General features: G+C 40.9%; 5 protein-coding genes, 1 long non-coding RNA gene, 2 other non-coding genes and 1 pseudogene across 8 annotated transcripts in view; 5 read left to right on the forward strand and 4 right to left on the reverse strand.

Annotated features, from left to right (window-relative positions):
- BTBD9 (BTB domain containing 9) overlaps positions 1-41128 on the reverse strand; it is a 409107-nt gene extending 367979 nt beyond the window's left edge. The window contains exons 1-4 of the mRNA XM_068559438.1: positions 41026-41128; positions 6012-6223; positions 2265-2628; positions 923-1187 (exon numbers count right to left, since the gene is read on the reverse strand). Coding sequence (XP_068415539.1) covers positions 923-1187; positions 2265-2628; positions 6012-6196 — 814 coding nt within the window. The 5' untranslated portion in view covers positions 6197-6223; positions 41026-41128. The remainder of the gene's footprint in view (positions 1-922; positions 1188-2264; positions 2629-6011; positions 6224-41025) is intronic.
- Positions 41129-41241: 113 nt separating this feature from the next.
- Positions 41242-57054, forward strand: LOC137774167 (uncharacterized). Its single transcript, XR_011075781.1, has 3 exons — positions 41242-41368; positions 43440-43595; positions 56860-57054. It is a non-coding gene; the product is annotated as an uncharacterized lncRNA (long non-coding RNA).
- A 15544-nt stretch (positions 57055-72598) lies between these two features.
- On the reverse strand, positions 72599-91697 carry GLO1 (glyoxalase I). The gene is made up of 6 exons (XM_068557662.1): positions 91518-91697; positions 79643-79725; positions 77191-77331; positions 76266-76333; positions 75467-75556; positions 72599-72829 (listed from the first exon to the last, which is right to left on the reverse strand). The coding sequence occupies exons 1-6, from the start codon at positions 91599-91601 to the stop codon at positions 72741-72743; spliced, it is 555 nt and encodes a 184-aa protein (XP_068413763.1). The 5' UTR covers positions 91602-91697; the 3' UTR covers positions 72599-72740.
- A 5490-nt stretch (positions 91698-97187) lies between these two features.
- DNAH8 (dynein axonemal heavy chain 8) lies at positions 97188-424318 on the forward strand. Its single transcript, XM_068557934.1, has 94 exons — positions 97188-97363; positions 101253-101352; positions 102674-103168; positions 103278-103412; positions 108630-108714; positions 114497-114648; positions 115395-115584; positions 116089-116252; positions 122469-122645; positions 124656-124769; positions 128412-128519; positions 130889-130990; positions 137041-137187; positions 141468-141665; positions 143573-143649; positions 144966-145065; positions 146477-146596; positions 148003-148138; positions 151147-151334; positions 156604-156684; positions 157082-157198; positions 158011-158130; positions 170810-170945; positions 172110-172225; positions 174095-174201; positions 182447-182522; positions 183473-183668; positions 185234-185430; positions 186402-186528; positions 187360-187595; positions 189563-189667; positions 193717-193830; positions 195133-195195; positions 198631-198731; positions 201957-202094; positions 202258-202498; positions 217197-217396; positions 220139-220292; positions 222318-222481; positions 223620-223722; positions 224735-224839; positions 225209-225370; positions 235995-236219; positions 239333-239505; positions 241346-241524; positions 246665-246852; positions 249757-249843; positions 249934-250041; positions 251281-251415; positions 253035-253196; positions 255187-255433; positions 255563-255804; positions 255892-256032; positions 257361-257598; positions 261271-261413; positions 262333-262467; positions 263246-263368; positions 269889-270102; positions 274743-274852; positions 279676-279839; positions 281048-281240; positions 284005-284127; positions 285670-285800; positions 287995-288148; positions 289450-289614; positions 291007-291233; positions 293048-293166; positions 295576-295679; positions 296965-297141; positions 298894-299061; positions 299583-299798; positions 302925-303062; positions 304551-304678; positions 305493-305664; positions 307154-307309; positions 311160-311315; positions 312767-312949; positions 317053-317158; positions 318836-319088; positions 319188-319378; positions 323910-324031; positions 327048-327166; positions 328740-328942; positions 362175-362248; positions 364790-364942; positions 365310-365465; positions 375879-375995; positions 377850-377951; positions 383350-383510; positions 404887-405043; positions 408710-408862; positions 408946-409135; positions 421128-421249; positions 424031-424318. Exons 3-94 carry the CDS (start codon positions 102719-102721, stop codon positions 424316-424318), a joined length of 14193 nt encoding a protein of 4730 aa, XP_068414035.1. The 5' UTR covers positions 97188-97363; positions 101253-101352; positions 102674-102718.
- LOC137773266 (dnaJ homolog subfamily C member 2 pseudogene) lies at positions 132085-133820 on the forward strand (annotated as a pseudogene).
- On the reverse strand, positions 314143-314215 carry TRNAW-CCA (transfer RNA tryptophan (anticodon CCA)). The gene has a single exon. It is a non-coding gene; the product is annotated as a tRNA-Trp (tRNA).
- An 18933-nt stretch (positions 424319-443251) lies between the features above and the next one.
- Positions 443252-475560, forward strand: GLP1R (glucagon like peptide 1 receptor). Its single transcript, XM_068558150.1, has 13 exons — positions 443252-443329; positions 451108-451204; positions 452228-452335; positions 459699-459817; positions 460165-460271; positions 463963-464116; positions 464662-464821; positions 469571-469631; positions 470171-470240; positions 470361-470449; positions 470792-470930; positions 471835-471876; positions 475393-475560. The coding sequence occupies exons 1-13, from the start codon at positions 443252-443254 to the stop codon at positions 475558-475560; spliced, it is 1392 nt and encodes a 463-aa protein (XP_068414251.1).
- Positions 475561-498108: 22548 nt separating this feature from the next.
- TRNAG-UCC (transfer RNA glycine (anticodon UCC)) lies at positions 498109-498181 on the forward strand. The gene has a single exon. It is a non-coding gene; the product is annotated as a tRNA-Gly (tRNA).
- Positions 498182-507388: 9207 nt separating this feature from the next.
- On the reverse strand, positions 507389-513916 carry SAYSD1 (SAYSVFN motif domain containing 1). The gene is made up of 2 exons (XM_068558013.1): positions 513641-513916; positions 507389-508360 (listed from the first exon to the last, which is right to left on the reverse strand). Exons 1-2 carry the CDS (start codon positions 513845-513847, stop codon positions 508010-508012), a joined length of 558 nt encoding a protein of 185 aa, XP_068414114.1. The 5' UTR covers positions 513848-513916; the 3' UTR covers positions 507389-508009.
- Positions 513917-565072: the final 51156 nt, after the last annotated feature.

Raw genomic sequence — 565072 nt, forward strand, 5'->3', positions numbered from 1 at the left:
AGACGTGTATGGATCTAGAGACTGTCATATAGAGTGAAGTAAGTCAGAAAGAGAAAAACAAAAATCGTATATTAACGCATATATGTGGAACCTAGAAAAATGGTACAGATGAACCAGTTTGCAGGGCAGAAATAGAGACACAGACGTAGAGAAAAAAACGTTATGGACACCAAGGGGGGAAAGTGACAGGCGGGGGTGTGTGTGTGATGAATTGGGAGATTGGGATTGACATATACGCACTAATACGTATAAAGGATAACTAATAAGAACCTGCTGTATAAAAAAATAAATTAAATAAAATTCAAAAAAAAGAAGTGCATTATCTTCACTTAAAATAAATAAATAAATAGGAAAAAAATAATGGGTTTTTATCTCAAAGGGTTATTGTGAGAATTAAATCATCATGTAGGACTGTTACTGATATATATAAGCACTTCATAAGCGTTCATTGCTATTATTTTTATTAATAAGAAAAATACCATAGAAGTATTGTAAATGCTATGCAAGTGTTACTCATTATTATTGTTATTTAGAATCTCCGTGTTCATGGCACCTAAAATAATAATAAGTATATAGCATGTACTCAGTACTGATTCGATGCAGGAAAAGAGGAAAGGAGGAAAGGTCTTAACATGAGAAAGTATCTAACTTTTGACATTCTAGGGAGCGGCTGGAGAAATTTGTCCAGGAATGGCAAGAAATACGTATTTTGTGGTCTACAGAGGCTAAGCAATCTCAGGAGGAATTAGCAGGAGAAGGAGTGGGAAAGGCATTCCACAGGAAGCAGAGCTCTGTGTTCTCAGACTGACACATACCATGTTTACCTGAACTACAGTTTTGTAGCTAGAGTTTTGTAGCTGAGCCTGTCACAGGATGCAAACAAAACTTCTTGGTGAGATTAGCCTAATAAACAGGTACTTACTGAGCATGCCTCTATAATTGAGGTCCATGTCCCGGCTCTCTGATCGAACTTTAATAGCATCCAGAATGGCATCAGGAGACAACAGTCCCGAAGGCCTCACGACATTCAGAAGTTCAGTGAGGCTCATCAGAGGCAAACGGACAGCCTGCATGATTTCAGCATGATTCTCCTTTGAATTATGCTTACACCAGTTTAACAAGGCTAGGAAAATATCTTTTTCGGGAGCTGCAAATGAATCTCTTAATACGATGTTTAAAAGTGCTGTCTGCAAAGGATAAAAAGGAAAAATTCCAGTTATTATGTAGCTCAACCATGTGCGTGATCAATCAGTAAAACTTTACTGAACTGCAAGTATCACTTATATTTAAGCAATTAACTCTTCTTGACCATCTTCTTTCCTTATTCTTTGTGCCATGTACTCTCTTGCCCATTATGGCTGTGTGAATAGCCGTAGGCATCTTGTACCTAGTCTTTCCAGCACATCTGCACCCATCTTTAATAAAATAAGAAGAAAAACAGCAGTGTGAGACGCTGTCATTCCATACAGGTTCTTCAACAGAGTTAGCATTTATGAGCCGGTAAGATGCATCTAGCGTTTAAAATTCAAGCCTTTTGTTCCACAGTATTACTGCACCACAGCACTTTTGGTTCTCAGATTTCTAAACTGACTGCCAACAACACTGTGCGACCCTACAAGATCCTTGCCTTTGAAAATTAACTAGGACAATAAAAATCACAGTTACACTCAAATCAAGACTTGCAGCTTTTCAAAGAGGTTTTCTCATTTCAAGAAGTCAGGTCCTAGGAGGAACACAGGAAGGGAAAGGAAAGACAATCACCAGGGTTGAGAGGAAGATTTGGGAAAAATAGCTTTATTCTAGCTATTATATGGTATAAAACATTGTACAATAGTGAGTTCTGGGCCAGAAAAAAAAAACGACAATGACTTAAAGACATCCAATGAAACATCAGATCTCCTTTATGAATTTTCCCCCTCATAATAAGGAATTATTAGTAATACTCTGTCAGAGAAATACAAAACCAAAAAACAGTATGCAACACCACAAAGGAGCCTATTTGACGCCATCACATTGAAAACAACCACCAGCAGCACAGTCTCTTTTGCACATAGAACTTACCTGAAGAACCTTAAAAGAAAACAGCAGCAATCTGCCTCTCTCTTATATGATCTAGAGTCTCAGTAGCCAGAGGCAGGTGGCTAGAAACCTCTTCCACACTAATGGTTTTTATTTTTTTATTCTTAGTCCACTGCCATATTTCTAACTTACAGATATAAATAAAACAGTGCATGCCTGTAAATTACTTGTAGACAATGACACACCTTAGAAAGGGAGAGGAAGCCTTCGCTTGAGAGCACCTCCTGAGCATTTCTGTCCATAAACATGCAGCACATAGAAGTTAACTTGGGAAGGGAGTAGAGACTGGCAACATCAAAAGTCATACAGACATTCTGAATGTTAAGTATGGTGCAGAGGTACTCAGAGGTAGAATCCTCCAGCTCTGGAAATCCATATTTATGAGCCAGGCTCAAAAAGTCCAGCAGCACCTCCTCCTTCTCATCTGTCAGCGTCGCCCGCCCAGTATAGATGTATTTAAGTAGCATTGTGAATGCTTCTGCAGTGGTGTCTTGGAGAGGAATTTCAGCTTCAGGCTGAGATTCTCGCATTCCACCATATAGTAATGCTCTGCACATCAGAGAAGAAACGCATGAGAAAAACTTCAAATAGGATCTGCTACAAAATTATGAAATAAAGGTTATCAGCATTATAAAAAACATACATGTGTTTAATGACACAAAGATTCAGGTGAAGAAATGCATAGTAATAACTTAAAATAGTTCTCTAAAGAAAGACAAATAATTTAAAAACTATTTTGAATTAATTCTATAAACAACTGAACTAACGAATAATCCTGAGAGCTCAAGATACATAATAGACATTCATTAATTAGAAAGATGAAAGTGCTCTTTTGAGAGGAACAGTGAAATCAATATAAACCTGTTAAAGGTCAAGAAAGTAGTTTAAAAAGTAAAGCTCCAGAGGAAAAGATAATCAGATGAAAACAATTACACACAATCAGGTGCCATTCTCCCTGTCAGGCTGGCAGAAATTAAAAACCTGTTAATATTCAGCACTGCAAAAACAATGGAAAAACAGGTTTTCTCATGCACTGCTTTGAGAGTATAAATGGGTATCCCTTCTTGGAAAGGAATTTAAGTAATATCTATTCAAATCTAAAATATGCATACCCTTCAACTCAGTAATCTCACTTTTAGGATAAAGATAAATGTATAAGATAATACAGCAAGATAAAGATAAATGTATAAGAAGATATATTGAAACAATGGAAAAAATCTTAAATGTCCATCAAGAGGCACATGGTTGAAAAAACTATGATATACACATTCTATATATATTCTATGATATACACATTCTATGCAGCCATTAGAAAGATCAAGGGAGATCAAAATATACTGTCTTGGAAAGATGTCCAGGATATAGTTGGTAAGTCAGGTTGCAGATCCCTATGTGTCACATGGAAAAGAGTGTATAACACATACTTACATTTGTATGCACACAGGTATATATAGATATATCTATTTATATTGAGGGGAAATACATATTAAACTGTTAACAGTGGTTGTCTCTAGGGAATAGGATTAGATGGCTGGAAGGGAAGGGTCTTCATCTGTCAGCTTATAAATTAAAAATGAAATTCATGATGGGATTATGGATAATTTGACTTTTCTATTTTGTCTTCCAGTATTTTTCAGATTAAAAAAAATCCCCATATTATTGCTTATCTGCTCATCTAAATAATGAAAACTAGACAATCCAGTCAGGTAGTAAATTTACATTTCTACCTCTATTACTCTAGGAGAAATAATATAAACCAACTAAAGTTTCCAATCCATCAGGAAAGAAAGGGTGGCCAGAGGAGGACTAGGGAGGAGTGCAGAAAAGGAAGAGTAATGAGTGAGAAAGAAAACGTGTAAAAGTGACAGCAAGAAAATAAGGGGACAAAAAGAGACTCCCGTGCTCCTAAGATCCTCAAGAGCAGGACTAGCATTTCAAAGTTTCCCTCCATGCTTGCCTAGAACTCCTCCCACCCTCCCCTGGACAAGCAAGACAGGACATTCTTGCTTGTCTCACAGAAACAGTTGCAACTACCCAGCAAAAGATTCATGAATATTCTGAGCATACTTCCTCACTGGGTTATAGTCTGCCTAAAAACATCTGTGAAGGTTTCCATGAATCCAGAGAGCATCCAATCACAACCTTAAAATTACTAGATTAAAGGATACCTTCCTGGGGAGATCTTGCCAAGACCTACTCCCACTCCAGTGTGATCCATGGTACTTACCTGGATTCTCGATGTTTTAAAAGTGGTTTTGATGAGGACCCCTAGGAAGCCTAAATATGAACCCCCAACTTGTGGAAGGTTCCCTCCAGTACAGTTAGCTTGTCCTTATCCGGGAACTGATAGGCTCTATGACCACACTCATAAGGTCTCTCCTGACTGCTGACAGTTAACTTTCCTTCGCACATGAACAGTGTCAGCAATGAGAATCAGTCTAAGATAGCGTTGGTAATGACTGAGTTTAGCCTGGTGAGCCATCAGATATTATAAAGGTTCAATACCCACAAAGAGACAGCAAGAACAAGATCAATAAATGAAGGGAGCATATTCCATTCGTTCAATACGATCTTCAAATTTCTAAAAGTACTTGAGTTTCTTTTAAGAATATACTGATCACCTAAAAGATACCCACCTACAGTTGTCTCAAATTATTTTTGAAAGAGGGAAGATATATAATAGTAACAAATACTAAACATAAGGCTGAAAAGTTCTAAATTAATAAAGAGTGGACTTTTACAAGACACTTTAATATAATGAATGGAAGAATGAAAAGGGAAAGAAGCACAAAAGTGTGCAGAGGACAGAGGTTGGTAACAAATAATGACAAGACCAAGGCCAGCTGCCTTGCCTTGATAGGAGCATGTTAGCTAGAACTCTTAATAGACTCCTCTCTTTTCTAAGCTCCTGGCTGTATTTACAGTGGCATTTTATATTTACAAGATGAAACATTCTAAAAATGTTTATAAAGCACTGTAAGAGTTATAGCTAAACACTAAATATTTCCAAGAAACACACTTTACTACAATATGTGTGACTCTAGGTTGGTTTTGCTGTCTCAGTTAATTCTGATTGTAAAAATCAGAATGCAGTTTTCACTAGAAGATAACTGAAATTTTATCCATGCCTCAGCATCTCAATTTCTCGATATCAAGTTTCACAGGCAAATCCATGATTTTTTGGATATGGACTCTATGGATCTGTCAAGGATACATTATCAGTCAATAATTCAGTGATGATTCCCTTTTAACTAAGATTAGGTAAAATGTAGAGTAATTAGACCTCAGTTTAACATTTATAACCCTGGAAATTAGGGGTCTAAGTAACAAACAATAGCTATGTATACGTACAAGTATGATTTTTACATTAATTAAACACATATTTTGTTTAGTTTTAGCTCTAATATAACTATGAAACTTAGTCTCAGTAAATATCTAAGTTTCCTTTACTTTGGGGTTGTCAAACTGCATGTCTTAGAGATCTGTTGGGTTACCTACAGGTCCTGGACCTCCGTAGTCTGAAACTAAGATGTATACGTGTTCACTGGCGAGTCCAGAGGTCAGTCTACCCGTACAACAAGAGGCCCATCTGCCAATAAATCAGTTTAAGTTCCATTAGCCATCAACTGTGAGGAGAGGGTGAAGGCAACAAAGACTCAGCCTCAGAAATATTGTTGAGACCCTGAAAAATGGTTGATCGGGTACAGTCTAGCCTAAGAAGTCTCCTAACCCTATGATTCTAAGATGACTCCTGAAAGGAAAAGGTGATTTTCAAAACATAACAAAAAGTTGACAAAGATTAAATTCTTATAGATGTTGAATTGAATGACTGCTAGAATTTATTATTGTTTTGTTACATATTTTTCACAGAGTGGAAAATACCAGTGTTTTCTACAAGTGACTTCAATCTTCAAAAAGTAATATACACTTACCGAAAATATTGGCACCTTGCTGCTAAAATTACCCTGTGGGCAGGAAAACGTTTCTTTTCCACAACAAATGTGACGTCGCCATATTCTTCCCCAATCAACAAGGCACCAATATGTTCAGACAAAATGTGCACATGATCAATTTCCCCCACTGCAGTAAAGGGGCGAAGAGGGTGGCTGTTACTCATCTTGTAGAACAGATGATAGTCGTTGATCTATTATATAAAGAAGGGATGACAGTTAGTGAGGAGAGGGGAGTACACTTCGAAAATCACATACCATAAACACAGATAAGTAAAAATGTATATTCTAAAAAAGTCACAAAAGAGAGCAATTTTATCATCATTGGTATCTATATTAACCCATCTATTCTGGGAAGCAATTCAGCCTACTCCCATTAACTCCACTGTTCTCACTGCCTTATCACAATAAAAGTCAGGATCTTCAAACACTAACAGCACTTGGAGCCATCACAATCTAGAAAACTGTGTTCAAACTACAAGTCCCTTATTTCTCAGTATCTCAGGAAAAGGAAAATCAACAACCAGAAGAGCTCCTCTTGTAGCACAGATATATTTACTAAGGTGGGTATAACTAACTAGACCCACTGGAAAACTTGTTCAGGCATAGATTTAGACCTAAATCACAAACAGAATAAACTAAATTGTAAGATTTCAAATGATTACAGAGGTTTTGGTCTGAAACCCTCTTAAATATTTTATAAAAAATTATAATCTTAAGTCACAAAAATAACTTGACATTTATTAATAGAAGCTTATAGTAAGAATCCTAACCTCCCTCAAAAAAAGAATAACTCCAATATTTTTCTGAAGACTGTAACTTCCAGTCCAAACTTACACCCCTGATAATCAGGTAGCCTGTATTTATCAGAACATCATTATATTTAATCTCATTTCCTTGCTTTTGTATGCAATGCCTTTCTACAAACGTAACTGAAAATCAAAGGGCTAAAACTTAATTAACAGCTTTGCATATTAGAAAAGGGAGTTATTTTCTTCAAAAGCTAAAAATGTTTATATTCTTAAATCTCTACTGTATTTGCAGGTAGTACTTTTCCAGGTGTAAGTAATCCAGCAAGTGGATGAGAGCCCTCACTAGCGTGCAGGTGCCTGAAGTGAAGATGTGGCTGACAACTCAGAGGTGAGCCAGCTACCCCTCTGTTGCACCAGAAACTAGAAGAAATGAGCCAGATATGCGCTCTCCACTAGACCTCCACATTTTTTTTGTTTGAATTTTAGAATTTTATTTATTTTCTTATACAGCAGGTTCTTACTAGTTATCCATTTTATACATATTAGTGTATATATGTCAATCCCAATCTCCCAAGACCTCCACACCTTCTTGAACTCTCCACTTGTACCGGGATTAAAGATTAAGCCACTCCTAATCTTTAAACTTCCACATGCAGGTCTGTTATCAACAAGGTATGTGAGAAATTGTCTTTATCCCCCGAGACTGCAGTGGAAGATCCTCACAGTCCAGTTTCCCCAGTTACTTGTTACTCCATGCCCACCCCCAACTGAGGAAGCAACAGCAAGGAATGTGATGTAGAGGAACATGGAGGATGAGTTAGGCAAGGAGACACCCACCCCAGGTAAGTAAACAAGCTCCTGGCTCCCTACAGTAGGAACATCAGGGGCTAGCAGCATATTCCCCTCATTCTCAAGGCAAATCCTTCTCCTTCAACTGCAACCTGCATTCAAAAGCCCTAAAAACTGAATCATCTCCAGTCACTTGTGTGTGAAAGACCAGATTCAGCTTAAGAGGATCCATTTAGGAGTGTCAGCAGATCATGTGAAATTCAATCATCTAACATCTGACACAACAGTCTAACACAGAAGTCGGCAAACTTTCTGCAAAGGGTCAGATAGTAAATATTTTAGGCTTTGCAGGCTATACAGCCTCCGTCACAACCATTCAACTCTGTAATTGGGAGCCTAAAAGCAGCCAGAGACAATAAGTAAGTTAATGAGCATGGCTTTGTTCCAATAAAACTATTTACAGAAAAGGACCGGATTTAACCCTTAGGCTATAGTTGGCCATCCCTGCTCTAACAAATGATCAAGGACTGACTGTACTCTACGCAAAGGATAAGACTGCTTTTGCTTTTTGTTTTGGTTTCTGGCTGGGTTATCCAAACGATGTTCAAAAGAGCATGGTCATTTCTTATATCAGCCATGAAATTCTGAAAGCTACTGGTACCTGATTTCAAAATCCCATTTTCCTTCAACATGAACTCTCATTATCACTATCCAATAGTTCAATGATAGTGCCTGACTCTAAACAAAATAGATGCTTTCCCTAGCTGAAAGGATGCCATGCATACACCCACTGAATATGTTCTCTGGTATCATATTATCTTAAAATTTTATCTAGGTCATGAGTGAGACTCAAATGATTAACTAATAACTCTTAATGGACAATGATAGATTTTTGGTTAACTAGCTCAAAGGTAAATTTATAATTCTTCCACTGATACATAATAAACTTTAATACTATGTATATAAATATCTATCTTAAGTTCTCCAGATATGAACTTCTTAATACATACAATTTCATTTTGCTAAATTTACAGTCTAATTATGCTTTTCCAACTGGAGACATAAAACAAATATTTCCGGGTATAGAAAACAGACACTTAGTATGGAATAAACACAATCTGTACGGGCATATAGAAATAATTTTAATTAGACCAGTGATTCTCAGTGAGCTTGCCACACATTGGAATCACATGGGGAGCTTAAAAAAGTAAAAAAGATGCTTGAGCCCCACCCACCAGAAATTCTGATTTAATTGGTCTGGAATGTGGAATCTCTATTCTGAAGCCATTCTTACGAGCAGCCTACAAAATAGCCACTGATTTAGACTCTGCTGTTCTAGGTTCACATCCCTTCTCAGGTGCATAAATATACAAAATATCTGCTAAGAAAATTTATTTAGGATATGATTCCATTTCTAATCTTACTGCAAAGAGGCAAACGATGCTAACAAAGTTACCAATGCTATAGCTTGTATGCAGAAAATATTTTCGCCCAATGCCCAGCTTATCTATGAAGTGATAGTTTGCATCCATCCACTTGCATTTAAAAAAAGCATGTTTTAGAAACTATACATCAATAAACTTAATTAATTACTTTAATTAATAATAACTTTAATAATAATCAAAGTTAACATTTTAAACCACCAAGTTTAATTTGATAAATAAAATTGAGAAAAAAATTAAAGCTCATGGAGTAAAACTGTTTACTGACATGTTTCTTATGCTTTCATACTTATTATTCTGCTACTAAAGATATATGTGGTCTTTGACAAATGTTCTAACTTCCATGAGATTATTTCCATACCTATAATGACAAAGTTATAGTACATTTTTTTTTTTTTGACATATGTTACATGGAGCTTTTTATTTATTTATTTATTTATTTATGGCTGTGTTGGGTCTTAGTTTCTGTGCGAGGGCTTTCTCTAGTTGCGGCAAGTGGGGGCCACTCTTCATCGCGGTGCGCGGGTCTCTCATTATCGCGGCCTCTCCTGTTGCGAAGCACAGGCTCCAGACGCGCAGGCTCAGTAGTTGTGGCTCACGGGCCCAGTTGCCCCGCCGCATGTGGGATCTTCCCAGACCAGGTCTCGAACCCGTGTCCCCTGCATTGGCAGGCAGATTCTCAACCACTGCGCCACCAGGGAAGCCCATATAGTACATTTTTTAAAGTTATATCTTAAAACTCTGCCACTGCCTTTTAATACCACTGTTTTGTCCTGTCATATGAAATGGACTCTCGTAACTCAGCAAACGTCTGGACTCATGACTGTGATTTATTACACAAAAGCATCAAAGGAAGATCAGCAAAGGTTATGAAAAAGCACATGGGGCTAAGTCTGGGAGAAACCAGACACAAGCTTTCAAGACTCCTCTCCCAATGGAGTTACATCCAACCTGCTAAATTCCCCCAGGAAGCTGTGAAAGCATGTTGCCAACCAGGAAGCTTTTTAGAGACTCAATACCCAGGGTGTTTAATGAGGGCTGTTCATATAGATAAGACTGAAGACATGGAGCCTAAAAACCTATCCAATACACTTATTTAATCTTAGATTTGGATAGGAGAAAGAGATACTAAGAAAATAACCTACCCCACCTGCCTAAATGTATTCCTAACCCCTGACCTCCCAATATGCCAGATCCAAACAGTTTCATGGACAGGTTTCTTCAAAACTTCAAGGATCAGATAATTAGAATGTTATTTAAACTATTCTTGTGCACATGACAAGTTTTTTGCTTCTTCCTATGGAGCCAGTATAAGCCTGACACGAAGATGTGACCACATTCACACACTCAAAAATCAGTATACATGAAAAAAAAAAAGCCTGTGTATAATATTGGAAAAGAGAATTAAGCAGAAGGATTCATGACAAAGTTGGTCAATTCCAAGAAAGAAATCTGAATATTAGGAAGAATAACTATCATCAAATTAAAAGGTTAAAGGAGAAAAAAATCATATAATTAGCTCATAAAAGATAAAATTCCTTTTATTTTAAAAGTTTTAATTGAATAGGAATAAAAGAATACTTCCTAAAATTTATACACACATACACAGCCTAACTACAACAGATATAAGCATCTAGTTAATAATAAAACAGTAGAAACATCCCTAGAAAGTTCAGAAATAAGATAAGGATGTCTATTCATCACTATTAACATTTTTCAGGAACAAAAGACAATACAATTAAGAAAACCAAGTTAAAGGTAAATGGCTTAGGAAACAAACAGGCAAAATAATCACTATTTGCTGATAATCTCATTGCCCACATGAAAAATCCATGAGAATCAACTGAAAAAATATGAGAGAATAAGGAAGGTTCACTAAGGTGACCACATAAAATTATTACAGTTGACCCTTGAACATGGGTTTGAACTGCAGAGTCCACTCATACTCGGATTTTTTCAATAGTAAATGCTACAGTATTACACGATCCACAACTGTGGATCCTCACATGCGGAGGAAATGCAGATACAGAGGAACCTCAGACACGGAAGGCCGACTATTACATTCAACTTTTCAACTGTGCGGAGGGTAGGCCCCCCAACCACTGAGTTGTTCAAGGGTCAACTGTATATGAAAATATATAGTATCCTTTCATGCCCAAAACAACCAGCTAGAAAATATGAGGGAAATGACCTGCAATCTATAATTGCAAAACATAAGCAATACCTAGGAATAAACTCAGAAAACATGTAAAGGAAGTTATAAAACTCTTCTGAGGGACTTAAGAAAAACAAATGAAGAGTCATACACTGTTTGGAGATGTTGTAAAGAGACCAATCATCTCTAAATCACCATGTGAAAAAAACATATTTGGTATTTTATTGTACTTTATATTGTGAACAAAAATAATACTTTAGGAACTTCCGTGGTGGTCCAGTGGCTAAGGCTCTGCACTCCCAATGCAGGGGGACCGGGGTCGATCCCTGGTCAGGGAACTAGATCCCACATGCCACAACTAAAAGTTCCCATGCCACAACTAAGTATCCCGCATGTGGCAACGAAGATCCCGCATGCCACAACTAAGACCCGGTGCAGCCAAATAAATAAATAAATAAACATTAAAAAAACAAAAAAAACCACAATGCTTTAGCAACAGAAAGCAAAATTCAACAAAACATTCTTGGTAGGGATACACAGTTAAAAACAGTAATTTGACAAATGGGCACACATATTAGAACACTGAGAAGGAAAAATGAGGATTTTATATTTACCAAGAAGTTTGTAAAGCTGAGAGACACAGTTCTAATTAACACAGGAATTAAAAGTAATCCTGATGAGAATTACAACAGAGTTTTTAAAGTAAATTGGGGTAAAGAAGTTCATCTGAAAGAATAAATATGTGATTTCATATATATTCTAAAAAAAAAAGAACAATGAGAAGAGGCCAGTTTATTGGATGAGAAAGCAAATCATAAATTAGAACAATTAAAACAATGTCATATTAGAGAGATATATCACTGAAATATATATTAGTCCAGAAATAAACCCAAGTATACACAAGAATTCAGTATAATATATTTAAATGTAGCATTTCAATTCAGTGGGAGAAAATATGAATTTTTTTAATAAAAAATGTTGGCTGGCCATTCTGAAAAAAGTAAGCTGGATATTCATACAAGAGCACAAAAATAAATACACAAGAATGTCAACTTCAGCACTTTCTGTAACAGTAAAATATTGAAAAAACTTAAAGGTCCATTTAATGGGAATTGGATAAACAAATAATGGTAAGCCTCTACAATGGAATATTATACAATGATTTTAAAAGAATAAAGTTGAATACCTTATTGACATTGAAAAAATTTTAAATATATGTATTTACATGCAAAAAGGCAAGCTGCAAAACAATGTTATAATAAAATCTTATTTTGTTAAATACATAGAAAGCAAACACCAAATTGTTAACAAGGGTTAACCCAATGGATTAGGGCTGTGGGAAAAATTTTACATAGTGTACTACATATTTCTGTAATGTTTAAAATTTTTATAACAAGAATGTTTTATTGTAATAAAACTATACACAAATATTTCAATAACTTTGGCCACTAAAATTACAAATTAAATTAGTTTTTGTATGAGACAGCAAGTGTTTTAATTTGCCACATCCAGTAGTACCTGATGTAGTGACTAAGACAGAATGGTAAGCAGAAGGACTATATATTACGTCCATAGTTAAAAATTAATTAACAACTTGAAGTCAAGGACAAAAAGTTCATTACACTAAGACAGGCAAAAAGTAATGAATATCTGATACCTGGGTAGCATGGCCTACTAGGACAGTCTATCTGATACATCCCAACTAAAGATCTTCACCTTACGAGATTTTCAGTATGACTTTTTCTAAATTTATAGGAGATTTTCTCAGATGCAAACAAAGTGCTCTGAGATTTGCTCCTGTTGACAGTCCCAGAGTCTAAACTTGCTGACATTCACAGGATAGGGCAAGGGTAATCTTTTTATTCAAGCTGCTCCTTCAAGGTAAGAGGAAAGAGAAGGGTAGGAAGGCAGGGGGAGCAGGGACTTACTCTGAGAGAGGAAATGGTACCATTCATGATACCATATACAATTATTAGTTGAGGGTTCTGAGACTTCCTATGAATTTATTTACCAGGGATGGTGGTACAGAAACTACACTTTTTTTTGTGGTTGGTTAACTCTCCTGGATTCAAATGCATCTGGAAAGAAAAAAAAAAAAAAGACTAAAGCCACAGTACTAAAATTCTCAGGGTTATTGACTATTTACTATGCTATAAGAAACCCACGTCCATTTGTTCTAACCAAAATAGTAAACAATGTCCATCAATAAAGTGAGAATGCCGTATGCAGTTCACAATGTTGTAATGCTATAATTGCCTTATTCAAAAAACCAAGCTGACCTAAACATCAATTTCTTTACTTAAAGCTCACTTCCAGCAGAACTGTTTACAAACTTTTCTTTAACAAGAGCTTACTGTATTTTTTAGAATTAAAGTTCACTCTCCAGAGCTTAATCAGGAAATAGACAAAAGGCAAAGTTCCATCAGGTGGAGATGCGAAAGAGTCCTTGAATGTTGTATAAGTCTCCCCTGGGAAACCCTCTCCAACCCCCCATATTTCCTGACTGAAAGAACTTTATGGGAAAAAAGACCTTCTGCTCTTTAATTGCAAAATATAAATGATCTTTCTCTTGAGGAAAGAGATGGCATTTATAAGCATATGGTTTAGCAATTTCTTCCTGCTCTTAGTACCCATGTGGTGTGTAACTTGAAGTAGTAATCCTTAAACTTTAAATTAATATCGCTTGGGGAAATAAATGATGTCCTGCCTGCATCTTAAACACTCACAAAAAATCACATTCTACTTTCTCATTGGAAGGATGCCTCACTTCTTTTGATATATACTCTACCCTTGTCATCCAAAAGTCTGAATAAACAGGTGTAGACTGACCATACTAGCAGGTGTAACCTTGATTCTGATATTTTGCAAATCCAATTCTAAACCTTGCAGAAGAGTAGTATCACCAGGCAGTAAAGTGCTACAGTAAGAAGAGTTCATGGGCATTTTCTGGTCTTGGGATTCCTGAAATCCCTTTTCTCTGGGAAAGATTAAATGATTTCTAACATCCAGTCCAGCTCCAAATTCTTGTCGTTCTATGATTTTATATGTTTGTAAACAAATGTTTATAGATATACTCAACTTGGAACACTAAGGAACTGTACCATAAAAATACTTGATGAGATTATTTTATAGAGAGTGTATGTAACTCCATTTACCAATTACCACATTGATTCTCCACTTCTTGGCCAAAGGACAAACTAGTTTCTGAATCTATATATAATTCATTCGATAAGAGATTTATTGAGCTCTCTCTACAATACAGGCCCAGTGCTAGGTGATAGAAACACAAAGATTAGTAAAGGATAAAGTTGCTCACTGTCCACTGAGGAAGGTAGGGCTAGATGACAAATAATGTCAAATCTAGAACTAGCAGGCCATGATTTTATGATTTGTAGAAAGTCAAATACAGTAATCTTCCATAAGTACCATACCAAAACAACTACAAAAAATTATGTTATACTCTTGTATCAGAATAAGAGTTAATATTCAAATAATTAGCAAATTGCTCTCTAAAATGGGGTACTCACATCCTAGGGAGAGTTGAATACAAACCATAGGAATTTGGGAAGAAAATCTTAACACTTATATTGATATATATTTTTAACCTAGAAAAATGAGAAAAAAGGCAGTGTCCTCCTTTGTTCAAGGGAAGTATCAGGTTTACCTGGGCCTGCTTACTTGAATTTACCAAAGGTTATATAGTCTAAATTAAATTATTGCTCACAAAATGACAAGAGAATTTAAAAAGTTTCCTGCAAGGAAACCACTGATTGAAGATAATGTAACATTGCCAACACAAGCAGACAACAAGAAAATGGCCAGTATGACAACTCTACCCCTAGTAATCTGATTTTACAAGAAGGTGACCCCTCCCCCAGTAAGTCCTAGAGATCTAATACACAGTATAGTGACTATAGACAACAGTACTGTATTATAATCAAACTTGCTAAGAGACTAGAACTTGATTATTCCAACTACTAGAAAGAAGTAATTATGTAACATGATAGAGATCCTAATTATTGTACAATGGCAATGACATTATAACATATAAATGTAGCAAATTAACATGTTGTACACCTTGAATTTAGACAGTTATACGTCAAACATATTTCAATAAAAAACTGACCCCCAAATTTGAAATTATCAAGGTCATTTGAAAGATACACTATTATTAACAATGAACCTCCATATTAAAGGCATTAAAATGACTTAAGACTATAGTACAAAGCTACAGTAATCAAAACAGTACAGTACTGGCACAAAAATAGAAATATAGATCAATGATACAGGATAGAAAGCCCAGAAATAAACCCACGCACCTATGGTCAATTAATCTACGACACAGGAAGCAAAACTATACAACAAAGAAAAGACAGTCCCTTCAATAAGTGGTTCTGAGAAAATTGGACAGCTACCTGTAAAAGAATGAAATTAGAACATTCTCTAACAATATACACAAAAATTAACTCAGGATCAAAGACCTAAATGTAAGGCCAGACACTATAAAACTTAGAGGAAAACATAGGCAGAACACTCTATGACATAAATCACAGCAAGATTCTTTTTGACCCACCTCCTAGAGAAATGGAAATAAAAACAAAAATAAACAAATGGGACCTAATGAAACTTCAAAGCTTTTGCACAGCAAAGGAAACCATAAAAAAAAAAAGACAACCTACAGAATAGGAGAAAATATTTGCAAATGAAGCAACCGACAAGGGATTAATCTCCAAAATATACAAACAGCTCATGTAGCTCTATGTCAAAAAAACAGCTCAATCAAAAAATGGGCAGAAGACCTAAGTAGACATTTCTCCAAAGAAGACATACAGATGGCCAAAAAGCACATGAAAAGATGCTCTAAATCACTAATTAACAGAGAAATACAAATCAAAACTACAATCAGAATGGCCATCATCAAAAAGTCTACAAACAATAAATGCTGGAGACTGTGTGGAGAAAAGGGAACCCTCCTACACTGTTGGTAAGAATGTAAATTGGTACAACCACTATGGAGAGCAGTATGGAGGTTCCTTAAAAAACTAAAAATAGAACTACTATATGATCCAGCAATCCCACTCCTGGGCATATATCTGGAGAAAACCATACTTCAAAAAGATACATGCACCCCAATGTTCACTGCAGCACTATTTACAATAACCAAGACATGGAAGAAACCTAAATGTCCATCAACAGAGAAATGGATAAAGAAGATGTGGTACATACATATTGTACAATGGAATATTACTCAGCCTTAAAAAAGAACGAAATAATGCCATTTGCAGCAACATGGATGGACCTAGAGATTATCATACTAAGTGAAGTAAGTCAGACAGTGAAAGACAAATATATGATATCACTCATATGTGGAATCTAATTTTTTTAAAAATGATACAAGTGAGCTTATTTACAAAACAGAAACAGACTCACAGATTTTGAAAACAAACTTATGGTTATCAAAGGGGAAACATGTGGGGGTGGGGATAAATTAGGAGCTTGGGATTAACATACACACACTACTATACATAAAATAGATAACCAACAAGGACCTACTGTATAGCACAGGGAACTCTGCTCAATATTCTGTAATAACCTAGAATCTGAAAGAGAATGAATATATGTATATGTATAACTAAAGCACTTTGCTGTACACCTGAAACTAACACAACATTGTAAATCAACTATACTCCTATAAATTTTTTTTTTTTAAGGCAGAAGCTTAAAACAAAGTAACAATCTAGTAGCATATTAACCATTTTGCAATAGGGACACAGAAAGTACTTCTCACCTAATAATAATGGTTATTATTATTGAGGACTTAATTATAAGCTAGGCAGAGTCCTAAGCATTTTACACACACCACCTTACCTAGAATTCAAACAAGTGGATTAGGTAGGTACTTTTTTTATCCTATTTAACAAATAGGAAATTGAGGGACAGACAAGATTAGGCAACTAGTCCAAGGACACAGACAATAAATAGCAGATTTAAACCAACATCTGGCAAGGTCCTGAACTTATAAGAGCTACGCTGTAGTGATATGGAAGAAGTCAGAAATGAGTCTCACTCTGACTCCTAGACCTGCCAACTAGCTCCTCACACCAGCAGTTCTCAAACTTTTTTTTAAACAACCTATTCAGACCCGGTAAATATGCCATGGGTGATAAAAAAGGAGATGTCACTTTTCAATCCAACTTTTGGAGATTACATATACATCTGCTTTACTAATATGGGGAGAATAATTCACATTTTAACTACAATGTAGTTAAAACTCTAGTTACTGAAAAATTACAGACCAAGAATATTATTAATACAAATACGCATCAACATACACTATAGGGTTAGCTGAACAAGCTGTAACAAATTAAATTGATAATGATAAGGCTAAACAGCAATTTATAATAAAAAAAAAACAAGAACAGAAACAACTGAAAAACACAACCAACTCAACATAACAGTGATATGTATCTTTCCAAAAATATAAAATAATTCTAACTTACACATGTTCATATGTGGAATAGGAGTTTTGCAATGCTGCATCAGACTGCTTAGTAGCCAGACTTCTTAGTAGAACACTAAATCAGAATCCTTTATAAACTCTAGTATTATGCAAACATGGATTTATGAATGCCACATCTTACATATTCTTAATGCTTCACTTCTATGGTTATTAGCAAGTTGCCAAAGGATATATATAAATGAAAGACTATGACATCACCTGACATCTGCCATTATTTTTTGATCAGGGCCTACCAGTGACCTTGGGCCATCTTTTGAGAAGTGTTTTCCTAGACTAGGCAATGCTCCTGGCTTAGTTTGGCAATGACATCTAATTCTGGGGTGGCTGGGAGAAGCTATTCTATTATTCAATCACAAAATATCTGAGACTCCCAAGGCAAAAACAGCCCAATATATAATTTGTAGTATTATTTTTATTTTCTATTCATTACTTCTTCAGTTTCTCTGGATCCAATCTCTAATTAAAACAATCCTTCCCAAACACCGGCAAACAAACAAAACCGTTCAAATCAGGTATGCTAGAACAAAATAAGTATCAAATGACCCAAGAGAGTTTCATTCTATTATATTTTAAAGTTTCCCCAAATATTGAAGCTTGCTTCTTCTTTCTTCCCTACAGAGTAACTTCTTGAGCTTATGCTTCAGAAAGGGATAAGGTACAGAAACCTATCACCAGATTTTATTAACCCATTTCCCAAAGACCTACGTTATCCAGCCACAATCTTCCCTCAGTCTCTCAGCTCTTGTTTGTGCCACTGTGTAACTCCCTATAAGTCAACCCTCTATACGATGGGATCACTTTTGTAAATGACAAGTCACAGACTGCAACTCTAAGAACGGCTATCACTTATAGATCTTAGAGTTTATATAACTATCCTTTTTTGGGTTATCAGCCTTACTGGTCCCAAGTCTATTGAAAATTATATGAACTGTACACTGAGAACAGTAAAATATACACCCCAAGAGCCAAAAAACAATGAAAAAGTCATGATGAGTACAGAGGTTATTAGTTGTAATAATATTTGAAAATACAGGACAGCCATTTCTTTTTAATTTCTTCAGTGGCAACTTATGGGCCTGTAATATTCTTGCCCAGATTTAAATTATATGATATTTTCCTAATTAATAAAGCTTATTATAGCGTGAACTCCCATTAAAGCAGTGGAATCATCAATTGCAACAATTTAATTTCTTTGTAGCAAAGCTACTGTGAACGTTTGCATTATTGTCTGCATAAAGGAAATTGGCTTTTCATTTGTAGATGTTATAAAAATGTTCTACTGTGCATACTTTGATGCAGTTTGTTAAACCCTGCTATCTTGGCTATTTTCTGTGAAATAAAAAAAGATCAGTCCTGAGAAATTAGTCCACCTAAAATCCTGATTTATAAATTTATTTGTTGCCATTCTAGCATATAATCTAAAGGAAACGTTCACAAATTATACTAGTCTTCCTTTTGTTCTTTTTTTTCCCCTATATAATCCCTTCCCTTGGTTTTATGAGCATTGTTTTTATTCCTCCAACATACCATTCTCTACTGCAATGAAAAGAAAGAATAAAACTCAGAGGTAATTATCCTCACGTAGTCTAGCAGTTAGAGTTCAAACTGAGAGCCACTGACCCAAATTTATGGCCAAGGCCAAATCTACAGCCAAATTCAAATCTATAGTGTGTATGTAGAATAAGGGGATGAACAGCATGTGTCAAGCAAATAACTTTCATTTCAGGAACAAAATCTTAGGCAAAAAGTTCAAGAAGTCCACATCTCTTAAGATTAGGAAAATGGACTTTTCCTGTAAAACTGTCATCCTTCATGTTCCAAACTAATCTTACCCCAAATCTTCCATAAACCCCCATGAATATGCAAATATGTGGCCTGCCTATATGTGCACTCTTCCGGTGCACATATAAACTTCACCGACACTGTGGAAGAATAAAATCCATTAAAAAAGAGAATAATGTACATTTTTTTCCTTCTGTTTTAGAACAAAAACTCTAAAGAGTAACGGATGGGCTTTCTGTATTCTGTGCACTAATACCCCCAAGATGCTAATGAATAATTAATGAGCTTATGATTAGACTGCTATCCTCAGTTCCGAACATTCATGGACCAAATTTAATTCACATCTAATACTGAATTCTATCTCTTTTATCATCATGATCAAACTATGCATCAAGGCTGATCTCTTTTCCTTAGAATTTCATACGCTGATTCTTTACCTAAAGTTATCATCTTGATATGTGACCAGCTCAGCTACAGCACCAATTTGGGATGTAACTGACACAAATTCTCATAGCCCATCAAGAAAAGATACCAGGACCATGCCTTTAAAAGAGAAACAAGCCTCCAATGCAGACACCTTAGCAATAAATATATTGACACAAGAGGAGGAGATTCCACTTACACTTTATAAGTAGACTACATTCTTTATGTTATTTTTAAGAGAAAAAAATAAACTGTAATTAATAAAATTTTTAATGTTATTAAGTTGGAGTTCATTTAGTTTAAATGTCATCACATTATTTGACATAAAATGATCAAATGTAGCAGAAATGCTATAATAGACCAATGCCTGCAGTCTATTTCCTTCTCCAAGCTAATAAAAGAAGAAGCTTATGTTTTACTTGGCCAACAGGGTAGGGTCAGCTGCCGATGAGGAAGATTCATAAAATACTTCCTTTGCTGTGCTGTACCTATGGGGAAATCTAAAGTAACGCATACACCCTGTGGATAAGGAGGGCTTTAAATAATGGAAGGAGGTAGCTTCTTAAGGATATTAAATGAAAGATGTTCCATGTAGACATGATGGCAAAGGCAGGAGTCTCAGGGCACTATCAGAAAATGTGAAACTGAAACAGAAGTTTGTTTTGAGTAACAACAGAAAAGAAACAGAAACAAACAGTATGGCAGAACCTTGCACTATAAAATGTGTCTAAACTAAGATGCCTCCAAGAGAACACAGAATCAGAAACTGGGAAGTACTCATAGTTCTGCTGGGTAAGATCTGGACAAATCATTTCAAGTCTCTGAGATTCATTTTCTACCTTAGAAAAGGGGTGGAAGGGGTTGGGCCACATTCTGTGGTCCCTTTAAGTTCTAAATCTCTATAACTAAATCATATATGTAGGAAAACAATGATCTCACACTGCTGTTGGAAATATAAACTGGTTCAGCTTTTTAGAGGTTAGTGTAGCAGAATCTGTCAAATTTTTAAATATACATTTCCTATAATCCAGTAATTCTGCTTTTAGGATTATTAATTCAGCATTGCTTGTAATAGCAGAAAGTGGGGGGGGGGGGGTGGAAAATAAATTACAGTGCATCCATACAATGCAGCAGCCATGAATAAGAAGGGAATAGATCTGAAAGTTCTGACCTAAGCTCCAAAACACAGTTAAGTGCAGAGAGCAGGCCTCAGTTCAATAGGATCCAACTATGTAAATATAAATATATGTAAGTGTGTTTATATATTTAAGAAGGCACTTAAATATCTACTGAACTAATTAAGTAAATACGTACATGGAAAAAAGGACTGCAAGGCCACACACCCACTGTTAACAGTAGTAACCTCCAGGGAGGGGGGTGGGAGTGAGGGGATAGAAGGGAGTGAATGGGAAGGTTTATGTTTAAACTCAATGTACTTCTGAAGTGTTTCCTTCTTTTAAAACAAGAATTGATTTATCTTTTATTTAAATGATATTTAAAAAATTTTTAAGAAGTGGAAACTTTAAAAAGTGCTGAAATATTTATCAAAAGGAGGCTTTTTTTTTTTCCCCCCAAAACAAAAGGATGAATACACTGATATAGATGATCTCTGACTTGCTGTACTTTCCTGAGAAGCACTTTGAGGAGAAATGAGCAACTACTGATGGGAATAGAGTTTTAGTAAAAAACAGATTTTTAATAGTTAAAAATAGCCAAAACAAATTCCTGGAGGATGGTTACTAGGTCTTTCTCCCTGGTGTCCCACAAGGACAGTATTCAATAAACAAATAATACATTGAAATGAAATGATCTAAGTATAGGTTGGAGATACAAACGTGGGACTCCATGTCACTCTCAGGAATTGATTATAAAAATACATGTGCTCAGGGACTTCCCCGGTGGTCCAGTGGTAAAGAAACCGCCTTCCAATGCAGGGGACGTGGGTTCGATCCCTGATCGAGGAACTAAGACCCCACATGCCACGGGGCAACTAACCCTGTGTGCCACAACTACTGAACCTGCACTCCTCAACTAGAGAGCCTGAGTGCTGCAAACTACAGAGCCCACGTGCTCTGGAGCCCACGCCCCAGAACTAGAGAGAGGGGGGAAAAAAAACCCGCATGCCACAACTAGAGAGAAGCCCACGCGCCGCAGTGAAAGATCCCGCATGCCGCAACTAAGACCTGATGCAGCCATAAATTAATCAATTAATTAATTAATTAATTACATGTGCTCATCTTAAAAATATCTCTCAACTGTTTATAACCAAATGTTTTCATCAAGAAGTTCTCCCTCCCCGTAATATTCAGCACGTATTTGGTTTCCAAATTTCCACTTTACTAATCAAGGTTACACCCCTGTATCACACTTTGCATGATGTTTCTCACATTTTCCAAATATTTTTAAACTTACAATACCACTTAATTATTATGCGGCACCTTTCTTGGTGTTCTCTTGCTAAGTGTCTAGTGATTTATTAAGGTTTTTCAACTGTAAATTCTGCAAATACTTCATAAATGTAAACAAACATTAACAACAGTATAATCCCGAGAGTCAACATTCTGGTAAAACTCTTTGATATATCCCTATTCTATTTTTCCATTCACAAAAATATAAAACTCCTGATGTGCTTTTAGACAGTACACAGCTCTGCATTTTCAGAACAGAGGAAGGATAGGGCTGTTCATTCTCTCTACACGCCAATGTTATTTAGCTTGTTAGGATAAGCCTGTGTTACTTTTTCTAAGGGGAAGGACCCAGGGAAAGCAAGTGTCTAAGAATGGAAGTTCATAAAGGAACGATTCAAATAGCTCAGTTCTAGGTATATTTGCTTCTCAGCTAATATTCAACTGAACAAACAATTGGGTGAATGCTTACTATGAGCCTAGCTACAGGGCAAAGAAAGTAACAGGTGATGAGCATTACCCATAAATATAAACTTAAAAAGTTAATTACCCTTCTCCTTGTGCTGAAACAGCTGTAACTTAAAGAGATCACACAGCAAATGATCACTACAGTTTCCTCTCCAATCTCACCCCCTCCCCAATGAACAAAAGATGACATTCCAAAAGCAAGTAATGTATAAGCCTTATCATTCTTACCTCTTTCCCATAGAAACAATGTTGCAATATCTGGTGGCCAGCCACAAAGGCCTCTTTATTTCCAAAAGTGCTTAAGGACTGGACTACTATGAAAACTAACCATGATGAGTAACACTACAGAAAAATGCTGAGTCTCAACGTGGGAAGAAAAAAAAGATCCCTCACTTAGCTTCAGGGCAATGGGAGAGAAAACTCTTCTCCACTCGCCCCTGCTCACTAGATCAGACCCAGGAATTACCACTCTGCCTTCTTCAGTTTGCCTCATCTGTGGATTTTCAGCAGGTTTTTTCTCTCTCTGGCTCCACTAAGCAGAACAGTCAGAATTTTCGTTCACTCTCCTGCCCCTTTGGAGTTGCACAGGCCAAAATGGTAGCCGGTCATCATATGTGGCTATTGAGCCCTTGAAAATGAGGCTAGTCCAAACTGATACATGCTATAAAATACACATTGTATTTCAAAGACTTATGAAAATATCTCATTTATTTTTTCACACTGAGATGTTGAAATGACAATATTTTAGATATATTGGGCTTAATAAAAATATTTCTAAATTAATTTTACCTGTTTTTCTTTCCTTCATCATGGCTACCAGAAAATTTTGAATTACAAACATGGCTTGCATTTGTAGCTCACATTATATTTCTATCGGATAGCACTGCTTATAAATTGTCTTAAGAAAGGCAGTAAAGAGTATCCAAAGTCACACTGCTTGAGTTCAAATCTTGGCACCACCATTTATTACTGTGTAATCCTTGACACATTATTTAACCTTTTTTCTAAGCCTCCATGTTCTCTTCTGTGAAATGTGGTAGTACTAAAATGCTACCTCAGAGGACTGTTGGTAGAATTAAATGAGGTAAAACAATTACTATGGTGCCCGACACAAAATATTCAATAAATATTAACCACTACTATCACTGCACAACTATACTGTTGTTATTATTCGTTGCTAGTACATGATGAAGAAAAGAACAAAGATACAGTGGGTAGAAAAAAAGACAGAAAGAGGGTACAAACACAGTCTAGAGAGAATTCTGAGTTTCTCTTCCAAAGACACAGCCCAGGTGCAGACCTGCAATACTCAATGGCAGCATCTGAGTATTTCCAGTATTTCCAGTATTTCCATATAAATATGTCAGAGGATGTGGAAATACATAGTTAAAGGGCACTGCGCCTCCTGTAGCAGTGTGAAGAATCTTACCTTGGACGCCCGGAGACAGACTTGCTGACAAGGTATCAGCAAGGTATCCTCTTTGGCTACTGGTAACCTCATTTTTAAATAAGAAAGGGCTAAAGTTCTCTGAAGTCCCTGCCAGCTATGAATACTCTTCTCCCCTCTTTCCAAAAGGGCTGCAGAGCAAGAATGGCTACATCAGAGGTCCACCACCATCACCATAAAAACATCCAATTTAAGCACAGACGCTGCCTTACCACCACTTGTCCAGTCTATAGAGAAAGCCAGGGATTTGGAATTGTTGGTTCTTCTGAGATTTCATCGTCTTCTCTAATATGAACAAGCTTTTACTACTGGAACTTCTTATATTCCCCTCGTCTGGCTAAATTTGCCTGTTCTTTCAAGGCTCGGAACAGACCTCACACCCTTCAGCAAGAGCCTTCGCTGACATTGCCAATCTACGTCAGGTGCCCCTTTTATACGATTTGGAATCAGCTTCTGTTTCCCTCTATCACTGCCCCCATCAACAATGCCCTGTGATTTTGTTATTGATTTGTCTTGTTGGTAAGCAAACTTCCAGAAAGCAATAACATAAATTCATTCAACAAGTACTGAATGAATGTCATACTCATCTTTACACTCCCAGAACCTAATACAGTTTCTAGCATATTTAAGCCCTCAAAATTAACCAAAAAAGGCCATATAGATATTAACGGCTCTCTTCTTTGAATTCCAGACCTCTACATCCCACTGCCTACTTTATATCTCTGCTTGGTTACCTCAAAGGTACTTCAAAACTCACTTCGTACTCTCTACGTCCTCTCTGCCACTAAAAAGCCTGCCCTCCTACAATGTTCCCCAGCTCAGTGAATCCAGTTATGGAAACCAGAATGACACCTGCTTCAACCTTACACCCATACCTAATTCATCATCAAGTCTTTTAATGTTACGTCCTAAATGAGCTCTCAAATCAATTTACTTCTTGGCAACTTCTATGCTACCATTCTAGTCCTCACCACCATCTCCCTTTTTTCACCCCAAGCTGTCCTCCACACAGCAGCCAGACTGAATGTCACATTATAAGACTGATTATGAACTCTTTCCCTCAACCCCTCCATGACTCTCACCCCCACTTAAATACCTTCAGTGGCTTGCCAAGCCTCTTAACATAAGAGAACAGGAAAAACATTTAACTAGGCCTTCGAGGCTTGTGGAATCTGGCTCCAATCTGACTCCATTTCCCCTTATGTTCCCTGGCACATGACAAGCTCTCTCATGCCACAGGGTTTTGACATAATTTGTTCCCTTGCTGGGACCCCTTCCTCTTTTCACCTTCCATCCTCCAGGTGCAACTCAGGTGCCATTTCCTCAGACAGCCTTCCCTGACCTCAGGCTCACCAGGATACCTTATCATCTGCACTCATATTACTGTATTCATTTCCTTCACAGAATTCACCTATTTGTATTTATACATCTCCCCCACCCCCAGAGGCCCTTTCTCAATACAAATTTTTTGAAAATGTAAATCAGATCAGTCACTCCATTGCTTAAAACCCTTTAATGCCTTCCTATCTTTGAATAAAAATCATACCCTCTCCAAACCCTCCTACACTGTTGGTGGGAATGTAAGTTGGTGCAGTCACTATGGTGAACAGTGTAGAGGTTCCTCAGAAAACTAAAAATAGAATTACCATTTGAAAAAAAAAAAAGGGACTTCCCTGGCGGTCCAGTGGTTAAGACTGCGCTTCCACTGCAGGGTGCACAGGTTTGATCCCTGGTCAGGGAACTAAGATCCCACATGCCACAGGGTGCAGCCAAAAAAAAAAGAAAAAAAAAGAATTACCATATGATCCAGCAACTCCTGGGCATATACCTGGACAAAACTATAATTCAAAAGAATACATGCACCCCTATGTTCATAGCAGCACTATTCACAATAGCCAACACATGGAAACAACCTAAATGTCCACTGACAGATGAATAAAGATACGGTACATACACACAATGGAATACTACTCAGCCATAAAAAAAGAACAAAATAATGCCATTTGCAGCAACATGGATGCAACTAGAGATTATAATACTAAGTGAAGTAAGTCAGAAAGAGAAAGACAAATACCATACGATATCACTTATATGTGGAATTTAAAATATGACACAAATGAACCTATCTACGAAACAGAAACAGACTCACAGACATAGAGAACAGACTTGTGGTTGCCAAGGGGGAGGGAGATTGGAGGAGGGAAGGACTGGGAGTGTGGGATTAGCAGATGTAAACTATTATATATAGGATGGATAAACAAAAAGGTCCTACTGTATAGCACAGGGAACTATATTCAATATCCTGTGATAAACCATAATGGAAAAGAATATAAAAAAAATGTCTATATGTGCATAACTGAGTCCCTTTGCTGTACAGCAGAGATTGGCACAACATTGTAAATCAACTATACTTCAATAAAAAAATTATATAAAAATATGTAATATAAAAAAAAATCATACCCTTTCCAAAGCCTACAGGGTTCTGTATGAGCTGTCACCCAATCACCTCCCCGAACTCATATCCTACTCCTCTCTTCACATTCTGCTCCAGCCACGCTGGCCTTGCTGTTCCTTAAACACAGACGAGCTTACCTGAACTCGGGCCCTTATAATTACCTTCCCTCTGCCTTTCGGAATATTTTGTTCTCAGAGTCCCCACTACTGGCTACTCATCATTCAGGTCTCTGCTCCCTCACCACCCTACCTAAAAGAATACCACCCCACACACACACTTCTCACCCGCTACTCCATTTTATTATCTTCATCATTAGGTATTTATCATTAGAAGATAAGCTCCATGGGCAGTTCATCTCAGTGCCTAGAAAAGTACCTGGCACACAGTAGGTACTCAATATCTGTATGAATGCTTAAAGTAGCTAGTGTGGTCCTGTTTCAAATAACTGAACTCCACTGACATATACAAGAGATACAGGTATGAAGATGTGATACTAGTAGTTGTGGTAGGCAGAATTCTAAGATGCCCCCACCCCCCATTCTCCTCCCTCTCCCCTGTGTACGTGCCCTGTGTAACCCCCTCCTGAGTATAGGCGGCACATGTGAATATGGGATAGTCAATCATGCGATTAGGCTACCTTACATGAGACACTGTTATAGTCAACTGGAGAGATTCTCCTGCTGCCTTTGAAGAAGTAAGATGCCAGGTTGTGAGTAGGGCCATGTAGTTAGAACCTGAGGTGGCCTCTAGGAGCTGAGAGGGACCCCCAGCTGACAGCCAGCAAGAAAATGAGGATCTCAGTTACATGATCACAAGGAATCGAATTCTGCCAACAACTAATGAGCTTGGTAGAGGACCCCAAGCCTCAGATGAGATCACAGCCCCTGCAAACCCCTTGACTTCAGCCTAGTAAGACCCAGAGCAAAGAATACTGCTATATCATGCTGGACTTCTGACCTACAGAAATGATCATGAAGGGCTGTTGTTTTAAGCTGTAAGTTTGTGGCACATCAACAGATGACTAATGCAGTGGCCATCAACCCTATCAGTCCCAATGCTCACTTTTTATAACAAAAATTTTGTCGTGCTACCTAATGTTCTTTAATAGAATTCATAGATTTAGAACCTACTAATCACTTATAAAAATACATTAGCTATAAGAGAGAAATTTTTAAATAATTTATAATAAAATAATATGCATCTCAACCAAATTAGAAAATAAAACTGCCCCTATAAATTTTCATAATGCCCTCTGAGGAGAGAGTCCATAACCATAACCTCTGCTTGCCAGGATCAGTGTACCTAGAACACACTGGCTTGAAATTGGGAGAATATTTAATTTTAAAATGCTTATTACTTGCTAATCTTGTTTCTTTATACATCAGGTTGTAAAGTATGTCTTTGAAAATCACACTAGCATTATATTTTTGTTCTAACCATTTTCCAAAATGGATTTAAGAAGGTTTGAAAGCCTCATAATTTCATTTTTTCCCTCCTCCTCCTCAATTATTTAGTACTCACTGGGCATGTGATACTGTTACTTGAAATTAATTTTCACAATTAAATAGACTTTTAAAGCTTCTAATTAATTTCCCAACTTTCGTTTTTCAGATGTGAACAGATAATCACCATCATCTAGCGGCTCATTATACACACTATAAAATATTTCACCCCAGCTGTGAAGCTGACCATAGTAAATATGTTTTGTTGCCTTAATCAAGATTTATGATAAGATAATAATGTAATTTTTAAAGGCCACATGCCAGAGTACCTCCTAAATTAATAAAAATACTTAGCACTTAACCTATAACACACTTTAAAATCATCACACAGTCTTGCAGGTAGCTATGTGCCCATGTGCCCGGGGCTAGTAACAACTGATGGAGAGCATGTCACCAAGCCCATTTACTTGATTTATTTTACAGTAGCCTTCTAAGGCCACGTACATAATGGGTACTCACTGTGTGATGGGAAAATAAATTATTTAGTGTGGACAACCTGACAGTGTTACTGTTAAGTTATTAATTCACTGAGAAAGGGAAATTCCCTTAACAGCCTTTTTTCATGCCCAAACAGCAACACTATTAGTAACTATTTACAGATTCCTAGAACCCTAGAGCTGGGAAGGACTTAAGGATAATAACCACGGTTTTTTACAAATGAGGAAACTGAGAAACTTGTCCAAGCTTACAGCCATCAGTGGCCCAACCTAGGATAAGGGGAGATAAGTCTATGGGTTGTCAATCTCCTCATTCAGAAAATGGGGATAGCCACACCCCTGGTAGGGTGGTTATGAACATGCAATGAAATAACAGGACATAGTACATGCTTGACACTTAACGGCTACTCCGTAACTATCATTTTCCTCCCCAGGGTTTCCTCCACCAATTTCTCCCATCACTTTTTTTTTTTTTTTTTAACCAAAATATCGTTCAGGATGATGCGCATTGGTGATGATTTCCTGAGGTATAGTGCGTTGACATACAAATTAGAGCAAACTGAAGGACTCACTGGGAGGCTAGAGGAAGCAGCTGACTCCCACTCTCAGGAGTTAAGTCTACACCCCCCAAAGGTTTCAAAGATTTTCAATTTGTTGTACTGAGGCCACATCAGCTTTGCCAAGGTTGACAGTATGCAGAGTTTAGGGCCAGTTTTTCAACGCTGTGCTTCACACATACTTTCTAATCCCTCTCTAGTATTTATTTAAATTTTTCATAAGATTATCTATACCCCTGGCCTCCTCTTTCTAACCTCCAATTCACTCCTGAATCCACTGAAGTCTCACTATCAGCCCACCACTCTACTGAAACCACTCTTACCAAGGTCATAACCTCTTGACTGGAATACCCAAGATTCACTTTTCCATCCTTACCTTCCTGGATCTCTCTGAAACATGGACACACCCTTCTTGAAACTCTACTCCCTTAGTCTCTGTGACAGTGTACTCTCCTGGTTCTCCTTTTACCTCCATGTGTCTATTCTTTCACTAATGTCTCTTTAAGAGTTGTGTTTCGCAGGGCTGTGACTTCCTGGTGAGTTTATTTATCTATCCTTCCAGTTTCAGCTACCTCCTACTAACTTCCAAATCTCTATCTCTAGCCCAGGCCACTCCTGTGAATCTCAGATTCATTTGAACAGATTCATATGCCTGCAATATGATTCCACTGCATGTCCCTGCTGGCACCTCAAATCAACATACTCAACACCGAACTAATCTCTTAATGCATATCCTCCTCCACTGTCCTTTATCTTAATATGTGGTATTATCAAACAGCAATCCATGCTAAAAACCTGTAAGACTTCCTTGACTCCTTCCTCTCCCTGATCCCACCATATCTAATCAATTGGTTAGATCTCCTAATTTTACCTCCTAAATATTCCTCTAATTCATCCCTCCTATGACTATCTAGTAACTCCTATTCTTGTTCAGGTTTCAATCATCTCTTACCTGAAATACTTCAACAGCTTCTGTCCCCCTCAATTCCATCTCCACTCAGCTTACAGAATAATCAATCTAATAAATATATAATCACACTACTCCCCTGCTTAACACTTTTAAAATAATACTCCAATTAAAAGGCTCTGGAGTCAGATCTCTGCAATTTGGAATCCACTCTCTGCACTCATTAGACATGGCCTTGAACAAGTTACTTAATTTCTCTGCACCTCCATATTTTTATTTGTGAATATCCCAGAGGATTAAATGAGATAATAACTATAAAGCACTTAATACAGTTCCCGGCATATAGTAAGTGCTTAACAAATGGTAGTTATTAGTGATCATATTATTAATAAAATCACACTGATTGTATTATGGTCATTGGGCTGGTATACAAGTTCATGGAGCACACACAGCCCTTCTTGAATTGACCCGTGCTTACACTCTAGCCTCCTCCCTAAGGACGCCCTGCCTCTCACTTTGTGCTTCAGCAACATCGAACTTTGTAACCACTTACTGTGACACATTTAGCCATCTCTCTGCCCAAAATACATTTTCCTTGCATAAGTAAGGTCTTTTTCTTTAGGCCTAATGAGGTGTCACCCTCACCAGGAAGCCTTCTTTGAACATCAGAGCTTATTAAGGTGTCTCCTCAGAAGTATTAGACAGACAGACAGATGAAAGGAAGCTCCCTGGGAATCTCCTCCCCAACTCCACCTGAATTAGGTCAATTCTTACCACAAAGGAGTCACAACATATTCAAATTTAACTTATGAATTCAACTATGTATATAGAAGGAGGAGTGAGAAATAGTGAGAGCTCGCCATCACTCCACTCAATGACTATATGCTCCTTGCTATAATCAAGCCTGAAACAGAAGGTACGAGTGATTTCATACATTGCTCAACCACTGACAGATAAGTGGAGGCAGCAAAGAATTAATTGAAGGCTCTAGAGAAGCACTGGTAACAGAGAGGTAGAGAGGTAGTAGAATAGTTACCCTGCCTGAGGAGAATTAACCATTAACCCTTCCTTTAAAAACTCCCAACAGGTGATTTCCACATGTCAAAAGAGTTTAATAACCACTGAAATAAATAGTACATACTTACTTCAGTAGTTAACAAAGTGTACATTCCTTAAGGTTTAGATGATTAAACCTTTAATGGAGGTATGACAGAACGTAGAGAGAGCAAAGAAATCAATGAAAACAATACAAATGCACACAAGATTATTACTACTACACAATAGCAAAGTAAGTATCTGAGAGAACTTTACCAAACCACCAATTACATAACTGCAAACACAGCTTCATAGTGGAGGCTTGAGACAGGCCAGGAAATACTTAGTAATGGTGGCACTCATGAAGTGAGGTGTTAAGCCAAATTAGGGGTGTCAAATAAAACTTCTAGTAAAATTAAATTCTCCTAATCCAAATTAGCTTATGTTGTTTGGGGTGTGCATGTATTAAGAAAACCATGACATGGCACTTTGTAGGCATTAAAGGATCTCCTAAAGAAAATTTTGACATTACTTGATTTTTGCACTGTTTTGACTTTAGAATATAACCACTAACCCCACTCTGACCCCCAACTATATGACTCCACTATAGTCTCTTGCTAATGCCACTATCTGTAAGAACAAATAACCCATTCTGCTGGTAACTGGAGCCATGGGTTTCCATTTGACTCCCCAACTTAACTAGTTCCACAGCCAGCATTAAAAACAGGAACACTGGCACCCAGCTTCCCAAGGAGAGGGCTGTCTAGTTCTGCTCCAGCTAGCACAGATGAGGGCCCTATGAGAAAACCACATGCAGTGAGGAAAGCAAGCCAATGCAAGTTCCCTTAGGGGAACTTAAACTTAGCTCTCCTTTAGGAAATTACCCAATACCCTGTTACTCTTCATCTGATATCATTTCTACTCCTTCTCCACTAGGCCATAAACTCCTTGAGGACAGGGACCAGGTCATAATGTTTGATGGAAAAATTATCAAAACTGTCTCATCCACTAATCTCATTGGCAAGTAATCACAAAGTACTGCTTCAGGCTAGCACAGACTTTTCTAGAGATTAAAACTATTGAAAACAAGCATGAGCAAATAAAATGTCCATCAAAAAGGGACTTGTTATAGTACATCTGTTAAAAGGGCATTTTTTTAAAAAAGTAAAATCATGCAAATATAAAACATGTCAAAGATTTTATTTATCTCATTAATTAATGAAGCAGCCAGTAAGAAAATATAATCAGTTCCAAGGAGAAGTCAAAGAACACACATACATATATATAGGCTACCTGGAATGCTGAAATTGCTTTACAAATAAATGCTGCAAAACTGCTCGATATCCCCAGGACAACGTTCAGTTGCATTCCACTCAACAAAATCCATTTGCATTTCTATGGATAAGAATCATCTGCATTACTCTGTTTCCTACAATTTACAGAGTTATGAAATAGCTCAAAGACAATGACAGGTTCAGAGAACCTGGAAGAGTGCAGTAGATAGGACAGTCGGTAATCTTTTACGTCCATTTCATAGTCTCTCACAATTTTTCCTGACAACATCCATACAATGGAATATTATGCAGCTGGCTATAGAGAATGAGGCAGCCTTTTCATGTACTGACATGGAATAGCCTCCAGGATATAATGAAAAATAAGCAAGATGAAGTACAGTAATATGGTAGATGACATTTATGTTTAAGAATAAATATAAAAATATGCCATATACATCAAATATTTCTGAAAAGATATACAGGAATGTTAACATTTGGGGGAAGGTGGTGAAGGTTATATGAGAATCATTTTCTGTCTATCTAAAATTAGGTTAAAATTAAGAAGAAAAAAGCAAGCGGGTAATTGATACTTGTTGAGGGTAGGGGTGGTGAAGTCAAGATTTGGTTACCATCTAAAGAAATAAAGTCCCAAAATATAAACCAAACTGTGGCACGTTTTGAAAAGGTTTCCTGACTAAATCCATTATATTCTATATACATACACCTTCTAAAGAATGAGATTTGGAATTTAATGGACCTACTTTAGGACCTATTCACGAAGTTTCTAAAGTACCCAAAGGACTTTAATATAAGTTAATAGACTCATTTGTTGCTCATTATGTAACCCAAAGTCTGTGTTCTATGGAAACTACAATGTGTGCCTTTAGACACTGGTTAGGGAAGTACTCTTCTGGAAGTCTGGAAGGTAGATTAATTTATCTAGAAATGTTTGGTTCTATTTAAGATTAATTATGAAAACTACTAAATAAGTGTAAATGAAATTATATAAGAATAAATGCATCAAATAGGATAAAAATGAAAAGATTCCAGATGTACTGAAAATAAAGCTAATGAGACAGATGCAAAACTTTAAAAAATTACCAACAAATCTTTTTTAAAAAATATTTATTTTATTTATTTATTTTATTTATTTTTTTGGCTACATTGGGTCTTATTTGGGGCACGCGAGATCTTCGTTGAGGCATGCAGGATCTTTCATTGCAGTGTGCAAGCTTCTCTCTAGTTGTGGCGTATAGGCTCTGTAGTTTTGCGGCACGTGGGATCTCTCGTTGAGGCACGCAAGCTCAGTAGTTGTGGCGCACGGGCTTAGCTGCCCCTTAGCATGTGGGATCTTAATTCCCCGACCAGGGATGGAACCCATGTCTCCCTCATTAGAAGACGGATTCTTTACCACTGGACCACCAGGGAAGGCCCCAACAAATCTTAATTTATAAAAACTTGCGGAAATTCCCTGGCAGTCCAGTGGTTAGGACTCTGCACTTTCACTGCCGACGGCCTGTGTTCAATCCCTGGTTGGGGAACTAAGATCCCACAAGCCACGTGGCGTGGCCAGAAAAAAAAATAAAAAAGTAAAACTTGCTTTAGATTTTTTAAAAAACCACTACCTTTTCTCCAAAGTATTCCAGAAAATACTGTGAATACACAAGTTAGAAAGATTACAGCATGTGCTACAACAGAGACAATCAATTTCAGCTGAGGAAATGGCTTCATAGGACAAAGTACTTATGGTTGTTTTAAAATATGTCTACAAATCCTTTGACATCCCTCCCAAAAAGCTGGAGCCTAACTGGTTTCCCTTGAGTGTGGGCTGGACTTAGTGACTCATTTTTAACAAACAGAATATAGCAGAAGTGGCAGTGTGTATCATCAAGATAGGATATACAGGCCTGTGGTTCCCTCCTTGCTCTCTCTTGTATCACTTGCTCTGGGTAAAGCCAGCTGACATGTTGTGGGGATACTCAAGCAGCCCTAGAAAGACCTAAGGCTGCAGCCATCTTGGAGACAGATCCTCCAGCCCCAGTCAAGCCTTCAGATGACTGCTGCAAGGCTGGTCACAGCTCGACTGCAACCGAGTCAGAGTCCACCCAACTAAGCTTCAACTGAATTCCTGACCCAAAGATATCGTTGGATAAGAAATGTCTGTTGTTTTAAGCAGCAAAATTTAGAGATAAGTTGTTAAACAGCAACAGATAACAAATACAGGGTTTAATATTTATCCATTTGTATCACTATAATTTTATTTAAAAATTTATTATGAAATTAGTGGAAATCACCTATGCTTTACAAAGATAATTATAATCGATATTTCCAGGAATGTACAAAATAGGACCCAAAAGGGATAAATCTAATCAGAATAAGAACATTAAACCAGAAGTAGAATATACAGACAAGTATTTAGCTTGTAAATAGATTTTAAAATAAACACTTGGGTGGGTGAAAGGAATAAGTGGTGCGGAGAGAAAGACAATTAGCTGAGAAATCTCAAGTATACGTTGTTTGGGGTGAGCAGCACGATATTTTTCCCTAAGTGTCAAAAAAATAGTTGTGAATTTACTTTAAATGTCATTAGCTTGGAAAAGTACAATTCTTCCTCTAGAAGACTGCACCTATACATAGAGAATGGAAAATCTGAATGTTTATGTAGAATAACCTGTCAGTTGACTAAAAAGTTTTGGGTCAAATATAGCATGTCTTCACTGGAAAATCAGCTTCAGGACCTTTAATTGTCTACCTCCGTTTCCCCTCCATTCCTAACAATATTACCAAATTCTTTTCAATCATTCAGGCAGTTATTAAAATTCTAACTTCTCAAACAACTTTCCCCGAATCAGCAGAAACAAGATTGGATTTCTTCACCTGGAGATTTGCATGCTAGGGCCCCATGCTGACATCCGTGAAGAGCACTGGCTCTGAAGACCAAGCATGGGGCTGAAGCCCTGTCCCATCTCACTGGTCACAAACACAGGCAAACTGTTCTCCCCATTCTGAAACTTGGTTGCCTTACTAGTAAAATGAGGATAATATCCAGTTTACAAGGTTGTTATTATAAGAATTAAATGACTTAGAGAAAAGGCTTAGCATAATACAGCCACTTGATAAACAGTAGCTAGTAGTTAATGATCTTGTTACTTACGTACTATATTTCCCTAACCAAGAAAACAAGGACACAGACTGCCAGAATATTTTTTGTATCATATAAAGACCCAAAAGGCAGCCCAGGAGATTAATGTGGATTTATGACATCTTATAATTTCTGGAACATCATAATAGCTTATGAGTTGAAATCCAAACTGAACACTCAGGTGCTCAACAAGTATTGGAGAACCTAGTCTGTGATCAATACTTATATAGCACTTACCATATTCTATGTAGTACTGTAAATATGTTTTTCTGCTCTACCAAATTATATATTCTTTGATTGCTTTAAAAAATTTCCATGTATCTCTATATTTTCTCGTGGCCCCTTGCATACATACATAAGGCTGAATGAATTTAACTTCAAGTCCTTGATGTCTACTCATATCAATATATTCTCAAGATTATAAAATTCAGGCATCAGATCTTCCCCTGACAAGGTGTGTGCACACTCATTCACACACAGTATCATACCCCCTAACTAAAGCCAGTGTTGGATACCCAGAGCAATGAGCATTTCTCTATGTGCAGCACTCTGTACAGTTTCTGGCATATAGTGAATACTTAATGAATGTTAGCAGAAAGAATAAATGAGAGAGAACAAGAACCCAGGAAGCGTGGTGAGTAGCTCACTGGTCTAGCTACAATTTAACTCCTGAAATCTCTTTTCAATGTGTTTATATCTTTGCACAACTATTGTTTGATTTCCTTATACAACAGAACTCTCTTATAACTTCCAATCATAGATTAGGACTAACATTTGTGCTATATGAGTATATGAGACATGTAAGATCCAAAGTATATTGGCATACAAGAAATAAGTCCTTATATTCTGGTTCCTCTCCTTCCACATTTCTGTGATTATATCTCACCCTGTTTCTTTCCTTTAAGTTTTGCCCATCCTATTGTAAACATCCCAGGTACAGGGAGTATATTATTTGCTTACCCTATAAACCTGCAAAGTGCCTAATACAAGATACAGATTGTAATCTTGACACTTGTTACTGACAATTATTTTGCAAATTGGACTTTCTGACATTTAAAAAAAGTGGGCGGGGAGGGGGGAATCTAATACAAAGTCAAAAGCATCTAGCTATGCATCAGGTATTTGAAAGAAATTTTCTGTAGTTATTGTGTTTGTGTGTGTGTGTGTGTCTAACATTAGAAACAGTAACTTCTCTGACCCAACAGAGATATGAGGATGAATGAAATCTGTGTGTGACTACGTGCAATCATGCACAAGGACAGTATTAAGAAGCTTCAAAGGCTCATTCAAACAATGCTATGTGCCAAGCATTATACCAAATTCTGGAGAAAACAGAAATAAGGAGATGAGGTTCATGGAACTGGAAAGCAGACTGGTGGATCTAGAGAGTCTGCAGGCTGTTATTTCCTTATCCTTCTCTAAACTCTCCGGGTTCTCCAAACTCAATCTCTTTGTTAGTCTCTATGCTAACCCTCTAAATCAGTGGTTCTCAAAGCGTGGTCCTGGGAATAACAACATCAGCATCACCTGAAAACTTGTTCAAAATGCAAATTCAGGAGCCACACCCAGACCTACGGAATCAGAAACTTTGGGGGTGGGACTCAGAAATCTGTGTTTTACCACAGCCTCCAGGTATTTCTGATGCATGCTCAAGTTTGAGAAACCATCTAAGTTTGATTTAAGTGTTGATTTCCAAAAATTCCACTCTTTGCCGTTTCCAGTTCTCGCTCTCAACTTTTCTGCATAGGAATATCTTTTCTTCTACTACCTCTGCAACTGTAACTATCACTACTACTAATAGAAACAGCTGTCATTTATTAAGCATATATCAGCTAGGCATTGTGCTAACTGCTGGGCACATACCATCTTAATCTCCACAATTCTTTAAAATATTATTAACCCCACTTTTCAGAAGAAACTTAGGTTTACAGATGGCTAAATAACTTGCCCAAGGTTACCCATCCCAACCAATAGTGGCATAACAGAGATTTGATTTCAGGTTTTCCTGACTCCAAAGTCCACAGCATTAACTACTATACTAAGTCCCAGAATGGTACTACTTCCATAGCCTTGGAGGCTGTCAGTTACATTACAATTATTCCTAAACTTTCTCATAAACTCTGGAGTAGAGTTTCTAGTTACCTAATGGGCCTCTCTAAACTCCACACATGGGCCTTAAAATTAACATGCCATCATTTCTTCCCTCCACTGTAAATCTGTTCCTCCTCCTGTGTTTTCTATTTTAATGTTCTCAGAATCCCCAGTTACTCAAGCTGGACATGTCACCTTTGACTTCTCACTCTCTCTCACCTCTAGCTGTTCATAACATTTAGAAATTTTTTAACATCTAAAATATCTTTACAAGCCATCCATTCCCACTGTCCCTCTTCAGGCTCCCAGCATCTCTCACCTACATCCTAACTGGTCTCCCGCCCTCTCCGCTCTCATGCAGTTCTGCATATGAACTGCCTGTTAACTTTCTGATCTGATTATTCTACCTTTCAAGGTTCTCTATCACCAGCACGGGGGTAGTGTTGGAAGGAGGGAGACTAGGCTTTTTAGAATGGAAGACTCCCTTGTAATTTGGCTCCAACCATACCTTTCCTGTCTCATCACTTCTGCCATACAAGAAGCCTACAAAAGACAACTCAAGGTTTTCCCATTCAATTTTAATCTTTGGCAATTTTGCTTATACTCTCCTCTCTGGCTGGAATGATTGTTTTCCCTTTTCCATGTAGCAAAATACGACTTAACCTTCAGGGCTAAGTTCCACCGTCTTCTCTTTAAAGTTTTCCCTGACTCTATCAATTTATTTCCCCAGCCAAAGTGATCTATTCCTTCAGCATTTTATTCATTCCAAAAGTGGTGAACTCTTATCACAGCACATCATGGTTAGTGTTTGTCCCCTCTGATGAACACTTGGTATCTCAGGTATACTGTGTTTTATTCTTTGTCTTGCTGGCATCCAACACAGTGCCTAGACATAGCCAGCACCCAATAAATATTTGCTGAGTTGTTAAATAACATTTGGTGTTGCAACATTACACAGGTTAGCAATTCAATTTCAGGTTTATGCAACACTCAAAAGAAAGCTCACATAACAACAAAAGATAAAGACTAAAGGTTCAATATTTAAGAGCCGCATCTTTAATTTTCTCAAATCTTTTTGTCAATATTTTTGAGTATCCTTCTTCAAATAGACTCCTTTCCCAGCTAACATTATTTTTATTTTTTACAGGATCAGCAGTAACTACAAACCTCAGACCACTATAAGAGATAATCCCAAGCAAAACTGTGTCACTGAGAGTAGCTCGATAATTGCTTTGGGTACATCATTTCAGTAAATTTCCAATGGAACGGCCCAAGCACATAGGTAGATTTTAGAAATGAGGACATGCGCTGCTGACTAAATACATAAGATACACGCACATTAGTGAGGCATTTATTCAAATTAGTACTGAAATCAGAGGTATACAACAACCTGATTTTGGTTCAACGATAATATCCTTTCCTTTTAAGTAATGATAACACTTATGATTGTTTTAAGACTCTACTCTGAGTAACACAACTCCCATCCCTCCCAGAAAGTAGGCTCCATCTTGTTATCAGTGGGATGCTGATGAGCCTGCCTTAGTCTTAACACTTTCCCTCCCCAACCTACTAAACCTTATCTCTCCAATTTTCCCCTCTCATGGGACATGTAAGTTGCCGCAATATATCCCCCAATGACCAAATTCACACTATTTTTCTCAACATATGACTTATCTCTTCTCTAACAGAAGTTTTACACTTCTTTCAAAGATGAGATGAAATCTTACCTCTTCCGGAGTTCACTAATTCAGCCCACAAGTCTTATCTTTTCTAAATTTCTACTGCACTTAAAGTATAGCACTTCACATAACACCTGTTTACATACTACCTCATTTGGTTTCATAATTATTTTATATAATATGCTTTATTTTCCTAGCTAGACTGTTTGCCCTTAAAAGAAAAAAGCCAGGTCTTTTATGTCATTTGTAATCCCACAGTCCTCCTCCCATACGCAGCATAATACTAGGCAGAGGGGGCACATGTATTAACTACTTGAAGGACTGAGCTAACTGCGTGTTATGACTTATCCACGGTGTCACATATAATAAATATCTACTGCGTGCCTACTCTGTGGCAGGCACTTTTGTAGGTACTGGAGATATGGCCCTGAAAAACAAACGTGATCCCTGTCCTAAAAGCTATTATAGTCTAGAGCGCAAGAGATACTGAATTCCGAGTACCCTAAGAGCTACAGAGCAAGGTTATCACTGGTTCCGAGACGTAAGAACCTCAAACAACATACTTTACAGATCCTCAGTTATGAAACTGAATCACAGAATTTTAGATCCAAATGAGAAGTTACAAGTTATTTTCTTCAATTTTCTTGCACAAATCATGATTAAATTTCAGTATAGCCTGTCTTTCTACCGTTTCTAGGCACTGCCTTCATCAACGGTCAGAAGACTGACTTCCTTCCTACCTCCAATACTCCTTTCTGCCGAGCATGGTCACTACTGCAGCCACACATCTACCCACGAGGGAGTCCAGCGCACTGAGAAGAAAGCACTGGGCTAACGATCAGCTGCACCCAATCAGGCTTGTCAGACCATCGACATTTTCCAGCTCACACGCTGAACAGAATCTGTATTTTCTGCTTAGTAAATAGCAAGCCTGTGCTACTTTTAAGAAAAAGAAAAACCGGTGCCTCCACACTTCCTCGGCCCTAATAACGACAGAAGCACAACATGGTTTAGGGAAACAAAACAGCTGATGTGAGTCTATGAGGAAGAACTGAGGATGGCTAGCCGCCCCGTGGCCTCAAAACCCGTAGCAACAACGTGATAAAATGCGTAGGGCCGACAAAGTTTGGGGCGTGCATTAAGCACGTGCGCACACACACGAAGTTGGAAACACTAGGCAACAGGTGGGCCGCACCCTCTGTACACTGACAGATCACCTTCTCCAGGTCGTGGGTGTGTCTGACGCCGCACGCAGGCACTGATTCACAACTCCCTCCATAACAACCAGCTCCGCCTCAGAGCCCAGCCAGGGCAGGGGCGCTGAGGGCCCCAGTAGTGCCAAACTTTCCGGACCCCAACCTCGGCGTCCCCGGTTCCGCCTGGTCTCGGTCTCGCGCCAGCTCGTCTCAGGCAGGATGCGAGGCTGCTCTAGGAACCTGGCTTCTCGGGATTCCGAGTCCTCGGCCTGGGAGCCTGGCAGAGCCACCCCGAGGTCCCCAAACACCTCCTTCCTACAACACATTCCAGAACTAGAGACTCTTCGCCGGCCAGCTGCTGCCGCTTCCCACAGCGACCGAGCCCAGGAACTGACCCTCGTCAGCCCCCGTCCCCACTCCTTCCCCGCCCCTGGAAAAAGCAGCTGAGGAGCGTGTAGGGGCGCGCGTCCCCGCGCCCCGGGCCCGCGCAGCAGGTGCGGCCAGGCCCCACCTCCCTGGTGAGGCCGCGGCTACTCACCCCCACGATGCTCCTCTGCGACCTCACCGCCCGCACAGACGCCTCTTCCGCCCGCTCCGCACCCGCCTCGTAGCGACCGCCCCCTCGGCCCCTGCCGTCGCCGCCGTCCTCGCCGCCGCCGCGGCGCGCGTCCGCTGTCACGCACACCGCCGTGGCCGCGCACGCGCCTCTGCGCGCTGGCGTCACGTAGCAACCGATTAGCGGCGGGCAGGCGGGAACCGTGGGTTTAGGGCCGCGAGGCCGGGTCCCGCGGGTTTTGCGGCTTTCCCCCACCCGCCCGACCCGCTGCCCTCCTGAGCAGTGGGCCCCAGGGTGTGGCTGCCCTGCCGGCACCTAGCTCCGGGTAAGTTACGTCACTATACGTCACTGTATGGCCTCACCGATCTCGTCACTGCAAATGGAAAGCTCGCTGCCGTGATCGCCCGGGCGCCTGTGGTGGAGTCAGCAGTGGCCTAGTCCAGACTCGCTGGAACCCCATCGGCTACTTCTGCGAAGTGCAGGAAGGTTCTCCAGGGACTGGGACCAGAAGGGAATGAGTGCGCGGTTAATGTGTAAGGCTGCTGAATGACACTCGTTAACTCAGCAGCAGCGTGTGATGGACCGGGCCTTGAATTCCTCTGTTTCCTCATTATATAAATAAGAATAACAGTACCCATCTTTACTACGTTGAAGAATTGTACCGCTAAAAGAAAATAATGTATGCAAAGGTGCTTTTTAAAGTGTAAAACTCACTAGACTTTAAAATATCTTTATTATAAGAGAAGGCAGTCGAGCAAGAGCAGTTAAGAGCATGGACTTTGGAGTCAGGGAAACCTAGGTTCAAGTCTGATCCTGGATGTTGGACAGTCAATTCTGCTAGGCACTTGGGCGAACTGGAGGTCCACTGGGGTGTGGGGATTTGGAGAGAGTGACTGGGAAGGACGTAATCCCAGCCAAAGGAAGCTTCATGAGTAAAGGTATGGAAGTGAAAATAAACAGGAAGAACAAAGCTTGAGGCAGGGAGATCAGTTATGAGGCCATTGCTGTACCCCAGGTAAGAAGAGATCAGAGCCTTAACCAAAGCTTTGGCAGTGGGAGTGTAGAGGAAGGGATAGATGTGAGCGCTGTTAATGTGGTAGAATTGACAGCGCTGAGTGAGGGATAAATGAGTAAGCCAAGTTTCTAGCACGGGTGCTGGGGTAGGTGGTGGAAACATTTAACAAAATGTGAATAAAAATGAGTCTCGGTTATCCACAAGTTTCTGATCCAGCGTATTAGATAGTGCTGGTGATAGTCCCAGGAGGATGATTGGATTTGTGGAAAATGATGATGTGTTCAAAAATGGATATGTTTGTTGGGGAAACACTTATTCTCCACTCATGATGTTTCCTTCCACACAGAGTGACATCTGTTAATAAAATATATAATATATATAATATGATCTTAGCCTCTCACTGCACCTGCCCCCAGCTCACTCCTCCCTAGAGCAGTGACTTCCTATTTGGTGAATTTAAAAGGAGAAACGGGACAGGTGTAGCCCATCCCATCACTTTCCTCTTAAAGGAAAGCTTCCATCAGGGAACTATCTTTGTGTTCTTTTCTGATTCACCAGGAGCAGGGCCTGGGGGTGGGGTTGAGGGTGCCTGGTCCAGGGCTACAAAGTTAGTAAGCCTATTTAATACCAGAGTTTCGCATTAGGAAGCTCTCTGTCCACAGGTAATATCCAATACTAATTTTGTCATTTGTAGTATACAGAATTATGGCTCCTGAAAGATTTTCATGTCCTAATCTCCAAAACCTGTGAATGTTACCTTACAGGGCAAGAGGGACTTTGCAGGTGTGTTAAATTAAGGATCTTGAGGTGGGGAGATTGTCTTGGATTATCTGGCTGGATTGGAGGCAGGAGGGTCAGAGAATGAGATATGATGGTGGAAGCAGAGGTCAGAGAGAAAGATTTTAAGAATCTGTGCTGCTGGCTTTGAAGATGGAGCCAAGGAATGCAGGCAGCCTTTAGAAGCTGGAAAAGGCAAGGAAACAGATTCTCCTCTAGAACCCCAAGAGAGAACGCAGCCCTGCCAATGCCTTGATTTTAGAATGTCTGACCTCCAGAACTGTAAGATAATAAGTTTGTGTTGTTTTAAGCCACTAATTTTGTGGTAATTTGTTACAACAGCAATAGAAAATGAATACATTCAGTAACAAAGATGATAGTTGGTCCCCTGCTGCATTCTGTTTTATCTAGAAAAAAGGGTGCAATTTATTAGGCTCCCTCAAAGACTACTGCAAGATGACTGTGACTTGATGAAGGGAACCTTCACATCCAGAGGGAAATATCCAATAAACAGTCGAATTACACGAGTCTGCGAATGAGGAGAGAAGTTGAGTTAAAATAGATTTAGAGGACATTAACTTATATCAATAATTGGTAATTTAAGTCCTAGGCATGGATGAGATCAATCAGAAAATATAGAAGAAACAATACAGAGGACCAAAGATAGATCCCCGGGAAGTACTGAGTTTAAAAGGCAGTGGCAGATGAATGGAAGCCCACAAAGTCTGAGGAACAATGGCCAGAGAGATAAAAGAACTAGGTGAGTGTAATGCCCTGAAACCAAGGTGGGAAAGAATTGCAATATGGTCTGAGCAGAGTCAGAGACCACAAATAGGGCAAGTATATCAAGGGCTGAAAAGCACTGACTGGATTTAGCAACACAAAAGTGATTAGTGACCAACAATAGCAACTTTAGTGAGGTAGTAGAGATAGACACGAAATTACTTGGGTCAGAAAGGCAGGTCAGTATAGTGGATTGCCATATGGACTAGTTGATGGCAGTTTGAGATTCTACTCTTAGTTCTGGCCATTAACTAGCTAAGTAACCTTTGGCAAATCACTTAACTATTCCATGCTTTGGTTTCTCATCTAACGAAGGAGAGGATCAGACTGACTGACTTTCACATAAATTCCTAGAGAGTCCCCTTAACTTTATTTTTTTTTAACATCTTTATACAAGTATAATTGCTTTACAATGGTGTGGTAGTTTCTGCTGTATAACAAAGTGAATCAGCCATACACATACAGATATCCCCATATCCCCTCCCTCTTGCATCTCCCTCCCATCCTCCCTATCCCACCCCTCTAGGTGGTCACAAAGCACTGAGCTGATCTCCCTGTGCTATGCAGCTGCTTCCCACTAGCTATCTGTTTTACATTTGGTAGTGTATATATGTCCATGCCACTCTCTCACGTCATCCCAGCTTCCCCTTCCCCCTCCCCATGTCCTCAAGTCCATTCTCTACATCTGCGTCTTTATTCCTGTCCTGCCCCTAGGTTCATCAGAACCTTTTTTTTCTATAGATTCCATATCTGTGTGTTAGCATACGGTATTTGTTTTTCTCTTTCTGACTTACTTCACTCTGTATGACAGACTCTACGTCCATCCACCTCACTACAAATAACTCAATTTCATTTCTTTTTATTGCTGGGTAATATTCCATTGTATATATGTGCCACATCTTCTTTATCCATTCATCTGTCGATGGACACTTAGGTTGCTTCCAGGTCCTGGCTGTGGTAAATAGAGCTGCAATGAACGTTGTGGTACATGACTCTTTTTGAACTATGGTTTTCTCAGGGTATATGCCCAGTAGTGGGATTGCTGGGTCGTACAGTAGTTCTAATTTTAGCTTTTTAAGGAACCTCCATACTGTTCTCCGTAGTGGCTGTATCAATTTACATTCCCACCAACAGTGCAAGAGGGTTCCCTTTTCTTCACACCCTCTCCAGCATTTATTGTTTGTAGATTTTTTGATGATGGTCATTCTGACTGGTGTGAGGTGATACCTCATTGTAGTTTTGACTTGCATTTCTCTAATGATTAGTGATGTTGAGCATCCTTTCATGTGTGTGTTGGCAATCTGTATATCTTCTTTGGCGAAATGTTTGTTTAGGCCTTCTGCCCATTTTTGGATTGGGTTGTTTGTTTTATTAATATTGAGCTGCATGAGCTGCTTGTTAATTTTGGAGATTAATCCTTTGTCAATTGTTTCATTTGCAAATATTTTCTCCCATTCTGAGGGTTGTCTTTTCGTCTTGTTTATGGTTTCCCTTGCTGTGCAAAAGCTTTCAAGTTTCATTAGGTCCCATTTGTTAATTTTTGTTTTTATTTCCATTTCTCTAGAAGGTGGGTCAAAAAGGATCTTGCTGTGATTTATGTCACAGAGTGTTCTGCCTGTGTTTTCCTCTAAGAGTTTTATAGTTTCTGGCCTTACGTTTAGGTCTTTAATCCATTTTGAGTTTATTTTTGTGTATGGTGTTAAGGAGTGTTCTAATTTAATTCTTTTACATGTAGCTGTCCAGTTTTCCCAGCACCACTTACTGAAGAGGCTGTCTTTTCTCCAATGTATATTCTTGCCTCCTTTATCAAAAATAAGGTGACCATATGTGCGTGGGTTTATCTCTGGGCTTTCTATCCTGTTCCATTGATCTATATTTCTCTTTTTGTGCCAGTACCATACTATCTTGATTACTGTAGCTTTGTAGTATAGTCTGAAGTCCGGAAGCCTGATTCCTCCAGCTCCGTTTTTCTTTCTCAAGATTGCTATGGCTTGGGATTGACATGTATACACTGATGTGTATAAAACTGATGCCTAATAAGAACCTGCAGTAAAAAAAAAAAAAAAAAAAAAAGATTGCTATGGCTATTCAGGGTCTTCTGTGTTTCCATACAAATTGTGAAATATTGTGTTCTAGTTCTGTGAAAAATGCCACTGGTAGTTTGATAGGGATTGCATTGAATCTGTAGATTGCTTTGGGTAGTAGAGTCATTTTCATACTGTTCATTCTTCCATTCCAAGAACATGGTATATCTCTCCATATGTTTGTACCATCTTTAATTTCTTTCATCAGTGTCTTATAGTTTTCTGCATACAGGTCTTTTGTCTCCTTAGGTAGGTTTATTCCTAGGTATTTTATTTTTTTGTTTCAATGGTAAATGGGAGTGTTTCCTTAATTTCTCTTTCTCACTGTTCATCATTAATGTATAGGAATGCAAGAGATTTCTGGTGCATTAATTTTGTATCCTGCTACTTTACCAAATTCATTGATTACCTCTAGTAGTTTTCTGGTAGCATCTTTAGGATACTCTATGTATAGTATCATATCATCTGCAAACAATGACAGCTTTACGTCTTCTTTTCTGATTTGGATTCCTTTAATTTCTTTTTCTTCTCTGATTGCTGTGGCTTAAACTTCCAAAACTATGCTGAACAATAGTGGTGAGAGTGGACAACCTTGTCTTGTTCCTGATCTTAGAGGAAATGGTTTCAGTTTGTCACCATTGAGAATGATGTTGGCTGTGGGTTTGTCTTATATGGCCTTTATTATATTGAGGTAAGTTCCCTCTATGCCTACTTTCTGGAGGGTTGTTGTCATAAATGGGGGTTGAATTTTGTCAAAAGCTTTTTCTGCATCGATTGAGATGATCATATGTTTTTTCTCCTTCAATTTATTAATATGTTTTATCACATTGATTGATTTGTGTATATTGAAGAATCCTTGCATTCCTGGGATAAACCCCACTTGATCATGGTGTATGATCCTTTTAATGTGCTGTTGGATTCTGTTTGCTAGTATTTTGTTGAGGATTTTTGCCTCTATGTTCATCAGTGATAATTGGCCTGTAATTTTCTTTCTTTCTGACATCTTTGTCTGGTTTTGGTATCAGGGTGATGGTGGCCTCGTAGAATGAGTTTGGGAGTGTTCCTCCCTGTACTATATTTTGGAAGAGTTTGAGAAGGGTAGGTGTTAGCTCTTCTCTAAATGTTTGATAGAATTTGCCTGTGAAGCCATCTGGTCCAGGGCTTTTGTTTGTTGCAACATTTTTAATCACAGTTTCAATTTCAGTGCTTGTGATTGGTCTGTTTATATTTTCTATTTCTTCCTGGTTCAGTCTCAGAAGGTTGTGCTTTTCTAAGAATTTGTCCATTTCTTCCAGGTTGTCCATTCTATTGGCATATACTTGCTTGTAGTAATCTCTCATGAGCCTTTGTATTTCTGCAGTGTCAGTTGTTACTTCTCCTTTTTCATTTCTGTTGATTTGGGTCTTCTCCCTTTTTTTCTTGATGAGTCTGGCTAATGGTTTATCAATTTTGTTTATCTTCTCAAAGACCCAGCTTTTAGTTTTATTGATCTTTGCTATGTTTCCTTCATTTCTTTTTCATTTGTTTCTGATCTGAGCTTTATGATTTCTTTCCTTCTGCTACCTTTGGGGTTTTTTTGTTCTTCTTTCTCTAATTTCTTTAGGTGTAAGGTTAGGTTGTTTATTTGAGATATTTTTTGTTTCTTAAGGTAGGATTGTATTGCTATAAACTTCCCTCTTAGAACTGCTTTTGCTGCATCCCATAGGTTTGGGTTGTCGGGTTTTCACTGTCATTTGTTTCTAGGTATTTTTAATTCTCCCTTTGATTTCTTCAGTGATCTCTTGGTTATTTAGTAGTGTATTGTTTAGCCTCCTTGTGTTTGTATTTTTTACAGACTTTTTTCCTGTAATGGACAACTAGTTTCATAGCGTTGTAGTCAGAAAAGATATTTGATACAATTTCAATTTTCTTAAATTTACCAATGCTTGATTTGTGACCCAAGAATTTTCCATGAGCACTTGAGAAGAAAGTGTATTCTGTTGTTTTTGGATGGAATGTCCTATAAATATCAATTAAGTCCATCTTGTTTAATGTATCATTTAAAGCTTGTGTTTCCTTATTTATTTTCATTTTGGATGATCTGTCCATTGATGAAAGTGGGGTGTTAAAGTCTCCTACTATGATTGTGTTACTGTCGATTTCCCCTTTTATGGCTGTTAGTATTTGCCTTATGTATTGAGGTGCTCCTATATTGGGTGCATAAATATTTACAATTGTTATACCTTCCTCTTGGATCGATCCCTTGATCATTATATAGTGTCCTTCTTTGTCTCTTGTAATAGTCTTTATTTTAAAGTCTATTTTGTCTGATATGAGAATTGCTACTCCAGCTTTCTTTTGATTTCCATTTGCATGGAATATCTTTTTCCATCCCCTCACTTTCAGTCTGTATGTGTCTCTAGGTCTGAAGTGGGTCTCTTGTAGACAGCATATATATGGGTCTTGTTTTTGTATCCATTCAGCCAGTCTGTGTCTTTTGGTGGGAGCATTTAATCCATTTACATTTAAGGTAATTATTGATATGTATGTTCCTATTACCATTTTCTTAAATGTTTTGGGTTTGTTATTGTAGGTGTTTTCCTTCTCTTGTGTTTCTTGACTAGAGAAGTTCCTTTAGCATTTGTTGTAAAGCTGGTTTGGTGGTGCTGAACTCTCTCAGCTTTTGCTTGTCTGTAAAGGTTTTAATTTCTCCATCAAATCTGAATGAGATCCTTGCTGGGCAGAGTAACCTTGGTTGTAGGTTTTTCTCCTTCATGACTTTAAGTATATCCTGCCACTCCCTTCTGGCTTGCAGAGTTTCTGCTGAAAGATCAGCTGTTAACCTTATGGGGATTCCCTTGTGTGTTATTTGTTGTTTTTCCCTTGCTGCTTTTAATATGTTTTCTTTGTATTGAATTTTTGATAGTTTGATTAATATGTGTCTTGGCGTGTTTCTCCTTGGATTTATCCTGTATGGGACTCTCTGTGCTTCCAGGACTTGATTAACTATTTCCTCTCCCATATTAGGGAAGTTTTCAACTATAATCTCTTCAAATATTTTCTCAGTCCCTTTCTTTTTCTCTTCTTCTTCTGGGACCCCTATAATTCGAATGTTGGTGCGTTTAATGTTGTCCCAGAGGTCTCTTTTTTCTTTATCCTGCTCTGCAGTAGTTATTTCCACTATTTTATCTTCCAGGTCACTTATCCATTCTTCTGCCTCAGTTATTCTGCTATTGATCCCGTCTAGAGTATTTTTAATTTCATTTATTGTGTTTTTCATCGTTGCTTGGTTCCTCTTTAGTTCTTCTACATCCTTGTTAAATGTTTCTTGCATTTTGTCTATTCTATTTCCAAGATTTTGGATCATCTTTACTATAATTATTCTGAATTCTTTTTCAGGTAGACTGCCTATTTCCTCTTCATTTGTTAGGTCTGGGGTGTTTTGACCCTGCTCCTTTATCTGCTGTGTGTTTTTTTGTCTTCTCATTTTGCTTATCTTACTGTGTTTGGGGTCTCCTTTTCACAGGCTGCAGGTTCGTAGTTCCCATTGTTTTGGGTATCTGTCCCCAGTGGCTAAGGTTGGTTCAGTGGGTTGTGTAGGCTTCCTGGTGGAGGGGCCTAGTGCCTGTGTTCTGGTGGATGAGGTTGGATCTTGTCTTTCTGATGGGCACGTCCACATCTGGTGGTGTGTTTTGGGGTGTCTGTGGCCTTATTATTATTTTAGGCAGCCTCTCTGCTAATGGATGGGGCTGTGTTCGTGTCTTGCTAGTTGTTTGGCATAGGGTGTCCAGCACTGTAGCTTGCTGGTCGTTGAGTGAAGCTGGGTCTTGATGTTGAGATGGAGATCTCTGAGAGATTTTCGCTGTTTGGTATTACGTGGAGCTGGGAGGTCTCTTGTGGACCAGTGTCCTGAAGTTGGCTCTCCCACCTCAGAGGCACAGCCCTGATGCCTGGCTGGAGCACCAAGAGCCTTTCATCCACACAGCTCATAATATAAGGGAGAAAAAAATAGAAAGAAAGAGGATAAAATAAAATAAAATAAAGCTATTATAATAAAAAATAAGAAAAAAAATTATTATGAGTAAATGTATTCAAAAAAAATTTTTTTATTTTTAAAAATAGATTTATTAATTTTTTATAATAAAAAATAAGAAAAAAGTTATTAAGAAAAAAATTTATTAAGAAAAAAATTTTTTAATTTTTTAAAATAAAAAATATGAAAAAACTTATTAAAATTTTTTTTAATTTCTAAAAATAGAAAATAAGGAAAAAATTATTAAGAAAACATTTATTAGGAAAAAAATTTTTTAAGTAAAAAAAAAAAACGGACGGACCTAACCCTAGGACTAATGGTGAAAGCAAAGCTATACTCACAAAATCTCACCCAGAAGCATATACATATACACTCACAAAAAAAGGAAAAGGGGAAAAATTAATATATCCTGCTCCCAAAGTCCACCTCTTGAATTTGGGATGATTTGTTGTCTATTCAGGTATTCAACAGATGCAGGCACATCAAGTTGTTTGTGGAGCTTTAATCCGCTGCTTCTGAGGCTGCTGGGAGAGATTTCCCTTTCTCTTCTTTGTTCGTACAGCTTCCAGGGTTCAGCTTTGGATTTGGACCCGCCTCTGCATGTAGGTCGCCTGAGGGCGTCCGTTCCCCGCCCAGACAGAACGGGGTTAAAGGAGCAGCTGCTTCGGGGGCTCTAGCTCACTCAGGCCGGGGGGGGGGAGGGAGGGGCACGGATGTGGGACAAGCCTGCAGCAGCAGAGGCCGCGTGACGTTGCAGCAGCCTGAGGCACGCCGTGCGTTCTCCCGGGGAAGTTGTCCCCAGATCACGGAAGCCTGGCAGTGGCGAGCTGCACTGGCTCCCGGGAGGGGCGGTGTGGAGAGTGACCTGTGCTCGCACACAGGCTTCTTGGTGGTGGCAGAAGCAGCCTTAGCGTCTCATGCCCGTCTCTGGGGTCCGCGCGGATAACCGCAGCTCACGCCTGTCTCTGGGGTCCGCGCTGTTAGCCGCGGCTCACGCCCGTCTCTGGAGTTCGTTTAGGCGGCGCTCTGAATCCCCTCTCCTTGCGCGTCGCGAAACAAAGAGGCAAGAAAAAGTCTCTTGCCTCTTCAGCGGCTGCAGACTTTTTCTCGGGCTCCCTCCCGGCTAGCTGTGGTGCGCCAACCCCTTCAGGCTGTGTTCACGCCGCCAGCCCCAGTCCTCTCCCTGTGATCCGACTGAAGCCAGAGCCTCGGCTCCCAGCCCCCGCCCGCCCCGGCGGGTGAGCAGACAAGCCTCTCGGACTGGTGAGTGCTGCTCGGCGCCGAGCCTCTGTGCGGGAATCTCTCCGTTTTTCCCTCTGCACCCCTGTTGCTGTGGGATCCGCGCTGATAGCCGCGGCTCGCGCCCGTCTCTGGAGCTCGTTTAGGCGGCGCTCTGAATCCCCTCTCCTTGCGTGCAGCGAAACAAAGAGGCAAGAAAAAGTCTCTTGCCTCTTCGGCAGCTGCAGACTTTTTCCTGGACTCCCTCCCGGCTAGCACCGAAGCCGGAGCCTCAGCTCCCAGCCCCCGCCCGCCCCAGCGGCTGAGCAGACAAGCCTCTCGGGCTGGTGAGTGCTGGTCGGCACCGATCCTCCGTGCGGGAATCTCTCCACTTTGCCCTCCGCACCCCTGTGGCTGCACTCTCCTCCGTGGCTCCGAAGCCCCCCCCTCTGCCACCCGCAGTCTCCGCCCGCGAAGGGGCTTCGTAGTGTGTGGAACCCTTTCCTCCTTCACGGCTCCCTCCCACTGGTGCAGGTCCCGTCCCAATTCTTTTGTCTCTGTTATTTCTTTTTTCTTTTATCCTACCCAAATACGTGGGGATTTTCTTGCCTTTTGGGAGGTCTGACGTCTTCTGCCAGCGTTCAGTGGGTGTTCTGTAGGAGCAGTTCCACGTGTAGATATATTTCTACTGTATCTGTGGGAAGGAAGGTGATCTCCACGTCTTACTCTTCCGCCATCTTGCCCCTACCTCCCTGTTTTGGGTTTTTTATCATAGGTCTTTTCCTTCTCTTGTGTTTCCTGCCTAGAGAAGTTCCTTTAGCATTTGTTGTAAAGCTGGTTTGGTGCTGCTGAATTCTCCTAGCTTTTGCTTGTCTGTAAAGGTTTTAATTTCTCCATTGAATGTTAATGAGATCCTTGCTGGGTAGAGAAATCTTGTTTGTAGGTTTTTCCCTTTGATCACTTTAAATATGTCCTGCCACTCCCTTCTGGCTTGCAGAGTTTCTGTTGAAAGATCAGCTGTTAACCTTATGGGGATTACCTTGTATGTCATTTGTTGTTTTTCCCTTGCTGCTTTTAATATTTTTTCTTTGCATTTCATTTTTGATAGTTTGATTAATTTGTGTCTTGGTGTGTTTCTCCTTGGATTTATCCTGTATGGGACTCTCTGGGCTTCCTGGACTTGATTGACTATTTCCTTTCCCATATTGGGGAAGTTTTCAACTCTAATCTCTTCAAATATTTTCTCAGTCCCTTTTTCTCTTCTTCTCCTGGGACCCCTATAATTCAAATTTTGGTGCATTTAATGTTGTCCCAGAAGTCTCTGAGACTGTCCTCAATTCTTTTCATTCTTTTTTCTTTATTCTGCTCTGTGGTAGTTATTTCCACTATTTTATCTTCCAGGTCATTTATCTGTTTTTCTGCCTCAGTTATTCTGCTACTGATTCCTTCTAGAGAATTTTTAATTTCATTTACTGTGTTGTTCATCATTGTTTGTTTGTTCTTTAGTTCTTCTAGGTCCTTGTTAAACATTTGTTGTATTTTCTCCATTCTATTTCCAAGATTTTGGATCATCTTTACTATCCTTACTCTGACTTCTTTTTCAGGTAGACTTCCTATTTCCTCTTCATTTGTTTGGTCTGGTGGGTTTTTACCTTGCTCCTTCATCTGCTGTGTGTTTCTCTGTCTTCTCATTTTGCTTAACTTACTGTGTGTTTGGGGTCTCCTTTTCGCAGGCTGCAGGTTCGTAGTTGCCGTTGTTTTTGGTGTCTGCCTCCAGTGGCTAGGGTTGGTTTAGTGGGTTGTGTAGCCTTCCTGATGGAGCAGACTGGTGCCTGTGTTCTGTTGGATGAGGCTGGATCTTGTCTTTCTGGTGGCCAGGACTGTGTCTGGTGGTGTGTTTTGGGGTGTCTGTGACCTTATTATGATTTTAGGCAGCCTCTCTACTAATGGGTGGGGTTGTGTTCCTGTCTTGCTAGTTGTTTGGCATAGGGTGTCCAGCACTGTAGCTTGCTGGTCATTGAGTGGAGCTGGGTCTTAGCGTTGAGATGGAGATCTCTTGGAGAGCTTTCGCCATTTGATATTACGTGGAGCCAGGAGGTCTCTGGTGGACCAATGTCCTGAAGTTGGCTCTCCCACCTCGGAGGCACAGGCCTGACACTCAGCCAGAGCATGAAGACCTGTCAGCCACATGGCTCAGAAGAAAAGGGAGAAAAAATATAAAGAAAGAAAGAAAAAAATAAAATAAAATAAAGTTATTAAAATAAAAACTAAAAAAATTATTAAAAATTAAAAGAAATTTAAAAGTAATAAAAAGTTGAAAAAAAGGAAGAAAGAAAGAAAGAAGAGAGCAACCAAACCAAAAAACAAATCCACCAGTGATAAAAAATGGTATAAACTATACTAGAACAAACAAACCAAAAACAACGGACAGACAGAACCCTAGGACAAATGGTAAAAGCAAAGCTATACAGACAAAATCACACAAAGAAGCATACACATACACACACACAAAAAGAGTAAAAGGAAAAATATATATATATGTCTATATATATATATAAAAAAAGGAAGAGAGCAATCAAATCAATAAACAAATCTACCAGTGATAATAAACTCTCAATACTAAACTAAGACAAACATAAAACCGAAACAAATTAGATGCAGAAAGCGAACCCCAAGTCTACAGTTGCTCCTAAAGTCCACCGCCTCAATTTTGGGATGATTCGTTATAGGTTCAGATATTCCAGAGATGCAGGGCACTTCACGTTGATTGTGGAGATTTAATCCACTGCTCCTGAAGCTCCTGGGAGAGATTTCCCTTTCTCTTCTTTCTTTGCACAGCTCCCGGGGTTCAGCTTTGCATTTGGCCCCGCCTTTGCGTGTAGGTCGCCTGAGGGCGTCTGTTCTTTACTCAGACAGGACGGGGTTAAAGTAGCAGCTGATTAGGGGTCTCTGGCTCACTCAGGCTGGGAGGAGGGAGAGGTATGGAATGTGGGGTGAGCCTGCCACGGCAGAGGCCGGCGTGATGTTGCAGCAGCCTGAGGCACGCTGTGTGTTCTCCCGGGGAAGTTGTCCCTGGATCACGGGACCCTGGCAGTGGCGAGCTACACAGGCTCCTGGGAGGGGAAGTGTGGATAGTGACCTGTGCTTGCACACAGGCTTATTGGTGGCTGCAGCAGCCGCCTTAGCATTTCATGCCCGTCTCTGGGGTCCACGCTGATAGCCATGGCTCGTGCCCATCTCTGGAGCTCGTTTAGGCAGTGCTCTGAATCCCCTCTCCTCATGCACCCTGAAACAATGGTCTCTTGCCTCTTAGGCAGTTCCAGACTTTTTCCCGGACTCCCTCCTGGCTAGGTGTGGTGCACTAGCCCCCTCAGGCTGTGTTCACACAGCCAACCCCAGTCCTCTCCCTGGGATCCGACCTCCGAAGCCTGAGCCTCAGCTCCCAGCCCCCGCCCACCCCGGCGGGTGAGCAGACAAGCCTCTTGGGCTGGTGAGTGCTGGTTGGCACTGATCCTTTGTGTGGGAATCTCTCCACTTTGCCCTCTGCACCCCTGTTGCTGCACTCTCCTCCGTGGCTCCGAAGCTTCCCCCCTGCCACCCCCCGTGTCCGCCAGTGAAGGGGCTTCCTAGTGTGTGGAAACTTTTCCTCCTTCACAGCTCCCTCCCAGAGGTGTAGGTCCTGTCCCTATTCTTTTGTCTCTGTTTTTTCTTTTTTCTTTTGCCCTACCCAGGTACGTGGGGAGTTTCTTGCCTTTTGGGAAGTCTGAGGTCTTCTGCCAGCGTTCAGTAGGTGTTCTGTAGGAGTTGTTCCAAATGTAGATGTATTTCTGATATATTTGTGGAGAGGAAGGTAATCTCCATGTCTTACTCCTCCGCCATCTTGAAGGTCTCTCTCCCCCTTAACTTTATATTAGACTCATTTGCTTATAACAGCACACTTCAAATCCTACTCATTTCACCAAACAGTGAGAATCAGTATATTATGTTCCAGCTTATGTCCAGATACTATGGATGTGGATATGATACAGTTACTTGAGAAACTCACAGTTTTGGAAGGGAGATAAACATATAAGGATGTAACTAATTGCCATAGTTCTTTTTTAAACAAAGCAAGGTATAAATCGAATGAACCGTGACTATAACACAGTATTCTACATACTATAATAGAATTCTGTATGAAGTGACATGAGGGATATATAAAGTAATGCAGATGAGGGAGTAGTCATTTTTTCCAAATGGAAATCAAGCTGTTATATTTACCTACTCTCTCAGGTGGACACAATGTGCCTCAAAACTGATGTAACCATAAGGCATTTCCATGGTGATAAAAAAAACCAGGAGAGTTGTGCTAATCCACCACTGATCGTTTAATATTACTTTTAGGTAGCTTTGTTGTGATCTGAATGAATATTTATGTACAGCTACTTGTGAACTTAAGTACACCCTTTAATTGGAAAAATGGACACATGTAAAATTTGAATGCAAGAGTAGTTTATTTACTTTTCCACCAGATCCAAGTGGAAACATTTGTTTTACATGCCATGCTCTCTTCCGTTTGCTCATCTAATCCTCATATATTATCTCATTTAATTTCACAAACATCAGTTCATTGTATTAGTAAATGATATTATATCTCTGTTTTAGCAGGTGGGGATACCAAGTTTAAGTAATTGGGCCAAGGTCACATTAACAGCAGTTAAGTAGTAAACCAGGCATCCTCTCTTTAGGAAACCTTCCCTCCAGCCCTTATTTGGTCTAAGTGCCCGTCCTCTGTACTATTACATCATGTGTACACCTTTATTTTAGCGTTTACTGAAATAATGATGATGCTTACTATGTGCCAGGTACTGTTTTAAGTATGTTCTGGGCATTAACTCATTTAAGCTTCATACCCCTTTGAGAGAGGAAATATCATTAATCACAGTACTTTATAATTCAGGAAACTAAGGCCTAGAAAAGTTAAGTAATTTACTCAAGGTCACACAATTAGTAGTCATGGAACCAGGATTCAAACCCAAGTAGTTAGGTTCTAGAGCCCATGCTCTTAACCCCCAGGCTGCTGCCCTTCTTCATACCATACACACTCTGCTAACATTGAGAGATTCTAGATGACATAGTTTACAGAACTCACCAGTGCAGTAATTGTAAGGTTATTGTGTGTGATACCACTTTGTATTCTTTTTTCTTTCTTTTTTTTTTTTTTTAATATATTTATTTTTGGCTGTGTTGGGTCTTCGTTTCTGTGCTAGGGCTTTCTCTAGTTGTGGCAAGCGGGGGCCACTCTTCATTGCAGTGCGCGGACCTCTCACTGTCGTGGCCTCTCTTGTTGCGGAGCACAGGCTCCAGACGTGCAGGCTCAGTAGTTGTGGCTCATGGGCCTAGTTGCTCCGCGGCATGTGGGATCTTCCCAGACCAGGGCTCGAACCCGTGTCCCCTGCATTGGCAGGCAGATTCTCAACCACTGCGCCACCAGGGAAGCCCTCACTTTGTATTCTTTATGAAGTGAACACAAGAGAATTTTTCTCTCATGGGGGGAAGGGGGGGTGGGATCAATTGGGAGATTAAGACTGACATATATACACTATCATGTGTAAAATAGATAGCTAGTGGGAACCTGCTATATAGCACAGGGAGATCAGCTCAGTGCTCTGTGGTGACCTAGATGGGTGGGATTGGGGGGGGTGGGTGGGAGGGAGGTCCAAGAGGGAGGGATATATGTATACATATAGTTGTATACATATAGCTGTACACTTCGTTGTACAGCAGAAACTAACAACACTGTAAAGCAACTATACCCCAATTAAAAAATAAATTAAAATTTTAAAATTAAAAAAAAAATTTTTTTAATAAGAGAATTTTTCTCTCTCAGCCAGATGCCATGAAACACTTGGCTAATCTTGAGTAACTGCTATGTTTTCTCCTTATAGGTGCTGTGAATTACATAACTGGCTGTTTTCTTCTTTCACTCTGACTGCCAAGAAGCTCTGAGAAATTTGTGGCTCAGCATTAGTAACTGGAAGGACCCTTGGCCTGCATATCTGTATTCTGTTGAAATTTATTTTGAAATTTTTCAAAATAAAATTCTGTCAAAATTTATTTTGAAATTTTTCAAAATAAAAACCTGGGGGAAAACAGTCTAAATTCTTCTTTATTTTCTAAGTTATTGATATTGTACATTTATTTTATAATTAGAAAAAGTAAACTTTGCTTTTAAAAGAAAGGTTGCAGCTTTGCATGATTTCTCAGGCTTTGGCTCTGTGGACAAGAACTTGTTTCAGGTTGAGCTCCATGAGTTCAATATAGAACCCTATAAAACCAGGACTTCTGTGGCCTTGAAAGTCCAGATCAATAGAATTGGTGTTCAGACAGATCAGAAAGTATTTCAAGTATCATAAAACAGGCAAGTTGTGGCCCTCCTTATTTTTAAACTAAATAATGTGAAACCACTTTTGTATTATTTGAACATATGCTATCTTGCTTTGGAGATAAGAAAGTCAATCTTCCTTAATGCTGATGATATTTTATTATAATTAACTTTAATGTACGGTTGATTCTGTGGTTTAGCATTTGTCAGAAATGGATGAAGATCACCTGTTCTAAAACTAAAATAATTATTTTGGTACATGTCCTGAAATTTAACTGGTTTAGATCCAGTAACTCAGAATCAGATTCATTTCTTTACTTAAGGTTATGTTTTACAAGGAATTCTTCCAGGTAGATTTACTGAGCAGTCATTTTGCTAAAAGCCATACATTTCATGGGAGCTTTATTCAGATTTTTCTTAGCGAGAGTCAGCAACTGATAATTTCTTCTTTGAAAATTTTTCCATCCAAATCTTCATCCGCCAACAGGACATTCAGATTCCTAAAGGGTGGGCAAATGCTCCACACCCAGCCAGCAGATTGTTGCCAGGTGGTGTGCGAGCATCTGGGCTTGCCAGATTTGAAATCTATTCATCTCTTAACATTGGTAACTAATGCGTACTTTGTTTTAAAAAAAAAAAACATGACTTGTCTGTGAGTTTGCAGACCCTCTGCTCTATTGAATAGAACTTTACAAACTTGAATACTTCGTTCTTCTTATTTTGAAGAATTGGTTTTCTTAAGGAAAAACCTGGATTGCCTGCAGGCTCCCTCTGTCCACCCCCATGAAGAGAGAAATGTTCCTATTTAGGTGAGAATCTCAATGGGATGACTCACTCTTCACAAAAGGCTGTCAACCACCCACCATCTGCTCATCAGATTACTGAGTTCTGAATAATATGTATCTGCTTTTAGTCAGCCAGGGTATTAGCTGGTCCATCAGAAAACTGCATCCCTGACCACATTGTCCTGAGCTCATACACACAGAAACATTTCTCACCCTCTACCAGGAGTGTTTTACTGACTTGTCTTTTGAATATTGTGGCTTCTACATACATTAAGGGATTCTAGAAGAGACAGTTCCACAGAGCCCACTAGTGCATTTGCTGTAGAGCTATTGTGCACTTGGTTATTTTATGTTCCTTATGGAAAATCCCATGAGAGAATTTTCTTTCAGAGCCAAGTGTCAGGAAATGCTTGACTACCTTTGAGTAAGTGATGTGTCTTCCTTACAGACAAGTAGTTTATGTAACCAGTTTATGTGTTTCCCTTTTCACTTTCATTGTCATGAAGCTCCAAGTCAAGTTTTAGCTCAGCTTTAGTGCTTACATAGGAACTGTGGCCTGCGAATCTGCATTCTTATTCCCTGGTCCTGATCGATCGATTGATCTATCTATCTATCTATCTATCTATGTATTTATTATTTTTTCACTATTGTACTTTTTAAACTTTTTATTTTATATTGGAGTACAGTTGATTAACAACATTGTTGCAGTTTCAGGTGTACAGCAAAGTGATTCAGTTATATATATACACGTATCTATTCTTTTTCAAATTCTTTTCCCATTTAGGTTGTTACATAATATTGGGCAGAGTTCCCTGTGCTATACAGTAAGTAGGTCCTTGTTGCTGACCTTCTATTTAAATTTGGGTTTTCTCTTGCTCAGATTTATTTATAATTTTCTACATTATGTGTATTATTGCACTAGCCACCTCAGGTTGATCGTGGAAAAGCTAGGGAAATAAGTGATAATTATGCTTAATGATGACTACCTGATAGTCCCTTACCCTTACTTCAGGCAGGAGTTAAAACTTATTGATCCTTCCATGCTGATAAGAATGTTTTGTTTACAAGTTCTCTAGGGTTTTACATCAACTAAACCAACAGAACAATGAATTATTTTCAAAGAAGTTTTAATATTATTGCAAAGCTAAAGAATGTCACTTTTTTTTATTAATTAATTAATTTATTTTTGGCTGTGTTGGGTCTTCGTTTCTGTGCGAGGGCTTTCTCCAGTTGCGGCGAGCGGGGGCCGCTCTTCATCGCGGTGCGCAGGCCTCTCACTATTGTGGCCTCTCTTGTTGCGGAGCACAGGCTCCAGACGTGCAGGCTCAGTAGTTGTGGCTCACGGGCTTAGTTGCTCCGTGGCATGTGGGATCTTCCCAGACCAGGGCTTGAACCCGTGTCCCCTGCATTAGCAGGCGGATTCTCAACCACTGCGCCACCAGGGAAGCCCAAGAATGTCACTTTTAACTTTGCTTTTGTTCTTCTGAGGAAAGTAGATAAGTAATGGCTGGCAAGCGTAAGTGGGAAACGTCACATCCCAAATTCTCCAAACACTATCCTCACAGCCTCTATTAGTATACTCTTCCAGTAGGCCACAATATGAAGAATTAGCTTTCCTATATCTAATCTATGATTATTTTTTGTTTTAAACCCTTTTATACCTCATGTATTAGTGATCTGATTTGTATTCACTGGTGATATTTGCACATATACACTTTAACTGAAGTTACATGGAAAGATCTTAAGCAAGATTCATTGTCTTAATACATCTTTTATACTTGCTAAATCAAAGGCAGAAAGATAATTGAGTACCCCCATGACTATTAGGTATTGCTCTTAGACACTAATATGTCTATGATTTAATATTTTAATCCTGTATTTATCTTGAGAATAGGACAATAAAGCTGCTTTGTAAATGTAAAGATTTAAAATGTTTGTCCAGAAAACACTTTTTGTAATCCTGTTTTGGCATTTCTTCTTTTCTTAATATACCAGGAACCTCAAAAATGGAAGTAGTGCAGGCCTATTTCCTATTTCAGTTTTTATTTACTGGGCTACTCTGTGTCAGGCACACAGGGGATACAGAGATTGAAGATACAGTTCTTGCTCTCAAGGAGTAACAGTCTAGAACTGTGCTGTCTAATATGGGAGCCTCTAGCCATGTGTGGCTATTCAAATAAGTTAAAAATTCAGTTCCTCAGTCATACTAGTCACACTTCAAGAGCTCAGTATCCACATGTGGCTAGTGTATTGGAGTATACATGGAGAGTACCTTTCTATCAGTGCAGAAAGTTCTATTGGATAATGCTGGTCTAGAAATCATGTGGGAATCACAAGGTAGAGCAAGGTGATTTCAGACTAAGAAAGATCATGTGTGAAGTGAGCATAAGAATGACTTGGGGGCACGTTGAGTCCTGCCAGAGATTCCGATTTGAGGAATACTGTGGGAGTCTGTTTTTAACGAATACCCCAGGTGATTGCGATGCAGAGTGTGTATAAACTACATTGAGAAAAACCAATGTAGGGTAAGTGGGAATAGCTCAATAGAGTGATTCTGAACTTTCTACCTAAATGGCATCTGGGTGCTTGAGCCAATTTAAATTTGATTTAGAGACAAGAGTCATGGGACTAAATTAGTACCTTAAGAGTTATGGAGCATTTTATACCCATTATGTGTCTGAAGACTTTTATTATAAGAGCCTTTAATTTGTCATGTATACTTTAAATACGTGAAAAAAGGTATGTGATAGTTTCAGTCAAGATAGGCTAGGCTATGCAACAGTAAAAAAATAACCCCAAAATATCAGTGGCTTTTTCCAGAAGGAAAAGAGAAAACTCTGGAAGCCTCACACTAACAAATTCTTCTGTCAAAAGTGACAGACACCATTTCTACTCACAATTCATGCCAGAATTAGTCACAGAACCAACCTTAAGGAAGTCTGGAAATGCATCCTACTATGTGACCAGAAGAGAGGAGAACCAGATATCAGTGTGTAGCACTAATGATTACCCCCGTGATGGTAAAGGAAACATGGTGATCAAGCTGCAAGAGAGATGAGACCTCCAGAAACACACAGTAGGGTGGTGAATGGCAAAGACATAAAGGACTAGGATGAACTTTCAGAAAAATTCTTGGCTTGGAGAAAGAAGCCAAGATACAATGACCAAGAACAGAATGCTGAGTTAGTGTTTTCTGAACAAACATCCTTGATTACTTCTCTCTTCTAGAGAGCCTTGATCCTGAAAGGGATTTTATCTGATGCTTCAGGTTCTTTCTTGAGAAGCTAATGTAGAGCATTATGATAGAGGCACAGGGACACGTCTGTGTGCTAATTTACTATGCCAGAGAAAGACTAGGGAGCCAGCAGCCTTGGAGGAGTCCTGCCTCTTTCTGAACCCGGGGTGAAGAATGTTCAGTCCAGTGGTTGCCTGAAAGACCCTTTCTATACCTCAATAAAGGCAGCTCTTGGAGAAGCCATTTATTCCACTGACACCAGGAGTTGCCTGTTCTGCAACTGCATCATTAGCTGTAGCTGAGATAATCAGTGAACATGCAGTGTGAGGGAGAAATAAACCTTTCTTGTAAGCCACTGAAATTTGGGGGATCATTTGTTACTGCAGTATAACCTCACCTACACTAACTGATACTATGCTTATTCTTTCAGTATCTATGCAGATGAAGCCATTGAGATTCATCAGGCAGGCAATGATGAATTAAAAATGGGAGATAGGGAGAAATATCTGTTCAAAAATACTATTGGGTGGGCCAAAAGGTTTGGTTTTTTCCATAGGATGGCTCTAGTAGCACTTAGTTGCCTTTAACTTCATTCGAAACAATTTTGTTAGATTGTATGTGACAGCTGTCATATCAGTGTGCATTTAAAAAAAAGACATCAAAATTGGTGAATTTTGATGTAGCCATTTTAATATTGAATGTGGAAGAAGAAAGCAACATTTTTGGTATATTATGCTTTATTATTTCAAGAAAGGTAAAAACGCAACTGAAACGCAAAAAAAAGATTTGTGCAGTGTATGGAGAAGATGCCGTGATGGATCGAAGGTATCAAAAGTGGTTTGACTTTGAAGTTTCATGCTGGAGATTTCTTGCTGGACGATGCTCCACAGTTGGGTAGACCAGTTGAAGTTGATAGCAATCAAATCGAAACAATAATTGAGAACAATCAACATTATACCACGCGGGAGATAGCAGACGTACTCAAAATATCCAAACCAAGCATTGAAAATCATTTGCACCAGCTTGGTTACATGAATCGCTTTGATGTTTGGGCTCCACATAAGTTAAGCCAAAAAAACCTTCTTGACCATATTTCCACATGCGATTCTCTACTGAAACATAATGAAAACGTTCTGTTTTTAAAACAAATTGTGATGGGCAATGAAAAGTAGATACTGTACAACAGTGTGGAATGGAAGAGATCATGGGGCAAGTGAAACGAACCACCACCAACCACACCAAAGGCCAGTCTTCATCCAAAGAAGATGATGTTGTGTATATGGTGAGATTGGAAGGGAGTCCTCTATTATGAGCTCCTTCCAGAAAACCAAATGATTAATTCCAACAAGTACTGCTCCCAGTTAGACCAACTGAAAGCGGCACTCGACAAAAAGCGTGCAGAATGGTTCAGCAGAAAACGCATAATCTTCCATCAGGATAACGCAAGCCCACATGTTTCTTTGATGACCAGGCAAAAACAGTTACAGCTTGGGGGGGAAGTTCTGATTCATCCACTGTATTCACCAGACATTGCACTTTCGGATTTCCATTTATTTCGGTCTTTACAAAATTCTCTTAATGGAAAAAATTTCAATTCCCTGGAAGACTGTAAAAGGCAGCTCGAACAGTTATTTGCTCAAAAAGATTAAAAGTTTTGGGAAGATGGAATTATGAAGTTGCCTGAAAAATGGCAGAAGGTAGTGGAACAAAAGGGTGGATATGTTGTTCAATAAAGTTCTTGATGAAAATGAAAAATGTGTATTTTTACTTAAAAAACCGAAGGCACTATTTGGCCCACCCAATATATTAGAGGAACTGACAGGTGGGATTTCTTGATTAAGGCATACAGAGGAGAGTATTTTAGGTTCTCAGGTTTCTTTAGGTGTGGGCAAGAATTGGGAGAATTCTCTCCCAATATCATGAAAGGGGAGTAAAACCAAAGACTGATCGAAAGACTAGAGAAATATTTCTAAAACCTGTGACAGAGAGTTAAGGAAAATAATCGAAAGAAAAAATGAGCAAAGGAACTAAACAAGCATTGCATAAACTAGGAAATAAAAATTGCCCAAAAATATGAAAAAATGCTCAGCTTCATTTATACTGAGGGAAATTCAAATCAGATGGGAGTGTGAATTGTTACAACCTTCCTGGAAAGTAACCTGATGGCATCTATTAAAATTTAATACTGACCCATAAATCTTCATAAGTCTGTTGTCCCCTCTCTTCAAAAAATTCCAACATATAAAACACATGCACACACATTTCCTACAGCACTATTTATAATAGGAAACTGGAAACAACTAGAATGTCCATTCATAGAGGAATGTTTAAATGAATTATGAAACATCTATACTATGGAATACTACTTGGTTAGTAAGAAGAATAGGATCTATAGATATAGACCTTTAAAGATGTAATTGATACATTACTAAGAGGAAAAAAGGCTAGTTCCAGAGCACCGTAAGAGCATGATGTCATATTTGTAAAAAAAAATTAACAAGGGGAAATTTTAAACATATATTAGTTTTCTCTTGCTGCTGTAACAAATTACAGCAGCAGAAAGATGGTGGCTTAAAACAACACGTTTATTCTCTTAGACTTCCGGAAGCCAGAAGTCCAAAATCAGTGTTGCTGAGCTGAAATCAAGGTATGCATAGGGCCACACTTTCTCGAGTTGTTAGACGAGAATTTTCTTTATCTTTTCCAGCTTCTGGTGGCAGCCAGCATTCCTTGGCTTATGGCCACATCATGCCAATCTCTACTGTCATTTTCACATCATCTTTTCCATTTCTATGTCAAATCTCCCTCTGTCTCTTTTTTTAGGATTTATTTTATTATTTATTTTATTTATTTTTGGCTGCGTTGGGTCTTAGTTGCGGTACACGGGCTTCTCTCTAGTTGTGGCATGCAGGTTCTCTCTCTAGTTGTGGCGCTCAGGCTCCAGGGCGCGTGGGTTCTGTAATTGTGGCGCAAGGGTTCCAGAGCATGTGGGCTCTGTAGTTTGTGGCACACAAGCTCTCTAGTTGAGGTGCAAGAGCTCAGTAGTTGTGGTGTGCGGACTTAGTTGCCCCGTGGCATGTGGGATCTTAGTTCCCCGAACAGGGATTGAACTCACGGCCCCTGCATTGGAAGGCAGATTCTTTACCACTGGACCACCAGGGAAGTCCCTCCCTCTGTCTCCTTCTTAGAAGGACACTTATGATTACATTTAGGTATATCCAGATAATCCAGGATAACCTCCTCAAATCAAGATCCCTTACTTAATCACAGGTACCATGACCCTTTTCCCATATAAGGTAACATTGACAGGCTCCAGAGATTAGTATCTAGAATCTGGATATTTTGAGGGCCATTATTCAGCCTACCACAACATGTTTATACTGATTTATGAACTTAGAGAATGATGTTGAAGGGTAGATATACACCAACTTTTTAACGTAAGTTTCTTTCAAATGGATGTGGTTGGGGAAGGAGAGGGAAACTATTGAGTTTTTCTATATACTTTGATTGTTTGACTTGCTAAAAATAATAAAATAGAAAAATTTGGAAAAGAGAAGAAGAGCAAAAATTTCAAGTAAATGCAAACAAAAAGAAAGCAGAGGTAGTAATATTAATTTTAGTATAATGGAATTCAGAAGGAGGGGGAGTAGGAGGGGAAGAAGAAGAAGAAGAAGAGGATGAAGAAGGGGGAGAGGAAGGAGGAGGGATTTAATTGCATAGCAGCTGCTATGGAGGATTTTAATTGAACTCTCAGTGACTTTGATCTTAACAGTTTTAAATAGAACTTAGTATCCCATAACAGAAGATACATACTGTTTTTGTCCAAGGAACATTCACAAAAATCAAGCATATGCTTGTTCACAAAGAAAATTATAGTAAATTTCAAAAAGAAACGATACAGTTCACATTCACTGGCCACAATGTGATAAACTACAATTAACATCAAAAGGATAGCAAAGTAAAATTTATCTTTTTGAGTTAGAGGAAATCAAAACTGAAATTACAAAACAAAATTATAAAAGAATAACAATGAGAGCCTACATAGCAAAAACAGTTGGTATGTGGACAAAACAATTCTGGGGAAAAAAATAACATTTTTAAATGCACTTTTGAGATTTAAAAATAGTGTCAATAAGTAAACCAATCATTCCAGTTAAGAAGTTAGAAGAAAGAACAAGATAAACTAAGAAATTTGGGGAGGAAAGATAGAAGTGTGTCAATCAGTTATTGCCACAAAAATGCTGTGTAACAAACATGCAAAAAATCTCAATAGCATACAATAAGCATTTATTTCTTGCTCATGCTGATCAGCTAAGATCACTCTGTTTCAGGCTGTGGGATACTTGGGATGGCTCTCTCTCTGCACCAACTGTCCCATTCTGGAATCCAGGCTGGAAGGGCAATGGCTCCCTGGAGCATGTTCTTCTCATGGTGATGGCAGCCCAAGGGGTCATTTTAGAGCAAAGGAAGTGTAGTGGGCACATGGCCATGGGACCCACTGGACCTATCACATACTGTACCACCCAGAAGCTGCTGCTCTGAGACAGTGATGAAATAGTCTTTTGAAAGTGCAGCTGAGGTGCCAGCTCAGAGATGATACCCTGTAATGATAAGATGCCAACTGCCAGGACACATTATATACCCAAAATCAATTATCATTATTAGTACTATACTCCCAATAGGTATCATATGGGTTCAGGAACTATAGTGGAAAATATAAGCAGCCCCTCTTACCACCATTGCTCCAGTTATCTGCTTGGAGCATTTGTGCTTCCTATTCCCACAACTCCAGGTTCTGCTTGTCTAGAGGTCCTTCTTCTAAAAAGTGAGACACTTTCACCAGGGCACACAATATGAGTCCCATTAATTTCTTTTATTATGGTAAAATATACAAAACAAAGTTTACCATTTTAACCATTTTTAAGTATACAACTCAATGGCATTAAGTACATTTACATTGTTGTGAAACCATCACCATCATCCATCTTCAGAACTTTTTCATCTTCCCAAACTGAAACTCTGTACCTATTCAACAATCACTCCCCATTTCCTTTTCCCTCCAATCCTTGGAAACCACCATTCTTTCAGTCCTATGAATTTGACTATTCTAGGTATCTCATATAAATGGAATCACACAGTATTTATCTTTTTGTGTTTGATTTATTTCAGTTAGCCCAGCATCTTCAAGGTTCATCCATGTTGTAGCATGTTTCAGGATTTCATTCCTTTTTAAGGCTGAATAACATTCCATTGTATGTATATATCACATTTTATTTATCCACTCATCCATCAATGGACATTTAGGTTGTTTCCACCTTCTGGCTATTGTGAATAATGCTGCTAACAAACACTGGTGTACAAATATCAGTTTGAGTCTCTGTTTTCTTTTGGGTATATATCCAGAAGCGGAATTGCTGAACATACGGTTATTCTATGTTTAATTTTTTGAAGAACTGCCATACTGTTTTCTACAGCAGCTGCACGGTTTTACATTACCGCCAGCAGTGAACAAGGGTTCTAATTTCTTCACATCTTTGCCAACACTTGTTATTTTCTGTTTTTGTTTTCATTTTTATATAATAGCTACCTGAATGGGTGCAAATGGTATCTCATTGCGGTTTTGATTTTCAATCCTCTGCTCATTTTTTAACTGGGTTGTCTTTGTGTTGGAGGAGTTCTTTATATATTCTGGATATTAACTCCTTATCAGATATATCATTTTCAAGTATGTTTTCCCATTCTGTGGGTTACCTTTTCACTCTGTTGATAGTGTCCTTTAATTTAAATTTTAAATTTAAATTTGTTTTAAATTTTAGTGAAGTCCAATTTGTCTATTTTTTTCTTTTGTTGCCTGTGTGTTTTGGTATCATATCCAAGAAATTACTCCCAAGTCCAATGTCATGCAGCTTTCCCCCATGTTTTCTTCTAAGAGTTTTATACTGTTAGCTTTTACATTTGTTTGATCCATTTTGAGTTAATTTTTACAGATGGTATAAGATAAAGGTCCAACTTCATTCTTTTGTGTGTGGATATCCAGTTTTTCCAGCACTATTTGTTGAAAACATTGTACTTTCCCCACTGAATGCTCTTGGTATCCTCGTCAAAAATCATTTGACATATGTGTGAGGGTTTGTTTCTGGGCTCTATGCTGTTTTGATTACTGAAGTACCATGCTGTTTTGATTACTGAAGGCTTGTGGTAAGTTTTGAAATCAGAAAGTGTGAATCCTCCAACTTTATTCTTTTTCAAGATTGTTTTGGCTATTTGGGGTCCCTTGAGATGCCATGTGAATTTTAGTTTGAATTTTCCATTTCTGAAAAAGAAGTCATTAAGATTTTGAAAGGTTTTTAATTGAATCTATAGGTTGCTTTGGGATTAATCCCATTACTTTTAAGCTTTGGTTGCTGCCCTGTTACTTTGGACAAGAAAAATCACCATTCTGGCAGTAGTAAGTGACCCTTATCATTAGGAAGAAGTGGGGCTGCTGCTACACAATGGGGACAGCTAGGAGTATGCTTAGCATCCATGTGACCCACTTAGGTGCCTGTTGGTATTCTCATGCCCAGTTTTAAAGGCAAATGGACAAGTGCAGCAACCCTGGCTGGTCTGAAAAGGACATGTTGTCCAGGGGCTCAGACCCCTCAGAGATGACAGTCTGGGTCACTCCACCAGGGTCACCACCTATATACTAGCAGAAGTGCTAGCCAAGAATGGTTTTGTTTGTTCTTTTCCTTTAGGTGTAAGGTTAGATTGAGATTTCTTATTTCCTGAGGTAGGCCTGTATAACCATAAACTTCCCTCTTAGAACTGCTTTTGCTGTAACCCATAGATTTTGGATCATTGTGTTTCCATTTTCATTTGTCACCAGATATTTTTTAATTTCCTCTTTGATTTCTTCAGTGACCCACTGGTTATTGAGTAGCATATTGTTTAGTCTCCATGTTTGTGTATTTTGCAGTTTTTTTCTTGTAGTTGATTTCTAGGCTAAGAGACTAGATCTTAATTATTCCCATCACAATAAAGAATTATTATGTGACATGATAGAGGTGTTACTAACCCTATGGTGGTATCAAATCAACATACCGCACACCTTAAACTTACACAATGTTATGTCAATTAAAAAATTATAACACCTGCTTTTATCTTCTGAGCCTAGAACTTCCATTTTACTTATTTATATGTATAACTTTAATATTCACTAGGGACAAAACTACCCTATAAACAGAAGGAATATTATTCTTTTATTCAAAACCTCCATGAGAATTGATCACCATTTTGGAAAATGATGTTTCCAACAGTAACATCATTCAATTTCTTTGAGTGACCAATAAAACACACCTGTTATCAGTATGCATTTAAAGTTGTAACAATGGTACTTCCCTGCGGTTCAGTGGTTAAGACTCCGAGGGCACTGCAGGGGCCGTGGGTTTGATCCCTGGTTGGGGAACTAAGATTTCCCTATGCCACGTGGTGTGGCCAAAAAAATAAATAAGTAAATAAAGTTGTAACATACTCTTCAGGAATCATGAATTTAGTCTCTATTTTAAAATACCAAATAGAGTTATCAGTATGCTATTGAACAGTTTTACTTCTTCCATATATAAGAGAAAGCACCTGACTACTTCATTGTTTTCTAGTGTAGCAGTATCTGGGCATTTACATATTGAAATGCGTATTTTATTAAAAATTGATTTATTTCTTTTTATTACAATAAAGGCATTGGACTGATCCTTTTTGAAACTGTGTATATAGGTAAGTTATATTATGAATTTTGTTTTACGATAGTGGGTGTGATAGATGTTATAAACGTTCCCATGTTATAGTAAGGAGGGTTTGCTAAGTCTGATATAGTTGAGAACCACAATCTCAGAACAAGTTCTTTGAGGGCAGGAAATGTCTTCTGATTTCTTACAGCACCCTTGCACCCACTAAGTTCTCAATATTTAATTTCACCCTTTTGCAGTTTCTGTTTCGCCTTTTCAGAGGCCCTTATTTGCTCCTCCATTCTGGCAGTTTCAATTTGGATGCAGTGTCTACCCTCATGTAGGTAACTGCAGTAAATATGATCTAAGTCAGAGCGGTCTCAGTCCCTTTGTCAATGACTAGAGGCAGGTGAGTGACCCAATTCTGGTTTGAGACATAAGGAGAATTCTGCTGATGAGCTTTGAGAAAGGTTTACACTCATTAAACACACAAAAGGAACAACAGGTTATTTCCTTTCACTGGACATTGTACAATGACACCTGGAATTATAATAGGCGTTTTCTTTTTTAAAATTAATTAATTAATTAATTTTTGGCTGCGTTGGGTCTTCGTGCTGTACACGGGCTTTCTCTAGTTGCAGTGAGCTTAGTTGCTCCGCGGCATGTGGGATCTTTCCGGACCAGGGCTCGAACCCGTGTCCCCTGCACTGGCAGGCGGATTCTTAACCACTGCGCCACCAGGGAAGTCCTCATAGTAGGCGTTTTTGATCACAGGTATTATTAACCCCCCAAACAACTGCTGAGAATGACAGTTTGGCAAAGATGGAAGGAAACCAGGGTGCCTGATAGTTCTGAACCCTCTATCAACTCATTCCAGAACCTCTGAAGTGCCTGTTACATCTGATAGAGTTAGGTCTTTTCTTATTGTCAGCAGCATGCATCTTTACTGATATAACCCTCTTCACAAGCAGTTGTGTTGCCAAGGAATATTTATATACACTGTACGCAATACTGGTCAGAATGCTATATGGGGAAGCTGTAGCGATTCTCTCACAGTCATCAGCTCCTATTCAGACCATATGTATTATAACTGAGAGTCTCATGTAGGGTTCATGAGCAACTGATTTATTTTACATTGACAGTAAGCTATACAGTCTGGCTGTCCAATAAAAACTTCTTGTGCTCTAATTCACACTTTCATGTCACCACTGCTCAGATAAATTAATTTAGAAGTGAATTGTTCTAATCCCTAGCAAGGCCCAGTGACACAATACATATTTTTTTCAATGCATACAGGGATCAGATTTAAAGAGTAGCAAGGGCTATCTTCTGGCAAGTTTTACTTAGCAAGTAGAGAAGGCTTCTTTCTGAGGAAAAAAGGTTTAAATGACTAAATTTATGAATCTAATAACCCTCCCACTTGGTAATGATAGTACCCAAAATGTACCAGCACTGGTTTCCACAACTCATTTTTGATATTTGTCTTTTCTTCTTCTCTGCACTTTTTCTACCAAAATCCTTTATCCATTTACTTTCCTCTTCTCATCTTCCTGACCCTTCCTTATCCATAGAAACTATGTGCTTTGCCTGATGTATAGAATTACAACTATTCCCCTTCAAAAATCCTTGCAGTACTCCCCAAGGGCAGATTTTTTTTTTTAAAAGAAAGAACATGCTGGATAGAAGTTTACAAATTAAACAAACAGTCTTTTCTAAAATTTTATTTTACTTCAGTCTATAAGTACTGCTATTTGTTTGAACTGCTCACATAAATCCATTCCATCCAAAAAGGAAATGAAAGTGCTTCTAGCAGTGTAAGCACAGTAGGCAAGGCCTATCCAAAGGTCTTCCACTAGAGTCCACAAAAAATCCAAATGTAGTTAAACCACAAACTGGATGTTCTTATTATCTGTGCCATAAGAGATTTTCAAAATCAGTTTGGTTTTTTTTTTTTTTTTTTTTTTTTTCATCCATCCATGGCTGTGTTGGGTCTTCGCCTCTGTGCGAGGGCCCTCTCCAGCCGTGGCAAGCGGGGGCCACTCTTCACCGCGGTGCGCGGGCCCCCCACCATCGCAGGCCTCTCACTATCGCAGCCTCTCCCGCCGCGGAGCACAGGCTCCAGACGCGCAGGCCCAGCAACTGCGGCTCACGGGCCCAGTTGCTCCGCGGCATTGGGATCCTCCCAGACCAGGGCCCGAACCCGTGTCCTCGGCATTGGCAGACAGACTCTCAACCACTGTGCCACCAGGGAAGACCACTGAGCTGATTTCTGATAACTAAGTTATGTTATCACTGAACATAATTTATCCTAAATGATTACTGGCATCCGGAAGACCTTGGGGTAGGGGCTCTTCACAAGTAACACAAGCACCAGTTGCACAGGGACAACCAGGCATCCCCAGAGCAGCCGCACACTCCAGACTTCCTCCACTGCTTCTTCCTCACCGTGGTACTCGGGCTTGAAAGCTGAGAGGACAATGCTCAAACTCTTTGAAGGTTTTTACAAAGAACACTACGGAAGGAGGTATTGTGAGGTCCTAATTTTTTTTTAAATTTATTTATTTTATTTATTTTATTTTTGGCTGCATTGGGTCTCTGTTGCTGCACGCGGGCTTTATCTAGTTGTGGTGAGCGGGGGCTACTCTTTGTTGCAGTGCGCGGGTTTCTCATTGCGGTGGCTTCTCTTGTTGCGAAGCACATACCTCTAGGCACGCAGGCTTCAGTAGTTGTGACTCACGGGTTCTAGAGTGCAGGCTCAGTAGCTGTGGCACACAGGCTTAGTTGCTCTGTGGCATGTAGGATCTTCCCGAACCAGGGCTTGAACCTGTGTCCCCTGCATTGGCAGGCGGATTCTCAACCACTGCGCCACCAGGGAAGCCCCAAGGTACTAATTTTTGAGATATAATCTAAATACTAAAAATGATGATGAGATCTTGAGTCCTTAGCCTATTTATATTGCCTTGGATTCATTAAAGTTATTTTGCATGTCCAGCCTACTTTCTATCTCACAGCAATACTGTGGAGGATTAAGGGAGATAAAGTATGTGACAGCCTAGTCCGTGTCTGCATACCCAGTATGTAATATTCCCATCCTCTTCCCCATCCCAAAATAAAGAGGTTAGTCCTTCAACTTTCAAAGTACTTTGTAAAGAAGAAGAAATTAGTTTTTCTATCCACATCCTTGTCAGCATAATTCTGAATTTCTCCCAAGAGTAACTTATCTTTTGTAAAATAAACTTTATACTATTTGAAATATACATGAAGCTTCATTTTTGTTTGGGGTTCTTTACTTCCCATTCTGAAGTTACTTCTGAGGAACTGAAACCCCAGAAGGTAATCACAACAAAAACATATTAAGTGGTTTTTTTTTTTTGAAAATGATGATTCAAAGGCAGACTTGTAGGCTTGTATCTCTTCACAAGATAGAAGGCAAATGCAGCCTCTGAAGGGAATTGTTCTAATTATTGCCTAAAAAAGTAGTTATACAACTACATTCAAGGACATAAGACAAAGCACTACTTTAAAACTAGAATGACTGAACAGTTAGGTGAAAAACATAGCTGAGATAGGAAAGGGAAATGGACTTAAGAATAATTTTAATTGAGACAATAATCCATCAGTCCTAGATGCTTCTGTTAACTGAATATCTTGAATCACATTGTCTCCTTTTTTACCTTCCACAATGTCTTCACTGAAATCTCAAAGCAGCATTCTCACAGAACTAAATAATAGTTATCATTTTGTTAGGATTCAAAATTTCAATCCAGTAGCCATCAGGATCTTGAATAAATGCCAGGCCTTTCATTTTACCTGTAAAACAAAATGATTTTCATTACTGAAAAGACTTAAAAAAAAAAACCTTAAAAATTTAAAACACATTTTTTATTAATTCAAATTTTAATTTGCATTTTAGTTAATTACATTGTTTTGTTTATAGTTTTAACTTCAAAAAATTCTATTGTCGGTGTTGCCCAGATGCACGATTTTCAGAATGACATTTTATCTTCTCCACATAGCTGTAAACCAACTCTCCTGAAATAAACTGTGGGACTGGCTGCATCTTGTAAGTATCAGGTATTTATTTCACCTGCACAGTATCACTTCGTGCTACTAGCTGAGTAGTCAAAGAAATTGTCTTATTTTAAAGGGGATAAATAGATAGCTGCTCAAGGGAGGAGGCAGCATGGCTTATCTACACAGCCAAAGGACCCAGATGCTTAGGTCATACACTATTCTATGTAACCCAAGCTCTGCCAATCAGATTCTTTCTCCCAGGAATTCAAAACTGGGATTGAGAGGTTAGTAGGTCTAGTAGTAGAGTTCTTTGCTTAAATGGAAAAATGTGACCTCAGAAATTTATTTTGGTACCAAGATGCTGAAGTAGTTTGACTCCTATCTCTGGCTCCTTTCTTCAAGATCAACCCCAGAGGAACACAGATTAAAAAAACAGGAAAAAAAAAAGTACAATGCCCCTGACGTGATAGTTGGGGAGAGGAATGGTGGGGGTGGGGTAGTGACTGTTTTAACCTCCTTTGTGTGGAAGGGGGTACTTTTGGCTGGAGCACAAGGCAGTCCATCATGGCTGTGGGAGAATAAACAGGAGTTTTGTTAGTTTGGCTCTTGCTTCTCCCAGTGCCTTGGGCATTAGCACCTACTCCCACAGGGTGGGGGGTTGAAACTACTGGTTCGAATGTCCTCAGGAGTAGATAAGGGCAGAAAGACAGGTGGGTACCAACTGATCTCCCAGAGATTTCACTTTCCCCACAACCAGGATGAGGGAAAGACAATCCCAGAAGTGTCTCCTACTAATACTACTACTCCATCAGGGACAAAGCGGGGAAAAGGATCTGACTTCAGAATGTGAAGTATTTGTTTAACTCTTATTTTCTCTCTCTGCTCAGCACATCTCCCTGAGATCATGTGGATTTTTAAGGACTGAGGTCTGGCCTTCCCCCATTCACACTGCCTGATGTTTGGAATAGCTAATGGTTTCAGTTTCAAAAAAAAACAAACAAAAAACCTCTGAGACCAAAATAATGAGAATTTGAGGAATATAACTATAAAACAAACAATGGATTATACATTCAAACAGAAGAACAAATATTAGATCAATGGGGACCAAGAACTGTTAAAACATGTAAAAGCAATGAGGAATATTCAATATGACCAATATGAAACAAGAACAAGAAAATATTAAGGGAGCCCAGCAAAAATTCAGTATCAAAATGATAATAGCTGAAATTAATAACATAATAGATGAGAATACAGAAGATAAATATAAGAACAGATACATCTGAGGAAAAATTAGCTAACTGGTACGCCAGTTTGAAGAAATCTCCCAGAAGGAAGGCATGGACAAAGAAATAACAAATATAAAAAGCCTCTAGAACAAAACAGAAGAAACTATACGAAGGAACACAAATCAGATTTTTCAGCAGCAACAGTGGATGGGAAAAATAAGACAATATAGTTGTACTTTCAAGACTGAAGGAAAATAAACCTAAGATTTTATAGTCAACAAAACTGTCATTCATATGTATAAAGGCATGGTTCTGGGACATACAGAGCTTCAAGAGTTTTGCCTCACAAACCCTTTAAAAACAGTTTTGGTTGAGGTACTTAATAAAGGGACAGAAAAATCTGAAAGATGCTGCAAGAGATCTATGGAGAAAAAATATATACCTTGATATATTTATTATCTTAAAAAAAAAAGCCAAAGCCAAAGAAAAAGGAAAAATAAATCAATAATATCCCAGCCTGAGTAATAGTAACATAATGGAGGTAGAGGGGAGCAAGTTCTTTCCTTACTAGGGAGAAGGATATTTGGATATCAAATCTCCTAATTGAAAAAAAAAAGACTGAAATGAAACACTGAAATATTTCAAATGAAAATTAAATAATAAATTATGGTGGCAAAAACAGATCTAAATAAAATAATTATAATACATGTAAATCCAACAAAATCCAGATATATACTATGTCAAGCAATATATCTAAAACTGAAGGACACACAAAGGTTGAAAAAGGATGAAAAAAAAAATCAGGAAATTATTAACTGAAGAGACTTGGTGTAGTTACATTAACAGCAGATGAAACAGACTTTAAGGAACTTACTTTTTTGGGTGGTTAGATATACCCGAGAGAGTGAAAGCTGGTGGTCACTGAGAGAATGGTAGGGTCAAGGGGTGGAGAGAGAGCCTAGGTCCTTGATAGCTCTCTAGATCCTGTGACTAGTCCCATGTGAAGCCACCCTAGGTGCTGCCTTTCAGTTCCCTGAGATAACTAGGTATTCTTCCAATCATTTCCCTTCTTTCCTTAAGCTGGTTGGAGTAGAATTCCAAGTTACTTGCAACCAAAAGGATTTTACTACAACAGTACCCTCTGTGGGTGCTTAGTACATGTTATATAACTAAACAGAGGCCTGAAGAAAACAAGTAGCAGACTCACCATCATCAGGTTTCTTCACAAATTTGACTCCCAGTTCTTCAAATCTTTTACAAGCACCGTGAACATCAGGAACAGCAATTCCAATGTGACCTTAGGTAACCACCCCCAAAACAAGGCAGAGAGAAAGAAGGAAAAATTACAACAGGGTACCCATGTGCCACAAGTGGCTTCCAAAACTAGTTTATTTCAAAACGTAAGGCATCTGAAAACAGACTGAATCAAGTTGGTTCAAAACCTATAATATATTAAAGAACAAGAATCTAACTGGCTGGGTATAATAAATTAATTAGTTGCTCTGAATTATAAATTATTTAACATAGCCCAATACTGGCTCATAAATAGTTTGATCTGTTAAGAATAACCTACAACACAAAAGAGTAACCATTTACTCATGCTTAATAGGCTTATTATTGATACTGACTACATAGCAGCCAATTTAAATTGGTAATACTGTTGTTTTGATTGAGAGATTTTAGATCAAGGCAGAAGTGTATGCTGGCAGAAATCAGGATTATTATTAACCATCATTTTTGGTTTTTTGTTTCTTAAAACATCTACTGGAAATATAATACTGAGACTGAAAAGTAAAATCATTGTGAGAGAGTAAATGTAAAAAGTTTAGACTGAGATGATGAAATTAAACAACTCCTAAATATAATTATTTGTGGAAAATAAAAATAACCATACTCCTAACAAATTGATTATACTTAATGTTTTAGATTGCTTACAATCATAAATAGGTACACAATGGAAAAATCACACAAATCCATGTTTATTACACACAAATAGGCAAACATACCAAATCCCCGAGGGTCTGAATTGCCACTGTGGTAACTCTGGGTCTCATCATCTTCAGTGCCCCAATTGCTACAAAAGGAGGGAAAACATAATTACAAGTGACCTGGAGAACAGATATTCTGAAAAGAAAGCTGCAACAATCTTTGAAATCTTTCCATGTATATATGCTACTTAATATACTTGGTCTAATCTCTGTTACTGTAAATATTAAGTTTTCAACTACAGAAAGAGCAAATGGGCAAAGAATGACTAAGGAGACAATAAAACCAGGCATCTGGATAAGAACAATAATTATAATAATAGCAACGATCATTTCTTGTGCTAAGTACTTTATATTTCCTTAAGTCCTCAGAACAGCTCCAAGGGCTAGATCTGAGTATCTCCATTTTATAAATGAGACTGCCACTTAGGGAGGTGATATAACTTGTTTAGGGTCGCAGAGCCATTGTCAGAGCCAAGACTCATGTCTAGGTCTTTCTGATTCCAGGGCTGTTTTGAATCGGGACACATTAAATCACACACCCTGAAACAAATGCTCTTTTGGTATTTTTTAGCAGGTGCACAGAAACAACATAAAGAATAAAAAAGAAAGAAGGGGAATGCCAATTTCAACAAAAATGCTGAAATTATGAAGACCTTACTTATAGTACCTAAACATTCATTAGCTACCGTTTGACAAATATCTTGCCATTTCAGTCTTATATTCTCTATCTAAAAGGCAAATGATCTTACTTGCCCTACCTATGCCACAAGAACAATACAAAGACCATAAGATCCATATAAAATACTCAAACATATTGTTACAAGTTGAAAGTGATTAGGTAGACCTGGTTTGAATTAAGCTGATAAGAAAAGAAAAAAAGTTTAAAAAAAATAAGCTTCAAAAAAATGTAGAGTATATAAAAAAAATAAAAACTCATACTCACTGTGTCAGTTCAAGTGTAGCTTTTCTGGAGAATGCCCATGCTACTCTTTCATCTTTATCTTTTGGGATGTCATTTTTATCCTCATAAGCCAAGAAATAGAGTGAAAATTTCATAGTGGGAAAATCTAATTTTTGGAGTAGTCTGAAATTAAACAACAAGTCTGAATCAATTAACAATAGGAAAAGCTGATTCATACTAAAATCAACATAACAATATTCAAGTTCTACTAAGAATAAGAGCTGTACATGGTGAGGCTATTTTAATAGAAAAAGCAAGGAAAATCAATAAAAAAAAGTCATTTAAAAAAATTTATTCGTCTGTATATATCAGTGAAATAAAATTTTTTTAAAAACGGAAATTTTGTAATTCATCAATTCTTCAAATATAATGAAATTTAGTTGGATTTATGGTACTTGCTTATAAATGGCAAAAGGTATCTTCAAAAGAAAATTTTATTTATTTTTAGTGAAAAATAGAACACATCACATCTTATTGTTCTTTCAGCTATACGGCATTGAGTTAAAGAAAAATAAATTTATTGAGTTCTTACTATGCCAAAACTCCTAGGAAACTGAGGATAGGTGTTAAGACAGAAGGACAGATTAATATCACAAAAGACATGAATGGCAACAATAAAGTGGTTACAGTATCAAATACTGCAGAAAGGTCAGACAGGATTAAGTCTGAGAAGAGGTGAGCAGATATGGAAAGGTCCTGTGAGGGCAGTTTCAGCAGCATGCGACAGCAGAAGCTGGAGAATGGGAGGTGAGCAAGTGAAAGAGTAAGTGGTGGTCTACCTGTACAGATGGTCATGATGACGGGAAGGACAGCAAGAGAGCGGAGGGCAAGAATTATCCTAGAATAGAGAAGACTTAAGGTTTTTTGCAGGTTGAGGGGAAAGAGCAGTGGAAAAGGAGAGACTGATCATGAGAGTGCGTGATGAATTACTCGTCCTGAGGTTCTGAGGAAGATTCATTGAAGTCGTGGCCTCTAAACTCAGTTTAAAGAGTGTAAGATTATTTTGCAAGGAGTAGGGTAGAATGAGGATACACACAATACAATTTTCTTTAGATTGTGGAGGATTAAATGCTCAAACATGACCTCATTCAAAATCAACAAGAGGGAATCGTTGCAGCGTAGCAAATGGAAAGTTTCTAGAGTTCTGTTCCAAATCTTTTACTTATTACTGTCATGTAATATGCCTTGGCCCACTAAGAGCTAGGCACTGACTCATCACAAATAAGATTTACTCTAACATGTTTATAATGACGTATCAAACACCTCAAATACTCCAATTCTGAAAACTATCTCCGCACCTACCAAAGCAGACGGACCAATCGGATGGGAACTGGAACACTTGAACCTGTTTTAACTTGCTTTTCTCAGCTCAGCAGTTGTACCCTAGTTGGGGGCTCTTTAAAAACAAGGTCAACATTGGAGTCGATCAAACCTGGATTCAAATTCCAGCTCTGCCATATGCCCACTGTGGAATCTGGGGTCATTAAGTTAATGTCTTTAAGCTTTGGTTTCTTCCTTCCATGTAAAATAGGGATATAAGCTATCTCATAAACCTACTGTGAAGACAACGAAATGAGATATAAAGTGCCTGGCAAATAGCACGTGTTCAGTAAATCTGGTTTCATTCTGCCCTTTAAATATGTCATAAATACATGCAAAACTACTTTTTCTGGAAAGAATTATAGGAAACTGTTAACAGCAGTTATCTTTAAAGAGAAGGACTGGGGGAGGGAAGCTGTCACTTTTCACTTTGTATTTCTCAGAATTGGTCAGATTTTCTAACATAGATATATACTGTATTACTTGAAGTTTTCTCTCAATGTCAACGGAGGTTATCTAGGCAGTAAATTAAAGATCGTTTTATTCTTTATGTATCTATATTACCAAAAACAAATTAAAACCCTCATGTTATTTAGGGAAACAAATCAAGAAAAATAAATATGTCTTAAAGATTATAAGATCAGTGAATATTACCTATTCAGCAAAAGAGAACACATCCTATAAAAATGGAATAGATGGGCCAGTTTACCTAAAACTTAGAAAATGAATGAGTTTACCTAAAACTCATTCATTTTCTAAGTATTGTGTCTTAATAGCTATATCTTTTCTGAAGTAAACAAGAAGCTAAAAGTGGCCATAACATCAAAACAGTCTGGACACATTAAGGATTTAACTGGCAGCTCTTAGAAAGAAGGGAGTCAAAGAAAATGCAAGTATTGGTGTCATGTTGCCCAGTGAGCCTGGCTGGGATAGAGGAGAGGAACCTGACAGAAGCCCTGGTCAGTCAAGCCTAGTCCCAGACTCCTGGCCAAAAGGACTTTTGTGACCTTTGAAGCAAACTTGAATCCATTTTTACAATGGATCTGAAAACATTCCCTATATTTGCAAAGCTATGTATTTAAACATTATAGGCACCAATAAACAGTTTACTTACGTCATTCCAAGAATTCTAGTATAAAAATCCAACGACTTCTTAGGATCCTTAATTCGCAGCATGGTCTGCTGCAAGAGAAAATCCTAAAGGGAAACAGTATATATTAAACACCTTTAACTTTTACTACTTGCTACCAACACTAATTTTGCTTACTGTAACAAAATACCAACAGTCCACCATTGTAACACACTGTTTAAGAAGAAAGAAATTTTGTCCCCCTCAGTCCATCATGGCTTTATTATTATTAAATACCTGTGTTCAGTCCATAAAGGCTATGCTCAAATCCAGGTACCTTAGTCACAGAGTTCTTTTGTTTGTTTGTTTGTTTGTTTGTTTTTTCTTTTCTGTGCCAAGTGCTGTAAAACAAGTTCAACAACCCTGTTTATCCTATCCCTATCCTTATCCTATCCTATCCCTATACCTATCCTACAGTCTTTCTAAGAAGCAATTTGGATCTGAAGAGTCTTAAAGAGTTCATACTCATCGATCAAAATGTTGCCCTTCTAAAAATCTATCTAAGGAAATAATTAGAAACTTGGACAAAGATTTATGTATAAAGACATTCACCACAACATTTACACAGTAACTACGGTCCAGACACTGTTCTAAATGATTTACAGAAATTAACTTATATAATCTTCACAACTACTCTATGAGATAAGTATCATACCATCCCCATTTTACTGCTGAGAAAGTAAGTGGCAGAGAAAAAACTTCGGTCCAAACAGTTTGGTTCCAAAGTCCTTGCTTTCAACCACCTTGCTAAACTACCTCTAACAATGAAGAAATAGATAAATTATGACACAGGCATAACAGAATGTATGAAGACATTTAAAATGCTGCTTTAGAAGCACTTGGACATGCCCATGGTATATGACATACACGTTATATGTCAATTTTATCTCAATAAAGCTGGAAAAAATAGTTTAAAAAATGGAAAGATACACCATTTTTCTGACTGAGAAGACTTAACATGATTACTTCTAAGAAAACACAAAAATAATATAAACTCTAAAACCATTTTTAACTTTTAAAAAGGAGTCTATACATGGCAAAAAGATTAAAAGTATATTCAATGTTAGTGGAGTTATTCATAAAAAATAGAGGTGTGTAAATCCTTTGTTGCCAAAGTATTATTTGGACGATATAAAAAAACAAGCAGGGCTTGCTTTTTATAAAATGATCAAGTTATTCTATGCTCAGATAACAGTTTTCTTTTTATCACCAAAATATTCTGCTAACTCCCTGTAACAGAATACCTCTGCTACTTTTGATACACACTTGAATGATCTTGGAAAAAAGTTCCTTTCTTTAAAAGTTTCTAAAAATCACTGTTTATTGCTATGGTTCTAAAATATTGTTTGAAATAAATATATCTTGCATTTAAAAAAGACTTAAGTTGATGTCTTGTCTCATGAGACAGTTCTTAACTTTGTCTTTCACTTATTATGCTCTAAATTCAGAATAATAAAAATGTCTTTTATGCTCAAAGTATCTTTGGGTTTTCTGGGATGATTACAAGGTAACAAAGATTTGCTCCTTTGCCTTATAAAAAGGAAGAATGATAGAAATAATCAGTCATTTGTGAGGGTCGGGGTGGGCAATCTCCAAATCTAATTAATTTAAAACTACTGTGAGAAAATTTTAAAGGTACAATCAGGGATACTTCTAGTACATGTACTATGTGCCTACAATGTAATCCTGACAAAACTATAAAAAGTGGAGCAGGGAGTGAACCAAAGGGTCAAAGTCAAGGTCCCTTTGAGCACCTCTTAAATGGATTTTCTGGTATAAGATGTGAACTCAGGTAAAGCTTCATTTTTTACCTATGGATGGCCAATTGCTCCAGCACCATTTGTTGAAAAATCTGTCCTTTCTCCACTGAATTGCTTTTGCATCTTTGTGAAAAATCTGTTGGGTTTATTAGTGTGAGTCTATTTCTGGGTTCTCTATTCTTTTCCACTGATCTATGTCTATCTCTCTGTCAATACCATGGAGTAATGATTACTGCAGCTATATAGTGAGTCTTAAAATCAGGTAGACTGATTCCTTCCACCCTATTCTTTTCAAGATTTAGTTATTCTACTCTCTTTGCCTTCCACATAAATTTTAGAATAACCTTGACTATATCTAAAAAAAAAGGTTTGATAGGGACTGTGTTAAACATGTATACCAGTTTGTGGAGAATTAACATCTTTGCTATGCTGAGTCTTCCAATCATGAACACAGTATGTCTCTCCATTATTTAGATTTTGATTCCCTTTATCAATGCTGTATGATTTTCAGCATACAAATTCTGTACATGTTTGATAGATTTATACCTAGATATTTAATTTTGTTGAGCAACTGTAAATGGTATTGTATTTTTAATCTTAGTGCTCATGTGTTCTTTGCTAATATATAGAAATCCAATTGATTTTTGTATGTTTATCTTGTATTCTGCAATCTTGCTGAACTCACTAGTTCGAGGTTTTTTAGACTCCTTAAGATTCCTATGTAGACAATCATGTCATCTGCAAATAGGGACAGTTTTATTTCTTTCTTCCAATCTGCCTGACTGTTATTTCCTTTTTTGCTTTACTGTACCAGCTGGAACTTCCAGCACTACGTCAAATAAGAGTGGTGAGAGCAAACTTGCCTTGTTCCCCCAAATTAAGGAGAAAGCATCACCATTTAGTATAATGTTAGCTCTTAAGTTTTTCATAGATGCTCTTTATCAAGTTGAGGAAGTTCCCTCCCATTCCTATTTTTTCTGAAAAAACAAGTGTTTAAATCATGGTGTTGAATTTTGTCATGTGATATTTCTTCTTTAGCCTCCTAATATGGTGAGTTACTGTGATTTTTTAAAATATTGAACCAGCCTTGCATACCTGGAGTAAACCCCACTTGATCATGGTATGTGATTCTTTTTATATACCACTGAATTCTATTTGCTAATATTTTGTTAAGGATTTTTACATCCATACTTATGAAAGATATTGGTCTGTAATATCGCTTTTTTTTTTGTACTGTCTTCACCTGGTTTTGATATCAGGGTAGTATGACAGCTTTATAAAATGAATAAAAGTGTTCCTTCCTCTTCAATTTTCTTGAAGGGATTGTGTAGAATTGATGTTAATTCTTCCTTAATGTTTGGAAGAATGCTCCAGTGAAATCATCTGGAACTGGAGATATTTTTTAAAAAAGATTATTATGAATTCAATTTCCTTATGTTATAGAGCTGTTCAAATTATTTATTTCATATGGGTAAGTTATGGTAGTTGGTGTTTTTCAAGGAATTGGTCCATTTCATGTAAATTGTCAAATTTAGGTATGTAGAATTGTTTTCAGTATTCCCTTATCACCCTTCTCTTGTCTGCAGTCTGTAGTGGTATCCCCTATTTCATTCCTGATATTGGTAATTCGTGTCTTCTCTCTTTTCTTGTCAGTCTTGATACAAGTTTGTTAATTCTGTTGGTTTTTTTCAAAGAACCAGCTGTTTCACTGATTTTTTTCTAATTTGTTTTAAATTTCATTGATTTCTGCTCTTTATTATTTCCTTCCTTCTGCTTGCTTTGGGTTATTCTGCTCTTCTTTTTCTAGGTTCTTGAGGAGGAAACAAATTCTTGATTTAAGACATTTCCTATTTTCTAATATATGCATTTGATACTATACATTTCCCTCTTAGCACTCTTAGCTGAGATGCTTTTTACATTTTCATCCAGTTCAATGTAATTTTTAAAATTTCCCTTGAGACTTCCTCTTGATCCATGGATTATTTAGAAATGTGTTATTTAGTTTCCAAGTTTTTAGAGATTTTCCTGTTATGTTTCTGCTACTGATGTCTAGTTTGATTCTATTGTGGTTGAACATGCTCTATATAATTTCATTTATTTCAAGTTTGTTGAAGTTAGTTTTAGGGCCCATGATATGGTCTACCTTGGTATATCTTCTGTGGGTATTTGAAAAAAAACTGTACAGGCATAGCTCGGTAATATCATGGGTTTGCCACCACTGCAACAAAGCAAAGATCACAATAAAGAGTCACACAGGGACTTCACTTGTGGTCCAGTGGTTAAGACTCCGTGTTCCCAATGCAGGGGGTTCAATCCCTGGTCAGGGAACTAGATTCTGCATGCTGCAACTAAGAGCCCGCATGACGCAACTCAAGGAGCCCGCATGCTGCAACGAAGATCCTATGTGCCGCAATTAAGACCCGGCGCAGCCAAATAAATAAATATGAAAAAAAAAAAAAAGTCACACAAATTTTTTGGTTTCCCAGTGCATGTATGTTTACTCTCTACTGTAGTCTATTAAGTGTGCAATATTACTATGTCTAAAAAAATGTACATACCTCAATTAAAAATACTTTATTGCTAAAAAATGCTAACCATCATGTGAGCCTTCAGTGAGTTGTAAAGGTTACTGATCACAGATCACCATAACAAATATAATAGTGGAAGTTTGAAATATTGCAAGAATTACTAAAATGTGACAGAATCAAGCAAATGCTGTTGGAAAAATAGCACCAACAGACTTGTTTCATGCACGGTTGCAACAAACCTTCAATTTGTAAAAAAACCTAATATCTACAAAGTGCAATAAAAACAAGGTATGCCTGTATTCAGCTGTTACTGGCTGGAATGTTCTATAAATCTTGATCAGATCTTGTTTATTGATGGTGTTGCTGAGTTTGTCTATATCCTTGCTATTTTCTGTCTAGTTCAGTCAATTGTTGAGAGAGGAGCATAGTCTCCAACTAAAACTGTGGATTTGTCTATTTTTCCTTCCATATATCAGTCTTTGGTTCACATATTTTTGCAGTTCTATTGTTTGATGCACACACATTTAGGATTGCTATATCTTCTTAGTCAATGGACCCTTTTATCATTATATAATGTACTTCTCTATGATAACTGTCTTTGCCCTAGAGTCTACTGCATTTGAAACAATATAGCCACTCCTGCTTTCTTTTGATTAATGTTTATATATGTTTTTCCATCCTTTTAGTTGCCTCTGTCATCACATTTGAAGTGAGTTTCGTGTAGACAGCATATAGGTGGGGCATGTTTTTACTTTTCTTTCAGTTTTATTAAGATATAATTGACATACAGTATTATATAAGGTTAAGGTATACAGCACGACTTCAACTTACATATGTTGAGAAATGATTATCACAAATTTAGTTAACACCCATCACCTCACATATAGATAACTTGGGGCATGCTTTTAAATCCACTCCACCAATGTCTGTCTTAATTGGTATATTTACATCTAATGTAATTATTGAAATATTAGGGCTTAAATTGGCCATTTTATTTTTGTTTTGTTTTCTGTTTGTCCTTTCTTTTTATCTTTGCCTTCTTGTGGGTCACTGGAATTTTTTTTTATAATTCCATTTTGATTTATCTATAGTGTTTTTGCATACACTCCTTGCATAGCTTTTTTTTCTGTGTGTGTGTGTGTGTGTGTGTGTGTGTGTGTGTATACCGCCATGTTATTCCTAGGGTCTCAAGGTCCCTAGCCAGTCTGCCATTCTCTCTGCTTTTCAGAGTCCTGTTTTTGTTTTATCTAAGCACAGCTCATTTTATTGCATTTCACTTTGTTGCAGTTCACAGGTATTTTTTTTTGTTTTTTGTTTTTTTTTTTACAAAGTGAAGGTTTGTGGCAATCCTGTGTCCAGCAAGTCTGTCAGTGCCATTTTTCCAAGAGCATTTGCTCACTTTATGTCTCTGTGTCACATTTTGGTAATTCTCACAATATTTCAGACTTTTTCATTGTATTTGTTATGGTGATATGTGATCAGTGATCTTTGATAACAGTATTGTAATCGTTTGGGGGTGCCATGAACCATGCCCACATAAGATGACAAACTTAATTGATAAATGTGGGTGTTCTGACTGCTCCACTGATAGACCATTGCCCCATCTCTCTCCCTCTCCTCGGACCTCTCTATTCCCTGAGACACAATATTGAAATTAGGTCAATTAATAACCCTACAATGGCCTCTAAGTGTTCAGGTGAAAGGAAGAGTTGCATGTCTCTCACTTTAAATCAAATGCTAGAAATGATTAAGCTTAGTGAGTAAGGTGTGTCAAATGCTGAGACAGGCTGAAAGCTAGGCCTCTTGCACCAGTTAGCCAAATTGTGAAAGCAGAGGAAAAGTTCTTGAAGGAAATGAAAAATGCTCTTCCAGTGAACACACAAATGATAAGAAAGCAAAACAGCCTTATTGCTGATATGGAGAAAGTTTTAGTGGTCTGGATAGAAGAGCAAACCAGCCACAACATTCCCTCAAGCCAAAGCCTGATCCAGAGCAAGGCCCTAACTCTCTTCAATTCTAGAAGGCTGTGAGAAGTGAGGAAGCTGCAGAAGAAAATTTTGAAGTTAGCAGTGGTTGGTTCATGAGGTTTAAGGAAAGAAGCCAGCTCCATAACATAAAAATACAAGGTGAAGCAAAATACAAGGTGAAGCTGCAAGTGCTGATGTAGAAGCTGCAGCAAGTTATCCAAATAGCTAAGATAATGAATGAAGGTGGCAACACTAAACAACAGATTTTCAATGTGGATGAAATAGCCTTATATTAGAAGAAGATATCACCTAGGACTTTCATAGTTACAGAGAAGTCAATGCCTTCAAAGCTTCAAAGGACAGGCTGATTCTCTCGTTAGGAGCTAATACGCTGATAACTTGAAGTTGAAGCCAATGCTCATTACCATTCTGAAAATCATAGGGTTTTTAAGAATTATGCTGGGGACTTCCCTGGTGGTGCAGTGGTTAAGAATCCGCCTGCCAATGCAGGGGATACGGGTTTGATCCCTGGTCTGGGAAGATCCCACATGTCGCGGAGCAACTAAGCCCATGCGCCACAAGTACTGAGCCTGCGCTCTAGAGACTGCGAGCCACAACTGCTGAGCCTGCATGCCACAACTACTGAAGCCCACGTGCCTAGAGCCCGTGCTCTGCAACAAGAGAAGCCACCGCAATGAGAAGCCTGTGCACCGCAATGAAGAGTAGCCCCGCTCACCGCAACTAGAGAAAGCCTGCGCACAGCAACGAAGACCCACCACAGCCAAAAATAAATAAATAAATTTATTTATTAAAAAAAAAAAAAAGCTACAACAGTGGCAAAAAAGTTGCTTGACTTTGTGTTCTACCTTTCAAATTCTCTTTCTAGTGATGAAGACACTCATTTCTCTAGAACTGTTACTAAGGAGCTTTACATATTAAATCTTACTCAGAATCAAAATCAAAATCTCCATTGCCTCTATCACCTTCCATCTTCAGAAAAGGGAAGTTTCAATCTTGAAGCCCATACCTCTAACCTCAGCTCTGGTTTTACATCTCCATCCAGTCTACTCAACATTTCCACCTGAGTCAAAATATCAAATTAATCACAGCCCAAATAAATACTCCCTCCTACATCACCAACAGGGAATGCCTCTAGAATCTGACTTGGGTGTCAGCCCAAGTCAGACCCCTGAAGTCTTCTCAGATTCCTTCCTCGCCACTCCCTCTGTAATCCAATCCAAGTGTCCCATCAACCTGACTGCTCAAGTCCCTCTGGAATCTTTCTCCTTGCGTTTCCAAAGATCACTACTACCTTGCTCATGTCCTCACTACTTCCTGCCTAGACAACTGTCAAAGCCTGCCTGGTCTCTCTGCTTCTTGCAGGCTAACCTAAATGCAATCCAGAGTGATCTTCCTATAATGGTACCAGACTGATCTTTCTATAACAAAAACCCAACTGTGTCATTTCTGGGTTAAAAATCAATCCTTCAGGCACTTCTCTGGTGGCTCAGTGGTTAAGAGTACGCCTGCCAATGCAGGGGACACAGGTTCGAGCCCTGGTTCGGGAAGATCCCACATGCCACGGAGCGGCCAGGCCCGTGCGCCACAACTACTGATCCTGCGCTCTGGAGCCCGGGAGCCACAACGGGAGAGGCTGCCGCAGTGAGAGGCCCGTGTGCCACGGCGAAGAGTGGCCCCTGCTCGCCACAGCTGGAGAGGGCCCACGCACAGCAACGAAGACCCAACGCAGCCAAAAATAAATAAATAAATAAATAAATAAAATCTATTTTTTTAAAAAAAAGATGTTAAAAAAAAAAAATCAATCCTTCAGTGGTACCTCACAACTTTTAGAAGAAAGTCCCCAAAGCAAACACATACAGTTGCTACATACTTCTCTAACTTCATCTTTTATTACCACTCCACTAAACTGGTCATCTTAAATGGTTTTGATTTCATACCTTTATCAGTTAAAAAAAAAGAGCATGCCCCACCATAAATGTATATATATTTTAACTGTATACACATAGAAATATGCTAATAAAACATATATTTTAAAAAAACATATTTACCAAACAGAAATCTTCACAGGATGAGAAAAACAAATGAACCAAGTGGGAATGTTCATATTTTCTTTGAGCATCTCAATGACTGTTTTATGTACCTTCCCCTTAACTCCTATTGCCTACAACTTCAGTCTCATTGTATACCTGTAGGTCCCTGCATCAGCTCTCTGATGTCACTGTGCTTTTATATATACTACGGTTCTCTCTGCCGAGAACAGTCATTCATCCATCTGGCCATTGTCCTTCTTCCTTCCTTGCCATTCTTTCTTCCCTCAACCCCTGCCCGCAACTCTACCTAGCTACTTCCTTTGATTTGGTAAAACCCAGCTTAAGTGTCACCAACACTGAAAGTTTTCCCTGACCTCATCATTTACCACTCAGATGGGAAGGGACTCCAAATAATTTTATCAAAGGACACTGATGGAGACAGTAAAAAGAATGTATTTCAGGAGATCACTACTTGGGAAAAGAAGCACTTGGCCTTTGAAGAAAGTTAGCTAAGACAGCCCAGGAGGTGGTGCAGCTGTACATTCTTTGGTCTGCCTTTATGACAAAGATGCAAATAATCAACAAACAAGTTGCCTTTCTATCACTGCTGTTCTCTTCTTTCCAAACCAGGCCCTCATCACTTTTCTCACCTTCTGGAAGAGCCTTTTAGGTATTCTCATCACCTCCAGCCTTGGATCCCTCCAATCTATTCTATAGAATGATTTGAATCCCTCAGTGATTCCCCACTAACTATATAAAATTTGATTTTCTTAGAAGTAACATTCTAAGCTCTCTCCATGATCTGGCTCCAACCTACCATTCTAGTCTTCTCCACCACTGCTCCACCACTTAGATAATTTGAACTTGAACCAAAAACAAGGTAACTCATTTTTCCAGAACATGCTCCACATTGCATCTTTCTGCCTTCTCACCACATTTTTGCTCAGATGTTTTCTCCACCTAGAATGCCCTCCCACGTAACCATCTCCCATGTGATGTTGGGACCCCATCCATCTTTCAAGGCCTAGACTCACCCCCACCTTCTGCTTGACGCATTCCCTGTAATCCACAGTCGAAATACAACCTTGAATTGTATTGCTTTTCATAGTTTAGAGATCATAGATACATTTTATCCTTATAGCAGCTTTGTTTACACCCCGCTAAGATCACTATAGCCAATGACAGAATTGGGGATTCAAACGTAGGTCTTCAGCCTCCAAATACCCTGTGTATACATCATACCACAGATGCCACCTTTGAAAATCTCTACTTTCTGCGCTCCCACAGTGCTTTATAATTTCAAAAGCACATAATCCCAGTTCCATCTTATGTTAGAGTTGGTGTATGTTTGGTGAAGGGAGGAACTTCATCTTGTTCATCTGAATGTCCCCCAAGGTACCTACCATGCTCTTTACATATAGCAGATGATCAGTGATCAGACTGAATTAATTCAGTTAGGTTTTCTATTTTCCTTCATGTCAAGTTCCAAAATTACTGCTGTAGTCAGTACTCCAGAAGCACAATAGGGAGTGTGGGCTCCTCGCTAGGCAAATTACTCAACACCTCTATGCCACTGTCTACTTATATATAAAATGGAGATAATTATGCCTTCTTCACAGGGTTGTTGTGAGGATTAAATTAAGTAATGTACTTAAAATAACAAACCGGGGCCTGGCACACTCAATATATACCAGCTGCTATTACATACTCCATTTTATGTCCCCCATATGGTGCTTCTAGGGTGCAAAACGACTAATCTCAAAAAATAATTACTGGGACTTCCCTGGCGGTCCAGTGGTTAAGACTCCATACTCTCAATGCAGGGGCACAGGTTTGATCCCTGGTCAGGGAACTAAGATCATGCATGCCACATGGCGTGGCAAAAAAAAAAAATACTTCAAATCAAGAGAAATTGACATAAATTAAGAGTGTGTAGGACTTCCATGGTGGCACAGTGGTTAAGAATCCGCCTGCCAATACAGGGAACACGGGTTCGAGCCCTGGTCCGGAAGATCCCACATGCCGCAAAGCAACTAAGCCCGTGAGTCACAACTACTGAGCCTCTGCTCTAGAGCTGGCGAGCCACAACTACTGAGCTTGCGAGCCACAACTACTGAAGCTCGCACGCCTACAGCCCGTGCTCCGCAACAAGAGAAGCCACTGCAATGAGAAGCCCGTGCACCGCAACAAAGAGTAGCCCCCACTCTCGGCAACAAGAGAAAGCCCGCGTGCAACAACGCAGCCAAAAAAAAAAGGTGTAAATTAAGAATGCAAAGAATTGTACTCAATCAATTTTATCAAGCTCTCCTTGAAATCTTTTTTTTTTAATAGTCCAGTACATAAAATGCCCAGTTACCTGGGAAATTAATTTACACTGAATAACTCAATCTATATTATGTGAAATAACGAGGTATTAACATTTAAGAGTATAAAAAATAAGATTAAGTGTGAGAGGAAATGTATATATTTACTTCTTCCCTCTTAATTTTGCAGTGACTAACATTTTTCCTAAGCTAAGTACTACCAGGTGCTAGTCAAAGGATTTAGCAATTAGAAGTGTCTGACTCTTCACCCTGAAGGCAAAGAGCAAGAGGGACTAAAGTCACCGACCGGTCTTAGAGGTCTGTACAAAGCACATACTCAAACTTCAAGGAATTTAGAGCTTCCCCAGTCAAATGAATACATACTAAGGCGTTTTCTGACAGCGATGGGTATACTGGAACACTGGAGTAAACCCCCGGAGCGGCTGCCCTGTCTGATCTTGACAACGCCCGGAGGCACCACACCTGAGTGAGTTACAGTGGCTCTCAGTACAGACATGTTAAGCAAGCTGAGGGATGAGAGCCTTCATATGCAACTGGTCATTCCTCTTACTGGGTCTCAGCTGCAGTGAGAGGGTCAGTGAAGGAATTTCCAAGATTCCCTTCGGATCTAAGCTCCATGATTCTGCCATCTCTCCTGGGGCCACCGAGCACAGGGAGGGCGTAAGTGTGGCCGTGAGCAACCGGAAAGGCCAACCCAAAGGGAAATTCTGGGCGCGGCTAAAGTCAGGAGCTATCAGGTTGGTTTGGAGGAGTTAAACGCGGAGCCAGGACAGTTATAGAAAAATGATCCCGGCTGGGAGGAGCTGGCCCGTAGAGCTTCGAACGTAGACTGGAGTTCAGAAACTTCTTTTCTTACCCGCCACCTCTTTTGACCTGGGGAACACGCACACCCACAGACAAGGGCTCTGACCCTGGGTTAGCCATGGTTTCCTGTTACCGTCCCAAATCAAGCAAGTTAAAGCAACCAGGATCGCAGTCTTTCAAACAACTTGAAGAAACGGACCCTCTCCAGATCCCCCACTGGACACCACTGGCCCTCTTCCCAGCCCACTCCGATCCGCCCAAGGCGGGCGGAGCTGCAGTGGTGGTAGGATGGGGTTCGAATCCAGAGTTCGAAATCATCCAGCCCAAGCGAGGGCTGGTTGAGCCCGAGGGACTGCTCCCTCCTGGGGTCCCAGTCGCGCCACGCAGGGCGGGCCCCGACTCTGGAGAATTAGGTTCTGCGCCCACCTTGGTGCTGGGGTCCGGGTCGGAGCAGCAGCCGAGGGCGGCCTCGTCGGTAAGGCCGCCGGACGCGGGCTGCGGTTCTGCCATGGCCGCACTGCTGTATCGCGAACGAAGGTCCCCAGGAACGCAGCAACCACCCTCACTCTGCCGGCCACGAAGCTCCCTTTACCGGCGCCGGCGAGACGGCACCACGGGGTGGGCGGCCGCTGAATTCCAGCCAATTGCTGCGCGGAGAGCAAGTTGGCTGTCTGCTGATTGGGTCCCAGTGAGTCAGCGCCTCCGGCCACAGCGCTCTACACCCAAGACTACAATTCCCAAGGTGCCTTGCGTATGATGGAGGGCACCTTGAGGTTAAAAAAAAAAAATCCAAACCTGCCAGCTTGAAAGCGCGTTTCTCTCTGTTGCTTGATGACCTAATCTTGTTTCTGTTTAGCTGTTAAAGTTCAGTAACCACCCATACCTCAGGGCTGCAACGTGGTAGGAAATACGAATCTGATGGAAAGAGAATTGGGAGTTATAATTTTTCAATTATAAGGATCCAAAACTATTTTCTCACTTTAAGCAGCACAGGATAATTAAAACAACTCTGACTTAGCCAGAAACCTAGGTTCAAGCTTTGGTTCCACTGTTTATTAGCTCTAGAAGCTTGGAGTAATTAATGAACCTTCTCTGAGCTTCCTTGCAGGATTTTGGTGAGGATCAAACGAGATTTAAGTTATGGTTTCACTGCTTACCTAAATGTCCCTAACTTACAGTGAGTTTTACGTTAATTTTGCTAAGGCACATATTTTAGTTGTGTTCATTGGAAAACTTAGTCATCACTGTGTTCTTTGATGACGGGCACATAGTAGATTCTCAATAAATACTTCCTGTTGTTGAAAGACTAAATGATCATGATCACTGTAAACATAATTTAGGAAAGGACTTTATATTAATAAATGAATGAGGAATGAGATTTGACAGTGTTTTTAAGTGAATAGGATGGTCTATATAAATTAGTAGAAAGATGGATGGATGTCAGGAATTTGGGTTTCAGGGAGTTGGGCAAAATGGGAATTTGTTGGCTCACTCAATCAAACTGAAGCAGGGCAGGGAGGCATCTGGCACCAGGCATCTAGCACCAGGCACCTGGCCACCACCAAGATGTCTCCATCTCTCATCTCAGCTTCTTTCTTCATCTCAGCTTCATTTTGTCAGACATAACTGCTCCACTAGTCTAGAAACCTGGAGCTCTCAGCCTCTCACCAGAGAGAGAGTGAACCTCTTCCCTGAATTCCAATTTTGATAAAATCCAGGGAGGAGCCTCTGTTGGCCTAGACTAGGACCTGTGCTTACTCCTGTGGTCAGGGCACAGTGATTGACAGCCTGGATTAGAACAACCTGCTTGGAATCGGGGGGCAAAGCAGTTCCCCAAAAGAAGAGGGAAGCTGTTCTTATAAGCAGAGAGTTCCTGCGCAAACTGAAGCATAGAGTTTCAACAGAAATTTTGTGCACACCTGGTACTAACTTATTGAGGGATATCTTGTCAAAACTCAATGTACTACAACTACAGAACTTGGACGTGGAGATAGACCTTAAAGCTGCTAAACCAAGGAATTGAGGCAATACACTAACCCTCAACACACTGTGCATTACCACTGAATTTTTGCATAGGAAACCCAGACAAAAGAAATTTGTCTGAAACATTTTATTGAAAAGACGTCGCAAGCTGTGTTTTTCCTCTAACCCCTCTGGTGAACTTCCCAGAATATATGAGATAAACCATGTAAATGGATAGGAAGACTCAATATCATAAAATACTGATTCATTTACAAATTAATACATTAATGTAATGCAATTCCAATAAAAATCCTGATGGGTTTTTCGATGAACTGAATAAGCTGATTGTGGATTCTGATTTTAGAGCCCCAAATAGACAAGACACATTTGAAGAATAAATAAGGGGAGTTCCCTGGTGGTCTAGTGGTTAGAATTTGGCACTTTCACGGCTGTGGCCCCGGTTCAATCCCTGGTTGGGGAGCTGAGATCCCGCAAACTGCAGAGCAAGGCCAAAAAAAAAAAAAAAAGAAAAAAAGTAGGGGAACCTACCCATCCAAGACAGTAAGACAATGTGGCAATGGCACTGGTATAGATCAATAAATGGGAACTGTGGCAAGCAGCTCTAAAATAGCCCCAATGATCCCCACCTCCTGGTATTTATGCTCTTGTGTTATCCTCTCCCCTTGAATATGGATTTAGTGACTCACTTCTAAGGAATAGAATATGGCAGAAGTGATGGGATGTCACTTCTGAGTTAGACTATGTAAAGACTGTGATTCTTGTCTTGGGATCTCTCTCTTACTTTCTTTTTCTCCAATCTCTCAGTCAGAGGGTAAGCAAGCTGCCACGTTGTGAGCAACATATGGAGAGACTCATGTAGCAAGGAACTGATGTCCCCTGTCAACAGCCAGTGAGGATCTGAGGCTTGCCAACAGCCACATGAGTGAGTTTGGAAGTGGGTCCTCTCCTAGGAGAACTTTGAGATAACTGCTGCCCCAGTTGACCCCTTAACAAGTTGATCTTGTGAGAACCTTGAGCCAGAACTACCCGGCTAGACCACTCCCAGATTCCTAACCCACAGAAACTATGAGATAATAAATGTTTGTTGTTTTTAGCTGCTAAGTTTTGGGGTAATTTATTGTGCAGCAATACACAACTATCACACACATGTACACACATGAAAACTTGATCTAGATCAGAGCTAGTACTGCAGATCATTGGGGAAAGGATGACTTTTTCAATGAATGGTGCTAGGACGCCATCATTTATCTATACGGAAAAAAAAAAGCAGATTTCTCCATTTCACACCATAAAGAAAAACAGAAGTGCAAGTGTGTATTAAAGATATAAAAGTGAAAAGGCAAACCTTAAACATGTAAAGAATAAGATATCAGAGAATATCTTTATGAATTCATGGTAGGAATTTCTTACTGAGATGTAAAAGCACAAAATATAAAAGAAAAAATATCTTAATTAAAACACACCATAAAAAAGTAAAAAGACAAACCACAAAGTGGGAGAAGGTATGGGCAACACACATAGCCAACAAAGGATCAGTATCCATAATATGTAAAAACCCTTACAAATCAATGAGGAAAAGGTAACTCAGGAGAAAAAAATGGCAAAAGAGAAAAATAGGCAGTTTACAAAAGAGGAAACACAAGTAACTAATAGGCACATGAAAAAATGCTCTAACTTACTGGAAAACAGGGAAATGCAATTTAACATAAAAATGAGGTTCCTTTCATACCCTTCAGATTGACAAAAATTTTTTAATTCATAGTGTATCAGTGTCAAGTGTTGGTGTGAATGAGGAGCAGTGTTTGCTGGTGGAAACCTAAATTATTATAAACACTTTGGAAAATAATTTGACAGCATTTAAGTAAAGTTAAAGACAGTACATCCTACTAAGTACATATCCAGAGGACTATTACGCCTACACTCTAAGTATAAGAGACAAAGTTTGAATAGAAAAAAAAAATTGATAAAACCTAAATGTCCAACTGTGAGAAAATAAATTGTGTTATTTTCACAGTGGAATAATATACATAAGTGAAAATGAATGAATCTGAGGAACATATTCCAATATTGATAAATCTCACAAATAGAAATGAAATAATTAAAAGTTGCAGAAGAATTCATATGACCAATACAACTTTTTAAAAAGTTTTAAACTCTGCAAGAATATAATGTATTGCTTAGGGCTAAATATACATCCAGTAATGGCATCAGAAAGTACCTGGGAAAAAACAACTCCAAATTCAAGAACATGATTTGCTCTAAACAACAATGGAAAAAGCCAAAGGGGAGGGATATACTGGGGATTTAAATGTTTTGACGTTGTTTCATAACTTAAGCTGGATGTTGGGTAAATGGATAGTTGTATTATTCTTTATACTTCTCTGTATCTCTTAAATATATATAATATATTTTTTAAAAGCTTAAAAGTAATAAGCACCACATACAGAAACAAAAGAAAAGACAGCAATAGTGGGGAAGGAATAGTTTAGAATAGTCACTATTTTAGAAGACACAAATTCCAAATAGAGTTTACAACTGTTTCCTTTTTGGTAGAAGGGATATTAGTTTCCTTGAGCTGATGTAACAAATCATCAAAAACTTGGTGGCTTAAAACAACAAAAATTTATTCTCTCACAATTCTGGAAGCTAGAAGTGTGAAATCAAGTTGTTGGCAGGACTATACTCTCTCTAAAGGCTCTAGGGCAGAATGCTTCCTTGCCTTTTCCATCTTTTGGTGGCTCCATGTGTTCCTTGGTTTGTGGCAGCATAACTCCAATCTCTGCCTGGGTCTTCACATGGCCTCCTTCCCTGTGTCTGAAATCTCTCTCCTCTTTCTCTTCTAAGGACACCAGTCATAGGATTAAGGGCCCACTGTAGACCCAGGGTGATCTCACCTTGAGATCCTTAAGTTTGCCTGCAAAGACACTATTTCCAAATAACGTCACATTCACAGACAGGTAGCAGGAAACAACAGACTTGGACTTATTTTAGGGGGACACAATTCAACCCACTGCAAGGTGCACATACCTGTTTTGTTTTTTGTTTTGTTTTGTATGTTAGTAAAATTAAGATTAGGAAATCTACTCAGAATATGTTTAAAATACTTTTATGGTAGAGTTAATTTTCCTTAACGAACATTGTTTTATTAGTTGCCTAGGTCTCTATTGTCAGTGTTTTTTTTTTTTCAAACTAAATAGGATGGACAACTAAACAGGGTATAGGTGTGCTGTTTCAGCCATAAAGAAAAGCTCAAAGAATGAACTGTGGATAGTTACTCAATATTTATATATATTTATATATATTTTATATATATTTTACTTGAATGGCTGGCTACTTAAATTATTATTTGATAATAAGATCATGTGGCTATGTTAGGACAATTATAACAAGAAATATTGATAATCTGTGTACTTTAATTGTACATTCCCTACAACATTTAGACATTTCCAGTGGGTTGTCTTGATGTTTTTATTTCTGTCCATAGTATCATCTTTCAGTCAATGAGGCTTGAAACATAATGGAGTTATAGATTTTTGGAACAAGAAGGGAACTTAGAGATCATCTTATCTCCTGCATTTTATTTTATAAATGAGGACACCCAGGACTACAGCATGTTCACAATCTGAGTTTCAGAACTAACTGAGTTACTGGGTAGCACAGAATATATATATATTTAACACCTAATTAAAATGGAGACCCATCACGCCTCGTCAGGGGTAAAAGCAGAAATGTACTGGAAAGGGCCGAGGTGGGGTAAACTTTGAAAAGTAGTCAGTTTTCTTCAGTCTTTCTACTCTATATTACCAGTCATAGGTTTCTGAGCAAACAAATTCAAAAGAAAACATTTAATGTTCTCTAGTGAGACACGAAGTAACTTCAGAAAACGTAAAGGTCATAGAAAACGCTGTTTTATATATCAAGGCATTTCCGTACCAATCCCCTCAAAGCCTACCTTGGAATCCTCCCAAGTCCCCACCCCCTGAAATATTCCATCTCTAGGCAGCTGCTCCTGCCGCGGCGGCCCAAGGGCCCCTAAACAGTGTTTCACTTCTCGGGCTCGTGGGGTGATTGTCCTGGCCCGCGAGCGCGCGGGGGCGGCACGGGGTGGGGAAAGCCCGCGCCCCCGCGCCCCGCAGGGAGCAGAGCCCGGCGGACCCCGCGCGGGGCGCCGGGGAGCGAGCGGGCCTCGGACTCCCAACGGCCGAGCCTCGGTGGCCGCGGAGACCGAGCAGGAGCAGCTCCCGGGGCTGCGCGGACGCTCGGGGCCGCCAGGCTGAGCTGAGCGGCGGGTGAGTGCGCCTCGGAGACTCGCGCAGAGTCGGATTCCCCGCCCCGCTGAGGTCCGGCCTACTTGCCTCCCTCTGCCCCCCAGCTCCCCGCTAATGCCCCCAACCTGTCCAGTTCCCACCCCACTACAACCCGCAGCGAGCCCCTGCCCTTGGTGAATCCCAGTCTCTTCGTTGGACGTCTGACAGACTCCACACTCCGCTCCCCCTTTTAAGAATTCAAAAGTAAGACAAACAGAAGGTCTAGCCATTCAGGCTAATCTTCTGCCCTCGCTCCTCCTCACTCCCCTACACCACGAAAATCTCATCACTAAATTTGCCACTTCTCCTAAGCAAGCTAAGCCTTTCCCTGCTTTCTTGCTAGGATAGTCCCCTCTCCCGTCCTCTCCTGACAGCTCTTCAGACCCAAGTCAAATGTCATCATCTCTGTCGTTTTTTTCCAGAAGTTTCTTTCCCTTCTAGTCTCTTTCAGCCCTTTCTTCATTCACCTTTTCTTGACGTTGACCACCCTGTGTGTGTTTAACAGTCTGCCCTCTGCCCCAGCCACCCCCCCCTCCGTTTGTGCGTTTTGCTTTGGAGGGGCTTCTCGGTTGTGTATGTCGTCACAGCGGCCAAGCACGCAGAGACCCCTTAGTCATCATGAAGGGATAGGGGTACAGAGATGGGCACAAGAGAAAGGGGTGTGATTGAAATGGCAACTTGCTCCTGGAAATGACTAGGAATGATTTTGTGGACGTCCAATGAACCTCCAAAATTGAACTTAAAGAGAAGGGGTGGTGGGAATTTAAAATGATTGTATTTGGCAGCAAGTTGTCTGGGGAGGACACGGGGAGGAGGAGGAGGAGGAGAAGACGAAAAGGTGTTTATCCCGCATCCCCTCTGTGCTCTTATGGCCAGCAAAGCGTGAATACTTGGAGTAAAGGCCCGCCCCTTTGTTGCCGAAGTAATCTTGCTAAATTCTAAAATTCAGAGGGAAATTTAGGTTCTAAATTTTAAGTCCTAAGATATATAGGAGAAAAATATAAACACATATTGTGTGTTATTGTATATGATATAAACACATATTATACAAGTAAAATATGCACATGATTATAATTTTTAAAAAACCATAAAGTTATCAAATTGAAAAGTACAGCTCTTCCTCTGCTTCTCTTATCTGGCCTTTTTTACTCAAGGTGATCATTGTTCATAATTCATTGTGTATCTGTCCTGGAAAGCTTCTAATGCATTTTATTAAATCTAAACTGTTACTGATTATAATTTTATGCAATTACATAGATGGAAACTACATATTATATGTAACAGCATAAAGGAAAAAGATGTGAGGAAAGGAAAAAAGGTTTCCAGTTAAACCTTCTTAAAAGTGTGCATCTTAGAATAGATGAAATACCATGTATATGCCTACATACACTTTAAAAAATTTATACAATTGATATACAATGCACAGTACTACCTTGGTTTTTTCTCCATGTAACAATATGTGATTGAGATGTTTCTATATCTGTATATATAGCTTTACCTCATTATTTTTATTGCTAATGTCAAATTAAAACTTTATTGAACAGAGTACTACGGTATAATTAATGCATCCTTTATTAAGGAACATTTTGGTTGTTTCCAGGAAGTGTATTTGTTTTCTTGCTTCTTTTTGCTGTTGCAAACATGTTGCATATATACAAACATGTGAATGTGTATATATAGTAAGCTAATTTATATTTACTAAAAATTTTTCCATTTCAACTATGTAATCTATTAAAATTTTTGCTACAGTTTTTAGGAATTCTTCTATATAAAACAGCTGTGTACATTTTCTAAGTTACAGTTAAATAATTACACCAGTCTTTGGGAGTGGTAAACTGACATTTTATATTTAGAGTTCATTACATGCCAAGTATGATTTGACATTTGAAAACCATGTAGGAAAAGCATCTCAAATGATTTCATCAGAGGAAGAATTCTACAGCTTCCTTAAGCAAAATCTCCGCAAAATGGCAGTAGTAATTTATTTATTTTGAGAGTCTGAGGTATATGATTTACTTTAAAAATGTAAACTGTAACAAATTATTTAGAAATTACTTGTTTCTCAGTCATGATAGCAATTAATACCTTGTTATCATTTTCCGTATTGCCGTTGTGTACAGACTACTGACCATAAAGACTCTTTATGTTCACAAAATAAGAGCTTACCCTGTCCTTAGCTTGAGATATATATGTCAGCACTCAATTCACAGAGTGCAAATTGAACTCTTTACATAAAACATATATTCTGAGAGGAGTATTCTAATAAGTTTTAGAAATTAAATGCTGTCCCCCCCCCCCCTTAAAATAGCTTCACATAAATCCCAAGGAAACTGAGGTAAGGAGACACACACAGAGGTGGAAAGTATATGTATGTTATATTTAAATATGTTTACCTGAATTGAGGCTATAGACTATGTTTATTGGATTACCATAGGAGCAGAGTAACTCACAATGACCTCTTTCAGTGTATTTTATTATAAACTTGGGGAATTCTTGATTAGGAGATTTTCACACATGACCTAGGAGTGCTAGAAAAAAAGATCTGAGTAGAACCGAGCCTGTTCCCTAACATGTTAACATTAAGAATCTGTGCTTGTATGAAAACCACATTTTGTTCTTTATTTTAACTGATTCTGAATCCTTGCTATTTGTGGTCTTTTGGAAGAATAAATATGATATTGCATAATTCTAAGCACTTGTTTTTCCCAGCTAAATTCTCCCTCTTCTGACCTCTTCATAATTTTTCGTAGCTTTACCTCTTTACTTCTTTATCTAGATTTTTTTCTTTCCGCTTCTGATTGAATCCTTCTTATCCTTCAAGGCCAACTTATGTCCAAATCCTGCATGAAATCATCTTTGTCTATTTTGTCCACACTATTTTTTTCCTTTTCTAATTTCCTTTTCTGGTAGAACTCTACAATTTTACACTCTTGGTTGATTTGCAAAGATTACTTTATCTCCTCAATAGGATTGTGAATGCTGGAGGACAAGAATCTTGTCTTGTTTTCTTTCTCCAAGAGTGAGTGTCATGCCCTTGGCCATGTTTCAGTTACTCACACCACTTTGAATGATGGCAACTGTGGCACAGAAACGGAGGGAGAGGATTTCGGGGTTTTTTTTCTTCTCTTTACACTCTATTTGTCTTATTTTCAGCTTTCTTTCCTTCTTTCCCATTCCTTTTTACTTGCTTTCAATTTTCCTTCTCTAAGCCTATCGATTCAGCCTGACCTTAGTCATAGATTTTGTTTAACCTAACTGATGTTATTCAGGACTACCTTAAGCTTTTTTAGCTTTTAATATCCTTTCATTGCAAGATTACAAATAACTAGGTGAACAAGGGGGCAAAACTAAATAGGGCCGTGATATGATATGATCTGAAGTTTAGAAAGATCAATTGGGTGTGTAGTTGGATAAGATCTGTGACTTCTCTGGATCTTAGTTTCATTATCAGTAAAAAGGGAGAGTTAAACTAGGTGATTTCTAAGGTTTATTTTCTAGTTCTGAAATTATGTGCCATGAATCTTAACTATCTTGAATCTCCAGGGAATTAATTGTGTTGGGTAATAACATTTTGTGAAAATTTAATCTGTGAATCTGTGCCAACACTTAAGAAATAGTTGTCATTTTTAGATGGAAAACTCATTAAGATTTATTGTATACTTCCTTGATTTCTTAAACAAAATGTCATGATTCAACTTTAATCTTTCCTTGATGGCTTAAATTATAGTGGCTCTATACTGGCTTAAATAACTGTGTGTCTCTAGAAAGAGCATTTACTGCCTATGGAGAAGCTCTCCGGCCCTACTGAGCTCAATCAGTACATGTGTTTCACCATTTATTGAAATTAAAGTAAATTTTGCTTTCGTTTCAGAAACCAGACAACAATGCCTGTTGATATCCTTTGAGAGAAGGCACGATTCTCTTAATGGAGTAAATTGTTTTGCAGAATTCAAATTTGAGCAGAGTGACAGGTAGTTGATATGACTTCACTAATGTATATCATCATAACTGTTCTTGAGTTATTATAGATGGCACAACCAACTCCTCTAGGCCAGTTTCAAGTGTAAGAACGTAATGCACACACAACTCCTGGGTATTGTAGCAGTTTGAGAACATTGGTCCTTGTTTGACATCTTGGGTGTGGGTAGGTAAACTGGTTAGCTGGCAACTAAAAAGTCAGTTTGGGTCTTTCTGTTCTTGAATAGGCCAACCTAGCATATCAAAGAAGACAATTTCAGCTGTTTATGGGTTCTTTGGAAAACCTGGCGAGGGCAGATGTCAGGTGCAGGTTACAGGCTACCTCAGTGTCTGATGGAGGGCTGCTGGTGTCCCTTCATGCAAAGCACCATCTTACTTAGGCCAGGTCTGCACCAGTGTCCTCAGAATTTCTCACTAGAAAGCCTCTTTATCATCTTCTTTTGAACTATCTGCTTTGGAATTTGTTCTTTTGTTCTTCAGGTATTTACTGTTATACTGGTTTCTGGATCTTAGCCATATCCCAAACTCCTATTTATTTTGATGGAGGCTTGATTATTGTCCTAAATATGATTTTTTTTTCTGTAAGTAACGTTTTGTCCCATTCCGCTGGTGCCCCCTAATTTTCCTTGTTATGTGCTCATGATAACTTACACACTCCTTTATAATTGGAGCTTTTCTGATTGGGTAGGTTGGATTTATACTTTTTATGATATCGTTGCTTCAGTAAATAGTCACAATCGCATTTTAGCATGAATTTTATGTTTGGACTTGGGATATTCATTCTGGCTTCCGAGAATATGTTTTATGCTTTTTGGGTGGTCCTGGTTATGCTCATATAGATGAGATGGCTGGACAGTTGAGTGTCTGATTGGTGAATTGTATAGTAGCAGAGTTCCCCCAAGCAAGGAACATTTCAGTCCATGTAGTTCTTTGCTTGATCTCTTGGATAAGTATCCTGGTGTTGATCACCAGTTGGTCCTTGAGTACAGTTGCTCTCACTCTTTTTTCAGCCCTTTTTCCATACCTGAGGACAGGTGTCCTCCCATCAATTGTAGTGGTTACTTATAGTTTGAAAAAGACCGTAGAGGTGTGTAGGTGTAGGGGTGTGTGTGTGTGTGTGTGTGTGCACGTGTGCACGCGCTGTCCCACTTAAAAAAAAATTCTCTCTCTAGCCCTGTAAACTTAGTTTCTTTAGATAATGCAGTATGGGAGAAACAGATAATTTTGCTACCTGTCTAGCTTCAATGGGAGGGATAAATTAATACATCATACTCAATTTATTGAACAGTTGTAAAAAAAATTTTATAATCCTAGGTTTTGAAGTTTTAAGGTGCTCTGCAGGTGGAAGGAGTGGATAACATGAGCGCTGAAGAAGGTGACCCACCCCCTCCGGAAGAAGAAGCCCCGCCCTCTTCGGGAGAGGCAGCACCTCCTAGCTTAGAAGATGTTGCCCCTCCGGATCCAGGAGATGAGGCTCCCCAGCCTCCGGAAGAAGAGCCTCTTCCTCCTCCCAGTGAAGAGGCCCCGCCCCTCCCAGAAGAGGCATCTGAAGAAGATACTGTCTCTCTTTCCGAAAAAGGTCCTACTTCCTCTTTAAGTGATTATATGAATCTCATTCCTTCTGATGAAAGGATAGTTATGCCAGACGAAGATGACCCGGATCCGAGAAGGGTTCGACCTAGGCCTGCGCCCCGAATGGTTCAATCAATGCCTTCTGATGTGCTCTCTCAGTCTTCCCGCAGATCATCCAAATATCTCCGAAGTATGAGTGGCTTTCCAAATCTACAGGAAACATTAAAAGAGAGACAGGTTTTGCTTATAATACCATTTTTATTAAGTGTCACTTTTATCTGAAATGAAATATTTTGGTGATTTTTCTTCATAATTACAATTTTTACATATGGTTTTCATTCTTTAGGCAAGATTTAGAGATGCAAGAGAAAACCGAAAAATGAAAATTGACCCTTCATACAAATATATATTTGAAATTCTATCAGAAAAGCTTGGCCTGGACATAACAACTGTTGAAGAATTAATTTTGGATTGCCCATCTGTAAGTTTAAGTCTTATTATTATTTTTTAATTACTCTTTGAGAAGTGATTGGTTGAAGAAACTTGAATCGTTGTGAACAACAAAACATTTAGAAACAGACGGTTGGGATTTAACTGAATAGAGAAGAAGCTTTATTTTACATAGTTAATAGCCAATTGGATGATATTTCTAGTTTGGCCTACTATTGTGGAGGAAGGGAAAAAAAGAGTTGGCAACTAGAATTGAGCTAAGATTCTAACTCAAAATGGCGTCAGAAGTTAGAGGGATAGTCAAGCACAGGTAGAGTGATATTTTAAAAATACAGGTTATATAAACTACACGTGCAAATCATTTGGGTCAAAAAACAAACTGCAGAAATAGAGCTAGGGAACAGTGACTACTGCATGAATATAGTCGAAAACAACGAGGTGATTACCATGTGTCTCTGCATGCCAGGGACAGCCCTGGATTATGCCTACTTTTCTAGCATAATTATTAACAGTTCCTCCTTTCTCTCCTAAAAGGGTCCCAGTTTTGAATGATGAATTTATATGGTCACCTTAATTATAGTAATATATGATAAACTGTGACTTTCATAGCAGCTCCTGGAAGCACTGTCATAGCTTCCTTACAGCTCAGGTTCTAAATTTTCAACAAAATTACTCTTAGCTGCTTGAGCTTTTTATCAAGTCTAGGAGTGACCTGGGCTGGAGCTTCTACAAGACCAGTGAGCAGGTACATGCTGGTGGTGAGCCGATTGTCCTACTGAATGCAAGGGTGAGAGAGTTGCATTGGGGGCGGCATTGTGGTGAGGTTGCCGTTATCAGGGTCCATACTCCCTGTTCTTGCCCAGTGAACTTGGGCAAAACTCTTTAGCTTGCTCTAGGAGCGAAGAGTCTGTGGAGTGTTTCCTAAAAGAGCCTCTCCCTTGCTTGATGCAGTATGTTACCAAGTTCTGGAAGTTGTCTGCCCTTCATTTCTTCCAGGACCCTTATAAAGCTTTAGAACTGGCAGGCCCCTGACAGTTGAATGGGATTGGTTATTTTCTTGTTCCCTTAGTGTGTTACAGTGACATGGGCATGTGATTGATGCGGAGAGATCAATAGCTCTGAGCTATTGTAATGGCAAAGGATAGACAAACTTGGAGATGTGTACATAAAACAAGAGGTGCCACAGCAAGCAACTGGAAGTAGGATGGTTTCCCAGGTCACCAAAGTTCCCTGTGGGAATGTGTGTGTGGCTAAGGATGGCTTCACGGGCATGCGGGCTATTAGTTGAGTAGGCCCTTGTGCTGAAGGGCCCTGCCCTTGGATAAATGATCTCCTTTTGCCATCTTAAAATTATTAATAATTTCTAAACAAGTGGTTCTGAATTTTCATTTTTCACTGGGCCTCACAAATTCTGTAACCTGTCCTGGCTATGGATGATACCACCCAATGGCAACAGGATTCTCTTTGCCACTCTCAAGTTGTTTTTGTTTGTTTGTATTGTTTTTTCATTTGTTTTCATCTCTCCTGGCCTCTCTTCTCTACTATTTTGGCTCCTCTGGTACCTCTGGTTATGTGTCTGCCTATTCTCTAGGTAGAAGAAAGTGATGCAAAACAACCTTGCACACATCACTGAGCAGATGACCAAGAGGTGAAGGGAAGGCCAATTTCTAAAAAATGTGATTCTCAGTAGGCCCAGGCTTCAGGCCTGTCCCAAGGACCATTCCTGTGCTTGGTTAGGGAAGAAACCATATAGGTAATCAACGTTGTTGCACCTGAAAATTTCAAGGCCACATATTTGGCTAACTTCACAATTGGAATCCCACTAGCTCTGCAAAAGATTTAGGCATAGACGTGGGGACTGGGCAGTGCCTTCAGAGGAAGACTGCTGCTAGGACTAAGTTGGGGAGATGGGTATCTACAGAGGTGGTATTATCACCCTTAAGTATTTGCCACCTGGTTTTCTGGGCTCTCATTCTCTACTTGGAGGAAGTCTCTCTCACTGGCTAGCATGCTGACCAGGAAGTGGGAGTGCCCAATGCCTGCAAACCCTTCCACTTGTCATTCCTGGGGCGTGTCTTGGACTTTGGGTCTTTGTGGTTAGCTTCTTCCTTTAAGGCTATCATGGACCAGGCCAGACACTGCTTAGGCTGCAAGGAATGGGAAATCTAGGATTAAGGGAAGAATCAAGCCAGGAAAGGTGTTTCCTTAAGAGTTGCTGGTGAATTGCAAAGCCACAGTGGAGGGAAGATAGTAAGTACATCTAGGATGGAAACCAGTGTCAAAATCTGGGAGAGATAAGAGTGCTCATTTGATTACATGGACAAAGCAAGAACATGTAGTAAATTGGCATCACGATTAGTGGATGGGTGAGTAAGAAGTTGGAGCGAGGGGTGGTATGTTTTGTTGTGGTTGTTTAGGTAACTGGGTATATGGAAAAGTTTTTCTTTTATGTGAGGCCTGTTGCACAATCCAGAGTGAAAACAGTTCGTTAAAGGCTCCGCAAAAGGGTAGACAACAGAAGATGTGGTGGTTATTTTGTTTGCCTTCAGATCCATTCCCGACTGTGCTCCACCCTGCTCTGTGGCCTGGAAGGCTGACCTCTCCTGATTCTACCACATGGGCTCCCTCATCCTCTGGTCTCCACGTGGCTCGGCTTCTGGGAGCCACCAGCAGGAGATTGGCGGGCGGAAGAGAAAGAAGCCTGATCCCTCCCCACTTGGCTACGTTTCTGCCAGTGTCCTCCCGAGCAGTCCCTTTCCCCCAGCTCCAGCTCTCAGCCTGCTTCCCGCTACCCCATTCCCCCCAGCGCCCTCCCTTCCAGGCGTTGAGGTGGTACTGGTTTTCCTCTGTTGCTAGTCCTGTGTTGCTGCTAGTGCCACAGCTTCCCTCACCCTGCTCTGGCCTCTGGAAGTAGCCTCTTTATTATAAGGTTTCTTCAGAACCTCTTTGTTATGACTCCTTTGCTTGCCAGGACCCTAACCAATACAGAGGTTTCTGCGGCATTGGCATTCAAGCCTTTGCTACTTCGTGTGTTCCTGCTACTTTCATTCAGCGCTGCTCATGATAGTCACAGACATTACTTTCCTGGCTTAGTGTTTTCCAAAGTCAAGACAGCAGCAGCACAGTTCTGTGGAAAGAGAGCAGATCTGGAGTTCCAGGTTCTGCACTTGTGGTTATGTGTCTTTGGGTCCTTCACTCAAATTCTTTTTATTTTTATTTATTTTTAATTTATTATTATTATTATTATTTTGGCTGGGCTGCACAGCACATGGGATCTTAGTTCCCTGACCAGGGATTGAACCTGTGCCCCCTGCAGTGGAAGCGCAGAGTCTTAACCACTGGACCACCAGGGAAGTCCTCAAATTCTTTTTTATTTATTTATTTATTTATTTATTTATTTATTTATTTATTTATTTTTGGCTGCATTGGGTCTTCGTTGCTGCGTGGGCTTTCTCTAGTTGCGGCGAGCGTGGGTCACTCTTTGTTGTGGTGCGCGGGCTTCTCATTGCAGTGGCTTCTCTTGTTGCGGAACACAGGCTCTAGGCATGCGGACTTCAGTAGTTGTGGCACGTGGGCTCAGTGGTTGTGGCTCGCGGGCTCTAGAGCACAGGCTCAATAGTTGTGGCGCACGGGCTTAGTTGCTCCATGGCATGTGGGGTCTTCCTGGACCAGGGCTCGAACCCGTGTCCCCTGCATTGGCAGGCAGATTCTTAACCACTGTGCCACCAGGGAAGTCCCCTCAAATTCTTTTTAGCTTTAATTTTCTTTTCTGCAAGAGGGGCATAATGATGCCGCCTTACCTAGTGCAAGGTTGTGGTGAAGCTCAGATGAAGTATTTGTAAAATATTACATATTATAAGTGAATTTTTAACCGCAGTCATGATTACGGCCCATGACGGTTTTCACTCTGCTGGCCTCAGGAGTACAACATGTCTAATAAACAAGAATTCATTACACTTGATATTGAGATTTTTTTTTATCACAGTCATGTGGTCTACTTTTGAGAGTTTGGATGCATTCAAAGCTGATGGGTCATAGCAGTCACATACAGCATGAAAGTGTGGAACTGGGCAAGAATAGCTATGCTGACAGCTTCTGTACCTTTTAGGTGGTAATTATGCAAGAGAGCCAAGTTTACGTGTGAGATGGAGAGTAGAAGATGAAGGGCTAGAATTTTGCGCATCTCCGTGGCTCCATTTCATCTCCCAGGGTGGTGGTTCCCAAACGTGGTCCCAGGACCACCAGCAGCATCGCCTGGAACCTTTTAGAAATGCAAATCCTCAGGCCCAGCATTCTGTATTCTTAAGACGTCCCCTAGTTGCTTCTCTGATGCACACAAAAGTTTGAGAACCATTGTCCAAGGGTGAGAGGCTTTGCCAGACCTGAGATACTTCCTACAGGAATTGGTCAGTAAGTGAAGAGAAACCCACTGCCCAAGAGAGACACTTATGTATGAAATCAGTGGGACTAGGTGAAGGGAGGTCAGTAAACTTGTGTTTCCCTAATGATGTGTGAGAGTTTTTGTTTACGTGACCTAGATATCTACTTACTAAGATAATTATACTGACTCATAAGTAATTAAATTCATGCTCATAAAAGTGGAAGACATTATATTAATTTGTTTTTATATTAGTTTGGCTACAATATAGGTCAAATTATAATTGCTGAAAATATAATTACTCAAATAACTGGTCAAACAAAACAGTTAATAAGGCAAGTTTCACTGTTCCACAAACCAACTTTTAAGAATAGTTTCTCTTGGGAATTCCCTGGCGGTCCAGTGGTTAGGACTCCGTGCTTTCACTGCCAAGGGCGCAGGTTCAATCCCTGGTCAGGGAACTAAGATCCTGCAAGACACCCAGTGCAACCAAAAAAAAAAGAGTAGTTTCTCTTAATAATTCTTTATGTTTACCTCCAGCTGGACTCACCTATTTACCCCTATAAGATGCTGTGAGGCAGGGTTAGGTAAGTGGAGGCCCACTTATATATGTAGATCAGTAATGTAGGTTTGGAAATAGAATTCACCCTATATTCCATGATAATTTTGGAGTTAAATTAGTTCGGATTCTAATCCTGCCTCTGATGTACCTGCTTCTGTGTACCTTGAATAAACTCTTTTAGCCTCATTTTCTTTATTTACAAAACTATGAGGACTAAGATATGTAAAATGCCTAGCACAGGGCTTGGTTCATTTGATTATAGTTTCTTACTCATTTTATTGATTATCATTTTCTCTTTTGTTTAACAGCTGGAAGCATTTACTCTTTTTTTTATGAAAGATGGTTGTAAGACATTGAAGTTTTTGTACCAGGAAGGAGATGTACCTGGTCTTGGTAAGGATGTTTTGCAATGGTAACATGCCAGCTATTCATGAATGAATGTTAAAGTGCAGCATATCTTTTCTCTTATACATAGATGATCCTATATTTATAAAGAAAATTTACCAGGAGCTTACAAGATTGCTATAATGATTGAAGAAGAAAGCATCCTTATAGAAGTCATTGACCTCTCCTGCGAATACACATTTTCACTAGAATTTAATTGCCTTTTCCTTGAAACAGGCAGAGCCATTTTGTACACGTGTTGTCAGATGACTAGAAATAGTCATGAAACCACCCGAAAGCACAGCAGTCACTCCCTGTGGTCCTGGGTCAGCATCTTGTGTTTGCTGCAGCTGGCAGTGGAATATCTGGCTTTCCCTACTTTTCACGTTATTCCAAAAAGAACTGATACTTTACCAGGTCATTAAACTTTTGTCTTAATAACTAGGTACACGGATCATCCTTTGGTTTTAGACTACTTATCTTATAAATCTTGTTGATTTTACCGTGTCCCCTCTGTTGGTTCTTTCTTGCTTTCCTCCTCTGCTGCCTTTAAGCTAGGCTCCTATCTCATGCCTGCCCCAGTATTCCAGATTGAAAACCAGTATCTCTGTTACCAGATTTCCTCTCTGAAATCCATACTACTTATTCCTGCCAAGTAAATCTTTCATTGTCCTGCTGTTGGATTGAGTCCAAACTCTTCATTTATTCCACTAAGGCCTGTCATAACCTGGACACACAGTACTTATTTAGTCTGATCTCCTATTCTGCCAAACATGAACTTGCTGCTCTCTCTAAGCCAGTCTTCATGGTTGTCTGTCCACACCAGTCATTTCCGTGCCCTTTTCTCCACCCCCTAAGTGTCTCCACCCAGCCAAATCCTACCCCTCTTCCGGATCGCCTCAGGCATTCTCTTTACTTCAGAGCCTTCCCAGAGTGTTCCAAACCACATCCATCACTATCCTCCAAACGCCTGTCTCTTGAAGTTTGCATTGTAAAATACACCACTTGATCATGTTCTTCTGTTTTCATCTAATTGTTTAATATATATAAGTCTTTCTTCACCAACAAAATATGTAGATTCATGATTAGTGACTATGTCTGCTCTATTGATCTTCTGTCTCTCACAATTCTTATGCTGGGACATTACTGTAAGGTCCAAATTTTCATAATTCATTACAAATTAAAACAATAGCTGAAAATATAGAAAGGTGAGAAAATAACTACAATTAGAAGAAAAATTAAAACTACCACCCAGATTCCCACTCACTTGGAATAATCAAGTTAACTCCTTGATGAGTATCCTTCTGTAACTTCTTTGGTATATATGTGTGTGTGTGTGTGTGTGTGTGTGTGTATTTCCCTCTCTCTATGTATTTTGATATGTATATGTACAGTATGTATGAGGTATGTACATATATATATACACACAGTATATATACCACTATGTATATAGTTTTATCTTCTGCTAGTTTTATCTTCTGATCACTAATTTAGATGTTTTTAACAACCCAAATTATAAGTATTGCTGCAAGTCTAAGACATATTCACAGTTCATTGACTCCTTGACATCCAGAGTTGCATATATAATATGTAGAGTTGGATCCTATTTTGCAGTATATATATATATATATATTGCTATACATATATATATTTGGGGGGACACATTCAGTCCATAGCATTTATTGTTATTGTATATTGCCTCAAACCTTCTTTGGAAGAGTATAGTATAAATAATAATAATGAAACTCTCAAGCTTTCAGCAGAAAAAAAAAAAAAGTGTCATTTTCAAACATATTGGGCCAAAACAAGAATGTAGAGCTAGTGAGAATATTCCTTTTGTGCCAAGATTACAACACCAGACAGACAGAGCTCCCCAAGATGCTTCTGGATGACAAGGTAAGTTTGAGATGGGCTCTCTGTGCCTCCACCTTTCCACAGCCTACGGCATTCTTGCTGCCTTTAACCAGGAAAGTAATCACCTCTTTTATGGCTCACAAGCAGCATCTCACTTATTCCAAATGTGCTGGAGGCTGGGAATGCTTTGTGGTTTGCTGACCTTGTACCCACTCTGGTGCTTTGGGTCATTCTTTGTCAAAATTTATGAAAGTACAAGACAGATGAGAAGGGGGACGTGCATTCTTCAGCTGGAAGAGTGACCAAGTAACTACAAACTGCTGCCCCTCCTGGGATCGTGCTGGTCACTGCAAACTTCAGCAGCCCAATGACTTGTTCCTCCAGACAGCGCCTATGCCTATGCCTTGTTACTCAGACCACCAGCCCTGTGGGTCCTGAGGAGGCAAAGCTTGATGGGGAGTAGGCGGGTACTGGATGAGAGTGTAAGGGGCCAAGGTGGGACTGAGAAGGAAGCCACTTTCCCCATACTCAGTGCCCTGCTGGATTCTAAGACCCCTCTGCCCTAACAATTATCTTTCTAAATAGCCTTGGTCCAAACTTTGGAGCTCAGGGTGGATTTCAAGTCAGTGTCAACAGTGTGAAACTTTCCATTTCTTCTACACAGGTTATCCTGTGTGTCCTGGTATATGGGTGAGAGTATCCCAGACCAGATGTTGTTTTCTTAAAATGCAGAGCTTATCACACCCTCCATTGATGGTGTGCAGACCCCTGGGCCTGCAGGGAGGAGGGAATCACAGATAGACACTGTTTGACACACTGGTTTAAAGGTCGGTTCTGGAGAGGGTCAGAAGTGAGGTGGTGAAGACAAGTTCCACTCTTTACTCGCTGGGTCACACTGGGAAAGTTATTTCACCTCTCCAGGCCTTGGTTTTCTCATCTGTAAAATGGGAACAGTGATGGAACTCACTTCATGGGATTGGGAGGACCGTGGTGTATGCTGGGCTCAGGGCAAGTGCCATGTAAACTTTGCCTCACTCCCTAAAAAAAGTCTTGTCCTCCAAGATTATAGTCCAGTCTCAGAAAGAAAAAGGAACTCAGTATCCATGAGAGTTAGTTCAGCCTTCTCTTAATTATTTTCAAAAAGATTGCATTTCCTGTTTGGGGACCATGTCACCCAAGATATGCTTCCTTTTTTTTTTTTTCAGTTTAATTGAACTAAAACCAATTTATAGATGCTTTATAAAAATGGGATCCAACTCTATATATTATTCTATGGTAGCTTTTAAAAATTGATAATATTGTCTTCTCCATGCCACTGATACATTTCCACAATTAAATTTTAAACAGTTGCATTGTACTTCATTAGGCTGATACAACTATCAGGTTCAAAACTTATTATTAGAATTTAGGTTGCTCACAACTTTTTTCTCCTTTAAACAATGCCTCAATGAATATCATTGAAGCTAATTTTACGTGGATTAGGAAGACTTTTTAGGAAGAATTCTCAGGAGAACTGCCAGAAGAAAGGGTAGACACACTTTTAATTATTATTTTTGCTATTTCCAAAAATAATACATTTATCAGCTTGGTAAGTATTCCTCTACATGTCTTTCTTATATGCATGTGCTAACATGTAGACACTTATTATCATTTTAAAAATATGATCATATAACATGTTTTATTCTTGACTTACTTTTTGGACTTGACAGTATAACCTAGACATTTTTTATGTTATTAAATGTAGATTTATCTAATTTAAAAGATGCTGTATAGTATTCTATAGTGTAGCTGCATTTGGATTTTTAGAAGCCAGGAATATGTTCAGTTGTGAGAAATGGAAATCCTAATAGTAGCTTAAAGAAATAAGGAGTCTATTTTTCTCTCATAACTGGGTAGGCAGTGGCTAGCAGTGGTTCAAGTGCTCAGTAACGCCATCAGAAACCCAGATTCTTATTTTATTTCTGTTCTGCCATTCTTTTTTTTTTTAATTCAATTAATTTATTTATTTGGCTGCATTGGGTCTTTGTTGCTGTGTGCGGGCTTTTCTCTAGTTGCCGCGAGCATGAGCTACTTTTTGTTGTGGTGCACGGGCTTCTCACTGCGGTGGCTTCTCTTGCTTTAGAGCACCGGCTCTAGAGCGCAGGCTCAGATGTGGCACATGGCTTATTTGCTCCACGGCATGTGGGATCTTCCCAGACCAGGGATCGAACCGGTGTCCCCTGCATTGGCAGATGGATTCTTAACCACTGTGCCACCAGGCAAGTCCCCTATTCTGCCATTCTTAACACATTGCTTTGTGTTCATATTTGTTCCACATGGTTGCAAGATGAAGCTCTAGACATTATGTACAGGTTTTCATCATGTAGGAAAGGGACCTACTAGTCACACCTCTCCCCTTTATCAGGAAAGCCCAAGCTTCTTATGTCACGTGACTACCCGAGGGGCTAGGGAGGCTGAGAAAGCAGTTGTCTCCCTAAGAATGTACAGATTGCTAAATGGAACAAATTCAGGTTCACTTTTCAAGGAAAAAAGGGAGAATATTAAGGGTAAAGGTAATTCTGCCAACCTCCATGAATGAGCATTTGAGCTCTACATTGCTGCATATCATGTCTCAGGGTTCTTTGGCTGCAAGCAAGATGCAGACTCTGGCTTAGGTAAGCAAAAAAATTAAAACATTGGGGTAGTTCACAAAATTTAGAACTAACTGAACAATCAGGCCTTGGGAAAAATAGGAATAGAGCATTTCCATGGATTTCAGGGCAGTTTCTTTGGATTCATCAGTAGATTGACCTTGCTCAGATCCCTTTTTATCTTTGTGTCTCTGCATTCAAGATTTACAGTCTTGCAGAGAGTCTAATTACTATAGTTTTCACATGTGTACCCCTGCAGGGCTCTGAGACTGGTGTCCTCCAGAATCACAGGATGGGAGAAATTCCCCAAACCCAAAGGAAGGAGGGCTGGGCAGACAAAAGGTGTTTATGGTTTTGTGATAGGGATGTAAAATTTTCTTAGATCATATTTCAAATTGGTTATGGTTGTGAACAGGAAGACTGTTGATTTTTTGCTTATTAATATTGCAACCAGGGACTTCCCTGGTGGTACCAGTGGTAAAGAGCCCACCTTCCAATGCAGGGAATGCGGGTTTGATCCCTGGTGGGGGAACTAAGATCCCACAACAAAGCCCACATGCCACAATCACTGAGCTCACATGCCTCAGTGAGAGAGCCTGCGTGCTGCAAACTACAGAGCCCACGTGCTCTGGAGCCCGCATGCCACAACTAGAGAGAGAAAACCCTCAGACCACAACTAGAGAGAAGCCCACACGCCGCAAAGAAAAGATCCCACGTGCCTCAACGAAGATCCTGTGTGCCGCAACTAAGACCCGACGCAGCCAAAAAAAATTTTTTTTAAAATAAAGAAAAAAAATATTGCAGCCAGCTATCTAACAGAATTCGCATGTTTTTAATAGTTTTTAAACATCGAAGAAAGATTTCTAATGATACATTTTCATTGAAATTAATTCAAGGAAGGATTTAATATAAGTTGGGTGCTATGAGTGTATTTAGTGGGGGACAGGATCTTCTTGGGGGAGTCAGTGAAAGTTTACCTGAGAGGTGGCATTTTGGCTGAGATACGAAAGATTAGCAAGGATTAAGGAGGCAAAGGGTTGAGAATGGGATAAGAGAAGGGTTTGCATGAAAGTCCTGCCTGAGGCCAGGCCAAAAGGAGCAAAGTGCAGAACTCAGTGAAAGGCACCCAAGGAGGCTGCAATTTAAGATTTGCAATTACATCTTTTTGTAGACAAAAAATTTTATTCCATAATGATATTGAAAACTTCTTAAAGTAAAGCAAGGAACAAGGGTGTAAGATCCACAGTAATTTATCACATTTGATCGGTCGTGTGATCGTATGCTAAGTTCTTGACTTTTGTTTTCAGAATGTGGTCGAACTATTGCTGGAGCAAGCAAGGGGGCAAAAATGATGAGATTGTATATAGACAACGCAGCCCCAGAGAAACTAAAAGGAGTGTGTGTAGTTTTTGTTCGCTGTCGCAATGATGTCCCTATAAATACTAAAAATATTCATGAAGTATGTTTACATTTTTTTCAAATATATGCTTAAGCATTTTTGCCAGCTTTATTGAGATATAATTGACATATAACATTATGTAAGTTTAAGGTATACAAAGAATTGATTTAACACATTGTGCAATGATTACCACCATAGCATTAGCTAACACCTCCATTGCCTCACATAATTACCTTTTTTTTTTCTTTTTTGGTAATGACATTTAAGATCTACTCCTTTGGCAACTTTTAAGTATACAATACAGTATCGTTAACTACAGTCACCATGCTGTACGTTAGATCCCCAGAACTTATTCATCTTATAACTGGAAGTTTGTACCCTTTGACCAATGTTTTTTCCATCCAAATTTCTGGGCAGAGGGCTAGTTTCATTGCTTTTTACCTCAACTGACAGAGTTTTTCTCGTCCCTTTTCATGGACAGGGCAACTGTCCACCTAGAACTTTCTTTATGTAGGAGGCTCAGTTTCTTTTCCCTCACAGTGTATGGACTCCAGGCCATATCTCCTTCCCTATGCAGAAATTAAAGCACCAGGGAAAGTGTTTACTTGATGAGCAAGTATGTGAATGGTTAAATGCGGGCAGAATAAAAGTTTGTTGATTTTAGAACCTTAATATTCACCACTTAAGTTTTCCTAATAGTTTATAAGATATATTGTCTATACTTATTGTAATGTAAAATAGGTTATGATTTTCAGTTCTTTAATGGGATCAGCATGTAAAATAACATTTGAACACTACCCTTTTAGGAAGTGCTATTTACTTTTCTGGATGTATCAGAAGGACTCCTAGTTGGGATTAGGAATATGCTGGCAAATATATTTCTACCAGCTATTCTTGCGACAAATAATTGGGGTGCTTTAAACCAGTCCCAGCAAGGAGAATCTGAAAAACACATTTTCACTGAAACCATCAACAGATACCTTTCATTTTTAGATGGTAAGTATAATATTTAATGTTTAATCAGTTACTACAAATGAGCAAATTAACTATAAGATATGTTATTAAAAATAAGCATTAGAGAAAACATTTCCATCTTAAAAGAAGATGTTAATCAAAGTAATTATGAGACCTAGAGATAAGATATCAAATCATTAGAACTTCTCTTTCCATGGATCTCTGAAGGCGTAAGATACATTTTCTTTTATATCTCCCATTGTAGAAGGAGGATTCTCTTCCTATATTATTTGAGAAAATTTTTACCATATTTAAAAATATATACATTATTATGAACTTTTAAAAATATAAATTATATTATTTCATATTGTTAAAATATGCAATTTTATTAATAAATCATAGTCACAATCTAATGATCAACTAGAATTATATTTCTATAAAGTGTTAGATCTCTAACATTTTAGTAATTACAGCTTGAAACCACACATTGGCATTTAACACATTGACATTAAACACCTCTTGTCAATATTATTTTTTCCCTTTTAGGTGCTAGAATAAGTATTGAGGGAACAGTTAAGTTAAAGAAGATAGGCAATGTTGATTTTTCCAAACTGCATACCTTTGAAGAAGTGACACTCGCAGCGAGCAATTCAGAAACTGTTCGTCAGCTAGAGGACGTGCTGATGATATGGTACAGACAGATTGAACAGGTGAGCTGACCTGAGTGATTTCACCAGATATGAGTCATAGTTCTTATCTGTGTCCTAGTCACTGCATTTTGTCCCTAAAAGTAAAGGGAAGAGGAGCCTTCCAGATTCTACTATGAAATTCAGCCTATTTTTGATTCTAGTGCAAAATCATTGTTCTCTTTGGACCACTTAATATCAACTTTAAGATATTTCCCACTTTAAGGGGGAAACCATAACATTATGGCTTAAGAATGGAACAATGAAGAAACAGAAATAGCCAGCATTTATCTCCAATATCTTATGTATTGTTTATGCTCTTCATTAGAGAGAGAGGAAAAGTACACAGTGAAGAGACTATAGCCACAATGCTAGACACTTAATAAATGCCTCTTGGTTGATCAATGGAATTGTCTGTGTTGACAGAGAGGTTCAAACTAGGCTCATTCCTATCAGTACTGCAGTGGCAAGTCTGCAGCTCTCTGGCCAAATACATTTTCTCTGACAGTAAGAAAAGCAGTGATAGGAACAGGGTATATGTCAACATTCTGAGAGGTGCCAACTTACACTACAAACGTTGCCCACAACCAAATATTAGGTAATTGCTCTAAACAGAAAGAGGACTCTAGAAGCCAACTCACAGATCTCTAGTTCATGAGCACAGGACAGTGAAACTGGAGAAGAAAATCTTCAGTTGAATGAGGACTAGGGGAGAAAAATCTTGAGCAAGCAAGAGTTAGAGAAAAGCATTTCCGATTTTACCTCTCTTAGAACTGTTAGAAGGAGGGAGGTGTAGTTGGAGTGGAAAAATTGGAGGACTTGGTGGTGATTGTCCACCAAGGACTCCTGCAGCTGCCTACTATGCCAGTAGGCATAGGAAGAGGGAGTTGTAAGCCATTGTGGAATTCAAGCTGTGTCCTACACAGTGGCTGAGGAGATCTCCTCCAATTATCATGATCAATCAAAATAGATCTTCTTTTATAAAAATGAGCAAGCAAAAGAAATAGCTTAACATAAGAAGATTAGGCAACTTGAAATAAGAAAAGTTGGGGGGAATTCCCTGGTGGTCCAGTGATTAGGACTCTGCGCTTTCACTCCTGAGGGCACGGGTTCAATCCTTGGTTGGGGAACTAGGAACTAAGATCCCACAATCCTGTAAGCCGCGCAGCTAAAAAAAAAAAAAAAAAAAAAAGGAAAATCATGTTGGGCAATTGTAGCAAATGGTCTCCAGTTAAGCAGAATCAGTGCAAGAAATGGGAGACTTCTTTAAAAAAATTACATCTAAAATAAACCTTGACCTCTTGTCATACACAAAAATTAATTCAAGATGGATCATAGACATAAATATGAAAGCTAAAACTAAAAAAAGAGATACATGCAACAACATGGATGAATCTCAAAAACATGTTGAGTGAACGAATCCAGCCTTAAAAAAGTAATGTGAAAAATAGAACAAAAAATATACTTGAATCAGAACATAATGTAGAACTATATTAATATCTTATTAAGATACAAAACCCAGAAGCCATGAAAGAAAAACCTGACATATGTGACTATATAAAAAAATTAAAGTAAGATCCATATGGCAGAAATCACTGTAAGCAACATTAGAAGATAACTGACCTTCTGGGAGAAAATATTATCAGCATATGTAACAGAGTTAGTATCCATAATATGTAAAGAACGTCTATAAATCATTAAGAAACGGGCATTTCAGAGAAAACTTGGCCAAGGATATGAACAATGTCATTCAAAGGAAGTACATGGACATGTTTGACCTGGGAAAAGAAGGGGACCTAGGAGTGACGTGATGTCTTCAAATATTTGATGGTATTTCATGTGGACTTAAACTTGTACTGTAATGGCCCTAACAGGCAGAATTAAGAGCAGAGTGTGATGGTTATAAGGAGGGAGATTTTATTAGGATCACTTTCTCACAGAATTCCCCCCCCCCCGCCAAAAATGGAATGTTTTGTATCCCTGAAAGTATCCTATTTGAGCTTGGATTATCATCTATGAATAATGTTATAGCAGGAATTAAACATCAAAAGTATTGCTTGATTTAGTTAATTTTAAGGTCCATTTTCATTCTTTAATTCAGTGATTCAAATTATATAGACTTTCAGCCACTAAGAAAAGTTTAAATTATGTCTAGTATCCTCTATTTAAGGAGGTGGAGAAACTTATAATAAGATTAGGAAAGAGTTCCATAAACCATGGTTAAAATTAAAAGCATACCCTAAAAAAAAAAAAAAAAAAAAAAAAATTAAAAGCATTTCATGGATTAAAGAGAGAGGCTTCATAGGTTTGAAAAATCAACTGTGTATTTTGCCTCGTTTGTATTCTTAATTCCATCACGATTGTAGTTATGAAAAGTTATAAGCATAAAAAAGGTACAGAAAATAAGAAACACCCCTGTAAGTACCACTGAGGTTAAAAAGATACTAACCATTTGCTATTTTTGCTTCAGATCTCTTATTTTCAATAAATCCTCCAACCCTTTCCTCTCCCTCCCTGTATATTACCACCATTCTGATGTTATTGTCTCCTCCATTCCCCTGAAAGTTTTATACTTTTATTGCATTTGCATATTTATAAGCTTTATATTATATATAAATAAATTATATATATGAAAATACAGAATATATATTTGTGTTTAAAATCTTTACATAAATGGTATCCTTTTACAGTTTTTTTTTTCTTATTTAACATTCTCTTTCATCCATGTTGGTACAAGTAAATTTAATTCATTCACTTAACTATTGTCTGGTATTCCTCTATGAAAGAATCCGTTTATTCTGTTGATTTCCAGACATTTAGGAGACATTCAAATTATGTCTAGTATCCTCTGTTTAAGGAGGTAGAGAACTCACCTATTCCCTCAGAAAGCAGTTGTTTCTACTTTTTTTCCTGTTACAAACAATAATAATACATCTTCAGTGAATATCTTTATTCCGGTCTCGTTTGCACATGTTCAAGAGTTTCCCAGGGAATGGCTGAGAGAAGTAGTATGGATTTTTTATTGGGTACTACAAAGCCCTCCAAATAGTGGTTATCTTAACTTATATTTTTTTACAGAAGTAAATGGGAGTTCCCATGTCTTCATATCTTTCGTTACACTTGGGACTGTTGGATTTTTAATGGATGCCAGTATGTTGGATGTGAAATGGTATCTTGATTTATTTTGCATTACCCTGAACACTGTTGAGGCTGTGCACGTTTAATGGCTATTTAGATTTCCTCCTTGTTGAATTGCCTGTTCATATCCTTTACCTAGTTTTCTTTCAGATTGCTTGATGATATCTTAACTGAATTGTTGGAGTTTGAATAATATTTTCCGGCTGTTAATCTTTTGTTGGTCCCCATTCTGTCCTGAATTTTCATTTGGTATGGGTGTCTTTAGTCATGTGGAAGTTTTACATTTTACTGTAAATATATTAGTTAAAAATGGCAATCCAGCCTCAATTCAGCTACCTCCAGTGACTAGAAGCTTTGTGCTTTTTGTATTTTGGAAACACTTTCCTACTCCAGTGTTGTGAAGATATTCTCCTAAATTATTTATTTATTTTAAATACTGAAATATACAGAAATGAACAACAAATGAATAAAAATAAAATAAACAAATTATTGTAAAATTAACACCTGTGTAACTTTTGCACAAGAAATAGAACATTACCAGCACCTTGCAATCTCCATGCATTTTTCTTCCCAATTTTAACTCCCTTTTCTTCTCCCTAGTGGTAACCATTTTCTTGGCAATTATGATGTTCAGTTCCATGCTTTTCTTTATAGTTTTACCCCCATCTCCTATATTTTCTTTAAATGTTTTACCATTTTGTTCTTAACATTTAGGTTTTTAATCTATCTGGAATTATTTTTGTGTGTGTATAATGTGAGGTAGGAATCTAATTTTGTCTTTTTCGATATGGTTAGCCAATTGTCTCAGAAGTGTATTTAGTAGTCCATTCTTTACCAGCAAATTTGTAATATCTATCAAGTTTCTAGACCCCTTTATCTATCCCACCTGTCTACTTATTTGTTTTTTGCACTCATACCATACTGCTTTAATTTATGTTGCTTTTTACTAAATTAACGTTTGGTATGGCAAGTCCCTTTCATTATTTTTCTTCAAAATTGCATTGATTATTTCTGGTTGATTGTTCTTCCAAATTAATTTTAAGACTAGTTTGTTAAGTATCATGAAAAGAAAACCTTGTTGAGATTTTGATTGGAAATTTCATTGAATGAAATAAATTTCATTTCATTAATTTAGAGAAAATTTCCATCTTTATATTGTTGAATTTTTCCATCCATGAACGTGGTATATTTCTCCACTTATTTAGGTCTTCTTTTGTGTGCTGAAAGTAAGTTTTCTAATTTTCTCCAAAAAGGTCTTGCACATTTTTTGTTAATCTCTAGATATCTTAATTGTTATTATTTGTTATAGCAAATACTATCATTTTAGAAATTACATTTTCAGATTGCTAGATGGCTTGTAAAGAAATGCTACTGATATTTACATATACAGCCCAAAACCTTACTGAATTATTCACTTTTATTAATTGTAAAAGTTTGTTGTTAGATATTCTTGAATTTTTAAAATGTGGCCAACCATTCCCTCCGTGATAATGCCATTGTTTTTTTATTTCCAATTCTTATACCTTTTGTTTACTTTCCTTATCTTGTTCTATGATCTCCATGACCAGGTTGAATAGAAGTGGGTGGTGATAGTGGCAAAATTGTATTGTCTTTGGTTTTAAAGTGGTATTTTCTAAAATTTCATTTTTAAGTATGATGTTTTAAATCACAGCAAAATCCTTTTTGACCCATCTCCTAGAGAAATGGAAATAAAAACAAAAATAAGCAAATGGGACGTAATGAAACTTAAAAGCTTTTGCACAGCAAAGGAAACCATAAACAAGATGAAAAGACAATCCTCAGAATGGGAGAAAATATTTGCAAATGCAGCAACTGACAAAGGATTAATCTCCAAAATTTACAAGCAGCTCATGCAGCTCAATATCAAAAAAACAAACAACCCAATCCAAAAATGGGCAGAAGACCTAAATAGACATTTCTCCCAAGAAGATATACAGATTGCCAACAAACACATGAAAGGATGCTCAACATCACTAATCATTAGAGAAATGCAAATCAAAACTACAATGAGGTATCACCTCACACCAGTCAGAATGGCCATCATCAAAAAATCTACAAACAATAAATGCTGGAGAGGGTGTGGAGAAAAGGGTACCCTCTTGCACTGTTGGTGGGAATGTAAATTGATACAGCCACTGTGGAGAACAGTATGGAGGTTCCTTAAAAAAACTAAAAATAGAACTACCATACGACCCAGCAATCCCACTACTGGGCATATACCCTGAGAAAACCATAATTCAAAAATAGTCATGTACCACAATGTTCATTGTAGCTCTGTTTACAATAGCCAGGACATGGAAGCAACCTAAGTGTCCATCGACAGATGAATGGATAAAGAAGATGTGATACATATATACAATGGAATATTACCCAGCCATAAAAAGAAACGAAACTGAGTTATTTATAGTGAGGTGGATGGACCTAGAGTCTGTCATACAGAGTGAAGTAAGTCAGAAAGAGAAAAACAAATACCGTATGCTAACACATATATGTGGAATCTAAAAAAGAAAAAAGGTTCTGAAGAACCTAAGGTCAGGACAGGAATAAAGACGCCGACATAGAGAATGGACTTGAGGACACGGGAAGGGGGCAGGGTAAGCTGGGACGAAGTGAGAGAGTGGCATGTATATATACACTACCAAATGTAAAATAGCTAGTGGGAAGCAGCCACATAGCACAGGGAGCTCAGCTCGGTGCTTTGTGACCACCTAGAGGGGTGGGATAGGGAGGGTGGGAGGGAGACACAAGAGGGAGGAGATATAGGGATATATGTATATGTATAGCTGATTCACTTTGTTATACAGCAGAAACTAACACACCATTGTAAAGCATTTATACTCCCATAAAGATGTTTAAAAAATTATAATATACCTATAAAAAAAAGTATGATGTTTGCTGCAGACCTTTGGCAGGTATAATTATCATGGTAAAGAAATTCTCTTCTAGTCTTAGTTTGCTGAGAGTTCTTAATACTATTCAGTGTTGAATGTTACTTTTAACTTTCTTTGAAAAGGTGCAAATAATGAGGTTCTAAAAGAAGAAAGTAACGTTTCTATACTCTGTGAACTTTTCTGATTGCAGGTACTTATTGAGAGTGAGCAGATGAGAAAAGAAGCTGATGACTCAGGTCCTCTCACTGAATTGGAACACTGGAAACGCATGTCAGCCAAATTCAATTATATCATTGAACAGATTAAAGGGCCAAGTTGTAAAGCTGTTATAAATGTGCTTAATGTTGCACATTCCAAACTCTTAAAGGTAAAAGACCTTGTATTTTAAAGTTTACTTCAGAACAACGAACTGGAAAATTACCCTTCTTGAACTGCTTCTTTGCATCATATACTTCGCATCATGTATTTAGAAGTGTTAAAACTTTGAGTAAGGCTTTCTCATGTACCATCGTTACTTCCAGAAGAGGAAAAGGGAGTATAGAAATGAAAATTTATTTCTCAATATTTCACACACCAATTTTGACAGTACTACTATAGGGTGATTGCTATTTATTTTTAAATTGTTTTTGAAATTGTAAATCAATAGAGGCTTATTGAATTAGAGAACTATATAGAAAGTCAAAAGCAAAAATGTCCTCTATCTTACATCTCATCCCCACTATTCCATCTCCTTTCCTAGAGGTCATATTTATTAACAGTTGAGCTTGATTCTCTCCAGGTCCTTTTCTGTTTCTTCCTTAAAAAAAAAAAAAAAATATATATATATATATATATATATTTGTTTTGTGTTTCTAAATTTTTAAAATTACATGGCATCATACTCTATTTTTCTTTAACTCCCTGGTCCCCCCAACAGCATATCTTGGAGAGTTATACCTATCAGATCAGGCTCTTTCGTTTTCCATAATGTTAATGCATCAGGTTTTATTTAATCATTTTCTTGTTTTTAGACAAATTGTTCCCTTTCTTTTTTTCAACAATCTTGAGATATAATTCACATATTACTCATTTCTGCCATTTAAGGAGCAAAATTCAGTGGTTTTTAGTACATTCACAGAGTTGTGCAACCATCACCACAATCAATTTTAGAACATTTTATCACCTCAAAAAGAAACCCTGTACTCTTTAGCTATCACCTCGCATCTCCATCTGTCTCCTTCCCCTCATTCTAGCCCTAAGTAACCACCAATCCACTTTTTATCTCTATAGAGTTGCTTGTTTTGGACATTTCATATAAATGGAATCATATAATATGTGGTCTTTTGTTACTGGTTTCTTTCACTTGGCATAATGTTTTCAAGGTTTATCCATGTTGTAGTATGTATCAGTAATTATTCCTTTTCGCAGCTGAATAATATTCCATTTTATAGATAACACCACATTTTGTTTATCAGTTTATGGATATTTGCATTATCTCTACTTTTTGGCTATTATGAATAATGCTGCTGTGAACATTCTTGTACAAGTTCTTGTGTGGACATATGTTGTCATTTTTCTTGTATATACCTGGGAGTGGAATTTCTGGCTCAAATGGTAACTCTGTGTTTAACTTTTTGAGGAAAATTGTTCCTTTTCTATGTGTTCACAAACATTACTACAGTTAAAGCCTCTGCGTGCCTACAAGCAAGTATTTCCCTAGGGTGTATACTCCACAACTTTGTTAATACTTATTATCAGTTAAAAATTTTTGTTTGCCTGTCCAACATGTGGAAAGTGGCTTGTTGTATTTTGCCTTTTCCTTATTAATAATGAAGTTGAGCATCTTTTAAAGTTTATTTGCTATTTGCATTTATTCTCCTGTGAATTGTTTGTTTATATCTTTCCCTCATTCAGAAAGTTTCAGATATTGTTTTGTTCTGATTCTAGTAGTCCTTTATTACTATGGCTATTAATCAATTGTTATATATGGTGGATGAGGCAAACCGCCATGGTCCCTGAGCATCTCTGTGCATTATTGCTGGATATGAAAAGTACACTTTGCTGATGGGAATATTTTCTTTCCTGAAGACCCAGAATAATGTAATGTCACTTTTCTAACCTAGAAAAGTCACTCCAGGTAGAAGCAGGTCTGGTTTAAGCCAACAGACAGAATGTTAATTACAAACAGAATGAGTCTTCAGCTTTAGTAAGTCACTTAAGGTTTTTATAATAACTTTAAGTCTTAAATAATCTAAGAAAAAGATATATCAATCACATTTAAGTATCTACTCTTTTAGTATATGTATGATTAGGGAAGACAGCTTGAATTTCATGATGAAACCTTAGCACAGTGATATATTTGGATGTTTCATATGACTCTTATACTTTCTTTTCTTAGAATTGGCGTGATTTGGATGCAAGAATCACAGATACAGCAAATGAGTCAAAAGATAATGTCAGATATTTGTACACTCTAGAAAAAGTATGTCAGCCTCTCTATAACTATGACCTAGTAAGTATTCTTTTTAAAGTGTAGTTTAAAAGATTAACGCATACACTTTGTTATAAAGCAGAAACTAACACACCATTGTAAAGCAATTATACTCCAATAAAGATGTTAAAAAAATAAAATAAAATAAAAATTAGCGCATAAAATCAATTTAATATGTGTGTATTGGGAAAAACATATTGCAGAAAAGTTATTTAAAAGATATCTTTTCCTATTATATATCTGTAATGAATTATAAACTATATTTATTATTTTAACCTACATTTAAATATATAGCATTATCATAACTATGACCTCATTTGTGAATTGAGCAAGACAGATATATTAGTTATTCATTGCTTCATAACAAATTACCCCAGAACCGAGTGGCTTAAAACAATAAGCATTTATTATATCACAGTTTTTGTAGGTCAGGAATTCAGGGACGGCATAGCTGAGTACCTCTGCTTCAGGGTCTCTCATGAGGCTGCAGTCAAGCTGCTGTCTTGGGATGTGGTCTCTTCTGAAGGGGAGGCTGACTGGAGAGGGTCCACTTCTATTGCACACCACATGGACCTTTGCACAGGACAACTCGCTTCCCCTAGAGTGAGTGACCCAAGAGTGAGCAAGAGAAAGTGCCCAACTAGCATTACGCTGATACCAAAGCCAGATAAAAACACCTCAAGAAAATAAAATTACAGGTCAATATTCCTGATGAATGTAGATGCAGAAATTCTCAACAAAACAGTGGCAGACCAAATTCCACGGCACATTAAAAGGATCACACACTAAGATCAAGGGGGATTTATTCCTGGGATGCAAAGATGGTTCAACATATGCAAATGGATAAATGTGATACACCACATTAATAGAATGAAAGATAAAAATCATATGATTATTTCAATAGATGCAGAAAAAGCATTTGACAAAATACAACATCCTTTCATGATAAAAGCTCTCAATAAATTGAGTATAGAAGGAATGTACCTCAACATAATAAAGAATACATATCCTTTAAAAATTGTATAAATAAACATGCAAAAAAGAGAATGTATATGAATATTATAACATCTCTGTACTTTTTAAATATATTTAAAGCTTTTCACTATAAAAAGTAAACTTGGAAGAAAGATATAATGCTTTTTGCTGTTACCAAGAGCTATAAATTTTAAGGTATACTGATTTCAACTTCTTGATTCAAAAGACTTATTTAAATTCATATAATTTTCAAATCTTTTAGTTTTGGTTTTAGTTCTTTTCATCCTAGTAATTTTAAAAACTTTGTTCAATTCCTCTAGCGATGCATGTACTTTATTATTATTGTTATCATTGAGCTTTTTACATTCTCTGATGTAGGAATGTTTCTAACATTATCTTTTGAAATTAGAGAAGTACTGTTAGTATTAAGTCTTATAATTTCTTCCCCCTCATATACCAACTATTTCTGTAGTTTCAAAAATTCTTTTTTTCTCATTTTCTTTATTCTCCTTAAAATAAACCAGAAGTTGCTGTTTAGTTTGTAACTGTCAGTTGAGCAGGAAAAGTGTAGAGGACTCATGCTTCCATTTCTTGTTGATAAAATTTTATGACTTTTGTGTTTCATGTTTCATTTTATCATCTTGGTATTGTGCTGTAGGCATATCAACTAATATATTTTATGCATAAAATGTCCAAACACTATGTATAGATAAGAACTGTGCACTCAAGGAGCTACTATTATAAATAATGATGTTTAAAATTCAGATGAAGGGCATTTCCCCGGTGGGCCCATTTGATACTGTCCCCAAGCCTTTTTCATTCTTTGTAGAGTTGCCTTATTGAGGGTGGAAGGGACTCCTTCTAGACATATTTTTATTAGAATCTTTTTGGTCTACAGATAACACATACAATATGAATTCTGACATACAGGGTTAACTACAGAGTGACGATACTAATTTCCATAAGCCACATAAAATTGATTTCATTATGTCATGGTTACACCTCATACCTAGGACATATAGTACACTCATCAGTAGTTGTTCTTCCTGGCTTATTTATTCCACCACTATTTAAAAATCTTTTTATATATTTTAAATTGTCCTAGCAATTAAAAGGCTAGCTCCTTGAGGGTGGGAATGCCATTGACCTTCTGTTGTTCTTCCATAGTGATTTATGATTTACATCAAGGTTAAAAGCAGGATCTCAAAATCTCAGGCACATAGCTGTGGTTATGCTACAGCTCTAGGACCTTGGACAAGGTACTTAACTTCTCTGCATCTGTATTTTCTCATTTGCAAAATGGGAATAATCTTAACCCTTTATTTTATAGATTCTAAGACTCTTTTTTTTTCACATTTTAACATCTCTGTATTCAGAGCACAACTTACAGTCAGTCAGTTTTTATGAATCATTGTGAACGTGACTTGACACCATCTGAGATTATTAGTTCTTTCCTTGTGGGGGAAGGAAAGAACTAATGTTTGTTTTGTTTTTGGTACCATGGGTGTGAATTCAGACTACAGTGAGTGAGCACCAGCTTGTGGAACAGATTCTCAAGATATTTTATTTTCTATCCCTCCCCAAGGAGCAGGATTGGGACAGGTAGACTTTGTTCCTGTCTTTTTCTCCATGGCTTGTTAATTTCATGCATAGTTTGGTGGCTTAGTTTTTTTGTAGGAGTTAGACTCCCCATCTTGAGCATTTTTTTCCCTTCCTCAGTAGAATCAGTGATGTTTTAGATCTGATGAAATCAAACCTACCTTAAATGGTCATTGTTGGGACTTCCCTGGTAGTGCAGTGGATAAGACTCCACGCTCCCAATGCAGGGGGCTGGGGTTCGATGCCTGGTCAGGGAACTAGATCCCACATGCATGCTGCAACTAAGAGTTCACATGCTGCAACTAAGACCCAGTGCAACCAAATAAATAAGTAAATATTTAAAAAAATGGTCATTGTCAACATAAATTAAGATAATATGTGAAACTCTTACCTTGTGCCTGGCGCATAGTAATCATTCAATATACATTAGCAATAGTTTGATATCTCGGATGCACTTGCTCTGCTTGCTCTATGCTGTTCTACTTGATGGCTCTAGGCTGTTCTACTTGTTTCACTTCTTTGTGTGTGTCATTTCCACCCTGCCTTGACCTCCTCCAGGATAGTTTCCTTATATTTGGAATTCTCCCAATATTCTCAGAACTTCGTGGTACTTAGTAGGTTTGCTGAAAGGTGAATTGAGTTGAATAATGAGGAAGTGAGTTCTAGTCTGGTCTCTGTTTCTAATTAGCTTTCTGGCCATACATTAGTCACTTTACCCTTTAAGATATCAGTTTCTTCATCCTTAAAAAGAGCAAGTTAAGCTATTAATACTTAAAATCACCTTCACCTCCAAAATTTTATCTTTAAATAAAATTTTAAGTTTACATGTACAGAAAAGTTGCAGTGATAGTACAGAATTCTTTTCATCTAATTTCTCTTGTTAACATCTTGCATTACCTTGGTACATTTGTCAAAACTCATGTCCTTTCTCTGTTTCAGTATCCAGTCAAGGATACCACATTGCTTTTAGTAAAATTTGACTTTTAAGATTAAAATGTTACACTGTTTTATGTATGTTTAGAGTTTTGAATATTATAGGATATGGATTATTAAAAATATAAATGGATGCTTAATATATTTCAATTTTAGGTTTCCATGGCACATGGAATACAAAATTTGATAAATGCCATCAAAATGATTCACAGTGTGTCGAGGTATTATAATACTTCGGAGAGAATGACCTCACTGTTTATCAAGGTAAGTTTCCAAGGGAAGAAATCACATTGTAACCCTGTGAAAAAGTTAACAATGCTTTCCGTCTGAGCCAGGGAAGGGAATTGGGAACTTTGGGTGCCTCTCAGAGTTCTGGATTTTCATACTTCGTGGAAAAGAAAAGAAAGGCATGCCTGGAATCAGTTGTACTTAATTGAAGGGGGGCATTTTGTTTGTCAGAGGTAAACCCCCAGGTTTTTGTTTAAAAGTAACTGATGATTTTCTAATTTATTTGTTCCAAATAGTTTTGCATAAGAGCTAAGAATTGTGCCTAGACTGTTACAAGAAACAAAGAAGGACGCTACATAACGATCAAGGGAAAAATAATGCTTCTTTAGCTACTCCCACCCACATGGTGGTTTATGTAAAATCTTCCCATTTAGTGCCATATGATTAATTATTTTAAATAATTGGAAAAATCATCCAAGAAACACAGGAGTAGAATTTACTTATAAATGATTCAAGCAGAACATAACAGTCACATTTCAACTTTCTTTTAGGTCAAAGAATAGATTTAATCATTGTCTATGCCCAAGCAAGGCAAGAACCTTAGGATTCTTCCCTGTCACTTGTCTTCCTCCTTGCTACATGTTCCACATTGAGATTTCTAGTTCAGTATTATTGTTACTGTGTTTTCAATGTTATGAATCAACAAGTGATCAGACTAAAATCTAAGTATTGCTAGCTTTTTTGATCAACTCTGTTTTCTGATTTCCACATCTTCCTCTGCCTTGGATTTATTATTTCTTTTGCTGAAAAAAATTCTTCAGTAGTTCTGTGGTGAACCCGCTGAATTCCTGCATGTCTGAAAATCACTTCATTTTGTCTTAGCACTCCAACGTTAGTGTGAGATTCTTAAGTTCAATTTAATTTTTTCCTGGAACTGTGAACATACTGTTGTATACTATATACAATTGTTGATAAGAAATTTGATGCTAATCTGATTGTTTTTCCTTTGTGGGAAACCTATTTTATTCTCCCAGGAAGTTTTAGGATTTTTTCTTCATTCTTGAACTCCTAAAATTTCAAAGTGATGTGGTTCTTTTTACATTTATCTTGTTCTATACTTGCTGGGTTGTTTCATTCCCAAGACGTTCCTCTCTCTTCATTCCTGGGAAGTTTTTCTGTTTACCTCTGATTATTTCTTATCCACCTATTCAATTTATTCTCTCCCCTTGAATCTAAAATCCATGTTCCTTAACTTTTTTTTTTTTTTTTTTTGGTCCATCTTTGTCCTTTGACCTTTCAGCTCACTCATTGACTGTTCATTTATGTCTCAATTGCTGGTCGGTGCATCAAAAAAAATTTTAATTTCCGAGTTCTTTAGTTGTTTTCTTTCATGATGTAAAAATCCTCTCATATCTTTCTTATAAACTTAGTTAATAAAAGATATTTTAAAAGATTTTACATATATCTTTTCTGTACTTTCTCTCTTTGTTGAATTTAATGCTTCTGTTACCATGTTTGTTTTCTTCAATTGCTTGGTGATTCTTGGTTGTCTGCCCATCTTTGTGTTTGAGACTCCTGATTTGCCTCCCTGTTCTGTTTATTTTGTCTGTCTCTTGTGCGTAAGGAGCATAACTTACTGTTGGGAGGGGAGTGGGAATAGTTTTTTCTCTGATATGTCCTCCTGGGGGTGCAGTAGCTACCTAGGCCACACTTCTCGAAGACTGTGGTCCACACTCATACCTTTTTCCTTTCAGCATATGTCACTGTTGCCTGCTGTACAAGTTACTCTAAATTCGGTGTTCAGGGTTACAACTGAAGGTTACCTCACATTGTCTCCCATCTTGAAAAATTTCCATAACTGTTCTACCTTCAAGTAACCTTCTCCAGAACCGGGTTCTGGCTTTCTCTAGTCTTTTTTTTTTCTCTGTAGATTTGGTACTGTGTGCTTTCCATATTTTAGGAATTCTCCAAAATTTCTGTGTGTCAGCCTGCCATCTTGGTTTAACTTCCAGACCATTTAAATGGCTGTCTTGCTTTTTTTTTCCTTCTTTATTTTGGGGGATGTGAGAGGTGGTTAACTTAATATTTAGTTTGCATGTTGAAGGATGGAGAAGAATCACAGTTGGACTGGATCAAGACCTAATTAGAGGAGAACTAGACAAAGAGAAAATATAGTTGACTTTGAAATTGATGGCCTCAGTGACGTAGACTTAAATACAGTAGGTAAATGTGACTTTGGGTTTTCTTTGTTTTACCTGGAATGTATATTTCTTTGTTTTTTATATTCTGTAATTAATTCATTCCATAAGGTTTCTATTTATCATATTTTTATGCTTGTGATTTAAAAAACTTAAATTTTATTTCTTTCTCTACCTATAGTTATTTTGGACTTATATTTATTTTAGGTAACAAATCAAATGGTGACAGCATGTAAAGCATATATTACTGATGGGGGAACTAACCATGTATGGGATCAGGAAATACCAGTCGTACTAAAGAAAATTCAGGTTTGTATAAGTATTTTTATTTTCATAAAGTAAAGCTTTTACCATCTGGCCCAATTTTGCTTACTTTTTTCATTGACAAAGCATGTTAGCTTTGAAAAAACATTGTACAGAGTAGCATGAGCACATAAAAAGAACTTCATTAAAATTATCTACTTCCCTTTATGCTTAGTGCTCCTGTTAGGGCATAATTTAATCCTCATCTTGTCCATGGCTGCCTGTATCAGACACCTCTCATGTGCCATTTCATATGCTCTGGCCCCCATCTTTTACTCCAGCCCCTGTTAATTTCATTTTCTTGCCTTTTTGCATTTGTTAGTATTGCCATGTATCCTTAAATAGACCTGGTGATAGTTGGCATCTGATTCTGATAGTCTTTTGGAAGAAAATGCTTGTAACATTTCCCCATTTAGTTTGATGCTTTAATACATCATTGATTAGATTCAAGGAAGTTTTATTCCTAGTTTTAGTACTAGGAGATATTATTAAAAGTTATGAATGGGTTTTGAAAAAATTTTTCAGCACATATTTTTTGAGGAGCTTACAAGATTTTTCTCCTCAATCTATTAATGTTATAGATGACATTTTTAGGTTTTCTAAAATGAAACTATTCTAATATCCCTAGGATAAACTCAACTTAGTCATGGTGTAATTATCTTTCTAAAAAATTCTTAAATTCACTTTGCTACAATTTTCTTTAGGGTTTTTTGCAACTATATTCATGAGAGAGATAGCCTGTAATTTTTCCTTTCGCATAGTGTCCTTGTCAGTGTTTCTGGCACTAAGGTCTCAGAATGAGTACGACTGGAGGAGGGGAAGGAAGTACTCCCCTCTTTTCTGGCCTCTAGAAGAGTTTGTAGAAAATCAAAGCGATCTGTTATTTTGAAAGTCTGAAAGAAATGGCCATACCAGCAAGTCTCCATCTGGAAGTGGTTATTGGCTTTCTTCATGTGCTGGTTCCTGGGCTTTGTAGAGCCTAGGTGGGAGGCTGGGACTGTTGAGGTAGAGCAAGAAAGGATGCTCAGTGCCCTCCACCTAGGACGTGAACTGCTGTGCTCGCAGGGTTGGCCCTGAGCACTCTCATCACCACTCTCTGACCTCTGGAACTGGAGGATAAGAAAGAGTTGTCAGAGGAAACAGAAGATGAGGAATTGCAGTTAGGATAGTTTCTCTTCCTGAAAACACTTGATCTCAACGACTGGAAGAACCAGAATCATTATGCAGTTCTTGGATTTGTTCATGTAAAATACAAAGTTATGCAGAGAGAGACCAAAGCAGCACATAAAGCAGTGGTTCTAAACAATACCAAAAGCAGCTGGTGAATCAGTTAAAGGAGATAATGACAACTTCACTTGCATAACTAAAACTTATGAAATGTCTGAGTCAGTGAAAAGAGGAGAAATTAACAGTGTAGATCTTGCTTTTGATAACTCAGTTCCTTTGAAAAGTGAAGCAAAGGAGAATTTCTTCTAAGTGTTTTCCCAAGTGTTTGAAATGCGTTACAGGTGGTAAAAAAGAAAAAGTTCCTAAACTTGGTGATATGAATTCACCATTTGACGATGCAGAAGCATTTTATTCCTGCTGGCATAATTTTTATTATTGGAGAGAATTTTCTTATTTAAATGAAGGAAAAAAAGCAGAATGTCATGATGAAAGGAGAGAGATTGAAAAGCAGAACAGAGCAACACGGGCACAAAGAAAAAAGAAGAAATGAACTGAATGTTAGTTGATAATGCATATAACTGTGATGCAAGAATTTTAAAAATTCAAAGAAAAAGAAAAAGCCAAGAAAGAAGCAGAGAAAAAAGCAAAAGCAGAAGGAAAATTGAAGAAGAAAGAAACTAAAGAAAAACAGAGATGAGGTGAATTAGGAGCTGCTTGGATAGCTAAGGAGAAAGAGGAAGTTAGACAAAAGGCATTACTTGGCAAAGAAGAAAAAGGATAACCAGGAAAAAAAGCCATTAAGAGGGAAAGGCAATATCAAATCATTATGTTGTACACCTGAAACTAATGTAATGTTATATGTCAATTATATAAGAAAAGAGAAAGGTAGCAAAAACTTCAAAGTTCATGGAAGACCTGGAATTACTTTCCTGATTATGAGATAAAGCTGGTTAAAATGATGGAAGAAGTAGAAAAACTTTGCGATAGGCTTGAACTTGCAAGCTTACTGTACTTAAGTGAAACATTCACATCACCTACAAAAGAAATAGGAATTGCTGCTCTGCCAAAACAGAAGAAATTAATGAGTAAATTAGAAAAGAGAAAGAGGAAATTGATGCTTGTATGTGCCAAGTTTCTAAGAATGCAGAGACATCAACTGTTGAAGGTGGAAATGGCAGTAAAAATTGGTCAGAAGAGAATTGATCTGCAATTGCTAATTAAAACTGTGAGCCTCTCTCTTGCTGGGGCAAATTCAAGATGGGAAATTATTGCCAAGTACATGAACACACATTCTACTTCTGGAAGTCAAAAGAACTGCCAAAGATTTTATTGGCAAAGAACCATCTCCTAAAACTTGGCCCTTATCAAAAAGATGACGTACTGTGTGGAGTAGAGCCTCAAACTGTCAATATAACACCTCAGAACAATTTGAAAATCCATGTGCAGATTTCACCTCTTGACAACAGAAGAACAGAAGCTTTTGGAATGAGCTTTGAAAATGTATCCAGTAAATATACCTGAAAGATGTAGCATGTATCAGAATTTCATTTTGTTATGGCTGAGTAATATTCCATTGTATGGATATACCACATTGTGTTTATCCATTCATCTTTTGATAGACATTTGGATTGTTACCACCTTCCAACTATTGCGAATAATGCTGCTATGAACATTGCTGTTTAATGATCTCTTTGAGTCTCTGCTTTCAATTATTATTATTATTATTTTTTTATTAATTAATTAATTTATTTATTTTTGGCTGTGTTGGGTCTTCGCTTCTGTGCCAGGGCTTTCTCCAGTTGCGGCGAGCGGGGGCCACTCCTCATCGCGGTGCGCGGGCCTCTCACTATCGCGGCCTCTCTTGTTGCGGAGCACAGGCTCCAGACACGCAGGCTCAGTAATTGTGGCTCACGGGCCCAGTTGCTCTGCGGCATGTGGGATCTTCCCAGACCAGGGCTCGAACCCGTGTCCCCTGCATTGGCAGGCGGATTCTCAACCACTGCGCCACCAGGGAAGCCCTGCTTTCAATTATTTTGGGTATATACCTAGAAGTGAAATTGCTGGATCATATGGCAGTTCTGTTTTTAACTTTTTGTGGAACCACCAAACTGTTTTCCCTAGCAGCTCTTCCATTTCACATTCTCACCAGCAATGCACAAGAGTTCCAGTTTCTCCACACTGTGCCAATACTTGTTATTTTCTCTTTTTTTGGTAATAGGTATCCTAATGCATATGAAATGGTATCTTATTGTGTTTTTTTTTTTAAATTTTTATTTATTTTTAATTTATGGCTATGTTGGGTCTTCGTTTCTGTGCGAGGGCTTTCTCTAGTTGTGGCAATTGGGGGCCACTCCTCATCGCTGTGCGCGGGCCTCTCACTATCGCGGCCTCTCTTGTTGCGGAGCACAGGCTCCAGACACGCAGGCTCAGTAATTGTGGCTCACGGGCCCAGCTGCTCCGTGGCATGTGGGATCTTCGGGGACCAGGGCTCGAACCCGCGTCCCCTGCATTAGCAGGCAGATTCTTAACCACTGCGCCACCAGGGAAGTCCTCTTATTGTGTTTTGATTTGCATGTCCCTAATGGCTAGTGATGGTTGAGCATCTTTTCATGTGCTTATTGGCCATTTGTATACCTTCTTTGGAGACATGTCTATTCAAATCCTTTACTCATTTTTGAACTGGGTTCTGTTTTTGTTGAGTTGGAGGAGTTCTTTATATATTCTAGATGTGAATCCCTTATATATATGTTTTATAAATACATATTGCTTCATTTAAAAAAACTAGTTATTTGACTGTTCTTTCTATTTCTTCTTGAGACAGTTTTTGTAAGTTTATATTTTTGATGAATTTCTTCAATTTTTCTAAAATTTGTAATTTATTGGCATAATGTTGATAATATTCTCTTACTAATCTTTGCCTTGTTATGTAATATGTCCCCTTATTCATTAACAATATTACTTATCTTCTCTGTTTTCTTAATCATTCTTGCTCACTCAATCCTCAGATTCAGAACAACCCATCCTCCTCCCAGGAGTTTATCACTTCTGTTTTTGTTGTTAATTGTTATTTGCTGGATTCCATGTTTCCCTCTATAGTTTCTCCAGGGTTAATTTTGGGAGTGGGAGTGAGAAATCATTCCCCCCAAACTGACCAATTGGCAGAAACCAGAACTCTTTTTTTTTTTTTTTCTATTTATAAATTCTTTTTTTTCAATGGAGAAACCAGAACTCTTGACATAGAACTTAGCAATTTATTCTCATAATTGTTTTAATATGCTTCAAGTCACTAGCCATTTACTTACTGAATTAGAAATGAAAGCTTGGTTTTCTGCATTCTAGTTTAACCCGCTTTCTACTACATCTGAAATTTTTCCCGGAAACTTTTACTGTATAGTTTTGGGGAATAATTTTCAGATGAGTTGGAGGAAGCAATGAGAAGAATTGTTATTCAGGATGTTATCTGTCCAACAGGAAGGAATTGGTTGGTGAAGAAGAAGTAATAGAAAGTAATTCCTATTAGATGGCATATTCCAGGAGGGTAGGGATCTTATCTGTACTCCTAGCATCTCAAGGAGTTCCTAACATATGGTAGGCACCAATAAACTTTCTTTTTAAAAAAATATTTATTTATTTATTTATTTGACTGTGCTGTCATCTTTGTTGGTACATGCGAGATATTCTTCGTGGCATGTGGGATCTTTTTAGTCACGGCATGCAGGATCTAGTTCCTTGACCAGGGATCAAACCCGGCCCCCCTGCATTGGGAGTCTGGAGTCTTAACCACCGGGGAAGTCCTTAAACTTTTGTTTAATAAGTGAAAAATAATCAGTGACCTCAAAGAGAGTAATGATTTTGTTTTAGAGATTGAGAGTTGGGGAGGTGTATCATAGCTAGAAGTAGGTATGAGACTAGTTATATAAGCCTGAATGTTCATAGGAATCACCTGGGAAACTGGTTGAAAATATGGATTCCTGAGTCTTACTCACAGAAATTCTAATTTAGTGGCTGAGGTGGGCAGAATAAAGATGTCCACATCCTAATCCCTGGAATTTGTGAATATGTTATATTAAATGTCAAGGGGGAATTAAGGTTACAGGAGGAATTAAGGATGGGGAGATTATCCTGGATTATCTAAGTGCGACCAATGTAATCACAAAGGTCCTTACAGAGTGAAGAGGGAGATGGAAGAGTCAGAACCAGGGAGCTGGCATTATGTTAAAGATTTGACTGGCCACTGGTGGCTTTGAAAAAGTTTAACATTATTTTTTTTTAAGATGGTTTGGTTAGCTGGACATGACAGTGAGTTCCTACTGGACCCTAGTGACAATGTCCTCTTTTTTTAGCCTGGTTGAACTGACCTGGTATAGCTGTAGTCAAATACTAGGATTTCAGCAATGCACCCATCAAAGACTTTATGATCTCCTCATGGAGAAATGACAGTTGGATGATAAATTAGTATTGCACAGTCTTAATGTTTTTTATACCTGTATGTAAATAATGCTGATTAAAAGATGCCAACTGACTAGATAGATAATTGAAAATAGACAGAATTGATACATAATTTTTGGCCTCCTGGGAGCTCTAATTAGCCATGAAAACATGACAACAAATAGTGTATGTGGTAACTTTGATAAGGATAAGAGTTAAGGGGAAATGATAATGAGAAGAAAGAAGATGAGACTATATTGTAAAATAGAAAAAAAAACTGTATTGATTTTCACAGGCCTTTCAATGTGTGGGCAGAGAACTTGAATTTTTAATGTTAACAGCAGCAGCCCCTATTGAGGGGTTGATGTGATCAGTTTTGTGTGAGGATAGAATTTTTGAATTTTTCACTCATAAACAAGTATCTCACTATGTATTATATACCCCTTTTAAATCTCTCGTAGGACTGCATTTTTCTATTCAAGGAATATCAGACATCTTTTCACAAAACAAGGAAACAGATTTTAGAATCCTCAGGGGAAAAATCTTTTGAGGTTTCAGAAATGTATATATTTGGAAAATTTGAAGCTTTCTGCAAAAGACTGGAGAAGGTAAGCGCCGTGCAGCCACAGTTGCCACTACCAACCATACCTTTCCAGTTATTTCATACTTTATGTAGCATCATTGAGAATTATTTTTCCAGATCTCTTGTCTTACTATTGATCTGACTCATCCAATATTACTCATAGATTACTGCATTTTATTATAACTTATTTTTTCATTCCTAATTACTATCTTCTGCCAGTCGCACAAAAGCTATTGCAGACTTTCACTTCTCTTGAGACCTCAATTCTATCTTTACCTATAGAACTTGAACTTAAAGCCTCTGCTCTTAACCATTGTATCAGGCTGAGTAAAGGTGTGAGGTGACATATCTGCAACATCTGGCAGAACCCAGTAGTAGTGTCATATCTGGATGTGTGACCACCTTCTCTTTCTAGGCCAGTATATATGGTCTAAACATAGACATTGTATGGGCGATGTCTTTGCTGGGCGGATATGGGTTAGAAACTTCAGCACCTTTGATTCATTCATTGATTAGGACTGGCTGGAGAGGAGTGATGTTTTTCCAGGGGATACAAGGCAGCCCATATCAGAGACTTCTTCTAGTCAACCTTTGCAAAGCCTACAAAGATATCATCTAGGTACCACCCTCCCTACGGCCCCACCATTCTGCCAACTCCCTAGGTCCTGATAACAGTTAGGAGTCTGCTCACCATTTGTTGGAAATTGGTGGGGGGCATTTCACAAGTTGAAGGGCATTTCCTATACATGCCAGGATAGGAAAATATGGGTGATGAACAAAACCAAGTTACTGAGTGGGGCTGTTTTTTGTTTGTTTCTTTAACAGCTTTACTGAGATATAATTCACATACCATATAATGTATTCATTTAAAGTGTACAAGTCAATATTTTCCAATATATTCACAGGATTGTGCAACCATACCACCATCTAATTTGAGAACATTTTTATTCCCACTAAAAGAAACACTGTGCCCGTTAGCAGTGATACCCCATTCTCCCCTCTACCCAGCCCTAAGCAACTGCTAATCTACTTTCTGTTCTATAGATTTGCCTATTCTCGACATTTCATATAAACGGAATCACATAATGTGTGGTCTTTTGTGACTGGCTTCTTTCACTTAGTATAATATTTTCAGGGTTCATCTATGTTGTAGTATTCCTTTTTATTGCTGAATAATATTCCATCATTTGGATATACCATATTTTCCTTATCCATTCATTAGTTGGTGGACATTTGGGTTTTTCTTCTTTTGGCTATTACGACTAATGCTGCTATGAATATATCTGTATGTGTTTTTGTGTGAACATATATTGTCATTTCTTTTGCGTATATGCGTAGGAGTGGAATTGCTGGGTCAGATAATAACTCCATGTTTACCTTTTTTTTTTTAATTTTTATTTATTTATGGCTGTGTTGGGTCTTCGTCTCTGTGCGAGGGCTTTCTCCAGTTGTGGCAAGTGGAGGCCACTCTTCATCACAGTGTGCAGGCCTCTCACCATCGTGGCCTCTCCTGTTGCAGAGCACAGGCTCCAGACGCGCAGGCTCAGTAATTGTGGCTCATGGGCCCAGCTGCTCCACGGCATGTGGGATCCTCCCAGACCAGGGCTCGAACCCGTGTCCCCTGCATTAGCAGGCAGATTCTCAACCACTGCGCCACCAGGGAAGCCCCCATGTTTACCTTTATTGAGGAAGTGCCAAACTGTTTTTCAAAGTAGTTGCATCATTTTATAGTCTCATAAGCAATGTATGAGGGTACCAATTTCCCTGCATCCTTGTAACACTTATTACCTGTCTTTTTGAATTTAGCCATCCTAGTGGGTGTGAAGCGACATCTCATTGTAGTTTTGATTTGCATTTCTCTGATGACTAATGGTGTTGAGCATCTTTTTAAATGCTTATTGTCCATTCGTATTTCTTCTTTGGAGAAATTTCTATTTAAATTCTTTGCACATTTTAAATTTAGTTATTTGTATTTTCTTAGTTCAGTTTATAAGAGTTCTTTATACATTCTGGGTCTTAAGTCCCTTATCAGATATGATTTTCAAATATTTCTCTCTTTCTACAGGTTATCTTTTCACTTTCTTGATTGTGTTCTTTGAAGCAGGAAGTTTTGTTTTGTTTTGTTTTAATATTTATTTATTTATTTAGGCTGCACTGAGTCTTAGTTGCAGCCCGTGGGATCTTTGTTGCAGCATGCTGGCTCTTAGTTGCAGCATACGGACTTCTTATTTGCGGCATACATGCAGGATCTAGTTCCCCAACCAGGGATCGAACCTGGGCCCCCCGCATTGGGAGGGAGGAGTCTTGCCCACTGGACCGCCAGGGAATTCCCTGAAGCAGGAAGTTTTACATTTTGATGACGTCCAATTTATCAAGTATTTCTTTTGTTGCTTGTGCTTTTGGTGACGCGTCTGGGAAGATGTTGTGTGAGGCTGTTTTGTGAACAGTGAGGATTTCTTGGGGACAAATGTCCAATTAGAATGATATTGGCATAGGTCAAATGAATAATAAGCCCCATTGGTCAGGACCTGTTCCACAGAAATGTTTAACATTTCTGAAACCATTAGAATGTAAACCTGGAGGTGAGTCCTGGTTACTGTTAATTTTTCCAGGAGTGAGGGCCCTTGCTAACTTGGGTGCAGTTTTACATTTGGTAGAGTTTCCAGGCTGGGCCTTAATTATTAGCCTGTGTGCAGTAAAGATCTTTGGTGGCAGGTCTAATGCTGGGCATAATGAACATCCATCTGTAAAGCCGCAGCCCAAGCATTCCTGATGCTAGAGGGAGTGGGTAATAATGGCCAGCTACATTAGCTACTCCCCCTGCCTTACCTCTGGAGAAGCCCTGCCTGTAGTCTTAAGGATACAACTTCATGCCACAAAGGCTCAGCAATCAGAGCCAACGCAGCACTCCCTAGGGGCCTTACTTGAAGTGCATCCTGGTTACTAGGTTATTCCAACTCCCCTGTGCTAAGAATTCCTTGGCTGACTGGTATCTCTCCCAGGTGTAATTGGTGGATGTTGGTGTCCAGATTCTTAAAGATGGGGCATAATAATTACCCTGAAATGTGGCCAGAATTTTTATAATCCTCTAGAGATAGTTACTGAACTGCCTTGGTGGGCTTCCCCTGCTGAGTGGGCACAGCAGGGACCACTGTTGGACCACCCCTATGAGCTCTTAAATAGTTGAAGAGGAGAGACAGAAGGGCAGGCTAAGCCAGAGCCTGTTAGGGAAAGCTCAGATTCAGATGTCAGGATGACCAAGTGCAAAAGTCAAAGGACAGATAGGATTGAGCTTGGGGATGGAGAACCAAGACCTCAGAGTTGGGCAGAGATGTTGGGGATCTTTAAGGAACAAGTGAGGAGGAAAGTGCTAGTGTGTCAGCTTAGGGTGCCTGAAATGCATCTTTTTTGGTAGGTGGAGACTTGATGGTGCATTGAGTGTTAGTCTGCCCTAAAGAACCAGGATTAAGTGTGTATAATATCCCTTGTTTCTTCTTCCTATTCCTGCCATGTAAATTTTGGTGAATATTGGTTTCCCAATATTGGTGAATTTGGTTTCCCAGAGCTCTGTCTTTAGTTTTCTTCTCACCCTGAACACTTGTGGGAGAGAAGTGAAGGAGTGGGAAGCTTTGAGCATTGTTTTCCAGAGCAGGAATCAAAATGGGGAATCACTGATGAATATTAAGGAACTGAGTAGCCTGTGGACATGAAAGACTTTTTTTTTTTGGTGAAGTAGGTGGTGTTGGTACGTTGAGATGGAGCAAGCTGTTTCTGAAATAAAGTTCATTGTGAAGATTTTCCAGGGTTCTTTAGGGGTCAGAAGTGACTACGGTCATCTTTCAGGATTGTGGGACCTTTCCTTTACCTGAATGTGGAATTATGCTAGTGTTACATATCAGAACTATGGTGAGGGCCAGAAAAATGGTAACACTTTTGAATGCAGTGATCCAGTGAAACGATTTTCAGAACATTCTCAAGGACAAAAAGCTGAAACTATTTAGACATCTGCAAGGGCTTTTACTCACTGTCCCTCACCACCCCACCTCCTCTTGGAAGACAAGGTGATCAGATTCTGAGAAAGGCTCTAAACTTTCTCTACTTATGGTCTTAAATAGTCTAAGAGTAGTAATGACTGGAACAGAGATTTGTCTTCTGTTTTATCTCCTCTGGTTGGTTTTACCTTAAATGATTCTAAAGCCTGTTTATTGGCTTGTTTTTTAAAAATCATTGATTCATTAAGAGTTAATTCTAGGGAAGGGTGCTAATTTCTAACTTTTAAACTAAAGTAACACTTTTCTTTTTAAGATTACGGAAATGATAACTATTGTGCAAACATACTCAGCCTTGAGCAATTCTCCCATAGAGGGAATAGACATTATGGCAATAAAATTCAAAAATATATATCAAGGGGTTAAGAAAAAGCAGTATGATATTTTGGATCCAAGAAGGACAGAATTTGACATGGATTTCTTAGATTTCATGGCAAAAATCAAGGCTTTAGAGGTAAGTAATTATACATACTTTTGATTTAGTAAAGCTGAAATGTAATCAATAGTACTGAAATTCACATATTTACTATTTAATACAAATTACTCTTGCAAATTGATCAAAAATATTTGCCAGCGTGAATAATTTTCTAACCAGTCCACAAAATATTTTCTATCTTTTTTTTTTTTTAATGAAAAATGAGCTTATTCAATAAAAGATATCAGTAACTAACCAGAAGCCCAAAGGGCTTATTGTAGCTGGGTTTATTTTTAATGTGCATTAAAAAATATATTCTATTTTTGTTGTGCCAAGGACTAGTGTCACTTTTCCAGTGTAAGAGAGAATTCGTAGGCCTTGTTCTTTGTTCAGTGTGAGAAGATTTGAGAGCAGATTAGGACGATGGAACACTCTTCCCTTGGCACTGCGCTTTATGGCCACATTCTCTCTGCAGCTTAGAGGACGACTCTGAAGAGACCCTCCTCCTGTCTGTCGTAGCTGAAGGGACACCAGAGGGATGAGACTGTAACAGGTTTCTTTCTCACCTTTTGGGTTAATATGACCTCAGTTACTCTCTTACTGAAAACTGTTAACCCAGGTGTAGCCCCAGGGAATGGTCTCCTCTTTGCTGCAGAATGTCTTGGAGACACAGAGAGGGACAAGAATATACCCTGTCCACTTCCTGAGTCTTAAATCCTTGCCAAGAAGGTGAGGAAAATGATGTATTTTTTCTCATTTATTTTTTTTAAAGACTCTCTAAAAACTATATTACATGTAATTTCTGCAATATAAATTAAAAAGATCCTAAAATTCTAGCAACAACACTTTTTCTTTTTGACACAGATTTCCTTTCAGTTTTTGAAAGTTAGACTCTGATAAGAAGATATATTTTACTTTTTACTTTTAGTGTTTGGTTTTGGGAGTTATATCTTGATAGCAGTGGGAATTTGTGTTTTTTAAAAAACGTATTGCTTAAATTATTTTTATGATTCATTAATAAGATTATATGTTATAAAGCCTTTACTGTGGTCTTAGATACAAGTTTAGCTTTCAGTAAATTTAGAGGCCATATTAAGTTTTTAGTATTTAAAAAGATATGTCAGTGTTTTAACTTTTCTTCCTTTTCCAATGTTTGATTAATGGGTGTAGTATGTATTTGTAGGCAGTACCAATATAATCTATAAGTGAAAGTAATTTGCGGAGTGCTTCAGTTCCATCAGTTGGGCACCAGGAGTTTGGAGTTCACTGCTCGGGTTGGTGGGAGTCTTGGAAGAACATTTTCGGCTTCTTATTCTTCCTTAGCGTGACAAAGAGGTTTCTGAGAGCAGCAGTGTTAGAAAATGACACCTGTTCACCCTGGGTGTCTCTAGTGTCATTACACTGCTCTACCGACATGCTAAGAAATCCTAAATCTCCCAAAAAAATGTACTTCGTAAGGGACTTTCACTCCTTTCATAAATTCTCTAGGTCAACATCCAATAAATAATGAGCGGCAAATGCAAACCACATATATAATTTTAATTTTTTAGTAGCCACGTACATAAAAGTAAAAAGAAATAGGTGATGTTAATTTTAATGATATACTTTATTCAACCCAACATATTCAAAAATATTATCATTTTAACACGTCACTAATAAAAACCATTATGAGATATTTTATATTCTTTTTTCATACTGTCTTTGAAGTTTTGTGTGTATTTTACATTTATAGCACACCTCACTTAGAAGTAGTGACGTTTTAAGTGCTCAGTAGAAACATGTGGCCAGTGGCCACCATACCAGACAGTGCAGTTCTAGACGCTTAGATGGTAGATGTATTTAAGGCTCGTATTTTAATTCTGTAGGAGAATCATTCATTGCTGTTAAACAAAACTAATCTTCTCCTTAACTCAAAAAATCATTCAAACATTACTATTGCATTTCAGGTACAAATACAGGCATTTATGAGCAGTACTTTTGGAAAAATTTTGTCTTCTCAGCAGGCTCTTCAGCTGCTTCAAAGGTATTTATAATGCATTAAGCAATATAGTTTCTAGGTGGGATAACTTTATATCTGAAAATAACAATTTCAATAAAATTTTGGAAATCTCTCCTATGTAAACTTTAAAACTTATAAACAGTAATCTTCCAATTACCATTAAATAGACTGGTGAAAATTGAAATATAGTATGATACTTTTCATTTTCATTTTCATTTTTCATTGCATTTTTCTGTAGGGTAAAGTCTTTCAATAAGGAAATGATTTCACATTTTCCCCCAGCTATGTAATATGTTAAGGTTAATTTCGTAAGTGTTATTGGAAAGGGAACAAATAATGTTTAATTCTGCATACTGAAAGGATTTCTAACAGTGAAATTATCTAAGAACAGTAGGTCCTCAAACTTTCTGTTTTCCCTCCTGAGTGCTTCTGCAGCTTCCTTTCCTTCTAGTCCTGACAGCGGTGCTCCCCTAAAGGGCAGGAAAGCCTGGATTAGAAGGATGGGCTGGACCAGAAGCTTTCTTGCAGCTCAGGGAGGGTTCACTATCCGTGTTAGGGACCGTTTTGAAATTCTCCCCTGAGAGCCAGTGGATCTGGGTTTGGGTCTGACTTTGGGTTTGGGTCTGACTTTCCCACCTCTCTAGTGCTGGATCATACCTGTGAAACCTTACCTCATGAGACCATCGTAAGAGTCGAAACAGACATAAAATGATTTTGATGAGTGACAGTACTGTACAAACAGATGGCAGTACCATTTTCTTGGCGATTTATCTGTCTCTGTCTCTCTCTTTTTACCTATGGTATGCTGGTGTCAACTCATTTTATTATCAGAAAGTTATGGTTCTAGTACTTCCTATTCATAACTTAGTCTCTTAGTGGAAGTGACATTTGGCTGACAAAATCATTATATCATTATGCCTATTTGGGATGACGTGAGCAGTAATATTTGCAGGGGGACAGTCAATGAGCTCCCCTCCATCTTTGCTAAGCCAGCTCCCCACTCATCTTTTTAATCTCAGTTCAGATGTCAGTTTTTCAGGGAAGTCTTTCTTGACTTCCCAGACTTGGCTGGGTTCCCCTGTTACATGCATTTCTGGCACCCTTGTAATTTAAATAATTATTTATGTCACTCCGGACCGATCTCTACCTTTTCCGTAAGGTAATCATTGGCTCCAAGAAGGCTGGAACCACACCTGTCTTGTCCATCACTGTAACCTAGGGCAACGCATGAGGCCTGGTGTGAATATTTGTCAAATGAGTGAATGGATTTTTAGGATTGCAGCAATTCTTAAGTGTGTTTCTCATTTATTTTTAAATTATTCACCCTCAATTGCTTTTAGATTCCAAAAACTGAACATTCCCTGTCTTCAATTAGAAATAAACCACACCATTGAGCTTATTCTTCAGTATTATGTGGCTGAACTTGAAGCTACTAAGAAGGCAAGTATCATGTTTATAAATAGAATGGTACTTCAGTACAAAAAGAAAAAATATTCTGGAAGTATTTGCCATCATTATCTTGTGCCAAGCTTATCAGACAAATCCTCTCACTGCTGAGTATCTTTGTTGCTCCTTTCTCTATGGGAGAAGGTGCTGACAGTGTGTGTCCCTGGACAGCCAGATCACACCCCTTTGCTCTTAAGAACTGTCTTTTTATGACAGCATTCATGTATGCATGGGAAAGCCCGTTTAAGTTAATATTTTTGGGTATCAAAATATGGGCTCTGGAGAATATTATGACAGATATAATGTAGCTGTGTGCTCCTGCTTTATTTTTTAATTTTTCTTTAAGATAAAAAGTGATTTATTAGAGCATCCCTCGTGGCGCGGTGGTTAAGAATCCGCCTGCCAGTGCAGGGGACACGGGTTCGAGCCCTGGTCCGGGGAGATCCCACATGCCGCGGATCACGCATGCAACTAAGCCTGTGTGCCACAACTACTGAGCCTGTGCTCTAGGGCCCGTGAGCCACAACTACTGCGCCCACGTGCCACAACTACTGAAGCCCGCGCGCCTAGAGCCTGTGCTCCACAGCAAGAGAAGCCACTGCAATGAGAAGCCCGCGCACCACAACGAAGAGTAGCCCCCACTCACCGCCACTAGAGAAAGCCCGCGCGCAGCGACGAAGACCCAACACAGCCAAAAATAAAATAAATAAATTTATAAAAAAGAAAAGAAGTGATTTATTAGAATAGGACGCTTGTGAGGCTTACAGGTGGGCGGGCCAGAGGGTGCCGCGCACAGAGAACTTAGTGGGCAACAGTTTTATAATTAAAGGAAAAGTTGGGAGGGGGAGAAGACCACCTTCTTCCTCATTTTTTTTTAAATTTTACTTAAAAAAAAATTTTTTTTATTGGGGTATAGTTGATTTACAATGTTGTATTAGTTTCAGGTGTACAGCAAAGTGAAACAGTTATACATATACATATATCCACTCTTTTTTTTTCTTGATTCTCTTCCCATATAGGCCACTACAGAGTACTGAGTAGAGTTCCCTGTGCTATACAGCAGGTTCTTATTAGTTATCTATTTTATGTATAGTAGTGTGTATATGTCAACCCCAAACTCCAGCTTTTGAATACATCCTTAAAATTGGGGATAAAAGGCAGAAAAAAAGTATGCATGTAATGGGAAGTAAGGGTTAAGAGAGAATTAAGTGTCATATATTGTAATCATCATAGTTTTTGAGCCTCAGGTTGATATCTCTGGAGTGCATTTACGTATTTATTGACTACGTCTTGTGTATAAAACATGTGAATAATAGTAAAACATCAATACAAATATAGCTGTATATATTTTTGCCTTTTCCATTGTACTGAATTTCAAACGTTAATGCCAGACCTTTAATTACAGCTTTATCATTCTCAAAAAGATGACCCACCTCTTGCTCGCAACATGCCTCCTATAGCAGGAAAGATCCTTTGGGTGAGGCAGCTCTATCGCCGGATAAGTGAGCCCATCAACTATTTTTTTGTAAGCCAATAGTTAAATTTACAGTATGTGGATCATGGTGGTTTTTAATACAAGAAATATATTTTATCCTGTAACATTTGTGTCCAGTAAAGTAGCTAGAGCTAATTCTTTTACTGGGCAAAGGAAATTTAGTTTACAAATATGCTTGAGAGAGACTAAGCCAATTCTTTCATGCTTTGTAGATAATCCCATTTAATTATAGTTAATCTCTAAGGGGACGAATCTTAAAACTTTATGACGCTTAATAAACAGGACACTCTCTTTTGTAAAATAATTGTTTTGAAAATAATAGAACACAGGCCTAGTACTGAAACTTACTTCTATGTGTGGACGGATAGGTCACTGATATATATTAGTGAAGGTTAGGATGCACTCAGAGTATATTCCTGTGTATTGGACCGAGACCAAGAGCAGAGTATAATAGAGTACATTCATCCTCTGTGTCCTTAAGACTATTAGATTTCTGAAAAACACCAGGATAGTCTTAAGCCTTGTTGGCATTCTGAAATTGCCAGTTTGTCTTCTCTTTGTTTTTTGTTGTTGTTGTTGTTTTCTGTTTGTTTTGCTTTTTTTGCTTTGTTTTTTAAAAAGACAGAGTAGCAAAGCAGAGTTGGTTTGCCTGGTGTTATGTCTTAGGCCTAAACATGGAACAAAATAGCTACAAAACAGTAGTCCTGCAAATAATTTTATTATTTAAGCATTATCAAATATTAAGTTTTTGTTGTTTCCGTTTGGCTGCTATCATTTATTTTATTGTTCTCAATATTAAAAAAAAATTAAAACGGTGACCTTAAGACAAGAGGCCAGGATGGGGACTCAATTGTTTATTGACTTTATAGTGACAGAGCAGAGATTGTCCTGTTTTTGATAATGTGTGAATCAAAACAAAAAAATGTTCAATTTCTTCATAAAGAAATTTGGTTTCTGTTCTTTGATATACATTTACTTTTTTTTTTTTTTTTTTAATTTGGCGGGGAGGGAGGGAGAGGGAGGGAGGGAGGGAATCTATACTTACTTTTTTTTTTGGTACTGGAATTTAGGAATTTGCCCTGATATTCACAGTTCAAGGAAAATCAGTTCATTGTATCTTGCCCAGAAAAGTGGGGAGGGAACAGAGAATTGGAGGTGGAGACTTTCAGTGCCTGGGACCGGCTGTAGGCCTAGAGACCTGTCTTTTTAAATCCTTTATTTCCTTTTCCAGTTTCCCCTTTCTACTGATCAGGTTTCCCTACTTCCATCTCTAGCTTGTCTGGCCTTCCTCATCTCTGATTTTTGTCTGAGGTAAAATCTAAATGGGTAGTGTCATTATTTGATGTCATTTAAAATGTAAATAGCTTTACGGTTTGGGTAAGAAAACGATCAGCAGACTTTTAAAAATAAATCTTTGTTTTTTCCTTAAAAAACAGAAAAACTCAGAAATTTTGTCAAGTGCGGAAGGCAAAGCTGTCATTCGTCAGTATAATAAAATTTCCTACGTTCTGGTGGAATTTGAAGTGGTCTATCATACAGCCTGGATCAAAGAGATCTCGCAGTTACAGTATGGTGTGTGTAAGACTGCCGTGACACTACAGAGCGGGTGTTAGGAGATTTTGAATGAGTTTGTGGTTCTGGAGAATTTTTACATCCTTTTTATATAACTGTATGATGGTTAAACTTAGATTTGGGGAGGATACAATTATTTATTTCTTTACAGTTAATAATATTCTGATTTTATAAGCAGAAATTGTCATGAGCTTAAAGTTGATATACTAAGATTATGACTTTCTCCTGAAAAACAGTATTTAAAAGTAAATAACAAGACTCCTTATTGATATTTCTCCATATATTTGGGAAGGTTTTTATATCCAGTTTTATCATGCTATAGATTCAAATCACAGTCCTAATCAGAGGAGAAGGAATTGCAGCTTGCTTGTCTTCCTTCCTTTCTCCCTCTCTCCTCCTTTCCTCCCTTCCTCCCTTCCTTTTTTCCCCTCCTCTCTTCCTCCCTCCCTCCCTTTCTTTCTCTTCCTGTAACTGAATTTAACTTCAATTCTGATCTCCATTAAATTAAGAGTATTAGGGCTGTGTTCAAGGACCTCTGAGGGGTGCCAAGGTGTTGGGAAGAGTTAAGTGTGAGGCGGGGGATGGATGGTTTTAAGCCATCATCCGTCTATGCTGGCATCACCTGGGATGTTGTTGTTATTGTGTGGGCTCAGTTGTTGGTCAGTTCAAGTTCCTGCTTTGTCTCATGTTTACCTTAATCTCTTATTCGTAACCTTGGTGGAACCCTGACTGTGTCCCCTGGTAGGAAAGTTTCTCCCTCCCACACCAGGATCTCCACTTCAGCAGAACACAGAATTGCAGGCATAGGAAGCACAAATTCGGAGGTCGGGTCACTGGGAGTGATGGTGAGAGGGGCCACTCCTAGTTCTGACTCTTGGTTCCAGACCCATGTACTTTAGCTGTTGGGGACACAGCACTATATACGGGCCATTGATCCACTGCATGACTGTATCCTGGAGGACAGGGCTTCAACCCTGCAGGATGTCTTCCCAACTGGCACCTTAGTTAAGCCTTAAATACATCACTTCTATCAGGCGAGCTGTTTCTGGGTAATGCACATAGTAGGTCCCTATGGAGCCTAATGAAAACCTGCTAATGGAGCAACGGTCTCAAAGGAGCATTAAAAGAAGGTTAAAATTCACATTATAGAAGAGAACAAAGAACATTTTTAGCAATTGAAATATGGAGCATGTACTGTTTTGCTTCTACAATACTATGCACTTTTCTAAATTGTTTTTGTCCTGCTGATTTTTCCTCTTATCTGCACACATTCCATAAAAAGTTCAACAATCCCCTGATCTATAAAGCCCTTCTTTATTCTTCCTGGCTGATAATAATGTCTTCCTCCTCCAGAGGCCCCCCCACACTTTATCATGACATTTGTTGCTTTATAGATCTGTCTTATCTCCCCTACACATTCCAGGAATACTCTCTGTGTCTGTTGCATCTTTGTGTCCTTTCAATAACAGTCATAGTTAACATTTATATAATATTTATCATATGCCAGGCTGTGTCTAAGCACTTTACATATACAACCTCCTTTGATTCTCATGACAACCCTCTGAGGAATTATTATTATCCTCATTTTACAGATGAGGAAACTGAGGTACTGAGAAGTTAAGTAACTTGCTCAAGATCACAGAGCTAGGAAGTGGCAGGGCCAGGATTCAAACATGCCTTTCATGTGAACACAGGCTAGTGGAAATGAATTGCTCCGGAAGGCTTCTTGTTGTTATATTGATGTAACTATACTTAACCATATAGAAACTTGGAATAATAATTGGAGAACTAGTATTGGCCTCCTTTTGATTTGCTGTATAAAGTTTCTCTAATCATGATTCACATAGAATGTTCACTCAGTCCCGGAGCAGACTTCCTGGCTGTCATTATTATTAGTGGTCTTGTTGACCGTTTTGTCCTGTCAAGAAAGCTCAGTACTGCCTTGAGGAACACAAGTTTCATTACTGGAATGTCCCAACATTATTTTGGAATTTACTTGGGAGGATAAATGATTTCTAGCCAAATTTTTAAAAGATTCCAAATGAATTGGGTAAAGTTTTTAGTTGAAATCTTCATGAAACCAGCATTGTTAAGAATCATATCAAGACTAATTTTATTTGTTGAGTAAAAGTCAACTAACTTCAAAGGGATATACAGTCTATTTTGTTTTACTAGAAATTTGATGCAGCCATAGTCTGTGAAGTAATGTGAGGCTTGGAAGATACATGTCAAATTCTCATGTTAGCAGTGTTTGTTAATATAAAATGCAACTCAAGCTGGCACATTCTAGTCTATAAGTATGTTATTATTATGCCTCTAGAAGTAATTCATGTTAGGATAACAAATGATCTAAGGCTATTCAGCATGAACCATTTGGGATTATGTATTTCAATTCTCAGTAAAAAACATATCTGAAAGTGCCTATTTGTATGAATGATGTTCATGTAGTAACTCAGATGTAGGCTAAAAAATATCTTCCTCTACATTCTAGGAGTTCACAACTCAATGGTGTTTAATAAATATTTCTTACTGATATTGAGCCTAGTTATCGATTTAAGTAAGATAAACCTCCTTAAAGAAGCCACTTTGGAGTTAGGTGTAGAAAAGAGTTTGAAATCTATGAAGTGTGTCATATTTTGTAGTTGGGCACATCTTCCAGATCTCTCTCCCAGAGGTTAAATCACAATCCATAAAAATAAACTGACATTGTATTACAGCCCTTTTAGACCCACTCAGAAAAGTATCGCAGTTCATAGCACAAAGGCTAACCATTCTTGGTCCATTTTTACCTCTCTGGATCTGATTTTATAGTTTGCAGATACTCTGCATTCATTTATCTAAGTTTTGAGGACTGACTGTGTATCAGATACTGTGCCTTAGCACCTGGGATATCCAAAACTATTGTTCTATTCTTAAGAAGTCAGTAGTTCAATGGTGAAGACAGGCATGTAAACAGGGCTGGAAGCAGAAATCTAGAATAAGTTATGTCAATAATTGTTTATTTGTAGCTTTGCAAGCCACACTTTTTGTGCGACATCCAGAAACAGGGAAGTTGCTGGTTAATTTTGATCCCAAAATTTTGGAAGTTGTTCGGGAAACTAAATGCATGATAAAAATGAAGCTGGATGTACCAGAACAGGCAAAGAGATTGCTAAAATTGGAAAGTAAATTGAAAGGAGATAAATTGTACTTGCAGGTAAGATGGATTCTATTTTCTAGTTATTTTGAAAGAGGTTTTTTTTTTTTTTTTGTATTTTGTATTTTTTTTTTAAAGAAAAAGATACCTTTGCAGTTGTGCTAATGCAGCATTGGGGAGAAATTTGTTATTATGTTGATTCTTTTAATTTTTTCAGCTTTATTGAGGGTTAATTGACAAATAAAACTGTAAGATAATTAAAGTGTACATCGTGATGATTTGATATACATATATGTTGTGAAAGGATTCCTTCCATCTAGTCAGTTAACTAACACATCCATCACTATATATATATTGGTGAGAACATTTAAGTTCTACTCTCTTAGCAGATTTCAATTTTACGATAACGGTGTTATCAACTAGTCACCATGTTATACATTAGATTCTCATACCTTATTTGTCTTATAGCTGAAAGTTTGTACCTTTTTACTAATACCTCCCTATTTCCCCTACCCTTGACAACTACTTTTCTACTCTGTGTTGGATTTTTTAGATTCCACATATAAGTGATAATATACAGTTTGTCTTCCTCTGTCTGACTTATTTCACTTAGCGCAATGCCCTCAAGGTCCATCCATGTTGTCACAAATGGCAGGATGTCCTTCTTTCTCATGGTTGAATAATATTCCGTTGTGTATATATCACCTCTTTATCCCTTCATCCATTGATGGATGGTTGTTTCCATATTTTGGCTATTGTGAATAATGCTGCAATGAACATTGGAGTGCATATATATTTTCAATTTAGTATTTTTATATTCTTTGGATAAAATCCCAGAGGTGGAATTGCTGGATCATATGGTAGTTCTACTTTAGTTTTTTGAGGAACCTCCATACTATTTTCCATAATGGTTGCACCAATTTACATTCCTACCAACAGTGCCTGAGGGTTCCTTACTCTCCACATCCTCACCAGCATTTGTTTTTTTGTTATCTTTTTTTGATAATAGCTATTCTGATAGTTGTGAGGTGGTATCTCACTATGGTTTTGATTTGCATTTCCCTGGGGATTAGTGAAGGTGAACAATTTTTAATGTTCCTATTGGCCATTTTTATGTCTTCTTCAGAAAAATGTCTATTCAGTTCCTTTACCCATGTTTTAACTGGATTGTTTGCTATTGAGTTTTGTGAGTTCTTTATGTATTTTGGATATTAACCCCTTATCACATATATGATTTGTAAGTATTTTACCATAGGTTGTCTTTTCATTTAGTTGATGAAAACAAAATGAGGAAGTTTTTTAGTTTGATGTAGTCTCACTTATTTGATTTTGCTTTTGCTGCTTGTGCTTTTGGTGTTAAATCCAAAAAAATCATGGCCAAGACTGATGTCAAGAAGTTTACCCCCTATGTTTACTTCTAGGAGTTTTATGGTTTCGGGTCTTAAATTTAAGGCTTTAATCCATTTTGAGTTTATTTTTCTGTACAGTATAAGATAGTGGTCCAGTTTCATTCTTTTGCATGTGGCTGTCCAGTTTTCCCAATATCATTTACTGAAGAGATTGTCCTTTCACCATTGAATATTTTTGACTTCTTAGTATACTCTTGGTTGTAAATGAATTGACCATATATGCATGGGTTTATTTCTGGGCTCTATTCTGTTTCATTGTCAATTCTTGATAGCATTAAAATACTGACATGCAAACAAAAGGGAAGGAAGTGAAAGGATTATCAGAAATCAGATTTAGACTTCTGGATAACAACAATGATGAATACTGAGTTTAAAAAATTCTTAATATTATAATTTTATAGATTAAGTGCATTATATTTTATAATATGTTTAATGATACTAGTAAGATATAAATTAATGAAGTAGGATGACTGTAAAATGACATGAGTGGAAAATGATTTTCAACATTGTGGAGTAAAATGGAGCAACGACAAAAAAGATCAGAGTATTAGAATAGAGATTCTCAAAACCATTTTTTTAAAATAACAAGCTCATTGAGATATAATTCACATACCATACAATTTATCCATTTTAAGTGTACAATTTAATGGTGTTAGTATATTCACACACTTGCACAATCGTCATCAATCTTAGAACATTTTCATCGTTCCCAAAAGAAACCCCATATCTATTAGCAGTCACTCCCCATGTTCCCCCAACTCTTTCTACATCTTCCCCTGGCAACCACTAATCTACTTACTGTCTCTATGGATTTGCCTATTCTGGGCATTTCATACAAATGGAATCATTCAATATGTGGTGTTTTGTGATTCGCTTCTTTAACCTAGCACAATATTTTCAGAGTTCATTCATATTGTTCCATGGATCAGTACCTCCTTCTTTTTTTTTTTTTTTAAAGAAATTCACGTTCTTTTATTTATTTATTTATTTATTTATGACTGTGTTGAGTCTTCGTTTCTGTGCGAGGGCTTTCTCTAGTTGCGGCAAGTGGGGACCACTCTTCATCGCGGTGCGCGGGCCTCTCACCATCGCGGCCTCTCTTGTTGCGGAGCACAGGCTCCAGACGCGCAGGCTCAGTAATTGTGGCTCACGGGCCCAGTTGCTCCGTGGCATGTGGGATCTTCCCAGACCAGGGCTCGAACCCATGTCCCCTGCATTGGCAGGCAGATTCTCAACCACTGCACCACCAGGGAAGCCCAGTACCTCATTCTTTTTTATGGCTAAATAATATTCCATTGTGTGGTTATACCACATTTTAGACATCCGTTCATCAGTTGATGGACATCTGGATTGTTTCCACTCTTTTGCATTATGAGTTATGCTGCTGTGAACATTTGTATACAAGCTTTTGGGTGGACATATGTTTTCATTCTCTTAGGAATATAAACTAGGAGTGAAATTGCTGGGTTTCATTAACTTTGTAACTCTATGTTTAACCTTTGGAATAACTGACACACTCTGTTTTCCAAAAAGGCTTCATGCATTATTTTATATATGCACCAGCAGTGGTGATGGTTCCACTTTCTCCACATCCTTGCCAACACTTGTTACTATCTGTCTTTTTCACTTAAACATCATTTGGATGTGAAGTGGTATTTCCATGTGGTTTTGATTTGCAATTCTTCATGGCTGTTGATGTTGAGGATGGTTTCATGTGCATATTGACCATTTGTAGATCTTTGGAGGAGTGTCTATTCGAATCGCTACCCATTTAAAAATTGAGTTATTTGTCTTTTTTATTATTGAGTTGTGAGAATTCATTATACATTCAAATCCTTTATCAGATATATGTTTTGCAGATATTTTCTTCTGTTCTGTGGGTTTTTTCATTTCTTTTTTTTTTTATAAGCCAAGCAAATTAAGAATGGAGGGTTTTTAAAAAAAATATTTATTTATTTATTTGGTTACACTGGGTCTTAGTTGCAGCAGGCGGAGTCCTTAGTTGCGGCTCCAGGACTCCTTAGTTGCGGCTCACTGGCTCCTTAGTTGCAGCTTGCCAGCTTCTTAGTTGTGGTACGCAGACTCCTTAGTTGTGGCATGTGAACTCTTAGTTGCAGCCTACATGCGGGATCTAGTTCTCTGACCAGGGATCAAACCCAGACCCCCTGCATTGGGAGTGCAGAGTCTTATCCACTGCGCTACCAGGGAAATCCCCTCTTTTCATTTTCTTGATAGTATCCTTTGAAGCACAAACATTTTAAAATTTTGATGAAGTCCAATTTATCTACTTTATCTTTTGTCCCTTGTGATTTTAGTGTCATTTCTAAGAAATCATTGCCAAATCCAAGGTCACAAAGATGTATGCATATGCTTTGTTCTAGGAGTTTAATAATTTTAGCTCTTACCAGAATATTATATACATATATATACACACACATATATATATATTTAAAAACCTGGGCTTCCCTGTTGGCGTAGTGGTTAAGAATCTGCCTGCCAATGCAGGGGACACGGGTTCGATCCCTGGTCCAGGAAGATCCCACATGCTGCGGATCAGCTAAGCCCATGCACCACAACTACTGAGCCTGTGCTGTAGAGCCCGTGAGCCACAACTACTGAAACCTGCACGCCTAGAGCCCATGCTCTGCAACAAGAGAAGCCACCGCAATGAGAAGCCGATGCACCGTAACGAAGAGTAGCCCCTGCTCACCACAACTAGAGAAAGCCCACGTGCAGCAAGGAAGACCCAATGCAGTCAGTAAATAAATAAATAAATGTTCCTTTAAAAAACCTCAGGGGAGCGTTGGCTTTGTGAAAACTTGGCTTCAGCGTCAAAAGCCCTAGGTTTTCGTACTGGTTAGTTGCAACTTTACATGACTGAATGTCAAAGTACTGTTTATAAATTAAGGTTAATATCACGTGCATTGAATCTTACAGGATTTTACTTAGTATTGAATAATATTATGAAAGTCAAAGTCCTTTGCCAAGTGTCAAGTGTAAATAAAAGTTCAACTACAGGGCTTCCCTGGTGGCACAGTGGTTGAGAGTCTGCCTGCCAACGCGGGGTACACGGGTTCGAGCCCTGGTCTGGGAAGATCCCACATGCTGCGGAGCAACTGGGCCCGTGAGCCACAGCTGCTGAGCCTGCGCGTCTGGAGCCTGTGCTCCGCAACAAGAGAGGCCGCGATAGTGAGAGGCCCGCGCATCGCGATGAAGAGTGGCCACCGCTTGCCGCAACTAGAGAAAGCCCTCGCACAGAAACGAAGACCCAACACAGCCATAAATAAATAAATAAATAAATATTAAAAAAAAAAAAAAAGTTCAACTACAAGTAAGAGAAAAGGAGGAAAGGAATTAATAACTTTGAAACTATTAAGTAATCATTGCTACAGTTTAATATTATTAATTTGGGGAAGAATTAACTTGAGCCCGCATCTCCCATCACAGTGCAATAAGTTACAAAATGGTAAAAAATTGATCATCATGGTTCATCTGTAAAAAATATCTAAAAGAAAATAGAATAGCTTTGTGTGTACATTTATTCTGATTCAAGAAAACAAGTGTGGCATCAGTGATAACGCTGTAATATGTCAGAAGACGGGCAACAGAAAGGGTGAAAATGTGTAATGACAGACATAATGAAAAAATAATTGTCCAAACCATTTAAAACGGCATAAATCTAGAAAGACAAATAATAATTAAGAAAAATGTAAATCTAGGAATCTCCAAAGACTTACTGTTTAAAGGGGATGCTCAGGTAATTTACAGGTGAGGAAAAAGTATAGCAAATTAGTACAAATAGTCAGCCTCCATCTTTCAGGGCTATGAGGAAACAGGTAAAATGAAACCTTCCGGGTATGAATCAAAATATGACTGTTGTTTTAAAATAAAGTAAAACATGCCATTTTGACTTTTAACAGGGTCTTCTGCAGTATTATGATGAGTTATGTCAGGAAGTGCCTCCTGTATTTGTCAATCTGATGACCCCTAAAGTGAAAAAGGTTGGTAATATTGAAGGTTTATATTGACTTCCCTGTCGTTTAAAATTAGATTCCAGTTCTACAGATTATGGATTTTAGAACATCGATTCTTGCCAAAACCCTCTTTCTAGTTCAACTTTATAGCTCTATTTTCCCTACAGGATGATTTCTTGTCTAAGTTTTGTTGCCTTTGAAAAACAAATAAATCTAAATAATGAGCACTTTCTAAGAATCCATGATTGCTTTATGGATAGCCAAAGATGATTAAAAACAAAAAGTCACCTTTACTAGGTATAATGGAGGGGAAATGGAATTAAGGAAATACAGCCTATAATATTTCCAAGTAATAAAAGGCAGCCTGTTTTATAAATGCAGATGCTCCTTTTTAATAATGGAAACTGTTTTTCTCTTTTTCTAGGTGGAATCTGTGTTGAGACAAGGGCTCACAATATTGACGTGGTCATCTTTAACACTAGAAAGCTTTTTTCAAGAAGTTGACTCAGTTTTAGATATGTTCAATCAACTCTTAAAGAAGGTATGATGGATACATTTTTAAAAACTACATACATTAATACTCAGGCTGTAAGTAATGGTTTGATTATCTATGAAAGCTCTTTAAAGGGTGTGACTTTTAACTAACAGGACATCCATTACGTTAAAAAAAAAAGCTTTATGTTTCTTTAACTGATTTGGGGCCTTTTCATTTAGGGTTGCCTTGTTCTTGTCCCCAAATTACCTTGCCTTTAATATGTTAAAATGATGGTTCATCTCCACAGTGTAGTTTAGAAAATGGAATAGTTGTAGACTGTGGAAGATGGCAGGATAGAGTGCTTACATTTTAAGGCATCTAATGTTAATTAGATGAGGTAGTCATCCAGTTGGAGACTGTCTATTGATTTCTGATATGTTTGCTACATGAAACATGCATATATTTTTAGATGTGCTTCTCTGTCTGTGGTGGCAGCATGATGTTATAGACAAAACCCAGAGGCTTGGGAGTCAGATAAACCGAAGTAGGATTCTTTGATTTTCACCAGCTGTGTGTTCCTCCCTGGGTTACTTGACTTCTCTGAGCCTTGGTTTCTCTAGCTGTAAAACTGGGATAGTAATGATTCATGGGCTGGAATGAGGACTGAAGGAGATAACGCATATGAGGTTATGGCACATGTTGCTACTCAATTAAACTTCAGTTCCATGTCAAGCACAGATGTACTCCTAAAATTTCCACCGAATTATGCTTGGCTCAGGATGCAAGTTTCCAGATATAGCCCTCTAAATCAATTTATAACTCAAGGACATTTTGGATGAAAGAGGAGTTTTCTTCTATGTGTGTTTTCTCATTGGTAGATCAATGACTTGTGTGAAATGCATATTGATACAGTTCTAAAGGAGATAGCCAAAACGGTGTTAATTTCCCTGCCAGAAAGCGGTGCTACCAAAGTAGAAGATATGTTGACACTCAATGAGGTATGCATTTATGTATTATATTTTATTCATAGAAATATTGGCTCATAAACCTAAAATGTGAATTTGCAATCTAAAAGTAGAAATCTCTGTCCATGGCATTTAGACGTTCTGGGGGCTTTTTGGACATCCTCAGCTCCAAAGACTTATAAGGTATCAACAGCTCAAGCCCAGGGTCACACCTTAGACATTATCTTAAAAATGTCCTCAGCCTCATGCTGGAGTCCCCTTGGGTCCTGTCTGTGCTCACTGCTCTTCTTCCTCTGTGCGTGCTCCCAGGGCAATATCATCTACACTCATGGTTTTAACTACCACATCCTTTCCCCTTAAGTCACCCGTACACCTAGGCGTCATCCGGCCTCCTTTCCTCACTTCCATCGCCAAACCCAGTCAGTCTTTTAGGGCTTAGCCAGATTTTGCCTCTTACTAAGATTCTGCTTGAATTGCCTCTTCTTTTCCATACCTACTAGCCTTTTCTTAGGTCATGCTTTTATTTATTTATTTTTTGAGCAGAGAAAGGTTTATCGCAAGGGCCATGCAAGGAGAACGTGTAGCTCATGCTCAAAAAGCCTGAACTCCAGGTCAGGCTTTTAATGCTCATTTGAGTTTAGCATGTGATGTTGTGATCTAACTGGTTTCTCTGCCCCCATATTTGGCCCCGTCATATCCATCATCCTCCACCTTGCCACCAAAGCTGATTGTGGAAACTCCCCAGCTTAAATCCTTCAATGGCAGTGGCACCCACCTAACCTCCTCAGCATCACATTATAGTGATCTTATTTGATTACCTATTTATCCTCCATTGGCTCAAAAGCACAAAGACAGGAACCCTGTCTAATCATTTTTGAGGCCTGGCACATAACACAGTCTTTCTCAAAAGCACTCACTTTATGTTTTGTTCAAAACATAAAGCGAAGGCATTTTTCTTTCTTGCCTGCCTTGTGCTTCAGCTACACCCACCTTGCTGGTTTGGGTCACCTTGCTAATGTCCTTTTCAAGACAACCAAGGATGGCTCCATCTCAAGGGATCTAACCTGACCCATGGGAAACAGGTGCCTTTGCCTCTCTTTCTATGGAAATGCAGCTTCTTCTTCCCAGGACACCTTTCTGTGCCTTTTGGGCAGCCAGCCAGCCTCTTGTTTCAGGACTACTTAGGCATGGGGAAGCCCCTCTATTCCCCGATTGTAGAGGTCATGGATCAAGGTCTCTGAGTAGCTCTTTTGAAGTTCCCTTCACTTATTTCTACCAAATCTCTATCAATGATCAAACTTCCCTTCTATAACCTCAAGGTGGGCAATGTGCTGAGGGATACCTCCCCCGCTACCTTTGGATAAACTGCCTTTTCATAATGTGTAGGATCTTAAAAACATTTGTTCTCAGCATTGGGGCCTTGGCTGTAACGGAGACAGCACTAAATGACCAGTTTTAACATCCTGTGTTCAGAGTATGCAAGTTTAAAATGACTATATATTCCTGGCCATTTTTCTCTTTTATCATTGTTAAGCTTTTTATCCTTAAAGTCTATTTTGTTTGCTATCAGTGTAGTTACACCAGCTCTTTTTGGTTATTATTATCCAGATATATCTTTCTGTATTCTGTTACTTTCAACCTTTCTGGGTTCTCCTATTTTAGGTTTTCTCTTGTAAAGAACATTTAGCTGGATTTTGTTTTTAATCTACTCTGAAAAATCTCTGCTTTTTAAAAATTGGTAATTTTAGTCTATTCACATTTATCCTATCAATATATTTGGGTATACTTCTACTCTCTACCCTCTTACTTTGAATTTTCTATTTACCCAAATTTACTTATCTGTTTCTTGAAGTTAGTTTTTATTCTTTTTCAAATATATGTGGCCTTTTATATATATAATCTTCTTCTTTTCTCTTTTTTTTCTTTTCTTTTTTTAAGAATCACCTGAAAAGGTTTTTTTTTTTTTATTAAGGTTTCTCTTTTTTTTTTAAATTAATTAATTAATTTATTTATGGCTGTGTTGGGTCTTCGTTTCTGTGCGAGGGCCCTCTCTAGTTGCGGCAAGCAGGGGCCACTCTTCATCGCGGTGCGCGGACCTCTCACCATCGCGGCCTCTCTTGTTGCAGAGCACAGGCTCCAGACGCACAGGCTCAGTAATTGTGGCTCACGGGCCCAGTTGCTCTGCGGCATGTGGGATCCTCCCAGACCAGGGCTCGAACCCGTGTCGCCTGCATTGGCAGGCAGATTCTCAACCACTGCGCCACCAGGGAAGCCCCCCTTTCTCTTTTTTAAATTCTACTTCTTCATTTAGATATTTAAAATATATTTTATAACAGTCCCATTATCTGAAGAAATTGGAGGTCTAATTCTGCTCTTTTCTGTCTCTGTCAAATCTTGCTCAGGATGGCTTGTGTCTTCATGTTTTTAATATTTTGGATTGTGAGCTAATTTGCATATGTCTGTTTAGTTGAGAACCTGTCTCTTTTTATTTGCTCCTGTGTGGTACCTAGGAGTTTTACCAACTCAGTCGATAGTTTGAGTTAGTTTCTCAGACGATAGAATTTCCAAAACTCCAAGGTAGTATAGATATAATCTCAAGTCCTAAACCTGTGTGAGGTGAGCTAGTGGTTGTAAATTTCCAAGGGAGACATTGTCCGTCTACCCCAGATTCTCAACCAAGATCGCTAACTGTGCTTGAGACCGCACCCCTTGATTTGCCTGATGACATGTGGGGGGAGGGGAAGGGTTCCAACCTCCTACCCTTGTGAAGGGATCCAAGGCCTCATGTGGTTTTTTGGTTATGGGAAAAAAACCTACAAAAGTTATAGCTTCAGCTTACTTTTCATTTTAGGCCTATGTCTTTTTTCTTTTTTTTTTGAGATGTGTATACAGCAGATTGCACAAATCTTAAGTGCACTATTCAGTGAATGTTTACATATGACACACCCTTGTAACCTTCTCCAAGAGCAAGATTTTTTTTTTAAAGATTTATTTATTATTAATTTATTTACTTTTGGCCGCGTCAGGTCTTAGTTGTGGCACACAGATCTTCGTTGAGGCATGCGGCGCGCAGGCTTCTCTCTAGTTGTGGCATGTGGGTTTTCTCTTCTCTAGTTGAGGCGCACGAGCTCAGTAGTTGTGGTGCGTGGGCTTAGTTGCCCCATGGCATGTCGGATCCTAGTTCCCTGACCAGGGTTCGAACCCGCATCCCCTGCATTGTAAGGCGGATTCTTTACCACTGGGCCACCAGGGAAGTCCCAATCCAAGAGCAAGATATTGAACATTTCCTTCACTGCAAATGATTCCCTCCTGCTCCATTCCAGACAACAAACATCCTCCACCCCAGAGTAATCACCATTTTGGCTTCTGTCACTGTATATTAGCTTTACCTGTTTTTGAACTTCACATAAATGGAATCATGCAACATATATTCTTTTTTTTCAAAGTTTTATTTTCTTTTTTTTGATGTGGACCATTTTTAAAGCCTTTATTGAATTTGTTGTAATATTGCTTCTATTTTATGTTTTGGGTTTTTGCCCATGAGGCATGTGGGATCTTAGCTTCCCCGACCAGGGATCGAACCTGCACCCGCTGCACTGGAAGGCAAGTCGTTACTACGGGACTGCCAGGGAAGTCCCACACATATTCTTTATGTCTGGCTTATTTTGCTCAGGGTCTGTGAGATTCATCTGTGTAGTTGTGTGCAATAGTGGGTTCTTTCATTCTCATTCATTGCTGACTAGTATTTAAATTTCTGAGTTTATTACAATTTATGTATCTGTTCTACTGTTGGAGGCATTTGGATAGTTCATAGCTTTTGATTATACACTGAGCATTCTTGTACATGGTTTTTTTTTGTGAACCTAAACACCTATTTTGGTGGGTATATTCCCATAAGTGAAATTGCTGGGTCATAGTCATAGATCATGAATATATTTAACTTTCGTAGAAACTTTCTTTTTAGAGTTGATGTCTTTGAATTGGGAACCAAACAGGTTCACACATTGCATTTGATTCATATACCTCTTAAGTTTCTTTTTATCATCTCCCCTTTCTTTGCTTGTACCTTTTTTATTGCAGTAAAATATACATAACACAAAATTTATAATTTTAACCATTTTTTTAGTGCACAGTTCAGTGGCATTAAGTACATTCACAGTGTTCTGTAACCATTACCACCATCTGCTTCCAGAACTTTTTATTATCATCTACACAGGAACTCTGTACCTATTAAACAATAATTTCCCATTTCCCTCCCCTCCACCCCAAACCGTGGTAACCTCTATTCTACTTGCTATCTTGATGAATTTGCCTATTCTATGTATGTCATGTAAGTGAAATCATACAACATTGTCCTTCTGTGTCTGCCTTATTTCACTTAGCACAAGGTTAATCCATATTGTAGCATGTATCAGAATTTGATTCCTTTTTAGAGCTGGATAATATTCCATTGTATAGATATGCCACATTGTGTTTATCCATTCATCTGTTGGTAGACGTTTGGGTTAGCTATTGTGAATTAAGCTATTATGAGCACTAGTGTATAATTATCTGAGTCCCTACTTTCAATTCTTTTGGGTATATACTCAGAGTGGAAGTACTGGATCACATGGTAATTCTATGTTTAGCTTTTGAGAAATCACCAGATATTTTTCCATGGTGGCCATACCATTTTACCTTCCCACCAGCAATGCACAACAAGGGTTCCAATTTCTCCACCTGCTTGCTGACAGTTGTTATTTTCCATTTTAAAAAATTAAAGCATTTTTCATAATAATCTGAATGGGTATGAAGTCTCATTGTGGTTTTGATTCGCCTTTTCCTAATGACTACTGATGCTGAGCATCTTTTCATGTGTTTATTGGCCATTTGTATATTTCTTTGGGGAAATGTCTATTCAAGTTTTGTTTTGTTTTGTTTTGTTTTTGCCATCTTCCTTCTTTCAATGCTCTTCATTTGTTGAATAAATGGGGTCATTTGTCCTATAGAATTTTCCATGTTCTAAATTTTGCTGATCATATCCTAGTAGTATGATTTAACATATTAACATATTCTTCTATCCCCTGAGTTTCCTGTATATTTTAATTAGCTCTGGAGGATTGATTCAGTACAGGTTCAATTACTTTTTCTTTTCCTGACTGAAGAGTTCACAGGTGACACTGTGTACTTCCTATTGCATCACATCAGGAGGCACATTTTATCAGGCTGTTTCCCTTTTCGTGATATTAAGATTAATTAGTGGGCTGAGGTGCAGTCAGCTTTATCCATTATTATAAAGTTTCCCACCAACCTTTCACCTGAAGAGTTTAGCAGCCTTTGATTATTATTGCCTAGAGCCATTATTGTTGCCTAGAGATTGCAAAATGTTGATTTTCTAATTTTAGCATTTATGGATAAAATATTTCTATAAAGAAGAAATTTCCCTCATTATCTGGTTGATTACTGTGAAATAATGTTTGTACAGAAAAGTGAAGTTCAGTGCTTCAGTTCTTATTTTATATACCAGTTTTCAAAATAATGAGTTGGCTCACTAGCAACTTCTAAAATACCCATTGTGGTTTAAATTATTTAAAGATCTTTATGAATATATGGATTATTATATATTTGAGGGATTCAGTCCATTGCAGTCATTATTCTTTTTTAGGTTTAAATTTTCTCATCTTTGTCCAGTGGAATTCTAAAGGCTGGCTTCTATGTTTTTCATATGACTCCAGTAGTCTTTGAAAGCTTTCTTGCTTCCTGGAACCGTAGGAAATCTTAGGCTTATCTTGCACATTTCCTGCCCCAGATCTGGGATTACTCATTTTTCCAGTCAGCCCTCATTCCTTTCAGTGTTAACTTGTGGAAAACGATATTTGGAGATCACAACCTAGGTGCTAGGAAAAGCACTCATTGTTAACTTTTAGCTATTCTTATAGTATTATTTCTGCATCTCTAACTAATATACTTGGGGTACTATTTCTTGAGTTGGCAAATAGAGTCTGCCCTATTTCCTGGGCTCTGTGTTATTCTAGGCGGGAGAGCCCTTCAAATGCTGCGTGGGTCTTTTTTCACCAATTGAAATTTTCCAAAAAGTCTCCTGTTTCCTGCCTGGGGATGAACGGTAATTTCCTCCTTGTCATTTTCTTCTCACTCATTCTAGAATCTGACTGTATATACTTCATACCAGGTCTTACTTATAAACGAACAGCGTATGAAGGAGTAGGGAAATTTCTACATTGGTTTCCTTCATTTTGTCCCCTTTACAATGAAAATCATTTCTATTGGTATGTGCACATAACTTCTGACACTATCCACTGCTCAGTGGGGTGAAATTCACACTACCAAAGAAAATTTACTTTGAACATACGAACAAAAAACGTTCACGTGCATAGAAAAAGAAATAAATCACACAAACAAGGCAAATTAGGATAGATTAAAGGTGACTGAGTGTGAATGTGGTGGTTACATTGATGGCACAAGTCAAAATACAGGAAGTGGACCTTTGAAGAGCACCTTTGTCAATCAGTATGCCCCAGTCACTTGCCCTAGAGGGATCTAAGATCTAGTAACACATGGGCTGCCTTCCCACAAGCCTATCACTAGGTGGACCATTACAGTGAAGACAGAAAAACATTTGTAATGACAAAGCAAGTTGGATAACACTTTGGGCAGAAATCAGTTTTGGAAACATGCTATATATAACGCTAATTTTGGGAGACAAGTTTAGTTTGCACTAACCAGTGGTTTCAGACAATACTGGGAACCAGGGCTATTTGCAGTAATGGCAAGTCCTCCTTATCTTGGAGCACCTAACTGTGGTTGTAGGACAGATTATGTTAATTATTAAAAAGCTACCTTGTGTTAGCTTCAAATCTGTCCTTCTACTCTATGATGCTGGGGATGGGACTCTGCAAATTACATTTATCCTTGGCCAGCTGGCTCCCTTTTATGCTTTGCAGTGGGGGCGATAGGAGGCTGGACAAGAGAGAACGGGCTTGCTCTTTCCTGTTTTGCCTCTTGTTGCTGACACTTTTACATGAGCTATAGCTCTTCACCCTGGCAGTGGCCATTAGTTCCAGGCCCTAGCTTTTTCCAGCCTTTCCGGAATCCACCTTGTGTGCCTCTCAGATGTACCAGCTTCAGGAGGTCCCTCTCTGAGCTTCTGGGCCAGCAGCGCTAGGCAGGCACCTCCATCACTTCCCAGTTCCACGTTCCAATAACTGCACCCTCCTCCGTGGGCTCCCCCGCAACCCGGAACGGGCACTGCTTCCTGCGGTTACTGTCTCTCTGTGACCTCTGTGTCCCTTTTTGCCTTTTTGGTCCTTTAATAGTTGTTTAACCAATTTTTTTATATTAAATTCTCTCATTCTGTCTGTTAAAATAGCTGGTGTGGCATCTGTTTTCCTTATTGGACCCTGATTAACATACCTGTATATTGGTAGATATACAAATGGAATAGAAAACTCAGGGAAATATTATGATCCAAGTTATGAGAGGAAAACACCAGGAAATACATGAAAAGGTATTAAAAATTCTATCAGCAAAATCACCCTGGCTCCATGGAGACAGAAAGTAGATTAGTGGTTGCCAGGGCGGTGGAGATGGGGGAGTGGGGAGTGACTAATGGGTATGGGGATTCTCTTGGGGTGATGAAAATGTTCTGGAATTAGATAGCAGTGATGGTTGCCCAGCTCTGTGAAGATACTAAAAACCAATGAATTGTGCACTTTACAAGGGTAAATCTGTGTTATATGAATTATATCTCAATTTTTAAAAATAGGAGCACCCCTCTCCCCACCCATAAAATCAGTTTGGCTGCCTTCCAGTCCATCCCCGGCCTGCTCCTCGGCGTTGCAGTCTGTTCTTCACTGACTTGTAAGAATGGTCTTATTAATCTTCAATGACTAGTTAGTCTTCCCAAGAAGAGATGGGGTCTTCCCAAGAAGAGATGCTTTACTTTGTGTGGCCCCAGCTGGTAGTGGCACCATATAGAGGCAGTTTTTGCAGTCTGTTGTGCCATGGCATTATTTTGCCACTTGTTAAACGAAAGAGGATGGCTGGGCCACTGGGTCACCAACTGAGACAGGAAATTTCTTTGCAGTGGAATGTGTACATCTAAGTTTCTTACTCCTGGCTTTTATGGCAGTGTGAGTTGTCCTGGTTATCTGAGATGGTCTAATTCACCAAGGACCAAATGTGAGTTCTTTGATCAGGGTTCAGGTACTAGGATGGAGCTGGGAATGTTGTGTATGGAACAGTGCCAGTGAAGATCCCAGCAAGGTGAGACGCCTCAGGAGTTGCAAGGGAGAAAGTCATCAGCACTGCTGGGGCTGAAGGTACCAAAGAAGGAAACAGTGCTTTCAGAAGCCAGTAAAAGTGGGAACCATATGGAAGGGCTCATCCCGTAGGAGCTGAGTTTGTGAAGAGACACAGCCTCTACCAGAGATGCAGCCCTACCGTCCTCTACCAAGGAGGGAGTGAGAGTTACCCGCCCTACAGCTCTCCTATCTTCTGCTAGTGCTTCCCGTTGGGTCAAGCCCAACTGGAAGTCAGAGAATAAGGGAGCCCCAGGAGGCAGCTTCCCTCTGCACAGAGCAGGGCAGAGAAGAGCTGAGAATGGGTTGCAGGGGGCAAACGGAGAACAACCAGCACCTGGAGTGCCTGGCAAGATGGGCTTGACAGAGTTGCAGGGATTATTTATAGTTTTCTGAATTAAAGTAATGTAAATAGCTTGCACAGCCAGAGCTCTTGGTACATTGCTGACTGCTTCTGCATCCAACTCTTCTTTCCTTCTGGTTCCATGGAGAAAGTTCCCACCTCTTTTCAAAATTGAGGTCCTCCACACACAGGCTCTAGATTCCATGCCTTTTTGCCTTCTTGGAAACCTTACTCCACCAGTCTTTCTTCCTCTTCTAGGTCTTCAGCTTTGTCCTCTCTACGGGACCCCTCCCACCAGTAGCCTAATATACTGTCCCCTTTTCCTCGCCAACAAGCAAAAACCTTTGCATATCTTCTTCATTTCTCATTCACAACTAAACTTCTCCAAATGCTCACACATGCTGCTTTCACTTTCCCATCTCTCATTTCCCTGCTCCATTTCCCCCCCAGTTCCTGCTTCAAATTATTTCTGGTACTAGCTATTATTTTTGACAACTTTATTGAGATGTAATTCACATACCATATAATTCACCTATTTAAAGTGTACAATTCAATGGTTTTAGTATACTCACAGAGTTGTGCAGCTATCACCACAGTCAATTTTAGAACTGTTCATCACCCGCAAAGAAATACCATACTCATTAGCAGTCATTACCAATTTCCTCTCAACCCTTCTAGCCCTGGGCAGCCACTAATCTACTTTCTGCCTCGACAGATTTGCTTATTGTAGGCATTTCATACAAAGGGAATCATATAGTATGTGGTATTTTGTGACTGGTGCTTTTTTCACTTAGCACAGTGTCTTCAAAGTTCATTCATATTGTCCCATGTATCAGTACTACATTTCTTTTTACTGCTGAATAATAGTGCATCGTATGGATGGACCACGTTTTAGTTATCCATTCATCAGTTGATAGACATATAGGTTGTTTCCACTTTTTGGCCATTATGAATAATGCTGCTGTGAACATAAATGTACAAGTTTTTGCAAGGACATTTCTCTTGGGTGTATATTTAGGAGTGGAATTGTTGGGTCATATGTTAACTCCAAGTTTTACCCTTTGAAGAACTGGCAGACTTCTCCGAAGTGGCTGCATTATTTTACATTCCCACCAGCAGTGTATGAGGGTTCCAAGTTCTCTGCATCCTTGCCAACACTTATTATTTGTCTTTTTGATTATAGCCTTCCTAGTGGAGTAAAGTGGTATCTCATTGTGGCTTAAGTTTGTATTTCCCTAATGGCTAGTGATGTCGAACACTTTTTCATGTGCTTATTAACCTTTTATGTACCTTCTTTCAGAAATGTCTATTCAAATCCTTTGCTCATTTTAAAATTGGATGATCTGTCTTTTTATGTTTTAGTTGTGATAGTTCTTTATATGTTCTAGATACTAGTCCCGTATCAGATTGCAAAATTTTTCTCCCAGTCTGTGGGTTGTCTTTTTACTTTCTCGATGGTGTCCTTTGAAGCCCCAAAATTTTAAATTTTGATGATGTCCAATTCATCTATATTTTTTTTTGCTGTTGCTTTGCTTTGGTGTCATATCTAAGACAAATTTGCCTAATCCAAGATCATGAAGATCCATGCTTATGTTTTTTTGAAGAGTTTTATAGTTTTCGCCCTTACATTTATTTATTTTTAAAAAATATTTATTTATTTTTGGCTGCTTTGGGTCTTCGTTGCTGCGCGCGGGCTTTCTCTAGTTGTGGCGAGTGGGGGCTACTCTTTGTGGTGCGCGGGCTTCTTATTGCGGTGGCTTCTCTTGTTGTGGAGCTCGGGCTCTAGGTGCACGGGCTTCAGTAGCTGCGGCTCGCAGACTCTAGAGCACAGGCTCAGTAGCTGTGGCGCAAGGGCTTAGTTGCTCTGCGGCATGTGGGATCTTCCTGGACCAGGGATCGAACCCGTGTCCCCTGCATTGGCAGGCGGATTCTTAACCACTGCACCACCAGGGAAGTCCCTCGCCCTTACATTTAGATCTATGCTTCATTTTAAGTTAGTTTTTGTGTACGGTCTAAGGATCTAGTTTCATTATTTTGCAAGTGGATATTCAGTGGTCCTGGCACCAATTATCAAATTCCATTAACTTTATTATTATATAGTATTGAAAACATACAGAAGAATTTGTGTGGCATCTTCCCACTTATTCCTGTGACCCTGTTCTTTTAACATAAAAGCTGACTTTATGTTATTTTGTCAAGGTTTCCAGAGATATCATGGGAGTACCAAGATAAACATATGTGTTTAATCTGTCATGTTTGACTAGTAGTCTGGTTTCTTTCTTAGGGGATTTCAAAGCAAGTGGAGGGGGTGTGTAAATAAACACGTGTGTCCAATCTTCCATGATCAGCTGTGAGTGTCCACTTGCTTAACACTTGTTTTCCTTGCTAGACTGAAGTGGCTCTCAACCACCATTGTCATTCCAAAGTTTAACACTGTGTTGAATAAATTAGAAAGGGTGGAATGAGCGAATGATGGAGCAAAATCTGAAGAGTTCGTGGGGGTGGGGAGGATCAGAGAGTGTCTTCAGGTGGGAGGAGGAACACCGTTTCCCCTGAGACTGAGAAAAGATGAAGATGGGTTCAGATACAGATGAGGTTGTGTAAATCGGGGGGACCAACTTGCAAGTCTCTCTCTCTCAATCTAGTAGCCAAGAAAGGAACACGTGAAGGCAGTACAGAGGGAATATGGGATCTCCCAAGACTTATCTGGGGAGAGGTTGCATAGATAGGCTCGGGTTCCTTTGCAGAGGTGATTTTGAAGGCCCAAGTTGGCTGCTACCATTTACTTTTCTCTTTCCTAAGACGCATGGACATTGTATGTCAAAGGGCCTATTCAATTTTATAATCCAGTTTTCCTTTCTGAATTTAGTTCTCCACTTCTTCCTAAAGCCTTTGCTGACTATTAGAAAAGTTCAAAAGGCAAAAAGCACAGGCTTTTAGAATCACACAAAGCTGGTTTCAAACCCCTATTCTTACCACCTACTGTGTGACCTTGGGCAAATTTTTAATTCTTTCTGAGAGTCAGTTTTCTCATCTGTGAAATGGGTACAATAATATTACCTATCCCAAGAGGTTGTCGTTTAGCTAAATGAGTTCATACACATAAAGCTCTTAAATTGATGCCTGGCATACAACATCATGCTCATTTAAAAACCTCATCACATTTGAATCTCAAAACGACACTTTGGATTGTCCTTTTCATTCTTTTTCTTCTTCTTTTTTTTTTTAATAAGTTTATTTATTTATTTATTTGGCTGCATTGGGTCTTTTATTGCTGCATTGGGGCTTTCTCTAGTTGCAGTGAGCAGGGGCTACTCTTCGTTGTGGTGCACAGGTTTCTCATTGTGGTGGCTTCTCTTGTGTCAGAGCACGGGCTCTAGGTGCGCAGGCTTCGGTAGTTTTGGCACGCAGGCTCAGTAGTTGTGACTCATGGGCTCTAGAGCGCAGGCTCAGTAGTTGTGGCGCACGGGCTTCGTTACTCCATGGCATGTGGGATCTTCCCGGACCAGGGCTCGAACCCGTGTCCCCTGCATTGGCAGGCTGATTCTTAACCACTGCGCCACCAGGGAAGTCCCTGGATTGTCCTTTTTAAAAACCATTTCTCATTTTCAACTTTGACATCTTCATCTCCTAGGCCTTCAGGCTTCTTTCTTTTTGCCCATATGAATGGGAGTGTAGATCTCTGTGTGTGAATGAGTCAGGTAAGGTCAAAAACTTTGAATTTGGGACTTCCCTGGCAGTCCAGTGGTTAAAACTCCACGCTTCCACTACAGGGCCACAGGTTCAATCCCTGGTCGGGGAACTAAGATCCTGCATGCCACGTGGTGCGGCAAAAAAAAAAAAAAAAAAACTTTAAATTTTTCTTCTTTCTCCTTTTCTTTGCTTGAGACTTAGCAGCTGTCTCAAGCTGCTTTTAGCCATTGACACTTTGGGGTCTGAAAGATTATGCTGTTGGTCACTATATCTAGGTATTTTCAAATGGCATTAGAGTTTGATAAGTTGAAGTCATATTAATAAATTTCACAGTAGTTTTAAGTATCTGGAAATTAATAGTCATTTCTTTATTTAATAGACATACACAAAAGAATGGGCTGAGGTTCTAAACCACAAAAGTAAGCATGTGGAAGAAGCTGTCAAAGAACTTTTATCAATATTTGAGACTATTTATGAAGTTAAATACAGTGGGAAAACAGCAAAACAGTTACCAGGTAACGTGGCTGGTTACAATGTTTGAATCAAAGTTGTTACAGATACGTTCTCAAGTAGGCACCTTGTGCTTGGCAGGCACCAAAATTCCAGACTCCCAGAAGGAGAGCAGATGTTCAGCATAAACCACACCGTTTGCAGTTTAGGCACAGTGAGCCCTTTTTATGAATTAAGGAATGGTGGGCACCCCTCTGAAATCCAAGTTCATAGATACTTACTGGGGACCAACCTTGCAAGCAGGGCTTTCCATGGATAGCAGTCTCTGGCCTGCTATGTTAACTTTTTTTTGGTACAGCATTCTACCATGCTGGCTGTCACACTGTGTGGGGATGGCATCTTAGTGAGTAGAGGCCAGGGATGCTTCTGAATATCCTCCATGGCATAGGACAGCCGCAACAACAAAGCACGTCAGTAGTGCTGAGGTTGAGAAACCCCAAGCTTAAACAAGTATTCGCTGCATCTCTTCTTTCTCTGAGAGGTTTTCCACTTAGTTTAAGTAGTTTTCATCAGAAGTATCAAAAACACGAACATGTCAGCTTAAGATGGCAAACCCAAAAGGTAAACAGGTATTTTAGAAAGAGAGCCTGTAAAAAAACCCCTCTTTAAATGTTTCTTAATTCTAGGTACTAATACACAGTACCGTATATTTAAAGAGTGTATTTCTTAATAGAATGTCAATTCTGTTGAGATGGGTGATTTAAATTGAATTCAAGGGTGATTTCCCCCAGCAACAAATTTTTAATTTTTTTTTTTTAATAAATTTATTTATTTATTTATTTTTGGCTGTGTTGGGTCTTCGTTTCTGTGCGAGGGCTTTCTCCACTTGCGGCGAGCGGGGGCCACTCTTCATCGTGGTGCGCAGGCCTCTCACTATCGCGGCCTCTCCTGTTGCGGAGCACAGGCTCCAGATGCGCAGGCTCAGTAATTGTGGCTCACAGGCTTAGTTGCTCTGCAGCATGTGGGATCTTCCCAGACCAGGGCTCGAACCCGTGTCCCCTGCCTGCATTGGCAGGCGGATTCTTAACCACTGCGCCACCAGGGAAGCCCCTTACTTTTTAAATTAAGAATTTTTTTAAGAAGGAGCTTCCTAAGAAGGTTTGGTTATATAGAATAAACCAAATGCCAAGTATTAACTGTTATATTTTTGTTTTATCTTTTATCTATAGAACAGAGAAAACATGTTATTTTTGGAAGTGAAACAGAAGAGGGTGAAAGTGCTGATTATGAGACTAATATTGTGCCTGAGGTTGATGTTAATGATAAAGAAGATGAATTTAAAAAGGTATTTATTGTAAAACAACCTTATGCAATTTCACAGAATTATGACTCATAGGATTGTAGATAATCCCAAATGGTGAGTTTTTTTTTCCAGGCAGTTCTGCAAGCAGTCTGTGTGGATTTATTACCAATTGGATTTATAACAAAATCCAGAAAATAAAATTTTCAATTCTATACTGTAGCATCTGACAAGATACAGCAATCCTTACAGTTTTCCCCAACACTGTCAACTTTTAATGCTATTCTGTCAATTACAGTTTCTATAGTTATCTCCCCCTATTGTGACTGACCGTGTTTTCTTATGTAGTAAATGTCACACCTGGGATTGTAGTGCCAATCCATTTGACTCAAAGTGGAGAACTTTGTTCTCAGTTATTGTTTTTAATAGAATTACCTGTATTGCAAGACCGGATTTTGATTCACTTGGGGTCCAGGGATCTGCATTTTTTATTAACACTGTGGACTCTCCCGCAGGAGAAACCCCAGGCGGGCAGATTCTCACATTATGCTGAGCTGTGTTGAGAATGAAAGTTGAGGAGGAGACATGGGGATTCTTCATCCTTCTTAGGCCTTCTTGGGCCTTCTGGTTGTGCATCAACTCTAAATGCCACTCCCACATTTGTACTACTTCCTGCTTTCTCCTGCTCCCGTCAGTTTTCTTTTAATCCTCCCTACTCATCTTTTCATTCTTTCTCCATTTTACATTCTTTTACACTCTCTAACCCACACCCTAACACAGTCTTGGAAATAAACAGCACACATTTGTTTCACTTTCACCTTCTGGCTCAAGGATGCTATCACTAATTGATCAGGAAACACTTTCCCGCTGAGTCTAGATTTTAGCTGTAGATTGCTTCTCAGTACCATGCACCAGGCAGCCACTATCAGTTGGTGGGGGTCAGCAGGAGAGTTCTTTGCTTCCAACTGCATTCCCTTTGACACTGGCTGGGGTCCTTAGAGCAAGACTGAGTACCATCGGAGCCTCTCAAAATGGGGGATCACTTAGAGCTGCATCAGTGCAGACATCTCCTAAACAGCCTCTGCCTCTCAAATCCATCTTCCACATCGCTTCCACAGTGGTCTAACGTAAACATCTGATTATGTCATGCCTGCACTTTAGCCTGGTAGTTGACCAACCCGATCATATTCCTCTTTGTTCACACCCGATAAGCCTCCCTTCTGACCCAACTCAACCTGACTGGCCCACCCAGACTCAGAGGGTCAGGGTGTAGGGTGGAGAGGAACAGTGTGGCCAGAGCCTGGCTCCGGATGTGTGAATCACTGTGCAAGCAAGACGTAGTGCCCAGATTCCTGCCCAGGCTCAATATTTATTCTGTGCTCTGACCAATAAATGTGGCTACTTCTTCTCTGGTGGGAAAGAAGGGTTTGCAGAGAGGGACAAACCATGATGCCAGGACGGTGGAAGTTTCATCCCATATATTTTGGTATCATACATATTAAAATATGTTTATCCACCAAGCTGAGATTTTTGAGGTTGGAGACTACATATCCTCTTGTGCCCACACCTCTAAGCATTGAAAAGTGTACCACACTTAAGTGCTTCAGTTTTGTTGATTGAATTATTGAATATTGAGCAAACCAGGATTATTTTCAATTAGCTGTTTTTGAATTTTGGCTTTTGAGTAAGGCCTTATAATTTGCTAGGGTGTTTATGAAAGCACACTTTTCATATATTCTTATTTGTTTTAAAAAACAAGTAATTTAGGATTGAATTTATTTCTACAATATAATTGAAATTGTATAGTTTATTATTTTTCTTCTTTCGCATGTCACTTCTAATATTGTATTATTGCTTTGGGGGTGTTAGAGTTTTTATTTTTTGTACCAAATTTAATATGATTTCTCATTACAGGAATGTAAAGAGGTCTACGCTTTTTTCTCTCATCAATTACTAGACAGTCTTCAAAAAGCTACACGGTTATCTTTGGACACAATGAAAAGAAGAATATTTGTTGGCAGGCAAGTTGAAAATATGCTAAATATGTCTGGTAATACTATCACAACATAATGCTAAAGCACTTTTTATTTTTATTAATTAATTTTAATAATTGTAAAATTTAAAACATGGCATTTATGAAAAGACTGTATGAAAACAAGCGTGTAATACTGCAAGAACAGTGATAAATGAACAACCATGTTCCTAGCACCCAGGCCAAGACAAAGAACACTGAACACTACCAGTACCCTTACTGGTCCTTCCTCTGCTCACCCAAAGGTAACCACTATCCTGAACTTGATGTTTGTCATTGTCTTGGTTTGCCTGACAGTTTACCCCATGTTTGTATCATTTAATTTTGCCTGTATTTGAACTGTATTCAGTATTGTTTTTGAGATACATCTATGCTGATATATTTTATTTTCACTTCTGTACAGCTCGAGTGTACACATTCTGTTTTATCACTTCTACTGGTGGTGGTTGTTTGGGTTGTTTCCAGTTTGGGCTATTGTGAACGTTCTTGTGCATGTCTCCTGCTGCACCTGCTAAGAGTGGAATGGCTGGGCCCTGGGGTGTGTGCATGCCTCAATTTACCAGGCAGTGCCTAGCATGAGAGTGCCCATAGATCCTCATCCTTGCACACAGTTAGTGTCGTTCAATTAAAAAACTTTTGCCAGCATATAGGGTGTGAAATGGCGTCTCACTGGGATTTAAATCATTTAAATCATTTTCCTGGTTACTGATGAGGTTAAACATATTTTCATGTTTATGAGCCATTTGTGCTTTCTCTTTTTAAAAAATTTGCCTTCCCTTCCCTTCCCTTCCCTTCCTTCCCCTCCCTTTCTTTCCCCCTCTCTTCCTCCCTCCCTCCTCCTCTTTCGCTCCCTTGTTTCTTCCTTCCTTCTGCCTGTTTTTCTATTGGATTGGATTTATTCATGGATGGTCTCAATATATTATTTTGTTGATGATAGTTTTAAACTTCTATTTATGATATTCTTTGCTGTGTTTAAAAATATTCAAATCTATCAATCTTTTCCTTAGTAGTTTGTGATTTTTATGTCTTTTAAAAGAAATCTATCTGTACTTCATAGTATCTTCTAAAAGTTTTAAAGTTTTATCTTTTACAGTTAGGGGTTTAATCCACATGGTATTTATTTTGTGTTTAGTGTGAGGTAGGAGACCAGTATATTTTTTTCCATATGGTTAATTAGTTAAAAGAAAATTAATTTTTCTTTTGGAATGGTTATTTAAATTACACTGAATCTATAGGTAAATTTGGAGAGAATTAGCATCCTTACAATATTGAGTCTTCCATTCAGAGTCATGGATTACCTCTCCATTTATTTGTCTTTTTTATTATTTCTCAATGAAGTTTTGCAATTCCCTGTGTAAAAGTCTTGTACATTTTTGTTAGGTTTATTCCTTGGTTATTCATTGCTGAATTTTAATTTAATTGCACTATTAAAATCTCCCAATGTGATAGTGAAGTTGTCAAATTTTCCTTCTGTTTCAGTTGTTGTTTTATATCTTTTAAGGCTATGTTGTTAGGTGCATGCGATGTTGTATAGTTAAGTCTGCCTAGAACACTGTTTATTTTATTTTTATTTGATGAGCCTCTTTATCCATATTAATCTTGATTTCTCAAATTCTTTTTAGTCTGTCATTAATTATACTTTCCCAGATTTTTTGGTATACCTTTTCTATCCCTTCATTTAATTTTTTCCATGAAGCTTTTTTGTTTTACCTTTTAAAAGCATAATATACCTGATATATTTTATTATTGACATACAGTTGATTTACAACGTTGTGCCAGTCTCTGCTGTACAGCAAAGTGACTCAGTTATACACATATATATAGATACATTCTTCTTTTATGTTCTTTTCTATTATGGTTTATCACAGGATGCTGAGTATAGTTCTCTGTGCTATGCATTAGGACCTGTTGTTTATCCATTCTAAATGTAGTAGTTTGCATCTACCAACCCCAAACTCCCAGTCCATCCCTCTCCCTCCCTCCCTCACCCTTGGCAACCACAAGTCTGTTCTCTATGTCTATGAGTCTTATACCTGATATTTTTATTTAATCTGATTATTTCTGCCTTTTAAAGAGTTTAATCTGCTTACATTTTTGTGATTTTTTAATATAGTTACACTTAATTTATGACATTTTATTTTGTGGTTTCTTACTATCCTTTTTCTTTAGTTCATTTATTATCTGTTATCTTTGGAATGGATAATTTTCCGCTTTTATTCTCTTTCCTATACTTAAGTTCTTTCAGTAGTTACCTTCAAATATAGAATACATATATTTAGCTCTATTTAAAAAAAAATACTGTGTATAGTTTTTTCAGTTTTCTCATTTCTAACTACAAGGGCCTTGGCATGAAGTCTATCTACTTTCTCATTCTTTTATTTATTTATTTTTTTAACATCTTTATTGGAGTATAATTGCTTTACAATGTTGTGTTACTTTCTGCTGTATCACAAAGTGAATCAGTTATATGTATACATATATCCCCATATCCCCTCCCTCTTGCGTCTCCCTCCCACCCTCCCTATCCCACCCTTCTAGGTGGTCACAAAGCACTGAGCTGATTACCCTGTGCTATGCAGCTGCTTCCCACTAGCTATCTATTTTACATTTGGCAGTGTATATATGTCAATGCCACTCTCTCACTTCATCCCAGCTTACTCTTCCCCCTCCCTGTGTCCTCAAATCCATTCTCTATGTCTGCATCTTTAATCCTATCCTGCCCCTAGGTTCATCAGAAGCATTTTTTTTTTTTTTTTTAGATTCCATATATATGTGTCGTTAGCATACGGCATTTGTTTTTCTCTTTCTGACTTACTTCACCCTGTAACAGACTCTAGGTCCATCCACCTCACTACAAATAACTCAGTTTCGTTTCTTTTTATGGCTGAGTAATATTCCATTGTATATATGTGCCACATCTCCTTTATCCATTCATCTGTTGATGGACACTTAGGTTGCTTCCATGTCCTGGCTATTGTAAACAGTGCTGCAATGAACATTGTGGTACATGACTCTTTTTGAATTATGGTTTTCTCAGGGTATATGCCCAGTAGTGGGGTTGCTGGGTCATATGGTAGTTCTATTTTTAGTTTTGTAAGGAACCTCCATACTGTTCTCTGTAGTGGCTGTATCAGTTTACATTCCCACCAACAGTGCAAGAGGGTTCCCTTTTCTCCACACCCTCTCCAGCATTTATTGTTTGTAGATTTTTTGATGATGGCCATTCTGACTGGTGTGAGGTGATACCTCATTGTCATTTTGATTTGCATTTCTCTAATGATTAGTGATGTTGAGCATTCTTTCATGTGTTTGTTGGCAATCTGTATGTCTTCTTTGGAGAAATGTCTATTTAGGTCTTCTGCCCATTGGGTTGTTTGTTTTTTTGATATTGGGCTGCATGAGCTGCTTGTATATTTTGGAGATTAATCCTTTGTCAGTTGCTTCATTTGCAAATATTTTCTCCCATTCTGAGGGTTGTCTTTTGGTCCTGTTTATGGTTTCCTTTGCTGTGCAGAAGCTTGTAAGTTTCATTAGGTCCCATTTGTTTATTTTTGTTTTTATTTCCATTTCTCTAGGAGATGGGTCAAAAAGGATCTTGCTGTGATTTATGTCAAAGAGTGTTCTTCCTATGTTTTCCTCTAAGAGCTTTATAGTGTCTGCCCTTACATTTAGGTCTTTAATCCATTTTGAGTTTATTTTTGTGTATGGTGTTAGGAAGTGTTCTAATTTAATTCTTTTACATGTAGCTGCCCAGTTTTCCCAGCACCACTTATTGAAGAGGCTGTCTTTTCTTCACTGTATATTCTTGCCTCCTTTATCAAAGATAAGGTGACCATATGTGCGTGGGTTTCTCTCTGGGCCATTTATCCTGTTCCATTGATCTATATTTCTGTTTTTGTGCCAGCACCATACAGTCTTGATTACTATAGCTTTGTAGTATAGTCTGAAGTCAGGGAGCCTGATTCCTCCAGCTCCGTTTTTCTTTCTCAAGATTAATGTGTCATTTAAAGCTTGTGTTTCCTTATTTATTTTCATTTTGGATGATCTGTCCTTTGGTGAAAGTGGGGTGTTAAAGTCCCCTACTATGATTGTGTTACTGTCGATTTCCCCTTTTATGGCTGTTAGTATCTGCCTTATGTATTGAGGTGCTCCTCTCTTGGGTGCGTAAATATTTACAATTGTTATATCTTCTTCTTGGATCGATCCCTTGATCATTATGTAGTGTCCTTCTTTGTGTCTTGTAATAGTCTTTATTTTAAAGTCTATTTTGTCTAATATGAGAATTGCTACTCCAGCTTTCTTTTGATTTCCATTTGCATGGAATATCATTTTCCATCCCCTCACTTTCAGTCTGTATGTGTCCCTAGGTCTGAAGTGGGTCTCTTGTAGACAGCATATATATGGGTCTTGTTTTTGTATCCATTCAACTAGTCTATGTCTTTTGGTTGGATCATTGAATCCATTTACATTTAAGGTAAATATCGATATGTATGTTCGTATTACCATTTTCTTAATTGTTTTGGGTTTGTTATTGTAGGTGTTTCCCTTCTCTTGTGTTTCCTGCCTAGAGAAGTTCCTTTAGCATTTGTTGTAAAGCTGGTTTGGTGGTGCTGAACTCTCTCAGCTTTTGCTTGTCTGTAAAGGTTTTAATTTCTCCATCAAATATGAATGAGATCCTTGCTGGGTAGAGTAATCTTGGTTGTAGGTTTTTCTCCTTCATCACTTTAAATATGTCCTGCCACTCCCTTCTGGCTTGCAGAGTTTCTGCTGAAAGATCAGCTGTTAACCTTATGGGGATTCCCTTGTGTGTTATTTGTTGTTTTTCCCTTGCTGCTTTTAATATGTTTTCTTTGTATTTAATTTTTGATAGTTCGATTAATATGTGTCTTGGCGTGTTTCTCCTTGGATTTATCCTGTATAGGACTCTCTGTGCTTCCTGGATTTGATTAACTATTTCCTTTCCCATATTAGGGAAGTTTTCAACTATAATCTCTTCAAATATTTTCTCAGTCCCTTTCTTTCTCTCTTCTTCTTCTGGGACCCCTATAATTCGAATGTTGGTGCATGTAATGTTGTCCCAGAGGTCTCTGAGACTGTCCTCAGTTCTTTTCATTCTTTTTTCTTTATTCTGCTCTGCACTAGTTATTTCCACTATTTTATCTTCCAGGTCACTTATCCGCTCTTCTGCCTCAGTTATTCTGCTATTGATCCCTTCTAGAGAATTTTTAATTTCATTTATTGTGTTGTTCATCATTGTTTGTTTGCTCTTTAGTTCTTCTAGGTCCTTGTTAAACGTTTCTTGTATTTTCTCTCTTCTATTTCCAAGATTTGGGATCATCTTTACTATCATTATTCTGAATTCTTTTTCAGGTAGACTGCCTATTTCCTCTTCATTTGTTAGGTCTGGTGGGTTTTTACCCTGCTCCTTCATCTGCTGTGTGTTTCTCTGTCTTCTCATTTTGCTTAACTTACTGTGTTTGGAGTCTCCTTTTCACAGGCTGCAGGTTCGTAGTTCCCGTTGTTTTTGGTATCTGTTCCCAGTGTCTAAGGTTGGTTCAGTAGGTTGTGTAGGCTTCCTGGTGGAGGGGACTAGTGACTGTGTTCTGGTGGATGAGGCTGGATCTTGTCTTTCTGGTGGGCAGGTCCACGTCTGGTGGTTTGTTTTGGGGTGTCTGTGGCTTTATTATGATTTTAGGCAGCCTCTCTGCTAACGGATGGGGTTGTGTTCCTGTCTTGCTAGTTGTGTGGCATAGGGTGTCCAGCACTGTAGCTTGCTGCTCATTGAGTGGAGCTGGGTCTTAGCATTGAGATGGAGATCTCTGGGAGATTTTCACTGTTTGATATTACGTGGAGCTGGGAGGTCTCTTGTGGACCAGTGTCCTGAAGTTGGCTCTCCCACCTCAGAGGCACAGCACTGACTCTTAGCTGGAGCACCAAGATCCTTTCATCCACACGGCTCAGAATAAAAGGGAGAAAAAATAGAAAGAAAGAAAGAAAGAGGATAAAATAAAATAAAGTAAAGTAAAATAATATAAAGTTATTAAAATAAAAAATAAAAAATAATTAAGAAAATAATATTAAAATGTAAAAAACCAAAAAAACAACAAAAAAAATGGACGGACCGAACCCTAGGACAGATGGTAAAAGCAAAGCTATACAGGCAAAATCACACACAGAAGCATACACATACACACTAAGAAAAAGAGAAAAAGGGGGAAAAAAATATATCTTTGCTCCCAAAGTCCACTCCCTCAATTTGGGATGATTCGTTGTCTATTCAGGTATTCCACAGATGGAGGGTGCATCAAGTTGATTGTGGAGCTTTAATCTGCTGCTCCTGAGGATGCTGGGAGAGATTTCCCTTTCTCTTCTTTGTTCCCACAGCTCCCGGGGTTCAGCTTTGGATTTGGCCCCGCCTCTGCGTGTAGGTCGCCTGAGGGCGTCTGTTCTTCGCTCAGACAGAACGGGGTTAAAGGAGCAGCTGCTTTGGGGGCTCTGGCTCACTCAGGCCGGGGGGAGGGAGGGGTATGTACACGGGGCGAGCCTGCGGTGGCAGAGGCCGGCGTGACGTTGCACCAGCCTGAGGCGCGCCGTGCGTTCTCCTGGGGAAGTTGTCCCTGGATCATGGGACCCTGGCAGTGGCGGGCTGCACAGGTTCCCGGGAGGGGCGGTGTGGATAGTGACCTGTGCTTGCTCACAGGCTTCTTGGTGGCGGCAGCAGCAGCCTGAGCGTGTCATGCCCGTCTCTGGGGTCCACGCTGATAGCCGCGGCTCGCGCCCGTCTCTGGAGCTCCTTTAAGCGGCGCTCTTAATCCCCTCTCCTCGCGCACCAGGAAACAAAGAGGGAAGAAAAAGTCTCTTGCCTCTTCGGCAGCTCCAGACTTTTTCGCGGCCTCCCTCCCGGCTAGCTGTGGCGCACTAGGCCCCTTCAGGCTGTGTTCACGCCGCCAACCCCAGTCCTCTCCCTGGGATCCGACCGAAGCCCGAGCCTCAGCTCCCAGCCCCCGCCCGCCCCAGCGGCTGAGCAGACAAGCCTCTCGGGCTGGTGAGTGCTGCTCAGCGCCGAGCCTCTGTGCGGGAGTCTCTCCGCTTTACCCTCCGCATCCCTGTTGCTGCGCTCTCCTCCGCGGCCCCGAAGCTCCCCCCTCCGCCACCCGCAGTCTCCACCCGTGAAGGGGCTTCCTAGTGTGTGGAAACCTTTCCTCCTTCACAGCTCCCTCCCACTGGTGCAGGTCCTGTCCCTATTCTTTGTCTCTGTTTTTTCTTTTTTCTTTTGCCCTACCCAGGTACGTGGGGAGTTTCTTGCCTTTTGGGAAGTCTGAGGTCTTCTGCCAGCGTTCAGTAGGTGTTCTATAGGAGCAGTTCCACATGTAGATGTATTTCTGGTGTATTTGTGGGGGGGAAGGTGATCTCCACGTCTTACTCTTCCGCCATCTTTAAGCTCTCCTCCGCTTGCTTGCTTTTAGTTCAAAGAGTTCCTTGCAATAATATGTTTATCTGGGAACCATTGACCCTGAATGCTAAAGTTGGGTCTCCACTGTGATGTGGCGGCTTTATGTTTCTTGTGATTATTTTTCCCCCCAGTCTGCTTGTAGTTATGAATGGAGGTGTAGCTTTTCAGTAATGATAACATTTCTTGCTATGGAAAGTTTACATTTATTATAATTTTGTCTGGGATGGGGACAGAGATCAGGCAGAGGGAGATAACCAAACTAATTTGCAGCGCTGGTATGTGTCATTCATTAATTGCGCTCATGTGTCTGTCTGTGTATCTGTACTTCTGTCTGAGCGTAACTGATATTGTTTAAAAAGGCAGTTTTTAGAAGGTTTTGACTAGAAACCTCCTGTTTAATCTTGTACACACAAAAAAATAAAGTATATGAAGTCATATGCTTTTTGTTGGTGATTTTCAGCATCCGTTGTGGGGCTGGGAAAAAGGAGTGCTTTTAGTAAACATTTTTAGGTGGTACTTTACTGAGAGAAAGCAACGTTAAAATACTAGAAAATGGGTAGGAGACTAGTATTTCACTTCAGAGAATATTAAATCATTCAGTGTTCTTAATTTACAAACTAGTTTATGAAATTTATGGTTCCATTGTAAATAACATTCTCTTCATTAATTCAGTATTTTGAAAATTGTCTTTATTTTTTTAGAATTGAAACTTGTAGCACAACCAAGCTATTTATGAAATTTTAGGTTAAGGTTTATAAGTTAAATGTCCATCTTATTACAGCCCTTATGGACGAAAGTGGTCAGAAGATGTTATTTCCTTTCTAAAATCTGAAGTACATCTTGTGATTCCTAATGTCGTAAGTATTATTAAATATTCAAGTTACTACAGTGATATATTGCTAATGTATTTAAGAAGTATAGCATTTATTTAATCTCTTGGTCCTCTGTGCTTTTTGACTTCACCTCTGTATTTAACAAAAATCAAAGTGTATCATTTATATCCATTATAAAAATTACTTCTGCAGAGCTCATGGTGTATTGAAGGTTGGTGTAAGAGTTAAGTATCTGTTGGGCTATCAGTTAGCAAGTACCCTACAAATCATCTTGATTTTTCTTACTTCAGACATTAAATTATCTAAATAAGGCCATCTCAGAAGTCCAAGTCCCTATACTGAACACCCAACTGTAAGACAACCCATGGCAGAATAGAAACAAAGAAAGAAAGAGAGAGCCTGTGCCCTGAGTTCATGGGTCCCTTGTGCCTTCTTAGGGCACTTTTCTCTACCACCCCTCTGGCTGCTTATTGGCATCTGGAACACCAAGCCATACAGGATGACTGAGGTGCATTCTGTGACGAGCCAAGGGTTAAGGCCAGGCAGGAACAATCTATGGCTCACCTGACACCACATCTACACAGTCCGGCCTCCTGGAGGACAGCTTCTTGGCTTATTTGGTGCATTTCAAAGAACTGAGGTCAAAATCTTGGCAGTATAGTTTCTTCAGTTACTCTGCTTCATGGACATCCAACACCTGCCCACAATATTTGGCTGCATCCAGCCACCCTCACAGGGAAAGGATGGCAAGTACTATGTTTGACCTTTCTGCCTGCAGGAATTGGTAGAATAGGAAAGCTTGAAGATCGGTAAAGTCTGCAGCCTACCTTCCTCTGCCATCCCTCTCCTCGAAGCAGCCTTCCACTGGGCCAGCAGAGGCTTTCCCCGCTCAGTGGGGAACAGGTGTGGTGAGAATCAGAGGGATGCATTTGTATGTGTTGGCAGCACCAGGAACTTGTTTCTTCTTTCCACAGGTAATGGTTCCTAGTTTGGATGACATTCAACAAGCCATTAACCGTATGATCCAGTTAACCCTGGAGGTCAGCAGAGGAGTGGCTCACTGGGGGCAACAGCAGACCCGTCACGTCAAGACTGTCATTAGCAGCCCCTCCCATACCACTACTGATGGGACCCATCCGAGCACAGGAAAGCAGTTGAAGAAGGAAGACAGTAAGAATGTTAAAACAAATCTCAGATGAATAGAGTCTTAGAACTATAACAGTTAGTAAATGCTCTTTCTGATTCTTCCTGGGTATGACAGCCTATAGGTATTTTTAAACTCATTTTTATATGTGGATTGGTTAAATTTTACATTAAAAAAAACTAGTGTTCTCCATCTTCCGTCTTAAACATAGCATGCAGACATTTCAGATTTTGATCATGGGTGAACAAGGATATTTATCACTGTTCTACTACCATAGTCTCAGATTCAAAGTTAAAAATGAAAATAAACCTTAGAACTAATTCTATTTTCAGCATTGTATTTGATCTGATAAACTTAGTTTGCTAGAACTTGGTGCTTAGAAAATCTGGGTCATGTGTTCTTTGTACATGAAATATATATAAGCTATTCCCTTAAATAATTATGAGTGTGATATGACACTGACCCAAAATTCCATGGACATTTTTGGATACTTTCTTGTATAGAAAGCCAAATTCTTTTTTTCTTTTTTGCTGTTCTGCCACATTAACATTTTTATTTATTTATTTTTGACAAAAGTTATACATATTTGAGGTGTACTGCATGATGTTCTGATGTACGTATACCTTTGTGAAGTGGTTACCATAATCAAAGTAAATAACATATTCATCACCTCCCATAGTTAACCATTTTTTGTGTGTGTGGTGAGAACACTTGAGGTCAACTCTCTTAGCAAATTTCAAGTATACATTATTATTAACTATAGTCACCATACTACACATTATGTTTCTAGAATTTAGTCATCATATTAGTGAAAGTTTGTACCCTTTGATCAACATCTCCACTTTTCTTCCACCCCACCCCAAGTAAGTATCATTTATTGATACTTCAGCTAACTGTTGCCATGCAAGAATACCAGATTAAACCATTTTAAAAGAGAAGGTGGCAATCTGGAATTTTTCATGAAATCTCATGATTTTTTAATTGTTAACAACTGCTTTAAAAAAGTAAGGAATTGTTTGGGCCAAACAAAAGTATCCATATGGTCTCTGCTTGATGGAGAATACTTGAGAGTTTCAGTCAAGGCTGTGACATGACTAGGTTTCGGCAAGAGATGTTTATGGTGGTTGTGTGATCTTTATATACCAGATGCTGAGTTGAAGACAAGCATATGTTGTCTCATTTAATCCTCACAAGTATTTCCATGAAGATTAAATAATTGGCTTAAGGTCATTTGGGTAGTAAACGTAGTGGCTCTCCTGTAACCACAAGCCTGTTCTGTAGGGTAGCAATTTCAACTCTTCTGATCTTTCCTTGGAGGACGTTTTGTTTTGGGGGAGTGGTTAATCAGTGTCTTTCAGTTCTCTCCTCTGAATAACAGTTTCCCCATTTTAAAGAAACCTAGACTTCAAAATCTGACACAGTAGTTTAATAAGAGTAAGTGAAGCTAGCGAGAGAATAGCTCTTAATTACTTGGAACGGGGTGGGGGGGTCTTTAAGAAAATAAAGTTTAAAAAGTCTATAAATATTACAATTGATAGTATTTAAAGTTGAATATAGGAGTTATCTATAGGATAAAAATGTCTGTTTTCAGAATCTTTTGAAGAAATTATCCCCACACGGAAGCTGAAGAATTTTTATCCAGGTGTGGCAGAGCACAAAGATATTTCCAAGCTGGTCCTCCTCCTTTCTTCCTCTGTGAATTCTCTCAGAAAGGTGGCTCATGAGGCCCTGCAGGACTTTCAAAAGTACAAGACGCTCTGGACAGAGGACCGAGACGTGAAAGTGAAGGCATGTTTCCGCTACTTGTGATGCAGTTTGGTGTTTTTTTTAACACCTTTATTAGAGTATAATTGCACTACAATGTTGTGTTAGTTTCTGCTGCATAACAAAGTGAATCAGCTATATGTATACATATATCCCCATATCCCCTCCCTCTTGTGTCTCCCTCCCACCCCTCTAGGTGGTCACAAAGCACGGAGCTGATCTCCCTGTGCTATGCAGCTGCTTCCCACTAGCTATCTATTTTACATTTGGTAGTGTATATATGTCCATGCCACTCTCTCACGTCGTCCCAGCTTACCCTTCCCCCTCCCCGTGTCCTCAAGTCCGTTCTCTATGTCTGCGTCTTTATTCCTGTCCTGCCCCTAGGTTCTTCAGAACCATTTTTTTTTTTTTTTAGATTCCATATATATGTGTTAGCATACAATATTTGTTTTTCTCTTTCTGACTTACTTCACTCTGTATTGTTTATCTCTAACTCCTGTGGGAGGACCAAGAAAACATCAGTGATAATGATGAGAACTCAAGAACAGAGGCCGAGAACCTGTAAATGCCACACACCTAACACATCATGTCTTGCATAATTCTCACATTGACACTGGGGCAGTTGATAATAATGAGGTTCAGGCAGATTTTGTTTAATTTGCTTAAACATTTGAGTACTAATTATGTTCCAGACATGCCCAGAGGCCGGGTATTCAAGGGTGTGTCCAGCTTACATAGGCTCAGCTGTATATTTGGTTAGAGATTCAAGGAAAGTTTAGAACTCTGAATAACCATTCAGAAATGTGAAATTCCCTCACATAGCTTCCTCTTTCAGTGCTAACTGTTCATCCCTTTCTCTACCGAGCCACTGGCCTGATAGCACATACAAGAGGAAAAATATATAAGCAGATGCAGTTTTCTAATTCAACTATTAGAGGCGTAAGATTTACATTGTCAAAAAGCCGAAGAAAATGTTGATTCTTTCCTTGCTACAGGAGTTTTTGGCTAACAACCCCTCTCTGACTGAAATCAGATCCGAAATTCTACACTATGCTACTTTTGAGCAGGAGATTGATGAGTTGAAGCCTATTATAGTTGTAGGAGCACTTGAATTGCATACAGGTATTTTATAAATATTATGTAAAGTGTCTGTATTTTCACATGAAATGTTACTTCATTTAGAAAGCAGTTATTAAGCTACCTTGGTACAATATTATAAATATTAAGTATTTCTGGACCACCAATATTGTTCATATATATGCTATATATATTATATATTGTCATATATTACATATATATAATATTATACCAAAGTGACTTAATGTACTTGATACTAAATTGGCACTCAAACAACTAAAACTACAGGGGGAACTACAGGTTACTGCGAGGAGGGGATTGTGTACATGGGATAAGAGTCAAAACAGTTTGAGGTCTCCTGAGAAGTTAGTCCAGTTGGGGTTAGAGTATCAGAGGATTATGAGACAACCACTTAATGTCTGAAATCAAAAGCCCAAGCTGACTCTACTGCTAACTGTAGTGAGGGAGAGCTGTATTAGACAGGCACAGTGTTCTCAACAGTGTAGGCTGCTGGTCTCATATAGGGGTTACCTAGAGGAAATTGGGGAAATGAGTGAAGGCTTCTAATGGGATGGCCAGAAACAGAGCAAGGTTCACATTGGATAGTGCTAGAACTAATTTCCAAAATTCTCCATCGACTTCAGTGTCTTTCTCATGAATGGCTTAATATACTCCACCAGGATAGGAATTAAGTCTTCAAAATCCTTACAGAACATTTAATTCAGACGAACTACAGACTAACTACATTTCAAGTGCTCAGTGTGGCTAGTGGCCATCAAATGGACAGTGCAGTTATAGATGCTCAGATTACACATAAAGTGAATTGTTTCAGAATGTCAGTTGTATTTTATTTTGACCTTTTCTTGTCTTCACCAGAGCCAATGAAATTGGCCTTATCAGTTGAGGCTAAGGCGTGGAAGATGCTACTCTGTCGATATTTGAATGAAGAATACAAAAAGAAAATGTCAGACATGATAGCATTTATCAATGAATACTTGAAAAAGTTATCTAGACCTATTCGTGATTTAGATGACGTCAGGTTTGCAATGGAAGCCTTGTCTTGTATCCGTGATAATGAAATTCAAATGGACATGACTTTGGGACCAATTGAAGTAAGAAATGATTGCATTTTTCTTTCTTGAAATGGTATTTTTTTTAAAAAATAGAGAAACACTAAAAAGTTGATTTCTTCATCTATTTTATGGCACAGTCTGCCTATTTTTCCTCTCTGATGTTGATGTCCTTGGAGGGATTTTGACAATTATCAACAGTGAACAATATATGAAGGAATATTAATATATTCATAATGATGTACTGGTCTAGACAGTGTTCATTTTTTTTATGCTGGCACTTACATTTTACAGAAAAGAATGGTGGTATTCTCTCACTTCAGTCCTGACATGTTAGGCAAGTTCCCCAAATATCTTTGGCTTTCCTTAGAAACCAGTTATGTGTCTCACCTATGACCAGCGGCATACCATGGGCAGGTGGTGGGAGTGGTCCACTTAGGCTCAATAGTAAATTGTTGGAATTTATATCAACAAGAGATGTTTTTAGGGAAGAGTACTGTTTTAGTTCCTGTTGCTCCTATAACAAATTACCGTAAACTTAATGGCTTAAAACAAATTGTTTTATAGTTGTAGAGGTCAGAAGTATGAAAATGGGTCTTACGGGGCTAAAATCAACATGTCAGCAGGGGCTGTAGGGAAGAATCCGTTCCTTGCTTTGTCCAGCTTCTAGAGGCTGCTTGCATTCTTTGGCTCCTGGCTCCCTTCCAGCAGTGCCATCACTCCTACCCCTGCTTCTGTCACCACATCTCTGACTCTGAATCTCCTGCCTCCCTCTTTCCCTTAAATGGACCTCTGTGATTACATTGGGCCCACATGGCTAATACAGGATAATCTCCCCATGTCAAATTCTTTTACTAATCATATCTGCAAAGTCCATTTTGCCACATAAGGTGACATATCCACAGATTCTGGAGATCAGGGTGTGGGTAACATTGGGGAGGCTGTTATTCTGTCTCTCACAAGTACTTATGACTAATATTTAGAATTTCTGGCTCATGGTGATAATAAAAATCAGACTCAGTTCATTTTATTACTGTTTTTTAAATTCTCTGTGGACAACGCACTCCCTTATTGCCTGCAAACCTGGGGAATTGGCACTCCCCCTGCCTCCTTTTGGTACCCAGTGTTCATGACTGTGCATTGCTTTCTTGAACCCATTTAGAGTTTATACACTTTGGGAGCTAATGAAATTCATACCTTTACTACTTCTTTAAATCTTAGTATTTGGGTATTTTGAATGCTGACCACTCGCTTCTCAAGATTTAACAAATTATCATATCATTTTTTCCTGACTGCCGAAGCTCAGTTTTTCAGCATAAATTCTTTTGGTAAAGCCAATTGCCAACTCATCACTTTAAAAAATTTAGGCAAAATTGGTATATAAAATTATACAAATTTCAGGTGTACAACATTATAATTCAATATTTGTATGCACTATAAAGCGATCACCACTGTAAGTCTTGTTACCATCTATCACCATACAGTTGATCCCCTTCACCCATTTCACCGTCCTCCAATCCCCTTCCTCTCTAGTTACCCACCAATCTATTCTCTGTATCTATGAATTTGTTTTTGTTTTGTTTTGTTTGTTCATTAGTTTCTGTTCTTCAGAATATCTCCCACATCGTCATTTCATTCCATTCCTTATATAGCCAACCCATATTTCAATAGAGTATGAGAAAACATTTTGCATGGTGTTGTCACAAGATCAAGGAGGAGAGAGGCAGAAAATTATTCCAGGGAGTTTTTCCTAGGATAGTATCTCAAAGCGATTTGCCTACTCTCCACCAGAATCACCTTGGTGCTTATTAAGTTCAGATTTCAGGGCCTGGGATCTAGAGTCAATATCTGATGTAAGTGATAATCTAAAGGACCTTTTTATACACGTTTAATTTTGGGACCCATTCTTCTAGTCTTTGAAGACATGGGAATGTGTCTTTAGAAGGCATTTAAGTCATTTGGCAATTATATTCCTTGTGATGTTTCTGAACTCTGCCCCCACCCCACAGGAAGCCTATGCTATTTTAAACAGATTTGAAGTTGAAGTAACCAAAGAAGAATCAGAAGCAGTTGATACCTTGAGATATTCTTTCAACAAATTGCAGAGTAAAGCTGTAAGTACAAATTTAATTCTTACTTTTTTTTTTTATTGCTGTGTTGGGTCTTAGTTACGGTATGCTGTCTCTTCACTGTGACACATGGGCTTCTCTCTAGTTGTGGCGTGCGTGCGGGTTTTCTCTTCTCTAGTTGCGGTGTGTGGGCTCCAGAGCACGTGAGCTCTGTAGTTTGCGGCATGCAGGCTCTCTCGCTGAGGCGGGCGAGCTGAGTAGTTGTGGTGCGTGGCATTGGTTGCCCCGCATGTGGGATCTTAGTTCCCTGACCAGGGATCGAACCCGCATCCCCTGCGTTGGAAGGCGATTCTTTACCACTGGACCACCAGGGAAGTCCCAATTCTTACTTTTTTATTAAGTCACTATCTCCAGAAAAAAATACATTTCAAACCTTTAAAAAGCTCAATATATATTACCTTAAAAGCTTTATTGAGATATAATCCACGTACTATAACATTTACCATTTCAAAGTATACAATACTGTGATTGTTAATATATGCACAGAGTTGCATGACAATCATCATTATCTAATTTTAGAATATTTTCTTCACCCCAAAAGCAACCCCATACCCATTAGTAATCACTCCTCATTTTCCTCCTTACCCTAGCCCCTGGCAGCCACTACTTTTTGTCTCTATGGATTTGCCTTTTCTGGACACTTAATATAGATAGAATCATATAATATGTAGTCTTTTGTGACTGGCTTCTTTCACTTACAATAATGTCATCAAGGTTTATCCATATTGTCTCACGTACCAGTACTTCATTTTCCTAATGTCTAATAATTCTTAGCATCTTTACATGTACTTATCAGCCATTTGTATATCTTCTTTGAAGAAAGGTGAATTTAAATCCTTTCCTTATTTTTTAAATTGGGTTGTCTCTTTGAGTTGTAAGAGTTCTTTATATATTCTGGGTGTAAGTCCCTTAATCAAAGGATTTGCAAACATTTTCTCTCATTTGTTGGGTTTTTTCACTTTCTTGATGGTGTCCTTTGAAGTACAAAAATTTTAAATTTTGATAAAGTCCAATTTGTCTATTTTTTCTTCCATTGCTTGTGTTTTGGTACTGTATGTAGGAAACCATTGCCTAATCCAGGGTCATGAAGGGTCACTACTGTGTTTTCTTATGAGAGTTTTATAATTTCACCCTTACATTTAGGTCTTTGATACATTTTGAGTTAATTTTTGTATGTGGTGTGAGTTAGGGGTCCAACGTCATGTAAAAGCATGTGGATATCCTGTTGTCTCAGTGCCATTTGTTGTAAAGACTATCCTTTCACCAATGAATTGTCTTGGCACCCTGGAGAAAATCAATTAACCATAAATGTAAGGGTTTATTTCTGGACTGTCAATTCTATTCTGTTGATCCATATGTCTACCCCTATGCCAGTCTTGATTATAGTAGCTTTGTACTAAGGTTAAAAAAATTGTGGTAAAATACACATAACCTAAAATTTACCATCTTAATCATTTTTAAGTGTAGAGTTCAGTAGCGTTAAGTGTGTTCACATTGTTGTGCAACCAATCTCCAGAACTTTTTCATATTGCAAAACTGAAACTACCCATTAAACAACAATTCCCCATTTCACCCTTTCCCCAGTTCCTGGAAACTACCATTCTACTTTGTCTTTATGAATTTGACTACTTCAGTTTCCTCATATAAGTGAAATCATACAATATTTTTCTTTTTGTAACTGACTTATTTCAGTTAGCATAATGTCCTCAAGATTCATCCGTGTTGTAGCGTATGTCAGAATTTCCTTCCTTTACAATGCTGAAGAATATTCCCTCATATGCAGCATATACCACATTTTGTTTATTCATTCATGCATCAATGGGCACTTGTGTTTCTCCCACCTTTTGGCTGTTGTGAATAATGCTACTATGGACATGGGTGTACAGAAATCTCTTTGAGACCTGCTTTCAGTTCTTTTGGATACACCCAGGAATAGAATTCCTGGATCATATAGTAATTCTATTTTCACTTTTTTATAACTGCCGTACTGTGTTCCATAGCAGCTGCACCATTTTACATTCCCAGCAACAGTGCACAAGGGTTCCAATTTCTCCACATGCTCACCAACACTTGTTATTTTCTGTGTCCTTGATAGTAGGCATCCTAATGGGTGAGGTGGTATCTCATTGTGGTTTTGATTTGCATTTCCCTAATGAAAAGTGATGTTGAGCATCTTTTCATATGCTTGTTGGCCATTTGCATATCTTGCCTAGTTTTAAGTTGGGTTGTTTGTTTTTTGTTGCTGTTGGGTGGTGGAAGTTCTTTATATATTCTGGATATTAACTTCTTATCAGACATATGATTAGCAAATATTTTCTCCCATTCTATAGGGTGACTGTTCACTCTGTTGATTGTATCTTTATAATCCTTTTTATTTCTATAAAGTAAGTAGTGATGTCCCTTCTTTCTTTCCTAATTTTAGTAATTTGAGTCCTTTCTCCTTTATTCTAGGTTAGACTAGGTAAAGTTTTGTCACTTCTGTTGCTCTTTTCAAAGAAGAAACTTTTAGTTTGTTGATTTTCTCATTCTCTGTATCATTTATTTGTGCTCTTTTTAAATTATTTTCTTCCTTTTGCTTGCTTTGGGTTTAGTTTGTTCTTCTTTGCCTAGTTTGTTAAGGTGGATGGTTAGCTTACTGATTTGAGGTCTTTTTTCTTTTAATGTTGGCGTTTATAGCTATAAATCTCTCTCTAAGCATTTTTGAAGTTGGTAAATATTTAGCCATTAAAAGTGAACCCCAAGGGAGGGTCCAGATTCTTTAATTATACTAAAAAATTTTATTGAATATTAATTAATTAATGTTGGCTTAAAATTTCCTGTTTATGGAAAGATTTGTCACTGAGATTGAAGCAAGGCACAGTAGCAAGGACACAGAGCTGAATTTGGGGTCATGACTTGTGATTCTGGCTCTGCCACCAGCCCGTTGGGTGATCTTATGCAAGTTAATAACCTTTGTTTCTCAGTTTCTTCATGTGGTCCTTTAGGAATATTTTAGAAGCTTTTAAAAATGCAGTTATGAGGCTTGAGATGATGTACATAAAATACTTTTTCAATACTTATTTCTATTTAAGTTCATTATTGACTAATCACTTATTTTGAAAAGTGCTTGCTGGTTAGTCTAGACAGTGAGTCTTAGGAAGGAAATGGGGAGCCCTCTGTTGAGATTTAGTGAAGCCCAGTTTTCTATTATTGTTCAATTTAACAGATTCATTTGGGTTTTTCTGCCATCTCTCTGTTAGTGTTAAACCTACTGACCCAGTCTTTACTACAGTCACCATTAAGCTTAAAGCAGTATATGTTCCAACCCAGAAAGACGCTATTGTTGAGAGCAGTTAAGAGCAAGAGCCCTGGAACCACACTGCCAGGTTTTGAATCTTGACCTTGTCTCATACTGGTGCTAGGACGTTGAGGAAGTTAGTCTCTGTGGGCCTTGGTTTTCTCACTTGTAAAATGGGTATAATATTAGTATTTACCACGCAGGATGGTTGTGAGCATTAAATGAGTTAACATATGTAAAGAGCCTGGCAGAGAGAAAACATGAATTAAGTGCTAACTATTATGATTGCAGGTTTAAGCAGAAACTTTGAAGACCATTGTGGAAGACATTTTTTTTTTAAACCTAGAGTAATATCATTTTCTTAGAGGGAACTGCTCCAATTACTGGAACCATGTGAACCTACTAGAAATTGTTAATCCCAGACTGTGGCCTGGTCCCAGAGACAGCATGTGACTCAGACTGGGCCCATAGTAGTAACTGTTTCCTTGGCCTGAACTGGGTCAGCCAGAAAATGTTTTCCTAACTGCAGTTAGATAGCTTTGCCTCTTGGGTCATGAACTAGAATGATTTGAGTCTCTTGATGGTGCATTTGGATTGTTTATTTCTGTGTTTTTCTTTTTTTTAACAAATAACATTGCAGAGACATCCTTGTTCGTACAGTACATCTGTGAGATAACAAACTTGCTGGAGTAAAATTGTAGTTTTCATTTAAATACATTACTTTCACTCTCACATTGAATATTCTTTTTTATTCCAGGTTTCTGTACAAGATGAACTAGTTCAAGTGCAGCCAAAGTTTAAACGTAGTCTACTAGAATCCATGGAAGTTTTTCGTGAGGATGTAATGAATTTTGCAGAAGCATATGAGATGGTAATTGAAGTGTTGCATGCTGTGTGTTAAGTTGTTTGGTGGTGTGTTTATATGAGATGAAAGTAATGAACCCTGAGAAATACAATGTGATTTGTACATTGTATGTAAGAGGCTATCTTTGCATATTTGCAGCTATTAAAAAGGGGGGACAGCTCTTCCTTTAAGCATGTTTCATGTAGAAAGAGAGAAGATTTAACTGCTAAAAGGAGCAACAACTTTGGAAATTGTGGAAGGAACAAAGTCTGCTTTTGTCCTTTCTCAAGACCAGAATACTCATAACTAAAAATGTAATACAGCTGTTGGAAGGCTGTAAGAAACTATAAATGCCCTAATGCCAGGGTTATGCAACTGATTTTTTTCCCACTAACTCTTAGAGAACCAAAAGGGTCACTGAACATAAATAATAAATGTCATCCTTGGTCAGTCCCACAGACTATTCAACCTGGTATAATGACTGATTAATGGTCGACCTCTTTGAAGTTAAACTCAGAAGTTGGATATAGTCCCCTAAAATATTCTACTTTCTTTTAGTGGTCACAATAGATCTGAAATCATAAGATAATTTAAGCCCTTGGCACTACTTTTATAACACTTTTTTTTAACGTGTACTAAACATCTCTTTTAGGTTTGATTAGTCAACATTTTATTGCTCTATTATTCTATTACACTGGCAATCTGGCATATTATTTAGCATATCCATAATATTCATGATTGTACAGACCCTTTGGGATCTTTTTTGCGACTGTTTTCTGGCTCATGACCACCAGAGACCGCCTTCTGCTTCTTCCAAGTATTCAACCTTATGTGTGTCTCTGTTTCCATATTGGGCTGGACTCTTCGTGAAAGGAGGTTGTTCTCAGAGCCCTATCTCAGTTATTCTAATGCACAACCACAGCATCATCATTTATAATCATAAATGAAATGAAACAGAGCTCTTGTGTTACGAACTTCATATAGGATGTAATTTAATCACATTTTTTATTAGCTGTGTCAAGGTCCTTTAAAAAATGAATGGAAGTTACAGTGATGCAAATATACTAAAACTGAGTGTTATCATAGTCTGTGAATATAATAAAAACCATTGAATTGTACATTTTAAATGAGTTGATTGTATAATATGTGAATTATATCTCAATAAAACTGTTGCAAAAAATAAATGAAAACTTCATGTACAGGACAAAATTAGATCATGTAAATTAAAAATCATGTTTATTTGTTTAAAAGGAAATAATAGATAAACCTAATAAATAGATAAATACATGTGATTAGAAATTAAAATGCAGATTATGTTATTCATTACAGGAAGGACCCATGGTTCCAAATATACCACCCCAAGAAGCTAGCAACAGGTTACAGATATTTCAGGTAAAACTACATTTTTTTGGTTACATTTACATTCCCTGCATTTATACTTAGGTGGCTTCCACGGTCATCCCACCAGGAAATATAGAGCTGTTGTCCAAAAACCAGTGTTTTCTTTACTAGGATTACGCAAGTTTTGCAGCAAATCTAGCCATATGAAGGCTTTCTGTAATTTATGCTTTAGTTTTGCCACATACTGGGTAGGTATTTCTAAATATTCCTTTACCTATGTCGGAGGTTACTTCATATCACTTGATGATTGGGTTTTTCACCCCAAACCAAACAAATGGAGTAGTCAGTAATCTTGTTTTTGTTGCTTTATATGTAGGTTCCATGGATGGTTCAGGTTGGTTCCATGCACACTTTTGCCAGAAAGGTTCAGTCAGTTTGGATGAAACCTCTTAAATTGCAGGTTCTCCTGAGATTGGTAGGGGTAGTTCAGGCTTTTTCCATAATAACCAACTGGAATTTTTCATATGATATCTAATTTTCAAGTATCTCCCTTGATTTGAGTGTTTTAAAACAGAAAAGCCATACCCTGATAAGAAAAGTGTTTCTTCAGGATCATTGGAACAAGCGGGAATTGCAGCTGGTCCCTAGTGGAATAAACTTATGCAAAGTAGACAAGATCATCTGTCCTGAGCCCATCTGTCTGCTGCCTGGTTGCAGGAGGGTAGGTCTGGCCCAGTAGATTTCTGTAAGATAACCCTTGTGCCAGCAAGGGTTTTCGTGGGATGCAGCAGGCACAAGCCTTTCACCTAAATATGTTCTCCTCAGATAAAAAGGCTAGTCCCATGTGATTGTTGGGGTTCTCCAGAACTATGGCCGTCACTCTTCGACTAAAACCAGCTCCTCCCATCACCCTTGCCAGCTCTTTATGCTGGACCCTGGAGGAAACTCTGATCCTTTACTACCTGAAGTCCTCAGATTTGGAGCCAGGGTCCCAGGGAGAGGCCTTCCTCTCTGGAGGAGCCAGGACTAAGACTGATGTGGTGGCTGCCTGCTGAGCCAAGAGGAACCTCTCAGCAGTAAAAGCAATAGGTAGTAATGTTGGATGGTGATAAGTGCCAAGGGAAAAGGGAAAAGGCAGGGAAGGGGCATAAAGTGCTAGGCTGTGTGTATGTAAAGTAGAGGTGAAATTTAAAATAGGGTCTCCAGGGAAGGCCTCCCTGAGAGGTGACATTTGAGTAGAGACCTGGGGAAGTGAGAGAATGAGCCAGGCAGATGATCTGGAGGAGCAGCTTTCCAGGCAGGGGAAGAGCATTACAAAAGGCCTGAGTAAGAGCATGTAAGAGAAGCAACGGGAGATTAGTATGGCTGGAACAGAATGAGCAAGGAGGTAGTTGTAGCACTAAGTCCAGAGAGCTAAGGAGAGGACAGACTGTTAGAAGCCTTGCCAGCCCCTGAGGGGCACTGGCTTTGACTCTGAGTGAGATGAGTGACATGATCTTATGTTTTCATGGGCCAGCCTGTCTACTGCGTTGAGAATAGATTATTGGAAGTCAAGGCTAAAAGCAGGGAGACTAATTAGGAGGCTATTGCAATATTCCAGGGAGGGGTGATAGTAACTTGGAGCAGAGTGGTGACATTGGAGTTGATGAAAAGTGGTTGGAGCCTGGGTATATTCTGAAGATAGACGCCCCACTTCCTTGTCTCTCCCTCGGGAGTTATCAATGTATCAGTCAACAACTGGGACTTTAATGAGCCACCCTTTTACTAGGGGTGTGTTCACTTCGTTGAAAAGGCAATGTAGGGCCCATCTTTTGCCTCCTTGTACCTTCTTTCTGCCTGTGCCTGGGCTTGTAAGCTGAGCAGCCTGTTTGCTGAGGATCTGGCTGGATATATGGCTGGGGGTCAGATTTGCAGACCTAACGCTTCTCAAAAACAGGTGTTCTCCCTCCCCCCCTCCAAAGCAGCTACCCAAGATCTAGATCTGGGGAAGAAGCAGGAGCCTCATCTCAGGTCCCAGTGGTGTTTTCTGATGCAACTTTACTCTGATTTGGGGAGTTACTGGGTACTTGGCTGCTGACAAAGCTGACATTTTGTTTCCTGTTTGGCTGGTGCTTTTTATATTATTTTGGACCTGAGTGGAAAAAGGAGTGAGGGATTGGCATTCATCAGTAGTCTTCATCACATTAACAAGATTTTAGGGACTTCCCTGGTGGCGCGGTGGTTAGGAATCTGCCTGCCAGTGCGGGGGACATGGGTTCAAGTCCTGGTCCAGGAAGATCCCACATGCCGCGGAGCAACTAAGCCCGTGCGCCACGACTACTGGGCCCACGTGCCACAACTACTGAAGTCCATGCGACTAGAACATGTGCTCCACAACAAGAGAAGCCACCGCAATGAGAAGCCTGCACACCGCAACGAAGACTAGCCCCAGCTCACTGCAAACAGAGAAAGCCCGCACGCAGCAACAAAGACCCAATGCAGCCAAAAATAAATAAATAAATATTTTAAAAAACACGAAGAAAACCCCAATATTTTAAATGTCGTCCTTTAAGTGTATGGTAACTTTGAAGTTTTCGTTTCTCCTTTCCTAATGTCCACATAGTCCCGTGGACTTTTCGTTCAGTACATTTATTGAGTAACCACCATACTAACTACCAAGGAATATAAAAAGTGCAAAATGGCTCTTCCTCTCTAGGAACGAAGAATTCGTTGGAGTTCCTCCTGCATCTTCACACCTTCCTGATTTGGCTCCTGTAAGATGTGCTAATGTATCTGTCAGATCTGTATCATTATCTGAGCACTGTGAGGTCTGATGCCAGACAGTTTCCAGGACTGGGAATTTAGGATCCTTATTGATATGTTATACCATTTATGTAGAGCACACATATCTTGTCACAAGTGAATTATTTCTGTTTGCTTTTGTGCTTTTAACACTGTTAATACTTAGCATTCTAAGTATAGGAGATTCAAATTCCAGTTCAAAAGACCTGAACATTAACTTTGCTGATTTAAATTTAGAGTTATTTCAAATGGTGTTAAAATGGAATCCTTTATTTTATAGACTTGCTTGTAGAGAAAGCAAGGTTGAATGGATTATACCAATGCTTCACTCGTTTGAACCGTGTAGGAGAGATGACCAGGCTAAAATAATAGAAAAGTCTGAATTATAGAATTTTTAAAATGCAGTTTCATTACTTTCAGATGTATTTATGGGAACTTGAAATGTAAGTCTGGGGATCACTTAATTTATTAAGGAAATAATTTTACATAAAATGATTACTTTCAGAATGCTTGAAAGTTAATTTTCCTAAGTGCTTAACTTTTCCTCTGATAGCTTGTTATCAGCATAAATTTGCTTCACAAATCCTTGTTTCATAGATAATATTCAATAAACTTCAATGTAGCTTTTATTCCGATTATAATGAATTCTACTTTAATGGGCTCTGAATTTATTACATCTTACTATAATTTTAAAACCTTTTATAGGCCAATTTTGATGATCTGTGGAGGAAATTCGTTACATATTCATCTGGTGAACAACTTTTTGGGTTGCCTGTGACTGACTATGAGGTTTTACACAAAATTAGGTAAGTTTAGAAATTGGACAAGTTTATTATAAATAATTAACTGTCCATTAGAAGAATCATGTCATCATTAAATCCTTCATCATGCAGAGAAGAGTCTGGCTTGGCAAACTCCTAAATAGTCCCCTCATTCCTGGCTATTCCTGACCCATTGGATGCACAGTCTCCATATACAAGATAAATGTTCTAGGGGAGTAGAAAATACATTGCAAAAATTCTGGGCGTTAATGGCCTATATTTAGCCTGTGCTTTATTTTTTTTCTTTTCGTGATTTTGAATAGTGTCAATAATTGTGCAGAAGCATTGCAACTTTGGATAACTTTTGTTTGCTTAGAGAAATAGCCGTCCTCGGCTCTTGCTTCCTGCTTACTGCATTTATGCTAAGTGCTTTTCCCCGTTGGGTAGGCATAGAATTCATTGAGATTGAAGGCCAAGGAACTTAATTGATTTTGAAGAGTAACAGTTGCTTTTAAACAGTGGATCTAGGATTTAACCAAGTATATTTTGGTAGAATGTTAAATATAACTTTCTTCAAAGGCAAAATTAAAACAGTGGTATTAGCTTATTAGGATCTTGGCTTTAGAACTTTATGCTGACTTGTTTCAAAGTCCCAGCATGAAAATGTCATGGCACAAGGTACCTAAGATTGTCTGAAGATAAATGAATTCCTCAGCCATTTAGGGAAGATGGTTTGTATTTTTTTTTTCTAAAAATAGGCTTTTGCTAAGCTTAACCCAATTACTAATTGTGTTAGAATTGCCGATGTCTGGTCCTTTCCCCTGACATTAAATCAGAATCTCCGGGATGGGGTCCTAGCAATTCTGCATTTTTCTAAACTCTCTAGTTAATTCTTTTGCACACCCAGTCTGAGAATCAGTGTTTTATTTTGACCTGCAGTATTCTAGGAAAACTAATCATTCTCATTTACCTTCTGGACCAATGGACCTTTTTAATTTTTTATGTTTTTAAGTAATTATGAATACTTTTCAGAAGTAAGAATAAAGGAATGGTGAAAAGTAGTTTTATTAGAAAATTTAATAAGAATTTAAGCAGAGAAAACCCAAACTTTTACTCCATAATGTCCTGGTTTAAAGACGTATGTACACGAAATGGAGACCAACTTTTGAATGCAGCTCATTAGCTGTCATGCATGAACCTGGAGCATATCCATCCTGTAAACAGTGATTCCAGGTTTCAAATCCATCTTCAATAACTTCTAGCTTCTCATTACTTATGTTTTTTCTTGCACTTGCATGGTTAAAACTCAAAACTGTTGAAAACTCATACAGTCATAATTTTGTTCAACATCTTTTTTGCACTATAAATACAAAAATCTTTACTTTTAAATTTGAATGATCAATTAACTTTTTCATTTCTGCATCATCTATTTCCTTTGAATACATATCTCCTTTCAACATTTTTCTTCTTGTGGAATATATCAAATAAAATTTATGTAAACATATAAATAATGAAAGAACACTGTCACTTATCTTTTTCACAAAATGGGATGCTCTAGGTTCTTGTTGCAAAATACTGCGTGATACAGCCCTTGCCCCTATTGAAATATATCTTTCACTCATACATTATTGAATTTTAAAAAATCCATCTAGGTTATCATCTAAAGACGCAAAAGTCTGAGATTTCACTTACACAATCAGTTTCACTGTCAAAATTAGAGTCTAGAGCATTGCTTTCTGTCTCTTTTCTGTTCAATACTCGGGAAGCACCTTCCTTTGTCGATTTTATTCTTTTGCTGTTTTAGGTAGAAAATGAAAAGTACTGAATTCTTAACTGTATTAAGTGAAAGCTAAATAAACAAAAATCAAAAGACTACAAAAATGGTGTCTCCAGAGTTCCTTTTTATACTTTCTTGAAAGATGATGCAATGTTTTAGCAACACAATAAGACATTTGAAGGACGATGCAGTAGTGATTATTTTTTCACTGTTGCATCATCTCTTTATAAGAGATTTCATCATACATTTTTCTTATTATTTTAGTCATTTTTAGTTTAATTGGGAATAATCAGTGATTAATAATGAAATAATTTCTAGGATGATGAATTAGAAAAATGAAACAAGAACTGAAAAAAAAAAAAAACTAAGATTCCAGAATGTATCTTAGATTTGTAAAAAGGTCCTGTGCACCTTGGTAATTGCAAGAATAAAAAATTAATAAACAGAAACCTCAATTAAATAGAGTCAGGAGACAAGAAGGGGGAGCTTTCATGCTCTGCAACATTAGCAGAGCCCAACAAGAGGAAAGACTCTTCTCTCCTGGCAACAACTCAGCCAGTGAAAACCCATGGACTCTGTTTACTCTAGCCCTCCAACTTCCTATTCCCCTCTATAAAAGAATTCTCCTTCCCTTGCCATTTGGGGACTTGCACATGGCTCACCATGGTTGCAGACCCAGAATTGCAATTTTCTACTGATCCTGAGTAAACACATTTTTTCTGGAGAAATAACTGGCAGTCTATTTGTTTTAGGTCAACACAAGATAGAATGAGTTTTACTCCATCAAAAACATAAGCAAATTTATCTTTGGTTGCTGATTGTCTATAATAAATAATAAATGTTGTAACTCTCAATCCTTACAAAAAATTAGAACTACTCAAGAAATAAAAAAACTAAAATTGGATTCAATGGACCCTCATGGTATGCTAAGGGTTGAGGAATTCCTGGGAGAATCCACAAACTCTGTTGAGTGGTCAATTTTTGGTGTTTTACACACTGAAGAAATTTTCCTTTACTTGGACCCAGAATCCCTCCTTTTATTCTTGTTTTGGATATAACTCCATCTGGGCACATGAGGGAAAGCTTTTGATAGGAAAGTGATGTTTAAAGTCAGACTTAAAAGGCAGACATAATCATAAAAATCTAGCTTGCGTTTGAAAGAAAAATGTCAAATAAAACCTTAGCCTTAGCTTTGATCACGTTAACAAATTTTGGTCAGATTGTTTGCAATGATTGGTATGGTTGTAATAATCAAACCATTTGTTAATGTCATGTCATAGTATAATTTGGAATATTTGAAAGCTATAAACTTTAATTGACGGAGCTTTTAATAAAGTGTTTGGAAACTGACAGGAGTGTATGCGTGTTGGTGTATATAAGATATGATACACATAATATGTGAAATAATTTGACTAGGTGAATTCTGCCTATCCAATAATGGAATTTATTCTTTACATATATGTTATGTAATGAATTAATTATTTGGTTTCCAGAAAGGAACTCAACTTGCTGCAGAAGCTGTATGGACTATACGATACTGTAATGGGAAATATTAGTGGTTATTATGAAATACTTTGGGGAGATGTAGACATTGAAAAAATTAATGCAGAACTGCAGGAGTTTCAAAACAGGTGAGTTTCAATTGAATTAAACTTAACTGTTTATAGTGCCTATCTTAGGATCCCATAGGTATTTCACAAATGAATTTATCCTCTGATATATTGCTGTATATTCATAACACCTTCTTCAAAGAAATGTGTAGATGAAATAATTTTTTCTTTTTTTTTCTGAAAGATGTCGTAAACTGCCAAAAGGACTTAAAGATTGGCAAGCTTTTTTGGATCTGAAAAAAAGAATTGATGATTTCAGTGAGTCATGTCCTCTACTAGAAATGATGACCAATAAGGCAATGAAACAGAGACACTGGGATCGAATCTCTGAGTTAACTGGAACCCCATTTGATGTGGAATCGGATTCTTTTTGTCTTAGAAATATTATGGAAGCACCACTCCTTAAAAATAAGGATGACATTGAGGTACATAAGATTATAAGGTCTTACAAATGATCTATTAAAGAATCTTTCCTTAAAACTGTACAAATAAACATGTTATTCGAGGGTGTATTGATTGCCCTATATAATGCACCCTCAAAATTTGAAATGATCCTGAACATTCCTTGATTTTGCAAAATAATGCTGTAACTCAAGAAGATAATATGATTATTTGAAATATTTTAGTTTTGGAGCTCCTCAGTCTATCCTTCTTGTCCCTTAACTAAACCGCCATTTAAAAAATTCTGTTTATTTCTGTATTGTGTTCTTGGTGAATTCGTCAGAACATTTTTCAAACTTCTAATTCTATGCTTTTTTACTATTAGTCTATTAAATATTTTAAATTATTATATTTTTCCTTTTCAAGATTTTTAATTGGTTCTTTTCCTTTTTCTATGCTTAGTGTTTGCATCAAATCCTTTTTTTAAAATGAGGTATAATCTATACCATATTAGTTTCAGGTGTACAACATAATGACTCAGTATATGTATATATTGTGAAATGATCACAAAAATATGTCTAGTTAACATCCATCACCACATATAGTTACAATTTTTTTCCTATGATGAGAAATTTTAGGATCTACTCTCTTAGCAGCTTTTAAATACAATACAGTATTATTAACTATAGTCACTATGCTATACATTACATCCCCAGAACTTATTCATTTTATAACTGGATGTTTGTACTCTTTAATCACCTTCACCCATTTTACCCACTCTGTTTGGCAATGACCAGTCTGTTCTATATATCTATGTTTCTGGTTTTTTGTTTTTGTTTAGATTCTGCATATCAATGAGATCACATGGTATTTGTCTTCTTCTGTCTGACTCATTTCACTTAGCATAATGCCCTCAAAGTCCGTTCATCCATGTTGTCACAAATGGCAGGATTTCCTTCTTTTTACTTCTAAATAATATTCCTTTTATATAAATATACCACATTTTCTTTATCCATTCACCCATTGATGGATACTTAGGTTGTTTTCACATCTTAGCTCTTGCAAATAATACTACAATGAACATGGGTATGTATATATCTTTTCAAGTTAGTGTTTTTGTTTTCTTCAGATAAATATCCAGAAGTGGAATTACTGGATCCCATGGTAGTTTTATTTTTAATTTTTTGAGGATCCTCCATACTGTCTTCCATAGTGGCTGCACCAGTTTACATTTCCATGCAAGGGTTCCTTTTTCTCCACATCCTCACCAACACTAAGTTTTGTCTTTGTGATGATAGGTATTCCAACAGATGTGAGGTGATATTTAATTGTGGTTTTGATTCGCATTTCCCTGGTGATAAGTGATGTTGAGCACCTTTTCATGTACCTGTTGGCTCTTTGTATGTCTTTTTTTTGGAAAAATGCCTATTCAGATCCTCTGCTCATTTTAAAATCAAATTGGTTGTTTTTGCTATTGAGTTGTAAGAGTTTTTTACATATATTAGATATTAACCCCTTATCAGAGTTATGATTTGCAAATATTTTCTCCTGTTTAGTAGGTTACCTTTTCATTTTGTATATGGTTTCCTTTGCTGTAAGAAGCTTTTCAGTTTGATGCTGTCCCACTTGTTTATTTTTGCTTTTGTTACCTTGGCTTTTGGTGTTAAGTCCAAAAAAATCATTGCCAAAACTGATTTCAAGGAACTTACCAACTCTGTTGTCTTCCAGGAGTTTTATGGTTTCAGGTCTTATGTTCAAGTCTTTAGTCCATTTTGAGTTAAATTTTTGTATGGTATAAGAAGATAGTGGTCCAGTTTCATTCTTTTGCATGTGGTTATCCAGTTTTCCCAGCATCATATGTTGAAGAGACTGTCCTTCCCTCATTGTATATTCCCAGCTCCTTTCTCATAAATTAATTAAATATATATGTGGGTTTATTCTGTTTCATTGTCTCTGTTTTTATGCCAATACCATACATTTTTGATTACTATAACTTTGATATAGTTTGAAATCAGGAAGCATTATGCCTCCAGCTTTGTTCCTTTTTCTCAAGATTTCTTTGGCTCTATGGGGTCTTTTGTGGTTTCATAAAAATTTTAGGAGTTTTTGTTCTATTTCTTGAAAAATGCCGTTAGAATTTTGATAGGTATTGCTTTGAAACTGTAGATTGCTTTGAGTAATGTAGACATTTTAATGATATTAATTCTTCCAACCCATGAACATGGACTGTCTTTCCATTTACTTGTGCCTTCTTCAATTTCTTTCATCAATGTATCATAGTTTTCAGTGTACAGGTCTTTTACCTTTTTGTTAAATTTATTCCTAGGTATTTTATTCTTTTTGACGCAATTGTAAATGGGATAGTTTTCTCAATTTCTCTTTCTGGTAGTTCATTATTAGTGCATAAAAATGCAACTGATTTTTGTATATTGATTTTATATCCTGAAACTTTACTGAATTATAAGTTCTAACAGTTTTTGGTGGCATCTTTAGGGTTTTCTATATGTAATATCATGTCATCTGCAAATAGGGACAGTTTTACTTCTTCCTTTCCAATTTGGATGCCTTTTATTTCTTTCTTGCCTAATTGCTCTGGTTAGGTCTTTAGATACCATGTTGAATAAAGGTGGTGAGAGTGGGCATCCTTGTCTTGTTCCTGATCTTAGAGGAAAAGCTTTCATCTTTTCACCATTGAGTACGATGTTAGCCGTAGGTTTGTCATATATGACCTTTACTATGTTGAGGTATGTTTCTTCTACAACTGCTTTGTTGAGAGGTTTTATCATGAGTGGATGTTGAATTTTGTCAAAAGCTTTTTCTGCATCTATTGAGATGATCATATGATTTTTATGCTTCATTGTGTTAATGTGGTACATCACATTGATTAGTTTGTGGATATTGAACCATTCTTGCATTCATGGAATAAATCCCACTTGATCATGGTGTATGATTTTAATGTATTGTTGAATTCAGCTTGCTAATATTTTGTTGAGAATCTTTGCATCTATGTTCATCAGGGATACTGACCTGTAATTTTCTTTTCTTGTGGTGTCCTTGTCTGGTTTTGGTATGAGGGTAATGCTGGCCTCATAAAATAAGAAGTGCTCTCTCTTTTTTTTGGAAGAGTTTGAGAAGACTGGTAGTAATTCTTCTTTAAATGTTTGGTAGAATTCACCAGTGAAGCCATCTGATCCTGGTCTTTTGTTTTTGGGGCAGGTTTTTGGTTACTGATTCAATCTCCTTACTACTAATCAGTCTGTTGAGATTTTCTATTTTTTCATAATTCAGTCTTGGTGGGTGGCATGTTTCTAGGAACTTATTCATTTCTTCTAGATTGTCAAATTCGTGTGTGTATAATTGTTCATAGTAGTCTTTTATGATCCTTTGTATTTGTATGGTATCAATTGTAATGCCTCCTCTTTGGTTTCTGATTTTATTTGAGTTCTCCCTCACTTTTTCTTGGTGAGTCTGGCTAAAGTTTTGTCTATTTTGTTTATCCTTTAAAATACCAGCTCTTAGTTTCCTTGATTTTTTCTATTGTCTTTTTAGTCTGTACTTCATTTATTTCCACTCTGGTCTTTGTTATTTCCTTCCATCTACTAACTTTGGGCTTTGTTTGTTCTTCTTTTTCTAATTCTTTGAAGTATAAAGTTAGGTTGTTTATTTGAGATCCCTCTTATTTCTTAATGTAAGGTTTATCTTTATGAACTTCCTTTTTAGAACTGCTCTTGCTGCATCCCTTTAAGTTTTGGTATGCTGTATTTCCATTTTTATCTGTCCCAAGGTATTTTTTGATTTCTCTTTTGATTTCTTCTTTGAACCATTGGCTGCTTCAATATGAACAACTCTTTGGTTGTTTATAACCAAATATGTGGTTAATCTTTACATATTTGTGAATATGTCAGTTTTCTTCTTATAATTGATTTCTAGTTTCATACCACTGTGGTCAGAAAAGATACTTGATGTGATTTCAGTTTTCTTAAATTTATTAGCACTTGTTTTGTGGCCTAACATGCTCTGTCTGGAGAATGCTTAATGTGCACTTGAGAAGAATGTGTATTCTGTTGCATTTCGACAGACTGTTTTGTATATGTCTGTTAAGCTCATCAGATCTAACTTGTTTAAGGCCAATGTTTCCATATTGATTTTCTGTCTGGGTGATCTATCGATTGATGAAAGTGGGGCATTAAAGTCCCCTACTGTTATTTCATTGCTATCTATTTCTTCCTTTAGGTCTGTTAATATTTGTTTTATATATTTGAGTTCTCCTATGTTGGGTGCATAAATGTTTACAAATGTTACAGCCTCTTCTTGGATTGACCCTTTTATTGTTACATAATGATCTTCTTTGTCTCTTATTATAGTTTTTGTCTTAAAGTCTGTTTTGTCTGATATAAGTGTAGTTACTCCAGCTTTCTTTTGGTTTCCATTTGCGTGGTATATCTCTTGCCATCCCTTCACTTTCAGTCTATGTGTGTCCTACATCTGAAGTGAGTCTCCTGAAGGCAGCAGATAGATGGGTCTTGTTTTTTTTATCCATTTAGCCACTCTCTGTCTTTTGATTGGAGAATTTAGTCAATTTACATTTACAATAATTATTATAGTTATGTACTTGTCATTTTGCTAATTATTTTCTGGCTGTTTGTAATTCCTTTCTTTCTTTCTTCTTCTCTTGCGCTCTTCCTTTGTTATTTGATGATTTTTCCGTAGTGGTATGCTTAGATCCCTTTCTCTTCATCTTTTGGGTATCTACTATCTATTATAGGGGTTTGCTTTGTGGTTACCATAAGGCTTACATATAAAAACTTAAAACAGTCTATTTTTTAAAAATTTTTATTTATTTATTTATTTGGCTGCATTGGGTCTTCGTTGTTGTGCATGGGCTTTCTCTAGTTGCGGCGAGCGGGGGCTACTCTTCATTGCGGCGTGTGAGCTTCTCATTGTGGTGGCTTCTCTTGTTGTGGAGCACGGGCTCTAGAGCACAGGCTCAGTAGTTGTGGCGCACGGGCTTAGTTGCTCTGCGGCAGGTGGGGTCTTCCCGGACCAGGAATCGAACCCATGTCCCCTGCATTGGCAGGCGGATTCTTAACCACTGTGCCACCAGGGAAGTTCCTATAACAGTCTATTTTAAGTTGCTAACTACTGAAGTTGGAATGCATCCTAAAGCTCTACATTTTTACTCCCCCCACCACAGTTTGTTTTTGGTGTCACAGTTTACATCTTTTTATCTGAGGTATCCATTAACAAATTACTATAGCTTTAGTTATGTTTACTAATTTGGTCTTTTAACCTTCATACTAGATTTATAAGTGATTAACCCACCACTTTTTACAACATTAGACTATTCTTTTTTTTTTTCACATCTTTATTGGAGTATAATTGCTTTACAATGGTGTGTTAGTTTCTGCTGTATAACAAAGTGAATCAGCTATACGTATACATATATCCCCATATCTACTCCCTCTTGCGTCTCCCTCCCACCCTCCCTATCTCACCACTCTAGGTGGTCACAAAGCACTGAGCTGATCTCCCTGTGCTATGCGGCTGCTTCCCACTAGCTATCTATTTTACATTTGGTAGTGTATATCTAAGTCCATGCCACTCTCTCACTTCTTCCCAGCTTACCCTTCCCCCCACCCCGTGTCCTCAAGTCCATTCTCTACGTCTGCGTCATTATTCCTGTCCTGCCCCTAGGTTCTTCAGAACCATTTATTTTTTAGATTCTATATGTATGTGTTAGCATACGGCATTTGTTTTTCTCTTTCTGACTTACTTCCCTCTGTATGACAGACTCTAGGTCCATAGTTCACTACAAATAGTTCAATTTCATTTCTTTTTATGGCTGAGTAATATTCCATTGTATATATATGCCACATCTTCTTTATCCATTCATCTGTTGATGGACACTAGGGTTGCCTCCATGTCCTGGCTATTGTAAATAGAGCTGCAATGAACATTGTGGTACATGACTCTTTTTGAATTATGGTTTTCTCAGGGTATATGCCCAGTAGTGGGATGGCTGGGTCGTATGGTAGTTCTATTTTTAGTTTGGTAAGGAACCTCCATACTGTTCTCCATAGTGGCTGTATCAATTTACATTCCCACCAACAGTGCAAGAGGGTTCCCTTTTCTCCACACCCTCCCCAGCATTTATTGTTTGTAGATTTTTTGATGATGGCCATTCTGACTGGTGTGAGGTGATACCTCATTGGAGTTTTGATTTGCATTTCTCTAATGATTAGTGATGTTGAGCATTCTTTCATGTGTTTGTTGGCAATCTGTATATCTTCTTTAGAGAAATGTCTATTTAGGTCCTCTGCCCATTTTTGGTTTGGGTTGTTTTTTTGATATTGAGCTGTATGAGCTGCTTATATATTTTGGAGATTAATCCTTTGTCAGTTACTTCATTTGCAAATATTTTCTCCCATTCTGAGGGTTGTCTTTTCGTCTCGTTTATGGTTTCCTTTGCTGTGCAAAAGCTTTTATGTTTCATTAGGTCCCATTTATTTATTTTTGTTTTTATGTCCATTTCTCTAGGAGGTGGGCAAAAAGGATCTTGCTGTGATTTATGTCATAGAGTGTTCTGCCTATGTTTTCCTCTAGGAGTTTTAGGGTGTCTGGCCTTACATTTAGGTCTTTAATCCATTTTAGTTTATGTTTGTGTGTGGTGTTAGGGAGTGTTCTAATTTAATTCTTTTACATGTAGCTGTCCAGTTTTCCAAGCACCACTTATTGAAGAGGCTGTCTTTTCTCCATCGTATATTCTTGCCTCCTTTGTGAAAGATAAGGTGACCATAGGTGCGTGGGTTTATCTCTGGGCTTTCTATCCTGTTCCATTGATCTATATTTCTATTTTTGTGCCAGTGCCATACTGTCTTGATTACTGTAGCTTTGTAGTATAGTCTGAAGTCAGGGAACCTGATTCCTCCAGCTCCGTTTTTCTTTCTCAAGATTGCTTTGGCTATTCGGGGTCTTCTGTGTTTCCATAAATATTGTGCAATTTTTTTGCTCTAGTTCTGTGAAAAATGCCATTGGCAGTTTGATAGAGATTGCATTGAATCTGTAGATTGCTTTGGGTAGTATAGTCGTTTTCACAATGTTGTTTCTTCCAATCCAAGTACATGGTATATCTCTCCATCTGTTTGTATTGTCTTTAATTTCTTTCATCAGTGTCTTACAGTTTTCTGCATACACATCTTTTGTCTCCTTAGGTAGGTTTATTCCTAGGTATTTTATTCTTGTGTTTGCAGTGGTAAATGGGAATGTTTCCTTAATTTCTCTTTCAGGTTTTACATCATTAGTGTATAGGAATGCAAGAGAATTCTGTGCATTAATTTTGTATACTGCTACTTTACCAACTTTATTGGTTAGTTCTAGTAGTTTTCTGGTAGCGTCGTTAGGATTCTCTATGTATAGTATCACGTCATCTGCAAACAGTGACAGCTTTACTTCTTTTCCGATTTGGATTCCTTTTATTTCTTTTTCTTCTCTGATTGCTATGGCTAAAACTTCCAAAACTATGTTGAATAATAGTGGTGAGCGTGGGCAACGTCGTCTTGTTCCTGATCTTAGTGGAAATGGTTTCAGTTTTTCACCATTGAGAACTATGTTGGCTGTGGGTTTGTCATATATGGCCTTTATTATGTTGAGGTAAGTTCCCTCTATGCCTACTTACTGGAGGGTTTTCATCATAAATAGGTGTTGAATTTTGTCGCAAGCTTTTTCTGCATCTATTGAAATGATCATGTGGTTTTTATCCTTCAATTTGTTAATATGGTGTATCACATTGATTGATTTGTGTATATTGAAGAATCCTTGCATTCCTGGGATAAACCCCACTTGATCATGGTGTATGATCCTTTTAATGTGCTGTTGGATTCTGTTTGCTATTATTTTGTTGAGTATTTTTGTTTTTTTGTTTTTTGTTTTTTTTTAATTTTTTTTAATTTTTTTTAAATGCTATTCTTGTCTGCTTACATTCTTTTTATGTATGTATGTATGTATGTATGTGTGTATATATGGCTGTGTTGGGTCTTCGTTTCTGTGTGAGGGCTTTCTCTAGTTGTGGCAAGCGGGGGCCACCCTTCATCGTGGTGCGCGGGCCTCTCACTATCGCGGCCTCTCGTTGCCGAGCACAGGCTCCAGACACTGTTGAGTATTTTTGCATCTATGTTCATCAGTGATATTGGCCTGTAGTTTTCTTTTTTGTGACATCTTTGTCTGGTTTTGGTATCAGGGTGATGGTGGTCTTGTAGAATGAGTTTGCGAGTGTTCCTCCCCTCCCTCTGCTATATTTTGGAAGAGTTTGAGAAGGATAGGTGTTAGCTCTTCTCTAAATGTTTGATAGAATTTGCCTGTGAAGCCGTCTGGTCCTGGGCTTTTGTTGTTGGAAGATTTTTAATCACAGTCTCAATTTCACTGCTTGTGATTGGTCTGTTGATATTTTCTATTTCTTCCTGGTTCAGGCTCGGAAGGTTGTGCTTTTCTAAGAATTTGTCCATTTCTTCCAGGTTGTCCATTTTATTGGCATATAGTTGCTTGTAGTAATCTCTCATAATCCTTTGTATTTCTGCAGTGTCAGTTGTTACTTCTTGTTTTTCATTTCTAATTCTACTGATTTGAGTCTTCTCCCTTTTTTTCTTGATGAGTCTGGCTAATGGTTTATCAATTTTGTTTATCTTCTCAAAGAACCACCTCTTGGTTTTATTGATCTATGCTATTGCTTCCTTCATTTCTTTTTTGTTTATTTCTGATCTGATCCTTATGATTTCTTTCGTTCTGCTAACTTTGGGGGGTTTTTTGTTCTTCTTTCTCTAATTGCTTTAGGTGTAAGGTTAGGCTGTTTATTTGAGATGTTTCTTGTTTCTTGAGGTAGGATTGTATTGCTATAAACTTCTCTCTTAGAACTGCTTTTGCTGCATCCCATAGGTTTTGGGTCATCGTGTTTTCATTGTCATTTGTTTCTAGGTATTTTTTAATTTCCTCTTTGATGTCTTCAATGATCTCTTGGTTATTAAGTAGTGTATTGTTTAGCCTCCAGGTGTTTGTAGTTTTTACAGGTATTTTTCCTGTAATTGATATCTAGTCTCATAGCATTGTGGCCAGAAAAGATACTTGATACGATTTCAATTTTCTTAAATTTATCGAGGCTTGATTTGTGACCCAAGATGTGATCTATCCTAGAGAATGTTCCATTAGCACTTGAGAAGAAAGTGTATTCTGTTGTTTTTGGATGGAATGTCCTATAAAAAATATCAATTAAGTCCATCTTGTTTAATGTATCATTTAAAGCTTGTGTTTCCTGATTTATTTTCATTTTGGATGATCTGCCCATTGGTGAAAGTGGGGTGTTAAAGTCCCCTACTATGACTGTGTTGCTGTCGATTTCCCCTTTTATGGCTGTTAGCATTTGCCTCATGTATTGAGGTGCTCCTGTGTCGGGTGCATCAGTATTTACAATTGTTATATCATCTTCTTGGATTGATCCCTTGATCATTAGGTAGTGTCCTTCTTTGTGTCTTGTAATAGTCTTTATTTTAAAGTCTATTTTGTCTGATATGAGAATTTCTACTCCAGGTTTCTTTTGATTTCCATTTACATGGAATATCTTTTTCCATCCCCTCACTTTCAGTCTGTATGTGTCCCTAGGTCTGAAGTGGGTCTCTTGTAGAACAGCATATATATGGGTCTTGTTTTTGTATCCATTCAACCAGTCTATGTCTTTTGGTTGGATCACTGAATCCATTTACATTTAAGGTAATTATCGATATGTATGTTCCTATTACCATTTTCTTAATTGTTTTGGGTTCTTTATTGTAGGTCTTTTCCTTCTCTGTGTTTCCTGCCTAGAGTAGTTCCTTTAGCATTTGTTCTAAAGCTGGTTTGGTGGTGCTGAATTCTCTTAGCTTTTGCTTTTTTGTAAAGGCTTTAATTTCTTCGTCGAATCTGAATGAGATCCTTGCTGGGTAGAGTAATCTTGGTTGTAGGTTTTTCCCTTTCATCACTTTAAATATGTCCTGCCATTCCTTTCTGGCTTGCAGAGTTTCTTCTGAAAGATCAGCTGTTAACCTTATGGGGATTCCCTTGTATGTTATTTGTTGCTTTTCTCTTGCTGCTTTTAATATTTTTTCTTTGTGTTTAATTTTTGATAGTTTGATTAATATGTGTCTTGGTGTGTTTCTCCTTGGATTTATCCTGTATGGGACTCTCTGTGGTTCCTGGATTTGATTGAGTATTTCCTTTCCCATATTAGGGAAGTTTTCAAGTATAATCTCTTCAAATATTTTCTCAGTCCCTTTCTTTTTCTCTTCTTCTTCTGGGACTCTTATAATTCAAATATTGGTACATTTAATGTTGTCCCAGAGATCTCTGAGACCGTCCTCAATTGTTTTTCATTCTTTTTTCTTTATTCTCCTCTGCACTAGTTATTTCCACTATTTTATCTTCCAGGTCACTTATCCGTTCTTCTGCCTCAGTTATTCTGCTATTGATTCCTTCTAGAGAATTTTTAGTTTCAGCAATTGTGTTGTTCATCATTGTTTGTTGCTCTTTAGTTCTTCTAGGTCCTTGTTGAAAGTTTTTTGTATTTTCTCCATTCTATTTCCAAGATTTTGGATCATCTTTACTATCATTACTCTGAATTCTTTTTCAGGTAGACTGCCTATTTCCTCTTCATTTGTTTGGTCTGGTGGGTTTTTACCTTGCTTCTTCATCTGCTGTGTGCTTCTCTGTCTTCTCATTTTGCTTAACTTACTGTGTTTGTGGTCTCCTTTTCGCAGGCTGCAGGTTTGTAGTTCCCATTGTTTTTGGTGTCTGCCCCCAGTGGCTAAGGTTGGTTCAGTGGCTTGTGTAAGCTTCCTGGTGGAGGGGACTAGTGCTTGTGTTCTGGTGGATGAGGCTGGGTCTTGTCTTTCTGGTGGCCAGGACCGCATCCGGTGGTGTGTTTTGGGGTGTCTGTGACCTTATTATGATTTTAGGCAGCCTCTCTGCTAATGGGTGGGGTTGTGTTCCTGTCTTGCTAGTTGTTTGGCATAGGGTGTCCAGCACTGTAGCTTGCTGGTCGTTGAGTGGAGCTGGGTCTTAGCATTGAGATGGAGATGTCTGGGAGAGCTTTCACCGTTTGATATTACGTGGAGCTGGGAAGTCTCTGGTGGACCAATGTCCTGAACTCGGCTCTCCCACCTCAGAGGCTCAGGCCTGACACCCAGCCGGAGCACCAAGACCCTGTCAGCCACATGGCTTTTGTAGAATTTCTTCAGGGACTTCTGGTTGAGGCTTGTCTCCCAATTGTAATAGTGCAGCTTGGAGGGTGCAGGCTTGCTTTTTCTGCCAATCAGCTTGGCAAACTCGCAGATTCACTCCTACACACACTGGCTGCCCGTTCCTGGAGACTTCCAACCTGCCGGCCTGAGGCTAGACTATTCTGAACTTTACTATTTATTTCCCTTTACCAGTGAGAGTTATACTTTCATATATTTTCCTGTTACCAATTAGCATCCTTTCATTTTAGCCTAAAGAAGTCCCTTTAACATTTCTTGTAAGACTCATGTAGTGGTGATGAACTCCTTTAGGCTTTTGCTTGTCTGAAAAACTCTTGATCTCTCCTTCAGTTCTGAAAGACAGCTTCACCATGTACAGTATTCTTGGTGGCATTTTTTTTCTTTTAGCACTTTGAGTATATTGTGCCACTCCCTTTTGTCCTGCAAAGTTTCTGCTGAAAAATCTGCTGATAGTCTCATGGGGTGCCCTTGTATGTAACAAGTTGTCTTTCGCTTGCTGTTTTTAAGATCTCTCCTTGTCTTTAACTTTTGACACTTTAATTACGTGTTTTGTTGTGAGTCTCTTTGGGTATATCTGCGTATTAAACAAATAGGCCTTTTTTTTCACAGAAAGACTAGGTGCTTTTTAGTCAGCTGTCTCTGTGCTGGGCCCCGGGTTGGGTGAGTACAAACAAGCCATTTAAGAACTATTTCTCAGTTTACTATGGCCTTGTGGGTCTCATGGACATAAGCCCTGAATTTTGGGGTGCTCACCTCTCAGGTACAGGTGTTAAAAGTTGGGGTGCCTGATGTGGAGTTCACATCGTTTGCTCCTCAGGGAGAACCTCTGGTCTGTGGGTTCCTTCCCGATTGTGGGTCCCTGTGCCAGGAGTGGGGCTGAACATGAGATTCTGTCTCAGCTTCCCCTACCAGTTTTGATGTGAGTTTTTCCTTGTTCACCTAATGTGTAAGAGTTGCTCAACTAGTTTTTGGGTTTCTTTCAGTTCCATATGTAGCTGTAGGTTTGGTGTGTCCATGGGAGGAGGTGAGTTCAGTATCCTCCTATGTCACCATCTTGAACTAGAACTTAGTTCTTTTTCTTTTGTGACCACCTGTTCTTTTTTCATTTCTACATTTTTTTCTGTCCTTTTTATAGATTCTTAGATCTATAGATTATTAAATCTACATATATTCTCAAATATTTTATATATTCTCAAGCCTATAAATCTCAAATCTTTAGAGTTCTTCATTTATCTCTTTGAGCATCCTAAACATAGTTATTTAAAAATTTTTTTTTATGGAAAATTTCAAAGAAAAGTAGAGATCCTCTTGCTTCCAAAATTATCACCTCATGGCCAATATAAGTTCATCTCTACCTCCCATACTCCAAGGCCCCCAGATAAACCATAATTGAAGATTATTTTTCAGATTGTTCTATAAAATTAATTTCACCTGGACTGAGTTTTTACTCTGATTGTTTTTTATGTTGGCTATCTCTCTGAGTATTGGATTTCTTTTCATGGGTTTTGCAATTGTTTTTTTCACTTTTTATTTTTCGGCTGCACCACGCGGCTTGCAAGATCTTAGTTCCCCAACCAGGGATTGAACCTGGGCCCTTGGCAGTGAAAGCATGGAGTCCTAACCACAGGACTGCCAGGGAATTCCCAACGGTTTTGCAATTTTTATTTTTTAGAGGACTCATTTTGAGTGACGAGCTTTACAAAATGTGGCTTTTATAATTTGTTAAAATTGTTTTTCTCCTTCTGCATTTTAGCCTTCCTTAGGAGTCAAGTGGTTTTGTGGCTTCTTCCTGCATCCCCCATCTCCTCAAGTCCAGAGCCAGCTGTTACAATAGTGGTTTACAACCCCTATTCTGCTGTGGTGGGGCAGATCCAGGCAGAGCTGACCTGTCTCAGGTCCTGGTTGTGGACCTGGATCTGTCACCCCATCTGCCACATCCCTAGGTTCATTTAATCTAGATGACCAGATGGCAGCTACAGGCAGCCTCCTTCCACAGTGGAGGGATCTAGACCATAGTCCTGATGGTCCCTTTCATACAGGCCACTTTTAGTCTCCTCTGTCCCACAGGAGCCAAGGGGTTGGCACCCGCTGACCAGAGCCCTCAGGCCTGGGCTTCAGCTCCACCTCCTGGCTTGCATGTCTTTTTCACTTCTAGTTCATGGAGATGTTTACCTTGTTTTTAAGTCTTACTGTGTTTGTTTTTTACCTTCTCTTTTTGTGTTTTGTACATTATTCTATGTTTTTGGAGGCGAAAACTGCACCCCATGACCAGAAATATCCCCTAAATGTATGGTTTTGAGTTTTCTGCTGCCTCCTTGCCTCTTTCTAGCAACATGCACGCCACAAGTTTTGTTTTCAAAGCATTTTTGTCCTATTTATAAATGCCATTCAGATACTACTGAGGGAAATAAAGAGTTTTAAAAAAATTTGGTGACCACCTCATTCTTATATAAGTAGGTTTTTACACTTAAGAGTATAGCTTTTCACAGGCTGTGCTTTGAAAACTTGATTTTGCAAGTCCAAGGGATTCTGGGATTCAGTTATTAACTATTCTTACCCCAAAACAGACTCTCAGTGTTGTCTACACTGGTATATTCTGTTTTCTTTACCCCATATGCCCTGCTATTAGCCAAGCTGGATTCTTACTGTTACTTCATTCACGGCCTCTAAAGGAAGCCTTTTCCCTTCCTGTAAAATGTCTTCTCCCTCCCCCTGTTGGAATCCCACTTATTCTCAGATGCTCCCTCCTCAATGAAGCCTTTCCTCCTTGCTGCAGGCAAAAGTCATTTCTCCTCCTCAGAACTCACAGCAGTTCACACCACTCTTATTACACTTACTACACATTAATTTGTAATATAATCATTTGTGGAAATTCCTTGCACCTTTATATTCCTTCCCATCTCTGAGATTCTGTGATTCTAAGTATGAAAATTAATTGAGGCACGTTGCAGAAAATACCTTACTTTTATTTTCCCTTGTGAAACTTTCATATCAAAGATTCTCAGAAAAACAGAAAAACCCATTAAAAATAGAATTAACTTTTAATCAAGTGAGATATTCATATTAGGGCCAGAACAGGCAGGAATATAGCAATGTTTATATGTTACTTTAAAGAGTTCAAAAGAGTCTCACATGTATTCTCATTTGCTTCTCATAGCAAGCTGCTGAGATAGAGCAGCTGTGATTATATCCATTTTGGCTGAAAAACACCAACTAAAAATATAAATAAGAACATGATGATTTAAATTCCATTATCTCATGTAGGTGGTACAATAAAATAATTAGTAGTCAGAGTGTCAGAAGGTTCTGGTTTGAACTTGCAACACAATCATCTTGAGCCTTGGTTTTCTTGGCTGTAAAATGACCCAATGACTTCTAGGGCCAAGCTAAAAAATTCTGATTTTAAATGCACTTAATTTGCAATTGAAAATGTCATGACATATTCTTTGATTTCCTTCTGAAGGATGTTTGCATATCTGCCATTAAGGAGAAGGATATTGAAGCCAAGCTGACTCAGGTGATTGAGAATTGGACCAACCAGAACCTGAGTTTTGCAGCATTTAAGGGAAAGGGAGAGCTGCTGCTCAAAGGAACTGAATCGGGAGAGATTATCACCTTGATGGAGGATAGTTTAATGGTCTTAGGTTCCTTACTAAGCAACAGGTAATTTTATAATTTTCAGGGGAAGGTTTTGATTTGGTATTTAGGGTTATATAATTTTAGATAAAAGCCCAGTTTTGTAGCTATGGCACAACACAAGATTCTGACCTAAAGTGTTGACTCTTGTCTGTCCTTACATGAACTATCTATTTTGCCTACTAATCATGGCCTCCATCTCTTCTATGGTACTCACCTCCCCTTCCTGTGTTTCCTGATGGGCCCCATCATAATTATTCTCCCTCAAATTGACAGCTTATCTCCTGAACATCTGGACTCCCCACCAAGATGACATCTTCATTTTATCTCCTTTCTCTTTTCATTCTCTGATTTTTCATCATTGCCCTCCTTGGCTAAACCTGCTCAAGTGTTCAACCAATGGCCCAGGAAAAGTATGCTGTCAACACATGAAGGAATATAGTGAAGGGCTTGACACTTACACACTTGGATTTTTTATGGTGAAAAGTGGCCATATCTGTGCTGGGTCCACTGCAGCCTAAACGAGGCAACATGTCCATCACTGGACTACTGAACCGCTTGAAAGTGACTGTTATCTCAAAAGCAGCTTTAGGAAATGGTACCCAGATTAAGTACACTGTCTTGGCATTAGCAACCTCTAATCCCCTAGCTGACTATCCAGTAATTCTTAACTGGTCTTCACCCTAACACACCTAAGAAATATGTCACATTATCTTAGAGGTCATTAACAGAGGTCAGTGTCCATGGGGATTCTAATACCCTACCTCCAGGTTGGGACTGCTGTTTAATGAATGACATCCTGCATGACCTCTGGCTCAGAGGCAGGCTTGTATTTGGATAATGTACTAACTCACAAAGCTCCTAATTCTGGGTTGAAGTTGCTGGGGTTAAACTCCTAGGGTATGTCCTCTGCTTTCAGGGAATCTGAATAACCTGGCAAAGGTGACCATAGGCAATTCAGTGGTTCCTAGACTTCACAGGCTGCTACTTCCCCATGGTTCATTGCAAATTTTGCCATCTTGATTTCCTGAATGATGACCTCTTGAAGAAGGGCTGTAGATTCACCTGAACCTGGTGTGTAGCCCAAGAATTCAGGACTTGAAGCCTTTCTTAATTTCATTCTTAACTTGCATATAACCTGAATATTATGGTACTTATTTATGGTACTAGTAAACTCAATGTTGAGGCCCTGCTAGAAGGAGTATAAGGATATCTAAGAAGTCACAACACTTTAGTAGATTGTCCTCCTAGAGAACTTTGCAGCGTCAAGTGGATCCAGAAAACCTCTTCTAGAGCCAACCACAGACTGATCTCATAGAAGGCAGTACCAGCTGGATCTCTAGGGCTACCCGGATGTGAGAAGGAAATTGTGTATCTTCATGGGTGAGGCTTCACTCACCTGGATTCCCTGGATTGTGACACTTTCCTGGTGGGTCCCTGATTCCCTGGCATTCCAAGGGCCTTCCTACCTGTTGTGAACAGGTTCCACCACACAAAGCTGTGCAATGCAGGTACCTGGCCAAATGACAAAAACTGGTCATTAGTGATTTTATTTGAAATCTCCCTTTTTCTTGTTGGGAAGTTACATACCATCAAAGATAATTTTTTTTTTATTCTGTGCAAAATTATTTTTGGCTCCAAATATCTAAGTGCTTCAACTCCCTGAAATGCCCTTCCATACCATCTTGGTCTGTGTGTATTGATCTTGAAGGGTTTTTTTGGCATATTGACTGCCTTTCAGCTCTAGACTGGCCAGATGGACACTATAAATGGGAGTTGAGAAAAATGCCTCTTACTGCCAGATCAACTCATCTACCTCCTTGGGGCAGTTTTTGTACAACCCCTTTATACCTCCATGTATAACATAGTCTTCCATAGAAGTGAAGGGTTACACTTAGGCATCAGACTATTCCCAGAAGAACCCCATTCTTCATGTGAGCCCCTTCAAGTCATCCTGTCCTGGATCAAGAAAAGTTTTAAGACTGTACTCAACAAATGCCACTCACGGCGAAATTCCACTACCAACTTCAAAGCTACTTGCCATTGCCACAAACTGAAGTCAGCTTCTTAATTCAACTGTAGTTAATTAGGTCTTTCCCCAGTATCTTCCCATCACTTCCTCATGGCATCCACTCTATTTCTTGTCTTCCTTTGTTGTGCCCAGCTTTCTGGACACCTTGTATTCTGATGAACACTTCTGCTAGCCCTGATGGTGAAAAAACAGGAACCAGGCTTTTGGGGGACAGCAATTCTGGATCGTTAACGCTGCAGAATCTAGGCGTAGTGCCTGGTGGAATTAGCAGTCTGTGGGTGGGACGAGCACATCTGTAGTAGACACCAGACCTCAAGCTTGACCCTGGCCCTGTGGTAGTAGTTCCATAGACCAGTAACAACAGTACCCTCTGTGTGATTTTCCACTTGCATTTGGTTCACAAAAGACTTGGAAAGCCATCTTATTCCTTGTTTTCCCTTTACTCAGAGGAGCAACCAGCACAATTCCTTTACTGGACCTCTGTGGCTTAAAACTTGGTGAACTTCTTAGTTTATCACTGATACATGGGAACATGAAGTGAAATCACTATAATTATATGTTTCTTTCATAAAAATGCAAACATCTCATTAACTGTATGAAATTTAATAGGAGCTGCCTTTTTTTTTTAGGAAAAAATGTTCAGTGTCAAAGGACTGTTTCTCCTATTATTTGCTATAAGCCATACTATTTTCTGAATCTTCCTTAAAATGTAATATCTTTCCATTCTTACTTTTTAGATATAATGCTCCATTTAAAAAAAATATCCAGAATTGGGTGTATAAATTGTCCACTTCCTCAGATATAATTGAAGAGTGGCTAGCAGTCCAGAACCTTTGGGTTTATCTTGAAGCTGTCTTTGTAGGTGGGGATATTGCCAAACAGCTACCTCAGGTAAATATGGTTTTTGTAACTGCTGATAGAATAATTTAGTGTATGTTGTTTATATGTCTCTGTAAAAGTCTTCAGAAAGACGTATAGTCATGTCTTGATTATTTGCACCAGGGGTTTGCAAACTATGGCCAACTCACCTGTTTTGTTTTGTTTTTTTAATTTTATTTTTGGCTGCGTTGGATCTTCGTTGCTGCGTGCGGTCTTTCTCTAGTTGCGGCAAGCTGGGGCTACTCTTTGTTGAGGTGCACGGGCTTCTCATTGCTGTGGCTTCTCTTGTTGTGGAGCATGGGCTCTCGGGCACAGGCTCAGTAGTTGTGGCGCACGGGCTTAGTTGCTCCGCGGCATGTGGGATCTTCCCGGACCACGGATCAAACCCGTGTCTCCTGCATTGGCAGGCGGATTCTTAACCACTGTGCCACCAGGGAAATCCCACCTGTTTTTGTAAATACAGTTTTATTGGAATACAGCCATGTCCATTCATTTATGTTCTGTCTATGGCTGCTTTAGCATTACAATGGCAGAGTTGAGTAGTTGTAACAGAGACCATATGGCCTACAAAGCCTAAAATATTTAGTATCTTGCCCTTTACAAAGAAGTTTTTAAAAAAAAGTGCTGACCTTTGATTTACATTAGTAGAAACAGGAAACTCATATAATTTTCAAATCTCCAGGTTGTCTGAAGAGGTGAGGTACATTTGAATATGATACTATTAAATTATAATAGTTCATCTCTTCTTAGAATTAGACTTATTCCTCTGAGAGTAGAAGTTAAAATAATCTGTATTCTGTAAACACAAATTAACTGTCAGTAAGTTAACTAATAGTAGATCAGAAACATGAGGCAAGGAAACTGAGCCTTAGAAGCCTGTAACAAATTCTTTAAAACAGCTTTATGGGGACCTTTTAAATGAATGCTAGTAACTTACTAATAATTATTCTATGAAGGTAATTTTCCTCTTATAAAATTAGGCCTACTCTTTTTTTTTTTTAACATTTATTTATTTTGGTTGCATCGGGTCTTAAGTTGCAGCACGCGGGGTCTTTGTTGAGGCGTGCGGGATCTTTCGTTGCCGGCGCGGGGCCTCTTTGTTGTGGCGCGGGGCTTCTCTTTAGTTGTGGCATAGGGGCTCCAGGGTGTGTGGGCTCTGTAGTTTGCGGCACGCGGGCTCGCTCGTTGAGGTGTGTGAGCGCAGTAGTTGTGGCGCGTGGGCTTAGTTGCCCCGTGGCATGTGGGATCTTAGTTCCCCGACCAGGGATCGAACCCGCGTCCCCTGCATTAGAAGGTAGATTCTTTATCACTGGACCACCAGGGAAGTCCCCTAAGCCTACTCTTTTGAATTTCCATACCTATGGCATCACTATAGATTAAAAATCAAGGATAAAGCATTTTGAAAATAGCTGGTTTCCCTTTGTAACACATTTTTAAAATCTAAATCTTTCATTTTTAATCAGAAAGTTTTATTTTTTAAAAGTGCACTTAAAAGTTTTAATAGAGGCAAGATTATGCCAATTTCTAAAAGCATTTTAAAAAATTGAATGCAAAGCTTAATATCATCTGTGGTAAACAGAAAGTTTTCATTTGCAAAAATGTAAATGAAGCTTTGTTTTGGATTTTTACTGTTTTCTTTTTCTTTTTCCTGGGGTACTATTAAGCTTTAATTATTCCAAAATACTGAGATCAAATTATTTTCATGCTTCTTCAGTTTGCTCATCAAACCAAAACACCTGGAGTACTGAAAGACTAGATTTGCGATTTAAGTTGATAGCTCTGTAAATTAATCATGTGGCACTTTGAAAAATGTATTAAATGTAAGGAAAAAAATCAGTGATAAACCTCATTGTGATAGAACAGCATTTCAATAAGCAGTTCTCTTGTTCCAGAGTTAATTCAGATGAAAAAAAAATTGCCCCTTTAAATTATGTAGCTGGAGACTAATAGGCTGGTTTGAGGAACTATAGGAGATGCCAAAGTGAAGACTTGGCTTCATTCGATTATCCACATGCCAACTTTTACTTTTGTTTTTAGGAAGCAAAACGTTTTCAGAATATTGACAAGTCATGGATAAAGATAATGCAGCGAGCTCGTGAGAATCCCAATGTGATTAGTTGCTGTGTTGGAGATGAAACTATGGGGCAGCTTTTACCTCATTTACATGAACAATTAGAAGTATGTCAGAAGTCACTTACAGGGTAAGAGTTTAATTTTTAAATTACCTATCATTTTATATGTGATGGTGTTTTATCCCAAACAAGTTAATAGAATTGACTGCATTTTTGGTTTGGTAGTGATGGTTGAGGTGGTGTTAGGAATTTAACATTTCACATAAATTTAATTTCTCTGCAAAAAAAGACACCTTCAAGTTGAGGGTGGGTGACTTACAGCATTGTATTAGTTTTGTAGGGCTGCTGTAACAAATTACCATAAACTGGGTGGCTTAAGACAACTGAAATTTATTTTCTTACAGTTCTGGAGGCCAGAAGTCTGAAATCAAGTTAGCAGCACCTTCTGAGGGCTCTAGGGAGAATCTTTCCTTGCCTCTTCCAGGTTCTGGTGGCTCTTGGCTTGTGGCTATATAACTCCAATCTCTGTCTCTGTCTTTATATGTCCTTCTCTTCTTCTTCCTGTGTGTCTCTTATGAGGACACTTGTCATTGGATTTAGGGCTCATCTGGATAATCCAAGATTCTCTCTTCTCGAGATCCTTAACTTCAGTACATTTGCAAAGACCCTTTTTGCAAATGAGGCCACATTCACAGATTCCGGGGAATAGGACGTGGACATATCTTTTTGGGGCTACCAGTCAACACACTACAGGCATGGAGTAGAGATGTGCACTCAGAGAACAATTAACCAGACAAACTCACAGATAGTTTTCTTAAAAGGCAGTTCATTCTCAATTTCTATTTGAAATAGGGTAACGATATATCTTGGTTTGTCCAAATTTATGCCTCTGTCCTGGCTGAATGGCTATTTGTCCCCCCGTTCACTCTCAAAATATCTTGGCTTGGAGATAAATTATGTGTTCACCCTGGGTTTAAGCTGCGAGGTTCACAGTACTCTTAGAAAGGTTGCAGGAGGGCTCTTGATGAGAAAGAAGATAGGATGGGGCAGGCTTGCTCTGAATCACTTTCTTATTTCCACTTGTTTTCCCAAGTGCCATCCATGGTGCAGCAGGACTTTCTTTCTAACCAAACATTTCAGAGGCAAATGGGAAATGACTGTAGGTGTTTGCTACTATCTTATTGATGTTAGTGATTGCGTCTTGGCTAAAAAACCCCAAAATTAATAATTCAGAAAAAATTATTTGGTAATGTGACTTTATTTAAAGGTATTTGGAGAAGAAGCGATTACTATTTCCAAGATTCTTCTTTGTATCTGATCCAGTTCTCCTGGAAATTCTTGGACAAGCCAGTGATTCCCATACCATACAAGTATGTAATCTAAATATCTGTTACCTAAATCCTTTTTTTCCACAGCCTATGTATTAAAAAATAAAAATGAAGTTAATGTCTTAAAAGTGCAGTCAGGAAAGAAGAGTATTAAAAATTATGTTGGTTATAAAATGTCTTGTTTTCTTTGTATTCGGAGCCCATCAGCCTGAGGCAAGGGTCACCGATTATGCAACTCACCAGCTGGGTGACCTTGGCCAGCTTCTTAATTTTCCTGTGCCTCAGTTTCCTTGTCTGTAAAATCAGGATATTAATCATTTCCACCTCATGGGATTGTCATAAGGATTACATGAGATAATTCATTGAAAAGTTCTGGACACACAGTATGTGCTCACTAAATGTAATTCATTGTTACAAGTATTTTAATCTAAATATTCTTAGATCAAATAGGGATTGTGGTTTGGATTTGTCCTTTTTTTGTCCCAAGTGCTTCTCAAATGCTTTTATTGCCATTTCCAAGGGCAATACTTCCAGGAGGAAGAGAAAAACTACAGAGAACTGGGTGTGAGAGGCACTGGAACACCCATCCCAGGGCCATTTCTGGTTTGGGAATCTGGGAAACAGCTAGTAATACCTTCCTTGTTGGTTTCCAGGGAGTTGCAGGGATAAGAAAGGAAAGGAGGGAAGTAGAAGCTGTGTAAGGCAGACATAGAGCCAAGAGAGAAGGACTGAGCTGTCCCTGGGAGGGAAGAGGGCAGGGACCATGTGGTTCAGTGTCCATCAGGAGGAAGATGACAGTTACTAGTCGAATCTCCATAACGTAAGAGGGGCATTTGTAGGTCTTGGAGGAAACATTCTGTAGGGCTGGATTTTAAAAAGTGGGCTTCCAAGTCAGTCAAGGGTCAAAGAAGAGTCTTTTTTTTTTGGAGACAATGAAGTACATTCTTAATCTCTTACAAATATAAAAAATAGTAAAGCTTTTAAAAACATCTCAGTGACTTTTGTGTTTAACCTCATGTATGATGTGTTTGCTCTGTCTTGTGCTTTCTTATAGCCACATCTCCCTGCAGTGTCTGACAACATAAATGAGGTGACCTTTCACGCAAAAGACTATGATCGTATCATGGCTGTCATATCAAGAGAAGGAGAAAAAATTATTGTAATTTAACTTGGTTAAAATTTTATTAGAATTTCTTTAGAAATTTAGATTTGAGGAGAATGCAATTCTCTTATGAAAGAAAGGGAGGGGAGTGGAGTCGGGTTTTAGTTCTGTAGCCCTGGCTTTGTAACAGCCTAGTTTGGATAACTCATTTAACTTCTCTGAGGCTCATTTTATCATCTACACAATGAAAGTTTTAGACCAGGTGATCTTTATAGTTCTTTCCACATACAGTATTAGTTGATTTTACTCATGTTTTAAATATTTTGTGTGAAATTGTTTGCTTTGCCTGAGGTACTTTGATTTATGACATTTGTAAAAATACCAAATTATTATCAACTTGTAATATATTTGTAATATATCTTTTAGTTGGATAATCCTGTTATGGCCAAAGGTCCCGTGGAGATTTGGCTTCTGGACCTGTTAAAAATGCAGATGTCGTCCTTACATAATATAATTAGATCTGCATTCTATCAAATCAGTGATTCAGGATTTCAGCTCTTACCTTTCCTCAATCACTTTCCAGCACAGGTGAGAATACATGACATTTAAATAGCGAAATAAGGGGGAAAGATATTCAGGAGGCAGTTAGCCTGATGATGTGGAGGCTGTTCTAGCTTAGAACCAGTTAGAGAGGCCCACCCACCCTCAGCCCCCAACCACCTGCCTGACCACTTGCTTGTCCACCTGCACCATTCTAGGCCAACCCATCCCATCCCCGAGAAGAGGATTTGCCACTGTTCTTCCATCATTGAGGATATACACTGAGACTAAAGCACTAACGAGAAATTTCATCTTATGTATAAACGACACCTATCTATGAATAAAAACCATCTATCTATATCTATTCATACATAAATATAGACACAGATATAGATATGGATATGGACATATATAAAAGGAAGGAGCATATCTTTTCCTGAAATGAAATCCACCTTGCCTTTTGTTTATTTTGCCTTCAAATAATTAAAAATTGGCATAATTTGTTAAATACGACTAAGGTTTTTAAAAATATTTAATTTAATTAATTAATTTATTTGGCTGTGTCGGGTCTAATTTGCGGCACGTGGGATCTTCGTTGCGGCAGGTGGGATTTTTCATTGTGGCGTGCTGGCTTCTCTCTAGTTGTGGCGCACAGGCTCCAGAGTGCACGGGCTCAGTAGTTGTGCTGCACGGGCTTAGTTGCCCCATGGCATGTGGGATCTTAGCTCCCCGACCAGGGGTCAAACCTGCGTCCCCTGCTTTGGAAGGCAGATTCTTAACCAATGGACCACCAGGGAAGTCCCACGTTAAATGTGACCAAGTTTTTAAAGAGAGAAGACCTTGAAGAGGCTGGAGTAGGTGTTCTCTTGAACAACTCTCCTGCCCTTTGGCTCTTAGAAGTGCATTGTCAGGTGCCAGGTATTATTAAAACGGGACACAGAAAATGAAGAGCTAACAGTTCCATTACATTTTCAGCCGAGATAAATGAAAAGTGATGATTTGTGATCTGGGTCAGAGATAGTGTGGGATAGAAGGCAAGAGCTCTCCAAGGAAAATATAGGCAGGTTTTGCTTCCCCAGCTGCTCCTCCCAACCTGAACTCCAAATCCTGTGTTACTGCACACAGTGCAGTGGAGGCAGCTGAAATGATATGAAATTATTCAAATGACAGAAGTACAGACATAAAATCAACCTTCACTGGAGAGAATATTTTAATATTGTTTTTGTATTGTATAATATCCTTGGTAAACTTTAATATTCTTATTAGCATTTGTGATAAAGCTTTATAAAATACTTTATTTGATAAGCTGAGAAAAATAGCTCCTTAGACTAAATCAACATACTTTCCCTCTCTCAGGAAAGCTTGATCACCCTTTATACTCTGAAGGAGATATAGGATTAAAGTTGGAAAAGTTGAAAAGCAAATTTAAAGTAGCGGTGAAGTTGAACAGGATATAGTAGGAAAGTTGACTAACTTTTAGGACTTTATTTAATGTGTGTATATATACATATATATATACACACACAAACAACGATTTTTAGATAAAAATCTTAACATTGTAGTGGGCAAATTTCAGTTTTCTGGAAAAATTGCTTTAAAGAGTAATGAATGTATAAATATATTCATTCTTTCTATATTCATTCAATATATAGTCATTCAATATATTCATTCAATATATATATTACTCTTTAAATTGCATTTAATTTAATTTATTTATTTTTAAAATAAATAAATTTATTTATTTATTTACTTGTTTATTTTTGGCTGTGTTGTGTCTTCGTTGCTGCGTGCAGGCTTTCTCTAGTTGCAGCAAGCAGGGGCTATTCTTCCTTGCTGTGCGTGGGCTTCTCATTGTGGTGGCTTCTTTTGTTGCGGAGCACAGGCTCTAGGCGCGCGGGCTTCAGTAACTGTGGCACACGGGCTCAGTAGTTGTGGGTCACGGGCTCTAGAGCTCAGGCTCAGCAGTTGTGGCACATGAGCTTCGTTGCTCCGTGGCATGTGGGATCTTCCTGGACCAGGGATCAAACCTGTGTCCTGTGCATTGGCAGGCGGATTCTTAACCACTGTGCCACCAGGAAAGTCCCTAAATTGCATTTTAAAAAGCAGATTTCCCAAATAAATTTGCCTATTACAATGTTAATTTTTTATCTAAAATTTCACCTCTGTTTTCTTCTCAAACACGTTTTTAAGATTATGAACACAATGGATCCTTGTTGCAAAAACTGGGGAAAATTTGAAGAATATGAAAGTGAAAATAAAAATTTCCCATTTTTCCACCACTTGGAAATGATGACTTAATATTTTCATGTGTTCCCTTTCAGTATGTTTTAATATGCTTATTATAGGCATCAAATAATATTGATGAGAATGAGCATTCTTATTTTGTTTTTTATTGTAATGAAACATCCTTCAGTTTTCACCGTGAAGTCTGCTGCCTTCTTAACCTAGTGAAAAGCATAACTTAAACTTTTCTTGGTGACTTAGGATAGTCATTTTATTTTATTTTTTCATCATTATTAGATTATAATTGCTATACAATGTTGTGTTAGTTTATGCTGTACAACAAAGTGAATCAGTTATATGTATACATATATCTGCGTATCCCCTCCTTCTTGGGCCTCCCTCCCACCCTCCCCATCCCACCCCTCTAGGTCGTCACGAAGCACTGAGCTGATCTTCCTGTGCTATACAGCAGCTTCCCACTAGCTATCTATTTTACACATGGTAATGTATATATGTCAGTGCTACTTTCTCAATTCGTCCCACCCTCCCCTTCCTCCTCTGTGTCCACAAGTCTGTCCTCTACGTCTGCGTCTCTATTCCTGCCCTGCCACTAGGATCGTCAGTACCATTTTTCTAGATTCCATATATATGTGTTAATATACGGTATTTGGTTTTTCTTTCTGACTTACTTCACTCTGCATGACGGACTCTGGGTCCATCCACATAACTAACAATGACTCAATTTCGTTCCTTATTATGGCTGATATTTCATTGTATATATGTACCACATCATCTTTATCCATTCATCTGTTGATGGACATTTAGGTTGCTTCCATGTCCTGGCCATTGTAAATAGTGCTGCAATGAACATTGTGGTACATGACTCTTTTTGAATTATGGTTTTCTCAGGGTATATGCCCAGTAGTGGGATTGCTGGGTCATATGGTAGTTCTATTTTTAGTTTTGTAAGGAACCTCCATACTGTTCTCCATAGTGGCTGTATCAATTTACATTCCCACCAACAGTGCAAGAGGGTTCCCTTTTCTCCACACCCTCTCCAGCATTTATTGTTTGTAGATTTTTTGATGATGGCCATTCTGACTGGTGTGAGGTGATACCTCACTGGAGTTTTCATTTGCATTTCTCTAATGATTAGTGATGTTGAGCATCCTTTCATGTGTCTATTGGCCATCTGTATGTCTTCTCTGGAGAAATGTCTATTTAGGTCTTCTGCCCATTTTTGGATTGGGTTGTTTGCTTTTTCTGTTATTGAGCTGTATGAGCTGTTTGTATATTTGGAAATTAAGCCCTGTTGGTTGCATCATTTGCAAATATTTTCTCCCAGTCTGTACGTAGGCTTTTTGTTTTGTTTATGGTTTCCCTTGCTGTGCAAAAGCTTTTAAGTTTCATTAGGTCCCATTTATTTATTTTTGTTTTTATTTCTGTTTCTTTAGGAGGTGGGCCAAAAAGGATCTTGCTGTGATTTATGTCAAGGAGTGTTCCACCTCTGTTTTCCTTTAACAGTTTTATAGACTCTGTCCTTAGATTTAGGTCTTTAAATCCATTTTGAGTTTATTTTTGTGTATGGTGTTAGGAAGTGTTCTAATTTCATTCTTTTACATGTAGCTGTCCAGTTTTCCCAGCACCACTACTGAAGAGGCTGTCTTTTCTCCATTGTATATTCTTGCCTCCTTTGTCAAAGATAAGGTGACCGTAGGTGTGTGGGTTTATTGCTGGGCTTTCTATCCTGTTCCATTGATCTATATTTCTGTTTTTCTGTCTGTACCATACTGTCTTGATTACTGTAGCTTTGAGGTATAGTCTGAAGTCAGGGAGCCTGATTCCTCCAGCTCCGTTTTTCTTTCTCAAGATTGCTTTAGCTATTCGGGGTTCTTTGTGTTTCCATACATATTGTAAAATCTTTTGTTCTAGTTCTGTGAAAAATACCATTGGTGATTTGACAGGGATTGCACTGAATTTGTAGAGTGCTTTGGGTAGTATAGTCACTTCCACAGTGTTGATTCTTCCAATCCAAGAATATGGTATATCTCTCCATCTGTTTATATCTTTGATTTCTTTCATCAGTGTCTTATAGTTTTCTGTATACAGGTCTTTTGTCTCCCTAGGTAGGTTTATTCCTAGGTATTGTATCCTTTTTGTTGCAGTGGTAAATGGGATTGTTTCCTTAATATCTCTTTCTGAAATTTCATTGTTAGTGTACAGGAATGCAAGAGATTTCTGTGCATTAATTTTGTATCTTACGACTTTACTAAATTTGTTGATTAGCTCTAGTAGTTTTCTGGTGGCACCTTTGGATTTTCTATGTATAGTATCATGTCATCTGCAAACAGTGCCAATTTTACTTATTCTTTTGACATTTGGATTCCTTTTACATCTTTTTCTTCTCTGATTGCCATGGCTACGACTTCCAAAACTATGCTGAAAAATAGTGGTGAGAGTGGGCACCCTTGTCTTGTTCCTGACCTTAGAGGAAATGGTTTCAGTTTTTCACCACTGAGAATGTTGTTTGCTGTCGGTTTGTCATATATGGCCTTTGTTATGTTGAGGTAGGTTGCTTCTGTGCCCACTTTCTGGAAAGTTTTTGTCATAAATGGGTGTTGAATTTTGTCAGAAACTTTTTCTGCATCTATTGAGATTATTCTATGGTTTTTATCTGTTAGTTTGTTAATATGGTGTATCACATTGATTGATTTGCATATATTGAAGCATCCTTGCATTCCTGGGATAAACCCCACTTGATCCTGGTGTATGATCTGTTTAATGTGTTGGATTCTGTTTGCTAGTATTTTGTTGAGGATTTTTGCATCTATGTTCAACAGTGATATTGGCCTGCAATTTTCTTTTTTTGTGTTATCTTTGTCTGGTTTTGGTATTAGGGTGATGGTGGCCTCGTTGAATGAGTTTGGGAGTGTTCCTCCCTCTGCTATATTTTGGAAGAGTTTGAGAAGGATAGGTGTTAGCTCTTCTCTAAATGTTTGATAGAATTCGCCTGTGCGAAGCCATCTGGGCCTGGGGTTTTGTTTGTTGGAAGATTTTTAATTACAGTTTCAATTTCAGTGCTTGTGATTGGTCTGTTCATAGTTTCTATCTCTTCTTGGTTCAGGCTTGGAAGATTGTACTTTTCTCAGAATTTGTCCATTTCTTCCAGGTTGTCCATTTTATTGGCATATAGTTGCTTGTAGTAATCTCTCATGATCCTTTGTATTTCTGCAGTGTCAGTTGTTACTTCTCCTTGTTCATTTCTAATTCTGTTGGTTTGAGTCTTCTCCCTTTTTTTCTTGATGAGTCTGGCTAATGGTTTATCAACTTTGTTTATCTTCTCAAAGAACCAGCTTTTAGTTTTATTGATCTTTGCTATTGTTTCCTTCATCTCTTTTTCATTACTTTCTGATCTGATTTTTATGATTTCTTTCCTTCTACTAATTTTGGGGGGTTTTTTTGTTCTTCTTTCTCTAATTGCTTTAGGTGTAAGGTTAGGTTGTTTATTTGAGATTTTTCTTGTTTCTTGATGTAGGATTGTATTGCTGTAAACTTCCCTCTTAGAACTGCTTTTCTACATCCCATAGGTTTTGGGTCGTCGTGTTTTCATTGTCATTTGCTTTTAGGTATTCTTTGATTTCCTCAGTGATCTCTTGGTTGTTTAGTAGCGTATTGTTTAGCCTCCATGGTTTTTTTTTTTTCTTTTACAGTTTTTTTCCTGTATTTGATATCTAGTTTCATAGTGTTGTGGTCGGAAAAGATGCTTGATACGATTTCAACTTTCTTAAATTTACCAAGCCTTGATTTGTGACCCAAGATGTGATCTATCCTGGAGAATGTTCCATGAGCACTTGAGAAGAAAGTGTATTCTGTTTTTGGATGGAATGTCCTATAAGTATCAATTAAGTCCATCTGGTCTAATGTGTCATTTAAGGCTTGTTTTTCCTTATTAATTTTCTGTCTGGATGATCTGTCCATTGGTGTAAGTGAGGCATTAAAGTCTCCCCCTATTATTGTGTTAGCGTTGATTTCCCCTTTTGTGGCTGTTAGCCTTTGCCTTATGTATTGAGGTGCTCCTATGTTGGGTGCATAAATATTTACAATTGTTATATCTTGCTCTTGGGTTGATCCCTTGATCATTATGTAGTGTCCTTCCTTGTCTCTTGTAATAGTCTATTTTAAAGTCTATTTTGTCTGATATGAGTATTGCTTACTCCTGCTTTCTTTTGATTTCCATTTGCATGGAATATCTTTTTGCATCCCCTCACTTTCAGTCTGTATGTGTCCCTAGGTCTGAAGTGGGTCTCTTGTAGACAGCATATATATGGGTCTTGTTTTTGTATCCATTCAGCCAGTCTGTGTCCTTTGGTTGGAGCATTTAATCCATTTACATTTTTAAAAAATTATTTATTTATTTATTTATTTTTGGCCGCATTGGGTCTTCATTGTGGTGCGCGGGCTTCTCATTGCAGTACCTTCTCTTGTTGTGGAGCACGGGCTTCAGGCACACGGGCTTCAGTAGTTGTTGCATGTGGGCTCAGTAGTTGTGGCTCATGGGCTCTAGAGCGCAGGCTCAGTAGTTGTGGCACACGGGCTTTGTTGCTCCGTGGCATGTGGGATCTTCCCGGACCAGGGATCAAACCCGTGTCCCCTGCATTGGCAGGCGGATTCTTAACCACTGTGCCACCAGGGAAGTACCTAATCCATTTACATTCAAGGTGATTATTGATATGTATGTTCCTATAACCATTTTCTTGATTGTTTTGGATTTGTTTTTGTAGGTCTTTTCCTTCTCTTCTGTTTCATGCCTAGAGAAGTTCTTTAGCATTTGTTATAAAGCTGGTTTGGTGGTGCTGAAGTCTCTTAACTTTTGCTTGTCTGTAAATCTTTTGATTTCTTTGTCGAATCTGAATGAGATCCTTGCTGGGTAGAGTAATCTTGGTTGTAGGTTTTTCCCTTTCATCGCTTTAAATATGTCCTGCCACTCCCTCTGGCTTGCAGTTTCTGCTGAAAGATCACCTGCTAACCTTATGGGGATTAACTTGTATGTTGTTTGTTGTTTTCCCCTTACTGCTTTTAATATTTTTTCTTTTTGTTTAATTTTTGATAGTTTGATTAATTTGTGTCTTGGCGTGTTTCTCCTTGGATTTATCCTGTATTGGACTCTCTGGGCTTCCTGGACTTGACTGACAATTTCTTTTCCCATGTTATGGAAGTTTTCAACCGTAATCTCTTCAAATATTTTCTCAGTCCCTTTCTTTTTCTCTTCTTCTTCTGGGAGCCCTATAATTCAAATGTTGGTGTGCTTAATGTCCCAGAGGTCTCTGAGACTGTCCTCATTTCTTTTCATTCTTTTTTCTTTATTCTGCTCTGCTGCAGTTATTTCCACCATTCTATCTTCCGGCTCCCTTATCCCTTCTTCTGCCTCTGTTATTCTGTTATTGATTCCTTCTAGTGTATTTTTCATTTCACCATTGATTGTCTGTTCTTTAGTTCTTTTAGGTCCCTGTTAAACATTTCTTGTATCTTCTTGATCCATGCCTTTAATCTGTTTCCGAGATTTTGGGTCATCTTTACTATAATTATTCTGAATTATTTTTCAGGTAGTTTGCCTATTTCCTCTTCATGTTTTTGGTCTTGTGGGTTTTTATCTTGCTCCTTTGTCTGCAAGATAATTATCTGTCTTCTCATTTTGTCTAATTTACTGTGTTTGAGGTCTCCTTTCCCTAGGCTGCAGGATCGTAGTTCCTCTTACTTCTGTTCTCTGCCCCTGATGCTGAGGTTGGTCCAGTAGCTTTTGTAGGCTTCCTGATGGGAGGGACTGGTGCCTGCATTCTGGTGGGTGGAGCTGAGTCTTTTCCCTCTGATGGGAAGGGCCATGTCAGGTGGTGTGTTTTGGGGTGTCTGTGAACTTAGTATGACTTTAGGTAGCCTGTCTGCTGATGGGTGGGTTTGTGTCCCTGTCTTGTTTCTTGTTTGGTCTGAGGTGACCAGCACTGGGAGCTGCAGGCAGTTGAATGGAGTCTTGTATTCAGATAGAGGCCTCCTGGAGAGCTCTCACTGCTTAACATTCCCTGGGACTGGGAATTCTTTGGTGGTCCAGCATCCTAGACTCAGCGCTCCCTCCCCAGAGGCTCAGGCCGACTTCCAGTCAGGGAACTAAGAACCTGGAAGTTGCTCATTATGGCAATAAAGGGGATTTAAAAATATATATATATATAAAAAAGACAAATGAAACCCCAGACAAATGGTAGAAGCAAATTCAAACAAACAGAAACAGGGAAACACACACATACAAAAGAAACAAAAACAGAACAAAATAAAACAAAAAGGAAGAGAACAACCAGAGAAACAAGAGAACCTGAAAACGAAATCAAACAATTAAAAACAAAACTAACAGAAACAAAAAGCCCAAAAACAAAACCAGAGCAGAGTGCCAACTGAAGAATAAAGCAAAGAAACAAAAACTGACAAAAATGATTAAAAAAGAAAAAAGGGAAAAAACACAGAACAAAAGAAAAGCAAAGTAGAAATAGAAAAATAAAAAAATAAAAAATACATTAAAGAAAAAGAAGAATAAAAGGGAAAAGAACACAGAACAACTGAAAAGCATAGTAAAAATAGAAATATATTAAAAAATTAATAAAAGATAAAAGATATGTTAAAAAACAAGAAAATCCCAAAAGACTAAATAAGACTAATAACAACAAAACAAGAACAACAACCAAAAAAAGAACCAACAACAGAACAAATCAAAACATAATAAAAATAATAGCAATAATAACGTTATCTAAGCTGTCAGTGTCCTTCCTCCCGCTGTGAGCCACAGCCCACCTCCGCCTCCCCAAGAGGCCCTCCACTGCCTCTGGGCTGTTCTCTGCACCTGTTGTGTGCCCTGTGGGGACCACTCAGGCTCTGATCTGGCCCAGTTCCTGCGTGTGCTGCCCCCAAAGTCCACAGCTGCCAGAGCTAGACTGTTTTCATATGTGGGAACTCTCATTGTCTACTCAAATATTCCATGGGCGCAGGTTCTACCTAGCTGATTGTGGGGATTTAATCTGCAGCTTGTGCAGCTAATGGGAAGATTTTCGATCCTCTTCCTTGGTCGCCCCACCCCGGGGTTCACCTTTGGTTTTATCCCACCTCTGTGTGTGGGCCATCCACAGGAGTCTGCTCCTGGGGCTGCCCTAAAGCACTTGGGTCTGCCCCAGTGAGGACAGGGTGTAGAAGTGGTACGGCTGCTTGGGTTGTGGGAGCCCCAGCAGTACCAAATGCGCAGGGAAGCCAGTGACCACGGGTCCAAGAGATATCAGGATAGTTATCATTTTAAAGATCAGTTTTTAGAATATACCTCTATGTAGTGATTTTGCAGGGTCTGCAGGTCTGTTTGGTCTTTAAATCAAGAAAGCCTTACACTACTGTTTCTGTATTGTTTCTTTTTGCTTTGTGCAAAGAGAATCTGCTTGCTCTTGGGAGCTTCCTGACAGCAGCTATTTCCTCTGCATCCCATTACTCCTCTCAGCCAGGTGCTTCATTTATCTTTACCTACAGACCCCAGGATTGGCCACTACTCTAGCAGGAAAATTATTGAAGTTCCAGAGGAAGCAGGGATAAGGAAAGGGTTTTATTCCTGCTTTACCTACATTGAATGCCATGCCTGCAGTACCCACATGCCCTCACACACTTTCCTTCCCCTACCAGATGTGGAATTCCTTTTTGGTCCAAATGATCTTGGATCTGTTGCTTGACTCTGGGGATGAACAAAAGCTCCCAAAGGGACAATTGTTGCAGTGAGGGAGTGAGGGTACAGCATGTTCTGACCACTTTTATTTCCTTTTCTGCAGCAGAAATTGTATGTAAGGTGACAGTCCACTCACAGTTTCCTTATGCCTTCATCAGGAGACAAAGGACAAGCTTTTCCCCTTCTCACTTTCTGTCTCTCTCTCTCGTAGATAAATATATAGACAGAGAAGTAGATGTAGATAAAGATATGGATATTAGAGAGAGTGTAAGATTAAGAAAAGAGATAGGCAGCATATCCTTTTTAGAAGATGCAAAGAAACCTTTGCAAAACCCTGCTGAAGAAAAATACACAGTAGTCTATTAATTCCATTTCTTTTCTTGAGAAAGAAAAATCACTGTATGAAGGTATATGGGTCTCAGGCCCTCTGTAGAAAAATTTCCCAAGCATCTTCCATTAATGCACATATAATTCCATAAATCATAGCAATTGTTCAAATTATTATTTATCTATTGACATTGAAATAATTAAATAATCAATAGTTTGAACTTTAAATGTTTTTACCCTTTGGGAGTAGAGAAATGCATGTCCCATTTTTAGTTTAAAATCAGTAAGACTGTTCACCTTTATGTGACTAAGTGACCACTAAATTTTATTGCAGATGTGCTTTAAATATTTGGTAAATTTATTTGTCTTCTGGATTTGTAGGTTGGGCTTCTGGGACTTCAGATGTTGTGGACACATGATTCAGAAGAGGCTTTAAATAATGCAAAAGATGACAGGAAAATCATGCAAGTGACCAATCAGAAATTTTTGGATATTCTGAATACTCTAATTGGTCAGACAACACATGACCTGAGCAAGTTTGACAGAGTGAAATTTGAAACTCTAATTACCATCCATGTGCATCAGAGAGATATTTTTGATGACTTGGTAAAGTATCATTTTTTTCTTAATTTAAAATAATTTAGTATACTAATTAATAAGTTAGTGCTTCTAATAATGAACAGTTAAGTATTATACGTATTTCTTAACTTATATGAACCTTCCATCTGCTTGGTCCTTTTTCACAACTATCCAGTATAGTTGTATAGTTGTAGACAACTATACAATGTCTACAAATATCTATGTTTGGAAGTTTTAACAATCATATGTGTATATTCACCTTTGGCATTCTGAAAGTCTGGAATCAACTGATGTGATTTGAACTAATTGTTTCATTAAACCAATAACCAGGGATGTGATATAATTTAGGTGGGCTTGAGTTATGATGATGTTAGTTCATAACTTGACCCCTGTACAGAGAGGGCAAGGAGAGCCTGAAGAGAGAGGCATGTTACTCCAGGTTGGTAGGTGGAAGTTTTAATAAGCAAGGAAGTTTACTCATGAGGCTTGTCTTGGGCAGCCACAGAGGAGTAGATCTCTGCATTTGTCTGCCAAAATTTTCTAAGTTTATATAGAGGCCTTAACTGTCACATATACCATCCAGATGATCTCAACAACACATTGCTCTCTCAAGGCTGCGTCCTTGAAAACAGCCCCACTGTGGGAACAGTGGGCAGAATGCCCATTCTAAGGACAGGGAAGGGGATGAGGAGCCTCCAATTGCCTGTCCATCCAGCTCGTGGGTCAACCTGCAGTCATGTCTTCTAGATTACCTCTTCCAACAGATGAGCCAACTGTGAAAGAAGTCCAGATTGAATAGAACCAAGCTTCAGGGAACTCTCATGGCTGTTCAATTGATAGTGTCCAACAGGGCATCATGGGCTTGCTTTGGGCAAAGTTCTGCAGGGTGGGAGTAAGAGGGATGATATTTGAATTCCCTTTGGAAATAGAACCCTAACCAGTGGTCTTGAGCAGTAGTTATCTATTATGGGGTAGGGGCCCCAGGTGGCTTTGATATTGCACCATTTGACTAGTTTTGTCTTTAACTACCACTGCTTTATTCTATTTGATTTTATCTATCTTTTAGGCATCTTTTTCCTTCATCAGAGACACATAATTCATGCAACTTGGGGTGCTTTTTTAGAGACTATGATCCCAGGCTACCTGTTTCAAATTTGTATCAAAAGTTCTGATCAGATAACTTGTATTTATTGAAGATTGAAAGACATGTAGTCTGCCTATTCCCCTGTAATCTAGATCCTTCTTTCTCAAAGTGTTGTATGACAATCATTTGCATTGGGCCTCACCTAGGAGCTTGTTAGAAAAGCAGAATCTTCAGTCTCCCCACCAGACCTACTGAACCATAATCTGCATTTCAATACGATTTCCAGGTGATTCATATGTGTATTAAAGTTCAGGAAACACTGTTCTTGGATTTCTCTGGTTCAAGCTAACCATCAAAAAGCCGCATACTTAGACCATATTGCTTTGGCCTTCTACAGATTTGCTTTCACTGAATTGCAATTACCATTATACTTTGGCTTGCCTTGAAGTCCACTTCAAGAAACGTTCATATGGAATCCATTACTATACCTGCTGTGAATGTACTATTGAGGATATCTATACATCTCTCACTGACTCTTAACGCTGAAGTCTCATGGAAGAAATTTCTTTTTAAAATCAAAATGCTCAACACATCTTTACTTTCTGTACAGAATGGATTTTTTAAAAGAAAATATGCACACAATTAAGACTATGAAACTGTTTGCTTTTTGTCTTAATTGCTACTGAACTCATGGTCAGTTTGCATTCCAAGTAAATTGAGATCTCATGGCCAACATATATGCATTTTATTTTTCCATGTATAATGCTTAGAATAGACTGATGTACAGTAACAACTCAGTAAACATTAGCTATTCTTCTTTACTTTTTCCTCCTCCACCCCCTCTTTCCCACCTTATTGGATTGTTGAAAGTAGCTAGCTGACCGCATCTCCATGGCTGAGGGTCCTGTGTTAGAGAACAGAGCCCTTGGGGGTGGTACTGGAGTATGTTACCTGAAAGCAGCTCTTTTAAGATGATGAATACAAACTGCATTTTAAGAGGGAAGATAGGAATTCTTAACTGGAGGGGGAAGCAAGATCATAAACAATGAGACAACAACAAAATGCAAGATGGTAAATAGCATGAAGACTTGATTAGATGGAGAACTGAGCATTGTACCATTGCCAGAGTCCGTTTTTTAGTGTCGAATGACCTGGAAGTGGGCCCTGGGTTGCGGAGCAGTGAAGAGGACCACTTGCCACTTCCTATGTTGGTTCCCCTGAGTGGGCAGGACTGGGGTTTCTACAGGTTTGCTAATGCAAAGTCATGAAGCACTGTGGTGGCGGTGGGATGTTGTTCCTAAACGTGCTCACCCGGTTTCTATCTCTTGCATCCATGGTGGTGGGAGCCCGGTACCTCTTGCCCCATGGGTATAAGCTGATGACTGGGCAGATTGATTGGTTTGGCCACAATGCTGGTGCAAGAAGTCATGTGTGCATATATGACCATGCATTTCTCTGCTTAATCCCTTCCCATTTCTCATGGCTTCCCATTGCCATGAGAACAATGCCCAACCTCTATCCTCTGCCCTGTGAAACCTCAGCTCTCACTCTTTCTCCAGAGTCCTGGATGCCTCAGCTGTACTGAACTTCTTTCAGTTTCTTGAACATGCCAGTCAGATCTTCTGGGTCTTCATCTAGAATGTTTTGCCCTCCCACACCTCCATCACCCCTGCTGTTTTATTTCCCTGGCTAATTCCTACTATTTTTTGCAGGGTTTAGTTTAGATGTTTCATTCTCCAAGTATCCCCCTCAGACCTTCTAGACTAGGTGAGGTCTTCTTGCTACATAATTTCATTACCCTGAGTTTCTTTTCCTAGTTTATTGCAACTACTTGTTTATCTGATTGTCTTTTGTCCTCTTCTGTCAGCTCCAGAAGGCAGGAACCATGTCTGTCTTTGTTCACCCAGCACAGTGTCAGGCCCAAGGAGGGACTCAGTAAATATATATTAAATGAATGAGAATCAATTCGTGAATGAGTGAATAAAAACTGCCCATATGCTTGTGTTTTATGCTACTGCAATTCAGTACTAATCTCTTTGTATTTCATGTTTTTAAGGTAAAAATGCATATCAAATCAGTTACTGATTTTGAATGGCTAAAACAGAGTAGATTTTACTTTAAGGAAGATTTGGATCAAACAGTGGTGTCTATTACAGATGTCGATTTTATTTACCAGAATGAATTTCTGGGATGCACTGATCGTCTTGTTATCACTCCATTAACAGATAGGTAGGAAACTCCATTTTTATTTTTCCATTTTTGTAATTAAGTCATGTGCTTAAAATTGTTTTAAAATTGCATTTGAGGGACTTCCCTGGTGGCGCAGTGGTTAAGAATCTGCCTGCCAATGCAGGGGACACGGGTTTGAGCCTTGGTCCGGGAAGATCCCACATGCCACGGAGCAGTTAAGCCTGTGCACCACAATTACTGAGCCTGCACTCTAGAGCCCGCGAGCCACAACTACTGAGGCCCGCTCACCTAGAGCCCGTGCTGTGCAACAAGAGAAGCCACCGCAATAAGAAGCCCGCGCACTAGGCAGGCTCTACGAAGAGTAGCCCCTGCTCGCTGCAACTAGAGAAAGCCTGCGCACAGCAATGAAGAGCCAAGGCAACCATAAATAAATAAATTAATTAATTAAAAAAATTGCATTTGAAATGTTAACAAAAGCATTGCTGTTGTGTGGGGTCCGTGCTAGCTCATCAAAGTCTAACAATGAAACAACCATCATTGTTAGTTAAATGCACATATACATTACATTTTTATGAAATAGAAAAAGATAAAAGAATAAAAGGACGCTTGAATGTTGACTATGAGTAATTTAGTAATGAAGTTTAGATTGCAAGATGGACAAATGTCTCTAGAACCATAAAGGGGGTCATTAGAATTGCAAAGAAGTAAAGGACCTTGGAGGTGGTCTAGTTTAGTCTCCTGGTTTTTCAAATGTGGAAATTAATACCTAAAGTGATGTTTTTTGGCCAGGTCTGAATAATCAGTCAACGGCAGATCCCCTCACCATTCTTTCCAATATAGGACATTAGACAAGAGCTGGGTTTTTTTCATCTTTATATGTCCCGCAATTACCTGGTCCCATATGCTGTGCATAGAAGACAATACACGTTTGTAGAACTGACTTAAATTGGGCCATAGAACAATGAATTCTGCTGTTACTTTAAATAGGACTGCCTCCAGGTAAAATTATGATACAGCCAAATTATATCTTCAACCTCCTCTAGACTCATCCAACCTCCCTTTATATGCCCAGTCCCATCGCAATGTAAATTTTTCAGGGTGTTTTCCCTTCAATCGATGTTTACATGTAAAGCTTCATGTCTTACGAAGCTTTACTAAGTTTGCTTATATCTGAAGTAAATATAACTGAAGCTGGATTAGGGATACAAGGAGATTCATTATATTGTTCTTTACAAGTGGCTAAATGAGTGAAACATTTCATAGTAAAACGATTTACTTGCAGTGGTGTGCTGGAGCTGGCTTGTACCAGCTTGCAAGAGCCAACGTCATGCATCTCTTCCCAGTTTTGTGCTATCACACTGGTAGCTTGTTATCAGCCATGGTGGAAGTATTTATGCCACAGAAATCAGCGGACATAAAAATCAGATTTAAGGAATTCCCTGGCGGTCCTGTGGTAGGACTCCATGCTTCCACTGCAGAGGGCACGGGTTCGATCCCTAGTCAGGGAACTAAAATCCCACATGCCATGTGGCATGGCCAAAAAAAAAATTAGATTTTTTTTTGTTCCTGGAGAGCACATTGTTAAACATGTGCCAGTACACTGCTGCTTATTTGGCTCTCTGACTTGGGATTTATCGTGACCACAATGGAAGGAAGGCCTGCAGGTTTTTTATGTCAGAGTTGAGTGTTTTTGCAAACACTGTATTTCTTCTAATGAATATCAGATACTCCAGCCTTGTTTGGTTGCCTGTCTCTTATGTGGGCTGCTCAAATTCTAAAACAAACAGGCTCATTCCAATCACACTGGACTTTTGCTCATGCTTTACTGTAACATGTGTTATCCCATATTCACAATGCTTTATCTCATTCACTTTCGCAGATGCTATATCACTTTGGCACAGGCTTTGGGAATGAACATGGGAGGGGCTCCAGCAGGACCTGCGGGCACTGGCAAAACAGAAACTACGAAAGACATGGGAAGATGCTTGGGAAAATATGTGGTCGTGTTTAACTGCTCAGATCAAATGGATTTCAGGGGGCTAGGAAGGATTTTTAAAGGCAAGTGTCAAACACTTATTTTTGGTGAATTTATTTTTATTGCAATTAAATGTTATTTTCTGATAGAAGTCTAAAATGATAGTGTCCCACATAACCAAAATTAATATAGGTTGATGCATATGATATTGCCATTTTTCTGGGTCAGAATGGCTGGATATCATCAATTTAATATTGTTCAGTACTATTGCTGGCATTACAGTCCATGAGTTGAATGTGTATTGGATTATGAAAATGGAATCAATTTATTACTGCCTGAAACAATGGTGGAGGAGATAAGATCAGGATAGCAAACTGATTACACATGTGACTTCCATTCCTGCATTAAATCCCATTGAAATGAAAGATTTTTATTATTTATTTATCTACTTATTTTGGGCCATGCTGTGTGGCTTATGGGATTTTAGTTCCCCTACCAGGGATCGAACCCGGGCCCTCTGCAGTGAGAGCATGGAATCTTAACCACTGGGCCACCAGGGAATTCTTGAAAGATTTTTAAAAAGGATGGTAATACTAGAAAACAAGAAGAGGGGGGGCACCAGCATATGGGAAATTTTGAGAATATCTGGAAAGATAGGTAGCAGGTGGTTTCAGATGGACAAAGAAAAAAGATTAGAGAGCACTTCAGTCTTAGAACTCAGTGCTCTGTGGTCTTCTTTTGGTGATCGCATGCAGACCCAAACTTTAAATACTATCTAAATGATCAAATTTACATCTTTAGCTCAGACTTACCCTTGAAACTGTGGATTCACATAATACAACTAATATCTACTCCTTGACATCACCACTTAAATATCTAACAGGTCCAGATTCACTGTATCCAAAACCAAACTCCTGGTCTTCCCTCCCTGTATCTACTTCTTCCTCAGCCTTTCCTGACACACTAAACACCCACTCCATTCTTCCAGATACTTACACACAAATCTTTGACTTATCCTTTACAGCTCTCTTTCTCTCATACTCACATCCAACTGTCAGCAAACACTATTAGCTCTACCTTCAAAATACATCCAACACCAGCCACCTTCCATTATCCCCACTGCTGTCATCCTAGTTCATGCCAATCATCATCTCTCACCAGTGCTACTCCAATAAGCCTCCTAATTGGTCTCCCTGAGTTTACCCTTGTGCTCTCCAGTCTAATCTCAAAACTGGTTCCTTCCAATTGTAAGTCAGATCATGACACTCTTCTGCTGAAAGCTGGGCACTGGCCTCACTGAGAATAAGAGCCGAAATCCTTACGATGGTCCTGTATTGTTTTATACAGTCATACCTGCTCCTTCCCCATTGCATGGCTGTGACCTTCTGACCTCATCTCCCGATACTGTCCCCTCACTCTCTCTACTACAACCACTTTGACCTTTGTGATGTTTCCCAAACATCCTGAAGTACACTCCCTCCTCCATATGATTGCTATTCCTTAGATTCTTCCCCCAGATATCCATCCACATAGCTCACTTGATAAAGGGCATCCCCAGCAAACATCATACTATTGAAAATTTGAAAGCATTTTCTTTGAGATGATATAAGATGAGGATTTCCATTACTATTCTACTTATCACTGTATTCTGTATCCTGCCCAGTTGCAGTAAGGAACAACAACAATAGAGACAACAAAAATACAAAGACTGGAAAGAAAGAAATATAAAATACAGTTATTTACAAATGATATGGTAGACAGTAAAGACAATTCAACAAAACTATAGAAAGTTGAATTTAGCAAGTTTACTTGAATATGAAGTCAACACACAAAATAAATTTTATTTTAATTAACCATGCACAAAAAAAAAAGAAAATGAAAATTTCAGAAAGATATCATTTAGCACATAATTAAGAGAGTGTGGTATTTGTGTAGGGGTTGATAAATAGACCAGTGGAATATAGTAGAGAATGCAGAAATAGGCCAGGGACACTTGACATATGGAAAAGGTGGTATTGAAAACCAGTGATGAAGAGATAGACTTTGCAATAAGTCATTCTGGTACAATAGATGATTAATATTTAACAAGGGAAATTGGATCCCTACATATGTAAAAATTGGATCCCTATAACATGTATAAAAATCAGTTCTGGGGATTAAATGCTTAAATGTGGTAGGCAAAACATATATGGCTTTTAGAAGGTAATAAAGGCAAATATCTTTGTTCTCAGAGTAGAAAGGGACTTTTTATACAAAAATTACAAACTATAGAGAAAAGATTGATACATTTAAACAGGGTAAGAGAATATCCCTGTAATAGATACCATGGGATTGCTCATCCAGCTCTTATCTTTAATTACCTGCCTGTTGGATATATATACATTGTACAGTTCAGATTTGAACTGAGCAGGTCCACTTATACACAGATTTTTTTTTAAATTAATTAACTAATTTACTTTTTGGCTGCACTGAGTCTTTGTTGCTGTGTGCGGGCTTTTCTCTAGTTGCAGCGAGCGGAGGCTACTTTTCCTTGTGGTGTGCGGGCTTCTCATTGGGTGGCTTCTCTTGCAGAGCATGGGCTCTAGGTGTGCAGGCTTCAGTAGTTGTGGCCCTCGGGGTCAGTAGTTGTGGCCCTCGGGGTCAGTAGGTGAGGCACATGGGCTTAGTCTGCGGCATGTGGGATCTTCCTGGACCAGGGCTCGAACCTGCGTGCCCTGCATTGGCAGGCGGATTCTTAACCACTGCGCCACCAAGGAAGCCCTACACAGATTTGTTTAAACTAAATACATACTACAGTACTACGCGATCTCAGGTTGGTTGAATACCTAGATGTGGAACTGTGGATATGGGAGGGCTGACTGCAAAGTCATATATCGATTTTTGACTGTGTGGAATGTCCATGCCCCTAACCCCTGCATTGTTCAAGGGTCAGTTGTGCGTGTGTGTGTGTGTATATACATATATATATATAATTTTACAGTCATTTGTGATACATCTCTAAGAAGGAGAAAAAAATAAGCTACAGACTGAGGGAAGATATTTTAACCTGTATAGCTGACAAAAGATTAATATCCAGCATTAAGAAAGATTTTCTTCGAACTTCCCTGGCGGTCCAGCGGTTAAGGCTCTGCGCTTGCACTGCAGGGGGCAGGGGTTCAATTCAATCCCTGGTCGGGGAACTAAGATCCCTCATGCCGCATGGTGTGACCAAAAAACAAAAAAACAAAAAAAAAAGAAAGAAAAAGAAAGAAAGATTTTCTTCAAATCATTAAGAAATGCAAAACAATAATGGGATAGCATTCTCACTCTTGCCAATTGGTAAGAATCGACAAGTCTGACAAACCACTGTTGGTAAGGGTGTGTAGAAACTAACCCTTGGTACTTCTTCTGTGTGTGTAAGTTGGTAGCACTGCTTCAGAGAACAGCAAATAAATCAAATTTATTAATTCGATTATATACTGTATGTATCTATACTGTATATGTATAGTATTTTATAGATATATAGAAAAATAGATACACACACAACAAATTTTGAACGAGCAAAGTACGTAGCGTTTGTGAATACATGCATAAGAGCAGTAGTTTAAAAACATGCATAGGAACCATTGACATCAAATTCAGGATAGAAGTTACCTCTGGAGAAGGAGGGAGTGTGGATCCAAGAGAGACATACATGGACTTGAACCGTAGTTCTAATATTTTATTCTTTAGGATGAAATCTGAAGCAAAATTGTTAAGATTTGATAGGTGGGTACATGGGTATTCATTATATTATTCATTATAATTGCCTGTCCTTTAAAAAAAATTAAACCCAAAGAATCACTTTTTAATCAAAGAGAAAGTTCTTCTGTGGATCACTCCTGGCTTAAGGGTTGAAGATGGTTGAGAGAAGCAGACTAGAGCACAAGGTAAATCCTAGAATGCCAAAACTATAGCAGAAAGCAGAGAAAAAGAAAAGGAAGTGGCTGTCTCCAGTATTTTTCCTCCATGTAAAAGGTCTGAAGTGAGAGTCCTGACAAAGATCAGTGCCAGGTGGAGGCTTGTGCCAGAGAGGCAAGCCCTGCACCAGGTCAGACCTCATGCTCCAGACCCAGAGGGGAAGCTCTCCTGCCTCTCTCATCCCTTCCCCCAAATCACCAGAGGCAGCCATGCATCCTGCAAACAGGAATTTGCATTTGGAATGAGGAAATACACACATATGAAGAGATAACCAAGTATCATAAAATATTTGAAGGCATTAAGGAGGCACTCACAAACAGCAAAGAGACCTACTGACCACTTAACTGATTAATAGAGGAAACCAAAGAAAATGCAAAAGTAACTAAAATTAATGGCTTCAGAGAGATTCAAGAATTTACCACATACAACCAATTAAAGAAAAAATAAGCTGCTATGAAAAGAATAACAATTGGACTAATCAGAATTTGAAAATAAAAATTGAGAAAAAACAAAAACAAAAAACCTCTCTTGAGTTGGAATATCTAGCCAAGAGAGTACATTGCAAAAAGAAATGGAAAGTTTGAAAGAAAAATTTAAGGGCCATAGGGATAGATATATAAGTTCCAATATCCACGTAATGGAAATTCCCAAAGGAGAGAGAAGAAAAAGTGTGTGTTTTGGGAGGGGGGTAGGTGGGGGGAAGCAATAATAAAAGAAAGAAGAGCATTTCATGCAGTTGAAGATAATGAAGGTTTTCATCCTTAGAGAATAGACAGGAGCAATGTTCCCAATATCCAGGTCTTCCTTCATGCTGGGTTTTGTAAGAAATAAATAAACATCCTTTTGACCATTCTCTGTCTCACCTAGCTTCCTGGCATTTCTCTCATTGCAACAAGAAAGGAACAGAGTGGTCTGACCCAGACCGGGCATCCGTTATTTTGTTAGTTTCCCCAAATATTATGGCTGCTTCACCCCCATCCCCACTGGAGGTGGCACATCCAGACTGAATCAAATTTTGTCACCCTTCAGCATCCCTGGTGTAATGATGTGTCTATACTTTCATTTTGGCAGTGTACTATTTTCATGGTTTTGGTGATGATGTACAAATAATTAAACCTTTGTATATCACTGGAATTAACTAAGTCTTTGTAAACAGCCAGGTATGAAATTTACATAAATTGTATTTCAATATAAAATTGTTTGAGAGTGCTTTGGAGAAATGATTGCCATCAAGAAGGTATATTACAAAGTAAAACTTATCAGATTAACTGTTTTTCATACCAGGTCTTGCACAGTCTGGTTCTTGGGGCTGTTTTGATGAGTTTAACAGAATTGAATTGCCTGTATTATCAGTGGCAGCCCAACAAATTTACATTGTTTTGACAGCAAGAAAAGAGAGAAAAAAACAGTTCATTTTTTCTGATGGTGATTGCGTTGATTTAAATCCAGAATTTGGAATCTTCTTAACAATGGTGAGAACATAGGTTTTATATATTTTTAAATTTTTTATTGAAGTAGTATAGTTGATTTACAATGTTGTATTACTTTCTGGTGTACAGCAAAGTGATTCAGTTTTATATATGTATATATTCTTTTTCATATTCTTTTCCATTATAGCTTATTATAAGATATTGAATATAGTTCCCTGTGATATACTAGGACCTTGTTTTTATCTATTTTATACACAGTAGTTTGTATCTCTACTCCCAAACTCCTAATTTATCCCTCCCCAACCCCCTTTCCCCTTTGGTAACCATAAATTTATTTTCTGTGTCTGTGTGAGTATGTTTTTGTTTTGTAAATAAGTTCATTTGTATCATATTTTAGATTCCACATATAAGTGATAGCATATGATATTTGTCTGATTTACTTCACTTAGTATGATAATCTCTAGGCCCATCCATGTTGCTGCAAACAGCATTATTTCATTCTTTTCACCCCTTGGTCAGGTTTATTCCTAAGTATTTTATACTTTTTGATGCGATTTTAAAAGGGATTGAAGAACATAGGTTTTAAATGCAATTTATTGGTTTAATTGTTATAGACTCAAATAAAAGTAAGCATATATTAGTGGGTAAATGACTGACAATCCAGGGGTCAGAGTATAGTCCCTGTTATATGATTTTTTTTTTGAGTGGTAAAAATAGTCCAGACAGAAGATAAAATAGTGATATGTTAAAGATAAAAATAGCTACTGTTTATTGAGCACTAATTTTGTGTAAGGGGATGGGCTAAATATTTTGTATATTGTATCAGACAGGGGAAAGCTACAATAACAATCCCCCAAATTTTAGTGGTTTAAAACCTCAAGGATTTATTATTCTCTCATGCCCCATGTCCACTTTGGGTTGATGGTGTCAGGGTGGGGAGGGCAGGGGATGCTTTACATGTCCTTACTCTGGTACTGTCTCAATCGTTACTGGTTGCTGTAGCAAAGGAAAAAGAGAACAAGAAGAATTATGCTCTGGTTCTTAGGGTTTCTGTCCAGAAGTGACACAGGTCACAACCATTGGTTAAAACAATTTACTTGGCCACACCTAACTTTGAAGGGTCAGTGAGGTATAGTCCCGTAGTATTTTGTATGGCGGATATTTTATAACCAAGACACCCGAGGCTCAGGGAAATTTAAAAAACTTGCTCAAGTCACACAGCTAGTTAGAGAAAGATGTTATTGTTTGTCTAACATCAAAACCTGACTACTTAACCTCTACACTTGGCTTTTCTCTGACACTTAATAAAGGATGATGGAAATGATTTAAAATTTCCAAAATAATTCAACAAGGTCCTATACCAAAGAATTGTAACAAATTCAGTTACCGTGTGATTGAGGGCAGAGCTCTGTGATACAATGTTGTAAAGACAGAAGACCAAAGGCATGAATAAATAGAGGTGTTTATAAATTGGAGAAGTGAAGTTAATGTTGAACTGGTTTTACTTAATGCTTTTAAATGATCTCTATTCTGTTAAGTCTCTAAGTTGCAAGATAATACAAGGACTCTGAGTTTTAAGTGTCCTGAGTGGATAAAGATAAATTATAGGAAGAAAAATCAAAAAATTTTCTAATTTCTGCCAGTTAAGCAGTTGGGGGTAAATATTAATAATCCTGACGTGATCAGTTATAATTCAGGAAATTAGATGAAGAAGTTTACTCAGTGTGATGCTGTGGCTCAGAAGAATTTAAAAGAATCTTAATGTTCCCTTTGGATTAAGAATAATATTGGAAATATCAATTAGATAATTGCATTAGGCTGTGAATAACTGAGACATGAAAAAGAGTGGCTTAACATCTAAGGATGTATTCTCTTAAGATCCTTCAGTGTTTCTACACCATCATGGTTTCCATCTTCAAGGCCACCTTATAACCCAAGATGCTACAGAAGCATCTCTGTTGCAGCCAATTGATTGAATCAACTGCCTTCAAACAGACATCAAGGATATTTCATACACTGTGTCCCTTTGTGACTCACAGTGTAGAATTTAATCACACCAGCTGCAAGGCAGGCTGGGAAATGTGGTTTTAAACCTGGGTGGTGATGCACCCAGCTTGCAACTGGGGTTCTGTGCCTAAGGATGAAAAAAAGGAGTATTGAGAGGCAGCCAGTAATCTTTGTATTCCCAGCACCTAGCAAGTTATCTGGCCTATTGACAGTGTCCAGTAAATGCTCAGGGACTGAAGGTTTCTTCTTGCACTTTCCTAAAATAACTGCCTCCTCTTTGCCTTACTTGCCTTTGAACCCTCTAACCTTTCCCTTGGGACTTTTGGTTCTGACCTGTCCTCAGACTTTTGCTACTTATTAGCTTCCTTTCCACCTCTACTTTTGTCCTTTTCAATGTTTTTCTCAACATTCCTGTCTTTATTTCCCTTCCTCCCCATGTTTTTTTTTTTTTTTTTAAACGGTACTTTGTCAGCCACAGAACTCTATAATTCTGACTGCAAAGGATAATTGAAGAGATGAAATAAAAATTACCTAAGTAAACTGATTAGTATGAAATCCTGAATTTTCCTTCTCTTTCGATAACATATTTTAGATCATAATTACCCCAGTATTTATTCAGTTTTCTTTTCTATTTCCTTTTCTATTTTCTTAATAAATAGATACACAGATACTTAATTTTTGCTACACAGAGTGGTGTGTGTGTGTTGTGCATGTGTGTGACTTTATTAGTATAACGAAAATGGAAATATGTAAGAGGGAGTGATGTGACATTAATAAATATGGATGATCCAGTACACATTTTTGTGAAAATAGGGACATTTTATGAATCTAATGTTTTTCAATACCCTCTTAGAATCTGACTTAGGGATTTGAAATGTATTTGTATTCATGAAATGAAAATTATATCAACAATTAAAATTAAATAATTTTAATTTTTAGAACCCTGGATATGCTGGGCGCCAGGAACTACCAGAGAACTTAAAAATTCAATTTAGAACTGTTGCTATGATGGTTCCTGATAGACAGGTATGCATCAGGATTTAAAAGCATAATACAGTTTATGTTCTTTACCTGTTTTTCACTGAAGTTGAAAAATCTCACTGTATTAATTTTCAGATCATTATGCGAGTTAAACTTGCAAGCTGTGGTTTTCTTGAAAATGTTATCTTGGCTCAAAAGTTTTATGTACTTTACAAACTCTGTGAAGAGCAACTTACTAAACAGGTAACTTTGTATATCTATTTTCCCCCTAGCTGAAAACTTGTTTTTTAACTTTGCAATTTTACCTTGATACATGCTAATTAGGGAGTTAAAAAATTCCTTGACTCTTTTCTAAAGTATATTTATAATTAATTTGACCTATTAATTACGTATTTTTATTTTATTTTTTTTTAAAAAATATTTATTTATTTAGTTTATTTTTGGCTGCATTGGGCCTTCTTTGCTGTGCACCGGCTTTCTCTAGTTGTGGCGAGCAGGGGCTACTCTTCGTTGCAGTGCACAGGCTTCTCATTGCGGTGGCTTCTCTTGTTGTGGAGCATGGGCTCTAGGGTGCGCGTGCTTCAATAGTTGTGGCTCGCAGGCTCTAGAGCGCAGGCTCAGTAGTTGTGGCGCACGGGCTTAGTTGCTTCGCGATGTGTGGGATCTTCCCGGACCAGGGCTCGAACCCGTGTCCCCTGCGTTGGCAGGTGGATTCTCAGCCACTGCGCCACCAGGGAAGCCCCCTAATTATGTATTTTTAAAACTTTCTTAATTTGAAATAATTATAGATTCACAGGAAGTTGCAAAGAAGTGTACAAGAGGTCCTGTGCACTCTTCACCCTGCTTCTCACAGTGTTGACATCTTATAACTATAGTACAATAACCAAACCAGAAGATCGACATTGGTACAATAAACAGAAATTACTAAGACTTCACCAATTTTTCATGCGCTCGTGTGTGTGTGTGTTTGTGTGTGTGTAGTCCTATGCAAACGTGTAGATTCATGTAACCACCATCACAGTTAACATACACAACTGTTTATCACCACAAGGTTCCCTCCTGCTACCCCTTTATAGCCACACTCACCTCTCTCCCAAATCCCTATAGCCCCTTGTAGCCCTAATCTTTTCTACATCTCTATAATTTTGTTATTTCAAGAATATTACATAAAGGGAATCACATAGTATGTAACCTGTTGGTCATGCATTTTAAATGGTTGCCACTCAGACTATCAGACTGTATTGTTCTCAAAAGATATTTAAGGTGTGAACACTGTATCATACAGCTTGATCTTTCCAGTGGAGTGATCATTTTTCAGTCAAAGGAAAGGCGGGAGAATTGAGCTAATAAAACTTTGCCACTCAGCCACTCCAAAACTATAGTATATAAGTATCAGAATATCTACCTATATGTAATACATAGTGAGTCTACATTTAGAATTTTTCAATTGAATAATCTTTTTTCTTTCTTTTCTCACCTTAGGTTCATTATGACTTTGGGTTGAGAAATATTCTATCTGTACTGAGGACACTTGGATCTCAAAAAAGAGCCAGACCAGAAGATAGTGAATTAAGCACCGTCATGAGAGGACTAAGAGATATGAACCTTTCTAAATTGGTATCTTTCTTCTCTGAATTAATTTCTCTTTCAGGATTTTGACCTGGCTGACAAGTGGGGGTTGGCTCATGTGAAGCTGTTAACATTAAAAATTGCAGGGAAGTGGGACTTTCCTGGCAGTCCAGTGGTTAGGACTCCACGCTTCCACTGCAGGGGGCACAGGTTCAGTCCCTGGTTGGGGACTAAGATGCCACATGCCGTGTGGGCGTGGAAAGAAAAAAAAAAACTGCAGGGAAGTTACCACTGAGCTGAGCTTTCAGAGGAAGGCAACCCCCCTCCCCCACAAAAAAACCCCATGGCTTTGTATGACCCACATGGGCTGGAAATGCATCCTTTTATCAGTTGTGTGCCATGAAACAGGCTTCATCAGTGGGCTCCAGCCCCCAAATGTCAGTCCATTATTCATAACGTAACACAGATTCTAAATATGAAAATCTGGATTCATAGGGAACCATGAAAGCTTTTTTTGCTTTCTCTGTATGTGACTAGCTTAGCTAGCTATGTCTGTCCCAAAACACCAACACCATTTCTGTTTTCCAAATATGCATTAAAAGTTTGCTGTAGAGAGTATAATAATTATTTCACCGATTTCATGCTTGTCACAATTACAGCCAGGTTGTTTTAAACTGGTTGACGGACAGGTTCATGTGGCTTTTATTCAGGGGCTTCTATATGCTACGTATCATGTCCATGCCCTGGGAGTACAAGGTTGAGAAAGAAATGGATCTTAGGAGCTCGCATTCTAGTTACAAAACTAACAACTAACATCCGTGTAGTTCATGACTATTACAAAACCTATTCAGGGGTATTGTCTTGTTTGAGTCTTACAGCCACTCTGGGGGATATGGGCGGCTATCGTGCTCATTGCCATTTTCCTTATGGGAGAGGCACGTGTGTAGGACTCACCCATAATCACAGTCAGTTGATAAGCTGGAACAAAAGTCCACGAGACTTTCTGATGGCTAAATCCTCTGCTCCCTCCAGAGTATAGCTCACTGCCTCCATTAATAATGGTACTCCTGAAACTTCTAGACGAGAGTTCCAGAAAGCATCCGGAGACCCTCCCCCACCAGAGAATAAGGAAAAATGCAGAGGGGGTCAGCAGCTGGGCATGGGGTGACCTCGGTATTAAAGATGTGGTAAATAAGGATTGGAGTCCATTTACTCCAACCTGCTGCTTTCAAGAGAGACAGAACGCTGCTCTGATGCAGTTTTCCAGCCAGTGTTGGATGAGCCAGACATGCAGGGTTACAGATCTTTTCCTAATTTAAGCGAAGTATTAATACTCTCTTCTCATGGGATTGGGACTATTACTTGCATGTTTTTAAGGTTAGTGCATATATCTGTCTGTGGGAAGCAGAACATTCATAGGATAAAGAAATGAGATCAGACCTTGGAGCAGTAGACTGGAGAAGACCTTGAATGCCAGGGAACTTTGGGTGCAATGCCGTAGGTAATGTGGATTCCGTGGTGGTGGTTGGGAGAAAGTACTAGAGCATACACATGTGGCTAGGAGAGTAATAAAATGGTTCTTTGGGCATGAAGTGATAAGTGCTGTGAGCTTCTGCTACAAGCTTCGTTGTTGACTGAATGAGTAAATTTGTTCTCTGCCACCTTAGATTGATGAAGATGAACCCCTGTTCCTCAGCTTAATCAATGACCTGTTTCCAGGATTACAACTAGATAGTAATACTTACGTGGAACTGCAAGCTGCAGTAGCCAACCAGGTTCAAGTGGAAGGTTTGATTAACCACCCACCCTGGAATCTCAAACTTGTGCAGGTAAAACATTTTTAATCTGTTATCAGTATGATGCTCAGTGGGAGTTGTTAAAGATTGTCATTTGAAGAGAAGAACTTGTGAAATTAGTCTTACTTAATGTAAACGTTGAAACTAAATTAAAACACATCATTGCAAGAAGAGTCCTCAGTGAGAGGTGTTGGTCCCAGGGATGTTAGTGTAGATTTACACTAATCAAGCAGTTACTGAAGTTACTTACACCTGATGAGGTTAGGTTAGGTGGTAACCAGAATCTCGAGAACAGTTGGGAGGGGATAGTAGGTTATAAAAACGCAGGGAGATGGAATGACCCAGCTGGCTCTTGTGCCAGTCGGGCAGCGTCTCCCATAGCTGGGGGCCTTCATAGGGCACGGAGCCTGAGGAATCTGGGGGTGGTACTTTGCTCCTGCTTTGTGTGTGGGCATGTTCACACCTAAACTCAATCCTTTGCCTGTGTCTCTTGGTGTGTTTCTGTCCCTAACATTTCATCCTTGTGACAACCTACCAATGATTTTACCAAGCAGAGCCAAGAAGCTGTAGCAGAGACGCTGAATTAAATCCCCATGAGCTTGATGCATTGGGGGTATTTTCCAGGGCTTTTGGAAAATGAAGGTGCCGAAATTGTGGAGAGTGTTAAAAACTGCATTTGAAAAAGAGCGATTCTTTTTTTAACTTACGCTTCTTGCCACATCGTAAGCAGTTCAAGTGTATGAGACAGATCCAAATCTTACAAGGAAATATATAGGGAAAAAAAATCAAAGTATTTTTCATCATCTATGTTTTGGAAACCATTAAACATTTTTAAAAAATTTCTGGGAAAACATAATTTTACATGTGATATGTATACAGTATATTGAGTACTGAAATCTTAGTCACCTTAGTTGGTGGGGCACTAGAATATTGTGTTTTTGTTTAATGTCAAACACATTACTGTTGAGTATAATATGGCCAGTGCCTCTGCTGCTTTTAAACTATGGATTACAGAGGTAATACATTTCTACCTAAAATGTTAGGAGAATAACTCAAATTTTACCTCTGATCAGCTGTGAGACCTTTGAATTGTTATTTTTATTAAAAGAAAAGATAGACAGGATATTGTAATAGACACTGTCCATGTTCTTGCTATGTCTCCTTGAATCTCTTTTACCATATCCATGCGCCCCTTCCACCGCTTCTAGAACTGTGATTCCAATCCCACATATATATACCACTCTCTGCAGGAGGGTTCACCAACCCCACATTTTTTGGCAGGCACAAAGCGCAGGCAGTGCACGGGAGTTTATTTTCCCCTGCTCCCAAAACAACCTTCTTTAGTTAAGGACTTGTGGTTGATGCAGTAGGAAAGTCAAGCTCTCCTGCTTCCAGATGGAACAAACACAGAGGTGTAACTTACGTTCCAGAGTGCCCTGCAGGGCCAGTCTTAAGTCTCTCTGCTACAGGATTTTGTCCTCAATCACACCTTGATTGACCTCTCCCCATTTTTTCCTGCTTCCCTTACTCCATTAAAAGTTTCCCTGGTGAACACTCACTTGCACAGGAACCCTCACCTCGAGCTGTGCTTCTGGGGAACCAGAAGGCTGGTGCGTGTTTAACTTGGGTCTTGGTTGAGTTGGTTTGTATTGCTGCTTTCCACCACCGGGGGGCAATATCACCACACAAACTGCTCCTTATGCATCAGCAAACTAAAATCACAAGGAACAGTAGTTTGAGACCCCAAAACTAGATCTTGAATTAATTATTTCCAAAATGTAATTAAAGTTCCACATTGTCATTACTTTATCACTTATATCGTTTTATAACGTGCCGCTCATTTGCTATCCACCTCTAGTAAAACAAAAAAAACATTTTTGGGGGGCATATTCTCTTCTTTTAAATAGTGAACAAGTTAATGAAAAACCTATTTAAAGCTTTTAAAATTTCTGCACACAACTTCTATGAATGCCCGCAAGAGACTCATAAGTTACATCTTTCAATTGATTATCTCATTGTGTAGTTATATGAGACGTCTCTGGTACGCCATGGTTTGATGACTCTTGGGCCCAGTGGTTCTGGGAAGACAACCGTTATAACAATCCTGATGAAGGCACTAACAGAATGCGGAAGGCCTCATAGAGAAATGCGAATGAATCCAAAAGCTATTACGGCTCCTCAGATGTTTGGCAGACTGGACACGGCGACCAATGACTGGACAGATGGGATTTTTTCTACTCTGTGGAGAAAAACATTAAAAGCTAAAAAAGGTACACATAAACTCTTTTCTGGTGATCATTCTTTTCCCCTGCCAGTTTATCAATAACACAGTATTGGTTTAATTTTCTGTTTTGATTATCTGCAGGTGAAAAGTGATTTCCTGTTTTCATTATTGGCAGGTGAAAACATTTTCCTCATTTTAGACGGCCCTGTTGATGCCATTTGGATCGAGAACTTAAATTCCGTGTTGGATGACAACAAAACCCTCACACTGGCCAATGGCGATCGCATCCCCATGGCCCCTAACTGTAAGCTTTTGTTTGAAGTCCACAATATTGAGAACGCCTCTCCGGCCACGGTTTCTAGGATGGGCATGGTCTACATCAGCAGCTCTGCTCTCAGCTGGAGGCCAATACTGCAGGTGGGGACGACAGACCCGCAGAAGCGCGTTCAGTGTATTTCCACGTCTCACTCTCTTATAAACAGAGACTCTGTTTCTTTGCTGCAGGCGTGGTTGAAGAAACGTACTATACAGGAAGCTTCTGTATTCCTAAGTCTGTATGATAAAATGTTTGAGGATATATATACATTTATGAAACTGAACCTCAATCCGAAAATGCAACTCTTAGAGTGCAACTATATTGTGCAAGTAAGTATTTTTCTTTGTACATTCACTACTTAGATGTGAGATTCCCCCACCACCACCACCACTCAGTTGCAGTTTATAGGTATCTGAAATGGAAAAGTCACACAGTCCCATCAAAATCTTTTTGTGATGTGGAGGTGAAGGCTCTGAGAAATTTGATTCCTATTAAAGATCTTATTGACGCTCTTACTGCCATCTCTTCATGAGTTTCACTTCCCAGGGCGGTATTGTCAGGGGAAGAGGAATGAACTGTCTTTCCCACCGTCAAGCTTAGTATAACCTTCCCAGAAAGAGTGTCCAAAAATGAGAGTAGACTAAATAAATAAAGCTGGAAGTTCTACAGAAAAGCACAACAATGAGCTGGTGGCAGGCAGGAAAATTTGGGTGGCAGTCTTGGCTTTGCAAATTTACTATATATATTAGATAGGGAAAACCTTTGAACAATTCTCCAAGTAGTTTGTAGAATTATGTTTTTCCCCCTCTTCTCAGTTTTTCTTATTAGTCTTTGGAAGAAACAGAACTAGTCATAGATTTTTCAGAGGCTCTCCTGATTCTAGTCCATAGGTGATCTCTCATTATCCCATTCTAGTGCTTTGATTCTCTCTTAGTGTGAGGGACGTCAGTCAGGGAGGGTGGGTAGCTTAGAACTGATACATGAGGCCCAAATGTAAGTGCAAATCTTATCTTGAAATAATTTTGTTATGAAAGACAAAGGATGTCTTACTGTAGATACATTTCTTTCTGATGCCATATGGGGTTTGGCACACTTTTTATTAAAGGGGCAAATAAGTGTTTTAGACTTTGCACAACTTTCTGTCTCAGCCCCTCAGCTCTGCTGTTGCATTGCAAAAGCAGCCAGACACAATGAACGAGTGTGACTGGTTTCAGTAAAACTTTATTTGCCAAACAGGTGGCTGGCCCCTGGGGCACAATTTGCTGAGCCTTACAACATGTTAAAATAAATAAAATCTTTGATCTATAAAATTTGGAATAACCAAACTTTAGAACCAGAAACTACCTTAGGAAACATCTAGTCTAGGCCTTTTGCTTTTGAGATCAGGAAACTGAGACTCAGAGATGTTAGTGGCGTGAGCTGGGGCACCTCCAGATTCCCAGTTTGGTGTCCTTTCTGCTAGATCATGCAGTCTGCCTAAAGCAAAATGGACTTTCTTCTAAATGCTGCTAGCTGTAGGACACTGATCAAGCAATATCTGGAGATATATTTGTTTTCTTCTCTCTTTCTCTCCTTTTAAATTTATTATCATTTTTAAATGTTTATTTAAAATATCTAAATATAAAACTTTATTTTATTGTATTTTAAATATTTTCAGTCTCTCAATCTTCTGGAAGGTTTAATTCCCTCCAAAGAAGAAGGTGGCATTTCATGTGTCGAACATCTTCATAAATTATTTGTGTTCGCTCTAATGTGGAGTTTAGGAGCCCTTCTGGAATTGGAAAGCAGAGACAAGCTTGAAGCCTTTTTACGAAATCATGAAAGCAAGTTAGACTTACCAGAAATACCTAAGGGCACAAATCAAACCATGTATGAGTTTTATGTTACTGATTATGGTAAGCACAGTGACTTATACCTGAAATAAAATGACATTTTTTTTTAATGGGAAAAAGATAAACTCCGTAAACTCTTCTGTGGGGAAATATTAAACCAATCATGAATAACATAATTGCTAATACCATTTTTAAAGGGCATATATGCAAGGAACAGTAGGATTTTGCATATGGGCCAGGCTGGGAACAGTTATAGAGACTCTTGACCTCTCCTTCTTTTGCAGTGGTCTCAGTGAAATCTAACATAAATAAGTTAGCAACACTTCTTACAGTATCTATTTTCTCTTGCTTGAAGAGGAAGGGTAGCCGTATAGAGAACACAGATTCTTCATGTTGCAAAGCATAGTAATGCTCATGACAGATCAGTCTTAGAACTTCTCTGTTGGAAATGTCAGAATAAACAGAGAATGAACCAAGCAGATGGGATCCTACTTACACGTAGCAGACTCGGCAAAGTCCAGTGCTGTCACCTCAGCCCCCTAGCCTCCTGTGTGTGGTAGGGCCCAGCTCACCTCTCCCTAAAAGAAACTAACAATTAAATGCACCCTTAAATCTAGCTGTGAATTCTCTTAGAATCTAGAGCCAATCCAAAGATGGTTCTTTGAAAAGATCGATAAAATTCGTAAATCTCTTACCAGAGATATCAGGGAAAAAAAAGAGAAGACATAAATCACCATGATTCAGAATGAAAGAGGGAACATTAGTACAAACCCTAAAGACATTAAAAAATAAGAAGTGAATATTAGAAACAATGTTATGAAAATACATTTGACAATGTAGATGAAATGGATAAATTCTCTGAAAGACACAAATGACCAAACCTCATCAAGAAGAAATAGATATCCTAAATATCCCTATATCTACTAAAAATTTTTGATTTATAGTTAAAAACCTTCCCACAGAGAAAACTGCAGGCCCAGATGACTTCACTGGTGAAGTACATCAAATTCTTGAGGAAGAAATAATACAAATTCATTCTACATAAACTCTTCCAAAATATAGAAAATGTAAGGAAGAAACACTTCCCATCCCACTTTATAAGGGTTTGTAAGTGCTGTCCTGATACCAAAAACAGAGAAAGACATTACAAGAAAAGAAAACTATAGACCATTATCCCTCAGGAATATTGACACACCTTTCTTAATACAATTTTAAGAAATGAAATCCAATAGTATATAAAAGGATAACATACTGAGTTCCAGTGGATATTTATTCTAGGGTTGGAAGGTTGGATTAGCATTTAAAAACCAGTCAATGTAATTCACTATATTAATAGACTAAAAACCAGACAAATTATATAGTCCTCTAAATCAATGCAGAAAGAGCACTTGGGGACTTCCCTGGTGGTCCAGTGGTAAGACTCTGCGCTCCCAATGCAGGGGGCCTGGGTTCAATCCCTGGTTGGGGAACTAGATCCCACATGCCTGTCATAACTAAGAGTCCACATGCCACAACTAAGAGTCTGCATGTCGCAACTAAGAAGCTCACATGCCACAACGAAGATCCCACATGCTGCAACTAAGACCTGGCATGGCCAAAATAAATAAATAAATAAATAATTTTTAAAAAAGCATTTGATGAAATTTAACATCCTTCCATGATAAAACAGTACACTAGGAATAGAAACTTTATCATTCTGATAAAGAACATCTGCAAAAAAGCTAACATTATACTTAATGGTGAAAGACTGAATACTTTCTTCCCAAGATCAGGAACAAGACAAGAATATTCCTTTCTCACCAATTCTATTAGACATTATACTAAAGGTTCTAGCCAGTGCAATAAGGCAGTAAATAAATAAACATGAACAAACAAATGAAATACCTATAGGTTGGAAAAGAACAAGTAAATCTCTCATTATTTGCAGATAATATAACTATCCTCGAAAAAATTAGAACTAGTAAACGAGTTTATCAAGGTCACAGAATGAAAGAACAATATATAATAATAATTTGTATTTCTACATGCTCACAACAAATTGGAAATTGAAATTTTAATATACCATTTAAAATAGCATTAAAAAATGAAATATATAGGGATAAATTTAACAAAATATGTGTAAGGTTTGTATACTGAAAACCACAAAATTGCTGAGAGAAATTAAAGAAGTCCTAAATAAATGGAAAGATAAATCACGTTTACAAATCAGAAAACTCAGTATTGTTAAGATGTTATTTCTCTCCAAATTGATCTATAGATTCTGTGCAATCATAGTGAAAATCCCAATAGACTTTTTTTGGTTGAAATTTATAACTGAATTATAAAATTTTATGGAAATGCAAAGGATTTAGGATAACCAAATCAATTTTTAAAAAACAAAGTTGGAGCACTCATACATCCTGATTTCATTAAAATTAAAATTAAAATCTATTTTAAAGTCACTATGAAAATAAAATTCCCATTCCAGCCACAGAATGGGAAGAAATGTTTGAAAAATATATATCTGATAAAAGAATTTTATCCAGAATACATAAAGAACTCTTGCAATTCAATAATAAGTAGACAGCCAATCCAAATTTCTTAAATAGGCAATAATTTTAAATAGATGCTACACCAAAGAAGATTTATGAATGGTGAAAAAAGCACATGAAAAGATATTCAACATGATTGGTCATCAGGGAAATGCAAATCATTACACAGCCACTAGAATGACTAAAGTCTAATTAATTTAATGGCTAAAATTAAAAGGTTAATAATACCAAATATTGGAGAGAATGTGGAACAAGTGGAGCTCTCACATCCAGTAGTATATCCACTTTGCTAACTACACAATGGTACACAATATACAGCCACTTTGAAAAACACTTTGGCAGTTTCTTAGAAGTTAAACATGCACTTAACCATAGAACTCCATAATTTGCAAGGAAAGTTGAAATTGAGGTTATTCCCCCAATGATGAATGTTTGCTTTGCTACTATCAAATGTGTGCTCCTCTGCTCTCTTTCCATGCATTCTGTATACACAGTAACTTTTTTGGTACAATTCTGAATCATGGTATCTTTTGGAAGATCTTTAAAATGGCAGTTAAATTCGAGAATGCAATACCAACAATGCAAGTCATTCAATTTAAATGGCAACAGTATGAACATCTCTCATCAAGTTTGCATGGCCAGCAGCGATTCTGACATAATAGATTGAAAGGAGGTTCCAGAGATGAGAAAATGTAAATAAAATATTTTTCTTAGAATTGATGAAATGCACTTACAATAATTATTATAACAATAATATCAGTCAGTAAATTAGCAGTGACTATAAGTCAGGAATTTGGGCACATTATTAACACTAGTTTTAGGGCCAGGTTTATTTTTTCCCATTTCTCATGGCAAACATCCTATGTCCAGTAATCTACAATCCCTTTTTTGGTCTTTCCCATCCTTTTAGTTAATGTGGTTTTCCTACTAGATACTAAACATATCATTGGTTGTAATTCCATTTCAGACCAAGAGCTCTCTAGATAAATAATTAGCAATTTAAAGCTGACTTTGTAAAGAGGCAAAAACAAATTTAAATTATCAAATGCCACATACATTAGATAAGCAGATATGTTAACGTGTTTTACAAAAATGTTTTAAATGTTTATATATTTCTGTTAATTGGTTATAGCACTTGTGTTTTGTATTGAGATAACTTCTGAAGAATACAGTTTTATTAAGATCAGTTTTAATTATTGTATAGGTGATTGGGAGCATTGGAGTAAGAAACTTCAGCCATATTATTATCCAACTGACAGTGTTCCGGAATATTCATCAATTTTGGTTCCAAATGTTGACAATGTTAGAACAAATTTTTTGGTAGACACCATTGCAAAACAGCATAAAGTAAGTCTGATAGTTTTGTCGACTGAAAAAAAAATGCACAACCTAAAAGTTGAGAGTTATGTTTTATTTGGTGGACATTCTTAGGACTTCAAGCCTGGGACACAGCATCTCAGATAGCACTGAGAAAAATGTTCCAAAGAGACAAGGCGGGTGGGGGGAAGCCAGAATATACAGAAGTTTTTGCAACAGAAGACCAGGTAGATGGAACATCAAAGAATTACTGTTAATGAAAAAAAGCCCAGATATCTCAAGTTATGGAATTTAGCGCTTTTCTGGGTATGGGAAGATGCAAGAGTCTGGGCTCACTGAAATCATCCCTTTGGTACGCACTTCAGCTATCTGGGGCCAGTATCCTGTGTTTTCTCTTCCTGAGTCTCCTCAGGGTGCACTGTCTGGGTGGCTGTAATGTAATGGCTTGATGGCTGCAACATCCTCGTTTACTGATATGGCAGGCAATATTTTAGTTTTCAGTTTCTTAGATGATTGCAAACCATGTAAGAAACACATCCCTTTTTACAACTATTGGTGGAAAAATTAAAGTACAAGGGGCCAGAGTTGGTGTCATTTCAGGGAAACCTGTTTGGTAAATGAACTCCAGGTCCCAAGATTCACTCCAACTCAATCTTCCCTGAAATGCTGACTTCCAGCGTGCTAAGGAAAGTGGGTATCTGCTTACAAAGTCCTTCCCATGGTTAAGTGACTGCTCACCCACACTTTCTTCCAGCACTTTTATAGCATATATTTTACATTTAAATCTTTAATTCCACTAGGATTTACTTTGATGTAGGTCTAATTCTTAAAAGTAATCAAAAATTAGTTGTATTAGTTTATAGAATGAAAGAATGGCTACTAGAACCTTAATATATTTAAAACTAAACATCTTATAACACCTTTCAACATGATTATCCTACGATTGCAGGCTGTTTTACTCACGGGGGAGCAGGGAACTGCAAAAACTGTAATGATTAAGGCCTATTTGAAAAAATATGACCCTGAAATACAGTTATCTAAAAGTCTAAACTTTTCATCTGCCACAGAACCAATGATGTTTCAGGTAAAACCCATCACTTGCTGTAGTCATTATCGTATTAAATATATTAAGTGGTTATACAATAAAATCTGTATGCAAATAAAACATTGATATATATATATAGTTGTCCCTCAGTATCCATGGGGGATTAGTGCCAGGATCCCTGCTGGTATCAAAATCTGTGGATGCTCTAGTCCCTTACATAAAATGGGTAGTGTCTGCATATAACCTGTGCACATCCTTCCGTATACTCCAAAATAATCTCTAGATTCCTTACAATACCTAGTACAATGTAAATTCTATGTAAATAGTTGTAAATGCAATGTAAGTGCTATGTAAATAGTTTCCAGTGTGAGACAAATTCAAGTTTTGCTTTTTGGAACTTGCTGGGATTTTTTTTTCCAAATACTTTTGATGGAAGTTGGTTGAATCCAAGGATGTGGAAGCCATGGATATGAAGGGCTGACTGTATGTATATATATATATATATATATCAAAAGAATTGGTGTTGAAGTTGGCATTCAGCTGTTTAACCTTCCTAAGGCTGACACGGAGGCCAAATCCAAATAGCATGTTTTGGCCTAATACTGAAGCTGAAGCTGAACATTGGAGTGTCTTTTAATATAAATTAATGATTAATATTCCAACTTATTTTTTAAAGTTTGCAATATTTATTTTAATAACAATATTTACACATATTAAACAAATAAGTCAATTATATTCTACTCTGAAAAGCATGTTCATCACTTTTAGAAATAGATTGAAATGTAATGCATAAGACAGACCATTTCCTCTTCTCTAGAGAACAATTGAAAGCTATGTGGATAAGAGGATGGGAAGCACATATGGGCCGCCCGGAGGCAGAAAAATGACTATATTTATTGATGATATTAATATGCCCGTGATTAATGAATGGGGAGATCAGGTAGGACTAAAATACCTCATGTAGATTATATTTAATCAGTATTCTTAGTTATATATGAAAAGATCAATAACTGTCACTTTATTAAGCCTAGTAACAATTCTCAGTCTTTTTTGGCTTCTTGGTTATAGATGACATTCTTCCTTCTTGAAATCCCTATATGCTTTCCCCCAACACTCCCTTCTGCCTCTCTGGCTGCTTGATTTCAATGTGCTTTCTGGCTTCTTTCTTCCTTTCCCCAGGGTTTTATCTTTGTTCTCTGATTTCCCACTCTATATACTCTCTCCCAGGAGTACCTGAAGTTTAGAAAACACTTTTTTTTTTTTTTTTTTTTTTAGCTGCGCTGCGTGGTAGGCGGGATCTTAGTTCCCTCACCAGGGATTGAACCCGTGCCCCTGCAGTAGAAGCACAGAGTCCTCACCACTGGACCACCAGGGAATTCCCAGAAAACAATAAAAAAAAAAAACCCCAAAACTCTGCCATGCACCACTGTCCTACTTGTGATCGTCTGTCATCCCCAGACTCACTCCCCTTAGAGGACCTCACAGTTGCTGCCAGGGTTCTGCCTGTTCCTGGTGGGATCCCCAACACGTCCTCCCACCACCGTCTACTGCCTCATCAACACCATCCATCTAGAGCCCACCAGGACCTGTCACATCCCTTCCACCCTTTATCCTGGTTCACCTCAGCCATCACCAGGATGTCAGGACTCCCAGGTCTGTCCGTGCTCATCCTGACACTAATCCCCATCAGTTCTGCTTGGCCCTTGTCTGGCCTCATCTCCTACTTTCCCCACTCCTGAAAACTTTCTGTGTGCCCTTGGCAGCCATGGTTCATCCACAAAATCCCCTGTAAATTCAGCTTCTTCTCTGAGCTTTTCCCTCACCTCCTTGCTCTAATGGAAACCCAGGATGCTGCTTTCCCTGCAGACTTCTCACCTGGAGGTGAGGGAGATGTCCTTCTCCGTTCTCATTGCCCTCTTCCCTGAAAACCTATCACTCTGACCTCACACCCACATGTTGTTGCAGTCATCTTGGACCCTTGGGTCACACCCATCCCTCCCCGAAGATTTCAGTCCCCGGATGACTGTTACTCTCTCCAGGGCTGTCCCAGTCTGCAGGGCCAGCTTCATGGTGTGCACAGGGTGCCAGTGTGCCATTGCAGAGGGATTCGCACTTCAGAGGAACTTGCACGTGGTTTAATGCTCTGCTGTCACTGTCTTGAAATTCCTAATAATGATTTTTGAATAAAGACGCTTGAATTTTCATTTTGTCCTGAGCCTCACAAATTATGCAGCCAGTCCTGCCTGTCATAATTCTCAGTGATGCCAAACAATATCTACATACATGATCTTGACCTCTTAGTTCCTTGACCTCAACTCCTCCAATGATCATGTCTTCCACTCCTTCTGAACTTACTCATTCATGCAGTCCTACCCTACACCTTGTCATTATCAGTAACTGTGATCCCTTCATTATCTCAGTTTCAAGCGTTTTATTCTCTGATCACCATGTCCACACCCTGTAGCTCATTCCCTCTACTACCCAGACTACAGATGGAGCTACCAGCCATTGTTCCTACCATCATTAAATTCTCCTTCATTTCTTCTCATTTCCTCGCTTCCTTCCTTTCCAGCTAAAATTCCATAATCCATCATTATAATCACGGTAGCATGCACCCTCTACTCATCTGTGAAAGCCTTAACCACATTAAATCCTTGTTAAGCCTCTTTGCTCACCAGCCACCTGCACCTATGCAGCCAAACTTGGCTGGAGAAAAACACACAATACTGCTTAAAATCACTTTAAAATCATGATTATGGACCTCAACTGAGCTCATAATACTACCCAGCAATTATACTGCATGTTTTGTGTTATTTATCTTTATCCTGTCTATTCCTGTCCTACATTTACATTCAGGTTCCTTTCACACCATCTTTTTCTCAGACCTTGGACACCTTCATTTCCTTGCCCCCAGCTGAGCATGAAGTGCTACAGCCTTCTTCCTATTCCACTGAGGACATTGATTGATTTTTTTTTCCTCTTTCCTTTTCTTACTATCCATTTACTGCAGTCAATTTCTGTGTTCTAGTGGTTACCCTAGACAGTACATCCTACATACATAATCAAAAATAAAGATAATCTAACACTTCTTTCCCATTTTGTATATCCAGTGACCTTTGAACACTTTAGTTTCCTTTATCTTTCTCCTGATTTATAATTTTATTGTTGACTTGTATTTTAAGTCTATGTCTCTATTTTTATTTTTTATTAGCATAAATTATATTATTCACCTTTATATTGTGTTATGCCAGTTTTATTTATTTTTAAAAGATTTTTTATTGGACTATAGTTGATTTACAATGTTGTGTTAGTTTCAGGTGTACAGCAAAGTGAATCAGTTATACATGTACATATATCCACTCTTTTTTAGATTCTTATCCCATAGAGGTTGTTACAGAGTATTGAGTAGAGTTCCCTGTGCTATACAGTAGGTCCTTATTAGTTACCTATTTTATATATAGTAGTATGTATATGTCAATCCCAATCTCCCAATTTATCCCTCCCCCCATTTCCCCTCTGGTAGCCATAAGTTTTTTTTCTACGTCTGTGACTCTATTTCTGTTTTGTAAATAAGTTCATTTGTATCATTTTTTTAGCTTCTGCATATAAGCGATATCATGATATTTGTCTTTCTCTGTCTGACTTACTTCACTCAGTATGATACCTCTCGGTCCATCCGTGTAACTGCAAATGGCATCATTTTGTTCTCTTTTATGGCTGAGTAATATTCCATTGTATATATGTACCACATCTTCTTTATCCCTTCCTCTGCTGATGGACAATTAGGTTGCTTCCATGTCCTAGTTATTGTAAATAGTGCTGCAATAAACACTGGGGTGCATGTGTCTTTTCAAATTATGGTTTTCTTCAGATATATGCCCAGGAGTGGGATTGCAGGATCATATGGTAGCTCTATTTTTAGTTTTTTAAGGAACCTCCATACTGTTCTCCATAGTGGCTGTACCAATTTACGTTCCCACCAACAGTGTAGGAGGGTTCCCCTTTTCTCCACACCCTCTCCAGCATTTATTGTTTGTAGATTTTTTTTGAGGATGGCCATTCTGACCAGTGTGAGGTGATACCTCATTGTAGTTTTGATTTGCATTTCTCTAATAATCAGTGATGTTGAGCATCTTTTCATGTGCTTTTTGGTCATCTATATCTCTACTTTTAAAGTGAACTCCCATGAGGCATTATTTTTACTGTTTTATATATTCACTCTTTGTTTGCATTACATACTTCTTTACCACTTTTTTTACTCTTTATTCATTCTTAGAACTTCCTTAGGAGAAAATCTATTAGTGACAAACTCTTAGTTTTTTTGTTTGTTTGTTTGGTCTGCAGAAGTCTTTATTTCATCCTCTTTATTTGAAAGACATTGCTGGGTAGAAAAATGTAGGTTGGCAGTTATTTTCTTTCATCACTTTAAATATCTGATTCCTGTCTTCTGTTTTCCTTGTTGCTGTTGAGAAGTCAACTACCACTTAGTCATTGCACCTCTGAAATTAATCTGCATTTTCTCACTTGTTGCCTTAATTTCCTGTGATTTTTTCTTTTTTGAATTATGTTCCTTGGTGTAGATTTATTTGTATTTATTTGCTTGGGATTCACTGGGACTTATGAATCTGTGGTTTGGTCTCATGTCAGTTCTAGAAAATTCCCAGTTCTTATCTCTACAAATATTGTCTCTGCCTCACTTTCTTTCCCTTCTTATCAAACTCCAAATGTATATTAGACTTTCTTCTTTGCCCTCTATGTTTCTGTCCTCCTTTTCTATACTTCCCAACTTTTTCTGTCTCCAATACTTAGTCTAGATAATTTCTCCTCTCCTGTCATCCATCTCACTAAATTTTTTCTCTGCTTTGTCCAATCTGCTGTCAAATTCATCCATTGAGTTTTAATTTCAGTTGCTATTTGATTCTTATTTTCTTTCAAGTGCGTTGTCATTTTTATTCCTTGCATATATTTTCAAATCATTGTCTATTTCTTTAAACATGTTGAGCATAGTTGTTTTAAAGTCTATGTCTGTTAATTTCAGCATCTGAAGTCTATATGGGTCTGCTTCTGCTCTCTGTTGTTTTAATAGTTCTTGTTCACGTTCAAACTGTCTTGTTTTCTGTAAGTACTTTGACTGCTTGCCAGGTCATTGCCCTTAAAAAATTACCTATGGCTGTTTCTTAAAGCCTAGGATGAATGTGTCCTCAACCAGACAGGTTTGAGTTTTCTTCTGTCAGATCCTTAAGCGCTTATTCAGTCAGGATCATCTCAAAGCAAGGTTAATATTTGAAAGTCTCTGGCCCACTTAGGCTATGCATACCCATGGTGCAAGTCTGTGCAAGTGTCATTCTGAGGCTACAACCTCCCAGGGAAGGCTTCTTTTTCTTTTTTCTTTCCCTTTTCCTCTCCCATTCATCAGGGATCCAGGGCAGATAGACCTCTCAGCAGTTCCTGTAAGGTGAGGAGAGAGGAGGCATATTTGATATCATCTATAAGATGAAAAGCTCCTGAATTCAGACTTTTTTAATCCAATTAAGGATGTCTTGTTGGATCTCAAACTTAACATGTCCAAAACTAAATTCCTGTTACTCCCTAAACCTGCTCCTCCCAACAGTCTTCTCCATCTCAAGAAATAGCAACTCCACATTCAGCCTGTTAGGAAATCATGTCGGCTCCATCTTCAAACTATATCCAAGATTTGACTGCTGCTCATCACTCCATTGCTAACACCTGGTGTGAGCCGCCATCTGTCTTCTTGATCATTACACATGCCTCCTCATTGTCTCCCCATTTCCCTTGCCCCTCTCAATCTATCCTCATATCAGCAACCAGTTAAAACATGTGTCGGGGGACTTCCCTCGTGACACAGTGGTTTATCCACCTGCCAATGCAGGGGATGCGGGTTTGATCTCTGGTCCGGGAAGATCCCACATGCCGCAGAGCAACTAATCCCGTGTGCCACAGCTACTGAGCCTGTGCTCTAGAGCCCACGAGCCACAACTACTGAGCCTGCATGCCGCAACTACTGAAGCCCGCGCGCCTAGAGCCCATGCTCCGCAACAAGAGAAGCCACCACAATGAGAAGCCTGCGCACTGCAACAAAGAGTAGCCCCTGCTCGCCGCAACTAGAGAAAGCCCATGCGCAGCAACAAAGACCCAACACAGCCAAAACAAACAAACAAACAATAAATGTGTCAAATGGTGTGTCACACTCCTCTGCTCAAAATCCCCCCGTGAGACATGTAGCATATAAATGCCAAAATCCTTCCTGAGGTCTAAAGACCCTACACTGTTTGATCTTATCTCCCCATGATTCTCCAACCACATTTACTGATCCTTGTACACACTGGGTATAACGTTCACTAAGAGCCTCTTCATTTGCTGTTTCCTCTGCCTGGAATGCTTTTCTCCTAGATATCTGAGTGGTTTGCTTTCTCACTTCCTTCAAGTCTTTGGTTATATGTCATGTGAGGTGAAGCCTTTCCTGCTTCCATATTCAGTTGCATCCCTGAGCACTGCCTATTTCCTTTCTCTGCTTTATTTTCTCCAAAGGACTTACACCATTTTATTTACACACATACATACATACAGGCATGCACGTGTACATTTTGTCTCCCACCGCAAGAACGTATGCTCCATGAAGACAGGGATTTTTGTCTATGTTACAACAGAGCCAGACACAGAGTAGTGATTCATTAAATGTTTCTTGAATGAAAGAGTGTCATATTACAGGGGCTTGTGTGTCTTCCACTCAAAGATGCCCAATAGGAATTTGGATATACAGGTGTGGAGTTTAGAAGAGAATCTGAAGCTAGAGTTACAGAGTTGAGATTCTTTAAGATATAGGGTTGAGATGGCATTCCCTGAAATAGAAAAGAGCCAAGGATGGAACCCTGTAGAAGAGTTACATTTGAGGGATGAATGGAGAAAGAATGGCTTGGGAAGCGATCCAAGGTCTCAAGATGAGCCTGGAAAGAACTGAGCCTCTAAAAACAAGAGAGGAAAAAATTTCAATACGGAGGGAATTTTAGCAGTGGTAGAGGCTACAGAGAAGAAAGATAAGGATGTAAAATCCAATACCAAAACATTCAGGAGTAAAACTATCCCATTTTCTGATTTAAGGTATTTTAAACAGTTGAATGTGGAGTGTGAAAGATATAAAACTATAGTAAAACTTGTAACTCTGAGAACTCTTGTAATTGTACCAAATATTCTGTAACTCTCCTATCTAGATTTATCAGCGTGGTAAAGAGTACATTGCATTTGCACCAGGCATATTCAACTTACAGTTTAGGGTTTATGGGTGGTATCATTTAAGTCAAATTGCCTTGAAGGCAACATTCAGAAACACTTCATTGATAAAAGTTGAGCGTTTTCTTCTGATCTCATCTGTACTATTTTCTAGGAGCTTTGGAGGAAATGATAGCGATGTGTTACTAAAATGTTACTATATAAAATTCCAGATAACTAACGAGATTGTGCGACAAATGATGGAAATGCAAGGAATGTACAGCTTGGATAAGCCTGGAGATTTCACTACTATTGTTGACGTACAGCTCATAGCGGCAATGATCCACCCTGGAGGCGGTCGCAATGATATTCCACAACGTTTGAAAAGACAGTTTACTGTGTTTAATTGCACATTGCCTTCAAATGCTTCAATAGACAAAATTTTTGGTACGACTATTCTTGGTGTTTAATTTTTTATTGCATTACATAATGGACATAAACCATGCAAAACCTTATTTAAGAGATAAAAAGGCCCTGTCTGAAGTAGGGATTAAGTATCCGAAATGGAGAGCTAAATACCAGGGACTAAATACTAAGAAGACTCATGTTTATAGCTTATTGTAAGACTCAGGGATATTTAGAAATAGCCTTGTTGAAAGTTGGCTTTAGAGGTAAGCAAACCTTTGTGTTTTGGTTTTCCTGACACGATTAATCAGAGAAATTCGGGCTAATGAATGATAGCCCATTGATCAGAGGTTGACAACATAATATACTAAGTCAAATGTAGCACTTTGCTATGTTAGTGAAAATGATATTTTGACACCAAATTTAGGCTCACATAAACCATTCCATCAAAATTATGTACATGAAGACATATAAGAGAAACTGACCCATACATATGTGGTCATTAATTATTTGACATAGCAAGTACTGTAGATCAGAAGAGAAAGGCAGACTTTCAAGAAATGGTACTGGGATATTTAGTAATTCTTATGTGAAAATAATTGAAATTGGACCCCTACCTCACACCAAGCATAAAATCAATACAGAAGGATTAAAGATTTAAATATGGAAGGCAAAGCTGTAAAACAATGGAAGAAAATATAGGAGAATATCGGAATGATCTCTGGGTAGGAAAGAACCTCTCAAATCAGACAAAGAAAGCATAGACCATAAAGGAAGAAAATGATAAATTTGACTAGATTAAAATTAAGAGCTTTTGTTCAGTTAAAAAGCAACATTAGGGCTTCCCTGGTGGTGCAGTAGTTGGGGACTCTGCCTGCCAATGCAGGGGACATGGGTTCGAGCCCTGGTCCGGGAAGATCCCACATGCTGCAGAGCAACTAAGCCCGTGTGCCACAACTACTGAGCCTGCACTCTAGAGCCTGCAAGCCACAACTACTGAGCCCACGTGCCATGACTGCTGAGGCCCGCGTGCCTGGAGCCTGTGCTCCGCAACAAGAGAGGCCACCGTGATGAGAGGCCCACACACCATGGCAAAGTGTGGCCCCTGCTCGCCACAACTAGAGAAGGCCTGCACGCAGCAATGAGGACCCAACGCAGACAAAAATAAATAAAATAAATAAATTTATATTTTAAAAAAGCAACATTAAAAGAGTAGAAAAAAGACAAGTTGCAAAGTGGAAGAAAAAAAATTTCAACACATGTAACAAAGCAAAAAACTCAGTAATCTGAATACTTCAAGAAATCCAAAGAATCAATCAGATAAAAAGCAAACATCCTAATATAAACATGGACCAAAAGCCAGGAACTTTAAGAAGAGGAAACCATATGACTGATAAACGAAGGTAAAGATGATAAACATTAGAATTCAGGAATATGGAAATTTAAAACACCAGGAAAAAACCATTTTATAACCACTAGATTTGCAAAAATGAAAAATTCTGACAAAAAATCAGGCATTGGTGAAAATGTAAAGCAACTGAGACTCTCTCCCCTGCTGGTGGGAGTATAAATTGCTATGAGCCCTTGATAATGACTGGACATTATTACTGGTAGTAGAACATGTGCACACCCTCCGCCATTCCACTTCCAAGTATATACCAGTTCACCATTTTCTTCCTTTATGGTTGTGCTTTATGAGTCTCATTTAAGAAGTCCTTTCCTACCCAGAGGTCATACAGGTATTTGCCTATGTTTCCTTCTAAACGTTATATAGTTTTGCCTTCAGTATTTGAGTCCTTAACCCATCTGTAGTTGATTTTTCACATGTGCACCAAAAGACTTACATAAGAAGGTTCATAGAACAGTGTTCCTGACAGCAAAAACCTTGAAGTAACCCAATTATGTATTGACAGTAAAGTCGGATAAATACATTGTGGCGTGGGTGCACCGTGTAATGCTCTAGAGCAGTGAATGTGAACAAACACAGCTACGTGCTTCAACATGGGTGAAGCCCAGAAATACAATGTTAAGGGAAAAAAAGCATCACAGAGGAGCATATAACATGATTCCATTAAATTAAATTTCAAAAATTAAAAGGAAAAGGTTAAAGTTCAAGAACATAAGTGCCAAAGCTTTTCTTTGGAAAAGTGAGTTACTGATTCTCACCAAGTCAGAGCCCTGTCTACCTCTGGAGGGAGGAGGGATTGGACACAAGAGGCTTCTAATGTACTAGGACAATGTTGTATTCCTCAGTCTAGTGGCTGTACGTGAGTGTTTGATTATTTGTTAAACTTTTATACACTCTTTGATATGATTAATATTGAAAATGAGATATGGAAACAAACCAGAAACTGAGGCTCAGAGAAGTAAAATAACTGCCCAATTAAGGCCATATAGCTAGTGCATGGCAAACGTGTGATGCTGATTCTGTTTTCTGATTCCACATCCCATGCTTAATATATAACACATTTGTGCCACAGGAAGCTGGAGGTCTAGAATCATAGGATTTCAGGAAGCAAAAAGGCCTTACAGGCATCTAGCACAACCAACCATGACTTTGGACAATTTCACGTTCCCTCAAGGCTGCTCTTCTTTGGTCTATGTGAATGAAGCCCAGTTTCTTTAGCTGACCCACCCTTCATAAACCTGCTATGCGTCTCTGAGCAGATATTCCATGCTCAGAACTGAAAATACCATGCTCAGAACTGAACATACTGCTCAACATATAGTCTCACAGGGACGAAGTAGAGTTAAATCTGTTTTTGCAGTCTAACACCAAACACATTTTGGGACTTCAGGAACAGTCTATAACGGTAGTTCCTGAGGGTGATTATGTCAGATTGTCACTGTGTTGGGTGTTTACTAGGAACCATTATATCACCACCCAGGCCAGGGTGTTGGCTGACTGCAGGTCAGGAGATATGGGGGTCCTGATTTCACTTCTGTCAACAACCAATCTGTGTGAACTTGAACAGTTTGCTTTACTTGTCTGTGCCTGGTCTCCTTATCTGTAAGATGAGGAAGTAGTCTCTAAGTTCTTTTCCAGCTCTTCTACTCTTCAGACTGAGGGCTGTTTTACAGGTTCCAGAGCCAGGTTTCCTGGGTTCAAACCTCAGATTCACCCACACACAAGGTGGGTGACCTTGGGCAAGTTACTAAACTCATATTAAAATGGGAATAATAATAACCTCTAGGTCCATCTGTGTTGTCACAAATGGCAAGTCATGTCAGACAGAGAAAGACAAATACCTATGGTCTCACTTATACGTGGAATCTGGAAAACAAAACAAATGAACAAACAAAACAAAACAGAAACAGACTCGTAGACACAGAGAACAAACTGGTGGTTGCCAGAGGGGAGGAGAATGGGAAAATTGAGTGAAATAGGTGAAGGGGATTCAGAGGTATAAACTTCCAGTTATAAAATAAATAAGTCACAGGGATATAATATACAGAATTAGGAATATAGTCAATAATATAGTAATAATTTTGTACAGTGACAGATGGCTACTAGACTTACTGTGGTGATCATTTCTTTAATTGAGGTATAGTTGATTTGCAATGTTGTGTTAGTTTCAGGTGTACAGCAAAGTGATTCAGTTATACATACATATGTATCTATTTTTTTCTATTTCTTTTCAAAATGTTGAGTATAGTTATTACAAAATGTTGAGTATAGTTCCCTATGCTATACAGTAGGTCCTTATTAGTTATCTATTTTATATATAATAGTGTGTATATGTCAATCCAAGTCTCCCAATTTATCCCTCCCCCCCATTTCCCCCCTGGTAACCTTAAGTTTGTTTTCTGTGTGTGTGGGTCTATTTCTGTTTTGCATATAAGTTCATTTGTATCATGTTTTTTAGATTCCAATATAAGCAATATCATATGTTATTTGTCTTTGCCTGGCTTGCTTCACTGAGTATGGTGATCTCTAGTTCCATCCATGTTGCTGCAAATGGCATTATTTCATTCTTTTTGATGGCTGAGTAATATTCCATTGTATATACGTACCACATCTTCTTTATCCATTCATCTGTCAGTAGACACTTAGATTGCTTCCATGTCTTGGCTATTATAAATAGTGCTGCTATGAACATTGGGGTACATGTATCTTTTCGAATTGTGGTTTTCCCTGGATAAATGCACAGGAGTGGGATTGATGGATCATATGGTAACTCTATTTTTAGTTTTTTAAGGAACCTCCATACTGTTCACTATAGTGGGATTTACATTCCCACCAACAGTGTAGGAGCATTCCTTTTCCTCCACACCCTCTCCAGCATTTATTATTTGTAGACTTTTTGATGATGGCCATTCTGACCAGTGTGATGTTTTAAATTTGAATCACTATGTTGTACACCTGAAAATACCAAAATATTATATGTCAACTCTACTTCAATAAAAATATAAAAAAATGGGAATAATAGTAATATCTACCTCAGATTCTTTCTCATAGGATGTTGGGAGGATTAAAGGAGTTAATACATATAAAATGCTTATCAATGCATACTAAGCTTTGCTAGCCCCACTGCTGACTGCCAGTCTTAGCGGATTCCTTGAGAGAAGAAATTCTTCACATCACCTAGCTTAGTCATCTTGTAATGATTTATTCACTGGGATAAACATGTACCTTGTGATCTTATAGTAAGCTCGTACCTTCAATCTTGTTTATTTTTCAGGAGTTATTGGCTGTGGGTATTTTGATCCTTGCAGAAAGTTCAAACCCGAAATATGTGAGATGATTGTGAATTTGGTTTCAGCGAGCAGGGTGCTGTGGCAGTGGACTAAGGTACAGAATCATCCATTGTCAATAATCAGAAGAAAAAAGTCAACAGTTATTCAGCCTAGTTCTGACCTCCTGGCTCATGAAGTTACCATCACATCATGCGTAGTAGTGTTTTTCTGGAAAAGACAAATTAGGTGCTGAAGTAGATTTATGACACCTTTTCCTTCCAGGGAGCAAGTATTCTGACTGAATGATGCTTTCCATATGTATGAGATATTACTGTAAACCAGACACGGCATCCAGGATAAAGTAGAGTTTTGCTGAAATGAGAACACTGCTTTTCCACTTGTTACTCTGATTTGTAACTCTCTGTATGTCTGTCTTCCCTACCTGCTGCCAACAACCAAACTGTGTCAGATACTCAGATGTTCACTGACTGAGGGAATACATGGATTTCCAGATATTCTTAGCTAACCAAGACTTAAAGTCCAACTTGTGGATTTCTCTGAGGTGGAGCATGAATTAGTAAATGGATGGAATGTACTCAACAAAATAGTCTAGATTTTAATACAGAGGTCAATGCCCTAAGTAAAACTCAGTAAGCATTGAGGCTGTCACCAGACGTCTGAAGGCAGACTCATGAAAAAGCAATTAAGGGTAGGTCTGAGATTTGAAAAAAAAACAAACAAACAAGGTTGATATATTTGGTAAAAAAAGTTGGTGAAGGAGATGAGGATTAATTGTCATAGTTCACTATACATTCATTTGGCCACTTACACACCATCTGGGCAGAAGCTTATGTCCTGGGGAAGCTCCAGCATGGAGTTTCAGAAGGTCTGAGTGTCTGAGATAATTTTCTGTGGTAAGGTCCATCTATTTTCCAGTGGGGCTATTGTTCAATTTAATGTGCCCATATACATATTTTTCTGGAAAGCTTTGGCCTTCCTGGTATCTTTCCATCAAATCTTCTTTTGTTTTATGAATGTTTATCAGCTTCACTTCCTCACATTTCTTTACCTCTTTAACCCGTTTTGTACGAGTTTTCATTTCCACTGCTCTCATCAAGGTCACCAAATTCCTCAGTCTTGCCAAATCCAAGGGTTGGTTTCTTCTTCCTCTGACCTGACTCTTTAGCAGCATTTGACGTGAAGGATCCCTCTAAACACTTTCTTCACTTGGCTTCAGAAGGGCCTCTTGCTCTTGGTTTTCTTCCTACCTCACTGGCTACCTTTTCTAAGTCCCCACTCTTTCCCCTCCTCTAAATACTGGAGTGCACCTGATCTCCATGTTGGGACCTCATCTCTACCTCCATTTGTACTCAGGTAACCTCATCCAGCTTCATGGCTTTAAACACCATCTCTGTGCTGATGACTTCAAAATCAGCACTTCCATCCCAGGCCTCTTTGCCCGGCTCCAGACTTGTTTCTTTCTTTTTAAAAAAATTTTTTAGCCTCGCTGCGCAGTATGTGGGATCTTAGTTCCCTGACCAGGGATCGAACCTGCGCCCCCTGCATTGGAAGCGCAGAGTCTTAACCACTGGACCCAAGTCTGGGAAGTCCCCCGACTTGTTTCTAACAGCTTAGTAGACACCACCGCTTCGATGTCTAATAACCATCTCAAAGTTAACATGTTCTTAAGTATGATCCTCCCTCAGAATTTTGTATCTTAATTATCCTGCTTCTCAGGCTGAAATACAGGATTCCATCCTTGATTTGTCTCTCTTCTTCCCTACATCCAATCCATCAGCAAGTCTAAGTAACCAGGCTTTCAAAATATATACGGAAGCTGAGCACTTATTGCCATCTCACTGTGATCACCCTGCATGGTCCATCGCCTGCCCTCTGGACCATGCCGCGACTTCCTAACCAGTCTCCTTGCATTCTTCTTGCCCTCCTAGAATCTGTTCTTTACACAGTCCTAAAATGTTTTTTAAAAAGCACATCAGAGATCATCATTCCTTCTTAAAACCACCAGTAGATTCCCAGTTACACTTGCAGTGAAACACAGTGCCTAGCTCTGGCCTGTGAAACTCACCCTGAGTTGGCCCCTGCTTACTCCTCTTCCCGTCCATCGTTTTGCTCCAGCCATGCTGCCCTTCTCACTGTTCCTTGAACACCCCAAGTTTTTCATGCCTCTGGGCCATTATACTTCGTTTGAATCTTTCTCATCATTTTTACCTTCAGAGGGGGTTTCTCGGATCATTCTCTCTAAAATAACTGTCCACGACCCCATCACAGGCATTATCTGTCTCCTGACTCTACTTCATTTCTTCTAACCATGACTTTTATCATTATTATTTGCCTATCTGTTTATCAATATATTTGTTTCTTATTTATTGTCAGGCTCTCCCACTCGAATAGAAGGTTCCTGATGGCAGCAGATTTAGCTGTGCTATTTACCATGGTATCTTTGTAAGGGTAGTGGGAAGTGCTCAAAAACAGTCATTCACTCAAAAAATGAATGAATCTTCCTCCTCTCCCCAACCCCAAATAAGCAGCCTTCTTTGTATCTTTCCTTCAAATTTCTCATTTTCACAAAGCACTCCTTTAATCCACTCATGCCTTGTATATCACTTTATATTACTTTACATAGTTTTAAAGCAGAAGCAGGTGAGAAAAGAAAGAAGCTGACAAAAGTTAAAAGGAAATGTTGGAAGATAAGGAAAGAAGCAGGTTAATAAATGAGAAGAAAAGGGAAGGAAAGGACTTTATTTAATTCTCCTGAATAATTGCTTCAGTTGCCAACGGCTGCCATCTTAGCTGCAGTCTTTTACAGGAAAGAAAAAAAAGCAATATTCACATAGCCTTATCCCTTTATTTTTGCATAGTTGTAATATAAGTGCACGCTTTACATTTTGGTGAGTAGAATGAACTTTTTGGCTCGGAATGGAACTGAGAGCAAAGAGGGAAATTGAAAGGTGATTGCCAACATAACACTTCTCTTTATTCTATATCTCCTCTTGCTACCTGCTGTTTTAACTTGCACTGTGAATTAGCCTGTAGAAATTATTCTACAAACTCAGTAGGGTACTTTTTCCATATAGAAAGGACATATTCCATGAATAGGTACTAAAGAAAGCATTTGCTTTCCTGAATTAGTCATGTAGGGAGTCTGCTTTGTATCTCCAGAGTTATCATTGTTTCACTTTCAAAAATGATGCTGATGGTATCAATTACAATCTTTACACTTGGCCAGCAATACTTCCCACATCTAACACCTCAAATTTATCCCTTAACTGGTACCTCTCTTTTTAAGAATGTGGACTGTGTCATGTTATAGCTTTGCCTATTTGGATTCTAGAAGTGGGTAGAAATAATAAGTAAATTAGTGTTCAAACAAACAAGCAAAACTCACAAAAACCACCAAGTAATTATAGCAGTATGTCAGAATTGCCTGCCCATTTCTTGCAGATATACAGATATATGAAAGCATGTTGACTGAGTTTGGATCCATAAGTGAAATCTAGATTATGATAAATGAATGTATTTGTGGAAATCCAGATGCACTCAGGACCTTAATCAAAGCCATCTATAGAAGATGATCATTATTGACTTTAGATGTGAACATTCATTATTCTTAACTGAATGACAGCCAGCTCACACTCAGTTTTTTGTTATTACGTATTTCTGTATACACACTAATAAGGTTAATAATGATTAGGAATGCTTATTCCTACAATTCACATCATTTTTAAGAACTCAGGGGACAGTGGCTTGTTCAAAGCCTACTCATGGTGGTAGAACAAAAGAGTTGGAATCTGCATCCAGTGCATTATTCTTCAGTCCATCCTATTCAAGGTCTTAGGGTCTTTTAAATTCTGTGCTGGTTTATTTATGATGTGTTTTTTTTCCCCCCATCAATGCTGTGACAAAAATATAAACTTAATTTTAGTTTATTTACTCAGCCTATTTTATTTAAAATAGGAACTGTGAAATAAAATCATTCTAAAAGCAGTTGTGCTTTTAGGTTTTTTTAAAAATTAATTAATTAATTAATTAACTATTTATACATCTTTATTGGAATATAATTGCTTTACAATGGTGTGTTAGTTTCTGCTTTATAACAAAGTGAATCAGCTATACATATACATATATCCCCATATCTCCTCCCTCTTGCGTCTCCCTCCCACCCTCCCTATCCCACCCCTCTAGGTGGTCACAAAGCACCGAGCTGATCTCCCTGTGCTATGCAGCTGCTTCCCACTAGCTATCTATTTTACAACTGGTGGTGTATATATGTCCATGTCACTCTCTCACTTCATCCCAGCTTACCCTTCCCGCTCCCCGTGTCCTCAAGTCCATTCTCTATGTCTGCATCTTTATTCCTGTCCTGCCCCTAGGTTCTTCAGAACCATTTTTTTTTTTTTTTTAGATTCCATATATATGTGTTAGCATACGGTATTTGTTTTCCTCTTTCTGACTTACTTCACTCTGTATGACAGACTCTAGGTCCAATAACTCAGTTTCGTTTCTTTTTATGGCTGAGTAATATTCCATTGTATATATGTGCCACATCTTCTTTATCCATTCATCTGTCGATGGACAACTTAGGTTGCTTCCATGTCCTGGCTATTGCAAATAGTGCTGCAATGAACATTGTGGTACATGACTCTTTTTGAATTATGGTTTTGTCAGGGTATATGCCCAGTAGTGGGATTTCTGGGTCATATGGTAGTTCTATTTTTAGTTTTTTAAGGAACCTCCATACTATTCTCCATAGTGGCTGTATCAATTTACATTCCCACCAATAGTGCAAGAGGGTTCCCTTTTCTCCACACCCTCTCCAGCATTTATTGTTTGTAGATTTTTTGATGGTGGCCATTCTTGTGCTTTTAATTTTATCTGAAAAGTAAATTGAGAGTATTACATTTTTTTTCCCAACTCTAGGTGAAGATGCTGCCTACTCCTTCTAAATTTCATTACATTTTCAATCTGCGAGATCTTTCCAGAATTTGGCAAGGAATGTTAACCATAAAAGCCGAGGAGTGTGATTCAATTCCTGTTCTCCTGTCACTTTTCAAACACGAGTGCAACAGAGTAATTGCAGACAGGTGTGTATTACAGCACTTGAGTTTAAATGTACTATATAAGTATATACTAATAAAAAAATTCCTGCATTATCTGCTCAAATAAGTAGAATAAAGGAGTATTATCTTAAATTGCTCTGGGGCTTGTGAAACATGGATGTCATTTCCCACCTGCTGGTGGGAAAACGCTCTGCTAAGTTCCTTGAGTATTATTTCAACAGGACATTTTAAAAAATAACCGCATTATCAGAACGTTGATAACATTCAAAGGAAAATTTTGTTATGTATAGTTTCTAAAAAGTTTGAGGTCTGTCTAGTGAGAGCTCTGCTGCGTGGTGACATCTAGTACATAAGCTTAGTCATCTTTCTGAGCCTCTGTTCCCTCCTCTATAAAATACGGATGACAATGCTGGCCTTACAAAGCTGTAAAGGGCCTACCACAATGTCCCACGTAGGTGGTATCTGTCAGATGTTAGTCCCACTCCTTCCTGCCTTACCCCTCTGAAGTTATAAGTCTGAAAAGGACCTTCATACACTGTGTGCCCACAAACCTAGAAAGAGGATGCTCACACACTACTGACTGTCAATTCTATGCTTCTATTGCAAGTTTTAGGGACCCTGAACCTCACCCACAGGACTCATCTATATTGTTAAAGAAAAAAGTTATTTGTGACACTTGTTGAAACAGTAAGACTCTCATAATTTATTCAAGACTATCGTGATAGGTATAGGGCCTACACAGTGAGGTTTTGCAGTAGGGGTGAGAAATTGGGCCCAACTCCAAATACAACAAGGAAAAAGTGGGAATTTATAACTGAGGAACAGGATGGAGGAGTTTGGTGGATGCGAAAGTTCTAAGAGGAAATAAGGGGGGTCTGGGAGGATTCTGGCTAAACAGATTTCACAGGATTCTTGCTAAAATTAGATGGTGCAAAGAAGGACAGGGAAGTCCAAAATTGGGGCTTAATAGGGAAGAGGATTCAGAGGAGCCTAAGTTTGGCCAAGGGGAGACTCTGTCAGTATTTTCTATAAGTGATACTATCAATGTTATAGCTCTCTTGGCTGGGGTTACATCTGCCTCTGGTCAGAAGGCAGAACATATTGTTTCCCTGTTCTGAGGTAATGGAGATACAGGATGGGGGCTGAGAGGAGGTGGAGAGGGGTTGAAACAATGTTCAGTTAGAAAAGACGCCTTCCTATTTTGCATTTTTACTCCTGTATTTTTGTTTCAGATTTATAACTCCTGATGATGAGCAGTGGTTTAATGCACATCTTATTCGTGCAGTTGAAGAAAATGTTAGCCCAGATGTGGGATCATATATTCTTCCTGAACCATACTTCGTAGATTTTCTCTGTGAGATTCCTGAACCAACTGGAGATGAACCTGAAGACACTGTGTTTGAAGTGCCCAAAATCTATGAATTGGTATTTATTTTCAGCTTTTTGGATCACTCACCTAACCAGATATTTGCCATAACTTGTACGATAGTTATATGTTATGATTCGTGTTATCATACACCAAGTAAAATATTAATTTCAATGAAATTTAACAACAATCCCATTAAAGTCAGATATAAGACAAGTACGCATACAATTATCACAGTTATTTAATATTGCTTTGAAAGTTCTAGGCAGTGCAACAAAAATGACAAAAAAGAAAATAGATGTAATTATCATATAGGAAAAACCAAAAATATCCTTATTTGCAGATGATATGATTATCTCTTAATATAATCCAAGAGAATTTAAAATCTGTTTCAACTACTAAGAGTTCAGCTAGATGACCAAGTATGATATAAGTATAAAACTGCGTCACTATTGTCTATATCAGAGGTTGGCAAATCACAGCCAGTGGTCCAAATCCAGCCTACCGCTGGTTTTTTGTTAGATTCATGAGCTAAGAAGGGTTTTTATATTTTTAAATGGGTAGAAAAAAATCAAAAGAATAATAATATTGTGTAACATGAAAAGAATAATAATAATTAAAAAGATAAAAGAATAAAATAAAAAAAGAATAAAGAGAAGAATAAAAGAATAATAATATTGTGTGACATGAAAATTATATATAATATAAATTATATTATAATTAGCCCTTTACAGAAAAAGGCTGCCATCTCTTGCCAAACAATCTCAAGACAGGAGATACAACATAAAAGTATTTCATTCAACAGCAACAAATATATAAAATATCTAGGAATAAACGTGATAAAACTTTACTTGGTTAAATGGCAACACATTGTTTTCCCTAAATTAACGTATAGGTTTAATGAAGCTTGAAACAAGACTCCAAAGAGATTTTTTTAAACAGGGTCACATAACACAGTAATTCTGAAGTGCATGTAGGTCAAAGAATTAAATGGAGAGAAACAATTTACAAAACAAATACGTGAATATTGACTTCAGAATAATTTGACTACATAAACAATGTAAAAGTTCTATCCATTTTTAAAGCTCCATAAGCAATATTAAGAAGCAAATAAAAACTGAGAAATATATTTGTTATATTACAACCTTAATTACCACAGATAGGAGTTAGTGCTAGGGTTCTTTTTTAATTTTTATTTTTAAAAATTAATTAATTAATTTATAACATTTTTATTGGAGTATAATTGCTTTGCAATGTTGCGTTAGTTTCTGCTGTATAATAAGGCGGATCAGCTATATGTATACATATATCCCTATATCCCTCCCTCTTGCGCCTCCCTCCACCCTCCCTATTCCACCCCTCCAGGTGGTCACAAAGCACCAGCTGATCTGCCTGTGCTATGCAGCTGCTTCCCACTAGCTATCTACTTTACATTTGGTAGTGTGTATATGTCAATGCTACTCTCTCACTTTGTCTCAGCTTACCCTTCCCCCTCCACGTGTCCTCAAGTCCATTCTCTACGTCTGCATATTTATTCCTGTCCTGCCCCTAGGTTCATCAGAACCATTTTTTTTTTTTTAGATTCCATATATATGTGTTAACATACTACTGTTTTTCTCTTTCTGATTTACTTCACTCTGTATGACAGACTCTAGGTCCATCCACCTCACTACAAATAACTCAGTTTCGTTTCTTTTCATGGTTGAGTAATATTCCATTGTAAATAAGTGCCACATCTTCTTTATCCATTCATCTGTCGATGGACACTTAGGTTGCTTCCATGTCCTGGCTATTGTAAATAGTGCTGCAATGAACATTGTGGTACATGACTCTTTTTGAATTATGGTTTTGTCAGGGTATATGCCCAGTAGTGGGATTGCTGGGTCGTATGGTAGTTCTATTTTTAGTTTTGTAAGGAACCTCCATACTGTTCTCCATAGTGGCTGTATCAATTTACATTCCTACCAACAGTGCAAGAGGGTTCCCTTTTTTCCACACCCTCTCAAGCATTTATTGTTTGTAGATTTTTTGATGATGGCCATTCTGACTGGTGTGAGGTGATACCTCATTGTAGTTTTGATTTGCATTTCTCTAATGATTAGTGATGTTGAGCATCCTTTCATGTGTTTGTTGGCAATCTGTATATCTTCTTTGGAGAAATGTCTATTTAGGTCTTCTGCCCATTTTTGGATTGGGTTGTTTGTTTTTTTGATATTGAGCTACATGAGCTGCTTGTATATTTTGGAGATTGATCCTTTGTCAGTTGCTTCATTTGCAAATATTTTCTCCCATTCTGAGGGTTGTCTTTTCATCTTGTTTATGGTTTCCTTTGCTGTGCAAAAGAGTTTCATTAGGTCCCATTTGTTTATTTTTGTTTTTATTTCCATTTCTCTAGGAGGTGGGTCAAAAAGAATCTTGCTGTGATTTATGTCATAGAGTGTTCTGCCTATGTTTTCCTCTAAGAGTTTTATAGTGTCTGGCCTTACATTTAGGTCTTTAACCCATTTTGAGTTTATTTTTGTGTATGGTGTTAGGAAGTGTTCTAATTTCATTCTTTCACATGTAGCTGTCCAGTTTTCCCAAGTGCTAGGGTTCTTGAAGGAAGAGGTCAGGAATGACTTCATACTGGAAACCAACCAGTTAGGTTTCAGATCTCTGAAAATGGAAATAACTAAAAGTCGACTAATCCATGACAAATTTTTGGAAATCTGTAAGGTTTAAAACATTTTTTTTTAGAATTACTTTTGAATGTCTTTACAATTGCTGCTTTCCTAAATTTTGCATCTTAAATATTATTTTTTTCTCTCTCCCCCCCACCCATAGGTACCATCCTTTGAATTTCTGTCTGAAAAACTCCAGTTTTACCAGAGACAGTTCAATGATATCATTAGAGGAACATCTCTTGATCTGGTGTTTTTTAAAGATGCAATGACTCATCTTATTAAGGTTCTAACTATTGACTGTTTACTGATATAAATAGATCATATAAAAGCTTGGTAAATTTCACAGATAAACTGTTTCAGAGAATAAATATATAGTATCGGGTAGTGTATAGAAGAGAGTCTATAGGTTGAGTCAGTTCACTGTCTCACAAAGCAAAGGCTTAATCAGAAACCGCTTATTTGAATCCGCCTACATGAAAGCAAATGTTTTTCAAGGGCAAACTGATGGGTTTTGTGTTCAGAGCTTTTGACTCGCTGAGTCAAAGAGTTTTACTTTCCTAGACAGTAACCTGGAGAACCCTATGAAAAAAATATTCCCTCCTCAAATTACATTTTGATGTGATGAGAATCCTGTTCCCCATGGAGGAAAAGTTGATGCTTTAAAAAATGTCAATTTCATGATTGGCTTACAGATTATGGGCAAACTGATGGGGAAAGGGGAAAGGTGGATGGGTGTATAGGACTGATAAAAAATAGAAACCAACTAGAGGCAGCACCAGAAAAGGAGCATGGCTTGATCCAAGTCTGAAGGGCTGCAGAAAGGAGTTGTTTATTTGTATAATTTGTAGATCAAAAAAGGAGTTTCTCCAACAAAGTAGGATAGGGAGTTTTCATGAAGAGGAGGCAGTTAACTCTGTGTTTATTACAAAATCATCTTCTACAAAACTAGTGAATTTCCAGGTGCTCTAGGATTGTTTCACATTCATCTATTCAGCAAGTAATTACCGAGTACCCACTGTGGCTATATCTTGGGGTCCTGGAACCCTGTTCTAGGTGTAAAACCACATAAGTGATTAACATATTTAAAATATAATAGAATTGATACATACCAAGGTGTCTGCCATCTGTAAAACTTGAATTTAAAAAAATTCTGTGTACTAGTGATAATGAATTTAGTGATCTGTCTAGACTTTCTTCCTAATCAGTGACATTAATGTAAAAGGCAGCTTTTTAGCAATGTCTCCAATTGGCCTGCATAAGATTCGAGCCACAATTTGAGCCTTATCCTCCCTGAAGGAATCAACCATAGAAAAGCAACACAAGGCTAAAGTCTGTTTCCCTAAGTTTTTTTTCTACAAATGTCTTCCTGCCCCATTTTAAGTAGAATTTTGGTACTTTAAAAATTTTTTCATTGGCAGAGATATGATAGAGGTAGTATTTGTTGTAGAGCTAGGTGTCTACATAAGTCAGTGTGTTAGACTGATGATAATAAGCAAACAATTCTAAACTTCTTTCTACAGATTGGGAAGAGCAGTTCCATTATCCACTGAGTCTGAAAATAATAAAATTACACACACACACACACAGGGAAAATAGTTTTGAAATAGGGGACGGAAAAGCCAATTTGTTCTCTTTTTCATGATGTAAATATAGATGGGCAAGGAAAGAACTGGAATTGAATAAATCAATATGAAACCTTTTGCATTAAAGGAAAAAGTCTAATGTAGTCTAGAAGCATGTGGTCAAACCTTGGACCCATTTAGTGCAAGCAAATGTAAACAGTTGAGTTCTATTTTCAAATATATACTATTTTGTTTCAAAACAGATTTCACGAATAATCCGAACATCATGTGGAAATGCATTGCTGGTGGGCGTTGGTGGTTCCGGAAAACAAAGTCTTTCAAGATTGGCTTCTTTTATAGCTGGGTATCAAATATTCCAGATAACATTAACCAGGTAAGATAAAATGAAACACGCCGGTATGTTTTTTTCTATGGTTAATTTCACTGGAGTAAAATGTTTACTTAAAAATTTACAATTCGGTGTATTTCTTTTTCAAGTAAACTTTGTATTTGAGTGTAACATACATAAAGAAATGTACACAAATCATGGGTGTCAAAAAGTAAGTACACCTATGTAGTTAGCTCACAGATAAAGAAATAAAACATCACTAGCACCCAGAAGTACCCCTCAGGGTCCTGTCCCAGTCACTACCCTCCCAACGGGAACAATATTCTGATTTCTAAGCCCATTGATCGATTTTGCCTATTTTTTAGCTTTATGTCAGTCAAATCATATGGGATTTACTCTTTTGTGTCCAGTTTCTGTTGCTTGCACTGTTTGTGAGATTCATCCATGATGCTGCATGTAGCACTAGTTTGTTCATTTTTATTGCTGTGGAACCTTCCATTTTACCACATATTACCACAATTTGTTTATCCATTATACTGTTGATAAACATTTGTGGGGTTTTCTTTTTGCAAATATAGCTGTTATGAATATTTTTGTACATATCTGAGTATACTCCTAGAGATAGAAGTGCTGGGTATAATAATGCAAGGGGGAGTGAGTGAGGAGACAAGACAGAGGAGGAAACCTGGAGTGGTTTCCAGAAACCCAGGAAGTAGAGAATTAGCCTGAAACTGTGGATTCAATTAAAGCATGAAAAGTGGCAACTAATGTTTCAAAACTTTCAGTGCATTGGATGGGGGCAGAAGCCACGTTGCATTAAGGAGGTGAAGAAGCAGAGATAATAAGTTTAGAAACTCCTCAAGAAGCTTAGCTATGAAAGAAAGAAGCGAGAGAGGTCAGGACCTAGAGAGGGGTGTGCTGTGACTGTGTCTATATATTGCAAAAGCAATTACCTAACAGTCAGTTTAATTTTTAAAAATGAGCAAAATGGCTGTGACTTAACTGACTGGTCAGTGAGAGGGTAACCCTAACAGCACCAGACCACACCACCTCTGAGGAAGGATGTGGGCTGTGTTGCTCTCGTAGGTGCAGCTACTTCTCAGCAAATAAACTTACCAGTTTCCCATTTCAATGAATTCTCCCCCTTGGGAATTATTTGACAGGACATATGGTCTCTTTTTGATGGCATTCCTTTTGCCAAGGTCTACAAGATTTTTAACTAAAGTGCCACCCAGAAGGACTTCTAAGGCACTCCTAGTTTAAAAATAGGCTATTTATTCATTTAAATGTACGTATGCTACATCATGTCTAATGCCCACAAAAACCTTTACAAATAGGTAATTATCTTCATTTTGCAGATGAGGAAACAAGCTGACAAACGTGAAGGAACTTTTCTAAAGCTGCAGATCAGGGATTTGAACCCTGGTCTTTCTGGTTTCAATGCCCATAATCTTTCCACTAGACCCTATGGCTTACACAAAACTCCCTATTACCTGCACTGTGAAACCTCCTTCAAATAAGGGTGTCTTTATAATCCCTTTCATCGATCTACCCACACGGCTTTATATGCAACACTTAAGAAAATGTCTGCTTTATTTTTACACATCACATCGTTTCTGGTAACACGTTCCTTTTGCAGGAAACAGAGTAAACAAAAAAAACAAAAGACCAAGATCTTCTCTTTTCATAATCTGTAACCACATAATTGTAACACTTCTATTATTTATATCACATTGCATAATGCATCTTTTTCTGAAGGCTTTCTCTGAATCTAGCCATTTAGTAAGATGTGCAAATTACCACTTTATGTAATTCATCATTAATTTTATTTGTAATTTATCTTGATTTTCTCACCAGTCTAAGCTCACCGAAATTTCAGATTAGTTTTAAATATTATACATATATTCACTTGGGCAAAAAAGTCTGTTACTGAGGACTGTCCAATTGTAGAGAATAAAAGTTCATTTCCCTGTTCCCAGTTATTGTTCCTGAGCCACTTCTGGTAAATTCCCCATTTCTCACTTCTCAAACTAAATAAAACCTGTTTATGTAGAGTGGTAACATATAGCTATTTAGCTCTGTGTTTTCTAGCAGGCACTGTTACTTAGTATCTATTGGAGCAGGTGCAGATTATGCTCTAATTATCATGGATTATATTGTGTTTTGAAATAAATTATGATTTTATATATATATATATATATATTTTTAATTTAAAACTTCCTGCCACTTCTCTTTTTAGGTCTTATAATGTGAGTAACCTAACAGAGGATTTAAAAACTTTGTACAAAGTTGCTGGTGCTGATGGCAAAGGCATCACTTTTATCTTTACTGACAATGAAATAAAAGATGAGGCATTTCTAGAATATCTCAACAACCTGCTATCTTCAGGGGAGGTATGTCTCAAAAGTAGAGAAACAGCTTGTATTTTAAAAATGTAAATCCGAATAGAAAAAGCAGCAACCCTTCAGAAGTGAGGCCATTTAGCACACATTTTTCATTTTAGAAATGATTAACGTATAAGGTTCAATAGATTTTTTGAAGTTTCTCTGAAATTAATGCTGTTCATCTCCAGATATTTTATATGCTTTCTTCCATTTTAAGTATGGTTCCTTATTTGTCTCTTCAATCTTCAGTTTGATCCTATAATTTATTTTAGGAGAAGCAAAGTTATCTATCTATCTATCTAATAATCAGGAGTATAGAATGGTTGAAAGAGTTCCACTAACTGTAAGTAAGTAGATGTTTGTGTCACCACTGCTGACACCACTTGTATCAGCACTTCTGTGACCACCCACATGCTGGTACTTCATTAGTAGTATGCACAGGACTCAGCATAGTTGGACTTATGGCTAAGATTTATTACAGCAACACAGTAAGGATTCACAGCTGGATCAGTAAAGAAAAAGACACATCGGGGGAGTCCGGGGAAATCCATGTGCATGCTTACTATGTTCTCACTAAAGGGTCCATACAGAATGTGTTTTCTGTCCACATGAAGTGAAGTGCAGAAACACATGTGCTGTTTCTGTTTTGGGAAGCCCATATGAGACTCTGAAGTCAAGGTCTTCTCAGGAGGTGGTTGTGTAGTCATTCTCTGCCTAGCCACAACTGCCAAAATTCCAGACTCCCAGAAGGAAAGCAGATGTTCACCATCTATCCCAATGTTTGTATAAATAGTCTAGGTACAGTGGAACAACCTTATCAATTAGTAATGGAGGAGACATTCCAAAAACCCAGTTCCCAGATGCCACGCAAGGGCCAGCCCTGCAAGCACACCCTTCTCAAGATCAGACCTGCCGTGTGAACTCTCTTCCTTTCACAGTGGTGTGTATTGATGCTTACTGGTGCATGATCTAGTTAACTACTTTGGAACCAGAGTTGAGACTGACTGTGAGTCAGAACAGAGGGCGTCACTGGACATTTAAAGAGATGATTGGAATGGTAGAGGAGATGGCTTTTTGGTAATAGCTGTTTGAGCCAAAGGAAACATAATTTGCTCCTGATTGAGCTGCTGAATAAAAAGTTGCACTCTTGTAATCGCTGACAAACTAGGGATTTGATTGTGGAGATGCAGGAAAAAATATGAAAAGAGGTGACATGTGAGGGTAGGGGAGCAGAAGGACCAGACTTCGGCAGTGCATTGGCTGTTGGGGACTCTTAAAATACTGAACACTCTCTTATCTATTCCTCAAAGATCTCCAGTCTGTTTGCACGAGATGAAATGGATGAAATCACCCAAGGGCTGATATCAGTGATGAAGAGGGAGCTACCTCGCCATCCTCCCACCTTTGATAATCTGTATGAATACTTCATTTCAAGATCAAGGAAGAACTTGCATGTTGTTCTCTGCTTTTCTCCAGTGAGTTTTTATTTTATTTATTTCTATGTAGGAGGAGTTACTTCTTTGAATGTACTTAGTTCTTTGAATGTACTTTCTCTGATGAGATTTGTCAGAACTGAACACTTGTTACATTGAATTAAAATCAACTCTTCACTAACACCAGTCTTCACTGACCAAAATCTCATGCCAAAGTGTGAAAATTTAAAATATTCATCTTATCAGTGATTATTGCCTAGCCTAGAACTTTCATTACCTAGAGACAGAGATTATTTGATTTGTAAGGGATTTGGTGATGTAGTCTTGCTCAGCTCTACCTCCAATATAGACATACCGTCTAGAATGTCCCTGACGTAGGATTGAATGTGCTGTCCAGTATAGTAACCATTAGCCATGTCTATCCATTTAAATTGTGCTCAGTTAAAATAAATTAAAAATAAAAATCCAATTTCTCAGTCCCACTAGCTGCATTTCAAGTGCTCAATAGCTACCTGTGGCTAGTGGCTACCATACTGGAAAGCACACATATAGAACATTTCCATCATCACAGAAAGTTCTATTGGGCAGCTCTGCTCTTGGGGGGAAGGGAAGGTATCTCACTAACTTATAGGGCAACTTGCTTAATTCTTAGATAGTCTGATAGCCAGAAAGTTCTTCTTTACAAACAGTGGAATTTTGTCTTTGTCTTTTCCCCTGTGATTCTTCTTCTTCTTTTTTTTTTTTTTTTTTATTCATTTATTTATTTATTTTTGGCTGCATTGGGTCTTTATTGCTACTGTGCCTGGGCTTTCTCTAGTTGTGGCGAGCGGGGGCTACTCTTCGTTGCGGTGCGCGGGCTTCTCATTGCGGTGGCTTCTCTTGTTGTGCAGTGCGGGCTCTAGGCGCCCGGGCTTCGGTAGCTGTGGCATGTGGGCTCAGTTGTGGCTCGCGGGCTCTAGAGCGCAGGCCCAGTAGTTGTGGCGCATGGGCTTAGTTGCTCCGTGGCATGTGGATCTTCCCGGACCAGGGCTCAAACCCATGTCCCCTGCGTTGGCAGGTGGATTCTTAACCAAGGAAGTCCCTTCCCTGTGATTCTATTTGTCCTGTAAAATGAACCCGATCCCTCTCCCACATACAGCTCTTCAGATATTTGGAGAAAGTTTTTGCAGACTCCCTAAGTCGTTTCCTTTTTAGACCAAACACCTCCCGTTCCTTCTGCTGTTCTCATGTGCCCAAGTGTCCAGGCCTTTCATGGTCTGGAAATATTACTTCCTTTCATCTGGACACTTAATTTACATATTAATGCAGCCCAAGAAGGTTAGTGGAAAAAAATTTGTGGTGTCATATACTGTTGGCTCAGCATATATAAATGTCCCTCTGGCTGACTTACAATCCTTTCGTGTTTCTAATGCTTTTTGACTTTTCTGTCGATAGGTTGGTGAGAAGTTCCGTGCCCGCTCTTTGAAATTTCCTGGCTTGATATCAGGCTGCACCATGGACTGGTTCAGTCGCTGGCCGAAGGAGGCTCTGGTTGCGGTGTCCTCCTATTTCATTTCAGGCTATAGTATCGTCTGCTCTAGTGACACCAAAAGACAAGTTGTAGAAACAATGGGCCTCTTTCACGACATGGTTTCAGAGAGCTGTGAAAGTTACTTCCAAAGGTAAGTGACATTACATAAGCACGATAACTACAGAAACACAAAGTTCACTCCAAAGAGGAATTAAATGTAAGAGACTCGTCATAGTGATTGAGCACAAAATCCCAGCTGCACTTAGATATTTTTCCTTGCTTTGATGGTCTAGTGATTATGTATAGAAACGATGATAAGTAAGTGAGATTTAAAAATTAACTAGTATCTCTTTCCCTCCAGACCGCAAAGTAACAGACGCTTAATGAATCATTTTATTTCATTTGCTTAATTTAATTTTTTTTGGAAATGACTGAAAATAATTCATTATAAACTGTTTAAAATTAGTTTCTTATTCAAGTGCATTATTTATTTTGATTAAAGAAGTCCACTCTTCTAAAGTTTCATTATTGCCTTATGCTAAGGGAACATTTAGGTTTTGTGTTTGCATCATTTAATCTTATCCATGTTTTCATGCGAAATAATTATGAAGCTAAATTTTAATTGACTGCAGAAGAGTCCAGTCCCTAAAAGCAGAAATGGTGTTCATGATGTGAAAGCTGGTGTTGGCAGTTTAAGAATATAGCATTTTTTCCCAAAGTGTGATAGTCACTGCGTACTATTGCTCTGAATAAAGATGGGCCACCCTGGGTCTCTAGAACAGTGGGCTTCTTCCTTAGGGTTAATGCAGAGGCTTTAGGGAGTGCAGAACCTCCCAGAAAGACTAGGTCTATTTTTCTGCATAGAGAGTCTGGGTAACACTTTAATTGATCTTCCAGGGGGGCGGGGGTTCCTATCTCACAAGTTTGTTTATCCTGTATCGTTTTCTTTATTTAAATCCATACTTGGACCATCCTCTTAAATAATTCTAGATAATCTCCCAGATTCTCTTGGTAAATCCGTGTGTATTAATCCTCTCTGCTGGGAAGATTTTCTTTCTACTTAACTTGAACTCCACCCCTACTACCATCAACTGTGGAGCTACAAAAACCTACATCTTTATTTTTTTAAATCTTGGTGTATTTTCCAAAGTTTTCATATCCTCTTAGGTTGTAGAAGTTTATTCTGAAAGCAATATTTATACAATGCTTTAAAAATAGTTGTATATATGCCAAAGTCCTTAAAAATTTTTTTAATGTTAAAAATCCTCAGAACTCTAAAAGTGAAATTTTAATATAAAATAAATTTAATTTAATATAAAAATATAATTTTATAGTATGTGAAGATCTCTTCTTTGACTTGAGTTTCTCCTGTATAAAATTATTCCTTTTATTTATTTCTATTGTTAAATGTAATTATTATACTAAAGCCCATAGTGAGTTGAATGTTTGAATCGAGTGTGCCTGATTTCAAGGACTATCCAGCGATTTAGGGGAGAGATTGGTTTTCACCTTTGTAAGCCTACTCAGCTGGGTTTCTAGCAGAGAAGAGGTGTGTAGCAAATACCAGGTGAATGAAAACGGATCTCAGCACAAGTTCATTTCAACCACTTATCCCTAATATTTGTACAGAATTTTAAAGTTTACAAAGTGTGTTTACATAAGCTGTTTTATTTTTTGATTTTCACAAAATTCTGGGAGGTGTAGGGCAGTGATTCTTTTCTCAGTTTTCCAGATGAGGAAACAGAAGCCCAGAATGGGCATAGGGTCAAGTCAAAACATCAGTTAGAGATTTAGTATTCTTTCCGCCTCACCTCTAGGTTTCCATTCACAATTCCTGCCCTCTTGCTAGTGAATCACTCTCCAGAATTACACTGATTTCACAGTGAGAAGAGCGTCTCTATTGACATTTTAGGAGAGTATGTCAGAATGATAGAGGTGAAGATCTTTTTTCTTTTCTACTGTCAGATATCGCCGAAGAGCACACGTGACTCCCAAGTCTTACCTCTCATTTATAAATGGTTATAAAAACATTTATGCTGAAAAGGTGAAATATATTAATGAACAAGCTGAACGTATGAATATTGGTAAGTGGAACAGAATCTTATCTTTTAGGGCTTGTCTGATAGGGATCCCAATATTTTGTTTGGTGGATATTGTTGTATTTGAAAACTAAATATTGATTTTCTTGTTAGTAATAGATTATTTTGAGGGATACCCTTATGGGTCTTTTGACCTGTCAAGAAACTCTGGGCAGAAAAGATCTAAACAGAGGTGGGATTTTTTTTTTTTAATGGATGTTAACTAAATTTATTGAGGTGATCATTTTGCAATACATACATATATCAAATCATTATGATGTCCACCTTAAACTAATATAATGTTACATGATAATTTTAAAAAAAAGAATCTATATTCAGCCATAAAAAAGAACGAAATAATGCCTTTTGCAGCAACATGGATGGACCTAGAGACTATCATACAAAGCGAAGCAAGTCAGACAGAGAAAGAAAAATATCATATAATATCACTTACATGTGGACTCTAAAAAATGATACAAATGAACCTATTTACAAAACAGAAACAGACTCACAGATTTTGAAAACAAACCTACGGTCACCAAAGGGGAAAGAGATGGAGGGGAGGGATAAATTAGGAGGTTGGGATTAACATATACACACTACTAGATACAAAATGATCAACAAGGACCTACTGTATATAGCACAGGGAACTCTACTCAATACTCTGTAATAACCTTTATGGGAAAAGAATCTGCAAAAGAATAGATATATGTATATGTATAACTAAATCACTTTGCTGTACTACTGAAACTAGCACAACATTGTAAATCAACTATACTCCAATATAAAATAAAAATTAAAAAAAAAAGAATCTGTTCTGTTCGTATATACCATGTATGTGACCACTGTGTACACACAAATACAAATGACACTGACTGTAAAGTAGTAAAACTAATTTCACCAGCTATAAGGGAAGACAGTTCTCTATATTATAGTTAACACATTTTATTTATGGCTGCTGTGATAGAGGTGGGCTGTTTTTCTTCCAGAACCATTTTATTCAACTCCTTCAACTTTGGGTCCACCCTGTTGGTCAGCGAGTCACCACAGTCGCTGAGTTGCTGCTTGCAGATGGGGAAAAGCCAGCTCTTGGGAATACCACAATTTCAGTTTTTGGTTTCATTACAATTTCTCTCAATTTGTGTAAACTTTGCAGTGTTAATGCTTCTCAAATTTCTAACAAAGAAAAAGACAAAACAGAAACAAAAATGAATAAATAAAAACAAAAAGAGAGTTTACGTGAGCAATGATTTTATGAGTGTCTAGTGTATGTAGCATAAGCAGGAAAAGTGTAAATGGGGACCGATTTGATGTCCAGAAAGCATTTGGCCCAAATAATCCAAAACACCTTAGTGCTATCTTTTCACGTCTACACAGAACGTGGTCACAAAGCATAAAGGTCTGTGAAGTTATGGTGTTAAGAACCCTATGAGAGAAACTTTCTGCTGTTGTCTTTCTAATGGCTCACCTTCTTGAAGCTTGTCTATATGATGCTCTAGACTCAGGGGTGTGCTGAAGCTACTTGGCACTGGCTCATGAGAACTGATGATTAAATTAGGAATTTTATGATCTGGTTGCTAACGCAGGCTTTATTAAAAATTAATTAACTTACAATTAAATTAATTATGTTAAAAGTGAGGGCAATAAATACTCAAAACTCATTACTTCTTAGTTATTTTTACTTTATTTTAGTCTTATTAATGTTCTTGAGGAACATTATTATTTCTATTCTATCTGTGTGGTAGAAATATTATATAATGGTGTGTTACTGAGAACCTCTTGGTAGCTTGAAATCAGACATGGTGGGAGTATTTACACCACAGAAACTGGAAACCATACAAATAAGTGCCCTAACCCCAGACCCTGATGCTAAATGTTTACCAACACACCTCCATCTAGAGCCCAGTCGGAATGTGAGAATTTAGTTAACCAGTTATTTTTCACTAGAGCACTGAGATTCTCAGAGCCAGTTGCAGAAGTTTTAGCAGTTATTTTCATTTTTATAGCAGAGAACCACAAAAAACGTTAATATATTATCTGTCTCATTTGTCATGTCAGCTGCAATATGATTCAAAGGCAAAACAATGATAGTTACAAAGCCAAGGAAAGCATAAGTTTGTCAAATAAGTTCCCTGGCTAAATTCAGCTTACTCATTATAGCAATGTGACTTTCCCTTAAATGTAACTAGATGATATTCTTCAGTCAGAGCTATTTTCTTCATTTCCTGATGAAACTCTCAGAAATATGGTCAGTATTGTTGCTCCTAAAATATGTATATTTTTAAAGCATTTTGTCCATGATTATTCTGTGTTTGTTATAGTACAAATTATGGTGCCTTATAAGTAGTAAATATTGAATAAATGTTTGATGAGGGGATAGTCATATACTCAGTGTATATGTGTGTGTTTGTAAAGGTCTTGATAAGCTGATGGAGGCAAGTGAATCTGTTGCAAAACTCTCTCAGGATCTTGCAGTCAAGGAGAAGGAATTGGCAGTGGCATCTGTAAAAGCAGATGAAGTGAGTTGGCACTTATTTTATCACTACTGTGAGGAATATTTTTCCATATTAAAAAAAAACATTGTTTAAAAACGTTATTAAAAAGTAAACAGGGTATAAGCCTACAGACTATTTCTGGTAAGATAATGTTTATAAAGACCATTAGATTTTTTTTTTTTTTTAATTTTTTAATTTTTGGCTGTGTTAGGTCTTTGTTTCTGTGCGAGGGCTTTCTCTAGTTGCGGCAAGCGGGGGCCACTCTTCATCGCGGTGCGCGGGCCTCTTCACTATCGCGGCCTCTCTTGTTGCGGAGCACACGCTCCAGACGCGTAGGCTCAGTAGTTGTGGCTCACGGGCCTAGTTGCTCCGCGGCATGTGGGATCTTCCCAGACCAGGGCTCGAACCCGTGTCCCCTGCATTAGCAGGCAGATTCTCAACCACTGAGCCACCAGGGAAGCCCATATATTTTTGTTTAACTTATACCAAGACATACCTAAACTATTATATCCTCTACTTGGTCTAAGACAATTTTTTTCTTCCCTGGTTCTGTCTGTCTCTCTTGCTTTCTGTCATCTGTTTAGGAAATTTCTGCTTGACTGCAAGTTATATTTGGTCTTCTCTTTAAGTTCCCTGCATGCTCTAGGTTTCTGGGATAACCCAAGTCCCATCTGAAGTTTGTGTCGAGGAAGGAAAAGGATAAAAAGAAGAGTTGGTTGAGTTTGTTTGTTTTTTTAAAGATACTCCTCCCAAGGTGATAGGGATATATGTGCGCTGCTCCTTTATCTACAACTCCTCCCCCCAGTCTCAGACCGCTTTCAGCTTTCACTGAGAGTCAGTTAAGAATGGATACTTAGGTCTTGACCCTTAGCCAGTTACTGAAATGAGAGAGATAGCATAGGAGAGACATTTAGCATATGACATATGGTAGGCACTCAATAAATATTAGCTATTTTTTTGTTATTAAACGAGGCTTAATATGACTTCTGACCTTATTCTATTGCACTGACGTTAAATAGTTTTAAATTTCTAGAAATTACATAGAGTAGAAATATCATTTTTCTGAAAGCTTAAAATATTTATTTATATAGTTCATGCCTGAGAGAAGCTTAGGAAATAGAAGACTGCAAGGCTGCTCAAAGGAGTTACTTTAATACACCTTAAAATATAGACAACTTAGATGGGGAATAAATTTGCTCTTATTCTTGTTTTACATTATATTGAATAAATATTCTCTCACTACTCAAATCTGTAAATTGTGCTGGAAAGGTTTCTATTTACCCTCATATATGTTTTCTCAATTTAACAGGTATTAGCAGAAGTCACAGTAAGTGCTCAGGCTTCAGCCAAAGTGAAAAATGAAGTGCAGGAAGTAAAAGACAAAGCCCAAAAAATAGTGGATGAAATTGATAGTGAAAAAGTAATAGCTGAGACCAAGCTCGAGGCGGCTAGACCTGCGCTGGAAGAAGCAGAAGCAGCCCTGAATGTGAGCAGTGCATTGTTACCTCTCCCAACACAAGTCCTAGCAGGCACCATGTTTTGTTACATGAAATTAACTGTGGAATTTTTGTAATCAGAAAACTGAATTGAATTCTTCATGTGATTTATAATTTCTGAGTCTTGAAACAAATGTTTCTGTTGATTACATATCCTAAGTTCTACCTTTTTTAAATCTTTACTTCCCATAACTTATTTTCATTCTCAAATCGGCTTTCCAAGAGAACCGAGGAATAGTGCTAGTGATTATTGGCTTAAACTGTAGCCTAAGGGATTCAGATTATTTAGAGAGCCTTCTCAGTTCCTTCAGCATCCCAACTAGCCTATGTCTTGCAGCCTTTAACCTTTAAAAAAATCCCCTTGTGGTTCCCATTGCTCTTAGGATTAAAGTCCCGAGCTAGATAGCCACAGCTGTGAGGCAAGAAGATCTCCATTTGCCTCTCATGACCACATGATAGATCATCTGGCTTAAAATTTACTTAACTCTCTTGGGTCTCAATCAGGATTCTAATTCTGCATTGATCCTTGAAGGATCAATGTAAGCATTAAAAGTAATGAATAGTTTGCTGGGCACATAGGAAGTACTCAATAAATATTAGTGCTACTGCTGTGATAACCTGGCTCCTTGTCTACCCCTTCAATTTTATCTCTTGTCGTTTTGTCCCTGCACACAGTATGATCCAGCCATACAGAAACAGCTACAGGCTTCTGCAGTAATCATGGTCTGTTACCTTTAAATGGGTCTCTCCCTCTGCCAGGAATGCTTTCTACTTTTCCTAACTTTCACTAACTAGTAAGAGTCAGTCTTCAAGACCAAACTCAGATCTCACCCCTTCCAGAAAGTTTTCAATTCTTCTGGACCTCCTTTGTTTTCCTGTCACTCCTATACTTCTATCATGGCAAATAATCATAGTTTAGGGTAATTGTGTTTTCTCTCTCTTTTCCTTGGAGGATTCTGAGGACAGGGCTGTTTTTGGTTTGCTTTTGTTTTATACGGGAGAATGCTTGTAGTTGTTAAATAAATGAATAGATTTAGGATCATCATTTAATAAAATCATGACAATGACCAGGACACATTCTCCACCCTCACTCCTTTTGTGGGTCCTATGATAACACACAAGAGACTAATCACTGGATCAAACAAGTCTTACGAGTTTTTTATTGATCATATGATGTCCCAGTCCTTCTTGACTTGAATGTCAGGTAATATCTTATTTCAAACCCAGCTCACAGATAGAACTTCCAAAAATATTTTTATGAACCATGTGTTACAATAACTTTTCTTGTCTCCTTCGAATTCCTCTCCCTTCCATGGACAGGGCAGCCCTCAAAATGAAAGCTGAAGGTGAGGTTTCTGATATTCAGGACCTTGCCCCTCTTCTGATATCCATATAATATAGATTCTGTGCTTTGAAGATGCAAATTATCTAAATGTTACACATTAATGATAGTTGTTGCTAACAGAGGTCTGGGGTTGTGGGCAATGAACGGTAGTGATATTCTAAAGCAATTCATTGAGGGCTACAGGGGAAAAAAATGAAAACAAAGAAACAGAAACCCCAATTTAAACAATGAAAGGGCCATTATCTTGGAATGCAAACCCTTGAGGAGATAATGTCAGGGATTGGGGAGAAAATATGTTTTAAAGTTTTCCACTTTAATTATTTAAAAATATGAGATTTCCACATGACTAGGAATACTACTTAACAAAAAATATTCTGATCCCTCACCCCAAATACAGACTATCAAGCCAAATGATATTGCCACAGTCAGGAAACTTGCAAAGCCCCCTCATCTTATTATGAGAATCATGGACTGTGTTCTGTTACTATTTCAAAAGAAAATTGACCCTGTCACTATGGATCCAGAAAAACCTTGCTGCAAGCCATCATGGGGAGAGTCATTAAAAGTAAGTAAAATCTATCTCTGTAAGTCCTATGAGGTGTACCAGGTGTCCACATCCCAGGACACTCAATATAGACCAGACACACTGGCAGACAATAATCAATCATTGTGTACTGAAGAGTTTATCTTAAACTGCATCTCCAAAAATGTAAGTGGGGAAAGATTTTAAAGCTGAATGCCCTCTTTTTATAAAATCTGTCCAGAACCTGTAGGTAGTATTGGCACAGTCTTGATGTCATCCCAACCCAGTCTCCAAAGGGGGGTTTGTGTGGTTGGTGGCATTTAGATGCACTCACTAGATGGGAAACTTACATTGTTTTTCTTCTTTACTCTTCACTATAGAAACGGGAAGACAACCTGCAATTTACAGCTTTAGGTTGACTACTGCCATAGTCTTAATTTGTATGTTTAGAGCAAATCAATTATTACTTCTTTGAAAAAAATTCAATTTAGAAGTACATACTAACTCAGGAAGAAAGTATACATTTTCTTCCAGAGCTTACAGGCTGTAATACTATTTTTCAGTTGATGAGTGCGACGGGATTCCTGTGGAGCCTTCAGCAGTTCCCCAAGGATACAATAAATGAAGAGACTGTTGAGTTACTACAGCCATATTTTAACATGGATGATTACACTTTTGAAAGTGCCAAAAAAGTCTGTGGGAATGTGGCTGGTCTGCTGTCTTGGACACTTGCTATGGCAACATTTTATGGTGTCAACAGAGAAGTGTTGCCTCTGAAGGTAAAAGTTTCCCTTCTTCTCCCAGTAAATTAATTCTTAATAAAATCATTCATCGTTATTGCTGCCATTAATAGACAAAGCATAATGTAGTCTAATAAAGGTAGGTTTCTCCGTTACCAAATTTTTCTTTTTCTCTGTATGTCCTCTCACAAGTTCTCATTCTTTTTATATCTGTTACATGTTTCTTGGCCTTGCAGACAAGAAACCAAACTCAACTTGTTAACTTAAACTAGAAGTGAACTTATTGGGAATAATAATTGAGCTATCATGAAAGAAAACTGGCCATATCTTTAAAGTTTGGAGATTAGGTTTGGAGACTGAATTTGATTACGATATTCCAAACAAAATTTATGAAAATTAAGATCAACACCTAGAAATGTTTTAAATTTGGAAGACAGGAAGAGAACCTTATAGGCATCTAAGAAACAAAATTTAAAAGGTTGCTTACAAAAGAGGAGAGATCAGGATGTGCACAGACTTGCCACAACACTAAATCCTAGAAAATAATGGAAAACACATGCAGAGTACTGAGGAGGAAATTACTGGGGTCCAAGAATTCAGTCGCTGGCCAAGCTGCCCTTAATGGGAACAAAAGACAAAAAGACATTCTTAAGGATGCAATTTAAGTGTTGAGGGATAAACACACACTCTCTCTGTCTCTTTCACACACACACACACAAACACACACCCCATCTATACTGGGCCAGATTGTCCTTTATGTCTGAGAGAACAGAAATACATTCTCAGGAGTACAAAGGATTCATAAAATATATCACCCAGACACACACTACCCCCAATCCCTGCCCCCTAGCCTGTAACCCATAAAGCTAAAAGGGTTGAAAGTGGTTGCTCTTTCCACTTTGTTGAAAGTGGCATGGAAAGTGGTGAGCGGGCGGGCGGCAGAGGGTTACTGTTTTCTAACAAGCCTTATAGAAATGGCTGCCTCTTTAAATTCTGCACATAGGTAGCTTTGAGAAAATAAATTAAAGTTTTAACAAAGGGAAATGATGAGCAAATATAGCAAACACACCCAAACAAAAAGATACCAAGAGAGAAATGTTACTATAAATGTAGAATTCAAGAAAAAAAAGCACTTAGAAGAACAGCTATTTTTATTGATAAAAATTATGATCCACAGTGAGACTTAATTGTAGTAATGCTTTATGCGATAAATAAAATAGCATCAAGTTACATAAGGCAAAACCCATGAATAGTTTAAGTGGAGTTTTTTAACAAAAAAGAAAATCCTGTAATTTGATATTGTGGCATATGCTATCAATGCACAACAGGTCTGGTAGGCAGAGGGCCAGCTTTAGAAGGGCCCGTGCTTGGCTTAATGCTCTGCTATCACCCTCTTAATTTTTAAACAAGGGGGCCTGCATTTTCATTTTGCACTTTTATGTAGCCAGTCCTGAGTAGGCATAAATTAATAATTATATAGAGATTTTACACTATATTATTTTTAAGGTTGAATAGCTACATTGAACTTTCTTCATATGAACAAAGAATATCAAATTATTTCCAGTGTCCAAGAAACATTTACAAAAATTGATGATATTCAATTCTAGAAGAAGACTTTGATTCAATTCCCAAAAGCATATATTTCTGAGACCTCATTCTCTGACCATAACAATAAAAATAAAATGCTTGTTTTTTTAAAAAAAGCTAGTCACTTCTATTTAGAAAATGATTACAAAAAGCTAGTTACCAAAGCTTTTGCGATGCAGCCAAAATGCTACCTTCTTAGCCTTTAAGTGAATCAAAGAAACTAAACACTCCAGTATATATATGTATATAATCACTTAAAAGCATAGACACACACACAGACAATTTAAGGAAAGTAGAAAGAGCTAATAAAAAAAACATTAAAAATTAGAAAAAAGTAGTAAAATTAAAGAATTGGTGCTTTGCAAAACATATATATATATGAGATATGTAATGAATATAAAAGATAAATCCATATAATTACAGATTATAGATTTAAATAATTAAAAAGCAGAATTTAAAGTTATTTGTAAATATATTAGAAAATCTAAATGAACTTAAAATTTCCTGAGAAAAAGAGCTAATTTCAAAAAACCAAATATTGAGAAAGAAAATAAGAAAGTTACAAAGGAACTTCAATCCCAGAAGGCTCTAGGGCTATATTACTTTACTGATTAATTACTTTAAATTTATAAGAAACATAATTATCATGCTATAGGACTTAGAGAAAGAGGAAAAACTACTATTATAGTAATTTCACTTCAAAAAATCTTTACCAAGAAAACAATCCTAAATTTTACATACCCAATAGTATTCATCACAGCATTATTTATAATAGTTTAAAATGGGCAGAAGACATCCCAGGTGGCGCAGTGGTTAAGAATCCGTCTGCCAATGCAGGGGACCGGGATTCGAGCCCTGGTCCGGGAAGATCCCACATACCGTGGAGCAACTAAGCCCATGTGCCACAACTACTGAGCCTGTGTGCTGTAACTACTGAAGCCCGCGTGCCTAGAGCCTGTGCTCTGCAACAAGAGAAGCCACCACAGTGAGAAGTCCACGCACCGCAACGAGGAGTAACCCCTGCTCGCCGCAACTAGAGAAAGCCCGCATGCAGCAACGAAGACCCAATGCAACCAAAAATAAATTAAAAATAATAATAATAAAAAAATGGGGAGGAGGGGAGAAAGACATGTCTAAAAGTAAGGCAAAAGTTAAGTAAATTATGATATATCCAAATTGTGGGATATTATGTAGTCATATAACTAATGTTCATGAAAAAGTGTTTAAGGATGTGAGGAAATTATATTACTCTAAGTGAAAAAAAAAAAAATCAAAATGCTAGTTATCCACTTCTTGACACAATACTCACAGACTCTTTCTGGGTAAAATCATGAGTAATTTTTTTTTTCTCCTTCCCATACATTTCTGCGATTTCCATATTGAACATTAATAATTAAAAGGAAAAAAATGAACTTTAATGCAATTTCTCTGCTTCCCCAGCTGAAGACAATGAAACAGATGACTTCCAAATAGGGCAAAAATTATGTAGTAACTTATGCTATTATTTACCAATTAAAAGCACGAATGTTTTGTAGCACTAATACACCTCTACACTAATCACATCTTCTTCCTTTTAAGGCTAACTTGGCCAAGCAGGAGGGCCGTTTAGCAGTTGCCAACGCTGAACTGGGGAAGGCCCAGGCACTGTTGGATGAGAAACAAGCTGAGCTGGATAAAGTGCAAGCCAAATTTGATGCTGCAGTGAATGAGAAAATGGTGAGATTAAATACACAGAAATTACTAATATGACGTACTGAAATGTTACACAAGTATGTGTTGTGTTTAGAAATCAGGCACATGTTTGCACTGAAAAAATATTTACCTGAATGCCCTCACTCACTGGCTATGTCTACTTATTTTGGATCTTCAACACTCCACATTCTTTTTTCTGTTTTTAGTAATTATTTTCTATAAGAAGAAGCTGTGATATCATACCTAAGAGTATTGACTTTGGAGTCAGAAAACTAGGTTTGATATCCAGTTCAGTCACTGATGAATTGTGCAGTTGGGGGTGATTGACTAACTTTATCTGTTAAATACAGATAAAGCTACAACCTCATGGTATAGGTTGTAAGCAGTGGTGGTCTGGTAAACGTTCAACAATCAGCTTGTCGGGGTGGAGGCTAGGGGGAGAAGAAAGCCTTGATTTGCAGTGTTTGCTGATTTCTGTGGTCTAGGTACCCCCTGCCACTGTCCATTTTAAGCCGTCAATGTGACAAGACGACGCAGGTATGGGAAAAGATGCAGCATGCCATTATATACTATTTCCACCATGCAGATTCAATGAACTTAACCTCAAGAGTATAGATAAGGGCTTCCCTGGTGGCGCAGTGGTTGAGAATCTGCCTGCCAATGCAGGGGACACGGGTTCAAGCCTTGGTCTGGGAAGATCCCACATGCCGCGGAGCAACTGGGCCCGTGAGCCACAATTACTGAGCCTGCGCGTCTGGAGCCTGTGCTCCGCAAGAAGAGAGGCCGCGATAGTGAGAGGCCCACGCACCGTGATGAAGAGTGGCCCCCGCTTGCCGCAACTAGAGAAAGCCCTCGCACAGAAACGAAGACCCAACACAGCCATTAATTAATTAATTAATTAAAAAAAAAAAAAAAGAGTATAGATAATATGAAAATGTAGTAAATAACTAGGAATTGATGAATTTTGATTATTTATTACCTTTAACATAAGTTTATGTAATTTAGTTGTGAGCTATGTAATTTAATTTAATACTGTAATTTAATTTTTAATAATGGCTGTGTTTAACACCAGCTCACAAATTTTCTGAAAAATGTGACAACTGACTCTTTTGAGCTGTTGCAAGCTGGCTTCAGCATACTACTGTCGTGTAGGATTTTTCTGGGGAAAAAAATCCTTTGTAAAAACTGCAAAGAACTCAGAATTATTATTAAATCCAAGAAAAAGGTATATTTATTGTTTTGAGAATATTTAATAGAAATACTGTTTAAGTTATGTGATTTGGATTCTCTCTTACAAAATGGCTCTTCTTGAAATTTCATAAGGTAAAATAACTATATTATGAATGAATTACAAGAACTTAATATGTAAAATTTTGCTGACACTATATTTTTAGATTATATTTATTTTACAAATTAAGAAATTCCTCCATGTATTTTTATGTGTGAATATAATGGATGTTTGATTAAGCAATTTAAGAAGCTCTTTGAGACATTCTCCCTTTATGAATGTAGGATTTGCTTAACGATGCTGACATGTGCCGGAAAAAGATGCAGGCAGCTTCCACCCTCATCGATGGATTGAGTGGAGAAAAAGTCCGATGGACTCAGCAAAGCAAAGAGTTCAAAGCTCAGATTAATAGGTATAAATTTTGGTCTTTGATATAATTGCTTTCCTTCTTAGTCATCACCCCAAAGGCCACCTCTTTGTGGCATGGGGGAACATAAAGTCTCATTCCTTGAAGTGCTTTTCTCCTCTGTTTCCATATCCCCATCTCAGAATCGCATCATCTAAGAAAGTGCTTAGAGCTTGAGTCCCACACTCTCAGTAAAATGGAGAAGGACGAAAACTTGGTGAAATATTTTTAACCTCAATTTTGGTTCAACAATGTGGGCTTTCGGTGTGAGAATGCTTCTAATATTGTCTGGATTTGCCAGAACAATCTAGTTACTGGTTCCAGTTCTATACTGTTCACCTCAAGGATTTTGAAAGTGTGGATCAACAGTTTGTTCTAAATGGAAAGGTATCTTGGGCTGGTGTCTTCTGAAGACTGAAAGAGAGGGAATGAGAGGGGAGTAGGAGAATGGCAAAAAAAAAAAAAAAAAAAAGAGGATGAAGAAGAAGTAGTGGTTAAATCAAGATTGAATCTGAACAAGACCAGGGCATGGGATGGGAAAAGGATGCTTTCCTCATCTGGAAGTCAAGCTTCAGGACCTGTAGGCTTCAGAAAGGAGCCTTCTTTCTTGCTCCCTGACTTACTCCGAATGAGGCCACCCCTACCCTGTTTTGCGCTTTTAGGCTCCTTTTTGCATGGCCTCTCCATGTCTGGCTGCCAAGTGTTAAGCTGGGAGCAAAGAAGGACTTCACCTAGTAACAAAACTGCCTGGTGGCCTTTCAGACTCCTTACTGGGAGAACTTAAAATGTGTTAGTGATTCACTTTGTTTTTTCTTAACAGACTTGTAGGTGATATTCTGCTGTGCACTGGATTCCTTTCCTATCTTGGTCCTTTCAATCAGATATTTAGGAACTATTTGCTTAAAGATCAATGGGAGGCAGAGTTGAAAGCACGGAAGATCCCTTTCACTGAAAATCTGAATCTTATTTCAATGTTGGTGGATCCTCCAACAGTAAGTGTACTTTCCTTACAGCATTATTTGAATTTCATTTTATTTCCTACTCACTAAGAAAGTAAGGTACACCTAATTTTTTCTTTTTGCATTTAATTGAAAAGATTGTTTTGAAAATGCTAAAGTGTTACAAAAATTTTTTTTCTTTGTGATACAAAAGTTCCTTTGCATTTTAAGAAATCTTGCTTTCAAATTAATACCAATTGCACTGCTATGAGTGAAAAGATCATTTGTGAGTTATAGGCTTGCTAATACTGAGCTCTTCTAATAACCCTCCATTATTTACACCAGCCCTATTAAATCACATTTTCTTACAAACATTCTAGGAAAATGTAGGTGTTAGCTGGCCGTCAGTACTGGTATTAACTTTCTTTTGGTCATTAACCATCTTTTTATAATGTCCAACAGTATAATACAATAGCATGATCTGCCATCACTGAGTAATAGCATGCACTGCTGTACTAACCTTCCTTGCTGGGAATTTGATGCCACTGTCAATTTTTAGTATACCTTTCGGAGCTCCTGTGGTATGAAATGCTTTCCAGGCAATCTGTATTCCTGAGCTGCTTTTTGATTTGTAAATATGTTCCCCAGTTGCAGTTTCCCTAGGAAAGCCAAACTATTAATTTCAAGTTACCACTATTTAAAAGTCAAAAAATAATCTTTTTCAATTCAAACAATGTTCAACTGGTCCTTACAGGGAAGAGTAATGTATTGGAGACGCACTGGGCACAGGTGAGGTGAAGTGGGCCAGGATATTCTTTGTCGATTGTGGCCTTTGGTGGAGCTGGGATAATTTAACGAAGGTGGAGGCTGGTTGGCTCATTGGATCTTGGATGATTTTGTTGACCACGTGGAGCCAGACTGGCAATTCCCTCTTGATTTTGAAAGGAAATATTAAGAAAAACATCATTAATGAGTTCCTACCAATATAATATTTCATCTCCCCTAATTTCTCTGCCTCCAGCTATGCAATGTCCCTTCCCCCATGTAAGCAGCACCAGAGGGCAGGAAGGGGAAGTTTCAGAGACTTAACCCTTAGGGCTTACCTACTGTGAGGTCTCAGAATATTCATTATCTCCGCCACCTCCAGCCCATCTGGATCCCACCACCCGCCCAGTCTCACCATATTTCAAGTCCCTGCTGTTCTCTGAATGTTCAGCAACCATGCTTCAGAATCCCCAAATCAGGTTTAATATGCAATCAATTTACAATATTTCCTCATAAGTATGAAAACACAATATAAAGGACTAAACCTAGTCTTGGGTTACTAGAGAAAGGATTTATTAGATGATAAATCTGTTTGTTTTAATTTGATGTTGTTTGGTTCACATTTACGAGTTTGGTTTATTTCTAGGTACTTGTTGCATAGTCTCAATGCGAAAAATATGTCCAAATATTAAATTCTTTTATATCGTGTCACTGTTAATCACTAACGAAAGCCTTCCTGTGTTCCTTTGAATGGCCACATCCATTTCCTGCTATTCAGATTGGTGAGTGGGGGCTGCAGGGATTACCAGGAGATGACCTCTCCATTCAGAACGGCATCATTGTGACAAAGGCCACCAGATACCCACTCCTCATAGACCCACAAACTCAAGGCAAAACTTGGATTAAATCAAAGGAAAAAGAAAATGACTTGCAGGTATGTACCATTTGGTGCATGGGAAAGTAATCTTGAAATCATGGTGTTTTCCCACAATTTCAGTTGAACCTGTCAGTCATAAAGTTGTCATCTCTATGATGATAACTGTTTGCTACTTTACACCCTTGAGTTTTGTAACAGTGATTTGGGACAGATGCTCTGACTGTTTTCTCTTTTGTGCTCTCTCTTGATCTCACTCTCCTTCTCTCTGTCCATTTCTCTGGCTCAATTGCTTTTGCCAATGTTGGATGTGGCCTTTATTCTGGGCCTTGAATTTGGGCTTATAAGAAAATGACAAAAATAAGACTTGTGATTCCTCAGTTTAAGGCCATTTGCTCCAACCTAGCTCAGGCACTTGGTAATACCACATAGCATGCTAGGGTCCATTATTGGAGTTGGATTCTACCAAGGTGTTAATCCTAAGGTAGAGGTAGACAAGGGCAGGATTCCAACATTCCTGGCTCCTTTGGAGATCTTGTTACATTGATGTTTCAATTCAGTATTACAATATGGACTATTCATTGTTTCCTCGACACTGTTCCCAGTTCCAAGCCTTCTGGATGCATAGTTTTGCTTGTACTATGTCTGCTAACCAGAATGTCTTCTCCACCCAACTGCCCACTTTACTTACATCCCAGATAAAAATCTTAAACACTATTCAAAGTCCACATCCAATGCTACTTTTACCCAAACTTGCCTGAGTCCCCAGCTTAATATAGCCTGTCCTGACTCCTCACGCATCTTGTATTTCTGTTATGGACTAGGAGCCTGCCTTAAATTATTGTTCTTTGCATGTTTGTCTTTTATCTCTAACGTACCATAAACTTTTTGCTAGCAAGGCTTATGGTTTTACATCATCTTTATATTTTCTGCACAGCTCTTTATATAGGGTGGTAATTCTGATATTTATTGAATTAAATGAATTAATCAAAGTATGTCATCATTACAGGAAAACAAACAAACAAACCCAGAAAAATCATGTGGTCATCTTGATAAATGCAGACGAAGCAGTTGGTAAAACTTAACAGCTATTCATGATAAAACTTCCAGCAAACTAAGATTAGGAGAGATCTTCCTTAATCAGATAAAGAGTATTTACAAAAAGCCTACAAGAAACACCATATTTAATGGTGAAATATTGAAAGATTTCCTTCTGAGATCAGGGCTTTGCAGGCACGTGGATCACCTCAAGATACTCCCACCTCATTAAGACTCCAGTCTATGTTTACTTAGAAAACCCAGAAAAATCCTGGGAAGTAAGCATAAGTGGAAGGGAAGAGTTAAGGGAAATGGGGTTGATGAGAATGCAGTTCCTGAGGAGCTATATACACAGAAGTGCATGAGTGGCGTGTACTGGAGCCCTCCTGCTCCTGAACTTAGCTCCCTGGATCCAGCTCAGCTATAACTTGTCCCTTGCTCCCTTCCTCACTCCTCTTGTCTCCCTTGGCTGTTGATCTCCCTGCTCATCTTATTCTTATTTTTCCTGATTGTGTCTTTATCTCTCCATTTCGGCATTAAACTCATTGATAGCCTTCAGTCATGTCCTTCCTGATGCAACCCTGTCCCAAGAAGCTTCTTGAGGAAGTAACAGAAATATGCCAGAGACACTTCCTTATTTTAAAAACCATCAACTGCTAGGATGTAAGCAAATTGAACTGCATCCTTTTTACTCAGAAAACATTATTTTTCTGAATATGTGGATAAGCACATGCACAAACACAAATAAAAGAAAACAAAATGAAACAAAACTATTATTTCTGTGCTTGGGAAGGAAGGCAAAATGAAAAATGAAACACTTTATAAATGAAAAACAAAACATATTTTATATGTCCAGGGCTGCATCAAGGCCATCTTCAATGCCATCTCCAGCACCTACAGCTCTGACCTCTGGAAAGAGAATGTATTCACTTAATTCCCCTATAAAGAATTCACTGACTACTTTGTAAAGCCCGAATGCCAGAGTATGCGTGCAGGAGATACAGGCTCTTGTCGTGGCTACCACAAGCATTCCTCCATGAGAAAAATCAAGTGAATTAAACCTGAAATTATGACTCTAAGATATTATTTCAAGTTTACAAAAGATATTGAAGGTGGTTAAAGGTAATCTTTAATAAATTGACAATTTGAAAATTATTTTTTTACTTGGTATATTAGTCAGGGTTTTCCAGAGAAACAGAACTGAAAGGATATCTAGGTATAGATATATAGAAAGAGTTTTATTATGAGGGATTGGCTTATGGGATTATGGAGGCTGAGAAGTCCTAGATCTGCTATCTACAAGCTAGAGCCCCAGGAAGGCCAGTGGTGTCGTTCCAGTGCAAGCCCTAGAAGGCCTGAGAACCATGGGAGTCAATGGTGTAAGCCTCAGTCCGGGTCTGAAGTCCCAAGGGCAGGAGAAGATGGATGTCCCAGCCTAAGCAGAGAGCAAATTGGCCCTTCCTCCACCTTTTTGTTCTATTCAGGCCCTTAATGGGTTGGATGATGCCCACCTACATGGATGAGGGCCATCTTCTTTTCTTAGTCTACCAACTCAAATGCTAATCTCTTCCAGAAACAACCTCACAAACACACCTTGAAAAGATGTTTGCCAGCTATTTGGGCATCCCTTAGCCCAGTCAAGTTGACACATAAAATTAACCATCACACTTGGGAAGGACATCACAAAAATAGAGTTTGCGTCTTGGGGAATAGAGTAGGACAATTACGTTTAGTCTTCCTGGGACCTTGTTTCATCTTGTTTAAGTAAACTAGTTAAAGCTCTTTGTTTAGATTCATTTACCTTATCAACTCATAGTAAGGTCTTTCACAGCACATCATTTATATAAATAAAGCTATCCATCTGGGGGAAAAGATTCCTTCGTGTGCAGGATACTTTGTTTTAGTTACTTCCTTGTTAACCAAAACAGGACAAAGATAGACTTATTTAATTTTTCAATACCACACCTTTCTTCGTTGCAAGTGGGAGATAATATTTTTTAATTTCACTCTCCTAATCACCTGCTGTCCCAGTGGATCTTCCTTGCGTCTTAGGATCAGCACTCACAGTAGCATAAAGGCAATAGTTGAATTCAGAGGATAGCGTATAAGAAGGTAGAGAGATGAGGACTGAACCTTTGGGAATCCTCACACTTAGGCAGGGGGAGGGATCACTGGAGAAGTAAAGAGTTCAAAGCCAATTGGCTAATGCAAGGATCAACCAGCCCAGTGTGTCTATTTTAACTAATAACAAACATTGATCCAAAATTGGGGGACCCCACCAGGCATTCAGAATTCTAATTTCTTTTAATGTAAAAATATAAAAAGTGAATGTATAAGTCTTTCAGGTTGATTTTATGCAAAGTATCATATTCTTATGTTATGTCACTCTTAGAGACAGAATACATGGATGGACCCTTAGTTTGACTCAGTGTATTATTTTTGACATTTCCATGCTTATTTTTTAATCACTTATTCATCTCATAGGTGTCCTGAGAAGATAAGTGAATATCACAAAAATGCAAGTTAGTTTGCTTTCTCTGAATGATTGTAGCTATGTAAGTTTAAAGGATTAATCCTTGATCACTTCTCTTCCATCTGCTGGAACAGAGCTCTGACCTTCCGTCTAAGGAATGCCACTTGATTCTCCTCTTTTGATCTGAGAGACCCCCATTACACACCCAGGGCTTCCACAAAGTCATGACCCATCAAGTTTTGAAAATTAATTTTTGTTTGTTCCTTTTATTTTTATAAGTAAGGCTTCCTATACAGTCCTTAGAATTCTTAGTCACTTATCCAACATATCTCTGGTTTCCACTCAGGAACAGGCACATTCTTTGTAACATTTATATAGCAATGAACTCTTTATTTGTAGGTAACCTCTCTGAACCATAAGTATTTCCGCACGCATTTGGAGGACAGTCTTTCCTTGGGCCGACCCCTTCTCATTGAGGACATTCGTGAAGAGCTGGATCCGGCCCTGGATAATGTATTAGAAAAGAATTTCATTAAATCAGGCACCACTTTCAAGGTGAGCTTCGAAAAAAGGAAAAAAAAAAAAGAAAAAAAAAAGAAAAGGAAAAGAAGAAAAGAACAATGGTGACATCTACTTATCTTTTTGAGCATAGCAGTGAAGACAATTTCCTTCAGGTGGTACTATTTGACACGCTGGAAAAAATTATTTCCAAACTCATATTCAGTGTTCCTTTTTTAAAAAATAGTATATAAAAAATACAGGGGGAGAACAATATCTTGGTAACAATAGCCATTTATCCGAAACTAACATATTAAGGAAAGGCATCTTGTCATAATAATAATATATTAGTGTTACACACTAAAATATGTACATTTTAGCAGCTCTGAGAAAGTTGGTTTTCAAGCCATGTATACATCTATACAATAAAGCCTGTGTTTCCTCACTGGATAAAATGGCATTTTTAGTTAAGTCTATGGACAATGATTTTATTTCTCTCTTTATTAACTTTCAATCCAAACTCACAGACTTTGCTGGAAGCAGTGGAATACGGTTCCCGATCATTGGTGATAACATGAATTGTTTTCAATACAAGTGTTTCTTTTTTAATTGGTTTCATTCTTTACTTTTAGGCTTCTGTGGTTTTATTGAATGACAGCATTTCTGACTGAGATTTTTTGCTTTGGACAACTTAATTTCATGAATATCAGTGAATAAGAATGCCAATTTTCTCATTAAACAAAGACAGATTTATTCAGAAAAATTTTCTTCATAATTCTTTTATATGCCATATTTAATATGCCAAAAGAGGTTGTAGTATGTCCATTCCTGAAGGCCTTTTAAAAGACCCAGATTCTTATCTGCAATGTGAAGGTCATGATGCCTAAGAATTAGTGCCTTAGCTATGTGGTTTTCAATCACATGAAGGATTAAGATTAATTAAAAATTTAAGTCATTTTAAAATGTTATAATTTCCACCTGAGTTTTAGGTAGCAAACCCAGTTGTTTTTAATACACTGAAAATTGTGGTGTTTAAAATAAGTGTTATCTTTCTGGGAAAAAAAAGTTGGCATATTTTTCCTCTGAGAATTTCATTAACCCTTTCTCTTGTCAAATATGCTTCAGATATGACTGTGAAATGCAAAAAGAAATAACACTTCTTATAAACACAACAAATTTCCATAGCAGGAAACAATTTCCTCATGTGGGAAAAAACAGTCAAATATGAGGCATGTCTGAGTTTTCCTTTATTCAACATTTGTTTTGGATAAATTTTTCATTTAATTTGCTTGGTGTCATGGCTAAAAACATTTTCAGGCAGGACCACAAGTCTAAATTATTCTAAAGGAATAGGCTTTATTATTTAAGATCATTGATTAAAATTTTACAACTGATTTTTGTAATTCATTCGTTTCACTGCACTGACTTTTGATAAACTCCTAAATTGAACCCAAATTTCTTGTCTTGTCCTTTAAGCTGTTTGTAATTTAATATTTGAATTGATGTAGGTGAAAGTCGGAGATAAGGAATGTGATATCATGGATACATTTAAACTTTATATTACAACAAAGTTACCAAACCCTGCCTTTACCCCTGAGATCAATGCTAAAACGTCAGTCATTGATTTTACTGTTACCATGAAAGGACTTGAGAACCAGTTACTAAGGAGGGTAATTCTAACAGAGAAACAGGTAATAATTTCTCAAGGTAAAGAACTTCTACTTATAATAAATTATAATAAACATTTTAAATGTATTGGGAAATTGTTGAGTATATGGAAAAGAAAAAATTGAGCAAATCATAGTTACCTTTGTTAGCATAAATATTTGTTTTGTAGTCTCAAGTCCTGTTGAGAAATCATGTAACTCACCTCTCCTCCAACACCAAAAGCACACGTGCACACACGCACCACTCTTTCTACTTCTGACTTTAAAGCTTTGGTTATGTTGATTTTCATATCTATCGCCCTATGGATGAATAGTCTTGGATACACCTGGAAAATTCAATAAAATAATGATCCTGTAAAAGAAGAACTTGCTCTGAATGAGTATTGTTACCACTATAGTAGTTTCAACTACTACACTGCAATAGTAATTGATAGTACTTGATTGTAATTGATAACACCACAATCTAATAATCTAATGATCTAGAGAGCCATACTTTTATCTTAATTAAATGAAACTTGCACTGAAGCAGAGAAATTAAGTATAATTGAGGGTTCTGATAAAACAAAGAGAAAGTTAAGGCTGGAAGATTTTAAGAGACTGATAGATTAAACTAAGTTTTAAGATAAAGCTCAGAAAACATTAAATGTTATGTATAAAATATAATTTTATAAATTTGCATTGTATAAAATATATTTCCATAAAATCTGAGAAAGTTTATATTTGCTAAAATATAATTAACGTTAGTATTAAGGTTTCAAGGAAAAGGAAAGGTTAGAAATAATAAGACCAGAGATGCATAAAATGGGAGGGTGAGAGAAAGAATGGCAGAAGAAGACTTAAGGAAAGGAAGAAAGGAAGTGATATGAACAGAAGGCTACAAATACAGAGGAAGATTCAAAAAGGAAAAGAGAAATGATACTGACACCAAAGAAACGGAGGGCTCAGTAAAAAGAGAAGTAAAATGCTACCTGGTTAATAAGAAATGGCTAACTTGGGGCAGGCCCTTGAAAGGCGGCCAGTCTGGTGGAGTAAAAGGAGCCCAGTTCCAGCTTCCACTCTCATTAGCTGTCTTTTTTCTTTTAATATTTATGTATTTATTTATTTATCTTGGCTGCACCAGGTCTTAGTTGCGGGCATGCAGGATCTTCGTTGCGGCACACGGGATCTTTAGTTGCGGCATGCAGACTTCTTAGTTGTGGCATGCATGCGGGACCTAGTTCCCTGACCAGGGATCGAACCTGGGCCCCCTGCATTGGGAGCATGGAGTCTTACCCACTGGACCACCAGGGAAGTCCCCCCTCATTAGCTGTTTGATCTTAGTTTCCAAGAAACTGCCCAGGGCTTATGCAATCTAGAAAGGGAATCGTCTCACTTTCACAGTCTGGCAGAGAGCATGGACCCCTCAGTTCACTGCCTCGATCACCTCTTAGGGCCACGTGGTATCAACTGTTGAAAATTAGTCCTTCCTTCTTGGTCTACCTGGTGCTGTTATCTGTTCTGAGATGGTGCCTCATTGGTCCAGATCCCCCATGCAGGCTACACTAACTTCTGTAAAGCAGCCCACACCACCATCTAAGGTACACTCCACGTCCCCAGAACGCCCCATGCCCACTCTTCTAGGCCTTAGCTTCCTCTTCAAGAGATGCGCTAGGATGCTAACGCCAGCCTTGCTGGAAAAAACAAAGTGCACACTTAATCTGCAGGAGAACATCCTGACTGTGATGTTTAACCCTCCTAACAATCCTGCTCTTACACCCCCATTTTACAGATGAACAAATGGAGACCAAGGAGAATAAGGTCTTCACCCGTAAGAGCACGTAGACTTTCCACCCTGCTAAGCCTCGTAGTTAAGCTATACAGGTCATGCTGTAAAACTCACAAGTTGTCCACTGTACCGTGATGCTTGTTTTTCCATATCACACTGAAAAGGACACTAACATGATTTCATTTTGTCCACATATTTCTATACTGCCACTGTTAGGATGACTGCTTTAATGAAGACAATTCATTAGCTATTCTCTGCAAATACAGCCATGATCTTCGTCACCACCCCGTCAAATACCGCAAGCCACTAGTACAATGGCAGTATACTAGTCTTGGACTTGGGGGACAAGGATATTAGGCTCATCCCTGCTAGTAACTAGCTGTGTGTATTGTATTGCCATGTTATTTGGAGTTAATATTTCTGGGTCCTCAGTTTCCCCAGATGTAAAATAAAGTTGTTGAACTAAATTCAGTTCACTTCAATTTAATGAATATTTATTAGGTTGAGTCGCTTCTCTGCAAAGCGTCAAGATAAGTGCTGTCAAGAATACAAAAATGAATAGGGGATAAACACCAAGGTCCTACTGTATAGCACAGAGAACTATATTCAATACCCTATGATAAACCATAATGGAAAAGAATATAAAAAAAGAATATATATATATATATATATATATACATATATATATATATATATACATATATATATATATATAACTGAATCACTTTGCTGTACAGCAGTAATTAACACAACATTGTAAATCAACTATACTTCAATTTTTAAAAATGAATAGGACAAGTTCCTGCCCTCTAGATGCACAGAATCTAGTTGGAGGGATATAGCCGACACATAGATTGTGATGCAAGCCATAGTAGATGTACAGAGGAATGCCGTGCTGTGGGTTTTAACTGACAAACTGGTTTAGGAAGACTTTCTGAAAGTGGTGGCATTTCTGTAGCAGTTTTTCAAGAAACTTTCTCAAATAAGTAGTTTAAAAACACATTTTTAATGCAATTCTAAGTACAGTGTGTGATTCTGTATAAGATCAAAAAAGAATGCTACAGGGCTTCCCTGGTGGTGCAGTGGTTGAGAATCCGCCTGCTAGTGCAGGGGACACGGGTTCAAGCCCTGGTCCGGGAGGATCCCACATGCCACGGAGCAACTAAGTCCGTGCACCACAACAATTGAGCCTGTGCTTTAGAGCCCGTGAGCCACAACTACTGAGCCCACGTGCCACAACCACTGAAGCCCACGTGCCTATAGCCTGTGCTCTGCAACAAGAGAAGACACCACAATGAGAGGCCTGCGTACCGCAACGAAGAGTAGCCCCCGCTCGCCGCAACTAGAGAAAGCCTGTGTGCAGCAATGAAGACCCAATGCAGCCAAAAATAAATAAATAAAATAAATAAATAAATTTTTAAAAAGTAGTATTAAAGAAAATGCTATAAAGAATGCTTTTGAGACAATTTAATTTACTCTATATTTAGCAAGAGTATTATATCCATGTTAAATATTCTGAATTTGAAAATTGCACTATGGTTGTATAAGAGAATGTCCTGTTGCCTAGGAGATGTGTTAAAGTTTTTACAGATAAAGTATCATGACACATGCAAACAGTTCAGCAATCATAATAACAGTAATGATAAAAAGTATTATATAGAAATAGTGATAAAGCAAAATGTTATTTGAGGAATCTAGGTGAAGGGTGTATGAGAGTTCATTGTACCAGTCTTGTAACTTTTCTGAAAGTTTGAAATTTTTTTCAAAGTATAATTTTAAGAGTATATTATTTATGTAGGAAAGAATATACCTTCCAGACATCCAATTTAGCCCCTCTGGTAGAAGATGCAAAAAAATGGAAAATGGATTTGTATTGGCAGCTGGCTATGTCAAAGCAGGTACCTGGTGGTCCTATAGTCAGGTCCCAGCTCAGGAGCTCCATTTGGCTTGAGTAGCCTCTTGGTTACTTGCTTTAATGCTTCTTTGTTTCTACCCCTTCTAACTGCAAATGAAGTTAGCATTTCTCACTGAGGCGGTATGTGGGAACAGGGCCAAGAGAATGGGACACTCTTAATTTAAAAAAACTTAAAGCTGGGAAGAGAGCTGAACAAAATTATTTTAGCAGTTTTATCTCATGCATGCCAGTGTTAAGTGCTATGGAAACTTAATGCTAGTGGGCATAATCTTTAAAAAACTTTCCAGAGAAACAAAAACACAAATAAATAGATCTGAGTAACGATAGTGTCATTTGAATGGCACTTTGGTTTAAACTTTTAAAAATGAATAATAAACACTAGTAGTTTGCATTTGCCATAATAACTGGTAATTACAGTTCTGATTTTTTTTTTTTTTTTAATAACAGGAGTTAGAGTCTGAGAGGGTTAAACTTTTGGAGGATGTGACTTTTAATAAGCGGAAGATGAAAGAACTTGAAGATAACCTTCTCTACAAATTAAGTGCTACAAAAGGTATTGTGTTATTAAGAAATAATCACATAATGGATTGTGAATAAGAATTTCTTGTACCCTCTTTTCAATGCTCTCATGATTACAGATGTTAGGAAACACTGAGTTATCCACGCAAAAACAAGCGAGGCAATTTCCATATAGACATTACAGAGGGACTGCAGAGAATCTGATATCTGAATTAGCAACCGGTGTCTGAGCATTTGATAATAACACAGTTTTCTTGATATAATTGCTCTCTCCTGAGAAAAATAAGGGCTCCCAATAGAGCTAGGTAACTCACAATAGGCTAATTTGCTTGCCGAAAGGAAACTAATGTGCTCAATCTATTTTGTGTTTTTTAGATTGACTCTTTCATTTGGAGTTGAAATGCAATTGCCACAGTGGGTTATGATGTGTGCAATGTTGTCAGAGACATTTGAGCAGCCCAGGCTCAGTCACTCTGGACTTGACCTCCCACTTAGAAGTCAGGGATAGGTTCTCCTCTGGGCAGTCAGATCATCGTACCACCCCCTGGGATATATTGTTCTGTAGTAGGCAAATTACAGCAACCTAAATTCTACCATTCATTAGCAATCTAATGATGAATACTTCCCAAAAGCACTTTAACCCTTGGATTTAAAAACAAAAAAACAAAATAACTTAGCCTTCCAGAAGTACATTAAGTGTTACTCTCACAGCAGTCTCGAGCACTTTAAGGTGACCTCGTGGAAAAGGCCTTTTATCTGCCTTCATTGCACTGCTTGTGCTGACGAAGTTGTCTGTCTCTTGGTCCGTGACATCTCCCAGCCATTTGATGCCTCTGGGCATTGTAAATATTACCAAGGAGGACTGACTGAGGATCCAGCCAAGAGTGTGAGGTTAGTCACAATTTGGACTTCCCTAGCAGACCTAGCGTGCCCATCAGAACAACTAACTCAGCACCTTCCAGAAGCACCCACCTGCTTCTAGGTAGGCCAGAGCACTGCTCTCTGCAGATATCGTGACCGTTATCTCAGCACCTCCAGAGCACCTTTCTGTGTCCTAAAATTGAGATATTTTTATTTTTATGTTTATCGTCATAGACATGTTATGTCTGTTAAAAACAATAATGAAGAGTAAAACTAAAAATAAAATCAGGATTTTTCTTCCTGGTTAGACACTTCCACTATCTCCTAACTCGTTAGAGACATGGAAGGACCAGAGTTCTCAATGTCAAGGACTGTTGAACTAAAGCAGGAGTAGAGAAAGTACGATTCACCTGCAAGCTGGTGTGTAACTCACACTGTGAGACAAGTGGGAAGGAAAAGCCTGTGATACTGTGAGGGGAACCATCAAGATGATAATGGAGGTGAAAGCCACGTCATAGGAACAGCTGAAACCACTGGGACTGGAGGGAGATGTGAATTTTCTTCAGACATTTGAAGACCAGATTTGTGGGCTGCCTTGAGAATTGCCTGTTGCAGATTTTCAGGCAGAGTGGGGGACAAACCCTAGGCAGGAATGTTTAGAATGGATTCAGGCATCGGATGCCTGGTTAGACTGGCTGGAAGCCTTTCACTGTCTTAAGATTCTGCCCTTCCATCCTGTGGGCTTTGAAGAAGTCAAGTTGAAAATTAACACGGTGATTTCAGAAGTGATGCATCTCGTTTCCGTGGCTTTCCCATCTTGTGTTCCACAGATTTCCTGTTTGGTTTTTAGGTTCCTTGGTAGATGACGAATCTCTCATCGGTGTCCTCCACACCACCAAGCAGACAGCAGCTGAAGTAAGTGAAAAACTACACGTGGCCGCGGAAACAGAGATCAAGATTAACACGGCCCAGGAGGAGTTCCGGCCCGCGGCCACCCGAGGCAGCATCCTCTACTTTCTCATCACAGAGATGAGCATGGTCAACATCATGTACCAGACCTCGCTGGCCCAGTTCTTGAAGTTATTTGACCAGTCCATGGCCAGGTGGGGCCTCACTACCTTGCCCCCCAAATTTTGTGTGTATTCCTACCTACTCTCTTAGAAATGGATTTTTACCTCTTTGATTTTTGAAACATATTGCAGGTCTGAGAAGTCTCCACTGCCTCAAAAGAGAATTGCAAATATTATTGAGTATCTGACCTATGAAGTTTTTACGTATTCTGTCAGAGGCTTGTACGAGAACCACAAGTTCCTCTTTGTACTCCTCATGACCTTAAAAATCGATCTTCAGAGAGGAACAGTGAAGCACAGAGAGTTTCAGGCTCTCATTAAAGGTGAAGGGTTTGGGATATGGATGTGCTATGTAAAGGAGATTGCTTTAGGCATGCTCTTTGATGTCCTGTAGACCCATTCTTGTAATACCCGGAGGAATTAAGTTCTAATGGAAGTGAAGTTCTTTATGTATACCTCTTCCCCCTCCCCCGCACCCCCCCCCCCCCCCGCCGATTTCCATTCATTTTACTCTGGTTACTCAAGATGATTGATTTCAGGTCTGTGTTAACTCTGCAGTTTTTAGTTATGTAATTACGTTTGAGCATTGTTGCTTATGATTAGGAGACCCACATGCCAAAGGGGAGAATAGTGAGCTTTCTACTGCAAGAGATCAATTCCTTAAGCAAGGGGTTATAATGATGTTTAAGACTGTAACAAAAAGCACACTTGTATTTTATATTTGAAGAGGACCCTGCTCATTGCTTATCTCCATGTTAAAAGTATAATTAAGGAGACAAAAGAGTGGTATTTTCACTCAATTCAGTTAAACAAGTATTTATTGAGCATATGCTATGCAAACCTGCCATACTGGTGTTTGGGATACAAGGAAAAACCAGACATTGCTTTAAAAGAAATAAAGTCTCATAATTCAAATAAAGATAATTGAAAAAAACCCCTGCAAAATAAGGCAGAATAACCTGTGTTATAAGAGAGCTAAAAACAAAGTGTTATATCTAAAAGGAGGGAGAGATTACATGTGGTTGGTGAGATCAAGAGAAGCTCCTTGGAAAATATGCCTTTGCAGGTTAAGCCATGAATTTTTCAGGTTATTTGATACCTGGGGAAAATGGTCCAATCTTTTTCTTATTTTTTTTTAATCTTTATAAGTAGTTTAATAAATCATTTTCTGGCAGCCCTTCTCCCCCAAAAGAAGAAAGTGACATTTGAAATGGACCATGGATGATAGGTAGAAATGAAGAAAACTTCCATGCTAAGACAGAACAGCATGGAAAAAGAAATGAGTGGAGTATGTACATTGGTGAGCCTTGGTTCCTAGAGGAAAGATTTCTTGATCTGATAAGAAATAAGGAGTTGTGTAAGGTAGTGATGTGATCCTTTTATTGTTCTTTAGGAAGGTTACTCTGGCAGACATGTGTAGATTAGAGAAAAGTGGTTTAAGGGAGTCTGTTATAAGCTTCCCAACCACAGGAAATGCATTCCCATCCTAGGGTGAAGACAATGGGAATATAAAGGAAGACACAAATATGAGAGATCGTGAAAGTAAAATGACAAAGGACTGGGTGTAAGAGCCAAGAGAGGGTCAGAAATGAGCCTAAGATTTCTGCTCTGTGCAAAGATTTCTGGTCTGGATGGTTGAAAGAAGAGCTACTTTGAGAAATGTCAGAGTGGGGGCATAATGAATGTGATTTTGGGACCTAGTTTTAGTCAGGATAGGCCAGGTTTTGTGGCCATAAAAACAATCCTCAAATTTCAACACAACAAAAGTATACTTCTCCTTTACTCTCTCTCTGACATGCTTGTCCTGGTCGCCCAGGAATCCAAATTGCTTCCATAATTACTATGGAAGAGGGACAGGATGTGGCAAATTGTGTGCTGGCTCTTAAAGGTTACCCCACAAGTGACACACGTCACGCTCATATTTCATTAGCCCAAGTAAGATGCATGGCCACATGTAAATTCAAAGAGAGCAGGGAAGTGCCCCAGAGCCACATCCAACATGGAAGCTGCATCACAGCATCGGTGGAGGGTAGTGGATAGATGGATAAGCCTAAGGTTTGGCAGGCGGGAGTGTGGACGTGGAAATGCGGAGAGGGCTGGTGCACAGCGAGGGTCTGGGGCTCAAACCAAGAAGTTGCAGGACAGGGGGACTTTATAACTAGCGACAAAGTACCAGCCTCTGTGGACTGCAGCCTAATGCCCCCATAGGTCAGACAGGATTTGTCGTGGCTCAGAGGATCCCAGCCTGTGACTGGGACAAGTGAAGCCTAGGGGGCAGCATGTAAATCTGAGGCATCCTCCCCATCAAGACACAAACCCACCCCACCTCACCTCTCCCTACCCAGCACACCCAGCCAAGCCAGAGCTATTCCTTGAAAGAGACTGGATTCTTGGGAAGTCTTTAAATCCGAGGAGACCGAGAAACGCAGCAACACAGTGGGGAGGGAACTTGTGAGGAGGATTTGATTTGTCACAGAAAAATAAAGAAGGCTGCACATCTCAGCTGTGGTTAGAGCACATCTGTGACCCCATTTCATGAAACTGGAGAGTCAGGGAGAACCGGGTTGTATAGGATCAGGAGAGTCAGTGAGGGGAGTTTGGATTTATTTGAGTTGGCGATAGGGAGCCATCGAATGTTTTATGAGCAGGGGAGTAGCATGAGCAATGCTTTAGAAGATTAATTTGGGATTTTATGATGGGTGGATTATCAGTACAGTCAGCACAGCACAGTAAAAGAGTTCAAAAAAAAATCAAAACTGGTTTATTGTACAGTTTGTATTAGTTTTGAACTGGCTTACAGTTTGACCAAATTATTTTTTAAAAGATGGTAGGACTTTGTTTTTAATGTTTTTTTACAAAGTTAACAAATATGGCCCTTAGATCATTGATATTTTTTTTATCATTTTGAACTCAGTACTTAAGGGGGAAAGAAGAAAGACTTATTTGTCATAGCAGAAATGTTTGATTTCCCTTTGTATTAATTCCTACTAGTTTTCTGCAATATTTGGAAGGTGCCTTTGACTTTTCTTCTTCAACCGAGAATGTCAGAACACTTTGAAAAATGAAATAGATACCAGGGGCAATCCTGCACTGTAGAGTAATTGATATACCTGTTTCCGCTGCCTGGTTATTTTAGAAAGATATCATCTTTCTTTTGTTGTAAACCATGGACAGAAAGACACATTAGAGGGTCTTCTCTTGCCTTCCAGGTTGGATTGGACCTGAGCCTTCCAGAACAGAGAGTTAATGTCAAAATAACAGCTAATGATTACATAGCTCTTACTCTGGGCCATGACTGTTGTTGGCTTTCTGCATACATTCATTTATTTAATCTTCACGGCAATCCATCTGATGGATTCTATTATTACACTCATTTGGCAGAAGAGAGAACTGAGGGAAACTGAGTTTTTGTCCAAGTTTATGCAGCTAGCAAGTGGCAGAGCCAGGATATTTGGGGGAATAGGATGGGCTGTGATGGTTCTGGGTTAGTTTAGGTGCATGGTATGTTGGAAACACTGATGTAGCTTAAATATCTTCTCCTGATGTCTTTGAGGTATATGTTTACATGAAATCACTGTGAGGGGGAAACAACCAAGAAGAAAAGGTACACGTCTACCTCCGTGTTAGAGGAGAGAATCCCTTAAATCTGCAGGTGACTTTCTCTAGGGCTTGCTTCTCCTATGGTAAACTCAGTGTTAGCAGAAATGGTGCCAGAATAAGGTCTCCTCTTTCACCTGGTCGCTGCGGGGGGTGGGGGCGTGTGGGAGGAAGGTTTACAGGTTCTAAAGGTGTTGTGGCACTCAGAGCCCCTGACTCCACGGTGGAGCAAAGGGATTTACACGAAAGGAGTACTTCAGCTCATTCACCTTCTCAGGAAGATGCTGGAGGGGAGAACAGAGACCTGTAGTCCCCTCCACCCGCCACCTCCCCTGTTTTTGTCCCCGGGTTGATAAGTGAAGTGGAGGGATTTGATGAGTTCTTCAGGAGGGTTATAGAATTTAAAAGTTCAAGAACCACTGTTTGGCATACATCTGAATTAAACAACAGAGCTGGAATTATTATGATAAAACATTGCTAAAGACATGCAATAGAGGAATTTTGAAAGTGCAGATATAATCACACATCTTGGTGGAGATTGTCACACTGAATGTGCTCATTTGACATGTGATTTGCTTCAAAATACAATCCAGTGCTATCACTCACATTCTCCACTCGACTCGGTGAGAGCAGGAGCCCTGTTGGGTTTCCTCTGCTTTATCCCCAGTGCCTGGAATATGCCAGATACATAGAGGTGGCTCAGTGAATGTTTGTTGAATAAATGAATGAATAAATGATTTGAACATTAATTACCCCCTTAAAAACCTTAAAAACCCACAGATGTATTATACTCCTCTCTTCCTCTTTCCCTCCATCCCTTCATCTATCCATTTATCCATCTTTTTGACCTGATAAAAAATATTTCAATAGTATTGAATATCAAACTTCTGGAGGAGTGATGACTAAGAAATGACTTTTAAAATCACACATGAAAAGATCAACCGATTCATTGATATCAAAATTATAAATTTCAGATAGTTAAAAAACAATAAAAAGGCAAACATCTGCTACCACCTGAGAAAAATTCTTTGCAGGGAAAAATGACAGGGAGTTGCTATCTGTATAAGATGGTATAAATCACTAACACTTGAAGGAACTGTACCAAAAAAAGGTAACCACATTTTCTATAACGTGATTATTTTCCAATTTTCCCATTTTTGTGTGTGATATGGTTATCTCATTTTTTATTATTTGGAAAATAAATTTCTTAAAAATAGAGCACAAGCTGACCTGATTCCCACTGACACCTTTCCCCAGGGGGAGCAGCTCTAGACCTGAAAGCCTGCCCTCCCAAACCGTTTCGCTGGATCCTTGATATGACCTGGCTGAATCTTGTGGAACTGAGTAAACTTCCGCAATTTGCAGAAATTATGAACCAGGTAATAAAGGGTTGGAAAAAAGTACAGATCTGTAAACCCAAACACACCTGGGCCATTTAAACTGGGGCCTCCTGGTGACAAACGCTTCACCCAGAGGAGTCAACACACTTGTGTAGCTTTAAGGCGCTGTGGCTCTCCTGGGGGGTTGGGGGCGGTGGACAGAAGGATATCCCAAGGAACCTTTTCACAGGTGCAGGCAACTGCCTTTACTTCTGGGTGGTGGGCATGGATCATTTATAACCTGCTTGAGTTGCTGTCAGAATCAGAACCCTTTTATTCTGGGTGGGTGGACCCTTTTATTGTAGACTCGATGTTTTCACTGCCTATGATTAAATAATTTGTGCAAATTTGAATTTGAGGCAAGTGAAGAGGTTGAGGTCCTTTTTAAAAAAATCAGTCATTTCAATGGTGAAAGTATTTATAAAATGGTGAAGTTATAATCGTGAAAATGGTGAAACAGACCCCGATTTACCCGTTTTTCTTATCTGAAAATGTAAATTGGTTGTTGTGGATTAGTTGTTGATTCAGCTCTCACCGGAAAACAATTATGCAACTCAGAATAAAGACAGTTGTTTATTACTGAGGTCTGTTGGTTACAACTGTGTGTCACCAGTGGAGGGCCTGCAGTTTCCCAGTGTCAAATGCTGATAATCATCTTTTTTTGCGGTTGCTGGTGATGGACAAAGTGAGTGATTGGTAGCCTTACCCCTAGGCTGAGGATGGCAGAAGCCTCACACTGTTACCATGTGATTCCCTCCCCTCCACAGACATCCTATTCCCCCACCCAAGAGTACACTAGGTGTGTCTGTTTAGGGGTACTTCTGGAACATATTGTATTCTTTACCCATTCACCATGGTTGGGTCAGAGTCAACTGGATAAAGTCCCTGGACTATATCTGTGGTGGACAGTAAGCTTTGTTTTTTTACTACAGCCACAGTTGAGTCTTCCAAGCCCAAACAAATACTTTGAAAAAAAAAAAAAGTGGTCTGGGTCTGGTCCGAGACTGGGTAAAGGCAGCCTTCAAGTACCACTGGAAAAAATCACCCCTCTGCTGACGGGTTATATTAATATAAGAATATACAGTATCATTTGCCTCGGTCAGTTAGATTTTAAGTACCCTTGGTGTAGAATCTGGTGGCTACTACTGCTTACTATGGGTAGGTACTTTGCAACAATAATAACTGTGCAAGGGAAGTATTATTGACACGATTTATAGATGAGATAACTGAGATCCAAAGAGGTTAAGCACTTGCCCAAGGCCACATAGCCCATAAATGGTAAAGCTGTAATTTGACCCCATGCTCATGACACCATGAGTTATTTCTGTCCAACTTCTTTTACACCATTGGATGGGCCAGAAGGGAAGAGGAAGAGTTGTTCTCCGGAAACTTGCAGAAGTTTGCCGTCAGGGGGACCTGCCATCAGATGGCCAAGAGTTTGGCCTGTCTGTGGGAGGAAGGGAGGAAACAGGAGATCAATCTCCCAGCTGAGTGGGTGTCAGAAATTGAAACAAAAATAGCCTCAAACAGCAGCTGCCCTGCCTTGGCATCCCAGGCCAAACTGTTTAACACCTGGAGGTGGTTTTGCTAGCAGCGAGGGCCAGGAATGGGAACTGCAGGAGCAAGGGGCTGGGAGTTATCCCATCACAGATGCAGCTCGCCCTGAAAGCTTTATATGGTAGAGTCAAAATTAGCAGATGGAAGGCCAGTAGGTTGAGAATACGCACCCTGTTTCTTCTTGGAACTCCTTCTCTTTAGCAGCCAGTGTGGAGGAGACCTGCAGGGGGCGCTCTGGGTAGCAGAGCACAGGTACCAGTGCAGTAGGGTGGGGCTGCAGCAGCACCCAGGCCCTCCAAGCCCTCTGCCAGGCAGATTCTTTTGGCAGCAGCCAACGAGGGAGAGCCGCTGCAATCTTCAGAGAAAGATGGCAGCTGTGAAACATTTCAGAAATTCTCCTCCATCTTTTAGTGTCCCAGGGACAAAGTTGGAGCAACTGATTTACAGAGCAATTGTTTTGTTATTAACTTGCACCCTGTCTGTATCCTAGATGATGAATTGCTTGTATGGTGTGGACTTTGGGCGGTTATTTAACCTCTCTGTGCCTCAGTAAAAAGTGGGGATAAGAGAAGTAAAAGTACAGTCCTTGGGTCTGGCACATGGTATCTGCTATATAAATATTTGCTGTTAGTGCTTGCCGTGGCTTTTAAAACATGCTTCAGACACTGTCTAAATAATCCAGCCTGATTGTTGCTGAGGAGCAGCGTCAGGCTCACTGATCTATAGTTTCTGTAATTGGTTTTGACAGCACTTGGACTTCAGGGAGCATCCTTTAATACCTCTGAAAACCTGTGGTTCTCTCCATGCTTCTGAAAGAACAGGTGTTTGAGACCAGCTCTTGGAGAGACTTCATCCATTCTTAGGTTTAAGGTCTCAAGGTGGGGGGATGACTAGGAAAATAAAAGTTTTGATTTTGTCATCTATCACTAGTTTAAGTAGAGGTCCACATGTAGAGGTTTGGGTATCAAAGTAGTCTATGTCAGTGGTTCTCATCCAAGGGCAACCTGGTGCCACACCCCAGAGTGCATTGACAATTCTGGAGACCTTTTTTATTGCCACACATCAGGGGCAGAGGTGCTCCTGGTGACTAGTGGATAGAGCCAGGGATGCAGCTAAACAACGTAAAATGCACAGGACAGCCTCTCTCAACACTAAATTAATCTGGCCCTAAATGCCCATAGTGCGGAGGCTGAGAAGCCCTGGTCTATGTTTCTTCCTGCCCAGTCGTTTAGTGTAATTGATACATAGTCCTAATTTTAGCAAATAATGTAGAAGAGCAATGGAAAAACTGAAAGGGAATCATAATATCCAATCTATCTGAGTCATTGGTTCTGAAGAAAAATGTAAACAGTGTGGTTATGTTTCAAAACTTAGCTGCCTATAAAGAATGACCTTCTCAGGTTATTCAATTTTAATTGCGTATATTCCTGGGGCTTGCTAATCAGCTTATTTATTTTAGATATCTCGTAATGAGAAGGGATGGAAAATCTGGTTTGATAAAGATGCTCCAGAGGAGGAAATCATCCCTGATGGATATAATGACTCACTAGATACCTGCCACAAGCTTTTACTTATCAGGTGAGAATAGGTATTATCAGACCTAGAGCATCACTTTATAGTGTCAAATTACAGATCCCACCTCAGTGAGCTTACTTCACTATGTCCCACTAGTTACTGTAAGAGATGTATGTGCTTCCAAACTGAAGTTTGGGATGGCAGATAAAATGGTGAAAGGTATATTTTGATAACGTGTTAATGATAGTGCTTTTAGCAAAACACGTATGAAAAATACGTTCTTACTATTCACTTTGGTCATCATTTACCACTGAGTAAATCATTTATTGTTGAATTTACTTCTGTAAAAGAATAGATCTCACAGAGTTACAAGGCAATTAGATTTTAAGCTAAAACCAAGAATATTGTGCTATTGAAACATATAAATGCTGTTTTGGCTATTAAAATGGAAGCAAAAGTTTGAAAGTGATGTTGAGGAAGAATATTGTTCCTTTTCTTTCTCACTTTTCATGTTTTCTCAACATGCGGTAGCTCAAAGGAGGCTTCTGTATTGGAAGATGTGTGTGTGTGTGTGTGTGTGTGTGTGTGGTGGGGTGTGTGTGTGTGGTGGGCAAGACAGAAGGGTTGAGTTGGGGGAGATGAAACCACCAAAAGAATAACAAAAAGATGTCGGATTATGTTGGAGTCGTTTTTGTCTTTCCTAATGTAATATCCCTGAGTTTTCTTAGAAAAGTTGTTTCCTGGTTGTTGTCACTCTTTGAGAGTGATTAGAGCTGTCAGCAGTGATGACCTCAGGACCTGCAGACTGCAAAAGGGCTCTTTGTTTTTATTAGAATAGATGTGTCTTATATCCATCATTTTAAAATTGAATCTATGTCAGATGAATAATGCAATCTACTAACAAATAAGAATCCATAGAGCTTGTCTGTGATCTAAAAATATCAAATGATATTTATTTAATGTGTCATTGTGTGTAGAACCTGCTACAGTGTAGGCTACACAGATGGTATTAAATAAATGCTTGCTGATCAAGCTACTTCTAACACCACTGACACATTATCTCCCTCTGAAGACTGCAGAACCTCGAGTATGCAGCAGGCCAGCCCCCATCATGCACTGGACCTGGCAGAGAACACCTCCCCTTGCATCCCTGCTGAGTCCCTGGCACCAAGAGCAGGGCCTGATGTATAGTATTCACTCCATAAATATTTGTCAAAGAATGAATGTGCTCCTGTGTATTAGTTTGAATGAGGAATTGCTTACCTGAAGCTGATAGCTTAGTTACTAGGGATAATCACTGATGTGTTTTAAAAAGAAAATAACTAAAGCTTCAGAGTAGTTGCTGCTTCCTCTGAAAATGAGACGTTTGGATCAGTTGACTTTTAAGTTCCCTTCTAGATTGGCAACAGAACTGGCTCTGACCTACTCCTTGCCAATGCCTAGCATCAAAACTACATGAATAAACTTGCATTCATCCAAGGATAGAAAACCTTGCCATCCATCTTACACATATCTGCATAAAGGAAGATTAGCTCATTATCCTTTTGCTAACTAACTACGTGTTCTTTATGTGCTTAGCATTAGATAGAATTTTAAAAACCTGAATTTATTTCCTCTAACATGTGTGCATTTCTAGGTCTTGGTGCCCAGACCGTACTGTTTTTCAAGCAAGAAAGTATATTGCAGATTCTTTGGAGGAAAAGTACACAGAACCAGTTATCTTAAATCTGGAGAAAACTTGGGAAGAAAGTGATACACGAACACCTCTGATATGTTTTCTGTCCATGGGATCTGATCCCACAGTTCAAGTTGACGCATTGGCCAAGAAACTGAAGCTGGGTATGATCAGCAACCTATGAAATTTAGCAAAACCTCCATATTGTTGCCTCCAATTTTGCCTTTCATAATTTTGTAGTGTATTCTTATAAATACATTGATAAAATTCATAAATATTAGAAAACTATTAAACTCCTTCTTTCCTCCCCTTTCAGATCTCCTGGAGTGAGTGTGTGATACAGATACCTTTGTGCAGAGAGGAACACACTCATCTACCATATACTGATTTTTTTTTTAACATCTTTATTGGAGTATAATTGCTTTACAATGGTGTGTTAGTTTCTGCTGTATAACAAAGTGAATCAGCTATACATATACATACATCCCCATATATCCTCCCTCTTGCGTCTCCCTCCCACCCTCCCTATCCCACGCCTCTAGGTGGACACAAAGCACCAAGCTGATCTCCCTGTGCTATGTGGCTGCTTCCCACTAGCTATCTATTTTACATTTGGTAGTGCATGTATGTCCATGCCACTCTCTCACTTTGTCCCAGCTTACCCTTCCCCCTCCCCATGTCCTCAAGTCCATTCTCTACGTCTGCATGGTATATCTCTCCATCTGTTTGTATCATCTTTAATTTCTTTCATCAGTGTCTTATAGTTCTCTGCATACAGGTCTTTTGTCTCCTTAGGTAGGTTATTCCTAGGTATTTTATTCTTTTTGTTGCAATGGTAAATGGGAGTGTTTTCTTCATTTCTCTTCCAGATTTTTCATCATTAGCGTATAGGCATGCAAGAGATTTCTGTGCATTAATTTTGTATCCTGCTACTTTACCAAACTCAATGATAAGCTCTAGTAGTTTTCTGGTAGCATCTTTAGGATTCTCTATGTATAGTATCCTGTCATCTGCAAACAGTGACAGCTTTACTTCTTCTTTTCCGATTTGGATTCCTTTTATTTCTTTTTCTTCTCTGATTGCTATGGCTAAAACTTCCAAAACTATGTTGAATAATAGTGGTGAGAGTGGGCAACTTTGTCTTGTTCCTGATCTTAGAGGAAATGGTTTCAGTTTTTCACCATTGAGAACGATGTTGGCTGTGGGTTTGTCATATATGGCCTTTGTTATGTTGAGTTGAGTTCCCTCTATGCCTACTTTCTGGAGGGTTTTTATCATAAATGGGTGTTGAATTTTGTCAAAAGCTTTTTCTGCATCTATTGAGATGATCATATGGTTTTTATTCTTCACTTTGTTAATATGATGTATCACATTGATTGATTTGCATATATTGAAGAATCCTTGCATCCCTGGGATAAATCCCACTTGATCATGGCGTATGATCCTTTTAATGTGTTGTTGGATTCTGTTTGCTAGTATTTTGTTGAGGATTTCTGCATCTATGTTCATCAGTGATATTGGCCTGTAGTTTTCTTTCTTTGTGACATCTTTGTCTGGTTTTGGTATCAGGGTGATGGTGGCCTTGTAGAATGAGTTTGGGAATGTTCCTCCCTCTGCTATATTTTGGAAGAGTTTGAGAAGGATAGGTGTTAGCTCGTCTCTGAATGTTTGATAGAATTCACCTGTGAAGCCATCTGGTCCTGGGCTTTTGTTTATTGGAAGATTTTTATTATTTATTTATTTATTTTTATTTTTGGCTGTGTTGGGTCTTTGTTTCTGTGCGAGGGCTTTCTCTAGTTGGGGCAAGCGGGGGCCACTCTTCATCGTGGTGCGCAGGCCTCTCACTATCGCGGCCTCTCTTGTTGCGGAGCACAGGCTCCAGATGCGCAGGCTCAGTAGTTGTGGCTCACGGGTCCAGTTGCTCCGTGGCATGTGGGATCTTCCCAGACCAGGACTCGAACCCGTGTCCCCTGCATTGGCAGGTGGACTCTCAACCACTGCACCACCAGGGAAGCCTTATTGGAAGATTTTTAATCACAGTTTCAATTTCAGTGCTTGTGATTGGTCTGTTGATAATTTCTATTTCTTCCTGGTTCAGTCTCAGAAGGTTGTGCTTTTCTAAGAATTTGTCCATTTCTTCCAGGTTGTCCATTTTATTGGCATATAGTTGCTTGTAGTAATCTCTCATGATCCTTTTAATTTCTGCAGTGTCAGTTGTTGCTTCTCCGTTTTCATTTCTAATTCTATTGATTTGAGTCTTCTCCCTTTGTTTCTTGATGAGTCTGGCTAATGGTTTATCAATTTTGTTTATCTTCTCAAGGAACCAGCTTTTAGTTTTATTGATCTTTGCTATCGTTTCCTTCATTTCTTCTTCATTTATTTCTGATCTGATCTTTATGATTTCTTTCCTTCTGCTAACTTTGGGGTTTTTTGTTGTTCTTCTTTCTCTAATTGCTTTAGGTGTAGGTTAGGTTATTTATTTGAGATTTTTCTTGTTTCTTGAGGTAGGGGATTGTATTGCTATAAACTTCCCTCTTAGAACTGCTTTTGCAGCATCCCATAGGTTTTGGGTCATCGTGTTTTCATTGTCATTTGTTTCTAGGTATTTTTTGATTTCTTCAGTGATCTCTTGGTTATTTAGTAGTGTATTGTTTAGCCTCCATGTGTTTGTATTTTTTACAGATTTTTTCCTGTAATTGATATCTAGTCTCAGAGCATTGTGGTCGGAAAAGATACTTGATACGATTTCAATTTTCTTAAATTTACCAGGGCTTGATTTGTGACCCAAGATATGATCTGTCCTAGAGAATGTTACATGAGCACTTGAGAAGAAATTGTAATCTTCTATTTTTGGATGGAATGTGCTATAAATATCAATTAAGTCCATCTTGTTTAATGTATCATTTAAAGCTTGTGTTTCTTTATTTATTTTCATTTTGGATAATCTGTCCATTGGTGAAAGTGAGGTGTTAAAGTCCCCTACTATTATTGTGTTACTGTCAATTTCCCCTTTTATGGCTCTTAGCATTTGCCTTATGTATTGAGGTGCTCCTATGTTGGGTGCATAAATATTTACAATTGTTATATCTTCTCCTTGGATTGATCCCTTGATCATTATGTAGTGTCCTCCTTTTTCTCTTGTAATAGTCTTTATTTTAAAGTCTAATATGAGACTTTTGGTCTGATATGAGAATTGCTACTCCAGCTTTCTTTTGATTCCAATTTGCATGGAATATCTTTTTCCATCCCCTTACTTTCAGTCTGTATGTGTCCCTAGGTCTGAAGTGGGTCTCTTTTAGACAGCATATGTACGGGTCTTGTTTTTGTATCCATTCAGCCAGTCTATGTCTTTTGGTTGGATCATTGAATCCATTTACATTTAAGGTAATTATCGATATGTATGTTCCTGTTACCATTTTCTTAATTGTTTCGTGTTTGTTATTGTAGGTCTTTTCCTTCTCTTGTGTTTCCTGCCTAGAGAAGTTCCTTTAGCATTTGTTGTAGAGCTGGTTTGGTGGTGCTGAATTCTCTTAGCTTTTGCTTACCTGTAAAGGTTTTAACTTCTCCATCGAATCTGAATGAGATCCTTGCTGGGTAGAATAATCGTGGTTGTAGGTTTTCCCTTTCATCACTTTAAATATGTCCTGCCACTCCCTTCTGGCTTGCAGAGTTTCTGCTGAAAGATCAGCTGTTAACATTATGGGGATTCTATTGTATGCTATTTGTTGCTTTTCCCTTGCTGCTTTTAATATTTTTTCTTTGTATTTAATTTTTGATAGTTTGATTAATATGTGTCTTGGCATGTTTCTCCTTGGATTTATCCTGTATGGGACTCTCTGTGCTTTCTGGACTTGATTGAATATTTCCTTTCCCATATTAGGGAAGTTTTCAACTATAATCTCTTCAAATATTTTCTCAGCCCCCCTTTTTTTCCCTTCTTCTTCTTGGACCCCTATAGTTCAAATGTTGGTGCGTTTCATGTTGTCCCAGAGGTCTCTGAGACTGTCCTCAATTCTTTTCATTCTTTTTTCTTTATTCTGCTCTGCAGTAGTTATTTCCACTGTGTTATCTTCTAGGTCACTTATCCGTTCTTTTGCCTCAGTTATTCTGCTATTGATTCCTTCTGGAGAATTTTTAATTTCATTTATTGTGTTGTTCATCATTGTTTGTTTGCTCTTTAGTTTTTCTTGGTCCTTGTTAGACGTTTCTTGTATTTTCTCCATTCTATTTCTAAGATTTTGGATCATCTTTACTATCATTACTCTGAATTCTTTTTCAGGTAGACTGTCTATTTCCTCTTCATTTGTTTGGTCTGGTGGGTTTTTACCCTGCTCCTTCATCTGCTGTGTATTTCTCTGTCTTCTCATTTTGCTTAACTTACTTTGTTTGGCGTCTCCATTTCGCAGGCTGCAGGTTCGTAGTTCCTGTTGTTTTTGGTGTCTGCCCCCAGTGGGTAAGGTTGGTTCAGTGGGTTGTGTAGGTTTCCTGGTGGAGGGGACTGGTGCCTTTGTTCTGGTGGATGAGGCTGGATCTCGTCTTTCTGGTGGGCAGGACCACATCCAGTGGTGTGTTTTGGGGTGTCTGTGAACTTATTATGATTTTAGGCAGCCTCTCTGCTCATGGGTGGGCTTGTGTTCCTGTCTTGCTAGTTGTTTGGCATAGGGTGTCCAGCACTGTGGCTTGCTGGTCGTTGAGTGGAGCTAGGTCTTAGCGTTGAGATGGAGATCTCTGGGAGAGCTTTCGCCATTTGATATTACCTGGGGCCAGGAGGTCTCTGGTGGACCAGTGTCCTGAACTCGGCTCGCCCACCTCAGAGGCTCAGGCCTGACACCCGGCCAGAGCACCAAGACCCTTCTGGGAAGTCTGAGGTCTTCCGCCAGCATTCAGTAGGTGTTCTGTAAGAGTTGTTCCACATGTGGATGTAGTTTTGATGTATTTGTGGGAGGAAGGTGATCTCCATGTCTTACTTCTCTGCCATCTTGAAGGCGGCCCTCTGATTTTCTTTTAAGTTGTAAGCAGATATCCATACTACATGGATAACTGAGTAGCAAGAATGAACATTCAAGAGCAAGTTTTACTGCCATGTCTATATGTATTTATAACAACGCCTGTTTTATCACAAATTGAAAAACTGTAACCATTTTATTGAAATTCATAGTAATTTAGGGATTCATTCATTCATGCTTTCATTCAGTAACCCCTTAGTAGGGGCAGTGTGCTAGATTCAGGGAGTACAGAGATGAATACAACATAGCTGGGAAAGACAGATGTGTAAAAAGGTAATAGAAGACAATTTGACAAACTGTTGTAACAGAGTTATATAGACATGCCTGATTATAAGATCCAGACCCAGCCAGACTGCATGCGGTATAGAGGAAAGCATCATATTGATGATATTTTGAGTAGTATCTAAAAAATAGATAAAAATTGGGAGGTGGTGGTGGAGAGAAGGAAAGTTATTCCAGGGGGAGGAGGTAGGGCAAGGAGTTATAAACACATAAGTTGTGAGTCAGCAGGACTAAGGAACAAGGACCTGAGTGATGCAGAGCACGTCTTATCAAGAATGAACCATCTTCGTCTGGGATGGCTGTATATAGGCGGGAGGTTTATTTTTAAATTTTTTTTAAACATCTTGATTGGAGTATAATTGCTTTAAAATGGTGTGTTACTTTCTGCTGTATAACAAAGTGAATCAGCTATATGTATACATATATCCCCCAAACCCTCCCTCTTGGGTCTCCCTCCCATACTCCCTATCCCATCCCTCTAGGTGGTCACAAAGCACCGAGCTGATCTTCCTGTGCGATGCAGCTCTTCCCACTAGCTATCTACTTTACATTTGGTAGTGTATATATGTCAGTGGTTTTTCTCCTTCAATTTGTTAATGTGGCATATCACATTGACTGATTTGCGTATATTGAAGAATCCTTGCATTCCTGGGATAAATCCCACTTGGTCATGGTGTATGATCCTTTTAATGTGCTGTTGGATTCTGTTTGCTAGTATTTTGTTGAGGATTTTTGCATCATTGTTCATCAGTGACATTGGGCTGTAGTTTTCCTTTTTGTGACATCTTTGTCTGGTTTTGGTATCAGGGTGATGGTGGCCTTGTAGAATGAGTTTGGGAGTGTTCCTCCCTTTGCTATATTTTGAAAGAATTGGAGAAGGATAGGTGTTAGCTCTTTTCTCAGTGTTTGATAGAATTGGGCAGTTTCTTCTTAATGTGCTGAAAATCTGAATGTTGTTGGAATTGCCATTTGGGATTGTCCAGGTTCAGCTTGCTATAACTATACCTTGTAGGGTTAATTCATTTATGTCTTTATAAAGATTATCAAAGTGATTGATTATGAATCCCTAAATCTACTCTATGAAATAAAACCTTGAACTTATTATCTAGTTAATGTAAACATGATACAAATTTAATTTAGTCATCTTTAAGTAGTTGCCACATGTCCCTCTTCACTAAGAAGTTACTGTAAACTGTCAGCTTATGGTAGCATGGTCTGTGTTCACCCCTTCTTTACTCATCTGACTTTGCTCTGTTCATTGGCACCACACTGTTCTATGTCCTATATGGATCCATATTTGAATGGCCGCTTTCTTCTGTCTGAACACTGACACCCAATGCAGAGAGCTCCCATGTTCTGTTGGCAAGTACTCATGGTTAAGCCTCATTAACCACCTTTAAAGTAGGCTGTTTTGCTCTGATATTCACTGCAGCCTGCCAGTCATCTGCATTAGTCTAAGAGTGGTGTTTCTCTCGTAGCCTTGGAGTTTGCAAATCTCTCTGAGATCGACCCCTCCATGGATCTTTGTCCAGTTGCTTCTATGCCCCACTTCTCTCTGCATATAGATTCCTTTTTTCTGTCTTGCCACAACCCATCTCCATGTGACAGAACTCATGGCTTCTGTTGGCTCATGAGCTTCACTACCTACATGTTCAGTACGTTCAGCACTCCCAGTGTTACCGAACCAAACTTGGGTCCACTCACCCACCACACAGCAAGGCCAATTTACTGACCCAGGTTGTGGTGAAGGAAAGTACAATGTTTATTGCAGGTTCCAAACAAGGAGAATAGGCAGTTCATGCTCAAAGGCTTTCAGGGAAGGGTTTTTTAAAGGTGACATTTGGAGTGAGAGCTGCAGGATGCATGACTTTCTTCTGATTGGTTGATAGTGAGGTAACAGGGTGGTGTTTTGGAAATCTTAATCATCAACCTCTGGTTCCAACCAGTCTGGGGTCTCCATGCTTGTGGTCTTCATGTAGTCACCATCCTCCATCTGGATGGCGGTCTTAGTTTCTTCCTAATAACTCAAAGATATGCATCAGATTGTTATGCATATTCCTTGAGGAGGACCTAGGACCTAGGACTTTGTTTCATCACTGACTGTTGTTTAAGCTGTCATTATTTTTCTTGCTTAACTGCTTTTCCTTTGTTTCTGTATCCCTCACTTCCCTAATTAGTAACTGCTTGAGTCTGTGTTTTGGAACTCAGGGAAGGCCTACGAGACTAAAGCATTTTTCAAAAAACAGGGAATGCAGAGGGGCTTTTGTACCTGGGATGGCCCCATGGGGTCCTGCTTGGTTTCACCAGGGAAAGTCCCCTTACTCTTGGTCCCAGGTCCATATATCCAAGGAAGAAGTTCATTGGTTTTGCTTTGGTCATGTCTCCTTTCTGGGCCAATCAGTGAACTGCTGCTGTGTAAATGAGTTCATAGCAAGAACCACATATATGGAGCTAGTGTGGAGGGCATTTCTTAAAATGGGATACTGTTCATAGAAGAAGGGCAGTTCCCACTAGGGTTACCCTTTCAAGTTTACCTCAAAATAATGCTGTAGTCTAGGACAAGGGTTTAAGAACAGAATTAAGAAATTAACTCAAGGTGTCCTTTGGGAGAAATTATAACTATAACTTTAAATAAGTACATAAGGCCAGAATGGTGCTATCAATCACCTAGTATTATTATATGTTATCATACTGCTTTGCTTGGCAATTTGGTGATTCCATTTCTTGGTACTACTTTAGTTTTTCCAGAAATTGTTCAAGCTTCTATTGGTTGCTTTGTTAGGAAGCACAGTAGATTTAATTTTGACACTGAAGGATCTAGTGAATTTTATAAAGAACTCTTCACTCATTTTTAAGGAATGTTAGGAAGCATCATGCTGTTCACTGCTTTGGGTTAAAAAATCCCCCAAATAGCTGTGAAAATGAAAGTATTATGTTGACAGAATAACATATTAATCTCATCTCAACTAGAGATATTTTATTTGGATAACTGGATAATAGATAATCATAGAATTTTCAAGGTGAATAGGATTCTGGAAATCCTGAAATCGAAGTACCTTATTTTACAGCTGGGGAAAGTAAGGTCTGGAGATAAGGCCAGAGAGCTAGTTGGTGGCATATCCGGTTCAGGACTTAATCTCTGGGCTTCCAAATCCCACTTCAGTGGTCTTTCTCTTTTATTCCCTCTCACTGCCTTTAGTGGATGAATTAAACAGTTACCCGACAGCAATTTGAGGGATGGGACCAAATCAAATAGGTTTCTGTAGAAAAGAGAAGAAGGAAAACTTCTCACTGTGGAACCTGTCAGGCTCTATGGTGAGCGATTCAGAGAAGATAAAGTCTGCACAAAAGCACTGGGTGCCTGGGAAAGAGGGAGAAAACAGATGGATTTAGCATTAGAAAATCCTACTAGGAGCTTGGGTGAAGGAGAAAGGGGTCCCAAGGAAGGATGGATTTGAAAATAGAATCCAAACATGAATGAAAAAGAACAAACAAATAAAATATAAACCCACAAATATATAAAAGTAGGAATGAGAAAATGGGTATAACAAAGTATACAGATGAAAAAAGTTAAATAATAAGATAATGGTATATAATTATGGTAATAAATTTTAAAATCTCATTAAAATGGACATTTGTAGAAAAATATAAATTTACAAAATTTTCTCAGAAAAGGTTGAAAAACCTGAATAGACGAATAATCAAGATGAAAAATATTAGAAGTTTTAAAATTATTACCTCAGCAAAGACACTGGGCTTGGATGATTTTTTTGCTAAGTCCTTTAAAACTTTGACTGCTATATTCCATTCCATAACACAGAAAAAGAGGATACATTTTCCTCTTTATTTTAAGGGAATATCATTATCCTGATATCAAAAACAGACCAAGATAGTCACTGTATAAAAAAAAGAAAACCACAGATTTATCCTACTTATCCATATAAATGTAAGGACCTTAACCAAAATGCAAGCAGTAAGAATTCTGTGTAACATTAAAATAACATGCAGAAATTAATAATGTGCTTTGACCAAGTAGGATGCATAGACAAATCTGAGAAAGATACAGTATTAAGAAATCTCATCACAGGAATGAGTGAATGACTTTTCCTTAAGTTATCATATTATTACCTTGATAAATGCTAAAAAGGCATTTTATAAAAATTCAACATTCGTATTTGGTTTTTAAAAAATGGGAATAGGGACTTCCCTGGTGGTGCAGTGGTTAAGAATCTGCCTGCCTATGCAGGGGACATGGGTTCAAGCCCTGCTCCGGGAAGATCCCACATGCAGCAGAGCAACTAGGCCTGTGCGCCACAACTACTGAGCCTGTGCTCTAGAGCCCACGAGCCGCAACTACTGAAGCCCACACGCCTATAGCCTGTGCTCTGCAACAAGAGAAGCCACTGCAATGAGAAGCCCACACACCACAATGAAGAGTAGCCCCTGCTCGCCACAACTAGAGAAAGCCTGTGTGCAGCAACGAGGACCCAGTGGAACCAAAAATAAATAAATAAATAAATAAATGGGAATAGAAGAATATTGTAATAATATGACAATGAATATGAACTTCAAACAACTTCATGCTTTTTGGTGAACAACTAGAGACATGCCCATTAAAGTCAGGAACAAGATAAAGATGTCTGATATCACCACTTTCATTTAGTATTGCTATGGAGGATATAGCTAATGTATTGTAAGAATCATAAATAAAAGATATAACTACTGGAAAAGAGGGACAAAAATCATCATTATTCTCAGATAGTATAATTGTCTAACTAAGGAACACAAATGAATCAACGGGAAAACTATTAGATTTAACAGGATAGTTCAGTAAGGTGGCTGGTCACAAAATAAATATATTTTAAAAATCAATGGAGCATTCTTGTAAAATAAAATGTAAAAATCCCATTCAGTCTCTCAATAAAAATAAAACTGAGAAATGATCTTTAAAATACCTATTAGAAGAAAACTATAAAACTTTCTTAGAGACATGAAAGTAGACTAGAATAAATGGAGAGTTAAACCACATTCCCAGTATAAAGATTCAATATTGTAAAGATGTCAGTAGTCTCTAAATTAATCTATAAATTGAATGCAAGTCTAATTGAAATTCCAATAGCATTTTTCCCCCTAATTGGATAGTAGAGGGATCGTAGATCATCCAGAGCAATAAATGGACAAAAATAGCCAAGAAAGCTTGAAAAGGAAAAAGAATAATGTGGAACAAGCCCAATCAGATTTTTAAAAATATATCAGATGACAATAACTTAATCAGTGTAGAACTGGCTCAGAGGAGATAAACAGATCAATAGAGCAAAATGAAAGGCCCCAAACTAGACTCTAGTATATACAATGGCTTGTGATAAGACTGTGATAAGATTCACATTTTAAATCAGTGGAAAGAAAATGAGTTAGTCAATAAACAGTGTTGGCATTGCAGGTTAACTTCAGAAGAAAGAAAGAATTTTACCTCACATAAAACTAAAGTACATTCTAGGTTGATTAAGGTTTTAAATGGTTTAAACTATAAAAGAATAAAAAGAATATATTGATACTATTGGGGTGGCTAAGATTTTCTTAATCATAATACCAGAATCCCAAACCAGAGGAAAAGATAGTCTGACTGGATGAAGTTTTAAAACTTCTGTATGTCATAAATAAAATTAAAACACAAATTGCTGTCAAATCCAAGCTTGTGTGCCCAATGCACAGTGAGGCCAAACAAACTGAAATGTTGGAGTTTGGAGCAGAGAAAGGTTTATTGCAAGGACCAAACAAGGAGTATGGGGAGGCTCATGCTCAAACGACCCAAACATCCTGATAATTTTTGAAGAAGAGTTTTTAAAGGCAAAATTTGGGGTGAGGGCTTCGGGGTGTGGGATTTTCTTCCGATTGGTTAGTGGTGAGGTAACAGGGTGGTGTTCCAAGAATCATGTACTTAGCCTGAAGTTACCATCCTCCACTTAGGTGGGGGCATTAGTTCCTGTAAGAAGAACTCAAAGATATATTGTTATGTATATCCCTTTAGGAGGAACTAGGACACTTTATCACTGCACTATTGTTTCTTTTCTTTTTTAACATCTTTATTGGAGTATAATTTCTTTACAATGTTGTGTTAGTTTCTGCTGTATAACAAAGTGAATCAGATATATGCATACGTATATCCCCATGTCCCCTGCCTTTTGTGTCTCCCTCCCACCCTCCTTATCCCACCCCTCTAGGTGGTCGCAAAGCACCGAGCTGATCTCCCTGTGCTATGCAGCTGCTTCCCAGTAGCTGTCTGTTTTACATTTGGTAGTGTATATATGTCAGTGTTACTCTCTCACTTGGTCCCAGCTTACCCTTCCCCCTCCCCGGGTCTTCAAGTCCATTCTCAACATCTGCATCTTTATTCCTGTCCTGCCCCTAGGTTCTTCAGAACCTTTTTTTTTTTTACATTCCATATATATGTGTTAGCATACGGTTCTGTTTATCTCTTTCTGACTTACTTCACTCTGTATGACAGACTCTAACTCCATCCACCTCACTACAAATACCTCCATTTCATTTCTTTTTATGGCTGAATAATATTCCATTGTATATATGTGCCACATCTTCTTTACCCATTCATCTGTCGATGGACACTTAGGTTGCTTCCATGTCCTGGCTATTGTAAATAGTGCTGCAATGAACATAGTGGTACATGTCTCTTTTTGAATTACATTTTTCTCAGGGTAAATCCCCAGTAGTGGGATTGCTGGGTCGTATGGTAGTTCTATTTTTAGTTCTTTAAGGAACCTCCATACTGTTCTCCATAGTGACTGTATCAATTTACATTCCCACCAACAGTGCAAGAGGGTTCCCTTTTCTCCACACCCTCTCCAGCATTTATTGTTTGTAGATTTTTTTGATGATGGCCATTCTGACTGGTGTGAGGTGATATTTCACTGCAGTTTTGATTTGCATTTCTCTAGTGATCAGTGATGTTGAGCATCCTTTCACGTGTTTGTTGGCAATCTATATATCTTCTTTGGAGAAACGTCTATTTAGGTCTTCTGCCCATTTTTGGATTTGGTTGTTTGTTTTTTTGATATTAGCTGCATGAGTTGCTTGTATATTTTGCAGATTAATCCTTTCTCAGCTGCTTCGTTTGCAAATATTTTCTCCCATTCTGAGGGTTGTCTTTTCTTCTTGTTTATGGTTTCCTTTGCTGTGCGAAAGCTTGTAAGTTTCATTAGGTCCCATTTGTTTATTTTTGTCTTTATTTCCATTTCTCTAGGAGGTGAGTCAAAAAAGATCTTGCTGTGATTCATGTCATAGAGTGTTCTGCCTATGTTTTCCTCTAAGAATTGTATAGTGTCTGGCCTTACATTAGGTCTTTAATCAATTTTGAGTTTATTTTTGTGTATGGTGTTAGGAAGTGTTCTAATTTAATTCTTTTACCTGTAGCTGTCCAGTTTTCCCAGCATCACTTATTGAAGAGACTGTCTTTTCTCCATTGTATACTCTTGCCTCCTTTATCAAAGATAAGGTGACCATAGGTGCGTGGGTTTATCTCTGGGCTTTCTATCCTGTTCCATGGATCTATATTTCTGTTTTTGTGCCAGTGCCATACTATCTTGGTTACTGTAGCTTTGTAGTATAGTCTGAAGTCAGGGAGCCTGATTCCTCCAGCTCCGTTTTTCTTTCTTAAGATTGCTTTAGCTATTCGGGGTCTTTTGTGTTTCCATACAAATTGTGAAATTTTTTTGTGTCAGTTTTATGAAAAATGCCATTGGTTGTTTGATAGGGATTGCACTGAATCTGTAGATTGCTTTGAGTAGTATAGTCATTTTCACAATATTGATTCTTCCATTCCAGGAACATGGTATATCTCTCCATCTGTTTGTATCATCTTTAATTTCTTTCATCAGTGTCTTATAGTTTTCTGCATACAGGTCTTTTGTCTCCTTAGGTAGGTTTATTCCTAAGTATTTTATTCCTTTTGTTGCAATGGTAAATGGGAGTGTTTCCAGAATTTCTCTTTCAGATTTTTCATCATTAGTGTATAGGAATGCAAGAGATTTCTGTGCATTAATTTTGTTTCCTGCTACTCTACCCAATTCATTGATTAGCTCTAGTAGTTTTCTGGTAGCATCTTTAGGATTCTCTATGTATAGTATCATGTCATCTGCAAACAGTGACAGTTTTACTTCTTTTCCGATTTGGATTCCTTTTATTTCTTTTTCTTCTCTGCTTGCTGTGACTAAAACTTCCAAAAGTATGTTGAATAATAGCAGTGAGAGTGGGAAACCTTGCCTTGTTCCTGATCTCAGTGGAAATGGTTTCAGCTTTTCACCATTGAGAATGATGTTGGCTGTGGGTTTGTCATAAATGGCCTTTATTATGTTGAGGTAAGTTCCCTCTATGCCTATATTCTAGAGGGTTTTTATCATAAATGGGTGTTGCATTCTGTCAAAAGCCTTTTCTGCATCTATTGAGATTATCATATGGTTTTTATCCTTCAGTTTGTTAATATGGTGTATCATGTTGATTGATCTGCGTATATCGAAGAATCCATCCCTTCCTGGGATAAACCCCACATGATCATGGTGTATGACCCTTTTAACGTGCTGTTGGATTCTATTTGCTAGTATTTTGTTGAGGATTTTTGCATCTATGTTCATCAGAGATATTGGCCTGTAGTTTTCTTTTTTTGTGACATCTTTGTCTGGTTTTGGCACCAGGGTGATGGTGGCCTCGTAGAATGAGTTTGGGAATGTTCCTCCCTCTGCTATATTTTGGAAGAGTTTGAGAAGGATAGGTGTTAGCTCTTCTCTAAATGTTTGATAGAATTTGCCTGTGAAACCATCTGGTCCTGGGCTTTTGCTTGTTGGAAGATTTTTAATCACAGTTTCAATTTCAGTGCTTGTGATTGGTCTGTTGTTATTTTCTATTTCTTCCTGGTTCAGTCTCAGAAGTTTGTGCTTTTCTAAGAATTTGTCCATTTCTTCCAGGTTGTCCATTTTATTGGCATATAGTTGCCTGAAGTAATCTCTCATGATCCTTTTAATTTCTGCAGTGTCAGTTGTTACTTCTCCATTTTCATTTCTAATTCTATTGATTTGAGTCTTCTCCCTTTGTTTCTTGATGAGTCTGGCTAATGGTTTATCAATTTTGTTTATCTTCTCAAGGAACCAGCTTTTAGTTTTATTGATCTTTGCTATCGTTTCCTTCATCTCTTTTTCATTTATTTCTGATCTGATCTTTATGATTTCTTTCCTTCTTCTAGCTTTGGGGTTTTTTTTGTTTTTCTTTCTCTAATTGCTTTAGGTGTAGGTTAGGTTGTTTATTTGAGATTTTTCTTGTTTCTTGAGGTAGGCTTGTATTGCTATAAACTTCCCTCTTAGAACTGCTTTTGCAGCATCCCATAGGTTTTGGGTCATCGTGTTTTCATTGTCATTTGTTTCTAGGTAATTTTGATTTCCTCTTTGATTTCTTCAGTGTTCTCTTGGTTATTTCATAGTGTATTGTTTAGCCTCCATGTGTTTGTATTTTTTACAGTTTTTTTCCTGTATTTGATATCTAGTCTCATAGTGTTGTGGTCAGAAAAGATACTCGATACGATTTCAATTTTCTTAAGTTTACCAAGGCTTCATTTGTGATACAAGATATGATCTATCGTGGAGAATGTTCCATGAGCACTTGAGAAGAAAGTGTATTCGGTTGTTTTTGGATGGAATGTCGTATAAATATCAATCAAGTCCATGTTGTTTAATATGTCACTTAAAGCTTGTGTTTACTTATTTATTTTCATTTTGTATGATCTCTCCATTGGTGAAAGTGGGGTGTTAAAGTTGTCTACTATGATTGTGTTACTGTCGATTTCCCCTTTTATGGATCTTAGCATTTGCCTTATGTATTGAGGTGCTCCTATGTTGGGTGCATAAATATTTACAATTGTTATATCTTCTTCCTGGATTGAACCCTTGATCATTATGTAGTGTCCTTCTTTGTCTCTTGTAATAGTCTTTATTTTAAAGTCTATTTTGTCTGATATAATAATTGCTACTCCAGCTTTCTTTGGATTCCCATTTGCATGGAATACCTTTTTCCATCCCCTTACTTTCAGTCTGTATGTTTCCCTAGGTCTGAAGTGGGTCTCTTGTAGACAGCATATATATGGGTCTTGTTTTTGTATCCATTCAGCCAGTCTGTGTCTTTTGGTTGGAGCATTTAATCCATTTAAATTTAATGTTATTATCGATATGTATGTTCCTATTACCATTTTCTTAATTGTTTTGGGTTTTTTATTGTAGGTCTTTTCCTTCTCTTGTGTTTCCTGCCTAGAGAAGTTCCTTTAGCATTTGTTGTAGAGCTGGTTCGGTGGTGCTGAATTCTCTTAGCTTTTGCTTATCTGTAAAGGTTTTGATTTCTCCATCGAATCTGAATGAGATCCTTGCTGGGTAGAGTAATCTTGGTTGTAGGTTTTTCCCTTTCATCACTTTAAATCTGTCCTGCCACTCCCTTCTGGCTTGCAGAGTTTCTGCTGAAAGATCAGCTGTTAACATTATGGGGATTCTATTGTATGTTATTTGTTGCTTTTCCCTTGTTGCTTTTAATATTTTTTCTTTGTATTTAATTTTTGATAGTTTGATTAATGTGTCTCAGCATGTTTCCCCTTGAATTTATCCTGTATGGGACTCTCTGTGCTTCCTGGACTTGATTGACTATTTCCTGTCCCATATTAGGGAAGTTTTTGGCCAGAATCTCTTCAAGTATTTTCTCATTCCCTTTCTTTTTCTCTTCTTCTTCTTGGACCCCTATAATTCAAATGTTGGTGCGTTTCATGTTGTCCCAGAGGTCTCTGAGACTGTCCTCAATTCTTTTCATTCTTTTTTCTTTATTCTGCTCTGTGGTAGTTATTTCCACTATTTTATCTTCCAGGTCACTTATTCGTTCTTCTGCCTCAGTTATTCTGCTATTGATTCCTTCTAGACAGTTGTAAATTTCATTTATTGTGTTGTTCATCATTGTTTGTTTGCTCTTTAGTTCTTCTAGGTCCGTGTTGAAAGTTTTTTTTATTTTCTCCATTCTATTTCCAAGATTTTAGATCATCTTTACTATCATTACTTTGAATTCTTTTTCAGGTAGACTGTCTATTTCCTCTTCATTTGTTTGGTCTGGTGGGTTTTTACCTTGCTCCTTCATCTGCTGTGTATTTCTCTTTCTTCTCATTTTGCTTAACTTACTTTGTTTGGGGTCTCCTTTTCCCAAGCTTCAGGTTTGTTGTTCCCATTGTTTTTGGTGTCTGTGCCAGTGCGTAAGGTTGGTTCAGTGGGTTGTGTAGGTTTCCTGGTGGAGGGGACTGGTGCCTTTGTTCTGGTGGATGAGGCTGGATCTTGTCTTTCTGGTGGGCAGGACCACGTCTGGTGGTGTGTTTTGGGGTGTCTGTGAACTTATTATGATTTTAGGCAGCCTCTCTGCTCATGGGTGGGCTTGTGTTCCTGTCTTGCTAGTTGTTTGGCATGGGGTGTTCAGCACTGTAGCTTGCTAATCATTGAATGGAGCTGGGTCTTAGCGTTGAGATGGAGATCTCTGGGAGAGCTTTTGTCGTTTGATATTATGTGGGGCCAGGAGGTCTCTGGTGGACTAATGTCCTGAACTCGGGTCTCCCACCTCAGAGGTTCAGATATGACACCCAGCCAGAGCATGAAGACCCTGTCAGCCACATGGCTCAGAAGGAACGGGAGAGAAAGAAAGAAAGGAAGGAAGAAAGAAAAGAAAGAAAAGAAGGAAAGGAAGAAAGGGAAAAGAAGAAAGAAAGAAAAAAATAAAATTATTAAAATTAAAAAATATTATTAATAATAAAAGAATTAAAAGTAATTTTAAAAAAAGAAAGAAGAGAGCAACCAAACCACAAAAGAAATCCTCCAATAATAACAAGCGCTAAAAACTATCCTAAAAAAAGAAAAAGGACAGACAGAACCCTAGGACAAATGGTAAAAGCAAAGCTATACAGACAAAATCACACAAAAAAGCATACACATACACATTCACAAAAAGAGGAAAAGGAAAAATATATACATATACCTATATAACAAAAAAAGAAGAGAGCAACCCAATCAATAAACAAATCTACCAAGGGTAATAAGCTCTAAATACTAAGCTAAGATAAATATAAAACCAGAAACAAGTTAGATGCAGAAAGCAAACCCCAAGTTTACAGTTGCTCCCAAAGTCCACCACCTCAATTTTGGGATGATTTGTTTTCTATTTAGGTATTCCACAGATTCAGGGTACATCACGTTGATTGTGGAGATTTCATTTGCTACTCCTGAGGCTGCTGGGAGAAATTTCCCTTTCTCTTCTTTCTTCTCACAGCTCGTGGGGTTCAGCTTTGGATTTGGCCCTGCCTCTGCGTGTAGGTCACCTGAGGGCATGTGTTCCCTGCCCAGAAAGGACGGGGTTAAAGTAACAGCAGATTAGGGAGCTCTGGCTCACTCGGGCTGGGGTGAGGGAGAGGTAGAAAATGTGGGGTGAACCTGTGGTGGCAGAGGCCGGCATAACATTGCAACAGCCTGAGGTGCTCCGTGCGTTCTCCCAGGGAAGTTGTCCATGGATCACGGGACCCTGGCAGTGGCGGGCTGCACAGGCTCCTGGGAGGGGAGGTGTCGATACTGATGTGTGCTTGCACACAGGCTTCTTGATGGCTGCAGCAGCAGCCTTAGCGTTTCATGCCCATCTCTGGTGTCCACACTGATAGCCGCGGCTCGCTCCTGTCTCTGGAGCTCGTTTAGGCAGTGCTCTGAGTCCCCTCTCCTCGTGCACCCTGAAACAATGTTCTCTTGCCTGTTAGGCAGTTCCAGACTTTTCCCCGGACTCCCTCTGGCTAACTGTGGTGCACTATCCCCCTTCAGGCTGTGTTCATGTATCCAACCCCAGTCCTCTCCCCGGTTCTGAACTTGGAAGCCCGAGCCTCAGCTCCCAGCCCACACCTGCCCAGGTGGGTGAGCAGACAAGCCTCTCAGGCTGGTGAGTGCTGGTTGGTACTGATCCTCTGTGCAGGAATCTCTCCGCTTTGCCCTCTGCACCCTTGTTGCTGCACTCTCCTCTGTGGCTCCGAAGCTTCCCCCCGCCCATCCCCTGTCTCCGCCAGTGAAGGGTCTTCCTAGTATGTGGAAACATTTCCTCCTTCACATCTCCCTCCCAGAGGTACAGGTCCCATCCCTATTCTTTTGTCTCTGTTTTTTCTTTTTTCTTTTGCCCAACCCAGGTATGTGGGGAGTTTCTTGCCTTTTGGGAAGTCTGAGGTCTTCTGCCAGCGTTCGGTATGTGTTCTGTAGGAGTTATTCCACAAATAGATGTATTTTTCATGTATTTGTGGAGAGAAAGGTGGTCTCCACGTCTTACTCCCCCACCATCTTGAAGGTCCCCTGTATTTAATTTTTGATAGTTTGGTTAATATGTGTCTTGGCGTTTTTCTCTTTGGGTTTATCCTTTATGGTACTCTCTGTGCTTCCTGGACTTGATTAACTATTTGCTTTCCCATGTTAGGGAAGTTTTTGACTATAATCTCTTCAAATATTTTCTCAGTCCCTTTCTTTTTCTCTTCTTCTTCTGGGACCCCTGTAATTCGAATGTTGGTGTGTTTAATGTTGTCCCAGAGGTCTCTGAGACTGTCCTCTTTTCATTCTTTTTTCTTTATTTTGCTCCCTGGCAGTTATTTCCACCATTTTTTCTTCCAGCTCATTTATCCGTTCTTCTGCCTCAGTTATTCTGCTATTGATTCCTTCTAGAGTATTTTTAATTTCAGTAATTGTGTTGTTCATCACTGTTTGTTTGCTCTTTAGTTCTTCTAGATCCTTGTTAAATGTTTCTTGTATTTTCTCCATTCTGTTTCCAAGATTTTGGATCGTGTTTACTGTTATTACTCTGAATTGTTTTCAGGTAGGTTGTCTATTTCATCTTCATTTATTTGGTCTTGTAGGTTTTTACCTTGCTTCTTCATCTGTAACATATTTTTTTGTCGTTTCATTTTTTTTTTTTTTTTGATGGGTAGTGCTGTATTCCTGTCTTACTGGTTGTTTGGCCTAAGACGTCCAGCACTGGAGTTTGCAGGCAGTTGGATAGAGCTTGGTCTTGGTGCTGAGATGAGGACCTCAGGGAGGCCTCACTCTGATTGGTATTCCCTGGGGTCTGAGGTTCTCTGTTAGTCCAGCGGTTTGGACTTGGAGGTCCCACCACAGGAGCTCAGTCCTGACATCTGGCCTGGGAACCAAAATCCCACAAGCTTTGTGGTGCAGTTAAAAAAAAAGAAAAGAAAGAGAAAAAGGAGCAGTACAATATCAAAGAATAAGAAACAAAATAAAATTAGAAAGATAAAAAATATATTAGGAAAAATAAAACTATAATTGAAACAACTGCAACAAGGTAAAATAAAACTACAACAGAAAAAAGAAAAAAAATGGGGTGGGTGGGCAGAACAAGCCAAAAGGAGAGAACAATAACAAAGTATAAAGAATAAAATAAAATTGAAAAATAAAAGATTTATTAGGAAAAATAAAAATATAAAGGAATCAACAACAATGAATCAACAAGGTAAAACAGAACCCCAATCTAAAAGGGGAAAAAAGAAAAAAAAATAAATAAATAAAAATATAAAAGCCTTGGCTATAGGGGCAGAGTTTAGGTGGGGGTGGAACTTAGGCAGGGGTGGGGTTTCGGGTGGGGTTGGACCTAGGCGGGTGGAGGGGGTAACGTTTGTGCGTGTGGCATGGCCTAGGCTCAGGATCCATGTAGCCAGAAAAGGTCTTGGGGTGGGGCCTAGGTGGGCGATATTCAAGAGTGGGGTGGGGCCTCTGCTTAGGACCTGCGGGGAAAGGGAGAGGCAGCACGTGGAAAGGAGGGCCTCTGGAGTATGGAGTTCTGGAGTTTGGAGGTAGGGCCCTGAGTGAGAGTGTGTGGGTGGCGTTTAGGCCCAGCATGTTGGAGGGAGTCTCCGAGTGTAGAGGTAGGGCCCTGGTTGGGGGTATAGGGGCGGGGCTTGGGTTCTGCATGGCAGGAGGGAGACTCCAAGGGCAGAGGATTAGGCCCAGGAGCCCAACAGGCTCCCTGGTGCCTAAGTGGACAGGGAAAGCACTGGCTGCGTTCCCTTCTGTTCCTTTGCACCCTTCCCCACTGTCCCCCCTAGGGTCTCCCTTGTCGCCGCTGGACCCCTAACCGTGGGTTGGTCCCTCTGGGTGTAGGAACTCCTCCCCTCCCCCAGCCACCCCTCAGGGGTGCTGCTTCTGTAGGTCCGGCCTTTACTTTTGCTCCCCCTTTCCTCCCTCCCACTCCCTCAGGATCCACATGGCTAGAGGGGGCCTCAGTGGGCAGAGGATCAGGCCCAGGATCTCAGCAGGTTCCTGGGGGCCCAAGCGGGCAGGGGAAACCTGGCCATGCTCCCTTTTGATCCTTTGCCCTCCCAGTGGTTCCCCAATTTCCCCCTTCGGGCGTGGGATCCCTTCCCCTTCCCCAGCCGCCCCTCAGGGGTGCCAGTCCTGCCCCACCTCCACTTCTCCTCCCCCTTCACTCCCCCCAAGCCCTGCATCCTACCAGTCACTGGGGGTTCCTCCCATCTCCTTAGGTGTCCGTGGTCCCCCACCGGTGCCTGGTAGGTGCCCTAGTTGTGAGGAGACGCGAATTCCGCATCCTCCTAGTACGCCATGTTGACTCTGCCCCCTCTGCACTACTGTTTCCTGACTGCTTTTCTTTTGTTTCTGCATTCCCTCACTTCCTTAATTAACTGTTGGAATCTGCCCTTTGGAACTCAGGGAAGGTCTAGAAGACTGAAGCATTTTTCCTACAGACAAGAAATGGGGGACACAGAAAGGCTTTTGTTATCTGTTTGGTTTCAAAAAAAAGAAGTGTGGGTTGGGAATCACAGCATTCTTATTTCAGCTGGAGACACTGGCAGTCCTTTTTAAATATATATCATAAATCTTTAAAATGTTTGTATGCTTTGTCCCAACTAGTCTACATGTACTAATTTATCATAAAAACAAACTGAAAGATACACATCAAGATTCATATACAAAGATGTTTAATCTAGTGCTATTTATAGTATTGAAAAATTGGAAGTGTCTTAAATACACAAAAGGATAGTGGCTGAATTGACAAGAATGCATCAACATGATGGAACATTGTGCCGCCATTAAAAACTGTTTCCCAATAATATTTAATGATAATAAAATACAATGTACTGTTAAAAAGTAGAGATATAAAATGACATATATATGTATTATAATACATATATATAATTTTTAATATAGATAGGTCTACAATCTCTTATTCAAATCCCTTCGGGTCAGATACATTGCAGAAATCAGAATTTTCCACCTTTTAGAAAGGTAGTATTTCATATATTATATAATACATTGCAGATGAAAGTATTAATATTCATAAAGATAGTGATAAATAAAGACTATAAATAGGCTCATATCCATTCAGGTCAGCTTTTGCCACCAAAGTGATTTTGTGGCAAAACTGTCAGTTTTCAGATTGTTTTGAATTGTGAAATGAGGGTAAGTGGTTGTGGACTGTGCATACTAAAAAGATTAGAATGAAGGTCTCTATGGAAGGAAATTGGTGATTTTTGGTTTCTTCTTTATAGTCTCCTATATTTTACAAAGCTTTCACTATAAGCCTATATTATTTAATTGGATTTTTTAAAGTTTTAAAAAGAAAGAGGAAAAGTGAAAGACACTCAAGCCTAATTTTGAGAAGATATAGAAAAGCAGTTGAAATCTTACTAAAGTCTCTGAAATATAACCAAGCCAAACAAACAAACAAAAAACCCAAAACCACACACACACACACACAAAAACCCCCAAAATCCCATACCACCAAAGAATAATCATGCTGCATTACCTGCAAAATAATTCCTACAACACCCTCTGCATCCTTCCTTCTCTTGGTAGTCCCCATCATGATGTTCTGGCAGCTTTTCCCACCCCCTTTGGAAATTCAGCCTGCACTGCCTCTTATCTCACTGGCCTCTGTCCTTTGGGATTCTTTCCTTCCTCAAGTGCAAAGCTTCCTCACTTTTCCAATGTCAGTCAATCTAGTGTTTCCAGACTATTCAGAAATTTATCAAATATTTATCAACCTATGTTAAAAATGAAGAAAGATTGCAGATTAATAGCTTAACCTTCCACCTTAAGCAACTAGGAAAAGAAGAGCAAACCCAAAGCAATCAAAAGGAAGGAAATAATAAATATTTGAGTGGAAAAAAAATGCAAGAGGGAATTAAAAGACAATAGAGAGTCATCCAACCAAAAGTATCTTCTTTGAAAAGATCAACAAAATTGGCAAACTTTTGTTTTGACTGACCGAGAATAAAGGAGAGAAGACTAAGATAACTAAAATCAGGAATGAAAGAGGGGTATCAATGAAAATAATCAATAAACAATCTATAATAAGAATAGAAAAGAGTTTTATTTGAGTCAAACTGAGGACTAAAGCCAGAATAGCCTCTCAGATAACTCAGAGGACCCGCTCTGGTGAAGCATGGTTTTCAGCACAGTTTTGTGTCTTGTCAGAACGAAGAACACCAAACAAGTCAGAGATACATTCCTTCAAGGTTTCAAGAAAAACAGATCAGCAAGTACATAGTGAGTCAGTATGGCCTTGGCACCTGGGAAGGGAGTCTTATCATCAAAGGAGTACAAACATTGGCATCCCAGGAAGGGGGGCATTTATAAAATCTTTATTTTTAACATGGACATTCTTTAATTCTGGTCAATGTGTCCTTCTCTCTGATAATTAGAGCAGGTGTACAATGTATGTTTGATAGGCCAAAAACAGGCTGTTTTAGTTAGCATAAAATTCAAGTAAACTCATGTATAAGCCAGAATGACATTGCCATATCTCAATATGTGAAATTTTCTTTTATCAAGGGACATCTCTATTGACCTGACAAAAATAAAAAAGATCATAACGTAATATTATGAACACTTATGCAACAAATTAGATAACCTAGATGAAATGGACAAATTATTAGAGACAACTACTGAAACTGACTCAAGAAGAAATAGAAAACCCGAATACATCTATAAGAAGTAAAAAGAAAGAAAAAAGAATGAAAAGAAATGAAGACAGCCTAGGAGACCTCTGGGACAACATTAAACGCAACAACATTCATATTATAGGGGTCCCAGAAGGAGAAGAGTGAGAGAAAGGACCCGAGTAATATTTGAAGAGATTATAGTCAAAACCTTCCCTAACATGGAAAAGGAAATAGCCACCCAAGTCCAGGAAGTGCAGAGAGTCCCAAGAAGAAACACGCCGAGACACATAGTAATCAAATTGACCAAAATTAAAGACAAAGAAAAATTATTGAAAGCAACAAGGGAAAAACAGCAAATAACATAAAAGGGAACTCCCATAAGGTTAACAGCTGATCTCTCAGCAGAAAATCTACAAGCCAGAAGGGAGTGGCATGATATATTTAAAGTGATGAAAGGGAAGAACCTACAACCCAGATCACTCTACGCGGCAAGGATCTCATTCACATTTGACAGAGAAATCAAAACCTTTACAGACAAGCAAAAGCTAAGAGAATTCAGCACCACCAAACCAGGTCTACAACAAATGCTAAAGGAACTTCTCTAAGTGGGAAAAACAAGAGAAGAAAAGGACCTACAAAAACAAACCCATAACAATTAAGAAAATGGTAATAGGAACATACATATTGATAATTACCTTAAACGTGAATGGATTAAATGCTCCAACCAAAAGACACAGGCTCGCTGAATGGATACAAAAACAAGACCCATATATATGCTGTCTACAAGAGACCCACTTCAGACCTAGGGACACATATAGACTGGAAGTGAGGTGATGGAAAAATATATTCCATGCAAATGGAAATCAAAAGAAAGCTGGAGTAGCAACACTTATATCAGATAAAATAGACTTTAAAACAAAGAATGTTGCAAGAGACAAGGAGGGACACTACATAATGATCAAGGGATCAATCCAAGAAGAAGATATAAAAATTATAAATATATATGCACCCAGCATAGGAGCACCTCAATACATAAGGCCACTGCTAACAGATATAAAAGAGGAAATCAACAGTAACACAATAATAGTGGGGGACTTTAACACCTCACTTACACCAATGGACAGATCATCCAAAATGAAAATAAATAAGGAAACAGAAGCTTTAAATGATAAAATAGACCAGATAGATTTAATTGATATTTATAGGACATTCCATCCAAAAACAGCAGATTACACTTTCATCTCATGTGCACACGGAACATTCTCCAGGATAGATCACTTCTTGGGTCACAAATCAAGCCTCAGTAAATTTAAGAAAATTGAAATCACATCAAGCATCTTTTCTGACCACAACGTTATGAGATTAGAAATCAATTATAGGGAAAAAACCATAAAAAACACAAACACAAGGAGGCTACACAATATGTTACTAAGTAACCAAGAGATCACTGAAGAAATCAAAGAGGAAATAAAAAATTACCTAGACACAATTGACAATGAAAACACAACGATCCAAAACCTATGGGATGCAGGAAAAGCAGTTCTAAGAGGGAAGTTTATAGCAATACAAGCCTACTTCAAGAAACAAGAAAAATGTCAAATAAACAATCTAACCTTACACCTAAAGGAAGCAGAGAAAGAAAAACAACACCCAAAGTTAGTAGAAGGAAAGAAATCGTAAAGATCAGAGCAGAAATAAATGAAATAGAAACAAAGAAAACAAGAGCAAAGATAATAAAACTAAAAGGTTGTTCTTTGAAAAGATAAACAAAATTGATAAACCATTAGCCAGACTCATCAAGAAAAAGAGGGAGAGGACTCAAATCAATAAAATTAGAAATGAAAAAGGAGAAGTTACAACAGACACTGCAGAAATACAAAGCATCCTAACAGACTACTACAAGCAAATCTATGCCAATAAAATGGACAACCTGGAAGAAATGGACAAATTCTTAGAAAGGTACAACCTTTCAAGACTGAACCAGGAAGAAATAGAAAATATGAACAGACCAATCACAAGTAATAAAATTGAAACTGTGATTAAAAATCTTCCAACAAACAAAAAACCAGGACCAGATGGCTTCACAGGTGAATTCTATCAAACATTTAGAGAAGAGCTAACACCCATCCTTCTCAAACTCTTCCAAAAAATTGCAGAGGAAGGAACATTCCCAAACTCATTCTACGAGGCCACCATCACCCTGATACCAAAACCAGACAAAGATACTACAAAAAAAGAAAATTACAGACCAATATCACTGATGAATATAGATGCAAAAATCCTCAACAAAATACTAGCAAGCAGAATCCAACAACACATTAAAAGGATCATACACCATGATCAAGTGGGATTTATCCCAGGGATGCAAGGATTCTTCAATATATGCAAATCAATCCATGTGACACACCATATTAACAAACTGAAGAATAAAAACCATATGATCATCTCAGTAGATGCAGAAAAAGATTTCAACAAAATTCAACACCCATTTATGATAAAAGCTCTCCAGAAAGTGGGCATAGAGGGAAGCTACCTCAGCATAATAAAGGCCATATATGACAAACCCACAGCAGACATCATTCTCAATGGTGAAAAGCTGAAAGCATTTCCTCTAAGATCAGGAACAAGACAAGGATGTCCACTGTTGTCACTATTATACAACATTGTTTTGGAAGTCCTAGCCATGGCAATCAGAGAAAGAAAAGAAATAAAAGGAATACATATTGGAAAAGAAATTTACCTCTTCTTACTGTCACTGTTTGCAGATGACATGATACTATGCATAGAGAATCCTAAAGATGCCACCAGAAAACTACTAGAGCTAATCAATGAATTTGGTAAAGTTGCAGTATACAAAATTAATGCACAGATATCTCTTGCATTCCTATACACTAATGATGAAAAATCTGAAAGAGAAATTAAGGAAAGAGTCCTATTTACCACTGCAAGAAAAAGAATAAAATACCTAGGAATAAACCTACCTAGGAGACAAAAGACCTGTATGCAGAAAACTATAAGACACTGATGAAAGAAATTAAAGACGATACAAAGAGATGGAGAGATATACCATGTTCTTGGATTGGAAGAATCAACATTGTGAAAATGACTATACTACCCAAAGCAATCTACAGATTCAATGCAATCCCTATCAAATTACCAATGGCATTTTTTACAGAACTAGAACAAAACATCTTAAAATTTGTATGGAGACACAAAGACCCTGAATAGCCAACACAGTCTTGAGGGAAACAAACGGAGCTGGAGGAATCAGACTCCCTGACTTCAGACTATGCTACAAAGCTACAGTAATCAAGACAATATGGTACTGGCACAAAAACAGAAATATAGATCAATGGAAAAGGATAGAAAGCCCAGAGATAAACCCATGCACCTATGGTCGACTAATCTATGACAAAGGAGGCAAGGATAGACAATGGAGAAAAGACAGACTCTTCAATAAGTGGTGCTGGGAAAACTGGACAGCTACATGTAAAAGAATTAAATTAGAACACTCCCTAACACCATACACAAAAGTAAACTCAAAATGGATTCGAGACCTAAATGTAAGACTGGGCACTATAAAACTCTTAGAGGAAAACATAGAAAGCACACTCTCTGACATAAATCACAGCAAGATCTTTTTTGATCCACCTCCTAGAGTAATAGAAATAAAAACAAAAACAAACAAATGGGACCTAATGAAACTTAAAAGCTTTTACAAAACAAAGGAAACTACAAACAAGACGAAAAGACAACCCTCAGAATCAGAGAAAATATTTGCAAATGAATCAACGGACAAAGGATTAATCTCCAAAATATATAAACAGCTCATGCAGCTCAATATTAAAAAAACAAACAACCCAATCAAAAAATGGGCAGAAGACCTAAATGGACATTTCTCCAAAGAAGACATACAGATGGCCAAGAGGCACATGAAAAGCTGCTCAGCATCACTAATTATAAGAGAAATGCAAATCAAAACTACAATGAGGTATCACCTTACACCAGTTAGAATGGGCATCATCAGAAAATCTACAAACAACAAATGCTGGAGAGGGTGTGGAGAAAAGGGAACCCTCTTGCACTGTTGGTGGGAATGTAAATTGATACAGCCACTATGGAGAACAGTATGGAGGTTCCTTAAAAAACTAAAAATAGAACTACCATATGACCCGGCAATCCCACTACTGGGCATATACCCAGAGAAAACCATAATTCAAAAAGACATATGCACCCAATGTTCATTGCAGCACTATTTACAATAGAATAGGTCATGGAAGCAACCTAAATGCCCATCGACAGACGAATGGATAAAGAAGATGTGGTACATATATACAATGGAATATTACTCAGCCATAAAAAGGAAAGAAATTGGGTTATTTGTAGAGACATAGATGGATCTAGAGACTGTCATACAGAGTGAAGTAAGTCAGAAAGAGAAAAACAAATATCGTATATTAACGCATATATGTGGAACCTAGAAAAATGGTACAGATGAACTGGTTTGCAGGGCAGAAATAGAGAGACAGATGTAGAGAACAAACGTATGGACACCAAGGGAGGAAAGTGGTGCAGGGGTGGTGGTGGTGGTGGTGTGATGAATTGGGAGATTGTGATTGACATATATACACTAATATGTACAAAATGGATAACTAATAAGAACCTGCTGTATAAAAAAAATGAAATAAAAATCAAAAATTCAAAAAAAAAAAAGTAAAAAGATTGATTTAGTAATCAAAATCTTCCCAACAAAAGAAATACCAGGACTAGATGCCTTCATGGGTGAATTCTACTGAATGTTTAATGAATAACACCAATTCTTCACAAATCTTTCCAAAAAATAAAAGAGAATACTTCCCGACTCATTCTATGAGACCGTATTACTCTGATACCAATTCTAGACAAAGACATTAGAAGGAAACCAATATCCTTTTTGAATATAGAACCAAAAATTCTCAACAAAATCTATCAAACCAAATCCAGCACCATATAAAAAGGATTATACACCATGACCAAGGGGATTTATCCCAAGAATGCAAGGTTGGTTAAACATATGGAAATTAATCAATGTAATACACCATGTTAATAGAATACAGAACAAAAACCACATGGTTATCTTAATAGTTGCAGAAAAAGCATTGAAAAAATCCAACACTCTTTCATGATGAAAGTGCTCAACAAACTAGGAATAAAAGGGAACTTCTTCAACCTGATGAGGGCACCTACAAAACCCCACAGCTAACATCCTACTTAATGTTGAAAGACTGAATATTTTTCCCCAAACATCAGGAGCAAGAGAAGAATGTCTACTTGTACTTCTACTCAGCACTGTATTGGAGGTTTTAGTCAGACCAGAAGAAGAAATAAATGGCATTCATACTGGAAAAGAAGAAGTAAAACCATCTCAATTTGAAGATGACATGATTTTGTATATAGAAAATCCTAAGTAGTCCACCAAAAGACTACTAGGGCTAATAAACAAGTTCAACAAGATTGCAGAACACAAGATCCTATTCGAAAATCCATTGTTTTTCTACACACTAAGAAGAACAAACCAAAAATTTATAAACAAACCAAAACTTTATGTAATTATAAATGCAATTTCATTTACAATATCATAAAAGATACATAGGAATAAATTTAACAAAGAAGTGCAAAGCTTGTGTGTTGAAAACTACAAAACATAGCTGAAAAATTAAAGAAGATATAATAATGATAATAATGATGATGATGATAAAAATAGAAAGACATCCCATGTTCATGGATAGATAGACTTAATTTTTTTATTGTTATTATTATTATTATTATTTTGGCCCTGCTGCCCAACTTGTGGGATTTTACTTCCCTGACCAGGGATTGAACCTGGGACACGGCAGTGAAAGTGTTGAGTCCTAACCACTGGACTGCCAGGGAATTCCTGGAAGACTTTAAATTGATAAGATGACAGCACTCTCCAAATTGATCTAACAGCTTTAAAGCAACTCCCATCAAAATCCCAGCTGCCTTTTTTTGGTGGAAATTGACAAGCTGATCCTAAAATTCATATGGAAATACATGGAACCCAGAATAGCCAAAACAACCTTGTAAAAGAAGAACAAAGGTGTAGGACTCACACTTCCTGATTTTTAAAACCTACTACGAAGCTACAGTAATCAGACAGAATGGTACTGGCATAAGGATAGACATATATATCAATGGAATAGAATTGGGGGTCCAGAAATAACCCTCATTTATGGTCAGTTGTTTCTCAACAAGGGTGCCAGACCATTCAATGGAGAAAGGACAGCCTCTTCAACAAACCATGCTGGAAAAACTAATATCTATCAATACTTTCAAAAGAATAAAGTTTAACCTTTATTTCACACCATGTACAAAAATTAACTCAAAATTATCAGAGACATTAATGTAAGAGCTAAAACTATCAAACTCTTAGAAGAAAATGTAGGAATAAATCTTTGTGACTGGATTAGGCAGTAATTTTCTAGATATGACACTTAAAACATGGGAAACAAAAGAGAAAATAGATAAATTGGACTTAAACAAAATTGAAAACTTTTGTCCTTCAACGAATACCATCAAGAAAGTGAAAAAGACAACCTATTAATACAATATGAGAGAAAATATTTGCAAGTAATATATCTGATAAGGATCTGGTATACAGAATGTAAAAAGAACTTCTTACAATGCAAAAATAAAGAGTCAAATAACCCAGTTAAAAAACGAGCCATGGATTTGAATAGACATTTCTCCAAAGAAGATATACATATGGCCAATAAGCACATGAAAAGTTACTCAACACCATTAATCATTAGGGAAATGGATATCAAAACTACAGTGTGATACCACTTCATTTCAAGATGGCTATAATCAAAAAGATGGACAATAGCAAGTGTTGACAAGGATGTGGAAAAATTAGAACTTTTATACATTGCTGATGGAACTGTAAAGTGGTGCAGCTGCTTTGGAAAACAGCCTGGCAGTTCCTCAAAAAGTTAAGCATAGAATTGCAGTGACCCAACAATTCTACTCCTAAGTCTATACCTAAGAGAATTGACAACATGTCCACACAAAGGCTTATACATGAATGTTCATAGCAGCATTATTCATACTAGCCAAAAATTGGAAACAACCCAAATGTCCATCAGCTGATGAATGGATAAACAAAATAGAGTACATCTGTACAATGGACTACTACTCAGCCATAAAAAGGAATGAAGTTGTGATGCATGCTACAATATGGATGAACCTTGAAAATATTATGCTAAGTAAAAGAAGACAGACACAAAAGGTCACATATTGCATAATTCCATTTATATGAAATGTCTAGAATAGAGATAGAAAGTAGATTAGTGGTTGCTAGAGTGGGAGAGGGTGATGGGGACTGCTAATGGATGTGGAGTTTCTTTTTGGGTTGATGAAAATGATCTGAAATTGGACAGTAGTAATGGTTCCACAACTCTATGAATATACTAAAAAAACATTGAATTGTAGACTTTAAAGGGGTAAGTTTTATGATATGTGAATTATATCTGTTTTTAAAGTTTGAGAAAATATCTATTGAGTATCTACTGAGTGCTATGCACTGTCTAGGTGCTGGATAAGCCACTGTGGTATAAGTCCCTTGTGGAGCTGATGTTCTAGTGTCAGGGGAAAACAGACAGTAATTAATTAACAAGTGAGTAAATAATATGCCAAAAAGTATATAATATGCTAAGAAAAAGTAGGTTAAGGGGCAGAGTGACGGGGATAGGTATGCTGTACTAGATCAGATGGTCAGGGAAGGCCTTGTTGAGAAGGTGAGGAAGACCTTGTTGAGAAGGTGAGGAAGACCTGAGATGTAAGGAATTAAGTCAGTGGAGTGTTTGAGGAGACACATTGCAGGCAGAGGGAATAGAGGTGAGGCTGGAGTGTGCCTGGGGAGGAGGGAGGAAGCCAGTGTGGCTGGAGAAGTGTGAATGAGTGGTGGTGAGATCCTGAAAAGTGTGTGTGTGTGTGTGTGTGTGTGTGTAGAGTGCGGCAGCAATGGGAGCCAATTGTGTAGGGTCTTAGAGGTAAGAATTTGAACTGGATTCTGGATTTTGTGCAGGATGAAATGAGAAGCCATCGGATGTTTCTGAGCAGAGGATGGACGTAATCTGATTTAGGATTCGACAGAATTCCTCTGTCTGCCATGGGAAGACTAACTAGTAGAGAAAAAGAGTGGGAGAGAGGTAACCAGTTAGTAGGCTACTGCAAGAATACAGGCAAGAGGTGATGGACCGGGGAATAAAAGTGTAGATGTCCAGAAGTGGTCAGATTCTGGGTTTGTTTTGAAGGAATGCCTCTAAGTCTCCTCTTGACCACTTACCCAGGTCAAGATAAGAAACTCAGGCCACCTCAACAAAAACCAGTTCTTCCTTTTAAAAGGTGTATTTCAGAAGAGTTGGAAGGACAGGGGAGATAGATTGTGGCTCATGCTCACATGTTAATACTTTTTGTCCCTATCAAACTTTCCTCCATTGACCTACCTAACATTTGTGGGTTCTTCTGAAACAAGAGGGGCTCTATCTCTTTGTACAGTTTGGAGGCTCCTCCCTTTCAAGTTCCACCTCTCCTTCCTTCTCCTATTATAGGGTGTGTGGATTCTTCTCAGATGCCCTGGGAGCAGTGCCTGGTTCCCCTTGAGCAGGAGACATTCATGAGGGCTTTTGTGGGAAAATCCAGCTTTGTTCAGTGACCTTTGGACAATTGCAGTTCCCAGTTTTTCAAACAGTGCTCTGCCATCCTCTCTCAGGCACCCACTGCAGAGTTTCACCCTGTGACCCTGAGTCCACAAATAATCCTAATGCTGCACCCTGCGAACCCTCACAGAATCTCTGGTCATTAACCCCATGGTGCTATATTTTAAATGGTGTGCCCTGGCAACTTCTTCTCTGGTTCCTGACATACTTCTAACTCCACCCTGTGAATTTCTCTCATCCTCTGTACCTTCTACCAGCAGTTTCCAAATCAGCCTCATTGTTCGCCCAGCTACAGCAGCCCTTTTTGCTGAGGATTCAGGCTCCTCCAGTAGAGTAGGGCAAAAGCATACACTGCTTCACAATGTCTCCATTGACCTCCTTTCCCTGTGCCTCTAGAGATCTAGAGATCATGCCTCTAAAATTCAAGAAGACCTGGGTCCACAAAGACTTGCTTAAAAGTTAATTTCCAATTCTAGTTTCACAAGCATGATTTAGAGACTTCTGCAATTTAGTGAATTCATGTGACAGGCACAAGTGTGGTTCTCTGCCTGGGACATCAAATTCACTAATGAGCCTAAATACTGTATATTCTGCTGAATTATAATCACACCTCTAATCTTGGAGCGGTCTCCACTTTTTCTTCATGCTCAGTTACAAGATGGTGATTTAATCCTGAGGAACAGTTATCCCTGAATGTAGCCCTCATGGGGCTGAGCTGCCACGAGTTCCATCTTGGAAAATGGACAAATATGCAAACAAAACCCAAACAGACAGACAGACAAAACACTGCATACTTGACATTGTAAAAGAATAAAAAGCCAACTAAATCTTTACTGAAGCATCTGATAAAACACCAAAAAAATATTCTAATCAAAACATAGAACAGGGAACTCTACTCAGTGCTCTGTGGTGACCTAAATGGGAAGGAAATCTAAAAAAGAGTGGGTATATGTATATGTATAACTGATTCACTTTGCTGTACAGCAGAAACAAATACAACATTGTAAAGCAACTATACTCCAATAAAATTTAATTTAAAAATTTAGCAAAACTCAAAAATCCTCTTTCCCTCTTAATGCCTATGATAGCATTATAGCTGCCTCTCCCCCATCAATCTATCTCCTCGTTATCTCCAAAGACCCCAGAACTCTCTAAAAGACCTGCCTTGTGCCTTTTGTCTCTCTTTCCTTGTCCTTCCCTTTCCAGTTTCTGCTCCACTCATTTCTCTCATCAACACAACTGAAAGCCAGATTTGTTTGAATAACAAAGTCTCCTTAGAAGCCACGGAGGGAGGGAGGCTATGACCATTCAGAAATTAATGTTTTGTCCCAATCCTGTTATAAAATTTATGTTTTATCATAGTGATCCTTCTGTGTTACAGAATGCAGAACTATCTCAATGGGGCAAGGACAAGAAGTACATGCTCGAAAGCTGATTCAGATGTCAATGCAGCAGGTACGTAGCAATGGACAACTACTCTTCATGCAACATTCTTGATATTATTCCTCTGGCCATCTGGTCTACTTAGGACCACCACAGTGACAGGTAAAGCGTTCTGCCTGCGATGCTCAATCATTATTTTTCATTTTTATTTATGTATATAGAGTCAACCTTTGATTTCATACAAATTTTAAACCTCCAGCTAGTTTGCTCCTGACATCCCCACAAAATACTTGTTCCATTTTCTATAGTATATGCTCCATTTTATTTTCACAAAATATTTTTTGATAATTTGGCAGCCACACTTTCTGGTTCCTAAAGGATGCAGCTCTAGCAGTCTTGGAATGTTGTGTTCAATATTAATAGATAGTGCTTAAGAATTGACAGATTGAGACAGTCAAATTTCAATTTTCAGTTAAAGTGAGACTTTCATTTTTCATTAATGGATAGTTTCAGGCAAATAAGAAATATTTGAGGGTGTTATGTTTAAATATTGATAATGGTTTTTACTGAAAATTGCAAGCTGGATGGAATGTTGAGAACTATTTTTCCTCACACCTAATAAATACACAGGTCATTAATTTTCTAGAAATGGTAGATAGCAATTTCAGCAGCAATAAGAAATTGCACCATTTATAAAAATAAAATAAGATCTCGGTTTATTTTTAAGCTTTTGACCTCATAACGTCTGTAGCAACTTTGGTGCAGCTTTTCCCTGGGAGTTAATGACTGGAGAGGGTTAATGGGCTAAAACTCTGCTTGGTTCATCAAAGTTTCAGGCTAGTCATTAATTCTCAAGCGCGCCAAGCCTTAATCTTTACCGCTTAATTAAACTCAATAATATATTGTATTTAATTTATATATATCGAAGAAATTTTATAGAATTATTTTTAGTCAGATCAAATGATTCACTCTATTGAGTGATTTGACAGTTTGACTTTGGGACTTAAATAATTTCTTTAGTTTCCATGAGTGAGAAACTTCTAAATTCGGTACAGCATTCACATTAACCTTCTCTGGAATATTAGCTTTTATAACTTCCATGTTCTGTGTCTTAAGGTAGGATAAATATTGATAATAATGGCATTATCAAACAAACAAACAAACAGCAACAGTAACCCATGAATAGGTACAGCCACGCTGCCACTTGAAAGGTTTAGGACAAAGCTGACACTGTGGAATGCAGAGCAGGGAATCAGAGAGTAACTGGATCCACGATGACACAAACCACCCATGAAGTCCATCTTGGTCTAGACACCCCAGTTGTCTAGACCAACAAGTCCCCTTTGCTGCTTAAGCCAGTCTGAGTTCTGTTTTCTCTTGCAGTAGAAGGCGTATACACGGGCCTTACTATACATGCACTAAGCTCAATAATTTGTAGCTGTGTTTATCTGATCTCATTATATAAGTATATCAAGATATTGTCTGGCTAATAAACTGTGTCCTTATAGAACTGTGACGGTCATGTGACTTACATTGTTAAAGAAGGTTTTAACAAGTATTTAGATAGTGCTTAGAAAGTTTTGTGGTTTCAGGAATATCTGGGAGGAGTGATGACAAAGAATAATACCATTAATATTATGGTAGCAAATGTCACCAAATGTATTTTACTGCCTCTGGTGAAATAAAATTTGTATTTTAAGTCAGGAGAAGAAAACTTAAGCATAAAATTCTCTCTCTCTGCTCATTTGGGCCTCCTCCCTCCCCTTTTAGTGTACAGTGTGCATCTGCATCACGCATTAACCAGACCTCCTCAAAGGTGGGAATGCCTGCTCAAATGCAAAGATCAATTTTTTTTCCCTTTCTTCTGACGCTAGCCAGGTAACTTCTTAAAAGATTAGCATGCTTTTCCAACTCTGCAGGGAGTCATGGTGACTTGTTGCTGGCTTTGTATGTGTACCTGGACTGTGTATCTTTGGTGAACCCCATGTGAAATGTCAGCATGTCATTTTGATGTATGATCCCTTGTCTCGAAAATGTATATGGCTCTGCCTTTGACTTCTAACAGGCAAGACAGTTCTCAGAGCTTCTGTCTCCCAGGCTATAATCCTCAGTTGTCTCAAATAAAATTCTCTCTTTTCTTCCTAACTTGATTGTTAATGAATTTTCATCAACACCTCCAACTTTCATGAGGTAATGTGTATCTCTCTTTGTGACAGTGGACGACTTGGTTTCGGGGTGAGTCCCTTCTGATTTACCTTAGGCAGGACAATTTAAGTTACAAATTCCAAAATACCCATTCCCACCATTAGATGGTGCACACACTGTACTTAAACAAGTCTGACTTCAAATTTTAACTTTTGTTCCCTTCTAAACCAGGGGTGGCAGGATACAATCATTTTGAACCCACTTGATTCCAAGTAACCAGCTTTACAACTAACAGAAAAAAGAAGATTGTACTGACATATAACAATTTCATTAAAATATATGTGCTCAAAACAGAGTATTCTTATGCCCTGAGCAAAAGTTTTAAAAAATTTGCTTGTACGTTTTGGTTTATTAAAATGATAGCAAAAAAGTTATAAGGAATTAATATGAAATCATTTTTGAATACAGGGTGGCTGGGTATTACTGCAGAATTGTCACCTTGGCCTAGAATTCATGGAAGAACTGCTAGAGACATTAACTACCGCTGAAGCCGGCGATGATACTTTCCGAGTGTGGATAACTACCGAGCCCCACAATCGGTTTCCCATTACATTGCTTCAGGTTTGTTACTGTGAGATAAGTGTCTTTTCCTTGAGAGCTATCCAAATAAAGATGGCACAGTTATGGTTATGGAAAGATGGCAAACATAACAGGGCTTTCTGGTCCAGTAGAGGCTGCGTTGCAAAATCTTATGCCATTATCGTCAAAATCTTGACTATAATTATCAAGATTATATGGTAAAGATTCCCACAGAAGAGTTATAAGACTCAGTATTAATTTATTGGGTTTTAGCTCTGATCAGTGTAAGTAGCTTACACGGTGCTCATTTATGTACCATAAGCATATTGTTGGCTGATGTGTTGTAATTTCTATTTTATTCTTCACAGTAATTTATAGAAACAAAACTACTATTTGCTTTTTACGACAGACTTCTCTCAAATTCACTAATGAGCCACCCCAAGGTGTTCGCGCAGGTTTGAAAAGAACATTTGCTGGAATTAATCAAGACCTTCTGGATATCAGTAATTTACCCATGTGGAAGCCAATGCTTTACACTGTAGCATTTTTACACTCCACTGTGCAGGTAACTTCTGAGAGCAGTTTGCACATTTAGAGGATGCTAATGATGTCATGTTTGCCTCTCTGCTGCACTGTCTGCTCTCCTCACCTTGCTTTCTTTTTCCTTCATGGCACTTTTCCCCACCTGGCACAGGACATGCATATTTGTTTATGTATTTATGTGTCCTCCGGACGCACCCCCACCCCCCCACCTTGGCCCCTAGAGTATAAGATTCTCCAGGGCAATGACTTTGTTCTTTTGTAACTGCTGGGTCTCCCCCTGTGACAGCAGCAGCTGGGACATTGACAGAGCTCAATAAATATTTGTGGGATGAACAAACGGATTACTGTGATAGGAGCTTGGTCTTGAAAGTGCCTGTGCTGGCCAGGAATGTTATGTACACCATCTCATGTAATACTAACAGCCACCTTTCAATGTAGGATTTATCACCATCTTACAAGTGAGGAAATTGAGACTCAGAGAGGTTAAGTTCCTTCCTAAACAGTAGATCTAGGAGTCAAGCCCCATGCTGCCTGCCCTGGATACAAGTATGTTTCAACCCTCCTCCCACCGGTGACAGTAGTGGTGGTGTTGGGAAGAGGAGTCACAAGGGTCACCTGCCTTCTTCAGGTTGTTTGCTCTTTGCTTTTACTGTGTACTTATATAGTCATTTAATAATTTTATGGCTGCCCAGCAACATCTCTATGGGATTATCTTCATTTTGTTGTTGCTTTGTTCTATATTTGAATTTTGTATTTTGTTCTGTATTCGAAAGCTGTATAATTTTAATGTACTTGATTCACTCCTTGATTTCACAGAGAGATAAAGGGACTCCTTTAACTCTTTCTTACATTTCTTCTTTCCCTGAGGTTGGAATGAGGACAAAATGAATCAACTGGCTTAAACCAGGAGTCATGGTTCAGCTGTGCACAGCGGCCGGCAGAGCTTGGCCTCATCTCTCCCAACCCTGCCCAAAGGTGGAGGGGAATTTGGTGCCCACCCCAGAAAATACTGGGCTTGTTTACCCGTAGGTTCCTTGTCCCCACTACTTTACCAGGTTTCATGCTGCCCAACAGAGAGGGCTGTTTAGAGGGGACAGCTGGTGTTTATCTGTCCCCCAACTCTGAGAGACTTAAAATCAGGTTAAACGCTTTGCCGGTGGTTATTTTTGCTAAGTTCCATTGTGGCCTTTGGATTGATTGTAAATTACAGCTTTAAAGTCACTGAAGCCGATTTCATATATTCTTATCTGGGAATTGTTGGGTTTGCTAGACCTTATCACACTCTAATACAAATATTGCTTTAAACTCTGTTATTTAAAGCCCAATTCACAAATAATAAATTTTATGATTCTTTTCCTAGTAGTGATGATTCAACTCTTCCACTGTGCTTATCACAGACAGATGACTGGGGGGTATTTTCCATATGGTCAACATGGCAACCCGTGTTTTTAGTGGCCATCATCCAAGGGCTAAAAAGAAGAACAGGACCACGGGCCGGTCATGGGGCCGAAGTGTGCTTACACTTAACGTGGCTTGTATTTGGGTTAAAACAGAAAAAATTCTCAGCTGCTAAGGCCGTGAAGCTAACAGTGGCATGTCTATGAAAAAGAAGGTTGTGAAGATCTCTTAAAATCCAATCATAGTGTGTTAGAAAGAGCACTTCATGGACAGTCAGGAAGCCTGGACTTTAGACTTGTTGTGACATCAATAAGCTACGTAAGGTTGGTCAAGTTACGTCCCTCTTGAGGCTTCTGTTTCCCCATCTGTGTGTTTAGAGGCAGAAGGAGGTGATCTTTCAAGATTTTTCCCATTTCTAACATTCTGTTGTCCAGTTCTATGACTATACAAGGAGTGCAGATAATTCAAGCATTTTCCCCTTGGTTCTACTTTTATCAATTTCAGAAATGTTTACTGTGATATTGCCTAAACATATTCTTTTCTTGGTTAAGATAAAGCCAGCTTGATAGAAAAATCCGGAATTCTTTAGGGGCTTGTGGTCCTGGGTCAGCACCATCTGCATCACCTGGGGACTTGTAAGAGATGAATTTCAGGCCCCACGCAGACCTACTGAATCAGAATCTGCATTGTAATAAGATGCCCAAGTGATTCATGTGCACATTAGAGTTTAACACACAACTGTTACAGGAAGGACTGTTCTGAATAGACAGATTGTGGCTTATATGTTTCTAGTGTTGGATATAATAGTCAAGTACCTGATTTTTTTTTTAACATCTTTATTGGAGTATAATTGCTTTACAATGGTGTGTTAGTTTCTTCTGTATAACAAAGTGAATCAGCTATACCTATACATATATCGCCATATCCCCTCCCTCTTGCATCTCCCTCCCACTCTCCCTATCCCACCCCTCTAGGTGGACACAAAGCACCGAGCTAATCTCCCTGTGCTATGCGGCTGCTTCCCACTAGCTATCTATTTTACATTTGGTAGTGTATATATGTCCATGCCACTCTCTCACTTCGTCCCAGCTTACCCTTCCCGCTCCCCGTGTCCTCAAGTCCATTCTCTATGTCTGCGTCTTTATTCCTGTCCTGCCCCTAGGTTCTTCAGAACTTTCCTTTTGTTCTTTTTTTAGATTCCATATATATGTGTTAGTGTACGGTATTTGTTTTTCTCTTTCTGACTTACTTCACTCTGTATGACAGTCTCTAGGTCCATCCACCTCACTATAAATAACTCAGTTTTGTTTCTTTTTATGGCTGAGTAATATTCCATTGTATATATGTGCCACATCTTCTTTATCCATTCATCTGTTGTTGGACATTTAGGTTACTTCCATGTCCTGGCTATTGTAAATAGTGCTGCAATGAACATTGTGGTACATGACTCTTTGAATTATGGTTTTCTCAGGGTATATGCCCAGTAGTGGGATTGCTGGGTCATATGGTAGTTCTATTTTTAGTTTTTTAAGGAACCTCCATACTGTTCTCCATAGTGGCTGTATCAATTTACATTCCCACCAACAGTGCAAGAGGGTTCCCTTTTCTCCACACCCTCTCCAGCATTTATTGTCTGTAGATTTTTTGATGATGGCCATTCTGACCGTTGTGAGGTGATATCTCATTGTAGTTTTGATTTGCATTTCTCTAATGATTAGTGATGTTGAGCATCCTTTCATGTGTTTGTTGGCAATCTGTATATCTTCTTTGGAGAAATGTCTATTTAGGTCTTCTGCCCATTTTTGGATTGGGTTGTTTGTTTTTTTGATATTGAGCTGCCTGAGCTGCTTGTATATTTTAGAGATTAATCCTTTGTCAGTTGCTTCATTTGCAAATATTTTCTCCCATTCTGAGGGTTGTCTTTTCTTCTTGCTTATGGTTTCCTTTGCTGTGCAAAAGCTTTTACGTTTCATTAGGTCCCATTTGTTTATTTTGGTTTTTATTTTCATTTCTCTAGGAGATGGGTCAAAAAGGATCTTGCTGTGACTTATGTCATAGAGTGTTCTGCCCATGTTCTCCTCTAAGAGTTTTATAGCGTCTGACCTTACATTTAGGTCTTTAATCCATTTTGAGTTTATTTTTGTGTATGGTGTTAGGGAGTGTTCTAATTTAATTCTTTTACATGTAGCTGTCCAGTTTTCCCAGCACCACTTATTGAAGAGGCTGTCTTTTCTCCACTGTATATTCTTGCCTCCTTTATCAAAGATAAGGTGGGTTTATCTCTGGGCTTTCTATCCTGTTCCATTGATCTATATTTCTATTTTTGTGCTAGTACCATACTGTCTTGATTACTGTAGCTTTGTAGTATAGTCCGAAGTCAGGGAGCCTGATTCCTCCAGCTCTGTTTTTCTTTCTCAAGATTGCTTTGGCTATTCGGGGTCTTTTGTGTTTCCATTACAAATTGTGAAATTCTTTGTTCTAGTTCTGTGAAAAATGCCATTTGTAGTTTGATAGGGATTGCATTGAATCTGTAGATTGCTTTGGGTAGTATAGTCGTTTTCACAATGTTGATTCTTCCAATCCAAGAACATGGTATATCTCTCCATCTGTTTGTATCATCTTTAATTTCTTTCATCAGTGTCTTATAGTTTTCTGCATACAAGTCTTTTCCTGATTTGTCAATCGATGAATTGATTCCTCCAAATTTACCTGGATATCCCTTGATTTATACAAACACGATGTATATACTTTTTTCCTTGCAGAGATTGAAAAAAAGAAGAGGGAATTGGTTCATGTCACATAATATGAAGCTTCTGGGCTGGGGAGAGTGTTGCTGAAACTCAGCCTCTGTTCACTCTTGCTGAGTAGAAATGTGGAGACAGAGTTTTGAAGTAGAAAAGAATAGCTTTATTGCTTTGTCAGGCAGAGGGGATCACAGCAGGCTAATGCCCTCAGAACTGTGTGTACCACCCTGGAGGGGGTAGTGAGGAGTCTTATAGTGTTCAAGGAACAGGGCGTGGTCAGCTCATGGGCATTCTTCTGATTGGTTGGTGGTGAGGTAATTGGGAGTCAGCATCATCAATCGTTTGGTTCCAGCTGGTCTGGGGTCTATGTGCTTGTGGGCAGAATACAGTTAACCTATTCCACCTGGTGGGGGTTTCAGTATCTATAAGACAGCTCAAAGGACATGGCTCAGAATATTATCTATAGTCCTTGAGGAAGAACTAAAGGTCCTTGACTTTGTTTAATGACTAAAGCATTATTATTTTGTCTTGTTTTTTCTTTTCTTTTTGTATTTTCTCACCTCTCTGATTAAATTTATTCTTTGACTGAAGTTTTTCTACAGACAATAGGCAGGCGGAGGACATGGGTGGGGTGTTCTATCCTGGGAAGGCCTCAGAGGTTCCTGCTCGGTTACAAGGGGTTCATGCTGGAATCCATAACACATGAGAATGCAGGACCTAGTGGTAAAATAGCCAACCCCTGCCTGCCCTCCAATGTGTTTCTCTTACTGAATCAAAGTTTGGCATCATGCCATCAACTCACCCTAGCTCAAGAGCATCACGTGTTATGCGGACCCTACTCTTGTTGCAGAGGACAAAGTGAGCATCCCTCCTCTCCTATAAGAAGGGGAAATAGATTTGGCTGGTCAAGGACAACTTTCTTGGGTAGGAGAGTGGTGGAGGGTGTCTTGGGATGGGAGCAGGATTACCCAGTAGGAGGGGGTGCGCTGGGTGCTGCCATGGGAACCTGCATAGTTGCACCAGCCACTTCTGCACTAAGCTCTGCTTGCTTCCTACTCCCCCTGGCTTTCCTCCCCTCTCCTCCAGGAACTTGACATCCCCGTTGGCCAGGAGGTTACTGCGGCAGCGGCTGCTCTTGCTGCAGTCGGCTGATGTCTCTGTCTCGGCCAGCCAGCCCTCCTGCCCTCCCCATGGGAGCCTTTCACCCCCAGCACCATGGGGGCATGCCTCCGCTTATTTGGCCACTACTTCCTGAGAACGTTTCCCGCATCCTCTTTTATTTATTTATTTATTTATTTATTTATTTATTTATTTATTTATTTATTTATTTATTTATGGCTGTGTTGGGTCTTCGCTGCTGCGTGCGGGCCCTCTCTAGTTGCAGCGAGCAGGGCCCACTCTTCTCTGCAGTGTGCGGGCCTCTCACCGCGGCAGCTTCTCTTGTTGTGGAGCACGGGCTCTAGGTGCGTGGGCTTCAGCAGCTGTGGCACATGGGCTCAGTAGTTGTGGCTCACGGGCTCTAGAGCGCAGGCTCAGTAACTGTGGCTCACAGGCCCAGTTGCTCTGCGGCATGCGGGATCCTCCCAGACCAGGGCTCAAACCCATGTCCCCTGCATTGGCAGGTGGATTCTCAACCGCTGCACCACCAGGGAAGTCCTCCTGCATCCTCTTGAAGATGACTCTAGGGGGAAACTTCCCTCTGGCCTCAATATTCTCTCTCTACATTTTGCCAGAAACTCCAGTGTAGCACTGTTCTGGCCTTCAGAGCAAGCCCACACTCACCCTTCAGGATTTTAATTTTAAATATACCTTCCTCCAAAGTCTTGGTCTTCTGAAATTCAACAATTCTTCTTCAACAATTCCATTTGTAGTCTCCTCCCAACACCTCCTGCAGGTCACGATAACATTTCCTGTTTTGTTCCTATTGATAGTCAATATACTGTCCCTTGTAGTGCAGCACATTGGACCCGTGAGGATCTTAAGCAGTGGTCCTCAGCCATTGCCTGGGCCCCAGAATCCCCTGGAGGAGGCATCGGGGTGAAGAGCTCAGACCATTTAAAAACTTCCCAAGTGATGCTAATAATATGCAATGAGAGTGGAGATTAACTCCCAGAGAGCCACTGCCCTTCAGGGAGGAGTCTTTAGTCATTTTTATGACCTTTTCATGGTTTGGCTATTTCTCCCCCGCACCTTGGCTCACCCACATTGAAGCCCACATTTGGGACTTTTCTTATGGCTTATACACAACTTTGTGAGGTTTACTGCAAGAATCTTTGATTAGGAGCTCTAAGGGCCTGCAGTGGCAGTTGCAAACTTGGAAATTTTCCCATGGCTCTTAAAATATTTGTTTAATATTTAATAAAAATGGCCATATCTATGGGGCTCAGAGAGTACCACTGTTAACAGTTCCTCATTCAGAAAAGTGTTCACTTCTCTGACATATTTTTTAGGTTTAAGCCTTGACAAACACTCCCTTCAAATTTAATACTGTGTATACCAGTTCTCCCTTTGGGGAGGCGTGATTATAAAGTTCTTAGTGCAGATCTCTTCAAAATAATTACAGTAACATGATACAGATTTTTGAAAAGGTCTTTTACACGTACCTCTGTAGTGTTTCCCAGTGGTTCTGACCATTTCTGTTAATTATTTTTACCTATTCAAGTTTCCCTTATATTGTCTAGTATAGATTGCATTTTTCATCTTATGTTAACTCCAGTTATTAAATAAATAGGTTGTGATGCTCCAAAGAGAGCTTTGTTTTGAAGATGGGACTGAAGTGAATCTTCACTGGACTGTGGGAGGGGGGGATCATTGGACTGAGGTAGATTCTAACATAAAACTGGAAATAGCTTTGACATCATTAAAATGATGACTCCATTGAACAGCTTCTCTTCGGTGTTCTAAGGAGGATTCCAAGTTTTCTATATTTCACTAGTAGTTGTGTTTTATATATTCTTTGGAATGAAAAGAAGGAACCTTATTGGTTCAATGTAGTAGGGAGTAGACTAGTCTTCCTAAAATCATCACTCTCCAACTTAATAATAGATAATAACACCCTTCTGTTGAGTCAGGTTTTAGCTCTTTCTCCTGACATCAAATCTGTCTACGTTTCATCCCTGAATCATCACGTGGGGATGTAGTTGCAGCTACTCACCAGAGGTTGTCCTCTGCTGCAGTGGCACAGTCCTGCAGCCTCCTTCTGGACGAATCGTGAACTTTGCATTCCTGTCTTTGCTCCCGACATTTGCCAAACCCGGGATTCTTTTCTCCCTTCTTTTCAAAGACCAGCTTCAGTTTCATTCTTCCCAGGAGCCCTTGATTGAATGTCTTCTTCAAGCTTATCACCTGTGAAAATTTGACAGTTAATTATATTTACTACTGTGTTGTCCTTTCCTGTTTTGTCTTATTTTCTCAACTAGATTAAAACTTCTTGAAAATACACTGATTCTAATATTTTTCTATTATTGGACTCATCCTAATATTTTTCTAAACATAAGGCTCATCCTATAGTTTCAAAAATACTAATTGGATTGGAGAGATTCAATATGCCAAATATTCCAAATTCTAGCAAAGTCCTCTGTTTTTGAGCTTCCAAATGAGTTCTTAGGTCCCAGTGGTTTGAGTCTACCCTGATATTATTCCAAGATCATACTTAGGAGTCGTTTTTTTCTTTATTGTCACTTATAGGGGTCAGTGAGTAAAAAAAAAAAAAAATAGCAAGAAAGTGAAATGACCTCATTTGTGAAAGAAAAGACACCATATTTTGTCTTTTTTTCTAAAAGGAGTTAAACAGTTTATGACTTTAGTGAACCAACGTAAAAACTGAACATTTTAAATAAAAATTGATAGTAAGTAACATAAAATGAAGCAAACCTCAGATTAGGGCAATTTTCAAAGATCACATTTTAAGGAGCAACTGAATTGTAATTGCTCAGTGCATGTAAAGGAGAGTGTTTCCACAGAGCCAACTTAAGCAGCTTCAGTAATTGGAAAGAAAGAATTGTTTTTCATTCAGTATCCTACCTAATTGAACAGTAAATTTTAAAAACTAAGTCAAAACAGGTATAACTGTTTTAGAGTTGTTTCTCTTTTTTTAAACAATGGGAAAACATTTGTGTTTGGTTCGTAAGTGGTTAGCATTCTTCTCTTTGAAGCCCTCAAGGTGGAAGAAATCCCAGAGCCTCAAGTGTTAGCTGAATGCATTTTCATGTTAGCACCCCATAGACCCTCCAGGCCCCCCTTGCTCCTAGAGCAACCTGGAGGAGGCTCACCTCAGTGCTTTTTGGGACCCACGCAAGAAATTCAAAACCACATGTCAGCTTCCTAATTGACCCTCCGGAGAGTGAGAAAGAGTGCCTTTCATTCTGATAATAATCAACTCACGTGTTTGTTTATTAGACAACCATGATCCTTCTCCCGAGGCGCAGGTACAAAAGGGGAGACAAAAATGGGAGATATGTCTCCTCCTGTCAAGGCCTCCTCCCGACCCCGTGGCTCCTCCTCATCTTCTCTGTGTTCAAGGTGGAAGATGGTGCTTCACAACTCCTGAGTTTACAAACCTCTCTAGTTTAAGCTCTGACTAGGACAAACTCTGAATACCTGTTCTGAACTCTAAGTCCAAATTCCTGGGAGAAGGGATAGTGCTGGCTCTTCTTAGGCTGGTTGTTCACCTTTGGTCTAATTAGCTAAGGAGTAGGGAGTCACGCCATGCAAATGTCTAACACCTGACAGCCTCACCTAAAGAAGAACAGCTCTAGAAATAACGCTAGTAGTTGACATTTTTAAGGGTTGTTTGCCCTCAGTCTGACCTCCCGGGGTGGACAGCTGGACCCAGATTAATTTTGATGTTTTATTTAATATCTTAAAAGAGGACTTCCTGGTGGCACAGTGGTTAAGAATCCTCCTGTGAATGCAGGGGACATGGGTTCGAGCCCTGGTCCAGGAAGATCCCACATGCCGTGGAGCAACGAAGCCCGTGCACCACAACTACTGAGCCTGTGCTCTAGAGCCCAAGCTCCACAACAAGAGAAGCCACCACAAGGAAGAGGAGTAGTCCCTGCTCACCGCAACTAGAGGAAGACCGCGTGCAACAATGAAGACCCAATGCAGCCAAAAATAAATAAATAAATAAAATAAATTTATATAAAAAAATCTTAAAAGCATATCCTAAAAAATCAGTAATTAAAGCTTTGCACATTCTCAATTTCTTTTCTGACTTGTCCATGAATATGTCCAAACTGCAATTCATTTAGATTCCTTTAAACGGTAGTGTTATTCAAGATCTAAAGCATGGAACAGCTGCAAGAAGAAGTATTGGACTGGCTTGTGAAAACAATGTGTGTGTGTGTGTGTGTGTGTGTGTGTGTGTGTTGGGTTAGGGAAGGCAAAAGAGAGAAAAGTTAGTATACATTTAGAGGTAGAGAAGTAGAATTACATCTTCCCGTAGATGTATTAGAATTCTACTCTCCATATGGAGAGGCACTAGGGTCAAACGTCTAGGAGCTAACCTGAATAAATAATTGGACCTTTCTTAGAGAGACTGATTGTGTGCTGAGGCAGGGAAAGCTGATAGTATGGTAATGTTTGAGTTAATCCGTGTTGTTTGCTAGGTGATGAGGGCCTGGAAATATCAGTTCTAACACTCACATACCTTTAAAATGGTCTCCAGAATATCAAAGCAATTGAGTCATTTGGCCTGAGCCCCATTTGATTATTTATGAGTAATTTGGCGATTTGAAACAGCCGCTGTTTCACAGGAGAGAACAAATGAAGGCAATATGAATGTTTTAAGAGAGAGATGTCATGTTTTACCATAGAAAATGTTTAGTTTTCAAAATCTGAAACTGCAAGATTACAAAGTGAAACTAGCAGGGAGTCTAAATGCCCTTGAGTGCTTAAGTCATTCACCTTAAAAAACTAAAATTCAAACCCTTGCATTTAACATTTGAAACTTTCAACAGTCCAGTTTAGAATAAATTAATTCATTCAACAGATATTTATTGAGCACCTGCTGCACTTTTTGAGTTGACAATGGAGACCTACACTTTTTAAACCCAAGAACTCCAATTTGGCAAATATTTGGAGATTTGCTCTTGTAAGCTTTCTAGAGCCAAGGAGTAATATCTCTGATTGTTACTATATCCAAAATCATATACTGTTCTTTTATGATGTCAACTTATTTCAATATCATGCCTTACTTTTACTGTACTTTATGTTTTAATAATAAAAACAGGTATCAGCTGCAATACAATTTAAAACTCTCTCAATACTTACTTTTCTCTGTTGTTTTTAAGGAGCGACGCAAATTTGGTCCCTTAGGATGGAATATTCCTTATGAATTCAATTCCGCTGACTTTTCAGCCAGCGTTCAGTTTATTCAGAATCACCTTGATGAATGCGATATTAAGAAAGTGAGTGAAATTGTTTCTTTTTTCTGTCTTCATTGCCATCCTTAAATCAAAGTTCTACAGACATTCCCGGTCTGGGATATGCAGTGGCCCTGCTGAGGTTCCCCCCAGCTCTCCCAAAGGGGACCAATCATTCCAATCACCTGTTTACTGGTCCAGCCATTTCGACTCACACCCCTACTGCCCATAGGAGCGCACTGGGACTCTCCATCTCACACTTGTGTCCCCCTCCACCCCATCTCTCTCTCTCTTGAGCTCATGCACAACAGAGGCAGAGCCCTGACAAAGGAACTCATTGTGTTGAGAAACACCACAGCCTTCTTCATGTCACATCCAAGTGCCACAGTGCACTTCAAGAGAATGTATACCTTAAATCAGACTTTTCTTCCTTTATCTCACTCATGCTTCCTCAGAATCCTCAGAAATGAGAATATCTCCCAGCCCATGTAAAAGTTATTTTGTACCTTAAGTCACATCTTAACAGATGCTTAAGCTTATGCAGATAAATAGCAATGATTTGAATAATGGTCACTGGTCCTTGTGTAACACTTCACAGTTTTCAAAGTGCTCGCATGTGCAGGGTCTCGTTTTTATTTTCACAACTCAGTGAGGTAGATACCCAAGGTGTTACTATGATTCCCATTTTACTGATGAGGTACTAGACAAGAGAAGACAATGGACGTCCTCCAGGTCACCGAGCTAAGAACACAAACCCCGTTGTCCTTTCACATAAGTGTTGCAAGGCGTTGGAAATCTGTTTTTTCCATGATCTTGAGGAATTTTATGAGCCTCTCAGAGCCTGTTTCCTCATCTATAAAACGGCCATGGTTTCCGTGAGGAATAAATGAGTTAGCATTTGTGAAAGCACAGTGTATGGTACATAATCAGGGCTCAATAAATACAAGTTTCCTATCGTCTCTCCCTCTCTTCCTTCTCATAGTAGATCTCGAAGATAATCATACATTCTGCAGTATCAGTATGATGATAGTGAGCCATGATGAATTATTACACGGGTAGGGGGGAAATCTAGAATCAAACCATAATTTTTCTTAGAAATTACAAAGGGATATTAAATTGAGTAGGACATTTTGATGAAAAATTATGTCATATGGGTCAGTATTCTGGTACTGTTTATCATTTTGATATATACAAATGACAGTTACCTTGAAATAGTTGCTTTGAAAGGCAATGAAGCTGAAAAATAAAATTTTAACCAAGAGAAAGTAAATAAAAATTAAGCATCCTTACTTCTCCTACCCCAAATGTATTGAAGCATTTTTTAAAATAAAAAAAAACTATTAATATCTGAAATGTATTGCTAGTGTAAGAGTGCTATGGAAATTAATAAATACTTTGATGTAGTCATAGCTCACATAATGAAACAGGAAAGGATTGCATTGTAGAAAAATCTTGTGAATAATGTTCTAGTTGTTCTTATACTGTTTCAGAAAATATATTACTAAGAAAGCATATTAAAGCATTGATTACTTGATTTTTCTCCTTTCTTCACTAAACGTGACTTTTTTCTTCTCTAACAGCTTGGCATTACTATAATGAGTATTACAGGTAATTACATCCACAGATTGAAAAACAGTCTTCTTTTCCCCCTATTTTAAATAATCAATGAGCAATATATTCACCAACGTTTAGTACTGTAGATTTTTCTTTGGTGAACAAACCATAGAAGTTCCAGTCATGTAAGAGCAAAAGAGTTATTAATATAAGATAATGAGTAATTTAAAATGCAGTCTAGCTAGTGCTTCCTTTTCCAGACCTTTCCTTTAGAGGAAGATCCAAAATGTTTAGAACTATTTGTTTGGGTTGACAATGAATAATTCTTTTCTGTTTTTAATAAAGGGCGTGTCGTGGAGTACTGTTCGGTACATGATCGGAGAAGTACAATATGGGGGCAGAGTCACGGACGACTTTGATAAACGTCTGCTTAATTGCTTTGCTAGAGTAAGTCAGTTTAGAAAAAAAAAGCATGGTTGTACATCTCATTGCATCTTCCTATTAAACAGAATATTTTTTGTTTGTAGCAGGTAAGCCAAACTTAAAGGGAAAAAAATATATAGAGCAGAGCTGCTGAAAAGAATCAGCCAACCAAACCAAACCAAAACCAAACCAACTAACAATCTACTTGTGGTCCAGGATAGAACAAAGGTCAACTCTCAATGGTCTATGAATCTTCTCCTGTATAGATTAGCTGCTCATGTCCACGGTCTCTCCCCACTTCCCCTCCTATAAAAATACTGGACATGATATCTCTGCCTTTTCCTCTGATTGCAAGTCTTCAGGGCAATTTGAAGCCCCAAGGTAAGTGATTGGAGAATGAGCCAAAATTTGAGTTTTCTCATCTCTTTCCATTAGGACAGACAATTGAAAATTCATGAAGTGTTCATTTTTTCCTCTGTGCCCAGTAAAATCTGCATATATCATGTGGGTAAACATTTTCTAGAGAATATTATTCTTAGCAATTCTGGCTTTCACATCAAGGGTGAATAGTATAAGTACATCTACCAGATTCAAGTTATTCCTAAAACTTTTACACGTTAAAGAAGCAAAATACATTACCTGAGCAGAAAAAAATCAGATATAGGAGTACTTTACGGTTATCTGATTTCTTTATATTAGGATCTAAGTTGTTAATTCTTTGATTTTTTTTTTCCCTTTTAACAAAATTAAGACCTCAACAACAAGTCATAAGCTTTGAGGGTATTTTGGTAAACTGGAGGTTGACCAGAAATCTGAATTTTTTTTCAACCCTTACTAATATTTGCAAGTTTTTCTTAAAGCTGAATGTGGAGAAAGGTGGATGATAAGCATTGGTAAGGATGTGTGGAGGCAGATCTGGTACAGATCTCTGGGGAAGCAATTGGGCAAAACTTACTGAAACTAAGTATCCTAGGTAAATATACCAGAACATTTCTAGAAAAAGTCCATGAATGGGTATGTATAAAAATGTCATGGCAATATTGTGTGTGGAGCTGCAGGCGACCATCATAGGTTGGGTTCTCCAGAAAAAGACTCTGAGATGGAGATCTGCTTGTGGGTCATCCCTTCCCCCAGGGCATGATCTTGGTTGAGGCAGCTCCCTTCTGCCAGGGCAATTCCTGGGAGGGACAATGTTGTGAGCCCTCAGTAGCCAGTACTCCAGACAGCTGGGGGAGCGAGTGCCTAGGTCCTGGAGAAGGATCTGGTAGAGCATTACAGCATCCACTGTGAGGCTGAATAAGCCTAAAAGAATAGATAAGAAGCCTAAGAGAATAGATAAGCAGTAGTGGGTGAGCACATGTAATACTATTGCACACCCTTCAAGGGTGCAATCTGGTGGCACTTAGTCATATCAAGCATGTATGGGGACTTCCCTGGCAGTCCAGTGGCTAAAATTCCACGCTTCTACTGTAGGGTGGGAGCAGATTCGATCCCTGATCGGGGAACTAAGATCCCACATGCCGTGTGGCGTGGCCAAACTAAGATTAAAAAAAAAAAAAAAAGAAGCGTGTATGATATGACTACCCTCTGAACCAGAATCCCACTCTTGAGTGTATGTCCCAGAGGAATTCTCAGACAAGTCTGTGGACATGTACAAAGATATTATTCATAGTATTGTTTGGGATAGTGGGAAGTTGAAAGCAACCTGGGAGTCTGTCACAGAGGAATAGATGAGTTAAATGTTATAGATGCCTATCATGGAATACAATGCAGCACTTGGAAGAAATGATCCATATGACATCATGCATAGATCTTAGGAACATAGTGTTGAGCGCAGAGCTTTAAAAAATAAAATGAGATCTATAAAGTGGTACATGTGTATTTCTCAAGGATAAATACACGAATTCAAGGACGTACATCAATATCTTTAAACAGAAGCCCTCAAAGGGAAGGAGACTGGGAGTGGATATCAGGGCTGAAGAGGGGAAAACTAAAATAAAAAGGGTCTAGAGTCATGAGAATAATAAAATGCAGGAGTATGATAAACTCACCTCTGTATCTGAGGTTCAAAAGAGGAAAAAAAAAAAAGATGTCTTAGTAAGCATACTTTGTGTTAGAATAACTGTACAAGTACCTAAAATTGGAGTTTTGGCACTGGAGACTGTGAGAGGCGGTTAGATTCTGGATATATTGTACAGATACTACCAGCAGAATGCTGATGGGGAAGGAAGGGGGAAGGAAGTGGGGGTGGTCAAGGATCACTCCTAGTTTTGACCTAAGCAGCTAGATGGAGAATGGGACTATTTACAGAGAAGGGAAAGAACTGCAGGGAAAGAATGAGTTTTATTGGCTGGCGGTAGAAATTAGGAATTCTGTTTTGATCATGTAAACTTTGAGATGCCTACTGGACACCCAAGTGCAGTTGTCTAAGACTGTAAGCTCCATAAGGGCAGGCACTTTGCTTGTTTACATCACTGCCAAATTCCCAGCACCTGGAATGGAATCTTTCACATAGTAGGCGCTCAGTAAATATTTGTTGAATAAGAGAATGAATGAAGATAAACAACGCAGTTGGATTTACAGGTGTGGAGCTCAGGAGAAAGCTCAGGGCTGGAGAAAAAGATTTGGAATTTGTCTTATACAGGTGGCATTTAAAGTCAAGATATTAGATGAGATCATCATCTAAGAAGAAAGTGTAGAGAAAGGGAAGGAAAAAAAAAAGAAGCTAAGGACAAGGCCCTGAGTATTTTAATGTATTGAGAAAGAAGAAATGTCAACTGAGAGAGGTCAAGGAAGATGAGGAAAGGGAATTGACCTTTACTTAGTATTTGCTTAATAAATAAAAAAAAAATTTTTAACCTACTTTAAAAAAAATATGTAAGATAGCCCAGTATAGAAAAGCATAAACATTCAGCTTAATAAATTTCTTCAAATAGGCGTAGAATGTGAATGACTAGGGAGGCAAAGGCCTGTCCTCTGCTGCCACTTTACCCCGACCATGTTATCCAGAATTGCCTGAGTGAAAATCACTTCAATTGTAAACCAGTGCCTTCAGATGGGATCCTCTGTCCCTATGACTTTCAATTTGGGGCTTATCTTTGAACCCTTATTTGTTTTCTCTGTTCTCAGCATCTTATGGTATGTCTCCCTTAAAACCAATAATTGTAGAACCTCATTCATTGTCCTTGGAGGATGACTGCTTATTTTTGTAGGGTACCTTCAAGAGTCTCCCAAAGTAATTCCATGTAGACTTCATACTCTGTATTTTGATTATACCAAAAACGTCCTCCAAATTTGGTGAAACTCAACTACTTTTGTGTTTTTGAGTCTAGCTATTTGTGGATTTACAATTTATACTTTTGTACTTTATAAATAAAGTAGTGGAAAAACAAGAGGAAACTTCATTTTCCTTTTATACACATATGTCATCTGGCAACACAAAACTCAGTGTGGTCATTTGTTGTCTGTGTGCTGAAGACCCCAGGGCCTTTGCCCCCCTAGTCATCCACATCACTAAAATCCTAATCTTTATAAATAATGACCATAATCATAGCACTGTTTTTCTTTAATGACTTTTCAACTGCTCCCCGTTTTTTAAGTTAAGCACTAGTCCTCACCCTGATATCCATAGTCATCCACTATGTGACCTCACTTCACTTTTTCTGTCTGATCTCTTACCACTGCATTATATTTACCTTAGGGTAAATACAGTGATTTCATCATTTACCCAACCTGCCTCACATTTTTGCATCAGTTTTTGTGTGTGTGTGTTCTCCCCAATCACAAGTTCCTTTGTCAAAATTCTATCCTTCAAGGCTTATCTCCAAAATCACCTCCTAGATAAAGCTTTACCTGACATCCATCTGGCTATTCTCTTTTTTTTTAAAGGAATTCCTTTATTTTTATTATTTGTTTATTTATTTATTTAATAATTTATTTATTTTTGGCTGTGTTTGGTCTTTGTTTCTGTGCGAGGGCTTTCTCTAGTTGCGGCAAGCAGGGACCACTCTTCATCGCGGTGTGCGGTCCTCTCACTATCGCGACCTCTCTTGTTGCGGAGCACAAGCTCCAGACGCGCAGGCTCAGTAGTTATGGCTCACGGGCCTAGCTGCTCCGCGGCATGTGGGATTTTCCCAGACCAGGGCTCGAACCCGTGTCCCCTGCATTGGCAGGCAGATTCTCAACCACTGCGCCACCAGGGAAGCCCCCATCTGGCTATTCTTTCTTCTTGGCTTTAAGCCTCCTTAGTACTTTGCTTATTTTTATTTCCTCTGTCTCTTACCTTAGTGCACTTTATCTTGTGGTTATTATGTAACTGGCTTATCTCTCTACTATGTCACAAGCTCCTTGAAGGAAAGGACTGTGTGTGTCTCATCTTTGCATTCCGTTCCTTTTCTAAGCTCAAGGCCTTGTGGACAGGAGTTGAATAGGATAGAACTGTGATGAGTAAAAAATGAAGAAAACCAGTACACAGGGTATTTCAGAGCAATCTCTGGACCTAAAAAGAGCTGGAAGAAGAAGGATATGGAGGAAGATACTAGAGAAAGTGTGAGCAACCGAAGGAAGGCACAATCCCCCTCTCTTTTCACGTGGAGTCCTCTGAGTGATTCAGACATCCTGCCTGCATTTCTGCTCCTCCCATCATCCCATTATTTCCCTCCCTACTGGGAAAATCACTCCGTTAGACACAGAAGTTATTGCCTCAAATGAGGCTCACAGGCATTCAGCATTTTTTTTTTCCTCTTCAGAATAAGTCTATTCACACCAAGTATATATCTGTTCTCTCACTGTTACCTTACAGATAATCAGTTCATATGGAATGAGAAAAGGATGTCTAAAGGAAAACAGTAAGATGGTTGGATATATTTGGTTCTTGTGTCCAGGGACATAACTTAATTAACAGAGGGAGCTCTCCAGCTCAGGGTGGGAGGGGAGACGTTTGTAAGAAGTTTTCCCGCTCGTGTGCAGTGCTCAGCGCCACTGTGAGCCACGCTGAGCACAAGCATGAGCCCTGTCTGGGGGGAGAAAGGAGGCGGTGAAAATGCCCAGATAATGCTCTCGTGTGTGTGGTTATTGCTTCTGCAATACATTCCCACGTCTCTTTAAAGTAAGCTCAAGGGTCATCAAATTACTTCAGCAGAGGGTGGGCTTGCAAGGCTGGCTCTCTCCTCCTCACCCTTAGAAAGTATCTTCTTTGGTGTTATACAGAGACCGGGTTTCATTGTTTTTGTGTTGTGGCCTCTCTCTTTTCTCAATCTATGTCTAATTATACTATCAGTGGTTTTGTTAAGGTACTTTCAAACCCAATATAAAAAATGATTAAGATGGAAATAAGGTGACCCTATCTCCTTGATAGTGGCAGTTTTGGGTTTTCATTTAGATGTTCATCAATTTTATTTCTCCTGTTTTCTCTCGCATATAGGTCTGGTTCAGTGAGAAGATGTTTGAACCGTCATTCTGTTTTTATACCGGATATAAAATCCCCGTGTGCAAAACCTTGGACCAGTATTTTGAATACATCCAGTCATTGCCATCCCTAGATAACCCCGAAGTCTTTGGGCTTCATCCTAATGCCGATATCACGTAAGTTCCTGGCATTTTTTAATTTGAAAGGATTGTTTGTAACCCAGCCTGTCAAAGACTGTGCATTTCATTTTCTCCTTTCCCTTCTTTTTATTTTATTGTGAAAAATAGTGTCACTTCCTATCTCCCAATTACAATTTTGTCATATCTTGGCCTGTTCCTGGTCACTAAATCCTGCTACTCCAGAGTTTATGACAATGTTAAAACCTCTAATTTATGCATTGATTATTTCTCCTCTGTCGTGTCATAAAACCAGTTGGTGTTATTGGTCTTGATGCCATTGGTCTGATAAGACAGTAGCGTCCCAGTTCTTTGCCCTTTACATCAAAAAATCTATTAAAAATAATGGTCATAAACAGAACTGTAAAGGGCCAGGAGGGTAGAGAGAGGAGGAGGAGGACTTGTATTTCTGCTTTGATGGTCCCTCTCCCCTTACTTGCTCACCTGCATCCTTCTGTAAGTACCTGCCCATGGAGGGCACAATGCAGCGAGCACAGAAGCACAGGACACAGACGCAGAGCCCAGGAGGGAAGGCTCAGAGTGATGTCCCTGCTCCAGTCACTGTGGTAAGAGGCGGTGAGGGAAGAGATAAGACATGCCTCCAAGTCCCAGGCCCCTTCTCAGACCCGTCCTTTGGATGAGATCTCACCCCTCATCTCTCCAGCGACCCCTACCTGAACACAAGACCAGCCAGCTCCACAGAGAGGGCTCCAAGAAACCCCAGCTGAGAGTCTCCCTGGATGGTCATGCCTTGGGCTCACTGGCCAAAGACCACAAAGTTTATGTCCAGCAGAGTGGCTGGTTTCAGGAAATGGAAGAAACCAAGACTCCTGTGGTAGATTCTAAGCTGTGACAACTGAGAGGAGTGCACTGTGCCTCTCTCCTGGCCACTCACCTGCTGTGGCCATTTCAGCAGCGCTGCAATGGGGCACGGACATCTCCACCCTCTAGTTCTCTGCCCTCGCCCAACATCACAGAGTCCTGTTTGCTTCCATTGCATTGTGTCTCCACCCCGAGCATGCTCCCTGCCCCAGCACGAGGCTTGGCCTCCTGGCCTCTTTGTCCCCCACATTCATTCTCACTTCTTCATAGCCTCTAATCTCTCCCACGCCTCTTTTCATCTTCAAAGATGTGTGCGTGACCCCCAAAGACCCATGAATGGCCATCGCTCGTTTCAGACCCCATGACAGAACCGTGATGGCACTTTGGTGGCGGCTCTAGCTATTATTTGAAGAGGCTGTCATCAGTTAGCAGGAGACTTTTGAAATGAAGAAATAAAAAGGCGTCCTCAGAGATCCGTTCGTGAATCAACATTATCTGAAACAGAACACACAGAGAAGGAGTTTTACTTTAGCTAAGACTTTAGAAATGTGAGTCAGACCACATCAGTTCTCTGCCCAGAACCCTCCTGAGGCTCCTGTCTTCAAGTCAAGGGCAAAAGCTGACAGTGACCTACAGGTGACCTACAAGGCCCGGTAATACCATCTGCCTCGCCCCTCATGGCCTGGTCTCCTTCTGCCCTCTCCGTCACTCTCGCCACTCAGCTCCAACTTCCACTAGCTTCCTGTTACTCAGGCCAGACGGCTCCCACCACAGGATACTTGTACTTCCTGGAACATCCTTCCCCCAGGTATCACTGTGGCTCACCTTTTCACCTCTTCCAGTCTTTGCTTAAATGTCACCTTTTCAATGACGCCTTCCCGGGCTACCTTATTTAAAACTTGCAAACCACTCCCTAACCCCCACCCCAGACTCCGTCCTCCTTGCCTGCTTTGTTCCTATCGATTGTATCACCAACTCTTTACTTATTTATTTGCTATCATCTATCTACCATCATTAACATAAACTCCATTATGTCTGAAACTTTTGTCTTTTTTCACTACTGTACCTCCAGTGCTAAATGTTGCCTGATACTCAGGGAATATTTGTTGAATGCATCAGCAATACTAAATTCTCCTAGGCTGCGGAGAATCTAATAAATGGGGATAGTCCGTGGAAAGATCTCATGAGTTCATGCGAGTGGGCAGAAAAATGGCTAATAAGTTTTAATGCACTTGTAAATTAACAATTGGAGTGGTTCACATATGAGGGCTCTAAACTTTGATTCCATCCTTGGCAAGAGCCCAAGGAGTCACCATAGCTGGTACCTGGAGAATCTGATCCTGTCTGGTACTACAGGATCCTACCAAGGCGTATATGAAACAAGGTTGGAAGCACCTCACCCTGACTTACAGGGCTGGCATTCCTGTGCCTGGATTACTGTAGGCAGTTCTGGTCACCAGCTCTCAAGAGAGATAAACCAGAGCTAGAAAAAGTCCAGAGAAGGGCAACCAAATTGTAATCCAGATGGGAAGCAATGATAAAGACAAACTATGTTTTTCCCTTGATTTTTATCTTCAACTATTATAAACCCTCAGAAAAGTTGCAAGTACAGTGAACACCAATATACCCTTCACCTTGGTTCACCAATTGTTAACATTTTGTTCCATTAGCTTTTTCTTGTTCTATATTTACATCTCTGTATATTTATATATCTACAGCTATATCCATACATAACCACATCTATTTCTCTGTGTGTGTGTGTGTGCTTATAGACCCTCTGAGTGGACAGAGCTAGGAAATACGTATTTTTTAAAACATTATGAGCTTATACTGTAACTCCAATACCAAGTGTACACCTCAGGGTTCTTCCTTGTCCTCCCTCATTTCATATTGTGATCTCCTTTCTCCCTCTGGGAGAACTCTGGTTCCCAGCAGCTTCAATATGTTTACTCATTTGCTCCAAATTACACTGCTGTTACTGAAAGTGGGGTCCAGCTTCTCGCCACTCAAAAGCCAATAAAGAGGCAAGTGGGTGGAAAGGAAAGTTTGCTTTATTTCGGATGCTGGCAGCCAGTGGGGAGGGCGGACTCCTATCCAAAGGCCGACTCCCCCCACTGACAATCAGTGGGCAAGAGCTTTTATAGACAGAGGGAGGGGGCTACATGCAGAAACAGCACAGTCAGCTCTGATAGTCATCTTGAAATTGGTCATGCAGTGGTCTGACCAGCGTCATCTTGATTAAGTACGGTTAATCTTCAGTTCCAGGGTCGTTTTGTTTTCATTTCTCGGAATTGTGGCAGCTTATATCATGGCTACAGTTTCATCATCATGTAGTTAACTTCTTTCACCTGGTAGGGGTTTCAGTATCTATAAGACAGCTCACAGGATATGGCTCAGAATATTATCTACAGCCCCTGAGGAGGAGCTAAAGGTCCTTGACTACGCTTAATGACTACACTATTATTATTTAGTCTAGTTGGACAGTTTTGCTTTGTTTCTGCATTCTCTCACTTCTCTGATTAAACTTATTCTTTGGCTAAAGTTTTTCCACAGACAAAAGGCAAGCTGAGGACATGGGGGGCAAGGACCCTAGGGTCCTGCTCCGTTTCACCACCAATACCATGACCAACAACAAATGTACTAAGTGGAGGTCAAGATTTCTTTGCAATTCTTTTTGTCCCTAGAATATATCCCACTGAGGGTGTACAGAGCACTATGTTCAAAAGTTACTCAGATTGTTTTAAATCTGGGAGGTTATGCTATCCGTTGGTGTATAGGTACATTCATTTGTTTCTATTTGTATTACATTTTAGGTTTTTTAAAAAAAAAATTGTCGATTGTTTTAAGTATGTGAAACATGATCATGGCTCAAAAGCCACAACTAGATAATAAGGTTCTTAGAGAAGTCTCACGCCCTCCCAACCCATTTCCCCTTCCTTTACAGGCAACCAAATGCATTAGTTTCTGGTTTATCTCCCCTGTGTTTCTTTTTGCTCATACATAAGTACCATGTATATTCTTATTATCCTTTCTCTCTGATACAAAATTACCATACCATATATATATATGTGTGTATATATATATATATATATATGTACATTATTTTGTGTCTCACTTTTTTCACTTAGTGCATCCTATAATCATCTATATGTTCATAGGTATCTTCCTCATTAAAGGCACACCTCGGAGATATCACTGGTTTGGTTGCAGACTACCACTATAAAGAGAATATTGCAATAAAACGAGCCACATGATTTTTTTAGTTTCCCAGTGCATATAAAAGTTATGTTTACACTATGCTGAAGCCTATTAAGTGTGCAATAGCATTATGTCTAAAAAACAATGTACATATCTTAATTTAAAATACTTTGTTGCTAAAAAATGCTATCATCTGAGCCTTCAGCAGGTCATAGTAGTAACATCAAAGGTCACTGATCACAGATCACCATAACAAATATAATAATAATAATAAATAAAAGTTAGAAATATTGTGAGAATTACCAAAATGTGACACAGAGATATGAAATGAGCAAATGCTTTTGGAAAAAATGGCGCTAATAGACTTGATTGACACAGGGTTGCCACAAACCTTCAATTTGTAAAAACTGCAGTATCTTTGAAGTGCAGTAAACCGCAGCACAATAAAACAGGTATGCCTGGATGTTTTTTTTTTTTTTTACAGCTGCATGCTCTTCCATTGTTCATATGCATCATAGTTTATTCATCCATTCTCCCATGGGTGGGCATGTAGGTTGTTCCCAATATTTTGCTATCTCCAGTAATTCCTCAATTAATAATCTCATGCTTGTGGTTTCTCATATTATTGGAGATGTATTTTTCAGGGTAAATTGCTATGGGTGGGATTGCTAGATCAAGGATTAATGAATATTTTCAATTTCCCTTACAGAAGGCTATGCTGTTTTGCACTCTCACCAACAATATGGCACGCACAGTGTCACACAATCAACAATATGATTCACGGTCTTATCAACAGAGTGTTGGTGAAGCTTATTTTTCACCAATATGACAAGTGAGAAATGGCATCTCAGCATAGTCTTAACTTATTTCCTCTTATTTTAAGTGAAATTGAGCACATTTTCCTACACTTAAGGACTATTTGGACTAAGATACCATCTTGGAGACCCTGTGAATAAACCCAGGTGTGCAATGATACCGGTAGAGACTAAGGAAGATGATGGGGTGGAGAGGCTAGAGTGAAACTGCAGGACCAGTCCCACAAGGGGACTGATAGGCTTTAGTGAATATAGAGCAATGGCTGAGAATCTTCTGTGGTTTTCATCTATTTGTTGTTGCTGCCTGCTGGATAGAGAGGGCACAGCGAGCCTTCTTTGTCCTTTGGCAAGTCTCTCTTCACAGCTCTGTCCAAAGACTTACATGCTATCACTGGCAGGCATGCTACAGATGCCATAAGCTGTCTTTTCCCAAAGTAGAGTGTTGGGATCTTGCAATCTCTCATCACACCAAGTGAGGTCAAGTAAAAAGTGCTGTACCTCTGCTTCAAATGAGGATTATTTCTGCTAGAAATAACTAGCTGGCCTGTAAGACCTGTGACCTTCCTCTGATCTCTCTTCATTCTTAACTTCCCGCTTGGTCTGTCCTAGGGTCTTCCTGAGGGTTCCCCTCTTTCCAGGGACCTTGCCCTGTTTCTGGTTCCTGCTCAGGTAGTAGCCTTTGTTCGGAAGCTCCATGTTTGGTCATTTTCTTGGCCTCTGAATGAGTTTTGTCCTAGGTTTGATTCTTCTTTCCTCTGGTCTCTCAAGTACGTGGTGACTGTAATCCTAGCCTCCCTCTTCCTGGCAGTTGAGCCCGCCTTCTCGGAGGGCTGTGCTCCAGCGCCTCGCTGTTCCCCCACCAGCCACCAGGAGGCAGTAAGCAATAACGGACGAAGCTTCCCAGCTAAAACCTACCCCTGCTCTCCTCCCAGCTACACCCTTCCCACTCCGGGGAGAAGTGACTCTCCAACTTCTATGTGAAATGAAAGAACTAAAGGATTCCTTGTTATTTCTGGTCTGGAAGCTGGGATGGTGGAGGAGTTGGGAACAGGAGTGCATTTGAGGGGGAATTACAGAGTCCCGTTTGGGTTGTTGAGTTGGGAAAGACAGTGGGATGTATCTGAGTGGGGATAGAGTGTATCATCACGTGGACTGGAGCCCAGGTGAGAGGTCTGAGCACATTTGTGCAGAGATAACAGTTGAAGCCAGAGAGGGGGGTGACCTCTCTAAGATTCACAGGCTAAATCTGTGTGAATGAATGTCCTCAGCTAGAAGAATCCTTAATTTCCCTGACTGTCCACCCCATTCAACAATGGGGCTTCCAATCAGGCCCACCAGCTATAATTGGGCCGTGGTGGAGAACCCTCTGTTCCTGCTGATCGGAATCTGCACTCTGAAGTTAGCATCCATAAATTTGAGAGAAGAGGGGAATCTGGGGAAGGGGACCACAAGTCCTTCTCCTCGATCCTTGCTTAAGAATGCAGAATCCATGAAGTAGAGGGGGGAAATCCATCTGAATAAATGCTTTAAAATAAGTAAAATCTCTCCCAAGAGCTTAGATGCCTTGGTGACAGGACCATAAAAATGCATAGTTTATTCACATTTTATTATCTAGATTTATAAGGTACCAAGGGCTCTGCACATTCAACTACCTCAGTGTCGAAAATGTTATTTATTTTCACTTTTAGTCATTAGCAGTTATGCATATTTTTCTACCTTCTGAAATTTAGCAAGTGTCCTATTAAACTTTTATATTCATTTCTATGCAGGATGAATTTAATTGTATTCCTTTTAGTATTAGCTGACTTTTGAGCTTCAGATTTTTATTTAAAAATTTATGCTCATTGATATTTCATGTGTGAAGAGGTATATAAATCTAGGCTGGTTTGGATATGATAGTGCACTAATATCTCATTAGATGGTTAATTGTTTATTTTATACACCGTTCTGTTTTTTAGTTAGTTTGCATTTTATTATTCTTGACCCCGACTATCCCACCCAACAGAGATGACTTAGACATCTCCCCCAAACCATAAAGCTGCAAGTCCAATATGAGCTGCTTCCCATATTTACTCCAAAGAGAGATTTTCTTCTAGAAGTATCTCGGGACCAAAGCTCATGGAGTATTATAGTTCCTGTTCTTCATCTCAGAGTGTCTATGGGGACTGTTTTCTTGAAAGCCCTTGGGCTTTGAGGCACATAGAGATATTCACAATTTTCCGTTATAGCTAGCTAACTAGGCTTCTGCCTTTCCTATCTTTGCAAACAGAAAACCACCTTGTGGAAAAAAGAAAGGTAAGCTGTACAGCCCTGGCATTCTGTGCCTAATAAAATATGTGGTGGAGACACGATCTGGAGAGCTTGTCCAGTTCTTATGCAAAATGGGTCAGCTTTTCAGTGCTTCGTGCCCCCATCCATAGCTTGAGGACTGTTTTCAGATCACCTCATAAAAAATAAAATCACCCTCATGAAAGTGATTTCTTAGGTGAAATCTAGCAGCAGCATACCCATCAACCCCTCCGTGAAGCGCTGGTGAACGTGATCAGTGCCAGCCAAGAACAAGCGGGCCGTTTCCATGCTGGTGTGCGCTGTTGGCACCCAGTCACTGGTGTAGAGCATGTTTCCAGAAAGGATTCAAGATGGAGGTGAGCCGAGAGAGCTCCTGAGAATCCCAGATATGGGGTCTTTCCCCTTTTTTATTTGTAGCTAGAACAGATAGGAAGAATGAGCTAGGACTTTCTTAGTATGAATGGAAATTTACTGTCGTTTTCTTCTCTTTAAACTTTAAAGATCTGTGTTTAAATATAATCATATTTAAATTATATCTATCCAATTCGCCTGTGTTTTGAGGAGTATATGTATATATTTCCCTTTGTATGTGGAAAGGTGCCAGGAAACGGATAGTAATGATAACATACTATACTTTTACCATAAGAAGGACAAATAATTAAAATTTCATGCCCTTTAAATATTGGAGAATTGCTCTCCTTTATATTTGAGGTTTAATAAAATCCAAGCCAGTTGGCCTCAATTCAATAAACAAATATTTATTGAGAACATACTCTCTAGCCAGCTTGGGGATACAAATATCAGTAAGAGGCAGTCCTTGCCCTTGGAGCTCATTGTCTATTAGGGAAGATAGATGAGTGACAGATAGTTGTGCAATTTGATACGGTAAACTCTAAAATCAGGAGAGATTATACACTCTGCTGTGAGAGCAAAGGCAAAGGAGTAATAAATTCCAGCTTAGGGATCAAAGTAAGCTAGTGAGACAGTCCACATCTGAGTGGTACCTTAAAGGATGTGCAGGAGTTCTCAGGCTAGAGAAGGGGTGGGGAGGAAGTGACTGCAGTATGGGGTGGGGGGAACAGCAGCAAGAAGGATAGAGGAAGATAATGAGCAGGAAGGATGTGTACGTATATCAAATCATCAAGTTGTACACCTGCAATATGTACAATTAAAAATAAATAAATAAAACCATTAAGCTCAGTGAGAAAAAAAGACATGGATTAGGGTACCTACACAAAGGGCCAATCCAAGGAAGGGTATGAGGATGTAAACGTGTATGATGTGTGTGGGGAACCGAGTCCAATGTGCCTAGAGCATGGTGGGGGAGGGGCTTGAAGAGAGGTGTCACCTGACCTCGAGGCTGATGCAAATGCAGGGATTGGCTTTTGAAGATTTTGGGTGTCATGGGAAAGAGTTTGGGGCAGTTCTGAAGGCAGTGGGATGAAGATGCTGAAATTTTCTAGATGGATGCTACAAATGGTTTGGAAGTAGGACTTGGAAACCAAGAAGCGCTGGGGAATATGACATCAGGAGGAGGCTATCTCCGAATTTGTAAGCTGGGTAACTGGGCGAAGACATTGTTAAAGGAGACGGGGCAAGAAACAGTTCAGGTGAAGGGAAAGAGAGAATTAAAACAATGAGTTAGACTTGGGGTTTGTTTGACTTAGGAAACAGAGAGCCCTAGGAGTCAATGGAAATGTGGGTACGTGGAGTTCATGATAAAGTCAGAGATTTAATGTTGTATTTCATGATACTCAGTAAGATGTCAGTGACGGTGACACCTACATCTTGTCTAATACAGCAATTCACCCATATATTCTATCTTCACTGTATCTAAAGCTACAATGAGATCATGGAATATTATGAATCACATAGAAATTAGATTTCTGAAAATTGCATATAATAGCATGTGGATCCTTCATCTTTGATAACTTCATTTTGTTGTCCCATCAGCTATTTTCATAGGATTTTCCCCGCTTAGAGTTATTTGCATTTTTCTTATACTTTGTATGACTTTTAAAAACTGGGATAACAGGAATGGGTTAGGAATGGGTTGCAAGTGCCTTTGGTGCCATTTTACCAGAATGTTTTGCTTTCTATTCATATGTTCAACTGTGTGTGTGCTTGACATGTTCATCTTTCAACTTTTAAAATAAATGTCTTTTGGGATACTCTAAAACCGCAACATCTGAATAGAGGCTACTCACCAAAAATTAATTTAAAAATTAAAATTATATGTAAAATTACACAAAATCTATTTTCATTTGTTAAAAATCACCTTTTATCTTGTTGCCCTTATTGTGTAATTCATATGTTTAAAGGTCATGTGGAGTTAATACCCCAACTCTGGTTGGGTTACAGACATTTACTGGTCTGACACAGGACCCTCATAATCACCATATCCGACCCAAAATCCAGCATGTAAAGCCTGGTGGCAGTTGCAGTTACCTTAGCTATGACTTTTGGAAAGGATGCGGTTGTCTGGACATGCAGGTTTGAGTCCCGATGCCAATCAATCAATAAAAATGATTCTACCTGCCAATCAGTCGACAAAAATGCTGAAGACAGAAGCATCTCAGGTTGGGAACTCAGCCGGCTTGAGAATGGAGAAGAGCTAGTGTTTCAGTTCCACGACGAAGCAAACAAGGACGGCTGCAGGCTTTGCCCTGTGAGGTGCCAGGCATCCTGACTGCAGAGGAGAAGGTGGGACATGAGCTGCTGACTGCAGCGGTGAGCAGCCTTGCTGAGCGTCAGAAGAGTGACCTAATAGAGCCAGTCTGCAAGGACTGGAAAGGAAGGGCCAGATACAGCAACTTACTCATGGCTATAAAAGGGAGAGCTTGACATGCCCACACCACTGGATATCTAGAAACTTTCCTGAATGAATTACAACAGGAGAAAATCAGACTTCTATGCAGTGGGTGCTTGATGCATTTTTAGAAGGCCAAACTGTGTGGCTGACAGGGTCTTGGTGCTCCGGCCGGGTGTCAGGCCTGAACCTCTGTGGTGGGAGACCCGAGTTCAGGACATTGGTCCACCAGAGACCTCCCAGCCCCTCATAATATCAATCAGCGAGAGCTCTCCCAGAGATCTCCATCTCAACGCTAAGACCCAGCTCCACTCAATGACCAGCAAGCTCCAGTGCTGGACACCCCAAGCCAAACAACTAGCAAAACAGGAACACACCCCACCCATTAGCAGAGAGGCTGCCTAAAATCATATTAAGTTCACAGACATCCCAAAACACACCGCCAGACGCGGTCCTGCCCACCAGAAAGAAAGATCCAGCCTCATCCACCAGAACACAGGCACTGGTCCCCTCCACCAGGAAACCTACACAACCCACTGAACCAAACTTACCCACTGGGGGCAGACACCAAAAACAACAGGAACTACGAACCTGCAGCCTGGGAAAAGGAGACCCCAAACAAAGTAAGTTAAGCAAAATGAGAAGACAGAGAAATACACAGCAGATGAAGGAGCAAGATAAAAGCCCACCAGACCAAACAAATGAAGAGGAAATAGGCAGTCTACCTGAAAAAGAATTCAGAGTAATGATACTAAAGATGATCCAAAATCTTGGAAATAGAATGGAGGAAATACAAGAAACGTTTAACAAGGACCAAGAAGAACTAAAGAGCAAACAAACAATGATGAACAACAGAATAAATGAAATTAAAAATTCTCTAGAAGAAATCAATAGCAGAATAACTGAGGAAGAAGAAAGGATAAGTGACCTGGAAGATAAAACAGTGGGAATAACTAACGCAGAGCAGAATAAAGAAAAAAGAATGAAAAGAATTGAGGACAGTCTCAGAGACCACTGGGACAACATTAAACACACCAACATTCGAATTATAGGGATCCCAGAAGAAGAAGAGAAAAAGAAAGGGACTGAGAAAATATTTGAAGAGATTATAGTTGAAAATTCCATAATATGGGAAAGGAAATAGTCAATCAAGTCCAGGAAGCACAGAGAGTCCCATACAGGATAAATCCAAGGAGAAACACACCAAGACACATATTAATCAAACTATCAAAAATTAAATAAAAAGAAAAAAATATTAAAAGCAGCAAGGGAAAAACAACAAATAACATACAAGGGAATCCCCATAAGGTTAACAGCTGATCTTTCAGCAGAAACTCTGCAAGCCAGAAGGGAGTGGCAGGACAGATTTAAAGTGATGAAAGGGAAAAACCTACAACCAAGATTACCCAGCAAGGATCTCATTCAGATTCGACAGAGAAATTGAAATCTTTACAGACAAGCAAAAGCTAAGAGAATTCAGCACCAGCAAACCAGCTTTACAGCAAATGCTAAAGGAACTTCTCTAGGCAGGAAACACAAGAGAAGGCAAAGACCTACAATAACAAACACAAAACAATTAAGAAAATGGTAATAAGACCATACATATCGATAATTACCTTAAATGTACATGGATTAAAAGCTCCCACCAAAAGACACAGACTGGCTGAATGAATACAAAAACAAGACCCATATATATGCTGTCTACAAGAGACCCACTTCAGACCTAGGGACACATACAGACTGAAAGTGAGGGGATGGAAAAAGATATTCCATGCAAATGGAAATCAAAAGAAAGCTGGAGTAGCAATTCTCATATCAGACAAAACAGATTTTAAAATAAAGACTATTACAAGAGACAAAGGAGGACACTACATGATGATCAATGGATCAATCCAAGAAGATATAACAATTGTAAATATTTATGCACGCAACATAGGAGCACCTCAATACATAAGGCAAATGCTAACAGCCATAAAAAGGGAAATTGACAGTAACACAATCATAGTCGGGGACTTTAACACCCCACTCTCACCAATGGACAGATCATCCAAAATGAAAATAAATAAGGAAACACAAGCTTTAAATGACACATTAAACAAGATGGACTTGATTGATATTTATACGACATTCCATCCAAAAACAACAGAATACACTTTCTTCTCAAGTGCTCATAGAACATTCTCCAGGATAGGTCATATCTTGTGTCACAAATCAAGCCTTGGTAAACTTAAGAAAATTGAAATCGTATCAAGTAACTTTTCTGACCACAACGTTATGAGACTAGATATCAAATACAGGAAAAAGACTGTAAAAAATACAAACACATGGAGGCTAAACAATACACTATGAAATAACCAAGAGAACACTGAAGAAATCAAAGAGGAAATCAAAAATACCTAGAAACAAATGACAATGAAATCACGATGACCCAAAACCTATGGGATGCAGCAAAAGCATTTCTAAGAGGGAAGTTTATAGCAACACAATCCTACCTCAAGAAACAAGAAAAATCTCAAATAAACAACCTAACCTTACACCTAAAGCAATTAGAGAGGAAGAAGAAGAAGAACAACAAAAAAACCAGAGCTAGCAGAAGGAAAGAAATCATAAAGATCAGATCAGAAATAAATGAAAAAGAAATGAAGGAAATGATAGCAAAGATCAATAAATCTAAAAGCTGGTTCGTTAAGAAGATAAACAAAATTGATAAACCATTAGCCAGGCTCATCACGAAAAAAAGGGAGAAGACTCAAATCAATATATTTAGAAATGAAAAAGGTGAAGTAACAACTGACACTGCAGAAATAAAAAGGATCATGAGAGATTACCACAAGCAACTATATGCCAAAAAAATGGACAACCTGGAAGAAATGGACAAATTCTTAGAAAAGCACAACCTTCTGAGACTGAACCAGGAAGAAATCACAATCACAAGCACTGAAATTGAAACTGTGATTAAAAATCTTCCAACAAGCAAAAGCCCAGGACCAGATGGCTTCACAGGCGAATCCTATCAAGCATTTAGAGAAGAGCTAACACCTATCCTTCTCAAACTCTTCCAAAATATAGCAAAGGGAGGAACACGCCCAAACTCATTCTACGAGGCCACCATCACCCTGATACCAAAACCAGACAAATGTGTCACAAAAAAAGAAAACTACAGGCCAATATCACTGGTGAACACAGATGCAAAAATCCTCAACAAAATACTAGCAAACAGAATCCAACACATTAAAAGGATCGTACACCATGATCAAGTGGGGTTTATCCCAGGAAGGCAAGGATTCTTCAATATATGCAAATCAATCAATGTGATACACCATATTAACAAACTGAAGGATAAAAACCATATGATAATATCTATAGATGCAGAAAAAGTTTTCAACAAAATTCAACACCGATTTATGATAAAAACCCTCCAGAAAGTAGGCATAGAGGGAACTTACCTCAACATAATAAAGACCATATATGACAAACCCACAGGCAACATCATTCTCAATGGTGAAAAACTGAAACCATTTCCACTGAGATCAGGAACAAGACAAGGTTGCCCACTCTCACCACTATTATTCAACATACTTTTGGAAGTTTTAGCCACAGCGATCAGAGAAGTAAAAGAAATAAAAGGAATCCATATCAGAAAACGAGAAGTAAAACTGTCACTGTTTGCAGATGACATGATACTATACATAGAGAATCCTAAAGATGCTACCAGAAAACTACTAGAGCTAATCAATGAATTTGGTAAAGTAGCAGGATACAAAATTAATGGACAGAAATCTCTTGCATTCCTATACACTAATGATGAAAAATCTGAAAGAGAAATGAAGGAAACACTCCCATTTACCATGGCAACAAAAAGAATAAAATACCTAGGAATAAACCTACCTAGGGAGAAAAAAGAACTGTATGCAGAAAACTATAAGACATTGATGAAAGAAATTAAATATGATACAAACAGATGGAGAGATATACCATGTTCTTGGATTGGAAGAATCAACATTGTAAAAATGACCATACTACCCAAAGCAATCTACAGATTCAATGCAATCCCTATCAAACTACCAATGGCATTTTTCACAGAACTAGAACAAAGAATTTCACGATTTGTATGGAAACACAAAAGACCCCAAATAGCCAAATAACCTTGAGAAAGAAAAACGGAGCTGGAGGAATCAAGCTCCTGGACTTCAGACTATACTACAAAGCTACAGTAATCAAGACATAGGTACTGGCACAAAAACAGAAATATAGATCAATGGAACAGGATAGAAAGCCCAGAGGTAAACCCACACACATATGGTCACCTTATCTTTGATAAAGGAGGCAAGAATATACAATGGAGAAAAGACAGCCTCTTCAATGAATGGTGCTGGGAAAACTGGACAGCTACGTGTAAAAGAATGAAATCAGAACACTCCCTAACACCATACACAAACATAAACTCAAAATGAATTAAAGACCTAAATCTAAGGCCAGACACTATAAATCTCTTAGAGGAAAACAGAGGCAGAACACTGTATGACATAAATCACAGCAAGATCCTTTTTGACCCACCTCCTAGAGAAAGGGAAATAAAAACAAAAATAAACAAATGGGACCTAATAAAACTTAAAAGCTTTGGCACAGCAAAGGAAACCATATACAAGAAGAAAAGACAACCCTCAGAATGGGAGAAAATATTTGCAAACGAAGCAACTGACAAAGGATTAATCTCCAGAATACACAAGCAGCTCATGCAGCCCAATATCAAAAAAAAAAAAAAAACAAACAACCTAATCCAAAAATGGGCAGAAGACCTAAACAGACATTTCTCCAAAAAAGATGTATAGATTGCCAACAAACACATGAAAAGATGCTCAACATCACTAATCATTAGAGAAATGCAAATCAAAACTACAATGAGGTATCACCTCACACCAGTCAGAATGACCATCATCAAAAAATCTACAAACAATAAATGCTGGAGAGGGTGTGGAGAAAAGGGAACCCTCTTGCACTGTTGGTGGGAATGTAAATTGATACAGCCACTATGAAGAACAGTATGGAGGTTCCTTAAAAAACTAAAAATAGAACTACCATATGACTCGGCAATCCCACTACTGGGCATATACCCTGAGAAAACCATAATTCAAAAAGAGTCATGTACCACAATGTTCATTGCAGCACTACTTACAATGACCAGGACATGGAAGCAACCTAAGTGTCCATTGACAGATGAATGGATAAAGAAGATGTGGCACCTATATACAATGGAATATTACTCAGCCATAAAAAGAAACGAAATTGAGTTATTTGTAGTGAGGTGGATGGACCTAGAGTCTGTCATACAGAGTGAAGTAAGTCAGAAAGAGAAAAACAAATACCGTATGCTAACGCATATATATGGAATCTAAAAAAAAAAAAATGGTTCTGAAGAACCTAGGGGCAGGACAGGAGAAAGATGCAGATGTAGAGAATGGACTTTAGGACATGGGAAGGAGGAAGGGTAAGCTGAGAGAGTGGCATGGATATATATACACTACCAAATGTAAAATATACACTACCAAATGTAAAATGTAAAATAGATAGCTAGTGGGAAGCAGCCACATAGCACAGGGAGATCAGCTCGGTGATTTGTGACCATCTAGAGATCTGGGATTTGGAGGGTGGGAGGGAGGGGATATGGGGATATATGTATACGTATAGCTGATTAACTTTGTTATACAGCAGAAACTAACACACCATTGTAAAGCAATTATACTCCAATAAGGATGTTAAAAAAAAAAGCAAATATATTCAAAAAAAAAAAAAAAGCATCTACGACATTCTTCAGCTGGTTTCCTAAATGAACTAATTAAAGGCCAGTTGAATAGATTTCCCTCTGTTCTCAAAATGCAGTTTTTTCATAAACAAAAAAGCCTGAATAATTTTAGCAGTAACTCCTTAAGATTCTGCCTGTTAGTAAGGCGATTTGCACAAAAGTTTGTTTAATTCACACCTAGAAATGAAGAAAGAGAAAGAGAGAGGTGTAATACTCTCATTACATATGCTATAAGAAAAGGCAGAAGGGGGCCTTTTTATGGGGCATAAATGTTACTAGGAGTTTGTTAAGATGTGTTTCAAGGAACGTAAAACATTTCTCGCTGATTCATCTCTGTTGAGTTCTTGACACTTGTGGTGGTCTTTGCATCTGGGGGCTTCTTTTTTTTTCTATTTTTCAGAATGAAAATGGTTTTAATACTCTTTATTATAAAAATTATACTTTTTCATTGAGAAAAATTAACAATACAGAAAATAGAAAGGCAAAAAGTAATAATTACAGCAAAATCTCATACCAAATTCCCACAATCAAAATACTCTTCTAGACTTTTTTCTATGACTATACGTACAATATTATCAACAAAAAATTAGATTATACCATATGGATTTGTACCATGCTATTTCGTTGAATAATCTTAATTCAATAACTCCACCTTATCAATTAATATAGAGCTACATCACCATTTTTACTGGATGTATAGATTTTTATAGAGCTTTTTCAGGATTTATTATTACAAATACTGTTATAAACAGTCTTGTACATACATCTTTGTATATTTGTCTGATTATTTTTAAATTTTTTTAAGTTTTCAAGTCTTCCATCAGAATATTTAACCTCCTTTCTGAAATATACACTTTAGAATTTCCTTCACTGAGGGCCTGTTAACTGTAAACTCTTTTGTTTTTATCTGAAAATAACTTATTTTGCCCTCCTTTTTTGAAAAACAGCTTTATTGAGATATAGTTTGCCTATCATAAATTCATTCATATTAAGTAGACAGTTCTCTAATTTCCAAATATTTCCATTACTCCCAAAGAATTCCTGAGCCCATTTGTAATAAACTCACACTCCCACCCCCAGCCTCAGGCCACCACTTATCTACTTTCTGTTTCTATAGATTTGCCTTTTCTGGACATTTCCTATAACTTGAATCATACAGCATGTGGTCTTTTGTGTATGGATTCTTTAACTTAGCATAATGTTTTTGAAGTTCATCCACATAGTAGCATGTATCTGTACTTCATTGCTTTTGATTGTTGAATAATATTCCAATATATGAATATAACACATTTTGTTTATCCATTCACCAGTTAATGGACATTTGGGTAGTTTCCACTTTTGGCTATCATGAATAATGCTGTTGGAATATTCACAGACAAGTCTTTGTGTGGGCATGTCTTTTCATTTCTCTTGAATAGATAACTAGGAATGTAATTATTGGGTCATATGATTAATCTATCCCCAACATTTTAGGAAAGTGCTAAATTGTTTTCCAAAGAGTCTGCACCATTTTACAGTACCCTCCAGCAATGTATGAGGGCTTAAATTTCTCCACATTCTTGCCAACACTTGTTATTATCTGTTTTTTTATTATAACCATTCTTGTAAATGTGAAGTAGTATCTCATTGTGGTTTTAGTTTACATTTTCCTAGTAAATAATGAGGTTGAGCATCTTTTCATGTACAATTGGCCATAAGTATAGCTACCTTGTTTGGTGAAATGTATGTTCAAATCTTTAGCCTTGCCCTAATTCATGAAAGATAATTTTGCTTGGTATACAATTCTAGATTTACAATGATCTTATCCTAGCACACAGAATATACTATTCTGTTTTCTTCTGGCTTTCATTGCTGCTGCTGAGGAATTGGCTGTCAGTCTAATTGTCATTTCCCTCTAGATAATTTGTTTTTCTCTCTGACTGTTTTTAAGATACTGTCTTTGTTTTTGATGTTCAACATTTTCATGGTGATATGTCTACATATGGATTTCTATTTACTTATTTGTTTGTTTTTCCTGTTTAAGATGCATTGAGTTTCCTGAACTTGAGGATTCAAATCTTTCATCAATTCTCAGCCATTATTTCATCAGTTATTATCTCTTTTTTATTCTCCCTTTTCTATCTTTCTGAAACTTTTTTGAGATGTATGTTAGAGCTTACTACTTTAGCCTACATGCCTCTTAACCTCTTCTTTATAGTTCCCATTTATTTCCCCTTCTGCAGCATTCTAGATAAGGTCTTCAGATCTATTTTTCAGTTTTCTAATTATTTCCTTGGCTATATCTAATCTGCTGTTTAAGCCATCACTAACTGTTATTAGGTAGACACCTCCCCCAAAGATGTCCACATCCTAACCTCAGAACCTGTAAATATGTTACCTTATGTGACAAATAGGACTTTGTAGATATTATTAAGGTTAAGGACCTTGAGATGGGGATGTTATCCTAGATTATCCAAGTGGGCCCAATTTAATCACATGAGCTCTTAGTGGAAGAAGGAGGCAGAAGAGTGGGTCAGAGAGATGAAATGGTACAAGGAGGAAAGATTCAAAGAGAGGGACTTGACCTGCCATTGCTGGCTTTTAAAATATAGGAAGGGGACCATGAACCAAGGAATGCAGATGGACCCTAGAATCTAGGAAGGGTCCTTACCTGACAGCCAGCACCCTCCAGCAATGGTCTCTCATTGGGGACATGGTCCCAACTACCGCAAGAAAGTGAATTCTGTCAACAACTCAAATGAGCAAGGAAATGGGTCTTTCGCAACAGCCTACAGAAAGGAACCCAGCCTGCTCACCTTAATTTTAGCCCAGTGAGACCTATATCAGACTTATTAACTACAGAACTGTGAAATAATACATTTATGTGGGGTTGTTTTTGTTGTTTTTTGGCTGCATTGGGTCTTCGTTGCTGCGCGCGGGCTTTCTCTAGTTGCGCCAAGCGGGGGCTACTCTTTGTTCCAGTGCGCGGGCTTCTCATTGTGTTGGCTTCTCTTGTACGGAGCACCAGGTCTAGGTGCACAGACTTCAGTAGTTGCAGCACGTGGGCTCTAGAGCATGTGGGCTTCAGTAGTTGTGGTGCAGGGGCTTAGTTGCTCCACGGCTTGTGGGATCCTTCCTGGATCAGGGATCAAACCCGCATCCCCTGCATTGGCAGGCAGATTCTTAACTGCTGCGCCACCAGGGAAGTCCCACATTTATGTTGTTTTAAGCCACTTATTTTGTGGTAATTTGTTACAGCATCAATAAAAAAACTAATGCAGGTTTTAATTTTTTAAATTTTCATAAGTTCTATCTGGCTCTTTTTCAAATATGCTATTCATGTTTATAGTTTCCTGTTTCATACTTATATCTTCAATCACCTTTTTATTCTTCAGTATAGTAAAAACATAATGTGCATCTGAAAATTCACTATCTGAGATCTTTGCAGGTCTGGTTCTGCTTCTTTTTGTTTAGTTGGCTCTTGCTCACAGTGCCTGTTTCTCTATGCGTTTTTTAACTCCTGACTGTGAGCTCATGTTTATTGGAAATTAACTGTTGGATTCTCTGAGACTTGGGTCGAAGGCATATTGTTCCAGGAAAGATTTATGTTCGCATCCGCCAGATGCCACTTGTGTCTTCCTGGGACCATCTGAAAATAAATCTTTGGCTTGAGGTTTTCAAATCACACAAGTAAATGAATGAATGTTAACTAATATCACAAATTAAGAATTCTTAGGAAAGATTTTTTTTTCCCACCAAGCTAGGTAGAACAGTTTACCTACCATCCCCTTCTGACAGATGGGTTATCTCTAGTTGACTTTTATACTAAGTGATTAGCCCTATGAAGTCCCAGATTTATGTAGGAGTTTCCTATTAGACTTTCTTCCTTCAGCATATGGCTTACCTATTCTCTCATTGTACCATCCCAGCAGACACGCAAGAACACCAGGGCTTAGTTGATGCCCCCTTGGTAAAATCTGGCTTATGTTTCTGGATTCCAGTTTTCATTCTATATTTTGTTTGACCCTCTGGATTTCTTAGTTTCTTGCCAGTTCGGTAATGTTTTTCATATCTTATCCAGCATTTTTAGCTATTTTCAGGAGAGTTGTTCAGGGTAACAATTGCACTGTACTGTCGGAAATTAAAATGTCTGATTCTCTCTTTAGAATGAATTCTTAGGTGTAGAATCGCTAGATTAAAAGGTAAGCACATTAAAATTTTTATACATATAGCCATATTACCAAGGTTTATTTTATGTCCAAGGAAATAAAACAGAAAAACAAATCACTAATCTCAAGCATTTGTTGGATTCCTTTTAAATTTGCCTCTAACATCTACAAAAGGAAATGTAAATGTGGTTTACATCTGAACAAGAGACAAAATTTACAAACAAAACAAAACAGTAACTCAAAACAGTTTAACTGTGAAATGTTTATAGATGGTAAATTAGGAGTTCAAGAAAGACAGAAAAATTTAAATCTGGTCATGCTGAACCTCTGCTTGGAAAGTCTTCTGTGGTTGCCTAAAGCAGCCCACATGACCCTGCATGGTCTGGCCCTGACCTTAATCTCCATCCTCATCTCTGCTTCTAACTCACTGGCTCCAGCCTCGCTGGCCTTGTCTCTGTTACTCAAATGCAGTGAAGTCTTTCTCGCCTCCAAGACTTACCTCTTATCTGAATGTCCTCTCTTGCCTCCCACTTCCATTCTGTTTTGCCTGGCTGACCTGCTTATTCTTCAGGTCTCAGCTCACATATGACATTTTAAGAGAGAACCTCCCTGATCTTCTAGAGTAAACCGCCACATGCGCACACACACACCCCATATCTGTGTGTTCAGACTGCTGGTCGACCCAGCAACTTTGGGACCAAAACTAAGTTCGTGCTCCTCAGAGCATCTGGTCAATTCAAAAAAAGAGCTAGAGAGTGAGAATGAGAGAGAGAGAGACTGTACTATCTTAAAGCATCCTGTTCTTCTTTTCCATAGCAATTATTACAGTGGTATTGACCAATGTCCTCCTCCTCCACTAAAGAAAGGGACAAAGTCAGGGACCTATTCACTACCATATCCTAACACCAAGCTCAGTGGCTGGTGCACTGTAAATCTTTATTGAATATGTGAATTTTAAAGATGGGTAGCTGCATTTAGATAAGTGGTGCCAATAGAACACTTTGGAAATAATAAAACAAGTGGGAAAGTAAGAAAACAAAACAGAAAAGACCAAGGAAATTTTAATAATTTATAATTCAGTGAAGAAATATGAGCAGTGCTCTTCAAGCTAACAAATTGTCATATAATGGCAGATTCTTAGGACCAGTCCATAAGCAGGGGAGAATAAAAGGAGGTGGGCTCCTTGTCCAGCGTGAGGTTAGCTACAAGCAAGATTGGCTAGCACTGCTTTGGATTATTACGGACTTTCATGGAATCTTTCCCTGAAGACGGAGAGCTTTCATTGCTGTGATGTTCTTGATGTCCTAATAGGAGGAAGTAGAATGGACCTCTAGTTTTTTCCTTCCTGTATGTTGATGGTAAAGTTTTCCTTTTTCCCCCTTTTTTGGCTGGATTTGATTTAAGTTATTCATAATTTAATTTTCACGTTGATAATTATCTCTGAAGATATGTTTCCATGCCACATTCTGAACAGTTCAGTTCTTTTTGTCAGGTATCAGAGTAACACTGCTTCTGCTGTTCTTGAAACAATTACCAACATTCAACCCAAAGAGAGTGGAGGTGGCATGGGAGAGACCCGGGAAGCCATTGTTTATAGGTTATCCGAAGATATGCTGAGCAAGCTGCCTCCTGATTACATTCCACATGAGGTGAGGTACCCTTTCCGCCTGGCGCACAGGGCTGTCTTTGGGTTCCACAAAGCTGAGCACAGTATGTTTCAGTCAGTCCCTTCCTCTCTCTGCTCAATCCTTCTTTTTTACCTTTTGGTCTTCTCTTTCTTACCCTTGCTCAAGCATCTTGCAAAATTACAATCTGCGCTTTTCTTTTCTACTCCACTTTCTCTCTCAATTGCCTTTTCTGTACCCTTTCCCCATCTTTGGGTTCCTCTGTCTTTGGGTCTCCAGATATCTTAATCCTCTGGACTGGGAATCTCTCCCCACCTCTCTTACCCAAGCCTGCTTTGTCCATTATTTAAATTTAGCCCTTTTTTCTGTCTCTTGCCCTCCATACTTTTCATTCTCTCAATCCACTCAGCCAGGTAATAGGAAAGCAAGCCATTTACATGAATTCACTACACAGTTTGGATGGCAATAATTTTCTACTTCGTGAACCTCCCAGATGTTTGCTTGTTAATCAACATCAGTTTTTCTCAAAAAAATTTTTTTATCTCAAGACCCCTTTACGAAATGATTGAGGACCCCAAATAGCTCTTGTTTATATGGATTATAACTACTGATATTTAACATATTAGAAATGTAAACTAAAAATTTTCAAAAATATTTATTAATTTATTGTGAAATAACATTAATAAACCCATCACATGTTAGCATAACATTTATATTTTAAAAATAAGTATATTTTCCAAAACAAAACCATTCAAAGAGAAAAGTGGCATTGTTTTACATTTTTGCAAATCTCTTTAATGTCTGGTTTAATAGAAGACAGCTGGATCCTCATATCTGCTTCTCCATCCAGTCTGTTGTGGTATCACAGGTCATGTAGCCTCTGGAAAACTCCACTGTACACTCCCCAGAGAAGGAGAGTAAAAAGTCAAATAATGTCGTAGTATTACTATGAAAAATATTCAACTTTGTGGACCTGCCTAAAAGGAACTTGGGGGCCTTCAGGGGTCCCAGACCGCACTTTGAGAACTCATCTAAATAAATCTTTAATTGTGGTAAAATTTCTGGACGGTCTGAAAGTTCTGTAATACACCATCCTTCTTCACGCAAGAAAAACAGGGTTGTGCCCTCTGGCCATCCAGGGCCCCCTCTCTCCTGTTCTCAGCCTCCACCCCTCACTGCTGAGGGTCAGAGCTTCACCTGAGCCTTACGCTGGGCTGAGGCAAGTTTAGCTTTTCAACCAAAAAGTGAGAGGCTGATGTCCTAATGCAGGTATGACTATGGTCCTGTGTCTACCCTGTCCTGCATCCCCAAGTCTGGGAGAAATGCACTTATCAGCTGGGAGCCCCAAGGCTACCTGGGCTACAGCCCTCCCACCTGCAGTGAGTGCCCCCAACAATAAAAAACATTTTCTTGCTTCTTAAAACAATTTTTGCGTCCGTTGTGTAGATGGGTACCAAGGACGTGGCTAAGATACTGAAATCAGTGACTTCACATAGAGATGTTTATAGTCAGGGGAGAAAATATTTTTTAAATGGATAGGTATTGTAAGCACATACTTTCTGTGGTTCATTGTAAATGATCTTCAGAAGACAGATGAGGCATAATACCTGTCTTCACAGATTTTAAAAACCGGCATGTGAAAGTGAGATAAAATTTACTCTGTATGACTAGACCGCAGGTTGGTATTACCAGAAGAGGATTTCAAGACCTTGGGGTAATTTGAGCTGTTCAGGGTTAGTCGGGGCCACTTCACCAAGATCTCTGTTCTGGCAACATCCCAGCAGGAACTGAGTGTGACGGGTGTCCTTAAGCGAATTGCTAGATGGGAGGGAGTTTGTACCAAGAGACATCTAAAACAGCTTCCTCTTCCAGGATCACTTACTTTTTAGTGTCCTTTATTTTACAGAAGAGATGTGTTTTTAAAAATGTGGCTGTAAAGTGAATTTAGTTAATTGAAATGTAATTATACTATTGACTTAAAAACATTAGTGTAGAAAAGACTACCTGGTTTCAGAAACATAACAAAAATTCTAAATAAGACTACAGCAAATCTTTCACTTATTAATAGAAAGACAATTTTAGGCTGGAACAATAAGCATACTCAAAGTAAAATCAGTACTAAAATTAGATTTTCTAGCGTCTAAGTTTTAAGACACATTAAGCATGTGTCTATTGCAAGGGAAGCCTCTCTTTTAAAACCCTAAGTAGGGCAAGGAGATTTGTTTGGGGCTGTTAGCATACTAAAAGCTACCCGGGCTATTGATTTGATAGTGTAGCCAACACCTGGGCTTAATTTCTAATGCCGGTTGCAAAAGTGTTTCCATAATTTCCCTTTTCCTTAAAGTGTGAATTTCCACAAAGCAGTCCTATTTAAAGAGAATGATATATAGGCTCTTTAGCCACTGGAGGGCTCAAGATGAGAACAGGGCAGCGGAGCCTGCAAAAATGTAAGTTCTAGAATCAGGAATTTAGGTGAATACCTGAAGGTTGGTGTGGCAGACTGAGTCAGGGCCCTCCACTGGCACGTTTGACTGGGATTTCAAGGTCATTTGCTCTACCTGTGCAGGTAGTCCCGTCCAGGTGTTCAGTGTTACATCACTGCTTCCCTCTCATCCCTCACACACTAGAAGTTGCTCAGCTGCAGTTAAGCAGAGGGGTCCATTGCTGAGTAGGAAACATCAGCACCATGCCAGAAAACCTGTTCTGTAAAATGAGGAGGATGGTCCAGATGAGCCTGAAGCCCATCTGTCTCTAATACTCCATGACTCAAGAAGAGGCAGTGGGCATCTCTAGCAGAGAACGCTACAGTTTACTGGCTTTCTGGTGATTGTGTGGACTGGTACCTCACTCCAAATTTTCTCCCACTCCATGTGTCTATCCTTACGCCTCCTATTCTGGCATCTCTTCGACTGTGGCCAGCAGAAAGTTCAGATCTCTTTATGAGTTCTTGCCAGTATTCGTAGTCAATCTTTCCTTGGGCATATGTCACTAAATTGAAATGTGTATATATATTGGCTTATTTCCAAATAATTGTTATATTTTATTGTTCCCACAACCAGATGCTTTTATATTGATCTCTTCAAAATGGCCAATAAATTATATACAAGAAGGAACAGGTGCTTAATGACCCTCCCACAAAGTCAAATATTTTCATTGATTAGATTAGGAAAGACTCCATTTAGTCACCCTAGCCAGGGCAACAGTGATCTTAGGAAACTGCAGCCAATCATATTTATTGGTACCTGTTCTGTAAAGATTTTGGCTATATTAACTGTCTGTGACATTTCTGATAATAATTCTGCAGGCACTATGAAAAAAAAGTATTCCAAACTGTGCTCTTATAAAGGTTAGATTGCAAAAGGATATTTAATTGACACTTAGTACTTAATCATTTGAAAGGGAAAAAAGGTACAATTTTATTTCAGCTTTTCATAGTACATTTCCAATTATCAACTAAGTACAATCAGTAGGAAATAAAAATCATTTTAGTTGAACAGCAGTTTTTGAAGCCCAGAAAATAGGGAACTTAATGGCAAATTTGGTGCTGCAAGAGATATTTTAGAGTTCATTTGGGCTTGTAGAGATACATCCAGAGGAAGAAAAAGAATAGAGAAAGGAGAGGTCATTGGAAAAGAAGTGGCAGATGGTGTTTTAAAAATCTCTGTCATTGTGTTGTATGCTTTGTGTTAGGTGAAAGCTCGTTTGATGAAGATGGGACATCTTAATTCAATGAACATATTTCTCAGACAAGAAATTGACAGAATGCAAAAAGTCATCTCAATACTTCGCAGTAGCCTGAGTGATCTAAAATTGGCCATTGAAGGAACAATCATTATGAGTGAAGTGAGCTATTATTGTCTCAGTAGTTGTTTCCCTCTTTTGTTGATTTTTCTTTTTCTCAGATTTTAACTTTACCTTTTTTCCAGAACTTGAGAGATGCTCTGGACAATATGTATGATGCTCGTATACCTCAGATCTGGAAAAGAGTGTCCTGGGATTCATCCACACTGGGCTTCTGGTTTACTGAACTTTTGGAAAGAAATGCTCAGTTTTCCACCTGGATATTTGAAGGGAGGCCCAATGTGTTTTGGATGACTGGTTTCTTTAATCCCCAAGGTAAGTGCTCATAGGAGAGTAGGCAAACTTGGAAGTTGTGGATAGTTGTATAGTAGCACTGTGTGATAAGTGTATGTTATACCAAACAACATAGAGGTACAGCTTGCTGCATGCTGGACCTGTGCTTTCAGAGTTGGAGACCAACAGATGATTCTGCTATATTTGTTTTACAAATTCAGTCTGAAATTCTTTCTGCCATATTGCTTCTACAATATGGGGGCAAAACTCCATTTTTTTTTCTCACCCACTTCAGCAAGCAATTCTGTGGTTAGGACAATGTGAAATAGTGGAAAAGTTTTGTTCAAACCTGTTTTTAAATGTTTATGAAAATGACAAAAATGAAGCACCAAAATATGCAAAAAAATGTGCCTAGAGTTCAGAAAATTGACTGATTTAAAAAATGATCAGGTGGCAAAAGTTTTATTCAGTGAACTTCTGGAGTCTGTCCCTGCTCAGCATTTTTTTTTCTCCCCTGAAAAAGTGCTTTGTGATTCCACTGCATGTATTCCTTCATTCCATTCTAGAAATATTTACTGACTAAGTTTCTGACTAGATCTCATAGAGTTCATAAAAGTTTAGAAACATGATAAATTTTGGTCTTACTACAACATGGATAGTTTTTTTAAGTAGTTCTTGGCTAGAATGAAGAGATGCTGGGTTCCTTACAGTTCAGCACCTTATAGCTCCATTAGTTATACAATTTAAGAAGCATTCACACTTACAGATTTAGGGTGTATTATTGTTACTCACAGCAGTATGGTTGAATCTCATAAAATAATATTAAGTGAAGGAAGTCAGATAGAACACATTGTAAGCATGTATACAGTGTACACATAGGTATACATTGTAATGTATGCATATTGTATGATTCCATTTACACAAGGAATCGAAACAGGCAAAACAGATCTTAAAAGTAAGAATAATGGTTCCCCTTGTGGGAGAGGGCAGTGATTGCAAAAGAGCACTAGGGGGCTTTTGGGTGTTTGGAAATGTTCTGCTTCTTGATCTGGATCTTGGTTACAGGGCTGTATTCCCTTGGTGAAAATTCATGGAGCTGTATACTTATGATTTGTGCACTTTTCTTTGTATAAATAATACTTTAATAAATAGACATTTATTTGTCCTCTGTGTACATACATTCATTCACTTCATGCATTTTCAAATGCCTTAACATTTTCTAAATTTAAAACACTAACCATGGTGGTTTTTATGAACTTAAATTATACATGGTATATTATTATGTCGAAAGACTTTAGATTTGTGAAGGACAGCCCCCGGATTTCACTTATCTCTTTTTCTCCCAGGATTTCCATTGAATTTTGGGAGGAAATTTTTTTATTATGGTTCTCAGATTTTGTGTGTCTACTTATGAGTCTCTTTCCTCCTTACCAGCCCTCAGTTTGAGTAAGTTGTCACCAGGGAATTCCTGGCTTGGGAGTCTGAAGAAATAGCATTTAACTTAATTAGGATTGTTCAACCACCTTTCATTTGCCAGCCCCTCTGCTAGGTGCTTTCAATAGAGAGAGATTTGAGACCTAATTCCTGCCCTAAAGGAGTCCATAATCTTGTTGGTAGGACAGAAATATTAGCAACTTCAACATAATTTTATTTATTTATTTATTTATTTATTTATTTATTTATTTATTTACTTATGGCTGTGTTGAGTTTTCGTTTCTGTGCGAGGGCAACATAATTTGATAAATGCTCCACCCAGTGAGGACGAAGCACCACACTAGCACAGAGGGGAGAGAGATCAATTCTGCCGAGACAAGGCTTGAGAAGAGCTTCACACGGGAGGCAGTGAGCAGAGTCTGCAGAGGCAGGGACTGGAGACAAGAGCATCCCAGGCAGAGGCCCGAGCAGAGATAAGGCATGTCCAGGGAGAGAAGCCCAGTGTGGCCCAAGCTCGGGAAGCAGGAGCAGGGGTGTTGGGGAGTGAGGCTGGGGTGTGAAGTCTTCCAGGGTAGTTTGGGCTGCATCATAAAGGTAACAGCAAGTCACCAAAGATCACAAGATAACCCCAGGTGGAGGCAGAGTGTAGACTGAAAGAAGGATGTCCACAGCACTGAGACTTTTACTGGATCCAGGGGAGAGAGCCTGAGACCTTAACCAGGTGCAGAGAAGGAGGCAGATTTGCTGGAGTGATTAAATGGGGACCTTTGAGAGAGCAGGGAGTGGCAATGGCTGAGGCTGAAGGCCAGGCACAAGACAGGGAGCATTGGTAGAGGGGCCAGCTGGGAGGAAAGGCAGGGAGCTCTGGATTTGTCAGCTTGTGCTGGTGGGACATCCAGGTGGGGAGGTGTGTTGGCAGACTTGGGGTTTGGCAAAGGGGTGAGGATCGGTGATTTATAAAAAAAGTGAGATCATTAAGTGTATTTTTGATATTTAGAAGCCAAGGGAGTGGGGTTGGTTCATCCCTGGCTTTCCATAGACATAGCTAAGTCGTATATCACAGCACACAATCTCTCTGAGTGATTGCTTTTTTCCATTAGAAATGTGACTCTCAATAGCAAAGTATTAATATGAACTAATCTTTGTTACTATTTCTTAAGAAATACTACAAACCAGAGCAACATTTAAAGAAATATAAATACAAATCAGTTTTCTTATTTGTCTTTACTTGTTAATAATACTAATCCTTTCTCTTTTTTTTTTTTTTCTTCATTTCTGTTTTTAAACTGAGCTCTGATTCTTTCTCTCATGGCTCTCCATGTCTCGGAAAGTCTTGGACTTATTCAAGCATCCTACCTTTACACACGAGCATCCAGACACATACCCTTATCTGTGACTGCTTTCTGTTTGTAGCACAGAAGAGTGGAGGTGAAATTTCCCTACATACTAACCACTTCTCTGCTTCCTTTTCCTTCTCTTGACATGAGAGACAAATCATTTTCTGTTCCATATCACCTGGCCAAATCTGGAAAGCGTAGAGATTACAGCAAGCCTCTCTGATCACCTTTTGACACCCGTGATTGATTTCTCAATATGATGTATCTCCTGGGTTTTATATCTTCTAATCCAGTCCCCTTCAATGAAATAATTTTTTTTTTGGGCTCAAAACATTTAAGTAAATTATTTAATTAAAAAAAACCATATTTAAGTAAAACGCAATGCAGTTTCCAAAGAGGTCATAGTTTCATCACAAATATGTATAGTCAAAATTACCTAGACTTTAAAAAACTTGAAAATGTTTTTTTCACTTATGACCATTTGTTTTGTGTTCTTATAATGTTATGTGGCATCCAATACAATCTGATGTGTGTTTCCCATCATGCCTCCAGTGAGTGGCCCCCAGGCCTAAGTCACTTTGAGGCCCACACCACCTCAGGGACAGGTGGCAGGCCTTGTTTGCCCCCTAGTCTGTGTCTGAGCTCACGCTGTTTGTAGCCCTGCTCTGTCGCCTTGTGGTAGTCTGATATTTTGTCATACTGAAGAGGCTGAGTCAGCCAGCCACCCTGGAACTAATCTGGTATGCTCATCCCCCTTCACAATCATTTCTGTAGCAAATGATGAGCTCAATCAGGTGGCAATTCGATTTGATTATTAAAGTGGTCAAGCTCTCTGTACCCATGACCCTGTAACATCTGTTCAATGGCACAGCTTTGGGCAGTGCATGGATTTGCCTCCCAGCGGATTACTCAGGCCCAGGAGAACCTCTGTGCTCCACTGGGGTTTCCCAGCAGTCACTGGCACACACATTCACATATTGTTTAAGGCTGTGCTGCTCAGGGTTCTCAAAGGATTTCTGTGGTCGCTTGTTCCCACAGGTGTACCTTTTCAGAGCATCATGCACACATGATTTAGATTCTGATTTGTGTGTGTGTGTGTGTGTCTGTGTCATAGGTAGGGATGTGTTTAAACTTAAAGATTATGAGTGGTCATGAGCCTGACTTCAAACCAGGGGATTGCCTGCGTTCCACTTCCAGAACCCCCTTTTTTATTTTTTGACATCTTTATTGGAGTATAATTGCTTTACAATGGTGTGTTAGTTTCTGCTGTATAACAAAGTGAATCAGTTATACATATACATATATCCCCATATCTCTTCCCTCTTGTGTCTCCCTCCCTCCCACTCCTCTAGGTGGTCACAAAGCACCGAGCTGATCTCCCTGTGCTATGCGGCTGCTTCCCACTAGCTATCTATTTTACGTTTGGTAGTGTATATATGTCCATGCTGCTCTCTCACTTTGTCCCAGCTTACCCTTCCCCCTCCCCGTGTCCTCGCTTTGCCGTTAGATGTTCCGCATGACTCACAGGCGCTGCTAAGGAAAGGGCGGCAGAGGCTGGACGTGCTCTCGAGGCCTCACACCTCAATGTTAGGTTGAACGGTGCAATATCATTATTTTCCAAATGTTTAACTCAATCTGGAGCTTGATGCCATTTGGATACCAGACTGTGCTAGTTTTTCTTGTTTTGTTCCTCAGTGTCTTGACCAGCCACGCCAGTCTGTTGCAGCAGAAATCAGTGACAACTTAGTACTCACTACTACAAATCAAGATTTTCAGTTAGAGGAGATTTTACTGAAGCAAGGAGATGGATAATTTTTGTCCTGTTATCTTTTGTTCCTGTAAAAATCACCTACAACCTCTTGCCTGTGTATTTGTTTTCGGGGCAACATCGGCAGCTACCAGCAATTTCTGAATGCTTGCCTTGAGGATAGTTATAAAAGCCTGATGTTTGTTGGACAGAAGAGTGCACCAGGGTTATTAATAGAACTTTAGGATTGGAAGGGTCTGGGGATTTCTTCTAATCTTGTAACAATCCTAAGCGTGTACCCGAGCTGCCGTTTGCCAAACCAGAGCTGCCCCTAATGTCTGAAGGGACCTCTCAGGCCTCCAAACCTCAATTTGGGTGATAGCACTCATTACCCTGACCCCGAATCCCAGAACCAGAGAAGGACTGTGGACACCTTAGAAATGCCTCCAAGTGAATAACAACCCATCCTTCTTGCCTTTGTGGGGGAGACACTTAGATGCACTGGCTTCAGTCTCAACCACATCCCTTGTAATTCTAGTTTCTGCCCACGGTTACTTTCCTTACCAATCCTCTAGGCCCTTGTAATCTGGCCAGCTTCATCACTATACTGAAACTGCTCTCCCCAAGGCCACCAAATCTAGTGACCTTCCTGCTAACTTCACGTCATACCTTGGCTTCCATCCATCACCTTCCTCGGTTCTCCTCCTACCTCTCAGGGGGTTGCTTCTCAGCCCACTTTGTGGACTTTTCTCAGGCAAGTTCTGCCCTTGGCCCTGGTCCCTTCACTGATGACCTCAGCCATTCGCATAGATGCAACTATTTGTCTCTACTTATGGACCGATTCATCGAAAGTCCCAGTGTTAGCTTCTGATTCTTACTTCCAACTGCCATCGTAGAATATTCCATCCTCCTGTGAACTTCACCAGTACTACCATCTGTTCATCTTCCTCCCAAACCATCCTCACCAGGATTCTGCTATATGTGCTTGTGCATCACCACCCTCCAGATCACCCTGACTCTTGTAGCAAGTCCCCTAACATCCTAACAGCTTGAAAGAGGGAAACCAGGAGTGCATAGTGTGGTGCAAGATGAGAGGGGAGGGGAGGAAGGAAGGACAGATGCTGCCAGAGGTCAAGTAAGATAGGGCCAAAAGTGGTCAGATGGCTTTATCAGCAAGGAGACTACTGGCAAGAGAAGTCTCAGTGGAGTGGGTGGGGTGGTGGAGGAATGAGGTTGCAGGGTGAGTGAGAGACCAGGAAATGCAGAGACAGAGAATGAGGATGGACAACATGGGTAATTCTCTCAAGAAATTTGGCTTGGCGGGGGGCTTCCCTGGTGGCGCAGCGGTTGAGAAGCCGCCTGCCAATGCAGGGGACACGGGTTCGAGCCCTGGTCTGGGAGGATCCCACATGCCGTGCAGCAACTGGGCCCGTGAACCACAATTACTGAGCCTGCGCGTCTGGAGCCTGTGCTCTGCAACAAGAGAGGCCGCGATAGTGAAGAGGCCCGCGCACCGCGATGAAGAGTGGCCCCCGCTTGCCGCAACTAGAGAAAGCCCTTGCACAGAAACGAAGACCCAACACAGCCATAAATAAATAAATAAATAAATAAATAAATAAATAAATAAATAAATAAATAAATAAAAAGAAATTTGGCTTGGAAGAGGAGAAGCAAGTTGGAGGAGCAGCTGTAAGAAGAAAACATTTTCTTCCGTCTTCTTTTAATGATAGGACAGGCTTGAGCCCATTCAAATACTGGTGGGAAGGAGCCAGGAGAGAGAGAGAGAACAAGGATACAAGAGAGGGGTAAAAGAGGCAGGAGGGGATGGCTCCCAAGTGGAGAGATGCACTCCAAGCAGGAGGAGGGACACCTCACCCATTGTGATAAGGATAACAAGGAAAGAATGCAAGTGAGTTTGTTGGTTTGGTGGCAAGAAGTTGAGGGAATTCCCATCTGATGCTTTCTATTTTCTCTTTGACTAAGGAGGCAAAGTGACCTCAGGAGCAAGAGGGTGTTAGAGGAGAGATTTAAGCAGAGTGGCAGAAACTTGAGAAAGAGGGCTAAGGAATGGATTGCTCAGTGACTTTGACAATCCCGTCGAGGCTGGTGATGGCTAAACCATGGTGGCAACTGTGTGATGGTCTCAGTATTGTTCAGCAGCCTGGAATAGGTATAAGAAGGAGGACATTTGGATTCATTTGGCACTGGGGGTTTGCTGAGCAAGTGATGAAAGGGATGGGTCTAGACTAAACAGGGAAGGAAGTGAAGAAAAGGGGGTGGAGTTGAGGAGAAGGTCTTCAGAAATGATGAGGTCAAGGAACTGAGAGGTCAGGATGCTGAGTGGGATACTGAAGAGACCCAGAAGGTGGCAGGAGGCTCAGTGAGTGGGGGCAGATGGGCACTTGGCAGGGACAGTGAGGGGAGGAGCATGGGGCCAGAGGGTGTGGTTGTTAAAGCTGCAAAGATTTTCATCAAAGGTGGAGGGACAACTGGGGAGGACAGTGTCTTCAGAGTTGACAGGTTCCAGTAAGGGCAAGAAGATGGAGAGAATGTTCTGTGAAGAGGTGGAAAATATGGGAGAGTCTGTTAACCACAGAACCACTCCAGAGGGAACAGTGGAAAGGTTGGGAGGGAGGGGAGAGGTTTGAGGTTGGGTAGAGGGGGAGGAAGCATAAAGTAGCAGAGAAGGGATGGAGAAGGTAAAGCAGTGCAGGGAAGTACATTTTGGCACATGAGACATGGCGGGGTTAGCTGATCCCAACCTGGCCAAGAGAATTAGCCCCAGCTCTCTGGCTTGTACTCAGGTTTTGCCGGAGCCAACTGTGTCCTGGATTAACGACATTTCAGAGAACACATGCATCTCAGGGGACTCTGGAAAGAGTCAGCTCGTATTACTGACAGCCTTCCTAATATTTTGCTTGTACCATGGGGCATTCCTCCTCCCACTTGTCAAATTTGTTCTGAAAACAAATACGGGTCCGTGATCTCTCATTGTCCTGTCATGCAGATCTTTTTACAGAGCAGAGGTTCTCAGCCCTGCCTGCACAGCAGAATCAACTGGGGAGCTTTGAATACATGCTAATCCCTGGGGCCCCAGACCAACAACATCAGAACCTCTGGGGATAAGACCTCTAGACTCTTTACAGTTAATTTTAAAAGCTCCTTTGGCCATTTTAATGTGTGAGGAACCTGGGCCTTAGACCACTGCCACCCAATATGTGGTCCACCAGCCAGCAGGAGCGACATCACCTGGGAGCTTGATAGAAATGCAGAACCTCAGGACCTACCCTCGACCTACCTACCAAATCAGAACTAGTGTTTCAGTAAGTGTTCCTTCCCCTGGTGATAAGTATGAACATTAAAGTTTGAGAAGCCCTGCCTTAAAACAGTAGTGAAGCCTGGTCCCAGCTCCAGAGATTCTGATTTTATTGATCCGGGCTATGGCTTGGGAAGCGGGAGTTTTAAAGACTTCCCAGGTATTTCTCATTTTCAGCCAAGTTTAAGATTCCTGCCTTACAGCATCGAGCAAAGCGTCAGGAAGGGTCCCTGGGGCATTTTTATTCAACTGGGTGGATCATCCCCATCTTTGTTTAATGATTTCTGACCTTTTATTTAACTTACCAATGAACCACATTTGCCTCTTATTTAGGGGGAAAAAATGCCTGTCATAATGTTATGACAGGAACAACGTTTGTCCTCATCTTCCAAGATGCTAATGGGAGGCTTAGTAACTGATAAGACAGGAAATACTGAGCAACCATAAGCCCATTACATAAGGACTGGTTCATTTATTAAAGAAAAAAAAGCGATGCCTGTAGGACCATCATTACAGAATACCAACCAACTCCTTGTAAAATTGAGAAGAGGAAACTTCCCGATTAGTTATTTCTTTTGTCTCTTCCAAGACGTCGTTTGAGTTGATACCGAAAGCCTTCTACGGCTTTCTTCAAGCCAACTGATTGCACATGTCAAACAACAGTAATGTGTTTGCTGAAATGTTGGGTCAGGACTCCTGTAGGAATTAAGACATAACAAGTGTTATTTTAGACCTGAGTTTCCAAAGTATGATCCAAGATTTACAGTGCGTTTTTTATATATATATAAATTTTTAATGTTTTTTATTGATTGCTGGGAAGATGTTTTATTTATTTATTCATTTATTTATTTATTTGGTTGTGCCGGGTCTTAGTTGCAGCAGGCAGGCTCCTTAGTTGTGGCAGGCGGCCTCCTTAGGTGTGGCGTGCGAACTCTTAGTCGCGGCATGCATGTGGGCTCTAGTTCCCTGGTCAGGGATCGAACCCGGGCCCCCTGCATTGGGAGTGCGGAGTCTTAACCACTGCGCCACCGGGGAAGTCCCTAAAGTGTATTTTTTAAAAGAACAAGCTTGACAAGAATTCATTACGCTGTGTGAGTTGGAAGGCAAAAAAAATTTTAAAGCACCTCAGTTAGCCCACATGTCACTCAGATGTTTGAATAGTTAAATCACCCATTTTCGTGTGGGTGGTTAAATCTCATAAAGAATATGTTGTTTTTGTTAAGGACTTTCCCCAACTTTTTGTTTCTCTCTTCTGAGTCAAACACATGAACATCTGAATCACTTTTCCACCACTGACGATTGAAGTTTGTTTTAAGAATTATTAAAATTAAATTAATGCCAAGACAATAGTACCACTTTTCAAGCTTTTATAAAGAAAAATATATCAATAGTCTTTTAAAATTATATAGGCTTCAGAAAACAAGAGATTTTGATTCCATTAGACTTGATATCAGTCTACAAGAAAGATGGTCATTCATTTTTTAAATTCAATAAAGAGCAATTCAGTGGATTCACTACGGTTTGAATTCTGCAAGATCATGTTCTTCTTTTTAGGAGGCCAAAAATAGCTATCAAGACTTGAGAAAAAAATACATATCTTCTCCATGTTCTGAGTGGGAATGACCCATGGAACAGTTTCCTACCCTCCACTCTCAGGCCTCAAATTATTTATTTAATATTTTCCTTTCTTAATAGCTCAAGGTAATATGTATTCTAGATTTCATCTACTGACATGGCAAGAGTGCTTCCTAAACATTAAGAGGCTTATTGTTGAAGTCAGCTAGGCAACATCATGCATATTCCCCAGGAGGGAGAAGAGAGAAGATGGTCTCTCCTTAATCACACTAGAGTTTTTCAGAGCTCTCCGTCAATGACTGAAATCTTGGTCTCGGCTGTGTTACATAAGAGAGAACCCCTCTCATCCCTCCCCTGGCACCTATGGCATTGTCCTGAGTGCCATGTGGAGTGAGGTCAAATTTGCAATTTATTTGGAACTTAAAATATAGTAGAAAAATCCAGTTATTCAACTAGTGCAGATGGATGGTTGAGACCAGGTTTCATGCCTTGTGCATTATGACCTTGTATTGATAGATTCATAGATCAGTGATGAATTTTAAAATATCATAAAATAGGGTCAATTTAATTCCAGGTACTCTACATGGATACACAGTGTCTGATACTCCACATGAATGCAAGCTTAATGTTGAGTGATGAAAATGACATTTTCATAGAGTCACTTAGAAGGGAGAATTGGATTTTATTATTGTGGTCATATATACCTGACTACCAAACACACAACATGTTAACTACTAAAAAAATGGGATCCCCAGTATTTAAAATGGAAGTCAACATAATCACACTGATCAGATCACCTCAGCTGACTCCACACGTAGAGTACGGATAGGCCTTGACCAGCAGTTGCTGCCAGACAAGCTTCCACCATGTTTCCTATTCCCTGTAGTTAACATTTTGTGTCGTAAAATCATCCTTTCCTACTAGGCACTCTTGGTTTTATGAAACTACGACCTTATAAGAATCACTTATAAAAGTCCTTCAATCAGCTACTCTGGTTGATTGACCAACTTTTCTTTTGGATTAATGCAAGGGTTCTTCTTGAGCACCCAAATCCTGTTTTAGTGAGGGGTCTGAGTAAACTTTATAAGATGCAAATACAACCAAATTATTTGCCTGCTTCAAATATTCAGTGGCTTCCCACCATCCACAAAGTCACCAAGTTCAAACTCTGACCCTGAAAAATCCTGCCTCTACCTTTGTTCTAACCTCATCTGCCATCATTTCCTCACCTTTAGCCTAGACCTGCATGCCTTTGCATGTGCTGTTCCTCTAACTGGAATCGTCCCATCTGGAAAACTCCTACGTATCCTTTCAAGACTCATCTTCAACTTCATCTTCTCAATTCAGCCTTCCCTGAGCTGTCTTCCCGAGTGGTCCACGTTGTTCTCACCTCTTTACTCATAACGACATCGTGTTGTATGTCTACATTCCCTCTAGACTGAGCTCCTTGAATGCAGGGTTCATGGATGGCCTCTTCATCATTGTGGGCATCTCACCTAGAGCAGTACCTGGTACATGGTGGCCACGCCTAAGAGATTGAACAAATGAATGAATGAATGAATGAGTACCTCCCCAAGTGTCTAATTTAATAATGAGGGAGGGGCTTGAGAATGGAGAGAACTTGACTTTCTCACTAAGCAGGCTAGGGTCCTATTCTTTCTTTCTAATTCCAAGGGATATTAACTCACCGCCTGCCATTATGCCTTGTAACTTCCCCTCTTCTTTCCACTCCACTCAAACCTGATAAAATATTATCACTTATGTGGTGGTTTGTGCATTAAAGTTCTCAGAGTTCACAAATCTAGGAGTAGTAGGGACACACAGGTTCCAAAATTTACTCGTGATTATGAGTAAAGGGCCTCATGATTTCCAGTATTAACATGGAGGCCAAAATATAATATATAGGTCACAGATAAATTTTCCTAGGATTTTGAAGTCCATGTTGAAGTTTAAGGTATACTTTTTAAACATCAAATGCTGCTCTACAAGATAGACTTCTCTTATTGAATTGACTGGCATGATTTGCAAATACTAAGTTTAAAGAAAGGCCACAATATACAGAACCATGTATTGTCTTAAAATAACTGTATTATGCACATTAAAACATGGAGCTTTCCTTTCCATTGTGATTGCTTTGTTTGATCAAACTGAAAGTCGGGCTTTCTATTTTGGCATTATGCCTTATTTCCTTAGACTAAATGAAATTGTTCCATGATAGCAAATAGACGCTGATAATGGTTTGATTCAAGTTTTAATTGGAATGCTGTTCTCAGAATATTTGACCATTTCAGTCTTATTCCTAGATACTGGATCTTCAAACAGAGACTATAAGCTAGCACTGGGTTACAACCCTTAGCAGACCTGAGTGGTTGAAATCCCAGGAGAATTTTAAACCAAGACCTTGTCTGAGGCAGAGAGGGTGCTGCTTTCCTGCTGTCAGCTGGCAGGGCATATTTAGCTCATTGAAACAAAACACTGAAAGAAATATCCCCCCTGAGGCTTGATCTCAACTCCTCTTGGGTGGGCACGCATCTGGAGATGGATAAGCAACTAACATGACCCCCTTCTTGTTTCTAGAGTGGACTGCACCAAGGCACCAAAATCATTTCTTTCTCTTTTTTTAAGGCTTCCTCACGGCAATGAGACAAGAAGTGACCCGCGCCCACAAAGGCTGGGCCCTGGACTCCGTGACCATCCACAACGAAGTTCTGCGGCAGACCAAGGAGGAGATCACGTCACCCCCTGCGGTAGGTGCCAATGGGCAACAGCAGGGACAGTCCTGGAGCTGGGGCTCAAAGTTCAAGTTCTGCTGAACACTGACCTATAAGTGTCTCCGTTAAGTCCTTTGGCTTTGCAGCGAGGGTTTCCTCGGTTGTAACCTGGAGACCTCCATGCCAACACCTCCAGCATTTGCCAGAGTGGGAATGAACGACAAGCACTGGGAACTCCCCAGACTGCATTTCTTTGTAATTACAAGTTACACTTGTGTTTACTGAAAAGGATTTTCCACCCGTCTCCATCCACTGCTGTGGGGTACTCACAGAACTGACAAGAGCTGCAGGATCCCGTGTGGAAGGACGCCTGGGTGGGGGAAGGGCAGAGGCTCTTAAGGTAAGCAGACACCCCTGGGAGCCACTGCTGGGACACTTACCTGCCCTTTGAACTCGGGCTAGTTCTTTAAGTCTTTTGAGCCTCAACTTCGTCATCTGTAAAATGAGGATGATAATTCAACCTCAGTAAAGATAGCTGTGAGACTTCAATGGGATCATTTAGGCTTGGTTCCAGACCCCACATAGATATTCAGTAAATCTTAGTTCCTTTTTCCCTTTCTATGATTCTTATTCCCTCGGTTGTCAAATCAGGGGGCTGGACCAGATGATTTCCAAGTTCTGGCCGTTTTTGCCACTTTATAACAAGGCTCACCGTTCTTCCAGTTTCCAATAACATGGTCCTTATTTTTGTCTGAGATCCCACCAGAAGAAGCACCTTTAACCTCCATATTTCCGCCAACAATCTCTAGATTCAAGGAAACATAGGCTTTTTCAACTATGCCTTCAAAATTCTTCCAGCTTTTTCAGGTATTTGTTACAGCAGCATCCTGTTTCCTGGTACCAAGATCTGTATGAGTTTCCCAAGGCTGTTGTAACGAAGTACCACAAAGTGGGTGACTTAAAACAACAGGAGTTTATTTTCTCAGAGTTCAGGAGGCCAGAAGTCCAAAGTCAAGGCATCGGCAAGGTTGGTTTCTTCTAAAGGCTCTGAGGGAGAATCTGCTCCTTGGCCCTCGCCTGGCTTCTGGTGGCTGCTGGCACACCTTGGTGCTCCTTGACTTTGTAGCTGCATCACTCCAACCCCTGCCTACCTCATCACGTGGCCTCCTTCCCTGTGTGTCTCTCTGTGTATCTTCTCCTCTCCTTATAAGAACTCCAGTCATATACTCATCCACTATGACCTTAACTAATTACATCTGCAAAGGTTCTGTTTCCAAATAGTCACATGCTGAGCTTCTAGGTGGACGTGAGTTTCTGCAAGAGACTATTCAATCCACAACACCTTCTAACTATGACTTCGCAAAGTTCTTAGAGTGAAAGGAGCCTAAAAGGGTACAGTTTACTACTGGATGATGCCTAAGTGGTTGTATTTTCATGTGGTAATTGTCACCTACTGACTTAACGATGGTATCATATGTCCTGATTTTCTGGGGTTGCCCATGGTTTTACTGTCAAATCATGTACTTCAGGTTTTGGTTCAAAAATTATGGTTCTTATACTGTTAGCTCACATGAGGGATTCCAGAAAACACTTTGCAGCTAACCTCCCTCTCTTTTATTATAATCTACCTTTACTTCCCCTTACCCTATCCTCACTGGAAATGGAAAAATGGTCACCATCTTCCACATAAGTATATCTTATGATCTTACGTGATTATTGGAGTCTCCACCGTAATTCCCTTTAGACTTTTTTTCTTACTGAGTACACGTTCTATGGCTCCCCGCTGCCTACAGAATAAAGTTCAAGCTCTTCAGTCTGGCATCTACACTTTTCCACAGTTAAGCCCTAACTTATTTTTCATAACCATTGAACCTGCCGCTAAATATTATAAAATGCTTGGGCTTTGCTGCCCATCCTTTCTTTGTAGTATTGCTCCTCCCTGGGATGCCCACCTTTTCTCCTCTATCTTTCCAAATGCAGCCCACCCTTCGAGGCCACCTCCTCCACAAGGGTCCCCGAGCATTCCAGCCCTTACTGACCTTTCACCTCAAGTCACTGCACTTAGCCTCAGTCAGTGCTGTTCATCAGGCAGCCCCCTCTAACAAGCGTGTGCTGGTATTCAAGTCATGTCTTTTACATTTTGTTCTCTGTGTGTGTGTGTGTGTGTCTTGTCTCCTGATTTAATGATGAGGCCCTTGAGGGCAGGTCCTACTGTGTGAATGACAGAGACACAAGGATGAGGTCAGCCACCCTTGGACCAATTCTCACCGCCCTCACCACCACCCCCCTCCGCCCATCACACCTGCTCTCTCCATCACACCTGCTCGAACCCCTGCTGGCCAGACCTGGCTGCTTGTCAGACCTGGCTGCTCGTCTCACTAGATCCGACAACCGAGATGAAATTAGAGCCACATGTTGGCTTGGCCAGCGTAGGCTGAGATCCCGAGTGGCATCCAGCTCTGAATCCTGTTCTGTGCTCCCACCACCCCTGTCAGAGACTTTCATCTCCCTGCAGAGGCGATGTGGTGCTGCTGGCTAAGTTCGCAGTCCCAGGCAGGCCACCCCCAGGCTCAAATCTCCAGTAATAGGAACATTTCAACAGCGCTCATAGCCTCAGGCTATGCCACAGGGGAACACTGGGCTCAGTATTTCGCTAACGGAATGCGTCCAGTGGTGTTTTCTTCTTCTGGTAGTGTTTTAAGATTGGTGTACATTTTCTTTCCAAACTGACAACCTTTATTACAGCATTGGATGCCCATCTCACAGCACCTAATTTTTTAAAAAAAATTCATGTTACCTTACGCTTGGTTCTTCCAGGAAGGTGTGTATATTTATGGGCTGTACTTGGATGGAGCAGCCTGGGACAGACGGAACGGGAAGCTCACGGAATCCACCCCCAAGGTGCTCTTCACGCAGCTGCCCGTGCTGCACATCTTCGCCATGAATTCCACAGCGCCCAAGGACCCCAAGCTGTATGTGTGCCCTATTTACAAGAAACCGAGGCGAACTGACTTGACCTTCATCACCGTGGTGTATTTGCGAACAGTCCTGTCCCCAGATCACTGGATCTTGAGAGGTGTGGCCCTTTTGTGTGACATCAAGTAAGTTCATTTCCACTTGCTGAGGGCAGAGGAGCCACGTGGGTGGCCAGTGCTATTGAGAGACTTGGTGAGGCGTATCTTTTCTCCCTGATAATTGCTTGATTACTCTTTCTAAATTAAAAAGTTGATATCCTACAATCGCTTGTGTGTATGTGTTTTCCCTCATATCAATATTTATTTATTATTATTTTTATTGGAGTATAATTGCTTTATAATGTTGTGTTCATTTCTGCTGTACAACGAAGTGAATCAGCTATATGTATACATATATCCCCTCCCTCTTGGACTTCCCCCCCACCCACCCACCCCCCATCCCACCCATCTAGGTCATCACAGAGAACCAAGCTGAGCTCCCTGTGCTTTATAGCAGATTCCCACTAGCTATCTATTTTACACATGGTAGTTAGTGTATATACATCAATCCTAATCTCCCAGTTCATCCCACCCCCCCCTTCCCCCTCTGCGTCCACCCATCCATTCTCTTCGTCTGCGTCTCTACCCCTGCCCTGCAAATAGGTTCATCTGTACCATTTTTCTAGATTCCACATATATGCATTGATATATGATATCTGTTTTTCTCTTTCTGACTTATTTCATTCTGTATGACAGGCTCTAGGCCCATCCACATGTCTACAAATGACCCAATTTTGTTCCTGTTTATGGCTGAGTAATATTCCATTGTATATATGTACCACATCTTCTTTATCCATTCATCTGTCGATGGACATTTAGCCTCATATCAATATTTTAAAAGACAATTCTAAAGTAAGGTTTTTTATTCCAGGCAATCATATTCCATTATAATTATTATTATTTTTAGGTAAACTCCTATCTTCATGTTAGAACACTTCGGAATGTTTGAGTTTTTAAAAACTATAAGTATTAATTTGTTGCATCCTAAAAGGAGTCTAGCAGATGCAATCGTCTCTCTCAAATAAAACCCACTTTTCCCTTGAATAAAATGGACCCATGTGTGAGTTTATGCTAATGTGTTATCCTTTGCTCGTTTGAGTTTGGTCTTCTCTCTGTGTTCGTGAAATGGAAACTGGAGGGGTCCAGTCGGTACCGCCTTAGGAGTTATAGCTGGTGGTGTGAAGTATTTGAAACAGAAAATCCACTGGGATGGCTGCTCTTGCAATTTATTATAATTTTATTTAATATTATCTTTTTAAGTGCTTTTGAGCCCCAGAGAACTCTGAGTCTCCAGCTCTCCCTTCCCAACCTCAACTCCGCAGGAGATAACGAAGCACACATTTCTAGGCAGCGAATGGAGAAAGAGAAACAAACTCCATCAAATAAAATTAGGTTACATGCTGACTCCCTTAAAAAGCCAAGTCTTTAAAAAGTGAAGCCATTTCTTACTCTGTAGCTAGTCTGAAACTCGATATGAACCTTTATTTCCTGCTGAAGGAAATTGTCAATTTAACAAAACAGATGGGGTCTCATATTGAATGTTCATGCAGCTTCTGGATAGTGAAGAATTGTCTCTACTGGTTTTCCCATCCAGAATCCTCTTGCCTGTCCCCAGCTAAATCCACAAGCTTCGTTCCCTCTGTCTGTTCTGAAGGAAGGGGGTGTTTCAAGTTGCCTTGCTCCCCTCTCATCCTTGTGTCACCCTGATCAGAGACGGCCAAGCAATAGCCCAGAGAGGTGTCCAGGGAAGAACCCAGAAGAAATTCCACCATAGTCTAGTGTATTTTCAAACAGTGGAAAATATATTATAGGATGCAAATTGTAGCCGTGGCCTCTGGTGTGCTCCTGATACTGATTCATGTCAAAGCCATAGAACCCTCCAGGGCTGTTTAAAAAATCAAGTAAATGAGGAATTCCCTGGTGGCCCAGTGGTTAGGACTCGGTGCTTTCACTGTGGTGGCCCAGGTTCAATCCCTGGGTGGGAAACTAAGATCCCGCAAGCTGCTCTGTGCAGCCAAAAAAAAAAAGGAAAAGGGAAAAGAAAATCAAGTAACTGAGGCCCTGGCCCAAGTGTTTTGGCACTTCCCTCAGCCTGTAGTCACACTAAAGGAAAAGATGGCATCCTCTGGAAACAATGTCCTGAACGGAAGCTAGAATCTGGAAGCAACTGCCTGTCTGGGTGAGCAGAGTGGAAGTAAAACACACTATAGCAAACCAAACTACAGGTTCCCAAATAAAACATATTTTATTCCTATTCCTATCCAGTTGCCAAAATTATTGAAGGTAAATTGCATAGTCTAAACCCCTGGATGTCGTGGTAGGTTTTCAGAGAATAACAATCAGGTTTGATGTTTTCTAACGACTTGAATGTCCTATGGAAAATTTGGGAAAGAGACGGGAAGGATGTGAATCTAGCAAAGATCATGGATCAGACTGTTTAAGGCTACACACGTCGCATTTCCTGGGAACTCTCCGCGGTTGCTGATTATTTTGTTGTGTGTCAGCACAGAGGCGAGAGAGATGAATGCTGAGTCTTCCTCAGGGATGGGCACCTGGCTTCCAAGCGGTGCCTCAGAAAATGATCTTCCTCACGGTGGGTACCTCTCAGCTCTCCCTAGTTCTGCAGAGCTGGCTGGGGTCCAGATCTGCTTGCTTTCTCCAGGCTTGCTTAATGGTTTCCTTAGATGTTTTGAGCCATTGAACTTGCATAAGCACATAACCGTTTTCTCAGAAAAATTGTTAACTCTTTTACTAATTACATAATTTCCACACTTGAGTGAGGGAGACCTAGTGAGCATAAAAGAGCAAAGGAGATCAGAGACTAAGTGGTTAAACCGACTGAAGCTGGGAGAGAGAAAAAAGTAATTTTTGGTCCTCCTTGGAGTCAGTCCACATATTCTTATTTTGGTCTCGGCAAAATGAGCAATGAGATTTATACCTTTGCTGATTTAAAATGTTATTTTAGTTTGGATTTTGCATAAAAATAAGACCAAAAAGGAAGTGTCTCAAGATACATCTTGTGAAAGGGACCAGTCTTGAGGATGACGTTGCATGAACAAGCCCCACTCTCTCCTGTCAAAGAAACCTCAGGTGAATAGGGGACTCACCTGTGATATGGGTGTGACTCAGGGCCATGGGTGAAGTACAAAGGAATAGTTAAACTCAGGGATGAGGGATGAACTTGAAGACAAGTTAGCACTTCAGTTGGGTCTTTGTCTTTCCATAGATGGTACCAAGATGGTACCAAGACAGTAGATGGATATATTCTAAGGAAGGGAACAGTGTGAGGGGAAAAAAAACAGTATAAAGATGGGAAACTACATGGAACGTCCAGAGACAGAGACCAGACCATGTAAAGTCCTCCTCAAGAGCCTTCAAAAAATTTCCGTCTCCTGGAATGTATACTCCAAATACCAAAGCCCTCCGTGAGCTAGAAATAAAATAAAATTTCTGCCCGTTGCCCACCCCATCACTCAACTTGCTCAATCGCCATTAGGACAATTTGATGCTCCCTGAACATCACACATATTTTCATCCTTATGTCGTTCCCTTATCAAGAAATACTTTCCCATACAGAACAACCGGAACTTTCATATACTGCTAGAGGAAATGTAAGATGGTACAACCATTTTGGAAAACAGTTGGACAGTTTCTTAAAAGTTGAACACATGACCCAGGCGTTCCACTCCTAGACATTTACCCAAGAGAAATAATAGCATTGTGCCTACAAACACTTACCCATGAACGTTCATAGAAACTTTATTTGTAATAGCCAACAACCGGAAACAACTCAAATGTCCATCCACAGCTGTATGGATAAACAGACTATGTACACCCATTCTATAGAATACTGCTGATCAGTAACGCAGAACAAACTGTTGATGAACAGACGTGGGTGAACATAGACAAATCTCAAGATAATTGTGTTGAGTGAAAAAAGCCAGACAAAAGAAGAGTGCATAATGTATAGTTCCATTTTCATACAAAATTCTAGAGAATGCAAACGGATCTATAGTGACAACAGATCTGTGGTTGCCTGGGGTAGGGAGTGGGGCGAAGGCAGGAGAAAGAGATTGCAAAGGAGCAGGAGGAAACTTTGGGGGGTGAGAGATGTGTTCATTCTCTTGATGGTGGTGATGATTTCACATGCGTCAAAATGTGCCAAACTGTACACTTTGAACGTGTGTAGTTTATTGTACCTCAATTATACCTCAATAAAGCTGTGAATAAAAGTTCTCCCTACACCACTTGATCCTTTCTTCATCCTCCGTGAGGACTTCGTGACCCCTCTCCACTCCCCCAGGTAGGATTTACTGCTCCTTCTGCACTTTGATTGCAACTGAATTTAGGCATTTTCACCCTGGGATTTAATAACATGTGTCTCTGGCTCCTCATTCGATGGAAAGCTTATTGAAAGCAGAGTCTGGCTTTTGGCACCCCAGCAAGTGTTGACTGAATGCAAGAAGGAATGAACAGCAAATGACCCCATTTGACTGGTAAGTGTAGGCAAATGATGGGAAAGGAGGGCATGTCGAGGGAGGGGGGCATGTTGGGAATATGATGGAACGACAGTGGGGAACCACTGGTGGTTCTGGACTGATACAGGAACGGAAGTGGGGAGGCTGTTGCCCTACACCCAACAAGGTGAAGTGGGCATTGAACAAGAGAGACCATTAGAATGGAAGTAAAACAAGTCATGTGAAAGATGGTATGGAGGCCAAATTGGGGCATTCAGAAACTAAGTTGATGAGATGAACAGTAAGCAGGGATGGTTGAAATATATAGCAGTTTAAACCTAAAAGTCCATTGGCAGATGAATGGATAAAGAAGATGTGGTACATATATACAATGGAATATTACTCAGCCATAAAAAAGAATGAAATGATGCCATTTGCAGCTACATGGATGGACCTAGACATGACCATACTAAGTGAAGCAAGTCAGAAAGAGAAAGACAAATACCATACGATATCACTTATATGTGGAATCTAAAATATGACACAAGTGAACTTATCTACGAAGCAGAAACAGACTCACAGACATAGAGAACAGACTTGTGATTGCCAGTGGGGAGGGGGGGCAGGGGAGGGTTGGAGTGGGAGTTTGGGATTATCAGATGCAAACTATTACGTACAGACTGGATAAACAACAAGGTCCTAGTGTATAGCACAGTGAACTATATCCAATATCCTGTAATAAACCATAATGGAAAAAAAAAAGAAAGACATAGCAGGTTATAGCCTGGAGAGTCTAGTTGGATGTTTCTTCTGTCATTACAATTTGGGGAGAAGAGCTGTTTTCCTAGCCAAGTCCTTATGAATAACCGCCAGGGTCTCTGAAGAAAGACTCAAAGATCCGGGTGCTCATCGTTGCTTACGATGAGGTCTGTGACTTAATAACACCGTGTTACTGTGTCCCAGGCACTGGTCTGAGCGCTTGACATGAATTAACTTATGTAACCTTTATATCAACCCTATGAGGTCTGATATTATCATCTCCATTTCACAGATGAGGAAACTGAGGCCCAGAGAAGCTAAATAATTTGCCCGAATTCTCCCAGCTAGTAAGTGACAGAGCTGGGATTTGAATCCAGGCTGGATGGTTCCAGTCTATGCTCTGATGAACTTTGCAAGGCAGTATTGGATTTTTTTTTTTTTTTTTGAAGCCAGAGTCTAATGGCATAAACCTCTAAAATTCATAATTGTGCATAGAAAATAGAACATCTATGTTTCTCTGACTTGTTAATTTGAGCAGCTTTCATTGTCTGGCTGGAAAGGATAACGGGCACAGGAGACAGACTATTAGGCAAATAACAGCATTTGTATGGTGTGCAAACAAAGGTACATTTAAAATTCAGGAATTTTGAAGGCAATTAGTAGGTTCATTTAACATGCTCTTTCTGGGCTTTCTTGAACATTCTAGACCGGCAGATGCATTGTCAACAGGAAGGAGCTGGAGGAATTAGCTCTAGATTCCAAGTGAGAAGACTCGAGGTCCGGTCCTGGGACACAGGCCCCCTGTAGGGCAGCTTCCTTGTCCGCATGCAAAAGAAGAAAAAGTAAGACGTTATTTTATTTTTATTGAAGTATAGAAATAGATGATTTACAATGTTGTGTTAATTTCTGCTGTACAGCAAAGTGATTCAGATATGTTTGTATGTGTGTGTGTATACACACACACACACACACACACACACACACACAGACACAGGCACATACACATTCTTCTTTATATTTGTTTCCTTTATGGTTTATCCCAGTACATTGAATATAGTTCCCTATGCTGTACAGTAGTGCCTTGTTGTTTATCCATCCTATATGTAATAGTTTGCATCTACTAACTCCAAACTCCCAGTCCATCCCTCCCCCATTCCCCTCTTCCTTGGCAACCACAAGTCTGATCTTTATGTCTGTGAGTCTGTTTCTGCTTCATAGATAAGTTCATTTATGTCATATTTTAGATTCCACATATAAGTGACATCATATGGTATTTGTCTTTCTCTTGCTGACTTACTTCACTTAGTATGATAATCTCTAGTTGCATCCATGTTGCTGCAAAAGGCATTACTTCGTTCTTTTTTATGGCTGAGTAGTATTTCTCTACATATATAAGTACCACATCTTCTTTATCCATTCATCTGTCGATGGACATTTAGGTTGTTTCCATGTCCTGGCTATTGTGAATAGTGTTGCTGTGAACATAGAGGTGCATGTATCCTTGTGAATTAGAGTTTTGTCTGGATATATGCCCAGGAGTGGGATTGCTGGATCATATGGTAAATCTGTTTTTAGTTTTCTGAGGAACCTCCATACTGTTCTCCATAGTGGCTGCACCAACTTACCTTCCCACCAACAGTGTAGGAGGGTTCCCTCTTCTCCACACCCTCTCCAGCATTTGTTATTTGTAAACTTTTTAATGATGGCCATTCAGACTGTTGTGAGATTAGTTTTGATTTGCTTTTCTCTAATAGTTAACAATGTTGAGCATAAGATGTTATTTTAAAGAACACCGTTCAGCAAAGTGTAAAAGAGAGCAAAAGTATGAAAAATAATTCACCATCCTAAATGAAAAACATTAGGGAACTATGGAGGTCCTTTCCATTTTAGCCAAGAAGCCACTCACGGTTAAAGTAACTCAATGACTTAATCCTAGGTGCCTAATGGAATCTCTAACGTTTTTAAAGGTTTTAAAAAATGATCCTGCTTTAGATATAAAAAGATGTCACAGGACAGCATTCTGGGAAAAGTTAGGACCTGTAGCATACATCCAAAAACATGCCTCATATTGAATGGAGAAGGAATCCACCAAGGGTTATCCAGGGCTGTATAGACATTGGCTTATGAACCTTTTCTACATTTGATAAAAAAACATGTCCACCCGTTAGAAACACTAAACATTTTGCTCCCTCCCTGTCTTAGGTCAGGTTCTCTGGAAACAGACTCTGAGCTAGAGATCTGAGTGCAGCTTTCCTGGGAAGAGCTCTTGGGAACAGCATCTGTCGGGGAGGGAAGGAGGCAGGATTGGGCAGAGGGAGAAACTGGGCTGCGATGCGGTCACAGCAAAGGCCCCAGCCACCCCACGGGGACTGTGGAGCAGGGATGGCCCTGCAGGCAGCCCCACAGGAGCCAGGGGGGTCAAGGAGACTGGGCAGATTAAGTATTTGCAGCCTACGCTCCCGGCACCTGGGGGAGGAGAGCCTGGGACTTGGGTGGGACCTGGGAGGCGTGGGGTATCCGTGGACTCCCTTTCTTCCTCCACACTCTTGCTTTTCTCCTCTCATCCTCTTTCTTCACCTCCTTTGATTAGAAAGCAAATCATGAACATGTTTTCTCTGGCTTCCTCTTTATGTTCTCCTCTGAGGATCTTAACAACTTCAGTGAGAGTATTTCTGACATCTGCATGCCAACTCCACATCCCTGAAATGCAGGGAGCTTTCCGAGTGCCTGGAGTGGTGAGAAGGAGACCTGAGGGGGTGTGATTCCCGTCCCTTCTGAGTGGCTGGGGAAGAGGGGCGTCCCTGCCTGAGGGAGCCCCCGGGGCCGAGTGGAGCCACCGGACAGATATTGAAAAACCCTCAAAACACAAAAAGCAACCGAAATCTGAAAGCATCAATTCTTCTTGACTATTTTGCTCACAGCCTTAAATTTCTAAGAATTTTTTTTTTTTTTTTGGCTGCATTGGGTCTTCGTTGTTGCGCGTGGGCTTTCTCTAGTCGCGGCGAGCGGGGGCTACTCTTCGTCGCGGTGCGCGGGCTTCTCAATTGCAGTGGCTTCTCTTGTTTCGGGGCACGGGCTCTAGGTGCACAGGCTTCAGTAATTGTGGCACGCGGGCTCAGTAGTTGTGGCTCGCGGGCTCTAGAGCACAGGCTCAGTAGTTATGGCACACGGGCTTAGTTGCTCCGTAGCATGTGGGATCTTCCTGGACCAGGGCTCGAACCCGTGTCCCTTGCATTGGCAGGTGGATTCTTAACCACTGCGCCACCAGGGAAGTCCCTCTAAGAATTTTTGAAAGAGAGAACTGTGTTCAGTCTTAGAAAAAAATGACTTTTGTACCTTAAGCACATGGATAAAAGTCCACTCCATTGCTTCTATCTTCTGGCATCTGGCTTTGACTGCAAAAAGGAACTGTATTCTTTGAACGCTCAAGTCTTGGTTTACACACAATATTCTGAGATGAATATAAACACTTTGGAGTCATGCTCAAGAATGAAAATGTTTTTCGTCTACCCTGAATCAATACCAGTTCCTTAGAAGCTGTTGGTTTATAGCAGATTCTCCCAACCTGTTCCTTTTCCCCCCAGAGGAGCCAGGGAACAGTGGGACTCGTACTGCACCATCCCCTGGTGCTTGTATAACCACCCTTCCTGGGAGTGTGGGATGTGGCAGTCTGACAGGGTTACAGTTGTTTCTTTATAAACAGTTTTAATTGAACAGGTGTCCTCAGGGAGCAGGGAAATTCCTCTTCACTTCACACGTGTGGTGCTGGCAGCTCCCTGCCTTTCAAGACAGAAGCTGCCTCTCCTCTCATTTTCACTCAGGCTGGGGCTGATTAATTAAAGCACCTCCTCTCCATTTCCAGGCAAAATCCTCACTTGACCCAGTGCAGAATATTCAATGCTTAAGCCTCTAATTTCCTGGCACCTTCGCAGCCTCTTCAAGATGGTGTTTATGAAAGGGCGGCTCTCTTCCTGTCTCCCAAATGACAGATTCACAGGTGTTTCTGTCACTGAGGCCCCAGCCCCCCACCCAGACATGTGATCAGGGACTTCAGCCCGGGTCTGAGGGGTCAGGATATCCGTCTGTCATTCGTGGTTTCCACATATTCCTTCCTGATTATGCAAATGCTCCCTCTATTGTTCCTCTCCTATTGTCCCCGCAAAGGACATCCGGTGTCCATCATGATGAGAACCTGAATGAGAGGCTGCCAGACAAATAGAAGATACTCCTAATAGTCCTCCTCTCCCTCCCTCTTTTTCTCTTTCTCTCTCTCCCGCTTTCTCTCCGGAGCTAAGAACCAACTGTTAGGCATTTAGCTAGACCACGTCAGAAGCTTTGCCTGTTATGTGTCACCCCCTCTCTTGGGGAAAGCAGTCACTTTTAGTTTTTCTCCATGTTTATGGAATTTTTTTAGAGGATAGACTTGCCCTTTCTGCCTAGTCTGCTTTCTCCAGAAGCCCAAGCCCGTCCTTGGCTGCCGGCAGTCAGCTGGCACAACCAGTGGTATCCCCTGGCGGATTCCGGATCCGACAGCACCCCCAGGTCCCTGCCCTGCTCACGGAACCCTGTGGGACAGCTGGCCCCGGGGGATGAGCAGATGCATTTCCTCATCTGGCCTTGTCCTTGCCTCTCACGTGCCTGCTCTGCCTTCCAGGCTCCTTGGCGGGCGGGGACTGACACCTTAGAAGGAAGGTGGTGCTCGCACTGCTTTGCTCACATTACCTGCTCTGGGGGTCATGCCAGGGGAGGGCACCGCTCGCGGGTCTGTCTCTTCCTCTCACCCTGGAGGAGGGCATGGGTGGGAAGGAGCCAGAGTGCTGCCCGGCTCTTCTCCTGACATCTTCTAAGAGCCCCAGAAAGGCTCCGGAGCCAATGGCAAGGTGGCAGCGGCCTTCCATACCACGTGCCCCCGAAGCAAATGTTGTGAGCGTTTCCCCTCTTCTGGGGAAAAGTCTGGACTCTTTTAAAGTTGCCTTGATTAGAGCAGTCTTTTCCTCCAGCATCTTTTTGGGAAACTCCAACTTGACCGACACATGATGTGCAGGTATCCGCTACGTCCAGCCATGAGGAGGTCCTGCAGGTCCTCACGCCATGCTCGTCCAAGGGAGTGAGAGTGTGTGTCTCTAGGTCAATTTATGTATTAATTTGTCACTTGGTGCATAATATTTAGCACTGCGATAAAAAAAACAAGTAAGCCAATCCTATGAGGAACTGATTTTCCCTTCCACATCTGTTCGCGGAGACATACATCTAAAGTTTTGCTATTTTAAAAGCCTTCCATGCAAACATAATCTAAAGTTGCTAGGCTTTGAAGTTTTGGGCTTTTCTGTCAAATGATGTTTATGGACCTGCTCCCTGGAGCCGGGCCACTCATCTTCTGCCTCCAGGCCCCAAAGACATTGATTACCTCTTGAGGCCCTTTTCAACTCATTGCAAATTAATATGATGATTTTGAGCACCTTTTGCGCACAAGCTCCACGCTAACCCTCAGCTAAGATGCAAGAGGGACCCTGTCCCCAGGCATGTGCCGCAGCAGAGAACACAAACTCTGCACAGGAACAGTCACGATGCCAGCCAGAGAGTGATCATGGTTAAAGGTGGAGTGGGTGTGGGAGCGCAGAGGAGGGAGACTGGACTTTTCAAGTCAAGGGTTGGGCAAGGCCCTTGGAGGAAGTAGAATTTAGGCTGAGCCATGAAGGATGGATGGGATTTGGCCAAAGGAAATAAAATAGAAGAGCATTTTAGGGGAAGGGCACAGCAGGAGCGAAGGCCAGATGTGGATAAAGGCAGGCTGACAACGTGACAGCAGCCATGACAACAAATCCGGGTTGGCTGCAGCACAGGACACTTGAGGACAGCTGGGGGGACCAGGGAGGGTCAAGAACGTTGTGGGAATGACCGTGAATCTTCCTCGTGTCTAGGCTTTGCAGTTTGCGACGCTCTTAACACACGTATCCTCTCATCTGATCTTCGCAACAGTCCTGTAGGTGGGCAATGGCAGGGATGATTATACAGATGAGGAAACTGAGACGCAGAAAGTTGAGACCATCTGCTTTAGGGCACAAAGGAAAATAGCAGAAGAACCAGGGTGAGAGCCCAGGACTTCCCACACCTGACCGGGGCTTTTCCCCTAAACCAGGCAGTAATAGGGAGCCTGCAAGAGAACTTGCTCCTTAGTACCTGACGGTCCTGTACGTTCGTGGAACTTTTGTTTGTTGGTTTGCTTTCAGGTTTAATTCACTGATTTTTCTTGCGTAAAAGCACCATGAGGTGGCCACCCCCGGATACTCTGGTGTGGGTAAGTGAGTTCCTGACTGGGAGACGTAGGGAACAGTCTCTTTCCAGAGGTCACAGCTATGGCTCTTGGATGTGATATTGAAGTGGCCTCGACAAAGCTGACAGAGCTGGCAAAGACCTGCCATCAAAAAGCAGCTTCCTGGACACAGGGGCCGAGACAATGCCCAGGGCAGGGCGGAGCAGGGCGGGCGGGGATGAGGCTCATTAGCACACAGCCACAGTGTCGTGGCACCGTGTGGGGCTTGCTGATCTCGTTCCCCCAGCAGTCCCACCGCACCAGGATTACGAAAACCGTGGTCAGAATGAAGGCCCTGTGGATGGCAGTGGGTACCTCTTGGGCCACTTGACATCCAGACTGACAGGACTGCTGTAGTCCCTGATGGTTACAGTCACCTTGAACATGGTCTCCTGGCCAGCCTAGGTCTGCTTTTGAACAAGCATGATCTTTAGAACCTTGTTCTTGAGGGGCATCCCCAGAAAAGTGTCAAAGATCTCAAATTCCTCCAAGGACAGAGAGAAGAGACTTGATGTTCGTGTCCTGGACACAGGCAACCTGGCTTGATGATGCGGACACACTCCTTGTCTTCGATTTGCCTTCACAGGCTCAGGGGCCTTAACCCTGGTGCTGACCACACTGAGACCGCAGCCCAGCTGCTGCCAAAGCCCCCATAGCCTCCCGTTCCAGGACCCCTGGGCCCTCCAGCCCCTCCTGCAGCACCGGCATCAGCTTTTGTCTCGGAGAAGTGTTTGTGCCTTTTTATATGGCAAAACTGCCATGCTTGAAATTAATTCTGTGAGCCCATCTCCCCAGCCCGAGGAGCTCCCCCTGAGAGCACCTGGGTGGTGGAGGATTGGACATCTGAGCCATTAGGTGCCAGATCGTCTCATCAGCTTTGTTTGCCATCCCGTTTAGCAAATGAGCCAGAAACCAGAGCGTGATTGAGTGCGTGGAGAGTGAGAGCTTTTGGAACAGGGAAGGAAGTGACTCTTGGCCTTGGGAGGGAAAAAATGCAATAGACTGGGTCCTCAGAAAATGTCACCTGCCTGGCCAAGTCACAGGTCTGCTTGAGGCCGGGTCTAGAGATCAGGCCACAACAACAGAGGGAGACTGTGAGCTTCCTCCAACCATAGGCCAGTCTCGAATCCTGAAGTGTTATCCTGTCACTCGTCAGACAGAGCTAAGAGGAATGACCAGTAACGGGAGCAGAAATTTCTGGGCTATGATCCTGCGGAGGTGCAGGAGACATTGGCAGGGTCAGAGGTCCTACAGTCCTGCAGGCCTAGGGGGCTGCAGCCACTTCAAGCTGGACCCCAGGTGTGACCTGTGAGGTCCAAGGAGGCAGCAGAGGTGCTCACCGAGTCGGCACTCAGAGACTCAAGGCGTGGTGGTGCGGGTTGCTGGGAGGAGCTGGCCCGGAGACTTTTGGGTTTTCCCTTTTGCATTTGTTTTCTATTATTCAGGAGAAGGGCGTGAGTGGGTACCACATTCCTATCATGCAAAACTGAGGGCGATGAGTGTGTCAGAGAGCGTGCGATCCAGAAGGCTCCGGGTAAGAGTCGGGCCATTGCCCGTCCTTCCCTGCTTTGGGGGACTCTGCCAGGATTTACGGTGACCTTGACTCAGCCCTGGAGGTGATCCTGGCTCCTGAAAGCCAGTGGCAGCTTCCCCACGCCAGCTCGGAGCCATTCTTTTCAGAGAGAACTTCTGGGGCCTGCAGGTCCCTCCACGGAGCATTTCCTGCCCCGGTCTTTGAGACCCGTGACTGGCTGGTTTGAAGGATGCTATGGGAGGGGACCAGCTGGGGAGAGTTTCTAAGAAAGAGGCTGTTGCCCGTGGGCCAGGTAGCCTGTCAGCTGGGGACACCTCTTATTTTAGACCTGGGTTGACAGTTTCATTTCTCATTTTGGTCACAGCGGGTTTCTCCACCATGACGCCATGACGAGGCGCTGAAAGGCTACGGTGAGAAGGCCTGTGTGATGCTTCCTTTTCACTTGATTTCCAAACGTGTGAAATTTGGCACGTTTCCTCTTTTCCTGCAGAGCTTTAATTCTGTGAAGGGGCAGTGTGGGCTCTGTCATAACCTAACCCCCCCCCCCACCCCACCCCACCTTCTCTCAGGAGAAAAGGCAAACAGGTGGGAACAGCCGTGGGCGAAGGCTAGAGAGAGGAGCCAGATGGATAAGACAAATAGGAGCCACGGCCACACCATCCAGAATCCCCTTTGCGATGCTGCCGTCCACTGACGAAGGGGAGGAGGAGATGGGCCCAGAGTGAGGGGTCTCATTCACCTACTCACAGCCACAAAGAGGGGACCTCCGCAAGGCCTCTGCCTGGACTAACCAGCCCTGCCCCCAGGGGCACACACGCCGGCTGTGTCTGTCGGGGTAGATTAACTGCGGTGACAGTCAGCTCCCCAATCTCAGTGGCTTAACACCATGCAATCCAGGGCAGGGCAGCAGGAAACTCTGCTCCATGCAGTCATCCAGGGACCCAGGCTCCTTCTGTCTTGTGGGCCTTGGGATTCTCCACTGGATCATCTGTGTCCAGCTGGTTGATGGGGGAGGAGAGGGCGTGGAGGACTGTGTGGGAGATTTTATGGGCCAAGCCTGGAGAGAACCCATACCACTTTCCTCCACAATCCCCTGGCCGCACTAAACACCAAGGGAGACTGGGAAATGTGGTCTCCGTGTGTTATAGCTGGAACTGTGTCCCCCCGCAAAAGGTACCTCGAAGTCCTAATGCTCAGTACCTTCGAATGTGACCTTGTTTGGAAATAGGGTCTTTACAGAGGTAATCAAGTTAAAATGAGGTCATTAAGGTGGACCCTAATCCAATATGACCGGCATCCTTATACAAAAGGGAAATTTGGACGCAGAGAGATGTACACAGAGGGAAGACAATGTGAAGACACGGGGAGAATGCCATCTACAAGCCAAGGATGCCTGAGGCTACCAGAAGCTGGGAGAGGGCCTGGAACAGATTCTCCCTCTGAACTCTCAGAAGGAACCAACCCCGACGACACCTTGATTTCAGACTTCCAGCCTCCAGAACTGTGAGACAATACATTTCTATTGTTTAAGCCACCTAGTTTGTGGTGCTTTGTTATAGCAGCCCCCGGAAACAAACACACACCAGATTTGGGGAGCATCCAGCCAGCTCTGCTACTCAATCTTCTTGTTAAAAGGAAGGGGACAGATGGCTCCTAGGGCAACACCTGCCCCCTCACTGGTTCTACCACTCTCACTAAGCCCCTCTCCCCATGACCCTCTCCCTCCCCTGGGTTTTTTCTCACCTGCTCCCCACTGCTGACACTAATCCCTCCCAGGGGAGACAGAAGGAGCCCCAGTCATTTCTGGCCGGAGTCCCCAAGTGGAGAAGAGAGAGGAATTTTGCTGTTCTCACCTCAATTGCTTTCTCTTCCTTGCTCCACTAACCCTGCCCGCACCTTGCTAAGTGACCTCAAGCAAATCCCCTGACTCTTGTGGGACTCAGTTTCCCTCCCTGTAAAGTGGGAGCAATCACACTTTCTCCCTCAACAGAAGAGTCAGTTAGGAAACCGATGCTGTGATACTTTGTGCTGCATCCGCCCAAGAGAGCAATAATCACCGTAGCTCAAGAGGCTATAAATCCTCCCCAGCTGACTGCCCAGAGCTGAACAGGACCCAGCACCTGGGAGGCTCGGCTGGGCTGGAGGATGGGGGGCAGCGATAGAGGCACAGCACAGGGGGAAGGGCCTCTTGGGTCCAGCTAGCCTCCTCCCTCCCCCAGACCTGGGGGACTGGGCTGTAGCCACCTGGACCGGGAAGGGATGGACTGAGCTGGAGCCCTGGGCATTAGCAGCCATACCTGCTGCCTTGCTGAGACCTGGCTCAGCTGGTGCAGTGACAGCTGGGAAGATGGAGGGCCATGGGGAATAACAGTGGTGGCAGTGTTAACACTGCCATTTACTGAGGACTTAGGAGTGCCAGATTCTGGGCAAGTGCTGCTTCTGATCGTCCAACAATCCTGCGAGGTGTGACTGTGGTTGTGCAATCAGTGTGGGAGGTCTGGGTGGGTCGCATCCAGGCTCTCTCGGGCTATCTTGACCTATCTTGCGTTAGTTTCTCCACTGCTTTGCACTTTGGGGTCCTCCGTTGTAAAATGGGGACAAAAGTGATCCCACTTCACAACCCAGGGTTGCTCCGAGAAGCACCGGATCAGGGAGCAGAGGACAGGGTTGCAAGAAGAGAAGCAGGAAGTGGAGGAGTGGAGCCCTTGCCTCGGGGCATCCCTTGGTGACATTCTCCTTCACTCCGGGAGCTGCCGACAGCCACGTTCCCCTGGCTCCTGGCAGAACAGATTCCTGGGCCTGCTCCTGTGGTCTCTGTCTCCTCCTAGCAAACCTTCAGACTCTCCAGGCAATGACTAGGTTGAGGGCGATGGTGAGCGTTAAATGGAATAACACTCACGAGGCTCCTGGAACGCTGCCCGGCTCAAGGCAAGTACTCAGTAAACATTGGCCTTTATTATTCTCCCCATTTTACAGACTGTGAGACCAAGGCTCAGAGATGTTCGGTGAGTGATTGAGCTGGATTTGAACCCAGGACTGACAGAGCCTAAGATCTGTGTGTAGGTGTGTGTGTGCGTGTGCGTGTGTGTGTGTGTGTGTGTGCGCGCATGTGTATTTATACTAGGCTAGAAGATTTGGGCTCTTTCCTCATCTGGTCCACCAGAATGGGGATATGGTCTTGAAGTTTGGAAAATAAACAAGCTTCTTAGGAACCTGGAGCTTGGAAAGGAACCTGAACTATATGGACAAGAGACACCTGTCCTTCTTAGCAGTTCTTTCTTTTCTCCCCACCCCCCCCCCCCTCTTTTTTCCCTCTGCTTAGCCCCTCCCTCCCTCCTCACCTTCCCCCAAGTGAAAGACTCCTTTCTGCCCACTGGCCAGGTCTTCCCACTGAGGAGAGGGTCCCCTCATCCAGGAGCAAAGGAGGTGGGGGGCCTGCTCTGGGGTCTGTCTCCACAGGTCCAGGGCCTTACAGCATCTTTTCTTCAGGTGCACACATCAGTTGCTCCCATTCCCATTTCTGAAAATAATCTGAAAACCAAGTTCTCTTAATGGAAGCTGAGGGTACCCCACTTTAGCGTCATGGGAGAAGCTTTGGGCGTAGGGGTTAGGAGCCAGACCCAGAGGTCTGGGCTGAGGAGGAAGGATCCACAGGGGAGGTGCTCCCAAGACGGGCTGGCAGAGCTGGACCCTGTCCCCTCTCCTGCACCAGCCTTGGGGGCAGGTGGACCTGGGGTGAACGCCGGCATTGCTCTCTGGGAAGCTCCTTTATTATCCCTGAGCCTCAGTCTCCTCATCCATAAAACAGGTATAATAGTACTTGGTCATCAGACTTGAGGAGATCAGGGCACACTAAGCATTCGGCAGCACCTGGCCCAGAGAGGGAACTCAGTACGCGGTATTGATAGCTATTGTTTTTGTTCATGGTTAGTGTTAGTCTAGAAAGCGGTATTCCAGCCCTTCCATTCCTATCCCTCTGAGGATACAGACTGCATCACCACTTTATTCCCAGGACCTAGTTCAGTGTGTGGCTCATGGCAGGTGTTCAACTGATATTTATTAAGTGTAATTTGGAGGTTGATAATTTCATGGTAAAGACTCAGTTCTAGCTCCTAATTTTCTTCTCTCCTCTCCTCTTCTCCCCAACCCCCAGCCCTCATATAGCAGAGCCTGCAAGTCGTTTGCCTATCTGTCTGTCTGTCTGTCTATCTATCTATCTATCTATCTATCTATCTATCTATCATCTATCTTGCCTTCTTCTAGAATAATAAAAGCCCTAATATTTAACCTTGCCAGTGACTGTTTGGAATTAAGGGTACTCTCCCAGCCTCCTTCAAAGCTACGTGTGCCCATGTGTCTGAGTGGGGACCATGGGGTGTGGAGTTGATGGCTGCCTCTTTCAGGATGTGTCCTTACTGGTGGAGGTGCACCCATCTTCCCTTTACTCCTTCCTGCTGGCTGGAATTTGAATATCATGGCCAGAGTTGGAGCAGCCACCTTGGATCATTAGGCTGAAGCCCTGAACCATGAGAATGGTGGAAACTGAAAGAGCTGGAGACCCTAATGGTCAGGGAGCCTTTGCTCCAGCCCTGGGCTGAACCTCTGGCCTTGCTTTACATAACAGAGCCCTTGGTTATGCCACTGTTACTAGGGGTTTTCTGTCACTCGCAGCCTAAGTGGCACATAAGGTGACTGTTAGACTGACTTCTGGGTAGAGGAGGGAACGAATGACTCTCAGGTAGTGAGAGGGAGCTTGCAGGACAGGAAGACGTCTCTTGGCGAATGGGAGCCCCTGGTTCCTCCCACTGGAGGCCTCCTCCCCCCCTCCCCCCTCCCCCTTCCCCCCCTCCCCCTTCCCCCCCTTCCCCCCCCTCCCCCTTCCCCCCCCCCTCCCCTTCTCGTGCTCTGGGATTTGAGAAGTCCTGTTCTCTCCCTGAGGAGCAGCTACTCCAACAGCTGCTCCCTTTCCCTTTGGAATGGTCCAGACATGCCCCATGGTAGGTCAAAGCTGAGTGCTGCTGCCGCCCCCCTTCCTAATAGTGACATCAAATTTCTTTTGGGGGAGGGGTGTAATTCCCTTTTCCCACTGGCACTCCACACTGGCTTTAGGGAACAGAAAGTCAGTGCCTTCTTAGCACTGTCTTCCACAGCCTGGGTGAGGGTGAACCTGTGTCCCACCCTACTCCCTGGCCTGCACTGCGCTGGGGGATGAGGGGGGTGTTACAAAGGCAGGTATAATACAGAGCCTCCACGAAGCAGGGACACAGAGACGCAGGAGGCACAGAGGACAGCCTTGGGCACACGTTATCCCGGGGATACAGGGGTTGTAAGAGCCCAGTGATTCAGAGCAGGGGCCATGGGGGCTGCGGGAGTCGGGGGACCTTCTAGACCCTCCCCACCGGCAGGGTTCCATTGATCCATTTGTCATTGTCCCCCCAACCTTGGTTGTCCCAGGGCTGCCTTCGGGACAGAACCCGGGAATGAGGAGAGGACTTGGGGACCGGGTAACCCCGCTGGGTGGATCTGTCTTACTAGCCACTCGCAGCTCTGGGGGTTACACTTTTCGGAAGGGGTTTGACTGGCGGTGTGACCTTGGCCAAGTCCCGTGCACTTCTCCGCCTCAGTTCCCTACGGGGTATCCTGGACAGCTGGGGGTGGTTTGGCTTTCTTTAGCGGGGGAATCCGGGAGGAAGGCCGGCTGTGGGGTGGGGGCGGCCCCGCTCCTGCACTGCCCGAACCCGAGCGGCGCCAGCCCGGAGCGCAGGGCCGGGGACCTCCGGTCCGGAGGTGGCCGGGCCCAGGGGCCTCCGCGGGCGGGGGCGGAAAGCCGGAACCCACCCGGCCCCTCCTGCGGGCGGGGCGGCCCCGCGCCGGCTCCTCCCCCGCGCCCGCGCCGCCCGGGCTCAGTGGCGCGCGCGGTGCCGCAGGTGGCAGCGATGGCCCAGTCCTGAGAGCCCCGCCATGGCCGGCGCCCCCGGGCCGCTCCGCCTGGCGCTGCTGCTGCTCGGGGCGGTGGGCAGGGCCGGCCCCCGCCCCCAGGTGAGACCCGCGGGTCCCGGGGCGGGGGAGGCGGCGGCGTGGGCTGCTGCGGGCGCGGCGTCCGGGCAGCGGCGGCCGCGACTTGAGCGAAACTCCGCGACCGCGGGCGGCGGGAACCCAAGCCTCGGGGAGTGGGACCTGGAGAGTTGGGTGGCGGAGGTGGGGGCTCGGACGGCGGACGCCTCCCTCAGCCCCGGCCAGGCGCCCCCTTCCTGGCCGCCCGGGCCCCTCTGCCGGGCCACCGGCTGTCCCGCGGCAGCCCTGCGCCGACTTCTGTGCCGCATCTCCCCCCGACCACTTTCCCAACTCCGTCTCCCGCAAACCCGTGCCAGCGGCCCGGCCACAGCCCGAGCTCCCCGACCTCCCCTTTTCCACTGTGCCCGAGACCCCTCCCCGCCGTGCCCGCGCCCTCACCCGTCCCCCGCTCACTATCAGAGACCCCCTGGGAAGGCGGAGAGGCCTGGGTGTGGACCCCCAGCTCTATCCGCCCCCCGACCAGCCCCCCAGCACAGCCTTTGACTCATAGCCCCAGGGACCCTGCGGTGGCAGCTTTCTGTCCTTCCCCCTGACCTCCCAGCTGGAACTCGAGAGCCACCCCCGTCCCCAGCCCCGCGCCAAGGCAAACACTAGAAGACTCCCTGCTCCTCTAGAAGCAGGCAGGCCTCCCCTCATACACTCGTCTTGACACACCCCCATTTTGATCCCCTTGGTGGTCAACATGCACCAGAGCTCATACTGGGACACGTGGAGACACCTTGGCCTCCTGGATGCCCGTGGAGGGCTGACCACAGGTGGACCCCTGCAGCCCCTCTCTGCCTTTCCTGCCTCCAGGCTCCTAGGCTGGGGGCTGTGGCCCGCCTGCTTTAGGAGAGAGGAGTTGTCCAGAGATGCTGTGAGATGCGTGAGCAGAGAGGAGGTGCAGGCTTTCCTGTGCCAGAGAGCCGTGTCTTCCCGTGACCTCCCGCTCTTACCCCCAGACCTGAAGAGCTCTGGGGAGGGGGCTTTCACAGGCCTTGAAATTTGTCCCAGCGCAGGTGGGAGGTGGGAGGAGGGGTCTTTGATGAGGGCCGACTCCACCCCTGGCTGAGAATCCAGATGTGGACAGATGTGCCTCCCAGCTAAGGTGCCAGCCCTTCTTCAGCCCCCACGTTTTTTTCCAGACTCATTCCCCCCCTCTCCGTGTCCCCAGCCCAACTACTGCCCCTAGCTGCAGGAGACATCTCCTTCCACAGCAGTGTCCCCCGGACGCTCAACCAGACTTTGGCTTCCCTGGCGTGCGTGGGATCTTTTGGGAGCCAGAACTGCAGACCCACTACCTGCTTCTCGCTCACTTTTACCTCCTCCTCTGGCTGGGACAGGGTTGGGGTGGAAGGCTCTGCTGCCTGGTCCCATCCTGCTCCAGGCCATTTGCAGACCGACTTTGGATTAAGGGAAGAGGAGAGGTTCTGGATGCTGCCTGTCTTCTCCCCAGAGTTCCTTTGCCCAGAGGAGTCAGGCTCCTTGAACCTGCCCTTTCTTCCCACCCCTCATTCCTCAGCCCTGGGCCAAAAGCCCAATATCCTGGGGCCATAACAGTCCTGGGGTGACAGAGGAGGGCAGGATGAGCCAGGCTCTGAGCAGAGAGAGGGAGCTTCGGGGGGTGCCCTGCTGTGAGCACCCCTGACCCGTGGAGATCTGAGTGACAGGCTTTGAGGTCAGACTGCAGTAATTGCGACACAACCTCATGCCCGCGTGTGACTCTCAACAATGGTGAATTCTGTTTTCTATTTTCTGTTCATGAGATCAGCAAGACTAGGTTGCTCCCTTCCTGTCACTGCCGGGGGGGACAAACCTCAGAAAAGGAGGGTTCCCTGTGTAAGGTGAACCCAGCAGTCCAGGAACAGAGAGGACAAAGGGGTGCGGGGCTGGCCTGGTGCCTAATACCTGCTCACCCAGGTGGGACTGAAGGGAAAATGGAGTGAGCTGCCCACAGTCAGGCTGGCCAGGCTGGAAGGGGGTGCAGGCAGGAGGGTGGCAGAACTGACCTCTGAAGAAGGGGACCTAGGCTACTCCTTCATTGCTGCCGGGAAGGACCACCCCCTCGCCTATAATTTTCCTCCGCAAGACCCCTGTGAGGGAGCTGGTCTACTTACTGAGGAGACGGGCAAGACTTTGACACTCCAAATTAGAACCAGACAAAACCGGGTTCAAATATCAGGTCTGCCGTTAGCTGGTGATCTTGGGCAGGACATCTGACCATCCGGAACCTCTGTTTCCTCATCTGTAAATAGGGATCACGAGCCCTGCCCCATGGGGTAACAGAGAGGATTGGGACACTGGCGCCCTGAAATGGCAGCTTTAGTCACTTGGGGGATCTGACCCACTTGTCCTCGGGAATCTGGAAGCCTTCTCCAGGGCAGTGGAAGAGGGCTGGGAGGGGGGCTGTCGGAGGCCCCGTGCCTCTGCACTCTAGTGAAGGGTGGATGGAGTCCAGGGTGCGCGGCGGTCACCGTGGACTTTGTCCTGAGCTGGGCTCCCTCACAGATATGGAGTCTGGTGGGTGCCAGGGCAGGAGCAACCAAGAAACCACATCCTGCCCTTGGATGCCTTGCTCTGAGGAAAAGCAGGCTGCTCCTTAGCTGCGCCTGCCCCTGAACAGATGCTTCTGTGTGCGTGTGAGATAGAGAGGTACAGTGATACAGAGGTACAAAGATGCAGGACAGAGACAGGTAGAGAGAGAGACAGAGAGAGAAGGACCAGGGGGAGAGGGGTGTGGGCTGTATGAACCCCTGTTTCTCCTCTGTACTTGTATGTGACCCTCTGTGTGACAGCCTGCCTGTGAGTCCCCGTGTATGAAACATCTCAGCATGTCATTGTGTGTCTGACAGTGTGTATGTGTTTGTGACTCCAAGTGTGATACTGCATCTATGGGAAGGTCTGTGTGTGTATGAGAGAGAGACATCTTAGTGTGTGAATGAGTGTCTGCCAGTGTGTGTCTGTGTGTGGGTGAGAAAAGTGTGCTTGTGACAGAATGTGTGTCTGTTTCTCTGTATCTATGCATGTGACAGTGTGACTTGAGTATATGTCAGTCAAGGGGGGTGGGGGTGTGTGTGTGTGTGTGTGTGTGTGTGTGTACCTGACAGTCTATGTGTTCATGTGTGGGAGAGAGACTCCGTGTCATGTCTTAGTATGTAAGCATGTGCTCCACACAAGTGTGATAATGTGTGTGACAGTGTATCCATGTGAGGGGTCTGGTGCACGTGAGAATGTGTGTGTGGTCTTCCTTTCCCTGCCCTTCTGCTCACGTATCTGGAGTCTATAGGGAAAAAAAATGGGGCCAAGAGCCCAGGGTCCAGCAGCACCATCCCTCCAGGTCTCAGAGGGCCTCGGGGATGGTTGGGCTCTGGAAGTTGGGCAGAGAAGAAGGAGGCAGGGGTCCTGGGAGGAGCTGCAGGGAAGATGCAGGGCTGCATCTGTTGGGTGGCGCCAGAGTTGTCATTGGAGCCCTCTTTTTCCTTTGGGGAGGCCCTCTCCCATTTTTCCCACCTTAGTGGCCTCTCTTTCCTCCTTCCCCTCAATCAAAAAGGTTCCCAGAAAAGGAAAGAATCTGATGCACTGAGAAATGAAACTGCCGGAGGAATTCTTCACATTAGCAGCCAGTGTTTGGAGAAGGCGTGCCGTCCTAGGGTGTTGGAAAGCCCCTCACCCTCTCCACATCCTTCTCTTCCTGCTCTTCTTCCTTAGAACACTGCTCGCTCGTACAGGACTGGATAATTCCTAAAGCTTTTCACTACTTTATCTTGCTGGATCTGTACAGGAAGTCTTTGAAAAGAGCGATATGCCCATTTTACAGATAAGGAAACTGAGGTCCCAGAACATTGAAATTTGTCCCATCAGTCCCACGTTAACAGACAGAGCTGGAATTTAAACCAAGGACGTGTCTCTCTGTCCAGTGCTCTCTCCTGCCCACCACTCCTTCCTGGCATCTTCTTTGTCACCTCCTGCTTCCTCCCCAAACACCTGAATCTGAGAGACGCCCTCTCCTAACTGTAAACTCCGCCCCAGGCATTGTCCCCATTTGCCTTCACCCCCCCATCGGAGAACTCCCATGAAGCCTGGTGAGTCCTGATTCTAAAAACTGCCAAGCTGCCCTCACCCTGGTCCGCTGGGCCCCCCACTGTTGCCCTGGTCTCCCGGCCAGCTCTCCTGCCTCTGAGGGGCAGGGGCCTCCACCACTGCATCCTCCCCGCCACTTACCACCCCAGCCCCTCCTCACCAGGCCTGGAGCGGGGACTCACATCACAGGAGGATGAAATGGGGTGGAGGCTGGTGGGCAGGGCCTTGCCCCTCCTCACAGTTCCTTGCCCTCGGGCATGGAGGCTTTGCTAATGGCTATGTTGCAGCTGGAAGATGCCACAAATTAAGCAGAATGATAGGTCCTTGGCAGGAAAATATGTTCCTTTCCTCCTGCTGGGAGTTTGTTGATCCCAGAAATGAGGGAGGGGTGGGACCCGGACTCCCCAGGAAGTCTGGCTGCCCGGTCTGCTCTGTCCTCTCCTGTCAAGAGCAGAAATCGAAGATAGCTGCCGTTGGCTGTGGATTTCCCACGTGCCAGGCGCCCTTCTAAGCATTAACTCACTTAATGCTCACGGGGAGGTAGGGACTATTGTTATTCCCAATTTGTGCAGGTGTGAGCTCAGACTGGAAGTTAAAACTCTTGCACAAGGTCACAAACTTAATTTATGGGAGAGCCAGGATCAGGCCTGGCTCTGAGCCCAAAGCCAGGGCTATTCAAACTTCTCTGTGTAACTGTGTTCCCCTGAGCCCCTGGGCCCTGCTGCACCGGGTGACCCCAGCCTTGTTCCAGACCGGAGCCTCAAATCTGTCCCAGGTCCTGCCTACCGCTCTCTCCCTGGCCCAGAAAATTCTCCTGAACGTTAGTGCAAGGCTGTCTTCTGCTTGCTCACCAGAGCACCGACGTCCCCACTTCTGCCCCTTCGTTCCTGCTGGGTCCTCCTGCTGAAATGCCCACCCTCTGCCCTTGCTGGGCCCAGTCTCTCCCTACCCCCCTTCCCTCTGCCAACCCCAGCTCCCAGTCCCCGGCGTCCCCCAGGGCTCTCAAGCCCGAGCACCGAGCCCTGCCCCAGCCATTCCCTGAGCACTTTCACCGCCGCCTTCTCTGCTGTGTCCTGAAGGGCATTTGCTCCCACCCCACCCCCGAGTAGCCTGGGGACTCTCTCAGGCCAGGGCTCTGGCCTTCATCTTTGCGCTCCCCATGTCCCCCGAGTCCGTCCCCCCACCCAGAGCCTGGCACAGTATTAATTCCGTAAACGCCGGGTGGGGAGAGGCCAGAGGGCTGGTAGTTTGTGTCTTTGGGCAGGCGGGTGCGGTGAGCAGTATTTGGAGAACTTCAGCTGGGGCAGGAGGCAGACGGTGGACCCCTATTGTCAGGAGGCTATCTGAGGGGGGAACACAACCCCTGTTCTTAAGGAGCCCCAGCCTGAGGGTGACACAGCCCTGCCCTCAGGGAGCCCCCGTCTGAAGATAGTTTCTTTTCTTTTCTTTTTTTTCTGGATTTGGAGACAGATTATACCTAATCTAGGGAGCCAGGTGCAAGGGCATGAAACCAATCAGGCCCTGACCTTTTTTTAAAAAAAATTATTAGCACCTTTAATTATTATTTATTTATTTATTTGGCTGTGTTGGGTCTTCGTTTCTGTGCGAGGGCTTTCTCCAATTGTGGCAAGCAGGGGCCACTCTTCATCGCGGTGCGCGGGCCTCTCACTATCGCGGCCTCTCTTGTTGCGGAGCACAGGCTCCAGACGCGCAGGCTCAGTAGTTGTGGCTCACGGGCCCAGTTGCTCCGCGGCATGTGGGATCCTCCCAGACCAGGGCTCAAACCCGTGTTCCCTGCATTAGCAGGCAGATTCTCAACCACTGCGCCACCAGGGGAGCCCTGAAGATAGTTTCTTGTCCGGGGCTCTGCTCCGAGCAGGTGACAGGGCTGCCTCTGTCTCGAACCTCTCTGGGGTGCTGCTGGCCAGGCTGGCCCTCCTGGTGCTGTCCTTTGCCTTTATCCCCACCCTGAGACTTCTGGTTCCCATGGGCTTCCCAGTCCCCGCTCCCTGCCCCAGACACACCTTCTGCCCCAGTTCCCAGCAGCGACCTTGCTTGCTGCCTGCTTTCCTCCTAGAGAGATCAGGTGGGATTTCTCCCTGGTCTCCCTGCCCTGACCACCAGCAGCTGCTGCATTCCGTGGAGGAGAAGGAAAGTGGGTAGCGGTCGGGGGGGGTGGATCCACCAGGACTGGCGCTAGTGAAAACTGCGCTGACCCCTCAGTTGTAGCTAAAACTGACACTGCCTTCGCTGTTGGGTTTGATTCCTTATTTATTTGTTTAACAAATACACTTGACCTTTGCGCTCAGAAGAGCACTGTCTTTTAAGTAGCTCTGCCTGTGGCCTCAGCACACTCACTCCAAGACTGTCCCCTTGCTTGTCAAGCAAGCTTTGTCCCCTCCCTAGGGCTTCCTGTGCCACCAGGGATGAGCCCAAGACAGCCTGTGTCTTTATGGGAAGTGTCTTATAAGCCCCCAACGCAGCTTAGATCTGGGCAGGATTACCCGGAAACCAGATCCAGTTTGCTTAGGGCACCACCCGTCAAGGGTGGTGCAAGCTCCCAAACTGAAGCTGTTTTAATTTCAGCACGCATGTATATTTTTGTGATTTCAAAAAGTGAAATTTTGTTTTAAATTATGTATAGGTCCTAAATTTTATACAAGGGGCTCCCTGGTCATTTGTGTGTCTGCAGGCTCTAAAGGAGGAATATTTATCATCTTAAGCCTGTTCAGGAAAAAATACAAATAAAAAGGAAACATAGTGCCCAGACATATCTAAAGAAGTACACTAAAATGTCTGGACATGGATAATTCTCACTTGGGTGTATCTGCTTGGGTCTCTGCTAAAAAGCCAGTTCTGTTACCTTATCTACTCACAGAGAGGGGGACCCCTCCCATTGCAGACCCAATCTCTGTGTTCTGGAACTTTTCTGACCCCTTCACCCCATGTCCTCAGGACTTCTCCTGCAGTTGATAGAGCTGAATATTTGATCTGTGTTGTTATGCTACAAGGAGATGGTGGGGGTCATGTTGACCTCCCAGGTAACATGACTGCATTTTGCAGGAGGGATGCTAGTGGGCGGCATTACCAGCACTGAATCCCACCTCAGCCCACACCTGCCACTGCTCCGTCACAGTCACTGATCTGGGAGACTCCAGGTCCTAGCCTTAGCTCTGCTCCCTTGGGGTGCTGTGTGACCTTGACTGAGCCCCTCTCCCACTCTGGGCCTGCGTGTTGCCTTCAAGACTGGTGGACGAAAGTGTGAGAACCTTGCAGGAAGGCTGACTGGGTGCTGGAAAGGAGCCCGTGGCAGTCACAAAGCCCAGGGCCCTCAGGAACTCTCTCTGCTGGGTGAGGGCAGATGAAACCATGAATGAGACACACGCCCAGCCGGTGGCCCTTCCCCCACTCACCCCCAACAGTGTCCTTTCAGTAGCCACTGGCTGGACATTTACTACACCCCAGGCTATGCCCTGGGAGGGATAAAGATATAAAAACATCCACCTGGAGCCCCTCTTTGTGTTGTCACCCCCTTTCAGAGATGGCCAAAGCCTGTGGAGTTTGGGGCTCTAAGGTCCCCCGGAGATCAAGAAACCAAGTGTGTGTGTGTGTGGGGGGGGGGATTGGGCATAAAAGAGAGGTCGGTTGGACCTAAGGGGCCCCCTTTTCTTTCTTCTCTCCAGGGTGCCACCGTGTCCCTCTCGGAGACAGTGGAGAAATGGCGAGAATACCGACGCCAGTGCCAGCGCTTCCTGACCGAGGCTCCGCCCCCAGCCACAGGTGAGTGCACCCAACCAGCTCCCCACGGCGCTGGGAGGCCCCACGCCTGGCTGGGCGTCATTTGCCTCTCTAGGACCCCTCATCCACCCTATGCCTTGGGGTGCGGCCTCGTTGCTGCTGTGTCCCCCCTCGCCCCTGACTGGGGCCCCTCAGGAGCAGACACCTGGCCTTTCTATTCTGCCTCCTCCTCAGCACTTCCCGGCCTGTGCCAGGGCAGGAGGCCCAACCCACGTACTTAGAGTAATGAACGTTTAGGGGGAGTGACATAGAGAATGGACTTGAGGACACGGGGAGCGGGAAGGGTAAGCTGGGACGAAGTGAGAGAGTGGCATGGACATACGTGCACTACCAAATGTAAAATAGCTAGTGGGAAGCAGCCGCGTAGCACAGGGAGATCAGCTCGGTGCTTTGTGTCCACCTAGAGGGGTGGGATAGGGAGGGTGGGAGGGAGACGCAAGAGGGAGGGGATATGGGGATATATGTATACGTATAGCTGATTCACTTTGTTATACAGCAGAAACTAACACGACATTGTAAAGCAATTATACTCCAATAAAGATGTTAAAAAAAAGAAAAAAAAAGAGCAGAGGATTGATAGGCCTGTGTTCCAGTCCTGAGCTGCAGTCATGACCCAGTCACCTGAGGAGGGTTATCTTAGCCTGGAGAGCTACCGTCCCCTTCATCCGTGGTGTGTAATTTAATAACAGGCCCACGAGGATCGTTTATTGAGCACTTACTATGCTCAGTTATCTATGCTAGCTGTGCTGTTTGTCCCCACAAAGCCCTGTGGGCTGGGGATCAACCCCATTTTCCAGGTGAGAAAGCAGAGACCTTAAGTACTTTGCTCCAAGTCCCACTGCTGATAAGTGGCACCTGCTGGGTGGGAATGTGCTGGGTGGGTAGGAAGCCTCAGTGGAGGTGAGCCGAGCACAGGTTTCTGCCGGGCACCCTCTCTGGTGGGGAACTTGGGGGGAAGTGCCCCGGCCAGCCTGGGACTCAGATGCCATCGTCCCGCTGCACCAGGCCTGTTCTGCAACCGGACCTTCGATGACTACGCCTGCTGGCCGGATGGGCCGCCGGGCTCCTTCGTGAACGTCAGCTGCCCCTGGTACCTGCCCTGGGCCAGCAGCGGTGAGTCCCTTGCCCCGCCCGGGGTGGGAGTGGAGTTGGCGCGGGGTTCGTGCTGCCTCCTTTCCCCTGAGACACAGCCTCCCGGCTCCAGGAGGTCTTTGGGCCTCCTCGTGGTGGTCTGCCTTTCTTTCCTTGGGGGTGGGGAGCAGTAGGGGGTGGCATCAGGTGTAACCTGGGCCTGAGGCCCGTCCTGGCAGGTGGGGTCTGCGGGGAAATCATGGCGTCTGACTTAAGAAAGAAATGAGCGCACCCTCCTGCATCAGGAAAGGAGTCAGGTAGGAACAGTTCCTGGGGGTTCAGTGTGGGGTGGGGTTACTCAGAGGTGTCATTGCTCTGATGCGTGCGTGCGTGTGTGTGTGTGTGTGTGTGTGTGTAATGTGTGTGTTTGTAGGTGCCGCCCACCTGGTAGTGGCCTGTAGCCACCTCCTGACTCTTCAGGGGTTCACTGCTCAGATGAACCCAGACGGGAGTAGTGATCGGGGCCTTGGTGAAGTTGCCCCCCAGGCCCTCCCCGGCTCACTCCTGTCTGCAGGGGACAGCCTGCACTGGGAAAGGTGTGACTCTTTGGAGTACAGAGATCTACAGAGGCTGCAGGGGGAGCTCTGACTGGAGGGGGAGTTAATGTGCCCCCCAACACCCACCCACCTGTCCCAGGCACCAGGGAGGCTAACAGGAGACAAGCGCCCTCGCCTCAAAGAGCCCACAGTCTCAGGAAGGGAGAAAGGGTACTGCTTTATAATAATGATGTTAAGTACCTGCTGTGTGCCCAGTCCTGCCCTAAAAGCCGAGTATTCATTTAATCTTTACAACTACCCCGTGGGTATGCTTGTTTTGTACAGATAGGGAAACTGAGGCCCCAGAAAGTTTAAGTCACTCGCTCCAGATGACGTGGTAAATGGCAGGGCCAGGATTTGAAGCCAGCCAGTGCTCTTAATTACAGTGCACTGAAGGGGCCTGAGACCAAGCAGAAACTGGCCCAGAAGCAAGTGTGAGATTGAGGTCATACTCTGGGAAGCTAGAGGGCTTCCTGGGAGAGGCAGCCCCTTAGTGGACTATCAGGGCACCTGGCAGGGCCCGGTGTGAGCTTCACCTCAGAACACAGGACTGGAGTCAGGTGAAGCCCAGGCAGGAGTCCTGAGGAGACTCTCTCCTGCTGTTCCCTCCCAGTATACCCACCCCACCCTGAGGTGCACGGGGAGAGCCTGGGCCTGGAAAGAGGCAGGCGCCCGCCTAAGACACAGAGCGGATCAGTGCCCTTCACGCAGCATTTCCGCGGCCAGCTGTAAGCACTTTACACACCTACGCTCATTTAATCCTCACAACAACCCTGCGAGGCAAGCACTCTGGTGACCCTCCCCTTTTACAGAGGAGGAAACTGAAGCATAGAGATGCTAAGTGACTTTTCCAAGCTCACACAGCGGGTGAGTAGCAGACCCAGGAATAAGCCGAGGAGTCTGGTTTAGAGTAAGCATGTTTCCCTGCTACACCAGGCTTCCTCCAGCGTGCGGGCACGTATGTGTGCATGTGTGTGTGTTCCTGTGCACGTGGCTCTGGGCATGGGGACAGGCGAGTGGCCTGGGCCTCTGCTGGCTGGGCACACCCCGAGGGAGGGCAGTGAGCTGCCTGCCCTCTCCCTGGAGATGAAAAAGTCGAGTTGTACAATCTTATGGTTCTGCCTGAGGCTGCTCTGAGTGGCTGTGTGAGCTTGAGTGAATTTCTAGACCTCTCTGTGCCTCAGCTTGCCATGTGGGAGATGGGATAAAGCCAGGTGATGGGGGTGTTGGGAGGATTGTAGGTTCTTGAAAAATGGTTGCTGTTAATTTCTTCCACCTGCCTGACTTAACCTCGCCCACTTCCCGCAATACGCACACTTTCCTTGCTCCCCAGTGGTTTGGGACTGGCTGCCTGTCCAGCTGGGGCCGGGCCTCTAGACCCCAGGGAGCCAGGCGCAGGACAGGGCCCATCACTCAGCACTAAGCTGCCCCCAGCTCTGCCTGCCGCTCGCGGCTCCATCCATCACCTTTAATTTTATTTGAGCAGGAAATAGGTCCTGGTGGTGCCCGTTTATGAGCGAACACGGTTTTATTGCTTTCTCCGTGAAGATAACGGCCACTGTGCAGGCCCCTTGCCAGCCCCCGCCCCCCTCCCCTGACTCACCAAGCTAATTCACTCCCTTTGCTGACACATGGGATCACAGACTCTGCCTCCCTCTCCCCTCTCTCTGAGTTAGGGACCTGCAGAGACACCCACCGTGGGCTCCTGCAGCATAATTGCTGTCTCTGGCCTGTCCTGGCTGTTCCCCTTGGCAGAAGCTGGCACTAGGGGCTTCCCTCACCCCCTCCCAGAGCATGGGGGAGCAGGAAGGGGACAGTTCTGGAACTTTCTTGGGCTGATCAAGGGGGTAGACTGTGGAAAAACGTCATAGTGGGAGTTTGAAGTGGGGAGAAGCAAGGGGGACAGGTCTCAGGCAGGGTCCTGGCAGAAAACACACTCAGCTGGGAATCTGAAAAGAATTTAATGGAGGGGCCGCTTCAGAGGCTGGGCAGGGTTAAGGGGCCAAAAAGGTACATAAAGCACCAAGGACCACAACAGTGGGAAGCTTTAGCATCCCTAGACCCAAGTGGGGCAGGAACAGCTGGAGGTCGTGGTGATGGAGAGGCCACCAGCAGGGCAGGGCCTTGGCCACAGAGGGGCAAAGCCACTGCCAGAACCTCAGAATCAAGGCAAGAAGGGAGCAAGGGAGAAATACCCCAGCCTCTCTCTCCTTCCGCCCTCCTACCTTCTGCTGGTGCCTCCCAGTGGCCAAACCCAGCAGAGGGCAAAGCGCCCAAGCGATACTGTCCACAGGGGTCAGCCTTCTGGGGTGCAGAGCAGGGCAGAGGAATGAGTGACTAGAGAAAGAATTAAATTCAGAACAATTCCCCGGGGCAGGTCTGTGTCAGGAGCTGGGGATGTCAGTGAGACCTTAGGGGTGTGTGAGTATGTGGGCGTTGGGGAGAAGGGGTGACCTTCCCCATGGGGCTGAAGAGGTCAGCTCAGGGGCCCGGGAAGTGGTGCTGAGGGAGGCCAGAGCCACCTCTTCTGCCTGGGGTGTGGCACCAGGAAGGCTTCCAGAGGGAGGTGATATCGGGGCCAGGCCTGGAAGAACAGGCAGATGGAGAAAGGGGAAAGAGTGCCCTCCAGGGAGGGAGGGTGTCAGACTCAGAGATGGGGCCAGGCCAGGCCTCAGAACTATACAGTGTCCCAGGGAAGCCAGCCAAGTCCTTGAATTCTGACCCCTCTAATTCAGAATTGGGGATTGCACAGAGAGGGTGGGAACAGGTGAGTCAAGGAAGGAAGGTGTTCAAAGGAGATGCCTTGCGTCCACAAGATTTTCTCTGTAAACCAGAAGGCTGGAGTGGCTTCAGAGAGCCTGTTGCCACCCGAGGGCCCTCCAGCAGCCTTGTTTAACCACAAACAGCTGATCTGCTCATTACAAATCATTCCAGTCTCATTAGCTGCACCCTCTCCTGATCCCTACATGTTAGCTTGGTTCTAATTATAGGAGAGTCATAAAATGTTTTAAAAATTGTCTATAACTCACAATTCTTGGAAACTCTATGACAGGTGCCTCCCTTGAGCTTTTACAGCAGGCTGGGGTTGCTAGAGGGAAACCGAGGCCCCAGCTTGGCCCTGGAGGAGCTCCGGCTGAGGCGGTGTCCTAAGCTCCAGCCCGCCCCCAGTGAAGGGGTACTCTTTTGAGGAATTGGTGGGGGCGGGGGGGGGGGGGGGGGCGGGTGGCAGCAGGTCTTTCACTGTGACTCTGTTTTGAAGACCAACCAGGTACCAGGCACTTCACATGCTTTATCTCCTAATCCTCACACCACAGACCTGGGAAGTTATCATGGTTCCCATTTTACAGATGAGGAAGCTGAGACATGGGGAGGTCTGCCCAAGGTCCCATAGGTGGTTGAGGGCAGAACCAGGATTGACCTTGAGTCTGTCGTTCAGAACCCGAGCTCCTTCTCCTAGGCCGTGATGTGATGCGTTGCCCCTCACCCCCACCCCAAGTGGGCACCTTCAATTCGAGCCCTGCCTTTGACCCTCATTCCAGCACTCTGGGGAGGGCCTATGACTGCCCGCTTTGAATCTTGGCTTCCCGGCCCAGGAGATGGGGCCCAGGAGTCCGTGCTGGCCATTGCTGTTGCCAGGATGCAGGAGCTAATGGATTCATGAGTGGCTCTCCACAGCCCTGTGTGCCCGCGTCCACGTGGAAGGGCGGCTGTTAGCTTGATTACAGACGCCGCTGCGGTTTCCGGGAGGGGAAGCGTTTAATTGGGGGTTTTAGTTCCAGCACCAGGGTCTGACTTAATGAAATATCCCTAGGCCTCCTGGCATGCGGCCGGCTGCTTCCTGGTGTTGACAAGACCAGAACCAAGCCTCTGGCTATGATTTATCAGCAGCACCTGGGCCAGATAAAGCTGGGCTGATAAGCCGGGCTGTGCCCAGACCCACCCCATCTCCAGCCAAGATGGGCACCTGGGACCACAACCCGGCCAGGAACCAGCCCTGGCTTTTAATATTTGCTGCTAATGAGGGATAATTGACAGGCGCACTCACATAGGCTCACTGAGCTTCGTAGGGACGCAGTGATCTCTTGACACTGTGCCAGTAACACATACATCTGTGCACACATTGCCTCCTTACCCTCCCAGCTTGCCCTGAGCAGAGGGCCCAGGAATGGCAGGGTGCCGGGGGCCCAAACTGGCAAGAGGACCTGCTGGGAGGATGCTGAATGTTGGCAAATCCAAGCCTGGAGGAAGGGCAGATAAATGGCACATGGCCATTGTGGACTGTTAGCAGTGAATTTGGCTGCTGACTTTTGGCCTCTGGAGGCCAAGAGCTGAGGGCTGCAATCTTGATTCTGCCGCTTCCTGGCTGGATGACCTTGGGCAAGTCACTTGGCCTCTCAGAGGCTCAGTTGCTTCATCTGTAAAATGGGATTTGCTGTGCCTACCTTGTAAGGTGGTCGTGATGTTCAAAGGTGTCAGGCATACAGCAGGTGTTCATAAACCTGATATCTATGAGTGAGCAGCCTGCAGAGAGGGTTCGAAAGGAGCGTGTAGGAAGGAAAACATCAATTCGAGTGCCTCCTGAATGCCAGACCCTGTGCCAGCTGTGGCAAGTGGCTGTTATTAGGGTCACACTGCTGTGGCCTGCGTCCTGGGTACATGGCGCTTCGACAGTTTGGGCCCCTTTGCGATGTCCTCTCCCTTCCCCTGGCCCCTCTGCCTCCTCTTTTCTCCCCATTTCCTGCCATCTGAACGGGTTTCCAGAGAAGGTTCTGATATCAGTCTCACTCTCCATGGAGTCAGGCCAGATCCCCATCACTGCTCTGGGGTCATCGACTCCTGAAGTCTGGTTTTGCTCTTACGTCAGAAGACTCAGCCCCTGGTGAAGAATTCCAGGCATCCACGCAGCAGATCAGAGAGACATTTGGGGGCCCTTCTAGTTGCTTAAATCAGACCTGGTACCTCCCCTTCTCTGCCTTTGGCCTTTCCCGATTTTGTTCATAAATGCGTCAGGGGGCTATTGGGACACTGCTCCTCCCGCTGCCCGAAGTCCCATCATTGGATTTTCAGGCTTTTGTTTCTCTTCCTGGGGAAGTCTCTTAAAATGCAGTTTCTTCTAGAAGCAGTGATGCCGCAAGCTGACTCACCCCACAGTATTACCAGATAACTTCTGTCTCCTGAAGCGGGTCAGGGTCTCTGAAAGGGAGTGGAGAAAGGGGAGAGTGAGCCGGGAGCCAGGGACCGGCTCAGGGAGGACAAGGGTCCCACTGGCAGGCCCTGCAGGTGCCTGACCGTGCGGGCAGAGAGCTGTCCCTGGCCCCTAGAGTGAAGGTGTCCTGGCACATGGCAGCAGTGGGCGGGCTGATGGTTTGTGAACTGTGAAATGCAGCCCCGTCCTAGATGGTGCGTCCGTTCCCGGCCCTGGTGCTGTGGGCGCTGGGGTTGATGCTGCTGCCGTCAGTCACTCATGCTGATGATTCTCTGCCACAGACCTGTCCTTAACTGCTGCCTCTCCACCTGGAAACTTCTGAGCAGCCACTGCCAGCCAGGGCCTCGCGGCTTCTCCGTGCTCCCTCCTTCACGCTGAGCCTTCTTCCCACAGCTGGGAGGCTGGTCTTTAAAATCTTTTGCCCTTTGGAATTTTTAAATCTTTTAAAATTCGTCCTGGCTCCAGCTCCCCTCCTTGATCCCCCTGTGCTAAATCTCTCCCCACTTTTGTCCCCAGTTTCCTGGCCCTGGGGTCAGACTTACATTTCCTCTCAGACACAGGTAATGCCCTGTCCCCTCTTGTGATCTCCCTGCAAACTTGGGGCCACAAGCCACCCCCCTCCCTGGGTGGGTGGAGAGTGAGGCACGGCAGGGTGGTCGCCTCAGCGCCAGGTGCCCAGGCGGGGTGTGAGTGGACACAGGGACATCCCACCCCCAGCTCTGCTGGGCCTGTGTTTGATCTCTCTCGGTTTGCATTTATGTTATTCCTTTCTGCACTTTTTGGTTTTTGTTTTCTGTGAGAGTCTTGATTCTCTGAAGCCAGGGACTGTGCTTCCTTCCTCCTTCCGCCTGGGAGCTCCTTGAGGCCAGGGGCTGGATGTCTCCCCACTCTCAGACTGAGAGGTCTCCAAGGACAGTCTCCATCTCCAGCTACTTGGAGCTACTTGAAGGGAAGAGCTGGTCTTCCCTCCCCCCACCACTACCCCTTTGAACAGAGGGTCTCTAAGGGCTGTGTCTCTGCCATTGACTATGTATTCCTTTTAAATCAGGTGATCTTTGAGAATAGGACTGGGTCTCCTCCATCAGGTTAGAACTTCTTAAGGGCAGGGCTGTGTCTCCCCTCAGACCGAGGCTCCCTGAGGATGGGGCTGGGTCTCCTTCTTTCTCTCAAGAGCTCTATGCCCACTTTGTTCCTGGGGTCTGCTCTGCCCAAGAAGGTGGGGCCTGAGTTCTGTGAATCAGCAGTCTCAGAGGGTGGCTGTGGGTCTGTTGGGGCCACTGCTCGTCAGCACCAAACCTTGTCCGTACCACGATTTGAGGCAGGGGTGTGGAAATGGGCTAGCGTGGTCTCATCTCTATAGTGTGAATTCATCAAGCTGCATTCCAGGGTGGCTGAGAGGAAAGGCTGAGGGTGGGCCAAACAGGCACATGGCAGGAGAGGAAGGCCCGAGTGTGTGTGTGTGTGTGTGTGTGTGTGTGTGTGTGTGTGTGTGTGTGTGTAGAGGGGTCAGTTCTGGGGCAGCTGGGGTGGCCCCCAGGGTGGAGAGGGGTGAGGGGCAGGTGGCCTTGGGCCGAGGCTCAGCTCCTGCGTGTCTCCGCCCCAGTGCTGCAGGGTCACGTGTACCGGTTCTGCACCACCGATGGCCTGTGGCTGCACAAGGACAACTCGAGCCTGCCCTGGAGGGACCTGTCTGAGTGCGAGGAGTCCAAGCGAGGGGACCGAGTGAGTTGAGCCGGTGAACTAGTGGGCAGCAGGGTGCCAGCTTCATGGGAGCAGGGACCTGGGCATCTGGCGAGTTGGTCTGTGGCCGTCTGCCCATCCCCCTGCCTCTCGGGCTTTGCACACCATGCTTTCTGGACAGAGGTGGTGTGCATTCACCTCTCCGGCCTTGGAACAGGGCCCTAGAAATCCGAGGGCCATCACCATAGGTTATTCTCTTTCTTAGTTCCAGGATCCCAGTGGGGCTGAGTTGGGGCCCCACCGCTGCCCCTGTCCTGTGGGAAAGAAGAATGTGGGAGAGGAGGGTTGTGGGCCACCCCTTGTACACTGTGTCCCCCGTGTGCACACAGAACTCCCCGGAGCAGCAGCTCCTGTCCCTTTACATCATCTACACGGTGGGCTACGCACTCTCCTTCTCTGCATTGGTCATCGCCTCAGCCATCCTCCTGGGCTTCAGGTAAGGGGGCTGCTTCAGCCTTACCTGCTGTTCTGTCCCCAAATGGAAGAGGGGGCACCAAGCCGAAGCAGCAATGCAGCAGGTTCCTCTCCTAAGAGATGTCCAGAGAACCCACACCATCTATGTGGCAGACTATGAGGCTGAAAACACAGGCTGCGACACTGTGTACTTAGGCTAATCTGTACTGTGTGAATGTGTGCGTATAATACTGCAAAAAAGGAAAAACAAACACTACACATGCACACCCAAAGCACATGCCCCACACCTTAACAGTGGGTGATAGGAGTAGGGGAGGTCCTCTCTGGTGAGCATATGTAACAAATCATCGGGAATTCAGTATGATTTTAGACAAGACCTCAGGGGGTTAGAGATTCTGCTCTCTTTGGAGCTTGTCAGCTCCCATGGAAAATTTCTTTCCTAGGTCTAGCCTAGATGAGCCATTCCCTCCAGAGTACCAGGCTCTTCCCATGCCCTCTGCACTGATGGCGGTGGGCCAGGAGGGCTGGGTTCAAGGGCAGGAGGGATTCCGAGGGTAGGGAGCTCAGGACACCAGCCAGCAGGAACAGGAGAGGTGACATTCCTCCTGTGGTCCCCATGGCTTCCGGCACAGTCACGGCTGGGCACACAGTCAGTGCTTAATAAATGCACTCACTGAGAATGTTCTCCCCTTTGATTATGAAATGTTCAGAGATCTGAAAGTACAGTGGCTGATACTATGATCACCTGTGCACACACACCATCCAGCCCAAGAACTAAAGCCCACCGCGTGGTTAAGCTTCCCTGAGTAATGCTCCCTCCTCACCAGAGGGAACTCCTGAGGGGCCACTTATAATTCCCACGCGCCTCTCTATACTTTTACCACATTTCTAAGTATCTATACAGATATATAGTGTGCGGTTTGCATATTTTAATGGCATGTTGGACATATTCTTCAGCAGTTACTTTTGGCCTGACGTTATGTTTTTGTGAGGTTCATTCACATTGATACAGGCAGTTCTGTTTCATTCATTTTAAGTGTCACTCCATTGTATGATATATTACAGTTTATTTATTTGTTATCCTTTTAATGGACATTTGAGGTTTTTTTCTTCTCTGAATTATAAACCTTGCTACAATGAACATTCTTACTCATGACCCCTTGTGCATTTCTCCAGGGGCACATGCCTCTGAGTAGAATTGCCTGGTCTGAATACAGCGTGCTGTTGCAAGTTTATTAGGCGTTGTGAAGTTGTTCTCCAAAGTGGTCATGCCAGTTTGCCCTCCTACTGGTAATACATGAGAGTTCCCTTGGCTTCACATCCTCACCAATATTTCCTATTTTCAGACCTAATTGTTGGTAATCTGAAGTGTGTGAAATATCTCACTATGATTTTAATTTTCATATCACTGATTCCTAGAGAGATCTAGCATACTTTTTAATGTTTCATTCTGTGAATTGCTTGTTCATATCCTTTGCTCACTTTTTTATTGGCTTATTTGGCTTTTTTTTTTTATTTTAGGCATTCCTTGTATATTCTGGATAGTAATCCAGGATATATCCTCTCGGGCTGTGGTTTATTTTTTCACTCGCTTTATGGTGCCTTTTATGCACAGAAGTCCTTAATTATTTATTTATTTATTTATTTATTTATTTTTGGCTGTGTTGGGTCTTCGTTTCTGTGCAAGGGCTTTCTCTAGTTGTGGCAAGCGGGGGCCACTCTTCATCGCGGTGCGCGGGCCTCTCACTATCGCGGCCTCTCTTGTTGCGGAGCACGGGCTCCAGACGCGCAGGCTCAGTAGTTGTGGCTCACGGGCCTAGTTGCTCCGCGGCATGTGGGATCTTCCCAGACCAGGGCTCGAACCTGTGTCCCCTGCATTGGCAGGCAGATTCTCAACCACTGCGCCACCAGGGAAGCCCACAAGTCCTTAATTTTAATGGAATGAAATATATCAATGTATCTGATTTTATTGATAAACAAAATTTATCAGTAAGTGTTATCAATTGATAAAAATTCATTTTTCCCATTGATAAAAAAACTTTATTAATTTTTTTTCCCAAAGGCCAAATTTCTCTATGGTCTTGTTTAAGAAACCTTTCCTTATCCCAGGGTCATAAGTTTTGCACATCCCTTATGGCTGTTTGGTGAACCTGGAATTTATTTTTGTCTGTAGTGAAAACAAGAGATTTAATTTCATTTTTCCATGTATACATATAGTTAATTGCATCAGGACCACTTATTGATGGCAATGCCTGCTCTGCCATGCAGCAAGCATCATGTGTGCCTGAGTGGGTCTCTGTCATGTGGATTGTTTTCCATTGGTCTAGTTATCTGTGCCTTTGCCTGTGCTATGGTGCCTTAACCACTATAGATTCATCAAAAACCTTGGTTTTCTTGGGACTTCCCTGGCGGTCCAGTGGTTAAGACTGCACGCCTCCACTGCAGGGGGCATGGGTTCAAACCCTGGTTGGGGAACTAAGATCCTGCATGTCGTGTGGTGTGGCCAAAAAATAAAAACAACTTGGTTTTCTTATAGCAAGGGCCCCTACATTGTGGTTCTTTAGGAGTGTCTGGAATATTCTTGGCCCTTGGCTCTTTATAAGTTTTTAAAATTTCCATCAAAAAACTGTTGGAATTTTTATTACAGCTATATTGAATTTATTGGTTATTGTGAAGAGAATAGACATTTTCAAGATAGTCTTTCTATCCATGAATCTGGTGAATCTTCCATTAATTTGCATCTTCTTTAATAATTTTAAGCAAGTTTTACTGTATTCTCCATAGAAATCGTGCCTTCTTCTGTTAGACTTATTTCTAGGTAGCCAATTAAAAATAGTGCAAATGAATTTTTTAAATTTACTTTTTAACTGTTTATTGCTGATGTACATAAACATACATATCAGCAACCTTACTGAATGAACTCTGATTAGTTCTAATAAGTTGTGTGTTGATTCTCTTGGATTTCCTATGAAGATCATCTGTCATCTACAAATGATGACAGTTTTGTGTCTTTATTTCCAATTCTTATGCATTTTTCTCCTTGCCTTCTTACAGTAGCTAGGATCTGTAGTACAAAGTTGAGTAGATGGGATGTAAGTAGATCTTACAGCTAGATAATCCTAATTTTGTCCCTGATTTTAAGGGGAATCTTTCTAAAAATTTTCAGGTAAGAATGATGTTTGCTCCTTGTTTGGCTAGGTAGCCCTTATTGGGTTAAGAAATGCCCTCATATTTCCAGTTTGCTATGTGTTTTTACCTGAAAGGATGTTGAAGTTGTATCCAGTACTTTTAGAATTCCTGCCATATGCTTAGCCCCACTCTGCCTCTGTAAGGCAGCCTGGAGGCATATTAGACATGGGCTGTCATCAAGAAGCCAAGCAAGTCCCCGGTGGGGAAAGTGGTCCTCACACAAATCACGTGGGTTACACGTGACTTTGTAGAAGAGAAGATGCAGCAGAGAAAAGATAGGGTGTGGACGGGGTTGGGGGTGGCAGTAGCCACACAGCTGAAGACTTCATGGCCAGGCAGGATTTGAGTTGGACCCAAAGGATTTTCAAGGTTATGGGGAAGAAGGGCATCCAGAGGAAGAAAGACAGGAGCATGGTCCCAGAGCTGGACACATGCCTGAGGTGTGCTTTGGCCTGAGGACCGGGGGTTGTGGAGCAGAACTGTTGGCCGTTGTGCCAGGGGGGGGGCCCTGCTTTCTCCTGCAGACACCTGCACTGTACCCGGAACTACATCCACCTGAACCTGTTTGCATCCTTCATCCTCCGAGCCCTGTCCGTCTTCGTCAAGGATGCAGCCCTCAAGTGGATGTACAGCACGGCCGCCCAGCAGCACCAGTGGGATGGGCTCCTTTCCTACCAGGTGTGTGGTGTGTCCATGGAGGGCCTGGGGAGGGGGTGGACAGTCCCTGAAAGTCGGTCTCCCCCACCCCACCCAGGCCTGGTACAAAGAAAGGCAAGAGCTTCCCAGGCCTGGTCCTCAGGGAGCCCCCAGTCTGATGGGAGAGGCTGTCCACCCTGGGGAGCCCCCAGCCTAAGAAGGGAGTCACTGCCCTGCCCTTAGGGAGTTCTGTTTGACTCAGGCGAGTGGTTTTTTGGAGACAGACCTGGGTTTGAATTCCAGGTCTGCCACTTAACTAGCTAATTTTTAGGCAAGTGATTTAACTTCTCTGGACTCCAGTTTTTCTCACCTGTATGGGGATAATATTAGTTTCCTCCATCCAGGATAGTGAGGATCCGATGGGCTAAAGCAGGTCAAGTTCTTAACACCGGCTCCGGCTGGAAGTTGTCAGCTCTGTCATCCTGCCTTCACCACGGCAGAACTGCAGCTGGGGCAGGACTGGGAGCGGGGCCAAGAGAGGCAGGGGCAGAGCTGTTGTCCCCTGGGGACCCTTCCTCTGCCCCCAGGACTCTCTGAGCTGCCGCCTGGTGTTCCTGCTCATGCAGTACTGCGTGGCGGCCAACTACTACTGGCTCCTGGTGGAGGGCATGTACCTGTACACGCTGCTGGCCCTCTCCGTCTTCTCCGAGCAGCGCATCTTCAGGCTCTACCTGAGCATAGGCTGGGGTAAGGCCAGCTGTCATTCATTTCACTCCCCCGCCCCGACTGAGCATGGGGGGGGGTGGGAGACCCTGAGCCCTCTTGGAATTGCTGCCTTCAGGCTACCCCAGGAGGCCACCTTGGTACTCAGCACACACTGCTGGGCCAAGGTATGGGGCCCACTGGAGAACCCCCTCCTGGGCACAGGACTCGCTGCCCATGGCGCTGTCAAGCCATTGTCCCCCATCCCCACGCCTTTGCCTGACTCTCCTCCCTTAAAGGAAGCAGAGGCCTTCACCCGATTTTCCCCCCCACCCCAAGATTCTTTGGGGATAGAGCCCCACATCCAGTCCCGGGCAACCCAGCCCCTGAGGGAAATGGAGGGTCCTGAGCCTCACGGCGGGGGGGTCCCTGGGGGTGCGGGCTGAGGGGCTGTGGCTCTGTCACATGATGATGAAGAGGATGGCTCAGAGGAGAGCCGAGTGAAGGCAGGGGGGTCGGCCGGAAGCCAGCTGAGGAAAGGGTGGACCCCGGATGTGCCTGGAGCCCAGCTGGAAGTGTTCTAGCCGAAAAAGTCTGCCAAGAACCATTGTGTCTTTTTTTTTGCTGGAACATTTCTGGTTGTGCTTCTGCCTCTCGCCATGTGGGATTCCGACGAGAACGGGTAGGATGGGGCAAGAGCTGAGACACCCACCCTAGCAGCCCCTCACCTCCACCCTCTACCCCGGAAACAGATGTAACAGCGCTTCCTCTTGAGGGGCCCACGGGTGCCCACCCAGGATGGAGCCAGGAGCGGGCCCGTCTCTGGGCCTCCCACACCACAGGACCTGCCTTCCTCCTCCCGCTTGCCACACGTTCACTCACTCCTCTTGCCTGCCTCGGGCTGCCCCCTGACCTCTGGGGACTTCCATGCTCCTCCCTTGATGTCGCCTCCTGCCCCTGAGCCTCTGCAAGGCTGTGCCCGGTCCAGCCCGCCCCCTTGGGAAGCTGCCTCGGGTTGCCTGGCCCCTGGCTCTGTGCTCTGTCTGGCCCTCTCGGCCTCCCCGTCCCTGTCCTCACACTTCATCCCTTGTTGCTGATGCTCTTAGGCCACTTCATTCTGTACGGTCCCATTGAGAGTACCTTGAAAGGGGCTTTAACGTGATCAGTGTCCTGACGGCAGGGCCTTACAGACAGAGCAGGCATTGGAACCAGGCCTCCTGACTCCCAGGCCCTGGGCCCCATTGCCTGCCTGTCACACAAGGTTCTCTGGGCTGCACTGCATCTCTTTAGCCCCTGAGGGCCTGGCCGAGCAATCTCAGGCCTCTGCACAGGTGGGCAGGTGGGCCTGGCCTCTGCACACAGCTTTCTGCTCCTACCCTTTCCTCCCTCCTCCACCAGGGCCCAGCCCTTCCCTGCTTGGCCTTCCTCCCCTCCCAGGCCTCTTCATCCTGCTAGGGCCGTCAAACAGGCAGTGGGCAGCTGGAGAGCCCTGCAGCTAGCTAGGGGTGGGGGCGGAGTTAGGCCACTGAAGGGAGCCCTGGGTAGGCTGTCCTCGGGGTGGGGGCATGTCTGTCCATTCCGGGAAACAGCATCAGCACTGTAGTGCTGTCACCATGGTGACCTGAGGGCAGGAACAATCAAAGGGATGGTGTGATGTGTGCAGAGGCATGTGGGTGGTTGGTGGAGGGTTTGGGGTGGGGGACGCAGTGTCCTGGAGGTCTCTGAGTAGGAAATGGGAAAGGGGGTGCCAGTCCTTTCCCACCACTTCACGCCCCAGCTGGGGGCTCAAGAGTCTGAGGAGGCAAAAGGGCAGGACCCAGGGGACACCCCACTTCCCAATCATAACGTCCTTTTCTTGAGGAATTGGGAGATACAGAGAGAGACACAGGGACAAAGACAGAAGGACAGAGAGAGAGACTCACAGAGAGCCCAGAACTCTGTTGTGATGTCAAGAGGCTTGGCCCAAGTTGGGATGCTCAGGAAACAACTTTTAGCTTCATATGCAAATGTAAGAATTAAAATTAGGACTCTGACACATTGGGGGAACCCCCAAAAGGCATGTCAGCTTCTGCTGCCGTCCACGGGCGGCCGGGTGCCCCCATAACCCACCACAAGGAGGCTGCACAGGAGGGAGGCAAGTGATGGACGAGGGAATCATTACTTCTCAGAGCCAGTTCTGTGTGTCTTAGTTCAAGCTTTTTTCTCCAGCCTGTCTTGTTGATTTTCTAAACAGGAGAAGGATGAAGCCAGCAAGGAGTGTGTCATTTTTGCAGGCGGCAGAGCTGTGCCTGCATTTTTTTTTATTATTATTTTATTTTTGGCTGTGTTGGGTCCTCGTTGCTGCACGCAGGCTTTCTCTAGTTGTGGAGAGCGGGGACTACTCTTCGTTGCGGTGTGCGGGCTTCTCGTTGCGGTGGCTTCTCTTGTTGTGGAGCACGGACTCTAGGCGCGCAGGCTTCAGTAGTTGTGGCGTGTGGGCTCAGTAGCTGTGGCTCGTGGGCTCTAGAGCGCAGGCTCAGTAGTTGTGGCACACGGGCTTAGTTGCTCCGCAGCATGTGGGATCTGCCCGGACCAGGGCTTGAATCCATGTCCCCTGCGTTGGCAGGCGGATTCTTAACCACTGCGCCACCAGGGAAGCCCTGTACCTGCATTTTTAAAGACTGTTAAGGAGATGCTGATGAATGAATGAAGTTCACCAGGTCTGGCTGATAACATGAGTGTGCTCCCCAGTCCTGGAGTGGGGTCTCAGAGAAAGGCCAGCAGGTGCCTGGGGATGTCTAAGATGGAGGTTTCCGGACATGTGGGTGGCTCAGGGTGTTGGCATGTTCTTGCCTGGACAGCTTCCCTCCTCTCATTGATACACTGACCCACTCAGGGTCATGCATTCCGTTCTCACTGGGCATCTTCTATGTGGCAGGCTCTGCGCTACGTGCTAGAGCCTTTGGAGGCCATCTGCCTCTTGTCCAGTCTCATGAAGGCCTGTTACTAAAGCATCATGGATGCTGAGAGGTCAGGATTATACAGAAATAAATGGCCAAGGAGAGAGCTATCTGATGACAGCGCTGGTCAGCCGTGAGCCGCTCTGCTTCCCCCAGCTGTCTGCACCGTCAAGCACAGTAGCTCCAGGCGAACGAGCTGCTCCGTAGCTGATGTTGAGTGGACATCCATGTGCTGAGGATGTGGGTGATGGTGATGGGAAAGGCAATTAACTGGGTTCTGCCCTGGAAATGTGCTCCTGGGGGAGATCCCTGAAGCCACACATGTATACACATGGACCCCCTACCACCACACACACATCGTGTCCACACACCTTAATATGCACGCTCTTCCTAGTCTCAGACACCCACATCTCCATCCCTGAGAGGCACCGATAGAGGCAGGCATGGAGAGAGTTGGTGCGGAATGCCATCGAGGGTGGTGGCATTGCAGTCCTGTGTTCTAGTCCCACCTGTGTCCTCCTAAGCTGCCTATCCATCTTCTCATCTGTCACACGAGGATGGACAATCCAATTTTAAGTCAACAAACACATACTGAACTCCCAGATGAGATGAGCACTGAGGCTCTGGAGATGAATGAGGCCTTGTCCTCAAGGAACTGGAAACCAGTGTATTAGTTACCTATGCTGCGTAACAAATGACCCCACATTTAGCTGCTTCAGACAACAATTATGTCTCCCAGTTTCTATGGTCAGAATTCTGGGTTCAACTGAGATGTGTGCCTCGGGCTCAGGATCTCTAAGAGAGGTGCAGTTCAGCTGTCAGCCAGGGTAGCTGTCATCTCAAGGCTTAACGGTTTGGAGAATCCACTTCCAAGCTCACTGTCGAGGTTGTTGGCAGGAAGCTCAGGTCCAGGCTGGCTTTTGGCTGGAGGCCTCCATCCCTTGCCACAGGGGGATCTCTGAGTGCCCTCATGACACAGCAACTGGTGTCCCCCAGGGCAAGTGATCAAATTAAGAGAGAAAGAGCCCAAGACATGCCTTTTATAACCTTTGAAGACCGTCTTTTATAGCCTAATCTCAGAAGTGACATGCCATCACTTCTGCTGTACGTTATTGGTCACACCGACCGATCTGGATACAGTGTGGACCGCACCTGGGTGGGAATACCAGGGGTGGGGTGGTTGGAGGCCATCCTAGAGGGTGCCCACCACACCATGCAGCCTCAGCCATGCGGGCAGTATTGTGGTAGCTGTTGTTACTGTGCCCACTGTGCAGTCAGTTGGGCTGTCAGCGTCAAGGACAGGGCTCCTGTCCAGGCTTCCGCCCAGCCACGTGCAGGGGCGTGGGGGTAGGGGCAGGAGCCTGGAGGGGCTTCAGTGCCTAGAGGAGTTGACTGAGATGGGCAGGTGTGCTGATGCAGGGGTGGGTGGCATCAGAGAGTTGGCCTGTTCCCACCTCGTCCAGCATGTCCTCCCTACCCCACTCTTTGGCCCCGTCTCTCGCTACTTGGGTGTCTTTGTCCTTGTGTCCCAGGCAGGACCCTGGGGGCCAGCCCCGACAGTGTGCCTGGCCCACGGCAGGGGGAGGGCTGTGAGGACTGTGACGTAGCCCCAGTGTGGTGGGGACCTGTAAGGAAGAGTCTGGGGAGTTGGGGTGGGTGGTTCCTGCCGCCTCTTCTCCGAAGCACCCAGACCAGCCTAGTTCCATACCTGCCAGAAAGCGTGGCTTGGGGCCAGGCAAGGAGAGGGGCTGGAGGCGGGAGAGGCCCTGGTAGGAGAGGCCTCTGGGTGTGCCTAGCGGTGGCTCTGGCCTGCCAGCCTCTCTCCCCCCTTCTCTCTTTCCCTCTCTCCTCTTAGGTGTTCCCCTGCTGTTTGTTATCCCCTGGGGCATTGTCAAGTACCTCTATGAGGACGAGGGGTGAGTGTCCTTCCTGCTCTACGGGGGTGAGGGGTATGCTGAGGTCCCTGTCCTCAAACCCCATGGGTTTCCTTGGCCCCCGGCGTGTGCAGCTGCTGCCTGTTGGGAGGGTAAACTGAGGGACCAGGAGCTAAATTTATGAATTTAGTTCTCTAGTCCCCCTCCCTCCCCCTCCCCGGATTGTATGATGACGAGAGTGCTGGGTCTGTGGGGTACATGGTACCCCCCTGCAGGTTCTTCTGTAATAATAACTGAGTGAAACGTTTCTGCTATTTTGTGTTTGGTGCTGAGTACACACACGAGTGTGACTGTAGGTTAATGAAGGGGCTGTGCGTATCTCTGTGTGTGAATGTATATTCAGGACTCTGAGTGTGTGTTGAGTCCTGGGACTGGTTGCTGGGTAGCTCCTGATGGCAGTGTTTGTGTGGGTCTGTGTGTGTCACTTTGCATGCCCACGTGTCTTTGTGTGCCCTGTGCCTGCACTGGGAGCTGGGGGCTCTGTGTGTCCCACCGTGTGCCCGTGTGTCTCTCCTCTCCAGCTGCTGGACCAGGAACTCCAACATGAATTACTGGCTCATCATCCGGCTGCCCATTCTCTTTGCCATCGGGGTGAGTGACGCTGTGGGGTGGGAGTGGGAGCTGCTGTGGGCCCGGGTGGCACTGGGAGGAGGAGGGGGGAGAGAGAGTGTCTTGAGAGGGCCTCCAGCCGCCCTTCCCTCTGCCCTGCAGGTGAACTTCCTCATCTTTGTCCGGGTTATCTGCATTGTGGTGTCCAAACTGAAGGCCAATCTCATGTGCAAGACAGACACCAAGTGCAGGTGACGTAACTGAGCTGCCTTCGCTGGGCACCCTCAGCCCTTCCTTGCGGCAGAGTCAGAGATCCTGGGGTGCTGAGCTTGGATCCCTACGTGATCTTTCTTCCTCCCCCCAGGCCTGGCCTGGGACCCCAAGCCTTGCCCTCACCCCTGTACCTGGGCAGCTCCTGGGCTTCTGGGGGTCTCCACCTGTACTTCCTCTCCTCCAGGCAGCCTGTCCCAGGGTATTCGGTGGGGGAGGATGTCTGTGACCGAGATACCAGGGCTTGGCGGGGGTTAGGGGCACAGAACAGGGAGGAGAGTCCACGGGAGAGGTCCAGAATGCCACCTCCACCCTGCCCCCAGGCTGGCCAAGTCCACGCTGACCCTCATCCCCCTGCTGGGGACCCACGAGGTCATCTTTGCCTTCGTGATGGACGAGCACGCCCGGGGGATGCTGCGTTTCATCAAGCTGTTCACAGAGCTCTCCTTCACCTCCTTCCAGGTGACCGCCTCCCTCGAGCAGTCCCAGGGTGGGGATGGGGCGGGGACCAGCCTGTATCATGCAGATAGGCAGCCTGAGGCCTGGGGGGAAAGTGGCCCTCACCCAGGTTATGTGGTTGGAGCAGAGCCAGAGTCCCCAGGTATGCTGACACCCGGGACAGTCTTCTGTATGAGCACATTGGACAGGAAGTCTTCCCGGATGTCGCCGAGGGCACCCAGCCTGGCATGGCAACTGCTGTCCACTGGGCTGCTAGCTGGCGGCGGGTACCCTGCCAGGTGCTTTACATACATTGTGCAGCTAATCCTCACAGAATCCCAGGTGTGCAGGATTATCCCATTTTCCAAAGGAGGAAACTGAGGCTCAGAGATGTTAAAATGAGATTTTCCAGGTCACATAGTTTCCAAAGCCAAGAATTGAGCCTCTCCACTAGTATTAGATGATGCTGAGGGGGTGTGAATGTCAGTGGGGGTGTAGGAATGTAAGAAACTGGCCCCAGCCCCTCAAATGTCTTATGGGATGGCCACGAGCACGTGGGTCCATGCGTGTGCACTTACACACATGTGCACACACACAAATAGATCACAGGCCTGGAGCACTGGGGCTCCTGAGTGAACAAATAGGGCCAGGCAGGGAAAATTCCGTGTGGTCAGAGATGTACTTTCTCAGCCCAGGCCTCCTCCAGGAGCGGGTGGTTGAAGAACTTCCGCAGTTTCTGAGCAAGGGGTCTTCTCATTCCTCCAGAAAGGAGAGGAGAAGGAACCCACCGCCCCCATTTCTCGGCCTGGCTGGGCTGCCCAGTCTAAGGAGGGGGATGTTGGGGCAGAGCCCCAAGGAGCTTCAGACTAGGCCTGCCTGCCGGGCGCCTCCCTCCCCTTCCTCCTGCTGACACGACTCTTGCTTCCAGGGGCTGATGGTGGCCATCTTGTACTGCTTTGTCAACAATGAGGTAAGGCCTGTGGAGGGACGTGGAGCCCTGGTGGGCTGCTACCATTGGCCGTCCTGTGGTTGTGCAGTAGGGTTGTTCAGTCTTTTCAGCTGAAATCCCTACTCACCCCACTGAGGCACTGGAGTGGAGGAGGCACCTTGTCCCTGTATGGTTTCCTGTGCCTGGGTCTCTCCATCTCTCTCTCTCTCTCTCTCTCTCTCTCTCTCTCACACACACACACACACACACACACACACATACATGTGCAGGATGCCCTAACCATATATGAACTTGGGGAAGACCCAGCTTCTTGTTAAGGGGGTCTTGAGTGAACCAGTGGTGGTGACTGTTACAAGTCACATGCTTGGGGCTTTAAACATCACCATCTCATTTACTTGTCCCTGCCTCCCCGCAAAAAATACCCCTGCTAAAATTCTGGTGTCGATATTCTCATTTCTCACACATGAGAACGTTGAAGATCAGGGAGTCAGAGATACGCCCCAGCTTTGGCCTGGAAACAGTGCAGAGTCAGGATTGAAATGAATTCTGACTGGAAGGAGAAAGCTCCCTTCTGTGCGTGCAGGCAAGGACCCTGTCCACCACGGGAAAGGGATGCGTGCCTCCCGTGGCTTCCTGGTGGCTGGGGTCGGGGTCGGGGGTTCTTGCTGAGCAGATCCCCAGCTGGCCTCTCCCCTTGGGCTCTCCCAGGAGACCCCGCTCGGAGCGCCCAGAGAGCCTGCCTTGTTCAGGCGCATTGCCCGGTTCCTTTCAACCCTCCGCAGACGCCCTGGCTCCTCCAGGCCCACGGACAGACGTGTCACCATCACTGGGTCACAAAAACACACGTGGCTCCTGGGCTGAGACCTCTGTCCATAAGAGCTGTTCTCCAGACCCAGGGTTGCCTTGGCAATGCCGGGTACTTGTGACTCAAGGAGAAAAGATGGCCCTGGCATTGGTCCTGCGTGGCTGCCAAGGCCTGCGCCAGCTGCCAGTGGGCGGGGAGTGGGCACAGGGGAGGGGAGGCCTGGGGGTGGCTTTGCTGTGGCTCTTGTGACTCAAGAGCCTAAGTGCTGGTCCTGAGTTCTGCTCCTACCCGGCTGTGTGACCGGGGCAGTCACTGCTTCTCTCCCCAAGTATAAATGCAGGTGAATGAGCTTTACCAGCTCAGCCCAAATCCCAGAGCCTGGCGTGGTGCCCGGCCCGAGGACATCAGAGGCAGAAATGAGGGTAAACTGAGGGTGAGGAGGCATGCTGACGGGAGTGCTAGGACAGGGGTCCAGGATTCATGTTGTCGTCTTTGTTGTTTCACTGTGAGAGCTCAGTAATAGAAGAAACCCAATGTCAGGTGCTCATTTAGTTAGTCATTTATTCATTTGGCTCATTTAAAAAAACACGTATCGGGAGTACCTGATGTATGCTGGGCACTGTGCGAGGTCCAGGAAGGAAGGTGGGGTCCCGGCCCTCGCGGTGCACCTTCCAAGTTGCGGGGGGGGGGGGCGGGAGACACGGCCAGAAACAAGCGTGGCCTAGAGTCATGGGCGGGGACTTCCCTGGCGGTCCAGTGGTTAAGACTCTGTGCTTCCAGTGCAAGGTGTGTGGGTTCGATCCCTGTTCAGGGAGCTAAGATCCCACCCGCCGCAGGGCGTGGCCAAAAAAAAAGAGTCATGAACGGCAGGAGACCAAGGGTTAGGACACCGGCTTTGGAGTCAGCCCAGATCTAGGTTCAGGTCCTGGCTGAGATTGGGAGAAATACTTAAATCTCTGCACCTCAGCTTCCTTACCTTTAAGCAGGGACTAACAGGAGCTGCCTCACAGTGTTGCTGTGAAAGTTAATAATCTATGGAGAGTGCTGGGCATATAGTAAGCGTCCCGTGAATGATGGTTTCTAATGACAATTGTCATTACGGGGGCCACAGCAGAGGTTCAGGAAAAGTGCTGAGGGAGAGGGAGGCGGAAGGGGACACAGTCCTGGTCCTGTCCGACTTCTTGCTGGTATCCGTGAGACCTCTCCTGTCCCCGAGGTGGCTTCCCATGGGTGTGCCTCAGTTTACCGTCTCTCTCCCCGCCTCCCCAGTTAAGGGCTGTGCCACAAGACTGGCCTGCCTGCTGCTGCACAGGCAGAGGCCGCCACTGGCCTCGGGTATCCTCACCCCAGCTGGCAACACACGCGTCACACACTCAGCCGGGTATCGAACTGGCACCGAGCAGGGGGGGCCATGGGTGGTGTCTGCTCAGCCTCCCTCCCTCACCCAAGCCTGGGCTCGGTGACGCTGGCCGGGATACTGGGGCCATCCTGGCAGGCAGGCTCTGGGCCATCTCAGCTTCACTCAGTTCAGAGAAAGTTCTTTTAAGGAATGGCATGCGGCCAAACCAGGCACCCTGCTGGGCTTAGCTAGATGGATGGCATCCCTGCAGGAAGAGAAGCGGGGTGTTTGCACAGGGACTGATGGGGCGTTGGCAGTGAGCCTCTTACCCACAGCTGCTGACAGCTGGCCGTCCTGGTGGCTGGGGCCTGAGAGGGAGAGCCCAGGCCCCAGATATCCTGATGTGGAGAGGCCTGGTGGCAAGGCGGCGGGGGTCGGGGGCGGGGGGGCATCAGAGAAGCTCTGGAAAGCAAACATAAGGGCACATCCCCTCGCAGGGCACTCCAGATGCCCTGGGCTGGCTGTGCAGGTTCCAGCAGCCTGTCTGGGGGACCAAAATCATGGGCCGTCACAAGGAACCACGGCATTGCCACAAGCCCTCAAGTGACTTGGGCTCTGCAGCGTTACTTGGATTTGTATCCTTCTCCTCCCACAACCTGGTCCCCAAGCATCAGCTCTCTTGAGAAGGCTTTTCCTGATGGGGAGGCTGAGCCCAGCACAGCAGGGATTCTGGTTGGTTGAACTCACCTGGGCTGCACCCACCATGGGTTGGGACCGGTTCCTGGATGGTATTAGTTCAGATCCAGGCTGAGAAGCCCTTGTCCACAGCCCCCTCTTCACTGCCGCTACTAGTCCCAGCCTCATTCTCCCCGTCTCCTCTTCCTCCCCCACGAGGCACTGGGGCCTGGATACAAGCCCTCGGGGAGTTTAGAAGGGTCTGGTGTGGACACCATGAGGGGCAGGGAGGGCTGTCCCTATTCTCAGTCATCCAAGCTGAAATCGGCAGAGTGCCTGCTCTTAAGTCAGATTCTCTCTTTTCCTTTTCTTCTCTCTCCCATCTTCTGTCTCCCCGCATCTCTCTGTCACTCCTTCTTTTCCGTTAAATAATACTGTGATGGATTGTAAAAGGTACTTAGCTGAGTCACAGAGTAGAGATGGAAGAGACCAATTAGATCATCAAGCCTGGCTCTTTCCCGAGAAGAAGCAGAAAATAGGAGACAACAATAAACAATTTTATTGGGATATTAATTTAGGCGCCCGGAGGCCTTGACTTGTGTCTCTTAATATAATGCGGTGGATTTTTTTTCCCTTCCCTACTAATGTAATAATGGGGCTGTATTGTGGGCAGTTGGTTTGCATGATGGCTTTTGCTTCCCTCCTTCTCCCACGGAAGGTCCAGATGGAGTTTCGGAAGAGCTGGGAGCGCTGGCGGCTCGAGCACCTGCACATCCAGAGGGACAGCAGCATGAAGCCCTTCAAGTGTCCCACCAGCAGCCTGAGCTGTGAGGGCACAGTGGGCAGCAGTGTGTACGCAGCCTCCTGCCAGGCCTCCTGCAGCTAAGACTCCAGCACCTGCCCTCCCTGTGGTCTCGCCGCCGGCTGGGCAGCCATCCCAGGTGGGAGAGACCCTCCCGGGGAACGGGGGAAGGGGGTGCAGGGGGAGCTACACATGCACACACACATACTTCCCTGCTTTCCCTCCCTAAGCCCATCAGACAGGGAAATGGGCATTGCCTCCTGGGACCTGTGGATACATTTTCTCCGAGGAGAAGCGGCCTGTTAATTTGATCACTGTGGCAGGCGGAGAAGAAAAAGTGATTGCTGCTGAAACGAGGAGGATTTCTTCCTGTTAAGTCACAAGGCCCCTGGGGTTCCCCCGGACTCAAACTCAAGGTCAATGGCTTATTAGCGGGACTGGGGCTTGTAAGAGGACGCGGCTCTGAAGGAGGCAGATGCAACCTCAGCCAAGCACGGAACTTGGGTAACGCCAGCCACCCCCGACCTGCCTCCTCGTTAAGGGAGCCTGGGCACGTGTCCAGGTTGCTCGTTTCCCTCATCTGGGCCCTCATCTCACCATCCACTGCCCCACCGGGTGGTGTTGAGAATGAACATTGAGAAGGTGCCTGAAAGTTTTCCTTTCTGGTCCTTCCTTCTTCCCTGGATATTTGAGTTGCCTTGGTGCCTGCGCCCACCACGCCCAGGGAACCAAGGCAGGCCCGCCGCCCAGGAGTCCAGCCCTGGGTATGAGCTCTGAATTCTATTCTAGAGACGCTCAGGAATCCTGTGGGGCTCATCTAGGGGACTTCAGGAATGTCCATGCTGGGGGTGTAGACTACTTGCTACTGTTGGGAACCCAGAAGGCAGAGAGAGAGATTGCCTCCACCTCTCCATGGATGTGCTTTTTACTTGTGAACAGATTATGTATCTTGCATGGGTGTTTGGGTGCGCCCTCTTAACTTTAGGGGATGTGACCAAGAAGAGACTCTTCTGGGGACTCTACCAGTCCCCACTGTGACCGTGGAGGCGGGCTTCCCCTGCCCTTTGAAATTCCCCCACTTGGGAGCTTGTATGTACTTTGCTCATTTTTCTCTATTGCTGTGAATAGTCTGTATGTGCAAATGTGCAACTCTGATTTCTCCCACTACATACTAAATCACTAAGTACTAAGTCACTGTGGTGGCTTTGATGTTGCTTGGGGTTGTGGGGTAGATACTGATTTGACTCATCCATGCTTTGAGCAACTGAATGTTTGCCCTGCCTCCAGCCTCATCCCATAAATAATGAGCATCAGAGAGGCTAGAGGGGGAGAACCTAGCAATCCTGCCCCAGCCACAGGGGAAAAGCAGACATGTAGCACCACTGCAGAGACCGAGACAAAAGGGGAACAGCCATACCGCAGAGGCTGGCAATTGAGTTCATGGATGTGGAACTCGGAGCAGAAGAGAACTCTTGGGAGTCCAGACCTTCTGGGAGGGCAGAGGGAGACTCTCTGGATGAATTCCTTTATGAACTGATCTTTCCCTCCTCCTTTTTGAGTGGCGGGGACCCTCCCCCAAAGCCTTGTGCCAGACACATTCTCCTCTGCCCCTCAGAGAGGCATGTGATGTGCAGGGAAAATAATAATGGGACGTAAAACACATCAAGCAGAAAAATTTCTTATACTCCAGCTTCAGTGAAGTGCTGTGTCTATGTTAATAGGGAAGTGGAACCTCAGGCTAAAGAAAGGATTTGTGCAGACTGCCTCCTTGACTGAGAAAATGTAGACAGGTGGGGGCAGGGACAGTCCTGCTTCCCCAGAATAAGGGCAAACTCCCTGATAGGCATCTCGCATTTGCTTTTCTCTTCCGAGTGGCGAGTGGCGGGGGGTGGGGAGAAAAGTGCTGGTGGGTTGGTTGATTGGGGGGACTACAGCTCTGGTGCAAGTGTTTCCATTTTGGATAAACTGAAGACATTTGAGAATCATTAATACGCTACACAGCAACAAAGAAAGAGACCGATTGATATCATCTTCAAGAAATAAATTTTTGAGGGCAAGAATTGTGGGGAGAAAGTACTTAGTTAGGCGCTTGGGACGCTCAGACCATTTGGTCTACACTGTAAGTTCTTTTTCCAATTGGTACTGATTCCTGGTTTCAGAATGCTCATCGCACCCCCCTGCCGCAAGCCTTTTAACACCAAGGAACGGTTTCCTTATCAGATACGTACCAGATGCTGAATTGAAGAAATATTTTCTTTGCTCCAAGACCTGCACTATTAATATTCATTTGAGTGGCAGCGCACTCCCTCCAAGGCTATTCCCAAACTCTCCTAAGCTAAATACAGCACTCTAACAGATCTGGGAACTATCGAATGCAATGTACTCAGAAATTCCACTAGCTGTTTCCATGCCTGGTGCCATAAGTCTGGAGCTTGCTGAGAACACTCTTGCTTGCCTCTGTCCTGGGGGTACTATCACTGACCAGCAGGATTAGGTGTTTTGTGAGTTGTGCAGTCAGGTCGCATTACTGTCATGAAGAGAGGCTGAGTTCAGCACTCTGGCCAGCTCCCCCCTGAACTTGCAAGGGGCTTAAATCATGTCAACTCATCTTTTCATATGAATCTTTGGAGCCAGCCACCAAATCACAGAACTGAGACAAACCACTTACAATGCAAAGTTGCCTTCCCTTTAAAACAACTTTCCTGATTTGCAGGCCTGATTTGCAATTGCCTCAATGCAATTTATGCTGAAGACTATAGCAGTGGAATTCTCAGAGACTCAGAGCAGGGAAAGATCTTGGAGATCTCTCTGCTCTGGTCTAGAGAATTGAGGAGGGTAGCTGGCAGAGGTGATCTGCCCAAGGTCACAGTGCTAGATGGTGGCTGAGCTGGGCTAGGACCCAGGCCAACTTCCACCTCCCAGTCCAGTGAAGCCTCTGGAAAGGATAGGTGAAAAATATAAATGGCCATTCAAGACACTCTAAGTGAAAGTTGGCAGTGTTATCTGGAGTTTCAGTTAAAGAGAAAACACAGCAGCAGAAATAGACAAATCAGATGGCACAGGTGCCATCTCCTCAATGATTTATACAGCTGAGAACAGGGGAGGGTGTGCTTTACTACCTACTCTAGTACCTCATTCATCCTTGTCTTAAAATTAAGAAATGAAATGCATCAGAGCACATGTATACATAGAAACAGCAAGTGAGCTTTTTTTTTTTTTTTAACATCTTTATTGAGGTATAATTGCTTTACGATGTTGTGTTAGTTGCTGCTGTATAACGAAGTGAATCAGCTATACGTATATATATATATATATATATCCCCATATCCCTCCCTCTTGCATCTCCCTCCCACCCTCCCTATCCCACCCCTCTAGGTGGTCACAAAGCACCGAGCGGATCTCCCTGTGCTACGCAATATAAATGAACATTGTGGTACATGAGGTTTTTGTTTTTTTTTTTTACATGACTATTTTTGAATTACGGTTTTCTCAGGGTGTATGCCCAGCAGTGGGATTGCTGGGTCATGTGGTAGTTCTGTTTTTAGTTTTTTAAGGAACCTCCATACTGTTCTCCATAGTGGCTGTATCAATTTACATTCCCACCAACAGTGCAAGAGGGTTCCCTTTTCTCCACACCCTCTCCAGCATTTATTGTTTGTAGATTTTTTTTGAGGATGGCCATTCTGACCAGTGTGAGGTGATACCTCATTGTAGTTTTGATTTGCCTTTCTCTAATGATTAGTGATGTTGAGCATCCTTTCATGTGTTTGATGGCAATCTGTATATCTTCTTGGCAGAAATGTCTATTTAGGTCTTCTGCCCATTTTTGGATTGGGTTGTTTGTTTTTTTGATATTGAGCTGCCTGAGCTGCTTGTATATTTTGGAGATTAATCCAGGTGAGCCATTTTTGATAGCAAATCCAGCACTCTTTTAATGGGTTGGCTTAATGTTTTTCTGATGCATCTGTGCTTGTTTGAGAAGTTGTACTGATAGCCACACATAGTGGACAAAAAGAACCTAAAAACCTGACCCTCTTCTTTGCCTCTCTAGTACTCCCTGAAGTTGAAGAAGACTAGCAAACTGGGCAACTTTAGCCTAGCAAAGATGGCACAGCTGCCACGGAGGGCAAACACAGTCAGTTCACACCCACGTCCCAAAAGGCTTGGTCCCCTCATGGGCCATGTTTCAGCAGCTGCTGTCCCCATTCCCTCCTGTTTCTTCCAGAAGCAAAGAACACTCTGTGTGTGTGTGTGTGTGTGTGTGTGTGTGTGTGTGTGTTGTCCTGCGCATAGCAGCATAAAGTTAGGAGATGATGAATCCAGAATCATCCCACCCACTGTGAAGGTCAGGGGACCGCACAGCCTGGGGCAAGGATGGGTGGGAGCCTGAACGATAGATGCTTCCTCTCCATGCGCAGGCAGGGCTCCCATTATTGCTAATGCCTGCGACGTGCTCAGGGAAGGCAAGATATACTCCAAAGGGTTATTTTCCCTCCACTGAATTGATTATAATCTACAGTGCTGACCCTGCTTTTGGCTCCAAAGAGCCAAACTCTGTAAAAAATATGTCAGCTTACTCTGCTAAGACAGCTATGTGAATGACATGCTAAAACTCAACAGAAACCAAATTAGTATCAACTCTTTTTTTTCCTTTTCACGGCTGCAGCGAATTTTCTTGGGGGGAAAAAAAAATGACCCAGTGTGAGAAACTCCTGCAAACAACGTCACCTTGTCCCTACAGTGTTACCTGCTGGCTCAAACCAGCTCTCCTGCCCCACGCCGAGGGCCATATCAAGGAAGCGTTGTTAAGCAGTATAATTGCAAACACTTAAAGCCACAGTGTGTCCACAGTATCTATAATTATTTCTGCTCTGTGGATACAGATTGGCAGGAAGCAGATAAGCATAATCATTTTCCAATTAACTCCCCAAAGTCTTTTGGACTTGGCCTATATCTGAATCTGTCAGAGGAGAGAGTTTTCTCTCTTCCCCTTCTCCCATTCCAACCAGTTTTTCCCCTGAGGCATCCGACCTCCTCCCCAGCCCCACATTTACCTCCTCTCACCTCCCATCCCTGAGGTGAGCTTCCCACACTTCTCCCCCGGCTGCCTCAGTAAGAGGTGACCCTGCCAGCTGTGCTGGGAATGCCGTACTCTCGGCTGTGACCAATTTCGGGGTGCAGCTGAGAGTGAGGAGTTGCCAGGGCTGAAGTGATGCCCCACATCCCACACTCCGGCACAGTGAGGAGCATTGCAGCCAGCAGCGTGGATCCTAACTTACGTTGGGGTTATGCAACCTTTCGGATGGGGCCTGTCAAAACTATCAGTCGTCAGTCAGCCCCGACAATCTAGCGTGACTAATTATCTCTGTGTCAGAGCAACCCAGGAGAAGAAAAACATATATAAATGAGAGTGTTTGGATTTGGTGGGAAAAAAAGAGCTCCCAGCAAAGTTTGGAACATATAACAAGTTAGGGTCTAGGCTTTTCTGCAAGGGGAACCAGTGGGGGTGGTCAGGAAGGGGCAAGATTCGCAGCAGACAGACAGACAGACAGCGCTGGATCTTGCCAAATGGTTCACGCTTTACTTCCAAATCTGCAGTTCCTCTAAGCTCCTCCCACTAAAAATAATCACACCCTCAGAGCAGATAAACTGGAACATTAGTTTTGGAGGGGGGTTGATGCAGAGCTTAGATGCACCGAGAGAGATGTGAGCCAAGCTCTCAGGAGGGACAAAGCTGAATTTTATCTTCAGTGCTCTCGGGGGATGTCTGCGCTTCATGAATGTTTAAACAAGATAATCTTCATGTGATTTCTTAATGTATAAATTCATGTAAAATATGACCTGCGTCTATAGGTAGCAAATGTGTATGGTGTATAATTCCTTGTACAGATGTGAATGGATTCAGGCTCTCTCCTAATTTGCCTTGTAAGTCAAATAAAAGCCTGTCGTTACTGTGTCTCTCCTGCCCTTCCTTGGGAGGAGGAGGTTTTCCGCAGTGTTGGCCCAGGTGACTCATGGTGCGGCGGGAAAACACAAAAGATGCCGTTTCCAGCCCAAGGTGGGGAAGAATCCTTGCTCATTACTCATATCGTCATTTTCATCTTCAAAGCACTTACCAAGTACTAATTTATCCATCGCAGCCTTTGTGCAGGGACCGCACTGTCATTTAACTAGGGAAGTCGGGTGGTCGAGTGGCTTACGCAATGACTGGAAGCCATATGGATGGGTATTTAATTCCACTCATTCATTTGATCTCCTGTCTAAATGAACTCAGTCCATTAAGTCCATCTTTTAAAAAATGCTATAAAAGGACGAACCCTGTGTGCAAAGCAGCCACAGAATTTGAATGGAGCTGCCACTAAGAGATTCATCTTCAGAAAAATGAACTTTTCTCCAGTTTTAATAATCGCACGCTCTCCGGATTTGCAACTCACTCTCACGGAAGAGCAGAGGAACTGCAGATTCTCCCTAGTCCCCCCACCATTTCAGTCACCCCTGTTTGAAGATCACTGTACTGTACTTACCTGAATGTCTCCTTAAACACACCTTTTTTTTTTTTTTTTATAAATTTATTTATTTATTTTTGGCTGTGTTGGGTCTTCGTTTCTGTGCGAGGGCCTTCTCCAGCTGTGGAGAGTGGGGGCCACTCTTCATCGCGGTGCGCGGGCCTCTCACTGTCGCAGCCTCTCCCGTTGCGGAGCACAGGCTCCAGATGCGCAGGCTCAGTAGTTGTGGCTCATGGGCCTAGTTGCTCCGCGGCATGTGGGATCTTCCCAGACCAGGGCTCGAACCCGTGTCCCCTGCACTGGCAGGCAGATTCTTAACCACTGTGCCACCAGGGAAGCCCACACCTCTTTTTTAGACAAGCTGTGGGAATTGTTCCTTTCAGACATAAGAATCGTAATTCTTACTCTGAGAGCAAACTACAAATACAGCCGATTCCTGAGACGTGCAGACGGAACATCTGCATTTTGGTTTGTCGGTACCCATCCTGCTTTCAGCTTCATTCACTCCCCTGTCCACAGTCTCGCCTTTCTGGGTCCTCATTCTGCCACTCAGCAGGAGCAGGACGGAGCCAGGAGGTTTCTTCTCCCTTCCCCACCTCCAGGAAAACACCTGCCCAAACCCGTAACGACCGCCACGTTTGTACGACGGATGAGTCAGATAGAGGCGACCTCAGGGAAAAAGGTGCACTGCGGCTTAATGGGGCTTAGCCCCAGCCTGAAGAAACGGCAAGCGGAGCTGCCTGCTCTGCTGAGGGCCAGCCACGGAGGAAATAACTGAGAATTGCTGGCCTCCAGACCCACCCATGTTCACACGCGTTGTAAAGCCACATTCCAGGGACTGATGCCCCACCGGTGTGAAGGATCTCACTCATATGCCATGTGTGTTGACATTCCCAAGGGGTCGGAATCTCCCCCCAACCCAAAATCTTCAGTCACTCTCCTCTCAAAAGCCTAAGCCATGAACATGTGCTATTCAGTATCTTTCAATCTCTCTCCACCCTCCTTCCTTCCCTCCCTCTCTCTCTCTCTCTCTTACACACACATTTCTCTACAGAGAAATACTGAAAACAGGTCTCCCTTACCAGAAATAGTGGGGGGGAAAACCCCAGCAGTACAAACTGGAATAGATGACAAATGTAGCCGGAGAGTTGGAGAACATGGGAAAATAGATTCAATATGGGGACAAGGAAGGAGTAGAAACTGAGTGTCCTCAAAGGTGGGAAGGATAGGTGGGAAAGAGACGATGAAGAGGCCAGAACATAAGCAAAGTGAATAATGAAAAACAGCAGGCTGTTTAAATGTGGAAAAGAGCTGTAGTAAAAGAGGGGAGGAAATTGCAGAGGTAGAAAAAAGAATGAGAATTACAAGTGGCGAGCCATAGCGGGCCAAGATGGGAGCCTGTCTCTAGTCAATGTTATTAACGCCTTCTTCCATAAATCTGAGCTCTTCCCCTGGAGAGTTCTCTAATCCCAAGCTGTGATAGATTATTTTCTTTGGTACAAAGGCTCATTTTAACTAACATAATGATTTTAGAAAGAGAATAAGACTCACAGCCTAGAGCAAATCCAATAAAAAAAATTTTTCCCCACTGATACAGGGCTCCAGGGTTAGAATGAATTACTGTGGCTCTTCCTCATGTAGGACCAATAGACCTCAGAATTTATCGGTGTTACAACCTCCAAGAATAAAATCAATAGCTGAGAATTATAAACGCTGAGCAGTCCCATGCCAAGGGATGGGAAGCTCTTTGGGGCTGAAGCAGGCTGGTAACACCTGGAGGGGATTGGTAAGCAGTTTTTTTTTTTTTGTTTTTTGTTTTTTTTTTTAACTTTCCGTATCTCTAGGGTGAAAGAACAAGGACTTGAAACAATGTTTACAGAAGCCTTTTCAGTGCCAATGACCTAAGGTGCAATTAGAAACACAGTTCAGGACTTGGAAACATAACTACACAAGTTTAATAGCTACAACAAAAAGACCATGGCTACTCCGCCTTTTAGGTCCAATCTTCAACAATCTATAACCATTTACGTACATTTCTGGCTTAAAAAGACAAGTGTTTTAATGCCATATATTTTGCCCTCCAGAAAGTTTCAGAACCTTCAAAACTCCTAGTAGCTTGAATTTACATTTTTATTGAACCCCACTGGTACCCACCAATTAGATGTCACTTTACAATGAAATTACCCTCAAGGTCTTTCATCTTTCAAATCCTGGTATATGAGGCAGAGAGTAGAGAACCAAAACGCAGGAGACACACACCCAAGTAAAGGCATCTCACTCTGGTTATGCTAAATCAATGTCCTTCCAACAACATCCTTTGGAAAGATAGTTAAAAGTACAGTTGAAAAGATATGTGCATTCATATTATATAAACGAATCATGTTACATTAAGAACACAGTATAATTCTTCAGTATAATTTCTTAGCAATCAAGAAAAACATCCTTAACGCCACACTTTACATAAGGTATTTACAAAAACACCTTCTTTTAGAAACTGGTAAAGATCATGAAACCTGCCAACCACAGCATGATGGAGCCACAAGTCCAGAAAAGATGCCACATCATAGAGTCTTAGCATCAGCTGCAACCGCAATTCTTTCACATTCTCCCGGCCTTGAACTCCGTCTGCTTCTCACATACAGCCCCTCTTCTAGCAGGAGGGGTCCCTTGCCTTTCAGGCACCTTCACTGGGTTAGTTTTGGTGTCACTCTTTACATCAGAAATGCAACAGCTCTTGAGATACTTTGCATCCATGGTGTAGACCCCTTGAGAACACGCCACGCCACCCAAATTCCAGTACTGGAGTCATCTCCATGACATGTGGCACACACTCTCTGCATCAGCCACCCACATAGAGAGACCTTGTTCAGCTGCACTCAAAGTGGTGCACTAATGTAGATTTCCTAAGGTTACAGCAGGGAGGTCACGGACACTTGGTGTGACCTCTTCAGGATCTGACCTCTCTCTCCTCCCTGGGGCTGCATCCTCCAAAGCCATCAGATCCTATCATGAATTTCCTATCTGGTCATCTCCCAATTCCCAGCCTTGCATTGACCAGCCTTGTGGCTTCCTCTGCTTCTGGGAAACAGCACTGACCAGCCTTGTGGCTTCCTCTGCTTCTGGGAAACAGGCAAATCATCTAGGAAATTCTCTTTCCATAAATAGTTCTTTGAAAATTACATATGGAGCAGAACTTATAATCTATATGAAGAGCCAAAAGAGCCAAATACATTATTTTTTTCACGGATGGGGATCTAGAACAAAGCAATTCTTTCATATTGCCCTGTGCCAATTCACCATATGATACATTTGGCACTGCCAAACTCAGTCTAAATCTCAGGGGAAGAGTCATGAGAGAAATACAATAAAAACAAACTCTGCATAATAAAGCTATTTCTGTCCATAGAGATTGTCCACTGTAAATGGACTGCTACATGTATAAAAAAATATTCTGCCTATAAACACATATGCTTTTCTCTAGGAGTTACCAAAATGTGATCAATATTATTAGTAAAGCAACTAAATGAAGTACTTACCATAGGAGAGAGGAGGGGAAAAAATGGAGATATGGGAGCAGAGTTCTGTTTTAGATTGGGTTGTTAGGGAAGGCCTTTCTGATGACATAATATCTGAGACACCTGAACGGAGTGGGGGAACAAGTCCTAGGATCATCTGGGGAAGTGAGTTCTAAGCAAAGACCCTAAAGCAGAAGCCTATTTGGTGTGTTAGAGCAGGAGTCAGTAAACTATGGCCCACTACCTGGTTTTATAAATAAAGTTTTATTGGCACACTCATTTGTTCACATCATTCTATGGCTGCTTTTGCTCCACAATGGCGAAGCTGAGTAGTCATGACAGGGACAGTACGCCAACAAAGACTATTTACTGTCTGGCCCTTTACAGAAAAAGTATGCCAAACCCCACGTAGAACGAACATGAAGGAGGTGAATGTGACTGGGAGAGGCAGGCAGGGGCCCAGATCACTTAGGGTCTGGTAGGATAAACCCACCTAAACAACCACCCACCAAACAAAAGACATGTCTCCAAGGGTTAGGAGTGCAGATATCATTGACAAATTGGGGTTCAAAGGCTTCTCTTCACCAATTCATCCCAGGGTAGGATCTGACTTCTGCTTAATTGCTGGTCCCCAGGTACTCAAAATTTTTTTCCCCATGTGAAAGCAATGTGCATATCTGAGAGGCTCCTGTGGACACATCCACAATAGGCCCAAGCAAGTGAGGAGATTTACAGCATAAGGGTAACCTTGCAGTTGCACTAATAAAATTGCAAATGAACATTCACAGATAATGATGATTTGCTACAAATTACTCTGATATGAACCTAGTATTTTACAGTGTGTGAACAATGAGAATCTCTGCTACAGAGTACGTTTCCTAGCACTTTTTTCATTCAAGCAAAATTCCACAGATATAAAATGTATTCAAAGATCTTGCTACTCAAAGTGTGGTCGGAAGACCTACAGCATCAGCATCACCTGGGAGCTTGCTTGAAATGCAGAATCTCAGGCTCTGGCCTGAGAATCAGAATCTGAATCTGCATTTAACAAGATCCCCAGGAGACGTGGATGGTCACTAAGGTCTGAGACCACTGTCCTGATAGGAACTGGCCTCTAATTACCCTTTTCCAAGAGTTGGAAATACAGAGTTTTCGTTTTGTTTTGTTTTTTGTTTGTTTATTTGTTTATTTATTTTTATTTTTGGCTGTGTTGGGTCTTCGTTTCTGGGCAAGGGCTTTCTCTAGTTGCGGCGAGCAGGGGCCACTCTTCATCGCGGTGCGTGGGCCTCTCACTATCGTGGCCTCTCTTGTTGCGGAGCACAGGCTCCAGACGCGCAGGCTCAGTAGTTGTGGCTCACGGGCCTAGTTGCTCCGCGGCATGTGGGATCTTCCCAGACCAGGGCTCGAACCTGTGTCCCCTGAATTTGCAGGCAGACTCTCAACCACTGTGCCACCAGGGAAGCCCGGAAATACAGAGTTTTAAACTGCAAAGAGGTTAGCCTGGTTTATACTATTCATACTAGTGAAAACTGAATACAACTTACATGTTCAATAATAGGGGATTGGCTAAATAAATGATGATACATTTATCCATACAAAACTATTACGCAGCTGTCAAAATCAATACTATAGAAGAACAACATGAGACTATATTCATAGTTCATCACTAAGAGAAAAAAAATTATAGGTAGGACTAATACTAAATCAAATGTAGAAATTTTAACTAAAGAAAGGAAAAGGGACAGGAGGAGTAAAGAGGTGTTGGTTTGATGATTTCCTCATCTTTCATAACCACAGGTAAAAAGTGTCATTTAAGGGTAATAAATCAAGTAATAAGTTATAAATATATTTAAAGATGTAAAATCAACCAACCAATCTGTCAATGTAATTGATTATTGAGGGATGAAGAGAAGTAGGGAGAGGTGGAAATATAAACTTATTACATTCGCTCTCCCTCCATGAACTAGGAAGTGGGTACCAGACACCACATCTGCTGGTGCCTTGATCTTGGACTTCCCAGTCACCAGAACTAAGCAAGTCCAGACCAGAGGGCAGACAGCAGCAGCAAGAAGAACTAGAATCCTGCAGCCTGTGGAACAAAAACCACATTCACAGAAAGATAGACAAGATGAAAAGGCAGAGGGCTATGTACCAGATGAAGGAACAAGATAAAACCCCAAAACAACAACTAAATGAAGTGGAGATAGGCAACCTTCCTGAAAAAGAATTCAGAATAATGATAGTGAAGATGATCCAGGACCTCGGAAAAAGAATGGAGGCAAAGATCGAGAAGATGCAAGAAATGTTTAACAAAGATCTAGAAGAATTAAAGAACAAACAAACAGAGATGAACCACACAATAACTGAAATGCAAAATACACTAGAAGGAATCAATAGCAGAATAACTGAGGCAGAAGAACAGATAAGTGACCTGGAAGACAGAATGGTGGAATTCACTGCTGCCGAACAGAATAAAGAAAAAACAATGAAAAGAAATGAAGACAGACTAAGAGACCTCTGGGACAACATTAAACACAAAAACATTCGCATTATAGGGGTCCCAGAAGGAGAAGAGAGAGAGAAAGGACCCGAGAAAATATTCGAAGAGATTATAATCGAAAACTTCCCTAACATGGGAAAGGAAATAGCCACCCAAGTCCAGGAAGCGCAGAGAGTCCCAGGCAGGGTAAACCCAAGGAGAAACACGCTGAGACACACAGTAAACAAATTGGCAAAAATTAAAGACAAAGAAAAATTATTGAAAGCAGCAAGGGAAGAATGACAAATAACATACAAGGGAACTCCCATAAGGTTAACAGCTGATTTCTCAGCAGAAACTCTACAAGCCAGAAGGGAGTGGCATGATATACTTAAAGTGATGAAAGGGAAGAACCTACAACCAAGATTACTCTACCTGACAAGGATCTCATTCAAATTCGATGGAGAAATCAAAAGCTTTACAGACAAGCAAAAGCTAAGAGAATTCAGCACCACCAAACCAGCTCTACAGCAAATGCTAAAAGAACTTCTCTAAGTGGGAAACACAAGAGAAGAAAAGGACCTACAAAAACAAACCCAAAACAATTAAGAAAATGGTCATAGGAACATACATATCGATAATTACCTTAAATGTGAATGGATTAAATGCTCCAACCAAAAGACACAAAATGGATACAAAAGCAAGGCTTGCTGAATGGATACAAAAACAAGACCCATATATATGCTGAATGGATACAAAAACAAGACCCATATATATGCTGTCTACAAGAGACCCACTTCAGACCTACAGACACATTCAGACTGAAAGTGAAGAGATGGAAAAAGATATTCCATGCAAATGGAAATCAAAAGAAACCTGGAGTAGCAATATTCATATCAGATAAAACAGACTTTAAAATAAAGAATGTTACAAGTGACAAGGAAGGACACTACATAATGATCAAGGGATCAATCCAAGAAGAAGATATAACAGTTATAAATATATATGCACCCAACATAGGAGCACTTCAATACATAAGGCAACTGCTAACAGCTATAAAAGAGGAAATCGACAGTAACACAATAATAGTGGGGGACTTCTAACACCTCACTTACACCAATGGACAGATCATCCAAACAGAAAATTAACAAGGAAACACAAGCTGTAAATGACACAATAGACCAGATAGATTTAATTGATATTGATAGGACATTCCATCCAAAAACAGCAGATTACACTTTCTTCTCAAGTGCGCACGGAACATTCTCCAGGATAGATCACATCTTGGGTCACAAATCAAGCCTCAGTACATTTAAGAAAATTGAAATCACATCAAGCATCTTTTCTGACCACAATGCTATGAGATTAGAAATCAATTACAGGGAAAAAAATGTAAAAACACAAAACACAGGGAGGCTAAACAATATGTTACTAAATAACCAAGAGATCACTGAAGAAATCAAAGAGGAAATCAAAAAATACCTAGAGACAAATGACAATGAAAACACGACGATCCAAAACCTATGGGATGCAGCAAAAGCAGTTCTAAGAGGGAAGTTTATAGCTATACAAGCCTACCTCAAGAAACAAGAAAAATCTCAAATAAACAATCTAACCTTACACCTAAAGGAACTACAGAAAGAAGAACAAACAAAACCAAAGTTAGCAGAAGGAAAGAACTCATAAAGATCAGAGCAGAAATAAATGAAATAGAAACAAAGAAAACAATAGCAAAGATCAATAAAACTAAAAGCTGGTTCCTTGAGAAGATAAACAAAATTGATAAACCATTAGCCAGACTCATCAAGAAAAAGAGGGAGAGGACTCAAATCAATAAAATTAGAAATGAAAAAGGAGAAGTTACAACAGACACTGCAGAAATACAAAGCATCCTAGGAGACTACTACAAGCAACTCTATGACAATAAAATGGACAACCTGGAAGAAATGGACAAATTCTTAGAAAGGTACAACCTTCCAAGACTAAACCAGGAAGAAATAGAAAATACGAACAGACCAATCACAAGTAATGAAATTGAAACTGTGATTAAAAATCTTCCAACAAACAAAAAACCAGGACCGGATGGCTTCACAGGTGAATTCTACCAAACATTTAGAGAAGAGCTAAAACCTATCCTTCTCAAACTCTTCCAAAAAATTGCACAGGAAGGAACACTCCCAAACTCATTCTATGAGGCTACCATCACCCTGATACCAAAACCAGACAAAGACACGACAAAAAAGGAAAATTACAGACCAATATCACTGATGAATATAGATGCAAAAATCCTCAACAAAATCCTAGCAAACAGAATCCAACAACACATTAAAAGGATCATACACCACGATCAAGTGGGATTTATCGCAGGGATGCAAGGATTCCTCAATATACGCAAATCAATCAATGTGATACACCATATTAACAAACTGAAGAATAAAAACCATATGATCATCTCAATAGATGCAGAAAAAGCTTTTGACAAAATTCAACACCCATTTATGATAAAAACTCTCCAGAAAGTGGGCACAGAGGGAAACTACCTCAACATAATAAAGGCCATATACGACAAACCCACAGCAAACATCATTCTCAATGGTGAAAAACTGAAAGCATTTCCTCTAAGATCAGCAACAAGACAAGGATGTCCACTCTTGCCACTATTATTCAACATCGTTTTGGAAGTCCTAGCCACGGCAATCAGAGAAGAAAAGGAAATAAAAGGAATACAAATTGGAAAAGAAGAAGTAAAACTGTCACTGTTTGCAGATGACATGATACTATACATAGAGAATCCTAAAGATGCCACCAGAAAACTACTAGAGCTAATCAATGAATTTGGTAAAGTTGCAGGATACAAAATTAATGCACAGAAATCTCTTGCATTCCTATACACTAACGATGAAAAATCTGAAAGAGAAATTATGGAAACACTCCCATTTACCACTGCAACAAAAAGAATAAAATACCCAGGAATAAACCTACCTAGGGATACAAAAGACCTGTATGCAGAAAACTATAAGACACTGATGAAAGAAATTAAAGATGATACCAACAGACGGAGAGATATACCATGTTCTTGGATTGGAAGAATCAATATTGTGAAAATGACTATACTACCCAAAGCAATCTACAGATTCAACGCAATCCCTATGAAGTTACCAATGGCATTTTTTACAGAACTAGGACAAAAAATTTTAAAATTTGTATGGAGACACAAAAGACCCCAAATAGCCAAAGCAGTCTTGAGGGGAAAAAACGGAGCTGGAGGAATCAGACTCCCTGACTTCAGACTATACTACAAAGCTACAATAATCAAGACAATATGGTACTGGCACACAAACAGAAATATAGATCAATGGAACAAGACAGAAAGCCCACAGATAAACCCACACACCTATGGTCAACTAATCTATGACAAAGGAGGCAAGGATATACAATGGAGAAAAGACAGTCATATGTGGTGCTGGGAAAAGTGGACAGCTACATGTAAAAGAATGAAATTAGAACACTCCCTAACACCATACACAAAAATAAACTCAAAATGGATTCCAGACCTAAATGTAAGACCGGACACTATAAAACTCTTAGAGGAAAACATAAGAAGAATACTCTTTGACATAAATCACAGCAAGATCTTTTTTGACCCACCTCCTAGAGTCATGGAAATAAAAACAAAAATAAACAAATGGGACCTAATGAAACTTAAAAGCTTTTGCACAGCAAAGGAAACCATAAACAAGAAGAAAAGACAACCCTCAGAATGGGAGAAAATATTTGCAAATGAATCAATGGACAAAGGATTAATCTCTAAAATATATAAACAGCTCATGCAATATTAAAAAAACAAACAACCCAATCAATAAACGGGCAGAAGACCTAAATAGACATTTCTCCAAAGAAGACATACAGATGGCCAAGAGGCACATGAAAAGCTGCTCAACATCACTAATTATTAGAGAAATGCAAGTCAAAAGTACAATGAGGTATCACCTCACACCGGTTAGAATGGGCATCATCAGAAAATCTACAAACAACAAATGCTGGAGAGGGTGTGGAGAAAAGGGAACCCTCTTGCACTGTTGGTGGGAATGTAAACTGATACAGCCACTATGGAGAACAGTATGGAGGTTCCTTAAAAAACTAAAAATAGAATTACCATATGACCCAGCAATCCCACTACTGGGTATATACCCTGAGAAAACCATAATTCAAAAAGAAACATGCACCCCAATGTTCACTGCTGTGCTACTTACAATAGCCAGGTCATGGAAGCAACCTAAATGCCCATCGACAGACGAATGGATAAAGAAGATGTGGTACATATATACAATGGAATATTACTCAGCCATAAAAAGGAACGAAATTGGGTCATTTGTAGAGACGTGGATGAATCTAGAGACTGTCATACAGAGTGAAGTAAGCCAGAAAGAGAAAAACAAATATCGTATAATAACACATATATATGGAACCTAGAAAAATGGTACAGATGAACCAGTTTGCAGGGCAGAAATAGAGACACAGATGTAGAGAACAAACGTATCGACACCAAGGGGGGGAAGCAGCAGGGGGTGGGGGTGGTGGTGTGATGAATTGGGAGATTGGGATTTACATGTATACACTGATGTGTATAAAATGGATACCTAATAGAAACCTGCTGTATAAAAATAAAATAAAATTCAAAATAAAAAGAAAAAAACAAACAAAAACTTATTACATTCAATTTTTATAGGATATTAATAAATACTGCCCCCAAATATGAAGGATTAAGTAATTAATTTAAAGTTAAAAGACAACTTTGGAACAGATATTTAAACTCTCCAAATTATCCAAAGAAACACACACAAAAAAGAGAAGCCATATGGTAAAAGAAGCAATATAAACAGGAAGTGTAACAAAACATGTGAGAAGATAAATAAGATTTCAATAAATATGAATGAGCTAAACTCACCTATTAAAAGAAAAATATTCTCATAGTGGATGATAAAGCAAAACCCAATTATTCTCTATATACAAGCAATACACCTACTAAAAATAACTCAGGCTGAAAACCAACGTATGGACAGAGGCATACTTAGCAAATGCAAACAAAAAAGCAGGTGAGCCAGTCTTAATATCAGATAAGGGTGAATTCAAGGCAAAAATCAATAAAGAAAACAAAGATGGCTTTTTATAATGGTAAAAGGGGACAATCTGTACTAAAGACCTAAAAAGTATGCTTTTATGTGTTCCAAAATCTGAATTTTAGAAAATTGCTCAAAAATCTCAAAACTTGGTCAAAAATACTGTAATCTCATGAAAATTATTGAAAATTTCACAAAAATATAAATTAAAATATTAGCAACAGACCCTATCAGCACATTATTCTAGGAATAAAGGGATGGTTCAATATGAGCAAATCTATAACATAATTGATTACATTAATTGACCAAAGAGAAAAATCACATAATCAAATGTCTACTATACTGGATTTCTTAAAATCCAACATCCATTCTTATTTTAAGGGGAAAAAAAATTAACAACCTAAGTACAGATGAATAATTCCTCAAGATATATGTTTGTCTATCCATGCATCCACTTACCCCGAAGCCAGCAGTATGTTTAACGGGAAACTACTAAAGCATACTCATTAAAGTCGAGAAGAAGATATCACTGACTCTCATTCTGATTTAACATTTTTCTGGACGTTCTAGCCAATGTCATTAGACAAAGAGAAAAAACAAGTATAAAAATTGGGAAAAGAGCTAAATTTTACATTATCTGAAAAGAAAATAATTATCTAGCTATTTATGTGGAAAGTCCAGGAGAATCAACTGAAAAACTATTATAATTAGTAAGAAAATTCAGTAAAGGGCAAGAGCTGGTACAAAATTAATAGACCAAAATCAATAGCTTTCATACTTATGTAACAACTAGTTGGAAGAAATAATGGAAGTCTTCAGGATGCATCACTTTTTCCCACGCATGCTATTCTCCTTTATGAGTATCACCTTTTTCCCAGGTGGTTTCCTGTGACTGAAATGCTACCTCTTTCCCCTCCCTTTTTCCCTTCAGAGTACCTGATGCTCCTTCAAATTCAGCATCAAATTCAGCTTCCAGGAAGCCCTCCCTGCTCCATAAGTGTTTTGATATCCCTTTTCTATGCTTTGGCCCTTCTTTAGATAGCACACTCTCAAAGGGCTCGCCACGCATTACTGTAACTGTCTGATTATTGGCTGCCTCCCCCCTTCGACTGTGAGCTCCTTGAGAAAAGGAACTTTGTCTGCATTATCTCTCTGTGTGCTGAGAGCCCAGCACCAGGCCTGCAAAGATAAGGTATTCCATCAAAGTCCACAGCAGATACTGTGTTAGGCTTTTGATTCTCTTCATAAGAAATCATGACCCCCACAACTACAGAGCCCACGCACGCTGGAGCCTGCACACCACAACCAGAGAGAAGCCTGCACGCCACAGTGAAATATCCTGCATGCCACAACGAAAGATCCCGTACGCATGCTGCAACTAAGACCTGGCACAGCCAAAAATAAATAAATATTAAAAAAAAAAAAGAAATCATGACCCGAAGACAGATAGACAGCTAAATGGAAGGTAGACAGATGGACAGATGGATAAACAGATTAGCAGAGATATGATAGATTCATATAAGTTGAAAAAGCAGGTGCTGGTTAGTAGGTTGTTAGGCTGGATTTGGTCACATTTATGAACTGTAATTCTTTCACTGATGAAAGAATGAATTTGGTAAAAAAAAAAAAAAAAAATTTTATTCAGTAAAATGTTGTCCAAAACTGTTAAATCGATGAATGCATAAGTGTATCTGTTCTAGACACAAATGGTTACTGATAGTATTTGGTTCCCTTTCTAAAATATTTGTAATTTTTGTTGTGTTGACTTTTAGGATATTATGCTTTAGTTTTTAATTATCATGATCATTAATATTATTGGTTTCCCCCAATTAAATCTTCCACTTAAAAAAAAATAATGAAATGAAATTTTAAAAATGTATCTCAATAAAATAAAATGTATCTCAAAAAGAATCTTCCACTTAACCATAAAAAGTAGAATGTATGAACATATTTCATAAGCCAATAATTTTGCCATAACATCAATATTTGTTAAGAAAATCTTAAAAGATGGCTGAATAAAACATTATGTAAATGTTTTCACCAATAGGAAAAAAAAAAAGATAAGGTGCTCCGTAAATGAATGGGTGGATGGACGAGTAGGTGGACAGATGGATGAATGAATGAATGACACAGAAAATCCCGTCTCCACATGATAGCCCAAGTGACCTTTTAAAAATGGATATTGCGGGATTTCCCTGGTGGCGCAGTGGTTGAGAGTCTGCCTGCCGATGCAGGGGACACGGGTTCGAGCCCTGGTCTGGGAGGATCCCACATGCCGTGGAGCAGCTAGGCCCGTGAGCCACAACTACTGAGCCTGTGCGTCTGGAGCCTGTGCTCCGCAACAAGAGAGGCCGCGATAGTGAGAGGCCCGCGCACCGCGATGAAGAGTGGCCCCCGCTTGCCACAACTAGAGAAAGCCCTCGCACAGAAACGAAGACCCAACACAGCCAAAAATAAATAAATAAGTTAATTAATTAAAAAAAAAAAAAAAAAAAAGAATGCGCCTGCCGATGCAGGGGACACAGGTTCAAGCCCTGGTCCTGGAAGATCCCACAGGCCGCGGGTCAAACAAGCCCGAAAAAAAAAAATGGATATTGGATTATGCCATTCTCTTACATAAAACTTCAAATGCATGTAAATAAAACGCAAACTCCTAAAAAGGAAAGCAAAGGGCAGAATCGTTTGTAGAGTGTGCTATCAAGTGTGGGCTTGAGAAAGAACAAACATGATGGAGGGAGGGAGGCTTTCTCATTGTATATCCTATAGACCTCTTGAATTCTGGAATACATGCATATAAGTACAAAAATTAAATACTTTGTTCCTTTTTATATTTCGAAAGTGTTCTAAAATAAGCATGTGCTTCATTCTGTAATAACTGTTTTTAAAACTTCAAAAAATAAAGCACCTTTAATTATTATATAGTCTTGAGAGTTAATTCCTAATCGTTTAAAAGCCGTATGTGTGTTTTTCTCTAGTTTTGCTTTCCAATGAACAGTTCGAAAAAATGGCAAGCCTGTTGCCCCCTTTTAAAATACACACCCATCTGTCTTTGCTTGGTTCTAATAATCACTAAGTTTTCTTCCTATTTTAACATTTATGATTTATATCATTGGCTCTTGATCTTTAGTAAGCTGGAGATAACCCCAAGGAGGCTGTTGAAATGAAAATTCTTGGGGTCCTACCCCCAAATATTGAGTCATGAGTCTGGTTGGGGCCCTAGAATCTGCATTTTAACATTACCACAGGAGATTCCAATATAGGTGGTCCACAGACCACACTTTCCAAAACATTCATTCATGACTTGAGGAAACGTAGTATTTTTCATAAAAAGTGACAATCCTACGTAGTGTAGAAGTCAGATTTGAAAGTGGTCTCTCCTTTTGATGACTATTCCCCCAACACACACATGCACATACTTATACCTTTATAAACATCTGTATTATGTTATACGCCTTATAATGTGGTTCTCTGTGTACTCACCTTGTCTTCTCTCTAGCTTTTTGAGAGTGAGATCCAAGTCTTTATCCACCCAATGCTCCAATGCTGTGAAATAAAAGTATGTGTGACAGAAACCAAAGCATACAGTTCAAATCTGACTTCCTTTGGCTCAGGGATCAAGTTTCTCTGCCAGCTGTATAAGTTCCTAGTCTTTTTCCCCCTACAAAGCTTAGATGTGGACAAGCCCAGCGCTGACCCCCTCAACTGCAATGCTGCCTGCCGCGTGTAGAGAGGGGATGTTTTATTTTAAAGTATGCATATAAATCACTCTGATAGCTTTCTCTGCCTTTCCCAGGACCTCTGATGAGCCCCTTCCTCTGTGAATCTTAAAGTGAAAAGAAAGTCTGAAAAAGCAGTGCAAATGGTTCAGATAAATATCCCAGTGGGCTTTCTACATTACATAAATTGTGAGGTAAAGGGACCGACTTAGAGCAGCAGCTCTATGCTACCCCCTGGTGGCAAGATGCTCCATGGCACCCCAGCTCCACCCTGCATCCTGGCTCTTACAGTGGACACAGATTGGAGAGGCTCATCTATGTGTCCCCAGCAGCACCAGGCTCAGGGTGCCTACAAATATTTGCTGATAAATAGGTTAATAGTGTGAGTAGCAGGAAACAAAAACACAGTTAGAATTTTACTTTCTTGTGCCCAACTGAGGATCACTGATTCTGCCAATTGTGTAACTTCCTAGTTTTTTTGTTTTTTTAGCACAGAGCCTGTGAGCCTAATCTTAATGCACAGATCAGTCAAAAGGAAAATGTGGAAAACACTAGACTCACAGCACAATCCCAATAGCACAAAATATACATGCATAAATCATCACTGGTAAAAAGCCAGAGATGGGCTTCCCTGGTGGCGCAGTGGTTGAGAGTCTGCCTGCCAATGCAGGGGACGTGGGTTCGAGCCCTGGTCTGGGAGGATCCCACATGCCGCGGAGCGGCTGGGCCCGTGAGCCACAACTACTGAGCCTGCGCATCTGGAGCTTGTGCTCCGCAACAAGAGAGGCCGCGATAGTGAGAGGCCCGCGCACCGCGATGAAGAGTGGCCCCCGCTTGCCGCAACGAGAGAAAGCCCTCGCACAGAAACGAAGACCCAACACAGCCAAAAATAAATAAATAAATAATTTTAAAAAAATAAAGGAATTCCTTTAAAAAAAAAAAAAAAAGCCAGAGATTTTGAGAAAAGTCACTGCACCCACCAACTGGGACACTTACTGCCACCCAGACCTTGCACCTGCAGAATGGGTCAGGGCTAGCTTGAAAGTGATTGTCTCAGAGGTACAATTGGATGATTTAGCCCGAAGAACAGAGAGGACTAAGTGAGAACTGAGTTAACGGTTTACCAGTCCAGAGGATGCTCTGTGTCCACTGAGATTAGAATAAGAAAAAATAACCTGGGGTGGCTTGAGTTCTTTCAGTAAAGAACTTCCTAAGAAGTGCCTGAACCTTGTACCTGGATTCTTCTTTAGGGATCACTAGGGAAAAAAATTTTAGTCAGCAATAAATGCAGGGACTTCCCTGGTGGTCCAGTGGTTAAGATAATGCACTTCCAATGCAGGGGGTGCAGGTTCGATCCCTGCTCAGGGAACTATGATCCCACATGCCACATGGTGTGGCAAAAACAAAACAAAAACAAAAAAAATAAATGCAGACCTGCCTAAGGTGGGGGGGTGCATTTGATGGCATTTTGGGGGCTCTTCTAGGCCTATAAGTAGTTAGAGGCTCATTTAACAGTCCCTGTGATTAGGCAAGATGGGATAATGTAAATAAAAGCAAAAACCAGTTTACTTGCAAGACTCAGACAGAGATGACCTCATCCGTGCACACAGCTGTCATAGAGACTGAATGCATCTCTGGGGTCTCTGTTCCCTGATGACAGAAGCAGCCTTTAATGGAAGCTGCTTGCTGGGCTAATGGTCAGGCCCTGAGTGGAAATTCTGAGATCAACAGGCCTTTCTAAATTCAGGAAATCAAGACTGCACCTAAAGCTTAATGGGCTGATGAGAACAGCAAATACATACCATCCTTTCCTTTCTTCCCTGTCAGGCATTTAAGTGGTTCACACCCCACTTTTCCTAGAAGTTAATGCTGTCCTTACATGCAACCTCTGGGAAGAGGTGAGCAAGGAGAGTTGACAAATCACTCACAGAAAATCCCATGAAAGGTGGGCTTAAGGCAATCCAGGCTCCACCTTGTTATAAATGGCTAAATTTTCAAAGAATGCGAGAGAGGGCTGCTCCTAAATTGAGTCTCTTCTGTCCTTAAGAGAAGTCTCTACTTTGCTGGGATTAATAATTGGACCAAATGTTCCTAATTCAGAGTTACAGGCACTTCGTTTTAGGTAAAAGTTTGAATTATACATTTTTTAAAATACAAATTAATTCTTTTCTAGAACGGTATTTATTGCCCTGGGCTTTGCAGTGAACCTTTGATCAGGGAAGGATATTTCTTCTTGGTATCTGGCTTTTATGAAATGGAAAAGTCCAAGTGAAATATCAAGGAGATGGAGAAAGCCTTGAGAAAATAAATCAGGAGACAAAATCATGTATTGCAAATAAAATAGAAACTTGCATGTTTAATAGGGATTCATCTGTTTCCCATACTTTCTACAGGTCCAGTTCACACAGGAGTCACAGAAGAAAAGACTTCTTTATGAGCTAAAGGAAACTTCAGCTCAAGGGATGACTCTGAAAGACAGTCAAACTCCCAATCAGCAAGGGGCTAGAGAGGAGCAATGCATGTAAGTTTTCAACATGGGCTGAAACACATGGGGTTAGTTGTCTACAAAGTGTGATTCATGAGAACATCTGCTCTGCAGGCCTTCTATTGATACAACTAAAACATCTCACTCAATTACTGGCATTGCTTGTTTTATTTTGTCCACCACCCCATTCCCAGTTAGACTATATGCTCCAAGAACTGGGAAAATGCCTGCTTTTTTTAATTATTATATCTCAAGCACCTAGCAGAGTGTTGGCATTCAATGAATAAAAGTTAAATTTAAATTAAGATTTTACTATAAGTAAATCAGGCAAGAACAAAAAAAGAAAATAGACCACCATTATTTAGTAACATCTCCTAGACAATAAAGTTACTTTCACAATATAAGAATTAATAACTGAATTCTGAAGCTGAAAACCTACTGAGGAGACATTAAAATCTGAAATTTGGAAAAAAACTATTGCTTTAAAGCTTGAGTCCTCTTACTAATCAGTATGACTAGTAAAAAAAAAAAAAAAAGTATTCAATGGTTTGCTTTGCCCAATTTTAATGAGCCCAAACTCTAACTTCACACTGGAAGAGGCAGGAACACAAAGCATGGCTGATTACCACTATTTACATAATTTCCCACCAGAGGCCCACAGTCAAAGGCACTGCTCACTCTAAAGTCTTTAGAATATAAGAAACAACCCAAGCAGCCAAAAATCAGGAGTTCCACTTCCAGAGCTCCCCTTTGTACATACTCAAGAATTTCTTCTTGCTGAATTCATCATTAATAGCCACTTACCATATCTACAAATATTGACTTTGTGAAATTACTCCCCACACTTGTCACTTAGAACCCTGCCTTCTCTAATCTTCCTTCACTGTGTAGCAGCAGAATAACTGAGGAGCACGGAAAAATGGTGATGGGCGATGGGGGCCTGTTTCTGAAAAGCAGATGTTTCAATAGCACTGATGACCAAAAAAGCAAGACTTACGGCAGAAAGAAAAAAAAACCCAAAAACCAAAAATCCCAGACACTTCCAACTTAAACTTTTCAGGAAAAATGAATATGATATGAAAAGACTTAAAGAGGGACAAGATGGCAGAGGAGGACTTTGAGCTTACCTCCTCTCACAAGCATACCAAAATCACAACTAACTGCTGAACAACTATCGATAAAAAAGACTGGATTCTACCAAAAAAAGATGTTCTACATCCAAAACATAAAGAAGAAACCACGAGATGGTAGGAGGGGCGCCCTCACAATGTAATCAAATCCCATACCACCCGGGAAGGTGACCCAGAGACTGGAGAATAATTATATCACAGAAGTTCTCCAGTGGGAGTGAGAGCTCTGAGCACCATGCCAGGCTCCACAGCCTAAAGGTCAAGCATTGGGAGGAGGAGCCCCCAGAGCATTTGGCTTTGAAGGCCAGCGGGGCTTGATTGCGGGAGCTCCACAGGACTGGGAGAAACAGAAACTCCATTCTTGGAGGGTGCATAAAAGGTCTCGTCGTACCGGGACTCAGGGCAAAGGCAGTGACTTCATAGGAGCCTGGGCCAGACCTACCTGCTGGTCTTGGAGGTCTCCTGAAGAAGTGGGGTAGGAGGGTGTGGCTGTGGCTCACTGTGAGAACAAGGACACTGGTGGTGGAGGCACCAGGGACTATTCATCAGTGTGAGCTCTCCTGGAAGCCACCATTTTGGCACCAAGACCTGACCCCACCCAACAGCCTGTAGGCTCCAGTGCTGAGACACCTCAGGCCAAACAACCAACAGGGCAGGAACACAGCTCCACCCATCAGCAGACAGGCTGCCTAAAGACTTCTTGAACCCACAGCAACCTCTAGACATGCCCCTTGACACAGCCCTGCCCACCAGAGGGCCAAGACCCAGCTCTACCCACCATTGGGCAGGCACCGGCCCCTTCCACCAGGAAGCTTACACAAGCCTCTAGACCAGCCTCACCCACCAGGGGGCAGACACCAGAAGAAAGAATACTACAATCTGGCAGCCTGTTGAACTGAGTCCACAAACACAGAAATTCAGACAAAATAAGATGGCAGAGGAATATGTTCCAGATGAGGGAAGAAGATAAAACCCCAGAAGAACAACTAAGTGAAGTGGAGATAGGCAATCTACCAGAGAAAGACTTCACAGTAATTATCATAAAGATGATCCAAGACCCTGGAAAAGGAATGGATGCATGGTGTGAGAAGTTACAAGAAAATTTTAACAAAGAATTAGATAATATAAAGAACCAAAGAGAGTTGAAGAATACAATAACTGAAATGAAAAATACACTAGAAGGAGTCAACAGCAGAATAAATGAGGCAGAAGAACAGATAAGTGAGCTGGAAGACAAAATGGGGGAAATCACTGCCGCAGAACAAAAGAAAGAAAAAAGAATGAAAAGAAATGAGCACAGTTTAAGAGACCTCTGGGACAACATTAAACATACCAACATTCACATTATAGGGATCCCAGAAGAAGAAAAGAGAGAGAAAGGGCCTGAGAAAATACTTGACGAGATAATAGCTGAAAACTTCCCTAACATGGGAAAGGCAACAGTCAATCAAGTCCAGGAAGTGCAGAGAGTCCCAGGCAGGATTAACCCAAGGAGGAACATGCTGAGACACATAGTAATCAAACTGACAAAAATTAAAGACAAAGAGAAAATAATAAAAGCAATAAGGGAGAGGCAACAAATAACATACAAAGGAATCCCCATGAGGTTATCAGCTGATTTTTCAGCAGAATCTCTGCAGGTCAGAAAGAAGTGGCACGATATATTTAAAGTGATAAAAAGAAAAAACCTACAACCAAGAATACTCTACCCAGCAAGGCTCTCATTTGGATTGATGGAGAAATCAAAAGCTTTACAGATAAGCAAAAGCTAAAAGAATTCAGCACCACCAAACCAGCTTTAAAACAAATGCTAAAGGAACTTCTCTAGGTAGAAAAGAAAAGGCCACAACTGGAAACAAGAAAATTACGAAATGGGAAAGCTCACTGGTAAAGGCAAACATACAGTAAAGGCAGGAAATCATCCACATACAAACATGATATCAAAGCCAGTAATCATGAGAGGAACAGAGTACAAATGCAGGATATTTGAAATGCATTTGAAATTAAGAGATCAGCAACTTAAAACATCATGTATTTATATAGACTTCTATATCAAAACCTCATGGTAACTGCAAACCAAAAATCTGTAATATACACACAAAAAAGAAAAAGGAATCCAAACACAACACTGAAAATAATTATCAAATCACAAGAGAACAAAAGAGGAAAGGGAGAAAAAAGACCTACAAAAACAAGTCCAAAGCAATTAACAAAATGGCAATAAGAACATACATATCGATAATTACCTTAAATGTACACAGATTAAATGCTCCTACCAAAAGACATAGACTGGCTGAATGGATACAGAAACAAGACCCATATATATGCTGTTTACAAGAGACCCACTTCAGATCTAGAAACACATACAGACTGAAAGTGAGGGGATGGAAAAAGGTATTCCACGCAAATGGAAACCAAAAGAGTAGCAATACTCATATCAGACAAAAGAGCCTTCAAAATAAAGACTGTTACAAGAGACAAAGAAGGACTCTCCATAATAATAAAGGGATCAATCCAAGAAGAAGATATAACAATTGTAAATATACATGCACCCAACATAGGAGCACCTCAACATATAAAGCATATATTATATAAGGCACCTCAATATATAAGGTGTAAATTATATATGGCAATATATAAGACAAATGTTAACATATATAAGAAATTCTGGGAGACTTTAACACCCCACTTACATCAATGGACAGATCATCGAGATATAAAGTCAATAAGGAAACCCAGGCCTTAAATGACACATTAGAGCAAATGGACTTAATTGATATGTATAGAGAGTTCCATCCAAAAGCAGCAGAATACACATTCTTTTCAAGTGCACATGGAACGTTCTCCAGGACAGATCATATGCTGGGCACAAAGCAAGCCTCGGTAAATTTAAGAAAACTGAAATCATATCAAGCATCTTTTCCGACCACAATGCTATGAGATTAGAAATCAACTACAAGAAAAAAACTGCAATAAACACGAACATGTGGAGGCTAAAAAATATGCTACTAAATAACCAATGGGTCACTGAAGAAATTAAAGAGGAAATCAAAAAATACCTAGAGACAAACGAAAATGAAAACACAACAATCCAAAACCTACGGGACGTGGCAAAAGCAGTTCTAAGAGGGAAGTTTATAGCAATACAAGCTTACCTCAGGAAACAAGTCTCAAATAAACAACCTAACCTTACACCTAAAGCAAAGATGGAAAGAAGAACAAACAAAACCCAAAGTTAGTAGAAGGGAATAAATCATAAAGATCAGAGCAGAAATAAATGAAGTAGAGACTAAAAAAACAATAGAAAAGATCAATAAAACTAAAAGCTGGTTCTTTGAAAAGATAAACAAAATTGATAAACCTTTAGCAAGACTCATCAAGAAAAAACGGGAGAGGGCCCAAATTAATAAAATTAGAAATGAAAAAGGAGAAGTTACAACCAACACCATAGAAATACAAAGGACCATAAGAGATCACTATGGGCAACTATATTCCAATAAAACGGACAACCTAGAAGAAATGGACAAATTCTTAGAAAGGAACAATCTCTCAAGACTGAACCAGGAAGTAACAGAAAATATGAACAGACCAATTACAAGCACTGAAATTGAATCTGTGATTTTAAAACTCCCAACAAACAAAAGTCCAGGACCAGATGGCTTCACAGGAGAATTCTACCACACACTTCGAGAAGAGTTAACACCTATCCTTCTGGAACTATTCCAAAAAATTGCAGAGAAAGGAACACTTCCAAACTCATTCTATGAGGCCACCATCACCCTGATACCAAAACCAGACAAAGATACCACAAAAAAAGAAAATTACAGGCTAATATCACTGATGAACACAGATGCAAAAATCCTCAACAAAATAATAGCAAACTGAGTCCAACAATACATTAGAAGGATCATACACCATGATCAAGTAGGATTTATCCTAGGGATGCAAGGATTTTTCAATATCCACAAATCAATCAGTGTGATATACCACATTAACAAGTTGAAGAATAAAAACCATATGATCATCTCAACAGATGCAGAAAAAGCTTTTGGTAAAATTTAACATCTATTTATGATTTAAAAAAACCAAAAAAACCTCTCCAGAAAGTGGGCATAGAGGGAAACTACCTCAACATAATAAAGGTCATATATGACAAACCCACAGCTAAGATCATACGCAAGGGTGAAAAGCTGAAAGCATTTCCTCTAAGATCAGGAACAAGACAAGGATGCCCACTCTCACCACTTATGTTCAACATAGTATTGGAAGTCCTAGACACAGCAATCAAAGAAGAAAAAGAAATAAAAGGAATCCAAAGTGGAAAAGAAGAAGTAAAACTGTCAGTGTTTGCAAATAACATGATACTATACACAGAAAATCCTAAAGACGCTACCAGAAAACTACTAGAGCTCATCAATGAATTCAGTAAAGTTGTAAGATACAAAAGTAATACACAGAAATCTGTTGTGTTTCTATCCCTAACAACAAAAGATCAGAAAGAGAAATTAAGGAAACAATCCCATTTACCACTGCATCAAAAAGAATAAAATACCTAGGAATAAACCTACCTAAGGAGACAAAAGACCTGTACTCCAAAAACTATAAGACACTGAAGAAAGAAATCAAAGATGACACAAACAAATGGAAAGATATACCATGTTCTTGGATTGGAAGAATCAATACTGTCAAAATGACTATACTACCCATGGCAATCTACAGATTCAATGCAATCCCTATCAAATTACCAATGGCATTTTTCACAGAACTAGAACAAAAATAAAATAAAATTTGTATGGAAACACAAAAGACCCCGAAAAACCAAAGCAATCTTGAGAAAGAAAAAGAAAGCTGGAGGAATCAGTCTCCCTGACTTCAGACTATACTACACAGCTACAGTAATCAAAAGAGCATGGTACTGGCACAAAAACAGAAATATAGCTCAATGGAATAGGACAGAAAGCCCAGAAATAAATCCATACACCTATGGTCAATTAATCTATGACAAAGGAGGCAAGAATGTACAACAGAGAAGACAGTCTCTTCAATAAGTGGTGCTGGGAAAAGTGGACAGCTACCTGTAAAAGAATGAAATTAAAACATTCTCTAACACCATACACAAAAATAAACTCAAAATGGATTAAACACCTAAAGGTAAAACCAGATACTATTAATCTCCTAAAATAAAACATAGGCAGGACACTCTCTGACATAAATCGCAGCAATATCTTTTTAGGTCCATCTCCTACAATAATGGAAATGAAAACAAAAATAAACAGGACCTAATTAAACTTAAAATCTTTTGCACAGCAAAGGAAACCATAAACAAAACAAAAAGACAACCTCCAGAAGGGGAGAAAATATTTGCAAACGATGCAACTGACAAGGGATTAATCTGCAAAATATACAAACAGCTCATGCAGCTCAATATCAAAAAAACCCAATCAAAAAATGGGCACAAGATCTAAAAAGACATTTCTCCAAAGAAGACATACAGATGGCCAAGAAGCACATGAAAAACTGCTCAACATCACTAATTATTAGAGAAATGCAAGTCAAAACTACAATGAGGTATCACCTCACACCAGTTAGAATGGGCATCATCAGAAAATCTACATACAACAAATGCTGGAGAGAGTGTGGAGAAAAGGGAACCCTCTTGCACTGTTGGTGGGAATGTAAATTGATACAGCTACTATGGAGAACAGTATGGAGGTTCCTTAAAAAACTAAAGATAGAATTACCATATGACCCAATAATCCCACTACTGGGCATATACCCAGAGAAAACCATAATTCAAAAAGGCACATGCACCCCAATGTTCATGGCAGCACTATTTACAATAGCCAGGTCATGGAAGCAACCTAAATGCCCGTCGACAGATGAACGGATAAAGAAGATGTGGTACATATATACAATGGAATATTACTCAGCCATAAAAAGGAACAAAATTGGGGCTTCCCTGGTGGCACAGTGGTTAAGAATCCGCCTGTCAATGCAGGGAACACGGGTTCGAGCCCTGGTCTGGGAAGATCCCACATGCCGCGGAGCGACTGGGCCCGTGAGCCACAATTACTGAGCCTGTGCGCCTGGAGCCTGTGCTCCGCAACAAGAGAGGCTGCGATAGTGAGAGGCCCACGCACCACGATGAAGAGTGGCCCCGACTTGCCAAAACTAGAGAAAGCCCTCGCACAGAAACGAAGACACAACACAGCCATAAATAAATAAATAAATAAGTTTAAAAAAAAAAAAAAAAGGAATGAAATTGGGTCATTTGTAGAGATGTGGATGAATCTAGAGACTGTCATACAGAGTGAAGTTAAGTCAGAAAGAGAAAAACAAATATCATATATTAATGCATACATGTGGAACCTAGAAAAATGGTACAGATGAACTGGTTTGCAGGGCAGAAACTGAGACACAGATGTAGAGAACAAACGTATGGACACCAAGGGGGGAAAGCAGTGGGGAGCGGTGGTGGTGCTGTGATGAATTGGGAGATTGGGATTGACATATATACACTAACATGTATAAAACGGATAACTAATAAGAACCTGCTGTATAAAAAAATAAAATAAAATTCAAAAAAACAAAACAAAAACAACAAAAAAAAGATACACGCACAACACCCTTCTTCACTGCAGCACTATTTACGATAGCCAAGACATGGAAGCAACCTAATTGTCCATCAACAGAGGAATGGATAAAGAAGATGTGATATATATACACACAATGGAATACTACTCAGCCATAAAAAAGAATGAAATAATGCCATTTGCAGCAACATGGATGGATGGACCTAGAGATTATCATACTAAGTGAAGTAAGTCAGAAAGAGAAACACAAATACCATATGCTACCACTTATATGTGGAATCTAAAAAATGATACAAATGGAACTTATTTACAAAACAGAAACAGACTCACAGACATAGAAAACAAATTTATGGTTACCAAAGGGGAAAGGTCGGGGGGGAGGGATAAATTAGGAATTTGGAATTAGCAGATACATACTACTATATATAAAATAGATAAACAACAAGGACCTACTGTGTAGTACAGGGAACTATACTCAATATTTTATAATAACCTATATGGGAAACGAATCTGAAAAAGAATATATATCTGAAACATTCTGCTGAACACCTGAAACTAACACATTATAAATCAACTATACTTCAATGAAAAATAAATTAATTAAAAAAAGATTTAAAGAGAATATTTACTTTATACAGTCTTGATGTACCAAACGATTACTACAAACAGCTGGATATTTTAAACAGTTATCTCCCCAATGCCCTCTTAGTGCTCTAAAAATCACCTCTCTCAAATAAAGAGACAAACAGGTCTCCTTTCTTAAGCGTGTAATTTTTATAAATTGCATCAGACCCACAGTGAGCGTCTTCCTGGGAGTTTCACCAAAACCAAAAAGAAGTTCTGAAAGAAAACTGCAGCAGGAGATCGGGGAAAGCGTGTGGAATTGCGGAGTCACAGAACTGACCCGCAAGCTGTCCTTAGTCAAACCCACAAGTCAGTGCCCCAGGGGTGAAAGGACCTTGGGAGGCCAGCTGACAGCAGGGCTGGTCCTATCTCCCCTGCAGGGGTCGCAAGTGCAGCTCGCGTTCCAGCTGCTCGGCAGTCAGGGTACCCTGGATGGCCTCGCAGCCGGGGTTGAACACGGAGTACGCGCTCTTCTCCCCCTCCGTCTTCTCCTCGGGGCCTCGTGTCCCCACATACATCCAGTAGAAGAGCGACAGGACAAAATAAGCCAGGCCAAATTCCAGTTGCACAAACAGTCCCAGCAGGACCAGCCAGAGGAGCACCTTCAAGAAGGTGATGTTGGTCAGGAGAGACTGGTCCTGCGGGGGCGGGGCCGGCGGAGGCTCGGCTGGATTCCCCGGTGGCTGTGACGCGCGGCCCCCAAGCCAAACCGCTCTCTAGGACACACACAAACAAACCAAAGTAAGAATAATAGGCAGTGGGGCCGGGAGGATCAAAACCGATCTGGAGAGACAGCTGTCCTTGCTCGGGAAAGGCTTCCGGCTCATCTGTGTCTATTTTCTTGCCCTGCTCTCTAGGACAACCATCTCCAAAGAGCTCCTATGCATTCTGCTCCAACAGAATCAAAACTGATCAGTGAGACGTGACCCGATGAAATCCTTACAGCGTTCAGAGGGATATCCATCTGAGGCAGACATTTCCTTAGATTAATCTGTTGCTAACAGGAGCTAATTTGTGCCTGGTACAGAAACTCCCCCGTAATTGATAAGGCAGTGACCACATGCTTCCCACACAGAATCAATATATGTTTGCTGATTTTTCTAGAGGAGCTAAAATTTTGTTGAGTGACATGATTCTAAAATGAAGACTACACCAGAAACGGGAAACAAAAATCCCTTCCACACATTAAAAAGAAAGTCACTGTTATAGCCACAACCTTTCCATCCCCTGTGACCATCCTACACACCCCCAGGATCTCCTAACTGGACTCCCCACCTCCTAACTCTTCCCTCCCCAAACCATCCTATGTACAGTTGCTAAATGGATCTGCTACAACACCCATCAACCCCCTGCTCACAAACCTTTGACAAATTTTTATTGCCTACGGGTTAAAATTTAAACTCCTTGGGCTGGAATCCAAGGCCTTGCATTCACTCAACAGACAGAAATGCCAGTACACAGGCCCCTGCGCTGTGTGCTAATGGGAGACACAGGTACTTAAGGAGCTTTAGGGTGCTTGATCTCCAGTCCAGTATTTTCCAAACTTTTTTGGGTATGACCCACAATAAAAAATACATTTTGTACTGCAACCCCGCAAACATATATCAGGGGGAAAAAAAGGTCACAAATCAACAAATACCTTCCTTACATATGAAGCTTTGATTTTCTATTCTATTTGTTTAAATTTAGTTTTAACAGAGGACTAGATCCTCTAAATTGATTTCACCACCCACTAATGAGTCATGACTTGCAGTCTGTAAAACAGTGGTCTAAAAAGTTTCTGAACAACATGATCCACCATCTACTGCTCTATAAATGAACCCTCTACTCCAGTTCAACTGGTCTTACGACCCAAAGACATTGTCCCTCTGTGGCCAGAAATAGCCTCTGCTTCCTCTCCATTCTTCAGCAACTTGCTTCCTCCAGGCAAGCATGGTGAACTGTATATGCCCCGACCTCCTGGGCCATCAAGGAGGGTGTCCCCTCTGCCACCTAGAGCTCTGACTGGCTGTTTCTCACTGAGCACCAAACTATTCCTCATTCAAGTGTCTCTCTTTTAATATAGGTCACATGTGTCCCTAGATTGTTGCACGAGGCCCCAAGCTACCATTTATTATCTTCTGGTGTCTCCAGAGCCAAACACAGTACCCCACACATAAGTTCTCAATACATAGTAGACTTTTAGTTCATTTATTCAATTATATCTCTTATTCTTCACGTGGCAATTTAAAAGGGACCACAAATATTATTTGGTCCTGATTAAAAATACAGGTCATCTGATTTATGTTGCTTCAGAAATTCTATATTGTTAAACCCTTGATTTTTAGTATCAATATTGTAATTATTACCTTTTCAATTAGATTGGAAAGGTTCTTAACATAAAATCAACAAACCCCCACCCACAAACACACACATTTATTAAACAAATAAATGTCCCTTTCAGATTTAACCAGTGTGCACAATAGGGAAATCACTGAAGCAGGGAACTAATACAATCTGATTAATATTTAAGACTATTCTGGCTGCCAGGCAGAAAATGGGCTGCAAAAGTAGAAGAAAGGAAATTGTTAGTAGCTCATGCAGGAGGCCCAGCAAGACAGGACCAGGCAGAGATTAGGGTGGAGACATGGAAGACGGAGAGAAATGATGGCTACAGAATACATCTTAAATGTGTACGACCTGAAACTCACAGTAGACTGAATTTATTTTATTATTGAAGGAGTATAACAAGAATAATGCTATGGCCACCATTTATTGAGTGCCTTCAAGATGCCTGATCTCCTGTAATCCAGCAAGCAGGTATTATTATTCCCGATTTACTGATAAGAAAACACTGAGGTGTAAGCAACTGCCCTAAAGTCACACAGCTGGTGACAGGCAGAGATGAGTTTGGTCTAGCATCCTAGGATGATCTCCCTCCAAAGCCCTTTTTACTTAATTAGGGCCTTTATGGGGGGTGGTAAGGGGAAGGGTTAGAGAGCTAGAAGGAGATGAGGTGGGGTAGGGGGTTAAATGAACTGGCAAAGGGAACAAAGAGGGGGGAATAAGGAAATTCCTCTGCCTCGTTTGGCATTTGTTTTAGAACCAGTGTGCCTTCTGCTGTAAAAGCTGTGTGTGGAAGCGTTTGTGGTCACCACAGTCACCACAGCACATACGGCGCAGTTTAGGGACAGGAATTCCGTTCCTTGTATACCAAGCTGCTTCCCACCCCAGGGCCTTTGCACTTGTGGTTCCCTCTGAGAGGAAAGCCCCTTCCCCTCACACCACCTGGCTGGCTCCCTCTTCTACAAACCTCAGTAAAAATGTCACCACATGGACCCTTGGCCTCTCCCAGGTTTCTGCAAAAGTGGCTCCTTCTTATGAAAATGGTGAGGTCACCTCCTCAGTGAGTCCTCCCTGCCCACCCAATTTAAAGTGGCACTCTGCATCCCTCACCCCCGATTCACTATCACAGCACCCTGGGTCCCCCCCACCTTTTTGTAGCATTCATCATTCTGTTCTTTCAACTCAAAGGCGAGTTCTGTGAGAGCAGGGCTTTGTCTTTATCACACTGTCTCCTGGGATACAGGAAAGCAGCTGGAACACAGTGGGCACATGATAGGATTATACTGAATCAATGAATGCTGATGGGGGAAAGGGAAAAGTTAAAAGATGACTCCTGGAATTGAGGGGGTGATGCAAAGGCTGTGCTTGGCCAGGTGACGCCAAAGAAGGAGAGCATTTGAGAAGTGGGCCAACCTGAGCCAAGGCTTGGAGGGGAGGAATTTCAGGATGAGTGTGGGCGATGGACCTTGGGGCTAGATGGTGCACTGGGGGCCTGGGAGGGAGACGGGGGTGGGGTGGGGGACTTGGCAGGAGTTTTTAAAAGTTATAGGCATTTCTGTCCTAATGTGGTAGACGCTTGTCACAGAAAGAAATATTTTATTTTAGTGGACTGCTTTTCTGCAAGCTAAATTCGAGAGTGAGGTAAGGAGGAGGTGGATGCTTCCTTGTCAATGGCCAGCAAAAAGGAGCAATTAGAAACAGAAGGTTAAAGAAATCTCTGACAAGCCACTGTGTGCCACCTAAATTATTAGGTAGAGACAGATTATAAATTAGGGGAGAAAAAAAGCAGTTTAATGAGAATTTCACACCAGAACAAACCCAGGAATGGTAGCTGAGCCAATGAAAATGAGCTTCAAAGTTCCTTATGAAAAACAGAGTAATTAGTAAGAAGCACTGGAGGTCCGGCATTTCCTCTCATCCCTTTGTCAGGCCATCGGCTTTTGGGTTTTTAATAATGAAAACTTTCTCCAAGTTCAGCTTCTCTAGATCCAACTCAATGATCTCATATTCCTTTGGAAATGAGACATACAGTCAAAAACTCATTGTGTGGACTAGATACTATTTTGTAACTGGGAGAGGAAAAGAGGTAGAGGAAATGGATTCTAAAATCCTAACCAGGGACTTCCCTGGTGGCGCAGTGGTTAAGAATCCGCCTGCCAATTCAGGGGACACGGGTTCGAGCCCTGGTCCGGGAAGATCCCACATACCACGGAGCAACTAATCCCATGCGTCACAGCTGCTGAGCCTGTGCTCGAGAGCCCGCAAGCCACAACTACTGAGTCCACGTGCCTAGAGCCCGTGCTCCACAACAGGAGAAGCCACCGCAAGGAGAAGCCACGAAGAGTAGCCCCTGCTCGCCCCAACAGGGGAAAGCCTGTGCGCAGCAACGAAGACCCAACACAGCCAAAAATAAAATAAATAAAATAAAATAAATAAATTTATTTAAAAATAAATAAATAAATAAAATCCTAAGCAATTGTGCTCAGTGAGTTCTAATCAACAATAAAGTCATCCTGAGACAAACTGCATGCAAGGAAATGGACTGTTCGAAACCTGCTGCACTCTCTTTCTACAAGTCAGTTGGAACCCTGCGTGTCATGGAGAATAATATCTAATCCAAACTGAGTAACAGTATGCTCTCCTAAAAATTCCTTAAAACCAGATGTGGTGCAATGATAGATGAACTGAAGTAATCTTAAGAGGAGTAAGGTACATTTTAATTTTCAAAAGGAAGTTTTGGCTGTTACTGCACTTAGGAGGGACAAAGGCCATGTCACAGATTGCCTCACAGCACAGATATCCCCTTGATGTTTTGTCCTGTATTCCCACATAGATGCTCCAATCTCACACTCAAGTCATCACCTTGCCACCTTACTCATGAGTGAAAACGAAGATACTGAGACGTGAATAGGAAATTACCAAAGACTCACAGGGTGAAAAGGATATCATACTAATCTATATATTGTCTTCGCCTTGAACATTCATTGTTAAACTTGAATAGGGCTTGCTAGTTCAATAGTGAGACAAAGGTACATGCCACCACGGGCAGTTACAGTTACCACACTTTTGCGAATTTTGTATTCAAATGCCATTTCTAAAGCGCAGGCTATTTGGGCGACTGGCTGCATGTGGCCCAGGTGCGAAATCAAATGAAGCTTTAATTACTGCCACTTTTTATCAGAATCCAATTAGACCTTTTACCCTCCATTAGCAGAGGGCTGTGACTCAACACCATTGTGGAGAGGTTTCCCAAAGCCACCGGGGGCACAACGATAACTCAACTCGCTGTGAATAACACAAGGGCAGAGGTCCTTTCTTCCAGGATCCTAGACCCTCGCTTCAAGCCTGGAGTCGGAGCTGCGTGGGTCGCGGGCTGGAAGGAAAATGTGGAAGCCACTCATCAGGGCCCATGCGAGAGGCTGGAGACGCGAGGGCCCGCCCCCGAGCTGGCGGAGGCGCCAGCAGCCCCGCCCCGCCACCGAAGGCCCGGCTGGAAAGCTGGGGAGGGAGCCTGGCTGGCGGGCCGGGCCGCTCCTTGACGCGGCGAGGTGGGGGGCTGGGGGGGGTTGCCACCACGTGGTGGCGGGGCGGGGCCTCGGCGGAGCTGGCCGAGAGGCCAAGTCCGCGGCTCAGAAGCCAGGGACCCGGGGGTGAGGCCTCGTTCTTCTCACCTGAGCGAGGTTGGGCTGGGCCTGGGCACTCGCGGGCCTCAGTTTCCACACCAGGAACCGTTTTAGCCAGCCTGGCGCTGCCTTTGGAGTCGCAGCTGCTTCCGCCTTCTCTCCCGAGGTTTGTGCACGCTGGCTCGAAGTGCTGGGTTCGGCCGCCAGCCCGGCTCGCTTCCGGACCTCCCGGAACTCAGCTAACCGCTGCTCCATAGCGCGCACCCCGTTTCCCGCGCGCCCGACAACGCGCGCGCGCCCGCTCGCAGGGGCACCTGTCCCCGCTTTGCCCGGCACAAGGCTGCAGTGCGCCTGCGTAGCGGTGGCTGTATGCTGCGCGTGCGCGTTGGGGGCCTGGGGCCCAGGCTGGGCGTTCGCTGGGTTTGTGACGTTCGGTGAGCCGAGTGTACAGCTAGTTGTTCCCTCCAAACGCGTGGACGCGGTGTTCACGTCCTCAAACTATGTGGTTAAAAATCTAAAGCATAAAGGCTGCCATACTGTTCCTCTCTCTTGCCCCGGTCTAAGCTCTGCCGTGCTCCATCTCACTTCAGGGATCTGCTCCTTAACAGGTGGCGTATCTTCTAGCAGTTGAGCATCAGATTGAGAAAGTGGACCTGGGGCACTGAAGAAGGCCCGTGATCTGTGGGATGTTCTGGTGTCAGAAGGAAGGCAGGATACAGCCTACCTTTTCCTTTTAGCCGGTTTGCCAATCTTAGCACTTTGGAGGGTGGCTTTCTCACTGATCATATGGCAGGCAGTCTGTGCAGACCTCTCATTGGTCTGCCGCGCTGGAAACTACCTGTTGATGTGTCTAGATAGGCCAGAAACTTAAAACAAAACAAAACAAATCTTTTATTGGGGTGCAACTTAAAATACACAAATGTGAAGTGTTTGGCTCAGTAGATCTGTAATTAGGTGTACACCTATATAACTGTTACCCAGATAAAGAATGTTTCTAGTACCCTGAGGACTCCCTTGTGTCCTCTCCCAATCACTACTCACCCAGAAGGTCACAGTTCGGGTCAGGAACTGTTAGATTTTTTAAAGCTCTAAGCATCTAGCTAAGTGCCACTCACTTAATTGAGGCTCAAATATTTCTTTGATCTTTCTGAGTGTGAGTCAAGAAATCAGATGACCTAGAATGGAGTCTTTCATTCACTTAGCAAATATTTATTGAGAGCCCTCTACGTGTCAAGTATCATACCAGGGATGCTGGGGTGAAGGAAACAAACCCTTGTTTTCGTAGCATTTAGCATTCTAAATGGGAAGACTAATGCATAATTACATATTTATATTTAATGTAATGTCAGGTACTGATTAGTGCTGTGAAGAAAAGTAAAGTAAGGAATAAGGATGGTGGGGCTGTTTTGAGCCAATGAGCAGGGAAGGCTTCTCTGAGGAGTTGTCATTTGAGCAGAGACCTAAGTGAAATGAGTGGTGGAGGCATGTAGATATCTGGAGAAGAGTGTTTCAATCAGAGGAAACAGCAAGTGCAAAGGTCCCAAGACCTCAAGTACTATGCTTCACCTGCTCACAGAACATCAAGGGTCAGTTCGGCCTTACAGGCCATGGTGGAGACTTTATACTACATTCTGAGTGTGATGGTAAGCAACTGGAGGATTTTGAGTAGATGACATGATCTGATGTATTTTTAAAGGATCACACTGGCTGCTGGAGGTGGGACCCTGGAAGAGGGCAAGTATAGAAGGAGGGAAACAAGTTAGGAGCAAGTACAGTGGTATAAGAGAGTCTGGGAAGTTGGAGCTAGAGTGGGAAGTGATGCAGGTGGTGAAAATTGGTCAGATTCTGAATATATTTTTGAATATCTGAGCCAACATAATGTGCAGCTGGATTGGATGTGGAGTGTGAGAAAAAGGAATCAAGGATGATGGATTTCCGCCAGGCCCCCTCCCCACCAGTCCACACACCTGAGCACCCAAGTGAAGGATGCCAAGGCCCTCTACTGAGATGGAGGAAGACTAGGAAGAGAGGATTATTCGATAAACTTGGCGAGTTTTGTTTTGGACATGCCAAGAGTTTGAGATGCCTATTGGACAAACAGCGTAGGCAATTGGATAGTGAAAACTGGAGTTCAGGGAAAAGTGAGAACTGGAGCTACATATTGGGAGTCATCAGCATGTGTGTGATATTTAAAGCCATGAGATCAACTAAGGAGTGAGTGTGGATAAAAAGAGGATATATGAGGACTGGGCCCTGAATAATTAGAGATGGTCTGTGAGACAGAAAAGACATGGGGGTGTTATACCACAATGACCTGTCATTGAGAAGGCACAAAAAATTTCTTGCCCATCATGGCATCCAGAGTAGATCTGCTTCTCTGGAGGGACTGGTGACTCTTTTATCAATTGTCTTTCCCACTTGATAATCACACTGAGACCTTAGAGCTGTATTTATCATCTACTTCTAGTAGGCGTTTAGACTTAAGGCATACGATTTGTGTGGGCTATTGCAATCAGGGTCTCTGGCAGGAAATATGGCACCTTCAAAAATGTTAAGTAAGGAGAGCTTCGTGTTACAAAGATGTGGCAAAATTAAGGGAGCCAGCAAGGAAGTTCACAGGAAATGTTACCAGCCTCTGGGCCTCAAGCAGAAGAGGAGAGAGTGGTCATCAGAACTCAGTGAGACCTGTAGCTATAGGAGAAGCCCGAGACGAAGGAACCCTTAAACAGGTAGAGAAAGGTGGGAAGAGGATAAGAGGAGCAAACAGAATATCCAGCCAAGTGCTAATGGCATTTCTAGCTCCATTTTGTTTCAGTAACCTTATTTTCCCTTTGCTTTGTTTTCTGATGATAAATTTATTTTGTCTCAGTGCTTTGTAAACCTCTTTAAGTTCTTTTTGGAAGAGGCTGAAAGAATGGGAAAAAGTAAAGATGAAAGAGATGATCATGAAGAACACCTCATGCCAAACTAACTCCTTTTCCTTTTTGGATAAGATTATGAAACTAGTAAGTAAGAAGGGTCCCAAAGTGTACTTAATGTGTGAATTTAAGCTTTATTATGAAATACTTTGTGTATACCAAATTTCATATATATAAATTGGACACATAATAAACATATATATAATGTGTATACATGTATATCATATTTGTAAATTATAAGTAATAAAATATCCACATGCCCTCCTAGTATCCATGCCATGGAGAATATACTTCCCCATTCTTTGACTTTGAACTCAGCCATGCAAGTTGTTTTTGCCAGATGGGTGATGGCAGGTATTATACAAGTAGGGGGGCTTGAAGTGTGTTTGTCCTGTTGAGTTCACCCTCTTAATACTCTGCCCTGCCATGAGATGAACTTGCAACAACTAGCCAGCTGGTCCAAGAATAATGAGAGTTTTGTGGATGTGGTCACCCAGCTGACTCACTGACCAGTTGAGCCCAGCCCAAAATAGTTGCCCCTGGCTTACCCAAGATGTATGAAAAATAAATGTTTATTTTATATCACAGAAATTTTGTGGGTTTTATAACACAGAAAAAGCTACTTAAAAAAAAATAAAGAAAAGAGTGTTCCTCTGTGTGCCTGTGGTCCACTCCTGACTCCTACCCACCACTTTAATCTATTAATGTAGTAAGTTACATTAATAGACTTTCTGTTAAATCATCCTACATTCCCGGAATAAACAAAACTGAGCCACTTTGTGAAATATAAAATTCAAAGCTAGATCCAGTTTGGTAATCTTTAAGGAAGTTTATATCTATGTGCATTAATGAGATTTTCCTATAAATTTTTTTCATGCACTGTTCTTGAAAGGTTTTGGCTTTAGGATTATGCTAGCTTTCTGAAATAAGCTGAAGTCTCCATCTCCCTCCCACCCACCCCCCCATTTTCTAGAACAGTTGGAATAAAATAAGAATTAACTGGTTCTTGAATGTTTGATAAGACTTAGTAGTAAAACCATCTAGACCTGGTGTTTTCTTAGATCAGATAAATAAATGTAAGCTACAGTTAAGTGACTTCATAGCTGGTCAACACAACCTTACCCAAAAAGAGTTAAGAAGTGGATCCACATCAGTCTGTCTTGTCTGATGTTTTTAGGAGTGGCATGGATGAAAATACAAAAGACAATTTATCATGTTTTCAGGTAACAAAAATTTTACAGAGAAATCTACAATTATATCTTTCGGGTAAAAAAAAAAAAACTAAAACGAATCTGATTCAATCTGTCATGATTAAAGTGTTGTGTAGATGCTCAGAGGGAACGCTACTTCCTAGAGTTGCATTTATGTTTTTATATCTTTGTTTTTATTTCCTAATTGTTGGCTTGAGAGCAGTTTGTTTCAATAGGACTTGGAGCTTTTTCCTGACCCCAGACCGGGGAGGAGGGGAGTATATGGTGGATGCTTCAGCTGCTCTAGTCAGTCCCATTGTCAGAGTGAGAGAGGACGCCCATACTCATGCTTTCTTTGGTCCTGTCCCTGCAGGCGCCACGTGTCAAGTTCTGAGCCCTGTGCTTTATATGACAAGCCATAGGAATGTCCAAAGGAGAGTGGCCTGGATAATGATGTTTCTAGAAAAGGGTTTCTTGGCCTTGGTATTTTAGACATTTGGGGCCAGATAATTCTTTGTCTTGGGGGCTGTCCTGTGTCTTGTAGGATTCTTAGCAACATCCCTGACCCCAAGCCATACTTGCCAGTAGTGCTTCCTGGTAGTTATAACAGCCAGAAATGTCTCCAGACGGTGCCAGATGTCCCCTCGGAGGCAAATTTGCCCCTGGTTGAGAATGACTGGTCTAAATACCATATCTTAGTAAGAGTAATAAAGGCAGTGGATGATTTGGGCTGGAGAAGAAGAGTCATGGTGAAAACATACCAGTTAGTTTTAGAAACTAACTAAAAGGGCTATTGTGAATGGAGGAGCAGAATCATTTTGTGTGGCTCCAAAAGGCAGAACTAAGGCCAACAGTTGGAAATTACAAGGTGACTAATGTGGACTCTTTAAAAAAGAAAAAAAGGGGGGGGGCGGATTTTTCAGCAACTCCGTTATTCCAGAAATAGCAAGTTGCTGGAATAATTTCAGTGCAGTGAGTTCCCTGACACTAGCAGTATTCAAGCAGAGGCTGACAACCACTTGTCAGGAATGTTGTAGAGGGGATTCTGGACTGAAGAGGGATTTGGTTAACGTAGATGATTACCAAGTCTCTTCCAACTGGAGAACTTTATGTTTTACTCCATAGTAGAGCAAACTGGGATGAGAAGATGGAAGACTTTGGGGCATCAGTCTAGAATGTGTCGCATAAGGTGTTGGTGCCCCTGCCCAGATCCCCTCAGATCTCACTATTGCTGTACATGCTGATGGCTTGTTTCTACAAGCCCCTGGGTGCTTTCTCTGACTGCAGGAGTGTGTTTAACTAGTGCATGAGGCAGACTAGCAGTGGTGGGGGATTATTCCCCCTAACCCTCTAACAGCCTTCAACCAATTTTGGATGGAAGTTGGTGGATACATACCCCAGCTCCCTCACTCCTCATCGGGATGACTCTGAGGTGCATTCCACAGAATCTCCCAGGGGTCTTCAGGAGGAGTGAACCTCAGTTGCCCACAGCAATACCTGCTCATTAAAACATCCTATATTACCTTTCTTCCCTTTCCTGTCTCACTTCCTTCCCTGCTCCACTATCAGTGCTCCCTGGAATCACTTCCCCAGTTAAGCCTCTTTCATTCAAATTATCTCAGGATCTTCTTCCAAGAGACTCTAAGGTCAGACCTAGGTAAGACCTTAGGAAGGTCTATGGACTTGGTTGCAGAAGGGGAAGTAAATGAGAGGGCTGGTTGGTATTTCACATTTAAGAGACCCCCCAGTCTTGAAGTTTGAAGCAAGCACAATGGCTTTAGAGTGGTACAGTCCAAGGAGAATGATATTTGAAGATGGGAATAAAGAAGTTAAGAAAAGAGAAAGGAAGGGGAGGAGAGGCCACGGTACTTCAACTGAAGCAGCCGGATCAGGACAGCTCCTGGGGAGGCTATTTGGCCCACACTTTATGCTGAGCTCTGTAGAGGACAGAATCAGAACAACCAATCCAGTCATTCTATGATTCTGTCCTCCAAGGACTTTAGAGACCATTCAGTCGGTAAAAGTTGATTGAACACCTGCTATAAGCCAGGCCCTGTGCCAGGCTTTGAGGACGCAGAGAGGAATAAAATACAGTCCCAGCCCTTAGGAATTTAAGGCTTAGTTGGGGAGGCAGACTCACTAATGGACAATTATACATGGAGGTCTGAGGGAGCAGAGGAGGGTCACTAACTCAGACTGGGGAGTAGTACGACTTCTTTGGATTTACATATGGGGAAACCGAGGCCAGTGGAGGAAAGCTGATGAGGTTATGTAATTCCTGGGCATTGCTGTAGACAATGAATATTTCTGGTGATAGTTCATTCCTTTATAGCACTATCTTTTGCATTTGCTCTGGAAAGTATCGCCACCTGACCCCCTTGCACCCACACACTCTTGGCTTGATCACAAGTCACAGTGTGATCACAAGATCACACCTGTGATCACAGGTCACAACTTGCTTTGGCCTGACAACTACTGCTTGTTTGAGTTTTGCCTTTTTGTGCCCCCTACCCCCCACCCAACGACAGGGATCTTGTGGTCCAAAAGAGCCCAGCAGTCTCTGCTGTTTTTTGAGTCAGTCCTGCCTGATCCCATTATCTGAAGCTTCCTCATTACCCTCCTCTGCATCTCCTTAACTCCATTTAGCTTCCAAAATCTCAGGCTATCACAGTTTCCCACCCACCTGACGTGCCTTACATTGTTTCGTTTTGAGTTCTATTGTGTTAGAACTGATGCTCAGAGAAATGCCTCCTACGACTTGCAGGACAGATGATCAGACAAAGCCCACAGAATTACAGAAAAGATAATCTGTATGTAAATCCCACCCCAAAACTCTCCTTAATATTTTCAGAAAGTATTTGGAGAAGAATCTCTTTGCAAGTTGAGAATGGGCATAAAGAAAGCAATAGGTGCTGTGTTTCAGATCAGCTGTCTCCTGCGTGGTTATGTATGGGAGTAAAGTTGGAAGGAAGGCAAGCTTTTGCCCTTTAAAGTCCTTTGAAGAAATGGACTGTTTGGTTAAAGTATGCATACTTTGCATGCGCCCAGAGTAGTATATTTCCTGATTCTTGACAGCGGCTCAGCCTCTTCGCTGGAAACTCCTGCTTCAGCCCTTGTATTTTCTCTCCAGCCATTGACCTTCTAGAGTGCCTGAACACCAAAGTGTAGGGCCCAAATGGACCCATCTTTCATCCTAACAGCATTAGCTGCTGCTGAGGCTCGGAGGTAAAGCTGGCCTCTTCTGCATGACTTAGCAGCAGGAACACGGCCAGGGCCCCTGACTCTGCTTGGCTGTCACCCGCTCAGCTGTTAGTCATTTCAATGCTCTGCACACTGGGGAGCCATTATTGCTTCTGTAGTAAGTGAACGCGATGGAGGGGAAGTGAGGCTATTCCTACCCAATATCCGGCCTCCTTCCAACTTGTGTGTTGCTTTTCTAGACTTGTATCCTATGGAAAAGAGATTTTCTATCTTAGTTCTTTCTTTAAAAAAATTTTTTTAACCTTGAGGACCAGTTGAGTAATTATCAACAATGAATACTTGTTGGGTTCCATAATAGTTTACCTTTGCAGAATGACTAATGTGTGCCAGGCACTATGCTACACCCTGAAAATCATTATGTACTTTAATTTTCTCAACAACCCTTCAGGAAGGCATTTGGACAGAGATTAAGTAATTCAGTGTTACACAGCAAGCCATTAGCTGGACCAGGATTTGAACCCGAGTCTGACTCCAAAGCCCAGGAATCCACTTATTCTGCTTCCTCCTCCGTGCAGACCACTTTCAAGGTTCTATGAATACAAATAGGTGTAAACCACTCAGAATGGCCATCATCAAAAAATCTACAAACAATAAATGCTGGAGAGGGTGTGGAGAAAAGGGAACCCTCTTGCACTGTTGGTGGGGAGTGTAAATTGATACAACCACTATGGAGAACAGTATGGAGGTTCCTTAAAAAACTAAAAATAGAACTACCATACGACCCAGCAATCCCACTACTGGGCATATACCCAGAGAAAACCACAATTCAAAAAGAGACATGTACCACAATGTTCATTGCAACTCTATTTACAATAGCCAGGACATGGAAGCAACCTAAGTGTCCATTGACAGATGAATGGATAAAGAAGATGTGGCACATATATATAATGGAATATTACTCAGCCATAAAAAGAAATGAAATTGAGTTATTTGTAGTGGGGTGGATGGACCTAGAGACTGTCATACAGAGTGAAGTAAGTCAGAAAGAGAAAAACAAATACCGTAAGCTAACACATATATATGGAATCTAAAAAAAAAAAAGAAATGGTTCTGTTGAACCTAGGGGCAGGACAGGAATAAAGACGCAGACGTAGAGAATGGACTTGAGGACACAGGGAGGAGGAAGGGCAAGCTGGGACGAAGTGAGAGAGTGGCATGGACTTATATATACTACAAAATGTAAAATAGATAGCTAGTGGGAAGCAGCCGCATAACACAGGGAGATCAGCTCGGTGCTTTTTGACTACCTAGAGGGGTGGGATAGGAAGGGTGGGAGGGAGACACAAGAGGGAGGACATATGGGGATATATGTTTATGTATAGCTGATTCACTTTGTTCTAAAGCAGAAACTAACACACCATTGTAAAGCAATTATACTCCAATAAAGATGATAAAAAAAAAAACAACTTAGCACATTGCCTGCAAAAAAACCAAAAAAACAAAAAGCAGGTGTAAGTTGTGATCCCTAGTCTCCAAAAAAGCTTACAGACTCATAGGGAAGATGAAACAAGAATGTGAAATGCTAAGTAATGCCAGACACTATCTGCTAAGTGTCCTATCAGTGGAACAGACAGTCAGGAACTCACCAGGTAGAGGAAAAGACCAGAGAGGAAAGGAGTGTTCTAAAAGGCTCCATGGAGGAGCATGGCATTTGATCGGCCTTGAAAGGTGGAAAGGACTTATGTAAGCTGAGAGGAGGAAATCAACCAAGCTATAGCGGACTTCAAACACATGGGTTCAAGTCCCAGGTCTGACATCTGTGCAATCATAGGAAAGTCCCTCATTTTCTTTATTGCTCCAGAAGGCTAAGGGAAGGGGTATGGAGTCAGGGAGAAAGCAGAAGTTTGGAACCAGAAAAGGCTTCAGAGAAGTAGGGAAGGAGTAGGTAGTGATTTGAGGGGGAAAGGATGTTGACAAGGATCCCTCTTGACTTTAGTGGTGGTTCCATGAGTAATTACTGTGATAATCCATTGAGCTGTAGAAGTAAAACAAACAAAACCCCCTAGCTCCTAATTTTTATTTTGCCTTGGGCAAGGCACTTGTCCCTCTGCTTCATCATCTGTAAATGGGGATAATATCTCACAGGCAGATATCAAGATGAGGTGAGCTGACAGGAAGTGCCCACCAGTACCTGGCTTATTGTAGACCCTTAGACAACATGGGCAAATAAGAATATGAAACCAGCATGGTCCATACTCGGTGGGTAACCAAAGACCTGGGAAGAAACAGAGGAAGGAAAGAAGATCTTCCTAACCCAGACATATTGGAATGCATGTGGAGAATTGATACCTTGGTAGGTTTTTAGACTAAGGAAGATAATATTCATCTGAGATGGTTGAATTGAAATTGTCTCCATATCCAAACACTGACGCACAAGTTTTGCTCCTGCCTTCTTCCTGGTTCCCGTCACTGTCCAGAGCTTGTTTGAACCAAAATAAATCTCTTTCTCCCATTACCTTGATAGGCTTGGGTTAAATTTACTCAGCCATTGACCTCACTTTGAGGTCGCTTTGAGGTGGTGTTGGCAGGCCTATCAATCAGCCAGCCTCCCACAGTCTGTTTGTAGGAGCCATTGGGGATTCCTGTCTGCCTCACAAGAAATCCAGCTGTTAGGAACAATGGACTGAGCCCCTCTGTGAATCTGGGCTCTCCATTAGGAAGTTAATAATAGGGGAAACCATATAGTACTTATCTTTAGCTTTCAGTCTCCTTTCTCACCAGCAGCTGCTAAATACAGAGAGAGATTCCATGGTGAGGAATTCTCTGATTGGGATTTTCATCATGTCACCACACCATCTTCTTTTCCCATACAAAATCCACTCCCAAGCCCCAGCGCATTTCTTCCCACTGCCCATTCAAACCCTACTCTTTGCTATGCTAAACTACAACTTTCCAAACATCCCGAATTGTTTCCTGCCTCTGTAACTTTGCTCACACTTTTTCTTTTTATCTGGGGCTTCCTTTTCTCCCTTCCTCACCTACCTAAGTGCCACTCATCTTACATACTTCCCTTAAATATCTCCTTTGCTAGGAAGCCTCTTAGGCTTTGCCTCCCAGGTAGGGTTTGGTTCCCTCAGGTATGCTCTCGCAGCACCAAGTGCATCCCCTATAGCAACCCTTATCACCTGTATTACAGTAGCTGGTTTACTGGTTGGTAGGATGTAGTTTCAGATTTTTGAATAATGACCAAAAGTAATAGTGGCTTGAACAAGATAGAAGTTTGTGTTTTCCTTTCAGGCATCACTTGAGAGTGCCATTGGGCAATGACCCAGGCCCCTTCTATCTTATTGCTCTGCATCCCTAGGGTGTTGACCAGCATAGTGCAAGTTGGCTCACAAACACACTAGAATTCCAACCTGCCTTATTCCAAAGCCAGCCTCTTAAACACCAGGTCATACTGCCTCTATTAGTGGAGCTGAGCTCATTGCTGATTGGGGAGGAAGATATGAAAAAGTTAGAAAAGTTCAAGGTATATTGGGAGATACTTTGAGTGCCTGGTGGGGATTGATGGGAGTTGATATCTTTTTTTAAATATTTGTTTATTCAATTTATTTATTTAATTTATTTATTTGGCTGCATCGGGTCTTAGTTGCAGCACGTGGGATCTTCATTGAGGCATGAGGGATTTTTTTTGTTGCAGTGCCTGGGCTCTTCATTGCCACGCTCTGGCTTCTCTCTAGTTGTGGCGTGTGGGATTTCTCTCTCTAGTTGTGGCACATGGACTCCAGGGTGCATGGGCTCTGTAGTTTGTGGCACGCAGGCTGTCTCGTTGAGGTGCGGGGGCTCAGTAGTTGTGGTGCGCGGGCTTAGTTGCCCCATGGCATGTGGGATCTTAGTTCCCCGACCAAGGATTGAACCCGCATTCACTGCATTGGAAGGTGGATTCTTTACCACTGGACCACCAGGGAAGTCCCGGGAGTTGATATCTTGAAGGTTGGGTCTTATGGTGCAAGACTTGAATGTCAAAAATACATTTGATGATTGTTGTCAGATAGTGTCATTTCTCAGGCACATAGTCCACAACCACAGCATCTGAAATGGGAGTCAGCTCTAAGTGCCTCTTACGACTCTCCTAAACCTTTCTTACATCATTTTGAAGAGACATGGGTCAGATCTTTGCAAAGGTAAATGGAGTAGGGATGCTAATACTCAGTGAATCACTTCTAAAACAGGAGCCCACAACCTGAGCCATCCACCTTCAGAGCTGTTTCCAAAGCTGACTGATCATCACAATCACCTTGGCAGGGCTTCCCTGGTGGCACAGTGGTTGAGAATCTGCCTGCCAGTGTAGGGGACATAGATTCGTTCCCTGGTCCGGGAAGATCCCACATGCCGCTGAGCAACTAAGCCCGTGCGCCACAACTACTGAGCCCGCATGCTGCAACTACTGAAGCCTGTGTGCCTAGAGCCCATGCTCCACAACAAGAGAAGCCACCGCAATGAGAAGCCTGTGCACTGCAACGAAGAGTAGCCTCCACTCACCGCAGCTAGAGGAAGCCCACGCGCAGCAACGAAGATCCAACACAGCCAAAAATAAATAAATAAATAAAATAATAAATTTATGAAAAAAAAAAAAGAATCACCTTGGCACTTTAATTAAAAAGAAACAGGATCCTGAGCCCCTCCTTGGCCCTTGACTCTCCAAGGTGGGCTCAGGAATCTCTGTATTCTCCCAGTTATTCTGTTGACGAGGTGCTTGTGGGCACCTTTGCACTTAAGAGACCCGTTACCACCCTATATTTATGCTAACTGCAGATTCACCAATGGAACCCCTTTTTCTTTCATGGCAGAAGCATTGATCTCTCTTTGGACCCGTGGCAGGGTGATTCTCATTTGACATTCTCTCTAAACTCTGAACTCTACGTTATTGCAATGTCCAAAAGGTTTTGGACTCTCCAAGCCTGCTCAGTGCCAAACCTATTCTATAGAAACTTAAACACAGAGCTGAGCAATTCAAAAGTCTGAGTAGTTGAAATTAATGATAAGCTAGAAATAAAATAATTAGTATTAAAAAAAAAATCAAAAGTTTGGTTAACCACAAACCCAACCATTTTACATCTTGTAAAGAGGTTTGGAAAATCATTAGACCACAAAACTTCCAGTGGCCCCCTGATAGAGATTTGTTTTCTTACATTTGACCATCCATATCCCATTATTCTCTTCTCTCTAATCCCCTGGACCAAACTTTCTGTTTTTAGAAAATTACCCGGGCAGAGACTGAGCCCAGTGATGATAATAGAACACTTCTTTAGTGCCTTCATGAGCCATATGCTTTATATACATCATCTCATGTAAACCCCCTTGACAAACTGGGTATATTAGCATTATTAGTTCCAATTTATAGGTGAAGAATCTAAGGCTCAGGAAAGAAGTAGAACTGGAATTCAAACCTAGATCTGAGTACAAATTCTGAGTTACTGAACTCCTCCTCCCCATGGTGTTCACTGTATGGCGGGGGGCAGGACAGAGGAAGAGGACAAGTAATAGAGGTGGAGAGACAGCTTTTTCTTGTTGGGACCTGCTGCCGAGTGTCCTTTTCTGTCCCCGTGCCCCCCCCCTTCACATTCTCATGCCAGTAGCAGCCAACACAGGAACAGCCTTTGATGCTCCAAGGCAAACTTTAGCAAACAAAATTGAGCTATTTCTGCAGAAAAAAGCTACCCCTCTGCATCATTTCAGAGCCTCAGTGGACCCACAAATATCATTTCCAGCTAATCACACATTTTCAGCTGATTCCCTTGAAGACAATTCACCAAATTTATTGGAAGGCACATTTATTCAAGATGACACACAGATTGGGTTTTTTTTTCTGCATTTCCTTTCTTTGTTGATTCACTGTGTATTGTGTCTGAATCACCTGGCTTTTCTAAGTCAGCTGAGCTGAATGGGAGAAATCCAGGCATTGTGATTACTGCTGGGAAAATGGCGGATTTGCCTCATGAGAGGTACGATTGGGGCACTCTGGGATCAAGAGCCTTCTAAATCTGAGGCACTTGAAGAGGGAGATAACCTCACATTTGGTTCAAAGCTTCCCTTGGAGATTGAGTTCATCTCCCCAAATGCTATTATTTGTTGATGGGAGGAAAATTATACTGGATCCCCTCGGTTTGTAGCAATTAAGAGTGAATTCTCCTGTGGCAGGCTGGAATCTCCAGAGCTTTATTTGGTTCTAATGTAGAGTGGCTTAAAGTGGATTCACTCTTCCCACAGGCTAATCTCTCATTTCCCGGAGCAGATTGAACTGTTCAGAAATGAACCATTGAGAGAACGCTTCTCATTCAGCCCTAGATTTGTGGCACATCTTTCTAGAAAAAAGAGGCTGATGTGGGGATGGGGTGGGAAGAGGCTGGCTGGACCTGTTCTGTGATGCCAAAAACTTTTCTCCAGTCTGAACAATCTCATCCTTGTCCCCCAGACCTAATTGATGAGCCCCAGATAAGGTACATTAATAAAACCATTCTATCCCTTTACCACTTAGAGTACTGAATAGCTAAAAAATAATGTTAGCCAGGTGCAACCATATGGAAAGGGTGCCATGGTACAAGGTCTTGCCCTACCCTACAACCAACTAGTTTTTCATCTGTAAAGTGAGCCAGTTGGACTCACTGCTCCCTGAAGAGTCTTAAATTGATTAAAGAAGAGTTTGATTAAATCCATTTCATTATTCTAAAACAGGGTTTCCCAACCTCAGCACGAATAACATTTGGGGCCAGATTATTCTTTGTTGTGGTGGCTGTCCTGTGCATACTAGGATGTGGGAAGCATCCATGGTCTCTACCTATTATATGCCAGTAGCACCCGTCCCCCGAGTTTCAACAACAAAAATTATTTCCAGACATTGCCAAATGTCCTTCGTGGGGGGGTGGGGGTGGGCAAAGTTGTTGAGAAACACCTTCAACAGCTCCCTATGGCCAACAGGAAATTTATTCACTTATTAAGTGTTTCATATTATTTATTGAGTATTTACTAAGACCAAAGATAACTGAGACACAGTCTCTGTCCTCAGGGAGCTCATAGTCTAGTTAGGAGGACAGACAGTTATAATCTAGTGTGGCATATGTAATGACCAAGAGAGATTCAGAGGAAGAAATGGGGGAAATTTTTTGAGGGGGAAGGCAGAGGGAGCTCAGTAAACTTTTTGGAGAAACTAATGATTAAATGGAACATTAAAGGATGAGTAGAAATTAGCAAGGCATTCCCAGCTGGGGAGACAGCCTGAGAAAAGGCATAGTGATGAGAACAATGACCTACTCTCACAAAACTCATTGGACTGGGGAGATGTGAGGATGAATCAGACAAACCTCCATCCCTCACCTCCATCCCAGCTGTGTATGGTCTCTTTTAACATTCCTGTCTTGGAAAGGAGTTCAAAACCCTAAAGAACTCCTAGTCATTGTTCTGCTGAGTCTCCAACGGATGTCCCTGCTGTGGAGCTCTCCAGGGTACTGAACCATATCAATCTGAACAGCAGCTCTCTACCTAGGGACATGCTTAGAACCTTGCTCCTTTCAGACTCTGACTCCTACCCATTCCTGCTGCCCTTGGCTGATGCCATGTAGTGTAAAAAGAATAGGTTTATCAACCCAAATGATTCAAATTAAGAAACAAACAAATAAATGATAAATTATTATAAAGTATAAATTATGGTGAGTCCCTATGAATAGTACACAGAGTTCTGGTGACCTTATTTTTTTTTATTTATTGGAATTTTATATGTTTTCTAAGATATCTATGACAGCATGTATTTCTTTACTCTGAAAAATATCATTTAAAATAAAATAATAAAGAGCTTTGGAATCAGAGGACTGGGGTGTGAATCCTAACACTGCCACTTAATAGCTGTCTGACCTCAGGTCAGGTAATTTAATCTTCAGTGGTCATTGTTTACTCAGCTGCAAAATGAAGGAAAAAAAGGGCAAACCTTCAACAATTTGCCTTACATGCCAAGGATCTGGAGTCAGAATGGCTTTAGATTTCTTACTAGCAATATGTGAAGCAAAACGACAATGAAGAAATGCCCTCAAAATACTGAAGGAAAAATTATCCCCCACCTGGAATTCTATACCCAGCCCAACTATAAATCAAGGACTATAGAATAAAAACATTTCTCAACCTGTATAGAAATTCTCAACAAATTTCTCTTCCTATGCATCCTTCCTCAGGGAGTTACTAGAGTATATGCACCACAAAAAAATAGTAAGTCAAGACAGAGAAAGGCATTAAATACAGGAAACATGAGCTCCAACACTGGAGAAGGGTGAAAGAAATATCCAAAAGGTTGGTAAACAGTGATCTCAAATTGACAGTTGTGTACCAGGCATAGAGGACAACAAGTCTAGATTAGAATAGAATGCCTCAAAAGGTAGATAGGTTGAGAATTGTCATCACCAGATCCCTACAGCTATTGATCCTTTTTTTTTTAAACTTGAGGACAGAATTCCTGGGTGAATCTAGCTGAGGTGATCTGTTCTTGACTTGCCTTAATAATTTCTGATGAGGTTGGTGCCTTTCCAGCAGCATATCCTGTTCTCTAGATCAACTAAGGATGCTCATTTCACCCCATGGAAGTGCTCTGCTTTAATCTATTTCAGGAACTGAAGGTAGGCTATAGTGAAGCAGAAAACCTAGAGCAGCCCACTCTCTGGACCACATTTCTTCTGGTACTTAGTGCCTGGCCCCCACTGCAGCCCTACCAGATGTCTGCAGATGCCCAACTCTGGTTTCCCAAGACCCATGCATGACTTTGTCCACGTACCTCCCCAGAAGGGGCTCTCGTAAACTCTTGGAGAAACTGAAACCAGACTGACCCAGAGACTCTGTTTAGTTTATCTTTCTCCCAGACCACTTCATCAAACAGGGGCAAAATTGCCCTGTCATCCCCAGCGAGATTTGTGCTTCTACTCAATACACATTGTTTAGGAATATATACCTAGGTAGTAAAAACTATAACAAAAATCAAGAGAATGATTAGCACAAAAGTCAACATGCTGGTTACTTCTGAGGAAGAGGTTGGAAGTTTTATTTAGAGAGGAGAATTTGGAGAACGTGTAAGGTACCAGTTAATGTTCTACTTCTCAGTTTTTGTGGTAAGTACATAGGTGTTAAATGTACTATATATTTAAAATACTCTTCTATACATATAATATACTTGATGGTAAAAATTTACATAGCAACCAAAGCCACGCTGCAAAGTAATGAAATCATGTACCTTCAGTTAACTGGTAACCTTCAGTTAAACCTTTCTGAGTGTCCCTTCTGTGCTGGGACACTGACTGATATTTTAATATTTAGATGTCCCTGCCCAGTGAAACATTTTCATGTTAATATGGATTTTGAGGACCAAAAAAGCCCTCAGAAGCCCAAATAAGTAGCTGTCTAATAGGTTGTATTTCAGGCAGTATTCCAGAGGAGTTTCCATGCCAGCTCTCAGATCAAACTGTGTTGCAGGTTGTTTTTACAAGCAGTCTTGTCCAAGGGAAGCTACACAACTAAAAACATCTCCCTCCAATGGCGGTGGGGGGGGGGGGGAGGGGGTGGTCTGCAGCTGTGGCTTTTTGTGGAAAGGTTTCACACTGGTTTATTATTCAGTGAATTATACTGCTAGCTAAGTATAGAAAGGCCTGAGAGAATTTGCTTCTGAGTTGTGGAATTTTCATCCCTTTTCCCACTCTGTCCCAGAAAAAAGGAAGACTTCCATCCAGACACTGGCAGGGATGCTCAGTTCTCATCAGCATCCTCAAGTTGCTTTAAAAGAGGGCTTTTTTTTTTTCTCACAGAATGAGTCAGATGCTGACAGACTCTTAGCATCTCTTGCCATCTTCCTGTTGCCCCTTCCCCTCTGAAGATCAAAGCTCACCTCAGGAGAACCTCCAGAGGGAAGAAATAGCCAGCGGAACCCCCAGGGCCAGGCAGGAAAAGCAAGTAAACAAGTGATTGACGCACTTGGTAGACAAGTTGGAGGGGCCTCCACGCAGTCTCTGCTGGGGTCACACGTGAGCAGGGGAAGTTGAGGAAGTGGTCCAGGATGGGGGCGGTGCCCCAGAGGGCTCGGGCCACAGCTCATTGTTCCTCCGGGTTCCCAGGGAATAAGGCAGGCCTCCAACAAAACAAACGTGCAAGGAGGACTGGCTATGTGTGTTGATAAACACTAAAAGAGGGGAAGTGACTAGCTGGAGGGAGGGTGAGTTTAAGTGGAATGTGCCTTATCACAAGCTCCTGAGGGACACCAGAGGAAGAGGGAGAAGGAACTGGGACAAAAGAAGCCTGGGTTGTTAAATGCATGGGGCCTGGAGGAGGGCAGACCTGGGTTCAAATCCTGGGGCCTCTGTTTCCTAATTCTGTAACTTGACCCTATTATTTAATTTCTCTGGGCTTTGGTTTTACACTCTGTGAAATGGAAATGATACTTCTCACCCATAAGGTTTCCTTGAAGGCTTGATAAGATAATGCACTTTTAGTATGTGACACAGAGAGTTGGTTGGTTTTTGTTTGTTTGTTTTTTAATGTTAACTGTTGTTGTTAGGCAGATGTATCAGTGGGGGTGGGCTCAGTGGGGAGGAAGCAGCGTGCTGTGGGGAGACGGCTCTGCATTGTTGAGCACCAGAGTGAGTGTTAGTCAAAGCTCTGCCCATGTTCATCGTGTGAACTTGAGCAAGTAACTCCCCATTTCTGGAGCCGAGCTCCACCTGCCTGGAATGTTCTGGCGCCAAGATCCTGGGTTCTAAAGAACTGTTCTAAAGAACAGAGCTCTAAAGAACTCTCTAAAGGAGGTGTGACTAGGAAATTCTCTGACGTGAAACAAAAATAATGCAGAGGCAGGCAAGGGAGGTGTTTGTTTGTTCCCATCATACTGGTCTCCTTGGGAACTTTAGCTTTATTATGATGATGCTACCATTTCTCAAAACATTTTTAGATTGATTAGTTTAAAATGACCTGCAGAGCCAGTTGGTGGAGCCAAACTAGAAAATCATCTCATTGCTTTGTAGCCATGGTGTTCTTCTTTCTTTTTGTTTCTTTTAAATTTTAACCCCAAGAAGCTCTCATTAGATTCCAGTTGCAGTTTTGCCACTAATTCGTGGAGGATTCTTATCTCTTCTGACCTTGATTTCCACCCCTGGAAAATGGTGACGATAGTATCCACCTGTAGTGCATCCACAGCTGAGCTAAGGACCAAGATGGCAGTACGAGGCAGGATGCTAGGCTCAGGGTGGGCAATAGAATATATCAAATACATCCACATGTGCATGCCTTCATTCTGTCATTCCTTCCCCACCATGATTACCTACTTTACCAATTTATCCACCAAATAAATTCACAGCCCACTAAACTAGCATGCTCTATATTGGAAATATCTGAGTCTTTCTCTTCCTATGTCTTTCTCCTTTACATTCACACAGACTACTTCACTTCTGACATTTCTGGTCACCAGATGTATGGGGGGGTTTCCCCACACCAAGCAATTCTCTGACACCAGCTGGGTGTTCTACAGTTTAACTCAATTCTGATACTATCTGTCTAGAGATTACTTCAGATACCACAGGTTAAGGGCTCAGTCCTAAGAGACTACCCCACACTTCAGATGCCCATCACAAGTAGTAGGTCCCCAGGTTATCCACAACTTCTGTCCAAGTTGGCTACAAATCAGAGGTTCCCATGACCCCTCCTTGGGTTCAGTTAATTTGCTAGAGCAGCTCACAGAACTCAGGGAAACATCTTCTTACATTTATCAGTTCACTAAAGTACGTGATAAAGGATACAGATGAACAGCCAGAGGAAGAGATACATAGGGCAAAGCCTGGGAGGGTCCCGAGTGCAGGAGCTTCTGTTTCCATGGACTTGGGGTGCACCCTCCCAGTATACAGATGTGTTCACGTACCTGGAAGCTCTCTGAACCCCGTACTTTTGGGATTTTATGGTGGTTTCCTCATGTAGGCATGATCAATTATTAACTCCATTTCTAGCCCCTCTCCCCTCTCTCGAAAAGTGGGAGGGGGGCTGAAATTTCCAAGCTTCTAATCATGGCTTGGTCTTTCTGGTGACCAGCCCCCATCCAGGAGCCACCCAGGAGCCCACCCTGAGTCGCCTCGTTAAAACAAAAGATACTCCTAGTGCTTTTATCACTTAGGAACTTACAAGGGTTTTAGGAGCCCTGTGTCAGGGACTGGGGATGAGACCAAATACATATTTCTTATTATGAATCACAATATCACAGACTCCAAATGATTTTCGTCCATTTCCAAAAATCAAATACACTTTCAGAGGTAAAGATTTGCTACCATGAGGGATATTCAATGGGATGTGCTCAGATTCTAAAGATTTTTCTTTAGACTATATACTATGCTTATATGTGTGTATATGAATGTGTGTGTATGCATTTGGTATTTAGTAAAACCCTCAACCCCTGGGAGACCATCAGATAGACTTGCAGTCAACACTGTGGTGCTGGACCAGTACCTGGTTTCAGAAAGCCACGGCTCAGAGTGCTACCCAGAGGCAGGGAAATACTGAAGGCAAAGACACACTTTGAAGCCAGCCAGGCCTGGCCTTCAGGCTCAGGAAAGCCCACTCTGGGCTGCCCTGTGACCTGTGTCAACCACATCATCCTTTCAAATTTATTCACCAGGAACATGGGGAATGTAACATAAGCCTCATAAAGATTGATGATGTAAAATTATTTTTAAGGCAGGACAAGAAAAATTTAACATAAAATTATCTCTGCTGTTTGAGCCACTACCACTCCCCTTCAAGTGTGCATTATGCATCTGTATTATACCTTAACTCAGTGATCTTTTTTTTTTTTTTGGCCACACTGCGTGGCAGGTATGCGGGATCTTAGTTCCCTGACCAGGGATCATACCTGTGCCCCCTGCAGTGGAAGTGCAGAGTCCCAACCGCTGGACCGCCAGGGAGTTCCCTTACATTACCTAATAAACTAGATCCTTTTAGAAGATACAGGAATGCCTGCTCGCAGGAAAAAAAAAAAGGCAATTTTCTCCTGGTGCCAGCAAGGTAACTCCTTAGGATATGACATTCCTTTCTCAATCCTGTAAAGGGTCACAATGGCCTACTTGTTGGACTGTGTAAACTGTCAATATGTTACTTTGATGTATAACCCTTTGTCTCAAAAACTTATAGAACTGTGCTTCGACCCCTAATGGGCGGAACAGTCCCTGGAGCTTTCTGAAAGACTGTCTCTCTGGTTGTAATCCTCAGGTTGGCTCGAACAAAAATTTCCATTTCTTTCTTAGATTGAATATTGATTAATTTTTTTCATTGACAAGATGTTATGAGGATCATAAGTGCTAGTTTTGTGAGTGAGCGAAGAAGAGGCACCAGTGGGTGGAAACATTCGTTCTGCGTAAGGCATAAGACATCAACATACTTGCACTATATCTCGTGTGGCAGGGAAATACGGGGTTGCTCTTCCCACCGGTGGTGGTCTTCCAGGTGGGTGTGGTGGACCAGGTGATGCCCGAGGACCAGGTGCAGAGCACAGCCCTCCCAGTGATGGCCTGATGGATAGCCTTTCCAGACCATGCTCAATAGCTGACCACAAATATGATATGAAAGCCCCTGGTGGGCCGCCTAGTGAAACAGCATGATGCAGACATCCAGAACTACATCCAGAGTTTTCTGCAGAGGCACTTAGAAAAGCTCAAACAAAAGAACAGCTAAGGAGGGCTTCCCTGGTGGTCCAGTGGTTAAGACTCTGCACTTCCACTGCAGGGGGTGCAGGTTCCATCCCTGGTCAGGGAAGGGATGTTCTGTTTTTAGCCATATGAGCCCTTCTGAGGCTCTCTGGTTCCAAGGGGGTTTTAAAAACACAAGGTATTTTTCAATTTTTTTTTTTTAAAAGGAGAATACTGTCATCAGAGGGCTCTGGGTCATCAGCCACGGAAGGATGGAAACAAAGAGACAGAAACAGCAAGAGATCCTTCACCAGATAGAGGGTCTTTGGCACTGCCATCCCCACCACAGACGCAGCCAGGAAAAATGAAAGCTGCTGGGAGAGCAGGCGTTGGCAGACAGCCACAGCCCCAGAGGGCAGCTGGGACCTTCACACAAAAACAGGTCTACGTGGAGGCAGAAGAAGAGGGGCCAACAGAGAACACCAAGCCGGAAGAAACAACTCGTGCCACCCAGGACCCACGGCATGGGTGCTCAGGTGCCGGAGGGTAGTCAACTCGGTGCCCCCAACTAATGAGAGGTTGGAGCTGGGCTTGAGAGGCTGCAACCCACAGGTTTAGTAAACATAGCCCATCATCTCATCCCTCCAAGAAGTGATGGACAAGCAGCCTTAACTCTGCCCCAGTGCCGCCTCTAGAAAGACCAGGCTCTCCCGGGTGATGTCCCCAGTTTGTCCTTTCCCAGGGAAACCATTTCTCAGCCTCTCCTGCAGCCCTGAAGCTACCCAGCAAGTTTCAAACATGCTTATGAAATGCCTTCACCTGAGGCTGCCTGATTGGTTTATCAGCCCTGGCCCTAGGAACATTTCCTTACGATGAGCAGTGACATTTACAGCTCCGAGAAGTACAAGGGAAACATTTTTCTTGCTGACTCCCCTCTCTCTCTCTAAGGAAGTGGTCATTATCATCTTTCAAAGGTGGGCTCTGTCAGTCAAAAATGTGCCATACCTTCCCATAGGAGAAACACTGTAAATGTCAGAAATCTGACAGTACTTTCTGAGGTGAATAAAATCAGCGGTTTGGAAACTGTAACGCAAAAGTATTTCTTCTTGTTCAGTAGCCGAGGCTGGCTTCATGGGCACACGACCTGTACGGTCACACAGAGTCGTGCGCTCAAAGAGCCCTGCTCTTGGTTTCATAGACTGCATTTAAACCTGGCATTGCACAATATAAAGAACAGTAAAAATTCATGCTCATAATTTAAAACCTTAAGTTTTTCTTTACTTGGAAGGACTTTAAATAGCAAATAAAACCCACCATGATTAGTTGAGAAACCACAGAAGAAAGAGAAAAGCTCTCTATTTTTGTATATTTACCAGCATTTTTTCTGAACAAGAAGCCCTGCATTTTCCTTTTGCTTTGGGCCCCGCAAACTATGTTGCCAGCTCTGTCTGCAGCAGTATAAAAACAGCAGATGTTTCTATCATAAGGATAGAAAATAAAAATAAACACAAATTACAAGCACATTGGCATAACTCACCTAATGATAACCACTTTAGTCAAGATGTCTCTCCCCAGTGTGTGGTCTATTCACCGTGTGTATGTATTTATTCTTGCCTGCCCTGAAAAGCTGTCCACTGCTGGACACACAAATTTCTCTCCATTTCAGTCTGGGATTGGATGTAGAATACCCTTTTAGGTAATTGCAATTATATTGATCTATCTATGAATCGTGTGTGAAAACAAGACTCTTTCTTCTTCCTCCCTGGCCACCTCTCAATGGTCTATCTCTCCATCAGTTACAATAGCATGTTAAAGGTTTTGGTAAGTTCTGCAACAAAAACAGACAAAACATTCAGTCTATTTTGTTCTGATTGACCGAGAATTTTCTAAACTTGTTATTTTCCTAACTGGTTTCGATCCCCTTCTTTGGTGTAATACCTCTGAGCAGCCTCAGAGTCAATGGTGTAGCACAGTATTTATAAGACTTGCTCTGGGCTCCGACTCTAGACTTGAATCATGCTTCTACTGGGGTCCTAGAGGAAGTTTCTTCATCTCTGTAAACCTCAGCTTTTTCATAAGTAAACTAGGATTAATAATCCTACCTCCTAGGATTGTGAGGATTAAATAAGATCATACATGGAATGTACACAGTAGGCACTTGATAAAGGTAAAAGCTCTTTTTATTAAAAATCTTAAGTGTTTACCCTCTGTCAGCCCTTCTTGCCCTCAGCAGTCACAACCTGTCTGTCTTCATGTTCCCTGGCCCCCTATCTGTCCCTGTTTTCTTAACCCTCAACTTTGGGCTCATTATGAAGTCAGTACCCACCAGCCCACAGTGTGTCTGCAGTCCTCACCCAGCATGCTAGGGGTTGTTTTATAAGTTACTCTTTTACATCACCCTCCTGAAACTAGGCTGCAGTGGGGAGTAGGGCAGGGGAGGTTAAGAGACCATTTTTGCTACCCCGTGATGAAGCGTCTGCGGGCTGTGTCCTTATTTGGGAAATGTGAGTTGATTTTTTTGTTTTTGTTTTTTGTTTTTTGGAAGGAGATGTTTCTTTAAATTTGCCCAAGTGTTTATAGCTATAAATTCTGCAATGCAATAAAATCTGGCTCCTGAGGACAGATGCCCAGCCCTGGGCTGAACAACATCAGAGGCAGAACACCATGTTAATGGAAGATTCCAGTTAGTGGAACTGTCTGTTCTACACTGAAATCTTAATGCAAAACAAGGGCACTGGTACAGCTAATAAAATGCCCTGGGTTGGGCTAGCTGTTGCTGATGCTTTCTCTGATTTCTTACATCATCATGACAGCTCTGATTACAGGGCCTTGTCTCTCTCTGACGGGGCCTGCTGAGGAGACCCCAGGGAACCTTCCTGGACCTGGTGGGTAGAGTGCCAGCCGGCAGAGCCTCCAGGATGCAGAAAGTGACCTTCAGTGAAGTCTTCTGTAGCAGTCAGGACTCAGGGCAGAAACAGAAACTACTCTAGGTGTTTCAAGCCCAAAGCAAGTAGACTTAATATAAGCAATTAGATGCTTGCAGGAGGAATAGGAGTCAAGGGTCACTTGAAGGCTAACGGTTCAAGGTCACACCTCCACAGCTGCAGGCCAGAGGTCAAGCTGTCGTTGCTGTGGCTGTCACCACGGTGTGAACCCATGAAGCTGGTGACCAATAACTGGAACTTGGCAACTGGTAGCTGCTGGCATATCTGCCCAATCCTGCTTGCTTCCTCCTTCCAAATCTTTCTTGAGTTTATCTCACCCTAAACTCTCTAGCTGCAAGGCAGCCTAGCAAAGCAGTTTTCAAAACTTGCTTATAATACGGACAGAGGTGGGAGGACATGGAAAAGAGTGGACTAGATTCCAAGAGACCGTATCGGGCATATCTTCTAGACACAGCAAGAGTAGCTTTCATTTATTTAGTGCCTACAATTTGCCAGATCCTACGTTAGGTGGTTTACATATTCAGTTTTATTTTCACAACGGTCCTCTGAGAAAGGTATAATAATTGCCCCATTTTACAGATGAGGAAGCTGAGACTCGATGAGATTGAATATGTTACTCAAGGTCTGTGCTGGTTAATTTTATATATCAACTTGGCTAGGCTGTGCTGCCCAGTTGTTTGATCAAACACCAGTCTAGATGCCAGCATGAAGGTATTTTTTAGATGTGATTAACATTTATATCAGTAGACTTTGAGTAAAGCTGGTTGCCCAGCATAATGTGCTTGAGCCTCAGCCAATCAGCTGAAGGCCTAAGAGAAAAGACTGAGGTCCATCTTTTCCCTCCCTCCCTCCTTCCCACCACCACCAGGAAGAAGGATTCTGCCTCTAGACTGCCTTCAGGTTCAAGATGGCAACATAAGTTCCTGCCTGAATTTCCCACCTGCTGGCCTGCCCTAAAGATTTTGGACTTGCCAGCCTCCATAATCACATGAGTCAATTCCTTAAAATCCCTCTCCTGATAGATAGGTAGGTAGATAGATAGATAATATAGATAGAGAATTGATATAGTTAGATAGATAAATAGCAACTATATCTTATCTATCTCCATCCCCTCTTTATATCTATCTATATCTAGTATCTATATCTTATCTATCTATCTCACTAACTATATCCATCCTATTAGTTCTATTTCTCTGGAGAATGCTGGTGAATACAAGGTCCAACAAGTAGTAAATGTTATAGCTCAGTTTCAAACTCAGGTTTGTCCAACTCACAACCCCGGGCTCTTGGAAGACAGACTTCAGACAGCCTCATGTGTTTGGACTTTCATCAGCTCTATCAGTGCTTGGGGAGCTCCGGACTCAATAGGGGAAAGATGTCCATGCATCCCAGGTGGAAAGGAAGCCATGGTCTGCCTCAATATGTAGACCCAGTTTATGGGGAATTGCTGTATTTAATAGCCATTCTTCAGACATTTATAGAGTATGAGAGATCAGAGACTGTGTCAGGCTTAGTGAGGATGCAAAAATTATATTTAAAACAGCAACAGCAACTGCAGGGTCCCTACCTTCCACTTTGAAGATCATGGCCTCAAGTTCATGTTTCCCTGTTCTTCTCCTGGAAATTATCTAAAAGAATAAGAAACAGAAGTTCAACTCTAACTTTGTTAAAATTATAAGAAAGTAAAAACTAAATAGGTGGAAAGATGTCAAAATATGTAGAAATCGATCAGGAGCAAGGGAGGGAAGAGGAGAAAATGTAGAGGGAGCAGATCTCAGGGAGTTTGCAAAGTACATTTATCCAAGGTGAGGGGCACACCTTAAGTTTTTTGTTTTTGTTTTTGTTTTGTTTTTTTTGGCCGTGCCACTCGGCTTGTGGGATCTTAGTTCCCTGACCAGGAATCGAACCCAGGCCCCGGCAGTGAAAGCGCCAAGTCCTAACCACTGGACTGCCAGGGAATTTCCACACCTTACGTTTTAAAACCTAAATCGTTGTTAAGAGTGAGAATTGAGTGCCCAGACCAGGAACCGGAGTTTCCCTGGATCTAGTTTGGTCCTGAGTGAGGGAGCAGTAGGGGTGGTGTAAGGAGTCACACAGTCGAGGCATGTGGCAGGAAACTCTCCATCTGAGAATGAGGAAAGGAGAAGTTTTACTTTAGTACAAGTAAAGTACTAAAGATGGAAGAACAAGGACCAGATTTACCCTCTGTCTGAAGAAAAAAAAAAAAAAAACCTGAAAAAGCAGACAAAGCATTTGAAGCAAAGATGTTCAAAATATTGGATATCTTTCAATGATGTTCAGTGGTCCCTGAGAGACGGGAAATAAACGGGCGAGCCCTACAATTGTCCCAGGTTACTGCTTACAGAGGGTTTTTAGATTGTGGCATGGAGAGGGGTGGTACCCAATCAGAGCCTGGTGGTCTCTCAGTTCAGTAGAAGGAGCTGGAAGACCTGAGAGGCTAAGGGGATTAGAGTTTCCAGGGAAAACTTTCAGAGAGAAATGAGCTTCAGAGAGAAAGAGAGGGGGGCACCGGGGTGTCGAGGGCCCTCTTTCGAGTCTTCAGCTGAATGAGAAGTGCATGCATGTGAGGAAACTACCAGAAGAGGCAGAGGGAGAGGGTGAGGGATGGGGAAAGAACCACCTGAAGGATTCGAGGAAAAATTCCCACTGAAGATCAGGCAAGGACATTTGCTCTCCCCACTTCTACCGATCCATGCCACAGCGTGGATGAATTTCAATAATTATACTGAGTTAAAAGCCAGAACCCCCTGCCAAAAAATGGTATATACTGTATGATACCACTTATATAAAATTTTAGAAAATGCTAACTGATCTAAAGTGATAGAAAGCAGATCAATGGTGCATGGGAATGGGGAAAGCAGTGAGAAAGGACATAGGGATATATTATAAAGGGTAGGGTGATGTATATGTTCACTATTTGATTGTGGCAATGGTTTCATGGGTGTATAGATATGTTAAAACTTATCCATCAAATGGTACACTTAAATCTGTGCAGTTTCTTTTTTTTTTTTTTTTTAACTTTTGGTTTATTTATTTATTTATGGCTGTGTTGGGTCTTCGTTTCTGTGCGAGGGCTTTCTCTAGTTGCGGCAAGTGGGGGCCACTCTTCATCGTGGTGCGCGGGCCTCTCACTATCGCGGCCTCTCTTGTTGCGGAGCACAGGCTCCAGGCGCGCAGGCTCAGTAATTGTGGCTCACGGGCCTAGTTGCTCCGCGGCATGTGGGATCTTCCCAGACCAGGGCTCGAACCTGTGTCCCCTGCATTGGCAGGCAGATTCTCAACCACTACACCACCAGCGAAGCCCTGTGCAGTTTCTTGTATATAATTATACCTCAATCAAAAATACAAAAATACTACCAAAAAATAAAGGACAAGAAAAGCCAAGGAAATTGAACAATTTTTAAATTTTGAACAAATGTTTTATGATATAATTCATCAAAACTTCAGAAATCAAGGAAGACTTGAATCTAGCTATTAAAAAGGGGCAGGAAAAATTAACAAGGATTCTCACCACTAAGACATATCCTAGCAAAATTATTGGACTTCAGAAATTCTTTTGGGCAGTCAAGCAGAAAGACCAAAATAAATGACTTACTGACTTCAGACTTCTTTAAGTCAACATTCAATGGTAGGAGACAGTGGAACAGATCCTAAAATTCCTCAAAAGGCAAGAAAGTATGATCTAAAATTGTTATACCTAGCTTTCTATTTGAAAAATATAAAATCAAATCTTTTTGGACATGCAAAATTTGGGGAAGATTATTCTTATGAACACTTCCTGAAGAAACTACGGGAGGATCAACCCAAATGACACTCATAATGGAAGATAACGAGAAATTATATGAGGAACATTGCCTGATAGAGAAATTGAGTCCATGGTTAGAATGGAAATGCCTGAAAAGGATTTACATATGTTGAAAGAGTCTGGGAACTTGAGCTTGGAAGCATCGGTGCCTGAGAATACAACCAAGAAATAAATGCAGAAAAGCAGCCATGTCTGACAACAGTGAAGATGAAGAATTCCTAGGTTGCTATGCCAAAATGCTACTGGCCACTCTGCCTGAGGAATTTAGGCCAAGCTGGATTTTTACAACGTGCCCTGGGAACATGTAATTTTTACTGCCTTCTTGAGAGTAGTGCATTTGACAGTTTCTTTTGGGGGAAACACTCCTTTCCATGAAGAGTAGACGATGTCGGGTGATTGAATAACAGATTGCACAGTAGTTTCAAATGATCTTGGTAGAATTAAAAGAAATGATTTTAAAGTTGTCAGATTCATTTTGGGGAGAAATAAGGAGATCTTAATATGAGTTGTATTTTAAATTTTGGAATTACTGTTAATTTTATGAGATGTGAGTATGGTATTTTGGTTAATGTAGGAAAATATTTTTATTTATAGGAGATATATGCTGAAATATTTAGGGATGGAGTGTCATATCTGTGATTTGCTTCCAAGTTATTGAGCAAAAAAAAGTATATATCATACATAAAGAAAAGAAAAATATGGCAAAATGTTAGCAATTAGTGAATCTTGGTGAGGAGTACATAGGATGTTCAGTGCACTAATCTCTCAATTTTTCTGTAGGTGTGAAGTTTCCAAAATAAAAATTATGCAATTAAGAACAGAACATTGAAACAGCAAAGATTATCATTTAGAGAAATCAAGATCTCCCCACCTCCAAAAAACACCTCCCTAAGGAAGTATCTGGCCTTAAAGATACAATCAGATGACTTGAAGAAATACTTCAAATGCACAGGAAACTTGTTTGCTGTTTTGAGAAATGGGAAAGAGCAGAATATAAAGAATTCATTGGAAAGCTGGAACTCTATGGAAAGGTCACACATTTTTACTACTAATTTTATATAAAACTTCCAGAGGGAGGAACAAATCCCTAATAAATTAAGATAATTTAAATAAAGTGAAGATGATGCTTGTACACTACTATGTTCTAGAAAAAGAATTCCAGACTTCAGTTGGCAGGGAACTATTATTGCTTGAGCAGGAGAAGATTGGAATGTATGAAATACTGAGCTTAATAAATGAACCAAATCCTGTCAGAAATCGCAGGAAGCCCTAAGAAGAAGCTCTAGTGCACAAAGCAGATGAAACTCTCGTTTTGAATAATTGCACTGGACTGACGACCAGGGTGTGACAATAAAAAGTCATAGAGGACAGACAACAGCTACCTCTTGGACAAAATGAACAATGTCTGGGAAACGCAGAGTCCATTTACAATCCCAACTGAGTGATGAGGTGTCAGCTAGGCCTAATGTGGAAGCACCAAGAAGTTGGACACTGACCTTTGGACATAGCATTCCATCAAAGCGTACCTGGAAAATGGATGCACGGTCTTGCAGCCAAAGCCCAAGTTCTTAATGACCTGGACAGGCAGAGAGGCATGGCTCTGCAGGAGGATGAATGGTGAGAAGAGTGAGGGACCTCGGTTGCAGAGGAAGTGAAAACTTTTAAGCAGAGAATTTAAGAACATGAATTATGGGTGTGGGGCAGGGTGAACAAGATGTAATAAAACCAGAATTGCTCTTTTTGATCAGAAAGTCTGTGTGACAGCAGGTGTACCACTGGTGCTGCAGAAAGTGCTCTTGTTGGAGAGAAGAGGCAAGCTGTCAGCTGGAGACAGAAATTAATATAAGTAAAACCAAGACACCAATGCTTCAAACACCAGTGACCGTAACTTCAGGAAGACACACTTATCAAATCTTACTACAGAGAGGTCCTCTGAGCCCAGCTGCTCTTCTGGCCCACCTGCCAGAACTGGAGGTGTCATCTACCCAGGGCCAACTACATAATTTGCTGGGTTCAGTGCAAAATAAAAATCCAGCTCCCTTGATCAAAAAGCAGGGGGAAAATGCCATTAAAAGTACTAAAATACGGGCTTCCCTGGTGGCGCAGTGGTTAAGAATCCACCTGCCAATGCAGGGCACATGGGTTCGATCCCTGGTCCGGGAAGATCCCACATGCCGTGGAGCAACTAAGCCTGTGTGCCACAACTACTGAGCCTGTGCTCTAGATCCCACGAGCCACAACTACTGAGCCCACATGCCACAACTGCTGAAGTCCACATGCCTAGAGCCCGTGCTCCGCAACAAGAGAAGCCACCACAATGAGAAGTCCGCGAACTGCAACAAAGAGTAGTCCCCGCTCACCGCAACTAGAGAAAGCCCATGCACAACAACAAAGACCCAACGCAGTCAAAAAAAAAAAAAAAAAGTACTAAAATACATACCGCTTTCCTTTCTTCTAGGGTCTCTTGACTTGGCATGGTGTGGGTTTTTTTGTTATTTAATGTCAATCTAAGCAAAGAAAAATTAAAAATTTTCATTATTAGCATGAATTTAACCATTCATCTTTATATTATCTTATGGCAGTTTTAAAAGCAAATATAAGAGCATTTATCTCATAGGCAGAATTACCAAAATTACACAATTCTTATTTTGTAGCTCATGCATGTATATGTATATAGTTCTTAGCAGAACAGTGGAAATGCCACACAAAACTAACCACGTACTTTAAGTTGCTTTCTTCTTGATTCATGAACATTCTACCAACACTATCTGCCTTTGGCTTACTGATGAGTAAGGAAGGACTGATGGGAATGTGATTGGCAAATACAGGGAGGTAGCATCAGTGAATAGGGGTTTGATGGAGTTCCTTGGTCATTCGTGGTTCTTAGGACATCATTGCCTTCTTTCTGTGTTCAAAGCAAGTTCTGGTTCTCATGGAAAGTGTGGCCTCTCTGGGCTGTCAGTAGCCACTTACCTCGTACTTGCTTTATGCCACTCAACTCCCACACATTGTGGGTCCACTGGAATTCTTTATTTTTTTTTTAATTTTATTTATTTTTGGCTGCGTTGGGTCTTCATTGCTGTGCGTGGCTTTCTCTAGTTGCGGTGAGCAGGGGCTACTCTTCGTTGCGCTGTGCAGGCTTCTCATTATGGTGACTTCTCTTGTTGCGGAGCACAGGTTCTAGGCGCGCGGGCTTCAGTAGTTGTGGCTCACGGGCTTAGTTGCTCGGTGGCATGTGGGATCTTCCCGGACCAGGGATCTAACCCGTGTCCCCTGCGTTGGCAGGCGGATTCTTAACCACTGCGCCACTAGGGAAGTCTGGTGCACTGGAATTCTGTGCTCATGAAGCCAAAACACAAGTTCAAAGAGAAAATGATTTAAGAATTTCAAGACAGCAACAGAAGAACATTAAAGCAAGCCTGGGACTTGCCTGAATGTCAGGCTCTGTGCAACTGCACAACTGTCTTGCCCACAAAGCCAGCCCAGACTCTGTCTCCCAAATCATGATTTGCTTCCTGAGTGAATCTTTCTTTCCTTAAGATCTGTATCTAGAAGGGGACCTGTGACTGTCAATGAGCCTCTACCCAGTTCTAGAAGCCTCATTCCTTCAACCAGGATGGATGACATAGGTGATGCTGGCCCAGGAGTGCCAGCACAATCTCACCAATAGGAGGATGCCACCGCCCTGGGCAACTGGACTACCTCCTAACCTGTGGCCAGCCACCATAGGGGCCTGGACCCATTTTCCTTGTCAGATTCCAGACCAGGAGAGGATTCCCTAGACTGTCACCAAGAATAAAGGTCCTTCGAGTAGTTCACAGGTATCCGTCTTCTAGAGCCTTAGTTTCTTGGCATAAAATCATACATTCCTTCTGGTGTTCATCTATCACTCACGCTCCCACTGCCGTCCAGTGAGTGGCCTCCATGTTTCCCATATGCACGGCCTCGCGTGCGTACACACTTGCCTTCAGTGTCACGCCCGGGACAATCCAGGGGCTGCACTTGGACTTCCAGCCTGAGTCACTGAATGGAATTTGGGGAATATTTCATAGGCCTCAGAATGCAATATGCATTTACTTTGAATATTGAACTTGTACTTTCCATTCTGAATGTTCTTTTCATTTTTGCCTTAACCTGATCAAGCAAGTCAACCCTGAGTTTTGTAGCTAGGAAAAAAAAAATGTATTTATTCAACTAAAGATTACCTCTTAAGTGTTATCCTGCTACATACCTGTTTTAGTTCTAGTTCTTGTAGTTTAGGTAATCGATAGATGTCCTGAAATGTTATGAAAATATAATATGTTTAAATATTTTTCTTTTCCAAATTCTAAAAAAACTGGACCCATCCTAAGAGTAAAAGATGACTCTACCAGTGAATCCAAATAATAATCCCCAAGATCTGTCCACTGCTTGCTCTGTACCTGCTCTTCAAGGTGGCGCCAGTAGCCAAAAAGCACAGCTCCTCCCTTCGGGGAACGGAAGGAAGGCAGAGCGACAGCAACAGTCAAGCCTCACACAGCTTAAAAGGGGTGGTTTGGGGCTTCCCTGGTGGCGCAGTGGTTGAGAATCTGCCTGCCAATGCAGGGGACACGGGTTCGAGCCCTGGTCTGGGAAGATCCCACATGCCGCGGAGCGACTGGGCCCGTGAGCCACAACTACTGAGCCTGCGCGTCTGGAGCCTGTGCTCCGCAACAAGAGAGGCCGCGATAGTGAGAGGCCCACGCACCGCGATGAAGAGTGGCCCCCGCTCGCCGCAACTAGAGAAAGCCCTCGCACAGAAACGAAGACCCAACACAAACAAAAATAAATAAATAAATAAATAAATAAATAAATTTATTTTTAAAAAAAGGGGGTGGTTTGAGCCTCAGTTCCTCTAAGGAGCCCCCCACACTGAAATCGCCCTTACCTGATCTTCTTTGGCTCTTTTATTTTTCACCTAATTGCCCTCTGCCTACCATTGGACTATTAAATTTTTCCCCCCAGAGAATAACCTTTATTTAGAATATTTGGCCTAGAGTTTTTCAAAATCTGTCCAGAGTCCCCAACATCAGAATCCCCCCCCAGGATGGGGATGTGGAATTATTAAAGTACAGACTCCAGCCTCCTCTGCAGATATTTGAAAGCAGAATCTCTGTGAATCTCAGGCATCTGCAGTGTTAACAAGTTCCCTAGAAAATTCTAATGCCCACTGAAGTTTAAAAAAACCACTGACCACCTAGTCACACTGCCCATTTTACAGCTGAGGAAACTGAGGCCCTGAGGTTGCCTAAGTCAGAAGCAGTGGAGTGAGGTCGAAAACCCATCCTGAGTCCCTACACCAGGATGCCTGGTTCCCTCAGTTTCTTAATATACATCTTGAGCCTCAATCACCTTGTAACCTCCTACATGGCAAGGACCATATGAATCAAACTGAGAATCCAGCACAGTGCTGGGTGTGATGTAGGGCAGGGGTCCCCAACCCCCGGTACCAGTCCATGGCCTGTTAGGAACTGGGCTGCACAGCAGGAGGTGAGCAGCAGGTGAGGGAACGAAGCTTCATCTGTATTTACAGCCACTCCCCATTGCTTGCATTACTGCCTGAGCTCTGCCTCCTGTCAGATCAGCAGTGGCATTAGATTCTCATAAGAGCGTGAACCCTACTGTGAACTGCACATGAGAGGGATCTAGGTTTCGCGCTCCTTATGAGAATCTCATGCCTGATGATCTGAGGTGGAGCTGAGGCCGTGACGCTAGCGCTGGGGAGCGGCTGCAAATACAGAGTATCATTAGCAGAGGGATTTGACTGCACAGAAACCATAATAAATCAATTACTGGCAGACTCATATCAAAACCCTATCAGTGAGTGGCAAGTGACAATTAAGATGCATCTGGTGGCAGGTTTTATAGTGGCAAGTGAGCTGAGGTACTTCAGTTGTACAGCTGCATCTGGTGGCAGGCTTTATAGTAGAAAGTGAGTTGATGTACTTCAGTTGTACAGCTGCATCTGGTGGCAGGCTTTAAGCCAGAATCCGACACTTATTTTAGTCCGCGTGTGGTCCGCCCATTATTTTATTTACCACTTCCGTCTGTGCCTCTTTCCCGCACTGCACATTTGTCTCAGTCACAGTTTTGGTAAGCCCACAAGCTAACCCTAGCCAAAATGAGTAAAAAACAAACGTTGCTGGAGAGCTTCTTTGAAAAGGGGGAAAGACCCAGTGATGAGACAGCAGAAGACTCTAAGACTGCCAACAAAAAGAAAGCTGCATTTAAAAGAAAATACCAAAAGTCCTACTTAAATTACGGGTTCATTGCAACAAGTGTTCACATTCTCCAAGCCCGCTTTGTATAATATGTGGCAACCGGCTATCCAACGAAGCCAGGAAACCTTCAAAACTGCTTCACCACATGGAGACCAAGCACCCTGCATTAAAAGACAAGCCTCTGGAGTTTTTCGAAAGAAAAAAACCTGAACACGAAGAACAGAAGCAATTATTGAAGGCCACCACTTCGTCAAATGTGTCTGCACTGAGAGCATGATTCTAAGTGGCTAACTGCATTGCTAAAGCTAAGAAGCCCTTTACTATTGGTGAAGAGTTGATCCCACCTGCTGCTAAGGACATTTGTCGTGAACTTTTAGGAAAGGCTGCAGTTCAAAAGGTGCCACGTGTTCCTCTTTCGGCTAGCACCATAACTAGACAAATTGATGAAATAGCAGAGGATATTGAGGCACAATTGTTAGAGAGGATTAAGTCACCATGATATGCAATCCAGGTTGACGAGTCTACCAATGCTGACAGCAAGGTAATAGTGCTCGTTTTTGTACAATATATTTTTCAGGAGGATGTGCATTAGGATACGTTACGTGCACGTTTGTTGCCAGCCAACACCACAGCTGCAGAACTATTCAAGTCTTTGAATGATTACATGTCAGGAAAACTGAATTGGTCATTTTGTGTCGGCATATGCACAGACAGAGTGGCTGCCATGACTGGACAGCTTTCTGTCCAGCAGTTTCACTGCTCGGGTCAAAGAGGTCGCTTCTGAATGTGAGTCTATGCACTGTGTCATCCATAGAGAAATGCTGGCTAGCCGAAAAATGTCACCTGAACTTAACAACGTTTTGCAGGATGTGATTAAAATTATCAACCATGTTGGACTTCCCCTGTGGCACAGTGGTTGGGAATCCGCCTGCCAATGCAGGGGACATGGGTTCGAGCCCTGGTCCGGGAAGATCTCACATGCCGCGGAGCAACTAAGCCCATGCGCCACAACTAGTGAGCCTGTGCTCTAGAGCCCGCGTGCCACAACTACTGAAGCCCATGTGCCTAGAGCCCGTGTTCTGCAACAAGAGAAGCCACCGCAATGAGAAGCCCGTACACTGCAACGGAGAGTAGCCCCTGCTCACCGCAACTAGAGAAAGCCCACACGCAGCAATGAGGACCCAACACCGCCAAAAATAAATAAATAAATTCAACCACATTAAAGTACATGCCCTTAACTGATGTCTGTTTGCACAGCTCTGTGAGGAGATGGATGCAGAGCACACACGTCTTATCTTATACAAGTTAAATGGCTTTCTAAAGGTAGATCACTGGCCAGAGTTTTTGAGTTACAAGAACCACTCCAGAGATTTCTTTTAGAAAGACAGTCACCACTGGCAGCACATTTCAGTGACACAGAATGGGTTGCAAAACTTGCTTACTTGTGTGACATATTCAACCTGCTCAGTGAATTCAATCTGTCACTTCAGGGAGAATGACAGCTGTGTTCAAGTCGGCAGATAAAGTGGCTGCATTCAAAGCCAAACTGGAATTATGGGGGCGGCGAGTGAACATTGGGATTTTTGACATGTTTCAAACATTAGCAGAGATTTTGAAAGAGACTGAGCCAGGGCCTTCTTTCTCCCAGCTGGTGCATGATCACCTATCTCAGCTTTCAAAAGAGTTTGAGCATTACTTACCAACCACAAAAGACCCCTGAACTGGGAAGGAACGGATCCACGATCCATTTGTGAATAAGCCAGGTGAATCGACTTTGTCCATGCTAGAAGACGATCAACTGCTTGAGATCTCAAATGACGGTGGCCTTGAAAGTACGTTTGAGACAACTTCAAATCTCCATACGTTCTGGATTAAAGTCAAAGCGGACTATCCTGAGATTGCCACAGAAGCACTGAAAAGCCTGCTTCCATTTCCAACATCCTGTCTTTGTGAAGCAGGGTTTTCTGCAGCGACAGCAACCAAAACGAGATCACGGAGTAGACTGGACATAAGCAACACACGTCGGGTGTCACTGTCTCCCATCACCCCCAGATGGGACCATCCAGTTGCAGGAAAACAAGCTCAGGGCTCCTACTGATTCTGTATTATGGTGAGTTGTATAATTAATCTCATATATATTACAGTGTAATAATAATAGAAATAAAGTGCACAATAAATGTAATGTGCTTGAATCATCCTGAAACCATCCCCCACCCCGGTCCGTGGAAAAATTGTCTTCCACGAAACCTGTCCCTGGTGCCAAAAAGGTTGGGGACCGCTGATGTAGGGAATTGTTATTTCAGCAAGTAGAACACTGAATGAATGAATGAGTGAATGAATGAGGACTCCCTACGGTGAAGCTTTAAAGCTTTCGGGATCATTTTAAGTTTACTTTCAGGTGTCTTTATTGCTAGCCATTGCAAATCCTCTTTGGCAGAAGGTTGGGTTTAAAAGAGAAAATAAATCAGGCAGATGGAAGCAAGGTGTTCCAATGGAGCAGAAAACCCCTGGCCAGCGTGCTTTAGTACCCAAGATGGGGCCTCCAGAAGAATGACTCCTCCCCCCACGAACCATCTCTCACTTCCTGTCTCAGCACCCCACCTGCACCCTCCTGCTTTAACGCTTGGCTGTGGTTCTATGCCCTCCCCAGGCACCCAAGTTCAATTTGATCCAATATTTATAATTGTTTGTTGCCTCTCATTTGGGCTGCTGGCACCTTAATTGTAAAATCACCCACCACCCCTCATAGGGTCAGGCTGGGAGGGAGAACTTCATTAGCCTTCACAGCTGCGGTCATATTTTATGTCGGTGCAGCAGGTGGATCAACCCACGCACACTCCAGCCTCTCCACGCTGCACGGCTGACTGCAGGTGCTGACTGTATTGATTGCATCTATGATGACATGATGGCTGCCGGCTGGAGTGGGACATGTAAATACCTTGACTCTCAGGTGGGAGGGAAAGGATCATTGTCAAAGGCAGAAATGTGCCCTCGAGATCATGAGAGTACACTTTGCTGGAAAAGGTCTCAGCAGGTCACATCTCTTTCCTACAATGCCTTAACCCCATTCCTCCCCCTGGATGCACATATTCTTGAAATGGATGGAGTGGATGGTTGGATGGATGGATGGATGGATGGATGGATGGATGGATGGATGGATGGAAGGAATCATTTTAGTTAAATTTGACAAGTACTAGTGTTAGTGTTCAAAGTGAAAGGGCCTCCACGGATCTTTGAGTCCAATACCCTCATTATACAGATGAGGAAATTGAGGCTCAGAGAGAAGGACCAAACCTGGGTTTCTAGACTTCTAAGTGGATGTCCAGGATGTTAATACACCTTCATTCTAGTAAGTAACACTATATACTAGAGGAAGGGCTGATTCTGGCCCATATGGTACCTTTCTGCATATAAGAAAAGGCATCCCTTCCTCCCTGTGGACACAGCTCTGCTCCAGGGTATGTACTTGGCAAGCTGAATGGCAGCTGGATTTCAGCCTCTGCTGACTTCTGGGCTGGGCACCCTTGTCCAGTGAACAACCTTCATGATTCTCGCTGGCAGCTCTGGCTAGGGAAGTGCAAAGTTTGAGGACAGGGCCTGAGCCTTATTTACTTCTGTAAATCCTACCTCATCTAGAGCTGTGCCTGTCCCAGTACAGGAGGAAGAGAAATGTTTACATAAGGAAAGAAGGGAGGGGGGAGAAGGAGCAATACCAATATCCTTGGGAACCTCACAAGTGAAACTTCATGAAGGAGCAAAACAAGTAAAACCCAAACAGCTGATTGCTAGGTCTAGCACAGGGAAATAAAGCAAAGTGAAGTAGAGTCCAGTTAGTTTGCTTAAACAATATTAAACTCCAGAGGAAAACGGAAAGAGAGCCCTGCCGACATTACTGCAAGCTGCCAAGAGGGGCCAGGCAATTATATTAGGGAAAACAGATAAGTTTGTGAGTTGCCAAATAAAGAAGCAATCACAGAGATAAAAGCAGGCGCTTTCCCCAAACGGAAAACATAACTAAATCATTTATCAACTTCCTGTGCAGAGCTCAGGCACCTGATCTGGAGACAAATAAGGGAATTGTTGTTGGTTTTTTTTTCTTTTAATGTTGTTATTTTGAATAGCCTGATTCCTTTGCCTTGAGCTAATTTGGATTAATCTATCCCCCCAGGAGGCTATAAAATTCTTCCTTTCCTCCATAAACCTCTGGAAGGACAGATGGTCACTCATCTGCCTGTGAAGTTTGAACCCCCTCCTTATTCTCCATGGTGGGGGGTAGAAAGGAGCGTTCGAGGCGGGGGGTGGGGTGGGGTGGTTCAAGAGCTCTCTGTTCAAGAGCAGAGAGTTGGAGAAGAGGAAGAGGGATCAAATCTCTCATTATGTTCAGTAGTTCAATAGTGTCTTGTTTCTCTGTGTCATTTATTTAGACAAGTCCCTATCCTCCCTTTAACACCTTGGCCTGTGTCACCCCAGGGCAGGGATTCTGTAATCTTTCTGGAGTCACAGATCCCATGGAAAATCTGGTCAAAGGATATGGACCCCCTCTTCAGAAAAGAAGCACGTATGCATATGCTTACATACTTTGACAAACAATTTCAAAGGATTCATGCATCCCCTGAAGCCCATCTTTGGATCCCAAGTTTAAAACACCTGCTTTAGAGCCTGGAAGGGAAATCATTTTAAAGAGGACCCTAGACACTTAAATGATAAAGCCTAATGCTGTCTGTTTTGCATTTTAATGAGTTTGAAGACCTTGACTGCATTATGAGGAACAGCTTGGAAATGGCCCATCTTAGAAGCTTTGGTGGGGGCCCTGCTAGCTGAGACCTTGGGGAGAAGGGGAGAAACTGGCAGGGAAGTGCTAGCACAGTCTTTATAAGGACACTTCAGCATTCAAGAAGTTATGTTTTTTTGTGGAAGTTTAGCCTGTAATTTATCAATATTGCCACAAGGTGGTAGTACTGCGGTCATGTGGCTCTTCTTCTAAGTCAGCTTGTGTGCGTATTTCTGGGTTCCAAAATGAAATCAATAATTTTCCATTCAACTTTTTTGATAACTCAAGAACAAATACAGAGAGCCAAACACTCACTTCTCAAGTGCCTAGTGCTGGTCTAGGTATTGGGGGTGCAAAGATAAAGAAGAGACACCAGGGTCTTTACATTTTACTCTTTTTACTTCCTGCAGCAATGATTGGCCATCGTGGGGCTAAATTTTCATTCCTGAAACTCTTTCAACCATTTTTCCTTTCAGAGTCAATTAGTGATTACCTATATTACCTTTCCCTTTAATTTCACAAAATCTTTTTGAGCTACGTCTGGCATTTTCTTCTCCCTGAATTTCTTAAACTCTGAGACAATGTAGTCTCTTTTATCAGAATAACAGAACAATAATTATTTATTAAGCCAGCTAACTACTATACAGATGAAGAAGCATTAATAGTCACCAAGGAGTTCATTAAGCTCTCTTCATAACATAGAGGTATTGTTCCTAGATGCCCCCTGACCACTCACATCTAACACACACACACACACACACACACACACACACATTCTTTTTTTAAACAATTTATTTTATTGAAGTATAGTTGATTTACAATGTTGTGTTAATTTTTGCTATACAGCAAAGTGATTCAGTTATACATATATATATATGTTCTTTTTCATATTCTTTTCCATTATGGTTTATCACAGGATACTGAATATAGATCCCTGTACTGTATAGTAGGACCTTGTTGTTTATTCATTCTTTATATAATAGTTTGCATCTGCTAATCCCAAACTCCCAACTCTTCCCTCCCCCACCCCCCTCTCCCTTGGCAACCACAAGTCTGTTCTCTATGTCTTTGAGTCTGTTCCTGTTTCGTCGATAAGTTCATTCACACAATCATTCTTTAGGCTGCTGGGAGGTAGGTCTGCTTCTGTGAGAAAGTTGAGTTCAGCTTCAACCTTGAAGGAAACTTCCTCTGATTATCTCTCAAAGCATTTGTCTTTCCTTCTCTCAATTCCCAAGTCTTTATGACCTGGCACTTATCATAAATTACCTAGCATTTCAGCTACCTGTATACCTATCACATCCTGCAGGATGTGTTTCCATCTGCCAGGGCATCTTTAGTAAAATGCTGGTTGGACATACCAGTTGGCAGGATATGAACTGTCAGAGGAGAGTTGTGTGTGGCGGGGGACATGCTGAGCGAGTACAAGGACCCCTTAAGGCCGTCACAGGAGAGGGTGACTCCTCCCAGTGTGACGAGGAAGAAGGTAGCACAAGGGTGGAGGAAGAGAGAAGACTGGGAGGGGGGAGGATCCTCTGGATTAAAGACTTGAATGTAGGGCCTGAAATCATAGAACTCCTAGAAGAAAACCACAGGTGGTAAGCTCCTTGACATAGATGTAATGATATTTTGGATTTGACACCAAAAGCCAAGGCAGTAAAAGCAAAAATAAACAAGCGGGACTACATCAAACTAAAAAGCTTCCACAGGGAATCCCCTGGTAGTCCAGTGGTTAGGACTTGGTGCTTCCATTGCAGGGGGCATGGGTTTGATCCCTGGTCAGGGAACTAAGATACTGCAGGCTGCATGGCGCGGCCAAAAATAAATAAATTAAATTAAATTACAAAATAAATAAAAACTTCCTCACACCAAAAGAAACCATCAACAAAATGAAAAGGCAACCTACTGAATGGGAGAAGATACTTGCAAATCTTATATCTAATAAGGGGTTAATATCCAAAAATATATAAAGAACTCATATAACTCTAGCAAAAAACAAACAATCTGATTAAAAAATGAGCAGAGGATCTAAATAGACATTATTCCGAAGAAGACATACAGATGGCCAACAGATACATGAAAAGGTACTCAAGATCACTAATCATCAGGGAAATGCAAATCAAAACCACAGTGAGAGATCACCTCACACCTGTTAGAATGGCTATGATCAAAAAGACAGTCTTTCCTCAGTCTCCCCTTGGAAACTGGGATAATGTTGGCACTTACCTCACGTGAGGATTCAATGAGAGAGTGCAAATAAAGCATCTAACCCTGAGCCTGGCACATGATAAGGGCAGGAAATGTTAACTATTATAATTATTGTCAAGAGACCAATGGGGACCTGACACATGGAACCTCAAGGAGACTGAGAATCTATTTAGGACCATTGCAGAGATGCAAGGATGGTGGTCAGAGAAGTAGATGGGCCAGCTGGAGAGCTAGAAGAAGAGGGTGGGGGCAGGCCTGCGAGGAGGGGTGCCCTGGGGGCCGGAGCAGAACCGGGTGGAGGAGGCAATGGTTTGTGTTCATTTGCTAGGGCTTCCGTAACACGGTAACCATGAACTGCTGGCTTAAAACGACAGAACTGTATGGTCTCACAGTTCTGGAAACCAGGAGTCTGAGTGGAGGTGTGGGCAGGGTTGAGGGCTGTGAGGGAGAATTTGTTCATGCCTCTCTCCTCGCTTCTGGTGGTTCTGGGGTCCTGCTGAAACAAGTACCCAAATATGGGGACGTGGGTTCGGAATTGGATAACACATGGGTAGAGGCTGGAAGAGTTTGAAGGCATGTGATAGAAAAAGCCTAGATTGCTATGAAAGAGACTGTTGCTAGGAATATGAAAGTTCAAGGTGAGGTGTCAGACGGAAATGAAGAACATGTCATTGGAAACTGGAGGAAAGGCGGTCCTTGTTCTACGTACCTCATGGCTGGGGAGGATAAGCACAACGGTCCCTGTGCATTAATTGTTCAGTGAACGTGAGGGCTCTGAGGCCCCCTGATAGTGTCCCACTGTGGGGTCAGCATGAGGCTCCCCAGGGGAGGGCTGGAGGGACAGGTCGAGGCTCCTGGAGGGACTCGAGGTGTATGAGGGGCTCTGCAGACAAGATGAATTTCTTAAAGGCAAAGGGGTGGGGAATCCTGGGGGCTTGTGTCTGGGGACCCCCAGTTGAGTTCCTCCTTCCCTCTTTTCTTTTCGTGGTTGTCTCCTGGACCTTTTGTACCTTCCCAGGACTTTATGCAAAGGGTTTTTCACAAGCCCTCACAACAGCTCCTGAGGCTGGCAGGACAGGAACTGCCATTCTCATTTTATAAACTAGGATGCGGAGGCTCAGAGAGGTTATACGACTTCCCCAGGACACACAGCATGTTGGAGGCAGCAGCATTTAAGCCCCCTGTCTTGTCTCCAGACTCCCAGCCTGGAGCTGGGTACACCACACCACATGGCTTTGGTTTCTGGTGTTTCCTGTTCTGGGGGGCTTGGCATGAAGGAGAAAGTGAAGCCAGAGCCAGATACCCTGAGTTCCCCAGGCCTGAGAGAATCTGGCTTTGGGGAGGTCTTCATCCCCCAGGTGCTTAGAGCATCTCTACAGACTCTTCAGCTGTGCTGTGGCTGTGACCACAAGGGGGCGGTGGCACCCGTGTGATGATCTGCGGGCAGGATGGCGCTTGAGGTCTGCAGAGGTGGGGAGGGGGCTCTGCTTCCCCCCAACTTCTCAGAGCTCCCTGCTGCCAGGATCCTTCCCAGACTCCCTCCTCCATGGAGAGGCTCATTGGCTTTCAGGGTACGTAACTTTGACTCAAGTTGGTCGTTCCAGGGTTTCCTGAGCTGGGACTGGGCTTGATACTGGGCCGCATCTCCCACCACGAGCACCCACATTCAGCCCCAACTCAGCATCACTGGAGCCCCTCACTCCTGCCTCCCTGGGGACTGAGTTACAGTGAGATCCACACTGACTTCCCCTCCACTAAACTAATCCATTCTCCTCATTTCACAGACGGAAAAAATGAGACCCGGGAGCAGAGACTTGCCTGATCACACACCTCGAGAGGAGCAGAGTCAACCCTGGAATCCAGGTCTCCTGGCCGCCAGGCCCACCCCACACAGCCCACCATGGGTGCGTGGGGTGTGTGAGTGGGGTGGGAGTGGGGCGCAGAGGAAACTCTTGTAAGCCTCAGAAACACGATACAAGAGTCCCAAGTCCATGACACCACACGAGCTGAGAATCTGTCACTCAGTCAACAAATATTAATTGAGCACCTACTATGTGCCAGGCATCTACATCCATGGGATGCAGCGGTCAACAAAACAAAGACCCCAGCCTTGAAGAAGCTTAAATCCTAGTGGGAGTTCTGTTTGTCCTGCGATAAAGCAAAACTGGCAAGCCCTCCCCTACCTCATCCAATTTTATAGTTGCTGTGCCTACACACCACTCCCATCATGATTTGTCCTCTGTTTTCTTCGTACCCCTTGTCTTTCTCTTCCATGTCTTTCCTGGTTCCTGATCCGTCCTCCTCATCCTCCTGCAAAGAGACATCATGGCAGGAAGGAGGGGCCTGCCCTTCTGCATCCACACAGGCCCAAGGGATGAGCACAGACAGGGCTAGTCATGAGGCTGGCCGGACGGGCAGGGAGGAAGCTGGAGGCTGTGCTGTGCCAAGCCTGGAGCGGGCCGCCCCTTGGCCCATCGCTGGTGCCTGAGAATTGGGTTTGCCGACACCCCAGGAGAAGGACTGCTCTGTCAGGGGCTGCCTGGAGTGGCAGATCTCAGATGCCAACCCTCTCTGCCCACAGCAGACGGGGGCAGAGCGAAGGGATGCGGGGGGCAGGGCAGGAGTCAGCTGGCAGGGGCCGGGCAGCCCTGTGGGGAGTCCCAGGCCTACAAGTCCATCCACATCGTCTCTGTTCATGAGGACCCCCGGGGTGGACCTCCCTAACCTCCAGCCCAGAAACAGAGTGCATTCCTTGGGTGTTTCTACAGAAGCCTCTGAAGACTTAGGGAAAGTAGGCTGACCACACGCACGTGGTATACACACAGGGAATACTTGTGGTTTCTCATTCCCAGGCAGGCCAGCCTCTCAGGGAGCCCCGGTCTGAGGGGAGGCGCAGTCCTGCTGAGGGGAGAAATAGAGTCTGAGGGGAGAAACACAGTTTCTGGTCTCCAGTGGTCTCTGCTAGGTCATCCCTCTGTCTCCCTGCCACTGTCTTGCTGCCTCTATTCCTTTCTCTCCCTCTCCGCGTTTTTCTCTCCCTCTCCGCATTTTTCTCTCTCTCTCCTGTGTGCGCACATGCAGAAACACATGCATACACCCACGTGCATTCAGAAGAAGTCTTAAAAACACTCAAGACCGGGACTTCCCTGGTGGTCCAGTGGGTAAGACTCTGCGCTCCCAAAGCAGGGGGCCCGGGTTCGATCCCTGGTTGGGGAACTAGATCCCTTGTGCCGCAACTAAGAGTCTGCATACCGCAACAAAGGATCCCGCACGCCGCAACTAATAGCCAGCGCAACCTAAATAAATAAATATTTGAAAAACAAAACAAAACACTCAAGACCAAATTTCAATAAATGCCAAGTACACGGTCCAAACTCCAAGGACTGTGGAGACGCAGACTCGGGGAAGAGTCGGGGAAGATCTTGCGGTTGAGCTCCCGGGGCTGAGGCTCCAGACCTCGCGGGAACTCAGGGGCCTTGGATCCCGCCGTGTCCTCTGAGGCTCTGAGCGCGGCAGCCTCACCGGGGCAGGCCTCCTCCATGGTGACCAGGACGAGAGTGACCCCACCCCCTTGACGCTGTTTCTTCCCAGCCTCACTTGCCCTGAGACAAGTTCTGGCTGCCGAGGAAGCAGGACCTGGGACGCTAGGAGCCCATACAGTGACAGGAGACATCGGAAGGACGGGGTGGGATGGGAGAAGCGGGGCTGACCCCCAGCTGTCCAAGCTGCCCCATGGGAGGCCGGGCCGAGAAGCTCCCCAACACACACACCTGCCTTCACTCCCAGAGCCCAGGGGAGAGAGAACAGGCCTTGGCATATTCCAGGGATGTGCCCCATGGCCCTTGTTTGGGCCTCCGTGCTAGGGAGGGCCAAGGGTGGGCAGGAAGGGACCCCGAATGGGGTTCAATTCCAATAATATTTGGAAAACACCCTCCTTTACTTGCATGACCTTAGTCACTTTCTGCCCTGAGAAACGGGCTACCTTACGAATTTGTTCATAAACCTGGAAACTAGGGGCTATGCCTGGGGATTAACATTGTCCAAATGAGAGAAGGAGGAGAGGAAGTCCCCAGTGATCTGGGGATGCAGAGAAGCTGTGAAGGTGACTTTTCTAGGACTCTTTAAACTCAGGACTCCTTAAACTTGTTTTCTTTGCAGTTCAGTCAGCCTGGAGGCAGAGGGATGAAGAATTTGACATCTATAACCCCAGCCCCTGAAAGTGGCAAGATCAGCCCTCTCCCAGCGAAAGGTCACGTCTCCAGTGACAGAAAGCTCACTCTCTTTTGCCCTTGCCTTTGCTAGGTGCCTCTGACGGGAGGGGATTTGGAGTGTGAGGTGCTGGGTCCCCCGCCCTCCACCTGGTCACTGCAGACCCCAGCAAAGAAGAAGATGGGGCGCCAGAACGGAGTACACTTTTACACAGAGCCCCAGAGCCTTCCTGGCTGAGTCTGGGAACTCTTCCTGGGGAGACAGATTTCACGGATGAGACTGTGCTCTGAAATGGTCCCACTGTGCTCTGGGCGGCACCGGGAAGGTGGAGGCGGCGTGGGGAGGAGGCAGCGTTCTGAGCCGGTGCGATGAAGGTACATCTGGCCTCGGCACTGCCGGGTCCCGTCAACAGCCCTGGCATGGTGCCTTCCTCCTTGGCACTTTCCACGCCGGATTATGGTTCAGCCAGACTTCCTGTGCAGGCCTAGCGAGTCCTGAGCCCTGGGGAGGGCAGGAGGAGGGGGGTAAGCCCCGGGGCTACTGTCTGGTGGACAAGCAAGATGTTTATTCAGTGGAGGAGAAAGAGGAGGCCGAGGGCTGAAGCTGCTGGTGCCCTGGCCTTTCCTTCCTGCCTTCCCCTCCCCACTCCACACACGCAGAGCACTGCACTGGAGTCATGGGCCCAGGACATCAGCACCAAAGGACCCGAGGACAGACACACACACACACACACAACAAGGGGACCCCTGCAGACAAGGCTGTGTTCACTTTTCTGATATCACCTTCCTACACACACACACACACACACACACACACACGCACACACACACACACACACACAGCCTTTGTGTTTTAAAGTCAATTAACCCTGGCAAAACACAGAGTTAAAGAAGTGGCTCTAGTCCAAGCGCGTCATAGCAGCCGCCGGTGCCAAGATGGAGAATCGGCCCAGAGAAGGAAGGAGGTGGTGGCTGGCGGCAGGGACGGGGCCTGCAGGGTGGGGTTGCCAGGTTTGTGATGTGGCACCTCTGGGGTGAACAGCCTGGGCCTTGATCTTGGATGCTGTCCTGGGAGGCTGCAAGGACAAAGGACATGCCTCCCTGGACTAAGGAGCCAGGCTCTGGGGCCCCCTGCAGAGACAGAACAGGAGAGTGGACAGATGGACAGATGGACTCCTAGAGGGAGTCTGAGGCCTCCCCAGGACCTTGCCATTCGAAGTGTGGTTTATGGACGGCGGCATGACATGGAGGCTTCTCAGAAATGCAGAATCTCGGGTCCAACCCAGACCTACCGAATCAGAGCCTGGACATCCATTTACATATTCAAGCTCTGGAGGCCTTTCTCTGGGAGCTTCCTGGACCCTGGATGGGGGTTTCCTTGTGGACATGGCATGGATGACAGCATCACTCTTAGTGGATTCCACTCCTCAGTCTGCAAGGCACCTTGTGAGGTCAGCCCAGCCATCTCCTAGACTACAGGTATGGCTACCCTATGGCCTCCCAGGGGGATTTATCCATTTATTTCACATTTGTTTCCTGTGGCACCATGCTAGGCATTTGAGATATAGATAATAAGCAAAAAACAGACATGGTCCCTGCTCTCTTGAAGTTTTCAGGTTTATGGGACTGACAGATAAGGCTTTTCTGAAGGAGTGTCGCTTGAGCTTTGAAGAGATGACCTTGGTGAGAAAGAGAGAGAAACCTATTCCAGGCAGAGAGAACAGCATAAGCAAAGGCCCTGAGTTAAGATGGAGCATGGCTGGTTAGAGGAACTAAAGATCAGTATGGCTGGAGAGGCGTAGGGTGGGAAGGACCATTGTATCAGATAAGACTGAGTGTAAAAGTCTCCGGTAAGCCAGAGTTCCCCGGTGCCTGCCATACCCCTTGATGGTCTCAGAGAATCCTAGAATGTCAGAAATGGAAAGAACCTTGGGCTTCATCCAGGCCAGTGCTGGAACCTGGCTTCAAGCCTCAGCTCCATTATAAGTTAACTGTAAATGTGACCTTGGATCATGGGTTTCTCATCTGAAAAGTGTTGGGGATGCCTAGGCTGGGAGTAGCTCATGTAAGACTTCTCTGAAGAGTTACTTCAGTTAGGACACATGTTAGGCTGCTATTAAAAAAAAGAGACCCCAAAATATAGTGGCTTAAACAAGAAACAATTTTATTTCTCTCTCATGTAAAAGTCTGAGTAGATGATATAGAGTTAACATGGCAGCTCAGTGGTGGCGGAAAGTCAGGCGTCTTCTACCTTGGTGCTCTGCCACCATCAACATATAGCTTCATATGGTCCAAAATGGATGCTCCAGCTCCTGCCATCACATTTTCACCCTTCCTTTAAAGGCATGACCCAGATGTTGCACCAGGATCTTCTGCTCATATCTCACTGGCCAGAAATTAGTCATGTAGCCACACCTAGCTACAAGAGAGTCTGGGAGATGTAGTCTTTGGCTAGGCAGCCATGTGCCCAGGTAAAACTTCTATTACTGTGTAAGAATGGGAGAAGGAATACTGAAGGGCCACAGAGGGTGACCCAGAGTCTAAAGATAGAGTTGGAGCCAGGGAACCCAGCCAGGTGTCTCCAGGATTCTCCTCTTGGCCTTGAGCTGCCCTGGCCTCCTGGAGTTCATCAAGGCCAAGCTCCATCCTGCCCCACAATCCTCCCCCATTTCTACCAACTTCAGGAAATCCAGGCAGCCTGTGGAGGCTTTGGTAGTGTAGGGTTACAGGCATGGAAGGCGGGCCAGCCCTTGCCTGTCCCCATCGCATCACACGGCACACTGATTCTAGGAGGGCTTCTGGCAGCCTGGTAGGACAGGCTCAGGAAGAGGTAGGTTTCCATTCCTCACGCACGTAGGGGGCTACTCCTTCTGCCCTTGAAGCGGCAGGAGAGGCCAGTCTGGGGAGGGCGGTGGGCCAGCTGTGTTTCCATTACTGCTCCTGAGTCAGGACTGGGCTGGTCCCACAGCCAGGTAAACAGCTGGCAGCAGCAGCTAGAGTGGCTAAGGAGAGCTTTCCCACAAGACTGTCTGACCCTAAGAAGGCCAAAACCAACACCAGCAGATATCCAAGGCTGCATCCCGCCCACTGCCTGGGCTACACAGCACAGCCGGCTGCTGGCAATGGCTCCCCCTCTGGGCCTCTGCTCTCCACTCTTGTCTTTTCTGAGCGGGACTAGAGACGGTATGTAAAGCAGGGGTTACAGGAGACCGGGGCTTCTCAGCCTTGGCACTGACATTTTGGGCTGGATGATTCTTTGTCGTGGGGGCTGCCCCTGCACATCGTAGGCAGCAACCCTGGTGTCTACCCACTAGGTGTCAGAAGCACCGATCCCCTCCCCGGCTGCAGATGTTTCCTGGGGGAGCGGGGAAAACTCAGCCCTGGTTGAGAATCACTGGTATGGATTGAAAAGGTCCTGATTTACCAAAGGAAGAAGTCAGGAATGGATGGAGAGAGTGAGGGAGAGAGAAAGAATGGGGGGGAAAGAAAAGACAGAAACAGGGTAAGAGGGGGAAAAAGAAGGAAGAAGCGATACTGAGAATAAGAAAATGAGATAAAAAGAGACAAGAAATAAAAAGAGCAGGACTTCCCTGGCAGGCCAGTGGTTAAGACTCCACGCTTCCGTGCTTCCACTGCAGGGGGCACGGCTTCGTTCCCTGGTCAGGGAACTAAGATCCCGCATGCCACGCAGCACGGCCAAAAAAAAAAAAAAAAAGAGAGAGAGAGAGAGAGAGAGAGAGAAATAAAAAGATCAAAAGAGGGAAGTTTAGAGAGACGGAGTGAGGGCCAAACCCTGGAAGGCAGGGGGAGCAAGCAGGCAGGCAGACCCCTAGGGTAGTGCTGGAGTCTGGAGATACAACTGGGTAAAGGGGCCATGTCAGAATTGGTCAAAATCGAGGTCCTGGATTCCCTGCTCCCTAGGAGCTAGACCACAGAGCAGAGCTTTTAAGGGTTGAGATTCTCCCAGGTCTCTGGCCATTCTGCTTTCTTAGTGGGGCTGGAATCTGGATGTGGGATCTCTTCAAAGTTTCTCTAAGCCTCAAATTTTACCTCTAGAGAATGGGCCATTGCTGATGAGAAAGCACGAAGGACTGACTACTTTTTATCTCTGCAGTCTCCTAAACCCCACCAAGATGATCACGATGAGGCATAGCCCACAAGGACAAGAAGAGTGAAGATGTAGAATAGTCAGCAAGATTCTGGAAGCTGAAAAGGGATGAACAGTTACTTAGCCTGGCAGAAGTTGTACCTGAACTCTCTGGGGTGGGAGGATGGGCAGAATGATAGTAAGAAGGCTGCTTCAAGCTGTGGGCACCTTGAATGTCTCAGCACTTGGAAATGCCAGATCCCTCTAAGAGGGGTGGTGTTGGGGGTGGGGCTGAAGAGGACTGGTTGGAAGTGGGTTAAGAAGCAGTGATAGGGAGTTCCCTGGTGGTCCAGTGGTTAAGACTCCGTGCTACCCAGGGAGATCAGCTCAGTGCTTTGTGACCGCCTGGGGGGGTGGGATGGGGAGGGTGGGAGGGAGGGAGATGCAGGAGGGAGGAGATATGGGAACGTGTGTATATGTGTAGCTGATTCACTTTGTTATAAAGCAGAAACTAACACACCATTGTGAAACAATTATACTTCAATAAAGATGTTTAAAAAAAAAAAAAAAAGACTCCGTGCTACCAATACAGGGGGCCCGGGTGTCATTCCTGGTCGGGGAACTAGATCGCACAAGCTGCAGCTAAGAGCCCGCATGCCGCAACAAAAAGAGCCCGCATGCCACAATTAAGAGAGCCCGCATGCTGCAACTAAAAATCCTGCATTCCGCAACTATGACCCGGTGCAGTCAAATAAATAAATAAATACTTTAAAAAGAAGAAGAAGAAGAAGAAGAAGCAGTGATAACCCCAGATCCCCTCCCACTTCTTGCACAGCTAGGCACTGCCTTCCCCACCCTGGCAGAAAATGGGCTGGTTTACCAACAGAGAGGATTACACAGCTGAGGCAGAGGATTAAATGCAAGTCTGAACACCAAACGGTAAGTTTCCATGAGCCCTTTCCCATTTAGCATCAGAACATTGGAAACAGGTTTATAGCCCCCAGCAGATTCCAGGGATTCTCTCTAGGGAAACTGTCCAAAGAGAAGAGTCCTACAGATATTGGCATTTAAAGGTTTTCTCAATGAAAAAGTCAGCTTTTTCACCAAATCCTTTAGGCACAAGCTCTGCTCAGATAATCAGAGCCTTAGTCTTAAATATGAATAGACAACGAAGGATCACAGGGAGGTACAAGAGAGATGTCACTATGAAAAAGAGAGCCAGAATAAGCAAATAAGAAAAAAAAAAAAAAAAAAAACAGAACTCAGAGATGATGCAGAAGCAGAATCTTTTTTTGCCTCTTTGAGATAATTAATATTCTCAGAGATAAGAAAAATACTGCAACCTTTGAAACAAGAATAGGATGCTATAAGAAAGTAACATTCACTGAATAAGAAATAGCTATTGAAAATTAAATATGATAGCAACCTATGTAGCATTCTTGCAAAAAATATTTAACCTGTATTTTACCATGCTCTAACTTCCAGTCTCCTGTAATACAGCAGGTAGGGGGATAAAATTAAATGACATTATGAGGAAACAATCAGACAAACACAGAATGTAGGGCATTCTACAAGACAACTTGCCTAGATCCTTAAAATGTCAATATTGTAGGAGAAACAAAAAGATAAAAAAGACTTTATACATGTTAAATAGACTAAGGAGGGAAATCCCTGGAGGTCCAGTGGTTAGGACTCAGCGCTTTCACTGCCGAGGACCAGGGTTCAATCCGTGGTCAGGGAACTAACATCCCACAAGCCACACGGCGTGGCCAAAAAAACAAAACAATGCAAAACAAAAACCACTAAGGAGACCTACCAACCAAAGGAAGTTAAGATAGGATCCTAGTTCAAATAGACCAGCTATAAAAGAAAAATTGGACACAATTGGGGAAATTTGAATATGGACAGGATATTAAAGATATTAGGGGATTATTGTTAATTTTCTTGGGGGTGATAATGGTGGTGTGATTATGTAACAGAATGTCCTTAATTTTAGAATCTGCAGGTTAAAGTATTTAAAAATCAAGTATAATATGGTCTACAAATTTCTTTCAAATAGCTTTGCCAAAATATACAGGCAGTTCATAGACAGATATATAATAACAATTTTCAGTCTAGTCCTACACTGTCTAATACAGTAGCTACTTTTCACATGTAGCTTCTAAGCACTTGACATCATCTGGATTGAGATACACTGTGAGT

This window comes from Eschrichtius robustus, chromosome 12, assembly GCF_028021215.1.
Source record: "Eschrichtius robustus isolate mEscRob2 chromosome 12, mEscRob2.pri, whole genome shotgun sequence".
Taxonomy (NCBI): domain Eukaryota; kingdom Metazoa; phylum Chordata; class Mammalia; order Artiodactyla; family Eschrichtiidae; genus Eschrichtius; species Eschrichtius robustus.

Bases quoted from the DNA above. Each gene is read 5' to 3' on its own strand.
- GLO1 (XM_068557662.1), bottom strand. From the start codon at position 91,601: ATGGCAGAACCGCAGCCCGCGTCCGGCGGCCTTACCGACGAGGCCGCC. The intron at 79,726-91,517 runs GTGGGCGCAGAA...GTTTCCCTTTAG, and splicing joins ACCCGGACCCCAGCACCAAG to GATTTTCTCTTGCAGCAGAC. The intron at 75,557-76,265 runs GTATGTTTGCCT...TGGTTACCTAAG, and splicing joins TTCAGACCCTCGGGGATTTG to GTCACATTGGAATTGCTGTT.
- DNAH8 (XM_068557934.1), top strand. From the start codon at position 102,719: ATGAGCGCTGAAGAAGGTGACCCACCCCCTCCGGAAGAAGAAGCCCCG. The intron at 362,249-364,789 runs GTACGTAGCAAT...TTTTGAATACAG, and splicing joins TTCAGATGTCAATGCAGCAG to GGTGGCTGGGTATTACTGCA. The intron at 377,952-383,349 runs GTAAGTCAGTTT...TCTCGCATATAG, and splicing joins TGCTTAATTGCTTTGCTAGA to GTCTGGTTCAGTGAGAAGAT.
- GLP1R (XM_068558150.1), top strand. From the start codon at position 443,252: ATGGCCGGCGCCCCCGGGCCGCTCCGCCTGGCGCTGCTGCTGCTCGGG. The intron at 459,818-460,164 runs GTGAGTTGAGCC...GTGTGCACACAG, and splicing joins AGTCCAAGCGAGGGGACCGA to AACTCCCCGGAGCAGCAGCT. The intron at 469,632-470,170 runs GTGAGTGTCCTT...TCTCCTCTCCAG, and splicing joins TACCTCTATGAGGACGAGGG to CTGCTGGACCAGGAACTCCA.
- SAYSD1 (XM_068558013.1), bottom strand. From the start codon at position 513,847: ATGGAGCAGCGGTTAGCTGAGTTCCGGGAGGTCCGGAAGCGAGCCGGG. The intron at 508,361-513,640 runs GTGAGAAGAACG...TGTGTGTCCTAG, and splicing joins CCCAGCCCAACCTCGCTCAG to AGAGCGGTTTGGCTTGGGGG.